At 43.0% G+C, this 562605-nt stretch overlaps 7 protein-coding genes and 2 pseudogenes across 15 annotated transcripts; 2 read left to right on the plus strand and 7 right to left on the minus strand.

Moving 5' to 3' along the window:
* Nucleotides 1-1548: 1548 nt before the first annotated feature.
* Chek1 (checkpoint kinase 1) lies at nt 1549-23869 on the minus strand. The gene is made up of 12 exons (XM_076843588.2): nt 23399-23869; nt 22339-22562; nt 20886-20950; nt 20727-20796; nt 16295-16483; nt 15020-15124; nt 12979-13074; nt 7606-7714; nt 6603-6780; nt 6220-6351; nt 4555-4656; nt 1549-2418 (listed from the first exon to the last, which is right to left on the minus strand). The coding sequence occupies exons 1-12, from the start codon at nt 23461-23463 to the stop codon at nt 2323-2325; spliced, it is 1431 nt and encodes a 476-aa protein (XP_076699703.1). The 5' UTR covers nt 23464-23869; the 3' UTR covers nt 1549-2322.
* Nucleotides 23870-28920: 5051 nt separating this feature from the next.
* Nucleotides 28921-54571, minus strand: Stt3a (STT3 oligosaccharyltransferase complex catalytic subunit A). The gene is made up of 18 exons (XM_076846206.2): nt 54489-54571; nt 51948-52074; nt 50899-50959; nt 48979-49100; nt 48465-48610; nt 46189-46279; nt 44504-44610; nt 43278-43442; nt 42765-42945; nt 41839-41994; nt 40478-40569; nt 39690-39845; nt 39247-39435; nt 37838-37954; nt 37619-37721; nt 31193-31381; nt 30349-30464; nt 28921-29473 (listed from the first exon to the last, which is right to left on the minus strand). Exons 2-18 carry the CDS (start codon nt 52033-52035, stop codon nt 29435-29437), a joined length of 2118 nt encoding a protein of 705 aa, XP_076702321.1. The 5' UTR covers nt 52036-52074; nt 54489-54571; the 3' UTR covers nt 28921-29434.
* A 4979-nt stretch (nt 54572-59550) lies between these two features.
* On the minus strand, nt 59551-75666 carry Ei24 (EI24 autophagy associated transmembrane protein). Of its 4 annotated transcripts, none has more exons than XM_076846207.2 (11): nt 75554-75666; nt 71548-71660; nt 67931-68076; nt 67049-67109; nt 66153-66219; nt 65516-65640; nt 64849-64968; nt 64393-64504; nt 63154-63265; nt 62648-62722; nt 59551-61086 (listed from the first exon to the last, which is right to left on the minus strand). In XM_076846207.2, the coding sequence occupies exons 2-11, from the start codon at nt 71587-71589 to the stop codon at nt 60924-60926; spliced, it is 1023 nt and encodes a 340-aa protein (XP_076702322.1). In that variant the 5' UTR covers nt 71590-71660; nt 75554-75666; the 3' UTR covers nt 59551-60923. The 4 variants fall into 4 exon arrangements, with proteins under 4 accessions (XP_076702322.1, XP_076702323.1, XP_076964941.1 ...); XM_076846208.2 differs by lacking the exon at nt 75554-75666 and adding an exon at nt 73837-73913; XM_077108826.1 differs by lacking the exon at nt 67931-68076.
* A 3351-nt stretch (nt 75667-79017) lies between these two features.
* Nucleotides 79018-79961, minus strand: LOC143391038 (platelet-activating factor acetylhydrolase IB subunit alpha2 pseudogene; annotated as a pseudogene).
* Nucleotides 79962-113534: 33573 nt separating this feature from the next.
* On the plus strand, nt 113535-159031 carry Fez1 (fasciculation and elongation protein zeta 1). The gene is made up of 10 exons (XM_076843589.2): nt 113535-113701; nt 119863-120218; nt 127686-127785; nt 143750-143836; nt 146609-146777; nt 149418-149689; nt 150630-150710; nt 152715-152790; nt 156554-156619; nt 158680-159031. Exons 2-10 carry the CDS (start codon nt 119908-119910, stop codon nt 158694-158696), a joined length of 1179 nt encoding a protein of 392 aa, XP_076699704.1. The 5' UTR covers nt 113535-113701; nt 119863-119907; the 3' UTR covers nt 158697-159031.
* Nucleotides 159032-171339: 12308 nt separating this feature from the next.
* Pknox2 (PBX/knotted 1 homeobox 2) lies at nt 171340-435828 on the minus strand. 6 transcript variants are annotated; one of them, XM_076843592.2, is made up of 13 exons: nt 435754-435828; nt 364546-364615; nt 271253-271359; nt 252213-252321; nt 236219-236358; nt 219712-219883; nt 205699-205887; nt 193778-193907; nt 193228-193325; nt 192303-192422; nt 174692-174768; nt 173519-173697; nt 171340-172077 (listed from the first exon to the last, which is right to left on the minus strand). In XM_076843592.2, exons 4-13 carry the CDS (start codon nt 252297-252299, stop codon nt 171848-171850), a joined length of 1422 nt encoding a protein of 473 aa, XP_076699707.2. In that variant the 5' UTR covers nt 252300-252321; nt 271253-271359; nt 364546-364615; nt 435754-435828; the 3' UTR covers nt 171340-171847. The 6 variants fall into 6 exon arrangements, with proteins under 6 accessions (XP_076699707.2, XP_076699705.2, XP_076699706.2 ...); XM_076843590.2 differs by lacking the exon at nt 271253-271359; XM_076843591.2 differs by lacking the exons at nt 271253-271359; nt 435754-435828 and adding an exon at nt 424989-425027.
* Nucleotides 435829-490266: 54438 nt separating this feature from the next.
* Tmem218 (transmembrane protein 218) lies at nt 490267-507748 on the plus strand. Its single transcript, XM_076843597.1, has 4 exons — nt 490267-490287; nt 500352-500462; nt 501291-501393; nt 505181-507748. Exons 2-4 carry the CDS (start codon nt 500353-500355, stop codon nt 505313-505315), a joined length of 348 nt encoding a protein of 115 aa, XP_076699712.1. The 5' UTR covers nt 490267-490287; nt 500352; the 3' UTR covers nt 505316-507748.
* Nucleotides 507749-512314: 4566 nt separating this feature from the next.
* On the minus strand, nt 512315-537674 carry Slc37a2 (solute carrier family 37 member 2). Its single transcript, XM_076843598.1, has 18 exons — nt 537558-537674; nt 524892-524973; nt 524324-524417; nt 524114-524192; nt 521866-522001; nt 521365-521441; nt 520379-520545; nt 519309-519346; nt 518864-519016; nt 518455-518545; nt 516823-516885; nt 516393-516478; nt 515863-515911; nt 515622-515695; nt 515275-515353; nt 515051-515148; nt 514749-514813; nt 512315-513029 (listed from the first exon to the last, which is right to left on the minus strand). Exons 1-18 carry the CDS (start codon nt 537614-537616, stop codon nt 513014-513016), a joined length of 1506 nt encoding a protein of 501 aa, XP_076699713.1. The 5' UTR covers nt 537617-537674; the 3' UTR covers nt 512315-513013.
* Nucleotides 537675-540036: 2362 nt separating this feature from the next.
* LOC143641384 (small ubiquitin-related modifier 1-like) lies at nt 540037-541416 on the minus strand (annotated as a pseudogene).
* Nucleotides 541417-562605: the final 21189 nt, after the last annotated feature.

The following is a 562605-nucleotide window of genomic DNA, read 5'->3' on the forward strand; positions in this document are numbered from 1 at the left end:
ATTATTTTTAGATAAGTTAGGGGAAAGACTTTGCAGAGAAAATGACATTTAAGCAGAGACCCAAAGTGAAGCACAAGTCACACAAATATCTGGGAGTAAAAGTGCTCAAGGCAGAGGAAAAGCAAGTAAAAGTCCCTGAGCAGGGAATATGCCCATCTTGTGAGAACACCAAGCTGAAGGAGTGAGAGCAGAATGAACCAACTGAGCAACAGATGAAACCAGTGGTCACAGGACAATCACATAAAGCTGAATAACTCACACATAATTTTGAATCTTGAATTTTAAGTGTGATAAAAAGACATGAGAATTGAGGGCAAGGAAGGGACATCTGATTCACATTTTTATAAGGATCTAAGAGTACTTTCTCAAAAAAATAACGCTGAGGGATTCTATAAAAAGATGACTGTATTCAACTAGAGTGGTACAGAAGTGTGAAACAGGATATATTTTGAACATATTTGCTGAATTAAAAGAGGATTTGCTGAATCAAAAATAGAATATGAAAAAAAGTGTTAAGGATAATTTTTAGGGTTTTGGCTTAAGGAACTAGGATTTGAAAGTAAGGGATGAGGGAGAGAAAGAGAAAAAATAGGGGGAGTCCATCAAAATAAAAGAAAGATCAGGAGAGAAGGGGATTGAGGGGGAGGAAAAGAAAAAATAGTGAATGAATCTGACCTAATTTTCCAATGCATATATATAAATATACAGTGAATCTCATCATATATACTCACAAGACACTAATTTTTTTAAGACACTAATTTTTTAAAAAATATAAATAAATAAAAAGATTAGTACAGGAAATAGAACAGGGGGGAAGGAGGAAGTAGAGGGTAAGGCTAAAGTGCTGGGGACTTACTTAACTAGAGCAAACTGTAAAACATTATTTATGTCAAAATAAATCCTAATGTAAAGTATAACTATTAGGAACCAATTAAAAATACCTTAATATGAAAAAAAAAGTAACATTTATTGAGATGGGAGAACTTGGAAGGGGAACCGGTTGGAAGAATTAAATCAAAAGCTGTTTTTGGTCATGACATGCCTATTAGACATTCAAGTGGAAATGTCAAAGGTGGTGGCTATCAAAGGCAGGAGCTCAGGAAAGAGCTCAAAATAAGAAAACTTTTAATAGATAATAATGACTGGCAGCAAATTCTCAAGAACAGCAATTTTCCCATACTTGAGAATGTATTGGCTTAATTCTTAAATAGGTTCAAATAAATAAAATAGATTCAAATTTATTCCTCCTCTGGGTATGCTGCCATTAACACAATATCAGTATATACTAATATGTGATACACTCTAACCATAAAAACTTTACATGTTCTTCAGACTGAGATACTGATTAATTTTTTAATTTATCTGGAAAAAGCAATACAGGACCCCAACCCATTTATTCAGAAGTTAATATAAATTTTATTTTAAAAATAAAGTTTTAGTAAGTATAACAGATAAAGAAAGCAGGAATCTGATCTATTTCTGATAGGTTCCATACTCTTCCCTCCCCGTTCTATTCCTTATTACCTAAAAGCCTGGCTCACCAATAAGTTCACAGAGTTAGATATTCATTTTCAAAATAGAATTTATTTCCATAGTAAAGAATTAAAATACGGCTGTGAAAGTAGAAAATAATATAGAAAATACTTAAGATGTGCAACATTAATTTTTGAGTAAAGTTAGTTAAGCACTACAGTTTATGCTTAACTTCTTGAAAGACCAATTAGTATTTTATATGTTACTAGCTACACCAGAAAAAAACAGACTTGCAGTTTTAATTAATCGTTATAACTCAAAAACAGGTTTGAATAACTGGTCAGACCCTTTTGAAAATATAAGTACAGATTTGGAGATACATTTTTTGAAGCTGGCTTCCACCTCATAGACTGATAAATCTACTTTTGTATCCAAAAGTCACAAGGGCTAGTCTTTACAAATTTATCCTTATAATTAAATCAGTAGACTTTTGGATGTATCAAAATGTTTTAGTAAAAATAGAATATTATGTTGGTATAAGAGCTGATAAAGTCAGGTATCCCAAAACCTGGTTTTCACCAGATGGATTTCAAATTCAGATAATAAACACTGCTAAAGAAATATCTAGTGAATTCTACCCATCCTTTCCCCCAAATTATGATAATTAAGATATAGTTATTATTTGTATGCAAAACATACAATGAATGGGAAGATGTTTGGATAAAGGGGAAGAGAACTCTTCAGGAACTATTGTTTGCAGTTTGCAGAATAGGATAATCTTCTCTAGGAAGAATAATGTCAACATAGCAGCACTATATTCACCAGGAATCCCAAGAGAGAATGGATCGATCATGTGGCAGGAAGCCAAACCTTCTGGCTGCTCACAACATCATTCAGCTTCCCTTTAATCTTCAGAAAGTGTCTCTTAAACTCCAAACCATCACCCTATAGCAAGAATGATATATAAAAATAATGTCAAAAGAAAAAAAAGATTATTTACTAGGAAATAGAAACAAACACCCTCAGATATGTCCAGCTACAATACTTTTCAGGCGCTCTTATAAAAACCAAATATTCTAGCAGAGGAAATGACTATATAAATAATTTTGACCCAATTTTGTGCTCTTCACTATTCCCACTATACTGAGCTCAGAGAGCAAGAAAATGCATCAGGCCTGTATTAAAGGTTAGTATCTCTGAACCACTGCTTTCAAAGGTAGTGGGAATTTGTAAACTTGAAATAAACTACACAAGGACAGTCAAGTGTTATCATTATTCTATGGCAATGAAGTCAACAGATTCAGCTCTGAGAAGGATTTCAGTATAATACAATCCTTCACAATTTAAATTTCACAGCAAGGATCTGGAAGACAGTATTGCAGCAAATGTTCAATATAAAAAAATGTGAACTAGGGCTGGGGTTGTGGCTTAGCGGTTGAGTGCTCACCTAGCACGGGCAAGGCCCTGGGTTTGATCCTCAGCAACACATAATAATAAATAAATAAATTAAAGATATTGTGTCCAACTACAACTAAAGAATAAATATCTTTTTAAAAACTTTAAAAAAACAAAAAAAATGTGAACTACACCCTCCCAACCTTCTTCAGAGCCACATACAACAATATCTCAGGAAAGAGAAAAAAATGCTATTTTGGTATTACATGTCAAGAGCTTTAAAAATAGAAATAATCAGAAATGTGACCAAAAGGAAAAAAAAAAATCAATATATAAAAAAAATCAATGTATAAGGAAAACAATCACAGAATTACTATATCAAATAAGAATCTATTATATTATGATGTACATTTATTATTAATTATAATATTAAAAAACTAAACATTACAAATAAACCAAAAAAACAGAATGTTTTAAAATATTAGGGGTGATTACTGCTAAGAAGCATAATTTGGGATTATTTTTATTTTCATATTAATCTACATTTCTACAAAAACAAAAAAACTTTTATAATAAATATCAATTACAAAAAATCATGTTTTGGAAGAACAGATAATGAAAAGTTATTCATATAGTAACCTGAGGCAAAAAAATAAGATTAGTTATTAAACAAAAACCATATGCTCATGTCAGTGACACTTCTATGATAAAAACATACAGGGTAGTTACAAGTAGTATCAAATATGTGAAAATCTAACTAAGTTCATAATACTGAATGAACAAAGCAAGTTACCATATATTTACAAATGCCAAATAAGCAGTTCTCTTTTATCCACACATTCTAAGACCCCCTGAAACCATGGAGAGTATGAAACCCTATACTATATCCACCATGTGCATTCTTCTTTCTGTATGTATACATGCAAACACATCCCTATGATAAAGTTTAATCTGTAAATAAGACATAGTAAGAGATTAATATAATCAGTAATAAACTAGAGCAAGTATAACCATACTACCCTTGTACTTTGGGCCACTATTAAGTAAAATAAGCATTCTTTGAACATAAGCACTGCAGTACTATGAAAATCAATGTGATAACTAGAAAAGATAATAAGTAACAGACAAGTACTGTATTTGGCATGAATAAAAATCTATACTTAAGGTTTTTATGCTGAATACATAAGTCTTATCCCAGGTGGGATGGAGTAGAACAATGCAAGATTTCATCATGCTACTCAGAACTATGCTCAATTTAAATACGAATTATTTAATTCTGGAACTTTACATTTAATATTTTTGGGGTATGGGTGACCTCAACAAAAAAAAAAGAGAGAGAAACTGAAACTGCAGAAAGCAAAAGTGCAAGTGGGGAGACTATTGTACTGGGGAGACTATTGACATTTTAAAAAATCCATTTAGCCTGTAATCCCAACAGCTAAGGAAGCTGAGGCAGGAAGATTGTTAAGTTAAAAGCCAGCCTCAGCAAAAACAAGGCGTTAAGCAACTCGGTGAGATCCTGTCTCTAAATAAATACAAAATAGGGCTGGGGATGTGGCTCAATGGTCAAGTGCCCCTGAGTTTAATTCCTGGTACCCCCCCACCAAAAAAAAAAAAAAATATATATATATCCATATAGAAATATTTCCATAGAAAGAATACTATAATGAAATATATAAAAAATACCTTAGAAAGCCGGAAGTCAACCAATATCTTCTCATCCATTTCTACCAAATTCACTTTGAAGATCAGTTTGTTATTTCTCCTATCAGTTGTTGATACAGTAACCTGAGGCAAAAAAATAAGATTAGCCATTAAACAAAAACCAAATGCTCATGTCAGTGACACTTCTGATAAAAACAAACAGGGTAGTTTCATACCCATAGTATCAAATATGTGAAAATCTAATTCCCCATAGATGTGCATGTATGTCCAAGCCAAAACACCCTATAAGGCCAAGCATGGTGGTGCACACCTATAATCCCAGTGGCTCAGGAGGCTGAGGCAGGAGAATTGTAACTTCAAAGCCAGTCTCAGCAAAATTGAGGCACTAAGCAACTCAGTGAGACCCTGTCTCTAAATAAAATACAAAATAGGGCTGGGGATGTGGCTCAGTGGTCGAGTGCCCCGAGTTCAATCCCCAGTACCAAAAACAAAACAAAACAAAAACACTATAAACATGGATGGGTTCTGTGTTTAACTCTTGGCAACAAAAGAAATTTAGCATTTTACCCAAATACAATTGAAAGAAGAAATAAAATAAAAATGTAATTAGAAAACAAAATTATGAAAATGTAAGAGAGAAAAGGAGAGGCTAGGTTTGTGGCTAAAAAGCTAGGGCAGAAATCAGAAGATGGCACAGATCTGGAGAGGACTTACAACTTCTACTTTCAGCCTTTTAGAATGTTCCAATGGCCTAGATGAGTGACATGAAAAGAAATTCCTTGCCAACAACCAATATCAAGACACAAACATAACGATGAGGACATCTTAGACTGATTGCCACAGCAAAGCCACTGAATGACTACAGCTAGATGAATAAGGCCAAGCAAGATTGGCAGATTTGCCTAGCTAAGCCCAGTCCAAATTACAAAAAACATTTGTGCGATAAATAACTATATATCCTTCATTTGCCTTATCTAAGTATGTGTGGGTTTGATTGTCTTTGTATAGCTATTTGCCTTTCTTAATTTTTTTAAGTTATTACTTCAACCTTACTTCAACAACCTTATTACATGTCTCTTGTAATAAGGACATTTTACAAACAACAATATCATCACACCATTTGACAATGCTACAAAAACATTAATATAAAGTCCATATTCTAATTCTCCCTATAGTTCCAATGACATCCTTCAAAGTTGTTTTTAAATCTATGATCTAATGAAAGAGCATTCTTTGCATTTAGTTATCAGGCCTCTTTAGTATCCGTTAATACAGATTAACTCCCTCTACTTGTCTTTCGTCATATTAACGTTTTTTAAAGCCTAATGATAGACTAGACTAACAAGTAAATGTTATAATTATGCTATAATAACACACACAACAAAAACTGGTAGGTGGGATCAGGGGAGATGTGAAGAAATATGAGATTATCTACAATTGAGGCATAATAGCCTTTAAGAAAACAATTATTTCAGTCCATTAATATTTTTATGAACCTGGAGAGGTATTTGAAAAAAAAAACATATTATTCCTTAAAATCATGAACATTTTATTGAAAATTCCTCCAATTTCAACTCTTTCTTTTTCAAATTAAACTGCTTTCTACTTTTGGAAGATACTAATGATGAGAGTTTATATTCACATATTTAATTTTCTGCAGGAAAAGATATTTGAAAATCAACATACCTGATTCATACAACTCTTTTTCCATTGATAGCCCAGTTTCTCACAAGTCTCTTTCAGGCACTGATAAGATTTGTCTGCATCCAATTTGGTAAAGAATCGTGTCATTCTTTTGACCAGGCGTTGCCAAGGGTTCTATGTGCCAAACAGAAAGCTGAGTAAGCCCACTAAGACCAAAAGCAGTCACAACATAGCTTTTTTTTCTGTGATTTAGAATTCTTTTCCATAAAGGTGTCCTCTAATTCATTCTTTCTTCCTTGTCCAAAAACTATGTATAAATCAAAAGTATTACTACTATATATCTAAGATTTCCACATTTTAAAAGACTTCAAGACAATAAAAATAAAGGACAACCATTGTTTACTTAAAAAAGAAAATTCCCTTACCTGTGAGGATCCTGGGGTGCCAAGTAACTGACTATTTAGAAGCATATGATCAGGACATGCCGGTTGGGAAAAACTGATTCCTTGTACCAGTTTATCAATGTATGAGGGACTGGTGTCCCACAAGGAAAGCCCTGTACGTGGTTCTGGTTGAGAACTGGAATACTTCACATTTTCTTCACTAAGACATTAAGAGAAAGGAAAATATGTCTTTAATTTTTTTTTAAGTATATGACTTTATTCTTTTCTTCATTCTTTTTGGTACCAGGTATTAAATCCACTTAACCACTGAGCAACATCCCCAGCCCTTTTTATTTATTTTTTAAAATTTTATTTGTTCTTTTTAGATATAATGGCAGTAGAGTATATTTTGACATATTTATACAAACATGGAGTATATCTTATTCTAATTAGGATCCCAGCCTTGTGATTGTACATGATGTGGAGATTCACTGTAGTGTATTCATATGTACTAGGAAAGTTATGACAGATCCATTCTATTGTCTAGGATTCCTATTCTTATTCCCCAGCCCCCTTCCCTTCATTCCCTTTGTCTAATCCACTGAATTTCTACTCTCCACCACCTGACCTCTATTTTTTATTTTGAGACAGGGTCTCATTACTACCTTTCTAAGTTGCTGAGGCTGGCTTTGAACTTGTGATCTTCAGCCTCACCCTCCTGAGCCACTGGGATTACAGGTGTGCACCACCATGCCTAGCTTTAATTTTTAATTAGTTAATTTTCTGAGATAGAGTCTTGCCATGTTGCCCAGGATGGCCTTGAACTTGTTATCCTCCTACCTCTGGAGTAGCTAGGACTGACTACAGGCTTATGCCACCATACCCAGCCAAATATATGCTTTTAAGTAAAACCCACCAGGCTTTTCTTATATCAACCATTCTTGCACTGACAAAATTATATTCATTATTTTAAAAATACACATATACATGTATTATTCTTCATGAGGAATACTTCAATAACTACTTAATCTTTTATCAGTCTTACCTAGAAGCACTGCTTACGGGAGAGAAGTCCAAATTGGAATGAATGTGCTTAGAGAATCCACCAGGAGACTCTGACACACCACCAGATGTGACTCGAGGCCTCTTTGCCCCTTAAAAAAAAAAGAAATACCAGGTTTAAGTCTTCTACGGAATTATTTTTTAATTAACCCAAATGGCAACTTGAATAAGTAAAATGACATCAAGAACCATTTACAGAACAGAATACTCATACAACAAATAATGGCTCTTCCTACATGCTTTTGTAAGACATGTGGTCAAGTTAGAAACTTACAAAGACTTCACAAGTATGTTCAGAGTGTGGGGTATCATACTAAGGACACAATTTTAATGGCATCTTTTATGATAACAATACTATTCTACAAAGACAGAGACAGCTAGCTAAAAGAAAAAAAAAACTTTTCAAAATGAAGAATAATTTCTGATAATGGCAACAGACATTATGAATCTGTTCTATCCAACATTCTGCTGCCCTGAAAAAGAAAAGCTTTGCGTAGAATAATCATTTTATAGAAAATGATGCTACCACATCAATGTTTATAAGAGTTCATAGTTAATCTATGGAACCAACCTAGGTGCCCTTCAACAGATGAATGGATAAAGAAAATATGGTACATATACACAACACTCAGCCATACAGAAGAATGAAATTATGGCATTTGTCAGTAAATGGATGGAACTGGAGACTACTATCAAGCTAAGTGAAATAAGCCAATAACAAAACCTAAAGGCCAAATGTTCTCTCCGATAAGCAGAAGCTGACTCACAATAATGGGTGTGTTGAGGGGTGGGGGTTAGAAGTTCACTGGATTAGACAAAGGGGGATGAAGGGAAGGGAGTATGGATGGAAATAAGAAAGACAGTAGAATGAATCAGGCATATGTTCATATGTGCATACACAACCAGTACAACTCCATATTATGTATAACCACAAGAATGGGAAGTTAAACTCCATGTATGTATGATATGTCAAAATACATTATACTGTCATGTATAACTAAAAAGAATAAAACATTTAAAGAAAGAAAATGATGCTCCCACAGATTCATGGTTATACTCCTTAGCTAGACCCTCAACACTGTCAGTCAATCCTATCAATCCTATTTGTTTCTCTAGTCAGCCTTTCCTCCCTTTCTCCAGCCTTCTCTCCCTTTCTATACTCTTCTGAAATTTCCAGGACCACTGCCATCCCCCCATTACTTAACATATGATACCATCTCTCATCCATAGAGAAAGTAAAACCTTTTGATTATCTCAACATGTCACCACCAAATCTGCAAATTTACTTGCATTCTTACCCATCTTTTTTTCCTCCTCTGCATCCTCCCATCAGAAGGAATCCATCAAAATATACCCTCCATTTGTACTAAGGAGCCCATACACTCCTACCTCCTCAGAGATCTTGATGCTCTGCTACTTATTCCCTTTCTTTTAAGACTTACAGCCTCTTCCTGTACTGGATCTGTCACCAAACCAATTAAACAACCTTTTTATCTTTCAAACATTTTACTAAATCTATGTGCCTAGCATTATTTTAGGTGTTAAGTATCTAACAGTGAATAAAACCGACAAAAATCATTGACTTCTTAAATCCTGTACTCTACTGAAGAGAGACAAAATGAAGTAAAATAATAAGTTCAAATCCAGTAAGTTAAATGGTAATGAACACAATGAAGGAAAATAACACAAACAAGTAGGTTGCAGGGAGAAAGGGATAGTTTTAAAGTTTTCTTGGATGGCCAATAACTTCTTTCTGAAAAGATGACACTGAAGTCAATACCCAAATAAGGTGACAGAACAATATATATGAGTAAGTCTCATAGGGTGGGGGTCCCAGTCATATTAGTCATTATAAAAATAAAGTAAAAGTGAACATGGAGTAATTGAAGAATAATGAGAAGACAAATACAGCTAGGACCAAGAGGAAGAGCAGATTTAAGTCTGAGAAGTAATGAAAGAGAGATTGTATAAGACCTTGCAAGTCAAATGAACAGATTTTTAGCTCATATACTGAGTGAAAAGTAAAGCACTGGAATATTTGAGCAAAACAGTGACATTTTTGACAGTGACATCTTACCTTTTTTCTTTTTCTTTCTTTCTTTCTTTTTAGTACTGGGGATTAAACCCAGGGCTACTTTACAACTGAGCTACATCCCCAGCCCTTTTTAAAATTTTTTGAGACAGGTCTCATCAAGTTGTCAAGGATGGTCCGCAACTTACAATACTGTTCCTTCAATTTCCCAAGTCTCTGGTAATACAAAAGTGTGTAACCACACCCAGCTCTAATTTACCTTTTAATCAGAACACTCTTGGGCAAAGGATCATGGTGGTTTCAACTAACAGGGTATCAGTGGAGGTGATAAAAGGTGGTCAGATTTGAGAACTTTTAAAGGTAGAGGTTAACAGAAATTCCCCGTAGATTGGATAGGAAATAAGATAATAAAAGCTATCTTTAAAGTTTCTGATCTGTATGGCAAGAATGACACAGTTACCATCAACCAAAATATGAAAGACTCTGATAGGAGGAGGTATGAAGGAGAACAATCAGTAAATCAGTTTGGGACATTTCTAAGTTTAAGATGCCTCTTAAAACTCAAGGGAAATTTGAAATACTAGGCAAATGAGTTTGGAGTTCATAGAAAAAGTCCAGGTTGACATAAATGTGGTTATTTATAAGTACAAAGATTTACTTAAAGCCCTGAGACTGAAAAAAAATTAATAATGGAGTTAATGTGACAAGAAAACAGGTTTATCAGTTGAGCCCTGGTCTGCTCCACTATTAGGAGGCTCAGTCCATAAAGGAAAACCATCATGGGAGGTTGAAAAAGAGTAGCCAATAAAAGTAAAGAGAGTGTAATATTTGGGGGTCAAATGAAGACAGTTTTTAAAGGAGGAAGCCATGACCAATTGCATAAAATGCTGCTGATCAGACAGACTAAGAGGAAATCTGAGAACTGATTATTAGTTTGGCAACAACGTAGATGGAAATCCTTAAAACTGGCAATGAGGTGTTAGAAATTAGAAACATCTTTTGAGATGTTCAGTTGTAAAAAGAAAACTGGAATGATAGAGAGAAATGAGTTTAATGAGTTTAAGTTTTATTACTATTTAACTTACTGAATTACTTATTTAACTTTTTGTTTGTTTTCATGATGGAAGAAATAGCATGTTGGTATGCTGATAAGATGCAGTGGAGAAGAAAAAGAAGTGATTTGGGAAAAGAGAAGAACTGTCAGATCTCTTTGAATAGGCAAGTGTTGATTCATATGTGGAGCAATTTATCCATAGCAACAGGGTACACAGTAGAGTCTAGGAGCACAGAGGCAGTTAGATGGGAGGAGAACGTGGTGGGAGCTTGTGAATTCCATTCTGCGTTGTTCTATTTCCCAGTGAAATAGGAAGTTCTGCTACTAACGGAGGATGAGATTGGGGAAGGAAGTATTAAAAGATAAGGAAAAATAATGGGGGACATAACTCAGTGGCAGAGCACTAGACTATCATATACAAGAACTGGGTTCAATCCCTAGTATTAAAAAAAAAAAAAAAGAAAAAAATGTTGGACTATTTCAGGCCTATGAGTATAGCTCAGTGGTAGAGTGCTTGCCTAGCATGCATGAGGCACTGTGTTTGATCATTAGCAGTGAAAGAAATAATAATAATTAATGAGCAAAGAGAAGTTATATCCATGTGATTTAGAAATTATTCTTGCCAAGATCATGAATAAATGCCATATCATGAAATTCAATGGACAAAATTTAGCCTTCCTGTTCTTGGTCCAGTTACCAGCAACTGTCATTGTCAAGAACTTTCTTCCCTTGGCCTCCACTACTCTACATTCTCCAGTTATTCCTGCCATCTCTCTGATTACTGTTTCCTTGGTCTCTACCTACAACTTGAATATTGGCATCCCTTCAAATTCTCTAAAATTTCCTTTACTACCATGGTTTAAATTCCCAAAATTGATATCTAAAGCCTAGCCTTAAAGTGTGCTCTCTCGCATGTAAATGGAAGGAGACCCTCAGGGGTATACAAAATTACATACAAGAGGAAGTGAGGGGAAAGGGGGAAAAATATAAGGGGGAGAAATGAATTACAGTAGAGGAGGTAGAGAGAGAAAAGGGGAGGGGAGGGGGGATAGTAGAGGATAGGAAAGGCAGCAGAATACAACAGACACCAGAATGGCAATATGTAAATCAATGGTTGTGCAACTGATGTGATTCTGCAATCTGTATACGGGGTAAAAATGGGAGTTCATATCCCACTTGAGTCAAAGTGTGAAATATGATATATCAAGAACTATGTAATGTTTTGAACAACCTACAATAAAAATTAATTAGAAAATAAAATAAAATAAAATAAAGTGTGCTCTCTCTCTCTCTCTCCTTTCTCTCTCTCTCTCTCTCTCTCTCTCTCTCACACACACACACACACACACACACACACACACAAACTACTCAACAGTTTTTACTCTATTCCTCAAAAATCAAATAAAATTTCTTCCCAAATCTGTTCCTCCTCCTGAGTTATCAGAACTAGAGTCACCTTTGACTGTTCATCTCCCTTCATTTCCCACATCTAAACAATCACCAGCTGTTCTTAAATTTCTTTGGAATCCACCTCTCTTCTCTAATACCATTACAACTAACCTATTCCAAACTACCATCTTCTCCCATCTAATCTACTACCCTTAGCCTATTTCTATTCATCAAAAACAATGAAAAAGAGTAGATCTTTTAAAACCAAAAAACCAAAGGATTTTTAAAACCAAATATATGACCCTAATGGCTTTAAGCTAGGGTCCAAAATCCTTAAAATAGATCACAAGGCCTCATTCTCATATCTTGGCTGCTATCTGCCTCACCAGCATCATCTTTCCCTCTCCCACTTCCCTACTCATTTACTCAAATTTACCAAGTGCCTGCAACATGCCTTGCACTGTGCTAATGATTGTTAACACAAGGATGAAGACAGACAAGGCCCATGCTACACAAACCTTGTTTAAAGTTCCTCAAATGCACCAGACTTTCTAAACTAAGACTTTCCTAATGCTGCTCCCTCTGCTTAGAATCAGTTCTGACACTCAACTTGCCTGTTTAACTTCCCTTTAATTTCATGTCTTTTCCTCAGGAAAAAAAGTCTTCACTGTCCCTTAATATTTATTCAAACAATGGGCTATAGTACTCCAATTTTCCCCTTTGTAGTTATTAATAAACAAAACTACTTTTTATACTTGTTCTCCCTATTAGACATAATAATCTCCATGAGGAAAGAGACCCCAGCTATCTTGTATTGTTCACTTATGATAGTGAATTTTCATGCTTTCACAGAGAAAATGTTTATATATTAAAACTAATACCTTTCTTGAGTGGCTTGTTGTACCATCTGTCTTTTTTGATGTCTGGGATGGTAATCCTTACTGATGGATTCTCAACTAGAATTTTATGCAGCAGAGCTGAAAGCAAAATATTAAAGCAATATTTACAAAAAGTCATACATATTAGAAAAGCCTACAACTTAGGATTAAAGAACACATTCTCTTTTAGCCTTCTTATGTCTAAATATTATCTCTGGGGAAGGGAAAGAATAAAGTTACTCATTACTGATTTAAGGTCATATAGTTTTTTCTTTGCTGTTGTCTACACTTTAGAAAATTCTTCCCAGATCTAATTCTCAATTATTTGCAAATAAGCAGAATAAGAGTCTGAAAGAAATGTTTTTCCCCATGTGGCATAAACAAAAAGATATAAAGAAATCTCGTATTCATTTTTTTAACACCAAATTTCATCACTCAGCATATCATGTTCTCATGTTACTTTCTCATTTGCACAATTTTATGTGTTTACTTATGAACAACTTTTTTAAGAGAGTAATATAACCAACCATAATCCTAAGGTATCTTAATTATTTTGACAAATAAGTTATACATTTCCTAACATTAAAATTATTTTCTAATGAACCAAAGATTTAAATGTAAAAATGAAGCCATGAAAACATAGGGGACTTTTTAAAAAACAGTAGACAGAAAAAAACCTTTCCAAATATGACAATGTAGTGAGATATCACAAATAACTAGATTATAGATTTGAAAATAAAAAATTTTCTACATGTCAAAATATCAAATGAAATAGAAATAAGTGATAAATTGTAGAAAATATTTGTAACAAATGTAAAGGTCAAAGCTGGATGTGATGATACATGTCTGTAACCCTTGCCTAAGAAGCCTGAGGCAGGAGGATGACAGGTTTGAGGCCAGCCTGGACAATTCAGAAAGACCCTGTTTCAAAATAGAAAATAAAAAGGGTTGGGGATATAGCTCAGTGGTAGAGCACCCCTGGGAAAAGTCCTTCAAGGTTAAGAAAATCTCCTTGCTAGCACTGGGCAAAACTGACAAAAGGGTTCCAACTTCATTAATATTAAATTTAAAATAAAAATAAAACTCTGTTGTAATAGTATCAACTTTTTGAAAAGCAATTTGGAAAAATGATTCAATACTTACAAATCTACATACATCCTTGACCCTGCAATTTTGTTTATGGAGGTTTATTTTATATAAATAATTTAAGGATATGTGTGAAGATTAAGTTACATGGATGCTTATCATATGTGTGTGTGTGTTTGTTTTTTGGTACCAGGGATTGAACTCAGGGCATTTGACCACTGAGCCACATCCCCAGACCTATTTTGTATTTTATTTAGTGACAGGGTCTCACTGAGTTGCTTAGCACCTCACTTTTGCTGAGACTGGCTTTGAACTCACGATCCTCCTGCCCTGGCTCTCAAACCATTGGGATTATAGGCATGAGCCACCACGCCCAGCTCAGATCTTTTTTAAAACAGTAAAAATTTACAAAATAAATTTCTAATGAATGAGCAAAGCACATCCATGTAACAGAATATCATCATAGCCTTTAAAAACAATGACACAGATCTACAATTACAGGCAAAGAAAAATTTTCAAAGAATATTAAAACCAAAGAACAAGTAATGAAATACTATTTGTAGTATGATCTAACTTTTGATTTTATATATATATAAACTTATGTAATAAACATTAAAAGTATTTACAGCAAAGCACAGAAGCACACAGAATATCTATAAAATGCTATATCTAAGTGAAGGAATTATAGGCTTTTTTTCATTTTTATTTATATTTCCTAACTTACGAGGATCATAGGTTATTTATTTAATTATTAAAATGTTATAGCAGAGGGGCTGGGGGGTATAGTTCAGTTGATAGAGTGCCTGCTTCACATACACAAGGCCCTAGGTTCAATACCCAGCACCACCAAAAAAAAAAAAAAAAAAAAAAAAAGTTATAAAAAAAAATGTTAAGAAAAATTCAAATAGCACAAGACTTAAATCTAAGAAATCTGTATCAATCAAGATAACCCAGTTACCTAGAGGAGCAGAATCAATTTTTTTCCAAGGGTTGAGGTATGTCTTTTTTTCTTTCCAATCAGAATATTCCTGGCAACTGTCACTGGGCTGGTCCCATGGCAATTCTAAAATAAAACAAGGTACAATTCCCTCATATTAACAAAATTATACTGTAAAAATTTCAAGGAAAAATAATCATTACAAATCCATATAAAATTTCCTTCAGATTAACTCAATGTCTTACAAAATGGGAAAAGAAGTTTTGTAGAAGCTTCACAGGCACTTTAAAGAAAAGACGAGCCACTTCTTATCCTACTCTTTCAAAAGTACTTACATGAAGCATGGCACAGTGGCATAAGCCTATAATCCCAGCTAGTAGGAAGGCTGAAGCAGCATCACAAATTCAAGGCCAGACCGGCAATTTAAAGAGACCCTGTCTCAAGATAAAATATTAAAAAAGGTCTGGGAATGTTCTTCAGTGGTAGTGATTGCCTGGGTTTAATTCCTAGTATCACCAAAAAACATTTACATGACTTTTAAAGAGATAGCTATTTTGACTTTTCATTTAATAGATACACATACCACATTTTTTAAAACTTTGGGGATTACAAGTTAGTTATGAATAAGTTACTACTTGCAGTGATTAAATATTTGTTTCCACCTCAAAATTCATGTTGAAATTGTAACCCACAATGTGATGGTACTTAGAGGTCAGCTCTTTTTGGGCAGGGATTGGGTTCATGAGGGTAGGATCCCTCATGATCCTCATGGGATCATTGTTGTTATGAAAACACAGAGAGCTTCTGTTTTCTCTGCTCTGCATCATATGAGGACATAATCAGCTGATTACTTGAAAGCCAAGAAGAGGATCTTTACCAGAATATGCTGGCACCTTCATTCCAGGCTTTGTGAGAAATAAATCTTTGTTATTTATAAGCCACCCAGTCTACGGTACTTTGTTATAGCAACCCAAACTGATTAAGACAGTATTAAAATACTATTATTTTAATAGTATTTTATTTCATTTATTTTGGTATAGCAAATCTGACTATACCAAGCCAGAAGTTTTTTGTTTGTTCATTTTGATAACAGGGATTGAACCCAGGGGTGCTTAACCATTGAGTCACATCCACAGATCATTTGTTTGTTAATTTTGAGACAAGATTTCACTAAGTTGATGAGACTGACCTCAAACTTGCAATCTTCCTGCCTTAGCCTTCCAGAGGGATTACAGGCATTGCACCAACCCACAAAGTCATAAACCAAAAGTTTTATCATGACTAAATAACTATTACCTCCAGCCAACATTGCAGTAAGCACTATTCCACAGGACCAAACATCAACTGGTTCTGCATGAAATTCTTTTCTCTTCAGAAGTTCTGGAGCAACATAAGGTAAAGTACCACACATCTTGTTCAATAAACGTTCACGGTTATTATGCCGAAACACTGTTGCCAAGCCAAAGTCAGAGATTTTGAGGTTATCTAAACCAAAAGAAAAAAAAAAAAAAGAATGGCACTGGATAAAAACAATTTGCAAATAGATATATTAGAATTAAGTTTTACTGAATACATTACCTGATTTGTAGAATTTCTTTACCTTACATGACCAAAATAAACAACAACAAAAAAATTTTTTTAAGAAAAATTAAAGACATAATCATCTAGACTAAACTTGGAAAAGGCCCTCATCTTTGATATTAACTTAAGAAAACTGTCACCAACACACCAAACAGTTTGGACCAGGTTAAAGAAAGATACTGGAGTTAAAAGGGGCTATTCTTCTGGTAAAGAACACTCCAAACTTGGGCTGAAAGCAGAGAAAAGCCCTTCAATGAGTGGTATAGAAGGCAAGAATGAGGCATAGTAAAATAGGAGGCACACTCTCAGCAGCAAACAAAATCAATTGGCAAGAAGAATATATATGTAAAGACATAACAAACTATAAAGATCCAGAATCCATGAGAACTTCTTGTCGAAGTAGCTATGTTGAGAAAAAGAGGAGGAACTGTATTAAAAAAAAAATAAACTTCCATGCTAATCTTCCCATCTCCAGCACATAAAAACTGCAGGTAGGACTTTTACACTTAGTGAATGTCTACTGTATCCACATAACAGACACTGTTCGAGCCAACGCAGGTAATGAACAAATCAATGAGGTAGACTAACAATAGATAATGGCCAAGAAAGTTATAAAAATATAGAACATGACAGGCTCTTACAGAAAAGAATTCTATCCTAGTCTTAGGAGCTTTGGAAGGCCCTGTTATTAGAGGTTGTCAATGGTTGTAAGTTTTTCAGAGGGCAATCCAGCCAAAGATTCAAAAAAATTTTTCTCTTTCAGCTAGTAATACCCACTTCTAGGAACATATCCACAGAAATAGCAACGTTATTTGTAAATAACTTAAATGCACACCATAAATGGTAAAAGCTTATAAAACATGTATACAATAAGTAGTTATTAAGAAAAAAAAAAGAAAAACAAGGTGTACTAATATGGAACAGGATATAAGTTGGGAATAGGCTAGTGTTATAGCAAAAATTATAACATGATCCAATTTTTGTATTAAGCCTATGCACAGTTATATAAGTCATCATTTCTCTATTCTTTGATTCTTTAAAAATCAAGGACATATACCCAATTTAATGTAAGCCATTAATACTTACTTGTATTTGACTCCAGGAGGTAAATACTGTGATTTTCTTTGGAGGGGGTGGGGGATACCTGAGATTGAACCCAGGGACACTGGAATACTGAGCCACATTCCCAGCCCTATTTTGTATTCTATTTAGAGACAGGGTCTCACTGAGTTACTTTATCACCTTGCTGTTGCTGAAGCTGGCTTTGAACTCAAGATTCTCCTGCCTCAGTCTTCAGAGCCGCTAGGATTACAAGTGACATGACACTATGCCCAGCTATATTTTTTTAATAGCTATCTATGGTACAATTTGGATAAATCACTGAGACTGAGTTCCAAGTGGTAATCAATTAAAATACTAACAGATTACCATAAAATACTAATAGATTATCTTGAATTTTGTTGTTTTATTTTGTTTGCAATCTAATACTCGGTTAGATTAGAGAAATACAAGTCATATATTCAAAATTTACAAGTATAGTTCTGACAAAAATAAAGGAAGAGTATATTTGTGAGTGAATACAGAAAGACTTCAAATACTGGTAACATTGTATTTCTGTTTTAAAAGATTATTAGTTATATACTGAACAGAAACAAAATACATATTATACAAGAACAATACCACTCACCTAACACCCAAGAAAAAGGACACACCCATTCCCTCTCCTACCTTCTGACAACCACCATTCTGAATTTTATTATGCCCTTGCTTTTGTTTCTATGTTTTGCCCTGTTTGCATACTTCAACAATATAATTGGTTTTATATATTTTTTAATTTCATATAAAAAGAGCATATCAATTCTTTTAGTTTAGTTTTTGCTCTATGGCCTTATATTCTTGAAATCCAGCTATGTCATTGTTTGCAGCTACAAATTATCCATTTCAGACTTTCTTATTGCTGATAGACCTGTGAGTTGTTTGCAATTTTTCTATTAAACAAGAGACCTGTGAGCATTCTTAAGTACTAATTTATTTTTAAGCCATGTAGGCAGACAGGTGTTCATTACACTTTATTATAATATGTAATTTATATTATGAAAATTTGGGGGCACTGAATTAAGTTTTAAATAAAATTACTTTTTATACTACATAAACACAATTTAAAACGGTAAAAAAAATGAAACCCACATGCATATAGGAAGAAAGCATATAACCTATGCTTTAATGTAAATTAATTTTACATAGTAATAATAGCTACCATTTTTTCAGCATCAACTATATAATAGGTACCTACTATTTATAACAAAAATATACACACGTATGCATTTTTTGTAATACACTTCTTTTTAGTTGTAGACGGACACAGTACCTTTATTTTATTTATTTATTTTATGTAGTGCTAAGGATTGAACCCAGTGTCTCACACATGCAAGGCAAGCATTCCACCACCGAGCCACAACCCCCACATTTATGTATTTTTAAAATGTATGTGTATATGTATAACACAGGTATAAATATTTGTTTTATACATTCCAGGTACATACTTCTACAAAAACACATGATGTTTGTATCCTTTATCCTCATAACTCAGATAGATTCTCCTATTATCCCCATTTTATAAATAAGAAAAGTGAGGCAGAGAGAAGTTAAGCAACTTACCTAAGGCCACATGTCTAGAATGAGGTGGCCTAGATTAAACCTAGGTTCAAATGACTCCAAAGTTCAAGCTCTTAACACTATCCTATATTGCCTTTCATATTTAGAGACACGTAATCCTTTTCCAGGGTGTTTTGTGTATCTTGAAACCTGCATTTAATTCAAAAAGGACTTGCTTTGTATGAGGAAGGGGAGGAATGGAATTTAACATCATCAAGGCTATTACCATTCAGCAAGTAATGGGAACAGCATGAAAACAGAAGCATGAGAATCCTCAGATTGTGCTGTGTGCTCACCTCTCAGGATTCATCAACAAATCATCCAAAGTTTCCTTTTTATCATACACTAAATTTTCTGATTATCTAAAATACTGCTATGTGACTTGTGAAATGACTTGTAGAAAGCTAAATAACTTAAGCACAGTGTTAGACAAGCAATGTTTAAATTCCCTTTATAATATCCTTGATAATTAATACTCCACTGTTCAATGTTATAAACTCACTACATGCCAAAGCAACCCAGGCTTTTTTTGCACAGATCCATTGTTGAACATCATCCCTGTGCTAATTCAAATTACTTCTAAACAGTTTTCACACACAGGTTCTGAAGAACCATATTTAACAATTAGCAAGTTTCCCTGAGTTCCCGCAATAATTTCTTATTTTGCATAGTTCACAGCTCTTCATTTGTTCACTTTCCTATAAAAGTACATCAGTGATCTATACATCTCTTACAATGTGGCCCCGGGAAACTATTTCCAGAGAAGTCTCACCAGAGTAATACTGGACCACTACTTTCCTCATTCCGGGCACTATATCACCTTAGTTTTCTTACATAAGGTGAATAAATCACACAGGTGACTAATACCAAGTTTAATGCCCGGTAAATGTCTTTTAAAAACTGTTAACTGCCAAGAACAAGCTATTTAATTATGGTTGGTTAATTTTTTTCAATCCAAATAGTAGATTTCAGATCTTTTCCTATCAAAAAATAACTTGTTAAGATTAAGCCCACCTCTCTAGTCTGCTAGATTAATTTATTTAATGGTTATTTTTAAAAATCTACTATTTGCAAGGAACTACTCTAATGTTAGGAATGCAGCCTTAAACATAACAGACATAAATCACTGCCTCATCTTTTTGATCCTGACTCTGTAAAATAGCATTTTCACTATTCATCCCCTCAGTTTTATGACATCCATTAAAAAAAAAAAAAAAAAAAAAAAATTCTTGCATATTATGCAAGTCATAGATAAAAAGGGTGAACAGTTCATGGCTAAAGTCTCAGGCATTACAATAGAAGCTTACCTTTATTAATTCATTTAAAAAGTTGTTTTCAAGCATCCTTATTTTTATTCATCTTTAGTAAACTACCCTGGATCTAGGGAAGACTTCTCATCCACAACTATATCATGAAAAACTTGGCTTCTCAGATTTTCGTTCTGACTTGAATGGCTGTCTTAAAATTAGTAGTAACAAAATATTAAACTTACCCCTTTCGTCCAAAAGGAGATTTTCTGGTTTAATGTCCCTGTGAGTTATTCCAATGCCATGAAGATAAACCTACAGGGAAATAGAGAAACACACCAGAATTTAGCAACTTACTATTTGTACTAATTTTAAATAAAAGGAAAAGATATAATTATACCTACCACCCCTGCCATGAGTTGATGAAAAAATCTCTGAGCATCTTGTTCAGGCATACCTATGTCTGGTTCTGAAAGAATTAATTACAAAAGTTAGTTTATTAGATAAATACAACCAGGCATTGAACATATAGTTTCTTAATCTGATTTTAGACATTTGTGATTATAATTTAGCAATCTTATACTAAGATTAAGTACATTTAACAATACAGTACTTAATAACCAACATTTTCCAATCTGTTAAAGAGTAAAAACAAACTACTATCATGGGAACATTACAAAGAAATAAAGCTATCATCCAAATCAGGAACATACTACATGCTATGAAAGCTCCTATTTTACTCTTACATTAATATTTACTTGGTATCTTTTAAATTCTGCCCTATTATTTCTAAATGCTGTTAGTATTTTTCCCATTTCTGAAATATAATTATCAATGTGAAAGCCTAAAACAATCTAAACCTATTTCACTAAATTTTTTAACAGATTTAAACTTTATAAAATCCCTTACACTGAATGTTTACAAAGTTCCTTCAGGAAACAGTCTTATTAAGAGAGCTTCTATTATCAGTTATCTTTTACCTTTTATATTTTTATTTCTCACTAACTCATGATTTCTTTTGCCCTCAGTTCTCTCCTGAGATTCCCATTAGAGATTTAAATAAGCAGTTTTTAACTACTAATAAAATAGCTGCAAATAATAAACTTAGACCCACAGCATATATTTTATGTACTTCTCAGCATTTTGCAACATCAATCATTTGAGTTTGCACAGAACACTTAAGTAGCAAACAATTTACTTGATATGTATATAAAGCCATCATTTCACTTCAATAAATAAGGGGGAAAAATAACAATATGATATTATTTTGGACCTGTAAATGTATGCAATAATCATGTAAACAGAATATCTACAAAGAAAAAAACTATACAGGCAAACAATACACTGGTTTTTGTTGTTTTGTTTTGGGGGTACTGAAGATTGAATCCAGGGACACTCTATCAATGAGCTAGATCTGCAGTCCTTTTTATTGTTTTATTTATTTATTTTGTGATACTGGGTTTTATTCTTTTAAACAGGGTCTTGCAAGGTTGCATAATCTGGCTTTGAACTTGCCATCTTCCTGCCTCTGTTTCCTGATTAACTGGGATTACAGGCATGTGCCACTGAGCTCAGCTTATTATGCATTTATACTTCATCATCAAACTACAGTTTATCATTTTAAATTACATAATTCAGCAATCCTGAAAAAATTACTTATAACTTAAGGACAGTTTTCTTTCATTGATACTATATGTTTTCATATATTAGTAAAATTAGCCAAAAAAAAAGGGAATTTTTACTTCAATTTCAATATTGGAAAAACTTAAGGGGAAAATGAGGGACTAGCTATTCAATATTAAAAAACAAACTTAGAAACTTATTTAGTAGAATAAGTATCTTAAATTGTTTCCATACCTATTCTATCAAAAAGCTCTCCCCCACTACAGTACTCCAGAAATAGATACTGGATATTTCCTTCTCTCCTGTGACCGTAGAATTTCACTACATTTTCATGATTTAACATTTTATTGATACAGATCTCTTTCTTAATGTTTTCTGGACAATCTATGGCACGCTTCATATCTACAATCTTCACTGCAACTGCTTCTTCTGTAATTCTATTCACAGCAAGTTGAACTCTAAAAAAAGGAAAACAAGAGTTATAACATTGTAGACATTTGAATTATCTTTTAGAGCTTCAAAAGATTAAACATGACAAATCCAAAATTGTTTTATCTTTACTACTTTCTCCACCAAGGAAACCAAGGAAATGGTTTCTGCCATATTTTCAACAGATACTGGTCCTTTCTGAAAGGTGAATTACTATGGCTATTACTCCAAAGAAGTCGTTATGCTGTACATGCAAGTCATTTAAAAAATGCTTGAAAAAGTAAGCTAAATTGGGATAATAGCAATTCTAGTCCACATATATACTAGTTCTATTCACATAATTTTAATAGCATTACCTAACATTTATTAATCTCATGCTACATATGACTGTGATAAAAGTACTAAGCACCTTTGGAGTAGGTACTATTATTCTCATCTTATATAAATGAGGAAAACGGAGACATACAACATTGGTATGCTCATCTAAGTCCACAAAACAAGCCCAGTATGCGACAGATTTAAGATCTGAAACCAGGCAGGCCATCCGCAAAGTCTGCTCATTTGTTCATTTAGCCACTATTCTTAAAGCCCAAGACTATGTGGTTGTTTGAGGAAACAATAATCTCAACAGATCTTTTGCAGCTCTTGATAAAGAAAAAGAAAAAAAGAAAAAATAATCAGAAATATTAATCCTTACAAAAATTGTGCAATTTCACTTGCTAAAAGTCTTGGTTTGCAAAGATCTGATCTCTAAAGCGCCACGTATTGGAAAAAACAAGCCCAAAACAACAAATACATACTAAGACAAAACAATAGAAAACTAAAGCAAGCGTGAAAGCAAGATAATATTCGGATTCAAACTCACTCTCCGTAGGCACCTTCTCCTAGGGTTTGCACCAAGTCCCAGTCTTCCACAAAGGGCACTGCCATGACTCCACAGAGCACCACGGCTGTAAAAGGCAGGAACCCGAAAAATAAGGAACGAGCATAAGCTCAGATCACCTGTAAAGCCACCGCGCTCTGCTTCCTGCCATGATCCCTCACAACAGCTTGGTTTCCCCTTACATCTCATTCACATTTATCCAAGTCTTTAAACCCCAAACAAGTATTCTAAGTTTAGGCATTTGGTTGCCGAAATCGCAATCCCCATTCCCTTGCACACCGAGGGCTGAAACTCTGCCCTCCTCAGGCCTCACGGGAAATTTAAAAGTTGCGGTGAGAAGTGGGAAGACGGATGCTTTCGGGTGAATGACTGGGGAAGCGGGTAGAAGTGGTGGGAGTCTGGGGAAGAGAGTACGGGGATGTGGGCTAGAAGAGGGGTTGGAATAACTGCAGCTATTGCAGCCCCTCCTCCCCACTTGCACAGTTCCAATTCCCACCCCCACCCCACCCGTCCCAAAGGCCGGGAGGAGCCAGGGGCGGGGCCAAACTGCCCGTAGAAGCGGAAGGAAGGGCTGGGACCCAGGACGGCGCCCAAACTTCTGAGGTCCCCAGCTAGCAGAAAGGTAGCCTCCCCTTCCCCCCCACACCCTTTACAATGAGGACCCCGTAGTACCACACTCCTCCACTCTCCAAAACCGCCCCTCCGCTGGAGGATCTCCCATCCCCTCCGCTCAATAGTACCATTATCTCACCGTGCTCCTCCTCACTAATCTAGACTCCTAACTCCTTCTCCAGACCCCTTTTTCGCCCTACCGGCCACCCCTCCTCACCAAGCTGTCCTTTGCCCGCCACCACAGGAATCCAAATGCAGCGCTTTTCCCGCCAAAATTTGTTTGCGTCACGCTGCCGCAAACGCGCGCACCCTTGCCGTAAAGCAGGACGACGCGCGTTCCCGCGTCCCTCTGAAGATTGGCGGCTCCAAAACACCTGCGCGGTGTAGTCCCTCTTGCCAGTTCCGAGCTGGCCTAGCCTGGGTTCCTTAGAGGTGTGGAGCAGATCCTGGCTGAAAAGATTGACGAACCGACCAGCGAATTGATCTCTCGGTCCGTGTGAAATGACATTCGGTGTTTGGGGCTCCGCTGCGCTGCTTCGGGCGCTCTGGGGCAGGGCCGACGCCTCCATCCCCACAGCGCGCCCACGGTGGGCTGCGCCTCCTGGCTGAGGTCCCCGCCGCTCTGGGCCTGGAAAGGCCATAAATTGTCTGCGGAAACCCACCAGCCTGTGATCTCTGAGCACCTGGCCTGGCAGCCCGAAAAGACCAAGGAGGCTCCAGATTTCTCAACTTTGGAATGCGGGACCTATACTATAAGGACCGAGTGCCTACTATCAACAGCTGTGGTGAACAGGGATTTTGTGTTGGAGGGGAGAGCCATGAAAAGTGGCCACACATTAAGGGAGGTGGAAGAGTACTGGAATAAAGTAATCTGGGGAGAATCTGAGGTAATATCAGGATAACCAGTTTTGCCTTGTGGGTGAATAGACTTCAAAACAGTACTTTAATTCAGCCTTAACTTTGAAGGATGAGACCATTTGCCTAGCTTAGTTCTAGCATGCCTAGCTTAGTTCTAGCAACTTTCTTGTTCTTAATGTGTAAAAAGGGGGCAAGTAAAAGCTAGTATAAATTTTACAATGCAAAATTTTTAAAGTAACCAATTTAAAGAGAAGAAAATTCCAAAGAAAGGGATTTGAGAACAAAATAAGCCAGGAAAAACTGAAATGGGTATTCCCCTGCAGTAGACTGAGAATTGAAGGCACAGGAAAGTACATTAAATTCCCCTTTCTTCAAAATCAAGCCAAATACGTTTAAGATAACTTGCAATAGTAGTAATGGAGTAAAATATGTTATACATAAAAGAATGCATACATCTGTTTTAAAAAAGCAAAGTCGGGGACAAACTGCAAATGCTTGGGTGTGAAGTTTTGAACCATGATATCAATTTAGATTTCATGTAATGTTTTCTAGTGTACTCCATCCTCCCCGATTTCCTCTCTGTGCTGAAAACAAAGATAAGAAGAGAAGGATCTGTACCAGTTCCAGTGTGCCTGGGTAGAATTTAAATTTTTCCTGAAAAAACACAGTATCAGTTAAATACAGCATATATAAGAAAGAATTGCCTCTGTGCCCTTTGGAAATGACTAACAAAATAGTAAAAGATAAATTTTTAGAAGACAATAACCTCTAAGAATGAGTATAAAACAATTTTTGAAAGCCTTGACATGGAAGGTAACTAACTTAAATGAAATAAAGATGAAACCCAAAACTGGCAATAAGAATGCAATAAAGCAACGATTTACATCTCAGAAATCCTAAAAGCCTCAACTTGAATTGGTGACACCAGGCAACTCTGAATGTGGAGGTGAAAGTGGGGCAAAAAGACCTATAGGTTGAAAGACTATAAGAAGCAAATAGACTTCTAAAAAGAACGGCTTCTCTCCAAAGCTGGGTCAAGACTTTTAGTAATTATGTGGTATTTGAACTGAAAATAAATAGGGACAGTTAAAAGCTTTTAGGTACCTTAACTGAACACAGAGGAATTAGTTTTAATTGTAAAAACTGAAAATTGAGACTATAGGCTTTTTTTCCCTACTCCCAGAAAACTGATAGCCTGGCTTGTCCTTGAGTAAGAGATTATATGCCTTGAGGAAATCTGATCTATGTAAGAGAAAAATACCTAGCTACCAGTACTAGACTTTCCTGTGTAATAGCCCAGCCAGATCAAAGCAGATTGAAAAACACATAAATAAGCACCACCTGCCATCCAGAAGCCTTTTCAATCAGCTTTTTATGTCCCACTCTCTAAAAAGAGCAAACAACCAAGAATTGAGAGTCTTCAGTTGAAAAGATGTCAAAGGAGGAATTTTGAAACAAAAAAACTATTTTAAAATAGTTTTTAAAATACACTTGAGGAACTCTTCCCAGATGGAAGAAGATGAAAAATAGAAAAGTATATATGAGAACATTAGGAGACTGATTCAGGAAGTCCAACATCCAAACAACTCCTATTTATAGTAAGAAAAAGGGAATAATAATTAGAATAGTATTGCATTTCTCAACATTTGGAAGATAGAAAACAATGAGTCAATCCCTTCATGATTCCAAGGAAAAATTATTTCCAAAATATACTTAGTGAATTTACAAATTCAGTGTGAAAAAAACACAAAATCTCCCAAAATTCTCTCACATACCCTTTCTAAGATACTTAGAGGTGATAAAAATCAAGAAAGAAGTAAAATAGGGCTTGGGTATAGCTCAGTAGTAGGGCACTTGCCTAGTATGCACAAATCTGCAACCAGTCCCAGTATTACCAAAATAAATAAATAAATAAATAAAGGATTAACACACAAAAAAACACCTGTGAAATGATACAACCTAGGGGCTGGGATTGTGGCTCAGTGGTAGAGTGCTTGCCTAGCAAGGCCTTGGGTTCGATCCTCAGCACCACATAAAATAAAATAAAAAAATAAAATAAAGGTATTGTGACCAAATACAACCAAAAATATAAATATTTTAAAAAAAATGATACAACCTAGTAACCCTGGAGAGTAAACCAATTCAAACTGCAACATACCAAAATAGAAGACATTCTCAAGAATGAATACCTAATATGTTCAAACATATTAAGAAAGTGACACACATCAAGGCAAACTGGGAAACAAAACTAGTGACAAGTTAAAAAAAAAAGAAATCTCCAATTAAAAAAAAAACTATGCTGGAAAAATAGTTAACAGTAATAGTATATATGGCTTAATTGAGAATATCCAGGTAAGAATTATTGATTTAATCTAAATTATAATAGAACTGAATAAATAATTATAGTAGAATTAGAACAGGATGTAATAATTACAATAAAACTATAAAAGGAAAGAGTAACAATGTGTCTACAGACCAGAAAATGGACAAAGAAACACTAAAACAGCAAACTAAAGCAAGTCATTTAATGATACTGAAGTGAGAATCTTCAAAGTTGAAAGTTGATGTCTTGGGGAGTAGAAAACACTGTCTTGATGCTTTTTAAGAACTTTTTATATTAAGTAAATTATAACAATAAAAATTAAAAGTCAATTTTTTAAAAAGAAAGCTTCATGCTGAGTGCAGTGGCAGAAACCTGTAATCTCTGCCACTTGGGAGGCTGAGGCAGAAAGATCCCAAGTTCAAGGCCAATCACAGAAACTTAGACCCTGTCTCAAAATAAAAAGGACTGGGGATATAGTTCCATATAGTCTGGAGACTAACAAAATTAGAACCCAAAGAGCCATAATTATACTGACAAAAGTGTTATCCCAGTTATACTATGGAGGCAACTAATTAATAATCTCTTATTAGTATTATCATACTGATGAACTCAGAATGACCTCTTCCATTTGGGAATAATTCTGTATATAAATTAAATAATATATTTACATATAGTAAATCAAACCTTATTTTAAATCTAAATCTCAACCACATGGAATATAAACTGACTTGGAAGGTTAAGTTCCCTAGATATCAAAGTATACCCAAGCATATCCTTTGGGGTACTATTATATGATTTTGATTTATCTAAAAGCTATGAATTCCTCCTATTGTATTAAACCTGTAACACTAGACAGTTTCCTCATATATTTTAAAAGACTTAGGGCTTATATACCTCAGTGATATATGTCTTATGTAATTTAAAATAAATAAAATGTCTGACTGAACTGTACAGGAAGCTATCTTGATGTTAAACATCTATGGGTCCATTGTGCTTTGGAGATAAACATTTTTAAGATGTCTCTCTTCTAGCAGTCAGGTTGGCAATGTGTCCTCCTTCTAAATTGTAGTTTATTAAGCAAGGATTTCAAAACCAGGTAATTAAACTTGACTGAAGTGGTATATAAAAACAATAGACTGGGCTGGGGATATAGTTCAGTTGGCAGAGTGCTTGCCTTGCATGCACAGGCCCTGGGTTCAATCCCCTGCACCACTAAAGAAAAAAAAAAAAAACACAGTAGACTGAGACAAGGAGAGACGCTTACCTCTAAACAACCACAAGAGTTTTAGTGCATAGGCTAAAGGAAATGAAACTAAAGCCTTCAGGGAAGTGTTACAATTTGGTGAAAGTACTGAAAAATTAAATTTCAAATAGATGTTTATAATTATATTTAAGCTGATTCACAAGCATCTACTGATTATCAAGCTCTACACATAACATTGAAAGAGTTTCTCCCTCTCCACTGATAACATTTCACTGTTTGAGTCTTTAAAAACTGCTGATTTAGTCACACTTGATTTATTCCTGCTCTAAAAAAATAAAAACCCTCACTAGTCCCAAAGAGTATTGGTGAGACCAGGTCTGGCTAGCCACTTTCTACCCCTTATAAAGCCAAAGCGCCTCTAAAGATGAGAGACATTGCAAATAGATACATAACAGCAAGAAAGCTGTCTTTCCTGCCCAGAAATAGCACTCTCTTGTTCCATAAACATTTATTCATTTGATAAAAATTTATTGAGCACCTACTATGTGCAAGGCTTCACACTAAGTGCTACAATACAGTCAGTATGACAAAACTGTTCATATAATGTAGAATCAGAGCTAGTCCTTAATAGTTTTCCTGATATAAGAGAAAAAGAATGCTCCTCCTACCTGGTTCAGGGAGCTAAAAGCATTGGTAAAGTCTGCTATATGTCCTTTGAGCAACCCAGCAGAAATTTTTGTCTTCAAATCAGCCATTAAGTCAAAACAAATAAGGCACATTTTTTAAAAAAAATTCCCCCCTTTAATTGACCAAAGTAAATCCATGACATTTCATTTGGTAACCTGCTCAGAATTATAAAAATCATTCCATTTTGGCCCAGCCCATACTGTCCAGGGCAAAACTTCCAGACGATTCTAATGCCATCCGGCTCTGTTCTTATAAACTGCATATAAAAAAAAAATCTTCAACATTCTAAATATGAGGCGCTCAGTGCAAAGCGTATCATAGCTGGATGTGACATTTACGTCCTTGACAAGCCTCGGTTATCCAGGTCCTTTACCTGCACACACACATACACCAAAAAAGAAAAAAAAAAAAAAAAGTCAATTAAATTAATACTGATAACCAGGTCAACTATGAAGAGTTTTTTCTAATGAAATGGGTTCACCCAGAGCAGGTTGGATTATGTTTGGTTCTGCTGCCTGGTTTGACACTGTGAATAAATAAACATGGGTTGGAAGGTCTGGTAACACCGCTTAATCTTTTAGAGTATCTCTAAGAGACATAGTAAATAATTTTCCCTTCACATTATCAAAGGCTCTCAATCTTTTCTTTTTTCTTTTTTGTACCAGGGATTGAACCCAGGAGTACTTAAGCACTGAGCCACATCCCTATCCACTTCTTTTTAGTTTGAGGCAGGGTCTTGCTAAGTTGGTCTCGCTATGTTGCTGAGGCTGGCTTAGAACTTGTGATCCTCCTGCCTCAGCTTCCTGAGCCACTGAGTTACACATGTGCGACACTGCGCCTGGCTCAATCTTTTTTTATGTAAGAGCTATAGCACACTCATGTGATTACATGTCTCTTTTTACCATCAATTCCTCAATAGGAGACAAGTAATGTAGTTCAGAAACAAACACACGAATTTTCTCTTTCTTTTCTCCCCTCAGGCCTGAGCACTGAAACATTCAGATCTAAATAGCAACTGGAAAAAATGTTGCTGCACCAACTGCTAAAATGACAGCCACTGGGAGGTCTACTCTAAGAATAACTTAAAATTTTAAAAGTAAAATTCTGAATGAATTGCAAGCTATCTTTCAGATACAGGTGTCATCAGAAATGCCCCCATTTAAGAAATATGGTGTCCTATTATTTAAGCACTAGAACCTATCTGCAAACATGAGGGTCACTTTCTAAAACAGTATAGCATCTGCTCACCTTGTATATCCTGACCAGCCAATGTTCTGTGGTATATGCTTCCTCCAGGACATCAAGCTCAAAGTCTTTATTACCAATCTCAGCATTTCGGACACGGTCAAAGCCTGGTGGGCGTTCTAGAAAGGGACAAAAAAGAATATAGTATATCTTCTACTACTTAGATTGTTATTCCTCAGGCTGCAGTTTGATTAGAGACTAGAGTCTGCAAAAAAAGAGCATCAGGTAGTAAGAGCAAATCAAGGTTACCCTGTTCAAGATGATGTATTGCCAGAATCCATGGAGCTTATTTTTACTAAGAGATAGGGGCTGATTTCCAAGCCCCTCTTTTTCTGAGAAATATCAGAAGCCTCTGTAACACACTACTACCCCTTCCATGGATCAGAAAATCTATCAGAAACCAAGGACCTGCATGTACTTCAGAAATTCTTTCAACATCAAAACTATGAAATTCAAGACCAAAGGAAAGACAATCTCATTAAATTCTTCTCAGTGTATCCATCTGAAGAAATGAAGTCTTCTGTCTGTCTATCCCTACATTCCTTTCCTCAGCAACATTCTTTACTGAGACACAACAAAAGATATCTGAAAGCACAGAATCTGGCGCTATACTGCCTGAGTTTGAATCCGGACCCTACCTCTTAGTCATGTGAAAGGTGGCCAGTTTAGTAACCTACTGGCACCTCAATTGACTCAAAATGAAATAACAATATTAGCGTCTACTTTCTGAGTCACTGTGAGGATTAATGAGTTAACAGATATAAAGCATTTAGAACAAAGCCTAAAAAACAGAGTTTGCTAGCTATTTCTGTTACTGCGATTATTGTTAATGCTGTGAATCACTCACTGGCTTCTGTGTAGACCTGCCCAAAGCGGTAGTAACACATCTTGTACATAAGGCAGTTGAGCAGCACTGGAGAACCCTCACGGTCCACACGGAATTCCCCAGTTGGAGTATAATAGTCATTCTCCTTGATATGTTTGCCTGTGTCTGTGCTCCCTCCGATCCGAACCATCCAAAGAAACTTGTTGATATCTAGAGAAAAAAAACAAAAGAAACTGCTGCATCAAAAAGGTTGCTAGAGCTAAATAACCAAATGAAAAAACTATGTAAGGAAATTCCCCATATTTTTCTAATAGGGAATGATACCATCCATTCAACTCTATATTAAAAACAGGAAAGACAATGTGTGAGTAAAATATTTTTCCTCAAAATATATAATTTTTCTCAGAAATTATTAGACTCCTGAAATCCTATGCTATTGATCCAGTCTTATGCCACAACTGAAACTATTCTTACATATTAGCTGGGGACTAAGCTATTGAATATAGGAGCCACTAGCCAGATGATACTAATTAAGAACTTGAAATGTGGCTAATACAAATTAAGGGATGCTATAAAAACAAAATACACATCAGATTTCTAGGACTCAATACAAAACTCACACACAAAAATGGGTAAAACATATTAGTTATTTGTTAAATGTTTTGATATACTCAATTTAAAAAAATTAATTTCAAGTATTTTACACTTATTTGATGTGAGAACTTAAAATGACTATGTAGATCCCATTGTATTTCTATTGGCCTATGCACTGACCCAGGGACAGTAGCTTTACCAAAAAGGAAAATACAAGTTTGCTGTTCCCTCCTGAAATACAATTTCAAAGTCACTTACCTCCAAAGCACAAACATGAGAAGTCAACATTTCTGTGTCAAATATACTCCCAGACTCTATAAATACTGATACCACCATCAACTCAGGATATTTCTCTTAGATATGTCATTCTCTATTGTTTATTTATGGTTTTAGGGAAATCAACTGCTCTGTTTAACTGAATGGTTAGTTTAAAAAGTATTACTGATCCATAGGAAAATACATTTCCTAATACACTTTTTATTAAAAAGTGTTCCAAAGGATATTCCAGAGGTTAAGAAAGGACGCTGAATCCACACTATTTGCTTTGGGTTGGAATTCTAGCACTTCCAATTCTAGCTGAATGACCTTGAACAAGTTATTTAAACTCTCTGTGCTTCAGTTTCCTCATCTATCAAACTAGAAAAATAAGAGGGTTGCAAATAAAAGCACTAACTATATCACTTTTCACAAGGTTAGCATTCATTGAACAACATTACTATCCTCCTATATCTATATTCTTTCCTTCATCTTATAGATGGAAATATTGAGACAGAGATTTGCCCAGATCATACAGACAGAAACAAGACCAAAAACAAAACTCAAGTATCAACTCAGTATCACAGAACTCTGGCACTGTAGCTATCTGGCAAATACATCTGAGGCAAAAATCTGGCAACCTTACTAAATGAAGAGTGAAAACTAATAGGAAAGGCCTAGAGGGTGTGGCTTAGTGTGATCCCCAACACCACCAAGATAATAACAACAGCAATAATAATTTCATAAAAATTAATTTTGAAGATACAATTGTCTACAAAAAATATTCAAATAAAGGTAATACTGTATCAACCTCTCTTTGGAAGGAATCTGGACTATTTAACTATTTTGTTTCAAATCTGCGTTAAGTATTCAATAGAAGGTAAAATGAAATATGTGTTATACTGCAAAAGAGAAAAATTTTGTCCATGACCCGAACATTCAAAGGAAATTTAAATTAAGAACATTCAAGAAGTGCAATGAGATATGACCATGAAATAATGAAGCTTTTAAAAAAATCATTCATACCCAAATGCCTATTATCACTTTAGAAAATGTCATTTTTTGAGTATGCACCACTTAGCATAAATATATTCAAAACATTTTGGAATTACTTATTTAAGATTGCCTGAGTGTATAACTCTGCCAGAGTATATCTTTAGTCCACCAAGTGTCTGGAATTCAATCCTAAGCATCACAGAAAAAATGATCGCCTTCAGAGCCCAAGTCATGGGTTTTTGTTTTTTCACAGTGTTGCTTGTTTGTTGGTTTTGTTTTGTTTTCTGGTACTGAGGATTGAACTCAGGGGCACTCAGCCACTGAGCCACATCCCCAGCCCTATTTTGTATTTTATTTAGAGACAGGGTCTCAGTGAGCTGCTAAGCATCTTGCCATTGCTGAGGTTGGCTTTGAATTCCCAATTCGCCTATCTTAGCCTTCTGAGCCACAGGGATTACAGAAGTACATCGACACACCCAGCTATAGTTTAGTTTTTAATAAACTCAGGAAAGACAAGAATAATGACTGGGGCTGGGTGTGGTGGCACACACCCGTAATCCCAGCAACTCTGGAGGCTAAGACAGAAGGATCTTGAGTTCAAAGCCAGCCTTAGCAATGAGTTGTTTGGCATGGTGCTAAGCAACTCGGTGAGATCCTGTCTCTAAATAAATACAAAATAGAGCTGGGAATGTGGCTCAGTGGCTGAGTGCTCCTGAGTTCAATACCTGGTACCTCCCCCGACCAAAAAAAAAAAAAATGAATAATGACTGAAGTTGAGTTGGGACGTAAGGGAAGGTGGGCAATTAAGACAATGCTAAATATCAAGATTTACTTTTTGGCTGGGCATAGGCGTGCATGCTTGTAATCCTCAGAGGCTCGGGAGACTGAGGTAGGAAGACTGCAAGTTAAGGCCAGCCTTAGCAACTTAGGAAGACCTTGTCTCTAAATAAATAATGGGTCGGGTTGCAGCATAGTGGTAAAGTGCCTGGGTTCAATTCCCAGTACAAAAAAATTAAAAAGCCTAATATGATCCCAAGAGATAAGTCCAATGAGAAACAAATTAATACTGTCTTCTCTAATAGTTGTCACATGCATATTTTCATGTGTCTAGATAATGAGTGTTCTGCACTGATTATTTTTTTTGGAGGGGTGGGGGCTGTCTTTCTGCATTGTTTAATGGTTAGTATTTTATTTTCTTCTTTGAAAATAATAGTCTAGCTTCTAAAGATCATGGTTAACTAGTCAATCATCATTCTTTCAACTTAAAAGCATGGCATAGTCTTTTCTGCTAAGATTTTCTTTATGAATGTTTTTTCATGTAAACTTAAGCTATTAAACATCAATTTCACCTCATTAAATGTCTGATTTTCACAACATTTTTATGCTTTTACATGACCAATTTATTATGAAGAAGCAGCATCTCCATTTTCATTAAAATATCTATACCATCACTACATGTGCCAAATGAAAACTACAAATACTAACAAGTATATGCAAAGACATAGAACTAAGAATTTGCAGTCACAGGTAGTAGAAACATAAACAGGTACTCCACTCTGGGAATCTCTTTATCAGTATCTCTTTATTCTATTTAAATTGAACAACAGACATTACTCCTAAACTAGTAATTCTACTCTTTGGTACATATTTCATCAAAAATATATTAGGGAATGTTCAAATCAGGATTATTCATAATAGCCTCAAAGTGGACACAGCACAAATATTCATCAACACTAAAGTGAATATATTGTGCTACATTCACACAATGGAATACTATGCAGGAATAAGATTTAACAATTTACAACTATTCATAACCTGAATGAATCTCTTTTTTTATTTTTAGCACTGAGGACTGAACCTAGGGAAACCATACTACTAACTACATCTTCAGTCCTTTTTGAGACAGAGTCTCACTAAGTTGCTGGTGCTGCCTTTGAACTTGTGATCCTCCTGGCTCAGCCTCCTGAGTTGCTGGAATTACGGGCATGCTACACTGTGCCTGGATCCACAATATGAATGAATTTTGCAAACATAATACTGACCAAAAAAAGTCAGAAGAGTATATATGGTATTCTCATTTATAAAGTTAAAAAACAGGCAAAACTTAACAGGTATATGCATATGACAAAATGTATCAAATGATACTTTTTAAATATGTGCAAGGTACAATTATGAAACAATAAATCTGTTTCAAAACTAAATAGCATTAGAAGCTAGGACGGTGGTCAGCCTTGGGAATTGGAGGTAGATATTGCAAGGAAATATAAAGAATAATTCTAGAATATTAGTAATACTCAACCTGGATTGTGGTTACATGAGTGTGATTTTTCTCTAAAAACCCATCAAGCTATACACTTAACAATGTCTACTTCTTTTTAAATATACTCAATCCCAAGTTTACTTTAAACATCTGTATAACCAAGACTATTTTTTTTTTTAGAACCAACATTTGAACCCAGGGTCTCTTAACTACTGAGCCATATCCCAGCCCTTTTTCTACTTCTTATTTTGAGACAGGGTCTCACTAAGTTGCTTAGGGCCTTGCTAAATTGCTGAAGATGGCTTTGAACTTGCAATCCTCCTGCCTTAGCCTCCAGAACCACTGGAATTACAGAAGCACCACCATGCCCGGCTAACCAAGACTTCTTGACTTTAATAATATTTACTTCCATGCTAAGTTACTTTGTCGGGTATCATGTGCTAATTGCTAATTTCTAGAATTTCAACACAAAAAAATATTTTCCAAAAATTACACTCATTTTTATTCCAACATTATAAACATATTCTTCCATTCATCTCAACAAACAATAAAATATTGTTAGCAATGGCTACTTAAGCTAAGACTTCTGGGGACTATCCCTTTCTACCACACATATGCATACATACATACATAAACACAACATGCATGTATGTACATATTTACACACATACAAAGATACACATAAAAATTTCAACAGACTTAGAAATGTTGTTATTATAATAAAAAGAAAACGGAAAAATAATTGCACACAACCAAATAGTGCTGGTGCAATTGTTCGTGAAAGCTGAAGTCTGGTGACAGGTCCTTACTATAAAACATGATATAGTTTTATTACTTATATACTATCTGGATGGAACTGTCATGTGCCTATATCAGAAACTAATCTAAAATAAGAACACATCTTGGGGATTAGCTCAGGGGTAGACTACATGCTCAGCATGAGCAAAACCCTAAGCTCAAACCTCACCACCAAAAAGAAGAAAAAAAAGAAAGATAACCACAAAGTAATCATTAACTGCAGGTAAACAAGTTACAGTGTACTAGTTGACTCAGCAGTCAATAATATTTAAAAGTCATGATTCTGAAACCACTTCTGGATTTAATCAACAATTATAAATTAACTATGCTAAGAAATGAGAAAGGAAAAGGAGAGAATGTGAAATAAACTGCAAAGCTCTTCGTTTATGATAAGAAATTTATAAAGTATATCTATAACTGACCAATCACTGAATAGGCTAGGGGTATGATTCAGTGGTAGAGCGCTTGCCTTAACATGCACATGAGATTCAATTTCCAGCACCAAAAATAAATAAATATTAGGAATAACTGCTTCTGGGGATTGGTGTTAAAGAGGCTCCAGTTTAGGGGATACGATAATTCTTCATTATAAACCTTCAGAACTGTTTTAACTTCTTAAAAAATTAGCAGATATTACTTTAATCTTGTAAATGTTATTTTTAAAGCAGTGAACTATATTTTCATGTTTCTTATAAAAATATCTTTTTGCCAATTATCATAATGAACATGGTAACATTTGCCCTTTTATAGATTCAGTTGTCACTCAGTGTCTGTAGGAGATTGCTTCAAGGACTCCCCATATATACCAAAATCTACAGATGCTCAAGTCCTTTAAATAAAATAGTGTTTGCATATAGCTTACACCCTCCCATATATTTTAAATCATCTTTAGATTACTTATAATACCTGATACAACATAAATATTATGTAAATACATTTTATACTATACTGTTTAAAGAATAATGATAAGAAAAGTCTGTACATGTTTAACACAGACACAATTTTTTTCCCCAGATATTTTCATTGAATTCATGGATGTATAACTCATGAATAACAGGGCTGTGTGTATGTACATATGTTCATGTGACACTTATATATACATACAATATATATATACTTTTTATATGTAAATGCATTTCATACCTACATATATTTAAAAAACATTTTTTAAGCTAACCAAATGATTACATGGCTTAAATTCATTAAATAATGCTAATTCTTAAGTTCATTTTCATAAGCCTTACAGTCTTAGTTTTACTACTTGGGGAACTACTGTCTTTAGACAATCATAGCATGTCATACTGTGAGAAGGAAGGAAAGGACGGGGAAAACAAAACAAAACAAAAAGAAATGAAGTCTTGGTAAGAGTAGTAAGGAGATTCACCTAGTTTTCTTATAATCTATGCCCTAGCATGTGTGAGGCTCTGGGTTCAATTCTCAGCACCATATATAAATAAAGGTCCACTGACAACTAAAAAAATTTTTTTAAATATTAATAATAATAATCTATGCCCTGCAGTTAGAAATGGAACCAAGTACATTACCATCAGAGGAATACCCAGTAAGGCCTCCAAAAATGACAAGCACATAGCTGACATCAAGCTCCCTCATGATCTCATAGGCTTTTTCTTCGGAGGATGCCATAGCCTAGAAAAATGAATGTATAATCTTCAGAACAAAATCTCAAATCATGAGATTTCTTCATGAGGAGTATTTTCCACTAGACTGTGCATATCAAACATTCAAAGGATCCCTTAACTTACCTGCCCTACTCGAGAAATATGGGTATTATTCCATGTATTATTGTCCACTAAAATTGTCCTGTTTGCCATAGCTGTAATCTGGTAGCCATAATCCCACCATGACATGACCTTTGCATCCTGAAAGAATAGTAAAAGAAACAACAGGATTCTTACTACCCTAAAAATCAAATGCAAGACAAAGAGTGGTAGGACATCCGTGGTCCGACAGAAAGTGAGGCCTGGCTCATTAATCAATTTCTTCACAACATAGCACACTCCTAACCAGAAAATAAATGTTGGCATCTTTTCCTCCATTTATATACAATCATGAAAACTCAGCACAAGTTATATACAATCCAACATTCCCAAATCACTTTATATAAACAAGCACAATGATGTAGAATGTGTAGGGGACTGTGCAATACATTAAATAATACTTAAGTGATAGCTTAGTATCACTAAGTAACTTTATTAAATAAATGACCTCCTAACAATATAACAAAAATCAGTTATTATAAATATGGGAGGAAAAACACAAAATCACAAGATTTGATGGGCAGGGATTAAGAGACTCTTAGTAGTAGAGCACTTGCTTAGCATGTATAAAGCCTTAGAGTCAATCCCCAGGCACTACCAAAAAAAAATATTCTGGTTTTGACTCTTAACAAATATGCTCAGAAATGCCATGTTCAATAGATAGTCCAAAAGAAATGATTTCAGATTCTCAAAAGGTAATAAACTAAAATGTTAAAAAGTATCATTAAGTGTTAAATGTTAACTTTATGGAAATAATAACATGTATTTTAGAACTGAGGTTTTGGCTCAGTGGTAGAGCGCTCACCTAGCATGCATGAGGCACTGGGTTCAATCCTCAGCACCACATAAAAATAAAATACTGTGTTCACCTAAAACTAAAACATAAATATACAAAAAAAAAACCAAAAAAACATGTATTATATATTTTTAACTTTTTTTTTTTTTCCAGTACTGGAAATTGAACCAGAGGTATTTTACCACTGAGTTGTATCCCCAGCATTTTTTAAAATTTCGAGACAGGGTCTTGATAAGTTTCCCAAACTGGCCTTGAACTTGTGATCCCCTTGTCTCAGTCTCCTAAATTGCTGGGATTATACATGTGTACCACCATGACCAGCTTTTCTTTTATTATTGGGAAGGATGGTCTGTTTCATATCAAAACCACCAACATATCAATGTAAGTGGCCATGGAAAGTTTAGATAATTAAGATTCACTACAGAAGAATTATCTGAATTAAATGGCAGTTGGCCTTTAAAGTTTATTCAAGACTAGATTTCTAAAGTTCCAATTTCTCCAAGCTTTCCACCCTTCCAAAAGCTACATGATTCACTATAATATCCAGTGTTTCCCCCTTAATCCCTACCCCACAAATGCATTCCTCCCAAATTTTCACCTCTGGAGTATTGTGACGAAGCCAATAATATGCTTCTCGGAAGTCATCAAAAATGATCCTACTGCCATCCCCACCACGGGCAGACAATACAATGGAAGGAGAAGAATAGGCCTCGCTGGTCACCCAGGTTGAATGAAAGGTGTAGGTAATGAGAAAAAAAGCCATGACCAATATCATCCCACTTGCCACCTAAACAAGGAAAAAGAATTACATAATAAACCAAACTAAATTAATAGGACAATTTCTATATATAGACAATATAAATGAGATGAATCAAAATAAGTCAGAGGTTATCTGAGTTTATTCTAACCACCAATTACAATGCTCTAATTTACTCTCCCACTCAAAAACACAAACATACATATGTGTGTATACACACACACACACACACACACACACACAGGCAATTTCCCAAGTCTGCTATACTGTCATTTAATTCTTACTTCATTCTTAATAGGGTAAGTAGAATCCTGTTGCTTCTTGCTCTTCTTGTCTGGGCGACTTATGTCCAGATTCTTCATATATGTGGACAGCACCTGAGAGACTCCAATGCCAGAAAGAATGCACATAACAGGTGCTAACACCAGCATTAGACGTACCTAAGAGAGACAGGAATCATCAGTCTAACCAACATTTTACAATTACAGATTTCATTCTATTAGTAAACTATGACATCAATTTAGGGGTTTTCATCAAACATGATTTTTCAGTAAAGACAGAAAATGTTTGAGATAACAACAATGAAAGTATATATTTCTTAAACTCTGTCACAGGTACTTATGTATACATATGTGTCTTGAGTAATACAAAATACATTCCTAATTGCGATTTGGAATCAAAACAGTGTTAGAAATATTATCTTAAAATCCCTCCTCTCTTTTAACTATCTATCTCTAGATAGTACTCCCATACCTACAAGTAAAAAAGCATCATCTCCCTTTTTAAGTCACCCAGGGTCAAATTCTTCAAAAAAATGCAAAACTGCCTTGCTACACAAGGTTATGAACCCAAGAAAGCAGAACAACACAACCAGAATGTATGAGGGTCTTGGACATCCCTAGCGAGAATCAATAATAGCAAGTAGCTCTACAACTCAGCCCCTCAAGTGCTCAGAAGGAAACGTCTATACAAACTTTACTACTTTCTGAATCCTACCAGGAAAAAACAAAAACAAAAAAGCACCTCAGAGTTAAGAGTGAAAAGTTTTGCTAAGACTGAAGGAGTTCCTCACCATTACAGCTGAAAAGTACATGCTGGTCACACCATACATGATGATAAAAATCCGGGCATCAGACAGGTTGCTAAAGCAGTAATAGAGACCAACTACAAAAGAGGGAAGGAGAAGTAAGCAGATGAGCCCTATAGGCAGAAACCTACAAGGGAAATTATCTTCATTATATCACTGGATGATTCCACACATTTAACTCAGCAATTCCACTTCCAGGAATTTATCCTAAAAAAAAAAAATCATAGAAATGTGCAAAAGATGTTTACTATCACAAAAATTGAGAAACAACCTAAAATGTCCAGCAAAGAAGCTAGTTAAAAGCAAATTTTTAAAATGGAATGTATCAATTAAGACATTGCTGCATAGGGTTATGGACTATTTGCCCTTTTACACATCTTTATGCATCTTGTACTGAAACAATAAAATAACGAATGATATATCTTAAATATTTCTATAAAATAATGGGCTAGGGATGTGGCTCAATCAGTAGCACGCTCACCAGGCATGCGCAAGGCGCTGGGTTCGATCCTCAGCACCACATAAAAAATAAAGATGTTGTGTCCATTGAAAACTAAAAAATAAATATTAAAATAATAATAATAATAAATTATAGGGAAATTAAATTTTTTCAGTGCTAGGAATTGAAACTAGAGTCTTGAGCATGCTAAGCAAGTACTCTAGCACTGAGCTACATCCTCGGCCCTATCATGATTCTTCAGGATCAGCGGAAAAAACTGTACGACCTTATTCTTATTCAATAAATAAGTAAATGAATATACACTGATATACACAATATCAATAAGTGGATAAATATAAATTATCAATAGTAGCTAGAGATAGGTGGTAAGAACTCTAATTTTTACAATTTTTTTTTACTTATTTATATTATTTTCACAATACACAAATACTTCCATAATAAAATAAAGTACAAGTTATTTTATAAAAGACCACTGACATTGGTAAGTTCTAAAACATATCTGAATTGGCCAGAAGATAATGAAAATGCTCTACAGTTTGTAATGCCATTATGAAACTTCAATACTGCAAACAGGAGAAATTGGGTGAAATCAGGAGTATATGCCAGAAATACTACAAAGAAAAAGAAAACAAAAAACAAACAAACAAAAACCCAAATAAGAAGTAGAGTTAAATTTTAACATAAAACAAATAAACAGAAAGTTATGAAGAACTGAGCTTGCCAATATCTGTAACTTCAACTTCTGACTCCTACTCTGCTTCAAATATCTGGAAAATGTGCTTAGCCATCCTCTGTCCTGCACAGCATAAACAGGCAAATAAGACATTTTTAGAATCAAATGGTGATTCCATGAAAAAGGCCACTTCAGAGCACAAGGTAGACAGACCTGGAAACATGAAGACGAGGAGCTGCAGATCAAAATAGTAGGAAGACCAGGTTGTGGGCTGATGCTCGGACACAGAAGCAATGATGGGGATGTTGTTCTTAGCATAAGAAGGATCCAGCAGTGAGTAGAAACGCCCCGTCCATGGAGATATTTTTCCTGGCAGCAAAGAAGCAATAAATATTTCACTTACACTCCTAAAACAAACATCCTAACCTAACTAATCACAACATCTCATTTTAATAACACTCTTAGAGAGAGAGAAGGACTAAGTTTTTGCTTCAATGATACCAATAATACTAAAGGGTTTCACTCCTTTTCCTTCAAACTTGAGCGTACTTGAGTCAACATCACCAGCAGAATTAGAATTGGGCTATATATAAATTCAGAGAAAAAAATGAAGGCAAAAGAGCTTCCTGAAAAGGTATTATGCCTAATCTGGAAAACTCCAGAGATTAAATAAACTATGTCCTCTAGTCCCACTCTGAATTAGACAATACTTGGGTAAAAACAAATTAGCTTCTGAGAGTGGAAGAAAGAAAAATGAAGGAGGAAAATGTGGCAGGCTAACCAATCTGAATGGCCATGATTAAGTTCCCATAGGGTTAGATGAGTACCATGATATAAGGTATCACAAGGAATGTAAGAAAGTCTACCAACCAATAGAAAAGAAAAAGATTAGCAAGGTAAGATACAGTTCTTCCACTAGGTGTAATTAAAAGTAGCTCTAATAAGACATTCTCTGCTTTGGTAAATCTAACACTGGGGATGACAAGTGAATCGAATATAAAAAAGCAAAACTTTAGTATTTAAAATAAAGAGAAACAGGAGTAATAGAAAGAATCTCCTATGCTCAAGAAATACTCTTTTTGGAGTTTATTTTATGTATCCATTTTCATTTAATACTAGAAGCTATGATCCCACCCTACCTGTCAGCATGAGGAGAGCTCCCACAGTGAGTAGGACAAAGCCTACCAGGGATATGACACTACGGAAAAGAACTTCAAATTGTTGTGGATTTAATTTGCTGCGCAGGTAATCCACAAAGGCATGGATCTGGCAAAGACCAAAGACTCCAAAGGCTGCCATGTGCTCTGATGAAAGGACAGGCTGTAGGGAAAAAGCATTATATATGGTAATAATATAGCCCAGACCCTTATTACCCTGATCTATTTCAGGGGTCAAATAAGTTCTGAAGTTTCCCAAAGGAATCAGTCCAATATAGGCAAGGGTTTAATTCATCTGACATATTTTCCAAATATAGAGTCCCCCAAAACATACCACACACCATCTTAATCACATCTTTACCTATTGCTCAGGCTATTTCCTTGGCTTGGTCTGCAATTTTCCTGAAACTTCCTTTCATTGAAATTCTCATCATTCAAGATCCAACCAAAACAATACCTGAAGAGGTTGAAAACTCTATTAAATCTAACACTCACCTGGAAACCTACAAAGGAGATCTGCATGGAAAGAATGGTGCCCAGGCAGTAAACTGTGCAATAGGCCACATAAATCCGGTGGGAGAAACGGCCTGTGAGCATCAGCACCAGAACATGAAGAGGAATCAAGTTGATTAGGAACACATAACCTCCCCATGAGGAAACCTATGGCAAGGAAAAAAAAAAAAACAGTTCCTCTGAGCACTCCTCCTCAGGTCACCACCATTATACTTTAGGATGTCTCTTGTGAACTTTCTAAAGCTTACTTGTTTACATAACGACTGACTTTACTTATGTCAAGTGGCTTAAAGAGTTTAAATAGGCCAGGCACACTGGCAGACACCTGTAATCCTATCGACTCAGGAAGCTGAGGAAACAGGATCATAAGTTCCAGACCACCCCTGGCAACTAAGAGAGACCCTATCTCAAAATAAAAAATAGAAAGGGTTGGGATATAGCTCAATGGTACAGGATCCCTGGATTTAATCCCTAATACCACATGCTCACATACAAAAAAGTTTAAATAGTTGATTTTTGGAGGGTGGGGGTAGAAAAAAATCACACCCCATTACTGTAAGTTAATTGCCAGCTCCCTTATGGCTACTAGCATTATAGCATTATCCATTACTGTAAGTTAATTGCCAGCTCCCTTATGGCTACTAGCATTATAGCAAGACATACCCAAGCATCAGAGTAAATCTAGATGCAATCCACTGTATGGTCCCATAGAGAATTTAGGGATATATAAGCAAGTAGAAGTAGTTAAAGGAAGAAAGTCTAACTAAACAGAAAAAAAAATATATATTGGAAAAGTAAAGCTTTAAGGAAAACATAACCAGAAAAGGTTGGTCAACTAGTATGTACCCACAGGAAATAGTTAAAGAAATTTAAAAGCTGGACACTGTGGGAACCTGTAAGCCCAACAAGTAAGAAAGCTAAGGCAGGAGATCACAAGTTCAAGGACAGCTTCAGAAACTCAGTGAAACTCTGAGAAACTTAGTGAGACCCTGCCTTAAAATAAAAAATTAAAAGGCTGGAGATGTAGCTCAGTGGTTCAAAATTGCCCCTAGGGTCAATCCCTAGTGCTGGTTTAAAAAAAAAATAAAAAAAGAAAAATTCAAAAATGAAAAACATGTAGAGAGGTTGGGGATATAGTTCAGTAGTAAGGCATTTGCCTAGCATGTATGTGTGCAGCCCTGGGTTTAAGCACATGTAGAAAAAGTTACCATGTAGAAATAAGCAAGAGCACACTTGGCTGCCCAATAGATAGAACCAGTCTTCACTGCCTTGATCCACATGTAGTAGGTGAGGAGCATGCAAAAGATGGCAATCCCTGCAGAAAAAAAAACAAAAACAAAAAAACACACCAAAACTTCAAGAGGTTATGCCAGCAGAGTGGCTAAGAATACTGTTTTGAAACAGACTACCTGATTAAGATCTTTTATCTACTACTTAGTAATACTGTGATTTTAGGTAAATTATTTTACCTCCCTTTGTCTCAGTTACCTATAAAAAAAGATGTCTGATATAGTAGCTACTTAAACTGTTGTGAAGATAAATATAAATAATGCACATAAAGAATTTAGGTTGGGTGCCGTGGCACACACATGTAATCCCAGAAGCTCAGGAGGTTGACACAGTAAGATCACAAGTTCAAAGCCACCCTCAGCAATAACAGGGAGCTAAGCAACTCAGGAGGACCCAGTCTCTAAAAATAAAGTACAGAACAGGGCTGGGGATGTGGCTCAGTGGTCCAGTGGCCCTGAGTTCAATCCCCAGTATTCCCCCACTCCTCTCCCCAAAAAAGAATTTAGAACAGTAAGCACTCAGGAAATGTAAGCCAATATTATTTTTGTTCTTTCCAGACATTATATTTCCTGCTACTTCTAAAGAAGTACTATACTATCATGCGCCATCCTGCCTCTAGATCGTAACATAAGCTGGTTCTGGTTGCAACTCATCTTAATATCGACCTAATGAAGTATTAACATCAGGGCCCAGTTCAAACTCAAATCACTTCCAGAAAGCTTTCCTTGACGACAAAAACCCAAGATAATCTCTCCTTGTACTTCATTCTAAAGTAGTCTTTATATTTTTATCAGAGCACAAAGCACTATATGCCTGTTACTAGAGTAATTTTTTTTTTTTAAAAAAGAGAGAGAGAGAGAGAGAATTCTTCAATATTTATTTTTCAGTTTTCGGTGGACACAACATCTTTATTTTATTTTTTTATGTGGTGCCGAGGATCGAACCCAGAGCCCCGCGCATGCCAGGCGAACGTGTTACTGCTGAGCCACTCCCTAGCCCTAGAGTAATTTTTATAGGTCCATTTTTATCATACCAGATTATGGGCCAACATAATATTTATACTCTCTATCCCTGGGCTGGGGAATATAGCTCAGGTGGTAGAGTGCTTGCTTCGCATACACAACGAATTCCCCAGTACCACAAAACAAAACAAAAATACTATAATCTATCCCTTTAATTAATTATGAGCCAAAATAATTTTATTCATTATCTATCTTTATAATATTTAACACTGTCTTCCAGAAAACGACTTTCAATAAATACATTTAGAATTTTAAAAGTCATTATAATTTTTAAGGATAAATATATCCCTTTATCTAAGAAAATAAAGCAAATAATTATAATGTTAAAACAAGAGTTAACTCTGAGTCCTGAGATGAGCCAAGAGCTTATAGATTTACCGGTTACCTCTCTAGCAGGAATGTCAGAATAAAACAAACTTGTCCAAGATCCCTTCTTGCCCATTTCTAAAATTCTTACCAAGAATCATTTTTATTATTGCTAAGCCATAGATCTAACCCAATTCTAGGGCACTTTGTGAAATTCTATTGGATAATGAAGTTAATGAAGTGAACAGACCCCCTTTAGCATTTTACATGTCTACCTTCATTATCATAGGAACCAGCCACAGATCGGGAGATATATCCAGGAACTACAGCAATCATGGCAGCAGCAAGAAGTCCAGCCCCTGCATCCTAAGAAAAAATAATAAGAGTTAACACCAACACATCTATGAGAGAGAACAAATAACCCGCCAGTCCATTCTGATTAAATGGGCCTAGAGAGCACCCAACAATTTCCAAGGTAGATGTGAAGTACTACAAATGCTCACAGCACCAAGAAAGCTAAAACTTTTATAACCAAGTTCCCATGACACCAAGTCTAAAACTGAGTACACATATACTGAGGACAGATTAAGTTACATGAGCTACCTAAATATCAGCACTTGCCCCAGAATGTGCTATTTGCTTTTTTTTTTTTTTTTTTGGGGGGGGGGTCCTTTCACCCAACTCCTGGTCTTTTTTTTTTCTTTTTAGTTATACATGACAATAGAATGTATTTTGATATTGTGTACATACATGTAGTATAACCTCCCATTCTTGTGGTTGTACATGATGTGGAGTTATACTGGTCATATATTCATATATGAACAAAGGAAAGGTATGTCCAATTCATTCTACTGTCTTTCCCATTCCTATCCCCCACCCTTCCCCCAATTCTCCCTGTCAAGTTTGGTAAACCTCCACTCCCACTCCCCATAGTGAGTTAGCATCTGCATATTAGAAAGAACATTCAGTCTTTGATTTGGGGGGATTGACTTATTTCACTTAGCATGATAGTCTCCAGTTCCATCCATTTACCATCAGATGCCATAATTTCATTCTTCTTTATGGCTGAGTAACATTCAATTGTATATATGTACCACCCAACCCCAGGTCTTTACCCGTGAGCTACATTCCCAATCTTTTTTTTTTAAATTTTTATATATATATATATATATATATACACACACACACACACACACACACACACACACACACACACATATATATATATATATATTTTTTTTATTTTGACATATGGTCTCCCTAAATTGCCAAGGCCTTGAACTTGCAACCATCCTGCTTCAGCCTCCTGAGTTGCTGGGTTTAAGACATGCACCATTGTACCTGGTTACTTTTAGGGTTTTTTTAGTTTGTTTTTGTTTTATCATGCTGGAGATTGAACCCAGGGACTTGCTCATACCAGGAAAACACTCTACCACTGAGCCATGTTCCAAGCCCACAGAATTGGCTGTTTGACTACAGGTATCCCCAAGCTGATCAGTTCCTTCCTCTAACAATGACTGCACAGGAATACCAGCCATACCTCTAAAAGCCATGCAATGATGAACAAAGGAAGAAAATCATTATGTAAGTCAAAAAGGCAAAAGGGATAAGTGATAATCCACCTAAACTGAAGATACCAGGAACATAAGTAATAAAGCTGGAGTATCACCAGGCAACTTTTGAGCTCAGGAAAAAAGTAGAAACAAAATAAACTCACATTCCAAAAGAAAAAAAGGTTTGTCTGTTGATAAGTGTAAAATTTGGGACAAGGGCAACAAGGAGAAGGATGAAAAGTTTCCCAAACTAAACTCAGGCTTCTAAAGTTCTCCTACTAGTTTATCACCTCTTAGGTATCCCCCAATTACCACAGCAACACACTAAGAATAGATTCCAGGGAACCAGGGTCAGCAATGCTGAAACCTGAAAAAAGAGCCAGCACTTAGGGAGAGAAGCCAAATGGCTTAAGAATTTTAAAATAAATGCTAAATAAATAAATAATTTGTAAGTACTTATTTCCTAAGGAAAGAACTAACTACTTTAGAAAATTTTTTGTGTAGTTGTTTTTTTCTTCTTTGTTACATTGTAAGGGCTTCAAAATCAAAATCTCACATTATGCATTTTAAGTTTTGTTTTGTTGATGGGGGTGGTGGGGAGTACTAAGGATTGAACCCAGGGCTGCACATATGACTGGCAAGTGCCTTATTAATGAGCTATAGCCCCAGCCCTTTTTATCTTGAGACAGAGTTGCACTAAATTACCCAGGATGGTTTCAAACTTGAGAACCTCCCACCTAAGACATGTGCCAGCTTTTTCTCTCCCTCTCTACAGAGCAATTTACATTTGATTTTCAAATATCCTCACCTATGGGCAAATTGCAAATGATAAGAACCACATTATCTAGGAGGGGTTGGAGTAAACTCAATGCAGCCTAGCAAACACTGTCCACAGACTCTGGCTTCCTGTAAGACTCTCAGTTCCCCACCCTCTAGCATCAACAAGAAAGGCTGAGCAACATTCATTCTCAAGTCTCCTATCACCCCAAATCCTTCACCTTGAGCTCTTTGGTAAGGTGGTACGTGACGATGGTGGTGAAGGAAGAGAAGAGTGGGGCCAGGAACACACAGACATTCCGAATGTCGATGGTGATGTGGAAAAAATGGAGAACATGGTAGATTGCAGCAGAGGTGATCATTAAGCCTGAAACAGGAAGGAGAGACTCCATTAGGTTGTCCTGGTAAGACAAAGAACTTCAAGGAAAGAGAAACATCAATAAAGTAACTACATAGGTCTTGACAAACAACCAGAAACACTAACACAGCAACTGCAGTAGACCTCTAAATTTCTTTCCTAAGCATTCAATGAACAGTCCAGAATATATGAAAAAACATGCATCACCACTTTCCCACGCATGTTCTCCTGTCTTACATAAGATAAACCATTAAAAAATCTATAATCACAATGAAATTATAAGTGTCATGAAATAAAACTATTAGAAATATAAGAAACTATTATATACAAATACTATCCTGTTAAAAAAACTTTTTTTTAAATTCTGTTCTTCTTACCTGGATAAATTGTTCCTCCAATGATTCGTCCCAAAGGGTACCAGGCCCGGTCATCAAACCAGTTATGGAATTTATAAAATCCCTCCTCAGCCAGGAACCGGGTAGTCCGATAATTAAAATACCTATAGCAAGTAAGAAAAGATTTGTGCCTCCTCTTCTTTCTACCCAAATACTTATACTAATTTAAATTTTCTTCTTCAGGGTATACCACTGAGAAGCTTATCATTACTTCAATAAAAGTCAATTTGGTTCTAAAATTATACTAATAGTTTTTAATAATAATTACATCAGAAAAATGGTGATTTGGGGTGCCAAAAGTCACTACATTACTGTAAGTCTCCTTATTCTACTCCATGCTTGTCTTAACAAAAGCAACCCAAGCCAATACTTCACCAGGCTGGCACACAGTAGGCAACAGGAACAGTCAGAGAATTCAAGCATCCAGAAGACAAGACCACTGAGATATGGCACTAATAGATTTTGGTCCTTTTTAAGTGATAGAAACATTAAAAAAAAAAAAAAAAAAAATTCTATACCACACTCAAGGACATGTGGATAAACTCAAGTGGTGAGTATCTTTAAAGATATTGGTATAACACCATATGCAGGATAAAAATTTTTCACACACATCAAGTTTAAGGGGGAGGAGGGACGAGGGAGAAAAAAAGGGGGAGAAGGACAGAGGAGGAAGAGGAAAAAGGAAGGAAGGCTAAAATAAATAAGAATCATGACTGACAATCCTTCCATCCCATCTCCCTGACCCTATTTCCTCTTTGGTCAGTCAAGTTTAACAGCTGAAATAGGTAAGAAAAGCAACAGATGGAAGAAATCTCTATCCTTTGTTCTTCACTGATGAATGTTATTTTGGTGACCATTGGAGAGAGAAGGGATGAGGGGAGAAGGCAGTCAGAATTGTGTCCTTTACCTACCAGCAGGAGGCAGTGTAATTACAGAGTCATCTTAGTGGAACTAGGTTAGTCTCTCCAAAAAGAATGGTCAAATCCCATAATCACTATGCTCCCTTCCAGTTCTATGACTATAAAGCAAATACCTTTGTTTTCCTTGACTGTCTCTCCTCAAAACCTCTCAACTAGAGGGTCTGAGAAAGAAACTCTGACTGTAATCAAGAAACAAGAATATAAGTTTCCTCATTCATGAAAAAAAAATTTAAGTTGATTTTGGAGGTCCCAAAGAGAATACCTACAATGCCTCTAAAATGCTTTCCAGTATCTTCACAAAATGATAAGTCTGCATACCAATGTAGGCATTAAACTTCTGGACCAATGTTCCAGCAGGTGAATATTTTTAAGATACTTCAAGAACCTATGATTCTGGCTTTCCAAACATTTCATAAGCCTTAACTTGAGGTAACATAGTGACACTGGTCTCTGGAGTCAGACAAATCCACATTCATCTTGGCAACTCCATTAATAAATTGTAACTCTGAATAACCTCTCCAAGCCTAAACTTCCTCATTTATTAAAAAAAGGAAGACCTACATCTTTTTGTTTTCTGTAAGGATTTAGAAATAATCTATAAAACAATGCTTGGAACAAAATGAATCTCAAGTTCATGACTTTTAATTCTCTTTTGAGCTCTGAATATACACCAGGTCCCTTTCTGTCAATCTGCATCTATAACTTTTGACCAAACTCAGAAGCTAGATTTCTCTTAGCCTAGTCATATCTTAAATGACAGGCAGTCATACCAGCAATGCTTCTCATATTTTTTGAGTTTTTCTAGACTTAGCTGGTCAATTCCAACAGAAATGCTTCAAAAATATGGAAAACTTTCAGGATTTTCCCCTTAAATGTACTAAAAGCACATCCCCATCACTGAGAGCTGACTTAAATCTGAATCTGAAAACCACGAACCTGAATACCTCCAAAGGAAAATACCAGACCAAGCAAAGGTACTCACGGATCGAACTCATGGATAACACTTTCGAATCTCAGGACAGCAAAGAGACGAGTGGAGAAAGCTACAAAAATTAGAAAATAAATATTTTAATGTCAATATGCCATGAAAACAACATCCAATAAATAATAGCATTATAAAGAAAACAGAATTATTCAACACAGGGGTCACATAAAAAATGAAATAATTCCTCAATAAAATCTATATCCATCAGTCCCCACACAGAGGAAAAAAAAGAAGTCTGACACTGGCACTACATTTTCCACTTACGTAGGACACATTTAATCACCTATTAAATTGTTTCTAGTAAACAAAACCTATTAACATTACATTTACCTACTAATACTCAACTCAGCTTACAAGGTCATCTTTTATAAATGCTGACACCACACACACAAAAAAAACCGAACCTTAATCTTGGAGCAATCCAAGAGTATATCAAACATGACTATATTTATGACTCGTGAAGAACTTGAAAATCTATAAAATAAGTTCTCAAGGACTATCAAAACTACTAAGCATCTAAACTGAAGATAACTGTCCTCTACAAAATTCAGTGAACAATCCCCATTACCTCTTTCAACCCTATGAGAAAAAAGAATTAGTATGCTTTCATTCTTTCCCAGAGGATTGCCAGTCCTTTTATATTCCTTGTTTCTTTTATTTTGCCTAGAAAATTATCATGAAGGGGAAATGCAAAAAGAACAAATTACCATTCATTAGAAGAACAAAGCATTTAGCCAGGTGCAGTGGCACACACCTAAAATCCTAGTTACTTGGGAGCCTAAGTCAAAAGGATCACAAGTTGAGGCCAGCCTGGACAATTTAGCAAGACCCTATCCCAAAATAAAAAATAAAAAGGGCTGAGGATGCAGCTCAATGGTAGGACCTCCCTGGGTTAAATCCCCAGTTCCATACACACACACACACAACAACAACAACAACAACAACAAAAAAAAACCCACAAAAAGCATTTTAAGAAAGTCATGTTTTACTTTTTTCAGCATTTTCTTCTCATTCCCAAAGAAATGGAGACTCAGGTGCATACTCACATAACACAGCAGCCATTGATAGAATGAGAAGCTTCAGAAGAGTGTCCTGCTTCTCATAGGACAATCGCAAAAATCCAAGCTTAGTCATCTTGACATCGATGGGTCACAACAGAAGATACTCAAATAGCTAAAATGGAAAAGTCAAGATCATAGGATACTGAACACCCTCCATTTACTTAACTTTCATCTTATACACAAGAAGAGAACCATAAGGGACATATGAGCTAGTGAAAAGAGAACAGGCGGTCAGGCCTAGTACCAATACTCAAACCTTGCCTGAAGTATGATATACTGGCAAGGAAGTAGACACAATCAGATCTATGAGATAAAACTAAAAAGGAGTCCGGTGTGGTGGTACACACCTATAATTCCAGCATCTTGGGAGTCTGAGGCAGGACAATCACAAGTTTGAGATCAGTCTCAGCAACTTAGCAAAGCCCTAAACAACTTACCAAGAACCTGTCTCAAAATAAAAAGTATTAAGGGATAAGGATATGGCTCAGTGGCTAAAATGTCCCTAGGTTAAATCCCCAGTACCCCAATACCCCCCAAAAAAATGTAAAAAGAAATGATCTAAAGAAACCACTCATGTTTAAGCCTCCCACTCCTTCACATCTAAGTACATAAATACAACTGTACATAAGTACAACTGGCAATAGTATCATATAACAAAAGCAGGGCTAGGGAGCAGCTCAATAGCAAAGCACATGGTGAGCATGCTCAAAGCCCTGGGTTCAATCTCTAGCACCATAAAAACAGTAATAACAAAATAGGATGGAAGGGAGAGTGGCAAAAATAAATAGGAAAGATGAAAAATGAGAAAAAATATGAAGAAAACACTCAGAAAAAGTCAAATATATGGAGAGTAAGAAATGGAGAGTAAACATTAAGTACAGAAGTGAAAGTAAAAAGAGGAAAAACAGAAATCATGACTGAATCAGCACAATTTCAAGCCCTAAATTTAAGATTCAATTGACTGGCTACAAGCTTCTTTCTTTTCCAAATCTCAACAGGGCTGTAGGGTTAACTAAAAGCCATGATTGATCATTAAGGCAAGTAAAAGTATGCACCCAAGAGGGGAACATAAACATACACAGACCACTGTACTTTTAATCCCTATATGATAGTGCAACTACTGCACAGATCTATTAAATCATCTGTTTCAAGGCCTCTCTGAAACTGACACTGCTGATTTAAAGCGACTGATTCCATGACACAGAGATAATTCATGGAACCAGATGCTAATCTTGAGGGAAAAGAAATAAATTTTTCCTACTGAAGCAGAAAAAGGCAGGGGAGGGGAAAACTAAATTAAAACAAAATGTTCAGGAAGTAGTTATAGACTATTAAAAAAGGTAATATCTTGATAGTCAAGATATACATAGCATTACTTTACAATAGCAGGTTGCAGGTTAGCCACTTCTGTATAAAACAGTACTACCTTCTTAAATTATAAGCTGATCAAGAGCTAAGGAATGAAGAATATAATAACAATATTTAATATTGTTCAAAACTATGCTGAAAATGAAAGGAACCTGCATTAGTCCTAATCTTTTCCCCGCTACTAGAAGGAAAGGAGGGAAAAAATAACACTGGACTAGAAGGCAGGCATGAAGAAACACATTCCTATCCTCAAAACTGAGAAGTCAAACATATTTTCTATGATTAACCGGGGCAGAGGAGCAGATTTAGATATGAGTGTTTAATTATAATCCCAAAAGAAAAACTTATGGTGTAATCAAAGACCTAACTCCAGGAAGTTAACAATCCAGTTTTATCTCTAAAGTTTGAAGCCGTTTTCTGGAATGGCAGAAATAGAAACAAACTTAACACCATTGATTTGATATAGCCTACACACCTATAAAAATAAGGAGAGTGTGTTTGTACCTCAACCCGAAAACTGAGTAAAGGAACTGGTAATTTAAGGCCGGACCGTAAGAGAAGTTTTCATCCTGTGTTTTCTGGTCATTTTCGCAAACCGCCAAAACAAATAGGAGCAAAGACATGTTCTTAAAATACTTTTCTTTCTGCTCTCCTCCTCAACTGTGTCCTGCTACCTCTGGCATCTTGTCCCACCCCTATCCTAACTTCCACGACTGCAACCTCTCCAGCCCCGTTTTCCTACACACGTTCCACACCCTCACACAGTTTGCTCCCCTTCCTCTCTTCAGGTCTCCTTGGCAGGTCCCTGTCCTTTCAACCACCCAAACCTGAGCACCTCTGACCCCACCAGCCGCTGGACCCCCACCACCTCAACACCCTAAGCGAATTCCCCTCCAAACCAGCTGCAACATCCAGTTTTTCCCACACAGTCCTGGCCTAAGCGCACGCCCCATCCCCGCGATCTCCTTCCCCAGACCTTCACATCCTTCCACTCCAGGAGGTCCCCACACCACACCCCACGCCCCCTCCTATGCAGGGCCCTAAGCTTTGCTCCCCACCACCTTTTAGAGCCCTGCCTCATGAACTTCGTACACGCCCACCAACACCCTGCATCTCACCAGACGCTAATCCTCAAGTTATAGCCTACGGCCTTCTCACCTAGCCGGCGTTCCTCAAGAACCCGCTTGGTTCCTTCTGCCATCCGTTCAGCGGTGCACCCAACCCTGGCAACGGCTGAGCCCGCCCCTGACCGCTCCCCACTGGCTGGCTCCAAGCCAATAAGACACTTCGGGAGAGCGATAAGATCACGACGTTGTCTGTCAGGCTCGGAGGCGGGGACCAAGCCACAATTCCACTTCTTAATTGGTTAGTACAACTATCATTTATCAGTCCAGAGGTGGGACTATGTGCTCCCACCGAGCTGTCATAGGCCGGTTCGTGAAAGCAAAGAGCAAGAAAAGAGCGTGCTTGGAGCAGTTTGGTTGAGGAACGAGGAGTGACGTGTCAGACTGCGAACCCGGAAGAAGTAGCGTCGAGAAGGTGTGGTCCGTTTACCGCAGCCATGTGACCAGAAGCGGAAACTACGCTTAGGTATTGCTGCTACCAATCCTAAAAAGCGGGATCGTGAAGCTTTTCTGTTTCTAAGGAAGAAATGGACCGTTGCCTAATAAAAGGTTAAAGGAGAGGCGGGGAGCTGTCTGTTGTTGGTGAAAAGTCAAACGCTTCCTGGTCCACACCGACCGCCCGATCTTGTGCAGGATTCATCTGCTAATTATTCGCTCGAGAGCTGTTTTTACTTGCTGTGGTAACTGCGTTAGACAAGGGACCCCAAACATTTCATTAGGCATTTTCATTTCTTCCGCCCCTGGCTTTGGGAAAGAGCCTTTCTAGGCCTAAAAGGGCTATCCAGGTGAAGATGGAAGAACCGCCAGTGCCCGACTAAGGGACAGTCGTTACCTCCAGCACAGTTCTCCCAAGAGTAGACCTGGGTTTTTGTTGTTGTTGTTTTGTTTTTGCCAAACCAGGAGACAGCCCAGTCCTCCTTCACTCACCCTTCCGTAAGACATTTGCCAGAGACAGCTGCCTTCCTATCCTAACTTGCCTCTATTCCCTCTTCCCCGCCCCCCACCCCGCCAAAAAAAAAAAAAAAAATGTTGCTGAGAGCAGGGGAGAGGGCACAATTTAAGCAACCAAATCCATCAACTTTCAGACATCAATATGTTCACTCACTTCTGCTTCCTACATGCATCAGTGGGCAAAGGCTATACCAAAGAAGGAAGCCTTAGCCACTCTTCAAATTCAGTGCCCTGCCGCTACCTTATGTTCCCATTTACTCTCCCATAAGGTGAACTGATCAAACTATGTAAAAGCACACTACTTAATGCTTCAAAAAACACGTGCATTGGCCCGGCCGGTGGCGCGTGCCTGTAATCCCAGAAACTGGGGAGGCTGAGGCAGGAGGATCAGAAATTGGAAGCCAGCCTCAACAACTTAGTGAAGCCCTAAACAACTTAAAAAGAAAAAGGGGGCCGGGGATATAGCTCAGTTGGTAGAGTGCTTACCTTGCATGCACAAAGCCCTGGGTTTAATCCCCAGCACCACATTTAAAAAAAAAAAAAAAAAAAGCCTGGGCAAGTTGCTCAGTGGCTAAACTCCCCTACTCGCCCCCTAGGTTCAATCCCCAATACTAAAAGCACAAGGCACTTTTTCAAAATTCACATGACCAGGATCATCCCTGGACTGTTAAGATTGAAAAGACCAATCCTTCTGTTTTTATTAAGTATTCCACATAATTTTAACAGGAGGAAATTAAAGCTGAACATGCAGAAATTACAGAATTTAAAGTAAATGTGTCCTCAAAACAAGTTTTTCTTTTTCCAAAAAAAAAAAAAAAAAAAAAAAAGATTGGGTTTCTTCCTTTAAAGTTAAAAAATACCATTAATATTAAGAATATTTTTTAAAACATTGTTTTCACTTTTTAAAAATTTACTTTTTGGCCATTTATACTTACTTTTTAAAATTTTTTTTAAGTTGTAGATGGACACAATACCTCTTTTATGTGATACTGAGGATCAAACCCAATGCCTCACACAAGCTAGGTGAGCAGTCTAGAATATGTTCCTTAAAAGCAATATAATTAAATTTTTAGGTGATAAAATTAAGCCACTTTTTTCAAAAACCAAAATGAACATGAAGGAACAAAGTTTAAAACCTAAGCTTATTTTTTAAATGAGTTTTTTGTTTTTGCAGTGCTGGGGATAGAACTCCTGGGTCTACACATGCTAGGCAAGCACTCTACCATTGAACTATACCCTCAGACCCTTGGATGAGTTTTTGATACAGGTCCACAGAAAAATCTATGAATAAAATCAAGGTCAGGAAAATTAAATCATACAAAAATTACTATAATTACAAGCCCACAGATTACAGATGAATTCAGTATATCAGTTAATTCTCTTCATTCCTGATCAAAAGTTTTGATTTTAGTTGTTTAAAAAAGCATTGTATTTACTATTCCATCAATTGCTCAAAATAATAACTTTCAAGTAGACTTTTTGGTGTTCTGGAAGTATCTATACCTTTTCCATCTCTGCTAGTCAGATTTCTGTCCCTCTGAAAAACTAAAAAGGAGCATAATTTATTTTGGTTCCAAAGGTTTTAATCTATGATTGGTTGGCTCTGTCCTACTTGGGTCTTTAGTTGGGAACACACAAAAGGCAGAAATCCAAGGACAGAAGGCCTGTTCACCCTATGCAACTTGGAAGCAAAGGAAGGAAGAGAAGCTGAGCAGGGCAGCCTATATCTATATCCAGCAACTCAGGAAACTGAAAAAGGATCCCAAGTTCAAGACTAGCCTGGGAAATTCAGTGAGACCCTGCCTTAAAATTGAATAATAATATAAAGGGCTAGGGATGTAGCTCAGTGGTAGAGCACCCTGGGTTAAATTCCCAGTACCAGAATAAATAGGAAGAGGAGGAGCCAGGGTCCTAATGTTCACTTCAAGGGCACACATCCAATAACTTAACTTGCTTTCCACTAGGCCCCACCTCCCAAAGGTTTCACCATCTCCCAATAGTGCCATGAATTTATGTGGGGGGTTGAGAGGGGGCCTTCAGTGTCCGCCGTTGGGGGACAGTGAACATCCAAACTATAGCACTATCATTTGATCAAAAGAAGCATGTACCTCTATCTCATCTGTGGCACACTGGAATAACAAGTGTTTTTTTCTCCCCAGCATCAGTTTTTCTCAGTGTGCTTGAAAGCTTTATGACTGAGACTTCCTCCCAACACACTGCTGTTTCACGTTGTTTTGGTGTTTTAATAAGACTTCTATTCTTGGATCTTTCATTTTTGATAGATCTTTCAAATAACTTATTTCCAGAAAAGCGGAATGGAAAGCCAAAAGTGCCTTTGCATGTTTGAAAATGGCGTATTTTTCCTTAATAGCATGGCTAAATTTAGAATTTTAAGGAAAAAAATGGGTCTTACCCATCCCATACATACACATAAGCACACATAAAAGCATACTTCAAAGCATTACAATTTATCTTCTATCATTCAGTGTTGTCTTGAGAAGGCTGATGGCAATCTGAGACACATTCCTTTATAGGTAATCTATTTTTCTCTTTGGTAATTTTTTCTTTAGCCATCTGTTTTATTTTTTTTTTTCCTGCTTTAGACATGACAAGCTCTTTATTCTGAAAACCAATTTCATCTATTTTTTTTAATATTGGGGTTCAAACCTAGGGTGAATTTATTCTTGTCTTGTTTTTCTGTTATTTTCAGAAGTTTCTATTAGTAGATGCTAGGTCTTCTAGTTCTTCAATATCACCATAATTTTTACATGTCTTCTTGCTTTGGGGAAATTTCCATGATTTTATCTTGGAGTTTTCTAATTTAGCCTCCTCCATGCCACTTTTATAAACCATCTTATTTTAACTTCTACAACTGTTTCCAATAATTCTATTTCCTTTTCACAGCAATTTATTCTTACTTTATGGATATAGTAACTTCAAATTTCTGTGTAATTATCAGAATTTAAGTTAACTTTTGTTTGTGCTTCTCTCCCGTCCATAGATGTAATCTTTTCAAAGTGGTTTACAAACATCTGAGCATTAGTTACCATCTTCTAGTTTTGTTCCAGTTTGTCATAATTCCTCTTAATCCTTTACCTTAGCCTTGATTAAGTGCACAACAGTTAACAGAAAACAGTGCACAAATCTGTCTATCTAAAAGTTTCTAGTGGGTGGTAGAGCACTTGCCTGGCATGCACAAGGCCCTGATTTAATCCCCAAGCACTGCAATAAAAAAAAATTATGTTTCTAGCCGACATGCTCAGATCTGAAGCATCCACTTTCTACTTCTTCAAGAGGTGCTATGAAGGATAACTGGACTGTAAAGTTAGAATAAAAAGGTTAGTGTTTTGAATCACATGCTTGTCCAAGCTGTCATGTCTGTTCTTGAAAAGAACTTTTCTAATTCCTCAGATCCTACTGAATCAGTTATTAAATCTCAAGTAACTTTCATTTAGTTCCCATGCTTTTAGTTACTAATTATTAATTTGCCTCAAATTGCCATTCTGTACTGGGCAAAAATAGGGCCTTGTTTCCCTTTGACCTCAGTTTCCTAAACACTGCTCAGTGCCCATACCCTAGTGAAAAAGCAAGAATAAAAATCAGTCGTCAAATTTCTATTATTTCAGATATGCCTAACTTAGCCTTTTTACAGGTTTAGCCTTAACTACCTTAATAAAACTATGAATTCCTCACTTTTCTATAACTAAGCCTTAATTTTTTTCTATAGAGAGGCACAGTGCAGGAGATAAAATCAGGTACTTTCATCCACTCAACCTTCTAAACTGAAAATGCTTCTATTTGGCATAAAAACAAATTTCAGGCAATAAAGATGTTACTGCTTAAATAACTAGTTATTTCTAAAACTTAGTTTAAAACAATATATTTAAATAAAGCTATTACTCTTCAATTACAAGCTGAAGAAATACTAAGATCTTTTTTAATGGCCATCCTGCCCCCGGCAACCAGGAAGTAATTCTCTGCAATACTGCCAAATGATCAAAAGTATCACAGGAATGCTAGAAGTATATTTTAAATTATGTCTTCCACAACTTTTTGTATATAATCTGGAAATAATAATCACTTCTAAGATACCCACTATTTAAAAACCCTCCTTCCATCAATTGCATAAGCAGTTCAAACTTAGATTACAATTCCCAGCAACAATTTTTAATTCCTTATTTTGCTGTATACATAGTGAAGGTTTCTGTTAACCAAATGTCTGATCTCTTCCCTTGACAAATGAATGACATATTCAGTACACTGAAATCTAGATGAACCTTCCTCCCTTCATGAATACACAAGATACACATAGACTTTAAAACAATCAACCCAAAGATATACACACAATTATAATATATAACCCAAATTTCCTCAGGGGACATTTTTCAGAGCTAATCTCTAAAAACTATAACCAGATTATCAAAGACTAAGTCTTGTGTTTGATGAATACATATCTCAATGTCATGATTTGTAAATTTAGCCATTAGACACATTGTGGGAAACCAGCTCACATTTAATTGTGACATTTTAAAATTGTACAAGTATTTTAACCACTACCCTCCCAGCCCATATTTAGTCTCTTAAAATGACAGAAAAACATCACTGATCACAAGTTTAATGGGTTTAATAAGTTTACCCCTTTAGTTCCTATTTGCAGCACCCAATATTCCTTTGAAATACCAGTAAGACCCGGCAATGACCAACAGTAAATTTCCACCTTCCAGAGTTGAAAAGTTCAGTTTCTCTGAGCATTTCTGTGTTACAGTGGCACTTATCCAGAACTGGTACCTCCCCATAGCTGGGGAGCTTTAAATTTACCAGTGAAAAAAGTTTTTTCCCCTTCAAGGGGAAGGAAAAAAAAAAAGATTACTCCTCAAAACCCAGCCAATTTGGCTGTGAGGTCTTTCATTCTGTCCCATCTCTTCAGGCTCTTTTTTTTTTTTTTTTTTTTTTTGCTTTGCTTCTTTTTCTTTTACTTTTTTGCAGTAGAGCAAGAGAGACCAAAACCTAACCTGAGATACAAGAAACAAGACAGTGATGGCTATAAAGGGAGGAAACAAGGAGCAACTGAGATACTCCTTTACCTCCCACATCCAATGTATGTGCTTCACAGAAAATCAACAAAAATAACAAACCCACAAAATACAACAACTAGAATTACAAAACCCATTCATCCAAGGTTGCTAAAAGGTAGGAAGGAGAGGTGGGAGGGTAAATGGCACAGGGAGAAAAACAAACTATTTAAATCAGTCCAGGCACAGGGGCTGGCAAATGCTAGAAAATAGCTGCAGAAAAACCTGTGGTCCTTTCAGACTCACGGTGGTATTAAAAATCCACATACTGGTGTCAGAAAGATCCTGCCTCCCATGTACCAGAGACAAAAATTCCTCAAAGAGAAGGGAATACACAGAGGGCCCTTGGCAGAGTGGGTCCTGCCTTCCCTAGCCAGGAGAGGATAGAGAAAAGAGCTGCCACAACTTCTTTCCAATCCACCCATCCTCTTTAGATGACAGGCAACTCAATGACCCACAGCAGCCTTCAGTTTGGCAGGAGATGGATGTGGTGAAGGGAACTTCTCTGCAGACGTTGAGCTACTCAGGGCAGACTGCAGATAGACTGTCTTGTGGAAGAGTCTGTTGCTTAAGAAGACCACTAAAGAGAAGAGGCGCAACTGGAAAAGGCTAAAAGCAAAAGATACAACATTGTTAACCTCCAGTTTAGCAAAATGATTCAGTCATGTGACAGCTTATTTGACTATATTAAATTTAAAACTGCATAGAGAAAGATAATTAAAATTTGATCAAGGAAGAACAGGTATCAGACACATGGCTGAACAAGCAACTAAAGGGTGTGAGACTATAATGCAAAGGTAGAATGCTTGCTTAGCATGAGCAAGGCCCTGGTTTTAGTCCTCAGCACTTGGTGTGTGTGTGGGTGGGGAACCTGGGTCCTGCAGCTTCTGTAAATGCAATGAATCACTAGTTTTGAAGTATTGGGGCTTATAGATTTTAGATTAATTATAATTTGAAAAGTGCTTTTCTATGGCTAATTTCAGGATACAAACTTCAAACCGAAGATATCATATATCTGTGGTTAGTTTCAAACAAGTACCATTTTTTAAAAGAGTAATTAGGAAGCTGAGGCCAAAGGAGTGCAAGTTCAAGATCAGTCTCAGCAACTTACCATGGTCCTATGCAACTTCATAAGACCCTGTCTCAAAATGAAAACTAAAATGGACTTGGATGTAGCTCAGTGGTAAAGCACCTCTGGGTTCAATCCCCAGCACCAAAAATAAATAAATGTTAAAAATAAAATAAAGCCAGGCATGGTGGTACACACCTACAATCCCAGCAACTAGGTAGGCTGAGGCAGGAGGATTACAAGTTCAACACCAGCCTGGGAATCTTAGTAAAACTCTGTGCCTCAAAATAAAAAAGGTTAGGGACATAGCTCAGTGGCAGAGCATCCCTAAGTTTGATCCCCAGTACCATTTAATAATAATTTTTTAAAAAGTCAATTACCCCTTGTATTATAAACACTGGTAAAATTACCTGCAAGAGAATGAAAAAACTCAAAATAGATTTGAAAATTCTCTAATACTAGTATCCTCATTGACTTACCAAAACTAATCAAAACTTAAGTGACTGAGCTTTCCTTTGAAGTAATAAAACTTATTATTGCTAAAAACTCATTTTTAAACATTTTATAATATTATCAATAAATTGATATGACCAGATGATATAGCCCATCGTTTGTGTGTGTGTGGAGGGGGGTACTGGGATTGAACCCTTGGCTTCATGCATGCATACTAGTATCCCTAGCATTTTTTTTTAAACTAATTTTGAAAAAGGGTATCCCTGAGTTGCCCAGGCTGACTTTTAACCTGCAATACTCCTGCATCAGTCTCCTAAATAGCTACAATCATAAGCATGTCCCACTATGCCTAGCAGCTCATTATTTTTTTTTAAGTTGGCCATTCTTACAAAAATAAGCTTCACTAAAGATGTCCACCAGTGCCTAATATTCAGTGGACTGTTAAATTTTAAAGACTATGGTAATAGTATCAATTCAGGAAATATATAAAAATCTATATGCACATATTCATGGGAAAAGTTTGAAAGTTTGGGATTTATCCCAGAAATGTTTCTCTTCTTAACTGTATATTAAGGTTTTCCTGCAATGTAAAAGATTATTTTAAAAGAAAAAAAAATCTGAAAAATTTCATTACTAGCTGATACTTACTATGCTTTTCCAGGGGTCTTTGCTTCATTAGCACTGATAATGAATAAAGGAAAGAGAATAGAGAAGAGGCAGCCACTGTAAAAAAAAAAAAAAAAAAAAGAAAGAAAAAGAAAAAAGAAATAATTAGTCACCTTCACAACAGCCAGCGTGAGTTTGAGAAAGATATTAAAAGCCCAAAGTTCCTTTGTCTTCAGTGCAAACATCACGGCTTGATAGTCTTAACATATCAAATACAGCTTTCAAATGGAACAAAAGGTTTTTCTAAGCACTGTGAATATTTAGCACTGCTCTGGTAGGGAGCATAGAAGAATCTGAAACAGAGGTTCATACAGAGTAATTTTAATACTAACTGATAAATGTCTATGACTAGCTGTCAAGAAGAAAAATCTTTACAGGTATCCTGATCGTTGAATAAGAAATCTGGCATAGAACCAAGAAAAGAAGAGATACTCGCTACATGAATTTTATTTTTACTAGTCTCTCTTAAATCTCTCTAGTAAAATTACCTGATAATGTATGAGGACTGCATTGCTGTGAGGAAAGCCAAGGGCAAACCAAATCCAAAGTAGTAAGGCCAATTCCTTTCTATGTTTGACAATCGCTGGTGCATTTCAATTCCTAAAACAAGGACAACAATGCTTTTAGACTTCTTATTTATTTATTTAATTTTTTGGTGGAGGGCAGGAGAGGGTGGGATTGAACTCAGGGGCATTTGACCACTGAGCCACATCCTCAGCCCTATTTTGTATTTTATTTAGAGACAGGATCTCTGAGTTGCTTAGTGCCTTGATTTTGCTGAGGATGGCTTTGAACTCACAATCCTCCTGCCTCAGCCTCCTGAGTTGCTGGGATTACAGTCATGTGCCACAGCACCCAGCTACATGTTTTCTTTTAATCAAGTGAAAACCTATTATAGGCACACTATTTGAGGCTTGGGTTTTAGATACAGAGCTACCACCTAGAGCATAGCTATAGCATATAAAATAGAATTGTGAAATACTGATATAAAGTTTCTTTTTTAAAGTTTTATAATTCAATAATCACAATTTCAAAGCTGATAGGGTGAATGAATTATGAATTTCAGTACCAGCATCCTTTGTCAGAACTAGCCTAGAACAAAGCAAGACATCAAATAAGCCAAGCACGATAGCATAAGCCTATAATCCTAGCTACTCGAAGGCTGAGGTAGAAGGATCACAAGCTTGAGGACAGCCTCAGCAACTTAAATCCTACCTCACAATAAAAATATTAAAGGACTGGAAAGAGAGCACACTGGTAGTGCTCCTGTATTCAATCCCAGTTGCAAAAAAAAAAAAATAATAATAATAATAATAATGCACACACACACACATATAACTCAAACAAAAAGGATGCTGCCTGCAGAAATAACCTCTTTCAGCCACACACACCCAGCTAAATATGCCAAAGTCTTTTAAAAGATCCTGCAAGAATCTAATTATGTTGATATTAATTTAATTTTGCTAATTTAGAGCAACTCATGCTCACTTACGCCACCTTATGGCCCAGGCAGAGTTATATTAAGCACCAAAAAGATAATTCTACATTGCCATTTCCCCCAGTCTCAAGGATTAAACTCACTAAGATAAATGTAAGCTCCCTCTTGCCAATAAGGCTACTTCCTTTCAAAGATGATTTGTCAAAGGCTTAAGTATAGAGTAGTCTGCTTAGCAGTAGCTTTTTCTAAACTAGGCCTTTACATTCTAGGTTTCATAAGATGTACTTACCTTTATTGAACCAACGATATTCAAAGCAGTACAGAGAGTAGAGAAGGGACATATGCAGCAAACTGACCAGCTGACCAACAAGATGAATGGGAAAGAGACTCACAAACATTCCCTGAAGAACAAATATGGCATATCTTAATTCCAAAGCATCAGAGACCTAACATTATTCACCCACTGCTCTACAATTTTCACTTCCAGCTGAGACACTTAGCTACTTCTCAAGCCTCTGAACAGCAGATGTGGTGAATACTAGGGTGGCAGGAAAGCACAAGTAAATCCTTGTTTCTTTTAATTTTATGATATTTAAATTCTCTAGTTGTTGCTGTGAAAAAATGATTTAAATATCATTACCTTTCACATGACACATCTGAATACCCCCATATAATGCAATACCCTGTCTTTGTGATACTCCCTCTAGTGCAACTTTTTAAAATTTGTCCAGAAGGCCAGTCTCACCTGGATAAGGAAAAGAGCCTGTAGCAAAAGGTTGAAGAGCATGTCAGCAATTATCTTGCTGACACTAGGGAATGGATGAGGCTTCCTCCCTGATACCTCAAATGCTAGGTCAGCAATATCCTGTAACACAGAAAATAGTGCACCAAAACATGAATAATTGCCCTTGTTACCTATATCCAAAACTAATACCACTGGTCTTTCACTAGAATTGCTAGGAAAGAAAAGCCCCAGACATCTGTCAATGAGATGCTTCAATGCACTAAGATAATGATTCCCTTTTACAAGAGCACATAGATCATTCATTGGCTGCTTAGCCAAGAAAAATTAAGGCTAAGAAATAGGTTCTGGCAGGCATGGTGGCTCACACCTGTAATTCCAACAGCTCAGGAGGCTGAGACAGGAGGATTGCAAGTTTGACACTAACCTCAGCAACCTAGCAAGGTCCTAAGTAACTTAATGAGACCCTGCCTCAAAATAAAAAATTTTTTAAAAGGGCTGGGGATGTGGTTCAATTGTTAAGCAACCCTAGGTTCAATTCCCAGCAAAAAAAAAAAAAAAAAAATAGATATATTAGGGCATTATATACCACTAACTTCACAGGCTAAAACTTGTCACCTGTCAACCCATTATGCTGTAGGACCCAGACTCCATTCTGCCCTGGACCTACTTGAAACCAAATGGCATTCACAACTTTGCTAAGCACAAACAGGGGAAGCACCCAAAGAGCACTGAAAATTGATGTGAGAAAGAATTCCAGCCACGACCAAACATCTCCATGTAATGATGGATCACCTAAGAAAAGGGAAAAGAGTAGTAGTTTAATTAAAGAAATGGGAAATCAGAAGACCAAACATGGAACCCCTATTTTGCAAATATTGTTTATTCCCCCCACATATTTCCTGTTTCTTGCAAGTATATCATGATACCTAACTCAAAGAGTCTTATTCATAGTAAACACACCATATTCTAGCCATAGCTCCAATTCAGCGTAGCCATAGATACATGCTGCTTATCTTGGAACAAACCTGTTTACAAGGCAGAAACTGAAATGTCACAGTGACTAACAGAACACAATTAGCAAGAAACCACCTGGTTTTAAAATCACAGCTCTGCCACCTATTAACAGTTGAACTATAGTAATAACTTTTATTTCTTCATTCATAAAATGGATAGAACAACAGTTCTTATCTCAAAGGATTGTTGAGAAGTCTAAGTTAAAAACATCTAAAACTCTTGAGAAAAACTAGAAACATCATCTCCCCTCTCCATGCCTATCAGACAACAAGAAGTAAGTATGTACTTACCAATAATTCGGGCTGTTACTGACTGAAGCACAGGAATAAACACACGGTAAAACAAGAGGAGACTGAACTACAGGAAAGAAGCAATAAGGTAAGCATCAAAAGTCCTTCTTTAATATAAGAGTTTCAAATTTCAGTAATGATTTTTCAGATGGGAATGCCTAATATAAATCAGGAAGCTTGAAGAACAACCAAGGAATCAGACTCATTTCTATTTCCCAGAACTCCAGCTACGAGGTACAAACCTGATACCGCAAACTTTTTGATACAAAGAAGAATACTTCAAATAGCATTTGGGACAAAATATAGAGGACTATGCTAAGTACATGGTAATACTTATTAGTTAAATCTAAAGCCAGCATCTTAAAACATCTATGAAATGTTTAGATTAAGATAAATTGAATTACTGAATTCCAAGTCAAAGAAAATATTTAAAGTACCAAAATTCCACTTAAGTGTACATTGGTTCTCAATTAACCATAGGCAACGTTTTCTGCTCTGGGTTTCAACAGTAATCAATTCTATTCAATACATATGATCAGATGTGAGAAGAACCTTGTTCAATCATATCTGTCCTTTTCCTCTGAGCCCCATAGATCTCTTAGCCAAAATGTCTATGTACTGTCAACAGAAATTGTTATCTATGACAATACTAAAACTTGTGAATGAGTCATTTAAAATAAAGAAACTAAGTATATATTCAGGACAATTCCCAACACTTGTTTACATACAGTGTGTTCTTTCTTGAGTAGGAATAAAATCACTATAGGTGCACAGAAACCTGAGTTATATTAAATGCTTATAAACAGTTCAAAGCTATTTGTCTTAGCATTTCAAGAAAACAACAACAATCTGAAGATATTTATAAAGCACCCAGAATTTGAGAGAAAAGAACTTACCCAGAATACTCCACCATTCCAAGCACAGCACTGGAAAATTCTACTAACAATACGTGGCTCACTGGAAAAGACCATATGCATTTAGCTTATAATGCATATAAATTAGGTTACTTCCTAATTGTCAGTTCAGTAGCTTTCCATTTTATTCCTTCCATTGGCACCACATTATTTTTTAGCACCTAATGTTCCCCCAGTGTTCCAATTTTGTAATTCAGTAAATGAGAAAAAATTAAAAATACTTCTGAGGAACCAGATTAAAAAAAAAAAAACCCACATACACACACACAAATATATAATATATATGTTCTGAACAATGAGGTAGGTTAGAGAAGATCAAAAGAGAAAGGCTTTGGTTGGGGTTCTTCTATCAATAAATCAATCTACATAGACTTTCCTACAAATAAACCAAATAACACCTGTTGTTGTTTTTGGTTCTTTATTTAGCATTCTGTTCTTTTTCAAACATCATGAATTTATTGGTACTAGGAATTTAACCCAAGGAAGCTTTACCACTAAGCTACGTCTCTAGCCCTTTTTACTTTTTGAGACAGGGTCTCACTAAGTTGCTGAAAGCCTTGATAAGTTACTGAGGCTGACCTCAACTTGTGATCCTCCTGTCTTAGTCTCCCCAATCACTGGGATTACAGCACCTCGGCACTTGGCAACATTATGAAATTTTAAGCAAGGTATATTACTAGATCCTAATTTACGTCAGTGTCGGGGGAATGATTCAACCATAACATCTTTCTGTGAAGAAACACAAAAAACAATGGAATGCTGAAACTTTAAGTTACTCTGTAGGTCGTTATTATTCCTAAGAATCAGTCACTTCTAATGTGCCTCTCCCTGGGACATTTTCTGACATGGTCCTATACTCCTTACCTCTCTTGCTTCCGCTCTATACTCTGGGCTCTCCTCTGTGCCAGGACACTACTTGCCCTTCTTCGACGTTGCTCCTCTCTTTTCTGCTGGATTCGAGCGTCTAGCTTTGAGATGGTACAAATACCCCAGATGGAGTCTTTGATTCCCTATAAACAAGGATATTTTTCAAGAGGAGATTATGGATTGGAGAAGACTTTCCACAGTTACATATAGATAAGTAAGAATGGAAACCATTTTATTTAGTTAGTTACAGAGCTTAAAGGACCTTTTGAAATGTATGTGTGTGTGTGTATACATATATATGTGTATACAAGTACAGTATGTGTGTGTGTGTGTGTATAATTAAATATATATCCCTTTTTGGAAGTGCTAAGAATCAAACCCAGGGCTTCATACACAATAGGCAAACACTTTACCACTGAACTATACCCTCGACCCTTAGTTTCTCTTTCTTTTAATTTTTTAAAATGATTCCCAGCTTCCAGAAGAGTTGCTAGAATAATGGAGCACTTCCAAATATATTTTTTCAAGATTTATCAGTTTAATATTTTGTCATATTAACAAATACTTACATTTTTTTTCCTGAATCATTTGAATAGGTTACTGTATCATGTTCTCTTAATTTTTCAGTGTGTATTTCCTAAGAAAAATGTTTTTATATAACCAAGATAGTTATTCAAAAAATTTAATACTAAAATATTTTATAGTACACATTACAATTTCCTCCATTCGTCCCAATAATGCTCTCTAAGGCATTTTACCCCAGAAGAGTTCAGTCCAGCCTGGTGAAGTGGTGTATGCTTATAATTCCAACAACTCATTTAAGTCCAGCCTCAGCAACTTAGCAAGGCCCTCAGGAACTTAGTGAGTGAGACCCTGTCTCAAAATAAAAAACAAAAAGACTGGGGATATAGCTCAGCAGTAAATCACCCCTGGGTTCAATCCCAATACTGGAAAAAAAATAATAAAAGTTCAGTCCAGAATCATATATAGCATTTAGTTATCATGTTTCTTTAGTCTCTTAAAATCAGCAATAATTCTTTAGCCTTTGTGGTTCTTTTTGAATAATACAGGCCAGCAAAGCATGGTAGCACATACCTATCATCCCAGTGACTTGGAAGACTGAGGCAGGCAAGTTTGAGGTCAAGTTTGAGCAATTTAGGGATATAAATACAAAGAACTGGGGAAGTACCTTCAGTAGTAAAGTGCCCTGGGTTCGATTCCCAATACATAAAAATACAGGCCAGCTATTTTATGAAATTCCCTCAAACTGAGATTTGTTTCCTCATAATTAGATCCTATTAAGCATTTTTAGCAGGAATATCACAGAAGTGATGATGTACCTTTCAAGGTATCACATCAAGTGGCACATGATATCCTCAGGAACAGTGGCACACACCTATAATCCCAGCTACACAGGAGGCTGAGGTAGGAGGATGGCAGTTCAAGGAAAGCCTAGGAATTTGGCAAGACCCTGTCTCAAAATAAATTTTTTTAAAAAAAGGGCTAGGGATGCAGCTTAGTAGCAGAACACTAGCCTAACATGTGTGAGGTCTAAATCAGTCACCAGTAATGAAGAAAGAAAAAAAATACATGATAGCTCTTTCCCCTTGTAATTATGTTAATTTTACAGTCAAGGTATTGTCCAGTTTCTCTATTATATGGTGCAAATGTTTTCCTCTTGAAACTAAAAAGCAATGTTTGAGGAGACACTTCCAAACTCATGCTAATATCCTGCTTATTAAGTTCTCCCCTCTAGATTTAGCACCAATTCTTGCCCAAACCAATCTTGAAAAACATGGTTGCAAAACAGTTTTCCAACTCCTCCATATTCATCAATACTATGATGCCAAATTGTTGTTTCCCCTATATACTCTACATTATCGATTAAATATCTATAGTATTTCCTGTATCCTGCACTAAATCTAAAGATATAAGGATAAATAAAACTGATCTCTAGAAAGGACTAGGGCTGGACAACCAAAATTAGAGAAAGACATGTAAAGAAATAATTACTATTATAAGAATGAAATTAAAAATTATTATAAAATGTGAAGCCCTAGGATAAGAGAACACCACATACAATAGAAAAACATAAGAATATGGTAGGGTAGCGCGAAGAGAAAATATCCTTAATGAATATATGATGAGAAAAAGAGTTAAGTCTATAAAGACAGTAACAGAGGCACCTGCCAGCCAAACATGAAAAGTTCCAGGTAAGTGTTGGTAGTATAAATACCAAAATTACCTGTCACCTAGTCCAAAGAACTACATTTACTTATCCATCCACCTATCCAGCTACTCAATCAACCACATATTGAGAATCTTCAATGAGATACATCTTGGTCATAAAAATGCTCAAGAAATTTGTAAATTAGCCAGAAAAGCACACAAATAAACCCCCAAATTTATGTTATAGTTCAATAAGTACCACACAAATTTATGTCTAAAGTAAAATGACAGCACTGGGGTGTTCAACTTCAGGAAAAGGCAAAGAATGGTGTTCTGAAGGTAATGGCCAAGCTGGATTTAAGGATAGCATTCTCATCAACTGTTATTAGGCAAAACAAATTTTAGAAATACCAGCAGGAGACAGAGAAGTAAACAAGCCTGTGCTACCTACTGTTGACAGCATAAACTGATAGTGTGTATCTGACCTCTTTTTGAGTAACTTTTAGTTTTATTTTTGCTTTTAACCTTTAAATCTTCCACCGATAAATTTTTTAATCAGAAAACTCCAATCTTTGAGAAAATGCAATTCAAATAGCCAATGGCCTACCTAGTATGCTTACAGGATCCCCACCTATTAGATACAGTATAGTAAGGTAGAGAAACACATTGAACTGATCCAGGGTTGAAATTTTATAGCTCAAGAATGTGAGAATAGAAGATAAAGGTATTAAAAGTGGATCATATTGCATAATCTCTTTAGCCCTTCTATAATACTCCTTTGATTTCTCCTTTTTTACTGTAAGGCAATAACCTTTTAAACTCTCACTGAAGGAAGAACCTCCTCCTGCTCAGAATATGGCAAGAGAGGTTCCAGAGGAGACACTGGACGCCAGACATCCACTACAAGTAACAGAATCTTGTAACACTGAAAATTTGGGTGACTAAATCCTAAACACACCTTTATAGGGCATTTTCTGAGAGCACCCTCCTTACCTGTACTTGTAAAATGGTAGTAAAAAAAAAAAATAGGTATATAATTCAAATAAAGTAGTTGAAGTAATAGTACTGTACCAATGTTTATTTTTTAGTTTTGACAAATGTATCATAATCAGACAAGGTGTTAACATTTGGGGAAGCTGGTAAAGGATATACAGTAACTGTACTATCTTGCAACTTTTCTATAATTCTTAATTTTTAATCTATCTCAATATAAAAAGTTAAAATTTAACTGAGCAGGGCTCCAATTCTACAAATACTCACTGGACAGGTCTTCCAAGCTCCTATAGGGTACACAATAATTCTATCTGAGTAGTGTGAACTAAAATGAAAACCTGTATATGAAGGACCCCAAAATGTAAAATCTCCAAGAACACTCAAAGAATTTCATAGTCAGTTTCTTAGCAAAAAGGTCTAAGGGAAAATTCCTTGAAATAAGATGTACTCACCCTGCCAAGGTCCTGGAGAAAGGTTTTGACACTGTCAGCCATCTCCTCATCACCCAGACTGTCAACTACACAGAAGAGAGAGAAGCACCCCAAAATCTCTCATCATGAAAGACCTGGAAACAGATGGTACATAATGGAAGAAAAATATTTATCTTAAAGATAAATTACTTGGTGCACACCTCTACATGATGACCACCTATTCCTGTGCCTCAAACAGGGGAGCAATAGATTCCAGCACTAACACAGTGAACTAAGTGAGGCTATGACCTATAACTGCTGAAACTTAAAACCCATATAATTATTTGTTGGGTTGGCTTGTTTGTTTTGAAATGGAGTCTCACCATGTTGTACAGGCTGCTCTTGAACTCCTAGGCTCCAGGAACCATGCCTAGGCCTCCTGAGTAGCTGGGGAGTAGCTAGGACTTCAGGTGCAATCTCTGTACACCTGGATTTTTTTTCCTCCCCCAAGCACCGGGAATTGAACCCAGGGTTGCTGTACCACTAAGCTACACCCCAGCCCTTTGTTAATTTTTGAGACAGGGTCTCAAAAACTTGCCCAGGCTGGCCTCAAACTTGCAAACCTTTATGCAGCTGCTAACACACAGTAAGAGGAGAGGAGGAGGGAAGAACAGAAGTACTTTGGATCAGAAGAAGGGAAAAGAGGGGGGATGGGAATAGAAAGATGGTAGAATGAATCAGACATTACTTTCCTATGTTCATATATGAATACATGACCAGTGTAACTCCACATTATGTAAAACCACAAGAATGAGAAGTTATATTCAATGTATGTACAAATGTCAAAATACATCCTACTGTCTTGTATAATTAAAAAGAATAATAAATAAATAAATTAAAAAAAAAAAAAAAACTTCCTCAGCCTCCTGAGTATATGGGATTGCAAATGCTGGGACATGGTAGCTGGGCATGGTGACAGGCATGGGTCACTGTACCCAGCTACCACCCTTTTATTGTTATTTGAGGTAAATGTGCTTAGAACACTGTTCTCCTCTGAATGTTGGTGTCCCAAACTATTCCTACTACAGACTCCAAGCTTTTTTGAGGATTTAGAGATAGGTAAAAATAGCATTTCAATATCCTCTTAAGCAATTCTTATGTTTGCTACATATCATATCCTCAACACTTGAATGAAAATATAAGCAAGAAAAAGTTCTAAAAATTACTAAATATGTACTTCTTTCAGACCCAGAGACCTCAAGAACACAGAGTTTTCAGTTATAATGTGAAGCTACCTACCAAGACCTCCAAATAGGTCTATGTTTTTTAACTTTATATAAATGTGTATATAAGTGTAATAAGCATGCAACAGAGTAATTTTAAACTAGGCCAAGGCTAGGAGTGTAGCTTGGTGGTACAGCAATATGTGTTTAATATGTGTGAGGTCTTGGGTTCAATCCCCAGCACCAAAAAATTAAAAAAATTAAAAAAAAAATACATTAGGCCAGAAAAAGTTCATATGTATAAATATTCCTCAAAACAATAAGGGTTTTAATTTTATTTCTTGGGTAAATGGGAAATATGGCTTCAAAAGTTAAGCAATTGAGGGCTGGGGATATAGCTCAGTTGGTAGAGTGCTTGCCTTGCATGCACAAGGCCCTGGATTCAATCCCCAGCATCACACACAAAAAAAAAGTTAAGCAACTGAGAGTTCACATGTATAAATAGTATTTAAAGTGAATGGAAAATTCACTTGCAGAAATACTCCCACCCTTCCATGCTGGGGATCAAACCAAAGGCCCCAGGTACAACTGGCCCACACACAAAGTTATATCCCCAGCTCCTAGAAATTTTTTTAAGAACTTAGTATTCTATTCTATCTCCAGCCTCACTAAATCATGCTGTGGGGTCCTCAGTTTAAAAGGTATAACCTTAGGGAAAGGTGCATGGGGGCACACAAGATGATAGAATAAGATAGACATCATTATCCTAGGTACACTTAAGATTGCACATAGGGTGTGATGCTACATCGTGTACAACCAGAGAAATGAAAAATTGTGCTGCAATTGTGTACATTGAATCGAAATGCATTTTGCTATCATATATACCTAATTAAAATAAGGAAAGAAAGAAAAAGAAAAGGTATAACCTTAATATAACAATTTCACAGTTTATAAAAAGTTCCAAATTTTAAAACATAAGCACACCTTCCCTGACCTTCATACACTTCACTAAAGAGCACCTCATTGACCTAACTGGACTAATGCCATTCAAAACTGGTAGAGCAGGGAATGCAGCAGACGAAGACAACCTGCACAACATTATACTTACTATCAGCTCCTTAGGTCAAATCCTATCCAGATGTGCTCACTTCAGGAACAGAAGTTTCTACAGTTAACATTCAGTTAATACTCCTACTCTTCCCTCCTAAAAACATATACTTCAGAGTTCCAAGCATACGAGCACAGGGACAGACAGGGTTCTCAATGCTGTAGTGAAGACTCAGAGCCAAGTGAATGATAAGTATTCAATAATGAATAAGAACCAGTTTTAAGACTATCATGAATCCACCCTCTCAGCTAGCTATTTGCTTACATATAAATTAAGAGCACTGAAATTCTTCGTATATATTTTTAAGTACAAAATGCAATGGAATAAAAAAAACAAAACAAAAAAGAAATCCTTAGGATTCTATATAAACACAATCCCACTAAAGAATGTGCCAGTTTAAAGGTGTGAGGAAGACCATTACTTCATTAGGATTTTTTTTTTAAATCCTGCAGATCAAACCCAGAAGCACTTAACCAGTGAGCCACATTCCCAGCCTTTTTATATTTCTTATTTTGAGACAGGATTGCTAAGTTGCTTAGGGTCTGGCTAAGTTGCTGGGGTTGGCTTTGATCTTGCAATCCTCCTACCTCAGCCTCCGGAGCATTTGTCTGTATTTCTTACAAGGCACTGACAGGGAGCCTGAAACATGTCTGTCTGTCCCAATCCAGAACCGCTGTTTTTGAATCAGCCAGTTAATACCTGGCTTCTGCATGTACCAACCGGCAGGGTACCTACTGACCAATGGCCTTTGAAGGACAAGTCACTTCAATTTTATACTGACATCCTAACATTTTCTACAAGAAGAGTTGGTATGAATTATCTAGTTTGACAAACAGTTGAGGCACAGATAAAAATAACCTGCCACAATTTGAGACACACAGACTGAATGACACGGGGGGGGGGGGGGGGGGAATCCTGCAAATGAGGGGATTAAGATGCATCTGGTTCACAGCATTTTACAGGGGGAGCATTGAGTCTCATACGTTAAATCGCTTGTCCAGCGTTACAACAAGCAAAAGACAAATACAGCAAACTTCAGAACCCTGACGTTCTATCCCCTCGGTGAGGACTTCTTTTTATTTAAGCTATGCAAGGAGGGCTTTTGTTTAAACCGAAAGTCCCATGGACATATAAGCTTTTTTAAACCTTGAAATACAGCTCCACATTAAATTCTTGACAGTCATTACAACAGAGGGGGTATCTACTGAGGCACAGTCCCGCACTTTGATTTCTAAGCCATAAACTCAAGTCTGAGAAAGCAGGAAACCGGAATATCCCACTCCAGGTAGGGCGAAGGTAAACATCCTCACTTCTCACTGGGCTTCACCGACTGCCTCCGACTCCCTGGCGCTTGGGCCCGTCTCTCCCGTAGCTCCTGGGCAATTAAGCTGAAAACAGGTACTCTCCCTAACCACAGCTGTGCACGAGGTGCGGACCACGCTCACGTCTGGTCACAGGGAGAACTAAAGATAGCCGCGCCGCCAGCTGGAGAGAAGCTCTTCACAACAGCGTACAGCGCTGCGGCCTGGCCCCGTTCCCAGCAGATCCTTGCCGTCCGAAGTCCCTTCCTGTCAAGGGTCGTCTCCCGCAGTCATTGCGGGAAACCTCACAACCCATTCTCCGGCCCTGCCTGCCTTCACACGCCCTCACGGCCCCTGCCGCCCTGAACCGGCGGCGCGGTCACTCCGAGCCCTGGGTCATCGTAGCTCGCACCTACCAGCAGCTCCCTCGCCCACCGCGGACCGTCTAGGCACCCCCGCGCCCGGCCGCCCGCTCCGCCGGGGCGCTCCCAGGGCCGGGGCCGCTGCGCCCGCACTGGGCATGCCCGGGCCGCACGGGGCCGCTGGGAAGTCGGGCGGGCGCCGAGCTGGGCCGCCAGGCGGGGGCGGGGCCCTGGGAAGGGGGCGGGGCTAGCGGAAAAGAGGACTGACCCAGGCGGCGCAGACTGGGAAATGTAGTCAACGCTATCTGTAAATCGGCCCGGATGCAAGGACGCGTAAGCCTCGGGCTCCGCCTGGCGGCCGCCCCAACCACTTTCTCTTTAACTTTCCTCACTGATCCCTCCTCCTTTCTCTTTCCTTTCCCCTATTTACCCCACAGCTTTGCTGGTCTTTCTAGAATCCTGGAAGCCTAAAAACAGAATAAAATAGGGGTCACCTTGGTTTATTGGTTGGGGACTCCATCTCCACCAGTTCATTTCTTCTAATAGGAAAGTCAATTTTTTGGCAAAAAGCTGTAAGGGAGACAAAATTTACCTCTACCCTCTTAAGGTTTCTTGGCTGGGCCTACGAATTAAACCGACAGATCAACCGAAGAAAAGCATACAATTTTATTTAATGTGAGTTTTTCCGTGACTGCCATGAGAAGGAAATGAAGTCCCCCAAATTAGGCAAATCCTAAGTGTTTTTATGTTAGATTGAACAACGAGGCAATTGTGAAAAAAATGTGAGTAGGCTAAAGTAAAACTATTTTAATAACGTCTGTACAGACCTCTCAACTTCCATTCTTGACGTTACTTTTGATGTACGGAAACTATCTTCCATGTGGAAGTTTTATCTCCTGCTTTCAGAAAGAGGGTAGGGTTCCTGCTTTCAGAAAGAGGGTAGGGTTAAAAGTACCTTTCTTTCATCTAGTATTTTTATTTTTTAAGTGCCTTTAACTCAAAGTAATACCTATGCAAAAGGATAAGGCATACTTTTCCACCCTTCTGAACCATCAAGCCTCACCTGTAAGCTTTTTCTTTCCTATTCCTTACCTCTTCAATCACTCCTCATTCCTTGTCCTTTCCATTTCCTATCTTCCTTTGTCTATACTTAGGGCTGCTACTCCTAGAGCCAGAGTTTTACAATTACAAGCTATTCAGTGCAACCTCTTATTTGAGGAAACCTAAAGCCCAGCTGTCAAGGCTAGTGGCAGAAAAAAATACCCAGATTTCTTGACTTTCCTCCAGTTCAGTGGGCCAGGGAAGTGTTGGTCTTATTCCCTGGCCCCGCCTCCAGCCCTATTCCAGAATAAACTCCCCCCTTATCTCAGTCTGCTGAAACCTTACCTTATGTTTAAGGAAGAGGAGAATCAAAACCAGAAAGATTAGAGAACGGAATAAAGCATCAAGAAGAGCCAAGAAAGAAGAGCACAAGCCAAGCAATAAAAGGCCAACATAGGATTTACATATGGAAACTCCTACAGCAAGACATTTTTGTTGTTGCTGTTCTATTCGGCCATGGGCAATGATCTTTTTTTTTTTTTTTTTTTTTTTGCACATTAGTAACAGGGCAGAATTTTATTTAAAAGGCTAGTGGTTCAAATACTATTGCTTGAATAGCTCTGGTAGATATAAAATGTACTATCATCTGAGGTTTATACACATAAGCAAAGGAGCTGAGGCCAGCTCACAAAGGGATATTTGATCCTCAGTGACAAGAGAAGCTAAAAGCACATGCTTGCAGGAATAACCTAAGGGATTTATTTGGACCATATTCCCACCACCTCTGACAGACACAAAAAGACCCAGATAGGAACCTGGCTTTCCACACAAAATTCTGGCTTAATTAACACTCCTTCCTGCAACTATATATCTCATTAAGAATAAAAAAAAAAAAATCTGTCTTGAAAAACTGAAGAGCCTGGGCTACCAAAAATAAAAAGGGAATTTTAATATAGTAAACAAGTTTAGTAAACACTATGTATATTTTCTGTTGTTAATGAAGACATGATACATTCAGAAAACTAATCTTTTTTTAAAGACAAAAAAAAAAAATCCTAGAAAGAGGCTCAACAAGGAAAAAAACCAGCCCAAGTTCAATCCTTCTCAGTCAGATGTGAGTACTACATAGATCAGTACCTTTCTATGAACACACAAAGCCCTGCCAGTTGCTTTGCAAGCAGCACATAAAACATATACCTTCGTTACTGAATATGAATTTAAGCAGAATCATTGCAGAGCATTTTGATGGGTCATATCACTACCCAATCTGGTCCAGTTTAAAATATGTTTGTAGATCCAGTTTGTATGTATTTCATAGGTATATTAAACAATAAACCACCTACTGTTCCATTATTTTCTTAAATGGCAGTTCTTATAGTTCAAGCAAACCATTAAGATTATAAAGAGCGCTTTTGAAATTCTCAGATAAAGATACATTAATAAGAAACCTGAAAAGTTAAGTGAACCTAGTTTTTTTTCACTAAACTGCCAGGATAAAGGTAGAAAGCCTATCAGTAGCTTTACTGTTTTCTCAAGAAATGTCAAAAGATTTTTTTGACTGATATTAAAAAAAATAAAATATAGAGCTGGGGCAACAGGGTAGTTCAGTGGTAGAGTGCTTGCCTAGCATGTGCAAGGCCCTGGGTTTGATTCCCAGCACTGTAAAAATTAAAAATATACACCACAGAATACTACAAAATTTGAAATGTCAGGCATTATGGAATGAGAAACAGAGTTCTGATTTTTTTTTCATAAAAAGAAACTGTAATAGGTTTTAATGAAAAAACAAACTAGAACTCTGAATATGGATAACACTACACAGACTCTAGCACAGAACACCACACACAAGAATGAGTTACATATCAGTAATATCATCATGAGAATAACTGGCTGGGGACTCAGACTTCCAGCAAGGGAGCTCCTAAATCAAAATGTGTTAAAAGCTCGTAAGGTCAATAAAGACCAAAAAATGAAATTAAAAAGGAGAAGGGATGAGGAAATGAAGAGGAGGAAAGGCTGCATGCATGAGTCTATAATAGACATGATATTCAGCAGCATAAAAAATAATACCCTCTAAAAAGCTTGTCAAAGGGGGCAAAACCTATTTTTCACTGTTAAGCATGGGATAGATAAAGAGTGGTACAAATTCACTTGTAACTATAGCATCTCCCATAGTTGAGTAATACACATTTAATATGATGCTATATGTTAAGAAAACACCAAGGACATATATGAGTAAAACAAAATAAAACAAAAGGCTAAATTATGAACCTTAAAAACTGGAAAAAAAAAGAAAAAAAAATCTGTTTAAAGCCAAGTAGGTGTGATTCTGATAATTATCATATGACATAATCCATAGAAAAAGGCCTAGAAAAGAATCTTCATATTATTCAGTACTTGGGCTTGATGATATCCTAGGAAAAACAGTGATAATTCAATGAATGTGTCACACAGACGACTAAAAAGTCACCTCTGGTTTCAAATCAATTTAAACAACAATCTTCCTTGGCTAATTTTTCTCCTGTGTCAAACAAAACTTCTATATACAGGACCAGTTTAAATCCCTCCTCCCTTCAAACACTAGATATGAGCATCCAGGAGCATTCTACAATGCAAAGTGCCTTAAGAAAGAGGATTCTGTAGTGCCAGTGATATAACTGATCTGAGGAAGCTGGGATGCTATTAACACTGATGGGAGCCAGTCAGGCAATGGTGGTCTGTTTCTCCTCAGGTGTTTCCTCCAGCAACTGCATGATCAGTTCATGGAGGGGTTTGCAGATCTTTGCATAGCCCCCGCCTGTGAGATGCAGAAAATCAAACATGTCATGGCAGGAGATGGCACCGTCCGAGTGCTCGAAGCCCCCATCTGTATCCAGGAGCTGCACATTGGCAAGCTTTGGCAGGGAAACCTTGAGAAGCTGGTTCACCTTGGCATTCTTTTGCCACAAAGGGTTGGGCTTCTCTCCTCGAGGTAATAAACCCAATACGATGATTTTGGCCTGTGGCTGCCTTGTGTTGATAAGCTGTACGATGGCCTCAATCCTGCCTGCTACCTCTTCAGCTGTATTTTCATGGTTGTTTGTTCCTACCCAGACAACAATGACCTTAGGTTTAATGTTCTCCAGTTCTCCATTCTTTAATCTCCACAAAACGTGTCTTGTTGTATCTCCCCCAATTCCAAAATTAAGTGCATGAAGTGGGGAAAAAAGCTCTCGCCATATCTCATATTGTTGCATTAATTGTACCATGGAGTCTCCCACAAATAGTATATCGGGCTCTTTGTCTTTGCAGTCCAGGACAAATCTATTGTGCTGAGACATCCATCTGTCATCTCCTTGAATATCTTCTGCTGCATGTGGAATTGCTGCTGGGTTTGAGTCTCCTTGGCTCATTCTATACTCAGGTAGAGGGTCCGTGCGGGCCCCAAACGGCTGGTGCTAGGATCAAACCCAGTGCCTCACACTTTCGAGGCAAGTGCTCTACCACTGAGCCACAACTCCAGCCCTTTCCATATCTTGTGAAAGACAAGTGGAAGTTATCAATCAAAATGGAGTCACTTGTGTAGTCCTAACACCAAAAGGAAATGAAACTGGAAGGTTATGAAGGAAAGGTTCTTGCATATGGTTGCCTGATAATACCCAGCCATCATAAAAGACTGCCAGAACCACAAGCTGGCATAGAGGGTACCACAAACCTTATACAAAAAGTACTTCCACAGGGATATCTCCCAGGAACGATATATTCAACTTTACACTGACACCACTCTTGTTATTAATCATTATGACCAAGGACTGTTGTTTCAGAATATTGGATGTAAACTGGCATGGTAATCACAGTGACATGAGAGGCCAAGGCAAGACGGTAGCAATGTCAAGACCAGCTTTAAAGGGCTGGAGCTGTTGCTCAGTGGCAGAGCGCTTTCCTAGCATGTGTGAGGCACTGGGTTCAATCCTTAGCACTGTATTAAAAAAATAAACAAGTAAAGGCATGTTGTTGATCTGTAACTACAAAAAAAAAAAATTAAAAAAAAAAAAAGACCAGCCTCAGCAACTTGTTATTCTCAAATGAATGTCAGTATTCTTTGGAGAAACTGATTGTTTTTTAATTTAGTTTGAAAATCTTTAGAAACACAAATGCTAAAATATATGGTATCTATGTGAAGGTCTTTTCTAACTCTGGTTCTAGTCTTACAGTCTTCCAAGGGAGAAAGATACTATCATTTATTAAGCATCTACAATACACCACTTTCATATCTAATATTTCACAATGACTTGTGTTATAACTGGTTTAAACAAAAATTCTAGCCAGGTTTGTCAATACCCAATGCCATCTGCTTTTCTTGACTACTTCTGCCTTCCATAATAGATCACTACAAAGCCTTCCAGTTAAATTTAGGCTCTGTGTTATCTGTATGACCATCACTAACATAGTGCTACTCAAGTTTTGATATGTAAACAAACCTTTTAGAGGCCTTGCTCAAAACAGATTCTGATTCAGTTGATCTGGGGTGAAGGCCAAGATTCTGTAGTTCTAACAAGTTCCCAAGTGATCTATCCCAATAAACATTTACTGAGTGCCTGTTATCTATCTTGGCTAGATGTTTGAGACGCATGATGCCCTTAACTTGCTTATTTCCAATGGGAAAACAGACAAGGTAAAGCAATATAATGAGGGTAAGAAGGGAATTCTATACAGAGGAAGAAGTATAAGCAAATTCGTCTGGCATTTTTACAGCACTACAATTTGTTTGGCATGGTTGGAATTTAGAATAGGAAGAGAACTGGCAAGAGATACACTTCCTAAAATAAATAGGAGTGCCCTCTACTTGCCAGGCTTTTTTCAAATAATAGTATTTAGTGATAAGCAAGGCAGATAAGCTGTCTATTTTAAGGGGAGCTCACATTCACGTAGAGTGATAAGTAAGCTAAGGTAGGATAGAATAAAATAAAATGGAAAAAAGCAAGATTATTTCAAATATTGATAAATGATGGAAAATAAAACATGGAAATGACAAACAATACCTGGCAAGGTGGCTGCCATTGGCTATTTGAAGGGTAGGAAGGGAAGAAAGTTTGAGAAACTGACTTGTGCTGAGATCTGAATGCAGAAGAGCCAGCCATATAAACATGTGGGGCTAACAGAGGAAACCTAGAACATAAGCCCCAAGGAAAACACTTGCCCAATATGTGCCAGGTACAAAAACAAGCACAATGTGTCAAAATTCATTCTACTGTCATGAATAACAAATTAGAACAAAATTTTAAAATACATATATGTAGGAAAGAGAAAAAAACAAAGACAATGTGACTGCAAATATGAATACATTGTGTCTGGCTTCCTCTTTTTACTCCCACAGCAATCAAATAGTTTTGATTCTACCCACTAAAAGTATCTCAAACCCACCCCCTTGTTTATGGCTCTACTGCTGTTATTGTCTTTCACCTAAATTATTACAACAGTCTTCCTGTCCCTAGCCAGCCATCTCTAATCCATTTCCCCACACAGTGGACAGAGAATTGTTTCTTTTGGGTACTGGGGATTGAACCCAGGGGTATTTAACAGTTGAGCCACACTGAGTTGCTTAGGGCCTCACTAAGTTGCTGAGGTTGGCTTTGAACTCAAAATCCTCCTGCCTCAGGGCTCCTGAGCCATTAGGATTACAGGTGTGGGCCACCACACCCAGCCAGATAGAGCTTTTAAAAAATCAATATTTTATTATTTTTTCTGCTTTAAACTTATCAGTGGCTTCCAGCTACCATTCTCATCAGAATAAGTTCCAAACTCCTTATTCATATAGGGGAATCCCAGGGCTCTGAGTATCTTTACCTTTATACCTCTTAAGCCATACTCCCTCTGCACTCTAAATTTCAGCCATTATTTGTAAAATGTACTAATGTTTTTATTTATCCCAGGTATTCAGATGGCATTCCCTCTGCCTCCCTCCTCCTCCTCTACCCTATGCTTTACTTAAATAGATAAGTCCTACTCATCAGCCACACCTCTTATGAAGCCTTCTCCATTCCCCCTTTGAGCTGCAAGAGTGCCCTGAACGGGGCTGGGGATGTGGCTCAAGCGGTAGCGCGCTCGCCTGGCATGCGTGCGGCCCAGGTTCAATCCTCAGCACCACATACAAACAAAGATGTTGTGTCTGCCAAGTACTAAAAAAAATAAATGTTAAAAAATTCTCTCTCTCTCTCTCTCTCTCTCTCTCTCTCTCTCTTTAAAAAATAAAAATAAGAGTGCCCTGAACTTCTCTTACCAAAACACTAATTCTGCCAAATTCTAATTATTTTATTAATTAATGCTTTGTTCATTTATATCTCTAGTGCCTAGCATGATTTCTAGCTTTGGAAGAACTACTCAAAATTTGTTGAAAGATGGGGCTGGGGTTGTTGGCTCAGTGCTAGAGCAACATGTATGTATGAGGCACTGTATTCAATCTGCAGCATCATATAAAAATAAATAAAATAAAGGTATTGTGTCCATCTACAACTAAAAAATTTTGTTGAAAGAATAAGTGAAAAGATTAATGGAAGTTGAGCTAGGCAGTTAGATAATTACTTTTTATGTCAATCCATAGCTTTTGGACATTTTTGGTGGGAGTGAGGAGCCATTGAGAGACTTTACAGAGAATGATATGATTATATCTGTATTTATGAAAGACAAATTTAGTAGCATCAAAACACATGGATTTGAAGGAACAAAATTATGGCATTGAATGTGAAAAGTAGGAGGCTGGTTGTTTCGATTATTTAAGAGAGACACGATGAAGACCTAAACCTATATTAAACAGTTTAGCAAGATAACAAGAAGGAAGATTCTTTAGGACTTGGTGATTGGCTAAAGAAGTGTAAAAATAAATTCAAGAATTACTTCAACATTTCTAAGTTGGCTAACTGACAGATTGATGGATAGAAATACCATTACCTGAAATTGGAAATACAAGAGGAGTAAGAATTATGGAAGGAGTTCAGTTAGATATGTTGAGTTCCAGGTGTCTGTAATTTATATACAAGTGGAGATATTTATTTAGTAGGCAGTTGGATCTGAGTCAGGAAGAGTTCTAGATAGCAATAAGTTTGGAGATCATCAGCATATAGAAGATAGTTGAAATAAAGGAAGTAGAAGAGATTCCTCAGGGAAAGAAGCATGTAATGTGTGGAAAGATGAATGAGTACCAAAATTCAAGTAATACCAACATTTGAGGAGCAAAATCAAAGAACACAAAAGCCTAAAAGAGAACCTGGGTAATATGCAACAAAATTAAATTAAACCCCTATATCTCACCATGCACAAAACTCAACTCAAGGTGGATCAAGGACATAGGAATTAAACCAGAGTCCCTGCATCTAATAGAAGGAAAAGTAGGCCCTAATCTCCATCATGTCGGATTAGGCCCCAACTTCCTTAATAAGACTCCTATAGCACAAGAATTAAAATCAAGATTCAATAAATGGGGCTGGGGATGTGGCTCAAGCGGTAGCGCGCCCGTCTGGCATGCACACGACCCGGGTTCGATCCTCAGCACCACATACAAGCAAAGATGTTGTGTCTGCCGAAAATTAAGAAATAAAATATTAAAATTCTCTCTCCTCACTCTCTCTAAAAAAAAAAAAAAAAAAAAAAAAAAGACTCAATAAATGGGATGGATTCAAACTAAAAAACTTCTTTTCGGCAAAAGAACAATCAGTGAGTGACTAGAGAGCCTACGTTTTGGGAGCAAATTGTTACCACTCACAATCAAATAGAGCACTAATCTCTAGGGTATATAACTAACTCAAAAAGCTAAATACCAAAAAATAAATAAATAAAATAACCCAATCAATAAATGGGCCAAGGAACTGAACAGACACTTCTCAGAAGAGGATATACAGTCAAACAAATATATGAAAAATTGTTCAACATCTCTAGCAATTAGAGAAATGCAAATCAAAACTACTCTTAAGATTTTATGTCCCTCTAGTCAGAATGGCAGCTATTAAGAATACAAACAACAATAAATGTTGATGAGGATGTGCGGGAAAAGGCATACTCATACATTGCTGGTGGGACTGCAAATTGGTGTAACTAATATGGAAAGCAGTATGGAGATTCCTTGAAAACTGGGAATGGAACCACCATTTGACCCAGTTATCCCACTCCTCAGTCTATACCCAAAGGACTTAAAAACAGCATACTTTAGGGACACAGCCACATCAACGTATATACTAGCACAATTCACAATAGCTAAACTGTGAAACCTAGATGCCCCTCAATAGAAGAACGGATAAAGAAAATGTGGTATATATACACAATGGAATATTACTCAGCAATAAAAGAGAATAAAATTATGGCATTTGCAGGTAAATGGATGGAGTTGGAGAACATAATGCTAAAGTGAAGTTAGCCAATCCCCAAAAACCAAATGCCGAATGTTTTCTCTGATATAAGGAGGCTGATTCATAATAGGGTTGGGAAGGGGAGAATGGGAGGATTAGATGAACTCTAGATGAGGCAAAGGGGTGGGAGGGGAAACGTGGAGTATGAGGGTAGAAATGATGATGGAATGAGATGGACATCATTACCCTAAGTACATGTATGAAGACGCAAACTGTATGAGTATACTTTGTATACCAAAAATAAAAACAGAACCTGAGCAAAGTGTTTGGTTTTCTTTTTTCTTTCTTTCTTTCTTTCTTTCTTTTCTTTTCTTTCTTCTCTTTCTTTCTTTTTTTTTCAGAAGCCGAGAGAGGAAAGAGTTTCAAGAAGGAACTTTAAGTGTGTACTTTTTGTGAACTGCATATTTGTGACCCTTCAAAATGCAGTTGTTAAAGCCCTAAAAAAGAAAATCAAAACATAGAATGCATTTTTTAAAAAAGTTAAAGCCCTAACCCCTAATGTTATGTATTTGGAGGTGGGCCTTTGGGGAGGTAATTGCCTTTAAATGAAGTTATGAGGACAGCGTCCCCTGTATGGGATTAGTGTCTCTGGTGCTTGCACAAGTGTACATTCTCTCCCTCTTTCCCCCGCTCCTTCCCATGAAAAAAAAACAACCATACAGTGAGAAAGTGGCCATCAGCAAGCCAGAAAACGTTCCCCATCAAGAACTTGACCATGATGGCAAGCTCAATGTCTTGAACTTCATCACCTCCAGAATTTTGGAAAATAAATATCTGTGTATTAGAGTTCTCTAGAAGAGCAGAATTAACAAGAAGTATGATTATAAAAAGGGGATTTATTAAACTGGCTTACCCAACCAGAAGCTAGATAGTCTGCAATGGCCATCTGCAGAACTGGAGAGCTGGAGGAACCAATAGCTGCGTAGTCCAAGAGCCTGAAGCCTTAGAACAAGAGGGATCAATGGTGGTATTCCAGTCCCAGAGTAAAGGCTTCGGAAACTTCAGAGAATCACTCACAATCACAGCAGCAATCAAGAACCTGTTCAAGAAGAATCAAGCTTGAATCTGCTGCTGCTTCTTCCTTGTTCTTCCAACTTTTATTCCATCCAAGCCACCATCTTATTGGATGGTGCTGCCCATGCTTAGGGAGGGTTTTCACTTCAGTTTGTTATTCCACATGCTGATCATTCCTCTGCCACTGAGCTATAGCCCCAGCCCCATTCCTAGACACACCCTCATTGACACATCCAGAAGCCTTATATATATATATATATATATATATATATATATATATATATGTATATAAAATATGTATCTGGACTTCACAATATCTTTATTTATTTTTATGTGGTGCTGAGGATGAAACCCAGTGCCTCACGCTTGGTGCTCTGCCACTGAGCTACCTCCCCAGCGCTCAGAAGCCTCTTAATCTTCAACATCTCTTAATCTAATCAAGTTGACAATTCAAATTGACCATTACAATCTGTTTCTCAGCTGGTCTACATGGTATTTTGTTTAGCTGCCCCAATTGACAGTACCCAACAAAAGGGTATGAGGTGTGTATATGTGCATGTGTATTAAATAATTTAATCTTATCCAGAGAGCTAGTCTTTATACCCAGCTTCCAAGAGATAATCTCTAAACCTTTGGGATATCATACCTGATAGAACATTTTTGCTTACCTGAGGGCTTTTGGTCACACAGAATTTTTTTTTTTTTTTTTTTTTTTTTAAAGAGAGAGAGGGAGAGAGAGAGAAAGACAGAATTTTTTAATATTTATTTTTTAGTTCTTGGCGGACACAACATCTTTGTTTGTATGTAGTGCTGAGGATCAAACCCGGGCCGCACACATGCCAGGCCAGTGTGCTACCGCTTGAGCCACATCCCCAGGCCCACACAGAATTATTATCAATGTGATTGCAGGTTGGTCTTTGTCATATGGTATCAATTAGGGAGGGAAAGAGATTAGGGAAGAGCAGGGAGAGAGGAAGAGAAAGAAACAGGTACATTTTAAAAACAAGTTGCAGGGCTGGGGATGTGGCTCAAGCGGTAGCGCGCTTGCCTGGTGTGCGTGCGGCCCGGGTTCGATCCTCAGCACCACATGCAAACAAAGATGTCGTGTCCGCCGAGAACTAATAAATAAATATTAAAAAATTCTCTCCCTCTCTCTCTCTCTCTCTCTCTCTCTCTCTCAAAAAAAAAAAAAAAAAAAGTTGCAGTGGAAGAGCAGTAAGTGCTACATTCAAAGAATAAAGTGGACCACTGTTATAGAGTTAAGAAAGTGGAAATTTAGTCCAACGGAACTATCATGTTTAGAGGTGGGGCTTTCATGAGGTGGCTAGAATTAGATAAGGCCATTAGGATAAAAAAAAAAAAATGATTGAATACTGGTGGCTTTATAGGAAGGAGAGACCAGATAGATATATCCATATGCTGCTAGTCTCTTACTACATGAAGTTGGACAACAGCAAGAAGGTCATCACCAGATGCTGCCCCTCAACCTTGGACTTTCAGAACCATGAACCAAAGTAAACCTCTTTTTGTTAATATTTACCCAGTCTTTGGTATTATGACATTGGCAATAGAAAACATATTAATAAATGCTGGATGTAATCCGGCCTGTAATCCCAGCAATTTGGAAGGCTGAGGTAGGAGGATAGCAAATCTGAGGCCAGGCACTCAGCAACTTAGTGAGACCTAAGCAACTTAGTAAGATCCTATCTCAAAATAAAAATAAAGTAAAAGAGCTGGGGATGTAGCTTAGTGGTAAAGTGCCTCTGGGTTTAATCCTTGGTAACCCTCCTCCCAGCAGGTGGGATGGGGAGACTAACAGATTTCTGGGGGTGGGGTATAGCACCAACTTAGCATGCATGAGGTCCTGACTACAATCACTAGAAAAGAGAAGAGAAGAAAAGAAGTCTAAAACAGAGGTGTACTTCCTCTTCTGGCAAAGATATAGCAACAGGAACTGGATTTACCCTCCTACATATAGGGACATAAACAGACAACATCCATACCAAAATCATTTTTTGGACATCAGACATCAAGTGATGTAGGACAATGATCCCAGGGATGGGAAACAAATGAGATGAACTCTACGATTGCCCTGTCTAATTAGGAAGGGCAGCACGAAAGACACACAAAGGAACTGAGAGTCCTGGGAGGCAAATGTGACCAGAGTTTACCACACACAGTGCTGAGGAAGAGAGTGCAAAGGGGTGGGCAGAAGTTCTGGAGATCTGTGGAGTCCTCCAGATGTCTTCAGCTGAGTACAGATGGGTACAGGCAATGAGGAAACTACCTTAGTTCAAGAAAGAATGACCTGAAGGGATTTTTAAAAATGATCCCTGAGCCTCACAAAAACTAGGAATATTTTGTTTTTCCACTTGCCAGAGTAGAAAAAATACTATAAGATTGCCAAAAGCTCAATCCTTGTCCCTGCTGCCAATCCAATAAAGAGGACACAGTTTTGAGAAAAAGGAAAAAGAAGGTTTATTGCTTTATTAGCAAAGGAGAAACACAGGGGACTCCTGTCCCAAAGGCTGTGATTCTGCCCATCAGTAGAAACAGGGGGCTTTTATAGAGATGATTCAAAGGTTACATTTCATATGTTCTCTGCTGGAATTGTAATTCACTTGTTAATTTGGGGGATAAAAAGTCATCTCTGAGGTCATCTGGTACCATCTCCAAAGTCTGGATTACTTCTTTCCTATGGTGGGTATATATTCAAAGAGAGTATATACCCTCCATAAATCTGCCTAAGACGGGGAAGAAAGGTCATCCAGTTTCCCCTGAGATTAGGGAGGGAGGGAGAATAAGAAGGAGCAAGGAGAAAAGAAGAGAAAGAAACATGTCCATTTTAAAAACAAGTTACAGTGGAAGAGCAGTAAGGGCTAAATTCAAAGCATAAAGCTGACCACTGTTACAAAAGGACATGTAATAAAATGATGCCTAGAAGGATATTGCTTTACTAGTAGAAAAAACTAGCCCTTTACCAAAATCTGCTCTGCCTCTCTAAATGTTTAAAAGCCATCCCCATATTTGAAAATACCACAGTATTTCCAATAAGTTAACTATAAGTTAACTGTACTCCAGGAAAAAAACCTCAAGATAATGTATATGAATACAGAAATATTCAAATCAAAACAAGGAAGCATTTATAATGTCTGTCATTTAGTAAAAAATGACTAGGTGGGAATGAGGGTGTAGCTCTTGTGCCTAGCATGTGCTGGACACTGGGTTCAATCCCTAGCACACACACACACACACACAAAGGTGATATGTAATGAAGACAATAATTAGACCCATAAATTATATAAATGACAGAATAAGTAAATAAAGACATAAAAAGAGGTATTGTTGACTATGTTCAAGAAGACAGAGAAAATATTTAGCATGTTAAAGAAACACAAGAAGCCAGGTGCAGTGACACACACCTATAATCCCAGCGGCTCAGGAGGCTGAGACAGGAGAATCATACCTTCAGAGCCAGCCTCAGAAAAACGAGGTGCACTAAGCAACTCAGTGAGATCCTGTCTCTAAATAAAATACAAAATAGGTCTGGGGATGTGGCTCAGTGGTCGAGTGCCCCTGAGTTCAACTCCCAGGACCTCCCCCGCCCCCCAAAAAAAGAGACAGATGAAGATATTAAAAGGTCCAAATCAAACTTCTAAAGGTTTAAACTACAATGCCTAAGATGAAAAATATATGGAACTAGAGCAGATTAGGCACTGCAAAAAAAAAAAAAATATGAGTGAATTCAAAGAGAGAAATAGAAAGTATCCTAAATGAAGCAAAGAAGACAAAAACATCAGTGGACCATGGGACATTTTTAAGGGACTTAATATACATGCAATTACAGTGTGTAAAGCAGAGTGTGGTAAGGAGGAGGAGAATAAAATTTTTTGAAGTAATGGCTGAAATTTTCCAAATTAGATGAAAACGGTAAACCCACACATCTAACAAATTCAACTATAAGATACCTAAAGAAAGCTACTTCACTACTTGGGAGGTTGAGGTAGGAGGATTCCAAGTTTGAATAACATCAAGATGCTTCCTCACAATCATAAATCTGTGAGGGCTATATGATATTGACTTAACATCTGAGCAGCCATCTTAAATATTAACTGCCATCTTATGAGACAAGTTCCGCTTTCCATTACTTCCCAGTACCCAAACTCCCCCCACCCCCATTAGTGATCTACCCCTGGTACCATAACCCTAAGCCAATCCTAGAAGGACAGACCCCTTTGCTCTGGAAAGCCCCATGGTACCACTGACCTCAGCCAATCCCATGCTATTCCCACCTGCCTGGTTCTGATGCAAGCACCCCAAGCCTATTCCACAGCACCACAGTTACACCTCCAAACCCCTACCCCACAAAAGCTCAACACCCAAACATCTTGGGGCCTCTCTTCCTCTCTATAGAGAGATGGCCCTTATTTGTTAGCTCTGTCTTGTGTGCATCTCTGCCTGGTCTCCGTCTTTCATTTCTTGCTTACGCGTCTCTGGTTCCTCACTTTCCCTTCAAGGGCTGCTGGTTATTTCTCCTGGGGTTTGCTGCTGAGCTGCCTCCTCCTTCTTCCCAGCTTTTTTGTTTTCCCTCAGCTTTCCCCAGTCTTCCTGGTCCTGCCCCATATGCATCTTCGGCCTCACCTTCCCTGGCTGATGGCAAGCTGTTGAATATAGCATCCAGCCTACCCTACCTGCCTGTAGCCCTTTCCTGCCCAGCACTGTTTTCTGGCTTTGTCACTGGCTTAGCCCAGAAGCTTTGTCCTAGGTCCTGGCTTCTCCTCTTTCCACCCTTAGATTCCACTCACCAAATTGGCTTTGGACCCCCTCTGGGTATTCTGGAACCAGACTCCCAGAGGCCCTGGCTTGGATGCTCACCTATTAAACTATGCAGCAGGGAGCTCTCGGCCTAAGCGTTTGCACTATTTGAACCTGAAAGGAAAGAAAGGAACGAGAGACTGGTAAGGGAAAAATGAAAGATGGAAACCAGGCAGAGATACACACGAGAGTTTATTTGTCAGAGATGACAAATAAAGGCCATCTCTCTATAGCAGAGAGAGGCAAAACAGGCTTGGGTTTGGGACTTTCATGGGGCAGGCTTAGGAATCAGAGCCAGGCAGGACCTAATGTGGGTGGTTTAGGGGTTGGGTTAGTATGAGGGAGTGGTGAGCCTTTCTCAGAAACGCCCTTGGGTGGGAAAGCAAAACTTTTTCCTTTTAAATGGCTGTCACTTAAGATGGCCATCCAGATGCTAAGCAAAGACCTTATAGAACCTGCCTGGGGGGTTAGGACAACTGGAAAAGGATCCCACTGCTCCCATCTCCCCAACTCCCATGCATTCCAGCCTCCAAAGAGCTCTGCTCCAGAGCCCAGAGGATCATTTCTAGCTGGTGGACTCCTGTGGTTACCCCACCAGACAAAGGCCTAAGGGGTTATGGATCAAGAGCATTTGATAAGAATTTAAAAGACTGGTACCTTCTGAAACACAGCCCAACCATTATTCCATCTTTCTCCTTTCCTCTCTCTTCCTCCTCCCCTATTGTTTTCCCCTTTGTCTCTACTTCCTTTTCTTAATTGGTTTTGGAATTGAAATATATATATAATTTTTTTCTCTCTTTCTTTCTTTTTTTTTTTTTTTTTTTTTTTGTGGTCCTGAGGATAGAACCCAGGGCCTTGTGCATGCAAGGCAAACACTCAACAAGACACAGCCACATCAGTGTTTATAACAGTACAATTCACAATAGCTAAACTGTGGAACCAACCTAGATGCTCTTCAATAGATGAATGGATTAAAAAAAAAACGTGGCATATATACACAATGGAATATTACTCAGCAATAAAAGAGGATAAAATCATGGCATTTGCAGGTAAATAAATGGAGTTAGAGAAGATAATGCTAAGTGAAGTTAGTCAATCCCCCCCCAAAAAAAAATGCTGAATTTTTCTTTGATTTAAGGAGGCTGATTCATAGTGGGATAGAGAGAGGGAGCATGAGAGGAATAGACGAACTCTAGATAGGGCAGAAGGGTTGGAGGGGAAGGGGGGCCATGAGGTTATTAATGATGGTGGAATGTGATGATCATTTTTATCCAAAGCACAGATATGAAGACACGAATTGGAGTGAATATACTATGTATACAACCAGAAATATGAAAAATTGTGCTGTATATGTGTAATAAGAATTGTAATGCATTCTGCTGTCATATGTAAATAAATAAATAAATAAAAACACACAAGACTACCAAAAAAACAAATAAACAAACAAAAAAACCCTCTGTTTAAAAAAAAGGGGGGGCTAGGAATGTAAATCCCATTTAAAGTATACAATTCTTTTCTTCTTCTTTTTTTCTTTTTTAATTGTAATGCTAGGGCTGGAACCCAGGGCCTTGTATATGCTAGGCATGAGTTCTAGCTACATAGGCCAATTTTATAATTCAGTGCTTTTTAGTATATTTATGAGGTTATGTAATAATCACAGTAATTTTATTTGTTTGTTTATGAGACAGGTCTTGCTCTTTCCCCACTGACCTCCAACTCCTAGGCTCAAATTATGCCCAATCCATCAAATAACTAGGATTGTAGGCACATATTATGGCAGCCAGCTAACAATAAATTTTACAACATTTTCATACTTAAAAAGGAAACCTTAGCCAGGTGCACACCTATAGTCCCAGTGACTCATAAGACTGAGGCAGGAAGATTGCAAGTTTGAAGCCAGCCTCCCCAGCTTAGTGAGACACTGTCTCAAAATTTAAAAAAAGATCTAGGGATGTAGCTCAGCAGTAAAGTGCCCCTAGGTTCCATCCCCAGTACTACGAAAAAGAAAGGAAGGAGGGAAAGAGAGAAGGAAGGAAGGAAAGAGAAAGAAACCCTTTCTCTGTTGGCATTCACTCTCTTTTTCCCCTCAATCCCTCCTACCACTAGGCAACCATCAATCTGCTTTCTGACTCTATGGATTTATCTGTTCTATTTTAGTTCATATAAATGAAATCATTCAATATGTGGTACTTTGTGACTGGATTCTTCACTTAGCACATGTTTTCAGGTCCATCCATGTTGTAAGATATAACAATTCTTCATTTCTTTTTCTTGTTACACAATAACAATTCAAGGGGAAATTACTGTAATGTACAATTAAACCATTTGCTTGGGTAAGACAGTACAAAAAGTAAAATGAGATAATGCTAATGAAGAGAATGAAATAAAGTCTTTTTATTATAGATAGTAAAATTGAGTCGGGGGGTACTGAGGATTGAACCTATAACATTGAGTTATGTTCCCAGTCCTTTTTTAATTTTTAATTTTGACATAGGGTCTCACTAAGTGGCTGAAGCTGCACTCAAATTTAGGATCATCCTGCTCAGCTTCCCAAATCACTAGGATTACAGGCATGAGCCACAGCACTCAGCTAGGATATGATTTTTGATTCTTACCACTCAGGTTAAATGTGGGAGTAATGAATTGTGTTTGTCATTACTTACCTTATAGGGACAATACAAATAATGTAGTTAAATAAAGTACTTAAAATGATGTCTGAAAAAAATATTCAGTAAGGATCTGAGTGTGTAGCTCAGTGGTAGGGCACTTTCCCATGTATTAGGTTCTGGGTTCAATCTCCAGCACCCCTCCCCCAAAGAGAAAATAGTAAACATATTGCTCAATAAATGTAATCTTTCATTAATGTGCATATCTAACATCCGTAATTTCAGCAGCTCCGGAGGTTGAGGCAGGAGTATTGCTCTAAATAAAATACAGAATAGGGCTGGGGACGTGGCTCAGTGGTGGAGTGCCCCTGAGTTCAATCCCCAGTAACTTCCCCCCACTCCCCCAAAACAAAAAGCCTACATTGAAACCTTTAGTAAAGTAAATGTTTAACCTCTTGATTTAACTGAGAAGGGTTCCTAGTGTATTGGATAAACTCTAGGACTAAAGGTACTTCTTGTTTTACAAAAATAGTAAGACAAGAATTGTTCAAGGATAATTTCCAAGGAAGATAAAACACAACTTTCATATAGAATTTTTTTAAATGAAAATGTAATTAATTATTAGTGAGGGAATTGCTAAGATGTTACAACTAGTTCAAGGGAGAAAACAAAAACCCCACAGATTCACATGGAATAAAGAATTTCAAAGTGCATTTATAGGGGCTGGGGATGTGGCTTAAGCGGTAGCGCGCTCACCTGGCATGCATGTGGCCCAGGTTCGATTCTCAGCACCACATTCAAACAAAGATGTTGTGTCTGCCGAGAATTAAAAAATAAATATTAAAGAAGTGAATTTATAATGGATGATAATCTGATTTTTATTTATTATTATTATTGGGGATACTAGGAATCAAACCCAGGACCTTGCATATGCAAGTGATCTACCACTGAGCTACATCACCAGCCCAGAGACTATTGTTTTGTACTGGGAATTGAACTCAGGGCCTTCCATATGAGCACTCTACCACTGAACTACATCTGTAGTTGTCAATGGACCTTTATTTTATTTATTTATATGTAGTGCTGAGAATTAAATCAAGTGCCTCACACGTGCTAGGCAAGAGCTCTGACACTGAGCCACAATCCCAGCCCTTTTTTGAAAAAATTTTGAGACAGGGTTTAACTAGGTTGCTGAGGCTGGGCTTGAACTTGCAATCCTCCTCCCTCATCTTTCTGAGTAGCTGGAACTATGGGTGTGTCTCACAATGCCTAGCTTAAGCTTCGATTGATGGAATTAATCTGCATGTCTATAGGCAAGAAATATTTTGCATGATTATCAGTTATTTGGGATGTGCAGAATTGTGAAGTATCTTCCGGACAATAAAAATTTACAGGAACAAGATAGTGTTTTTTCATACTAGTTCTTCAATTCTTTGACACCAACTAGGTGTTCAACAATTCAATTAAATTCTGACACTATCTACTTGGAGTTAGTGTCAGATTCCACAAGTTAAAAGGCTCAGTTAAAAGTTAAAAGTACAGCCAGGCACAGTGGTGCACACCTGTAATCCCAGCTGCTTGGGAGGTTGAGACAGGAGGATCATAAGTTCAAAGACAGCCTCAGAAAAGCCCTAAGCCTTTAAATAAAATATAAAAAAGGGCTGGGGATGTGTCTCAGTGGTTAAGCACCTCAGGAGTCAATCGCCAGTACAAAAAAAAAAAAAAAAAATTAAAAGGCCTCTGTGCCTCTGCTTCTGATGCCAGTAAAAAGTCCTAAACTATATACTTTCAACTGACCAGCTATAGACCGGGAATTCCCATGACACCTCCTCAGGTTCAGTAATTGCTAGAATGGCTCACCGAATTCAGAACACTTTGCTTAAGTGTACTGGGTTATTATAAAGGATACAACTCTGGAAGAAGTGCATAGAAGAGGTAGAGGGACTGGGCTGCTCTGAGCCTCCATGCCCTCACTGGGGTGCCACCTACTGGCATACAGATGCAATTCACTGACCTAGAAGCTCTCTGAACTTAAGGATTTTTATGGAGTTTCATTATTTAAGCATGATTGATTGATTGAGTCATTGGCCATTGGTAATTAACTCAATCTTCAGCCCGTCTCCCTTTCCCTAGGGTTGGAGAGTTGGGTGAGTTTGAAAGTTCCAACTCTCTAATCATAACTTAGTCTTTCTGGTGACCAGCAATCTCCCCACCAAAAGCTATGTAGGGGCCCACTAAGATTCACCTTGATATATAATGCATATTATGTATTATAATATAAACTGCCATATATACACATACATTAATTAATTAATTAATTTGTTTGTTTGTTTGTTTTGTAGTACTAGGGATTGAACCCAGGACCTCTTTATCACTGAGCTACATCTCCAGCACTTTTTATTTTTATTTTGAGACAAGTCTCACTGACTTTCTGGGGATGACCATGAACTTGGGATCCTCCTGCCCCAGCCTCCTGAGCTGCTGAGAGTATAGGCGTGTGCCACCACTTCTGGCTTCATATATTTTTTGTATAAATTCAGATATAATTGAAAGGGGCTTGTTGTGAATAACAAAAGGTACTCCTATTCAGTAACTTCCAAGGATTGTAGGGCTCTTTGCCAGGAACTGGGGCCAAAAAACAAATATATATTTCCTAAATGTGCTAAATGTCCTCAGCTAATGATGGCTGAGGTTCCACTGGAGAACCCCAGTACATCTCCTTTGCTTACTCTAAATTTTTTATATATGCTAACATAAATTATATTTATTATTGTCCCCATTATGGAGATGATAAAGTTATCTTACCAGGACATCATAGTATAATGTTGAGGGGTGCTAGGGTTTAGATATGGTTTGAGTGTGTCGCCCAAAGATGTATGTGCTGGAAGTGATGATGTTCTGAGTGATGATGTTGAGAGACAGTGGACCCTTTAAGAGTCCTTTAAGAGGTGAGGTCTATTGGGTGATGATTGAATCATAATTGACTTTGGAAGGGATAAACCCATAAGAGCAGGTTGTTACAAAGGGAGGCCACCCCCATGTGTTTGGATCCTTCTATACATGGCTATTCCCTTTCTGCTATTCAGACATATTGTGACACAAACATGAGACCCCAACTAAGATGCTGGAACCATGCTGTTTAGATCCTCCAGCCACTGCATCATAAACCAAATAAACCTCTTTACTTTGTAAAGTATCCAGTCTCAGGTATTTTTGTCATAACAACCAAAATATGGACTAAGGGAATTTTCCCCTTGATAAATGTATAGAAAAGTAGTCTCAATTCACCTTGACAACACCCAGGAAATAAAAAGAAACACATTCCAAGCAGGATACAGTGGTAGCGCACACTTGTAATTCCAGCCACTTGGGAGGCTGAGGCAGGAGCATTGCAAGTTTAAAGCCAGCCTCAGCAATGTTGAGATGCTAAGCAATTAGTGACATCCTATCTCTAAATAAAATATAAAATAGGGCTGGAGATGAGGTTCAGTGGTCGAGTGCCCCTGAGTTCAATCACCAGCACAGCCCCCTCCCTCCAAAAAGTGAAGATTCTGAACTGAATTTGCTGATTCCAGAATTAGCAAAGGTTTGAAAGAAATTCTCCTTAGTTAGCTAGAGATTAAGACCAATGGGCTTTGTTTAACTTTTCATATTAACCTACTAAAGTTATTAGCGCTCAACTGTTTGCCAAGCCCTAAATATTTCTTTTTGATTTTTTCTCAGTTTTTAAAAAGAGTTTTATTGAGTTATAATTCATAAATAATATTTCACACAAGAAAGTGTGTAATTCAAAGGCTATTAGTATATTTGAAGAGTTGTGCAATCATTGCCATGATCTATCTATCTGTTTATTTATTTATTTTTGGCATAGAGTTTTATTTTTTAAATTTCATTTCCCCATCTGATAATCAGGCCAGGTTTGGGTGTAGAAAATTATCAGGCATCTCCTTTTTCTCCTCTGGTATTACCTTTGAGGACAAGGCTCCCCTCGTAAAAAAAATTAAATAAATAAAACAAATGAAAGAGAACAGAACATGGGTGCCAGCACCAAGGAAACTGTCTTTTTGGCTAGGGAATGTCTCTCCAATCCTGGGACTTCTGGCTGTCAGCAGTTTCTGCCACTCCTTCCATGGCCTCTGGACTTAACTGCTGCCTTACCAGTATGATCACAACTTCTCTCCTCCTTCATGGGTGGCCATGAAAAAGGTGCAAGCCTCTGGCCTATCCACCCTTAGCATGTGACTTGTTACCTTGGGAGACCATGAAACTCTTAGATGCCTTTCTTGTAATGAATCCTGGTTTATCTGTGCTAAGACCATCACAACTTTGATAGTGATGTGTGGGGGAGAATTGGGCCTCACTCAGAACAGAGTATACCAACTTCTTGACAACTGTTTAATCTAAGGAGGACATTTGCCAGATAGCTGTGCCTTTAAAATTTGCCTTACATATTCCCTTTGTCCTTTTGGGACAGGACATGATTTCATATTATGCTCCTCAATTTGAAGTGGGAGGCAAGCCCGTTAGTGCTCTGGATGATATCCCTAATAGAGAAAGTAAAATGGCTCCCTGAACTAGGAGAGTTAAGGGATAGTTTACTTTAAGTGAGAATTTTTGGTCTTGTTCTTTCCAGATGAGGGGAGTACAGAAAAGATATCTTGTGAGAGTCTAAAAGGCAGTCTAATTTAAAGCCAGGGGAGGGGCTAGAGTGGTAGCTCAAAAGTAGAGCGCTTACCTGGCACATGTGAGGCCCTGGGCTCAATTCTCAGCACCACATACAAATAAATTAAATAAAGGTCCAGCAATGACTAAAAAATATTTTTTTTTAAAATAAGATAAAGCCAGGGGAGCTCTATCTTGAGAATCTCTCATAATGGGTCCCTATTTAAATGGCAGACGCAGGGACAGATTTGGGGTAGAAGCATTTCTGAAGAAGGAGAGACTGCTCAGCTTACGCTCTGGTATAATGAGTCACCTCTTGACCCAAAAGCTCAAATCAGACTTAAGACTTGTCTCAGGATCCAAGATCTACTGTGTGAGGGCACCCTCCACCACTGGGCCAAGTCAATAAGAAACAAAAGACAGTGGTTACTAATTGGTACCCCCGAGGGCTGTCAGTGTTAGACTCAGGACATGAGACCTTCAGGCAGCATGGAGGAGTGGCCCTGGACAACTACCTTTAATTGTCTTTAGACTTCCCCTATCCCACACACCAACTTTCTCCCACAGAAAGGAAACTGAAGCAAGTCAGGACTGACATTCTGAACACCTGGTGGAGAGGGAGATCTGTACAGTTGAAAATGGCTGGAACAAGATCTATCAATCACATCTGGACACTGAAACAATGGTTCAGGTGGCTCCTTGTCCATCTACGACACAGATCCACCTCATCCAACACCAACTGTTGATTCTCTGTTTTTTTTATCAGAGAATAATTCTCTTTCCTTAATCCCAAGTGAGTTTGAGACTTAGCTCTTGAACAGTTGTTTAAGATAACAGCCTTTGAATAATTAGCCCCACCCCCATTTTTAAAGACAGTTTGAGGAAAATGTGAGACCCAGACTCAGATCTCTGTTTATTTTTCTCATTTATAGAACCAGCCTCTATTTTTTAAAAATTTATGTTGGGCCCCAGCCATGTTACAGAAACAAAGGAAATTGATCTAAGTCCTCTGTCTTAAACCAATTTTAATTATTTACTATGAACCTAAGGGATGAGTTCCCAGGGATATATACTCAATTACCTATGATTCCAATGCGGCTTTTTGAAAAATACAAACCAGGCCTCAGAGTATTCTTTAAGTCCCCAATTGGGATCAGATCTTTAAGTCTGTCCCAAATTATCTCTTCAGGATACACTCTATGTGTCCCCATCAGGATCAGACCTTCCAGTTTCTTCAATAATGTAGCCTCCAGGGTACTCTTTTAAGTCCCCAACCAGGATCGGACCCTGAAGTTTATCCCACTTTGAGCCTCCAAAGTACTCTGGAGTACCCACTGGGATCAGACCCTTAAGTCTGTCCAACGTTGAGTCTCTGGGGTACTCTATGAATCCCCACAGATTGGACCTTTAAGTCTTTCCCAAATTGTCTGCAAACTATTGGCGGTACTAATGTCCTCGTCCCAGTTATATGGTTTTCAGGGTGTTTGATAGCCCCTACCTAGGCCTTTTTTTTATTTGCATTTTTTTATTTTTTATTTTTATTGATTTTATTTTTTTAAATACATGACAGCAGAATGCATTCCAATTCTTATTACACATATAGAGTACAATTTTTCATATCTTTGTGTATAGAGTATGTTCATGCCAATTCATGCCTTTATGCATGTATTTTGTGGAGTTTTTTGCATCACAATTCTTATTACACATATATACCACAATTTTTCATATCTCTATTTGTATATAAAGTATGTTTACACCCAATTCAAGTCTTCATAGATATATTCCTATCTAGGCCTTTAGGAAAAGAAATAAAAGTTTGGCCCAGTGGCGCACACTATAATCCTGGTGGCTAGAGAGGCTGAGACAGAAGGATCCCGAGTTCAAAGCCAGTCTCTTCAAAAAGTGATGCACCAAGCAACTCAGTAAGACCCTGGCTCTAAGTAAAATACAAAATAGGGCTGGGAATCTACCTCAGTGGTCAAGTGGTTCTGAGTTCAATCCCTGATAACTCCCCCAAAAAAGAAATTAAAAAATTCTAAAAAGGACATCCCTAAAATGTCAAATAATCTAGGTACACTTAAGAATTTACAATATCTTTTTAAATAGCAAAGGCACAAAACTTTGTAGAGAGCTTAGAGGCACTTTGGGATAGGATGAAATCTTGTAAGTTTTAATTAGAAAATTGTTCATGTAATAGGGGTCCACTTTGTGTTGAACAAAACCCTCACTATTTTGCCAATAGTTTTATTTTAAAACTGACTTTTTTCTTTTTCTCCCCCTCCATAATTAAGGTGGAAGTGAAATTAACTATTTCTTACCCTAGCTTGAGTTATCTGTCCTTTGGCTCACTGATTGTAGAAATGAAGGAATTTAGACTTCAGGGCTGGTGCCTGTAGGCCTAAGAAATTATTGTCTCTCAAGGCCGCACATAAACCATGACTCCCAATAGGGCACAGGCTTTGTACCACCTCTTTACAAATCTCTTTCTCCAACAGTGAAAATGATAGTCCCTAGGATAGGGTAACTTAACTGGGGCACATGTGAGACTGTGCAAAAGATAGTTTAGAAAAGGGAGTGAGAGAAGACAGGCCAGAGTTTTAACTAAAACTTAGGGATTAGAGATCAGCAGAAGTTTAGAGTCAAAAGATTTGCAACTAAGTGTATCGGTCTGAATGTGGTAATCACCATTAATGGAGGTAGCTTTCTTGATGGTCACATCAAGGCCGAGTCCCTCCATGTGTCCTGGGTTCCATGTTTGGAAAAACAAACCGGTGCTTAAGACTCTGGGAGACCAATTCCTCATGTGCACCTTCCAGACAGGTAATATATGTTCCCTCTGATCCAGGAATGGGGTCTTTTGATTTTATAAACAAGCACTCATCTGCTAAAAGGCAAGAGGGCTTTTGGCCAAGGAGAAGAGGAAGAGAAACAGTAAGAACATCAACCATTTTAAGATCCATGGAGGCTGAGAAACCTATAATTCCCACTATGCAGCATAACAAAAAGAAAGAGCTTTAAAAAGGATCACTGAGGGGGCTGGGGCTGTAGCTCCATGGCAGAGCGCTTGCCTCACATATGTGAGGCACTGGCACCATAGAAATCCTCAGCACTGTATAAAAGTAAAATAAAGACATGCTGTCCATCTACAACTACAAAAAAAAAAAAAAAAAAAAAAAAAAAAAGGACCACTGAGCTCCTTCAAGGTCTTTAGAGTTCAAAGACTCTTACCAGATCCCTAGGACATTGTCAGCCGTCACCTTATTGCCACTTGAATCTACACAGGCTGGGGATTTCCCAGCCACCCAAGAAGGGGAGCCGCGTCAAATGAGACTGTTGAGATTATGCTCTCTGGTCTTTGGAAGGTAGAGAGGAAGAGACGGAGGGAGAGGGGAAAGCTACAGGGACAGAATAAGTCATAATCAAGACAAAAAGAAAATATTTGATAACTCTTACTAAAGTCGATGCCTCTGAAGCCCAACATTTGAGCACCAAAAGATGTCACAGGAGAAAAATTGTCTCCGGAGAAGGATCCGAGGAGTTCCTAGAGAGAAAGAGAGAGAGAGGGAGAGAGAGAGAGAGAGAATTCAACTCAGGACCCATGGGCTTCTTGGCATATATGATAGGCAAAAATTTCAGCACGAGCCAGAAAAAAGTCAGACAAACGTTTATTTAGGAAGATAGATACACATTCAAGGGAGAATGTGGGCTATCTTCAAAAATGAGAAGCAGCTTGATCTAGGAATAAGTTCTAGAGTTCTATAGACCAACACAATGACTATCATTTACAATAATTTATTGTACATCTGTTTTTTGTTTGTTTTCTTTCTTTCTTCTTCTTTTTTTTTTTTTTTTGGTGACAGTGCTGGAAAGCAAACCCAGGACCTTGCATGTGCTAGGCAAGAGCTCTACCACTGTGCTACAACCCCAGCCCTTATATTTTATAAAGACCCAGAAGAGAACAGTTTTAAGATTACCTTGCCCAAAGAAATGATAAATATTTAAAGAGATGAAAGTGCTAATTATGTTGATTTGACCATTACACCCAGTATACGTGTATCAAAATATCACACTATATTCCATAAACATGTATAATTATTATATGTGAATTAAACAAGAAAATGAGATTTTTAAAATGAATACTTAAGAAGAGGAAATAAAAATATTGACCTTGGAATAGTGAATGTTTTTCTTCAAATTATTTATTTTTAAATTTTATATTAAAATATACTTATATTTTATTAAAACAAACTTTGCTAAACAAACAAACATGATGTGGCCTAAGATGGACAATCCAAGGAAGAACACCACAGAACACAGCACCATAAGGAGAAAGCAGTTTCTCCAACAAGCTATCCAACCTTGGAGACAGAGAACATGCTTTGCATTTTGCCAGTTTCCTTGCTAGACAAAGAACACAGATGTATTAGTTATTTACATATTAACACAATCCTCACAATGTGGTATCTATTTGGACCCCACACTCGGCAAAACAATGGACTTGAACCAGAGCCAGAAGCCGCTGTCCTCAGGTTTAGGGGAGAGACAGCCTGACTAGAGACAGTAAGATTTGGTCGAAGGTCCAGCCTGGAGAATTCACAGCTAAACAAGATTCTTCTTCCAACAGCTCCAGGGCTGAGACCACTTCTGTCCTTTTTTATTTGCTTATTTATTTATTTTGCCCTGGGAGCAGTAATGGTCTCCCTTTCTCTTTGGGTAGATGGGAGCTGCCTATGGGAATGCTGCAGTTCTTCCTAGTAACCATGGGAACCTTATTGGCATGGCAACCTGGCAGCCTGTGAAAGACAGCCAGGAGGTGAGGGGAAGAAAGCAATGAGAAGAACTATAGTCCTGAGAAAGAGGGAGGGGAAGCAGCTTTCCATCCTGCTGAAGAGAGAAAAGGAGGAGGAAAGACAACCAGCTGGTCCTGGAGCTCTCTGGCTGGCTGCAAGGAGTAGCAGCCTCTGATGTTTTAAACCTTGGAGCAGGGCTATAAACCAAATAGGGTGCCATTACTGGACATAGAGCTATTTTTTTTTCTTTGTCTTTTTCTTTTTTTTTCTTTTCTGTTCTAGTGTAGCTCAGCAGCACCAAGAAAGGAATAAGGACTGGAGACACACAGAGAAAGATCTCACAGCACAGGAGCAAATTCTGACACTAAGTTTGGATCACAGGCAAGATACCACCCAGAGCTTTTTGAGAGCTCTGAGCCCTGAAACATCTTTGGAGTTCTGGGTATGTGCAGACTAGGCACTTTTTATTAAAGATGTCTAGGGATGAGAAAATTTCCAAGCAGCACACCAAAACCAGAAATAAATCATTGTAATAAGGCTGAGAATGTAGTAAAAGCAAAACACAAACCAAGAGCCCACTGAAATTATGTAAGGTTACTTTTAACTGCAAACATTTGGGTTACAGCAGATGCAGAAGGAAATCTTACCTGAGCTTACCTGATCTAACTACAGCACAGTCTACCAAAAACATAGCTGTCTTAACTCCAACCGATTTTCCCAGTTGGGAGAAAACTGACCTTTAGCAGATCGGAATACGAACTCAGCTGACACATTCTCCCTCCCTTACAGGGGAATAGAACCTTCCGAACTTTCTCTTTGAAGTTTAACCACCATCCATTTTGTTGTGAAAATTCTGTGAGATAAAAAGTTTAATAAACAGTAATGTAATTAGCTTAACCTCCTTGCATACCCAGCTGTCTTTCTTTCTTTCTTTCTTTCTTTCTTTCTTTCTTTCTTCTTTCTTTCTTTCAGATAGGGTCTTGCTAAGTTGCCAAGGCTACCCTTGAACTTATGATACTCTTGCTGTAGCTCTCAAATTGCTGGGATTACAGATGTGCATCACTGTGCCCAGACCTTTGCTGGTTTTTTAGAAATGGCTCTGTTTAGCATCATTTGAGATCTGACCAAGTTTTTGTTTGTTTGATTGATTGATTGTACTGACTTTAAAAAAATAATACCTTAGGGATATGATCATAAATAATAAAATTTATTCTTTTAAAGTGTAAATCCAGTGGCTTTTAGTATAGTCATAGAGTTGTAGAACCATCACACAACCAATTTTACTACCTATAATTATCTAATTTTAGTCCATTTTCATCATCCTTCAAAAAACTAAGGCACTACACATGCATTAGCAGTCACTTGTTGTAGCCCAGACAACCACTAATCTACTTTCTGCCTCTATAGATTGTTCTATTCTGGACATTTCATATAAATAGCATCATACAATATGTGCCTTTTGGTGTCTGGCTTTTTTCACTAAGCATAAGGTTTTCAAGCCTCATCCATGTGGTAGATTGTATCAGTACTTTATTCTTTTTATGGCTAAATATCATTCTTCCATTGTGTGAATATATCATAATTTGTTTATCTATTCATCCCTTAATGGCCATTTGCATTATTTCCACTTTTTTGACTTTTCTAAATACATTGATATGAACATTTGGGTACCAGTTTTTGTGTGCATGTACTGATCAAATTTTATTTTCTATCTTTCAGGCCCTATGGTTTACATGACATGACCTGGTATTAAAATGGTGAATATAGTGGCTCCAGCTCTCACCGTCATTGCAGAACACTGAGCTTCCTAGAGACAGTGCTGGGACGAGTGAGAGCTAGATACACCTTGGGCAACTCTGTGCCACAGTAAGAAGAAACAACTAAACATGAGCAAAGGAACTCCTAAGAAGCCAAGAGGCAAACTGTTAACATATGCATCCTTGCTGCAAACTTTGTGGGAGAATAAGAAGCAGCACCCAGATGCTGTAGTCTGCTTCTCAGAGTTTTCTAAAAAGTGCTCAGAGAAGTGGAAGACCATGTATGTTAAAGAGAAAGAAAAAGTGAAGACATGGCAGAGGTGGACAAGGTCCATTATGAAAGAGAAATGAAAACCTATATCCTTCCTAAAGGGGAAACACAAAAGAAGTTCAAGGACCCCAAAGCCTCCAATGGACCTCCTAATGGTGTTCTGTTTTGTTCTGAGTAGTGCCCAAAAAATCAAAGGAAGACACCCTGGCTTGTCCCTTGGCAATACTGAGAAGAAACTGAAAAAGATGTGGAATAACATGGCTGCTGAAGATACAGCCTTGTGAAAAGAAGAACACGAAAGCTTATGTTGCCTACTAGGCTCAGGGAAAACCTGATGCAGCAAAAAAGCTGGGACGGCTGAAAAAGCAAATAAAATAAAATAAAATAAAAGCAGAGGAAAGAAGAGGAAGACAAAGTGGAGAGTGAAAGGGAAGAGGCAGATGAAGATAAAGATGATAAGTATTTGACTCTAGCACAGTTTTTTCTTGTCTATAAAGCATTTGACATCCCTGTATCCAACTCACTCCTTTTAAAGAAAAAAATTTGAAATGAAAGGTTGTGTAAGATGTTTTTTAAACTTTACAATGTCTTCTTTTGTATGATAACACTCCACTGGATGTGTCTTTGCTCTTAAATAGCCAGAAACTTTGCCTGGTACAAGATGAAGGTTGCAAATTGGAATGGAAATTTAAAATGGTTCTTATTGGTATGAAATTTAAAAACAGGTTCTTGTTGGTATGTATATGAGAAAGATAGTTTTTTCATCTTCAGTGTTCCTGAAGTAGCTTCTATGAAATAATTTTTATGTTAACAGAAAAACACTCTGTAACTGAAAAATAACTTGCAGTTATTTTGTTAATATTATGAATGCTTCTACAGTTTTTTTTTTAATTAAAAGAAAAGAAATTACTGCTGGGTGCAGTGGTTCACACCTGTAATCCAAGCAACTCAGGAGGATGAGCAGGAGGATGGCAAGTTTGAGGCCAGTCTCAGAAAATTAGTAATATAAAATAAACAATATCAAAATAAAAAATACAAAAGGCTGGGGATGTAGCCAAGTGTTAGAGAATTTCCTTATGGCCTTGGGTTCAATCCCCAAAACTGTAAAAGAGAAAAAGAAAGAAAAGGTGAATATAAAGGAGAGGCTAATGTCATTACTTCACTTTAAATTTCCTGCCAGCTATACCCTCCTTTACTCCTGTATCCCCCCACCCCACCCACCCCTGCCTTACTCTTTCTCTCTCCATAGAGCAATCTGATCCTTCTCACACAATATCCAGATAGGGCACACAAAAGTTATTCTCTTATTTCCCATTAAAAAAACACTTAAAAACTATGAAAGGAAAAAGAGAGACAATGCCACATAGACCAGAATTATTATTCAATAACAATTAAAATATCTTTTAGAAACTTTGTTTTTAACTGTTTTGATAGGCTCTGTATATTAAAAAGAATACAACTTCTTTTTTAAAAATATTTAATTTTTAATTTTCGGCAGACACAACATCTTTGTTTGTATGTGGTGCTGAGGATCGAACTTGGGCCGCACGCATGCCAGGCAAGCGCTCTACCGCTTGAGCCACACCCCCAGCCCCAGAATAAAACTTCTTTGGAGAAGAAAGGGAAGAAAGGAAAAAAGAGAGCAAGAGAAAATCAGAAAGAGACATTGATCCAAGGCTCTTCCAATGTCCTAAAGCTCAAAGCACTGGGCATGTCAAAGTGCCATTATCTTAGGTATTGTTTTATAAGCCCCCGGACATACTTATTCTAAAACATTATTCATTGTTTATCTAAGACTAAAAGTTAATGAACTGTCCCATGTTTTTATTTGGTAAACCCAGCAACCCCTAGAATAAGAAATTTTAAAAATTCTAATGGATATATAAATATAGATACATAGGTATATTTTGTAGCTGAGTAGCATTTGAGGTATATTTTGTAACTGAGTAGCATTTGAGGTCTGGTTGGAGGAAATTCCTGAATCCAGAAGTTGGAGTTAATTTGAAGATTTAATTTTCTTTGATTTCTAATTTTCTTTGGAGTTTCATATAACTAAGTACTGTCTCATCTCACTTTCTCATAATATCCCTATGAAGTATGTGTGAGTCTTTGAATGGAGAAATAAAGGCACAAATACTAAAAGATGCTCCATAATCCCTCAGTGAGTCTAGAGTGAATTTAAACACAATTTGGGGACATTGGAGATTAGGGATTTTGTTTGTTTGGTACTGGGGATTGATCCCAGGGGCATTTTACCTCTGAACTGAATCCTCAGCCTTTTTTATTTGAAACAGGGTCTTGCTAAGTTGCCAAGGTTGACATTTCAATCTTCCTGCGTCAGCCTCTGAGTCATTGGAATTCAGGCATGGGCCACCATGCCCGGTTTGGGGACCAGTTTCTGAAAGGAAAAATAGAGTTTAAATTCATGAAATGTATGAGCAGGGGAGGATTTTAGTCTGATCTTTGTATTATACATAATAAAACTAAAGTTTAGAAAACCTAAGCAATTTTCCCTAGGACACAAAGCTAGCTAATGGTGAAGTTGTCACCAAAGCCCAACTCCTAACTCCTAGGCCATGGAGTTTTTTCCAGTTTATCCCTTCCTTTTCCCTTCTGCTTAGTTTTTGCCTCTTGTAATGTGATCTAGCTATTAGATTAGCTGCAATCACACAATTATATGAAACAGTAATCTGCAAATTCTTTCAGATCTTGCAATTAGTAGAGAGATGGTTCACTTAATATGGACAAATACTTTTCTATTCTAAACAAGGTAAACAAAAGGATTTAAGATGAATTTCTATTTATTTCTTTTAACTATAAAAAACAATTTACTACTATCAGATTTGGGGTAATCTTTTCTAATAGGTGATGGGAGGGCTGTCTTTGACTTAAACCTTTTGCATTTCATTCTTGAACAATCATTATTCCCAAAGAACAAATTCTTAACCTGGAAAGAATCTGGATTTATTTGAATATGCAGATTTTGAATGATCCTAGGTTGCCAAGCCTCTCAAGCTTCTGGTTTTCTATTCATTCTATGCCCAACTGCTTTGTGTTGCTAAGAGAGCACTCCTGCTCTGCAGTATGGTTTCTCCCACGGCCCAGGGATCAAATCAACAGCCAAGAGTGAATTTTTCCTCTCATAGAAAACTGAGTTGCTGTGTGTGTGTGTGTGTGTGTGTGTGTGTGTGTGCGTATTTTCAGAGCTAGGGATCAAACCAAGGGCCTTGAGCATGGTAGGCAATCACCCCATCACTGAGCTATATCCCTAGTTCTTCACTCTATATTTTTAAGGGAACTGTCAAAGAAAAAATTATTTGATGGCACTTGTTAAGACACAGTAAGGCAGACTTTATTTGGGAACATCAAATATATATAGGGACTACTGCAGTGGGATTTTGCAGTTGGAGAAAGAGATTGAACTCAACCCCAAATACAGCATAGGTAAGTGGGTGTTTATAGTTAAGGAATAGGGTGGAAGTGAATGGATGGGAAATTACTAAGAAGAAACATTAGGAATGAGAAGGATTCTGGCTAAACTGACATACCAGAAATCTTGCTGAAGACAGGCCAGGTGATGAGACATCAACTGGGGCACAGTGAGAATGAGGAACTAGATTAGGTATAAAGGGTGATAAGATATTGAGGTTGTAGGGCACTTGTTAAACTGAATTAGGAGGGTTCTTGTTAAAAGTGAATTTTACAAGGATGTACATAGGAGCTAGAAGATTTAGAGCTTGATGAGAGTTTGGTCAAGCAAAGAATCTTTGTCAGAACAAACTTACCACCTACTTGGCCCACCTCTTCTTCAGGGCTTGGAGTTCAGTGAAATAAAGCTCTTACTTTATAGGATACGACAACTAGAAGAGACTGGCCTGCTTAAATCCTGACTAGAATGACTTTGTGGGCAACACTAACCGCTGAAAATGAGGCTTTGGGGAGAATGTGAGTTCTTTACTAATCATTTTTACAGAGTTGAAAATGCTGTCATGATTCTGAGTTGAGGCCTTAAAGAGGACAGCTGTGGCCTAAGGCAGCATTTGCAGGGCACACTGATGGCTGGGAGTGTGCTGGTGTTGAAGTGATTTTTATTTAGTTAGACTAGTGCAATGAAATGACGGTGTTATTTGGCATTTTCATTTCCTTAACTTCATTTCTAAATCATCATATTTCTGAATACCTGGGCATACTGGGGGCAACAAAAAAAAAAAAGAGAGAGAGAAAGATTAGTTTTGAGATTACATACACTGGGATTCAATCCTCAGGAGTTCATATAAATTAAACCCTTGCTTTAACTGAGGGTCTCAAGAAGAACCAAATTATGGGATGGAGGTAGATCAGGAGTAAAGCACTTTCCTAGCATGTGTAAGGACCTGAGTTTGATCCCCAGGTTGCAGAAATAAATAAATAATTAAATATTTCAAATGACTTAGAATGTAACCTAAAAGTGATTTTCACAGAGCTGGATCATCTCAGGAGTGTCCCCAGACCCATGAAACTGTTATCTAGCCTCTGTTTCCTATAGCCACAGAGAAGAGGGAAAGAGTAAGGTTTTTTTTTTTTTTTTTTTTTTTTTTGTCCCTACACAATGGGGATCTCATTTTCTGATTCTTATTAAAATTCTTGGTTCTCCTTTCTTGAACTATCCAATTCTATTCTTCTCTTTTTTTTTTTTTTCAGTACCGGGAATTGAACTCAGGGGAACTCGGCCACTGAGCCACATCTCCAGCCCTATTTTGTATTTTATTTAGAGACAGGTCTCACTGAGTTGCTTAACAGCTTGCTTTTTGCTGAGGCTGTGATCCTCCTATTTCAGCCTTCCTATCGCTGGGATTATAGGAGTGTGTCACCATGCCCAGCTCCAATTTTTTCTTGTACAGCAAAAACAATTGTCACCATACTTGAACTTATGGGAATTTCCAGAATCTTGGGGACTCTCATTCTTTTACTTTATTTGTCAATTAGTTTATGTATTTGTTTTTTTAATCAAGTAACAGAGATTACTATTTTGGAATTTGTCATTATTCTTGGGACTGGCTTGCCTATTTTTATATTATTGCTTATTCTTTATACACACACACACACATATTTTTTTTGGGGGGGGTACCAGAGATTGAACTCAGGGGCACTCAGTCACTGAGCCACATCCCCAGCCCCATTTTGTATTTTATTTAGAGACAGGGTCTCACTGAGTTGCTTAGTGCCTCTCTGTTGCTGAGGCTGGCTTTGAACTGGCGATCCTCCTGCCTCAACCTCCTAAACTGCTGGGATTACAGGCATGTGACACCTGCCCAGCTGCTTATTCTTTTTGAAAGCAATATTGTCTTGTTCTTAGTACATGTGCTTTGTGGTAGGGAATAATTACCTGGTGGCTAGGTTGTTGTAAATCAGTTTTGAATTTTTGGGAATATTCCATTTTCCTTGTGGAAACAAATCAGGGAGTTCAATCAGCATAGAAGATTATTCTTAGAGATGAATATAGGCTTGAATTAAATGTTGGAGTTTGAGAACTACCAAGGATGGAAAAATCAAGAAGTCTGAAAATGTTAGCAAATATGAGCTCATCTTTATTTTCTGGGCTGTGGTTTTCAATAAAGGATCCTTCTAAATTAGCTCAAACATGATGACCACAATACTATCATGCCATCATTAAATTTATAATCTTAAAAATCCAGTTATAGACTTGAAAGCCATTAAAATTTTAAAAAGGGAATGGACAGCCTTGTGAGGTCAAGTTCCTTTTCACTACAGGTGTGTAAATAGACAGTACATAGAACTGTCTTGAAGAATTATTAGCTTCTGCATTAGGTGGACAGTTAAACTAGATGATGTTAAAATGCTATTTATGTTCCAACATTTCTTGACTCTATCATGAATAAATCAGGATTCCTTGAAATCAGCCCCTACAGTGGTATTGGTGTGATTCCAGATCAATTCTCTATGTCTTCAATAACCAGCAATTTATACCTAGGACACAGTGTCAAACAAAAGTTTGTCTTATTATTAGGCAGTAACTGGATACTAGGCACACTGCTAAGGGGTTTAACCTTCACAAAATTTACAAGTAAGAAATACCAGGGAGATTAAATCAGAAAGAACTAATAACATGTGAAATCAAGGTTTAAACCTAGTCATTTAAACTCCAGAGCCAAACTCTTCTTTTACCTGTCTTGGATCACTCATTTAATGTTTATTAAGGGTCAATTATCTTTTATTTTGATGCCTAAGTCATTGTTTCAAATAATTAGTTTCTATATGGATGATTTTCTTCCTCCTGAGCAGCTGAGGCTACAGGTGTGTGTCACTACACCAAGATTTTCCTTTTAAAAAAATGTGTACACTTTCTCTTGCTATATTATTTTCTCTTGACCAGGGTAGTAGTATTTCAACTTATTAGAATGGAGGCACTGAGGATTTTTAGTATTATAATTTGCTCCACTTATTTTGAGGTCTTCTGGGGAAAAATATTCTTACTTTTTTCTAAACATGCACACACACACACACACACACACACAGCTGCAAGTAGAACTCAGGGACTCATACACCCTGGTATGCAAGTTTCCTTTTTTTGTTTTTTTCTTTTGCATTCTTGGCAATCAATCACAGTATGTGCTAGGCAAGTGCTCTATAACTAAGCTACATACTCTGACCCCTCATATTATTATTATTTAAAGAGAGAGCGAGAGCGAGAGCAAGAGAGAGAGAGAGAATTTTTTAATATTTATTTTTTAGTTTTCAGTGGACACACATCTTTAGTTTATTTTTATGTGGTGCTGAGGATCGAACCCAGCGCCCCGCACATGCCAGGCGAACGTGCTACTGCTTGAGCCACATCCCAGCCTCCCTCATATTATTTTGAGACTGGATCTTGTCCAGGATGGCCTTGAATTTATGATCTTCCTGCCTCAGCCTCTTGAGTTGCTGAGATTACAGGTGTGCAACACCATGCCCAGACTAAAATGGCAAATTTTATGTTATTGTTTTAGTAGCTTTTGTATATTTTTGACCAAAATACCCACAAGAGCAAATTAGAGGAGGAAAAGTATGTTTTGGCTTGTTGTATCAGAGAGGTCTTAGTCCATAGGTGGCTGAGTCCATTGCTCTGGACTTAAGGTAAGGCAGCATTTACGACAGAAAGTCATGGTAGAGGGAAGCTGCTCCCCCCAGAAGCCAGAAAGCAGAGAGAGAGGGGCATGGGCTGCAGGAAAGATGAACCCTTCCAGAGCACACCCCCAGAGACCTATCTCCTTCAGCCATGCCTCACCTACCTATAGTTAACTCTGATTTATCATTTCCTCACAAGCTTCTTACAAACTGTGTGTCCCATTCTCTAAGGTCAAAAGGTGGCTTCTAATACAGTTTCCTCAAAGCTTCTGCTAAGGAAGAGAATTAGTGAAGATATACAATGTCTTCCTGTATGCCATTGGCAATAGGCAAAAGAGTCAGAGCTATTATTATCCTCATTATGCAGATGAGAAAATGAGCCACATGGAGAATAACTCTCCCAAGGCCACAGAATTGGATTTGATCCCAGAAAAGTAGACTTAGAGTTTTTTTTTTTTTTTTTTTTTTTTGTAATGGGGATTGAACCCAGGGGCACTGTACCACTGATACTACATCCCCAGATTTTCATTTTGAATCAGTCTCCATAAATTGATCTTGAAAGTGTGATCCTCCTGCCTCAACCTCCCCAATTGCTGAGATTACAGGCATGCACCACCATTTGCTCTTCTTTTTTCTTTCTAACAAGCAGAGATCCTCTGGTTAATGACACCAGAAGGACTAAATGCTAACTCTTCCTCTCATGGGGATGCTATTTCCCTGCTTCCCATCCTCCCTGAGATTGAAATGTTTATGGAATGAGCGCACAAATGAGCAAAGGAAAGACTCTTCCACTTTCAGATGTAGTCCTCAGTTCAGCCTTTACCATCAGACAAAAATAGTTGGGGTTCTCCAAGCAGACATGCTTTTCTTATCTTTTCCTTTCTTGCACTCTATCTTAGTGGTCTGTGTTTATCAATTATCAGACTTCTTTACAATGACAGCATCTATAAGCACTGGCTTATGCGCAGTAGACAAGATCAACGCATGAAGAGTACATTTTCACAGGGGCCCCAAGCGCCTTCCTCTATTATCCCAAGTCCTCCTGAACCCGAAACCCTCTCACTCAGATTTTTCAGCCCGCATCCAGCTCTCACCCGGCATCTTTGGGTGACAAAATCTTTCCGGCTGGCCTGTTCACCTTTGACTGGAGGTCTGAACCCGGTTTGGGGGTAGGAGGCATCCTTCGACTTCCCCCTTTCAGTCTCTAGTAAAGCAGAAAGGGGAGTCCAGAAAATGCCAGAGAGTCTTTGAGTGTGTCTGTTGGCCTCCTCCCGCTCTTTCACTCCATCCGCCTCCATTTTTATGGAGAATCTACGATGACCAGCCGTGTGAGGTATCCATATTGGTAATTATGACACGCACGGATCTTGGAGCTCTTGAATATTCATGAGGGAAGCAGAAGGGCCAATGTTAAAGAGGAGAGAAAAAGCAATTCATAAATATTTATAGAAGCAGGCCCACGTGCTCCAAGGAGGGCTATGAATGTTCACCAAAGGATGACGTCCAGGCCCTGCGCGTGCCAGTTGGTCCGGTGCCCGAGCGCGGGCGCGTCCCCGGAACCCGGGCGCGAGCACGGGGAGGGGGCGGGGTGGAGGAGGGGAGCGGAGCCGGGCGCCGCCGGAGCTGCGGGGGGAGCGCTCGCTGGCTGGCTGGCTCTCCGCTGCCGCTGCCGCTGCGCTGCGCTCCGGCCGTTCGCCGCAGCCCGTGGATGGGGGTGTCCGGCTGAGCCCCGGGATCCGCCTCCCTCCGCCAGGACCCGCACAGGTGTGGTCGCAAGGGGCAACCTTAGTCTGGACCCAACCCACTGCCAGGGGTGGGGTTCGAGTGGGGGTGGTGAAAGAGGTCCCGGGACTCCGGATTCTCCGAAAGGACCGTCTGGGGGCGCCGCACCCTCCACATCCCCAACTCGTCCCATCCCGGGATTGAAAAGAAAGCCCAGAGGCCGTCCTCCTGTAGGGAGAGCGACCGGGACGCAGCCCCAGGGCCGAGAGACGTGGGATGATGAGACTTCAAGCATCGTCTCAGAACATGGGCCCTCCGAGCCAGGCGTTGTGTGTGTGTGTGTGTGTGTGTGTGTGTGTGTGTGTGTGTGTAGAGGTAGGCCGCGCGGCATGGGGTTCCGGGGAGCCGGGGAATGCTGCCAGACCGTGCCAGAGCAGTGTGGACAATACCTCATTCCAGGACCGTTATCTGGCCACATTACCTTAAACGCCCCAGAATTATCTTCATCCCTAAAAACCGGACCCCCACCCGGCTCGTGCCCCTCCCTAGGGTGTGGAGTGTTTCCCCAGATGGTGCATTCCTGCAGTGTCAGAACCTCTGGCAGCAGCTGCAGACGTTGGGGGAGCGATTGTTTTACTACACAGCAGGTCGGAGAAAGGACGAGTGTGGTCGTGTAGTGGTGTGTGTGTTGGCGGCGGGGAGTGGTGGTGGTGGGACGCGCTGCGGTCCTCAGGGCCCAGGACTCTGGAGATTGCGGGTTTAACTGAGGAGGTGTTATACAACCCCTTTCTTCCCTCTTGCCTTTTCCTTCCCTCCTGGCAGCTCCGACACTCCTTGACTCCCCTTCCACTCCAGCGTCCTGGTCTTACTTGACCACAAGGGCAGTGGAGTATGTGTGAGGCCTGAGAGGGATGAGTCCGACTTCCATGCATCACCAGCCATTGTACTGCCTGAAGGAGCCTTTCTTTACCCCAACAGACTGGTTGTGGGCCTGCGGGCGCGGGTTAGGGGATCTGAGATGGAGGTGAATAGAGCCAGCAGCAGGAGGAAGGACGCCGAACCACGAAGGGTTCATATGCAATGAAATATTCTCTTTCTGCCAAATGTGCAGTTGGCACAAACGCGTACACTGGCTGGGGTTTGCTCAGGAGCCGTGGGAATCTGATGGTGGATTAGCAGAGGGCAGGTTTTAGGGATGGATGTGGGGGGCCAAAGAATGGATCTATAGAGCAAGTAATGGGAAGCATGGGTCGGGGTATGAAATGGGGCTTGTGTGGAGGTGCAGAGGCCCAGCAGAGGAGGGAGGCATGGTGAAATCTCTACTGCTCAGCTCAGCAAAGCAGAGACTGATAATTTGTACGGCAGCCCCAAGCTGCAGCTAGTGCATCATTGTGGTGCAGGGAGAGGCTTTTATGTTACCTACTGGGTCCCTGTTAAACTCCTTGAATGTCTTTTCTTTTCAAACTACACCATCTATTGGAAACCAAAATAAATGGAATAGATATAGGACAATCAAACTATAGTCCTGCGCTCTGTTCTATGCTAAAGAGAAGAAAAAATGACTCTCCCATAATTCCTTCTTTAATACCATTTTTAAAAATCTATTCACTTTGGAAGTATAAAGAGAGTATAGCTATTACTTATATTAACTCGTGTGTGTGTGTGTGTGTGTGTGTGTGTGTGTGCAGGGACCAAATCCAGGGCTTTGTATGTGCTAAGTAAGTGCGCTACCACTGAACTACACCTTAGCCCTTAACCCTGACTTTGGAGGGGAGGAGGGCTTTGAGATGAGCTGTGACTGAGCATAGGAACAAGTTGCCAGGAAGGAAGATTAGAAGGTTGTTTCAGACATTCTAGTTAGGGGCTGAAGGCACCCAGCTAAAAGAGAGCAAAAGAATGGAGGCAAAAGGAAGGAAGGTAAGGGGGCACCGTTGAAAGGCTTGTGCCAACCCCAACCCAGAGGATGCCCCTCTTCCCCACTCCTTGAGGGTATGGTAGAGCCAGTTAGAATGCTTGATTCTCATCTCCTCTGTCACAAATGCTGGGTACAGTTTGGGTACTGAGTGACCAGATTCTCATTTAGGCTTTCAATTTTAGCTGCATCTCTAGCTGGTCATTCATGCAGTGCTTCTTGGCTCCTTGACAGTGTGTTGATAACAAGCAATCTGGCTGTATTATGGATTGTTTCCAATACCATGTTTCTGGACTCTGGATCTTGGTGTTCATTTCTTTTATAATTTCCTAGATGAATCTATTTCTCTAAAGTCTGCTTGTACTGAGGATAGAATAGAGAGACCAAAGATTCAGGAAACCTGAATGAAATGAATTGAAAAAAGCCTTAGTAAAAAATCTGCCCAGGTTTTTTCATCAATACTTCTCTCATTTGGTAAGCATTCTGAAACATCATACATAGACTAATATGGCAGGGATAATTTTTTTTGCTTGAAATGCTCTTGTGCCACTTTTTTATGTAAATAAGTTATCCTGGTGTTCCAAGCATTGTTGACATTTATTGAACACTTTCTGTTTTCCACACATTGTGCTTAGCACTTCAAAGACAATCTCATTGATCAGTGAAATAACCTTGAAAGTAAGCACTATCTTAAATCCCATTGTACAGATGGCAAAATTGGAGCACACGGAGGCAGATAATTTGCCCAAAGTCTTACTCCAGTTAGGAGTCCAGGGTTTTGTTTTGTTTTGGTTTTGTTTTTAAGTCTTCCTCATGAATTCTTTTTCTTGAGAGAGTGAGAGAGAGAATTTTTTTTTTTAAATATTTATTTTTCACTTTTCGGTGGACACAACATCTTTGTATGTGGCGCTGAGGATTGAACCCGGGCTTCACGCATGCCAGGCGAGCGCGCTACCGCTTGAGCCACATTCCCAGCCTAGGAGTCTGAGTTTTTAACCATTACTGGATACTATACTACCTCAATTAACACAGATCCTTTGACTATAAAACCTTCTCTATTCTCTATTATACCCTGAGATATTTTCTAAACTAGCTTTTTTTTTTTTCTTTTTTGATTCTCAGAGATGATTTTCTTCCTCCTTCTTTGATGAACTCTTTTGGTGTTGTGGAGAAACCTATAATTCTTCTCTGAATTGTAGAAGATAAACGAAGAACTCCTGACTAGCAATTAGTTCTGAATTGATCTAGAGCTGTGTGTGCAGTGTGATGGCCACTACCTCCATGTGGTTCCTGGGTACTTGAAAGGAGCCTAGTCCAAAGAAGCTATGAATGTAAAGTGCACAATAGATTTAAAAGAACTGAATATAAAAATGTAAATTAGCAGGGCTGGGTTGTGGCTCAAAGGAGGAGCGCTCACCTAGCATGCATGAGGCACTGGGTTTGATCCTCAGCACTACATAAACATAAAATAAAAGTATTGTGTCCACCTACAACTAAAAAAATAAATGTTTAAAAATGTAAATTAGCTGAACCTGGTAGAGTAGTACACACTTGTAATCCCAGCTTCTTGGGAGTCTGAGGCAGAAGGACCTCAAGTTCAAGGCCAGACTGGGCAGTTTATTGAGACCCTTTCTCAAAATAAAAAAAGGGGGGGGGCTGGGGATGTGGCTCAAGCTACCGCTTCTCAAGCTATCGCTCTCGCCCTGGCATGTGTGGGGCGCTGGGTTCAATCCTCAACACCACATAAAAATAAAATAAAGATATTGTGTGTCCACCTAAAACTAAAAAATAAATATTTAAAAAAGGGCTTAGAATATAGCTCAGTGGTAGAACACCCAGTTTGGCTCCCGAGTACTGGAAAAAAAAAGTAAATTTTCTCATTAGAATTTTTAATGTGGATTATGTATTGAAATGGAAATACTTTGAAATTTTGGATTAAATAGATTACTAAAATGTATTGACAATTAAAATGATTAAGGTATTAAGATTAACTTCCAAAGGTGTTGACTTTGCTATAGTAAATGAGGAAATCAGAATTCACATACTCACCACTCAGCTAGCCATTGGCAGGTCTGTTGTCTTTTTTTTTTTTTTTTTTTTTTTAATGGTGTCAAGGATTGCTCATGGTATAGGGATCTTGTACTTCTGAGCTACATTCCCAGTCCAGGTCTGTTGGCTCTTGAGACTGTGCTCTTTCCAAAATAAAAAAAAAAAAAAAAAAAAAAGGGGGCTGCTTTTATATCTTTTTATATTCCAAAGTCCTGTCATGTTGCCTTTGCAAAATGTAATGCTGAAGTTTAGCTGGATGCCATGGTAATTACTTAATCCTAGCAAAACCCCAGTAAGAACCATCTCACCTACTGCCCTCTGCCTTGCTTAGAATTCTAGTTTTTTAAGTAGAGATGGGGGATGGGAACTCCAGACAAAATGCTTAGCTTTTGTTACCTGGTTCTCCCTGGGGTGAGAGTCCAAATGAAGCCTCTAACTGAATCAGTGATCACAGAAACCAAGAGAGAAAAGACGGGTTGCCTTCTGTGTTATAGGAAAGAAAGTTGAGCATATAGAGAAGGATGTGATAGACAGCAATGCTTGTGGGAAACTGTATGTGGGGACAGATCATTTTTCAATGAGCACGCATTGATTGATTGCCTAGCCACAGGGCAATCTGTGTGTGCTAGGAGCCATGGAGGATATCCGGAGGACATCTCTGTGCCCTCGAGGAATTTAAATTAAAATTGGGAAGAGACACGGAAGTTAGCACAGAAAGATAAATCACAGTTTAAGACAGTATGTGAAAAAAGGCAGCAAAAGGGTAGAAGTCCCAGAGTTTTGAGGAAGTGGAGGGAAGTCTAAGTGTGCAGCTTCCCAGGGTGCAATGTCCAAAAAGGATATGGAGTCTGATTTTGGAGCTTATGGGTAGTTCACTTAATTCATTCCTGTATTTCTAGGTATATGTTCTGCATCTTGGAAAAACTCAGGTAGTTGTCAGAAAATCTCAATTACTGTTCTATCATTCTCTATTATTTATGGTTGAAGGTAGTAATATTCAAAACCTTAGGCCTGAGCATGTTTCAGAATTTAGATTATTTCAACTTTTGGAAGGCAGATAGAGTATGTATTCTCAGGTAACAATATTATTTATTTACTTATTTATTTAGTGCTGGGGATTAAACCTAGGACCTCACTCATGCTAAGCTCATACTTTACCACTAAGTTATGCACCGGGTCTGTCTAGAAACTTAATACTCCGCAGCAAAATGCATTGAATGGGATACATTAAAACCCAATCAGATTTATGTTCGTGTCAATCAAGTTTTGTTGCCAAATGAGTTGAGGTCATGTCAATCTTTGTTACCAAACAAATTGTGAAAAACTTTCAGTTTTCAAAGCAGAGCCCCTGGCTAGAGATGTGGACCAGTGGCAACAGCAACATCAACAACAGCAATAACAATATGAATGTTGAACAATATTGGCATTTATTATCTGCTAACCACTTTTTTTTGGAGGGAGTATAGGAGATTGATCATAGGGATGCTTTACCACTAAGCTACACCTCCACTGCTTTTTACTTTTTATTTTGAGACAGGGTATCACTAAGTAGTTGAGGATCTCACTAAGGTGCTAAGGCTGGGCTCAAACTTGGGATCCTCTTTTTGGATGCCTCAGTTTCCCAAATCTCTAGGATTACAGGTGTGTGTCCTCAGTTTACTGCCAAGCACTGCTCCTTTAATCTTAAAACAACCATTGGAGTTGGGCACAGTGACTCTTGCCTATAATCCCAGAGCCTCCGGAGGCTAAGGCAGGAAGATTGCAAGCTCGAGACTAGCCTTAACAATTTAGTGAGGCCCTGTCTCAAAATTTTTAAAAATAAGGGAGAATGGTGGTGCTGGGGATGCGACTCAGTGGCTAAGCACCTCTGGGTTCAATCCCTGGTACAAAAAAAAAAACAAAAAACCATTTTATGTAGGTCCTATTATTATTGCTGTCTTGAGAAGAATAAAAGGAAACAGAGAAGTTAAGTAACTTGCCTAATGTCTGGCCCAGGAGCTGCACACTTAACCACTATGCTTTGGAGCAGAAAATTGGAAGCAGGTGTATTTCCAAAGTTCACTCTATTTAGTTAGTAGTATCAACGTACATAGCGATACTTGAACTCCTGAAGTGCATAGCAGTGCACCGATGCCAGTATTGGGGAATCTTTGTTTTCTGAGGAATATGGAGTAATAGAATATGTGCTTATGGGTCATAAAAGTCCAGGCCAAATTCACATTGCCCTGTTTATTTCTTCCAGGAAAACGAATCTTGAAAGTTGCTGTAGTTGTATTGTGGTGCAAGAATGGAGGCCCCACTGGTGAGTTTGGACGAAGAGTTTGAAGACCTTCGGCCCTGCTGTTCTGAGGACCCGGAGGAAAAGCCCCAATGTTTCTATGGCTCATCTCCCCACCATCTAGAGGACCCCTCCCTCTCTGAGCTTGAGAATTTTTCTTCTGAAATAATCAGCTTCAAATCCATGGAGGACCTCGTGAATGAATTTGATGAGAAGCTCAATGTCTGCTTTAGGAACTACAATGCCAAGACCGAAAACCTAGCTCCTGTGAAGAACCAGTTCCAGATCCAAGAGGAGGAAGAGACCCTTCAGGATGAGGAGTAAGAAGTCTTGATTCCCCTTCTCCTGCTTCAGGAGAGAATGCAGTAGTCTGGGATCCTTAACCTAGAGCTAGTTTCTGCCCACATGTTTATATGATGCATTACCTATTTTTATGTTGTCAGTGCGACAGTGCCCTGACAATTGCTGACATTGCTGATAACATTTACAGTTATCTGCAGAAAGCTTTCTTAGATTGAAATCTTAGAGGAATGAAAGAAATTAGTTAGGTTTTCTTAGATACAAAATGAATTATAGGAGCAGAGAAAATTTTGGAGTCTAGTTAGTAGATTGCTTGCTTTCCTCCCTCCATTATTATTATTATTTCTTCTTCTTCTCCTTCTCCTTCTCCTTCTCCTTCTCCTTCTCCTTCTCCTTCTCCTTCTCCTTCTCCTTCTCCTTCTTCTTCTTCTTCTTCTTCTTCTCCTCCTCCTCCTCCTCCTCCTCCTCCTCCTCCTCCTCCTCCTCCTCCTCCTCCCTCCCCCTCCCCCTCCTCCCCCCCCTCCTTCTTCTTCTCTTCTTTCTTCTTCTTTCTTCTTCTTCTCTGTCTTTCTCCTTGTTTGTTTCACATATTGGGGATTGAACCCAGGGTCTTGTGTGTTAGGCAAGCAGTTGATAGTACTGCAGCCCTAGCCCTTTTTGTTTTTTATTTTGAGAGAGTCTTGCTAAGTAGCCCAAGTTGGCCTTGAATTTGGATCCTCCTACCTCAGCCACTATAGTAGCTGGGACTATAGACATGAATCACCATGCCTAGCTAGCCAGGTTTCTTTTCATTAGTGGTAATGCATCCAGATATTAGAAATAGAACCAGAAAAGAACTAGTTAACTGTGATAGAGGAATTTATATCATTGGACCAATTTGCCTCCATAACACCAGAATGACAAAAGTTTCAAAATTGGTTATAACCCCTGAGGCCTGGAAATTTATCCTTCAAATGTTAAGATATGTCCAAATAAAAAAATCATTCAATTAAACTGAAAGCTAAGGGAGTTCTTGAACAAAATAAAGGTGAAAACTGGGTGGTGTAGTTTTGAGTATGCACATTCCTTGGGTCACTTGCTAACTACAAGTAACAGTTGTTAAGGAAAGAAATCTGAGAAAGAATTGTCCAAGGTAGGAAGAGAAAAGGGTAAGCCCATCACATAAATTAGAGAACTGAGGACCTGGAGGAGAAGCCCCGGTGTTTCTATGGCTCATTTCCCCAGCATCTAGTGGACCCTTCCCTCTCTGAGCTTGAGAATTTTTCTTCTGAAATAATCAGTTTCAAATCAGCAAGTAGAAACAAGAAGCATGAATTCTTAGTAGAGATAAAATATACATTAATAATTCTCTAGAAATCACATGAGAAATGTCAAGTAGTTGGTGTGAAAGTTTGAAACAACTATGCTAGATTGTTTTTGTTTTTTTCTTTATTTTTCCATTTTCTTTTTTTTGGGGGGTTGTGGGGGTTGAGGCAGGGAATCAAACCCAGGTCCTTGCACATGCGGGGCCAAGGCTGTACCACTGAGCTATACTCCAAGACCAGTTTCTCTTTTTTATAGACATGTGTGGGACGAGTTCCCACACATGGGGTAGGAGGCATATTCTAGAGGATCCTGACTATATTTGGGAGAGATTTGCTTATTTAGTGACTACTAAGACTGTACTTCTATGAATACAGGAGCTACCTATGTCTCTGTCTTTCCTATTCACTATTGTCCTCACTAATACTGTGTGTAGTTTGTAGTAAGTGATCAAATGATATTTTTAATGAAATATTAAATATTATATGTAAAGGACAAATGATAATAGCTAATCTTATAGTTCTGAGTAAGGTATTTCTAGGCCCATACCATTTCCTTCTTTTTAATTAATGCTAGCCTGAGGGCATGATCACAGAGAACATTTTACTCTGGTGACCATACTATAACTGTGGGCTGTGTGTTTCAATTCAATTTTAAATTTCCTACTGATTCTTTTAAAATTTTGAGCTTATTATAATTTGCTCAACTTCTGTAAGTCAGAAAAAATGCTTAGAGGCTTTATTAGATGGAGTATACATTTTTTTTTCACTCCAGTGCACCAGGCAATGAACTAGAAACACAAAGACTATGAATTCTAATTTTTGTACTCTCACTAATTCCTGTGTGACCTTGGGCAAGTCACTTAACTCTAGTTCTCATCTTTGAACCTCTAGAGTTTAATCTTGATGAAGCGGGTCTAAGGACTTGCAAAGAAACTGATTTCTTCCCTCATCCAGGTTGTGTTCTGAAAATGGCATTTTAAGATGCATCCCATTTCTATGGCTTCTAACAAATCATTTCCCCCCTATCTAAACCCTTCCTCTGGCTCATTAAGGGTGAAGGCCCAGTGAGCAGGTTCTTATTCTCTTTTGGCACATTAGCAAAGGCCACTCAATGTTAATTGCCGTCACATGGGATTATGGGTCTTCCCAGCCTGGTTTTTCTGACTTGACTGCCTCAGCTAAGAGACTAAAGGTGGAATAATTCCTTAGAGATAAAGTGCGATTTGAGGGCAGTGTAGAGCAGAGAGAAGAAAATTTGACCTTGTACTTTTTAGGCATTCAGTATATTTAAAGCCTCTTTATAACTTAAAATGAAAATCAGAATTTAATTACAGTTTTTGTTTTACAAACTCTGTCCAAATATTTGCAATTATGACAAAGTAAAGGAAAAAGATGATTTGATATCTAATTTGGTCACAAAACTCCACTAGTGCTATTGTTTTAAACATACTCGGGTTTAGTATTTAGAGAGATGTTTCAATCTATAAATGAAGTGTTGTGGCTGGGTTATATCTAAATACTAGAAGCTTAAAACAAAAGCAGGGTCCAACACCACCAAAAAAAACCAAACCAAACCAAACCAAACAAACAAAAAAACTTGATAAAACTAATCTCTTTAAAGATAGCACAAAGGGGCTGGATGCAGTGGTACATACCTGTAATCCCAGCTACTCAGGAAGTTGAGGAAGGAGGATCACAAGTTGAAGGCCAGCCCAGGAACTTAGTGAGAATCTGTCTCAAAATAAAAATAATAATTAAAAAGGACTGGGAATGTAGCTCAGTGGTAAAGTGCCCCTGGGTTCAATCCCTAGTACTGCAAAGTAAATAAATAAATAAATAAATCATAAATGATACACATTGATATACAATGATTTCCTTATTCTGGTAGAAGTTTTGATTTCTTTTGGAACTGTATCAACTTTGATTTCAGGGCAAGGAAGTTCTAGGAGCGTTAGATTTGAGTACTGTATATATCTGCTTGGTTTTTAATTCAGAAAGTAGCATTCCAGAATCTCTTCTTTCTGTTTGTGTGACCACCCTGTTTTCCTTTGCCATAAAACATGGGACATGACATTTAGAAACTCTTAGAGGCTACTACAAAATGGGAATGGACAACCCTCACCCTGCCTCCTGCCTCTTAGCTCTCTTACAAGTATACCCTGCAGGCAGAGAGGCCAAAAATTTGGGAACCATGGCTATACCCTGTTCTTCAGATAGAATTAATGGGTTAAAGATGATGTTAAAAGTAAAGTCCATGCAAAAAAGAAATAAACTGCCTGTTATTTTTTAATTTATTCTGACTTGTTATACATGATGGCGGAATGCAATTCATTTCATATTACACAAATAGAACACAATTTTTCAAGACACTTTACACAAAGTATTTTCATACCATTCATGACATATTCTTATTTTCTTGCTGTACTAAGTATAGAACCCTCTATCACTGAGCCACATCATAGTCCTTTTAATGTTTTTTGAAAAAGGGTCTTGCTAAATTGTTGAGGCTGCCCTCAAACATGCAATCCTTCTGCCTCAGTGCCTTCCAAGTCCCTGGGATTATAATTGTGCACTATTGTGCACAGGTTGACATACTTATTTTTATTTTTAAATTTTAATTGGAATTTTATTAAATATATGGCTTAATGTGGGACACCTTGATAGACTTTATTTATTTTTAAAAAAATTTTTGGTAGTTGCTAGATGGACAGAATGCCTTTATTTTATTTGTTTCATTTTTATTTGGTGCTAAGGATCAAACCCAGTGCCTCACATGGTAGGCAAGTGCTCTGCCGCTCAGCCCCAGCCCCAGCCCTTAACATACTTTAAATTGAAGACAAGTAAATGACTTAAGAGATAGTAAAAGCTGATAACTGTATTTTTAAGAAAATATAATTATCTTTGTAGAGGTTCAGTTTTCCCATATAAAGGGCAGAGATGGTGTTGATTCTATTTAAACATTTGAAAGATCTAAAAAGTTGAACAAAGGCTAATAATTTCGAATTCCTAAACAGGAACTACAAAAGTGCACTCATGTTAACACACATCTAAGTGTGGATTTTTACTATACATAAAACACTTCGCAAGAGAAGTAGCCACATAAGAGAGGATTAAACGGAATGGTACCTAGTTGGTATAATTTTTATTACCCTGTTAAGCTGCCTACTGTATTGTCAGAAATAGGTGTGTGTGTGTGTGTGTGTGTGTGTGTGTGTGTGTGTTCATTAGAACTGATACAGCCCTCAGGGCTCTGTTGCCAGTTCCAGGTCCTGAAGCTCTTTGTACACTCCTCTTGACACCCCCACTCTGCTAGTTTGCTCATACTCTGCCAGCATCCTTCTCCAATGCCCAACACTCAGTAGTAACATGTTTAGTCAATTCTACAGGCACCTACGCCTAAGCTATAAAATATGCACGTGAAAAACCTTTTCTGTGATTAAGAGGACTGAGATAGTAAATTGAATCTCCCATGCCAGGGTGGTGTAATGATAGGAATTGAGGCAACCTGTTTAATCTCAGTTCTTTGATAAATGATAATGTTGGTGGCTTGCAAAAATCTTCTTTCTCCGAGATAAGAGTAAATAAGCAGGATACTTCTCAGAGAAGTGAAGAAAACCACTTCCAAGAATCCTGCTTATGATGGAATATATATCCTTTGTGAGGAGCAAAACCCTTCCCATTCTCTTCTTTACAGAATGCTCCATTGCCTCTCTCACCACTGGCTCCTCTGTTTCCATGGCTGTCTGCCTACCAGTATCCTTCCTTTGCTTTCTGTGGACTCTCCCATGGGCTGAAGACCTACACAGAAAGCTGTTGCACACCCTGTTCCCTCTGCTAGTCCTCCTGTAGAATGCCAAAAGCATAATACTTGGAATATTGTATGTGTGGATTTTGTAGGCAAAGCCAGTGTCTAGACTGCTGTTCTAGGTTGTGATTTGGAACTTGGCATGTTATTCTGATGTCCATGCCAATGCCATCATATAGTAAATCACAAAGAGTTGAAATTGTTAAGTGGTTAGGGATATGAACTCTGTTGCCAGTCTGTCTGGGTTTGAATCCTGCCTCTACTATTACTGGCTGTGTGAGCTTAGACAACTTAATTAGCTTCACTGTTTTAGGTTCTCATACATCTGCTGTGTGGAGTTGTTGTGAGGAATGAATGTCTCAGTCCTCATAAAGAGCTTAGAAGAGCACTTGACTTGTAGTAAGTGCTCAGTAACTGTTGACTGCTGTTGTTATTGTTAAATGGGCACTGAATCAGTATGGGAAGGATATGCAAGTGATTATAAAGAAAGAAGAGATACTTTTATCTTCAAAGTAATTTATAGACTTAAAAGGATAAAAAAAAAGTATACCAGAAAAAAAAAAAAGAAAGAAAGAAAAGAAAAGGAGAAATGAAAATGGTTTGAAATCCCAAGGAGACAAGGTTTAGGGAATAGTCTAGAACTGAGAATTAGAAGATAAAATTCAGAATATGCCAGTGAAGGCTTAGCAGAGAAAAGTAGGCACTCCCTAAATAACGTGAGAGAGTCCCCCATTGTCACTTCAAGCAGTCTCAAGGTCACTGGAAGGTGTGCTGTCCATAAAGATCTCAGCTTCTATCCAGAGCAGGAGAGGTACAAAAGACTCCTGCCTATTTTGGGCTTTGCTGAGTCTCACTTCTCCAGGCATTTCCACAGGGACAAATCTGAAGGTCAGTTCTTGTGTACATGTTCATTCTCCAAACAGAAGGATGTGAAGAGGAGTACAGACCTTCCCAGTGGGTGTGGTGCCTAAGAGCTTTGACAGGGAGATAGCAAATCAAATTTGCATCTTGGCTCTAGGATGCTAATGGGACTTAGATTAAGAATTAGCCTGTATTGATGCAGCTGTAATAGTTCCTGATGGACATTGGGATATCATCCATGGTTTAAGAAGTATCCTCTGAAATTCTGCTGAATAGTTGTCTAATAAGCACTTGCCCAATTCTCTCAAAGCGTTTTTTATAATGACAGAAAAATAGCAAACAGATGCTTCAAGCACTGCCATTAAATTCTATTTCCTTGGGTTCCTTTTGTTTCATTGCAGTTGCATGCATTGTATACTAGGAAAACCTCTTTGCTTACATATCCATATATTATGCGTCATTCCCGATTTTTTATGTTCATAGCACCTTCCTTCTGCACTATTATTTATCTGATTTCAAGTGTCTGTGCCCTGATTTCCATATCTATGTATTTTGCACTGACCCTTTCAGCATTTGTTACAACATAAATTTGATCCATATGTATACATTTTAAGTGGCTCTTTTTATTAGATTAGTATATCTAAAAATTAAATGCCTTCTTTTATCTTGGTTTTGCAAGTATCACTCATGTTTGACAGATACAGGCACCTGCAGGGGATATTGCATAAAACCCTCATGTATCATCATCTAATAACTCAAGTAATGCTGGTTTCCATGGGTTACTTTATTAGAAGCTTGGTTTATTGATCTACATTAATCTTTTGGTGTCAATTACTTAATGAATAAGTGATATGTGAGTGTGACTTCAGAGTTTTCCCCCCAAAGACCTTCATCTTTACCCACCCAAACTAATTGTGTAGACAGAAGTGTGTTTATTGGTTCCTTTCTCATGTTTACCTTAGAATATCCATGATCTACACTTAGCCTCTACATTACAAGAGGGCAGGATCCTGGCTTCTGTGGGCTCCCTAAAACATTTTGGATAATAAGTGAGAATTCTCAATATTGGCATTAATTCATGATTATGTAGATTGCAGGTCTTCGAAATTGAAATATCTATAAACTAGATGATAAACCTAACTTTAATGAGATTCAGCTAAAAAATCTGTAACCATCCCCCCCATTAGCGCCCCCCCCCCCCACCGCCTCCATTGTCCATAGGAAAGGAATACAGGAACTTCCTTGGGTCAGAGAATAAGCTCTTTGGTTCCGGTGCAGATTAATTTGCAAGGCAAGAAACTAACACCTTTCAGCCAGGCTCCATGCTCTGGGCTCTCTCTCCCCTAGACGTGCCTATAATTCTGTTTTCCAGCTGCTCTCTCCCTGCTTGCTGGAAGGCAGATGATCTCAGCCTGGCACACACAGCAACCTCTCTCCTGCCCTGGCCTGGCTCTTCCTTCCTCCAGGCAGGGCCATGCCACAGATGTGTGCTAATGAGAGCTTCTCTTTGTTTACAGGGTTTGGGATGCTCTGACAGACAATTACATCCCTTCACTCTCAGAAGACTGGAGGGACCCAAACATCGAGGCTCTGAATGGCAACAGCTCTGACACTGAGGTACCTCTTTGGAGCCCTCTATTTAGCAGGGCTTGGGAAGATGTGGAACTCAGAAAAACATCCAGCAACTCAACAATCTTCGACAGTAATAATAGCTCAAAATCATTACTGGAGGGCTAGGGTAGTAGCACAGTTGTGGGGTGCTTGCCTAACACATGTGAGGCCCTGGGTTTGATCCTCAGCAACACATAAAAACAAATAAATAAACAGACGATATTACTGTATGTATATATGTGACTACATGACCAATATGACTCTGTAACGTGTACACTCAGAAAAATGAGAAATTATATCCCATTTTGGTATGATATATCAAAGTGCATAAATGCATTCTACTGTCATCTATAACTAATTAAAACAAATTTAAAAATTAAAATAAATAAATAAATAGAATTTTTAAAAAAGGTATTGTGTCCACCCACAACTAAAATTTTCATTTGAAAAAAATCATTACTGAGAAAGTAGTGTCATCAGATTCAATGGGTCTGACCAGATATGGAGAGGGATAAAAAAAAAAGGATAAGGGGACATCCAGTGTAACCGAGGTGATTAAATGGTTATATATGAAAAGTGTAAGTGCAGGTAACATCTATTTGTTTATTTCTTTAGAGGGCTGGGGATTGAACACAGAGCCTCATACATACTATACAAGAGTTCTAGCACTGTGCTACATCCCCAACCCAGGATTCATTATGAAACTCAACCAAGGGGACAATTGTATGCCGGGACCAGAGTCATACTCCATGGTTTCTGATGCCAAGCAACTAAGTAGCCTAAGGGCTTTGAATAAATAGAGGACTCTCACTCTGAGTTGATTTGCATGGGTTATGGGGAGTGACCTTTCAGAAAATCCAATTGCCCCTCCTGGCTAAATCTATATATAAGATGAATGGTTTTAGTAACCAGAATATTTTGGACTGACTGACTTACGAAAAACAGTTATTTATTCCCCACATTTCTGGACACTGGAAGTCCAAGACGAAGACACTGGCAGATTCAGAGTCTGGTGAGGGCTATGTTCTTGGTTCACAGATGGCATCTTCTTGCTGTCTTCGCATGGCAGAAAGGACAAATGAGCCTAACTAAGCCTATTTTATAAGGGCACTAACCCCATTCATGAGGTTCTATTCTCATGACCTAATCACTTCCCAAAGGCCCTATCATCATCATTTTTTATTTTGCAATGAGGTCTCACCTAATCTACATCAATTTGGAGGTTAGGATTTTGACTTAAGCTTTTTTTTTTTTATTCAGCCCATCATAAAAGATAAAATAATTTAATGGCTCAATCCATGTTAAAAGCCAATTAGAAAAAAAAAAAAAAAAGCCAATTTCCGCCTTGCCTGGTTTTCTAGTTTCAGTTGCGAAGGAAATTTGTCAGGAAGTTCTGACATAGCCGAGTGGACTCAGCAAATCATAAAGGGAGGTGGATCTAATCTTCCTAGGTATTCCAGAACTGAATCCAAGTAAAAGAGCAGGAAGCAGATTCCCCTTACTGGGCAATATATGTGCAAATTATTGCTCAAAAAAGCATAGCAAAGAGATCAGGTTTTGGCTGATTTGTTGAAAAGGTGCCTGTATATCATTTTAAAGTCTTCTTTAAGTACTCAGAGCCTCAAGGATTCATTGACTTGGGCAGGTAAGATGGTGACTTTGCTAAAAGCCTATTCCACACAAGCACAGGAGGCCACATCATAGGTTCTGTTTTGAATTCTTGCCTGCTCATTTTCTCTTGCAGTGCCTATATGGGTAGTGCTGAGTTCTTACCCAGAATGCAAAGGAAAAGGAGGCAATAGTGGAATAAATCTAGTTACTGAAATTAAATCAGTTCTTTCAGGGTGCAAAAGGCAGATTTTGTTTTGTTATCTCTTTGGCCACCTTTCCAATTCCTTTTGCAGATTAAGCCAAAAAGATGTATAAGATAGTCTGTCCTTCTGAAGGACTCTAATTTATCCTCATTTGCAGATTTCCCTCAAGAGAGCTAATATTTCAGGATGAATTGAGCGACCCTGGGAAGGATGATCTTGAGCTCTGCTTTGTGGAGTTCCTCTATCCAACCCCTGGGAAAAAAGACAGGGTAGCAAAAGAGGGTGGAGGAAGGGTGTTTTATTTCATCCTCCTTTATTATCTAGATTAATTACAGTAGAAGCTCTTTAACTGACCTCAGTTTAAATGACTCACTAGGTTAATCGGTGCTCTGAATTCCTTCTGCAAAATGTACCAACCAAACATGCCAGTGCACACAGCTGGGAGGCTTCTCTGGAGCGAGCCCTCATACCTTCCACTTGGTACATTTGGCAAGAATGAGTTGTATGCTCCCCAGCCTGTTCATAGCTTGTCTTTGTGACTACAAGGAAGTAATTTAGTTAAATATTATAATACTGTTGAATTGAAACTCCAAAATCAGTCATTTTTGCTTTGTTAAAACTCAGAGGGTCAGAGATGTACATATTTTAAGAATCAAAGGATACTTTTTAAATGATGTAAGTATGAGCCCCTTGCCTTGTCATTCCTTACTCTGTAGTGGTGATCACTTTTAGCTGCTTTTTGTTTGTTTGTTTTCTTTTTCTTTTTTGCACAGAGATTCAATTTTTCTCCCCCTCCTTTTCCTCTCTCTCTCTCCATCTTTCCTTTTTTTTTTCCTTTCAGTACTGGAGATTGAACCCAGGGGTGCCCTACTATTAAAATATAAATGCTATGTAAATTATAGTGTACAGTATTGTTTAGGGGATAATGACAAGAAAAAATATCTGTACATGTTCAATCTAGATGCAATTTTTTTAAAACTTTTTTTGGATCTGTGGTTGGTTAAATTTTGAAACAGAAAGTCATGGGAAAATCTGGGCAGTTGTATTTTACAGGTCCTAGAAACATAAGGCAGGACATGCCACATGGGGTCACCTAGGGAAGTACCCTCATCAGTCCAGAGGGAGAATGGGCCAAGGGAGAGCCACCACCTTTAGGGAAGTTTTCTTGGGAAGGTGTGAAAAGTTTAGGGTTGGATAGTTTGAATAATTTTAGTGGATGTTATACTATAGGGGCGGCCCTGAGTCACCTGGTACCTGGTCTGGGATGACTATTAGTGGAAGAATTTTGCTTCTTGGGATGTACTGGCCAGATAGAGGAGGTGTGGGTCTACATTAGCTAATTTGCATATCAATCTACACTGGCTAGTTTGCATATTGAAGGCACAATCTCAGCGGAGTCCTTTGCAGTCTCTAAGAATTGAATAGCCTCTGGAGGGACAATTTCTCCCCACCAGAAATGTTTCTAAAATGTCAAAGCACAATATGCAGAAAATACAAACATAAACAATAACAATACAGTGATTTTAAAATCAGACATTCTATCCATTCAGTATTTTCCTGGAAAATGTCCCTGCCTGTGCCCTCTATATTCCTGCTACAAAGTGGTATGGTTGCCCACTAGGTCAGTTGCACAGTTATTGCCCTGGAAATTCCCATCACCATCATTCTGGAGATTCTTCTTGCTCTTCTCACCTGTCCTTCAGTGGCCACAGTTCTACCTTTCCCATATAGTCCCTATTTCGATAGAGGGGAGGGGAAACTATATATATATATATATATTTTTTCAGTTGTAGATGGACACAATACTTTTATTTATTTATCTTTATGTGGTGTTGAGGATCGAACCCAGGGCCTCATACATGCTAGGCGAGCGGTCTACCACTGAGCCACAACACCAGCCCAAGAAACTATATTCTTAAGGAAGGAATGAAAAGAAATGTTTTAGAATATACAAAAACATCTTTATTTACCTGACCTGTTATATATTTGAGTGACTGTTATATTTGGTAGATAATTATTCTGGGTTGCAAAACAATTTACCCAAAATTCTGAAGGGTAAATTGTTCCAGCTTTCAGTTGCTGATGAAAAGCCCCAAATCCACTTCTATTTCTAGTCTTTCTAGAAGCTTCGAGTGTTTTCATTTTTGTTGTTGTTGTTGTTCTGGGTTTTGAACTCAAAGGCACTTGACCACTGAGCCACATCCCCAGCCCTATTTTGGATTTTATTTAGAGACAGAGTTGCTTAGTACCTTGCTATTGCTGAGGCTGGCTTTGAACCCATGATTCTTCTGTCTCAGCCTCCCAAGCCGCTGGGATTACAGGCATGTGCCACTGTGCCTGGCCTTCTTATTTGAAATTTTACAATAATGTGCCATAGAGTGAGGATTTTTTTTTCATTATGCATTGTATTATGTTCAACGTGGAAGCTCATGACTTTTAAATTCTGGCATGTTTCCTTGTGTTATTTTTCTGAAGGTTAATTATTTCTATCATCTGCCTCTATGTAAATGAGTACACAGTTCTCCTTTATCATATTAATGTAATGAATTACACAAATTAATTTTTGAATATTAAATCAACCTCACATTCTTGAGATAAGCCCAACTTGGACACGATGTAATGTCCTTTTATTTTTTAATTTTATTTCTGTACCTTTGTTGAGGATGATTGGTATAAAAATGCTGCACATATTAAAGTATATATTTTCCTAAGTTTAATATATGTGCACATCTGTGATACCATCTCTACAATCAAGATATTGAACATATTCACCATCCTTCCCTCTCACCCCCAATTTTCAGGCTTACCTGCTTTTTGTTGCTAAAGAGTGGCAGAATTTTCTAGAATTGTGTATACCTGGAAGCATGCAGTATGTACTTTAGGAGGGCTTACCTTTTAAACTCAATGTGATTAGTTAATTAATTAATTAACTAATTAATTAATTAATTTCACAGTGCTGGGGATTAAACCCAGGGCCTTGCTCGTGCTAGACAATCACTCTACCACTGGGCTACATCCCCAGCCCAATATAATTACTTAGATATTCATTTATGTAATGGCATGTATCAAGATTCACTCTTTTTTATTGCTGTGTATTATTCTTTTGTATGGATATACCACAGTTTGCTTCTTCAGTCAACCATAGAGGAAACACTGGGTTGTTTCTAGATTTGAATAGCAAATAAAGCTGCTGTGAACATTCTCATCTAAGTCATTGTAAGGAAATATGCTTTCATTTCTCTTGAGTAGAAACCTAAGGATGAAAGACTGAGTCATGTGATCCATCTATCTTTCACTTTTTAAACTATTTTCTAGTTTGTTTGAGAGCTCCAGTTATTCCACATTTTAACCAACACTTGCTATGGACATTTTTAAAAATTTAAATATTCTAGTGAATGTATAGTTTTTATATATATATGGTGTGTGAGTGTATATATATTTGTGGGTGTGTGTGTTTTGTTTTGTGTTTTGGTACCAGGGATTGAACTCAGGGGTACTCAACCACTGAGCCACATCCCCAGCCCTATTTTGTATTTTATTCAGGGTCTCACTGAGTTGCTTAGCACTCCGGTTTTGCTGAGGCTAGCTTTGAACTCACGATCCTCCTGTCTCAGCCTCCAGAGCTGATGGTATTACAGTCATGCACCACCATGCCCAGCTAATTATATTTTATTTTGGTTTTAATTTGCATTTCTCTACTCATACAGGATGTTCAGTATCTTTTCAAGTGATTATTTATTAACTACATGTTTTTCATAAAGTATCTGTTCATCATTTGCCTTTTTTTTTAGTGGATTGTTTGGGTATTAATTATTGAGTTGTAATCGTTCCTTATATATTCTAGCTATAAATCCTTTGTGAGGATTTATATCATCATCCTCACCATCATCATAGTAATGTTGTTCTTATTTCGGTGGTGCTGGGGATTGGTCCCAGGGCCTCATGCGTGCTGTGTATGTGCTCTATCACAGTCTTAATCTCTAAACATCTTTTGAAGAACAAACATTTTTTAAGTGATGATGTCAAACTTACTGCTATTTTCCTTTTTATAGTTTGAACTTTAAAAAAATATATTGTCTAGTTGTCAATGGATCTTTATTTATTTATATGTGGTGCTGAGAATCGAACCCAGTGCCTCACACATGCTAGGCAAGTGCTATACCACTGTGCCACAATCCAAGCCCTGAACTTTTTATATTTAAGAAATCTTTGTTAAATCTTCATATAGAAATGCTGCCATTTTAGCTCTTATGTTTATGATTTTTTTCAAATTAGTTTATCTATGTGTTGTGAAGTAAGGGTCAAGGTTCATTTTTTTGCATACAACTATTCAACTTTTCCAGTACCACTTACTAAAAATATTATCCCTTCCCCATTAAATTGTTTTGGCACCTTTGTTGAAAATCAATCTATCAGTTATATGTGGATCTATATCTGGATTCTACGTTGTGTTCCATTGATATATACATATATGTATATAGATAAATATATAACATATGCCAATACAATATTGTATTGTTGAATGTAGCTTTATAAGAAGTCTTGAAGCTAAGTCATATAAGTTCTCCAACTTTTTTCTTCCCCCAAAGTTGTTTTGATTATTTTAGGTCCTTTTCATTTCCATATAATGAATTTCTATTTAAAAAGCTTGCTTAAGGGCTGGGGCTGGGGCTCTAGCTCAGTAGTGTACTGCATTTGCATAGCAAGCTCAAGACCATGGATTCAATTCCTAGTGTGCGCACAAATGCGTGCTGCACACACACACCCCAATAAAAACAAGCAAGGGTTGTGTGCTGGCCATAGTGGTGTCCACCTGTGATTCTAGAAACTCAGGAGGCTGAGGCAGGGGGATCAAAAATTGGAAGCCAGTCTGGGCAACTTAGGAGACCTTTTCTTAAAATAAAAAGGTGTACAGATGTAGCTCACTGGTAGAGTACCCTGGGTTTCTTTTCCAGAAAAAACTTATTGGAAATTTGACTGTGGTCATGTTGAATCTATAGATTAATTTATCTGTGTAGATCAATTAATTAAGTTAATATATTGAATGACATTAATTAATTTTCAAATATTAAGCCAACAGTTCATTTTTGAGATAAATTCCACATTTATAATGTGGAATTTGATTTGTTAATATTTTACTAAGGGTTTTTGCATCTATGTTCTTTTTTATAAATTTCTTTTGTTAAATTTCTTTTGTTGGAAAGGGCTTTCTCTGTTATCTGAAAGAGTTTGTGTTAGATTGGTATTATTTCTTCCTTTAACACTGGATAGACTATACCCAGTGAAACCATTTGGGCCTGGGTTTTCTGTAAAAAGGTTTTTGATTGCAAATTTAATTTCTTTAATAGGTATAGATTAGATTCAGATTTTATGTTTTTTCCTTAAGCCAATCTTTTAAAAAATTTTTTTTGTAGTGTAGATGGACAGAATGCTTTTTTTTTTATTGTTTATTTTTATGTGGTGCTGAGGATCGAACCCAGTGCCTCACACATGCTAGGCAAACACTCTGCCACTGAGCTACAGCCCCAGCCCAAGCCAATCTTGATAAGTTAGTTTTTCAAGGAATTTATCTATTTAATCTAAGTCATTGAAGGTATTGGCCATAAATTTGTTTATAATTTTTATGCATCTAAGGTGCATTAGTGATATTCCCTTTTTTATTCATGATATTATTAATTCATGTCTTCTCTCCCCACCCTGTTTCTGCTTTCCTTCCTTCTCTCTTGTCAGACTGTCTATGGGAACTATCTTTGGTTTCTTTGATTTTTTTCTATTATTTGTTCATTTTCTAGTTTGTCAATTTCTTCCCTTAATTATTTCCTTCCTTTTACGTAGTAGGGGTTTATTTTCCCTTCAGTAAGAAAAAATGTTTTAGCTTCTTAATGTGGATGCTTTGATAATATGAAACATTTTTTTAATAACAAACATATTAAAGCTATAAAATTTCCTCTTAGCACTGTTTTGGCTGAATTGTGAAGGGGTGTTTTTTCATCATCATTCAAGTAGCAAAATTTCTAATTTTCTCTTATGATGTCTTCTTTGACACACTTAGAAGTATGTTGCTCAATTTCAAAGTGGGGACTTTTTACAGCTGCCATCTGTTTTATTGCTGATTTTAAATTTAATTTTGTCAGGGAATGTATTCTGTGTGGTTTAAGTCTTTAAAATACATTCATACTGATTTATGGTTTCACATATTGTGCATCTTAGTTTATATTATTATATGCCATTGAAAATAATATGCAACTGTAGGTTGCAATGTTCTGTACATGTCACCAAGGTTAAGTTGGTTGATAGTATTATTGAATTCTTCTATATCCCAACTAGATTTTTTTATCCAGTTTTTTCAATCAATACCCAAGAGAGGAATATTAAAATCTCCAATGATTATTATGGATTTGTCTCTATTTCTTCTGTCCTCTTATTTTTTGTTGTATATATTTTGAAGCTCTGTTATTGGGTACATACACTGTTACAATTGTTATGGCTCCATCATGAATTGATTATTTTATCATTAGGAAATGTCTCTTCTTTATCTCTGCTAATACTCCTCTTAAAATATACTTTTTCTGATATGAATTTAGTGACCCCAGCTTTCCAATTTTTTTTGGGGGGGGGGTACCGGGGATTGAACCCAGAGGTGTTTAACCACTGAGGCACATCCCCAGCTCTTTTTTTTTTATATTTTATTTAGAGACAGGATCTCACTGAGTTGCTTAGGTCCTTGATAAGTTGCTAAAGCTGGCTCTGAACTTGTGACCTCCCTGCCTCAGCCTCCTGAACCGCTGGGATTACAGGCATGTGCCACCATACCCAGCTGTGACTCCAGCTTTCTTATGCATCATTTATAAGACATAATATATATTTTTTCCAATCCTTTTATTTCCCACCTATATTTTTCTTTATATTTAAAGAGTGTCTTTTGCAGAAACACATAGTTTTGGTTTTGCTGTTATATGTAGTCTGACAATATATGCATTTGGGGGGTGGATTAGTTCATTTGCATAATGTTTAGTTCCTTAACATTTAATATAATATTGGTAATTTGTGTTAAGGTGTACATTCTTGTACTTTTATTTGTTTTATCTGCTTTTTGTTGTTGTTCCTCTGATCCACCTTCTCTCCTTTATTTTGGGTTAATCTAATATTCTTTGGCATTCCATTTTGTGTTTTATATAGATTTTGACCTGTACCTCTTTATATTTTTTTAGTGGTTTCTCTGGAGATTACATTATACATTATTAAGTTACCATAGTATTTTTATAGTTAGTCCTCTTCACATAAAATATAAAGCTTGCAACGTGTAAGTCTATTCCCTCCATCTTTTATGTTGTTATCATATATTTTATTTTCAATTTGTGTTACAAACTGCAGAGCACAAAGTTATTTCAGCTTCAGACAGGTGTCTTTTAAAGAAATTGAGAAAAGGAAAAAAAATTTAATATGTCCCTATGTTTACCATTTTTAATGTCCTTTAATTCCTTTCTATAGATCCAATTTCCATCATTTTGGCCCCCCAAAAAACCTTTTACAGGCTATTTTGTAGTGTAGGGCCACAGGTGACAGATTCTTTCAGCTTTCATTTATTCCATGTTGTTCCCCTCTTTCAAGAACCACACAGGCTTGTACTGCCTGTATCCAGTGCCTGGAAACAATTGACTCATAGATTTTTGTCCAGATGCGTAGTTGTTACTTGGAAATGGCTTAAAGAGGCCATCTCGGATCTAGGGCTATAGCTCAGTGGTAGAGCACATCTGAGCAGGCACAAGCCCTGGTTTTAATCCCCAACACTGAATGGGGAGAAAGAAAGGATCGCATCTCTTCTGGTTTTCTGGAATTCTTTTATTCAATTGTTGGGCTTTTGGAACTGATCTTCTGAAAATTTCCCCTCCCATTTTCTATCTATTTATTTTATTTTACTCAATGAGGGGACTTCTCAACAATATTTAAAAATGCAAATATTGTGATCATACTTCTAACTTATACTACCTCCTTCTGGTTTTTTTTTAATGAATTTTTATAAACAGCTCATGTTCAAGGACACAGTGCTGTCCATTGTTCTTGAGGGCAATCATGATAGTTTTTAAGCAGGGGTTTTGTCTGCCCTCAGTATTGCTCTTGATTTCCCCTTTCCACATATTTGCTTTAGTAGCCGCCTTTCATCTTGCGATTTGTTCTCATGTATCTGGCAATCCTTGGGCATCATTTTGTATTTAAAAGTGAGGCACTAGGGCTGGGTATGTACCACAGTGGTAGAGCCCATGAGGCTCTGGGTTCAATTCAAAGAAGAAGGAGAAATAGAGGAAGAAAGGGGGAGGAGGAGAAGGAGAAGGAGAGAAACGAGGTCCTAGAGGGCTGAGCTCTTTCTGGGGGATTAGGCCTTGTTTCTGCTGGACCACACTGTCCTTGAGTGAACCTTAAGGACTTGGTTGTTGTTTTTGGAGGTCTTGAAGGCTGGCATATGTCTGTACTCCTGCAGCATCCCCAAAGAGTGTTCTCCAGTGTCTTGAGAATAGGCCTGGTTGCCAGGGTCCTGGGAGCCTCCTAGGGAAAAGAGGCAGAGGTCTCTCTGGTTAGTCTGTAGATTGTCATTTAGCCCTTCTGATTTTGATAAGAACCCTCCTCCTACTTTCCAGTTGCCTGGCATCTTGAGTCTCACAAGTTCATCCTGCCCAGAGTGAAGTCTTTTCACATGAGTTGGGAGAAAAAAGACCTGTGGTCCAACCGTTCTTGATGAAGAATCCCAACAAATCCTCATCTTTTTAGCCCTGCCCCTCTAGGCCACCTTAGGCCTCAAATCCCCAAGACGTTTAACATCTACTCCCCAACCCCCAGTTCCTGCCCCCAGGTTGAGCCCAGAAGCTCTCTGCATCCCTATCCCTTTTTATATTGTATTTTGAGACAGGGTCTCCCTAAATTGCTCACACTAGCCTCAAATTTATGCTCCTCCTGCTTCAGCCTCCTGAATTGCTGGAATTACAGGTATGTGCCACCCTGTTTGGCCCTTTCAACATCTTTAGTGCAATCTGATGGCCTTCGAAGCTTCCTCCCACGGGGCATGACTCTCTATCTGCTGGGCCAAGGCTGGTCGGTAGCATCTGTCTTTCTCCAGTTCACTTTGTCCCTGAGGGATAGTCTTTCTTGGTACCTTTATTCTCACTTCAGTAGGATTTAAGGAGGAAGAGGAGAAAACTATGGTTCAATCTTCCATGTACTGTCTTTCTACTACAAAGAAAATGGGAAATCATTTTTAAAATTAAATTATACCTGAGCTCAGTGGTGCATACCTGTAATCCTAGCAGCTCAGGAGGCTGAGGTAGAAGGATCATAAGTTCAAAGCCACCCTCAGCAACTTAGTGAGGCCCTAAGAAATTTAGCAAGACCTTATCTCAAAAACAATATATATATATATATATATATATATATATATATATGGATTGGGGATGTTGCTCAGTGGTTAAGCACCCTGGGTTCAATCCCCAGGACCTCCCCGCCCCCCAAAAAAAGTTGTAATAGTTATAATGTAGATGCTGTAAGAAATATTATGTAGAACTCTGCTCAGCAGTCCATCAGAGAAGCTTGGCTTTATATGGGATATTGGTAAATAAATAAATGTGCATTTATATTTTAGGTACAAATAATATGCTCGAGCTCTATCTGTATTATTAATATTATTATTTAATGATTACCCACTTTGGATTGGTTCTATGAATAAATTTATTTTGTTTCTGACTGTGATATTAAAATCTTTCTCTTTTTGCAGCGGGGATACCAAGGATTGAACTCAGGGGCACTCAACCACTAAGTCACATTCCCAGCTCTATTTTGTATTTTATTTAGAGACAGGGTCTCACTGAGTTAATTGCTTAGCTCCTTGCCATTCCTGATGCTGGCTTTGAGCTGGCGATCATTCTGCCCTGCCGCCCAAGCTTCTGGGATTATAGGTGTGCGCCATCGCACCGGGTTTAAAAGTCTCTTCTGGTCCTTATAACTTTCAATATCAGGCAGTACTTGTCTAGGGCAAGAGAAAATGGAAGTTCAGGACAGGAAGTTACATCTTTCTGTTCTCAAGAAGCTAAGTTATTTGTGGAGGTGGGACTGAGTCTAGGCGATCACAGCACTACCCTTCAGTCCTCTCTTTGTCATTTGTTCTTTAAGTCTTTCAATAAATATTTGTTGGCCACATGCTCTGGAGCATCTTACTGTGGGAATACAGAGCCTTTGACTTAACCCACACAGATGTTTCCTGGTTGTTCACAAGCATAAAAGGGACACAGTTGCCCTTTCCTTGGGTTGGGTACATATTGATGAGTTTCTTTTCTTTTTTTCTACTTTTTGTCTGGAGGTTTAAAAAAAAAAAAAAAGAATTGCTCAGTTTTGTTCAGGGAGGCAACCAACCATGTGAATCATTGGTGGGAAGGAAAAGAAGTAGAAATTCCCTTTTCTGTGAATGGAATCATCTGGAATGCTTTAACAAAAGACATTAACAGTCATAATCAGACAAGAGGACTTCACAGAATTTTAACCTTCACTCAAACTATCATGCAGCAAGATTTAGCACTGTCAGAGTCTGCAATCATTAGCAAGCTTTCAGCTACTGGGTGACAGCTCTGAGGCACATTCACCTAAAGCAGGAGGAAGAAACAGCTTGCTGAAAGGAGCAGTCAGACTCCTTTCTGGATCCAGGTCTTCTCAATTCTGAGAGGAAGGAATTTGGAAGGATGATTTTTGTTAGAAAAGCCTAATTCTCTAAACAAGTATCAGGTTTAGCCTGCATGTAGGTTTCTCATTGCTGCACAAGTGTCCAAGGAAACTCTCTGTGGCTCTGTCATATACTAGGAATAGCAGAAGTGCTGTGGTTTTTTTCCAAAAGCCTTCCTCTCCCTTGGCCTGTCTGTCCTCCTTCAGCTTTCCACTGTCTGTACAAGATACTGTCATGGAAAGGGAAGGAAGGGCAGGAGTCCGTAAACAGCCCATGAAAAGGGAACAGGACTTGTAGAGACGTGACAGAAGTTATTGGAGCAGAACAGAGACTAGTAGGATTGAGAGAAAATACTGAAAGCAGTGAGGGTGAATGAGAGGGTCAGAACCAAACACCAGAGGAAGAGAAGCAAAGACCAGAAGCATGGTGGACCTGGTGAAACCCAGGGAGGGGCTAAGAAACAGGCAGATGGAAGAAAGGAGCCAGGGCTTTCTTGGGAGTCCTTAGTGAATATGCTTCCTTTCAATTGATGGGTTGATTGATTATACTGGTGATATGATCGAACCAAGAGGTGCTTTACCATTGAGCTACATGCTCAGTCCTGGTTTTTTTTTGTTGTTGTTGTTTGTTTTAATTTGAAACAGGGTTCTGCTAAGTTACCAAGGGTCCCACTGAATTGCTCAGGCTGGCTTCTAACTTAGGTTCTCCTGCATTAGCCTCCTGAATTCCTATGATTACAGGTGTCCACCTGATTTCTTTTTTGTGGGGGTGGGGTGGGTACCAGGGGCACTCAACCACTGAGTGACATCCTCAGCCCTATTTTGTGTTTTATTTAGAGACAGGGTCTCACTGAGTTGCTTAGCACCTCACTATTGCTGAGGCTGGCTTTCAACTCATGATCCTCCTGCCTTAGTCTCCCAAGCTGCTGGGCTAACTCCTTTTAATTAATTTTTTAGTGAGAGATGTCTGAGAACTGAGGAAAATAAATGGTGGGTTTGGCTCTTACAATAGTAGGAACTCAGAGTAGCTTTCATAATTTCTTTACCTTATTCTGATAATTCATACCTGTAAGCATTGTCTTAAGAGGTGGATGGGAGAGAAAGCTCTAGGACTCTGTCAGCCAGGCCACAGCCCAAGGTCATTAGTATTTCAACAGCCGGCAAGAACTCTCCCAAAAGCTTCCTTCCTGGGGTGAGGGTGGGGGGAGCTGGGGTTGTGGTTCAGTGGTAGAGCACTTGCCTAGCATCAGCACCACATAAAAATAAAAGTATTGTGTCCAACTAAAAAATAAATATATATATATATATATATATATATATATATATACATATATAAAATTTTTGCTTAACATTTTACATTCTTTTTTCTTTCTTTCTTTCTTTTTTTTTTTTTGGTGTAGATGGACACTACACAATGCCTTTATTTTTATGTGGTGCTGAGGATCGAACCCGGGTCCCGCCCGTGCTAGCCGAGCGCCCTACCGCTGAGCCACAATCCAGCCCTAAAAAATAAATATTAAAAAAAAAACAACTTCCTTCCCTGCCTTGAACCCCAGTGATGGTGGTGGTGGTGGTGGTATGGTGGAGGGTGACTGGGACCTTGAGAAGGGAGATGGAGTTGTTGAGAGGTACAATATTAAGTCAGTGGCGTAAACCCACTAAAATTGGCCACACTTCAGAAAATGTAAACATCAATATTTTATAGACTTAATTCCAATCCCTCACCTTCAAATTCCGGTTATAGACTAACAGGCATTATTAGGAACTTATTTTAAAAATACCCCAAGCAAAAAACAAAAAAGCTCCATTTCCCAGTAAGAGCCTAACTTTTACCCCAGGACCGTCCGCCCCTCAGAAAGTTCTGCCATATGAGTGTAGTTGTGAACAAAGTGTAACTCCAGGAGTTTTGTTCTGCCTAGCGGGAAACTGTGGAAACCAAGCAGCTACCACAGGAGGTAGACTTGGCAGAGACCTGAGCATATGGGTTCAACAGCAGAAATAGATGTTACCATCTGGCACACCAGTCCCTCAAATGATTCCATTACCTTCTTGTCCTACCCTTTTTCCAGGTTGAGCACAGATGGCATTACTTAATTTTTTTTTGTTTGTTTGTTAATAACATCGTCCTGGTTTTAAGCAAACAGAGAGGTTGATGGGCGTTCTTAGAGGTGTCTGCCAAGGCAGAACTCAAAGAGGAGGAGAGAAGTTTCTTAGGATAGACCACCTCAGATCTGACTGCTGGGATTGGAACTGGGGTGTTTCATGTTAGAATAGGAAGAATTAATTCCCCAAGGAAAGGCCAACCAACAGGTCAGCTCTTGGAGAGAAGGAAGATTGGTTTCCAGGATGAGAGGTGGACTGCAGAGGGATTTCCTGAAAACAGTACTTGCTATCCCCAGTATGACTTTTGAAACCAGACTTCTGAAAGGAGTGATTGGGTGGTTAGGTGATTCACTTTGTGCAAGAGTTGAACTGACTGATATGAGTTTACTGAAAAGTTTACTGATAAGAGTTTACTAACTGATATGATCAGTAGAGCCAGCTATACTATGAATATCTCATTGAAAAACATCTAGCATCTTGATAATTGTGAACCTTTAGAATTTACATAGGATTATAGAATTTGGACACACAGGGTAATTGGCTACATGGGTGTCTCCTTTTAGTATTTTGTTTTTCTTGTAGTTTATCCTCCAGTCCATGTGGTCAGGTATGGTATGTGGTATGTCCCATGTTGATTTCATCATATGCTTAACTAGCTAAGACACCACACCTGGATCCAGGATGACATTTCATCAAATTCTAAAAGCCATGCCTCTTGGACTGAAACAACCCCTTAAAATATCTAAAAAGAAAAAAAATCTAGAAACACACCTCCAATTGACACTCCTTAATAAAGCAAGTGTGTCTTTGATGTGAGAGTTGGCTATAGGGTCACTCACCTTGAGAAGGTTCCTTGCTTATCCAGAATGACCTGCCTGTGGTTAAACAATGGAACTGGTCTCATGAGTCAGAATGGTGCTGGCGTTCCAGCCCTGTTGTCTTTTTCTGGTCAAGCTGGACTCAGCCACATCTGCTGTATAGAATTGGATGAAACTCAGGACCGCTCTCCAGCTTCTTTCTTTCTTTCTTTGAACCAGGGAATGAACTCAGGGGCCCTTGACCACCGAGCCACATACCCAGCCCCATTTTGTATTTTATTTAGAGACAGGGTCTCGCTGAGTTGCTTAGCACCTCACTTTTGGCTGAGGCTGGCTTTGAACTTTCAATTCTCCTGTCTCAGCCTCCAGAGCCACTGGGATTACAGGCACGCTGTGCCACGCCTGGCTCCCAGCTTCCTTCTTTAGATGGTGGGTGGCTGAAGTGGCCCTTTAGAATCATCCATTTTAGAGACCAGAGGGAATCCTAGTCCAGCTGATGGTCAATCAGAATCCCATGTTTCTCCCCTCCTCTAGATTCATGAGAAGGAAGAGGAAGAGTTCAATGAGAAGAGTGAAAATGATTCTGGTATCAACGAGGAGCCTCTACTCACAGCAGATCAGGTATGATTATCTCTGTAGATTTTTGGAACCTTTCATTCCTTTGATAAAGAAAAAATTTAAGGGTGGGCATGGTGTAATCCATGCCTCTAATCCCAATGACTCAGAAGGCTGAGGCAGGAAGATCACAAGTTCCAGGCCACCTTTAGCAATTTAGTAAGACCCTGTCTCAAAATCAAAGAGCTCGGGATTTAGCTCAGTGGTAAAGCCTTTCTGAGTTCAATCCCCAGTTTGGGAGGGTGGGGGGAGGAAAAGAAAACAGATCCAAGATAAAGATATATGGTCTTGTGATGACTGTGTTGGTATCTCAGTGTATCTTTGATAAGGGATTTGTTTTCTCTTTACCCACCTATAGTAAATGTGGACATAAATCCTAGCACTTCGGTTGCTTAGGGTCAGGTTTTAATGATAGCTAGAGACAGGCCTGGTGTTTACAGGTTTCACCTGCTGCTAAGCCTCTTCCTGAAAATTCCTTGAACTTGAAGTCAGGGCACTGACAGGAGGTTCTTAAATATCTGTTCTTCCAAAAAGAGAAGTGACAGATGAAACTTCGGTATGATGGATATTTTCTCACATTTCATAAAACACTGAAAAATTTGAGTTTTCCAAAAGGAGTCTTAGAGACATTTCTGTCTTTGTGGGAAAAAAAAAAGACATAATGTTCACATTTGGTTGAGTTAATTTTATTTTAGTTTTAGTGACTTATTACTTTGAGAAGACAATGTTGAGTTTCTGGCTTCCTTATTCAACTTTTTTATCAACAAATATCCATTAGTGCTTATTTTGAGTTAGACATCATAAAAGTTTCTACAGAGTCATTCTTAAAAAATGTTCCACCGGGAGCCATCAGTGCTAGAAAGTTCCATTTATTTATTTATTTATTTTTGGTACTGGGGATTGAACCCAGGAGTGCTTAACCACGGAACAACATCCCCACCCCTTTTTATTTTTTATTTTGAAACGGTCTCACTAAATTGCTGAGACTGGCTTTGAGCTCATGATCCTCCTAACTCAGCCTTCTGAGTCACTGGGATTTCAGGTGTGCGCTACCACACCAGGCTAGAAAGTTCCTTTTATTAGAGGTGTTTCTTCATATCTGTGATAAAAAGGTAGAATTTTCCATTTTATTTTTAATATATTTATAAACATTTAAATACATTTTCAAGTTTCAATTTTTATCTTTAAAAAATGAAATTAAAAAAATTTAAGAAAGAGAGAGAGAGGGAGAGAGGGAGAGAGAGAGAGAGAATTTTAATATTTATTTTTTAGTATTTGGCGGACACAACATCTTTGTCTGTATGTGGTGCTGAGAATCGAACCCAGGCCACACGCATGCCAGGCAAGCACGCTATCGCTTGAGCCACATCCCCAGCCCCAATAAAATAAATTTTAAAGATCAAAAATATAAAGTGACAAAGAATAGAGAAGTAAAGGAAACCAGATTAAAACAAACAAATAAAATGGGCTAACAGTTATTCTGTGACTTGTAGAAAGGAATATGGATTGGAAGATAATTACTCTTAGATAAACTCAGCCATAACTCTTAAAGGAGATCTATGTCATTGGGTCACATTGTATAAAATGGATTTTAGTAGTCAAAGAATAAATATGACCTAAATTCTTAAGTGGAGTTAAAAAGATATGTAATAAAATAGGAATTATTCTAAAGGAATACATCAGGGACAGATGACTAAATGACTACTGTTGCTAGGTGGGTGCAGTGGTGCATACCTGTAATTCCAGTGGCTTGGGAAGTTGAGACAAGAGGATCACAAGTTCAAAGCCAGCCTCAGCAATTATCAAGACCCTAAGCAAGTTGAGAAACCCTGTCTCAAAATAAAAAATAAAAAAGGCTGGAAATGTGGCTCTGTGGTAAAGCACCCCTAGGTTTAATCCCTGGTACCAAAGTAAATAAATAAATATGCCGTTGTTACCAAACTTACCTGCAGACTTGCTTTTGGAAGTGAACTTTGATTAATATTTTCTTTAAAATTTTATGGTTGCCGAGGATCAAATCGAGGGTCTTGTGCATGCTAAGCAATCCTTCCATTACTGAGCTATATCCCTACCCACTGTATGTGCAAACAATTACTGTGCACAGCAGATCACCCTGATTCCTTTTGGCAGGTATCTAATTTTACCCTCCACTTGTAGGAGCTGTACACCCTCAATAGTTAAGGTTAGAGCTGAAATTCTTATCTATTTCCTGCTCTCCAGACTTGAGCTATCCTCTGATTGTGTTCCTGTCTTCATCCTTATCTGTTACTGGGGAGCTTCAGTTCCTGTCTAGATGAATTCTAGACAAATAGCTGTTTTCCTCCCTACTTTGAGTTGTTCTGGAAATGCTTTGTTTGTTTATTTTTTCACTTGCAAGTAATGTGACAATTAATGGACTGCGTTTTAGTGTTAAGGTTAGACAGATAAAATATTTTCCCACTTCAAAATAAAATGCTCAGGAAATTGAAATAAACATTCCTTTCCAGGCAGCTCTGCTTCATTTCCTGAAAGAGTAATTCATTTCCAATAAAGCATTCATCTAAATGGAGCTCTTGGAAGAGTTTTTGCATGAAAGAGGTGCTTACCATTACAGAAAGAGTGTGTGTAAGACTTTGGTTGAGTCTATTTTTATTATTATTCAATATTTATCAAGAAATGATAATGCTTCAGGAATTTTACAGACAGCAAATTAGAGACATCCTTAACTGATCAAAATCCAATCCAGAATGCTCCCTCATCAGAGAACAGAGCTTGCATTCTCTTGTGTACCTTTCTCAGGTAATTGAGGAGATTGAGGAAATGATGCAGAACTCACCGGACCCTGAGGAGGAAGAGGAAGCTCTGGAAGAAGAGGATGGAGGAGAAACCTCATCCCAGGCAGACTCTGTCCTCCTGCAGGAGATGCAGGCCTTGACACAGACCTTCAACAACAATTGGTCCTATGAAGGTGAGGGCCCTAGGGTGGGGCTTCCCAAGGATGCATCACCTAAGCGGTGCCAGCCACTGTTCACACACAGTTATTAGAACTTAGGTCACCATCCTAGAGCAAAGGTGTACAATCCAGGAGGTAGGCAACACCTTTCCTACTCCACATCAGGAGAGAGGTTTGCATTTTGCAAATGAAATGGCAGTACAGCAAAATTTAAATGATAAAGCTAACCGAAGAGCAAGACTAAAGCAGTCTAAGTGGGAAAAATCTAAACCACTATCCAAATCCAAGAGATGATGCTACCATAAAATCAATGAAACAAACAAATAGGAATAATAATAGCTCATAATCTCTGTAGTGCTTTCTATGTGCTGGACCTTAATCTAAACTGGGTCTTTGAGAAATTCAATGATTTGTCCAAGGTTACTGTTGGGGTAATAAAATTAAAAACAAAATCTACATGCCACCCAGAAAAAACTCTCCACAAACATAGAAGAGAAAGAAAGTTTTATTATCGAGTAAGCATTAAACAAAAATGGGGTGTGCACTAAAGGCAACCTGCTAAAGGGATAGCAAGATAGAAGGAAATCCCACTCTTGGCTGTAGCTAAGTGGATGGAGCCCATTACATTAAGTAGGTTTTGCAATTTGGAGTCAGGTGGTGAGTTAGGCCCCTCTGCTTCCAGAACAGTGGGAGATTAAGTCTTATCTTCCTTGATGATTGCATTTCAAAGCAGTGGCTCCCAAGCCCCTGAGGATCTCTTTCAGGATTGTGGGAATGGTAGGAGGCTTATTTAGCCATTAAAAGATTTAACATACGTTTGAAGAAGACAGGCAATGAAACTGAAAGAAAGGGAGCTGGGGAAAAGGAAAATTCTCTTCCTTATTTCTTTAGTGCAAGGCTGGGAATTGAACCCAGGGCCTCACGCTGGCTAGGCATGGCCTCTGCCACCGCACTGCAACTCAGCCCTCTTCCCTTGTGCTCAGTGGAGAGAGTCAAGCCTTTCACTTTAAACTGTATTTGCCCTCTCGCCTGCTGTAAATCTTAAAGGGTGCATTCACCACTTGTAGGCAGTGAGGTTAACTCCAGAGTTCAGTCTTTTAATCCCTGTATCACATTAACGGTCTGAAACAGGTTTATGGTAATTATGAGCATGCAAAGAAAGGCCCGGGTAAATTAGTGTGAAAATAAAATTAAATAAATGTAGTACAGCAAAGGTAAAACTGAGCATGAAATCCATCAGTCTGTAGGGATAATAATGCCCACGGTGCAGGAGGATCTGTTTCCAGGGGGAGGTCCCCATATGGGGTGAAAGGACTTGTAAACCAAGGAGAAGAGGGTTTGCTCAGGGTATGAAGGTCCAAACGTGGGTTACAAGTGACAAAATTGAGTCATGATCTGAAGCACCACATCCTACCAGTAAAACTGTGGCTCTAAGGAGCAGAGGAGGTAGGGCATGGCCTGTTTGGGGCAACAGAATAGATTTGGCTGCCTGGCTGCATTCACAACCGCCCCAATGGAGTCATTCTCAGCCACACAAAGGCCCCAAACATAGAAGTGTTCAGCAAAGGACTCATGAAAACAGCTGAGATGTTGAGTGAAATGGCAAAGACAGAAGGAGGGAGGACAGTGCCAAAGACCAAAATAAAGGGAAAAGTTGAACCAAGTCAGCAAGTACCCAGGCAGAGCCGAGATGGAAAAGGGAAGAAAAATGCATTGAGGTTAACATAAAAGATCCCATTAGGGATAGACTTTAAAAGATGTTCCCTAAATCTATTCTATTTATTTAGTTTAAAAAATATTTCCAATTGACACATAGTAATTGTACATATTTATGGAGTACAGGTTGGTATTTCAATACATGTACACAACATGTAACGATCAGCTCAGGGTGATCGGCATATCTACCACCTGAGACGTAATAATTTCTTTATGTTGAATTTTTTTTTTTTTTCAATTTTGGCGGTGCTAGGGATCGAATCCAGGGCTTTACAGATGCTAGACAAGCGCTATACCACTGAGCTACATCCCAGGCAGTATTTTGGGAACATTTAAAAACCTTTCTACTAGCTCTTTTGAAATGTTTGATTGGTTGTTGTGAACCACCCAACTCTATTTTAAGTGAAGTGGTTTTTTTTTTTTTTTTTTTTTTTTTTGCGGTGCTGGGGATTGAGCCCAGGGATGCTCTACTACAGAGCCACATCCTCAGCTTTTTCCATTTTTTATTTTGAGACAGGGTTTTGCTAAATTGCCCAGGCAAGTCTGAACTTGTGGTCCTTTTGCCTCAACCTCCTGAGTAACTAGGATTACAGGAGTGCACTACCATACCCAGTTTAAATGAAGAAGTCTTAAAGAACAAGAAGTTAAACAAAGTTATTTATGTTCCAGGATATCAGGTTCCCTTTCCTGGTTTCTGAAAGTGGCAGACTGCTCTGTACCCACTGGGCTTCTTTTGTCCCTGCACATCCCCCATCTTTCATAGATCTCCTGTGTTTCTGAATATGTGCATGAGATCCTCACATCCTGCTTGTTTTACTGCCAGCTTGGTCTTGATCAATACTTGGGAATAAATACCACTTCTCCCCAGGGCAGCCCCATCTCCACTGGGCTCAGGCCTGGCTGCAGATGTCACCAGTGGGATGGTCTCTTTCCCTACAGGGCTGAGGCACATGTCTGGGTCTGAGCTGAATGAGCTGCTGGACCAGGTGGAAGGTGCCATCCGTGACTTCTCAGAGGAGCTGGTGCACCAGCTGGCCCGCAGGGACGAGCTGGAGTTTGAGAAGGAAGTGAAGAACTCCTTCATCACGGTGCTCATCGAAGTTCAGAACAAGCAGAAGGAGCAACGGGAACTGATGAAAAAGAGGCGGAAAGAGAAAGGACTAAGCCTGCAGAGTAGCCGAATAGAGAAGGGAACCCAGATGCCTCTCAAGGTATGTGAGCAGCCCAAACGGAAGGAAGACCCAGAGCCGCCTCCACCCCCACCCACTCCTGCAGGTCCTGTACCTACCCGCCCTGGACTCACTGAGCACTTGTGCTGTGCTTACTGAGCAACAACTCAGTTGTTGTGAGCGGGGCCCTGGAACAGACAGTGGGGTCATAAAGAGGGGGAAGATGTCACTTGTAACTGGGGGATGATTGAGAGTGACCTGTGTTTTCTGTGGGCCAGACCATGGAAAGTGGACTGATGGTACCTGGAGCCTTGGGACTCTGGGCCAGGATCTCAGGCGTTGTGTGGATTGTTGTCCTGCCTAGGCTCTTCAGTGTGTTCCAGTGGTTGACAATGACCAAATGCCATATTGGCCTCGACAATATTCTATAAACAGGAGTTCTTAATGGTGGAAGCTAGGCAGAATCATCTGAGGAGCTTTCTCAAAATGCCTTTGCCCAGCTCTATCACCCACTGAATTAGGCACAGGGCCTGCATATTTTGAAAGAAAACCTTCCCAGATCAGGACAGTTGCTTTAAAGCTGTCCTCTCTGGTAGCTGAATATTTTGTCTTCCCCCAAGACCTTTGTGGCATCATTCCTCTCCATTTTACCATACTTCCTGACTTTTCTATTTATGGGACAGAGAGTGAAATGAGCAAAGCTGGAGAGTGCAGAGGGGATTGTCCTGAGGGACTTACTAAGCGAAGAGTCTTTGAGACAGAGTTTTTTGGACTACTGTTTATCCTTATAAAGTTCAGGCTTACGTTCTGGCCTGCTTCTGTAAGCCTAGGTCTTACCTTTACTCTCCATCACTGTGGGCCATTTACTGGAACAGCATGGTGGCTGGTGGGTCTGGGTGTTTGAGTGAGGACTTGGAAACCCCTGGGGTAGGGAGGATAGAGCCAGAAATCTTTGTCCTCCTTGAGTGTCTCTCTCCCTCAGCGCTTCAGCATGGAAGGCATCTCCAACATCCTGCAGAGCAGCATCCGCCAGACCTTTGGCTCTTCAGGAACCGACAAACAGGTGCGAACAGTCTCCCTCCTCCTGCCCTCCTCCTAGACTCTTGCAACTTGACCTCCCCATCAAAGCCTAGGGATGCTGACTTACTAGAATAATTCCAGCATTTGGGCAAGGGAGGTCCTAACTTTTTTTCCACTCTTAATGAAGAACAGGAAGTGCCTTTTAAAAAGATGATTTTTAGTTTTTTTTGGACATGTACAAAACTGAAACCCCAACACTACTTTAGATCTACGATTTGAGTTGTTTTAAGGACAAATTCATTAAAAGAGAATCTGTTTCATGACAGGTCTCATCTTAGAGTTCAATCAGTTCTAATATATTATATTACTAGCCAAGCCAACATCACCAAGTCTGCCTCTTCAGTCTCCTGGCTCTGATTATATGTAACTCATGCTGTCTCATCTCCTCATTGGCTCCATTTAGTCAGTAACTTGTTTATTGTTTTAGCTTTGCATTACTGGAATGAAATACTTGAGGCAACTAACTTTATAAAGAGAAAAGGTTTATTTAGGTCACAGCTTTGGAAGTTCAAATCCGAGATTGGGTAGCTGCATTGGTTTGGCTTCTGGTGAGGGTCATATGGCATGAGTGTGTGTACAGTGGTCTCAGTTCAAGTCAGGAAGAGAAAGACAGAGAGGGAATGAGAAAGAGAAACAAGATAGACACTAAGTTTTTTTTTTTTTTTTTTTTAAATCTTCTTCTAGAACATGCCTTTAATAATCTAAGGATCCACTAATTCTAACCTTTTAAAGGTTCATAGTACCTCCCAATAATGCCACCCTGGGGATCAAGTCTTTACAAATGAACCTTTGGGGGACCCTCAAATTACTCCTAAACATAGCATCGGTGAAGAAGCATTTCTGATTATTAAGGCAGAGTTCAAAGACTCCTATAGAGTTCCTATTATGTGCTGTGCTCTGTTGCTAGTGCAAAGGGGAAAAGTCCTGGTTGCTGTCCTTATGGGGTGCATAATCTAATAGACTTGGTGGTATATGAAATGTATATCCCTTTTTAAAAGTTATGTTTGGTTTAGTTCTTGGTACTGAGGATCAACTCAGCAGTGCTTTCCCTAGTTCTTGTTTTGAGATAGCATCTTGCTCAGTCGCTCAGGTTGTCCTGGAACTTTTGATCCTTCTGCCCCAGCCTCCTGAGCCATTGAGATGACAGGCATATGCCACCATGCTCCACTAGCCCCTTATTTCGATGGTGGGAGGAAGCAGTGTATTCTTGAAAGAAAAAGAAAAAGTAGGGTATTCTTTTAAACATGTTGTAACTGAATTCAATGTATTAGAATTTTAGAGCTGCAGCATGCAAAGAGGCTTTAGGAACATCAAACTCAGCCCTGTCTTTTCACAGCCTCGAGAGGAATGGCCCAGGGCAAAGAGGCAGGCATGTTCCCAAGGCCTTGTTGCCAGTGGCAGAGCCAAGACTGAATACAAAGCCACTAGGTTCTGCACTCACCACCTCAGGCTCCCTTAGGCCTATCAAGTTCTCCCTGGCCGGGTGGTCTTGGGTACCCACCAGCCTCTCATGTTCAGTTGTTGTTGCAGGAGCACTTCACCTCCAACAGAGAGAGCGAATCTGACAACCAACACCCTGGGCAGGGTTGACACCCTCTTGCCTGTCATTTTTGACAAAAGAGAAAGAAATAATTCCTTCTCACATTGCACTGCAGAGAATAAAAAGATCACCTTCCCTGGAGATATTCCTTGCTCTCAGCCTGAGGGAGAAACAGCTCCCCAGGTTTCCAATGTAGGAAGGATGTAGACATTGGAGTGGAGGGAAGTTTTTTCCTGGGCAAATATGGGGAAAGTCTTACTTTGAAAGAGTTTTCCCCCTGGAAAGTGTTCTGAAATAGTAGTGTGCCGGCGACTGGAAATGTTGTCCAGAATGTCAGCATTGGTAGATCTGTGTCTTAGAGAAAAGTCCATTCCTCATGCCCCAAGGGACTGTGTCTTATGATGTCCCAGTCTGTCTCAGGCCCTGCATTCCCTGTTTGCCTTGCAGTACCTGAATACGGTCATCCCTTATGAGAAGAAAGCCTCTCCTCCCTCCGTGGAAGACCTGCAGATGCTGACAAACAGTGAGTGCCTCTGGCCCTCAGCCACATGGGTGGGCTTCTCATTGTCCTCTGTCCCTTCCCAGGCTGCGTACCTCCAATGCTTTGGCCAGAGATTTCCCTAGGGCATCTTCACAGGCACAAAATATGCTCTGTATCATTTACCCAGTCCTCTAGCACAGGGTAAAATTAAAATACCCTGCGACAATCAGAGCTGTCTCTTCTTTCCCCTGGTTCCTGTCAGGGAGAAGACCTGCTGGGGCGCAGCGGGTTGGGGGGACAATGCAAAGCAACAACAAAACAAAAACAAAAAATGAACTGGTGAGAGAGGTAGAGGATTGGGTGGGGCAGGGTTTTTTGGTTTGTTTGTTTCCCCAGAAATCCTCCCAGGCTTTGCACCATCTGCCCCCTGCCTGTTTTCTGCTGGAACTTCAGGTTGCCTGGTCCACACTTGTGCCCCTTGAAGCAGGGGGCCTAGCTGTGTTTTTGTTTGTGTGGTGCTGGGGAAACCCAAGACCTCGTGCTTGCTAGGCAAGAACTCTACCATTGAGCTGCGTTCCTAGCCCTGTGGCTGTATTTTTAATGAGAAGTGAGGGTTTCTTGGGTAGGGTAAAGCTGATTGGAAAAAACAATCTAATTTTCCTTCCAGGAAGTGACTGCCTCCTCTCCTTCTGTTTGGCTCTATTGTCTTATATTAATAAACATTTTGAGCTACGGGAGAAAGCAGTGTGTAATAAAGAGCCTTTTGTAGGCAAAATCTCTCTATATGTGTATATCAAACAATACAACCCCCAAAGGACTGAGGACACATGGTGTCAACCATTAGTGTCAGCTTGGCTGTTAAGAAGGAAAAAAATCCTAGGCTGAGATGTGATGACAAGCTCAGTGGATCAGAGAGAAATTCCATTCCCCTGGCAACCGTGCATGCAGAGTGATGGGTCAAGAGCTTGCCCAGCCAACTGCAGGCTGCCCTGGAGGGAATGGGCAGCACAGGGCTGTCGGACACCCCAGGGAAAGGGAGAGGAGCTGCTGTTCAGCAGAGGAAGAGACAGATGCCTGATGGGCCCTGGTGCTAAAGGTGACCTAATGTTTTCATTTGATCAATTTGGAGGACGAAAACAGAAGATCATGATAAATACAAATCCTGCTGGCATAACTAGACACTGTGTCCTTGAGAATCAGGAATTTAAAATTCATAGTACATTGACTTCTTTCTATCTCATTTTAGACTCCTCTATTTGCATAAATATGCACATTCTTTGTTGTGGTTGTTGTTGTTAAGGGAGTAGATAGAAAAGCATATATAGGACAAGGGATGTAGCTCAGTGATGGAATGCTTACCTAACACAGGAGGCTCTGGGTTGGATCTCCAGCACTGCCAAAAAAAAAAAAAAAAAAAAAAAAAGAAGAAGAAGAAAGAAAATGGAAAAGAAAAAATGCATAAATGCATTATTTGTGTTTTCATAGTGATGAACATTCGGAAAATAATTTTGACAAATTTGGCAGGTTGATATATATAAAGTACTTGAGCATGGTCTTTAAAAAGGGAAGAACTATTTATTACAAATACCCACCTAGGAATTTAGTATAAAGTTTTCTTTTCATTTTAATTAAGAAATAGACTTATTTCTCTTCTGAGTGGATGTGTTTAGTTCTTAAGTTTATTTACAAAATTATAGCTAGAGCTCATCTATCATTAGAATACTTTGGAATACATTAGAATACGTGAACAAAGAAAAATAAATAATTCATTGTCCCCTTCATCATCACTATTTGGGGTTTTAGTCACAGTACTTTTTATCTTTTCTCTATAGTTGGACTAAACTGGCTATAAAGTGTTGTATCATGATTTTAGTGACACCAGTTAGCATTTCGTTAACATTTCTTTTTATTTCTCTTTTTTCTATTATGGGAAGGTACTACATTATGATGTTTTATTTCTTTTAAAAGAAAGATTGCCATCTTCTCTGAATACCCATTTTCCTAGAGACTATGAAAGCAGTCGTTTTTGGACAATCCTTGTGTGGTCTCATGAGCAGTGCCTCCGCTCTCATTCCTACTCCTTGAATGGAGGCCAAAGGCCAAAGATCAGCTTCTATGACTGGACTGTCTATATACATTTTGAAGTTTGGAGATCAGCTTAGACACCTACTGGCTGAGTGCAATGATACTTTACTGCCATCTTCTTTATTTTATTTAGATGTGGTGTTGAGAATTGAACCCAGTGCCTCACATATGCTAAGCAAGCACTCTACCACTGAGCCCCAGCCCCAGCCCGCTACTGCCATATTCTTGGTGTGGCATTTTTTGGTTTGAGCTTGGTTGCCAACTGTTCCCAAGCCAATCAGAAGGAAATAAATGCATGTTTAAAAATATAGGAAAAAAGAAAGAAAACAGGGTCAGGGCCCTCAGTATCCAATTAAGTTGAAATGGACACATGTCTAAAAATACAGAAGAGATAAAAACAGGAAAATCCAACAACCAAAGGACCTCAGCTTGTTTTTCTTTTCCTGGACCTGCATTGACTCACATCAACCTCACCACTCCTGATTTTTTTTTGGATTCAAGTTTCATTACCGTGCTTTGGAATGAGGCAAGGGAATCAACTGAGACTAAAGATGTGCAAATGGATTGGGAATTCCACCATTGCCCTCCTGACCCTAGCTATCTGTGCCTGATGATTTTTATTGTTTTCTCTGGTTATAAACTAAACATGCTCAATGAGAAAAGCCAGGCAGTATAGAAACATGTTGTAGAAAGAACATCCCCTGTGGCCTCACACTCAGACAGCTATTTAATAATTTTATATATAGTTGTTCTAGATTTTTTTAAATGAACATTAGCCTTTATTTCTTTTAAAGTTAATATGTTTTCTGAAACTTCTTTCTTTACTAAGAAGTGTGCCTTATACGAATACATCACTCTCATTTTTATTAGGCTATGTAAAACTACATTGAATAGATACTTTGTAGTCTATTTATAGAAGTAAATTGATGAAAGAATCAATTGAGGATTTTCTACAAAATCGGCTTCAAGTTTTTTTTTTTTTTTTCCCTTCTGAGCTAGGGATTTAATCCATGTGCTAGGCAAGTCCTCTACCACTGGGCTACATCCATAGCCCTAGAAAAAGTTATCTTTAAAACTTTAGAAAAAGCTTCTAAAAAGCCTTTAGACTTTAAATGCTTCTGTATTGTTTGCTTCATGTGTAGGTCAAGCAGGGTTTCATAAGAAGTCTTCAAACTCCCAGAGAATCCATAATTCTTCTGCATCTCCACACATTTTAGCATTATATTGAGCAAAATACAGAAAATAAATATGGTTGAATTAACTTCATTCATTGTCAATAAAGTGGAAGTGAGAATTCTAATGTGTTTATGTGAATAGAATGTCTTTCAAGACAGTTTTATTGGTGATTTCAGCGATGTGACAACTGTTAGCATGTAGATGCTATCTGGAAGCCAATTCTTTTAAATAATCGCTTTATTTTTACAATCATTAAAGATATATATATATAGTATTGAAATTATAGCTGGGCCAAAAAAAGGGAAAGAAAAAAAAATCACAAATAGGTGCACTCCCAGAAGACACCACTGTGCTCTCTACCTGGATTTGCCTCCCTCACCATGAGATGCACGGGCTTCTGACAGAGGCTTCTGGACCTCTGCTCTGTGCTCAGAGAATGCCTGGTGCCCTGAATGGTTTCTCACTCCCTTTGTGCTCGGGGGTTTTTTGGCCCTAGAAGTGAGCTTCCTGCATATCTCTCATCTCTCTCCCTTTCCTTCCCTAGTTCTCTTTGCCATGAAGGAGGATAATGAGAAGGTGCCTACTTTGCTAACGGACTACATTTTAAAAGGTAAGAGCAGCTGTAGGCCTCCTGAAGCAGAAGTGGCCCCTGGGGACTCCTGCTCCAGCTGTAGAAGCCACTCTGAAGCCCTTCCAGAGCATTCACATCAGACCCAACTGGGCAGGGAGGTGGGACAGGGAAACCGGGTGGACATGTGTGAGACCTCCACAATAATGGGTGTTGCTAGGAGGAGCCCTAAGGAGGAGACTGCATCTCCCCAAGTCACCAGTGTGACTCCACACCAACAAGGGAGTCAATGTGATAGTCTCATGGAGTTTGGACTATGTGGTATTTAGTTTGGAAAAACAAAGCCTGAAAATAATCTAAAACTTTTTAAGTATTTGAAAGGAAAATGAAGTCATGAATGAAATAATATTTTTAATATTTTTTAATATATTTTTTTTTGTCGTGCTGGGACCAAACTCAGGGCTTCATACATGCAAGTCAGGCCATCTACCATTCAGCTGCACCTCCAGCTTTCACAACTTCTTTTTATTGCTTCCTTTTATTTATTTTTAAAAAATATTTATTTTTTAGCTGGACACAATACCTTTATTTTGTTTGCTTATTTTTATGCGGTGCTGAGAAATCGAACCCAGGGCCTTGCACATGCTAGGCTAGTGCACTCCCGCTGAGCCACAACCCCAGCCCCTCTTTCCTTTTATTATGGAAACTCTCAACACATGTGATAGTAGAGTGAATGGTACTTACTATCCAGCTTCAGCCATCATTAACTCATTAACTTTTATTTCTTTATACCCTACCCAACTTCTCCCTTTCTATATTATTTTAAAGCAAATCTCTGTTATCATATTCTTTCATCCATAAATATTTCAGTATGCATTTCTAAAAGATAAGGACTTTTTAGAAAAAAATAGCCATTACACCAACACTAAAGCATTTTCTTAATTCTACATTTCTTGGTATTATTTATAATTCAATCAGTATTTGGATTACCCTGACTCTCCTATATAATGTTGTTCAGTTTATCTGTTCAAATCAGGATCCAATGAAGGCCAATGCATTTTGTTATTTATTTTATGGCACCTGGGCTTCAACCCAGGGCCTTGAGCACACTAGGCAAATACTCTTCCACTGAGCTACACTACCAGCCCTATTGCTTTTTGATATTTCCTAGGTTTCTTTTAATATACATAGGTTTCCCCTTTCCTTCCTCTCTTTCATTCCTTGAAATGTATTTGTTGGAGAAATTAGTGTTTTTTTTTTGTTGTTGTTGCTGTTTTTTTTTTTTTTTTTTTGTCCCACAGAATTTCCTCACCCGAGATTTTTTCATCCCTCAGCTAAGTTACAGTTTTCTTCCCTCTCCTTTAATTCCTGTGAACTGATAGAATGAGAGGCTTGAAGACTTCCATCACAGTCATATATTGTCTGTTGTCTTTCTTTTTGTGATATTAATAGTGTCTAGATCCATTATTTTATTAGCTTTTGCTCCATGTGCAAACAAACCTTTTTATGGTTTTAAATGGTTTGGAGAATTCATAGTTTCAAAACCCTGGGCTACACTGCTACTGTTAGGATCAGAGAGATTAATCTTAAATTTCAGTAGGAAGGACTTAGGTTAAATATTAGGAAGAACTTGTGGCTCTTAACTATTTTAAAAGCAAATTTCTCAAAAGAAATGTGTAGAAATGGATGATACAACTTTTGTGGTCTGAGAGCTAGATTTTACCATTCACCATCCCTAGAACTGTCAATGAATTTCTAAAAGTAGTTAATGTGAGCACATTCTACTTGCTTCCTAACAACCCTGTTGGGTAGGCGCAGGTACGTTCTACTGTGCATATTTGAAACACACATGAGTAGGTGAAGTCATTTCTCTGAGGTCATAGACTGAGTAATGCAGATCCAGGATTTGAACCCAGGCAGATGGGCCCTGGAGAGTACATGCTTAATCAGTCCACCTACCACCCACCCATCATTGTCTCTTCTCATTCCTTAAAGGAAAACACATGACTACAATTGTTGCCTGGTTCTAAGGGGTTATCTTCTGCTCAGGACCTGGTGTGACCACCACGGTGCTTGATCTCTCGCCTCTCCTCTCGTTTCAGTGCTCTGTCCTACCTAACCTTGCCTTTGGAGCAGCCTGGTTGCAGGAGGTCACTGAGCAAGAGTCATTCCATCACGGGGACTGCATGACACCACGTAACCTCCGACGTGTATTTAAACGTGTATAGCTTAACTTGGATTAAACATGAGCAATTGCGCGGGTCCTTTGCCGTTGGCTTCTAGTGCTAGCAATCATTGGATGCATGATAGGGCGCAGGGCCGGTGATGTCGCCTCCTCTCCGCCTATGTCAGGGAAGGCAGAAGCTCTCACCGCTCATTATGTAGTCTGGCTCCAGCCCTCAAAAACAGCTTATACTCTAAGACTAATTTTGAAATAAACCTTCATTTAATTAATATTCTTTATGTGCTTTGGAGTATGGTGTCCATCAACTCTCTGTTTCAAACCTTTTTTAGGAAGGATATGTAGCTACCTTTACATGCTGACCCGTGGCTCGTGGCAGTTAGCATAGTGTTTATGGACCAGGACAATGCCCTGTGGGTTATACATAAGGTACAGACAGAAGAAGGAGGCCATCAACAGTCTCCTAAGATTTTACTGTGTGGCCATATTAAAGGGACTATGTGTTGTAAAAATTAGCTGGCCAAAGGGGGCATCAGATCAGTGGGGAGAGAGAATAGCTCAAGGAGGAGCCAGGCAACTGCAGTGCCTCCTGTCGGGGTAGCTACATTGGCTCCTGGAGGTCTTGGGGTTCTGGGGTTGGAGGGAGTGAGCTCAGCTGAGCTCTCCTGACATAGGAAATTGTGGCTTCTTTTCTTTTGCCCCCACCCCAGGGAACAGCACCCCAGGACTTTGCACCTCGTCCCTGCTCATCCTGCAGCACTGAGGTCTGGTTGCTCTGCTTCCTACATGCAGTCTCTGGCATCAGTAGCAAGCAGCTGCTGGGCATGTTGGCACACACCTGTAATCCCAGCGATGTGGGAGGCTGAGGCAGGAGGGTTACAAGTTCAGGCCAGTCTCGGCACCTTAGCAAGAGTCTATCTCAAAATAAAAAATAAAAAGGGATGGGTAAAGTGCTCCTGGGTTCAATCTTGAGCAAAACAACACGGAGCTTCTAACCATGACTAAGCAGCTGTCAAATGCTGTTCTCTGGTCCCAGGTATGGGCTCTACTTCACCACAACCTGAATTCCTTTGGCCTTCCTTTTCTGGGTTGGATGTTGTTGACTCTGACAATTCTATACTCCCTCTCTTAAAATAAAACAAACAAACAAACAAAATACCTTTATGGGATACTTGCTATGTGCTTGCCACTGGCCTTATCACTTTCTACACACTGTCCTCACATCACAGCAACCTATGTTCAAGTAATTACTAGTTTTATTGTGATTTTCCAGGAGAAACCAAGAAGCAGAGATCTGCAGCAGCTGGCCCAGGGCTGTATAGGAATTGATGGAGACAAACTGGCACTTAGGTCTCTTATCCAATTAGGAGTGTAGGGTTTGCTTTAACCAAGCATGTCACACGGAGAGCCATACTTTACTATGTTAACAACTCCACAGAAGACCACAGGGTTGACATAGGTGACAGTAGAAGACATTCTGGGTGCTCTGCTTCTCATTTCCTGGGCCTCTGCTTGTCTAAAAGAAGACCAGTAGACCATCTTGCCTGGGGCAGGGGATAGGGACTTAACCCTACCAGGGAAACAACCCACTGTCTGCAGCTCTAATTCAAGCATTTACAGACAGCAGAGGTCCTCAGAGAGACACCTGGTAGTTGTTATACAATCAGGAATGATGAGAACTGGGGAAAGCCAAGAAGGAGAATTAGGCTCACCTGTTAATCACATTGTCTGCAATGTCCTTGGGTTAAGTATTGAGAGTCAAAACTCCATCAATTTTGAAAACCTAGAGCAGAGCTTTTCAAGACTTGATTGAAAATACTAACCACAACAAGGGTCCTATTAAAAGCAGATTCTGACTCGGTTGGTCTGGGATGTGGCCTGGGATTTTTCATTTATAACAAGCTGCTGGGTGAGGTCCATACAGCTGGGCACCATGCTTGGAGTAGCAAGGATAGAGGGAAAGGTCATGCAAAACCATGAGGAATGGATGTCATAGTCCCTCTACACTTCCAACGTGGACAAAAGGCAACAGAAAGAGGAGCTGCTCTTCTCCCCTTCCCCCCTCACCTCCTCCTGGAAAGAATGTGTCCCTGACACTTGTGATTTATTTTTTACTACCAGCATCTTTGATTAGTTTGTCTCTGCTGCTTCACACACCTGCTGGCAGGATAAATTGGGGGGAAAGGAGTGGCTGACCCAGATCTGACAAATCCAAAGCTCTTAGGGACTCACTGCTTCCCTTTTGCTGAGACTAATGAAAAAACCCCACAGCTGGCAAAGTGTCAAACTTGTTAATGACCTCACACCACCAGTGGCCTTTTGCATTTTTATCTTTAGTGCCAATGAGTTGCAGAATCAAAGTCATCCATTTTTGTCAAAGAACTAATATTTATATTAGTTTATGACCCCAAGAATTTGCATGTATGCCTCATGGTCCCTTCCCCTGTTCTCATAATTCCTGATTGTATAACAACAGGGAAGGGTTCCAAGGGGGAACTAACAAGGGGGGACATTTACAGGTCCAGTCAGTTAGCTGCAAAACTCAAGTCTGGTTCTAGTATGTCTGCACTCAAGGAGGAGTTTTGCAGGCCCAAGGTCTGTAGGGAGCCCCCTTGTAGGTAGGATGGAGACCTTTCTGGAACTAGTAGGTCCATTACTGAGGTGTGGTTTTATTGAAGGATTTTGCAAACTAGTCTAGTCCCAATTAGAAAATTCTACTAGATCAAGTCCCAGTTAGAAAATTCTACTGCAGAGCTAGAGGCTACTGTTGATTTATGTAGAGTTGAAGCAGTGATCATGGGGGACAGACCATTTTCCAAATAGAATAGTCCATGTTCTCTGTCCTCCCAGGTGTATTTGAGGATGGGAGACAGATGTAATTCCTTGGAGAGAGAACTTCAAGGTAAGGGTTTTGTGCCCCCAAAATTTGAAGGACAAATTGGATTTTTAAAATTATATAAGCCATTTTCATACTCACCAGAATAACACTGGAGTATGGTTACCTTCAGTTAGTGGTCAGAGAAGAAGAAAGATGGAGACTCTCAAGTATTAGGCACGATCCTTTAGTTGCCATTGTATTTTTGGTGCTAAGAATTGAGCCAGGTCTTCATGCATGCTAAGCATGTGCTTTACCACTGAGCTACACTCCAGCCACTACCCAGTTTTAGCATGTCTTATAACCGCAGCCCTCATGGCCTTGACTGAGGCCATTCCTGAGCATTGTTGAGCACCCACTCAGTCCTAGGCACTCCAACCATAGCCCGGTCACTGAGGGCATCATGGCTCGACACCAGAGGTCAAAACCTGGTAGTATCTCAGAATGCCCAAGTTTCCTTACAGCAGAAGTAAGAAGTGGAGAGAGACAGGCTGTTTTCACAGAAACCAGGAGAGGTGACTCATCACCTCACCACCAGCCAGCCTTTGTGATTAGTATGCACAGAGAGAGGGGTAATTAAATGTTACCCTTGGAGAAGAGGCACTCCCTTTCTTGATGGCGCCAGATTATTTATTTCCTTGAGAGGGTGAAAGAAAAGGCGTTTGGATTCCTGTCTGAGCCTGAGGTTTGCTCTCCTCCTTTCATTAGGGAGTGGAAGCACAGGTCACTCTGCTGACCCGGAAGGTTCTTTAGCTTCTTAATGCCTTTCTTCTAAAAGAACAATGAGCCACCTTAGCCCACAGCCCAACAGCCCCACAACCCGCCCAAGCCCTCATGCATATTCATCCTGCTTCAAAGAGCACAGCGTGGAATATGCAAATTAGCCAGGCAGGAGCTGGTTGGCATTTTGATAATAGCTTTGTCTGAGAAAACCCCAGGGACACGTGCACATCTTTCTCTTTTTCTCTCTGTGTCTCTTTCTCCTCCCTGTGTCCTGCTCTTGACTCTTCCACTCTCAACCTGCCAGAGAACAGGGAAATGAACCAAAGAAACAAGTTAGTGGAGGAGCCAGGTGTCTAAATTCCAGTCCAGTGTATTTCCACTTCATCCTCTCTCCTCCCTCCTCTTCCAACAGAATCATTTGATTTTCCCCACCAGTGTTGCCAAGATCTGACAATGACCCAGAGCTCCAGCCTGTCCTCTGCTCCCGGTTGACTCCCGCCTCTTGACTGGGCACACATTCTATGACATCTCTCCCAGAGATGAGCTCTCTGCCCTTTGCCATCACTCTATCTTCCAACCTGGCTTTGCGCTTGCTCTCAGCAGTCAAACCTCAAACTCTAAGGACTGGCCTTGCTCTCTGAGCAAGAAGGGAAGAAACTGCTTACTTGCACAGGCCAGAGGGGAGAGAAGGCTTGAATGCGAGTTGTCATCACTAACAGATCACTAGGACTCAAGCATTCCTGACACTTGAAAGCTAAACCATACCTGTACCCCATCAGTCACAGTACAAGTGACCTCGCTTTGCCCACTCTTTTATCCCAGGTAGCAGTTTCTTCCTCCAAAGACCAGATTCCTTACCCGCTCCTGTAGCAGTACTCCTTGGAAAACATGTAGAGCAATGCCCTAAATTCAGAGGATATGGGCCTGCCCACTTCCCTACAGGGGAGAAGCCCTGCTGTGCAGGAAGCAGGCTGAGGTTGGAGCCCACATCTTTGAATCTGTTTCATTGGGAACCTGAGAAGGGAAATGTGAAGGCAGGTGCAGGGATGCTGGCATCTCCTGGCATTTCAGAGACAAAGGATTCTCTTCCCTTTACTCTGAAGGCCCTGGGAGAGCCAAGGCTTAGGGAGGTAGATTATCTTATTCAAGGAGTGTAGATTTGGGAATTGGGTTCAAATCTCAGCTGTACATATTATGAACTATTTTTTTTTTTTCTTGGTCGTGTTGGGGATTGAACCCAGGGTCTCACACATCCTAAGCATATGCTCGACCACTGAGTAACACTCCCAGGCCAAACAAAATAATTTTTGAAAAAATTACTTAATTCTTAATTTCTCTTAGCCTCACCTTCCTCATTTTAAAAATGAAGCTATTAGCCAGGCACTGTGGTGCATGCCTGTAAGCCCAGCGGCTTAGGAGGCTGAGGCAGGAGGATTGCGCATCTAAAGCCAGTCTCAGCAATCTAGAGAGGCCCTAAGCAACTCAGTGAGACCCTGTCTCTAAATAAAATACCAAAAAGAACTGGGGATGTGGCTCAGTGTTTAAGTGCCCCTGTACTGATTCAATCTTCAGTAATCCTGCCCCCTAAAAAATAATGGAGCTACTGATATTATTAACAATACTAGAAATTCTTCCAGAGTTGTCTTGAAGAACCTTTATCGTCTAGCACATATGCTAAGTGTCAACGAAGCATGACTTATTCTTACCAGAAAACATTAAGGAACACAGAGAAAGGATTGGACCCTGTGGCCGCTCTGGACCCTGGCCACTTTTATAATCCATGGTATACAGAAGGCCAGAAAACAAAGAAAAACAAAACAAGACAGGTGCAGCCTGTCTAAATCAGCCTTTTGCGTAGTTTTTACCATCATCAGATCTGGCTCAGTGTTAGCCCAGGGAGCCCCAGGGTGCTCCTTCTAGAGCCAGTGGCCTCCAGGATTCCTGCATAAGGAGACAAAGCAGGGAGGCAGGAGCTGGGTCTTATTCTGATTCCTCAGCAGTTTCACTCAAAGTTGGTGGAGGAGGGATGGTGTGAAAAATTTATTTTTGAGCTTAGAGAATCGTTTTTTCCTTTCACTGGCAAGGAGACAGATAGCAGGGGGACAGAAGAGGAAATACACAGGCCACACCAGAATCACTCAAGGAAGCTGGTCCAGGTTTATGATAAGATGGGACAGGTGGGAACAAGAGGATTAATTCAAGAGATTTTTAAAAAGGCTCTGCAGATTTCCTGCAGAGCTGTTCCTACATATTACATGAGCGTCAGAGACCACAAGTAGCAGTCTTCAGGGTGCTACCTATGCCCTCTGTCTCCAGCAGGCAGAGCTCAGATCACGGGCAGATGTCAGAGGGATTGTTCGGCTCTGTGTAATAAGTCAGCCTTCTTGGCCCTAGAAGGCAGTGGGCAGTGTGAGGTAAAGAGAGGTGGCAATCCATAGGGTGCTGGGGCTGGAATTCCTATATTCTGTGGGCAAGTTGGGTTATTGACCTAACATAGCCTCTTCAGGATGAGAAAATGACGTTCTTTTCACCCTGTAGGTTTGGATTCTTGTTGAGATGCAAACACAACCAGAAGGGACAATACTGAAAGTATCAGGAATTTTCAGCTCAGAGCAACTAAACTGTAGATCATTTTGTGAAATCAAGTTCAGTTAAGATAGGGGTTCAGAATCTCTGGGGTGCTATTAAAAAAAAAAAAAAAAAAGCATCTACCTTGTCCTGACCCTTCAAGATTATGATTTAGTAGACTGAGAATGGAACTTGGGAACTTGGTTTTCCAAAATGCCTGTTCAGCAATTCTAAGGTGCACCCCACCCAGAATACCTGGGATGAGGGTTGGAGTGAAAACAAAGAGGCCACTAGGCTGGGAAGATTCCATCACAGAAAGAGCACATCTATTCCACCTCCTTCCAAAAGGTGGCCCCACATGGATACACAGTTCTACCCTGTCACGGAGGCAGTATGGACTAGGGGTATGGTTCAGTGCTAGAGCACTTGCCTAGCATGCATGAGGCCCTGGGTTAGATCCCTAGAACTGGGGGGTGGGCGGGTGGTGGTGGTGGAGCTGCAAGAAGTGTGAGGCTGGGCAGTGGTTCAAACTCAGCTTCCACAGTGGGAGTGGGCAGCTGTCCAGGAAGAGGAGCAGTTCTAGGTAGGAACTGGAACCTGCTGAACTGACCACCATGGAACTGGAGTTTTGTGGTTGATACTACAGGAAACTCAGCATTTCTCTCCTCTAATCCCCTCAACGTACAAGTGAGGAAAGGTGGTTAAGATGGTTTAGATGTTCCCTGTGTTGTGTAAGTAGAAGTTATTGGCAGAATCTTGACCAAATCCAAGGGAACCCAACATGCTTTCTTCCCAAAGGAAAGGAATCATGGGTGGGCCTGGCCTTAAATGAGTTTGTTATAATAAAAATTTTGCAAAACAATGACACAAACAACCACCCAGAAATTCAATGGAAATAGCAGGTGAATGTGAGATACAGACACCTGAAGTGAGTTCTCTGAATAATAACATGAAAAAAAATTGGAAAATGAAAGGTATAATGAGATACACACAACTGAAGGGAATTGTCTTAAATGGCTGATTATAATGAGATGTACATAAATTGTAAGGCTTGTAATGAAATGAAAAAAATCATATTCTTGCCTGATAAGATGGGGTGTAATGTCTACACCTGAAATAAGTCATCTCAGTGTGCTGCGTGTAATGAGATGCACATAATTTTAAAGAGTGTAATGAGATGAAAAATAAATCAAACACTTGTCTTAAAATGAAAGATGTACTAAGATGCACACACCTGAAGGGCATTGTCCTAAATGGGTTCAATTTAATGAGATGCATTTAATTTGCAAAGGGGATAAATGAGATTGGCCCAGAGAGAGGCTGAGAAACACAAAAGTATAAGATACACTTGAAAGTGGTATAATAAAACCTGCCTCATCTATGGAATGGAAATAAGATGCCAAAGTGGAAATGCACAGTATGATGCGATCAACATTCTGGCAGTCCTTGGTTCTCTATCCCTTGGCCTGTGATGCTTTGTAAAGTTGAATTATCTTTTGACCCTAGGTCGATGCCAGGCATAAAATAGGCACCTATGAAACTTCATTGAATGAATAACTGGCTCAGGCATTGTAGTCTACGTGGAAAAAGGAATATATAAGGAGGAATCATATAGCAAGGAACTTCAAAAGGCAACGGAAAATAATTTTCTGTGAGCAATGTTCTTGGGAACAACACTGGTGATGGGATCTAATCTGCATAGATAAAAACCCAAACTGGTAATTTTTAGTCTCCCAGGCTCATGATTTCTTCTAGGGGTGAGATGGGCAGGTAACGTATGTGCATATAGTTGGATGGTAGATAGGTAGACTTTGCAACAGAAGATAGGAATATCATTTCTACGATTATGTTCTCTCTAATATTTTGTTTCAAAGTCAGGCTTCTCTTGGACTGTCTTCTTTTTATGGTTTGGACATGAAGTGTCTCCCCAAAGTTCCTGTTAATGTAGAAGGATTCGAGGCGAAATGATTATATTATAATAGCTGTAACCTAATTAGTAGATTAATCCATTCTATGGGTTAATAATTTGAATGAACCACTTGGGTAGGCAAGTAGGGCATGGCTGGAGGAAGTAGGTCACTGGGGGCATTCCTTTGGGGTTTATACTTTGTCCCCAGTGCCCTCTCTCTGCTTCTTGGCTGCCATGAGCAGAGCAGCTTTTCTGTGCCATATCTTTGCACCATAATGTTCTGCTTCACTTGGGCCCAGAACAATGGAGTTGGACAACCACAGACTGAACCTCTGAATCATGAGCCAAAATAAACTTTTCTTCTTTGAAGTTGTTTTTGTTGGTATTTTAATTACATTAACAAAAAACTGACTAACATACTTGTTTTCTCATTTTTTTTATAATTTTTAGTTGTAGATAGACACAAAGCCTTTGTTTCACTTATTTATTTTTATGTGGTACTGAGGATCGAACCCAGTGCCTCACAAATGCTAGGCAAGCGCTCTACCACAGAGCTACTGCCCCAGTCTTGTTTTATGATTCTTGGTGAAGTAATAGGTTTAGAGAAATATGTCCCTTCTTAAAAACAACCACTTAGATATTTGAGGGGGAAAAAGACCCCTCTTTTTTAATTTTAAATTTAATTTTTTAATTAATTAACCAGCTAACCAAGTAGGGAGAGCCCCATAATAAATGGCAGCCTCAGTGTTGGAAAGACCACAGGGGATGATGAATGTCATAGCCTGGAGAATATCCCTTAGGGGGCAAATAATTATTCAACCACATTCAATCGTGGCTGCATGGGAATATACTTCTCCAGAGTGCTTGATTGCCTGATTTTCAACAGAAATCAAGAATCTGATGTTTTTAACATGCAGTCTTCAAACCTTTAAATGTTGGTACAAAAATGATAAAAAAAAAACAAAACAAAACAAAAAAAAAAAACGTATAGTTCAGACAAAACATGTCTGCCAGCTAAATTTGACTTGAACATCATGCTTGACCTGAGACTCTCTTATCTGCAAATTTGAGTAAAGTTGGAGGTTACTAGGATGAGATCTGGTCCTAGTCATTACAGGAATACCACAAACAACTTCAGTTCCAAACTTCTTCCACTAGAATGTAAACTCCCTGAAGGCAAGAACTTTGATCACAGTTGTACCATTGGTGTCTAAAACAGTGACTGAGACAGAGTTGAATGTGTGTTAAATGAATGTTCAAGCCATGAGGAGTAAGAAGGAGAAGACTGCAGGATGATAGTCTTTGCCCTCAATGGGCCCCATACAAGGCAGCAGAGGGGCTCTTTGGTAGAAGATATATATAGCTCTGGTCATCCACTCCCATGAGCAGGTTCTCCAAAAGTTAAACGTCTTTCCTGATGGACAGGGGTCAGGGGCAGAAATCAATCTGAACAGTTTCCAAGACACTAATTGGGGCTGAAGGAACAGCCCCCCCCCACACACACATACACTGTCCCCCCATCCTCTTTCATTACTATGGGGATTATGGAACATCTTCTTCTTGGGTTAGGTAGCATTTTAATCATGATGCAGAGGCAGGGTTTGGTGCTTCTTCAAAACAAAATTACCCATGTCTCAAATGATTTAGAAAACTTTTTAGTTGGCAGCATGGTTGAAAAGATGGCAGAATGGGATAGAAAAACTTAGGAATGGAAGGAGAGGGAGAGGCAGGCCACTCTGTAATCCCTGGGGATAGTATTCCCTGAAGTGTTTTGCTGAATCCCTGTATAACTTGATATTACTTGAAATAAAGCAGGGATAGGGAGGAGATACATCTGGGGAACAGCTGAAACAAAGATAAATTGGTTTCTTTTCTCCAGAACTTTTGTAGAATCTTTAGTATACTAATGTGCATTATTAAATTCTACTAGGAAAATATATTGTTCCTTAATAATACTAGGCTACTTTGACCATGGAATTTTTTTTTCTTGGTGGCGTATCTTTTAATACATGTTCTTTGAAAATCACTGCTTTAAAAGACTGGTTTTACGGATGCTGGGAGGTGAGGTTCTAATGCATTATCTTTAATATCTTGATGTTCTTATTTGCCCACAGAGGGGAGCTTTGCTGAGTTTGGAGAACCCTGTCTAGGTGATGGGAGGGTAGGTTGGTGTTGCTGCTAGGCTCTGTTAGAACAGTTCCCCAAGGAACTTCCCAAAACTGCTTGGGGCCCTTTTGTGTGTATAACTATCCCCTTCACCATCCTTGGCCTGGCTCTAGGGGATCCCCAAGCATATGCACTCTGCAGCCTTCATAAGTATGAACAAGAAACTCCCCTTCTGCTTCGAAGTAGATCGCCCTAGAGTGCCTAGGTAAGGAGAACTCTAGTCTGAGATTGACAAGAAAGCCTGCCTCTCACTTATGTGGGGAGAAGAGCTATCTCTGAACTTCTTTCCCCAGTGGATACAGCATAAGAGGGAAGGTCCCCCGCCCCACATTTCAGAGGTTAAAGCTGTAGTCGAGATCGCATCTTCTTCCAGATTCCTCTTTCACCTGTGGGATAGGAAAAGGACATGCGAAGTCGCTGTGTGGTGCTGTGGTAGTACCAGCTCAAATGGTGAAAACTCTCAGGCCTAGGACTACAAAGTCCTTTGAGGGAGGTAGAGAGCAACGGAAAAGAAAGACCAAATTCAGAGCTTTCACTGCAGTGGGGGAAAATTGCCAGGAGAGGGCAGAATAGAGCTTTCTTCTGTCTTCTCTAATTTCTTTGTTTCAGAGCTAGACTCATACAAGGTAAGTGGGCCAGATTTGGCCATCTTTCTGCTCAGAGTGGTTAACTCAGGTCATCCAAAAAGCACTCTCCTTTGTCCTTTTCTGTGGGTAGTCTGCTCAGTAGGATTGATGCAGAGACCTCCAAATTCTTTCTGACTCTGGTTCCACTAAAGGAACAAGGGACCTCTATGGCAGCTACAGAGAAAGAGAATTGCGAACCAGAATTATGGTAGGTAATAAGATTTACTGAAAACTTCTCGGCCACATTCAGTACTGGTTTGGTGGATACATCAGAAGGAGGTTGCATAACATTAGGCAGGTGGAGGGGGCTGGAGGGAATGATGTGGGCACCTGTGTGTGGGTGTGCCTGTGTAGGGTGGGATGCTTATCAAAGTGGTAAGTGGAAGAGTGTGTGTGTGTGTGTGTGTGTGTAAGAAAAATGAACCAGAAGAGGAAATGTATTTTTATCCCACTGCACATTGCAAAAGTCTCACGCCAAAAAAGCTAGACTTTCCTTTAACTATGGCATCAAAAGGGAGTAAAAAATGATTGGATCACCCAGATTATAAATAAGGTTATTTGTTTCTCAAAAATCCCTATTAAAACATTAAATATCAGCTCTTTTGGGGGAGAAATACATTCATTTCAGGGAGACCTCAGGAAAGCGACTATTCTTTTGCTCCACCCCAACCAGGTAGGGGAGGGGAAGCCCCAGAGGGCCCTGAGGGTCCCCTCCAGTTGAGCCAGGTAGCCGCTCACATCCTGCCACTGAAGGAGATGGCTAATGCACAAATTACAAATGAAACTGCACGTCCATTAAATTAAATCCAATGGAAAACACACGTGTGATCAGTCCTGTCATTCACAGTCATGGTTTAGGAGGGAACAGGAGGAGAGGATGCCAACTGTGAGGGCCTGGAAGTTGGGCTGGGAGCATGTGTGTTAGGGCAGATAGTGGAAAGCCTTCTCCTCCCAGGAGCCCCTGTTCCTCCAGTGCTGTGTACAATGGTGGTGTGCAGAATACTGAGGAGGGTGGGATTAGGCACCACCACAGTCTTTTGGGTGCTATTCCCCACTAACCCGCCATTTTGGATATCGATGGAAAAAGGGATGTAGCACCTTCTCCAAACCCTGGCTTCTCACTGGACTGATGCTTCTTTCCAATGTTTCTTCTGCCTTCTCTGATGGATAGAACTAATCAGGGAGGCTGGAGACTAATGGTGCCAGCCTAGGAGCAGAAGGACAGCCTTGTGGATCTGCAAGGTGGGAAGAATTCAAGCCACTTTGGCTCCATTCCACCCTCTCTGTAGGTCTATGGAGGGGCTGGAATGTCTGAGGAGCTCCATCTGAGGATAGGAACATCTAGGGTAAGACACCATTGTCCTGTTGTTACATGAGCTGTGTTCTGTGACACACCTAGGGACAGCTGTGGTCTTCAAAGTCACCTCAGTATGGCTTCCAGTGCAGGTTCTGCCACCTCCTCAGCTCCTGGAGCCAACCCAGATAGAGGGGCTCCTCTTAATCTCTTACAGGTTGAGGCCACCAGCTGATAATTTGTTTTCAGGAGAGAGAGAAGGAGGCTCTGCTGGCTCCACCCCTCTCTCCCAAGTCCACGGTTGTTGTATCCAGAGAAAGGGACCTAGAGGGATGAGGTGGAGCCTCAGAGGGAGTCCAGGTCTCGCTCTGATCTGCAGGATGTTTTGCCTTAGGCCCTACCACTCCTCCAGCCATTGGTTATGCTTTTGGGCTTCCTCCTGCCTTCGAATGTCTCTCAAAGCAGTTGAGATACTTTTGGGGATAGATCCCAACCCTCTTTTGTTTCTCCCTTCCCTCCCAAGTCTGTCCCCTGACAAAGGCCCACTCTGCAAACAGCATTGATCCCTCTCACAACGTGGGGCTTATAAACAACTCAAGTCCTTCTGTGGGGGACCCGTGGGTGCCATCTGTCCTCAGGGTTTGGGTGAGTCCAGATCTCACTCCTGTCTTTCCACACAGACTGCTTCACCGGCCCCACCAAACGGAGTCCTCCGTGGTTCCAGGGAAGGGGGCCGGGGTGCTGATTGAAGCTTGGTGGTTGGGAAGAAGCAGGGTGTCTCCTCTGCATTTCTTCAAGCTACTGATGTGGGGAAGCTGGGGCCCAACTTCCTTTGTGCTCCCTGCCTATGCCTCCTGCCCCCCACCCTGAAGCCCTCCTGACAACACTCCTTTCCTGCTTGGTGATCAGCGCTTCTGGGCTGCCTGGCTACTCCAGGGAGTCACTGTGTTCCAAGCCCAGGTCGCTGACATTCGTTGTCTGCAGCTCATCGGCCTCCTCCTCCAGCTCCTCTTCTTCCTCCTCCTCCTCCATCTCATCCTCATCCTCTTCTTCTGTCCCATCCAATGAGTCATCATGTGCAGCCATCATAGCCTGCTGCATGGCCATGGTGGCATTGTCTGAGGACAGGGACTGCAGGTTGTCCAAATTGATGGAACCTGCATGAGACAGGGCAAGGGTCATGACTTCACAGAGGCTGTTATTCAGGCCCAGTAACTTCAGTATTGAACAGGGCTGACTAGACTGGCTCATGGGGTATGAGCTCCTTGTTTCTCTCCTTGAGGGTGGGAGGTACTGGAGATGGAACCCAGGGCTTTGTGCATGCTAGTCAAGCACTCTACCACTAAGATACATCTCCCAGTCCTTTGTATTTTATTTTGAGACAGGGTCTTGCTAAGTTGCTGAGGTTGGTCTTGAACTTGTGATCCTCCTGCTCAGTTTTCTAGTCACTGGGATTAGAGGTGTGTGACACAATGCCTAGTGAGCTACTTGTTTCTAAGGGTACCCAACTTTTGGCTAGATAATTACTTGGTCAGAAGTCCCCCATCCATTCACTTCAGCTACTCCCTACCTCATTCTAAGCAGAAACACTTGCAGTTTACTATTTACTCAGCATCTTCTATGTTAATATGTTAAGAACTTTGGGCTTTCTAGCAGTTCTGTAAGGCAGGTATTTTCCCCTCTAAAGAGGGGGAAATGAGCCTCAGAGAGTTAAATCATTAGCTCAAAATGACACAGTCAGCAATGAGAGTTGGGATTGTCTTCCAGATTGGTCTAGCCTAAAATCAGTTTCTTTATACTATAGCTCATAAGAGCCTACAACAATATACATGCATGTATGCACTAAGGCTTGCGTGCACACACGCACACCTCCAACCCACTGCCCACGCAGAGCTATCTTCACATGCCAAGTTCTAAAATGTCTAGTTGATTGAATTATTCATTATGCACTCGGCGACTGGCAATTACAAGAGTGTGTATGGAGGGTGTGATGGAGAAGCTGGGAAAACAAAACTTCTCCTGGCCTCTGTTCACAAGCCAGCTGCCTGCCTTGGTATTTATAGATGGCCTTGGTCTTGGGGATCCACACAGACACAGACTGTGTTGAGGAACTTGGGGAGGTGTGTGGGAGTGAAGAGAGAGCTCTGCTGAGCTGTCATTGACTCAGATGACCACTGACTCCCACACATCTTTGTGAGATCACTTTGAGCTTGTTAAAATGTGTGCCCGAAGCAAGGTGTGGTAGCACATGCCTGTAAGCCCCAAGACTCAGGAGGCTGAAGCAGGAGGATCACAAGTTTGAGGTCAGTCTCCAACTTAGTCTCAGCTACTTAGCGAGACCCTGTCTCAAAAAATTAAAAAAGGACTGGGGATGTAGCTCAATGTAGCTCAGAGGTAAAGTGTTCCTGGGTCCAATCCTCAAGACAAAAAAAGGTACAAAAGCATCCTTTCCTTTAAGGTTTTGAAGGAGATTAAGGAGGGCTAATCATTGTGATAAAGCAACAGTAGGGGCCTAGGTAAGGAGACAGTCCTCAAATCTTTGCTTTCCAGGAGCCCCAACCTGCCCCTACCTAGGGTACCCTTAGCCCCAGTTCTTACCATCAGGGTTTGTTCCTGGGGCACCACCCTGCTGCTGCAGCACTCCTGCAGCAATGGAGTTGGGCCAGAATCTTTGGGTGGGCCGGTGCTGAGACTTGATCTTCTTGGCTTTGGGGGCAGGGTCTGGGTTACTGGCATCAAGCATGGGCTGCAGGATGCGCCTCCGGGCATTGATGAACCTGCCCAGGAGTAAAGATGGAAAGCTGGTTAGTAGGTGGTGTTTGGTGTGGAGCAGAGAGGGCAATGATGCTCCCAGATACAATTAGATAGAACAGATGGGGTTTTGATCTAAGGGGTAAAGGCCCAGCAGAGAGAAGAGCTCCACATGTTGAGGAATTCTTAAAATCACCTGGGGCTCGGCAACCAAGAAGCAATATGGGAAGAAAGCCTGAGGAAGATTTTCTCATGAAAATCAAAGGGAGATCAGTAGAGGAAAGGGTCTAAGGGATGGGAGATGGGGAGGGAGGGGGGGGAAATGCTGGGGAGTGATATGAACCAAATTATGATGTTATGTCATGTATTGTATGCATGTATGTATTTTAATAACAAATCTCATTATTATGCACAACTCTAATGCACCAATTGAAAAATTGGGGGACGGGGAATCCACCAGGATTGAACAAAGTAGAACAGAGCTGTAGCCATAGGTAGCAGCTTCTGACTTTTCCCCAGAGATCTGAGGGCTTATATCAGGGCCCCAACAATAAAGTCCATTCCCATCCAGCTCAGGCAGATACAGAGAAGGCGAAAGCCAAGATCCCTGTGGCGTCAAAATGGAGACTCTCCCTCCTCCTTGCCATTCCTAATGTTGCAGAATGTTTTAGTTTCAGTTCACACACAAGTAGTGATCAGATGACCACGGGCTGCACCTCCTATCTATAGATGTCTGTCTCAGCAGTCAGTGGAGCTGGATGCTCAGGTGTGATTGGGTTTCAACAAGGAGCTTCCAGGGATGAGCCTGGCACAATTTCCCAGCAGAGGGCGCTGAGAAGCTGCAGATGAAGCCATGGGTACTGGTGTTGATTCTGGCTCTCTGCATTTAGTTCAAATGGGAGGAGGACTGGCCTGGCAGCCGGGCTGAGACTGAGGCAGGTCTGGGCTTTCTATCTCTTTTCCCTTGCCAAGCATGTGGCCCCAGGTCCCGGAGGCTTTGGGCAGGTGATGCTAACTCACCAGTTGTTTACTTGCAGGAGGGTGAGGTTTGTCTGGGCTGCGATCTGCCTCTTCTCATCCTCCGTGGGGTAGGGGTGCTGAAATGAGAGGTGAAGGGCTAATGAGGGGTGGGCACCTGGGGGCCAGGTTCCCTAGAGACCATGCCTAAGTCTTGGACACAGTCTTGGGCCAGTTGTTTGGAAGCCCAAACAGGGGAAAGTTTATTTCCCCAAAGACAGTGAGCGGGCCTAGAATCTAGCCAGAGGCTAAGCCATGCCTAGGGCTCCACATTCAGAACCACCTGAGCCTCAGCCCCTCAATGGGCAGCAGGAATCAGCGCAATACTGATAACTTCTGAGGCACCTTCACATCCTTGTCACTTGATTCAGCAGACAAGCAGGCATTCTCAGTGCTGGGATTTACAATGCCCTTAAAAGCCCACAAAAGGAGGTAAGCTGGGTGAATGAACCGATTCAGTTTAAACTAGCTGATATTTACTGAATATCTATCATGCCTACTTATGCTAGGCATTCTTAGAAGATAAACATATTGCTAACACCATTGGCTTAGGACTCTATAGCCTGTGAAATGCTTTCATGTGCTTAATTTCTTTTAGGCAAAACTTTCATTCAAACTCTCAGCTAGACAGGTTAGGTATTGGTATTCCCATTTTTTTATATTCATTTTTCTTAGTTGTAGCTGGACACAACACCTTGATTTATTTATTTTTGTTTATGTGGTGCTGAGGATTGAACCCAGGGCCTCGCATGAGATAGGCGAGTGCTCTACCACTGAGTCACAACCACAGCCCTTGGTATTCCCATTTTGCAGATGCAGAAATGGAATGACTCCTGCACTGTCACTCAAATGGTAGATACCACTGACTTAGTTCTTCTGATTATGGCCTGGTCTTCTTCAGAATGTCACTTTGTAAAACTGAGTCACTGTCTTGTGGAGGCGGCGAGTGGCACAGGTGTCTTGCATAGTCTTGGCACACTCCAGTCCATGCATTGACTATATGTTTTCTCCTTCTCTTAGACTGTACTTCTTGAGGATGGAATGTATACTTACTAGTGTGCCCCATCATCTTGCACATATAAATGACTGAGTGAAGGAGAGCAAAAACAGCAATAGTTGCTGTGATTTGGGAAATTTGCAGTAGAGAAGCTTGGAGGAAGGATAAACAGGTGGTGGCCAGAGTGACAGGGAAAGACTGGGTAATATTAAATAATGGGAGGGAGAAAAGTCCTGAGCCCACTTGGTGGTGAGCCACAGATGACGAAGGCTATGTGTCTCTAGGTCTCAGCACTGTGCCTGGCACCAGTAGGCATCATAAGTATCCAAATGGGTGAAAGCTTTGTTCTGGAAGCTAGGAGTGACCTGGGGGCTTTTGGAGCAGAGGACCAAGCCATCCAGCATCCGCAAACCATATCATTCCTTTAAATTGGGCTGGTAATAGAAAGTGGCATAGGGTGTTCTGAAGTCCTCAAGATTGGGACTTTCAACCTGGTTCCCTTATGACTAGCTGTGAGATCTCCAGCAAGTCACACAACCATACAGCATAAAGTCACCTAATGGCTAAGTGAAATGATACTTGTAAAACACTAAATAAAAGGCAGCTCTTCATACTATATTATGGGGTGATGTGGGGAAAGTGTCTAAAGCTCTCTAAGGAAAGAGTTTGAGGATGTGAGGGCGATCTGCCTGAGACATCTGTCACCCCACTGATTGCCAGGTTTGATTTGGCTGATCTGGCTGGCTAGGTGGGTGTCCCCTTCCTCCTTCACAGCTCCATGTGCATCCCTCCTCAAGCTGCACGCTTGGGTGAAGAGGATTTACCTTCCCCCACAGAGGAGGACCATTCTTCGGTCAAGGGTATACAAGTAGCTGTGCTCCCCTGCTAGAACCTCCAAACAAGCTCTCAAAGAGTTTGAGATCAACAGCTTGGAAGTACTCTTATTATCAGTGACAAAGGAAAGCAACCTCTTCAGTTGGCCTCGAATCCCCTGACGGAAGCAATTGGGATCATGTGTTGTTTTAATTCACACCTCTGACCCTGACTGCCACACCAGGGCAGCTGCGACTTGTGATTCATGCAATATTAAGATGCTAACAAGAAGTAAAGCACATCAGTGTTAAGGAAGCCAATTTCATGCTAATTGGGAAGGAGAGAGGGAGGCTGGGAGGAGAGACTTCAGGCCCCACAGGGTAGGGAATCAGGGATTCTGGGAGTTTTGACATTCAGAGACTGAGGGGTGCTCATGTCCTACCCCCAGCTCCTTGCGTTTCCAACCTTCCTATCTTTGGGAAGGAATGAAGCAGCTTCCCTATCCATGGCCATCAGATCTGTGAATAAAAGTGTCCCCTCTCATTATCTACAGGGATTGCTTCCAGGACTCCCACAAATACCAAAATTCATGGATGCTCAAGTCCATAATATAAGATGATAGAGTATTTGCTCAGAATTTGTACACATTGTCCCATTTACTTTAAACCATCTCTGGATTACTTACAAAACCTTATACAATGTTACATAAATAGTTGTTAACACCATATTGTTTAGGGAATAATGACAAGGAAAAAATCTGTACATGCTCAGTATAGACACAGTTTTTTTTCAAATATTTTCAATTCATAGTTTGTTGAATCCATGGATACAGATCCTGCAGACACAAATGCTGACCATATGACAAAAATACAGTAGTGACTTTTGGGCTTTCACTCCATGTACATGCAGAACCCTCAATGGAACACTTTTCCGCCTATCCACTGCAAGCTTTTCTGAGCTTCCAGAAAAATCTCTCACAGGTCAAAGCCTCAGGAAGGCCTTTCCCAACTCCCTGATGCAGAGCCAGTCACCACTGCTCTGAATCAGTGCACCAAGCACCCTACAGGTCATGTATTCTCTCCCAGGAGTCCATGAGCTGCTCTCAGGCAAGACCAGGTCTCATTAGACATTGTCTCTCCAGTGTCCAGATCAGTGGTGGGCAGAGAGGTCATGTTCAGCAATGGGGTATTAACACATGAGCCAGTGAACATAAGAAGGAGATGTAGCAAAGCTACATCTGAGCAAAGCTCGCCTGGCCTTGATGACCAAGCTGGGTCATCAACTCAGGCAGGTTGGATATCTGCTGCACCTTAGGTGCCAGAAGGGAAAGATAAATTTGACATTCAGAGCTCACAACTTAGATGGGAAGGGAAAAGGGGTGGGGGGGACATCTCTATTAAAGGACAGTTCATGCTAAATACTCCTTAAGTGGTTACCAAAAAAATAAAATAAATAAATAAAAATAAAGATAAGCTGGTCTGGTCCAGAGAGGTGAGACCTGACTTGGACTTTGAAGAGTGGCCAAACCACTCAAGTAGAGGAGGCGGGCAGTATTCCAGGCAGGAGGCTTGTACTGGGACTTAAACCAGTCGGTTGATAATCCCTTCCATTGTTAAAGGACCTCAAAGGGGGAAGTCCCCAAGCCTTCCCTGGAAGGATGGATGATGTTTGCTGTCTCTAAGGAGGCTTCTGGTGCTTTCCCCATTGAGTGGATGTCACACACAAGCTAACATTCACCTGTCTCACAGAGAGCTATAAGAGGCAGTGCCACCAAAGACTGGCTAGTTGTTCTTATGGATAAGGGTATAAGCCTCTTACTATCCCCTAGAACCGTCTCCTCTCCTTCTCCCTCCTGGATCCAGCATTTCAGGAGGCACGTGGTGGAGGCTGTGGGTGAGTAGCAGCATTTAGCCCAGCTTTGGGAACAGGTGTGTCGGCCAGAACATTCCTGATGGGAGCAGTCCAGCTCATACACGCCTCAGACCACATGATTCCTGAGGACAGAGTCAAAATAGTCCTGGCCCTGGGACAGACTGCGATTGGGTCAGTGCTACTTTTAGCACAATTGGAAAAGTCTGGCGCCAAGAATGGGAAGAGGAATGAAATGAGATCATGGTAAGCCATTAAGCCATGGTAGCTGCTCTCTGATCATTAGTTGGAGGAACTCCTTTGGAGATGGATGGGAAGGACCCAGGTAGCAGTTCCTGTAAGCAAGTGATTTGTCCTTGGAAAAGAGGTACAGAACATACTAGAAAACTCCAGATCCTTCTAGGACCAACCTGAAGACTCCCATGGCTGGGCAGTGCCACTTGGCAGTAAAGAGTCTTTGGAGACGGGTTCAAGACCTGCCCCCACCTTCTGGCTATTTGTTGCTTTATGTCTTCCAAACTTAGCTTTCTCAGCTTAACTTGGAAATAGCAAAATAATGCGCATCTCTGGACTTGAGGGATGACTTAATGAGATGACGCAGTGTGCATACATTCTATTGATTCACTCTGTGCAATGTACCGAAGCCTCCCTGACACCATCTAGTTGAATATTTAAGGTCTCCAGAGCAGAGAAATGTAGTATTTATATCAAGTAGGTGTTTCAAAGCACCATGGTTGCCACTAGGAAGTTCCTCTGAAATCTAACCTAAATTCCTTCCCAGATTTCTGTGACACCTCCCTCTATAGCTCTACAACCTGAGTCTCATCTGAGCTCAAATGACGCTGAGAACAGTTTTCAGTTTGAAGAGTGAGTTTTTCCTGAGTCTGGTCAGAAGTGAGCTTAGCTTGCGCTGGTTCCTAGGTCTCTGGCTACATTTTTCATCAACACCCACCCTGAGGTTGTCCTTCCACATCCTAGTCCATGCAAGTACCACCACAAACAAGGCTGGCCAGGTCACCAAGGGGCATGGTACACAGGAAGCAGTAGCCTGTAGGTCTCAGTAGCCCCTGTGTTACTGCTGGAGCAGGGCTTGGAATCTGATTCAGAACAGGGAACCTCCTGCTCCCATGGCCTGCCACCGCCAGCTCTGCTCTGGGCCCCACCGCTCCTCTTACTCCTGACAAGTGTGGGGGCCACAGGCTGCTGTGCGCCATCACTCTGTGAGCATGGCTCTGCTAACGAGGGGCTTGAGACCATCTAGAGAAGGGCAGCCAGCTGGGGGAGGGGCTCTGAGATGGCCACAAGTCATCACCTCCAGGATGCACTCTGAGTTCTAAGATGCTAAAATGGAAAAAGCAAACCTTTTAGAAGAAAGAAAAGCATAATTATTCACCCATAGAATTTCTCCTTCTACTATAGTTACCTGTGTTTAGACCTTCCATTCTTTCATTTTCTCTCATATTTTTATTTTACCCCATCCCCCTTGAGATTGTGCACAGCCAGAAAAGTACAAAGACTTCAATGTATAGTTTCATGTACTTGCAAAGCAAATACCCATGTAACAACCCCTCAGGTCAAAAGATAAGATTCTACCAGCATCCCAGGAGCCCCCTTCTACTCCTGAATGAGCTCCCCAAAAATATTCTCCCCAATGGTACCATGACTTTTATGGCAATTACTTTCTTACTGTATAGTTTTATTATCTATGTTACATCCTTCCACATGATAGGTTAGTTTTTCCTAGGGTTTATATTAGTGGAATCATTGACCCATGAACTGTAGATGTTCATCTTCATTGCTGTATACTTTTCCATCATGAAAATCTACTGCCCTCCATTCTTCGCCCTCCTGCCATCTCAAAACAATTCTCTCTTCTTCTGGTTTCCATTTCAATCCATTTTTCACACTGCAGCAAGACTGGTCCTTCTTAACTCCCCCACCTTCACCCCTGCTTAAGTTAAGCTATCTGGATGCCACTTTTAGAACTCTAAGCCCTCCTATGTAGGATTCCTCACACTGTAACAGTAACTATTGAGTTGTCGGTCACACCAAATAATAGGCTGCAAGTCTTCTTTGTCTTTTTTGAGAAAAGGGACCATGTCTTTCTTTTTGAATGCCCACCCCCACCATCAGTTCTGAGAATGCCTGGCCCATGGTAACTGTCCAATGCTTATTTGTTGACTTGGAACAATCGTGGTGGCTTGGGGCTAGTTGCTACTTCTCACCTTTCCTCTGAGTGTGCCTGCAGTTGTGAAGGTGGGCGGATGGGGACATAAGTGATTCAGACTCCCCAGGAATTCCACCTGGAGGCAGGCTGCACATCTGTGGTGCGGGAGGACGGGGTACTAAGAGTCCATCCAGGCCCACTGGCTGCCTCTCTGGAGGGTTATGAAGAGAGCACTGGGAGAAGTAGGTGGGAAGGAACAGGGACTCCACACCCAGATGGCCTGGGTTTGAATCCTGGTCCTGCCTCTCGGCAGCTCAAGATCATGGGCAAGTTTCCTCTCCTGCAAAGGGAAATCATTCCAGCTGCCTCAAGGTTGTTATAGGGATTATGAGAGTTAATAGTATTTGAAAAGTACTTAGAACAGTGCCTGGCATACCTTATGAGTGTTTGTTAAAAAATAAATAGATAAATAAATATTTGGCTGGATGCACATGGCTCTACGTCTGAACAAGCCTCAGGTTGTCTCCTGGCAGATGGCGGGGCCTCCCAGCAGCCCCCTCTATGTTCATATCACTGTGCTCTTGGGCTTTATTTCCTGCATGCTCCGGGGCTGCTCCAGGCCCTCTGCACATGTGATAGTGCATTTTTTCCCAACCTGGGTCTCAGACTTCTTGGGGGATGCTGTGAGGATGTAAATCTCCCCACGGCATTTTCAGGTGAAATCTCTGAGAGCTGCAGACTCCCATGGGGTGTCCCGGGACTCAGTGCTGCCTGGGGGCCTCTCACACTCCCTCCCTTCTCAGCTTGCCCATCCAACCTGCTGTCAGCAAGGCCCAGTCTTAGATGGAGATGTACCAAGCTTCCTTCTTCCCTGCAGACTCACTGCCAACGTGGCACACATCCTGGGACTGTGGCTATGCCTCCGGCACTCTGCCATCCTCCCTGGGGAGTCAGAAGGCAGCTTCTCTCTACATCCCTTCAATGAAGGGCAGGTGGGAGAAAACAGTCTCATGTCACAGGCAGGAATTAGAGGCCTAATGAATCTCTGGCACCAAGAGATGGTTGCAGCCAAGAACCCCGCTGGCCTGACTCCAGGCTCCCAGTGCAGTGGTACAGATGCCTGAGCAGCCTCTGGGGGGAACTCTGTCCCGGCCATGACAAGGGGCCATGCAGGTTGCCAAGGTGAGAATAAGAAGATTTTATGATCAGAACACCTAAAAGGTAGTCCATTTTGAGGCTAGCCTGGACAACAGCGAGACTCTGTCTCAAAATAAAAATAAAAATGGTGGGAGGTGTAGCTCAGTGGAAGAGTGCTTTTGGTTTCAATCCATGGTGTGCAAGGGCATGCGTACATGCGTGAGTGCACGCACACACACATAAATAAATAAATATCTAGCCATCCTTAAGGACCAGCCTAGATGCAAGATTCTCCACCAAACCCTGCTAATGAAATATCAAAATAGCCCTAAAGGTCCCTGAAGCCCACCTCTTGCATAGTTTAGGAGCCCTTTATACCAGCATACCCCAAATAAGATACAGGTGTGCAGAGACAGTGATGGCCTCAGCCCGAGCATGTCTTGGTGGGGTGTGGGATGGTGAGAGTCTCCTGGCTGGTCTTCAGTTGTAAGCAGCCTCGCGGGTTCACTGTCATGTTCTATGTGTGCCATCTTGAAGAAGGCAGGCACTTGGCTCTGAGTATTACAATCATTCAGTGCACAGCCCTACGCTCAGATGTTTGGGAAGATCTTTCTATTGAACTCAAGTCTGTCTTCCTACTCATCCATCCAGAGAATCCTGCACAGAAGTCTTCAAGACCGCCTCTGACCTAAGAATAACGGTTGCCACCCCTAATGGATGCCAACAGCTTTTGGCTAACTTTGAACACTTACAGTGGAAAGAATACTCTGCTGAAGTACTTGAATTCTTTAGGCATTTAGGTAATAGGCATTATTATTTCACTTCACATAGGAGAAAAGCTGAACTCAGAGGGGCTGATACAAGTAGCAAAAGGCAGATCAGAACTGGGACTCATGACCCCCATATCTCTAATCAAGGCCACTCTACCTCTGCTGACGTCCACCTGTCAGGCCCTGTGCTTTATAATATATAATTGGTCACCTTCACCTTAGATAAGTAATGCTCTCTCCATTTTATGAGGGGGAAATCAACTCTAGAGTTCACAGACCTGATCAAGGTCAGAGAGCAAATAAAAAATGGAGTCAAGTCTGGGCATGGTGATGCACGCCTGTAATCCCAGCAGCTCGGGAGGCTGAGACAGGAGGATTTTGAGTTCAAAGCCAGCCTCAGCAACATCGAGGTGCAAAGCAACTTAGTGAAACCTTGTCTCAAAATAAAATACAAAATAGGGCTGGGGATGTGGCTCAGTGGTCAAGTGTCCCTGAGTTCAATCCCTGTATCCTGCCCCACAAAAAAATGGAGTCAAGATTCATTTCAGTGTGAGTGCCTCAGTAGCCCTTGTTATCCTGTGCTATGCTGCCTCAGGTGAACAGGCTTCTTTTACTTTTATTTTCCACAGGCCAACCACGCCCCATCCCCTCAACCATTTCTCAGATGACATGCTTCTAGCTGGTCACCTGAACAGATATTTCACCATCTTGGCCCTTTTTCTCTAGACAGGACCATCAAAGGACCTTTTGCAACCCAATACTTGGTTCTGGTTACACTATTAGGGACATGTTTGACAAGTACAGGTGGCCAAATGTCTCTGGCCTATCCTGACTCCTCCATTCTCAACCTCCATGAGTATTTTTAGCATTTGTAAAATAGCACTTGATTCCACCATAGTTGACCTTTCTTGGCTTATATGTATAGACTTTTTTTTTGAGACAAGGTCTCACAGTGTTGTTCAGGTTGGCCTTGAACTCCTGGGCTCAAGCAATCATTGCTTCAGCCTCCTGAGAAGGACTAGGGTGCTAAGCATGCTTTTATTTATTTATTTATTTATTTTTGCAGTATTGGGTATGGAACCCAGGGCCTCATGCATGCTAAGCAAGAGCTTTTCTACTGAGCTACAATCCCCTATTTCTGTGTATAATTATTCCCTTAATTAAATTACCAGCCCCCTGAGTGCTAAATCATGTCTCATACCTGAAACTTAGGTGTTAGTAAACAGATATATTATTTAGAACTCAGATCACATTTTCCTATAAAACTAATTTTTTTCAAAATATTTTTTAACTTGTCAAAGGACTTTATTTATTTATATTTGGTGCTGAGAATCGAACCTAGTGCCTCACACACGCTAGGCAAGTGCTCTACCACAGAGCCATGACCCCAGCCCCAGAAATAAATTATTTTAATAACAGTTTTCCTGGCTAGTCCCAAGTCCAGTTTGGTTAAAGGTCTGTGTTCAAGTGAGGGAGGAACTGCAAGGTTCAGAGGGACAAGCAAGAGACCTCCCTCTGCTTTCAGGAGGACAGTGCTAGACCTGGGCAGCTCTGAGATTGGTGGGTGCGGACTGTCGGTGTCTCCTTTTTGTACCCTGTTGACTTACCAGTGCCTCTTCTCACAAGCCACAGGCTCCACAGGCCTCCAGGATTTCAAGGTCAAAACCCCTGAAACTATGTCCATGATGATGCAAATAAGGCTTTCCTCAGAGTTTCAAAAGAGGCAGGGGCCTAGAGAAGTTTAGAGCAATGGCTAGAAGATTCTCCACTGGCACCCCATTCAGGCTTTCCTCCTCAAAATGCTGTTAAAAAGTGTTCTCCTACAAGCACTGCTGTTCTTCACATGAAACTGATCTCAGCTGAGTGGGAGTAGAAAAGCAAGATTTGAACTAATTCATTCTAAACTGTGAATGAACGGCCTCTACACAGGCATCTGCTTTTTACAGGGATTAACTTAAAATGGGCATCTGATCAATGGAATTTCATTCAGTGTGAACAAGTTAAAGGCAAAAGTAGCAGACAAGATATTCTGGAACAAGAATGGGATCAATCTTCCTACGCCATTTTCTTGCTTTTTGTAAGGGGTTTTTACTGCTCTCTACAGATTTCCTAATAGTTTCAAGATTTTGCTCAGCATTTTCCAGGATTGGGCATATTTTGAAGACTCCTGGGCAGGGCACACCTGTATCCCACAACTTGGGAGGCTGAGGCAGGAGAATCACAAGTTCAAAGCCAGCCTCAGCAACTTAATGAGGCCCTAAGAAACTTAGTGAGATTCTGTCTCAAAAAAATAAAAATAAAAATAAAAATAAATAAAAAGGGCTGGGGATGTGTCTCAGTGGGTTGCATCCCTGGTACAAAAAAACAAACAAACAAACAAAAAAACAACAACAACAACAACAAAAAACTCCTGGGGTGAGATTAGAGGCATCTGTATCAGTGGCTATGCCTGTTTCAGGTCAAGGTACCTTCACATCCATCATCTCATTTCATCCTCACAACAACTCTATCAATTGGGTATTGTGATCCCATTTGACAGCACAGGAAACCAAGGCTTAGTAAGGATAAGTAACTCATTCCATTTCTCCAGAGGCCTAGAGGGGGTGGTGAAACTCACCTGGTGGTCCTGCCACCAGGTACTGCGTCCTTTCTATACACCACATTCTTACTGTTTGTAGGAAACATACTATTTCTAAGCCAGGTGGGCTGGTAGATCCTGTCATGGGGACCTAGCTATATAATTCCTTCAATACTTAACACGGTGTCCTGCACAGGGAAGTGGTGAGGCATGCAAAGAATGTTTGCAGCAGCGGCAACTGGATGGATTTCACCTCCATGTGCCCTCCTTGGCCGGAAGCCCTGTTCAGGGCACAAGCTGTACCTGGGAATGCAGCCACTCTGTTTCCCCTGGTCAGGGTGAATCCAGCATGTGAGGTGCTAGGGCTGTGGGGAAGATAGCTGGGAATCTGGTGAAGAATCTGTAGGATAGGGTGGAACTCAGAAATCACATGGAGTACATGAATATTCATAGCAGCATTATTTATAAGCCAAAAGGTGGAAACTACCCAAATGTCCATCAACTGGTGAAGAAATAAACAAAATGTGGCATATCCACACAGTGGAATATTACTGAGCTACAAAACAGAATGAAATACTGATACATGCTACAACATAGATTGCTGAGGTCTAGCCCCAGCGTGGGGAGTGAGGGTTAGATGAACCTTGGAAACATGCTAAGCAAAAGAAGCCAGACACAAAAGATTACATTGTATGATTCCACTCATTTGGAAGGTCTGGAATAGGCAGATGCCTAGAGATGGGGAGCAGATCCCAGGTTGCCAGGGGCTGAGGGGTGATGGCTAATGAGTACGGGATTTCTTCTTGGAGTGATGAAAATATTCTAGTATTAGATAGTGGTGATGATTGCACAATGCTGTAAATATACTAAAACTCACTGAATTGTACAGTTTAAAAGGGTGAATTTTATGGCATGTGAATTATGTTTTAATTCAAAAAGTCATAAGAGAAGGCCACCCGGTGACTTTTATGTACTCAGCATTCTGCCCACAGTTGAGTTCATACGAGAGCCTGGAGCAAGGCCCTCAGTTCTGCTGGCTGGGTAGACATGGATGTGGGGCAGGAGGAGGGGGGACAATGGCAGTGAGTGGAGCACAGCTGGGCCCTGGCTGAGGAATGTGATGATGGGGTATGTTAGAAACAGTTTCACTGTGATTTCTGAAAACTGGCCCGGCCATACTAAAATCTGACACCTTTTCCAAGATAGGACTTTGTGCTTCAGACAAAAGTCAGGGTTCCCCTCTGATTTACCTAGCATGAAAGCTCTGAATGTCTGTGGTTTCTTGGGTTCTATGTGGAGACAGTAAAGCCAAGTGGGTAGGAGGTTAGAGCCCCAGGTCACAGGTTCTGGGTTCAAATCCTATGCAATCTTATTATCTGTGTGACATTGTGAAGTGTGTTGCCTTCTTTGGGTCCCAGTTTTGTCACTGGTAAAATGAGGACAGTTGTACCCACCTCCTAGGGTACTTGTGTGGGTTGAAAGAGACAATGTAGTACAGCGCTGACCACAGACTGGCACACTGCCATGGTTGGTGCAGGAGTGACTGCTGTGTTGGAGCCTGGTTTCTTCTCCAGGACTTCCTGGCCTGCGAACTGCTCATGTACTATGGTAGCAGCATGCAGAGAACTGCCATGTCTGGGGATGAAGATGAGCAGAATCACCTGGCAAGCAGGATGATGCTGGGATCTGGAGTGGAGCAGATGGGAGCCAAAGCTGGGGAGGAGGCATAGCACCTCTTCCTCCATTCAGCACCTCTCCCTCCTCCACAGGGAGGGAGGACCCTCCGCCAGGACTTCCACCTGACCTGGGTGTTCTATGAAATGATTGCTTCCAGCAGGAGTTTAGCTTCTTTCAGCCAAAATGCAAGAGCAAGAAAATGTCACTGGATTCTTTAGGGACTCAGCAGTCAGCAGCAAATGGATGAAACTATCCCAATCTCACTGCAGCCTGACAGCAAAAAAGGCTCCAGAGGTAACTTCCATCTCAGGAGCTGTCTATCATCTGAAATCATGTCTGTAGCTGCTAATGCCATGAAGCCTCAGACACAGGACAAAAGGAACCCACCAACCAACCAACAAACACAACAAAAAAACAAAACAAAAAAACCCCTAACTTCTGCCCGCAGAAAAGAAGATGGCAGAAAAACCAATATTTACTATAGAGTGCTCAAAATTAGTATCTATTTGGCCAAGGTAGTAAATGACACAATGCTCTCCATTTCTTCTGTAAACTATAACAATCGCCAGTCATCAGATCCTGATACTTGAGTTGAAAGGACTGCTTTGTAGAATATCCATCAGCCAAATTATCTGTTTATCAGAAACTCCTCAGTGTTAGTATCCAGATTGGTGTATGACAGTTAAAGATGTTATAACAATATAATTTAATGACCTGCCCTGTAAACCAATGAAATATAAGTGCAAAAAGAAAGAGTTCTGTTGCTAAGATAACTAAAAATGCTTTGGAAAATCTTGAAACTCAAATTTGCTTAAAAATGCTAAATATGGAGCAGGTAATAATAGTAATAGTAGGCTTGGTGGTAGAGAGCACTTGTCTAGCATGCTCAAGGACCTAGGTTTAAAAAAAGAAGGAAAGAAAAGGAAAAGCTGAATAGTTAGGATCAGGTAAGACAGATATAGGGCATTGGAATGTACAATAAAAATCCAGAAAGATCTTGTAGCCAGATTAGCTCCCAAATGTCAATGTTCTTATTTCTCTTTAAATAAACATGGAATTTAAAGAAATTTTATTATGGAGAAGGTTTATTCAAGAAAAATAATAAACATTCATCAGAAAAAGACCTTGGTCCTACATCAAAAATTAGCAAATGAATTTATACACATCTTTTAAATTAACATAAAGCAAATCTTTTGAATGGTTGCTCCTTTTTTTATTTTTAACCATCTTTTTCAATTATCTAACCAACAAACTAGTTGTCCCAGCTGCACCAGATACAGAACATCTGTGGAACACTGAGGTACGTTTTTATTTTATACCTTCTCCACTCTTCTTTCCCCAAACTGAGTAGCTACTGCATGCTCACTGTGCTGTTACCCCGAGGTTCTCTCTCCCAAGAGTTGTTCTGTCTCAGGGCTGTTTCTCAGAGCAACAATGACAAGGAGAAAGATTTGGAGCCATCAAATACATTTGGAAGAAGCCTCAAGCCTTAACCCTCTTGTGAACTCCCAATGCCACCTAGTACACTGAGAAAAAAGAAATAGGCTGACCCTTGTAGAACCCAGATTTGCTCAAACATTTCACCATGGAACTCCTTTTTGGCAGCAATGCCAAGCAAAGTCCTAGGAAGGTACATACATTGGGAACCAATGCCATAGGGCCCACAGACAAGGGTAACGCACAGAGTCAGAGCCATAATGAATATAGATTTGATGCACACAACATAGCATGGGAAATCCACTGTGCTCATCAGTATACTCTTAGGATTAGATGATGGGAAACTCAGCAGGTGTTACAGATCAAAACGACACATTAGCCATTCACCTTTAATTAATTTTCACAAATGTTGAGCTTTACCCTTAAAAACTTGCTCTTGGTTGGCTGTTCTGGAAAGTTCAAAGTGAACAATTTCTTAAGTTGACTATATGGAAGACCTGGCTCTTTAAGGATGTTCTCTTATTTAATGTTCACAACCAGGGGAAATAAATACCTTATTCTTTTCAAAGAAATAAAATCAGAGTGATCATGTAGCTACTGCAAGAAATTCAATTCATACCCCAATCTGCTTGGCTTCAAAGCCTGTCTCCCTCCCCTGAGCCTGGTTACCAGGAGCCTTTCAGCTTCTGTCCTGAAGCTGGGGTCTGGCAGGGAGTGTATGTGTGCACATGTACACAGATGACCAGGCTGTTCTGATGATGCCCCAGGTTGTGTGGCCCAGCTGTGATCTGCAGAGGACAGCCATGATCTGCAGGGGACAGCTGTGGTCTGCAGGGGCAGTTGTGATCTGTAGAGGCCAGCTGTATATACTTATTATTCTAGAGTGACCAGAATTTTTGGTTTTAAGTTCAGAAGTTCTGGGTTCTGACTTTAGAGGCCTGGCAGCCCATCCCTTCTCATCTCCTGAGGCCACTGTCTTGAAGGCATTAGCTGTAGGAGGACTTTGCCAATACTAAGTGCTTTCTTACTAGCATCTGCAGCTGCAAGCACTTCCAGGCTACAGAGAATAGCAGAGTGGGTGGGTGAAGGCAGGCAGAAGGCTCATACATATTCTTTTTGGCAAGACTTCTCTATTGTCCTAAGTGTCTTTATAAAGTCAACATGAGTCCTTTCTTCTCTTCTGTTTGGTGCTCAGCTAATTCTCCTGCCTCTTCTCTTCCTCTCTCTTCTTCTTTCTTCCCAAATCCAGTTGGAAGTGACCATAGAGCAGAAAGAACAGATCCTGAGCTATAGAGGATGCTCACAAGGAAAGGGCAGGACATGAACCCAAGTGAGAGTGGGCACAGCCAGAAGGGACTGAGCTGGGTGACCTGCCAGTCTCAGGCTAAAAAGTTGAGCTGCAGATGGGGAGTGGAAGGTAGCTGAGGTGGTTTGCAGGTGTGTGTTTACAACCATTTAAAAAAATGCAAAGGGTAGTTCCTGATTCCTGGGTTTATGCCAAATAGTATGGTATAAGGGCACTCCTGTCAGGAATTCTATGAAGGATGTTAGAAAGCAGATATTTCATAGATATGAATTCTATGTAGCATCATTGGGCAGTTGGGAGATGTATGCTAATATCCAACCCTACCAATTGAACCATTTCCCAACATTTCAGCTCTTAATGTAAGTACTTGTTGCATTGACCTGGATGCTTTAATGGAAGAGGATTTCAGATGTCAGCCTCTGGTTATTGTGTTATTTTTAGTTTATGTCTTTTCTTGTGTGTGTGGCCTGAGCAAATTTGAAAAGAAACAGCTGGATGAATGATTTATGGCCAACTTGATGTTTATACAGAACTTGCTGGGTGAAGATTTGATTGTGATTGGTTCTCTAAACACATACATCTTTGTTCTTCTGTTAAAATAGCATGCCTACAGATCTTGGGCTAGAATGGAAGCATTACATTTTGACCCAGACCTAAGTGAGTAGAATATTTTCTGTATTGCAACATTTACTTCTGAGTTGAACCTGAATTGGATCTCATGGGCTCAAGTTTGCCTGAAGTGTTTGGATACTTCTAAACATAGGGATCCCTTTCTAACAAAAATTAATTAATTAATTAATTAAAAGGTCTTTATGCAAATTTAAAAAAATGCATGGGGACCAGGGGCAAAGGAGGAAAGGGAATGAGCATTTATTAAGCACCTCAGTGTTCCAGGGTCTTTGTAACTATTTCATGACCTCATTGTGATTTTTTTTTAATTTGTAGTAGGACACAATCTTTGGTTTATTTATTTATTTTTATGTGGTGCTAAGGATCCAACCCAGGGCCTTGCACTTGCAAGGTGAGTGCTCTACCGCTGAGCCACAACCCCAGCCCTCATTGTGATCTTTATAAGAGGTGAGAGTGGCCAGATTAGAGAATAAAAAGTAAAATCTAGATTTGAACCCAGGTTTGGTTGCCTTGAAAGCCCATGAGCTTTCCATCCTATCATTATCTGTCATCACACCACAATGCATGTAGCCTGGTTCTGATCCATTGAGGGACAGGGTAGCCTGTGCTGCCCTGATTTGGGTTGTGACAGACAGGTCCATGCAGAGAAGACTGATCTTTCCCTAGGGAGACCCTCTTTCCCATGTATGGGATGCAAGCTCTAACAAGACCCTGGGCTTCTGGGGCCATCAGCTGGCCCAAGGGATCCTTGGTTTTCTGAAAATTTGGGAAACCAGAACAGACAGGAAACCAGAGCATCACCCCTCGAGATCCAGACTGGACCTGTCCCTGGTTCCCTTGCTTCATTGCTTAGGCTCTGGGAAGCTTCTCCAGCTTCCTCTCCTTGCCTTAACCCTTAGTCTTCCAGCCTCTTCTGTCCAAATTAGTGTTCTAACTCAAAACTCCAGATTTCCAAACTACATAGAGATTTTAAAATGAGCTTGTTCAGCAACACACTGGAGATGCACCAAGTCCTGAGAGTTGGGTGGATAGCTTTGGGGAGATGCCAAACTCTGGTCCCCACATCTACTTGCCAAACAGTGATTCTTCCCATTCTCTGCGCTCACAAAAGACCAGCATCTCTAAGACAGAATCCTTAAGACCATGTTCAGTCTTCTGCTCCCAACATCTGAGAGCCATTGCTGAGGCTTAGTTTCTGTGGCTTTGGAGGCTCTCCCATTTCAGATAAAGAGCTGTGGATTGACTGATTATTAATCTCCATGGTCCATTTGATTTCTCTCCTTCTCTCTAAAGGAAGATCTCTCTTCATTCCTGGTTCTTCCCACAGTTCTTGGTCCATGTATCCATAGCCCCTCTGCATTTGTCTTGTATATGCATGTGTCCTGTTGCCACACCAGACTGCTGGACGCCTGCTTGTGATCACAGAATCTGCTTCCTACCCCACGACACACACACGTCAGACCCACACAGTCCTTGGTCTTAATTGCTATAGCCCTTGAAATTAGAGTTGTAGAGGATTATAACTTTGAAGCCATTCCTAACATTCAACCAAAGGCTTGTCTTTATAGCACCACATGCAAACATGTAACTACCATCATGTTATGTGCACATAGTAGGCATTTTATAAACGCTGCATTTAAACCCAAGGAATTGCGCCATTTTAAGAAGGTGGGAACTGAGGCCTAGGACAGCAGTGGCTCTGTGTCACAGAGCTGAGCTGGTTATGTGAAAAAGCCAGGATTCCAGCCTCATCTGTCCTCCAGAGCTGGTGTTCTAACCAAGCTCCCCTAAGCTGTACCTTGTCCAGTGGCTCTAACCCAGAGGGAAATGGATACATACATTGCTTCCCCCAGCAGAGTGAACTTTGGACCCTGAGAGAGAATTAACCTGTTCTTCCAGTAATCACGATACCTCCTCTTGAATTTTACTCTGTCCACAAAACAATGTTGTACACATGCCCAGTACTGAACTCTTTCCAAAGTGTTCATTCCTATTAGCTCCTTTATTGTCATATATTTTTGAGGCAGTAACAACAGCAAGTACTAGAAAGCCTCCCAGCTTTAGCGCCCCCCACAAAAGGAGGGGGAGGAGAGGGAGCCTCTCCTGGGCTGGCCTCGGGCTGATATTCCTATCACCCTCTCTGAGGCCATGCCCTGCAGGTCTGGAGATGACATCAGTCTGGCATCCTCAATGTAACCCCCTACCCCCGCCATACACATTCACACACACTCACCATGAGATGTTGGAAGAGCCAAGAACGCATTATATTGGTGGCATGTTTGGGCAAGACTCCTCGTTTGTTCTTGGACTTCTTATCCTCATTGTCCAGGAGGGAGGTGAGGTCAAGGTTAACCTTCAGGGCATGTGGAGAAAAAGTCAGCTGGGGACCTGTTGCCTTAGAGATGGCGGGCTCTCCCAGCCAACCCTCTTTCCCAACTCATTCCCAGGACCCTGGCGAGGTCACCTTTCCCTCTCCTCCCACATCAGCCCCTCAGAGAAAGAAGACGAGGCTTGGGGTGAGGGGAGAAGAGAAGGAGAAAGAAAAGCTGGAGGGGAGGAAGGAGAGAGGGATGTGAGAGAAGACAAAGGAAACAAGACCATGCAGAGAGTATGGAAGATATCAATTTGCTATAAACCATTTAATAGTTACTAGCATTTCTGTGATAATTTAGAGTTAGCAAAGCACTTTCCTATCCATCGCCATGGTTAATCTTCCAACAGCACTGTAGGAGGTTGGGCTGTGTGAGTTGGTTATTAATCCCCCCTTTATTGATAAGAACTCTGAGGCTCAGAGAGGTTAGGAGACCTATCCAAGATCACAGAGTTAATGTCAGATCTTATGCCTCTGACTTCAGATCTTTCTATAGATCTTACACTCTACACCACCAAGCTACAGAGAGGCTTGATCTGGAGACTAGGAATAGGAAGTGCAGGATCCTTTGATGTAAACTAGGGAAGCAGCAAAATCCCAGGAGCTGATAAAAACCTTTACCAGACCTAGCTTCTTATCTGTAAAGTAGGGATAATGATACCTTTTGAGGAATAGTAAGGATTAAATGAATTTACTTGTGTAAAGTGCCTCACAGCTAGTATGCATTTAGAAGTGCCCTCCTAAATATAAATATATTATAAATATACACACATTTACACACACTCACCTGTGTATTCTGGATCTGGATGGCTCCCTGGGGGATTGCTTGAGTGACCACCTGACCCTGGGAGGTTACCATGGTAACCGGTTGGTATAAGGCTCCACCTGAGGAGACAACCAGCTTTTGGGTCCCCTGCCATAGGGTGGGAGGAGAGAAGGCAAGCAGCGATCCCAATTTGCTTGGCACTGATATGTGAAGACCCTCTGCTCAGCAGCCCTGGGGCAGTGAGGCATGTTTCTTCCACTTGTAGGGGAGGAGTATGTGGGCTGGGGGAATGGTATCCAGAGTTAAAGCACAGCCTCTGGTGGGAAGTGTTTGGGGAAAGAGACAATAGCCTTACTAAGTCTTGGGGGAAGGGAAGCATGAGAATTTGACCCAAATTTGTTCCAACCCATCCCAATCAGGAGTGCCAACCATTTGCAGAACACTGTAGTCAAGAAACAGCTGGAAGCCCTTCCCTTAGCACAGGACATGCCCTGATCCTGGGATTCCTTAGGGGCCACCCTTCTCCCCTGGTGCTCCCCATGCTCCCCAGCTCCGTATTCCCTGCACTGACCTGACACGACTTGTGAATTGACGGTTGTCATGGCGATGTTGCCCTGCTGGAGTGCTGAGGCTGGGACCACAATCCCCTGGGGGTTATTGGAGACTCCAGACATGGAATTGGGGGAATTCTGCAGGAGGTCCTGGTAGAAAGGAAGGCGTGATTTGTGATAATGTCCCAGACAGCTTAGATGGTTCAGATCCCAGATCTCCCTCTTCTCTGTCCCCGTCTTGCCTTCCCTCTGCCCTCCTTTCTGCTCCTCCCCAGCCCTGAATCCAGAAAGCAATTCCCTTGGCTTTACAGAAAGGGTAAGAAGGCTCAGTATTTAAAAAAATAGATAAAACCCAAGCCCAAAAGGCAACAATGGTCATCCATTTAACTATTTTGTTCCTCTGACAACCTGAGGCACAAATTGTCCCCTAAACCAGTAGGTTTCACCTAGATTACATTTTGGAAACTCCAGTGATGATGTGTGGGATCCAGCCCCAGAGATTATTATTTAATGAGTGAGGGGTGTGTCCTGGACTTCGGAATTTTAAAACTCCCCTGGTGTAGCCATGGCTGAGGACTGAGTTCCATCCTCAGCATCTACTCATTCCTCAAATTCAACTGTGCCCGAAGTGTTCCCTTGCCCTTCTCTCACCCAGTGCCTCTCTTCTTCACAATCTTTAGCACACATCTATTAGACTTCATAATAGGCACAAAGCACCCTCCAGTATTTTATTTTATTTACATTTTTAAGGTGCTGGAGATGGAACCCAGGGCCTTGCCTATGCCAGGCAAGCACTCTAGCACTGAGCTACACCCGCTGCCCTCCAACTTTTACCTTTGTATCCTTAACCCCAGCACATTGTTCTAAAATGCTTGTTTAAAAAATAATAAGATACTGGGGAATGATAGTGGCCAAATTATATCAGGTGCACAAATGAATATGCAACAACAAATCCCACCATTATGTGTAATTATAATGCACCAATAAAAATGTGGAAAAAATAGTAATAAAAAATAGCCTCAGCATAATTTGTCTTATATAAGCCTCAACTTCATTGCCTTCAGCATATCATCAATTCTTTCTTTTCTTTTCCTCCGGCTCCCAACACAGAATTCCCTTTGCCCTTCACTGTTAACCAGTAGACAGTCCGTGGTTTGTTTTTGCAGTAGTCAAGGCAGCTAAGAAGACAATTTTTTCTGGTCCCCTTTTCCTCTCATCATTTAACACTTGAGAAAAAACCTTGAACTTGATGTTAAGGAACCTGACAACAGGTGAGGCTTGACTTCAGGCCTCAGGAGAAATGGGCTTCCTTTTCTGGGGAACCTACACAAGGTGACTGGGCCTCAGAGAGTTTGAAAAAAGGGACCCAGATGTGTGAGAAGTCAGTGTCTCTAGATTTGGAGAAAGCAAGAAAGGTAGGGAATGAGAGAGAAGAAAAAGGCTTGAGAGAGACCCTCCTGAGTCTCTTACTCCTCCCAGTCACAATTCTTTATCTGAAAAACAGGGCTTGAACCAGTTAACAGGTCCAATGGCCACATAGGCTGACATTTCAAAGCTCAAGTGCTACAATCATAGGTATGAACTGCAAAGATTTAGAAACAGCAAAGCAGTCAAGAAAATAGACTAAATGAGGTGGTTGGGGAGATGACTCCAGCTTCCTAGCTTTTGTTTTAAGACTGGAAGAAACCTGGGTCCTCAGTCTCCAGGGAAAGTCTAGAATTTGAAATGAGAAGACACCTGTGTTTGGAAGAAACCTTGAGCCAATGATTGCCAACCTGTAGTGACAGACAAAGGGAAAGTGTCACAAGGCACAGTACAGCGAGTTTCCTCCCAGATCCTGGCGCTGAGAATTGGCAGAACTCCCTAGGATATGGAAGTAGGTGCTGGTTTCTATATCTCACTGGATTATGCTGATGAAATCCCCTTTGGCATCTGCTCCCAACTAACCTTTTTTTCTTGCCCTGCTGGACTATCCCTGACCTGAGGACTGGAGAACCAGCACCTATAAATACACAGTACTAGGAGAACTGGAGTGGAGCCCTCCTACCTCCCACCTGCTTCATGGACCTTTGGGTCCCACTACTCACTCCTCCTGAATGAAGCAGGAGGGAGCCTTGCTTCTGTTATTGGCTCACCTCTCCCACTGTGACCTTAGGAAAGGGAAAGGGCAGCTCTTTCCTTGCCTTCCCCTTGCTGGGACTCTGCAGAGCTTCCTAACCAATGAGGTTCATTATTTGAGTCAAAACTCTTGGCCTGGTTGTTCATGCAGTTGGAGTCTAAAATTGGTCCAGACATGTAGACACCTAAGAAACTGTAAGAGCCCCTTACAGATACCACATATCCAACTCCCTGAAGTACAAATAAGAAACTGAGATTTAGAGGCTTCAGGGACTTGCAAAAGGTCATACAGTGGGTCAACAGCAACAGGACTACAGCACAGCTCTCCTTTAGCCACAGATACTAAATACCTGCCTTGTGCTGGATTCTGGTATACAAGGGGCCCCCTTGAACCCTAGTCACTGAGGGCAAGGGGAACAGATAAGAATAATCCTAAAGAAGTCCAAAGCAGCATGTAGGCCAGAGAAAAGGCACTGAGTTTGGGAATCTAGGCATGATGCTTCTTTCTATGGGCTTCACCTCCTCCTTTATAAAATGGGTTGGCCCAGTGCTGCCATTCAGGAGCCCTTGAGGTCTGAGGTTTTAGTCATGAGGTTCCTCCAAGTTTGAGCTCCATCATTCCAAAACCCCAACCAACCATTCTCACAGACTGTAAACCAGTCCTGATATTATTTGAAACTGAAGCAAACTTGCAAGGTAAATTGAAGTGAGGAATGGGATCCTCCATGCCACTCACCCTAAAGCCAATGGAATTGACTGCTCAATACTCTGAAATCATCCATACTATGGTGCTCCTCTTTTGGTAGACACATTTGAGAATTTTAAGCATAAAGAGTTGTCTTAGACTTTCTTCACCCCAAAAACGTATCCAGAAAGGTTAGGAAATTTCAGGCAAAGTCAGTAACATAAATACAAGATGTGTCCCTTGGGATTTAACCAACACACAGTCTTCCAGCCAAAGACAGAAGGGTGAGATAGCACCTGGATAATTCATCTGCTTATTCAAACTCTGGTTGGTTCTCTACCCTGTGGCTTGGACAAGTTCCATGCCAGCTCACCCGGTTTAGGTAACTGAAGACAATTTATGCATTGGATGAGATCCTTCTCTCTCCTTCCACTTCTTCCCCTTCTCTGGATCTTTGGCTGGGAGGTTCTGAGAGACAGCCAAAGTGTATCGGCAAAGGAATGGAATGAAAAACTTCAGGGATAGAGACCAAAGGTTAGGGTCAGGGCTGGCCATATCTTAGCTGGAGTGAGAAAGAGGAAAGAAATCCTCACATATCCGAAGTCTAGGCAAACAGTATTCTTCCCTTACCTCTGCAAGATGGAACTGTTTCCCAAACCTCCTGAGCTGTGGCGTGGGGTGTTTATAAAGACAAGGATTCACAGGGCCAGTAATCAGATGCTCAGCCAGCTATAGTTTTAAAAACCACCCTTGGTCGGCCCCAAAGATCATAAGGGTCTGAATATTACCTACATACTATGCACACTTTATATCAGCATTCTTTGGCAACACTATTTCATGTTAATCTTTCCATCACCTTATGGGTTCAGAGGGAGAGATCATTCCACTTTTCTGAAGAGGAAATGAGGTTCAGAGAATGGAAGTGACTTCCCAGAGGCACACAGCTGAGCCTCAAATGTAGGTCCTTTGGCTCTTAATGTGGGATGGATGTTCACAGAGAAAGGAAACAAGCTCTGGGGTCAGTTGGACAAATTGTAGTGCAAGCACAGTGCCTGGCACACTTAGCTATCCCATAATTTATTTTCTACTTCCTTTGGCTGAGGTTATTCAAATAGGGAGTAGGATAGCAGGGACTTAAAACCTGTCCTAGAAATCCTAGAGCCACTCAGGATTTTAGCAACAGAGGTAGTTCAGCTGAGTTTGCACAGCCAGTCAGAGCGGGACAAATCTTGCCACGTGTCCCCTTCATCCATGCCTCCTTGCCTAAGATGCTCTTCAGCTCCCATGCCAAGCCCCGTAATTCTAAGTGTATCCCCTGTCTCAAACTATTTCCAAGACACACTCTGCTACAATTTCAAGACGAGCCTTTGTCCCTAGCTCCACAGAATGGCAATAGGGCAGTTCCAAATCTTCAGGAAGAGTCTACAAGTCTTTTCTGAAGAAAGGAGCTACCTGGTAGCAGCCGCTGGGAAAGAATCTGTTGGCTAAGCAAACAGTGCTCGGCAGCTTCCCCTGGAGGCTTATCAGACTCCAAATCCAGGTGCATGTTGCTCTGCCTGGATCCAAATACAGCCACTTCCTTCTAGGCTTCTTAGCACCCATAAAGAGGTGAGAAGCACATCTGGTAAGTTTTAGTGACATTTTCCAGCATCTAGATTCTCAAGTCCCTGCTTGAATTGTCCAGGACCCAAGGAGTGAGATCTGGTTATCCTGCCCAGGAACTCCTCGCCTCGCCCCATCAGGAACTTGGTATGGTGTCCCTCTGCCTAAAGCCTGGCTACCAGATGTAAACCCACAATTTGTGCTCCACAGGCTCCCCGGATGTCACACACCCTTATTCCCCCTGTGCTGTTTGCTTGAGACACAGAAACAAATTGCAAGAAAGGGCCATGGGTTTAGAAGAGTGGAGCATGCCTGCTTCTAGAGTGCGGCCCGCTGGCCTACCTCAACACCCTGGTCCTGGGCCTGCTGTGTGAGTTTTATTTCAAATCTCATTTTGTAACATAGAAGTTATTATTCAGAAATTATGATTAAGAAACAGGAAGGGCTCGAGGATGATTTTTAGAAGTTAGAGGGCTGTGGGGCACACATGAACTGACAGAGGCTGTGGACTCAGACATCGGTCTGATGTCATTTACCAGGAAGAGTTGTCCCTCTGTGAGGCACCGTTCTTCACTGTTAACAGGGAAAGGTTAAGCTAAGCTTCCCAGGGAGACTTTGAATTTCCACTCAAAGAAGCAATTTCTGGAAGAAACCAAGATGGGATGAAAAATGAAAGAATGAAAAAAAAGTTTCCCTTGGAGCTATTTGCAATAGTTGGAATTTTATCTTACCAGGATGCCCATGAAACAGGGGAATGAACTGAATGGCCTTGCAAAGGTCCTTGCAGCTGAGGATTGTGGCAAAACCAATGTCATTCCCTAGTGGGGGCGGCGCAGAGGAGTAGGGCTTGGGGCCAGCACCTGCCATCCCCACCCTGGCCACTAGGGGTCTCTGCTGATCCACCACCTCAACCCACAAGAGGAAGGCTTTGGGGCTAAGTTGCCTGGGTTGGGGGAAGGGCGGGGGTGGGTTCAGAATGCCCCACTTTTGCTGGAGGATCTGTCCCTACCTAGGGCATTAATACAGGCCATCCTCTAGGCTCTTCAGGGCTCCCTCTCTGCCCTACACACTAAACACACACCAGAATGGTTCTCTTTTTTATGTAGGTGTCCTCTTGCCTTAGCTTAGTCATAAGGTTTTTTTGAGGGAAAGAAGGATCTTTGACACCCCCGAAACTGCCCAACACAATATTAAGAGCATGGTGGATGCTTTATAAGTACATGACCTCACTGGGATGCGGCCTGGAAGGGTAGACGTGTCAGTGCACACACACACAACTTAGATGGGTGGGGAGGTTGTTCCTGTCCCCAGACACCCTTTCTGGCAGAGTTCTCAGTTCTAGCAGAGCTGGAGTCCTGTCTTAGACCAAGAAAAGCTAGGTTCGCAAACTCAGGGAAGCCAAGCTCATATAAACAAGCCACCTAATCCTGTCCTGGTCCCACTCCTGTTGGGGGCTTTACTCTCAAGAGAAAGGCAGCTCAGCCTGTGGGGACAAGCAGCAGCTGCTGCTCTTAAGGAACATTCCTTCTCGGAAGAAGAGAAACTCTCAGGTTTCACTGGCCTGGCGGGAAGGACCGCCTCTTGGTCTCCAGGCCCCCTGACTGGAGGGCGGGGGGATAGGAACCAGCTAAAGGAACAGCTTTAACGCCTATGAACAGAGAACTAGGTAGTTCGAACTCAACTTCTTGTCACTTTGGTTTGGGCTGTGCCCTTTCCATCCTTTCAAGGTAGGTCACCTTTCCTTCCCTTCCCCTACCTGGTCTTGAAACTCATAGGTCAAGTCCTTAAGATGCTCGGCCATGGGCAGAACCTCTAGACCCACAACCCCACTACCCCATACCAACCCTGAAAATGCAAGACTCCTGTAGGTCAGTAGACAAGCCCCACTTTCCTAGGGAGGGATGTGTTGATTAGCCCACTTCCTATTCTGTTAAGGAGTCACAGAGCTGAAAAACCAGTTGTATCTGGATTGCAAAACTCAGCATTCAAAATTGTGCTCACATTGTCCCCCTCTATCCCCCACTTCCAATCTATCTGCTATTTCTTACTCCCTAGCAACTGGTTTCTTCATCTCTATTTTCTGAATTCCTATGCTATAGCCAGGCAGGGTCACCCTCCTCACTTGGGACCCAGGACCCCTGTTGTCCTTTGTGTCACAAAAAAAGTATCACCATATGGCAAGAAGAATGTAGGTTTTGGAGTAACCCACCCTAATGGCACATAACTGTAATCCCAACTACACAGGAGGATGAAGCAGGAGGATTGCAAGTTCAAGACCAGTCTGAGCAAATTAGTTGGGTCCTATCTCAAAATAAAAACTTAAAAAGTCTGGGAATGTAACTTAGTGGTAGGGGGTTCAGTGGAAAAGCATCCAGTAAAACAAAAAATTGGAGTGACCAACCCTAGACTGCCACTTATTAGGTCCGTGAACTTGAGCCAGTATCTACTTCCTCTCAGTTTCTTTTTATTTGGTGTGTAAAATGGAGAAAATATGTGCACCTTGAAGCCCTTTGTGAAGATCAAATAACATATTATATGTAAAGCACCTATTATGTGATAAGTTTGAGACTGCATAGGATAGGGGGAGGCTCAATCAGTGTTGATGGTCTTCCCTTTCTTCACCGAGAGCCTGGGAGTATGGCTCAGTGGTGGAACCCTTGCCTAGAATGTTCAAGGCCTGGGTTCAGTCTCCAGCACTAAAATAAATAATTAAATAAATAAATAATTTAAAAAAAGAAAAAAGCTCTAATATAGTTCTTCTTTGAGCTATACAAGATGTGGCTATTCAATTAACTTGTCCCCCAATGTGTCTCTAGCCCTGATCCATTGTCTATATTCTTCACTTTAAAATCTTAGCAGCTGGCCACCATGATCAGCCCCAAAATATAGCCCCCTCATAAATTTGGCTGCAAGATACTCCTGATTCTACATTGAGGTCAGGGGCTGTTCCATGTCCATCTTTACATCCCTGGAGGCTCTGCAAGTACTTGAATGGGTGCAGGATGCATAGATGAACAGCGACAGCTTCATCTTCCACTACCTACTCTCTGGGGATTCTGAAAGGCTGTGCTCCTCACCTTCTCCTGGACTTCTTGCAGCACTGGAAACACTCAGCTTTAGACATACTAATAGGGCTATTACCTCTCCCAAGCCCACCTAAAAGACCTCCTTCCCCAGGAAGCCCTCCCAAGGCCAGTGAATCTGCAGCTTCTTCCATCACAGTGGGCAAAATGCTGCTGTTGGCCTCTCTAGTCCATGCTGAGGTTTATATGGGCAGAAACAAACCTGGCCATGAAGATGTGTGGATCAGAGGTCAAGCCTGGGCTCTCACTGGGGAGACCTATCAGGGCAACTCCTGTCTCACATACTGTCTGCTCAATCTGGAGGGCCTTCCTGCAGCCCCTCTCGCCACTTCTTCAGTTGTTTCTTTCCTCCTCTTTTTCCTTACTCTGGGCTTTCTGTGGCTGATGTCATTTATTTAGACTTCCAGGTATGACTCACAGCTCCCTCTCCCTGATACTGGGAGCTCCTCCTGGACTATTCACGTGTGTTCTCACAGGACCTAGCATTGTGCATACAGTAAGTATCCCTGATGCTTGGTGACTGAATGAACTGTGGCTTAGTCTGATTCGCCTGTAATAGAGCTGAGTCTAAATCTCTATGGAGAAAGAGGGATGAATTTCAGGCCAAATTAGTAGTTGATCGAGCAAGGCAGGAGTTAGACTCTCTCTAGTGAAATAATTTAGTTTGTGCCCTCTAGGAAGGACAGGAGAACCCAGAGTAGCAGTCTAAAATGAGTGTCCTGGGTACTGAGGAGGCTGCCCCTGCAAGAAGCCTGGAAATTGGTGGGTGCGGGCAGAATGGGATGGCTTCCTAGGGAGGTGGAAAGAACTAGCTGTGTTGAAAGCTAGCTTAAATCCTTTGAAACTGTTTTAGTTTTACTGCTTCCCACCTCCATTCCACCCCCACAGAGAAAACCCACATATAGAAGTGGAAGGCAAGCAGGGAACACTCCAAACCCCACAGAGCTCGCGGGAGGATACAACATGGCATCTGGGAGTGGGGCAACCAATTGGAAGACAAAAATGTCTCCCACTTTGCCACACAAGGCTGGGTGATTAGCACACAGGGAAAACTATGAGCCAGCAGTTTGCAACAAAGCTGGCAGGCAGCCGGGATGTTGATCCCAAGGATCATGTTCCAGAGGGTAGACACCCCTCCTCAGGCTGGGCTGGCGCTCAGAGCAGCTATTTCAGGCTGGGGGGGATTAAGGTTGGAGCATGACGAATGTGCGGCACACGCATGCGCACAACACACACGCTCATTGCCTCCCTCCTTTCCGTGTTGGCTCCTGAGACCAGTCTACCACATGGAAAGTCTCTGGACTAGTCCTTTGACAGCAGACGATCACCTTCTTTGGAGAACCCATGCAAGCCCCCGCCCTACCTCAGTGACCAGGGAGCAGGGATGTGGATGGACAGCATAGGACTACTCACTTTCTCTTCCCCCAAGTGCCTCCACAGTGCACTGAGCCCAATTCCGTCATCCTCTCACTATTGCTGCCTGCTCCTTTTTCTGTCGCTTTCTTCCTTAGAGTCGTCTCCCTTTTCCTCCGTCTGTGTGGATTCCTGTCTCTTTCTCTTCTTGTCCAATACTTCAGCCTGGCCCTCCCTCCCTCCTGAATGTTGGCCTCTATATTTGTCTTTCCTCCCCTTTCTCTTTCTTCCTATTTTTCCCCCTACTTTGGATTCCGCCCCCCACACCCCCCACTTCATTACCTCTCTCAACAAATACTTGCTGGTGGTGGATCATGCACACCTTGTGCACGGTCGGGATCCTAAGGGAAAGTACAATAAGACTCCGAAGGAATGAGCCCATTTTTTAAGAGAATATTAGCAAGTGGAAGCCTGGGCCACTGTCTTTAGATCTGCAATAAAGTGATTTGGTGATTTTAAACATATAAAATACTGTCTCAACTAAAAACAAACAAATAAACAAACAAACAAAAAACCCTGTTGTCCAGAAAAGGAAAATGAAACCGACATAAATGTCCATCATCTAAAGTCACATGTGATGTTTGCCCTGTCAATGGCTCAATGAGTTCGGCAGCCAGTTGAGAGAAGGAAAAGTCCATCCTAGATGGGGGATCAGTGAGACCTCCAAAGGTTTAACCTTGCCACTGCCCTTGGGTAGAGTCTGGTTTTGCTCTGCAGAGAGAGGTGTGCCAGAGGGAAGTGTTCCCTGAACAAACTGGCATGGAAAAGAAGTTTGTCCAGGGAGGAAGGCTGAGGCTGGATTAGGAAGGTCTTGGATGTCAGTTAGGCAGATGTGAAAACTCAGAGTGGCTTTAGGAGGACAGTCCAGCAGCAGGAACTAAATAAGTGTGTGGGTGTGAAGCGGGGCTGAAGGATGGCCAGGTAAGACAGGAGGGCGGGTCAGGACAGCAGCAGATGTACGATTACCTTATTTACCCACTGAAGCCTGAGTGAAGGAGGCAGTGGCAATCAGAGAAAATGAAAGGACAGATTGAGTAATACCAAGTAGGAATGCCTTACTAAGTGTCTTTGTTTTTGCCCAATTTCTGAGTTCCTCTTTCCCTGCAGATCAGAGGCCTTTCTGCAGGCTTATCCCAGGGCCAGCCTCACCCTCAGGCAGGGATCTGATGCTCTCAGGGAGAGGAATCAAATTCTTCCCTCTTTCCTCAAAGCTTAGAGGCATTGAATACCGGCATTCCCGGGAAGGCTGATTGTTTCGGGAAGCATCTCACAGTCCACTGTCCCCTTCTCCAAAAACCCCACTCCTCCCACAGCCTTGCTTGTCAGCCTCAGACCCCCTAACCCTGAGGGGGCCACTGTGGCTGCTAAGCCCTCTGCCCCCCTTCCTTCCTCCACTACCTTGGTACACCCCCAACTCTAGAGCTCAAGGTAGAGTCAGAAGGCCCAGGAGGGGAAATCCGGTGCCTCTCCAAGGACCTGATTATTTCCAAAGACTTGTGCTAATTTTCTGATATGATCCTCACATCTCTGTGAGGCACTAAATCCTCATTACTTTTCCTGACCGATGCATTCTAATTAGATCAACACTTAAAAAAAATTCACAATAGCCACAGGATGGCTTTCCATCTCATTAACTCCTCACTTATTATTTTCATGAAAATTACTGATAAAAATGTGCATCTCCATTTGGTGAGGCCTCACAGCCTCCTCAGCTCCTATCTTACATCTCTCCCGTCACCGGGGCTGTGCAGCGTCACCATGGTAACCCACAATAATAGAAACTAATAAATTACAAACGAGATGCTCGTTGAGCAATTATTGTCCTCTTTTATGCAAGTTTCTTGCTAATTTTGATCATAAGGGAAAGTACAATAAGACTCTGAAGGAATGAGTCTATTTCAAGAGAATATTAGCAAGCAGAAGCCGGGGCTGCTGTTTTTAGATCTGTAATAAAGTGATTTGGTGATTTCAAGCAAGAGGAAGAGGAAATAAACTTCTTTCCTTGTGTCCTGTGCAGTACTCACTATTGTGTCCCACAGAGATCCCACTGGGGTGGGTCTGAAGTGATACCAAGTGTCATCAGTGCTTGTTGTCACTATGTACAGGGGGCTGCCTTCTTCAGATCAGCCCATCCCTTCCTCTTCCCCTACCAACCTATCCTTATAGGCCTTGGGATATAAAGGGCACAACCTTTCCTCGGCATCCTTCCCAGAACCTCACGTCATTCATTCTTAGAAAGTTTACCCTCATCCCCACACCTGATTGTCTAACGAGGAGGGCAATGTAAGCCTCTGGGGATGGTGGAATGAGTGCAGAAGGGGCTCCCTGTGTGTCTTCTGGACTTAGGAACTCAGTGAAAGGGGAACATAGTGATGAGTCTATGGCTTATATAAATGCCAGCAAGTGAGGTATAAAGGTATAACCAGGCAGCCTTCTTAGTTTGAAGGTTTGAGGAAAACACTGTGCCCTGCAGAGAAGGGCCCACTCTTTCCCATAGCACACAGACACCATTTCCTTATCTCCATGTTCCTAGGATGTAGGTGGCAGGAGAGTCTTGGAATAGGGTAGGTTGAGGTGACATTTACAGGGTCCTAAACCTTAATGGGAGAAAGGTACCAGGATAGGGTGAATTACTGGAGAAGCTGTCCTGTGGAAGCTGTCATCGTTCATTAGATGGGCAGGACTTGGAGAAGGCCCACATTCCCTGAAGCCTCTTTCCTAGGAGCACAGAAAGTTCTCACTTGAGCTCTTTGGAGGAGCCTGTGGGCCAAGAGATCTGAGCCCTTCTGCAGTTCATCCTCCAGGGAAGCTCCCATTTCCCTTTCCTTTGGAAATCTGGGGCAGGGAAGCCAGGAATTACTTTGGACATTATCTCTCTCAGATCTTGTCATTTTCTAGGAGATAACAGAAGATGGGGATCAGAGGAGGGCCTGTTGGTGAAAGGATTCAGTGAGTTGAATTCCTTTTCTGAGGTTGCCTGGGGACTTTTGGACCTTCCTACAAACCTGGTTTAGGAAATAGGACCCAGCCTGTGTGTTACCTGTGAGTGAAGGTTTATGGAGGGCTGGTTGGGGGAGTAGGGTCCCCCGAGGTCATTCCTGAGCAGGTTATCACTGTGCATCTTGGTTTTGAGGCAGGTGATATAACGGTTGCAAAAGTCCTTGCAGAGTTCATTGACTTTCTCCAACTCCAGCAGGTGGATCCTCAGGACCTGGATTGCCTTCACCATCTGGGGAAAGGGAGGAGAGGTAAGACCAGGCATCCGCATCACACACAGGCCCCTCACTGCCAGGATCCCCAGCCTCAGCCCCAGCCCCAGCAGGGGAGAGGAGCCATCCCTGCCATAGGCAATGCTTTCTCATCCACAAGATTTAAATTCTCATTATGGCTCTCTGCTGATTATTCTCGTGCTCTGAGCCCACTGTTATCACAGCTGTTCTTGAGGCAATTGTGGTATTCTGAGAACAGCACTGGCCTTAGAGATGAAGGGCCAGGTTCAAGCTCCAGGCCTGCCATTTATTATCTGTGTGACCTTGGGCAAGTTGCTTAAGCTCTCTGCATCTTAGTGTCTAACAAATGGGGATAATTATACCCTCCCTAACAACTTTACAGGTTCACTGAGGCGATCATCTGAGGGAATGTACACGATGGCACTCTGCGAAGTGTGAACTACCGAACAAGCATAAGGAAGGTTGAGATTAGAGTTTGTTGTAAGTGACCCAAGAGGTCAGGGACTGTCTGTTCTTAAACTCATATTCTGAGTGCTTCATGTGTCATGGGTTACCTTGTGGACACTCCATGGGTACTTGCTGAATGACTGAATAATCCAGCATGGCTTAGTTGGGCACCAGATACCTAACTGTCTGTTCTCTGTGCCCTTTAGATGGTTGTATGTGTGCCCGTTGCCCCTTCATATGGGGATTCCTGACCTTACCAAGCAAGAAGCTACTTTGCAATTGAAACTTTGCTATTTATTATTAAATAGAAGAAAAATACTATGGAAGGTAAGGAAAACAGAGGGTTGAAAAAGAAAAAAAAAATGATCCAATGAACCTAAAAGAAGGATGCTTTTTGTTTTTTCCACAAGCTTATATTTTATCCGATTTGCAATAAACTGATACATGTGATTTTTTTCCCCTTAGTTTGACTAATGTATTTTTCTATACAGAATTGTTTTCTGTATTTTTTTCTTCTAGATTGTGAATTTGAGGAGAGAGGAGGGATATCTAATTTGCTCACTATGTTATCTTCAGTACCAACATGTATAGATATGGAATATATAGTTGTTGAATGGGTAACAGTTAATATGTAAATGTATTTTTAATTATTGTGTATTATTCCATGTGTGCCATACTCAGCTTGTCCCCTATTGTTGGGCATTTAGATTATTTCCAATTTTTCAATTTTATAAAAAGTGTTACAGAGAATATTTTCAAAGCCTGTAGATTTACCTCCCTGTTTCTGCATTATTTCCTTAGGATAAGTTCCCAGAAATGACAGGAGAAAAGCTATAGACATGGCTCATGATGAATAATGCCAAATTGCTTTTCAATCAGGGGTTGTTTAAATGGTGCTGGAATAATTGGATATCCATAAGCAAAACAAAAACAAAAAACAATGAAAAAAATCATAACTTTGATTTAAACCTCACATCTTTGAAAAAATTATGTATTTTTATTGGTGCATTATAGTTATACATAATAATTGGATTTGCTGCTACTTTTTGCACATGCACACAATATAATATAGTTTGATCAATTTTCTAAACCTCTCATCTTAGACAAAAATTATCTCAGTGTAGAACAAAGATTTAAATGTAAGACTCCAACCATAACACTTTGTGGGGAATAAAAGCCAAAAACAGAAGCAAAAGTTTAGCATCTAGGGTTAGGCAAAGAGGTCTTAGATTTGATACCGGAGCATGATTCAGAAATGGAAAATGATGAATTAGACCTGGTCAAAATTAAAAATGTTTGCTCTTCACATGACTCTGTAAAGAGGATGAAAAGACTGCATAGCCTGCAAGAGAATATTTGCAAACCACCTATTTTACAAAGCACTTGTACGTAGAATATACAAAGAACTCTCAATACTGTACAGTAAAATAACACATAACCCAATTAGAACACAGGCAAAAGACATGATCAGACATTTCACTGAAGAGGATATACAGATGGCAAATAAGCACATGAAAAGATGTTCAATGTCATTAGCCATTAGGGAAATGCAAATTAAAACCACAATGAGATATCACTGCCCACCCATCAGTATGCTTAAAATGAAAAATAGTGATAATACCAAATGCTAGTAAGGAACTAAAAACTACATATTCATACAGTGATAGTGGGAATGTAAAATGGTACAGCCACTCTGGAAAACACGATGACAGTTGCTTACAAAACTAAATATTTGCTTTACCATACAACTCAGCAATTGCATCTTGGGTATTTATCCCAGAGAAATAAAAAAATATACATTCACACTAATACCTGTGCATGAATGTTCAAAGCAGTTTTATTTCTAATAGTCTCAAACTGGAAAGACCCAAATATAGTTCAATAAGTGAGTGATAAAGTAACTATAGTCCATCTGTATCATGGTATATGACTTAGTAATAAAAAAGAATAAGCTATTGATATGCTCAACGATTTGGATATATCACAAGGGAATTATGCTGAGAGAAGGAAAAACAATCTCAAAGGATTAGATACCACATAATGCCATTTATATAACATTCTTGAAATGACAAAATTATAAAAATAGAGAACAAAGTAGGGGTCAGTGAGGGTGAGGAGAAGGGAGGCTGAAACTCTTTGGTTCCTAAACTTCAATAATGTTTACATGAATCTAAACATGTGATAAAATTGCATGGAACTATATACTTGCATACATACACACGTGAATGCATATAAAACTGGTGAGATGTGAATAAGGTTGGGGGATTTTTCTTGCTTATGCAATGGTGCTATGGTTATCCATGAAGGGAACAGATATCTCTGTATTAGTTTTTATAATTGCATATAAGTTTACAATTATATATATGCATATATGTGTATATATATGTATATACATACATATACACACACACACACATATATATATATATATATAAAAGGTGTGCTCATTGTCCTCCCATCCAGTTCTGATGACACAAACAATACAGGGGAGTCTGTATTTAATCCCACCCTTCCAGCTTTCAGCCAGCATTTTAATGCTGAGGAACAAGTTCAGACAATATAAAAAGGGAAGGAAACAAGGAAGGAAACCACTCCCAGAAATTTTTGAGTGTGAGGTATGTATAGAGCCTGTGGTTGGAGGTCAGTGTTGCACCCTTCTTGAGACTCTTTGGCATTTCAAGTTGGGAGCCTACATTCCGTGGGCTGGGCTTATGGATTGCCTGATGGGCAGGGATTGAGCTCAAATAAGTAAGCGTTTTTAGAGTACTAAATTAGACTGTCGCTTATACTCAGAAACCAACAATTGCATGACTTTATGCAGGGCTTAGACACAAGGTCTCATCCTATGGAGTGCTACATTCAAGGGGCTGAGACTGATGGAGATTGAATAATTTCAGACAAAGAGAAGAATGGTAACAATAGTATGGATCATTTGCACTGAAAAGTGCAGTTAGGAACTTAATAAAGATGTGCTCTTGCCTAAATTTTCTACTTGACTTTGGCCATGGAGGTCTTGGTTTATGCTTCTCAGAATGATGAGCACATGGGGCTGGGGATGTAGTTCAGTGGTAGAGCACTTGTCTGACATCACGCATGAGGCCCTCAGTTCAATCCCCAGCACCACACCAAAAAAAAATGTTAGCATAGTATAAAGCGCTTAATAGATACTTGTTGATGGATTGATCACAATACCCAAAAACAACTTATTCTATGCCTCAAGTACTATGATAAGCCCATCTCATGCCTTATCTATTTCAGAGGAGAACCTCTGTAGGTGGATACCTACTGCTGATAATTTATAGTTAAAGAAAATGAAGTCCAGATATATTAAATTTTTATTGCTTAAAGTCACACAGCTGGTAGGTGATATGAAGCCACGTGACCTCATCCCTGAGCCTGAGTTGCTTCACCCTCAATACAGACTCTCAGGATTTAGGTTCATAGAGAAAATGGGAACATAAAGAGTACATGGGTTGGGGTGGAGAGGCTCAGTGTGATAGGAAGTATGAAGTACTAAGAAAACCAAATAGCTTTGGGGGCATTAAAGATTAGGATTTTCAGAACCTTCCCTGATAATGTTCCCTTATTCAGCTGCTCTTATTTCCCATCTCTCACTCCCAGCATCAGAGCACCTCAGCACATGGGTGAAAAGAGCGTTGGGCAGTTGGGTTCCACTGTGCTCTGATTCTCTGAGCATTACCAGGACTTCTACCCTCAATTGACTGGCTCTGCAAGATGATTCAGGTAGCCTGCAAGCTCGTGAGCAGTGCAAGCTTACCAGGTACACAGGCTGCCTCTTCTCTTCTAGGCTGTCCCTGTCATCAGGAGATGATTTCCTTGCCTTGGACCACCTCTGTGTTTCTTCAATCCACTGAGTAAGAAGCTCTTTCCTACATTTGGCCAACAGTTCTTCTGCCTTACTATGAAGGGCTTATTCAGCCTTCTATAGGCACCAAGGACATCATGCCTCCATCAACACAACTGCACTGAACTTTATCGATTCGACAAACACTGAGTTTCACTATATGCCATACACTGAACCAGACATCTGTCTTGAATAAGTTGATCAATTAGTTTTTTTTCCTTCTCCAGACAAAAACAATCCTTAAATCTTTCTTCTCTTTTTCTTCCATCTCTCCTTTTTTTCTTTCCTTTCTCCTCTCTCTTTCATTTTCCAGTCTATTCTGCCTTATTTTGTGTGTGGGGGGGGGAGCAGGGGGTGAATACTGGGGATCGAACCCTGGGTGCTCTACCATCAAGCTACATTCCCAGCCTCTTCAAAAAATTTTTGAGACCAGGTCTCACTAAGTTACCAAGGCTGGCCTTGAATTTGCAATCCATCTGTGATTCTTCTGCCTTGGTCTCCCAAGTAGCTGGGCTTACAGGCATGAACCACCATGCCTAGCTGTATTCCGTAATCAGCATTTTATTTTCTTTAAAAAATTCTTATATAGTAACACACACATGTGCACACTTATATACATATACAATATATATATATATATATATATATATATATATATATATATATATACATACATACACTAAAAAAGTGCATATCTCTATTCATTTATTTTAAATATAAAAACTAAAATCCACTTATTATTTTAAAAAACCCAGCAAACATAAATAAGTTAAAAAAATAAAAAGTAAAATCTACTCAGAATAGTTTTTGTTCAAATGGAATACATGCACAGCATGTTTAAATTGGATCTGGTACACAGTTGCCAAAAGTGGACCTATCCTTGGATCTGATAAAGCACAGCTGAAAGGATTACTTTTTTATGGGCTAATAGAATTGGTTTAAAGATTTAAGAATGTAGAGTAAATCATAATGGTACTCTGAGGCAATGAATATGTAGGACCTCTTCAATATTAGAAAAAAAGATGGGCAATGCGGGGAGCTGCCTGAATAGGAGAAAGCCCGAAAGATTCACTGTCAAACAGCCTGGATTTGAGGTCATGTCCACTGATGCCAATGGACAAACTCCGTGACTTCTCTGAACCTCAGTTTCCTCATTTGTAAAATGGGGATAATCATTTCTAATTCACAAAATATGGTAAGACCTAACAGATAATAATGGGAAAGTGCTTTATAAATCACAAGGGAAGTAAATATATATTTTTAAAAAGCTCAGTAGTTTCTAATATCCCATTGGTTTCTCTACTGTTATTTCATATTTAGATAGTGAAAAAATAATTCCGTTTTTTTTAAATTCTCATATTTTTAAAAATATTTTATTTTAGTTGTAGTTGGACACAATACTTTTTTTTTTTTTAATGTGGTGCTGAGGATCGAACCCAGGGCATCGCACGTGCTAGACGAGCGTTCTACTGCTGAGCCACAACCCCAGCCCCAAATTCTCATATATTTTTATTTTAGATTTTTGCATTTAAGTGAGAATAAAGTCCTGATTTGTTAAACAGTTTTTCTAAATGATTTGGGTCATGTAAAATGTTATTCCAAGCCTTCTAAGTGGCAATAACAATGCCACTTAATTTAATATCATCACCAAATGTGATAAATGTGTCCTTAATTCCTTTCCCAGGTTTTGATCTATTTTTCAGCTTCTCTTTTCTTTCTTTGTCAAAATAAAGATCCAGCCTTCTTCTTCAAAGAAGTCCCCTTCAAAAAAAAGCAAAGCAATATGCAATCTCACATTTTAGTCTCTTAACATGTACAGAAGTACCACAGTCCAAGGAAAGTATGGAACACCCGGGCTTCTTGTTTTCTATGAAGTCATGTGTGTGATGTTCCAAATCTATTACCTGGCCTTTTGGACAGGTGGTTTTATACTTTATCTGTACAAATGGATGGTAATAATACCTACACCTTCAAGTTATTATGAAAATTGAAGAAGACCATGTATGCAAATGTTCTGGGCATACAATAGGTCCTCAATAAATGTCAATTCATCACACCGATGTGCCCCCCCTCCACACACACACACTTTCAAGTTCTTTTCTAAATGGTTGCCTCTCTTGTGGTACCTGGCTTCTTCACTTGATAATAATAATTCCTTGTCTTTCAAAACATTTGTACACATAGCACTTTACAAATTTACAAAATGCTTTTCTCTCCATTATCTCATTTGAGCCTCATCACCACAGGGATACAGGCAGTATTATCTATCATTCTTCCAGAGATAAGAATAAGGAGGCTCAGAGATTAGCTAACCTGCTCACTTCCTTGTAGGAATCAGGGAGGTTTCCTTGTCTTTGGTGTTAGTTCTTTCCACCCTCTCCTTCCTCTTTGTGAGTTGGGGAGCTAGGACAACTCTTCCCCACAGAAGAAGGAATTTAGAAACACACATTCCTTAATGTCCTCTGAAATTTCTTGTGGATCACTGGGACAGTCAGAGCTAAAATCTAATCAAGAATTTTTCTAGACCAAGCCAGTTTGGCTTGACCAGTTGGACATGTGGTGTCACTAAAATAAAAAGTGGAAAATGGAAGAAAGGTGAAACTAGGGACTGGGAAACTGCCAGAGGGGCCTTGAATTAACATTTTATGGAAACTATCATACATGACAAGTTACGGAACTTTCCAGTAAGGAACTTGGCACTTCCACTTTGATGGCCTCAGAATGTGGAGAAGCAGGGAGAGGACAGAAGACAGAGGCTGGACTTCCCACAGTTAGACCCACTGGGCTCAAGTTCCAGCTTTAAAAATTATTTGCCACAAGGTCCTTGGTCCTTGATTTCTTCCCATTAAATGGGGATAACAACAACCACCTCACAGGGTGTTTTAGTCAGCTTTGTGTCACTGTGACCTAAAGACCTGACAAGAACAGTTTAGAGGAGGAAAGGTTTATTTTGGCTCACAGTTTCAGAAAATTCAGTTCACAGAGAGTAGATTCCTTACCTCTGGATCCAAGGTGAGGCAGAACATCCTGGCGAACAGATATGGTGGAAGGGTGTGGCAGAGGAAAGCAGCTCAGGATATGGCAACCAGAAAGCAGAGAGAGGACTCTGCTCACCAGGGACAAAATATAAACCCCAAAGGCACACCCCCAGGGACCTACTTTCTCCAGCCACACCCTACAGTTACCACTCAGTTAATCAGTGGATTAATCCACTGATTAGGTCACAACTCTCATAATCATTTCACCTCTGAACATTCTTGCATTGTCTCACACATGAGCTTTTGGGGGCTACCTCATATCTAAATCATAACACAGAGTCACTTTGTGAATTTAAATAGCAAAGTAGGGTACCCAAAGACAATGGGTTTCGGAGGCTGAGTCTTTCACATACTGTGAGACTTTGAGTGATTTACTTAATCTTTGAACTTCAGTTTCCTTACCTGTAAAATAGGTATGATAATTGTGACTCCCATGGGTTTGGGGTAGAGTTCAGTGGTAGAGCACTTACCTATCATAGACAAGGCCCTGGGTTCCATCCCCAGCAACACACACACCCTACACACCACACACACACACACACACACACACACACTCACCCACACACACTTCTCTCAGAGTTGTATTGAGGATTAAATGAGATGTGACTAGAAAAGACATAAAAAAAACCCTGGTTCCTAGAAAGGCATAAAAGGTTGGCTCTATGGTGGTGTATAACAGTTTAGTGTGGCTGCAGTTTAGAGCTTGATTCCTTTCTCTAGCTGTGTGGTGTGATCTTGTGCTAGTGATTTCACCTCTTAAAATGGGGAGGTTATATATATATAAAATCTCCCCCAAAGGCACACCCCCAGGGGCCACACTCTGACATTCTCGACCTCCCTGTCTCCAGTTTCCATGCCACGGAGGTAGCTTTCCATTCACAGTGGCTAAGATGGACCCCCTGGGTAGAGGTGGGTTCCAGTTCCCACAGCCCTGGTGCTCACCAAGTCTATTTCTTACTTGGTCCTAGATCCCTTCCTGGGGCCCGATATACACACATAAACACATATATGCATATATATATATATATATATATCTCCACACATATATTGGTGCTAAAGGATTAAATTCAGGACCTTAGTATGCCAGGCAAGTGAAAATTGGGAAGAGTATTAATACATGCCTTGTGGGTTTGGAAAGAGGATTAAATAAGATAATAGATATAAAGTGTTCAGAATGGTACCTGGCACCTGGTAAGTGCTCCATAAATGTTAACTATTACCAGCATTGATTATTATCTCCTTTCCTTTTCCTGGTGTCTGTGGGATTTTCCGCTGCTATCCAGGCAGAGCCTAGATTGAAGGCTGAAGTGAATATCTCTGGGAATGGAGCTGGCCTGTGGTCTCCTGGGCCAGAGATCTGGGCTGCCTCCTTCTTTTCAACCTCTAGCCGCTGGCCTGCTTCTTCAGAGTGGGCCCAGGGATCTGGGCAGCTCCATTTTGGAGTTGGCTTTGCGGTCAGGCAGCGGTAATCTGTCCCTTGAGCCGCACCAGAGTCTCATTAAAACGTGCCCCATAAATGTTAAAAAATTTACACATAAAAAAATTCCATGCATGAAACTGAAACCGTACGTTTTACAGCCTTAGTTTGAAATCTTGCATAATATATAAAACCTTGGCCCTGCACCAGGGGCCTGTAAATCAGATTTTATAAAACAAAAAGCTTTTACCTTTCAAAGGGGTTTGGGGAACTTGCAAATTTTACAAACTTTACCAACTGCCAGTCAGAGGCTGCTGGGCCCAAAGAAGGGATCTAGGACCAGGTAAGAAATAGACTTGGTGAGCACCAGGGCTGTGGGAACTGGAGCCCCCCTCTCCCCAGGGGGTCCAGCTTAACCACTTTGAGTGGAGAGCTACCTCCATGGCATGGAAACTGGAGTCAGGGACTTAGAGAGTGTCAGAGTGTGGGCTGGGCCAGGGGGTGGGGAGATTTTATTAGAGGCACTCTCTTATTTGTAAGTGAGGGCTTTATTGCCACCTGGGAGAAGAGGTGGGGAAACTGCGGGAGGAGCATAAAATCTAAAATCAGGAGTTAGTGACTTGGGTTCTGGTCCTGACAAGTCAGTTCTCTTTTCTGGATGTCAGTGTCTTTGGACTTGCTTCTCTCTGGGGTTAGATCCTCCCCGGCATCAACTCTCTGTGAGTCCCCACCACCACCACCACCCCCGCAGCAGGGCAGCTGTGCAGCGGCAAGTTCACAGGGAGGGAAGCTCGCTCAGAAATCTACCCTGGGATGCTCTCTCTGATCTTTGGGGCAGCTTGGGAGAAGTGACTCAGCCCTCCCATGGGGATTTGTTTGGAAAAGCGACTCTAGAAGACTGCAGAGAGCGAGAGAGAGAGACTGGCAATGCGCGGGAGGAGAGGAGGGAGGCCCGCAGGGAATTGGGAGGAGTGAGCCGCAGTGGACCCAGGACAGCGGGGCGGGGCCAAAGCTGCTGGCCCTGGGTAGGGAGGAGAGTAGGGGGAGGGACCTTCTGCGTTTGAGGGGATCCAGGTGCCCTCCTGACAATCCCATCTACGAAAGTCAGTATTCAAGGGCAAAGGAAAGCCACCCTGACACACATATATATAAAAAATAAATCTCTCAATTATCTCAGCTCATTTGCTTGGGGTCCCTCATTTTATGTCCCTGCTCGGCTGCGCAGTATATCTGTCCGGATAAAGAGTTACAGTCCGTTGGGCTACGTGTGCGGGGTTGTAAAAAATACAGATGCCAAATTAACTGGCTGTGGCACTCGGCAGCTGATTGAGCTGGTAATAACGCGATCTGACCTTTTTCTAATTTCTAATTATGTGCATCTCGGCTGTGCTGGCGACATGATTCTTGTTTTAATGATGGCTCCTGTGCTTGGTCTCTTCATCTCCCCACCTGACACAGGACCAGGAGCAGGGGTGGCAAAGGGCACTGTTTGACACCCCTCCACCCCACCCCCAATTTCAGCCATTAAATCTCTTTGGTGGCCAGGAGGTTAGGTCAGGGAGCTGGAACACCTTGCCATGATGATAGTGCATTTGAGATTAATCTCCTGGGTGCCAGGCATTTGTAAAGGCCAATTCCATGAGCCACCTCATTAATTTTTTTTTTTTAATTACAATCACATGAGATAGGTATATTAGCCCTACAGATGAGGAAACCGAGCTTCAAAGCAATTCAGCCAGCCATCAAAGTCACAGTTAATGGGGACACTAGGCTCATCTTTTGTCTTTCAAGTGCTGTTTCAAACCTCCCAATTTAATAATCAACCAATTGTTGACTAACTCATCTAGACAAATCAGGTCCATGAGACAAGATGGACCTCCTAAAGATGCTCCACCAGCTGGACCACTCCCAGCCCAGCCATCTGATACAGAAGCCCAGGGGACACCAGAAGCTTGGGACCACTAGGGTAGTTTCCACAACATCCATGTCCCTAGTAAAGGCCTGGCATATAGCAGACACTCAAGCCAGTTTTATTGGATTGAATCAAAAGATCTGATTCTTTGAACAGAATGCTGAGAGACCTGAGCAATATTGGCAAGGGCAGAACATAGCCACATTTTGATTTTTCTAGGCTGTGCTAGAATGGGAGGTTGTCTTCAGTGGGTCTTACATAGCTCACCTGGAAGGTGATGGTGGGATAGATATGTGAGGTTTGTTTCTCCAGGACTCCTACCTTGTAAGGAGGTTTAAATTCCTTCATATTCCTCAGTCCAATTTTAGGTATTTCCTTACCCCAACTTGGGCCTCTGTTTTTGTTTGGTTTTTTTTTTTGTTTTGTTTTTCCTTCTCCTTTCCTTCCTTCCCTTTCTCTCTCTCTTGACCTTCCTCCCTCCCCCTCTTTCTTTCTTTATTTTTTGCCTACCAGGGGTGCTTAACCACTGAGCCACTGAGCCACATCCCCAGCCCTTTTAAATTTTTTTTGGGGGGGGCAATTATCAAGAGTACAAGCAACAATAAAGTTGGCGAGGGTGTGGGGGGAAAGGTACACTCATATACTCCTGGTGGGACTATAAATTGGTGCAACCATTATGGAAAGCAGTATGGAGATTCCTCAGAAAATTTGGAATGGAATTTGAGCCAGCTATTCTACCTTTTGGTTTATACTCAAAGGACTTAAAATCAGCATACTACAGTGACAAAGCCACATCAATGTTTATAACAGCTCAATTCACAATTGCCAAAATATGGAACCAACCTAGATGCTCTTCAATAGATGAATGGATAAAGAAAATGTGGTATATATACACAATGGAATATTACTCAGCCTTAAAGAAGAATGGAATTATGGCATTTGCTGGTCAATGGATGGAACTGGAGACTATCACGCTAAGAGAAATAAGCCAGTCCAAAAAAAACCCAAAAGCCAAATGCTCTCTCCGATATGTAGATGCTAACCCACAATAAGGAGGGGGGCTAGGGAAAAATAGAGGTACTTTGGATTAGGCAGAGGTTAGTGAAGGGAGGAGGTGTGTGGGGGTAGGAATGATAGAAGCTACATACATATATGATCACATGACTGGTGTGATTCTACATCATGTACAACCAGAAGAATGAGAAGTTATACTCCATTTATGTATGATGTGTCAAAATGCATTCTATTGTCATGTATAACTAATTAGAACAAATTTAAAAAGTTTTTAACTTACTTTTTTTTACTTTGAAACAGGGTTTTACTAGATTGCTTACAGTCTCACTAAATTGCCGAGGCTGGCTTCAAACCTGCAATCCTCCTGCTTCAGCCTTCCAAGCTGCTATTTTTCTTTCTTTCTTATTGATGATTAAACCTGGAGGGCTTTACCACTGAACTATGTCCCCAATCCTTATTTATTTTTGAGAGGGTGTCACTAAATTGTAAAGTTGCTGAGGCTGGTCTCAAATTTGAGATCCTCCTGCCTGAATCTCCCAAGTCACTGGGATCACAGGGATGTGCCACCATGCTCCGCTACACCAGTATCTTTTTGTGTCAAGTGAGGAGGACGATCCTGGTCCCCAGGTTCACTCTCACTCCTGCAGAAGTGACTGCCTCATCTCCTGGCTCCACGGCTGCCTGGGTCTGGGTTCTACAAATCTGCTTCCCAGTTATAGTCTGATTCTGATTAGGGGAGGAGCAAGGCAAGCCAGACCAGCCTGCTCTTAATAGTTGGCCAATTGGTGAACCTGTAAAGGGAAGTTTTCCCAGAGGATTCCAAAATAGCAGCCCGGCCTTTTGGGAAGTGGGGCTGCTCAATCAAAGCCAGGGAAGAGGGAGTGTCAGGGACTAGCAGAGGTGGATTTGGGGTTCTCACTGCCTCCACCAACATTCTTGACAGTGGGCAGTGCTTATCCTCTGCTCGGGGCCTGCTCCTGTTCTCTAAATAGCCTTATCCAACATCACAAATTTCCAGACCAGGGTGGGTTCTCTTGCTAACTCTTCTGGACTTCATAAAGGACCACACTCAACCCTGAATCAGCGGTGTGGATAATTCACAGCACAGAATAATAACAAAGTCCTTTACATCTGTTCTGCAGATGTACTATGCATGTAGGTGTGTGTGCCCGCATGTGTGTGTAATTTTTCTTCCTTCCTTTTTGGAGTCACATTTGCTTTTCTAATTCCGTTCTCCTTTTTGGAACAGGTACCAGTTAAATGCTGGGTGCAAGAGGTCAGCACTATCATCAATCAATGTACGAGGGAGAGTTTTGCAGAGTTTCCAAATTCACCATGCATACTCTGGGCAATCCACCCACAGAAAAATTAGGAACTGTGGTTAATAATTCCAGGAGGACTATTTAGAGTGATGGACACACAGAGCAGCCTCTCTAATGTCTTCCTGCTGCAGAATTCCCAAGGACAGAGGAGAATTTCAGATGCCATACAGGTCGGGGGCCACCAAACCTAACTGGTGATTGCTGTTGCTTAGGAAACCTAAAATGAAAATTCACAAAGATCCCACTGAGCTTACAAAATCACAGCTCCCTGATATGACCCAGCAATGTATTTTTTGTAAACTATAGTGATGATCTGAGTGGCAAACTGGTGGAGAACCTGATCTGCTGTGTCCCCTAAGCAGGTGGGGCCTCTCTGCTGGTCTTCTTAGGATGACCGGGTCCCCAGCTCTTTCTGTTGATGTGCTTGAACATGCTTGTGACTCTCATTCTCCACCCAGTAGCATTCGAGACATCAGTTCCTCTCTAGGAGGACTCCAGGCCTGGGGCAGCTACCTTAGAGTTCACACCCTCCTTTCAGTTGGCTTGTTCTGCAGGATGGTGGGGAGTAAGATTCTGGCGCCACCATGGGCAGAGACAGGAAGGAGTTTGGCAGCAGAGCCAGCTCCTGAAGCTTGTGATATAAGAACTTAGAGATGGTTCTCAGCTGCTAATATGGTGCATCTGGTGTCCCATGGTGGGGACTCAAAATATTTTGTTGAATAAATTAACAAAAGGAACATTTCCAGGGTATTTCAGGGGACCAAAGGGTAGGAGATTCTAGCCAGGGTGTGGGGTGGAGGGTCTTTACCAGATTGTCCAGTTCTGGATCATCGCTGAAGAAGGGTTTGTGCTCCTGCTCCTGCTGGTGGACAAAGTTCTCGATGTCCACATCAAAGCTGGCGGAGGTGATGCACTCAGAGCCCTGGGTGGCCTGTTCACATTTCTCAAACAGCAGCGTCAGGAGCGGGAAAAGAGGGTGCCTGCGGGGACATCAAGAACTCACACATGCGCACACACAGAGACCGTGCTGCTGGCTGGGCTCAGAAGCCATCTGGTTCCTTTTCCCACATTCCCGTCACTTCTTCTCCCCAGGTCCCACTCCTTGAGAATGTCCCCAGCCCCCAGGGTCAACCTAATGGCAATATTTGTGCCCTGGCATAGAGGGTTCAGTCCCCTAGTACCTGGGACCTCAGAGGGCTCCTACCTTTTCTCTTTAGATAGATAAACTACACGGATGTTTGAAGAGGGATGAGCAGTTATAACCCTTCAAAGAAGTAAGTGTCCATTTCTGATTCAGAGTTGACCCAGGAAGGAAAAACGGAAATATCCAGAGAAATCCAGGATGTGAACATCCGTAGGTGATATCCCAGCTAAGACTCATAGAGTCATTTAAGTAAGTACTTCAGTTCACATATATACATCATAGAAACACACACATACACACACAATGTCTAGAGCAACTGAGGGCAGCAGATGTGCACAAGCACTTGTATGCAGGGGATGTGCATGAGCCCAAATACTTGCCTACATGGTAGGCAGATGTCTCCACCTGTTCAGTGTCTGTTGGCAGGCTCGGTTTAGGTCAGATATCCCAATTATATGAATAACATCAACCCTGCACTTTTCCGTCATCCTACTCTTAGCTCAGTGTTAATTAAATGATTATTTGCATCATTATGTGTTCACTGTTCGCTTCCAAGGCTGTCCCTGTGTTAATGATTGTTGTAACCCTAGATCTTGTCAAAGCAAGTACATATAAATATTAGGTGACTGAATGAATCAATGAATGCACTGTGTGTGTGTGTGTGTGTGTGTGTGTGTGTGTGTGTGCGCGCGTGCACGATCATATGTGGGCATGTTTCTGTGAAGTATATGTGTGAGCTGAACTCCTTACCTAAATGGCTATATGGGTGTCATCTTAGAGATCACCAGATCCCTGACTTCCTCCAAATGCTGATAGTTTCTAAGTTGTTTGTTTTATCATCTTCCTTCCTCACTTAGACTGTGAGCGGGAATCAAGTGCACCTTATTCATCTAGAGTCAAGTAGAGGTATGTGGATCTCCACAAATATTTGCTGAATATATATGTATACATACTTATTTTGCATGCATAAGTGCATATCACATTTATTTCTGCAGCATATTGCATGCTAGTGCCTGGGTTGTTGACCCTGAACTCTGGAGAGCCCCATTCTCTTTCCCTACAGTTCCAAAAAAAGCATTCACACATCAGTCTCTGGTCTGTCTCCTCAAACTCCTGGGACTATGAAATGCAGTTTTCTTTTTGATGCAGCCCTGCTTGCTGGGAGAGAAGGAATGTGTACTGTACCTGACCCCTGGGGTCTCTTCCAGAGGGAATGCTGTAGCCATCACTGCCCAATAGAACTTTCTACAGTGATGGAAATGTTCTGTAATCTGCACTGTCCAGTACAGTAACCATTAGCCACATGAGGCCAATAAATACTTGAAATATGACTATTGCAACTAGGATGCTTAATTTTTTATTTTATTGAGTTTTAATTAATTTAAATTTAAATAGCCACATGTGGCTAGTGGCTACCATATTGAAGGACACAGTTAAGGTCTGAAAAGGAAAACAGACAATGCTTTTCCCCTCTGGCACACTACATTTGGATGCACTGAGAAAGAATCGAATATACAGCCTACACAGTATTTACAGCATTTGTGAGTAGGGGAACCCCCAAGCTCCTGTCCCCTTCCAGAATTCTTACAATTCTGGACAAAAGACATATAGTGGTTACCCCCACTGTTGCTCATTCTCACACCGTATGGGTTTTTCTACTCGGGCTCAGGCGAGATGGGAGATGAAAAAAGATAAATTCCCACTTCACATGAAATGCTAGGCTTGGCAGAGGCTGCCCTCAGACACTGTCTCCCTAACCCTTGTTTTGGGAGCTGATGCATAAATTCCTGGGCCTCAGGGCTGCAGGTTAGATGTACAGTCTGTAGGGAAAGAGGGTCAATATTTAAGGGTGGCTCATCTGCAGCCTCAAATTACCAGAAGATCTATTGAGCCCTGGTAGAAAGCTGGCAGGGAAAAACAATGGGTGAGTTTAGCCATCTGGCTGAAGACAAAGAGAACACCAGGTGAAGGGGTTAAACTCCAGTATAAGTCTTCATTTGCAGCCACTAATACTGCAGCATATTATAGTCTAATCTAACCTGATCCCAGTTTAATGCAAGATTCTCCTGGCCCTGAGTGGAATACCAAAGAAAGCCTCAGTGGCTGTAATTTAAGCAGAGCCCTGCAGTGGTTTAGCTGAGGGCCATGAAAGGCAAATTCCAGACGGTGTTATGAATTATTGCGCCTTATGAACCTTCCTACTCTCAACAGATGCCTGCTGCCATTTAAACAGCCACTAGATCAATTAGGAATGAAAGGCACAAATCGACTCTGTACAAGGGCACTAAATTACCAGGAACTAATAATCCGCAGCATCGTGCCAGGTGGTGGGGGTGCAGCCCCTGCCCCAACCCACGGCAGCCGCGGTCACTGCACATTCCTTTCTCACTGACTGGAGGGAGGGTGCACAGCCGCTGGGTGGAGAGGTGATGGGGTGTGCATGCATGTGTATGTGTGTGTATGCGTACACATGTGTGCACATGTGTGCACTGGTGTTGAATGCAGGCTGCCAATAGAACAAGGATAGGAGTGTCATGTACCTCCCAGTGTGTTTTCACCGTGTGCACCCATGGTATTGTGTTTGTGCAGGATGTATGCACGTGGTATTGCATATATGCAACAGGGGGGTCAATTTTGTGTGGCACAAATACCATGTGTGCGTGCGTTCTGTGCATTATCTGTATGCCTTGTGTATGTGTGGTTGTGTGTTCCTGTGGACACCATGTGGGTGGCATGTGGGGTGGGCAGGTGTGGTCTGCTGTGACTAGAATCATCCCAGCTAGGAGCACTAGGGGTGGGGAGAGGGGAACATCTCTTCTGCTTCTGTCCTTGCCCCCCAAAAGGAAGAAGCGGTCTGGGAGGGCCTCTTTGAGGAGGTGACATTTTAAGTTAAGCCTCAAATGATGAGGGGACAGTCATGCAAAGAGCTGAGGGACAGGCATTCTAAGCAGGAGGAAAAGCAAAGAAAGCACTTGAGACAGGAACAAGCCCAGTATGCTTTGGGAAGAGAATCTAGGTGAGTGAGGTAGTAGGAAGGGAAAACAAGTTTGAAAAGGCAGCAGAGTCCAGTGCCTGGAAAGACTGAGGTGGAGCTGGGCTTGTGGGATGAGGTAGGAGGTGCTCTCACACACACTGGGGAACAATGTGCATGTTCTGTGCAGGGCCAGGGATGGCTCTGTGTTAGAAACCTCTTCTACTCACAGGTGTCAGATCTCCCTCTCCTAGAATGGGCAAATGAGAGGGCAGATCTGGTTTTTTATTTTATTTTTTTCAGTGCTGGGGATGCAGTCCAGGGCCACACACATACTAGTCAAGTGCTCTACCACTGAGCAATGTCCCCAGCCTCCCTGTAGTGTCATCTAAGGCTTCTCCTATCTCTCAGAAGGGAACATGCCACCTGTCCTTCCCCCCAAGTTAACCAACCATGGAGCATAGGGTGGACTTGATGGAGGTTGCCTGGCCACATCTGTCCAGCCCTCCCTACCTGAGGATTGGGCAGGTGCTCTCTTCTCATACCCCATGCTTCTGTGCCAGCTTCCTCCCACCCATCCCAAGAATCCCATCTGCCTCATAGAGATCATATGAAGTCTGAGTTTACCCACAATTTTCCACATGACCCATACCAGGGCCGGGAGGGAACTGCCTATAGCTCTCACTCCCTGTCCTCCTAGATCACTCAAATGAACCCAGACTGCTACCTGCTCATCTGCCATCTAAAGCACTGGCACTGCTGAGACAATGTGCTAAGTTCCATCGCTGCAGCTGTGGGACTTCTCTAGGACTGTTCCCAACCCAGTTATGGGAGTCATCTGCCTTCTCCCCAGTTGCCCTGTTCCTGCCTAAGGGTTGACCTTTATTTTTAAAGCTACCCTCCAGTGGATCCCACATAAAATGGAGACAAGGCCAGCAGGCACCCTCAAAGAGTCTTTTCCAGCAGCCTTGGCAGAAGGCCCAGGGGTCACTCTGAATAGGGCAGGGTCTATGAGAGCTGGCATGTAAGCCACCTGAACCAAGAATACCCTTCTCTGATTTCCCATTAGATGTGGGACCTTGGCCTTCTGGAGCCTCAGTTTGTCCAAGAATATTTTCCCCTGCGGTGCTGGGGGTGGAATCCAGAGCCTTGCCCATGTTAGGCAAGTTTTGTACCACTGAGCTACAACCCCAGGCCCAGATCATGGGTTTCAGGGAGCTCCTTTTCTGGGTGTCCAGGACCTTCCACTGTAGCTCAACATCTTTCAGGGGCTAGAAGCAGGAATGTAGAAACTCAGTCCCCAGTGCCCAGAAGGCAATGAACAAGATATGAGAGATGGTCATTAGACTTTATTTCCAAAGAGCTGAGGACATTTGACCTCCATGAGAGCTCACCTTCCCCCTCCCAGATCCTTTCCCTGCTCTGCTCCCCACAAGCCGCCTCCATGTGACCGCCCCCTCCACCCCAATCTCTCTTAAGCCGTTCAAAATTTGGAGGAAATAAATCTCACTGCACTAATTCAGTGAGAGTTTGAGCCTCGTCAGTGCAGAACAAATAAAAGGAGTGAACTGGCATGACATTTTACTGCAGAAGAGAGGTCGTTTCCAGCCACTAATAAAAAGGATTTGACACAGACTAATAAAGAGAAATGAATTTCTCTAATGGCCTAATTTAGCACATTCAGCACTGTGCCTCCGCCCGGGTGCTGGGAGCACGGACAGAGACAGGAGGGAGGGAGTGACGAGGCTCGGGCTTGGGGAGACAAGAAGAAGAGATGATCTCAAATAACATTTTATTATTTCTTTTTTCTTTTCCAAGCCCCCTGCCCCACCCCCACCCTCATCACCTCTCCCCAGGAGCATCCAAACTAAAATCAAGCTCAAGATATGCAGTTCCTGTTAACGATCCAAAGAAATAAAGAAGCCCTCTCCATAGAATTGCAGCCTTGTGCTAGCTTAAGAAGGTGATTAAACCGGATGTGTTGATTTCTACAGGGGTTTAAGCCATCGTTTGGTTTAATTACTTCTGACATTTCTGCTTTCGTGTTTTCTACATCACCCGATTTGTTGGTGTGGAATGCCCAGTTTGGGGCTAGGGTGTTTGGGGCTGCTCCCCAGGAAAGTAGATCAGATGGGACAGGGCATTGGCCAAAACCCTTTGAAAGGGTTACCACCACTGAGGCTGGACCCCTGGGATCAAAATATCTACTGCGTCAAGAGAGAGAGAGTTTCTTCTGGGCAAGGATGTGCTGACCCCCACTTCTGCAGAGCTTTCTGGAAGCATCCTTTGCAGATGAAATTCAATAAGCTCATTCCATTCCTCCTACCTCCAGATAGACCAATTTTTCTTTTCTTTTGGTACTGGGAACTTAATCCAGGCACACTGTACCACACTGTACCACTGAGCTACATTCCTAGACTTTTTATTTTGAGACAGAATATTGCTAAATTGCTGAGGCTGGTCTGGAACTTGGGATCCTCCTGCCTTAGCCTCCCAAGTCACTGGGATTACAGGTGAGTGTCACTGCGTCCAGCCAAGACAGATATTCTTAACATAAATTGGGCTGATGAGGTTCCATCATTTATCAAAGACCTTCTAGGATGGAGACCACACCTTTCCCTTTTTGCACTCATATCTAACTATAAGTCCTCCTATGTGGCAGCAGCACAAGTCCTTTTCCTCAAAAGGACTTAAGAAAAGACAGTTGGATTTTTCTGTTCCTCTTCCTTCCTCCTTGGGTAGCCTGGTTATGTTCTTTTTGCTTTGTTTTTAATTTAAAATATTCCTTCCTGCTTAGGGGAGGAGTTGAAACAGAAAGCAGAGACAGGGAAAAAAAAAGAAAAGAAAAGTGAGAAAGAATGAAAACAAAATACAGCTTCCAAGAGGCGAAGATGCAAAAAAAAAGAGAAATTAGATGTCAGAAACAGACCACCACAGACTGGGGAGGGGGCTAAAGGATGGTCCCAGGCAGGGGGGACATTAGTGTTGACTGCTCTTTCTGGGTGATAAACCTTGTGATTCACAGTAATGCCACTCCATCCCTTCTTAGCCTCTCAGCTGTCCCTTCCCTTGTGACCTTGGTTAGTACTACAGACCTCAATTATGGGTCCAGTCAAGTGTGTGGCCACCTGCCTGGGCTGACCACCTTTTCTCCCTGTGACCGCCCTTGGAGCTCCCCAGCTCCTCCTGCATGTCCCCTCACAGCCCAGTCTCATTCTGCTGACAGGTGGGCAGAGAGGGCCTCAGTGTCACACCTATCCCCTCCGTGTCCCAGCCCTTCCTGATTGGGACAAGGATGATGATCCAGAGAGTGAAGTGTATGGTAGGAGATCAAGATTCCTTCTGCGTGGAGATGTTCAGCAGTGATCCAATGGGATCACGGAGTCAATCTTCCAGAGGTGGACACTCCAAGCTACTCAGGAAGTGGCCTCAGCTTCTTTTCAGTACTTCCACCAGACTCAGCAGAGACGGATGGTTGCAGGGATGGCTGGCAGATGTGCCATCACTCCTCCCCTTCACTAGCTCAGGCCACATGCACCTGTGTTCACCCATGCTCTGTGCTTTCCTGTCCCACATCAGAGCTCCACTTGTTCCTTCCATCTGAACTACCTGCTTCTGCATCTCAACCAGTCCCGTCTTATGCCATTTCTTCCCAAGGATGATGTGGCACACCTGTAGTCAGAGCAACTCAGGAGGCTGAGGCAGGAGGACTGCAAGTTTAAGGGTAGGCTGGACAATTTAAGATAAAAAAGAAAAAGGGCTGGGAAAGTAGTTCTGTGGTAGAGTGCTCTGGGTTCAATTCCCAGTAGCAAAAAAAAAAAAAAAAAAAAAAAAAATCCCCCCCCCCAAAATAGAACAAAAAACCTGACATTTCTTTTACAAAGGTTCCCAGATGGGTATCTCCAGCAAGAGGAAGCACTGCTTCCTCTCAGCCACCACAGGAAATGCTTGGTGCCTCGCTTGCCTTTACTCACAATTTAGGGTAGGAAGCAGGGGAATCTGAAAGAAGCACAGACTTTGAATACTGTGTGACTTTGGGCAAGTTATTGAATGTCTCTGAGTCTCCATTTCCTGTTTTTATACAACAAGGATAACATCTTCCATGCAGACTCTTGTAGGGATTAAATGAAGAAACATGGAATGTGTCAGGCACTCAATAAACTATCAATCAATGGTAGTTTCATCCCCCTGGAATGGTGTGTGGTTATCTTCCTCATTCAAAGCTACACTGACACCATCCACTCCAATAAATTTATCTTCCTGAGTCCATTGACTCATTTGGCTAGAAAATGAGCCCATGTGCCAATTCAAATAGAGTCTCAGGAAGATGAGGAAGAGAGACATCCTACCATTTTTCAGAACTCAAAACCTCATTTTCTTCTAACCAAAACGCACACCCAGGAAGAATTTATTTTTATTTCCCTGTGACACCACAGTCTACATTCTATGAACCACCGGTTGTTTGTGCACAGATCCATCTCCCTCACTATCTGGTGAGCAACTGCAGTCTGTGACCTCGTCTTGTCTCTCTCTGAATTCTCAAGGGTTAGGCACAGTGTGTGGCACACAGCAGAGGATCAATAAGGATTTGGCAGATCAATGAATGGGAACGAATGAATGAATGCAGTAAGCAATGACTCTGGGAATGAGGGTTCTGAGACAGGAACCTAAAGTTATTTCAGGCTTAGAATGTATCCATACTGGGGGACCTAGATCAGATTTTGCCATCTGGCAGCTTCTAGCCACAGTTGCTACAAAAGGACCTGCCTTGTTTGAGGCTCTGCTGGGGTATCTGTGTGGGAAGGGGACAGTCAGGTCTTAGAGGGAGGGAAAGGGAGGTGCTTGCCCGGCCCTCTGCTTCTCCTCCCCTCAAAGACACCAGATGGAGAGAAGAGAGTGGGGGTGGGAGAACAAGCCAGCAGCCCCTGTTGGATGTATTTTTACTTCAGGTGTGACGTTGAAACCATGCGGGTGTATTTTTAGTCCTGCCCAGTGGGCGGTATGTTCGCCTGAGTTGCCTTGGAGAGGACTTCTTGTGGCTAAATTGGAACTGCATCTGTTAGGGTTCCTGGGCTCCAACCCAGTTCTCCTCCCCCAGGTGGGTGGATAGGGCCATTCCTGGCAAGTGTTGGGCCCAGGCAGGTCACAGTCTGCTCTGTACTCTTCCTTCACTTGCACGCACATGCACGTGCACCCACTCTCTCTCTCATACACACACACACACACTCTCTCTCTCTCTCACACACACACACACACCCCTCTCCTGGCACATTTTAAAAAAATCAATGTGAAATCTCAACAAACTGAATGTTAAGAGTGGTGGTCCCTAAAAGAAAATTACAACAAAACCTAACACAAGATCTGGTCCATCCTCTCCATCATAAGGAGTGTTAACAGACATGGAAAGAGGTGGCTTTTCCTGAAATTAGGCAGCTAATGAGAGCTGATCTGAGCTCTAGTTAAGTCACCAGGAATTCAGTCAGTCTACAGAGAGAACATCTTTCAGAGGAGGGGTTGCTATGAGGAGGGGAACTCTTCATTTCACCTTGGTCACTTGTAAGGACTAAACACATAGTCATGCACGTTTGGTGGCACTTGGCAAATTACAAAAAGCCCTTATTGCATTTGAACACCCCAAATCCTTACCATACCCATTTTATTAATTAGAAAACTGACATGTTTTGTGGTTAAATGATTTCATTGAGCTAAAAGGGGATCAAGTGAATTTTAAATTGGGGTATTCAAGCTCCAAATCTTGCACTCTTCCCTCTCTCCTGTGCCAATCATTATTGGAATCACTTTACCCCTCCACTTTTTCTCCACTGTCTTTGAGTCATATAGTGCTAGGGTTGGAGATCTAAGCTGCCATGTTTGCCCTTTGAATTTCAAGATCATTGCCAAGTCAAGAGAATCTCTGCCTTACCCCATGAGTTTCCAAAAGAATCTCCTCTTGTAATAATGCATCTATGTGTTTGGAGAGGGCTTCAACGGTTTTACAGATCTTTCATTTTCTCATTTGATGCTCTCTGTGGGGTAGGAAAGCTTATCTACAGAAGTTTAATGATACACCCAATGGTAGTTTCATAACTTAGACTGAAATCTTAGTCTGTGTTCTTTCCAATTGACCATGAAATGGGCCAGTGTGTGGGAAAGGCAGAGAGTGACTTCATGGTTAAAAAAGGGGCATGTTGGCTTAACCCAACCCTGGTAAGAAATCATTGGCCATACTAGCCCTCAAAGACCCAGCTCACTGTTCTCCTCCTTCTCTACCCCACTCCATTTACATTGATGACTGTTTTCCCTCTTGTAAATGGATAGATCCAGTGTAGCACTTATAACAGAAACTGCTTCATAGAAGTAGCTGCTATTCATTGAGAGCCTTCTATGTGCCAGGCACTGTCAGCTGTTAGCATGAGTTATCTCATGTAATCCTAACACAACCTCTGGAGAATAATACCTTTGGGCTTCCTGACTCCTGCATCTCTTATCGTGAGTTTCATCTTTGTGGGGTCCCCGAATTACTCAGCTCTACTTAGGCCAGGTCTGTAAGCTGTGGAAGCAGCTGGATCCACCACCTCTGAGAATATCTGCTCCCTGAGCCAGGCAACTACAGCCTCTGGGCCTGCCAAAGGCTTGTACAGAGAGGGCTAGGTTTGGGGCAGGGGCTTCAGATCTGGCAGGAAGGGCAGAGAATGGGCTTTACTTGGTCTCAAGGGAAACCTAAGTATGGTTTTACTTTCCAGAGGCTCATCCCTTTGACTATAGCCAACAACTGAGATGTTACCTTTGATGCCAGTGAATCTAACTGATTCAAAAGCTATAAGCAGCTAGTGTCTGCTAGACCTCCCAGCCCATAAAGTCCAGCCAAGAACACAGCCTGGAAGATGTGCTCACAGCACCTTGTACTCCACAGGGGTCCTGGCCCTGGGGCATCTGGTCCAGACTTTGCTTGGAATGGCTACATTTCTCTCACACCATTCTCAGGCCACCTCACAGCACATTCCAGAAATGACCAAGCACACTGCCACTGAAGGCAGAAGGTTAAGCCCCAGGGTCACTTCACTAGAGCCAGGACACTCTTTGGTCACAGGGTGGACTAGTTCCCTCAAGGAAACTTCACTAGAAAGTGCCAATTCCCAGGGTCCTGACTATGCAGCTACCAAAGAGGACGGTCACAACAGGACTGCACCCTGAACTTAGGGGGTTTCTTCCCAAGCATTTCCCAGTCCAGCTCCAGGAAAGGCAGCTTGACTATCATTCTCTTGGGGTTTATCTCCCCTGGGAAAAGCCGTGAAACTCTCCCACACTGCACTGAGGGCAGAGGCCTTGTTGCCAATTCCACAAATACTTTTTTGAGCCCTTACTATGTGCTGAATTTATATTACTTTCTATGTCTACCTTCCCCCACTCCCTGGACCATTTCTTCTTCATTTGTCATCTGTTCCAAAACTTACCATAACACTTTACATGCAATAAGCTCAATAAATGTTTAATCAAATTGCACTTTTCTGTCATTGTTAGTGCCTCTGTCTTCTCCTAGCCCCACTAACCTGGTTTGCTTCAGTGTTCCCAAACATCCCACAGCATCAGACACCTACTGAGAGCTCACCATTTGCCAGGTTTCTCCCCAAGCACTTTACCTATGTTATCTCATTTAATATTCACAACGATCCTGATGAAGAGTCAGTATTATTTTAGTTCTACATTACAGACAAGAAAACTGAGGCATAGAAAAGTTTAGCATCCCATGGTGGACCCAGAGTTCCCAGAGTGGGAACGAGGCAACTTAGGTCCAAAGGCTGTGCTCCTAATTCTGAATTCCACATCCTTGAATGCAACAGACTGTTATAACTTGAGCAGGGCAAAGGGATACATGCTGGTCCCTCTGCTTAAAACACCCAGTCCACCTAACATACACTGCTCAGTGTGCCAGGTGTTAGCCTATATTATGTAATTTTATTAGGGATATTGTTTTCTTTTTGACAGTTGAGAAAACAGAGTCTCCAAGAGATTAACGTGCTCAAGGTGACAAAACTAGTTATCACTATGTCTATTTCGAGAACACTATATTCTATTTCCCACCGCCCAGCACTGCTGCTTGGCTGTATTTGCACCTCCAGCTAAAGGACTATCAGGATCAAGTTGGGCCCCAGTGACTTTTAAGATGATCTCACAGGAGTGATCTGAACACTGCCCACTGCCCTGTTCTATCTTTTCTCCAGAGAGGTGTGGATTTAAGAGAAACTCAGTCTCGATGCAATAGGAACGAGTGTAATATAATCAGGCCTTTAGAAATACATATGGCATTGTTGAGCTAGAGCTGGTCTTGGACATGAGCTATTGGGGGTAGGGCACAACTGGATAGAAGCACAACAGTGAAGTGAGACTGATCTGAAAACCTAGACACATGGTATGGAGTCAAAAGAGGAGGTAGAGGAAGGGTTTGCAGCAGGATTTCTGGAGTTTCCGGGAAAGAGTTTATTCAATGATAAGAAAGGGTTAGAAGCAACTTGTAAAAGACCAGGGGACAGTGAAGGTGGGAAAGAGACAGTGCTGAGTAGAATCTCCAAAGGAGAAAATTTACTGCCTTCGGGTTTAGGCTCAAAATCTTAACTGCAGACACTTATAAAAACACTCTGTGCCAAGCACTGTTCTAAGTATTAATTCATTAAGAGGGAACATTTCAAATTAAGAATCCCAGTTAGACCAGACAGGATGGTGAAGACCAGGAATGTAGGATCTTTGACAAAGGCAGCAGTAACATTATTCCAAAGAATTCAGCATATAGATTGGGCTCACCTGTTTATATATAAAGACTGTGCACCTGCACCTTGGTTCCCTGTCTGGAGTTTGTACTTTGAGTCTAGCAAGAACTGAATGCATGCATCTCTTCCTAGAACTGAGAGCATGCAACTCTGCTCAGTAGCACACACTGGCAGTTTGGGATGGACTGTAGTAGGAACATTTACACCACAGAAATAGGCAAACACTACACCAGCACCTCAGTATATTTATGGGGTACTGCCTAAACTATTTAACAGATCCATCCAATAGGCCATTCAGCATCCACTGCACCTAAGATATTGTGTAAGGTGCTGGAGACAAAGCAGTGAGTGACAGACATGGACCCTTGTCCTTGTGGAGTTCACAATGTAGTGTGGGGAACAGAAATAATGTTAAATGTTAACACGGGATACAGAAGCCATCTCACCCTCTCTACCTGATCCTGCAGCTTATTTCTCTAGCATTTTTAATAGAGAAGCAAAGTACAATGCCCTCGCTATTTTCGCACTGCTTGCCCCTCCAGCCCAGCATTTCCTTATCAATAATAGGTAACTTCTTCAGTGCTGCTGGGTGGGCCACTTCCCAGTTCTCAGAGAGGTTTTCGCTGTAGGGGAGAAAGCCAATACCTTAGCAGAGCAGGTTCTGCAAAGCCTCCCTCCTCCCCCCACTTGCACCTGGCCATCCTAGCTCCCTGCCACTCTTCTGCTCCCCAGGACATCACGGTTTCCATGGGAACCCACTCACTTCAAAGGGGAATGAAGGAGAATGGAGGGGAGGAGGGAGAGTGAAAGCTGGATTAACCTCACCCTCTTGGCCCTGTCTTTGCACAGCCAGCGACGTAATCCCCAGGTCTCAGACAGCACCTGACACCTGGCCATGGTCCAGCAGCATGGGCAAATGGGGGTATTTGAACTTCTTTGGGAGAAAATGTCAGGGTGGTTGAGGTTGAGGGGAGGAAGGTGGAAAACGAGAGATCTGAGTTGGATCCAAACCTTATCCCCCCCACACACACACCACCAGGCCTCCTCAGACCTCCTCTCATCCTAGCTCCTGGGCCACAAACACAATTACCAGGGATGTGCATCCAATCATGGGATCTGCTCGGATTAGACTGCAATCATTAATCTGAGCGGGAGCTCCTGGTTGCTTTGCTGATTAGCCCAGATGATGCTCTGGTATGATCCAATTAAAGACAGGCTCTGCTTTCCCCCACCCCCAGCTTCTACATCAGAAGGGAACCAATACATTTCATTAGCACATCCTCATACACAAATAAAACCTCTGGGGCACTGGCAGCCTCCCTCCCCTTTGTCACTCTGCCCCTCTACCACCCAGCAGGGCCAGAGCGAGACTTCCCTGACTTTTCTCTGTGGTTCTGGAAGGGGTATGGCAGGGGTTTCCAAAAGTCAGTCCTGGGCACTAATCTGAATGAAAGGGTCTTGTTACATTTATTGACATGAAATGGGACTCCCTGGTGTGCTTTGGAGCAACCAGGCTGCCCTAGGCAGGCAATCTAATTAAAATTACTGAACCCTACAGAACCGGGGTCATCCCACAATGGCTGCCTAGAGGGCGGCTGGTACTAATGGGAGAGGTGTGGTTATGGGAGAAAATCCTGGGGCACGGGATCAGAAGGCAATACAGGACTGGAGGGCTGGGGAGATAGGCTATGGAGTAGATATCAGCTCCAACCAGTCAGTATGGGGCAAGCAGCCATGCCTGTCTAGGAGCCCCTCTGCAGAATCAGATGACTGCAGATAGACTTTGGGCAAACTATGAAGAGCAGAGCGGTAAGCCTGGAGGGAAAAGGGAAAACTCTGGAGTGAAGATGAGCTGGAAGAAATGTTAGTTGAAGGAAGGCCTGGGCCATTCTTCAAGTGACATCATGGTAGACAGCTCCCATGGGACAGTGACCCTCCTCTCTTGTAGCCTGGCCTGGAAGGAGTATGAGCCTGAGATCTTGGGAAGGACTTAGAACCCATGGATTCTTCTGGCAGAGACAAGGAAACTCAAGGTGTCAGGGGTTTACATGAGCCATCTCATGAATTCTTACCAAATCTTCTGCTTTGGTTCTGTCATAAAACTCAAGTTCAGAGAGACTACAGACTAGTACTCCATGGAGGCAAAACTCAACCCACACTTGCAGAAACTTTCTGTTGTACTTGTAATCAAAGAGTTACTTACTCACCCCTACAGATCTTAGAAGATGCCCCAAATCAATTTTTAGTATGCATATGAATCACCTGGGACCTTGTGGAAGTGTAGATCATGAATCCTGTGGTCTAAGGGCCCCTGAGGTCTATATTTCTAATCAATTCTTACATGTCATGATGTTGCTAGTCCATGAACTATATATACTTGGAGTAGTTATGATCCAAGTAGAATATGACGAACATATACCCCAAACTTCAGGCCACTGGGCAGTTTTCAGAGACCACTTTACTCCCTTTCTCTTAGGCTCCTCACAAAAGCACAAGCCCATCACACATTGCTCATGTTAATTGATGGGTGACCCTGCAGTCTCATCTTCCAAACCCAGCTGCCCTGGCCACTGGCTGTGCTTGAAACACCCCAGGTTCTCCTCTGTCTGGTTCTCCTCTGCCACTCTCTCCCCATATCACCACCTGGTGGGGTCCATTAATCAGCCTATAAGACCAGACTCAAGTACAAAGTCTGCCCTGTTGCTGTGACCACACAGTGCTGGTTTCTTATTTGCATATCTATTGGTTCCTGAAGAGATAAAGGGAAGAGTTCATGCATTTACTTTCCTATCTGGCCTTCTTTCCCTAGAGTCTAGTCAGTATCTGAAATATTAATAATAAGTGTTCAATAAAAGAGTATGAAGGAAGAGGGCTGGGGCTGTAGCTCAGTGGCAGAGCGCTTGTCTAGCATGCGTGAGGCACTGGGTTCAATCCTCAGCACCACATTAAAATAAACAAATAAAATAAAGGCATTTTGTCCATCTACAACTACAAATTAAAAAAAAAAAAGTGTGAAGGAAGGAGTATTAGAGAGAACAAGAGGTCACATCCCGCACTGGGGGAGGTTGGCTTGCCCTCCCTGAAAGTATCCCTGACAGATATTGTGACTAGATCCTGGAATTCTTTGGGATCCAAGGTAGAGCTTGTACACACATTGCATAGGGTGGGGAACAGGCACTGTGTTTTATCCTTCTTTGGGGTCTAGAAAGCCTTCAGTGGTACCAGCATTCACAGATCAGGCCAGTGCTCTGGATTCCCAATTGTTGGCATTAGAGGCAATCAGTTCATCTGAGTAACTAAAAATAATGCCAGTGATAATGATAATAACAGCACTAATTACCACTATTACCATAAAGGCATTGGCGGATAGAGGAGTAAAGGAAGGAATCAACTCCCTTATTCATTTGTCTTGTGTTCATCATTTCACCTGTTACTAGTATTGGCTGCAATGTATACCCAGCCAGGGTAAACTGCACTTGCTGATGCATGGGAGCATATGATCTCCCACAGGTGAATATGAACCAGTGTCCAGCCTCAACAGAGTGCAGACTTAGGCATTTTTTCTTAGTAGTGTGAACTTCCCATGAATAAATGTTAACTAAAACGCTGCTGGAACCTCATTCAGGCCTGTTCTCAGATGACCATATCTTATTTCCCAATCACATGCAAAAGAACTAGAGTTCATCAAGGCAGACAGTCACTTCCCTGAGCCTTATCCACCCCTCTGAAACATTCAGGACCCAGCAGTGGCTGCATGGGGCAGATGCAGAACAGGATGAAGCAGAGGCCTGCCTATGTGCTCATCTTGCAGGAGAACGTCCAGACCTCCACAGTCACACACAACACCTACTATTAAAACAGACTCTCATGAATCAAAGCATGGTCCAAGGAGCAGTTTTATCAGATTCACCTGGAATCATTTTTTAAAGTTCATGTTCCTCTTTCTATAGTTCGACCTACTGATTTAGCATCCCTAGCATGGAGTCTATGATTTAGCCTCCCCATGCATGCAGTCCAGGACTATGGGTTTTAACAATCTCCCACTGTGATTTGCATGCACACTAAAGTTTGTGTACTACCAAGTCCTGGATGGTACAATCAGATGTCCCCTGTTCTGCAGGACTTGCTGGAGTGAAGCTAACATTTGGAAGCAGAGCAAGGACAGAGTCCTGCCAAGCTGAACGTTTCTGATGCTCATTAGGTCTCATCTCATTAGGGGTCCTCATGGGAGATACTGCCCCAGGTCTTCATATCCCTCACTGGACATTTCCAGTCAACCCATAATGGCCAACTAGGAGATTTCTGGATTGACTTGTTGAGAGTAGCTGTGGGACATTGCTGCTAATGTACCATCCTGGCCTGCATTTATTTCTCTCATAGTTGAACTGGGCTGAGACTTGCTGGGGGCTTCTGAGCATGATGAAGTGTCTCCTACCTGTACACAGCTCGCTTGTCAGCCTCCAGCTGGGCCTGAGGGTCAATGGGGGCACTGGGCACAGGTGTGCTGGCCGTAGCTGAGGGTGCAGAGATATGGACAGCCTGGGCCTTGGAGGGTGGCTGGGCAGTAGCCGTCATCTGCAAAGAGAAGAAAGGGGAGAGGTGGTTGGTTAGTTCAGCAGGTTCCTAAGCTGGAGTGTGAGGTCAAACTTGGCCTGTGGTGTACCTGGAGAAGAGAATGTCGGCAAGAGAGTTGTAAGTGCAAAATGAGCATCTATTTATACACATACTAACTATAGTGGCAAGGAAAGAAGGCCTTTTTGAAAAATATTTTTTTATTTGTTCCAATTAGTTGTGTATAGCAGTAGAATGCATTTTGATACATCATACATAAATGGAGTATAACTTCTCATTTGTCTGGTTGTACATGATATAGAGTTATAAGGTCATGTAATCATATATGCACATAGTATAATAATGTTTGATTCGTTCTATCATTCCCAACCCCACACCCCATCCCCTCCCTTCATTCCTCTCTGTCTACTCTAAAATACCTCTATTCTTCTCCCACCCCCTTATTGTGAATTAGCATCCACACATCAGAGAAAACATTCAGTCTTTGATTCTTTGGGATAGGCTTATTTCGCTTAGCATAATATTCTCCAATTCCATTCATTTACCAGAAAATGCCATAATTTCATTCTGAAAGAAGGCCTTTTTTGAGTGGAAATGTTCTAGAAAAAAAAAATTGAAGCCATCTTACACCAGCACACTTTGAAATAGAGTTTCTTAATGTGAATGGGGTGAACTTTGCCCAGAAGTAGAAAAAAACAATACAAAGGACATTTAAATTATGCTTAGAGTCTTTGGATGATTTGATGACTTTGAAGAGAAAAAAAAAAAGTAGCTGAATCAGTTCTCCTTGGGGCAGAGGTTTATTTATTCCTTTAAACACAAACCAAGAGGTAATCCTTTTAACAGTTTTGATTTATGACTGAGTGGTTCTCCAAGTTTGGTAGATTTGGACAGATTCTTGCTCTTGGCTATAACAAATATTTAGAGAAGTGGTTTTCATCCTATGCTATAGCTTTTTGAAGGTGTCCCGAGGCCTCCAATTTTGTACCAACCAGAACAACTCCTTTCAATATTATATATTAGACTTCCTGTGTAAGGTTCATTTAAAGAAATGGTTCAGTAGCTTTAAAATTGTTGAAAACCATCTTTATGAAATTTAATGCTTTTACATTATATTTCTTTCAGTCAAATAGATGCAAAAAGTGTGGCTGGTGACATGCCTTGAATGTTCTATTACATCAGCCTGTCCCTAGCACCATGATAGCTCTTAGCACACTGTGTTGTTGGCCTAAACATACTTGTCTGTCTCCTATTCTGAGACTGTGTTTTCTCTTTCATTTAGTAACCATGCTTACTAAAAACAATTGGTGCTTATTAAATATATTTGTTGAGAAAGTGAGTAAATGAATAAATGAATAAATGAATGAATGCACCTTGAAGGATTCGGATATTTTATAGCTGGGAAGTTCAGTTCATCATGGATCTAGGTCCCTGCTTTCTGGAAGAAAAATATTTCATCTCTGAACACAAGTACATTATTGCTAATGTGTGTATCCCTAAGACATTTGCGCATCTTAATTTATTTCCCTGCTCGGGCTCTGCCCCTTTGAAATAAATTCCAGGCTCTCTGTCCATTGCTTTATTTTTCTGTATAGTCCTTATTATGATCATATACGATTTATTTGCTTTTTTATTTTCTCCTCATTCCCATCTAAAAATCAGGCTCGAGGAAGGCTAACAACAGTTTTATTTCTAGGGCTCAGAAGAGTCTGGCACATGTAGGTATTCAATAAATATTTGTTGAATCAATTAATGAATGAATGACAGATGGTGAATGAAGTGAAGGCTATAAAAGAAATGTCTGTGCTTTACTGTATTCTTTTTTAGGAATAAATATACCTGTCATTGCTGGTTAAGCTGGGGGATGTTCCCAAATTCAGTGTATAAGAGGCTTGCTTGGCTGGGCCTCAAGGCAGCCTTGAAGCTAGCAGATGATTGCTTGAATCCTACTGTCTCCCTCTATTAGCCTTTGACCTTGGGCAAATCCATTAACTTTTCTAAGATTCTGTTTTCTCATCAGTAAGCAAATTGGTGACCTTTTAGGATTCATGGGTATTAAGGAGGTGCTATAAGAGAAGATAGAAGCCAATTTTGTGCTTTCAAAATAGAGAAAGAGGGTAGCTTCAGAAAAAATGAAATCCTGTTAATCTTCACACTGGCTTGGGCCAAATTCATTCATTCATTCACTCGCTAATGTAACTGACCATTTCTTCAGATACTTCTCAAGTCCCTGCATGTACTAGGGGGTCACAAAGACAAATGTCAGCTATCATGAAGCTCAATTTGTGGATTTGGCATGATAATTAAGCTGGAAGATCAGGAGAATCTGATGTAATTGACCTCAGGTATCTCCCATGATCTTATTGTGGAAAACATGGAGAGATGTGGCCCAATGGATGACTGTATGGATTAGTAAACCAAGGAATGACAAAGGAAAGATCTGAGCTTGGGGGAGGTTCCTAGAAGAGTGCCACATAGTTAATTTCTCCTTCGCCCTCTTCAATATTTTTATCAGTGATTTAGAGGATGTCTGAAGAAATGCTCAACAAATTTATGGATGGCATGAAACAGATCCAAAAGATTTTTACAGATTTTGGCAATAGGCTAAAGCTAATAAGATTAATTTTCATCTAATAAGTTAACATTGAATACTTCAAACATTTGAGCACCCCCGCACTGCAATCAATAATGTAACTGTAGAACAGGGAAACATACTTAGCAGAAGTGTTTTATTTCACATCTAGTTGCATATATACAAAATATAATGGTGTAATGTGTCTGTCAAAAAAGAACAACAACAAAGAATAATGTAGAAGCATGACTCATAGGATGAGGCGGGTTTTGGTCCTGTCCTACTGGGATTAAAGAAGTACATGAAAACACATGGCGGAGGGCTCACTGGGACACTAAAGGGCTTCTGTACCACGTCATGTGGAGAGGATTTAAAGGAACTTGAGATTTGGGGAGTAGGGAGAAATGGGGAGATGAACCCTCCCTTTGAACATCTGAATGAGGGGATTGGAGTAAGTCAGTTCTGTTATGCATGCCCCAAAGGGCCAAACTACAAATAATACCTTAAACCTAGGACAATGAGACAATCTAAATAATACCCACCCAAGCCCTTGACTCTTTGAGGCTGGAATGGGTTGCCTCCAGGAGGCACCCCCTAGGAAGGGGATGGGAACTTTAGCAGAGTGGCCAGGTTAGGTACCTTGAAGTGCCCTCCAACCTTGAGGTATGGAGGCAATGAGGGTGCTTTAACAATCACCAACCCTAGCACAGGGTGGCCAGAGGATCTATCTGCATGTAAAAGGGCTTTGGAAACTCTGAAGTGCTTCACAGATGGAGGGGAGGTTGTTATTATTAAATACGAGATTTCCGTGATGTACTCCTGTCATAAAGCAAGGCCCGGCTACAAATACGTGGCTCGCTTGAGAGTGAAAAGTCAGGGCACTGGTAGGCATTGCTGGACCCACTGAATAAATTTGAAGAAATCCACAGGGGTTTCTATTAGAATGAAATTCTAAAATAGAAAGTGAGGAGGGAGATGTTCCTTGCCTCTCACTGTCCCCTTCCTAGGGAGGACCTTGTAGAAGGTGTGCAATGGCCCTACTGGGCTAAAGAGAAATGCACAGAACACAAATGTAAATCAAAAGCAGTCACTCTGTGCATCCCAAGGGGCCCCAGCTAGAGGCTGTTACTTGGGGGAGAGTGTGGGAAGAAGAGAGCAGAGCTGGTCTGAGGAGGAGGATAACTCAAATTTATGTAGCTCCTGGGGGCCAGTTCAGCAAACTCTGCATTTCTTCCTGATTTGGAGAATGAATGTTTATCTCCAAATAGATTTATTTTTCTAGCCAGAGACTTCCATTTCAAAGCTCAAAGGAATAAAATCTGCAATTGTCCACAGAGGGTCTGAGGGTTCTGCAGAGGGGTGGGGGTAACTTGAGATAAACTGTGGGGTGCACAGCCTAAAGAATAGAAGTGGAGGAGAACCTGGGTGAACCAAGACCTGCTGGGGTTACCTTGTCCTGGCCTGTGAGAGCCAATTGTTAAAATGTTCGGGAATTTGGTAAGCTGGTAGACATCACATGGGTATTTTGAAAGTGGCCATGGTGGGAATCTCTACACCAAGGAAATTGGCAAATGGTGCTGATCAGGTTCTACCTGTGCCCTCTCCTTCCTCACCCCCGGAGGTGAGCTATTTACTAGCATACCTCTAATTTCCAGGGTTCCCATCAAGTAACTTCTTCCATTCTCAGTCTGATATGGGAAGAAACTGGCTTTACACAATTCATGAGGCCACTTGGTACTTTCAGAGCCGGTCCTAGAACTGGCCACTCCAGACTTGGAGCTTTCTTCTAAGGAAAACTCAGAGCACTCTAGGGACCTGCCTTGGTGGCTCACTGGGGACAGGGTGAGGGAATGACATCAATATAGACATGCCAGGAGAAGCTAAGGTACAGACGGGAGAGGCAGAGCTGAGCAATGTCTTGAGAGCCAGCTGGAGGATCAGAAGTCTCAGAGTGGAAAGAGCTGGGGATCAGGCCAGAGTGTGATGCTCTTCTGTTAATTCTTAGCTACCTGTTTTTGTAGCAAGCTTCTTGACCTCTTTGGTTTCCTCACCTGTAAAATGCAGGAGGTTAGGCCTTTGCACAGGTTGTGAGGATTAATCAAAAGAACAAGATAATGACTAGTGGATGGGGCAGGGTGGCATCTTGCCCTGGGGAGGCTTGCCCACTGTGAGCCATGAGGCTGAACTCAGAACCTATGCAGGCTCTCTGGTTCCCATCTCTTCTCTTATTTGTGGGTCCTTCTTGGAGCTAAGACCCTGGGACCAGCACCTCCATCACTTCCCTTTCTTGAATGCAATAACTATTGCATCTCATGTAGCTGGAACCAGCCCTCCCTGAAGTCTGAAGCTAAAGGGTTCCTTTCCACATTTTTGGTTTCTGACATATTGAGATGAAGTTCCCTGTCTCCCCATCCTGTAAAAGAGTGGGAAGAGTTGGTGACTATAAGATGTGTGTTGTTATGGTTTGGATCTGGAATGCCTCCATCTCCCAAAACTCATGAGTTAGGCAGTGTAGTAATGTTCAGAGGTGAGACGATTGGATGGTGAAAGTTGTACTCTTATCAGTGGATTAATCCATTTGATAGATTAATACTTTGAATATACTACTGGGTAGTAACTGTAGGCACATGGGATACAGCAGGAGGAAGTAGATCACTGAGTCATAGCCTTGGGGACTATATCCTGCCCTGGATCTTCTATCTCTCTCTTCTCTCCTCTCCCCTCTCTCTCTGGGCTTACCAGCTGCCACAAGCTGGGCAGCTTTCCTCTGCCACACCCTTTCTCCAAGATGTCTCTGCCACATATCAGGCCCAGAGAAATGGAGTCAGCCAACCATGAATTGAGACCTCTGAAACTGTGAGCCAAAATAAATCTTTCCTCCTCTAAGTTATTTTTGTCAGATATTTTCATCACAGCAATGAAAAGTTCATGAATACATGTGTGCAGGCATGCATCTTTGGGGATCTGCTGAGAGATCCAGCCACTCTGACAGCCTGGTCTTTCCACAAAGATGAATAGAAGATACTCCCTGGTGGATGTAAAGGTGCAGGGAAGCACCTCCTACCAACATCCCTCAGTCGCCCTCACTGGTTCTTTCTGTTAAGTATCATCCTTCTCCAGTTGTAGGGAGAGTGATCCATTGGGTTGTAGCTAAGACAACATCAAATAGGCTTTTTTCGTTTTTTTTTTTTTTTTTCTGTCTTTGTACTAGGAATTAAGCCAGGGGTGCTCTACCACTAAGCTACATTCCCAGTCCTTTTTATTTTTTATTTTGTGACCGGGTCTTGCTAAATCACCCAGGCTGACTTTGAATTTCCAATCCTCCTCCCTCAGCAACCCAAGTTGCTGGAATTATATGCGTGCATCACCATAACCAGCAGCTTTCCAGTTTGATGGTAATCCTGTGAGTAGGTTATCAACATCCCATTTCACAGATGAGAAAACAGAAGCCCACAAAGTCTAAGAAACTGCTAGAGAGCATGGCCAGCTCCTGCAAAGCTGGAGCAACAATGGAGGGCGACTTGACAAATCGCACTATGCACATGGGTGCATTTAGTTACTTTTCTTTGAAGAGAAGAATGGAAAGATCCCCCTCCCTGTGGAAAAGGGGACTGAAGGAGAACGAAGGATAGAATCAGAATGAAACTTCACCTCTCATCATGCCCTTCAGTCTCCATTTAGTTCAGCCTGTCCTCGCTGCCAGGCCCAGCTTCTCCCTTCCCCACAGTAAACCTCTCACACCGTTCGAGATAATTCCCCCCAAAGATAGAGCCAGAAACATTCTTCCATATGGAACCTAAGTAGGAAGACCAGGAGGGCTTATTAATCAAGGGTAAATTAACCAGTCTGTTGACTTCCCTTGGAGGCTGCAGAGGAACCTAGAGACCTAGAGCCTGAGAAAAAGCTGACCCCAGGGACCTTCAAGCCTTCCAGAGACTGGGCCTCAAATTGGCATGGCTACTGCTCACTGCCAGCATAACACTCAGAATTCCTCTCTGGCTCATGGAAGGTGGGAGCAAGTAGATCAGAATGGGAGAGAACACCTATGTCTTTCTAGCACCTAGGAAGGCAGCTTGCATGGGGGAGAGAAGAGGTGCTAGCATCAGATTTTAAAAGTTTTCAATTCTACCTGGCCACTCACTGCTGGGCAACTTTGATGCATAACTTTACCTTTTGGGCTCACCTTGGAGTACTGTTTCGTGCCTCCCACCCCTTTCTGCTTCCCACCCTCTGCTTTATGCTCCCACCTGTCTGCTTACTTCCCTCTCTCTTCTGCTAGACTGGAGAACTCTTGAGGGCAGAGACTTGGTCTTGTCTGTTGACTGTTATAGACCCAGTGTCCAACACAGGAAGTATCCAAAATATCTATGGAATGTGGGAATGACTGGCATGGAGTGGGCAGATTTTCCCATTGGAAGCTACCTTTTAACTTCAAATTTCATTCTTGACCCTGAATACCTCAGGCCACAGCAAAGAAGCCTATGGGCCCTGACCACACAATGATTGGCATAGTGGGCATCTATCCCAGACTTGGAAAGAATGGCATATGGAAGGATGTGCTGGGATGAACGTCTGCTTTGCATTTGGCTCCCTCTCTCTTTGCTTATGAGACTTGGGCTTTACTCGACCTTTCTGATCCAGTCTTCTCATCTGTGAAATGGGAATAATTATACCAAAGTTAGGGGTTGTTAGAATTAAATGAGATAACGTATGGTAAATCAGCTGACACTGAATAGCTACTCAGCAAATGGTAATTAGAGTTAATATAATCCACACCACCCGCAACTGCACTCTGATAGTTGGCCGCTGGTGTTCTCCATGGGCTGCTCTAGGGTCTTGGCCAGGTGAATAAGAATCTGCCATCCTCCAAAGGAACAAATTCTACCTAAGCTTTCAGGGGAGTGGGGTGAGTATGAGCTTACATGAAGGAAAGAAGGCTGTGGTATAGTGAAAACAAACATTACCAATCACAACTGTCACCTTGGGCAAGTGATTCAGTTCCTCTGAGTCTCAGTTTCCATATCAGGGACCATATGGGAGGGTACACTGCAAACAGTGAATGCTCAGCAGATTTTGGTTTCTAAGTACTCTTTTCTATTTATGTATGTATGTATGGTGCTGGGGATGGAACCCAGGGACCTCCTGCATGCTAGAGAGTGCTATACCCTGAAATACACCACCAGCCCTCTGAGCACTTTTAATTTTCTTTTGCCAGCTTTGTCCTCTGAATCCAAACTACATATATACCCTGTCCCAGAGGCCCGAGCTCCCACACTTCCTATATTCCCCTGTACACACCTCCTACGTACACACACAGTCTTGCTATTTGTGTATAGCCACATACCTCCCTCAGGTGCCTTCCCATGTAAACCCTCCATAACCCAAGCCTGTGCCTTCTCAGCACAAACACTCCGCCTAAGAATACATCCCTCTTCTGAGCCCTTCACCTGACAGGTGCAGAGTACAAGCTGCTGGCCCCAGAGACACTCATCAGCAAATGCTCAGGCCTCCACTAGGGGCCGCCACGGCTCCATCAAGCTGCTGCACTCCCTCTAGTGCTGGGGCAAACCAGTACCGGATCGGTTTCCTGTCAACCAGGATACAGTCCAAGGACCTGGACGAGGTCAGGGCTCAAGGCCACTTGGTAAATATCAGCTGTGGCCTGAACAGGTGGGAGTTGCAGTGAGCATGGCCACTGTTGGGGGGTGGTAACAGCCCCCAGGGTGCTCCAGGCCTGGGCAAGTTCACTGACCCACAGCAAGAGGGTACAGTACCCCTTCCCTTACCCCAAACTCTGGAGCACACCCAGTGGCTCACATCTTCACACCTTTGCTCCCACAGCTACCTTTGCTGGAAATGTCCTCGTCTTTACTCTTGATCAGCTGGAGGCCCAACTGTCTCAGGAAGACTTTCCCTGTTCTCTACACTCCCCAGACCCAGTAGCCTGGGCCCCTGACTCTTCTGTATCTGTGTTACCTTAATACCTTTGACACTTCTGGTTCCATGGGTGGGTGGGTTTCTGGGCTCCTGTGCTTGACTCCAATGTTTGTTAAATGATTAATGACGACCAAGTGAGGAAATGAGTGGTGATGAGTTAAAGGACCCAAAGAAGGAAAAGGTCAAAGAGGGATCCTCAAAATTATTCCCCATCAAAACATCCCGGGAGAGAAAGGTCCAACAGCAGAGCCAGGCCCGACATAGGCAGAATTAAGGGGCTCCTGGAATGGCAGGCCTATGTCCCCTCCATCAGGACTATGGCCAGTGGATAGACTAGACCACAGAAGGGTTCCTTCTGTGCACAACAAGGGTCCCAATAATTGATTAGTTGTAAAAGGATTTGTAGGCAATGGTTTACAAAAATGAGGTTTGTCCCATGATCCCTGGCCCTAACTGCAGGTCCTGGGGAATCACTGACATGAGGCTAATCAAAGGCAGGCCATAAGATTCCACTCCCAATTCTGTGCATTTTCCCAGGATCTGACTGCTCCTCACCCTCCCCATCCATCCCTGAAGGATCCCTCATTTTTATCTTTGTCCCAAACCAGTGATTTTCAATAAGCCCTTTAGAGTCTAAGAACCTCAGTGTGTGCACACTCTGTATGTGTTCTGTATGGGTGTGTGTGTGTAGGAGTGTTTCTTAGTTGGAAAAACACATTTGATATGCCCATTGTGTTTCTAATAAAAAGAAATTAAAGTTCAATCCAATCTAGACTGCTGAAGATGTGCAGAAGATAGAGTGAGAAACCAGGTCGGGGCATGGACGATCAGAAGCTAAGAAATACCACTCCACTTTTCATACCCACATCCTCCACGATTCTGTGAGGCAGGAAGCACAGGCCTGAAAAGTGATCCTCAGCCCATTTACCAGAACAGAAAACAAGGCCCCAAGCAGACTATAAACTCTCTTAGGGCAGTAATTCTAATTTTGTACTCCTGGTCTTTAAGACCCACAGGAAGTACTCAATATTTATTGAATGGATGAATTAATGGAAGAAATAGTGCTGAAATTACTTGCCTAAATTTTAATAATTCATCACAGTGGGGCAGGGGCCAGGCCTAGGATTCCTGAATTCCTGCTGCGTTGAGTCACCCTGCAATTTCTCTCCAGACCACCAACCCCAAGAGCAGCAGGCATCCTGGGCCCTTACTCACCCATCCCCCTAGAGCTGGGCCACACAGACACCGGAGCTCCTCGAAGATGGCACGGGCAGGAGAGGCAAGGACTGAAAAGTGCTCCTCAGCCCAGCTGCTGACTTGGATCACCTGTTCCTGATTTATTTTAGGCTTTGTATACTTGGGCCATTAACTATTTTTGTAGCTGTTTAGGGCACTTGTCCTGCTTGGCGACGGTCGAGAATATAGACAATAAGATCGCTGTGTTTCTGGTAACTATCAGAATTAAGGTAGTAAGTTCATCAAAGGAACAATCTAGACTGGGCCATAGTGTTATTCTTCATAAGCTTCAAAGTCATGGGACCAGCCCACCATCTCCTACGTGGGGGCAGAAAGGCCCCACAGTTAGACCTGGAGGTTGTTTTTTGCCTTTTATACAATGAAGAATCCAGGTCTGAAGTGAGTCAGAGTCCAGGGATCTGTCCAGTGTAAAGACATGGGTGGCCCAAGCAGGCAGGGAGAGAGGTCACTGGGCACAAAGGGAAGAAAGACCCAGCAGAAAAGAAAAAGAAAGGTCTGTTTTGATGAGTTAAAGCAAGGGAAGGTGGGTCCCCCTGATGGTCCCTGGGGTGTTGCCCCCAGGGGCAGAGGGAACCGTCAATCACAGCCACAGAAAAGGCTTAGGAGAACTTTCAAAGCAGCTGAATTAACTCTATTGCTGCAAAGCCAGAATGTGTTTCACAGGCAGCTGAGCAGAAGGCCCTGCAAGGCAGGGGGCTCCGGGCCTTAAAGAGATGAGAGGAATGTAAACGAGTGTGAAAACATCTGAACCAGCTTCTGCCCATCACAGCTGCATGGGCTGGATGGAGGCCATTCACAGCCAGAGGCCCCAGCCACCCGCTTCTGCCTCTAGTTAATGAAATGAGCACGGGGATCCTAATGACTGATCAAAGACCAGTCAGCTTCCCCAGAAGGCTGCACCCCTGGCCCTGCCTGGGGTGGGAGTGGTGCTAGGATAGGGAGGGAAAGAGTACTCAGAGGTAAGACTGGTCTGGCTTCCTGCACGTGGCTGGCTCCAGCCTTAGCTTTCCTCTTCAGGATAGGTGTGACAGCATTCTCTTGATCTCAGATGGGCAAGGGCAGTCTCATGGAGTCCTGGACACAATTTTTCTCCCCTTAAGTGTTGACAGAGGATGGAGAGGGATGGGGGAATGCAGCTTCTGCCAAAAGGTCTCAAGCAAGTGCTTGACTTCCTTCGGAAGCAGTTTCCCGCATTGGTCCTGAACTTTGAGTTCTGACTCTGCCTATCTTGTTTACTCTGGCCAATAATGAGGCTCATTCTTAGCAAATTGCCAAAGCCCTTTCAATATCAGTCATTGTCAAGTCATGCTACATAAGCATCTAGCTACCTACCTATCCATTTGTTCCTAATCCGCACTCTCCACTGATCGCCCACATCCATAGGTGCTGTACCTTGTGGGTCAGATGAGGATCCACTAGAATTTCTGCTTTCTAGTCAAATGCTCATGCAACCTGTCTTCCTGGGGACACGTAGACAAAGAGAATCCAAACATTAACACATTCACCAACAGAACAGATCATATGTTTCTTGCCTATAAGCCAGGAACAAAGATTTTCATGAAGTGGTGGGTACATGTCTACTGTGTGGGGAAGAGCAGCATGGGGCGTGCTGGTAGCCAGAGTCTGTTTTGTGTGTGTACAGTGAGGGTGAGAAGCCGTCTTTACTAGTAAATCCCAATGGCTTCCTGGTTTGCTGGTAGAACTATGGAGGAGGGAATTTTGCTCAGTAGATGACACTACATCTGCAACCTTAAAGGGAAGTGGAAGGAATTGAATGGCGTTTCCAAGGTGAAGAGTACATTGAAGGAAGGCTATATGCCTAGAAGGAGTGAGAGTGGAGTTGTTACGAATAAAATTCTTGGAGGGAGACTAGAGTGATGCTGAGTGTGATTCTAAGAATGTACAAGAGAGGGGAGCAACTTTTTTTGCGGGGGGGGGGGGGACTGGGGATTGATTCAAATGGTGCTTTACTATAGAGCCACATCCCCAGTCTTTTTTATTTTTATTTTTTGAGACAGGGTCTCACTAAGTTGCTGAGGCTGGTCTCAAACTTGTAATCCTCCTGCCTCAGCCTCAAGAGTCCCTGGGATTATGGGCATGTGCCACCACACCCAGTAAAGGGGAGCATCTTTGAGAGTCCCATTAGCAACAGCAGGGGTGCTGAGGTAGAGCGAGGAGGGGCTATGACAGCTCAGGTGACAGTGAAGGCCAGGCCCACTTGGGAGAGTTGGAGAACAGAAAGAAACTAAAAAGGGGAATAAACAGTGTCTTGAACTAGGGACTACACACCTAGTTCATGTCCAGGTCACTCTAGTGACAATGTTTTCATTAAACAATCTTTGTAGAATTCCACAATCTCTGGTGACTCACCCCTGTTTCTTCAGGACATAAAAGGAGGGTCTGGATCAATGATCCAGCTATAGCACTCCAGAATTGAGGTATTATAGTTAGACAGTAGAGGGCACTGCTGCCCTAACAGACTTTAACAGGAAGGAAGAAGTAGTCCACAGAAAGGGTTCCACTGGGTTGCTGCTTTTGCACTTCCAAAATGTACATTCAGCCTTAGTGATAATAACTACTGAGTGGTGTCCTCACAAGAAATCACAGGGTTTCCCTGGATGGACAGAAGCAGAACTGAGGGGATAGAAGCCACTTAGCCATCATGCCACTTGGCTTATGCCCAAACAACATGGGGCCATAACCATTAATGCCTCTCTACTAAAATGGGAAGGAAAAAAAAGTCTCCCTCATTTTTAATAACTTTATTCCCCAAACTTCAAAAATGAAATTGCCAAGTTAAGAACTTGCCTCGAAAAAAAATTTTCTAATTTATTATAAAGAAGGTCCGGGGCTTGGGAATTTTTTAATGCAGATTCCTAATTTTCCAAAGTGACATTCTCCTGTGCATTTGAATAGATTATGCTCGGTATTGCTAGCCCTTAGCACAACGGGAACATTATTAAAACGATTGCACGGGTCTCAGAGGAAGGGCTCTGCTTCTTGCTTCCTTTTTCATTTTGGGGACTTCATATCAGAGACTGTCCATTTCTTGCCTATGGAGGAAACTAGGTTTCTGAGGGGATGATATAGAGAGCACTCAGCTATCCGGGCTTTGGGGAAACAAGGACAGGGCCAAGAGTCCTGAGAGTAGGCCCGAAGGAATGAGGAGGGAGCAGGTCTCATTTCCTGAGGGCTCCATTAGGGCGCAGTTCCCCTGTGTGCCCGACCTGTGTTCCTATTAGGCCCCACTTTCTTAAAGATATTGAGTGTCAGAGAGCAGCTGAATATTTAGGATAATGACATTATGAGGGAAATGGAGCAGAGCCTTCCCTGAGGAGCGGGGGTCAGCTTTGAAAGCTGAGAGGGAAGAAGGTGGCAGGACCAGCACAAATCCCCCTGCATCAAACACACTCGAGCTGCTCCAAGTCTTGAAGAATGTTGAGAAGGGCCCCCGGATCCATTGGGCCTCAAAGGCCAGTACTCTGAAGAAAACAGCCCTCCCCCATGAGTCAGAAGCCTTTGTTCTGGGGACCTCACTCCCTGCCACCCACCCGCTCCATCCCTGCCCTAACTCATCTTCCTTAGCATCCCCCTCTTGATGATTGGCCAGCTCAGGGAAGGCCAATGATCATTTAACCACAGGCTTGTGGCTTAGCCAAGGCCATAAAGACCCCCAAGATCTTAGCCAGGTCACTTCCCCATGGACAGTGAGTCTTCCTGGCAGATGCTTTGTTCCTTGGAACTCTGGGGTTACAAGCAGATGTGTGACTTCCGGGGGTGGGGGGTGGGGGGGCAGATTATCCTTCTGCTGTAAATTCGAATGTTCTCAGTAGTGAAGTTCTGGTAGAGCCTCACAGAGAAGAGTCTGGGGCAGTCCCTGCACCTGGCTTCTGCTTGAGGTCCCCCCAAGACCAGAGCACCTCAGTGATGGCATCTGGGACTGCAGCCCCACCTCCATCCCCTCTCTCAGCAACTGGGACTTATTCATCCATCCTATGAAATTAGTCTCCTGGATCAGCATTCTTGGACTACATGGACCCTTGCTACAGTAATGCTGCTAATCCCTGCCAAACCAAAACTTCTCCCAGCTGCCCAGGCAGGCAGAACAGGGAGGGGCAGGAGGCAGGAAGCAGCTGCCTCCAGCTGTGACAATCCAGTGCTCTTTGACCTCTTGGTCCTTCCCCAGTCTATCCTAAAGCCTTGGGTCTGGTGTGTGTGTGTGTGTGTGTGTGTGTGTGTGTGTGTGTATGTGTGTGTGTGTGTGGAGGGTTTGCACCCGCACCCACTACCTGCCAAATATAAGAAGTGAACTCATTTCTGTTCCCCATTCCCATAGTGGAACTTAAAAAGCAGTTTCTAGTTACCAAGAAAAACGAGCCAATTTTTCTGCCTCTTAATACACCATGGGTCCCCTGATACTAGCCCCCTGGCTGAGAGATATGGGAATGGGTCTGCATCTATGAGGGAGGTGGGTTTCTGTCCCACATTATGCTCCAGAGACTCCTCTTCTGTCACTCTTTCTTCTTCACTAGTTGAGGGCTTCTTCTGAAATCATCTCTGGGACCAGGGACTATACAGGGAAGAGCCCTGAAAATATTGGATATCTGAAAACTTTTGAATAGAGGAGATGTTGTAAATGCCAAGTCCAGCTCTGCAGTCACTCATGACAGACAGTTTGCTGAATATAGAATTCAGTTAGGGAGAGCCATGGAGGGAACATGAAGTCACTCTGTGGAGTAAGGTGGGGGACTCACGATCATGTGCTCACAGTGGGTGAATGAGGAGGGCTTTTGTACTTTCAGAGGGAGAGGAATCAAAGGGGGTTTGCATGCTGGACACTGTGCAAAATGGCCCCATATCATCTGGTCATTTTGTGAGGGGATGTCAAGGGAGTATGGAACAGCTACCTATATGCTGACTCTAGGACGGGGGTATCAGGACCACAGGACCCAATGTGATCAAAAGTCTCCCTGCCCTATCTGCATCTTAATACCCTTTTCCACTGCACAGATCTTCAGTGTGGTTGGTGAAAAGGGCTGTGTTTGAAATGCTAATCAGTAAGGGACACAGGGAAGGGCAAATGAATGGCTGCTACGGAGAGTGGGAGTCTGGCACACAGTAGGCCCTCTCTGCACCCAGGTTAAGTGAACATTCTAGTTTCACATGACAGATGCTCAATAAATAATTATTGAATTAATATTGACTTCAGAGGCCAGGAAAGAGAAAACAGGAGAGTGTGAAGGTAAAGGTCAGAGAATGGAGCCTTCTGTGAAAGCTCCCCTACATAAATCAGGCTTTCAAAGATCCAAGGGGGAGTGAGAGGCAAGTGGGGGAAGCAGAAGGAGAAGCCATAGGTCTTAAGGACTGTAGGAGCCCAACCCACAAAAGCTGGACCTGTCTTGCAGAAAGAGCAAAAGAGATAACAGAAATACGGTGAGAAGATGCTTCCTAGGACACTGAGGGACTTGCAACCAGGAAAGGTGTTTCAGAAGAACTTGAGCGGCTGAGCTAAGGGATGGAAGCTGGAGACCAAGGCGGGAAGAGTTGAGGGAATAGAGAAAGAATTCCATTTTTCTAAGTAGAAGTCCAGCAAAGTCCGGATGAGAACAGATCCTTCCAATAGGCTGTCAGTGAAGGACTAGACAAAAGGACTCAAGTGACCATCGAAGGGGGATCTAGTAGGGGAGAACCTGTAAGTAGGAAGTTTCCTGAACACCTAAAGGCAGACTCAGGTACTAGGATCTTGAGTGTGGATTTTGTATTGATCACAACAAAAGGGTCCAATTGTACTCAGCTATGCCTGCCACGTAGGGGACGAGGGACAGTGCTATGACCACTACTCCAGGTTATGGTCCTGGTGATGGAATGACTCAGGTAGGATCTGAACCTTGAGTTTCATCAGGGGCCTGTGTTCACTGCACTCTCTGCAGAGAAGCCTCCCTAGGCCTGACAGGGAAGAGCCCCCAGGCTGTCTAGGTAAAGCGGAGTCCCATCGGATCAGGCCCCTCAGCCCTGAAATATCCCAGCCTCCCAGGGGGATCCCCAGGGCTACCACGCTCCCTCCCCACTTCTTCCTTCGCTGGCAACTCACCTGCGGGCTGTCCTGGTAGGGTGGGGGAGGGACATTCTGCGTGGCCATCATTGTCAGAGCTGGGGCTGGGGAGGCATGTTGCATCATGGGATTGATTCACATCGAGGATCTGTGGGCAGGAGAAAGGGGGCCGCACTGTTAATACCACCGAGCGCAGGGGAGCCCTGGGGACCGACCAGCTCCACATTTTTTTTTTTTTTTTCAGGCTGGGTCACCAAGACTGGTGAGATACAGCAAGGGCTGGGGACCCTTCAGGGGAACAAATGAAAGCTAAGGGGAGAAGCTTGGGCGGGGAGGGGCTTGCTGTGCTATTTTGACTTGAAAGAAACAATATTCAAATCATATGTAAAACAGCCGGTACCCCTGCAGCGATGCTTTGTTCAGCATCAGCTATGGCCTGGTGTGTGTCTGGGAATGGGGGTGGGGGTGGAGAGGTGGAGGGTGACTTGACTGGTGTTAGCCCAGCGGGATTGGAGGCTACTCAGATACCTCTCCTTCCCAGCTTGACCTGGGAGAGCCCTGAGCTTCCTCCCAACTGGTCATGATAAGGGTCCTCCCTGCCCCACACTTTCCCAGTTGTTGTGGAGCGAACACCAGGCCTGGGAGTGTGCTCAGAGGTAGAATGCTTGCCTAGCATGTGTGAGACCCAGGGCTCCATCCCTAGCACCAGAATAAATAAATAAATGGAGCAACCACCAGCACTCACAGGGGCAGGAAGCCTTCAGGTCCCCTCAGGATCTCCAAGCATCAGCCCCACCCCTACCATGTGTGCTCACCACACCCCCTAGTGGTAGCATGGGATGTGGGATATTGGCCCCTCAGACTGCAGTCCAAAGGTGACCACTTGGAGGTCTTAGGGAATAAAAAAGGCAGGGCAACATCAGTCCTCCAGGGTTTTTTTTTGTTGTTGTTGTTTGTTTATTTTGGTGCATATAGTGGTTCCAGGGCTTCCTTTAGCTTTGATTCAATAATAGAGTCACAGTCATCTGGGACCAGAAGAGCCAAATTGTTGGCCTGCCTTTTATAGAGAAGACACAATCCAGAGTGGTGTGTATGTGTGTGTGTGTGTGTGTGTGTGTGTGTTTCAGGTCTGTTCCACTGCACCCCACCCCCACTCTATCATCAGTAATTGAGCTGTCCCCGTGAGGCCTCAAAATTTCCTCTTGAACTAGAACGTGGTGCCCATAGTGTGTAAGTGATACAGCCTGGCAGTGCCACCCAAGGAAACAGAATGCTCAGAGAGCTGATGAACTACAGTGGATGCCCTGAAATAGTTAGGGCCAGAAACTGCAGGTTAGTTGCTGATACTGAGCTATCTATTTGCAGGGAGGGAGATTGCAAGAACTTATGGGAATATGGGACCTGTCTCCTGAGAGGAGGGTGCTGAGGAGCTAGAAGCCTTTGTGAGCCTGCTTTCAAACCTTCCTCTCCTCTCTCTGAGAGCTCTCAAGGACTCCACTCTCCTCCAGTCTGATGCCAAGTCAGCCTGGCCCTCCCCAGGTCTTCCAAAATGTGCATGTACCCCAAATGCTGTAGGAAGCAGGCGGTGTCTTGGAGCTGCTATTAAATAAAGGGGCATGTTTCCAGGACCCAGCATATGTGTGTGTGCACGTGCGTGCATGTGTGCGCGCGCACGTGTGTGTGTGTGTGTGTGTGTGTGTGCGTGCTGGTAGTGATGTTGTTTAAAGAAGAGGAAAAAAGATCTACTCTGGCCTGACCTGAGTCTCCAAAGTACCAGGTATGGTTTGACCTTAAGTGCACACGCAAAGCAGCGGAGATTCATGTTTCATTCAGTAGATGTTTATCGGTATCAGCTCTGTGCAGGGAACTGTATTAGGGGGTGAGGCAGGATGGATGAATGAGGCCAGATCTTCTCTCCAGGGAGGCTGGTTGGTAGAGGAAGGTGATAATCTAGCAGGAAAGAAGAAGGCAAGGTGGGGATAGTGCAAGAATGATGGCTGTTCCTGTATGGACAGTGCTGTTGGCTCCATGGCCTGAACTGCTCCTTACCCTGGCCTGACTTCAGAAGATGGACCACCAGAATATCCTTGTGACAAAATCACATAAAGTCCTGCCCATCTTATACACACTGGACACTAAGTTCCAGGCTTCTCTTTTGCACATGGTCTCAGCAGAGAGCTGTGAAGAGAGCCCATCCATTTGTGCAGGGGAATTATCAAGGCTTATTTTATTTTTTAAAATTTATTTTATGCTGGGCATTGAACCCAAGGGTGCACTACCACTGAACAACATCCCCATCCCTTTTTACTTTTTATTCTCAGACAGGGGCTCGCTAAGTTGCCTAAGCTGGTCTCAAACTTGCAATCCTCCTGTCTCAGCCTCCCCAATTCCCAGGATTACAGGTGGGCTCTGGCACTAGCTGTCACCCACAGGGGCAGCCACAGTGTGGGTGGCAGCCAGCCAAAGGAGTCAAGAGCAGAGTGGAGAGGGCTCCAGAGGGGGAAAAGATGGATATGGATTTATGGGGTTTTCTCATACTTTCTTGCAGTGCTGGGAATGGAATCCAGAGTCTCATGCATGCGAGCCAAGTACTCAACCACTGAGCTACTCCTCCAGTCCAATACAAATTCCTTGAGACATTAGAATGGACTTCCAGAATTAAGACTTTGGAGACATTAGAATGGGTGTAGAATCTCTTTTAAGAACCCTGAGAGAATCGATGAACTAGGGATGTTTCGGGGACATGTTAGGCACAGCCTCTCCTGGAACTCTGGACAAGGCAACTTTGGATGGAGCCTACGGGGTAGCTATGTCACTTCCTGGGAGCACCAGTCCTGGAGGTTCATAGCACCCAGGGCAGCACAGATGCAGTGCTAGAAATTTCCAGAAGAGGGAGCTTGGGGGCAGAGTCAGGGTGGGATTCGCATCCAGAAAAGAGGTGTTTTTTGTTTGTTTGTTTCCTGTTGGGGCAACCAGTTTCCTTTAATTCTAGGTTTGGGTATTTTGGTAACTTCATTCCATAAAAGAGAAATTCACAGTGAAGGCAAAGCAAAGGAAATGCAAGGCAGAGAATTTGGGCTAAATAGAGAAGTCTTTAATCTGCATTCTTTTGTTCACTGTCCTATGAATGGGAGGCAAGTCAGTTTAGAGGCAATATCCCTAGACATCTTTAGAAATGTCCTGTCTCGGGGCAAGGAGGGACATTAAGAATGATCTGCTCCCAGAGACGACCATCCAGAAGGCTGGGATACTTTTCAGTCCTGAGCCTTCGAGGCTGTGGAGCAGGGCTCAGACCCCTGAGGTGGAGACCATACAAGCAATCTTCAGAGAACCCAGATGGCCCTTGCCCCTCCCCCCACCTGGGGTCACCACAGGCCACTAGGCCACTGCCCCATTGCCCTCTAGGGGCTCCTCCTGCAGGAGAACAGGAGGTCTTTTCAACAGGAGCTTAAGTTTCTTTCTCTGCTCACTGAGGCGCAGAAGCCTCCCACAACTTGACACTTGGGAGCTCAGCTGCCGTTGGACCCCATACCCAGCTCTAGAAGCCCCGGATCCTCACCCCTTCCACCTGCGTGCGCACCCCCCACCCCACTAGGTCCACCGAAGGGCCACATGCAACCATCTGGAGAGGAGTTTGGGGGTCTGACTCATCTGGTCAGAGACCTGACTGAGACTCTGGCCTGAGCATGGGGGGAGTCCTTCAGCACAGCTGGGGTCCCAGCCTTTGGGGAGACCTCCCCTCGGTGTACTTCCTTGGGGAGTGGGGAGTGGGGGCAGGACTGAGCTCCAGGAGCAAACCCAGCCCAGGGCCTTGGGCTTTTGTCAGGGGCTGTGAGAAGCTGCCTGCCTGGCTCTGGCCCTGTCCAGAAGCCCTGGCGCTTCTGTTACCAGACACCAGGGCATTCAGGGAGCAAAGCCAAGACTGCAAATGGAGGGCACACGAGGAACATTTACCAGGGACAGATTTCCCATCCAGGCGAGGTTCCTGTTCAGTTTGGTTTTGTTTTTAATGCTGAAAACCTTTACTGTGTCACAGCGAGGGGGGACAAGAAACAATACAATACTCCACGAGAATAACCAAGAAGAAATAATTGTGTCATTGATATCATCCCATTAAAAGGAGCTGAAAATATCATTTTACAAGAGGCCAGGAGCCCGGTGAGGCTGGGGAGGGGCGCGGGGAGGGGGGGCACAAAGGCACACTCCTTTAGCAAACAGGAACTTCAGCCTAAGGGTACCCATCTTCCTCTGTCTCCTCAGCACTAGCTCCCCACAGCCAGGCACAGGAGGCTCTGACTGGAGCCCAAACTCCTGTGTGTTGACAAACAGGCTTAGAAAAAAAATGCCAAGCTCGTTAGAAAGAGCTCATTAGGACTTGTTGACATGAAACCCATTAGACCAATTAACATTCCATTAACGGCCTGGGGCACCAAGGGGTTAATGCTGTTGGGCAGTAATTGGGCCAGGGTGCAGGGGTTGGGGGCTCGGGGGCCTTAAGGATGAGAAACAAAGTCTAATTGGGAACTGTCTGGCCAGCTGGCCCCACAGCATTTGTTCCTGGCCCCTGACCTTAGCTGGGACTAAATTGTATCCTGTGCTGAGGTAGGAGAGGGAATGCAGGGGCCAAGCTTTCCTTGGCCCCTTTCTGTCCCGTGACTGCTTCAAACTGAAGACTGGCCTGGTGTTGGCACAAGGACGAGAGGGAAGGGAATAGTTCTACCTTTTCAGACTCCAAAAGTCTTGTTTTCCTCCTCCATGAACTCCCTCCCTCCCATCCACACTCACTTTTAGTCCAGTTTTTTTCTCAGCCCTTGGGAAATGAGCTCCTCTTCTCTCCAGGGACTGATTTTCTGTGATGTTACCCATGGTGTCACCCAGTTAGAAAACTGTCTGGAGGGGTCTGGGGATGTACCTCAGTGGTTGAGCACTTGCTTAGCATATGCAATATGTGCAAGGCCCTGAGTTCGATCCCCAGCACTGCCCCCCCCCACAAAAAAAAAAGAAAGAAAAAAAAGAAACAGAAAAGAAAAAGAAAAATTCTCTGGAGAAGAATTTTTTGAGACCATAGAACCTAATATAATATTTTAGAAGTGCTGCAGTCCAGGGAAGAGAGGTGAGGAAGGTGGTTCCTGGTTTTCCTCCCTCCTTTCCTTCCTTCCCTCCCTCCCATAGCAGCTAAGAGGTGCTTCTCCTCTATCCTTTATTATATGCTTGCGCGTGCACACACACACACACACACACACATACATACACACAGAGTTTTCATGATTTTCCTTCACTTGGTACAAGTAGGGGCTGTGGAAGACCAACCCCTTTCTGGGTTTCAATCTCCCCATTTGTAAATGGACAAAAGCATTCACGAGGTCATCCTCAATTCTCAATTTCCAGGATCAGAGCCTGTGCTTAGAGTCCCAAGGCCTGGATTCCACTCCCAGTAGATCTCCGTGGCTTGCACAAGTCAGTTTTCCTCTTGGACTGCACAATAAAAGTCTTTGCCCACAATTAGCACTCCAGATATGCTTGTGGAATCGAAGGCAAACAGTTGGACTGTAGCTTCATTCCAAGGGCCAACCAGCTCCCTTCTTCTCTTCCTCCCCTCACACTTAAAAGTGGAGGAATAGAGTCCCTGCGGCCAGTGAGCCAGGAGCCTGCCATGCCCCCAGCACAACCACCTTCGGGTAACCCCTCCCCCCAAACCTTCCTCTCTGTACAGCTGCCCAGGCTGGTGTTCTGACGTCTAGACAGATTTGCAGGAGGCTGAAATAATACAGTGAACTCAGCAGGAGGGACCGAAAATCTGCATTAGTAACCTGGCTGGCTTCAACGGATCCCTTTGGGGCAGGTGCCTCAACCCTGGTGCAATCCCCTTTCTCCTTCAGTGGCAAGCTTTGTCCCAAGTGACCATCTCTGATCTAGCTCCCATCCTAGAAGTGGCCTGTAGGTGGCGTGGCAGGGCCCCTCTTTAATTGCATTATATAATATAACCTGTTTACTAAATCATGTAATCAGTCGCCTTAGGATTTACAGCTTGGGATGTGTATGGAGAATTGGACTTTGAGTCAAATTTAAAAACAAATAAAAATGAGAGGCAGCTGTTGCTGATAGTGTGATATTCATCTTTTGGAAACAAATTCACCCCAGTGCTATAAATTATGCCTGGAAAAAAAGTGTTGTTGGTGGGAAGGAGTTGGCTAGGTCTCCTCTGCTGGCAACTCAGAGCGATGAATCTTGAAATAACGGTGTCAACCTGTCACTGATTTCATGTGACTCTGTGGATTTATCTAAAGAAACGCAGGCGTGTGGGTGCACACACACACACACGCCCCAGGTCTCTTTGCAAAATCCAATAAAGGCTAAAAACCACAAGCTGAAAGCTGAATGTCTACAAGAATTCCATGGTCCCCACTGCCTGGGATGTGTGGCCAGGTGGGGGAACGGAGATGGAGGAGGATGGAGTGGAGAGAGGATGCACTGGGATTTTACATCAAAATCAATTTGTTGGTTTAAAATGTTTCAAAAGGAGGAAGAAGTGAAGGGTCCTTGAGGTGGGGACTAAGAAACTGTAGGAAGAGGGGCAGGCACCCTTAGAACCTGCTGTACCCTACAGCTTGTGAAACACTGCCCTAGTGTGGTGACAAAGTCAGAGGCCTGGGGATTCAGGCAACAGGAATGCTGGGCCTGGTGGCTGCTGCTTCCTGACTCTCTCTGATTTTAGGGTGCTGTGGGAAAATGGAAATCCTCTAGTCTGGTAGGATGAGGCTCAGGGTGGGGCCTGGGAGCAGGGAGTATACCCATGTCTGTTACTAAGGGGAAGATGAGTGGGAGAGGAACTAAGCAGGATTTGCACCCAGGTCTGATCCCTTGCTCACTCAGTTCTGAGGCTGGCCAGCTAAGAGGTCAAAATGAACTGCAGCTCCACAGTTACCCAGATCCCACTACGCACTGCAGCTGGCCCAGGGCCCTCAGTCCTTGCAGAATGTCATGACCAGGAGGCCCACTTCCCTGGTGCCCCTCAGGCTCCTGCTTGGAACACACAGTGGGAGATAATCCCCCACTGACTTCAGTGAGGAGCAGAGATGGCAGTCAAGACAACCGCACCCTTTGACCACCCACCACTCTGGGTACTCGTTGTCACTTTGCTGTCTCTCTGGGATGCCTACTTGGAAGGTGGTGCCAGGTCATGCCCTAGTATCATGATGCTAACCTCCAGGGAACAGAGTGGGGACAGAGAAGACGCCAGCATGAGTTTTGGCTAAGACTCTCTGAGAAGTGTGAAAATATTTCTCCCTCTCTCCTCCATTAGCCCTAAACTGCCTCGTGGAGTGAATGGGCTTTAGAAAGGGTAACACAGACCCCTTCCTCCTCCCCAACCCAAGGAGTGGCCCAGGATCCTCAACTACCTCCCCTTTCTCCACCTGCCTGCCCCAAGAGGCCATTTTACTCTTTGCTTTTCATCAGGAATAACAACGTGTCCTGTGTGGCTGGGCAAATTGGTCATTTATGCACACTGATTTATGACCCAGCCTAGAGAAGATGAGCACAAGTTTGTTCCAGAAACCAGTTCTGGCTGGGGATATAGCTCAGTTGGTAGAGTGCTTGCCTTGCATGCACAAGGCCCTGGGTTTGATCCCCAGCACCAAAAAAAAAAAAAAAAAAAAAAAAAAAAAAAAAACCCAACAAAAACAAAACAAAACAAAAACCCCCACAAAACCCCCCAGAAACCATTTCTGGAGCGTGGATGGGGTTGGTTGCTATCCACTCTGGATTCTTCTGTATCCACAGTTTAATGGTGGGGGCCTAAGAGGGGCTTCATGGTTAATAAAGCAGAGGATTTGACTAAGCATGTTTGGGGACAAACCTTTAGCCCTGGCCCAGGCAATCACAGACCCCCCTTACCATCCTTAGTCTCTCATTCATCCAGGGACAGCACTTGTCTTCCTTGAACTGAAACCTGGCTAGCTTTCCCAGAGAGGAGGGTGCCATCTTGCCCTGTTGCTGACTGGCACACAGCTCTAAATCACAGGGGACCCAGCACACCCGGGCCCAGAGTTCATCGGCTCCCTCCCCCTCCATTCCCCCTCCAGTTCAGCTGTTCTTCAACATAGTGTGAAAACATGGACCAGGGTCCTGAGCCCCCTTGCCCAGCTGCTACTGCCTCCCCGCACCAGGACAGTAGTGGTACAGCCCCCACTCATTCCCTGATGCGCTGTCACACCTTGGCTGACTTCAAAAAGCTGCTGATATATTTTACAAACTGAAACAGCAATTTAATTCCCCCTGATAGCGGCAATTGTCCATTAGATCTTCCTACCGAGGAGCTTAACAATAATTCCTTTCATCCAACTGCTTGCTTCTTCTTGATCTGAGACTCAATCCCATAAATAGCAGGCAAGAGTTTTCACATTACTCTCCCCCTCCAGCTTTTAGCATTTTGATGAAGATTCTTATCTCTTCTTTAAGCACTTTACAACTTGGCAATTTCCCCCCCTTTGGTTCCTTTAAAGAAAATAAAACAAAAAACCAAAACAAAAAACCTAGAAAGGGAAAAAAGGGTAGAGTGCGCGTTGGGTGTAAAGAAGAACAGCATTTGCGCTCTTCTCAGAGAGGTGGTTTGTACTTTCTCCTGCTGGGAGGCAGGGGGATTGCAGCAATGACCTCTGATGGGTTCCTTCTGCTGAAAAGCGGGTGCTGCTTTGTCCCAGAGGGTGTTGTTAAGGTCTTACGGTTCATGCTCACCCACAGGTGGGTCCTTGTTTTCCCAGCGGTGTTTGCCTGACTTTCCCTTTTTCTGCCAGGAGACCCTTCCCCTGTTGTACCCTACAAATAGAGGTCCCGGGTCTGGCTGCTGCCTGACAGGGAGGGTCTTCCTTGGGCCTGTTGCCCCAGTTTCCTGCCCATCACTCAGGCAACTCCCTCACCTAGGGAGGGGAGTCTGCCCTCTTTTTCATCTCCAGTTCCTTTATGTCTAGCCAAACAACATGAGTGGGAGAGGTGGGGAGGCACAGGGAAAGCAGAGAGCTTGAGGCCTTTGATTCAATTATTTTTCTTTTCTTTTAAACACCCAGGCAGCTTCAGAGATCAGGGACAGAGGAGAGCCCTCCAGGTCTTCCTCAGGGTGGCAGTGAGGGTAGATTGCCAGGGCCGTGGGGAGCCCCTGCAGGGCCCTCTGAGACACTGTCACATGCTTCCTTGTCTGCACACACGGAGAGAAACAAATCTAAAAATGAACCTGGGGACTGAAGTCCCCCTCGACAAACCCGATTCCCAGGTTTATTATTATTTGTTGAGAGCTGACAGCAGCCGCTGCTCAGGAACTGAGCTGAGAAAACAACCCAGGCCGGCCCCTGAGGCTCACAACTCAACGGAGACAGACACACAGCTCAGACGCTGGGGAGCCAGGATGAAAGAGCCAGGCAGCCTCCTCCCTGCTGCCCACCTGCCTCCCTCCCCTTCATAAGTCTCTTCTCTAGTGCAGGGCACTCCCTGGGAGCCGGAAAGGGAGCTGGGAACCGAAGTGTGGGCAGAGAGGGGCTGGGGCAGGAGCCACAGAGGGGAGACCCTGAAGCCCATCCACTCCACCCCCCACAATGATCTCAGAATCTCCTGGAACCAGAGGATCCTAAAATGGTCAGCCAGTCCCCTTTCCACTCAGAGAAAGGCTAAACCATATCCTCTGGGTCCCAATTTTTTAATTGGAGAAAAAAAAAAAGCAAAATAAAACATCATCAGCAGTCAGTTACAGAAACAAGTGGTTGGTCTCTGGGCTAGGCTCAGGTTATTACTGCGATCTGCACATTCCTAGCAAATGGATGCCCTTCCCTGGGGCCTTTGTGGTGGTTCCCCCCAAAAAGTGGGGAAGGCTGGGGTAGAGTCCACAATAACTCTATCAGCTGGAGGAGGGAAGGCTGTCCAGACAGCCCCCTCTACCCTGGGTCCTCACTGCTGTTGGAACAAGGGCAGGTGCACTGGTGCTGGGCTCCTGATCCACCAAGAAAGTCAGCCCCCAGGGAAGGAAGGACAATGGCCACGTTGTGAGAGGAAGTGACGTTGATCAGTGAGCCCATCCCAGGGACCCTCAGATTCACACTGCAGCCGAGCAGACGCGCCCTCTATTGCCTCACCTAAGCTGTCTCCTCTGAAGCTTTTCTTGTCCCTAAGGAGGGTGTTCTGTGTTATGCAATCTCCTCATCAAAATTTGGCTCCAAACCCTACTACTCCATGACAGTTTCTTTCACTTTCCACTCCGGGACTGTCCCCTCCCTCAGACCCTTGCAGTCAGATGGGGGCACCGTATCAGGACTGATCACTGTGTATGTTTCTATATTAAGAAAAACCTCCTCATTCACACATCTCATCTGGCCCGATGACCACTATGCTCCCCAGGAGACAAGGTGCCTGGCACCTATGGTGGGAAAGCGTATGCAATAGAACTCCCCTCCCCCATGGAACCTGAAAATACACATGCACAGTGAGTGACAATTCAGTTTCTTTGGCTGACTGTTAAGAGGTAAAACAAACAAATCTGGGTAGGATAACCCTTCAAGTCCCAGCAGCCATTTAGACCTCAGTGAGAATGACTTTGTTAGTCCCTTTCCCTGAAGTGAATTTTGATGGGCGTGAGACAATAATAGTGAATTAATAACAACGTCATTTATTAGCCCTCACCTGGCACAAGGCACGATGCCCAGCTCATAAGGATAACCTTGTTTATTTTTCTTGCCAACCATATGGAGTCAGCATTATGATTGTTCCTATTTGTGGATGAGAAAACTGAGGCTTAGAGAGGTTGAGAGAGTTTCCAGTGTTAAACACCATCTGATTCAAGACTCTTGAATGTGTAGGGTGAAGGCAGGAAACACCAGAAAAGGAATGAGATCCACAGAAGCCAAAGAAGTGCAGACAGGACAAGACTGATCATGAAAACAAGCTGCCAACCTTGACGAGCCATCTATCATAGGCTGTCCTTTGACTTTCGCCCGAACTAAATTTCTGAGAATTCTGTTATATGGACACCACTAAGTGTGTTCCACGTGCCACTTGCAGGCTTTTGTATATGGTCAATGCACATGTCTTTTGTACCTGCCCACACTAGGGCTGCTTCAGTTTCTGTCAGTCCTGTCATCCTGTACAGCAGTGTTGGTCCAAATTTATGTAAATATTTTATTGCATTCTGCTCTTATTATTTAAAAAACGGAGTGAGTGGGAGATAGAAAAATGAAAGTGCTGATACCAGCAAGAAGAAGTAGGGGGTTTGGAGACATAATACCACCAAGACGAAGATGGAAAACACCGAGCGTGCTGAAAGCAGCAAATCTCGAGTCTCCGTCACAGACTCACTGGACTGTGTGTTCAATTAGGAAGGGAAAGAACAAAATTAAAGAATAAACATGAAATGACAGAAATGTCTGGTTGTAGAGCGCATCTCAAAGGCGATGTGTCATTGGGAACATGGTCATGTGTCTTAGCTGTCTGGGAGCACAACTCTGGGAAGGAGCTCTATATGTCTGAAAACCAGGCTGCTTGTCCCAGATCCTGCACCCAGCTGCTCAGGGCCAAGGCACTGACTCACTTTAACCAGGAACCGTTAGTGTCTCCTTGACAGCCTGGACCAAGATGACCTGTGGGGGCCCAGTAGGGTAGGGTGGGGTTGGGTGGGAGTGAGTCTGCAGTGAGCCTGCTCTCTGTAACTGTCTCCACTTGGCCTTTTCTCTCCACCCCACCCCTGGTTTTCCAGGGACCACCCACAGCTGCAAAGAAGTCCCTGTTCTAGAATGAAATCTGTCCATGACTCACAGGCGAAGAGGCACCTGGCTCTCTCTTCGGAAAGCCTGTCCAGTTGAGCAATATTCATTTTTCGTGTCAGGGCATTCCATCCTTAGGAAGTGTCACTCCTTGTCATATTTCCCTAGGTTCTAGCTTTCTCCTTTGGCTGAAGCCCCTTCCTGTGCCGCTTTCTTTCTGACCCTTCTGTTTCCTCAGGCCAGTGAGATTCTAGCAGCACGGGTGGCCAGTGAAGACATCCTGTGGGTCTGCAACAGAATTTTATTCACAGTCTCCAAAGCAAGCCGTGATTAGGAAAGAGCACCAGAGCTGTGTTCTGCCTCCCACTGGCCCCTGGCTGCTTCCTGCAGCCTCTATCTCCTCAACCTCCAGCCTTGGGAAGGGTCTGTAGTTCTCTGGCTTCTCCTAGGGAAACCATTCGTCATTTCCTAGTCCTTCCAGCTCAACCAGACACAAAGGAGATGTGTTTCGTATTAGAATCGGAAGAATCTTTAAATACTAGTAACTTGTCTGAAAAGTATAACTTGCATAGAACCTTAATCATGACTTTTGCAATGACAACTCATTTCCTATCATTATGGTCTCCATGGAAAAGAAAGAGCCCTGCCTTTCACACAGAATCTTTGTGGACTTGAAGTGTTCAAGATTGTGCCTCTACTTCCCCCTTCTTCATTTTCCTGGCATACCCCCCCTTACCATGCTTTAGGGCAAGGAGCAGGGAGATAGAAGGAGAAGACAATTTTGCACAGTGGCCCTCAAGGACCAATTAAGATATTTCAAGTTATAACAAATCCTAATCTCTTGGGATCTGAGCATTGTTATTCTGGATCTTCTGGGGTCAGGCTGCCCAGGGAAAAGGAACAAAGAATCTCAACTCTCAGATCTAGAGGTTCTGTCCAGAACTGGTCTGGGCATGTGGGAAAACTGCATGGGATATGTCACCAGGGTGAGGAGGTATAAACAGGATGCTCATCTGAGATGACTCTCCCCGGGAAAGTTTCCCAAAGCTGGGGCATAGCCCCACTCTCGGCAGGGCCCTGTGTTCTTTCGTCTCTTTTTAGGGTCTGGCTATCTCTGGCACAGTCTCTGTTTTGGAACACTGGGAGCTGTGTGCACGTGAGCTGAGAAGTGTGGGGAGCAGGGGGGTGGGCAGAGGAGAAGCCATGAGGCAGCCCATTTCAGAGTGACTGGAAGGCCAAGGGCAGCAGTGCCCCGTGGGGACAGACACAGATACTGGTGAGATGGGAGTTCCTGGAAAGGGTCCACAGTGGGAAGCTGGCTGTAGTGGCTGCCCTTATCACCTGTTTTCTCTTTACTCTGCTTCTTCCCCACTCCAGGAGTCTGGGACGGATTATCAGAGGACCAGCAGAGCTGGGAGATTCCTGAGTAGTCATGAGGTCGGACAACTTCCCTGGACCAAAGAGGAAACTGGCCCAAGTTAGCAATAAGGTCCTCTCTAGAATTCAAGTCCCAGGGGGAAAAGAGCCATCATTGGCCACGTGCTGGGCACTGTGCTGGGCTGTGAACATTCCAGAAGGAGAAAACAGACACTATGGTGGGAATGAGTAAAGATAACAAAATGAAAACTTTGCTGAGCTGAGGTCAGACAGGTGACTTCAGATTTAAAAGGACCCCAAAGACTGAGTAAGAGAAATGAAATGAAAAGAAAGAAGAAAATAGAGCAAATCTACACCCCAGTTCATAGAGGTAAAATTTCAGAATTTTAATGAGAAAATAAAAGTTTCCACAGATTCTCATTGCAAGCCAGGAAATAAGACGGGGGAACAACATCATCATGACCGAAGGAGAGGGGCTGGGGATGGAGTCCACTGGCAGTCCTCTTATCTAGCACGTCAGAGGCCCTGAATCCAATTCCACGAAAAAAAGAAAAGAAAGGAGGAAGATTCGAACCTGGGATTCTAAGCTCAGTCAGATTATCAACCAAGTGTGAAGGCCAAAGAAGAGTCACGTTGGGCATGTGAGAACTGTTTATTTCCTACTCATCATTATAAAAAATAGTTAGAGGTGGTATTCCAGCAAAACAAAGAAATGCAAAGAGGAGGACAGTATACACACAAGAAGAGCAGCAACTTGGTTTGACCCACAGAAAGGAAAATCCAGAGGGAACGTGGAGGGGGTCATCATTCCCTAGTGCTCAGAAAGTTCCATCCCAGCAGCTGGGATCGCAGTGACGGGACCCATCTCCTTCCTCGGGCAAATCACACTGTTTGGTTATGTGATTGAATAGCATTTCCATACCCATAGTGGGTTTGATGCTTTTTCATAGACTTTCATTTTATAATCAACCCCTCACCCAAATGCAGAGGTAACTAAATTTATATAACAGATTATACATCTTCTAAATCTTAACAATGTAAACAGAGTAGATATTGTTGTTATTCTATTTATAATATATGGCATATAACATATACACTGCATATAGTAGAAAGTGTGTTATATATAGTATTTAAGTATTATATGATATAATTTTGTGTAATATATGAAGTATTCAATATTATATAATAGTATATAGCATCATATTATAAGATATGATATTATATATTTTTGTGAAAGATTAGAAATAAGAATATGGTGGAGTAATGCCGGCGAGATCAAAAGAGAAAGGCTGGGTGTGGTGGCACATGCCTGTAATTCCAAGGACTCAGGAGGCTGAGGCAGGAGGATCACAAGTTGAAGGCCAGGCTTAGCAATTAAGCACAACCTTATCTCAAAAACTAAAAAGGAATGGGGGGTATAGTTCAGTGGTGGGCTGTCCCTGGGTTCAATTCCAGTACCAACCACCCCAAAACAAAACTAAAGACAAAACAGTTTTAAACCTATAGTTATAATACATGTATGTATGTGTGTGTGTATATATATTAATATATAGTATTACATTCTATAATACTCCATATTACATATTATAATGTTTAGAATATACTACATAATATGTGATACACAGTAAATAGTATAGTATATAGTATTACATATAACTCAGTATTTTATATATATTGCATATTATTTAGTATATTTTTATATTAAGATTTAAAATATATATACTTATATTATACAATATCATGTATTATATAGTGTATTATATATGTAGAGTATATGATATATGATATATACTATATACTAAAAATAAATGATAGCAAATATTTATTTTTAGTATATAATATGAAAAATTATCAAATTCATGCAGATTGGAAGGGAGAGAATGTATGGTAATTTTCTGAGCTTTCATAGCAGGGAGTTAATATGTTAATATGTACATTAGGAAAGAGGAAATGAAGTATTATTTAACACAGTAAATGTTGGGTATCAAGTAACCAGAACATAGACGCTTTCCTGTGTTGAAGATTTAGGGGAAAGAAGGGAGACCTTTTATTTTATATCTTTACACTTTTTCCCTTTCTGTAACACATACTTGTAATTTAAAAAAAAAAGCCAGAGTAAATAATTTAAAATTCAAATAATAAAAACACTATACAGCAATTGAAAATACTGGGAGTAGATCTACTTATTTTGGAAAACAGTCCCTCATATAACCTAGGTTTTTAACCTAGGTTTAAAAAGTAACTTTTTGCACAAAGAAATGATAAATATTTAAGAAGCAGTGAGTGCCAAAAACACTGATTTAACCATTGCACATTGTGTGCATGCATGGAATTCTCACACTGTACTCCATATATTTGTACAATTATTATGTGTCAATTTATTGAAAAGCAAGTTTTTAGAACAGTGTGTGTATATATATATAATTTTTGTGGGTGTGCACACTAGACAAGCGCATCATGACTGAACTGGCCCCCAGATCCCCAAAACATAACACTTAATTATGTTAAAATAAACACCAAAACTAAGACACAAACCCTGTCTTCAAGAGTCTCCTTGACTGCGGGCCCCTTCTGTTTTCCCTGCGCAAGTCACATATCTACTTCTGGAAACTCTTCCCTTCCCAGATCTTCCTAAGATGTGTGACTCTTTTTGCAGTGGGTAAGAGCTATCTTGTGCATGTTTCTGGTAACAGCTGGGAGTTCTTGACTATAAGTGTCAGTTCAAAGACTGGCCTGGAGGAAGTTGCCCAAGAGATGAATAGCTTTATACTCAAATATTTGGTGGAGTGGAGCTGAGTGGGGATGAGTATCAGAGGCTACAGAATGTAGCTCAGGAGCTCCTGGTCCCCTGCTCTCATTCACATGTAAGGAACATATGTGGGGCCAGGAGGAAAGATCACCCAGTGGAATTAGTGTCCAGGAAAGAGATAATTTGGCTTATTAAAAAGCAGAGTCAGGCAGAGACCCCGTGAGCATGAAAGTCTGAGCCCCAGCCGGATGCCAAGTCCACAGGGAATCCTATGGGGAGAAGGGAGGGTGAGAGGGGGGTCCCTTCAGGAGCTGCTCAAGTAACCTGCCCCAGACCCACAGCCAGCAAATGGCAGTGCTAGGATCTAATCCGGGTGGTTGAGATTCAAAGCCTGAGCTTAGGCAGGAATCAGAGGGCTCAGATTAACATGTGCTAACTCATTGATAAGAAGAACAGTGTTGTTCCCAAACAAGGACAGGGCACATGCTGTTCCCTCTCTGAACCCTGAAGAAGGAATCAGCCCCTTTTCACAATCCTTGGATATCCAGCTGTCTTGACTGGCTCGTGGGGACTAGGATTCATGTTTGCTCAATGGGACTTTGAAAATTCCCACCTGGGAGGATAACAACAGTGGGGGCCCCTCTCGCCACAGCTCTGAGCACTGATAGAGTCTCCTGTGGACACAGAGAACTTACCATGACATGGCTCAAAGAGTTGGGTCAGGACCCTGCATAAGGCAGGGAGGAGGAGAGAAGTTAGGGTCTAGAAGTCTTAGTTTTCCATGTCCTCAACCCTATCTCTGTCCTGTAACTAACATCAAAGGCACATTAATGTTCCTGGCCACCCCTCACAGCTGAGCTGGCCCAGGCCTCCTGCTGTTCCTCTCTGGGAACTTCAGCCTCCCTCAGTCTCAGGCTTTTGGGGCGGCAGGGGGTGGGGGCAGGCAGGCGGGCCCAGGAGAGTATGTATGTCAGTTAAGGTTTGTCGTTCACACGTGGAGATCATTAACGAGACTTATTTTTAAATTGTAATTGCAAAATGTAAATGCTCCCCAAACTGATGTGTAATTGCTACCCCCTCCACCCCAGCCCTTCCCCTCTGGTGCCAGCTTTGCAAGGAGAGAATTAGAAAATAAAAAGGGGGTGGATTATGTAAGCAAAACGATTTTAAAAAAAGAGAGCGAGAGAGCTAAGAATTTAAGTGAGACAGCTGGTGGCTTCTCTGATTGCCACACTTCCAGCATTAGCTGCAAAAATCGTCCTTGCCGATTACACCCATCCAAGCAATAGTGTCAACTGTATTTAGTCTCCAGAAGATACCATATTGTCACTCACTTGGAAAGACAGTGCAGTAGTCAGCGAGTGTATGGGTGTTGGGGGACTGAAGGGGCAGAGGTCAAGGATATGTTGGTAATATTGTTTCTACTGCATCCATGGAAACCTTCCATTCTCCAGAAAATCACAATCCATGGCAAGAGCTAGCAGTCAGTCAACATATTTGCTCAGTCTACCATGCAAGTGATGGCAGGGGCATGTCCATTCTCCTGGGCACAGGCTGGCCTGTTGGAACCCAGCAACCTGAGCCTCAGCCCTGAGAGAATAGAGCACCACTGACTAAGTAATTCCAAAGAAAGAGCCTCATCTCCACTTGGGTCCTGGAAAAAGTCACTGGACTTGGGTAGCAATGTACTCATTCTGGTTTACCGAGTGTATAACTCTTGTCAGGCTTTTCTTTTTCTACTTGCCCTTCACTCTTTCTCAAGCCCTTGTCATAGCCACTGTGTAGAATAAACTCTGCAACATCACTGTGCACACAGGCTCCAAATGTTGCAAAAATTGTCAGCTTGTCCCCCAGATAGGATTGCCCAACTACACTTAGTCCAGTCTTGACCCCTGTAGATAACCTTCCCTCCAGAGGCATAGCCCGCTGGACCATGGTGACCGGCCACCCCCCCACTCCCTGCACTTAATATACCTAAAACACAGAACTCCCCTGAGAGGAAGCAGAATTATTGCTGTCATTCTCTTGCTCTCAGGCTTGGGGTCCTCTATGAACATCCATAGCTTCACTAACCACCTGCTTGGGGAGCTGGACCCAGGGACATTCACCTTTGTGGCTAGCTTTCTCTCTCTTCCTCTTCCTCCCTGCAGGGAAACCAGCTTTAGTGATAGAATTTAGCAATGATTACTGTCCCCAAAAGGAGGGCTGATGAACTATAAGGCCATGATGGCCTAAGACATCAGGGAAACTTAGAGAATCATGGGCAGAAGCCTTTGGAATTGGGGCTCAATCTCACCATAACAGATTCTGCCCTTATCAAGACATACTGGAAAGAAAAAAGGATTGGTTTAGATAACTGGGTTTCCAAAACCTTGGCTAACTGATACATAAATCTGTGAGATCATGAATTTCCTTAAGGGGATTTAAGAAAACCAAAAACCAAAAAGAAAAAAAAAAACTTATTTGATAAGAGGATCAAATGAGGTTCTCTATTCAAAATGTTTAATACATTCTGAAGAACTATTTCTCCTAGTTCATCAGAAATAAATGGGATGATTTATTCAACATTCATCAAAAACACTTGGGGTTGCCAGGCACAAGGTTACACCTGTAATCCCAGACACTTGGGAGGCTGAGGCAGGAAGATTGGAAGTTTGAGTTTAATCTGAGCAATTTAACAAGACCTGACTCAAAATAAAAATTAAAAAGGGCTGGAGATGTAGTTCAGTGGTAGCACACTTGGGTTCAATCCCCAGGACCATGAAAAAAAAGATCTGCTTGGATTTAGGATACAGGTCCATGAGTCTTCATCTGACTCTCAGAACCAGAGTCTGACTGTGAGGACCAGGAACTGTGTTTTTCACTGGCACACCCAGCTGACCTCACGTGGTAACACTTGCTCAGAGAGTTGTGCAAATGTGATCATCAATATGGATGTAAGCAATACCCCATCCCTCTGTACCAACAACTCATGGAATTGGCAGAAGAGCAGAGTGTACAGGGAGGAGGGCTGGCCCTCATCCTCAAGGTGCTAAGAAGGTAAAACATAAAGATCTAGGGAAAAAAAAAAAAGCACAGCAATTTACTGCCAAAGATTGTCCATGCTAAGTGTCAGCTCAGGTGATCAACTGGTCCTAGAGGCTTTAGAAAGACAAAAAAGTCTGCCTGGGGGATTTAATTTTTGTGTTAAAGGACAGAAAAGCACGTCTTACTGTTGGGTGATCCTGTAGCCTCTGGGATGGTGTTCAGGAGGCTCACTCCCCTCCTCCTCACTTCCAGCTGGGCCAGAAATGCTTCCTGTCAGCTAAAGCCAGAGCACCTACAAGCAAGGCAGAGCAGCTCTCAGCAGGGATCTCAGAAAACAGGGAACTCAGGGCTCTACTCACTGGCTTCTTTCCTTCTCCCAGGATGTGTTCAATCCCAGAAGGTATAGATTCTATTTCCTCTACCATATTAGCCTTTCAACTCTTTCTTTAGCATGATTGATGAGCAACCCCGCCCCGCCCCCCCCCCCCCCCACATACCCGAGTCATTTTGAGGCCCAAACTGTGTCACAGTTGTCAGTACCCTGCTGCTGGTCTGATTTCCTGACATTCATGTCTACCTGCAGCCTCTCCCCAAGCTGTGGGCAGCATTGGGAAGAGCAGCAGGCAACTTGTTCTGAGACTAGTGGAACTCACAGGAAGGGGCAGCAGTCATAGCTCTTTCAGGTATGCAGATGAACTTGCAATCTACATGACGAATGAATGGCAGGCTTTGGCTGGGGGTCTGGAGGGACACTGGTTAGGTTCATGGTGGGTGGGAGGGTGCTTGAGGGTGGCAAGGAGGAATGGGCCAGAAGAAGTGGAGGCTCCAAAGTAGCTTTGGCCACGAGCTATGGCCCCAAAGTAGCTTTGGCTTCACAACTTACTTAGTTGTAGATTAAAGTTAATTAATTTTTTTTCTCAATAATTGAAATTAACTAAGGTGTTTGCATATGGAGGTTGGTTGGTCAGCCCTGTCAAAAGGTCAGGCTGGACACTTCCCATCAATTTCTCCTTGTGGACCAGTTGCTAATTTGACTCCAAGGAGGCTGTATATGGAGTCCAGATGGCAGGGTCACTGGAGTGCTGAGCTGCTCCGGGACCTGGGCTATACTTTGAGGGCAGCATTGGGTAGCACCTCCAGCCCAGAGCCCCAGGCCTGCACATGCATCTTTAACATTAACATTTCCTTTCTAGTTAATACCATCTTGGTCTCTCTGTAAAAGCACATTTGCACCTTGATAAAGAATGTCATTAACTAGTGACAAGACAACAGGAGGAGCAAAGCAGTAGCCCACACTGGGAGCTACAGTGGGGAGATGGAAATGTATACATCTGCCTGAGCAACAAGGCTTTCCCACCGTGTGTGTGTGTGTGTGTGTGTGTGTGTGTGTGTGTGTGTATGCACTCATGTGCACCCATCACTAGGGAGGTGAGGGTGGTGGAGAGAGAGCATCCGGAATCCTAAGGGAGATTTGATTCCCAGTCTCAGGAGAGAGGCAGCTGGGGTGTGCTAGAAAGATGGGATGAACTGAGAGAGCTCCAAGGGCAGAAGGGGAGCTCATGCATCTCCATTAACAAATGTTCTCTGTATTGAAAGAAAGTCTCTTCTTCCCTTTGCCACACCCCAGACTCCTCCCAAGAGGAGATGAAGAATGTTGAGACACATTTACAGTCACCCTTGGGGACTGCCTGCTCTGGGGTAGCCACATGTGGAAGCCAAACAGATCAGAACCAATGGAGAGGGTAGGCACTGTGAGTGCCAAATTCTGATTCACTCCTTGCATTCTGCTCTTCCTCCATGGGACCTTGTCGGTGGACTTTGTGAGGACTTCCTGGTCTCTGGCCGTACAGACTGCAAACCTGGGAGAGACATCTGACTCTTCCCTCCTCCAAGCCCCACCTAATGTTCACTTCCATCACTATCACTTCCCATTCCTTTCTAGTTAGGGTTGAAGATCATCTTTCCTCCTTTCCATTCAATCCCTGGTGTGGTGGTCACAGCCTCTCCTTCTCCCTACCATCAGCCATCTAGCACATCTTCACATGATGGCTTCCAGACTGAGCTTCCCAGGCAGGGGATATCATCTTCACTCACCAAGGACCCCAAACACACCAGGCATGACCAGCATAGCAGTGAGTACTCACTGTCCTTCATGGGCTTACAGCTGGGCCACTGTGGGCTCTAGGCTCTTTGGTGCCTCCTTGATCATAGAAGGCATTCAACTGAATTAGACCAAGTGCATCCTTCTGAGTGCCTGTGGTTGGCCCTGAACTGCCTTTTGGATTCATCTTCCACCCTGCATCAGGAGTCTCCTTATCCACCATCCAAACACAATGACTCTCCATACTTGTCCCACAACTTCCTGCTGCTCTATATCTCTCTATTTCTACCTGAGAAGATCCTAGCCATTCTTCAATATTCAACTCAAACAATCTGGCAGCTGCCTCTATAACCAGGAGTAATTTTTCCTCCTCTGTGTTTCCAAGTGACATGCTGTTTGACCTCTGAAAGTTCTTGCCACATTCCATCTGATGTTTTGGTTAATCTTATATGTCTGTCATCCCTTTCTGAACTATAAGCTCCTTGTGGGCAGAAACCCTAATCTCCTATCTCTGTGTAACATTTTAGTCTACAAAGCACCTTCATGTATAACATCTTCTTTAATTCTTAAACTTTAAAAGGAGGCATTTTAACCCAATAATTTTTAGTACCTTTAAAAAATAACACATGCTTATTGTAGACAATAGATTAACAAGAGGAAAAAAGTTAGTTGTAATCCTACAGAATGAAGATAACCACAGTAAACATTTGGAGTAAAACTCTTCTTTCTTAAAAATAGTACTGTACTATAGTGTTCAGTAAATAAGTTTCATATAATGGAAATATATATTATAATTTTAATGGCTACATAGCACTGCATTGGGGGATGTACTATAAGTGTTCAAATGTTTATTACATAATGCTTTGTTTCCAGTTTTTGCTATTAATAAATATTCTTGTAGTTTGTTTTTGCTCCAGACTTGATCATTTTTCCTAGGGTAGGTTTTTAGATGTGGTTTTGCCAAGTCCAAAGATGTGTTCATTTTAAGGAGTTTTTACAAATTACTCGTGGGAAGGTCACACTCATTTATATCCTACTAGCAGCATATGAGAAATGCCTTTTTCCTTGCTAGACAGTTGTCTCCATTTTATCAATGTGGATAATGAGGCTTAGGAAAGTCAGGTTTAGGACTTGTCAAGGAAAACTGCCACCAAGGTGGTATATCTACTGACCATAGATATTTTGTTTTTCCAACCTCCACTATTCTCTTTGTTCTTGTATTTCTTAATAATCCAAAGAGAGTACTTGCAGTTGTGAGTGCTAAAGCAATGTTGGGCTTCCTGAAGGGGACAGCAGAGGTGGATGTGCCCTGAGTGGCAGGTGGGCCGTTCCTAGGAACTTTGCTAATGTCAGCCTCCCCTACCTGGTTCTGGCTGTCTGGAAATATAGCAGATGAGAGAGTTGTTTTGGGGTGGCATTCTACTACTTCCCCCTCCTCTCTCCTGGAAAGGTGCAAATGGCATCAATTTAGCCCTAGAATATTAAGAATCTTCTATGTATGGGAGCCGAGGATCCAAAGATCTCTTTCTCTCTCTCTCTCTCTCTCTCTCACACACACACACACACACACACCCCTTTTCTGTCTCTCCCTATCCTCATGGTGCTCACTGTAGAGTCAGGGAGATGGATGGATAGGAAATCATTGTCACCTCCCATGTGCACATTATGCTGCTTTTCTGTCTCACTGTTCCCTCCTTTGCTAAAGTCTGCAATGGCAAGGGCCAGGGACAGGGCAGGGTCCTTCAGCCTCTGTCTCTTGTCTTGCCTTTTGTGGCCCTAAGGGGTCAGGACTCCCTCCTGCTGTCCTGCATCAGCCACATACTCCTGTCTTTCTGCTCTGCCTGCACTTCGGCCCACTCTCACCCCTGAGACAGCATGGAGGAGCTGGGACTCCTCAGAGAGGAATCACACCAGTGTTAGGGAAGAGAAGCCAACCCGCTTCCCACTCAGGGATTAATAAAATGCACATTAGCGAGAGGAAGGACGATCAGAGGTGACACCAGCATGCCCCCGCACAGGGCGCTGCTTCAGGGCTACAATAGACATAGATTTCTCCTTTCCCAGAACTGACATCTAGTGAGTTCCACTTGTTTCCTTACAGCCTGGAGAAAGCTTCAAGGCAGAAATACAGCCTCTAATCTCCTTTCTGTCACTGCCAGTGATTCCTCTGAGCATAAGGAGGGCAACACACATGTCAGAAGCACCGAGGAGAATGAAAGACAGTCCAGGATTGGTGGGGGTGGGGGACTGCCAGTGGGTGGCTGCTCTCCTTCCTACTCAGCCCACCTGCCTTGCTCTGGAAGAGGGAGGCCTGGGTGCACCTTTTTAGATGGGAGGTAAAGACCCACCACCATACAAAGTCCTTCTCCTCTGAGAGGCTAACAGGAAGCTGTAACAATGCTGCCTGGGGCTGGGCTTGAGTCCACTTGACAGACTGATTGGCAGGGCCAGGCCATGGAGGCAGACAGAAGGACCAGGCCCGGAGTGACCTGATGTGATAACCCAGATGTTTCAGGGGACAAGTAAGAAGCAGGAGCTTCAGATTGAAGATAAAGTCCCTTTTGTCCCTACTCCTTCCCCAAGAAATGGAGTGGCTCTACTCCCAGCACTTTAGCTTGGATCAGGCACCTCTTTGCCTGTCCAAATTCATCTTCCTGGGCACCCTCTGATGGGCCAGGCAGGCTTCCCTAGAGAATGCCTTTGCCTGTTTGGCCAGGTGCACTTAGACCTTTAGACCTTTCACAGATGTGTAGGGCAGCTTCTAGAATCTGTGGCCAGAGGCCCAGGTCACTTAAGGCACAAACAACTTTAGGGAAGTAGCCCCAACTGGTAGATACCCAAATGGTATCTTCCCCAGGAGCAAAAGGCACCATGGTCTTTGTCCTGATCAGCTCGAGGGCCTTCAAAGAAACTGCTCTCACTCTGGAGCCCAACCATGGGCCTCTTTGATCACAAACACAGTAACTAAAATGTGGTTTTCCTATAAAGACTCTCCAGGCACTTCCCCAGTGCTGGGCATCTGTGAGAATCAGGTGAGCGAGCAAAGGAGACATGCTGGCTAGAACCCGCTCTGCCACAATCGTGCTCTGTGACCTTGGACAAAATCCTCCACTAGTTTGTCTGAATTCTGTTTCATCAACATCCTTATCATTGACCTTCATCATTGTCATCTATAAACAGAAGCTGGGCAGGCTTTAGAAAGTAAGATAATGCTCAGTACTAAATGTGAGATTCTTCCATCCTGTTCTCTGATGATTCTTGATCAACTATTGAACTCAACCATCATCCTTAGGAAAGCATAGAATTTCACCAGGGCAACAAGGCTGACCTCCCAGAGACCAGACTCCAATCCTGTAGTAAGAAAGGAGCTCCTTAAAAGCTAATTAACACAGAGACTGGTTTAAACTGTTTGTCCTCTGCACAGAAGTCTAAAATGCCTTGCCAGGACCTAAAAATTTCAAAATTTCTTAACCTCCATTCTTCTTCCTAATCAGGCTGGACCTTCCTCTCTTACCTAACCCCCGGCTACTTTCTAATCTGAATCTTTCTCCAGCTGAGCCAGGATGCCATGATCCCAACACCAAGCACACACCATATTTGAGCTCTCTGTCTCCACTCTGGATGGCTTTATGCTCCCCTTTCTTCTGTGCATCTGGCTCCTAACCTACCCTCAAAGCCCAGTTCTCTGCAGTTGCAAGATCTTCCTCTCATACTCTCCAGCCTATGACTGGTCCTTAATCTTACTCCATTTTCTGATCTTTTGCTCTTTGTGTTAAACTAAGCCTCCTCAACAGTATCACAAACTTTTGAGGACAAGACCTGCATCTTTATTTCTCCCATACCTCCATACATACTAGGTTTGTTCTTTGCCCATGTAGATCATCAGAAGTATCATTCTTGTCACATAGAGAGGAGCCAGATCAATGCTGAATCAGTTAAGAGTTTGCCTACTTAGTTATTATTATTCATTGCCAAAGACCTTGTAATTCTCTCTGTTTCAATATGTTCCTGAGTTGAGAGCTTCTGACTGCACTAGCATTTTATCAGATGCTTCCTGCACTAAAATATTAGTGACGTGGTGAATGTGGCAGAGAGAGCATAGGGGAGTGAGTTCAATCAAACTTGGATTCAAATGCTAGGTCCCTGTCTTCCTCACTGTGTGACCTGTATGTTTTATAGTAATTGTTTTCCTATTTCTGTGAGAGGGGAACAGTAATTCCTAACTCACAGTGTTTCCCAGGATTCTCTGATTTTGCATCACGTACGTGATATGCTTAGCATATCGCAAAAGACTCTGCAGTGACACAGACTAAGTCTTCAATAAATGGTGACTATCGTCATTAAAGATAATGGCAATGATTGTAGTAGTCATATGTTTAGATCTTGTTTAGTAAAATCCTACTCATCCTTCAAGAGTCAGCTTTCCAGAGTTGTTTTTGAATAGCCACCCTTCTCCATATAGGGTAGTCATTCCTTCCTTTCTGCTTCTCCAATAATTGGGACCATACTTCTATGACGAAGCCCAAAGTTCTCATCCATGAACTACAGGCTGCCTCATTCAGTTAGACCCTCTGTTTCTATATATGTCCTTCCATGAAGCTCCAAGCTTCCGAAGAGCAAGAACTGGGTATTCCCACTTTGTGCTAACATCTCTGGCCCCATCAGGCTCCATGTGTTTGTAAAATGGGGGAATGGATGGATAAGCAGGAATGCCAAAAGCAGTCAAAAGACCCAGCCAGAGTATGATAAGATACAAAGATTTTGTCTGGAGAAACAGGCTAAGGGGAGAGGATGGCGATCAGGAATCTACCATGGAAAGTAAATGTGCCTTTTAGCTCAGTCAAACCCCTATTTTGAAGAAGTCCCTTTACTTGCCCAGCAAGATTTTCTTTCTTGGGGAAACCTTCAAACCCATCAGAAGACTTTGCTATTGAAAATGTGTGAAGCCCTGCCTGTCTCTACCCTCCTTACCCGAGTCTCTTCCTCCCACTCCTCCCTGCCATTCCTTTCCCCAGCAGTCAGATCTTCCAACCTCTGAGTCCCTGCTCCCTCCCCACACCAGGCTTCTGGAAGACCCTGGATCCTGAGATTACCAGAAGCAGAAGAAGTTAGTACAGGGGCTGGGATTGTGGCTCAGCGGTAGGGCCCTCGCCTAGCACAGGCGGGACCCGGGTTCAATCCTCAGCACCATTTAAAAATAAAGGTATTGTGTTGTGTCCATCTACACCTAAAAAAAAAATAAATGTTAAAAAAAAAAAAAGTAAGTGCATCCTGGTACCACCTAACTGTTCTTTTTCTGTCCCCACCCCAGCTGCTGTGAGCTACCTTTCCCCTCCCTCCATCTCCGCTACTACACCTTAGCTTAGCAGTAGCCTTCTAAGACGTCTCTCTGCAGCCTGCTCGACACTTTGCATGGCAGCCATAGGATGGCTCTGGCAGCTTAGAACAAAACATTTCTCTTAGCACTTATCCCACCAAACTGTGATTGTCCAAGTACAATCTGTCTACCCCACTAGATTATACAATCCTAGATGGAATCTCAAACCCATATGGATCTCAGAATTGGAAGGGATGGGGCTGGTAAAAGGATTTCATATATCTCCCTAGAGCTTAATATGATTTTTGTATGTATTAGATGTTCAATAAATATTTGTTGGATAAAGGGACAAACAAATGTATGTTTAGCAGAGGACATGCAAGGTGTATGACACATCACGTGTGCTCCTTCACAAGGAACTCTCTTATCTAATTTCGTATTAATCCTTACAACGATCCTATGAAGTAGGTATTATTAGTTCCACTTTTCAAATGGGAAAACTGAGGTTAGAAAAGTTAAGTGACATGTCCACAATCCCAAAGCTAATTGAGGGCTGGGGAAGTGAGAGAGCAGAATCCAGGAATTTTATTGTGGCCTTCTTGGCACAGCTCCCTGGCACATGCCCACCTGCCCATCTGCCCAACTGCCCACCTGCTCACCTAGCCAGGGAGAGATGTCAAGAGGCTGAACTGCTTCTGTTCTGCCTCACTTGGGAAATAAACAAGAAGAATTTTTCTTCTCATCATCTGGTGAGTCGGTGACATTTCGTTTGACAAAGAAGCTAGGAAAAGCCTCTCCTGGGACTAGTTTTGGGACCAGGCTCTGATAATATTGCTTTATTGAAAAGAGATGCTAGGAACTGAGCTCTGGATGGCCTTTTACATGAAGTAATTTATGCAGGAAATGAGAAAAATATATTTTTTAAAGAAACACACATTGATCTATTCATAGTCACAAAGACAGAGAGGGAGGACAACACACTCACACACACACACAGTCCCAGAAACACTATCACAGACACACAAAGGCACAGTTTCCAGTTCATGTTCATGGCCAAGTCCACATACAGTAAGAAACCAAAGATTCCCAATCTGATGGACACAAGGACCAGGGACATGCCCACTTTCAAAACAGTCTGACAGCCCTGACTTTTCCTTCCATACCTTCCAGGGGACGTTGCAATTTCCCCCACACCTGTAAATTTCAGTCATTAAGAAATGCACAGGGCTGGGGATATGGCTCAAGCGGTAGCACACTCGCCTGGCATGCGTGCGGCCGAGGTTCGATCCTCAGCACCACATACAAACAAAGATGTTGTGTCCGCTGGAAACTAAAAATTAAATACTAAAATTTAAAATAAATAAATAAATAAATAAATAAAAAGAAATGCACAGGAAGCACAGCATTGAAGAAATTCATCTTTCTGTGCTTCCTGTCCTTCTCAGGACCTCTCCCTTCTGTTGATCACACTTCCTTCACGTGGAGATGGTGGCCAATCTAATGACCTGCCGCCCAAGGCACAGCTCCCACTCAGGAAGATTTACACCCTGTGTTTCACGGAGACTCAGTCATCGCCTGCTCCTGAGGACAGCAAAGGAAGGATAACAAGGAAGGGAAATGAAATGTCTATAAAATTCTCATTCAGATGCCACTCAGAAATGGATCTCAGAATTGGAAGGGATGGGGCTGGTAAAAGGATTTCATTTAATATGCCTCTTGCCTCAGGCTGTTGGGAGTTGCAAGGATATCTGAAATCCAGGAATGCCCTCCCAGCCTTGGAGATTTTGACCAGGGCTCAGAGCAGAGCTCAGGATCCCTGTTCTTAATAGTATCTGAAAACTCAGAAAGGCCTGAAACTATACTGGGAGCCAGGACAACTGGCTTCCATCCACAGCTCCCTTGTGTCAATACCTCACAGCTCTAGGCCTCAGTGTTTCCATCTAAAAAACCAGAAGGTTAGGAGTGGATGGTCACTTTCACCATGGTCTGTATCAGGGTCCACCTTGCAGCCTGCTCGACACTTTGTATGGCAGCCATAGGATGGTTCTGGCAGCTTAGAACAACCCATTTCTCTTAGCATTTATCCCACCAAACTGAGATTGTGCAAGTACAATCTGTCTACCCCACTAGATTATACAATCCTAGATGGAATCTCAAACCCATATCGATCTACCCTCCTTACCCCAGTCTCTTCCTCCCACTCCTCCCCAGCAGTCAAATCTTCCAACCTCTGAGTCCCTGCTCCCTCCCTCCACCAGGCTGCTGGAAGACCCTAGATCCTGAGATGACCAGAAGCAGAAGAAGTAAGTGCATCCTGGTATCACCTAACTGTTCTTTTTCTGTCCCCACGACAGCTGCTGTGAGCTACTTTTATATGCCACTGAGTCTGTGAGAGGACTTATACATCCCAAAGCATGCCCAACCACATCCATTAGGTTTTTATTTATGTTTCACAGTGACTGTGAGTTTGGTGGTGCTAGAATCAATCCACCCATTATACAGACAGAATAATCAAAATGGAGACTTAAGTGCCTTGGCTAAGGTCACAAAAATAATCACTATTGATTCAAACTTACATGAACTCAGTCCCATTTTAAAAACAAACAACACAACACACCTTGAAAACCCTGGAGTTTCCACTGAAAAATATTTTTTTCCTATTGATGGACCTGCCTCCATGAGAGAGCTCAGGCCACAAGGCAGTCCTCTTTCCTCACTGTGGCTCCCCACTTTTCTCTATGTCAGACTTGTTCTCTTTCTCTTATTAAAAAGATTTAACCTTCTTTTGGCTATTAAAGGAGAGGTCCAGTCTGAAAGGGGAATGATAAAAAAGAATTAAATTGTTATTCACTCATTCAACAGGTGTTTATTTAGTGCCTGCTATGTGTCCATAACTGTTCACAATTGTGAAGAGACGTGATCAAAATCCCAACATTTTGAAGGCTTGTCTTCTGATTGGGATAGGGGTGAGGAGCAGTAAAGATAATAACCAAGATATATAAATAAAATGTATAAAGTCAGCCAGATACAGTGGCACAAAAAACCCTAGCAGTTTCAGAAGGCTGAGGCAGGAAGATTGCAAGTTCAAAGCCAGCCTCGGCAACTTAAGGAGGCCTGAAGCAAGACCCTGTCTCAACATAAAAAAATTTAAAAGGTTGGGTGATAGCTTCAATGGTAAAGTGCCTCTGGGTTCAATCCATTAAAAAAAAAAAAAGGGGAAATATCACATTGTGCCCTAAAATATGTACAATTATGATGTATCAGTCAAAAAAGTTAACAATTTTTGATTTTTCATATCATGGATTTTATTAATTTTTATCTTTAAAAAACTGTTGCATTAAAATATTATTTCACTTGATTACTGAGTTTTTGAATGTGCCCTTAAATTTTGTGCCTAAGATGAGTCCCAGAAAACCCTACTTTGTGTTTTCAGTTAACGTGTACATATGTGGCAACTCTGTGGCGGGAAGAGAAGGGACCCCATCCACAAATGGAGAAAGTCACTCAGGAAGAATGAAGGAGGCCCTACAGACCAGACAGAGAAAGGCGGGCGGGACTTCTTCTTGGGACAGGAACTTGATGTGACTAGGGGAATCTAAGCACCCTTCCTCTCCTAGAATCTTGGGGAGCTGGGCTTTCTGCAATGTGGGGAGAATCTCAAGTTGATCTATTGGGATGTTCAATGGAAAGGTGACTGCTCATTCTGGAGGTCTTGGGGGCCACAATGGTGGCAACAGATAGCTAACTGCTCCCTCTTCCAGTTCCTCATTCAAGCTGTGCTACAATGCTTAAGCACCAGAGGCACCAGAGACCATGGGGAGTTGGGGAGTTCGGGAGTTCTAGGAGGGAAGATGTAGAGGATCCATTGGGCTCTGTCAGGATTACACCTTTTCATATAGGAGCTTGGGCCTCATTGGGGTGCAATGGGCAAGGTGGTCGTTAATTGCCTTCAAACCACGGGAAAGGCAGAGAACAGTTCCTTGTCACTGTGTGTACTTAAGAGAGGGTGAGGTTTCTCGGCACCCTTAGGATGACCGAGAGATTAGGGTATTGGAGGGGAATACAGAACTATAGGGAGGATTCTGCAAGGATGGACCTGCCTCCAGGAGAGGGCTCAGACCACAAGGCAGTCCTCTTTCCTCACTGTGTCTCCCCACTTTCCTCCAGCACCCTCCATACCCCAACAATAAATCCTAGAATCTCAGATCATCCATTTTTAGTCACAAAAAAATATTTTTAAAAATAAGATACATTTTTAGCAGACATACTTGAGACCTTTCGTGACGTGTTTCCTACCTAACTTCCAAGGTTTACCTCTTAGGACCTTCCTTCAAGTACCTGGAGGGTGAGGGAGTGGGCAAATTACACAGCCATGATCTGAATGTGCCCCTCCAAAATTCATGTTGAAACTCAATCCCATTGTGGAGGTGTGAAGAGAGACAGTTTTTTGAGAAGCGTTTGAGTCATGAAGCCTCTGCCCTCATGAATGGAATTAGTGCCCTTATAAAAGGTTGAAGGGGGTGCCCTGTGAGGATGTGTAGAAACTGCCGTTGATGAGGAAGAAATCCTCTCCAGACACTAAATCTGCTGACACCGTGCTCTTGGACTTCCCAGACTCTAGAACAGTGAGAAATGCGTTTATGTGGCGTATAAATCATCCAGCCTGAGGTATTTTGTTTTATTAGACATATACTTAGGGGCCAAATCTGAGGTTGGCTGTTTTTGTAAATGAAGTTTTATTGGAACACAGCCACACTCATTTGTTGACAATTGTCTATGACTGTTCTTTACTGTAGTGGATAAGTTGAATAGTTGCAACACAAAACCTGGAATATTTAGTCTGAACCTTTACAGAAGAAGTTTGCTGACCCTAGTCTACATTACAGTTCAGCTACCCACCTCTTCTACAGGGACCCCAAATTTGCTTGTGGCTACATCAGGTGCCCTCTCTCCATGTTCTCATAGCTGAAATGCAGCTCATTCCTCAAGAACTCAGCTCAAATATTACTTTTTCTGTGATGCTTCCTGAATTCCTACAAAGAATTGCTCTTAATAGCCATGCACACTGTTAGAGTGACCACATAATTTATCACACACACTGGAATAATTTTGAGAGTGAAAGACAGCATGATTACTAATTATACAGTGACTACAGGTTTCAATTGAGACTATCCCTGGCAAAACAGGTCATATGGTCACCTTACACTTAGTACCAATTTCCTTTTGTCTCCCTAGGGATGAAATGTTTACTTACTCAGCTTCCCTTAGGAGGTAGCATGCTGAAAGGCGAGGACAGTGAAGGGATTTTCGGACTTTCAGAGTGTCCTTGTACAGAGAATGTGGTCCATTAATATTTGTTCAAATAGTCAGGCATGGTGGCACACACCTGTAATCCCAGCGACTCAGGAGGCTGAGGCAGGAGGATCACAGGTTTGAAGCTAGCCTTAGTAACTTAGCCAGGTTTTAAGCAATTTAGTGAGGCCCTATCTCAAAATAAAAAATAAAAAGGGCTGGGAATGTGCCTCAGTGGTTAAGCACCGTTTGGTTCGATCCCTGATACCCGCCCCCAACAAAAAAAATTGCTGAAATAAAAGAAGGAAGTCTAAACTAGACACAGCACTTTCTTAAAGAGTATCAAGCTGGAGCTGGGGATAGTAGAGCAAGACTGTGTTACTTAGTTACACAGGAGGCTGAGGCAGGAGGATCCCAAATTCAAGGCCAGCCTGGGTGATTTAGCCAGATCCTGTCTCGAAATAAAGTAAAAAGAACTGGGAATGTAGCTCAGTGGTAGGACTCTTGCCTATTATATGACCATCAAGTTGGAATAAGGAAGAGCAGGGAAGCCTTTACCTATGTATCGAGTAGGAGCTTGCAGCCATGGAGGTTGCCTGCTGTGTTTCTGCCACTGTGCTTGCATGTCTGGAATGTGCCTATGTGCCTGGTGCACCTGGGGGTGTAATAGAATGCTCCCCTCCTCCCTGTAGCCCACCGTCTCCTTCATCCAGCCCTGCAATCCATTCTCTCAGCTGCTGCTCTTTCTCCTGGCACCTGATATCACAGGGGTTGGAACACATCCCTTGTTCTGTAGGGTTCCCTATGCATCAAAGGGCTCACATTGCCCAAAGTGGTCATGACAGCCTGATGGTCTGCCATGTTAGGAAAGGTGGGGTGCCAATTCAAGGATGATAGTTTATTTTTGTAAGTTCTTAGCTGATTCTGGATTCTGGGGGATCAGAATTTAGATATGCATCTCCTTTCATAAGGCTCCAGTACATTCTATAGACTTCAGCTCACTAAAGTGGGAGATAGGAAATAGCAAGGGACAGATGACCCATTTAACATTCTTGGCACTGCCCATCTGTTCTCAACTAAACTGCCTGAGATATCTTTTTGAAGTGCAAATCCCATTCTACTACACCCCCATTCCTTCTAACTCATCACTGATTTCCCATTCCTCTTGAGATCAGCACCCAAATCTTTCTGATGGCCACAAAGATCAGATTGGTCTGGCCCTATCCACCTCTCCAGCCTCATCTATCTCGTTCTTTACCCTCAAGCCACTAAGGCCTTTGGTCTCTCAAACAGGCAGCACCACCAATTTTTCCTCTGTCTCCAGGGTGTTCACTGGCTCTTCTGTCATGTTATGACACAACAAGAAGGTCCTTACCAGATGTGGCTCTTTCTTGGATTTTCCAAACTCTAGAACAATGAGACAAATAAACTTTTATTTTTTTATGGAGTACATAGTCCATGGTATTTCACTATTGCTGCAGAAAATGGACTAAGACCCTTCCTCTCTCTCTCTCTCTCATTCCTCCTTTGCTCTCTTTCTCCCTACTTTCCTTCCCTGACATGCTGTTGTATTATGTATTCTCGTGTGGACATCTCGTCCCCACTCCAATACAATCTCCTTAAGAACAGGAACTGTGCTGTATGTGTCTGAACACCACAGTTCCAAGGACCAGGTCAGGTGTATAAAGAAGACTGTGGCTTCCTGCTCTTCTGCAGAGGATGTACAATGTGGGGGCAACTGTACAACTATACTGGGGTGTAAAGCCTGAGAAAAGCTTCAAGCCTTGGGTCGGGGGTAGTTCCAGGAAGGCCACTAGGGGCACTGTGGCCCCAGGTGTGCAGGAAGAATCCGCTCTTTGGCTCAATTCTGAGGCTTTGCAAGCCCAGCCCAGCACTGGACTGAGAAGCAACAGCTCTTGGCTGAAGGGGCAGCAGGCCTGCTCACCCTCTCAGGGCTGCAGAGAGAGGCACTGGCATCCCTGCTGTTCACTCAGCTTGGCACCCCCCACCCCACCGCCCCCAGGCACAGCAGCAGCCTGGCCTTTGCACCCCGTGTGAGACTGAGCAGAGAGCCTCAGGCAGGCTCTGGCCAGGGAAAAAACAAAACAGCTGCCCCTGTGCTGGCTCCAAACCTGCTCCCGGTGTGGAGGCCTCTCTATGCCCCGCCAATAAATAATAGAAAGTCCAAGTGCCTGAGGTAGCAAACTCCATGCTGCTGGGCCTCAGGCAGGACGGTGGAGGGGCCCGCCAGGTCAGGAGCACAGGGATTAATAACGCATCAATTTTAATGCAGGGAGAGATTTTTTTTTTTCTGCTTCACAAACAGCAAAGTGAATGTTTGAGCATCTTGGCAGGGGGTTAATGAGGACTCTGATTAGTTATTCGGATTTCTCCACACTGCCTCAATTCATCCTACTAGGAAAGAGAGAAAGGAGGAGGTGGGGAGTGGAGGGCTGTGCAGAGGGGCTGGGGATGAGATGATCCTCCTGTCGCTGTGAGGTTTCAGCTGGCAGAAAACTGCAACCTTCCCCCAGTCCACCCTGCATCTGCTGTAGCAGAATTGGGAAGCTGAAGAGGCCTGAAGACAACCTGGTACAGCCCCTCGTTTGGAAGATCAGAGGGGCATTAGTCAGGGCCAGACAGAGAAGAAGTGAGAGCCCCCTGGCCAGCACCCAGCCTGCTACCCCCAAGTTCCCTTTTCACACTCCCTCTTCCCCAACCCAAAGTGAAAATTCTCCCTTTCCTTTAGAAAGGCTGCAAGTCAGAGGTAATCAGGGTCCAGCAGGGGCTGCCATTGGGTAGGGAACCAACAGGCATCCTTGTCAGAAAATCCCTGTCTTTTTGGTCCAGGTAAATTGCCCTGCTCAAGACAGGGCTAAGGAAGTGGTGGGAAAGGCAAAGGTGTGATGGCCCCTGAGAAGGGGGGGGGTCCTCTCAGAAACATCTAGAACTAGAGCAGGACTCTGTCCTCCTTTCCCAGCTGTGGCATTGAACCCAACTCTGGGGAAGCTAAGGCAAGAGGCCATCAGCTCCCTTCATACAGGCCTCCTGCAAAACCTTGTCCCCACCTGCTAACTCTGGGTCAGCAACAGATCCTACTCACTTGGCCCTCAACATGCAGGGAACGAGAGACAGGCAAAAGCACACAGAAAAGTAGCTCGCACTCTGGGGAATTGCTGGGGCCATCTGGACCAAGCTCTAAGTCTTCCCCACATTACAATGCAGATGGACTTCTGAGCAAGAACTCCCCCACCCTGCCCACCCTCAGCTTCCAGCCCATCTGCTACAGCTCAGGACCCAGAGCCAATCCAAACCAACAGAGTGACATCATGGGTAAGTGACATCACAGTGAGGGTATCACCTTGCAGGTGTTCCAAGATCATCTCCACGTCATTCTAGTCCCTAAGAGGCTTCTTTCTCTGGAGATTCCTGAAACCTGCCCATCACATCAACCCCCAATTTTTAAACTGCATGCTGTAGCTCCCTCAGCACCTCTCCTCATACTCACAGGGCTCCTGCACATCCCTGTGCACTAGCCATAGTTCCCAGTGCTTTACACGCTTGAATCTCAGTGGCACGTACTTGACTCCATGAGGCAGGAACTGACACCTATCTGCATCTTAGCCCAGCACTGTGCAGTGGAACTTTCTTCCATGACAGAAATGTTTTCTGTTTGCACTTGCCAATGTTGTATCAGTGCCACATGGTTATAGAGCCCAATTTTTATTTTATCTAAATACACGGGGGTATAGTGGCCATTGTACTGGACAGCACAAATATAGAGAGGTCAAGTGAATGGCCTCTTGATGGTCAGTATCACAGTTAGTAAAGGGCATGGCCTGGATTCAAACAAGGTTTGTCTGCCCTGGGGATACACATGCTCTTCCACGGTTCTGTTCTTTGACACTGCCAAAGAAGATATATCACATGAAAAAACTAAGGCAAGGACAAGGAACATGATCAACAAGTCTATGGAGTGCTCCTGTGCTGTCCAGCACATTGCCATCCAGCAGTAGAACTGTGAGGAAAGGGGGACACCTCCAGGGGACAATGACAAGTAAGACTTACTCTCTGTCCTTGAGATACTTCCAAGTCAGCTGGAAGAAAAGATAAATTCTATTTGGGCAGAGAAGTTCAGATGTAAAACTGAATGATGCAGGATGCCATTTGTCTATCCCACTGCACCCCCAACCCCAACTCAACCATGCCGAACACATTCTGCCCACTCTCCCGAGTTTGTTTCTCCTGCTTTCCTCCCCATGGATGATTGGCACCACCATCATTGCAGGCCCTCAAGAAGGGAGATGAAGACAGCCTCGATCTCTCTTTTTTCCCTTCCTTCCTTCTTTCCTACTTCAGTGACTTGCTGATAGTTCTTAAATGTACCTTAACATTATCTCTTTCCCATGCCGCTATCTATGATTCCTATGGCCCTGCGCATGGTATGGCACACGAGGTCCAACTGGGCCCTGGTCTCCACTGCAGGCTCTTTCCTGCCTCCTCGCCACTGTCTGCTCATGGCCTTTCCCTGAGCTCAAGGTGCTTCCCACTTCCTGGAACACCCCTTCCTACATTATCTCCTGGGACTGCTAACCATTCCTGAGAACTCAGTTCAGATGATCTTCCCACAGAAGCCTTATCTGAGCATCCTTACCTCTGGCAGATTGTGACCTCCACCCGATTCCCCATAACCCTGAGCATATCTGTATGACGCTGCTGCTCACCTGCTGAGTTGTACTTATGGGCATACATATCTCCCCTACCCAATGGCACTCTTCAAGGTCAGATGGCAATTCTGCTCCTTGTGCTCAGAGTGCCTGCAGTGTGTGTGACAAAGGGCAGGAGGTGGGGAGGGTGCAAAGGGTGTCTGCAACACCTTCTGTCCCTGCACCCCCACACCCCATACAGACCACATTTCTCTGCATGCAGTGGCTTTTGCAGAAAGGTGCAGAAGAACATCCCTGCTTCATCTCATAGCCTGCTCTCCTGAGGCAGGGTAAGGGAGACTCCCACAGAACCTGGCACTTATCGTGAACTCTGGAAGCTTCTAAGATAGTCTCAAAACCAGCTTGCTTTAGTCCCAGTCTGTGACTCCAAACTGGACTCTCCCTTGGGCTCTGGCTCCCGATCCTGACCTCCACCAGGCACTGTACTAACAGTGACTGTCAGGCACTGAGTGGGGAACCTTATTTCTTTGGAAGCCGTGTACCACATGGGGGGCATGGTTGGATGAACATCATTCCTATGTCCACATCACACTTTGCCACTTAAGAAGCAGAGCCTTCCACATTTTCTCATTTAATCCTCACCACTTCCTAGGTGAGGAGGGTGGTCGGGAGCTGTTCTCCTATGTTACAGATGAAGAAACAGAGATGCAGAGAAATTAAGGAGCTCATCCACCTAAGTGTTGCTTGATCCTAGATTCAGATTCAGATCTTTCATTGTAAGCTCAATGTTCAATTTATTGGGAGGATAGTAATGTCAAAATTACAGGGGCATGAAATCTACCAAATGATGCTATATTCATGTACAAATACGTCACAATGAATCCCACTTATATATATATATTGACAATTATATATAATTAAAATAATAACGATAATAATAATGATAAAAGGGAGATCAGGAGTATGCAGATCAGGAGCAGGAAGAGGGGAGTGAAAGGGAAAATGCTGGGGAATGAGATTGATCAAATTATGTCATGAGCATATATGAATATAGCATAATGAATCCTACTATTACTTACAATTGTAATGCACCAATAAAAATTTTTCAAAAATTATTTAATTTTAAAAGGAGGTGCACATGGGTTTATTTGAAGATGTTGTGCTCAAGTTTTTGATGGGATCTGTAGTCAAGCAGAGAGTTTGAAAGGGATGTCCACAGCTAACTTCTGTCCCCAGTCCACCATAAGATCTAGCCACACAGTTATCTGCGGTTCTCCAACATCATCTTACTTCTTTTCCTTTGTGCCCTCCATAAGAATTTGTAGACTTTGCTGCTGCATCTCCGACTTCTGCCATCCTACCAAGTCTCCCACAACCACTTCAACTGCTGCCTCCTCCATGAGTCTTTCCCAGATCTCCCCAGACAGATACAGTCTCTTCTCCTATGGGTTCTCACAGTACTTTGAATATTCCAATATTTTAACTTTGTCTCATTCTATCTAGGGCTATAGTAATTTTTGTGTCTGCCTCCTCCATGGTGTCTAAGGCAGGGACAATTTTGGTTCACTTTTGTATTACTCACAGTATCTAGTACTGTGTCTCGGGCATAACAGGTGATCAAAAAATATTGTTTGGGTCGCATTTCATTGTTAGTTGTGTTTCTAAGGGGGGCTGGCACAGAGTATAGGTTTAACCCACGTCTTCCTAGCGGGAATGGGAAATGTGATGTACAACACACTTTTGTCTGAATCTTCCTTTTCAAATCTGAGCTCTGTGATGATTTAAAGCACAGATCCAAAAGACGGAGAGAGGGACATATAAATAAGAAGCAATATAAAAGAGCCCTCAGAACGGCAACAGAAAACCTAAAGATCAGAATGAACTAGAGTTTAAAAACACCTCCCCCACCCCCAGCCCTGCACACCCACACACATTCCCTCTTGAAAAGCAATACTTGAAGCAAAACAGAAAAAAAAAATAATAAGGAATTGAGGCAGCTACAGCCCAGGACAGACATATGAGGTTACCAGATGACAGAAGGAAAGCAAATGATTTAACTCCCACTTTGCTATGTGGTTTTCAAGGACAATGATCATCAAACCAGAAAAATGATTTTAAAGGGGTTCAAGTTTGAGACAGGTAAGGAGATGGCAACCTACATCACACAGCTTTAAATAAACTCAAGGCTCAGGGCGACAGCAAATTACTTCCTAGAGTGTACAAAGAACTTGAAGGTAGAATTGTAGAACCACAGTTAGCTGTTTGTGGACTGATGAAAATGAACAGTGCTTAGAGATATAGATATAGGCAAAAGTCATTTTTAGTTTCATAACAGGGCAAGCATCAGATTCTGGAAGCTACCTAACAGTGTTTGATATAAATTGCTGACAAAAATTGCAAATTGACTTGTTTATGAAAAAAAGAAGGAATGACCAAGAACCAAAATAGCCTTATTGAAAAAGTCACATCAAATTAACTTTAATGCCCTTTAAAAAAAATCAGAATTCCTAGATTGTTAGATAAAGAAAATGACTATTTTGATTTGAGCAAGAAATATGACAAAGTCTTCCATGATATCCTTCAGGATAGGAAAGAGAAATAAGTGAATGAAAGAATAGATAGGTAAATTTTTAGCTAGAAGAGTGATTACCCGCAATTGGCACTGAGGAGTAGATGTCAGTCTGGAAGGAGGTTTTCGTGAAGTAACCATTTATGTACTTCACGTGGAGCATTTTTACCAATGATCTGCATAATGTTGAAGAAGGTGTGCTTATCATTCCACACACTGAAGGGAATAAGTTAATGTGTTTGAAGAGAAAAAAATTGAGGAAGAGCTGGTGAGGCAGGAACGACAGGCAGAAAGCAAGAAGATGATGTTAAATAGAGATGTGTATACATTTACACTGTTAAAGCAAAATGCAAAGTGCATGAGAGATGGAGCTTAAAATCATTTCATGTAGAAAAAAAATGAAGGAAAGTTTGATGAAAATTCAACAGGTACCAGTTGAATACTGGTTGGGATGTACTTGCCATAAAAAGAAAGAAAAGAAAAAGAAGGGTAATTGCAATCTTAGGATGCATAACTATACTACTTCCTCAAATATTTATCATTTCTTTTGTGGTAAAAACATTCAAAATCTTTTCTTTTAGCTTTTTGAAATATACAGTACATTATCGTTATCTGTAGTCACCCTAGTTTACTATAGCACACCAGCACATCTTGCTCTTAACCATAATTTAGCACCCATTGATCAATTTCTCATCCATTCTCCCCTCCCCACCCCGCCCTGAAGGAATATGTGCACTTTGTAAAAAGACACATGACATGGAGTGCATCTGTGGACAAAGGCTGGGATGCTGGAGGAAGGAATACACACAAAAAACACACACAAAAGACCTGGGGAGGGGCATGGTTGTTGTCTTCAATACTTAAAGAGCTATTATGCAGAGAGGAGAGTTGGGCTTATCAGAAGGAAAGTGAGAGACAAACCTTCTCTTCATTTGAAGGAGTTCTACCAGTGAGAACTATTCCAGAATAAAAGAGCTGCCTTTACTGGGACTCATTACGAAGAGAATATGAAGCCTGCCTGTTGGAGATGACTTCCAAGCACGGCAGGTTAAGCCAGCGGACGTCTGAGGCCCCGTCCAGCTCTAGGATATTATGAGACCCCTGGGTGAGGAAGATGTTTCTGGTTGAGGCAAAGCTTCCCTAGAGTCCTTTTGAATACTTTGCCTAGGTCACCATCTCCTTCACTGTTATCATAAATCTCATCCAACATTCTGGGGAAGTGCTCTTGGGAGAGATCATGGTGGCCATGACATGTGGCATTTGGAAAAGAGCCAAAATTTTCCCTTATGCATTTCAGAGATTACTCTCCCTCCCAGCATTTCTGAAGAAATGTGGCTCCCACTTAATCTTCCCTTGTGTCCAGCCCAGGCACAAGCCAAAGAGCTGACCCTCATGGCCCAGGGCATGCTCCACAAGGAAGAAAGAGCAAGAAGACAGTAATGGAACTCTAAGGAAGGTCATCCCAAGGCCAAATGGTCTTCCAGGACCATATGCTGGAGACCCACTGCCTGTTGGAGATGACTTCGAAGCATGGCAGTTTAAACCAGTGGACTTTTGAGGCCTCTTCCAGCTCTGGGACATTATAGATAATAAGTATCTATAAGGTATTCTGTTTCTAATCATCTCTGTGCCTTTACCCACATTGTCTCCGGGTCCTGAATGCTCCATGTTTGTCTTTATAGGTCTTACTTATCTTTCTAAGTTCATATCCATTTTGACAACTTTTTAGTCTTCAAGTTGAAGACTTGAAACCCCCACAGGACTCATTGTGTTCTGCCCCAGCTATAAAGAGTTAAACTTGTGTTTTGTCCCCTTCTAAGCAGCAAATTTCTTGAGGACAGAAAAGGGTTCTTTGCATATTACTAGCCTTACATTTTAGTGGCAAGACTGTTGGTCCAGAGTTCTAGCCCTGGCTTGGATACTAACTCCTCTAGATCTTTTTTTCCTGAAAAACAAAATGAATATAGCAGCAGAGCAATTGCCAAGGTGCATTCAGGCTCTCAACCTTAAAATTTTGTTCAATTCTTGTTGCTTAGGGTATTTCCCCTTTTCATGTTCGTTTTATGGTCTGCATTCATTTCTGGATCCTTCTCTGTTGTCACTCATCTATGCAACCATCTACCCATCCATCCACCCACCCATCCACCCATCCATCCATCCATCCACCCACCCATCCACCCATCCATCCATCCATCCACCCACATCCATCCATCCATCTATCCATCCATCCATCCTTACTTCCAACCAATATTTATTGAATAATTGCTTTGTGCTAGGTCACTAAAAGACTAAGAGATATACACTGACCTTAAGGAGGACACAGTTATGGTAGGAAACATGGACACCTAAACAAATAATAAAAGTACAAGGTGGTAAGTGTCATATCAAAGGTGAATGTAAAGTGTGCGGGGCCCCTTGGGAGGGAGGAAGGAAGAGAAGAAGAATGCTGGCTAAAATACCAAAGCCCTTCATCACTCTCTCAGCCCTACTTATGACCCTGAGGCCTTGAATCCTTTTGCTTGGCAAATCCTCCAATGCAGCACAAGAAGAAAAATGAAATTTGTGTGAAATTGGAGCAGAGGGAAAGAGAGGATGGGTCTCATGGTCCCCAGAGAGACTGTGGTCAGACCTAGAATGAGCCCCAGACTCCTTCACAGCCATGCAGAGGTTGTTAAGGTCCAGAGTCTGCATTTTCAAGCTGTTCGCCTCTCCCCCACCCCCACTGCAGCAGCACACTCGGCAAGTCATTTATTCCTCCATAACATTTGCTCGAAGGAACGTTACCGCTGAATTATAGCTGGGACCATTATCTCACAATAACTGTCTGGGAAATGTTAATGTTAATGCATGGATCATGCAGAATGCCACATTAGGGGTTTTATGGTGGACATAACATTTTTATGAACTTTTTCTCTGGTAGCACCAGCCTTTGATGGAAAGAAAAGTAAAAAAGAAAGAATGAGAAGGGGAAAAGAAAAACCGGCCCAGGAGAAGTGGCCCTGGGAGCAGAATTGGCATATGATAGCCCCGAAGCCTGAGTCATTGAGTGCCATTCCCCCTGGGGACAGGCTCACTCTGGCAGCCCTCCAGTGGGTTGAATATCTTTAGTGTTAGGTATTTGTGAGTGGGGAGCAACCGGCCAAATTGGCAACCGGTGGGAGACAGGGTCTGTAGGGCAGACCCATAAAACTTTCAGCCTTTTAGCCACCTGCTGCAGGACAGGCATTTGGTGCCAATGAGGACTGAAAGAGAGGTGGGAGGGGGTGTGAGAGGGTGGTGGGCTGGCCACTGTACCTCCTGGACCAGAAGAGGGATCCCTGGAAGAGCTGCTTTAGGGGCTCACCTTGGGGAGTGAGGCTAATGGCTTAAGGAGATTTTAATTTCTGCCATTAAAGAAAAAAGGTGGGGGGAAGGAAAAACACAATCTTGGGAATGGCAGTATTTTACACCTGGCTTTTAAAAAGGACCAATAAAGGCAGTGTTTAGCATTTTATATCCTTGCTCAAAAATAACGATCTTTGGTTCTCATCTCAGACATATTTTAAGTGAGCTTGTGTCTCCTACCTCAAGAATATTCTTTCAGGAGGCTGGATTTATAGCTCTGTTCTTTACCTGCCCTGGGCTCCAATTTAAGCCTCATAACCACCACATTTCGGTCAGCTTGTGTCTTCTCTCCCCTCCCTTCCACCTTTGCAGTCACCACCGATGCTGTTACTGCAATTTGTCTTTCAGACAGGGTGCTGTTTAGCTCCCTACCCTGAAAGACACCTGTCTACAGCCATTCTTTGATCACATTAAGATGTTGATTAGGTGGCCCCTGCTATTCAGGGGCCCCCTCTCCAGCTTTGCCAAATTGATGCCCAGGAGAGCCTCAGACGGTGGGGGCCTCTAACTTGGGATGAAGGGGGATGTAAAGAATGTGTGTGTGGCGTGAGGTCCAGAGGGCATTGGTGGGAGACTGGCTGTTTCTGAGAACGTAGTGGTGGGCTTGTCGAGAAGATCTAAGTTAGTACTGTTTGATAGGAAGGTCCTTTGATGACAAACCAGATCTCCCTGTTCCTGTTCTGTGCATTTGACTGAACATGTGACCTCAGACCAGTCCAGCAAAAGTCTGAGGGCAGAGCAGCCATCTCTGAGAGTTCCATTTGCCTTGGGAGTCCCTGGGTCGGTCACCACCCAGACTATCTGGATCCCTAAACTAGAGCTTATCCAGCTTGTCTATCTTCAAGACAAGGTGAGTGTCATGCAGTGGGCCAGACAGTTTAAAACCAGACTCTACCACTTACTAGTACTCAGAACACACTTTTTAGAAACTCTTGGTTTTAGTATACTTGCATATAAGAAGGAAATCACAATACTACAATGTATAGGTTGAGCATCCCTAATCCCAAAACCCAAATATTGAGATGCTTCAAAATCTTAAACTTGTTGAGCATCCATGTGAATTGTGTAATTTACACAAGTGGAAAATTACATTCTTTGACTCATGTGACAGGTTACAGTCAAAATGTAGGTACACTAAAAATATTGTGTAAAATTACCTCCAGGCTATGTACAAATAAATTTCAAATTTAGACTTGGGTCTCATCCCCCCAAATATTTCTTTTTTGGTTCTGAGATTAAACTCAATTAAACCACTGAACTACATGCCCAACTACATACTCTTTTTATTTTTTATTTTGAGACAGATTCTCATTATATCCCTGAGGCTGAATTCAGTAGCTGGAATTACAGGTATGCACTACAGCACTCAGCAATATATCTCATTATGTAAATGCAAACATTCCAAAATCCAAAAATATCTAAAATCTGAAACATTTCTGATTTCAAGCATTTCAGATGAGGGATACTCAACCTATAAAACCTTCAGCAATTTACTTATGTATTATGTTCACTGTCTAGAGTACCACACTGGAATTTAAAAGTCCATGTGGGCAAGCATCTTTGTTTTTCTTCACAGATGGATCTCTAAAGCTCAGGACAGTAATTGGCACATAGTAGGCCCTCATTAATACTTAGTGAATGAATGAATGACCCAGAGTGCCTAGGGAAACATTAGTTCCTCAATATCCCTACCCTCAATCCACATGGCCCCTGGGTAATTACCCCGAAGCTCTCTTGGGAAGGACATTGTCCAGACTTATGGGACTTTCCAAGTCTCTTGACATTAAATGCTGATTTAGGGTACTTTTGATGCATTCTTGCCTTGAGATACATAAGGAGTTTGCAGCAGCCTTCACTTCTGTTCCCTTCAATACTAAACGCAGGTGTACCTGGACCAGGCAGCAGCCTTGGAGACCCGCCTCTTTCAAACACCCCCTCTACATCCCTCCCAGACTTCTCCCCTCCTTCTTGGGCTGCCACATGCTGGCTCCTGGGGACCCCCTGCCATATGTTCCATTCCAGCTCTAAACTGCATGCTAATTGTTCTGAACGAACAGCTCCAGCTGGAAAAGCAGGCAGACCGTTTACAGACCTTAAGATAACACCCAGCTTCCCGTAATCCAGGGGGTTTCCAGGGAAAGGGAATGGAAAGTCTTCTTTCAGGGCCAGAGCTGAGCGAGACGGGGCCTGGGTGCCGGGGCTGCAGTCCAGGGCATCGTCTTTTCTTGGTCTCTACCCAAGTAGAGTCATTTCAAAGCAGCCCCACCTGAACAGCCTTCTCTGTGGAGGCCCTACTATGTTTCTTATATCCAGCAGGCTGCTGAGGCTCCCTGCATAGTGGAAGGTCCTTTCCAACTGGTCCCTTGATGCTGCTTCCAGATTCTGGTGATATTCCTGCATTCTCAAAGAAGCCCTTTGAGATTAGCGTATACAGTGTCCTAGTCACTGTCTCTTTGCTCAGGTCTGTCATACATCTATCAGTGGGATCAAGAGAAGACAATGATGAAGAAGGAGGAAGGGGTTTTGTAATAGACACAAGAAAGTAAGCATCGCTCTATTTGGGTGGCATGACAGTTCGTCTGTCCCATTAGATAACATATCCCTCAATGGGAAGAGGGTGGTATCTTTTTCTGACTCATGTTCCTGGTGCCTGTCCCACTACATAAGCCCGATTTCTCCTGCAGTTCTATGATGTGGATACTACTTTGTCCTTCATTACTATCCAAGTTTCCCAACAGAAGAAGGTGAAATGTTGAAGTCAATTTTCTGATGAAAGAGGAAGGCACATGTGATGGAGTCACATCGAGTTGGAAGGAATCTTTCTGATTCCCAGGGAAAGAGGCCGAGGCAGGGTTCCAGATACACACACCAGTACTGGCTGCAGGCAGGGAAGGACCCATGATGCACCCTGCATCCTTTCCCAGTCCTGAAGTTGCCTGGGACATGGCAGGGGCACAGGGACTATGACCAGAAGCTTGGAGTCTGGGCCCCAGTGCCAGCTCTGCCACCAATTAGCTATCTGACCTTGGGCACATCACTTAATCTGTACCCCATCTGCTCATCTACAAAAGCAAGGATGACACAAAGCTTGCTGTGCTGCTCCTTCAGTGTGGTAGGAGTGTCCTAAGAAACATAAATGTGAAAAAGGCTAAGAAAATTTACCAGTAGAATTTAAAAGTAAGGGATTTTAGTTTCTTGGGGCCCCTCTTAACTAGTTGGGGTTAAGGTTCTAGAAAATGCTGAGACACTGTTGTCCATGTGACAAGAAGTTTCCCACCTGGTTTGCAGCACTCAGCCTGAGAGCAGCAAGAAGAACTGAAAGTAAAATGAGAAGCGGAGGTTCAGCCACAGCCTGGCTTCCTTCTAAAGGGTTGGAGATTAGAGAGGCAGGAGCTCTGAAGCAGGGCACCTTCACCTGATCTGCCTCTGGCGGGTGGGATGGGGTAGATGGTTCAGGAAGAAGTCCCTGATGGTGAAATGACCACTGTGTAGGCTGTGAACTGGGGGTTTCAGCTGGAAGCTGCACTGCAGGGTTCCAGGCTGCCAGGAGGGTTCTGCATTCTCCATGGTTGCTTACAACTCAGAGATTCCTTACTTTTTCTCTGATTTCCCAGGTCCTGCTGGGAAAAGAGAGGCAGAGAGGGTATGGAGAAGGGGTATAGAACCTCTCTATAAGGGAGCACCCAGCTAGAAGAGGAAAAACTGTGCAGGCTCTTGGCCATTTGCCTACAAGGGCTGGCAGCAGGGCCTAGGTTCACTTCCTCATCAGGTGCCAGGACTCGCATGAGACTGATGGCTCCTGGCAGCAAGGTGGATTTGGAGAGGCCTTGTTTTAAACACCCCCACAGTGATCTAGAGGGCCTGATTCAATCCCTAAGCCCCATGACCCCATTGGTGTATAAGGGTGGCCAATAACTCCCCAATGGCCAGCCTCTCTCCAACCAAGGAGGATGGCAAGGGCATGAGCCAGAAGCCTACTTCTTCCTGCAAGTAGGCCAGCCTGCTAAGGGCAGTGGGGGGCAGGGGCGGGCAGGGGGTCATCAGGCATGTCACATGTGGAGAATCACACCTCTGTCAGTATTGGAAGAGAGCACAGACCAAGGATCTTGGATCACACATGGCCTTGATAATTCAGTGGATGGCCAGAGGCAGCAGATCTTGGGTCAGATGTGGCCTTGGTAATTCAACGGATGGTCAGGGGCAGCTCAGGGTCAGAAAGGTGACTTAGGTCCTATCCACCTGTCTAGGGCCAACTTCTAGGTCTGATGACTGAACATAATTTTTCTTTTTTTTTTTAAATTTTTTTCCAGTGCTGGGGATTGAACCCAGGGCCTCATGAATGCTAAGCAAGTGCTTTATCACTGAGCTACATGCCCAGCCCTTTTTTCATTTTTTCTTTTTGAGACAGGGTCTCACTAGTTGCCCAGGAGAGCCTTGAACCAGCAATCCTCCTGCCTCAGCCTCTCAAATGACTGGGATTACAGGTGAGTACCACCATGCCCTGCTCTGAGTTTTCGGTTTATCCATGCTGACCTTCTCTTTGCCTGCAGTGTTTTTGTTCCCTTTTTGCCAGTAGAGCATCCTTCCAGATCAGGGTCTGATGTCACCTTCTTTGCAAGGCCACTCTGGACCTCCACCAGGCAGTAGAACCACCCCAGCTCTGGATTCTCCCTGCAGGCAGAGGAGCTGAATCTGAGAGGCCAAGACTGCTCTTAGCTCCCTGTGAGATAAGCATCAGGCTCCAGATTCCTTGGGTGCTTGCTAACAACACACAATACCAGTTTCATGCACAGAACTTGCACACAATAGGTGCTTAGTAAATGTGAGCCAAAATTGGCTTAAATGACATCTATGAAACCAACACTTAGCAAGGAAGAGCCTCCTGAAGGTTGCCCTGGGAAATCCTTGTTTCCCTGCCCAACGGCCTCTAGCTGCCTGCCTCGTGCCCAAGTCCTGAGCCTACCAAATTCAAACGAATTTTTTTTTTTTTTTTATCAACGATGAGACAATAGATGATCTTTTGACATTTCCAGGGCTGTTTGGAAGAAGGAAAGATAATATGTAATAAATTCATATACTTCTGTGTGTTTCTTGGCTCTGGCAGCTAAAATTTCCATCTCTTTATGCAGGCATCCTGGGGAGCTGAAATCCTTGATAATGCCAAACAATTCAACACTTTATTCTCTCTTTACTCTGTCTGCACCACAGAAAAAATATCGACTTAATGCTGCCAGTTGTGGAAAGTGCGATCAGATGCCCCATTCTTTCTTGCATGCAGGAGTCCATCCTGCTTGGGAGGCCAAGGGTGGCCTCTCTCTACTCAAGGGTTTTGTGGGTGAAAGAGTTTAGGACCCTATGTCTGCTCTAGCCAAGACATAGGACAGTCTGGTCCTACCTGCCCCCAGGGTTATGGGCTTGCACACCTGAGATTCCTCCTCTCTACCCCTCTGCCTCTGCTGCCCTGGTCCTTTTCCAGACAGTCCCAGAAGCTGGTTGGCATCCTCTGATCTGAACTGCAAACAATGCTTCCTGAGCCAAAGCCAGCACAGGACCCTAGAGGTTAGCAGAAGCAGCAACACCTTCAAGATCTGACTCTCAGCTTGCACAGCACATTTCAGCCTGGGGCTGAAACAAGCATGTATTATCAGCACCTTTATTTCCCGGAAGAGGGGATCAGGGCCAAGGCTTGCCCAGGGCCTCATGCAATCTTGCTAGAGCTCAAAACATCCTCTCCCGACCTTTAAGCCAGAAATTTATCTATTTGTCCATCCATCCTTTGAGTCTCTAACAAATATTAAATGACTGTGATGTGCTAGATAACTGTGTTCCTGGCCCCAGGTAACTTTTCTTGCATCTGGGGAGCTCGGCTTTCAGTTTTCCCTATAGAACCAAAATGCAGGGCTCTGCCTAGTCAGGTCTGAGTAGGTTCTCTGAGGACAAACAACAGCAGGTTTCAGGAGACATTTTCGACTCCCTCTCTCTTCCCTCCCCTCCACTCCCTCCCTCTTGCCTCTCCCTACTCCATTACCCACAAGCTCACTCACTCAAGTATACTCCTGTTACCCTAAAACACAGTGAGCAGCTGGAGAGTCCAATATGTTAATGTATCATATTTTTCCTTTTCCTGTAATAGTGGTTAAGAGTGTGGACTTGAGAGTCCACATATCAGGATTTAAGTATTAGTTCTATTACTTGCCAGCTGGAGAATTGCAGCAAATTGCTTCATCTTTCTGTGCCTCCATGGCCTCCTCTGTAAAATGGGGATAAAAATAATAATACCCCCAGATAGGATTAAATAAGAAAATACATTAATGCTCTTAGCTCAGTACCAAACATATAGTATATATTCAAAAAATATAGACAAAATGCTATCCGCTGTTTTTATTATTATCATTATTATTTTTATTGCAAGGTTGGGGCATTAAACCCAAGGCCTTTCTCATATATAGAGGCAAGTGCTCTACCACTGAGCTACACTCCCAGCCCAATTATTATTCTGATAGAAAGTGGCCAAAAGAGGGAAAAATGGGAGTGGGCAAAGAGAGATCGCCAGCCTTAAACTTGGCCAAATTTGTTCCCTCCGAAGATGCCATTCCACAATCAGGGTGTGAGCCACTCACCTCAGCCCCTGTGTTAGTTTTCATCACTGAGACCAACATACCTGACAAGAACAACGTAGCAGAGGAGAATCTTATTTTGGCTCATGGTTTCAGAGGTTCGAGTGCACTCAAGATCCGAGTGCACTCATCCTGATTCCTCGTGAAGTGGAGACCACCTTCCATCATCACCCTGCTCTTCCCCTGGGCCTTAATCAGTTCTCCATTTCCCCAGGGAGGGATCTGAGGGGCTAATCCAGCAGCACATGTCCAGGATCATTCTCTCAGGGAGCTGAAGGCACTCAGGAAGGAGGCACTATGTGTGCTGGGCCCACCCTAGAGTCAGGGACAGACCTTCCAGCTGATGTTTTTGTGCTCAACCTGGTTTTAGAAAGAATCTTCCATTTAGATGCACACCTGGGTTGAGCAATAAGCCAGCTCAGGTGTGCAGGGAGGGAGGTGGTAAAGTGCCTACAAGACTGTGACCAATCTGCTGCCCTCAATCCCTCCCACCCGCATGCTGTAGCTTTATACCCAAGATAGCCCACAGGCTTGTCACTCAGTGGGATGCTTTGCTTCTCCAGATCTCTCAATGCCCAGAGCCCATCATCTGTCACTGTCCTGCCTCTACCACCCCCAAGGGCTTCTCTACCTGTTCCCTTAGCCCCTCAAGATCCCTGAGGGAAACTGAGCAACCATCAGTTTGGTTAGTTCAGCCTGCTTGATCAACAGACCCCCAAATGCCCTCACTATGCACGAGTCTTCCCAAATCCTAAAAGCTTTCTTCTCTCTAGCGCACAAAACACAGTGAGCAGCTGGAGGGTCCAATAGGTTTGGTTCTATCCAGCAACCATATGTCTCATGTCCGTGATGTGACAGGTCCCCCGCTGTCATACACAAGTAGGAACAGAGGTGATTAAGACTGTCTTCAGAGGGGTTATGGTTTTCAGGAAGCTATAGAAACATGACAGTGAGCTTATCTTTGGGAGGTGACATGGGACTCAAAGATGGGCACAAGTTTCATCCATGGGGAGGAAATGATTCTGAACTGAACCTCAAATTAAGATGGGTGAGTTACAAGGAGCATGTTCCAGACAGAGGAAACAGCATTTGCACAGGCAGGAAATAGCATCGTGTAGCAGGAAATAATAAGTTTATGTTTATAATACATGGGCAGAACTATATGAAGTTGGTGAGGCTGGGGGAGGGCCCATGTGCCAAGCTCAAGGGCTTAGTCTTCATCTTTCCAGGAAGGTCTATTTTTTTTTTTTTTAATGCATAGCATTCATTTATAAAGATTCAGCTTCATGGGGCTGGAGATGTGGCTCAAGCGGTAGCGCGCTCGCCTGGCATGCGTGTGGCCCGGGTTCGATCCTCAGCACCACATACAGACAAAGATGTTGTGTCCACCAAATACTAAAAAATAAATATTAAAATTCTCTCTCTCTCTCCCTCTTTCTCACTCTCTCTCACTCTTTCTTTAAAAAAAAAAAAAAAAAAAGATTCAGCTTCAGCTCCTCTCCTTTGGTCCAGGGAGCCTTCTCTGACTGCCTTTTATTTCATTTTTTATTTTTTGCAGTGCTGAGGATCAAATCCTGGGACCCTGTGCATGCTACACAAGGACTCTACCACTGAGCTACACCCCCACCCCTTCTCAGGATTCCTGACTGATGAGTCCCTACCTCTCTTACAGCACTTTTTTCATCATTCTAAACTTGTGTTTACATGGCTTTTGGTACCACTAGACTGGAGATTAAGAATTATTCTTTCTTCAATTCTAGATCCCCAGAATCAAGAAGAGGTCTAGATATACTCAGGGGCTTAATAGTCTATGGATGACCTAGGCACAGTGGCACACACCTGTAATCCTGATGATTAAGAGACTGAGGCAAGAGGATTGAAGGTTCAAGAGGCCAGCCTCAGCAAATTAGTGGGGCCCTGTCTTTAAAAAAAAAAAAAGTCTGTGGATGAATGAGAGCAAATTGCAGCTAAATGATCTACTCATTCCCTGTATCTGAGTTCTCAGTTTAATTAAATGAATATTGATCTATATCTCTATTTATCTGAGTCCTCATCTATATAATGGGAAGCATGCTTTAGCTGGCTCTGTATATTCAGGGGTTCCCATTCAGACTCAATTAACATGGAATGGAAACGTTACATTATTGCTGACATCTTCTGTGCAAGGCCTGCAATGGTTGCATTGGTTGTGTCTGCACTAAACACGTACAGACGTTTGCCTTGTCATTATTCCCTAAACAATAGAGTATAACAACTATTTACATAGCATTCACATTGTATTAGCTATTACAAGCAATCTGGAGATGATTTAAAGTATGCTGGAGGATTGTGTAGGTTATATGCAAACATGACACCATTTTACATATGGGATTTGAGCATCTGTGGATTTTGGTATCTGAGGGAGGTCCTGCAGCCAATCCCTCATAGATACAGTTGAGCTCCAAGGATGGTTGTGAGGAATAAATAATGTAACATAAGTGAAAACACTTAAGACACAACTTAGCACATAATAAACACCCTGTGAATGTTAGTTTCCCTTCTCATTCATTCAGCTTGTGTTTATTAATCACCTACAATGTGCCAGGCACTGTCCTAGGTACTGAGTTCAAAGCAGTAAATAAAATGAACTCCCTGTCTCCATAGGACATACTTCTAATTGGGTGAGGTAGATAGTAAATAAGTAAAGGCATAGTATGCCAGATGCAGAGAAGAGCCATGGAGAAACCTAAGCTAGCATAAAAGACAGAAAGTACCAGGAACTGGGGCAGGGGAGGGACTTGCTCTTTTACATAAGGCAGTTAGGGAACCTCGTTGGTTAGATGGCGGGTAAGCAGAGACTTGAAGTGACCTGTGTGGACACCTAGAAGAAGCATTCTAAGTCATGTGCTGGGGGCACAGCAAGGAGGCCAATGTGACTGGAGCAGAGCAAGTAAATGTGGCCAAAGAGGCAGAAATCTGGATCAGTGAGGGCCAGCAGGGCATGGGGGAGACTTTGAATATTCTCTCTGAATGAAATGGGAGGCCCATGAGGGCTTTTGAGCAGCAGAGTGACATATCTGATTGTCATTTCAAATAGAGACGCTGGCAGCAGGGTTGAGCACATACTGGAGAGGGAAAGGATGGAGGCAGGGTGAGAGGTTAGGAGGCTACTGCAATAATCCAGGCGGGACCCAGTGGGGACTTGAGCTGGGGTGGAGAGAAGTCAGGTCTGATGAGGTTTCTAGAGACATGGATGCACAGTGTGAGAGAAAGAGAGGAGTCAGGTTGAGCCCAGTGGATTTGGCCTGAACAACTAGAAGCAAGGATTTGCCCTTTTCTGAGGTGATGAAGACTGACTTTCACGTGCTAGGTGGTATGAAGGTGGAGAGAACAAGGGAACATTCTTTGAAACATATTGTGCAGGGAGAACTACTCATGGTGCATAATGAGGGAAAATCAGAAGATAGCCACCTATGAAAGAGTAAGTAAGCAGAAGCCGAGTGCCCACGTGCTGCAGACAAGAAGGTGGCTGGGGGTGGAACTCCATGGCAGAGCACGTGCTTAGCATATGTGAGGCCCTGGGTTCCATCCCCAAAACCAAAGAAGGAAAGAGATAGAGGAGGCAGAGGAGGAGGGGTCCTCAGGAAAGGGCAATTCATGTTGGCTCAGGCTCTGAAACTGTTCTCTTCGAAGGCTACCTTCTTGCCAAATCCAATGACCTTGTCTCAGACCTCATTTTCCTTTAACTCATTGTCACATAGATCACTAGGATCTACTCTGGTCTATATGACTTCCTCCTAAAGCATCCTTGATGCTGCCCTTTTCTCCCACCATGGTCTCCAGTTCACTGTGTCCTTATCCTCTAACCAGTGGTGTCCAACCAAAGGCCACTCCTGAGCCCTCCCTCTGCTCTCTGGCTCTGAGATCTGTGCGCACGCAAACACACACACACACACTCACGCATATGCACACATTCACCTGCACAGATGCACCCATACATAGATTTGATTCATGTGACTATTTAATTCTCGGATCTAACCCTCCAGAGCTGATCACTTTCCCAAGAACTTTCATCTCCACTGGACATTTCTTTTGGATGTCCATCTGTCCCTCGTGTTTAAGCTTCACTGACTTCTCCCATCATTTTTTCACCCTGTCTTGAAAATTTATAGATGACATCATGGTTGTCCCAGGTCTCACTTAAGTCCTAGATTTATCTGCGACTTTTTTTCTTTATATTTCTTGATTAAATATCTGCACTACCACAGCCCTGCTTCTAGCCTTGCTGTCTGGTCAGCCAAAGACCATGCCAGACTGACACAACTAAAATGTGACCTTTCCTTTTTCACTTCTCTGCTCAAAAATTCTAAGTTGGTTTCTACCTAATCAGGCAGAGTTCCAGTTCTTCAACCTGGAATTTCCCTTTCCCTATAATCCCGTCTCACTCTTCACTCTTGGAGACCCCAGTTCTCCACCCAAGACAGATGGTGGAGGGAGTTGGCTATTCTTTGGCATCTAGTATGTGCCAGCCCTTATCTCATGAAATCCCCATGACAGGCTTGCAAAGTAGACTTAGACCTGTTTATTTTGCAGATAAAGAGGCAGACTTTTGGTAAGAGTGACACCCTGAAGCTGGGTGTGGTGGTGCATGCCTGTAATACTAGCTACTCAGGAGGCTAGAGCAGGAGGATTGCAAGGCCAGCCTCACAACTTACCAAGGCCCTAAGCAACTTAGCGAGACTCTGTCCCCAAAAATAAATAAATAAACAAACAAACAAACAAATAAGGGTCTGGGGATGCAACTCAGGGCCTGAGGCCTTTTTGACTTTTAAAACCCCATTTTCCCATCTTACCACACTGTGTCCTATATGCATGGCAATCTTTCCTGTGTGTAAAGTTGGCTTATGATGTTTTGCTTACTCTCAATGCCCTCCCCTGCCATGTCGCCCCTCCAACCACCCTGGCCCAGAACCCCACTTCCCTACATCTCTTGTGGTCCAGATCCCAGACCTCTTTGCTCCATCAAGCTCAACCTCTCCCAACTTCTCCATGCAGCACTGACTTCCTCCTTTTTTATGTGCAAGTGGATTCTTTTCTGTACAGTTCCTCTGGTCACCTAGCTATAGAAAATCTTCCATGATTCAGTTTATGCCTTTTAGTCTTGCTCTTGTGGATCAGAAGCTTTACAAGATCAGAGTTTAGCCAGGCCTGGAGGCTCACGCCTGGAGTCCCAACTACTCAGGGTGTTGAAGTGGGAGGGATTACTGGAGCCTAGGGGTTTGAGACCAGCCTGGGTAACATGCAAGACCTCAACCCAAACAAAAACACACCAAAACAACAACAAGGTCAGGAGCTTGTCACAGGTCTCTGAGTATCCCACAGCTGACTAGTAGGACCAAAGGAGATAGTCCACAAATCAAGATGTGGTGAGAACTAGTTTCTTCACGGGAATATTTAAAACAGCCTCAAGCAGGAGTCATTTGTATGTGGGTTCAATGTGTTGACTTCCTCTAGTTAGCAGGGAAATGATTGTCTGACATTACAAGCTCAGTAGAACAGGGAGGTTAGGAAGCTTTGTGATTTAAGAAAAATATTTTTCTAACAGTAGTGGCAGTGAACTACAGAGCTCAACCAAGCAGCCGCTTCCTTCCTAACGGGCAGTTTCCATTGCTCAAAATATTCTGAAACAGTCCAATTTTTCCCTTCCTTTAATCAAAGTTAGGGGAAATGAGATGAAAGGTAATATCCAGAGGCTTCTTGAAGACATTTGAGTGAGATACAAAGGATGGGAGATGTTGTCTATCCCCCTCGTGTGTGAGAGGGACAACTCCTCTCTCATGAGGCTGGCCACTGAGTAGGACAGATCCTTCCCAGAGTTTAAAGAGAGGAGTTTAGTAAAAAGCACACAGGGAAGGGGAGGCTTGAATAATAACATCACAGATGCCCAGAGGGTGAGAAGACAAAGCTGCCAGACGCAAGATCCAAGGTGTTTGTCCAGGAAAACAGGGCATAGACTGTTGAGAAAGGAAGGCCTCTCTCAAGAAAGAAATTCATGTGACACTAACACCTGGATGAGCACCCAAGGACAGAAGAGCCTCTCCCTACTTCTCCAATTGCCTTTCTCACAAAGAGAAATCAGAGGGAGGATGGGGAGAACTCAATATCACTCACTTGCCAACAGCCAAGCCACCTGCCTCTTACAACCATAAGGTTGAATTAAAATATAAAATAAAATCTGTTTTGTTATTAAGCAACTAAAAGAATACGGTCAAGAACTTAAGCAATACAAAATTATATACATAGTTTTGTATATACATGTATATGTACACTATATATGTAAGAAACATTATGTGTATGCATGTGTGTGTGTACACACACACACACACACACACACACACTGTATACATTTCTCCTTCTTCTGACTCTGAATTCCCCATTATTCTCCCTCACTCCTGGAGGCAATTACTGTTATAATTTTTATGTCTACTTCTCAGGGATATTCTATGCGTATATAAACATGTGTTTTTAACATAATGGCAGGGTACTCTACAATGCTGTTCTGCATCTTACTTTTTTCCTATGGTGCTGGCCTGTGAACCCCATTTTCCTCAAAAAACCAAGCCAAATAATACCCAATCTTCCACAGAGTGGGAGTTTTCTGAGTTCAGCCTGAATCCCCACTTCCACATTGCACATCAGGAGTTGATATATATTCTAGGACTTTTTCCCCCAGTGGCGCTGGGGATTGGAGGGAGAGCTTCATGCATGCAAAGTACATGCTCTATCACTGAGCTATATTCCCAGCTCAATGACCCCATTTTTGAACTGATGCACTTTCTGATGTCTTTTAGGGTAAGCATTTCTCAGGCATAACTGTAGACTTGGCCCAAGGGAAACCACAGGCTGCTCTCAAGGACTGCAAAGGTCCCGACAGACAGCAAAGGGAAGAAAGAAAGGAAGGGGTTCCTGCCACTAACCGCATGAATGAAAGCTGCCTTCCAATGCATGCTGAATTCTATCATCCTAACTGGAGTGCTTGCTATGTGCCCAGCCTTGTAGTCCATGCCCAGCCTTGTAGTCCAAGCTGAGGATTCACAATGAATCCCATCTTAAAAAGACACAAAGTCAGTGCCCTGGAATCCAGAACCAACATCATTTTCAGAAAGAGGTCCTTGAACTTGGACCACATAGGGTCAGCCCTCTTTACCGTTGTCCCACCCCTGCAGCTCCACACCAAAGGGGGCCTACTGGGGGCTGGCACTGCTTGATTCCTGCTGCTGCCTCTGTCACTTCCAAAGAGCCTGTCATTAAAGCTTTGTCCCTGGCTCTCTGATTTACATGTACAAATAATCACTGTCAGGGGCACGAGCCCCAGAGAGCAATAATAGATTCTGGTGGTAGCAGATGCAGATGCAGGAAATAAAAACAAAAATGAAACACACCAGCCTGGCAGAACTCAATGCTGAGAGGAGTCCTGAGGGGGGAGCAAAGCCTGCTGGGGAGACAGGCCCGAGAAGGACCATCAGATAAAGTACTGATTGCTGGGTGTTCTGCAAAAGCCAGCCAAGAATGTTTTAAAATCTGGTGGCATATGTATGACTAAATATGTCATTTTAACCATTTTTAAGAGTATAATTCAGTGACATTACGTTCACACTGTGGTGTAAACTTTACCACTATTAGTCCTTAAAACTTATTTTTTAAAAAATATTTTTTAGTTGTAGATGGACACAATACCTTTATTTATTTATTTTTATGTGGTGCTGAGGATTGAACCCACTGCCTCACACATGTGAGTCAAGTTCCTTACCACTGAGCCACAACCCCAACTCCTTCAAACTTCTTCATCATCCCATACAGAAACTCAGTGCCCCTTAAAAACAGTAACTCAGTGCCGGGTATGGTGGGACACACATTAATCTCAGTGACTCAGGAGGCTGAGGCAGAAGAATAACAAATTTGTGGACCATCTAGGAAAATTAGTGAGACCCTATCTTAGAGTGAAAAAAAAAAAAGGAATAGGAATGTGGCTCAGTGGGAGAGCCCCCATGGGTTCAATTCCACAAGGAGAAAGAAAGACCCACAACAAAATAGTGACTTCCCACCCTTAACTGCTCTGAGCCCTGGTAATCCTAGTCTAAGTCCTACTTAATGAATTTATCTATTCCATGTATTTCGTAAGATGGACTCATACATATTTGTCCCTTTTGTCTGGTTTATTTTTCTTAGTATGTATCTAAGGATCATTCATATTATGGCATGCTTCAGAGCTCAATTCTTTTCTTTCTTTTTTTTTTGTACCAGGAAATGAATACACAGGCACTTAGCCACCAAGCCACATCTCCAGCCCTTTTAAATATTTTATTTAAAGACAAGGTCTCACTAAGTTGCTTAGGGCCTTGCTAAGTTACTGGGCCTAGCTTTGAACTCATGATCCTCCTGCCTCTGCCTCCACAACTGCTGGGATTATAGGCATGCTCCACCGCTCCCAGAATACTTCATTCCTTTTAAAGGCAGAATAATATTCCATTGTATGGCTAGACCATATTTTGTTTGCCTACTCATCAGTTCATGAACTCTTGGGTTATTTCTATTTTTTTGGCTATTATGAACAATGCTACTATAAATATGGGTGTACAGATATGTGTTTGAGTCCATTTTCTATTCTTATGGGTTCATAACTAGAAGCAGAATTGCTGGCTTAAATAGTCATAATGCATTTAGTTTCTCAGGGATCTACCAAACTGTTTCCAGCAGTGGCTAGCCTAAGATTTAAGAAGATGACTCGGGCCCTGCTCTGGAGACAGAGTTCTGTGCATCTTGCTCTTGGGAAGCCATACAGCACACTCAGGGTCAGCCTGCCTGGCTAAGGTGAGAAGAAAGAGAACTGGTCTAGAGCTGCAGGGTGTCAAAGGAAAAAGTAGTCAGCCTGGTCCTCCCCGCTACTTTTTCATGTTCTCAGCCAGCTCCTGAGAGAGGGTCCACTGTAAGCCACACCTTGTGGGGCAGGGAACCCTAGGGTTCGAGCATGTGCCTCTGATGGTTGAGCTCAGAGAGCTGGTGACACCTGATCTAAATCTTCTGACCCCATTCCTGATTCTTAAGAGCTTGTTTGGAGGTTCTGGCAGGGGAATGCAGCTACTTGACTGAAAAACAGTCCTCCTCTATCGGTGAAAATCATTCTCTTCAATCAAGCACACAGACGAATAGGACGCACATGGAGCAGGAAGGGAGTAAAGGGACAGCTGCCTAGCCATCAATCAGCCAAATCAACCCTGGCGATCAATGGGGTGACAGATGCTGCAGCCAGATCACCCTCACAGCTCCACTCCTGGTCCTGGTGTACCATCCTACCTGAGCTGGGATGAGCAAGATGGGACCACTCAGGCAGGAAGTAAGCAGAGACACCCTTGGTGCTCCACTCTGCACTGTCAGAAGCCTGGTGTTAGGACTTTGTCTGCATCTGCCTCAGCTCAAGTGTCACCTCATCCTCCACACTACACCCCACTCCCATCTCCTCAGTGGTTCCCATGTGCCTGAGGAATTCACTCTCAAGGCTGTTATCACCCACTTCTCATTGTTTTCAGGTTACTGACCTGTTTCCCCACTGCAGTGTAAGTATCTTACGGGCAGAAAATGAACATTTTATCTCTGTATCTCTAACTCTAGGACAAGGCCAGTACCTGGTGTTTGTTGAATGAACGTATGAAGATAAAGAATGAATGAACCATGCTGGTTAATGAACGTTTATTTCCCAACTGAATGAATGAATGGATGGATGAATGGGGTTCCAAGGACTGAGATGAGCTGGTGGAGTAGACTCTTGGCTGATAGCCAAGCCCTCATTCGCTCACTCACTCATTTATTCATTCATTTAGTACAATCACCGCTGTGTCAGTCCCTATTAGGTACTGGGCTTCAGATGCAAATAAGACCCTGCCTTTGTCTTCAGGAAACCCACAGAAAAGTAGATAGAGAAGTAAACAAGAAGTGTGCTTCCAGCTACTCCATTTCCCCAAAACCATACAGGCACTTACATAACATCAAAAGCCAGACCAGGGCTGCCTCAGCTCCACCAGTTGCTGGGCACAGCTGGCTGTAGGAGGAGTGGCCAATTAGCATGCTGCACACACCTGTCCGCGGCTGCTCCAAGGATCCAGGGGCTGAAGAATTAACCACCAGGAGGATTTTTGGAGCTCCCAGAACCCAGCCCAGCTCACATCAGAGACCTCATTCCCCTTTAGGGATTCATTCGCTCTGCACAGCTGGTTAATTTTTCATCAAGGGGTGGGGGCTGGGGTTGGGAGAGAGCTCTGATCCTCCACTCTTTCATGCTGGGGGTGGGGGAGAAACACAACATCCTATCCATTTTATTTTTTTAGATGAAATAGGAACAGATTGTGGTTGCCAGGCAAGACCCTGCTCTCACAGGGCTCGTGCTGCTGCTGTGGGCTGATTAACGGTTATTGGGCAAAGGATAAAGCATCCAGACGGCTCAGGCCTCCGGTGAAGGTGCTTACACATTTAATGAGCACTGGGTGACATGCTAGTGGTGAGCAGCAATTGTTTTAGGGAAGTGATTTAAGGTTCTGGTCTTCTGTTCCACCTTCATCCCCCTTTCCACTAAGATCTGCCAGGCTAACTCCCTGTTCTGGCCTGGGTGGTATCTGATTTGCTCTTAAATGAGCACATCCTTCTTCCATGGAGACTCCAATGGCAGCCCCAGGGACACCTGTTTCTACTCAAATCTGACTCAGAACCTGAATGCTCCGGACTGAGAATAAAGTCTCAGTTTGCTCATCCAGAAAATGGGAAAGGGAAAAATGAGAAAATGACCTTATATGTTTAGTAAGACTAGAAGCATCAAAGTGCTTTCACATCTGTGGTCTCACTTGATCCTCATTCAAAACATTTGACTGAGTGCCTTCTGGGTGCTGCCAATTAAAAGTGGGCCCAGAAGATTAGTAGAGCAGATATTATCATGCCCATTTGGGAGAAAGGGGAACAGAAGGACAAGGTTGCATTATTTGCCCCCATCACAGGTGGTCAGTGGCGGGGACAGAAAAAGAACAGCCACCCACCACAGGCCTGGAGCAGATTTAGCCATGAGGGGATATTCATTTCCTTCTCCCTTTTCCAGGCTTATTCTACTGGAGGAGTCTCCCAACTGGCAGTTGATATCCCCTGCTCAATGGAGCCTCAGTTTACTATCCTCAGCTTGAGGAGAGGAGGATTTCCTGATTCTGTGTCCATCCTCCTGGGATCCCTATGCCCTGGCCACTTGGAAGATATTACAGGTCAACAAAAAATAGAAGGTACCCACTACATGCCTTGAACTGTGCTATGTTGCTACACGTTGTGTGCAAGACACTGAAGACATGGGCCCTGGCTCAGGAAGAAGGCAAATTTATTGTTGAAATAAAACCTACACAAATGAATCTGAGAGCTGATGCTAACTCGGATTCAGTGGGTCTGGCTTGCGTGCAGGCTATTGACAATCTCCTAGTCAATGCTGATGTCACTTGTCATCAGACCACACTTCGAGTAGCAGAGCTGTGGATGGGCCAAATCATGAGAATTCAGAAGAACAAGGGTGGTCAGGCAGTGCTTCCTTAGAGGAGGTGCATGTACACACAGCGTGGAGAAGGCGAGGGACATAAACTGGCAAGTAAAAAAGGCAACTGCAATCTTTCATCGGCACTCCACAGAGCCATTGGGTCACAGGGACATGGAAGAGGGCACCATCATGGCGTGGGAGAAAAAACTCTGGGTTGGGAATTGGAGACAAGTCACTGGTCCTGACTGTGTGACCTTGGAGTGTCCACTTCCTCCCTACAGAAGTGTTTATAAAGGAACAGTTTAACAGTTCTCAACCTGGACAGCACTTTGGCACATCTGGGAAGCTTAAAGCAGCGCCTGGTCCCGTCCTGAGTGATTTTTATGTAGTGGTCTAAGGTAGGGCTTGGACTCAGGTAGCTTTACATAGCCACCCTTTAGCCCTGTGATTCTCGTGCACAGCCTGGGCTGAGAAGCCTCGCGGTGGATGGGCTCTGAGGTCCTGCCTCACTTCCTCATCTCTTCATCTGGACGGCAAGGGCCAAGTCCTGGCTTCTGTTCCTGGGCATGCAGCCTGGAGCAAAAAACAGGATCTGGGAACTCCTAAGAAAAGCTTCTCCACCATGCCAGAACTCTGAGCTGTTCTGTGGAGGAGGCCAGGTGGAGGGGCCGCCCTGCCCATCTGGTTCCCATTAATCCCAGGGCATGTTTCACATCCCCGGCAGGTACTTGGAGCTGGGAACAGCCCCCTGGGTGGCCCTCGGCGGGGGCCTTTCAAGCCAAACCCTGCTGACAGGCTGCAGGGCTCTGTGGGGCCCTTCTGGCTTCCAGTCACTTGTCCCCTCTTGGGTGTAGAATCCCCCAACAAATAAGAAACCAAAGGAGGCAAATGCAGAAGCCTACCCTCCCTTTCATTAGCAGCCTGTCACAGAGCGTGAAGGACTCCGATAAATTCTGTGGCTCAGCAGCTGCCAGGGAGACCTGGGAGGAAGAAGATTCATTTGTTCCCCAGAAAACTAGTCTTCAGGAATTTCCAGCTCCTTTCCTCCCCCAGCCACTCAGCTGGCTAGGAACTAGCCCAAAGCCACATGTTGCTCCAGGGTCGGCTTGGAGAAACCCAGGCTTCAGGGGAAGCCAGGATAGAGTGATTGCCCTGAACCAAGAGGAAACTGGAAATGTTCAGGCCTTGGGTTCCCCTTCTTCCTGCAGACATGGGTGGAGGAGTCAGTCTTGGCTTCCATGAGGACCCCAGAGCACTTGCCTGCTGGGATCTCCTTTCCTCAGGCGGTGGCCATGTGGCTGTGTGCAGGGGACTTGGTTTGCTGTGTGAGTTGCCCCATCAGTCCCAGGGTTGATAAGTCAGGCCAATGGGGTTGGAGGCATGTGGGTACTCTGCACAGAGACTGCCCAGGCTGCACCCACACCTGAATCCTCCCTCAAAGTCTTGCTGCTTCTCCTCCATCTGCTGGCTGCTCCCTAAGGGGAACACAGTGTTGTGGTTGGATCTGGACTCTGGGGTCATATGGCCCTGAAGCTGAGTCCCAGTGTCACCACTTGCTAGCTACATGGCCTGGAGCAAACTAATAAGCCTCTTTGTGGCTTTGCTTTCTCATCTATAAAATGGGAATAATAAAATATGTACCTTGTGAGGAATAATGTGGTAAGAATATTGATACCAAAAGCCTGTGGGAAACAAAGTCAACAAAAAAGAGGGCCCCTTGGCTGGCAAGTTCACTGGCAGGTGCTGGGGCCTCAGGAAGTACTTGCTCAAGAGAGCTGAAAGAATCCATGCCCAGTGCATGTGTTCCGGGATAAAATCAGCAGGCATGCCCTCACTTTGGGAAAGGAATGAGGAGAAACTGGGAGCATGCTCTTGCTGCACACTTACAGCATGTGCTGTCCTTCCTGCATGTTCTGGCCAAGTCATTCCTGGGAGGCTCTGGCCAAACCGCAACACCAGCCCTGGGAACAGGAAAGGGCCAAGCTCCAGGGCTGCAGATGTCCCCACAGTGAGAACCCAAGGCCAGATTCTCGAGGAACTGAGGGGAGGTTGGAGGAAGAGACATGAATGGGCAGCCCAGTCCAGCAGTATGAAGCTGGGGGCACTGGCAGGGTCCGGGCAGACAATGCAGGCCAAGCAGGGGCTCAGCATCTCAGCAGGGAGAGTGGGCAGAGATCAGCTTAGGGCCAGGGAGGTGGGAAGAGTTGGTGTGGTGTCCACAAGAACATCCGTCTCAAATCCTGTATGTAAGCTGGTGAAACTCACTTGGAAAAAATGTCAACTTTAGAAGGAGGAACACTTTGTGTCCCAAAGGGATTCTTTCTTCTGCTCTGTTCTTTACCAGGGAACTTTTCAATGACAACTTCTTAGCGCCTTGAAGATGTGATCTGATTTTTTTTTTAACTGTTTTTAAAAATGCAAGTGTTCAGAAGTTCAAATTTGTGAAACACTCAGATATCCATTAGTCACCAGCTGCAGTTTTTAACCTACCCCTTAGCATAGATGTCCTGGCCCCAGGTCTGGTCTTTACCATACCTTTCTTCCTTTCTCACCTCCCCAGGTACATCCATCATGACTGAGTGTACACTGTGTGCCTAGCTCTAGGTTAGGGCTTTTCTTAGGGTCCCTTCCTGATCCCCCACTTAGGGCGTATATATACACACTCGGACCAGTGGTGTGCTGGGAAACACTTAACAACCAGTTGTCTAAAAGAATACTACTGCAATGGCCAATTTCAAGCTATCAATGTGATGTCACTGAACACAGAGTTGGGAAGAGACACAGAGTGGCACAACTTTACATATAATTTCCCCCTACAGATCAGATTGTCGTAAATAACCTAAAGGGCATAACTGATATAGAATGCTTTAGGAAGCTGTGAGTTTTGAGTATTTATTATCTTTGTTTTTAATGTGATTTATTTAACACTAAATTTGTACAACTTAATTTTTTTAAGAATATTGTTTAGTTGCAGATGGACACAATACCTTTATCTATTTATCTTTATGTGTTGCTAAGGATCAAACCCAGTGCCTCATCCATGCTAGGGGAGTGCTCTACCATTGAGCCACAACCCCAGCCCCTGTACAACTTAATTTTAACAACGACTGTGTTAAGCCATTGCCTTGCAAAAAAAAATTTCTGACAACGGGACAACCAGATCTCACAGGCTGACACCAGCTGGCTCAGACACAACACTGCTGGTGGCGGTCATGGATTCATAGCAATTGCAGTGATGCTGAGCTTAGCAGGTGACCTGTAGTCTTTCAGCTCAGCCTCATGGCACGCCTATAGGTTGGGTCATTTATTATTCCCACTTTAATGATGAAGATGCAGGTGAAGCTCAAGAGAGGTTAAGTGATTTATAGTCCAATTGTAGATCAAATCTAAACTCCTTCGCCTGTCAAGACTCTCTATGAACTGAGACATCCTCTGTTTATTCAATTTCCTTTCTAACACCCTTCAGTGCTCTGATCCCCAATGAGGCATCAGGAGAGAACTGGGGATCTGGATATGATTTCTCAACATTCCTTCTCAGACTAGCATTAGAGCTGTTTTCAAGGCAGGAGAGTATGTATAGGAGCACCAGCCAAATCCCCATTTTGGGTGCCTTTGACATAGTCAACACACTGAACTTCCTGAGCCTTTGGTCCTCTCAGAATGAGGGGAGTAACCGTCTCTTGATCGTTATAGGTTCTATGATGCTATGGGATCATAGCACCTGTCTACCCCATGGGAAGCCCAGATTCCATTCTGGGTTATGTGGTTGCTGGCTCCCAGATGAGGAACTTCTATTGCTCCCAAACTAGAGCATATCCCTCTAAGCCAGTCTGTCCCCAAGCAGAAACATACCAGGTACCTAAACAGCTAGACCCAGAGGTGCTTTCATAGAAGCTGGAGAAGCTGGGGAAACTTAGTAGTGGAACAGCCAGAGATGAAGAATGGTTTGGGGGAGGCAGCTCAGAGCTGGGGGTGGAGGCTGGCAGAGGAGCAGATGACCTCCAGAAGTCCCTGGTGGAGGCTGGTCTTGTGGGTTTCCTGAGCTAGATTGATTCCAGGCCTGGAATCCATCATTCCCTTCATAACACAAATAATCACCAAATGCGCTCAAGCACTCGGTAGCCTGGATATTCACTCTAGCAATTCTCTGTGTGGACGGTGATTAGACCATCATTATCTTAATGCTTCTTAATTTATCTTTCTGATTAGCAACTTACCATTTTATTTGCAAAAAATAGCCTTCTGCTGGGTGGAAGCCAGCCGAGCACAGCAGCTGTCATTTTCTCTGTACTAAATCAGGCCAGGCTTAAGTTGGTTTTCTGGTGATGTTATTTCTTGTGTCTTGGCGCTATCGGGGACCACAATCCATCATGGTTGCTGTTGTGGAATAAAGGCACACCCCTGGGAAGCTGCAGAAAGAGAGGTCACCTCTACCCAAAGGGTCCAAGATAAGACACAGTCAGAGAAGGAATCCCAGAATCTGAGCTCTCATATTGCCTTTATGAGACAAGCCAAGGAGGAACTCACTGCAGAGCCCAAGAGGGAGGTCAGTGGTGTGGGTAACACAGTCATAGCTGCCATCCAAATGCCACTTGCATGTATAAAGCCCTTGAGATTTCTATCTCATTTAATTTTCAAAACAGTCCTATAGGTGTGTACCATTTTTATTTTCATTTATAGATAGGCCAAGGCTAGACAGCTTGCATAATTTGCCCAAGATCCTATAGCTCAGGAGCAGCAGAGCTAGTTTTGAACCACATTTTTTGACTCTCAGAACCAATGACCTTGACTATTATGTCACTTTCCCAAGCAGAGTAGACACAGCATGAGACGAGAGATTTTAGGACAAACACTCAGAAAGCCTCTTGAGTTTGTACCAGTTTGCCACTCACAGAAATGTCCTTAATTGACAAGCCTCTCCTTTGTGCCCACAGACAACCACTTTCTTCTTTCCCACTTTCCACCACCACAAGGAATTAGTTTCTGTCTTTCAAACTGTTACATGTGCTCTTGCTTTGGGTCACACAAGGTTTTTCTTCTAACTGACCCACTTGTTCTCCCATCTCCTAACCCTGAAAGATCACATTGCTGTCTGATTCTACTTCCTTCCAGAAAATGTCTTTATTCTATCCCTGAAGTATACAGGCCATGGCCATGGCAGTCTCTACTGAGAGATGTTATTGTCCCTAAGAGGTCCATCATTATTTATTCCACTTGGACTTCAAACCCTACATTTCCTTAATTTCAATTGTTGCTGCCTATTTCAGAGAGTAGCATTAACTATATATTCAGGTAAATGATGCACAGGTGAAACTTCATAAGTTGACTCTAAAGGTCTCCAGAGAAGGTCCTAAGGCAGAAAGAACACTCTGGAGGATAGGCGGCAGCTACATTGCTTTGATCCCAATCTCAGTTCTTTTTTAAATTTTTTTTTTAGTTGTAGATGGACACAATACCTTTATTTTATTTATTTATTTTTATGTGGTACTGCGGCTCAAACCCAGGGCCTCACACATGCCTGGCAGAACGCTATACCTCTGAGCCACAACCCCAACCCCCAATTTCAGTTCTTGAGGTGACGTATCCACTGAACCATTTGTTTTTCTGGGAACGGATATGCCTGCACCAAGCTACATCTTGTCAGCATAGTCCAATATGGTAGCCATTAGTCACACGTGGCTATTTAAATTTAAATGTAAAGTTCAGTTCCTCAGCTGCCTGGCCCCATTTCAAATGTTCAATCATTGCACGTGGCTGGCAACTACTAAATTGGCCAGCAGAGAGAGAAAGAAATTTCCATCCCTGTAGAAAGTTCTCCTGGATAGCATTAGTCTGAATTCAGTCCATGTGGAAACCTTTGTGACAAAGTCAGATGCCTATAAGGCTCAGATGAATCATAGTCAAACACTGTACTGTCCTCACTGGATTATAGAGACTGCTGCTCTTTAAAGTGTGGTCTCTGGATCAGCAGCATCACATGGGAACTTGTTCAAAATGCAATTTTTTTTTTTCTCAAAAATACAAATTCTTAGGCCCAATCTCAGAATTACTGAATCAAAATTCCAGAAGTGGAGTCCAGCAATCTGCACTTTAGTAAGCCCTCCAGGTGATTCTGATGACTGCCACACACTGAAATCAATGGCACTATGATGATGTTGTTGGGTGCAGTGGTACACGTGTGTAATCCCAGCAACTCAGGAGGTAGAGGCAGGAGGATTGTGAGTTTGAGGCCAGCCTTGGTAACTTAGATTCTGTCTTAAAAACAAAAAAGGGCTAGGGATGAAATTCAGTGCTAGAGTGCCCCTGGGCTTAAGCCCGGCACTGCAAAAACAAACAAACAAAAAACAATAGTGATGCCACAGATTGAGTGCTATGTGTCAGTCATGACGGTGAGTGTTTCATCAGCATTATCTCATTTAAACCAGGAAATGGTACTGTCAGATAAATAGTATATCTCCATTTTACAGATCAGAAACTGAGGTTCTGAGTAGGAAATAACTAGTCCAAGGTCATATAGCTAAAAGTTGGCAGAGGCAGATTTTTGTCTGACTACAAAACCCTTTCACTAACACCACTGGCTTGAAGCTGGCAGTGACTGCTTGCCAAGTTATCTTCTTGGGGAGATCTCCTTTGACAAGCTCAACAGTGGGTCCTAAGACAGGAAAAGGAACATGGCCAAAGCCCCCACCAAACAACCATAACCACAGCACTATCCTGGTAACAGTAGCTCCATCTTGTCCTAAACAGAGACATGAGCTGGTCAGGTAACTCTAAGGCCACGCCCTCTCTACTTGGGTCTTTCCAAGGTCTTTCTAGTCTGGCCAGGTACTTGGGGATCATGTTCTAAGAGTACATGTGAGTTCAGAGAGCTAAGTTACACTAAAAATAAAATTCTTCCCTGGGTAACTATAGATTTGCTTTTCTTAAGAGTTCAAGAAAACCTCCAGTGATTGTATTAGGGGATTAGAGGTAGAAATTGCTGTTTCTTCTTTAATCTTTGCAGTGGTCCCTGGGCTGGCAGGCTGGATTTCACAGGAAAGAAAATACACGGTTTGTTTTGTACAAAAGTCACGCTCCCAAAATAGTCAACAAACATCCATCGAACACCTATGTTATCCAGCCACTTTCCCCGAGGTCATTTCATTTAATTTTCAGAACAACCCTTTAAGGACCTATGATTTAAGATGGTAGCTCTTATTATCCCCTCTTGATAGAAAAGGAATGAAAGGCATCCAGCTGGTAAGTAGCCAGCCAGAATTCAAACCCAGGTCTACCTGTTTTGAAAGCTCTCCCTCTTTACACCACTCAGGCCTATATTCCTAGCACTGGGGTCAATTAAGGGAAGGGACTGGAGTCTGGCGACAGGAAAGGAAAAACGTTCTATGTGTCCTCATGTCAGCCATCAGAATGGTGTTGAAGGAAAAGCCAGGTGCCGGGGCACACGTCTGTAATCCCAGTAGCTTGGGAGGCAGAAACAGGAGGATCACAGATTCAAAGCTAGCCTTAGCAACTTATCGAGGCCCTCTTCAAATTAAAAAATTTTTAAAAAGGGCTGAGAATGTGGCATCAGAGAGAGAGAGAGAGAGAGAGAGAGAGAGAGAGAGAGAGAAAGGTATTAAGGGAAGGGACATTTCTAAGAGTATTTATTAAACGAAGCCAGTTATACACATTGCTTGAGTCATATTTGGCCTTTTCACATGTAGGTACCTAGGATTCCAATCCCTCTTCTCCTGTGTTAGTTATGAACTGGTGCTGGTCATAGACTTACAGACCCAAAGTGGAGGCAAGGCCTTAGCAAGTGGCCTGAGCTCCACGGGAAATTGAACAGCATCAGACACTGACCAGCAAGTTCTGAACTGTATCTTGAAGGTGATGACCCTGGGTTCCAGAGAAGCTGTCTAACTAGTGCCCAGGAAGATAGCACACTCCTGTTTCCCTATCTATCCTAACCCTCTACTTAGAGGCCCTCATACTTCTGGCCTGCAATAGAGTCCCACTTTCTCCCCTCCTGAAAAGAGAGCAGGACCAAGTAGGTGAACAGACAGAGGCCAGGAAAACTCCTTGCACTACTCAGCCACAGACGTCCGAGAACAGCCGGAAGTCCACCACTGCTGGGTCACCACAGTGGTGTATGGGGCCCTGCCACAGTATGAAACTTGGAGCCTCTTTCTTGGGGGACTCCACACAGGTTTTTGTTTGTTTGTTTTTGTTTTTAATATTTATTGAGTTGTAGATGAACACATAGTATCTTTATTTTCTTATGTGGTGCTGAGGATTGAACCCAGTGCCTCACACATGCCAGGCAAGCACTTTACCACTGAGCTACAGCCCCAGCCCCTTCACACAGGTTCTTTATAGCAAACAGTGAATAGAAACATGTAGCACCCCTCATATCACCTGTGCCTACTCTCAAAGAACCTGCATCAGGGGGCCCATTTTAACTCATACCTAATAAGGCTTTCTTCAAGAAAGTCCACATTATTCTCCCAGTTATAGGAAAAGTTAGAGAAGACCCATCCCATTGTTTCTGAGTTAGACTGGTTTGTGCATCTTCTTTCCCAAAAGTCCACCAGAGAACTTCAAAATACCAAAGATGAACTTCTTAGGGGAGTCATGGCCTCTCCTTACCTCTGTGCAGAAGGCCTAAGCCCCTTGCCCTCCCCCCGAAGCTTCCTTTCCCACTCATGATCCCCAGGGCCATCCCCCAGATGCCCACAGGTTAAGAGGGGTGGTTATAAGCTGAGCTTGAAGCAGCCCCAGGAGTCTGGGTGCAGGTTCAGGCTGTCACGAGGTGCATATCAAAGCTGGAGTTTAAAAACTGTACTGGGAATAGTGCAATTATCTCGCTTCACCACATTTCTCAGCCCCGACTGAGGTTTAATTAAAGCCAAGTAAAAACACAAAGTCGCCATTTCAGATATCACCCCACTGCATGCTGGTTAAAAAAAAAAAAAAAAAAAAAAGGAAAAAAAAAAAAAACCTTTATCAGGGACTTAAAATTTTTCTGTGGGTATCTTCTGACTCAGTTGGATATTATTCTTTCATAACAGTCCCTTTAAAGAAAAAAATATATATTTAATATATATGTATAAAATGAGTTAATCCCCCATAATCTCCTTGAGTTGTACCTAAAACACAGTTTCTTGCAGGTGACCTTTTCAGAAGAGGCTGTCGCTATGGCAACCGCATTGTTTGATTCCGTCAAGAGAAAAATGCTGCATGGAAATGTATTTAATTTTGCTTAATTTGATGCTGTATTTAACACTTACACAGGCTGAAAGGAAAGAGGGCCTGTAAGGCAGGAGCCAGCTCATCAGGGCCATGTTCTCCAGTTCCTGAATACTGAAAGGGCCCTCCCAGACACCACAATCCACTGGGCACCTGCCTCTGGCCCAGGGGTGGAGGCCAGTTCTGCCTCTTGTTCTATCTCCAAGAGACTTGGCAGGAAGGAAAGGTGAACATGGCCCATTTGACAGCCCCTCAAATGCAGGTCCACCCTGGGGAGACACTGCAAGTCAAATAAGATAGCACACATCAGTGGCATAGATTTGGACCAAGAGTTCTCAGGCCTAGGTAGAGCCCTGTTCTGTTGTTCCTACAGCCTCACTTTCCCCATCTGAAATGTGAATCCAAATCTCTTATCACTAAGCCCATGAATGTCTAGGTTTTGACCTTCTGGAAACAGAATACTTAGTAAATGATTCATTCACTTGGTCAGAGAAGAGGCCACTCCAGGAGACAATCTGGCCCAGTGCTGAGAGGTTTGGGTACAGCCCCAACCACTGCACTTTGCAGGCCACTACACCCACTTGTTGCTGCACAGGTATGCCCCACAATCACAGACAGAGGTCCTAAAGCCAAACAAGCAAAGGAACCTTGACTAAGGTGTCTTAGGGGAGATGGGGATAGAGCAAACATAGTTTCCAATGGTCCCTCCAAGCCAGGTACATGTGTGTCCCTATGAGGAATAAGTACGGTGACCATAAGGAGAGAACAGGAAGAGCAGGCACAGCAAGAGAGTGTTCTCACAGCTAGTTATATTAGGAGAACTGACTTCCCCAAGACTCAAACTCCTTCTACCAGCTGTAGATAAGCAAACTATACATATACCCCGGTCTGAATTAAACCTACTAGCTTGATGACCTTGGATGGATCATTTAATCTTTCTGAGTCTCAGTTTCTCCATCTGAAAAATAAAATTGTTGACTGGGGATACTTAAAATACCTGCACTTCATTCCTTCCTCATTCTCCTGACATGATCCATTATACATGGGAACAGAGCCACCATCCAAGGGTGAGCCATTCACATTTCCAGTCACCATATTGTGCTAACTCCAGCAAGTCACCCCTCTGCCCGGGTCTTCAGCTGAAGGCCCCACATCTCCATCGCGAGCCAAGACCAGCCATCCCAGTGTCCTCAATCACTACACATTTTAGGGCTGACCCCATCAAGCCTCTGCCTCCCACTCTCCTGAGTTGCCATCATGATTCTACAGCTCCCAGATTATGCACCACAGTATAGACATGCTGCTTGCCCCCCACATCCTATAATCGTGGCTTTTGGAAATCTTGGTCCTTTCCGAGTTTCTCCCTCACCTTCTTCCTTTAGGTGAAACCCAGCCTCCCCCAGAGGATATGGGTTCTCAGAAGCTCTTTCCAGTGGAGTTGTTTTTGTCTTCCACATGCCAAGTACATCAGATCCAGGTGGGCATGTCTTCCTTGCTCCCCACTGCAGCTTCTAAACTCTTTCTTCTTTCAAAACCCAAGCTCACTTGAAGCTTTATCATCAGATACATAATGACTCTCTTATATACATAATGCTTTTATTCCCTCTCATTTGTGGATGACTTTAGCACCTACATCGATGGCTCCTTCTCCACCATTATTTCTGCCATCATTGTTGGAGTCTTTGACATTCGTGAAAATGATTCATCCAAAATCCTGGCCTCTTAATTTGCTGACCAGATAAGCTCCAATGAGCTTTTGTTCCACTCAGGGCCATTCTGTGTATTTTGTCATACCAATGACTGAATCACCTATGGAATGTAGATTTCTAACATCCCACTCCCTGACCATTGCTGCTTTCTTTAAAGCTAACTTACTCTGACATTCCCACTCCAGCAATTCTCCAACCACATTTTATTTAAAAGCCAATTTTTGTGATTATTCATTTCTATCATTCCTTGCATATATTTGCTTCCCTCCTTACCCAGCTCTGGCTGCATAATCCAGCACTTGAACTTCTCCCTTGCCAATAACCTGACCTTCCTGCATCTCCTCTCCATTGTCTTAGCCTAACAGGACTCCAGCCCTGGCATCCTACCCACTTATTGGCCTGTACTAGAGCAACTCAACACTGCTGGAGAAAAATGACACAAATTTGCTCACTAGATTCACTACAAACATGACCACAAATCTTACTCAACATTGTCAGAAAAACCTACTACTCTTCCCTAGAAAATTCAATTTCCCCATCTCTGGGGAAACTATCATACTTCCTTCTCTCTCCCCAAGTCTCCAGCACCCCCTCCCAGCTGATGACCTTGCACTGTACTTCCTAGACAAAATAAATTTCTATAAGATGAGAACTACCTCATCTTCCCATCAATAAGTCCTTTATTGCATCTGCCTCAGAACCAAAATATTCTGGCCATCTCACTCCCCATTCACAATGGAAAAAGAGTCCTGGCTCCTATCCAAGGTCAGCACCTTCACTGGGCTCTGAACCCATTCTTCCATGCTATTTCAAAAACTTTTTCCCCCCAACAATTTCAATTTCTTCTGGCATTATCATTCTCTCCCTCTTTACTGGATCCTCCTATGGCCATAAAAACAAACCTCCATATTAACCTCCTTTAAATAAGTCTTTCCTTGACCCCAACTCTGCCTCCATTTTCTATCTCTTTTTGAGTTCCCCTTCCTAGTAAGTCTGTTCAAAGAAGTCATCAGTACTCTGTCTCCACTTTCTCATCTTCCATTCTCTCCCCCACTCTAGTCGGGCTCAATTACCCACCACTTCCCTGAGGACCAGGTGCCAAGATAACCTGTAATTGCATCCTGCCAAAGCCAACAGTCAACCCTCCATCCTCACCTTCACTTCCTAGCAGCATTGGGCACAGCTGGTCATTGGGGCTTCTCAAAAAACTTTCTCCCCCAGATTTTGACACATCACACATCTGGCTTTTCTCACATTTCACTGGCTCTCCTTAGTCTCCTCTGTTGGCATTTTCTAAAAATACTGGAGCACTCTTCCTTTCTGTATTGTTTCTCCCCAGGTGATCTTATCTAGTCTTGTAGCTTTAAATACCTCTCACACGCTCAGGTCTCTCAGATTGACATCTCTAGCTGTTCCTTTACCCAGATCCCCAGACATCTGTATTCAACTATCTACTCAACATCTCGACTGGAGTGTCTCAGAGGCATCCTAGACTTAACATATTCAGAATAGATCTTTTAATTTCTCCTCTCAAACCCACACACCCACTCATGCCAAGCCTTCCCCATCTAAGTAAAAAAGCACACTCTTCACCCAGTTGCTAAAAGCATATAAGTTGGTCTTGGTTACTTCCTTTTCTCAACCACATCTCCCCCACCAGGGGATCCTCCCGACTCTACTCCCGCAGTGAATGGGAATCCAACCACAATGCTCTGTCTTTACCGTCATGACCAACAGAGCCTCCTGACAGGTTTCTTAGACCCACACTGCAGCTGGGGTGGTATTCCTAAAGCATACTCAGCTCTCTTCAGTTTCTCACCTCCAACCTTCCAATGGCTTCCCCACTGCAAGTCGGGTAAGCTCTAGTTGCCTCAGTGTTGTCTCCTAACCCCTAAGGTCCTTCTCTGCCTCCTGACCTCATGTCTCTTCATTCTCCCTCTTGCCTGCTAATTCTCTGGGCACATTGGCTTGAACCCATTCTAAAGGCTTTACTCTGGCTTTTCCTTCTGCTTGAGATGCTTTCTCCACCTCCACACATGACAGCCATCTTCTCATCCATCAGGTTCAGTCCAAATATACCATCCTCAGGAAGCCTTCCCCAACACCCAGCCCAGGCTCTCTCCCATAGCATCCTACTTTACTCCTTAACCTCATGTATCAGACCGAATATTTTCTTATTTCCACATTTGCTTTCTTGTATGTTCACTCTCTCCCTTCCCATTTAGAATCTGCAATGCGGAGACTCTCTTATTCAACGCTATACCTGCTCCTACAAGAAAGTCTTGCACACAGTAGGCACTTTGTATTTTTTGACTGCCTTTCTTAAGGAAGCAATTTATGATTAGCTTTTCTGCCTTATTAATTTTGTGCCCCTGGTTTGGACCTGGCCCATAGTCAGCACATATAATAATACATGTGGCTACGCAGCATCTTGGAGTTGGGCATCCTCTTAGACCCCTGCTCTGTTATTCCACCTAAAGCAAGAGTTTCCACTTATTCTAACATCCCTGACAAGTAGTCATTCAGCCTCCCAAGGACCTAGAATATTTGGTGAGGAAGACAAATAACTGAGAGTAGCCAAGGGCCATCGCCCACAGAGACCTGCCTAGGCCTAGGCTGGGTCAAGTCATCCTAGCAGCAGACCGCTCTGTCTGTCCCCACTGTCTTGTTTACGTGTCCTTGCCTGCCTTCTTGGCACTATGGTTGCTGCACAGCTTGTTCTCCAATTTATTAAAAAATTGAAAACAAACAAACAAAAGACCATGGTTTTGTGAATAGCTGTCCTGTATAAACTGGCAGAGTTGTAATGCAGAGAGCCAGCACTGCCCAGGAACTCCACTCTGTGCTCTGGTTAGGGAATAGACCCCCTCTGCAAGGTAGGATTTGGGGGGTTTTGATCTACTACTGCTAAACATCCCCTTCTGGGGACATGACTCCTTTCCCCAGGACTATAGGGCATGGAAGTGCATGTGATTCAGTGGTTAGAAAAGTGAGCTCCCGTGTCATTCAGACCCAGGTGAACCTAAGTTACTTAATTATGGGCAAGTTACCTGAGTTCTATGAGTCTCATCCTAAAGTAGGGATAATATACCCTTTGCTCAAAAGATTGGTATAAAAGTAAATGAGATGATAAGTGCAAAGCATTCAACAGAGCTCTGGACACTGAGTAAGTTCTAAGAAACTTGTACCTGTCAGATATATCAGAGCTTCCAGATATATCTGTGGCCCCAGAGCCAATGTAATGCTACTTTCACCATTGTTGGAAGGAAACAACCCTTCACCAGAACCCACTCTTATCTGATTCTGGATATCCAAGAAGATTCTTATGCTGCTGGTTCCTGCTCACATGACTGTCCATGTCACATGTGTGTCTCAGGGAATATGCTTCCAAAAGATGTTAGCACTACCCAGTGAGTAGTTGAACATGAAGTCCAAGTCTTCATCAATAACAGTAAATCAAAAGCAAAAACAAAAACTAAGGATTTCCCCCTAAGTCATCCTAAGGTCATGTGGTGACAGCTGGATCTGGGACCCAGCCCTCCCAACTCATTTCCAAATTTCTTTTCACTATAGAAAAATACTGCATAAAACACAAGACCATGAACCATTTTCCACTGAAATCTCTCCATCCATCCCAAAGTTGAGAGATGTTTTCTTTGCATCAATTTCCTCACCCTCTAGGGAGGTAGGTGGCAGAGAGAGCATGTTGGGGACAGAGGACAGTGGGAACTACACTTGCCTTGACCCACTTTCCCTCTCTTCCTCCTAGTTGAGCCCTCCTTTTGCATTCACCCCTTCACTCGTTCTGCCTGCCTGCCTGCCTGCCTTTCTAGCTGTTTGCTCAGAAGCTGGGCTCTGTTTGCTGAGCCTTTATTCATTTTCATATTACCTGGGATATTTTCAACTGCTCCCCTGGGTTTTTAGGAGAATTTCAAGTGGTGAGAAACATACTGGGTTGCAAATGTAAACACCTAGTGATGACCTCCAAGCCCCCCCCCCGGGGGACTTGTCCATCTTCTCAGCTGCCCTTCTGATCTGCACCCACCCTCTCCTGCCCTGCTCATCATCTCTCCTTTGGTTTCTGGCCAGCTGGGCATGCTTTGGCAGACTGATGCAGCAGGCTGGATGGTTTAAACTCTTGAGTGATGGGCACTGACATGTAGGTCTTTTCACTCTGGCCCCCTGCATGCAAGATGTTACCCCTGCACAGCAACCAACACAATGGTGTTTCCATAAACCCCAGAAACAAGGATCAGTGAGGCAGATGAAGTAGTCAGTTCTCTCACTTCCAGAAAATGTTTTCCAGAAAGTATTGACTCCCATGCTGAAGGTGTTGGGAGTCAGTGGGAACAATAAAGAAGTAGAAACATCATAAAGAAGGCTGTTTCTATTGGAAGGAGCTGGGAAGTTGTCCCTGTGTCCTCTTTACATTATGCAATCAAAGCCCAAAGTGTTCTCCAGGTCTGGGGAGAACAAGGTTTGAAACTTTGGAATTGTAGAGAGGGCACTGGAGGAAATGAAAAGTCAAAGGAACACAAGATATAAAATCAAGATCTGAGCTTGAGCCTTGGCTGTGCTATATGTTATTCATGTGACCTTGTCAATCACAACTTTCTGTATCTCAGGGTTGATATGTGCATTCCCTGAGATGATGTATGCAAGTGCTTGGTAATTGGTAAAGGCTTTCCTAGATGTCAGTTATCATTATTCACTCAGATTCATATATTTCACTAGTAGATCAGTCACTTAGGATCCAGGATCAGTCACATTGAGACAGACTTACAGAAGAGCTTTTCCCCACTGCCCACAGAGGCCCAGAGGCACCATCATTACCAACACCTCTCCCCATTTGAAATACTCTTCCCTTCAAGCCTTCATGCAATTTGTATCAAATGTTCTTAGAGAGTAGGCAAGAGGCCTGGTTTATTGGATATTTGTCAGGTTCAATAAAAGACACTGAGTGGCTCTGAGCTCATTGTGTTCTCTGGTTTGTCACTGTAGCACTTATAGGGCATGGCCCTGCCACTTCAGGCACAGGACATTAGGAAAACAAGAACAGGTTTTATTAACTGAGCCAAGGGACCCGATGGTGCATCTGTCACAGGGGGTGAGCAGAAGTGGCTTCCCCATCAATAGTCCCCTCCCCAGTTCCTACTAGAGTCACGTCATTTCTAGGTTCTGTGGGCTGATCAGAGCCACGAAAATATACTAGGCTATGACCTAGAGCAAGGCCTACAAAGGAAATGCATTTTGGGGCTTTGTGGGATGTTTTTATTTTTTCTTTTTGAAAAAGTCATCAATTTGCTGCTATCCCTTCTCTTAACTCTAGTGTTTTCACAACAGGACACACATTGAAGACTAAGTAAAACTGAAATCAGAGCCTTCTGGAAAGCAGGAACTGACTCTCCTCTGACACCCAAGTGCCCAGCACAGGGTACTGAGATATCATATCTGCCTGATCAATATTGAGTAAATGAGTGAAGTCAGCAGCGGGGCAAGAGTTGAACCATATTTGTACTCTGACTTGATGGAGGTAGGGACTGAGAAGCAACTCGGGTACAAATATGGTAGAAGATCCATTCAGGAAGAGATTGAGCACTGTATTCAGGTAGCATCCATCTTTGGAGAAGTCCAGAAACAGATTCTGAGTGTCACATCAGATTGGACATAGTATACAAATGGGAACTTGGCATTAGAAGTAAGACAGAAGCCCGTTTTCTAAAAGCAGGGCAAAATGGCCAAGTTGGATTTGCAGCAAGATTTGAAGACTGATCCAGAGAGCACCCTAGATTCTTCCTAATAAAGCAGATCAGAATACAACCTAGATCCTGGGTAGGACCCAGTCCTGTGGCTATCTCTACACAGAAGAAAGGATGGTAGGGGCAGGGAACTGAGAAACCATTTAACTTCCTTGTCCCAAATCCCTAGGCAGGACCATCAGCCCCAATGAAGGATAAAGAAACAGGGGTTATGCTTGCAGAACCTTCTGAATCATCCCCAAGCTAACACTCAGCTAAGTGAAGGGCCCCTGACACACCTGGAGGCCTCTCAAGTTAGATGTTAATCTCCCAAATTAGAGCTCAGACCCTGATCCAGTATCCTCAGTTAGGGGAGGGGAGAAAGGTGTTGGTTATGATTTCCATGTTTCTTCTTACCATCCTATTTTGGGAGACAAAATGCAGAGAACATTGGAGCCTCTCTGGAAAGATGGTCTGGGAGGCAAGTGCCATTTGTTTTTATTTTTTCCTCAGTGGAGTTCACTGTAGCCCTCCAAAGAGTGAGCTGAGCGCAGTGCACATGCCTGTAATCCCAGCAGCTAGGGAGGCTGAGCAAAAAGATCACTAGTTCAAAAGCTAGCCTCAGCAATTTAGTGAGGCCCTAAGCAACACAGGGCCTCTCTAAATAAAGTATAAACAAAGACTGGGGATGTGGCTCAGTGGTGAAGCTCCCCTGGGTTCAATACCTGGAATAATAATAATAATAATAATAATAATAATAATAATAATAATAATAATGCCACCAAACAAAGAATGGCAAATTGCTAATTGCAAAAAGAAGATTCCACACATACACAGGGCATTGGTTGTCCCCTTATTATTCTCTACCAGATTAAAGAATTAACAAGGGTCTGGTGACACAAGTGAATGGGAGATTTTTAGCTTGGGACCACACATTGAATGTTGCCAAGTGTGGGAAAAATTACAGAAGATTTTTCAATGGGAAGAAAAGCTAACAAATGCCACACTAAGGCTGAAATTAAAACTCCCAAGATTTCAGCTCAAAGTCTGAGTCCTTGAGGTGACCTATGGCAAGGTATGTCATGGCAGGATCAGTCTCCCAAAAGAGCCCCCTACCCTTACGGCAGAAGGAGGTCTACACTAGAGTCCAGAAGAGAAGGATTTTGATGCAATTCATTTGGCTTTCAGGATCCCTCCCAGGGGAAAGTGGGCAGTGGTATTGTTGTCTTTATTTTCAAGGTTGTGCTAAACCCATGGGAATCCATAAATCCAGGAATACTGAGTTATTAAAATTCCAGTCATGAGTACTTAAAACCTAGGGGTGGAGCTGTTCTGATAGATTCCTTAAGATAGGCAGAAAGTTTGTTTAACAAGGAAAGGAAATAAGCAGAGGCATGGTGGAATATTCAGGAACTGGTTTTTCTCATCTCCATCCCATCTTATTTAATGTATCTCCAGAGCCCATCACAATGCCCAGCACATAGAGAGCACTCAATAAATATTTGTTAAGTAAATGCATGCATAAAACCCAACCTCCAGGGCTGGAGCTGTGGCTCAGTGGTAGTGCACTTGCCTGGCATGTGTGAGGCACTGGGTTCAATTCTCAGCACCACATATAAATAAATAAAATAAAAGTCTATCAACAACTAAAACAAAACAAAACAAAACAAAAACCCTCTAGGAAGCTATTTGCTACTATGCCCCAAGTCAGGTTTTTGTGAGAACTTACCAAAATCCCAAGGATAAAATGCTCCCCCCATCATCACTCCCATGAAGATGTAACAAATGACTCATGTCTGAATATTCCAGTGGTCTTTCTGATGCATGCTACCAAGTGCACTTGAAGGGATCTGAAACACCCCTGACCACATTCTACAAAAGACAGAAGTGAGTCTCTTGTTTCCAGACTTATTATCAGCCCCACACTGGACTTGGACACCAATTGCCTTCATCAACATAATGCACACAAGTGACAAATGGCCAAGGGTCCAAGAGGGCTTCAGTGTGGGACACTTCATTGTAGCTCTGCAAGTGTTAGCAGTCAGGCTGGATTCCCCAGCCCTGGCATTAATTGTAGCCTGAGTGCTATGATTGGAATTAAATGACATGCCAAATTAAAGAGTTATTTTTTCTAATAAATATTTTGCATAGGATGTGTTTATAATGGCATTAATTATTTATGCTGCCATATAGCGAAAGCATAAATATAAAGAGAGAGAGAGAGAAAGATCAGACGGTTCCTGTAGGAGAAATAAAATGAAAATTTCCATCAGGATGATGAATACCTGCATTCTAACTTTGGGGCTGGGCCTGGGGGGAGGCAGAAAGACAGGGACATCTTGAGAACAAATCTGACAAGCGTTATTGAGGCTTTTGAGGGAGGAATATGTTAAAAATGAAAGTGAGTACAGAAAGTTTAAATATTTAATACCTGCATTAATTCTAATTCACACTTTCTTTATTTTTCAGATTAAAAATTTACGAGGATTCCCATCTCTTTCATCCTTCTCCCATGGGGCACTTGGCGGTCACTGTGCCAGGGACTACCTTTAGCAGAATCTGGGTCATAAAGGACATGAGAACGACAGCTCCTATCTCCCACTACCATTATGGCACCCTCCCTAAAAGCAGCACCTTCCCCAACCCCACGCTGGAAAGCCACAGTTGTTGGGTTTCTGGTGCCAGAATGACAGAAGGGACCAGAGCCTACTTCCTGGACTCTTCAGCACACCCTGGAAAAGGCCATGGAATTCTCAGATGTTGCAGTCAAGTTGTGAGTTTTTTTTTTTTTTATTTTTAATTTTAATTTTTAGTTATATATGGATTCAATGCCTTTGTTTTTATGTGGTGCTAGGATCGAATCCAGTGCCTCACACTTGCAAGGCAAGTGCTCTGCCACTGAGCCACAACTCCAGCCCCACCAAGTTGTGGGTTTAAAGGGCTTTTTCAAGTCCAGATCTCATTGGTATAGGTGGAATATACCAGGGAACCAGTATCTACTAAATCAAGGCATTTCTGCCATACACAGCCCCAGGCACTCTACCATTCTGGAGTTTTTTTATGCTAAAGATACTGAATTGAGCTGGGCATGGTGGCACTGGCCTGTAATCCCAGTGACTCAGGAGGCTGACACAGGAAGGTTGCAAGTTGAAGGCCAGCATGGGAAAATTAGCGAGACCCTGTCTCAAAAATTTAAAAAGACTGGGGAGGATGCAGCTCAGTAGGTTCAATAGCCAGTTCATAAAGCAGGGGCGGTGGGGGGGGGGGACATACAAATCAGATTTTAAATAATGTCACTGTAGTGACTTGAATGCAAGGGAGAACTAACTTCCTGATGTGATCATTGGGGAAGTAACTCCTATATCGACTTCAGCTGCCTCTCCACTCCATCATTAAACAGGTGAGTAAGCTCCCAGTAATGGCAACAAAACACACCTCTGCATTTACAAAGCACTCTGCAAAGCCACATTGGACCCTAGAGTCCTATGAAATGGTCAAAGGGCTGTTACCAGCCTTCATTTCAGATACAAGAAAATCCAGGTTATAAAAGGTCATGTAACTTATCTAAGGTCTCCCTATTTCAAATTAAAATTCATTCCACTGTAATAATGTAGCTCCTATAGCATGAAGCCCCCCACAACATGGAAGGAGAAAGGAAAACTGGCCTGAGAGATACTTTGTAACTCTCTGACTTCTAAGTGGCCTGTCAGCATGCAGAACCCACAATGTCAGAGTCAGGTGGGCTGTGTGACCTGAAGAATCTGCTGTGTTCTTGCTCCTGTTGCCCTCTACACCCTGGGATACCCTCAGACCAGAAACCTGCAGAGAAGCATGTCTGACAAAGTTATCTCAAAGTTCTAACATCTCTTTGGTCCCTGGGGCTTTAAATTTCAATGTGGCCTTTGCTTCCTCCCCGCTTCTCGTAATATCCTCCCATCACTTAACACAAATTCCCACACAAAGCACCTTCATAAATAGTGCTGATTAGGTCCTTGTTTAATCAGGCCTCTGATCAAAGACAATTCCCTTCCCCTAACCCACACTTCCTCTTGCATCTAGAGATCACAATACATATAAATCAGTGGAGAACACATACACACACAGAAGCTTCCTCCATCAGAAAGCTGGGTAGGAGAAAATCTCTCCTGTGGTGGGGATCTGAGCTACTGATCTGGTGCTAGGATATGTTTGGGGTTGATTGTTGTCTTTACTCCAGGATACCTGCTGAAGTCTGGCTCTCCCTTCCAAAGAAGTGAACAGAGCTGGGAATCTTCCCAGCTTAGTGTCAGAAGAGCAGAAACCCTTTCAGCAGCACCTTCTTCCTCTCTCTCACTCACACAGCCTCATTCTGAAAAGGCAGAGGAAGAGGCCCCAGCAGGCAGAAGACACAACTGGATAAGCTCAAAAGAAGCTCCTCTCCAGTCAAGCCTCCAGAACAAGCACATCCTTCTTGATGTGGACTCCAATGTAGATCTCCTTCTCTATATGCTGCCATATAGAGAAAGCATAAATATAAAGAGAGAGAAATCTGGTGCTGTTTCATTCTGTTCCACCTGAGCCATGACTCATTCATGAATTCATGAATCATACGGCCATGAATCATATCAGCCATGAATCATATAGCCATTGTATCCATGCTGTATATGCTACCTGCCTGCTAGTCATTTAGTAGCTGTCTTGGTTTTCAGATTGACTGTGGTGGTATCACAATGCTTAGTTCAAATAACCCTTATTTTACTTAATAATGGCCCCAAAGTACAGGAGTAGCACTGTTGGCAATTTCATTACAGCATATACAGTATATTGTTATAATTGTTCCATTTTATTATTGTTGTTGTTAATCTCTTAGTGTTCCTAATTTGTAAGTTAAACTTCATCCTAAGTATGTAGGTACAGGAAAAAAATAATAAATATAGGATTTGGAACTATGTGTGATTTCAGACATCCACTGGGAGTCTTGGAAAATGTCTCCCTAGGATGGAGGGTACTACTTTAAGAAGAAAATGCTCTTCCTTCCTCGGAGGAGGAGTGCTTTGCCAACTGAAATGGGATCATTGAAATTCACAAGCTTACTTTTATTTTTTAAAATCTATTTTAGGAGAACTAGCACCCCCTTCTCACTCCACATATCCCCACACCACCCCTTCAAAAAGCAGGCCTGTCCTCCAACCTCTCTCTTGCAAGCATTTTACTTGTTTGGAGAGGATGGAAGTTTCAAGTGAAAAGAAAATCACCCTTGATAAATGCCCCCCAAAAAACAGCAATACATATACCTTCCTCAAGGGATAAATCCTACCTGATCAGAGGCATCTTCCTGGAAATGAGGTAAGGTTTTTAAAAAAAGCAAAGGTGATTGATCCACTATGTGACCTTGGACAAGTGACTTAATTTGTATGAACTTCAGTTTTCTCCCTTCTAAGTCAGGAGAAATCTTGCCTCATGGCGAGGGGTTAATTCTCCTCAGCTTATGCTTACTGGGCTCCTCCTGCATGCCTGCCATTGTCATATTTATCTTATCATTCAATTCTGGCTAGAACCCTATGAGAAGGGAACTGTCCCTTCCTTCCAAGAGATGAGCTGCCAATGCAGAGGAGTGAAGTGACCTGCCTCAGAACAGCTACAGGACTGGCCAGACCCAGGTCTTTTCCGTGATTGACATTCTTTTCACCACTCCATAACTGTTCCCCCACCAGATCATGGATACAGAATGTCTTTGGAGAGTTAAAAAGCCGGAGAATGTGAGGGGCTATTTCTCTGAGAGTTTGGATGGTAGAGAGGAAAGAAGCATGTTTTCCCTGTAAGTTCCCCCATTCAAGATCCTTCTGCTTTGTTCTAGAGACACTGCTCCACTCTAGAAGCAGAAAAGCCACAGATGACCCAGAAACAGCTGGGCTGAGGGGCAGAGCTGCGAAGAACATGGAGAAGGCTGGGACCTTTGTTGAGGCTGATATCGGCCTGGGTGGGTTTGTTTGTTCATATGAAATGAGGGTGTCATGGCTACCTATGTTGAAGAAGCCGTAGGAGAAATGGGATTTTCTTTAGTGCTGCACTTCTTAAGGTGTTTTGAGATGTGATGAGTCCTATATTTCTTCAAGAGCAGGTGTTTCTGCAGCATTGCCCAGTTTGCTTGACTGTAGAATCCTTCCTTTACCCTGCAGAGCCCTCTGCTGTGGAGACCACTTTAGGGAGTGTTAACCTAGAGCTGCCTTCCCATTTCACAGGCCGAGCCACTGAGGGGAACTCATTCAGTTTCTAAAATTGGCCACCTTCCTGAATCCTCATCCCTAAGGGGCTGAGAATTACTTCACACCTGTTTCCAGGGCTTAGAGAAATTGTGCCTGGCTGCAGCTGTGGTGCATGAAAGAAATGACATCTGTCCCCTCTTTTTAAGGGAGTGGGGGTGGTAAGTGGGGTAGAGTGCAGAGAAGGAAGAACTAAGCCACTTGAAAGTGAGGAACCATTTAAGAGAACAGTAGATCAAGACAGCTGGACAAGCCACTCTAAGCACATTCTCAGCCTCCTAGGTCTTAGGAGGGACCACCCAGGTGGCTTCTCAGGAGCCAGGTTTCAGACCCAGGGCCCAACTCAGAGACACTACTCTTTACCCCAGTTTCCCCATTTGCTAATGGGTCCCTTCTGGAAATGAACTCCCTTCTACTGACCAAGTCCCCAGGGCCCCCAGTCCACGGTAGCCCAAGCTACATTCCAAGGAACCTGAGGAAGGAGATTTTGGCATGGCCACATTTTTTTTTTTTTTTTTTTTCAGGCACACAGCGAGAGACCATGACCAGGAATGTGTCATGAAGACCCGTGTCCCTCAGGCACCCTGTTTTCACCTGGAATCAGTTTCTCGCCCAGAAAAATGGACCCAACCTTCTGTAGCTCCTAGAGTGGATCCTCACCTCTTTTTCTGACAGTGTGAGGGATAGCACCAACTTGCTCAGCTCAGCCATAAGGCTTGTGAAAGGTGACCCTTTCCAACCTTTGAAAGTGGGGAGATGACTGGTTAGAACCAAATTCCCTGCTTGCCCTGAAGTCTCCAGGGGTAGGGCCCGTGGGATTCAGAAGGTCCTGGAAGCATTGGGTAGAAGGGCGCAGAAATGGAAGTCAGGGAACACTCCATCCACACCCCACCCCCGACACACACACACACACACACACACACACACACACACACACGGACAACATGGGGACTTTTTCTTCCTCCTCCGGGCTCTGAGCCCAGAGGCAGCTGTTGACCAGAATCAGACAAAGACCTGATACCTCTTCCAATCAGGCCTAGCCAGGCGGTCTGTGGATGGGAGGTGGGGGCGGGAGTGGAGAGACCAAGGAGACCTGGTCCAGCCCCGACCGGAAGAGAGCCTGCGGTCTCAAGCTCTGATCCAGCGCGAAGAAGAAGACAAGACTGAGATAGCTACTTTCCGTGGGGCCCAGTCGGGTCCTCGGCGCCCTCTCCCCCTCCCGCTCTGCTCCTCAGCCACATGCCCTTGGGCTGAGCTAAGTCCAGAACCCGGCTGAGTAGGGGAATTGTTCTGAGAAAGTGGCCCGTTGGCTGGTTGCTATGGAAACCGACATACCACAGTGCTGACCCCGGAGAGGTTTAGCACGCTCCCCCAGCAGGGATGCCAGCAGCTGGACTGCAGCTGTTACAGCGTAAGTGGGGGCTGGAGCCGTCGCCAGCAGTCCCTGCTGTTTGCCTAAACTAGGCCCGGCTGCAGAGCCCCTCCGTGAGCTCCCACCCCCCAAGCCTCACACAGCCTCCCCCCTGCTCCAGCCGGGCAGGGAGAGGCTTGCAGTCAGCCCGGACAGGATGGGGGTGGGGTGCCGAGCAGAGCTCCACTCTCGGGAGAGTTCTCCTTTTTGAAGCATGGCACATCCTTGAAGAGTAGGGCGACGGCCTCCCCATTGTATTTCTAGGGAAACTGCGGCTCAGGGAAGAGGAGAAATTTTACCCAGCCACACTACCAGGTCATGGCATAGCTGGGACTGACACCCCGGGCTCTTCCCCGCGGCACAGTGCTGTTAGCCCCTTCTGGCGGTAACTCGTCTCTCTAGAGTCCTGTCCTTGCTAGCAGGGGCATTTAACCAACGTCGTTCCCGGACATCACCAAAGGGAGAAAGGGAGCATCAATGAATGAATAAAAGGAGCCCCATAAAACTGATCGCAAAAATAGACGAACACACAAAAAGAAGAGGGTGTGAGAGTTTGCAAGCAGGAGGGAAAGAGTGGGAGAAGGAGACTGGGAGGTAAGGAAAGACATAAGAGAAAAGAGCTTAAAGGTGAAGATGTACCCGGAGTGGAAGAGGGAAAGGGCAGGATCGCACTCTGCGCCTGCTAGGTTTGGCGCCCCTCCCCCTCAAGCAAAGCCGCGGGTCAGGAGGATTGAATCGGAAAGCAGGAGGAGGGGGCAAAGGTGGAGGGGCATGGAAATCAGTTTCAGGGAGGCATCTCCTGCCATCCCATAATGCCTTGAGTTTCCCCAGGCGACCTAATGCAAACATACCATCTTGCTTCCCCACTGCAATGTGGAGCTTCGGGGACTCGGGCCAGACTAATCTGCGATGGGATACTAAACAAACACCCCCTCAACCCAAAAGGTGAGATATCTTTCCCTTCCTAAGCCGCTGTTAGCCAGCCATCCTCTTGCGAGAAGGTCAGAACACAAGCCTCTTCCCTTCCCCAGGGTCTGTTTCCCCACCCTCAGGTGTCATCCCTTCTGCTCACCCAAGAGGAGATGAAGCACACAAAGAAGCCCCAACTTATGCCTCCACCTTCCTGAAACACGCTATGACACTGGCTCTCATCCTTCCTCCCTTTCTCATCTAGAACTGGGTGTGACATCAAAGGTGTCTTGTGAGCAAGTGGTCCTCCTTCACTTCAGAACTGCTCACTGCTCACAATGAATCAACACCCTTTAAACTCTCTTCCCCTCCATCCAGCTGCCCCAATCTAGTTCGTTGCAGGTGACTAGAGGGCTGCTCTGAATCCTCCTGCCCTTCTGAGCTGTTGGGAAGTTGTTCTCCTTATGAAGGTTTCACCCCATGGACACAGGAACTCCGGCAACAGCTCAGGAATGTGCCGACACCATTGCACTCCTTAATTGAAGACCTGGCTCTGCAATAGTCCAGCAGATTGCTTTTGCAATTACACCACCTTTCTGATTTTTTGACAAAAATTTGGTGCCTAAGAGGAGTCATTTCTGTTATATTTTTTCAGGACAGCATTGGAACTGATGCTGTGCTCCTCTGGTTGCCATTCTCAGTGTGTCAGATGCAGACACTCTTCAACTTGGAGAGGAAATGCCCTGGATGAGTGGATCACTGAAGCCCCACCCCCTGCCCTCTGGCTAATGGGGTCATTGAAAGCTTTCATGGAACAAACCATCCCCAACTTCATACCTAGGCACTGTGAGTGGGGGGAGGAGGGGGAGGAGCCCTAGGCAAGAGTCCCTAAATAGATGAAGTGAGCAGTCTTAAAAGAAACACCAGGCTGACCTACCACATGCAATACAGATGATCAGTACTCATACAGAGCACTTAGAGAACTTCAAATGCTGATACAATAGCAGTAGAGGCAGAAACCAGAGAAGAGACACCCTGCCCATTTCTTAAGACAAAGTATGACACACGTTTGGCAATGATGGTCTTCAAACAAAGTGTAGAGGAGAGGATGAAACCAGATGTATGAAACCATCCAAGTGGTAAACTCCACCTAGAGCTTCCTTCTGTTTCTCCTCTTTGGAAAAGACAAATATATAAATATTTGACTTCAATCAGCAGCAACATCCCACCCTGACAGCAAGCATCTCTGTACCACTCACCAGCCAGGATCCAGGATCCATGGCCAAATCTCTTGGGGACTTTGTTGCATCCCACCTGCATCTTGACCAGCTTTTACGATTTCTAAATCATTTGCACTTTCACTATCTCATTTAAATCCCTACCACCCCCCATGAGATAAGTGAGGAAAAATGGCTTTGGGATGTGATTTAGGCAAGGCTCCCTTTTCCCTCTATGCAAGCCCTCTCTGTTAGTTTTCCAGTTCTTACAGACTCTAGTTCTTGGTAGTTGTTCAGTAAACATCTCTTGTACAGCAGGAAGACATAAAGATGTCTTGAAGTCCACAGTAAGATGCTTTCAGCCCTGTCTGCAGAGTAGGGGGGAGGGTAGGGAGAGGCAAGGATGGGGACAAAGCATGAGAAGATGATGAAGCAAGGGCCTGCATGAGTCATCAGTTACAAGGACATCATACTCAAGCACCGAGCTGCCTTTGAAGAGAGGGTGGCAAAGGCAACTGAGCTAGTTTCTAATTTAATTAACATTCAAAACATCCTCAAAACCCCCAGCCTATGCTAGTAGCAAACACCTTTCTAATAATAAAAATAATAAAGCAAAAATTGGAGGGGGTGAGAGGGAGAGATGGGTTCAGGCTGGCAGTCTTCAGAGAACAGGCTATGAGGTAAGCAGCAGTGGCCAGTGAGTCAGCTGTGAGACCAGACAGGCCCCCATCTAGGTTCCTCACAGGAAGGTCCACAGCCAAGTGCTGATCAGGCCTCCAGATTAAAGGCAGGTTAGTGCTCCCCAGGTTACTGAAAGGAAAAGATGCAAAGGATGCCCTTCAGCTAGAGGCAAAGATGTGAAGGATCAAGCAAGAAGTCCACAGGGCCAGGCTCAGGGTGTGGGAGGCCTGGTCTGTGCAGATGCCTGGGTGCTGTGTGCTGGGGCAGGAGGGCACAACAGAGGTACCTGGGGTACCTGAGGAAAACACCAAACTCCTAGTGCAGGTGATTTTATAACCAGAGCCCTAAGGTGGAACTGCTGAGTTTACTTTATTGATCACTTATTACAGATTTTTTTCTTATAATGTTGGAGCTTGCAGAAAATTTAGGGACCACTTGTATTTGTCTAGTGTCCGCGATACAGTAAATGCTCCCCAAATATTTACTGAATGAAAATATCTTCTTATTTTGGAGACAAGCAGAACTCAGACCTATAACTGATACATCTAATGATGTACTAAAACCCTAAGATATATGTGAACCTCCTAAATTATCCAGGAGAATATTGTGCTCTGTACGCTTGGTAACAGGTTTGAAAACAGGTGCTGCATATATGGCAGCTCCTTGGGAGTCAGAATTCAGTCTGGTTCCATTTGATCAACCTGCACTGAGATCCTACCACATTCGTGATGCCGTGCAGAAATATTTGCCTCCTCTTCCATGGCAGACCGTAAAGCATTGGGGTTTGCCATCTCCATGGTTTGTACTATTGATGCTGTGGTTAATACTGAGGCTACAGTAGGGGCTGTGCTGGCTCCCAGGTGAGGAACATGCTTCTGTGTCCTGTGGAGTCCCAAGCAACTTCTGGATTGGTTAAAGAGAACCTCGATGACCCCCTCCTGCCCATCCTCATATCCCTGGCAGCCCAGATGGCAGAAGGGGAGGGATGGGGAGCCTACCATGGTGCTTCTCTCCCCTGCCATTTCCTCTGCAGTTCCCTCACTGGCCCTGTTTTTCAGACCTCCAGTAATAAAAACAAGCCAATAAAATGAACATGAAAATATATTCATTAGGATTTATAATGCTCATTAAAACTGCCTGTGTACGAAAGCATGACTTAGCTTCATATAAGTGGGAAAAAAATGCAAATTATACTGCATGCAAAGAAGATATTTCCCTAATCGTCCAATCAAATGCCAGCCCAATTATCTGTGGCCAACCCAATGGGTTAAAATTATACTCTCTTTCCTTGGACACAGTGAGGCGCCTGAAAGTGTTTCATTTTAATAAAAATGAAATCTGGACCCTGCAGAAAACCAGCTTCACTAATGACGTGTTTACACAGAGAAAGACAATTTCTAGTTAATGGTGATTACTACCGAGAACAAATTAAACTTCCCGGAGTATATGGGTTAGAGATAATGGGAAAGGGGGGAAAAAAGTTATGGTTTTAGTGTGTGTGGTAGCATGGGGGGACAGGGTGACAGAAGAAAAAGCAGCAAAGGGAAGTTGAGGAGGAAGTAAGGGTTGTAGGGATACTGGGGTGTGTGTGTGGGAGAGCCGGTGACTGCATCCTGCAATAGGGGCTGGCAACTATCAAAATCCCAGAGTCAGCCATTTTTGGCTGGAACAAGGCTGGATTCTTTCTTACAAGCCCAAGCCCCCTGGAATCTGCCATTCTGCCCTTCTTGGGAAGCCAGGTAGCTAATTCCTATCATTAGCCATCATCAAGAGCATATGGAAAGTGCTTCCTACTCCACTCCACTGGCTTAGTGATGAGACCAGAGGCAGGCCTGGACCTCACATCTCTCATGCAAAACCAAGTGAGCAACCAGCTCCAGATGGGCATCTGAGGAAGCAAAATGAGCAGTAGATAGAATTGAACAACAATTATGATGATATTAGCAATATCACTTTACCTACTTGCTATGGATATGCTTAGAGTGTGTCCCCCAATGTTTCCTGTAGTGGAAGTTTGCACCCCAGTGTAATGATGCTGAGAGATGGTGGCACCTTTAAAAGGTGGGGCCTAGTGGAAGTTAGTTAGGTCTTAATCCCTGAAAAGGTTTAAAACACACACAACCCTGAAAGCTGGGTATGGTGGTGTGTGTTTTAAACCAGTAAGCACAAGACAGAAGCACAAGTGAGAAGACAGAACAGGGCTGTGGAGCAGACCAACGGGGGCTCAAGTTCTGGCTCTGAGCTGGGCACTGTGATGCATTCCTGTAATCCCTGCAACTTGGGAGCCTCAGGCAGGAGAATCATAAATTCAAGGCCAGCCTCAACAATTTAGTGAGACCTTGTCTCAAAGTAAAATAAAAAGAAAATAAAAAGGATTGGGGATGTAGTTCAGTGGTACAGCATACCTGGGTTCAATCCCCAGAACCACACACACACACAACTAAATACAAAAGTTGTTATAAAGAATGAGCTTAGGGCCTGAATCTTTCTCGCTTCCTGTCCCATCATTGCAGTGTCATCTGCCAGAAGGCCCTCACCAACAACAAGCAGCAGCTGGAGCCATGCTCTTAAATCTTCACAGAAAACAGACTAATCACAACCCTTAACAAAGTCCATATCATGTGGTTGGCACTATTCTGAAATTTTATCCCTTTTCATCCTTGTTCATGGGACAGTATCATCATAAACTTTCCCTGTTTTAATAGTAAGGAAACTGAGGCTGAGAGAATGACATAACTGTCACTTCTCATAACAATGTCAGGAGCCTACTAAAGGAAAAAGTTGGATTTTAAACCCAGATCTGTCTGATTCCAAAGCCTGTGCTCCTAATCACAGCTGGAAGGAACATGGAGTGCAATACTATTGATATCTTGCAGGCTCCGAAAACTAAGTCTCCAACTGACGCCAAGCTGGTGCCCTCAACTTCCCCTCTGGCTTGACCATCAGAAACCATGATTTTGGCACCCAAATCTCAGAAAGTATCAGATCCCTTCGGCTCCCAGTCTCCCCTCTCTGCCACATCCTACCACCTGGTGGGCCAGGGGCAAGGAGGAGGGAAGGGAACCAGAATTCCTTCAGTGCTGAGTTTTAATGTATGTTCTTTTGTAAACAAGAACAATCATTTGCCCAGATGCAAACAGTCCCCAAATCAGGAATTCCAGCTCAGAGGTGCAGAATAATACAGCTTTGGGGAAGATTTAATAATAGTAAAATTAAAATTGTAACTGAAGCATAATGAAGAATGTGGTACAAACAGGCACTGCCAAGGAAAAAACCCTACACAGATTAGCCTCTATGGAATAGTGATTGGTTGAGAGCAACAGTAAACAATGCACAGAAATGCAACTTAATTATCTCACAACTCTTAACATTCTACCAAAGCCACACAGAAAGCTTTGATGTTGGCCATGGAGGTGGCGGCGGCAGTAGCAGCAGCAGCAGCAGCAGGACTCTCTCCTTTGCTCCTGGAGAAAGATTATTACTAAGAAATCTGTAGCCACAAAAGCAGCTGAGCCAGAAAAGAGCAGCAGGATTGATTTGTCGCAAAATCCTGAAGTGTCCAACTACCTGGGAAAAAAAGCTTCTCTGGGGGCTACCAAGCCATGGGGTTCAGGAGTCTAAAGGGAGCTCTGAGATCAGAGACCCAAGGATAAGAATGCTTTGGGGGGAAAGCTCAGTTGACCACCAGTCCCCAGAGCTAGATAGAGAAGTCTCCTTAGGAGCTTGGGGCCTGGCAACCTCAGCATTGGCTTAGCCAGCACTGGGTACCTTGTGAATGAAAACTGGGTGCTCTCCTTCCCCCAAAACACACAGTGAGTACCTCCTGGTCCAAAATGTCTCTGTTCCTATTTTGCCTCTAAGGGGCATGCTCAAGGCTTGAGGATGTAAGCAAAAGACCCAAAGGAAGGTGGACACTTGATTCTGAGTCATACGTCTTTTTTAAAGATGCTTCTGAAGAGGCAGGCTCAACAGATGCCAGGCCAGAAACCCATCCCCCCCGAGATCTCTCAAGGACCTGGCATTTTCTCTCCTGAACCTCCCCAGGGTATGGTAGCTCAGCTACTCATGGATTTCCTTTCTCCCTGGGGCTCCTCTCTTTCTGAGTCGATGATATTAGGAGTGGGGGTCTTGTCATGGTTGCTTGGTGAAAATTTGGTTAGTTGGTAAGTGCAGTCCTGAAGATAGGGGGATGGACAAGATGATCTCATGAGATCCCGGGAATCTGAGAAACAAGAATTATGGTCCATGAGGTCCCCACATCCCGAGTTTGCTCAGATCGTCATCTTTTTATGTTTGTCTGATCCCCTACACAGCTGACTTTGTTTATGTGGGCTCAGGGTTTCACCTGGTGGTGCGGGGTTGGGGGTGGGGGGCAGAGTCACACAAGACCCAAAGACATTTGATTTCTGAAAGAAACATCCAATACACAGGTGCCCAGATTGCTGGAGGAAGGGCAGCAATGATGACACCTGCGGCGTCATCTGTGAAGGGCTCCCTCCTGCCCAGGATGGGGATGCTGTTGTAGCTTCCTGGCAGTTGCCTCGGGTCTGGAATGGAAAACACGCTGCAGTTATTCAGGACTGAAGGATTCACCACAGCCATTCCAAGAGCTGACCTGGGGCCCATCCCCTGCTTCTTCCTGGGCAGGCCAAGTTGCCCATTTCACAGATGGGAAACACTTAGCTCAAGGAGCATCATGGGAACAGTCTTGGTCTTTCTGTATTTCCCTTACTCTTGATACCAGGTTGCAATGGAGGAAGGTAGTTAAGCCCTCCAAGGAGATACTGCTGAAAACTGAGGTGATCTATATGGGATATCATACTTCTAGCTGTGGGTGGGGACTGGGTAGAGCAGGGGCAATCTAAGTACTGATAATGTCCATTCAGACTGCTGAGCTCTGAAGACTCTGGTGTGTTTGTTCTAGGAAGAAGCTAATAAAAATCCCACCTCATTTGGCAGGGCAATTTCCAGAAGTGAACAAATTGAGTCCCCACCTTGCACCCGCTAACCAACCACCCCTTACATTCTAGTATGTCCCAGCATGTGACTTGAATAGCTCTTATCTCCTTCTGAAAAGGTCCCATGTATTTTTTTTAATGCATTATTGGTTGTCCAACTCCCCTTGTGACTAAAATATAAGCTCCCTGGGGGCTGGGGTCATGTTCCTCGGTGTTGCCCCAGGGCCTAGCATGTGGAAAGCTCTCCATAAACATGGGTTGGATAAAGGAACAAAATGTCCAGGCTGCTCCCATAAGAGTAGAGCTAAGGCTCAGGACACGATCATTCCTGTCTTTCCCTTCAGCTTCATCCTGGGGTGGGTGAGGCTTATGTCAAATTCTTGACCTCAAGATATGAAGGAGGCTGAGGCTCAGCTCCAATGGGAGGGGTCACACGAGGGATCAAGGAAACACCACTGGAGTCTGGAAGGTACTGAAAGCAGGTCTGGAGCTCTCACTAGGTGGCACCATGCATGGCTCTGAACCCTTGGCATATATTAGGTCATTTCATCTTCACAGTGTAGGTTTTTGATTCTGCAAAGTCTACTAACTTGAAATGTGACCTAGCACAGTTACTTTCCTTCCTTATATTTTCATCTACAAAGTAGAGATTAGTGAACATCAATGTAGAGTGTATGCTGAAAAAGAACTGAGAGGTTAGGACTATGTATAATTCACCATTTCATCCTCAATATTTAGTTGAGAACATGGTAGTACCTCAATAAATGTTGAATTGAACAAAGTGACATTTTGTTTGTTTGGTGATGCTAGGGATGGATCCTAGGATCTTACACATGCTAGACAAGCACCCTACCACTGAGCTATACACCCAGCCCCACAAAGTGACATTCTGTCTAGCTTCATTCCAGGATTATAAAAGACTTCTTATCCTAAATTGACCATTGCTCTGCAGTAGACAGTCCAGTTTCCCATTTTCCTTGAACTCATAAGGTCTTATTTGTTGTATCCAAGAGTCCCAAGGGACCTCAGACTTAGAATTGACCTGACAATATTCTCAGAGTTATGGAAAACAAGGTACAGACAGGGCTCAGCTCTAGAGCATGAGGAACAGAGAACTGGCCAGAGCAAGCAGAGGACTGTGCGTCATCCAACTGTACCTACTGCTCTTTCAGTTGTGACCCAACTTGGATGAGAGGCAGTATCACAAAATGATCATGATCCCCTACATTGCACAGGATATAGATATTCCAAACAAGCTCGTGAGTTAGGCAGAGCAGAACTGGCTGTTCTCCTTCTTTTACAGAAGTGACAACTGAGGCTCAGAAAGGGGGAGTCACTTGCCCAAAGTCAGGAAGGTATTTAATGACTAGGTCTCAAAACCAAGACCCCTGGTTCTCAGAGCCTGTGTAGTACAGTCATCAGTAAAGCTGAGGAAGTGGTCCAGGACCCTGCATCACACCAAAATCTGTAGATGCTCCAGGCCCTTCTATAAATATAATGGCATAGTGTTTGCACACAACCTACTCACATTCTCCAGTATACTTTAAGTCACCTCTAGATTACTTATAATATCTAATACAATGTCAATGTTATGTAAATAGCTGTTAAAATCTATTGTTTAGAGAATAATGACAAGAAAAATAAGCCTGTACATACGTGTTTAATATAGATATAATTTTTTTTTCTGAGGTTTTCCACCCTTGGTTGAGTCTGCAGATGTGGAAGCCATGGATACCTGGGGCCAACTGGACTTTCTTCCTCCCATCTTTCTTCCCTTGTGCCTCATGGGCTTCTTGGAACTGTGACCAAAGCCCTGCTCCCACAGGCTGGGGAGGGAGCCACTGAAGAGATGCCTCCAGCCTCTCTGAAGGGAGACTCGCTGCATCCCATTGCAGAGGAGCAGCAATCAGAGCATGATTCGAGGTTTGGGGAGATGAGAAACTATTGGAGAGATTTTTACACTTGGATATTTAAAGACACATTTTTATTGTTTGTAAAATGCTGTTTGGAAATTGCCCTGGTGCTACATTTTTGCTGAAGATGTCAGATGTGTACACCTCTTCACTCCAGTTGCCTAATGGCCCAAGTGGTGTGTGTCTCCATTTGTTTTGTTTCCTTGGTGTGTGCTCTCTTCAGTCCCTGGGAGCTGGAGGAGCCTGGTGTTACATAAGCACCTCATCAGAATAAACATCCAGCCAGACTCTGCTTTCTTTGGTCCTCCCACTGGGGAGGAGCACTTACCTCAGTCCCCATGTTTTCCCAAAGTGCAGAGAGAGATTTTGCTTCTGACAACTGCTCCCTTAGTCCCAGGCAGGCACCGGGGGGACACTGAATCCAATCTAGAGCCTATCTGGGCAGCTCAGCTTTTACTCTGACCTCCAAGCCCTGCCCCCTACCCCAACATCCAGGCCTCCCTGAGAGCATTCATTGATTCATAGAAAACCTACTGTGTGCCAGTTCCTGTGCCAGGTACCCAGGATACAAAGAAGAGGAAGCCAAGATCCCTTTCTTGGGAAAATTCAAATAGCTGACTTGTCTAAGGTGACAGACATGCAAAGAAATAACCACAATTGGCAAAGCTAGAACTGAGCAATGTATGTATTCTGGGAGGAAGGAATACTAGCTTTGCCTGGGACAGTCACTGGCATTTGTGCAAGGGCTAGAAGGACCTGTGGGCATGAAGATAGCAAGGGGGCATACAGAGCCATGCCACTTCTGCCTGGCATCAGAGGCCTAGAGCCAGCTCAGGTCTGCCCAGACTCCCTCTTTTCTTTATTCTAAGAAGGAAACTGTAGGCTGGGGTGTCCTGGTGGCCCAATAATTTCTCAGTTTCCTCCTTTTTATAACAGACACAGTAATTATCTACATGACAGGACTGACATAAGAGCTAAATGTGAGACTGCATTAAGTACATGAAAGAGTGCCTGGCAAGCTGGGCACAGTGGTGCATGCCTATAATCCCAGCAACTCAATAGCCTGAGGCAGGAGGATCTCAAGTTCAAGGCCAGCTTAGGCAATTTAGTAAGACCCTGTCTCAAAATAAATAAAAAGAGCTGGTGATGTACCTCAGTGGTAAAGTACACGTGGGTTTTATCCCCCAAACTGGAAAACAACAACAACAACAAAAAAAAAAAGTGGGTGGAATGTCTGGGAAAACCTTGATCAACATGACAAAGTTTTGCTATGATTCTTATTACTATTATACCACTCTTGCTGGCAAGCTTCCAAAGATCCTAAGGAAAATGCCTCAGGGACTTCAAGACACTTCTGGTTCTACTAAAATTATATTCTTCATTTCCTAACCAAATAAATTTGGGAAGACCTCCCTACTCTTTCTCGACTATGAACTGAAAACTCCTTTAAAAGAGGAGTCGTGTGAGCCACCCTTGGCATAAGTTCATTGTGGGAATCAAAGTTGGGGCCAATAGGTGACCTGTTCAGCTCAGAACAGAGCACTTTTAAGAACTCTTCAAAGGCAACTATCTATGACCACTTGAAAGAGTGAGCTGATACCCACATGCAACCCACAGGCTCTGCTGGTGAAGGTGATGTGGGTCCTTAGTGGTTATTGGTGACAGTGGTCAAGGTGCCAGCATCTGCCTAGGATTTGAGCCTAGTGGTCTCATGTCCTGTGGAGGGCTACACCTCTCATTGAATCACACCTTGTCCTAGTTTCCAGGACCCTCCTACAAATTTACCCAGTTGCAAGAAACCTAGATCTCACCTCCATGTCCCCTCTCCTTCCCACTCCCCATTCCAAGCTTGTCATTTCTCCATCTGGGCATCTCACAAATTTTTACATTTCTCCCTATCTCCATAGTCACGGCCTTCAGGTCATCATTCTTGCAATAGGTCCCTCAAGGACTCCTGTCCTCTTTTTCCCCCCCTTCTTCCAATTCATTATACATACTGAAACAGAAATGATCTTTCTGAAATGCAAATCTGGCCAAATCAATCCACTGCTTAGAACTCTTTGATGTCCCACCAGTGGTCCCTTGGGATCATGGCCTTCAAGACTCTCCACAATCTCCAGTCCCACCTCTCACCACAACCTTTGTCCCACATGATGCACCTGCCAGATGGACGATTTTGCATCACCCCTCATCTGCCAAGCTATCTCTGGCTACCAGGACTTGATTCATGAAGTTCCCTCTGCCTGGTGTTCTTCCACCTACTCCCTCAACACTTGGCTAAGTCCACAGCCTCCAAGTATCAGCCCAGACCACCCTACCTCCAGGAGCCTTCTTTGGTCCCATGAGGTTTTCTGAAGTGCCCGCTGGCTGCTCACCGTGTCTGCCTGTGCCTGATTACAGACAGCACTTAATGTATTGCAGCAGAGGTGTCTGCCTGAGAATTAGCTCTACTTCTCCAAAAGGGCATCTCCCCAGCCTGAATAGTGCCTGAATATAGTGGGCAATAGGCATGTGCTGAATGAGTGACAAAAGGACAAAGTTAAGAAACAACAAGCAAATGAATGAATGAGTCAAGACACTAAACCAAAAAGACTTGATTCATACAAAATAATACATAACAAGAGAGCATCTCCCACGGTGGAATTTAAACACATAACGCAGGTGGTAGAGACAGGATAGAGGCATGAAGAGGTTTGAGGTTTCATCCAGCAGGCACAGAGCAAGAGAAGAAGGAAGGGTGTCGGGGGGACTGTCAAAAAGGCAGTAGGCAGGCATGTGCATTGAGAGCTGCCCCTTTCCATCCAGCTCCCTTGCACCTCATCTGCATAAATCCCAACTACCTGAGAACAGAGTCTTGTCAATAAGGGGACTTCTACTATTTCATAAACTTTTCTTTAAATTAAAATCCAGGCATCACACACACATACACATATACCCCACAGACATCTTCGTCGCTGAAAAGTTGCTCCCTATAAAATAAAAGAAGCTGTTTAAATGTCTTCCTTCCAAGCTAGCCCCACAGAGCTGGAGCTGAGAATACATTAGCCTTTAATGAAGTGAGACTCTCATCTTGCAGGAGACACCTCATTTAGCGCAATTGTTTCAGAGCCATTACAGAAAGACAATTACAAGGAAGCGGGGAGAGTAATTGGAAATGCTGGCAGGAGTTGGGCGAAATGATAATAAATAAAAATATTCAACCTAATAAGCTTCCAGGAGGGGGTGGGATGAAGAAAATCAACATAATTAGAACTGAACCTTAGCAAGGAAAAACAGACAGCAGGGTGGCAAGTGCTCAACTCGTACAGGAAGAAAGAAGAAGTCACATGCCACCGACCATGATTTGGGGGGCTGCAGGCTGGCGGCCCCCTCCTGGAAGCTGCTGGAAGGTGAAGGGGGTGCCCACAGCCCAGAGCCTATTAGGGGCTCAGGGTGTGCTATTCCTGGCCACAGAAATCTGGATGTAAGAAAAAGGCAGGCCCAGCCTAGCACAGCTGGGGGTCTCCCATATGCCAGAGGAGGGAGAGGGAGGAGCCTAGGTCCAAGCCTGGTTTGCCACTGCCAAGCCTTGGAGGTGCAACCGTGGGCAAGAGGCCCCTGCTTTCTGGGCCTCAGTTTTCTCATCTTGGCATGTACCCGGCTTATTCTGTCAGTCTGTCTTCCTCTCATGTTCACTCCTTATCTGATGGGTTCCCGCTTTGGTTCTGAAATTTCAACACAGGAGCCTAGAAGTTAAGCTCAGAAACCCAGCCTAAGCACCATTGATAAGTCATTCCTGATCCATCTCTTCTTTCTCCAGAGAGTGCTGACCCTCCTGGCTTGCTCTGGGTCCTGGCCAGGCCCAGTGGGATCTAGCATAGTCCCTACAACATAACTGCATTTGCTGAGAGACCTGTCTCTTCCTAAAAGGCTGTGAGTGCTGCAGCATTTGCAGAGGAAATGATATGAGACCTGGGATTCATTTCCAAATGACCCCATTGAGAAGGGGAATGCTGAGAGTTGCTGAAGCTAGGTAGTGCACACATGCAGTTCATGATATTCTGTTTGTTTTGTTTTTGGTTTTGCTTTTTTTTTTTTTAATCTGTTTAAAAATTTGCATTAGGAAAATTTCTTATTTGTTTTTTTTGGGGGGCGGGGCGGGGAAAGAATGTAAGTAACCTGAGATCAGGGACCTTGAATTTGTCACCCTAGAACCTCGCTAGAACCTGGTACATAGCAGGCACAAACTTGTTCATTTGCTACATGATGGTTCTCTAGTAAACTCATCAAGTACAGTGTTTGGAAGTAAACAATGGAGGATTCAACCGAAATCAAATTTTAAAATTTTAGAAGATTCTCTGCTAGTCTTAATTCAAATTGGTATCATTCCAACCACACTTATCTGTGAGTGCCTGCTATATGCCAGGCACCAAAGATTCACAGGGGAGTAGATCCCAAAGTTTATTTTCTTAAGGAATTTGCTATCTAATAAGATTCAGGTTGTGAAGCTTTAGACACCAGGTGAGGCCACTCTCAGAGGCATTTTTCAGCAACACTAGCAAATATATACTAGTCCCACCACTTACAGGGTAGCCCAGTGACCTAAGTCCATGGTTCTCAGCAGTTTTTACAACTCTATCAGTAACAAATTTTAAAACACCCTCAAGATAAACACAAATATACATATATGTAAATGAACATGGATGCACATATACACATATTATTAGATATGCTAAATAGGATGTGTCTTACAGAACACATTCAAAAACAGAAGTCTGGACAGAATGAGATTTTTTTAAAACACAAATAGATAATGTTGAATTATTTTCTTATTCCAATGGCCCTTTTTGCTTACTGGGTTTTGGAGACTTTGCATGCACAGTACTAGTATCCTGGGACCTGACAGGCCTGCATGAAGAAGTAATTCCAGTCTGCTTAGTATTCAAGTGAATTTAACACCTGTTTTTCTTCTGCTGGCCACAGCATCCAGTTTCCAGCAAGTGGTGACAAATGTGCCTCTAGGTCCTAGAATCTGGGGACAGAAAACTCAAAGCTGAAGATGGGAGAGGAAGCCAAATGCCTCCCTCTCAAATAAACTGGGAGTAGCCCTCCTGTTAATTCAGCATATGTGTATCATCCATCAGAATGTGCCAGGTGCCACACAAGGTGGAGCGAGGGCAACGGAAGTACCAGCCATGGACCCTGAACCAACTAAACTCAGTGGGAAGGATGAAGCCTGGGATACAGGTGACAGTAGTTAGAGCCAGGAGGTTCAAGCCAGGAGCTGTGGGAGGGAGAAACTGCTTTCTCCCAAAGGATCTAGGAGGACTTTACAGAGGAGGCGTCATGGGAGGTAGTGAGGATGGGCAAGATTTGGTCATGCAGAAAGACTTCAGGAAAAGGAAATGTCCTTGGCAAAGATACAGGGGGCAGTACATTAAGAGTCACTCTCCTGTGCCTGTCCTGCCTCCCTCTGAAGGTCCCATATGCTGAGGCTGGGCAGGAGAGAGCAAGCACTTACTTAATAGAATAGCAGACAAAAGAGGCAGGGAAGGGCTCTTAAAATGAGTACCTAGGAAACTAGAGACCAAGGCTGCTCTTCTGACAGCCAAACATGCCAGTGGTGAAGGAGGCTGCTGAAGTCATTCAACAAAGCAAGCATTTATTGAGTGCCAAAGGCTAATGAGAAAGGAAGGCATTCTAATAACTGAGCAAGCTCTCCACTGCTGGGGAGGGACGGAGCGTGATGTGCCTTCTCTGCAGGAGGGACAGAAGAGATGACGCCAGACCCTTGCAGGCTCTAAGCATTTTGTGCTTTTGCCTCTAGAACCCCTTTCTGCAGCTAAAGCATCACTAGTAAAGACATACTCACAGGATACCCAGTGTGCACTGGACACTCAGGGAAGGTAAACCATGGCCCAGACCTTCTCATCACCTGGACACTGAGTTCTAACCAGCTAAATGGGGTAGGGAAAGCATTCTAGGTAGAGAGATTCTCATGGGTTTAAGTGGAGAGGCACAAAAGGGTGCAGAAGCCCAAAATCCTGTTAGGTAAGGCAGATGGTCCTGGAATCTGGAAATTCCAAAGAAAGCAGAAAGTATCATGGTCCCCGGAGGAGAGGCCCTGGGGCAGGGCAGAGCAGGTGGATGGTGACTCTCGGGCAGACCCCATTGGGCCAAGCAGTGGTACTACATACAGTCAGTGCTTAATAAATGTATTTTGATTGTAGAAGTAAAGCCTGGGATAAGCAGTTCCTTCCTATAAAGCCCTTGGCAGTGCCACATGCTGAGATGCATTTTTAAAGTCTTTTAATGAGAGAAGGAGAGGAGAGGAAAGAGAGAAGGGAGATCTGAAACAGGGGTGGCCCACCTCACCCCCGGTACCCTGGATCAAAGCCACATTCTAAGAGGGGAAGGAGGACAGAAGCATGAAAAAAAAAAACAGGAGAATTCATATGATTGTCCTGCATCCCTAACCCAAGCATGCCTATCATTTCTTTTAACTTCTCAACAATTCTGAGATGAGATTATTATCACTCTTTAACAGATGGGAATACTAAGGCTAAGACAGGGTCATATCTGTTGAAAGGGGGAAATCAGAGAGAGGGGATTTGAGTTTGAATTCATTGTTCTTCCTCTGACTCTTCCTCCAGATGCAGGAAAAACTGGGGAAGGTGGCACATGTGCCAACAGGAAGTGCCCAATCTGGGTCCTGTGAACCCTTCTAGATATCTGTAGATGAAATCCCAGGGACTGATGGGGACCTTGTCCCCAGAGTAGGGGCTCAGGAGTCAAGCCTGGAGATGGAAGCTGCCCTCTAGGACCTTGAAGGTTATGTGTTAAGGGCAGATCAGAAGGATCCTTGGTCAGTGAGTCCATAGCAACCTGACATTCCCCTTCCCACCCCAGTTCCCTGCTCCAGCCTCAAAAAGCAACAGCCACTCTAGTAACCCTCTGAGACCATCCAGGCCCCAATATTGTGCCCCTTCCAGGAGCTAGGAGACCCCGGCTCTAGTTTGGCCTCCACTGATGGGCACTCTAAGTCACCACCTCTTCCAAGTTGCAGTTTCCCTATTGGGTACTGAGAAATTCAGTGACCTCCAAAGTACCTTCAGCAACTCATGAGCCTCTTCTTCATTCCCCAAACTTCTTTTCCTTTTTTTCCCTGCCCCAGTCCTCAAAAGCCAGAGTTTTGTTTTTGTTTTCTCCCCTCTGCTGCGTTGGCTGCAGGCTGAGCCTGGTCATCACAGCTGCCGGGATCCTAGGCTAAGCCATACTAAGAGAAGGCGGGCTCTACACAATCCAGCTAGGGATGGAGGTCAGGGTTTCTGGTGAGGCAGCAAGGGTCCTGATTCAAAGCCAATCCCAAATGTGTCATTGGAGAGAGAGAGACATCCCCAGGGCAATAGAAAGCACAAGTCTTTGGAGTCATGCATACCTGGGTCCAAATACCACCTGCTCCACCTTCTAGCTGTGCACCCATAAACACATGGCTTTGCTTTTCTGAGCTCCAGCAACTTGATTAATCCTGTACTGTTTCAGAGGGCTGGTGGGAGAGTTACAGCAGATATTCCGCTCACAATGTATGTCACACACACAAACTATTTTTAATCCATCCCTCCAAAGTTAGTACAATAATAGGAATCCTAAAGTACTTGACAGTCACGTAAACTACATAAGGATGAAAAGCTGCCACCCCTGCTCAGCCAGTCACCAAGGCTGAACAGTTTCCTGATGGAAAGATCCCACCTTCCAGCAGGCAAGGGCTCCCCCAGGGAGAGATTCAGATGGGTCATTTGAGTGTGATACACTTTTGGCTTTTTAAATTGGGTTTAAAGTTACAAAACAATGACAGTGAATTCCTCCTGCCTCTGCAGGCACTTGGTCCCAGGTGGGAATCAGGGGCATTGATGAAAAACCTTACCCAACCTTTCCCATAAGACCAGGTGGTCCTGAGCCCAGACACTGTCCCCCACTTATCCTCATGGTCTCCTACACCAGAAAGTGGCTCCTCGTGAGTCTCAGCCTAGAGGTGGAACTGCCTTGTGGGCCAACCCCACAGGCACCCCACCCTCCCCCAGACACCCACTCCAACCTAGCCTAATTCGGTCCTAAGTATTCCTAAGGTGCCTTCCAATTTCCCGCTGTAATAAATGGCACAGAATGCAAATGGAGGTGGATGTGGGACACAGATGTTTGCACTAATTTAATTGAGGGAACACCTTGGATTAAACACTTTGCAAAACACTCACAAATAGGTTCAGTGCATTCGGTAATGAAAAGCCTCCCAGCCCCCTGGCACTTTGCTGAGGCTGCCTGGGGCTGGGAGTGGGAGGGGAGAGGGGAGGCTGAGAGTAGGCAGGAGACATGAAGGCCGGAACCAAAGGGGAAGGCAAGGAAGGTAGGCCCCTGGGAGGGCTTCCAGCAGATCCTCTACCAGCTGGGGTCCACCCCGCCAAGAGGTAGAATCTGGAGGGCCAGGGATGAGGTAGGCAGCATCTGCCTCCTCAGGTGCTCACCAATAGGGGTCAGCAACTCGCAGCTGCTCCCCAGCCACAGGACAGAGGTACAACCTAGAGGCCTCTGCTTGGCTAGCTGAGGCCAGTCACCCACCTGTATGGGACCAAAGTCCCTGGTACCTGCCCTGGCAGAACATACTGTGGTGAGGGAGGCAGGAATTAATAGTCGCAGGCATTTAGCTGTGATCAGTTCCTGGAGGAAGGTAACTGGGCAACCTGGGAGCCTGGAGACAGGGCAGCAGCTTGGCACGAGAGGTCAAAAGACCAGTAGAGAAAGGGGGAAAGGTACACCTGGCAGAGGGAACAGCATATGCAAAGATAATGCTGCTTGGAAGCCCAAGCAATGAATGAGACTCAGGAGAGACTACTCACATGGTCCCATACCCACTCAAGAGAGGGAGAGGTGGCATAAATGAAGATGAGCCACTTCTCCCACCCCAGTGACAGTCAAGCAGGGAAGAGAAGAGGGCAGGGCTCTCTGGGCGGAGGCTCCCGTCCCTGCAAGTTTCCATAGTCGGGCAAATCTAGAATCAGCTCCTATAATGATTGCTCTCTAAGTCTCAGAGTTCAAATCAGGCCTGGATGATTTTATATTCCTGAAAACAGAATCCCTAATTTTCAAACACAATGATCACTTCAAGTGTAATAACCATTATAATAATAACCTCTTATACTTGTGCAGTGCTTTATAGTTTATAAAACACTTTCACATATCTCTTATAATCCTCCACCACAACCCTTCCAGAAAGATGAAACAGGGAGTATGATTATTCTTGCTTTCAAGATGAGAAAATTAAATCCCAACATCTCTGCTAAGTACACAACAGAACCAGGGCTCGAACCCAGTCTGTCTGACACTAAAGTACACATCGTTCAGCCTTTTGGTGGTGCATTTCATGAGTATAAGCACCTGTGGTATACTTAGAAACACAGACCTAGAGCAAAGCATGTTTGGGATATTGGGATGATTCTAAGCCCAGATGCAGAACAGCCAGAGACAGACAACCCTGGACCAAAAGATGACAAGTGGAGCACTAAAACTGGTGAAAGACACAAAGCCACAGAATTTTTAAAAACAAACAAACAAACAAACAAACAAAAACGCCTCCCCCACATGAAGATCTGAGCCATTTCTCCTGGGCTGCCCCCTTCCCAGCATAGAACTCAGACTCTCCTCCATTCCTGACATCTCGCTGCCATCAACTGTCTGAATAACCCAGAACGAGCAGCTGGAGGCCACCCCCGAGTCCTGTGCTTCCCTCTGGCCCCAGCACACACCCACAGGCACACAAAGGCAGCCCAGCTCATGGGTGGGTCCTGAAGTCATGGTGAATAAAGGAGTCCAGGGTGGCTGGTGATCCAGCCAGAATGGACGAGTAAAGGGGCGGGTGGGTAGATGGGGAAGGGGAAACAGGAGTTTTCACCTGGGTAGATCCTCGAGGCCCCCATGGGCAAGTTTCCATAGTCACAGGCCAACAATGCTTCACCCTCTGTTGAGGACCGATGACTCTCAGTTTCTTCTGCTAAAATAATACCCACCTCACTTCATAGGGTCCATGTGAACATGTGTGAAATGAAATACTGGCATAGCAAGGCCAGCATACAGAAGGGGAAAGACAAAACATCTTTCCAACTGGGAAGTAAAGGTGATGGAAAGGCAGGTGACCCTGCATGACCTCAATAGGATTCAGTTCCTGAACCTCCACCATTATCCATCCCAAGCTGGGAACCTCATTAGAGAGCATCTCTCCATTACTATACTCTTTTCTCCTGGGCTCATCCATCCATCCTTTCACTTAACCCTTGCATGTACCTACAGTACCTGATAGAGCCAGCCATGATTCTGGATAGTGGGATTAAGAAAAGAATGAGATTCAGTCCTTAACTTGGATATCCGTAAGAAGTCCTGTGATGGCCTACAGCAGAAAGAAGTACAGACAGCAGTACAGGGTGGGAAAGGCAGGAAGACCCGAAGGAGACAGCCACAGAGGAGATATGACAGGAGGAGCAGGGTCTACCCAGACCAAGGATATTCTAGGCAGAGAAGAAGCACATGCAAAGGCATAAAAGTATACAGAAGGCTGGGGATGTAGCTTAGAGGTAGATCAGCCCTTAATTTAATCCCCAGTACCAGACACACACAGACACAAAGTATACAGAGTTCACAGGGGAAATTGCATAATCCAGCCTGCTTGGGTCTCAGGTGCAGGAGTGTGCTTCTGTGTCCGAGTGGACAGGGAGGAAGGCACAGCAAGCAGTGGAAGAACAGTAGAGACACTGGAAAAAAAGATCAGGGTTGAACTTGCAGCCCATGGTCAGGTGGGCCAAGGCATTTGACTTTCAGCCTGTCAATAGTACAGAGACACGGGATATTCCAGCATGGAAGTGGCACAGTCACATAAAGTAGTCCTTCCTTATCTGCAGGTAATAGATTCCAAGAGGATGCCTAAAGTCTCAAACAGTACCAAACACAATATATAAAATGTTTTTTTCCTATATATACATGCCTAGTATAAAGTTTAATTTATAAATTAGGCACAGTAAGAGATTATAATAATCTAATAATAACTAATAATAAAATAGAACGATTATAACTTTAATTACAGAATATTTCCATATACTATAGTAAGTTATTTGAAACTTAGGAATTGTTTATTTCTAGAATTTTCCACTTAGCATTTTTGGACTATGGTTGACTATGAGTAACTGAAACCACAAAAAACAAAGTAGTGGATAAGGGGAGACTACTACTTACACAGTGTTAATTTAGCTCCAGCTGTTGCAGGCACGGAGCTGGGCTCCTCTGCATGTAGGGGGCTCTTTGGCTAGCTCTGATAACAAATAAATCTGAGTTTCCTCTTGGATTTGTGCAATTAATTACCCCTGGAGAAATGACCAATTTCAGAGCAATTTTTCCTCTCTGAAGAGCCAGACTGGCTGGCTAACTTTGAAGGCAAGGGTAAGGGTCCCACCAGTACCACTAACCCCCCACAGCCAGGGCTGCTGGAAATAGTGCTTGGAAACCCTTTCCAATCTCCTTCCAAGCCTCATAGCTCTCTCTGAGGATTTGAAAGCACTTAGAAAATTGATGGAAGTTCCAGGAGCCAAGGAGGAAGAGAAAAGAGGGAAATCCCTTTCACTGGACAAAGATTTGTGACCAACCCTCTGCGTTTCCAGGGATGGGGGAAAAGTGAGTAGGTTGGGTGGCTAGCACCCTGCCTTTTCCAAACCCTGCTCAAAGTGGTTCACAGCAGGACAGCTTCTCCTCCTTTTCTGTCTCTTCTCTCCCCCCCCCCCTTCTTCCAAGCCCCTCTCCAGAAAGGTTTATGGAGAAGGTTCCAAATAGCCCCCTCTCCTGCAGGCATAGTCACACCAACTGAAAGGAGATTTAATTAGCAAAATCTCGTTAGGCAAACGAAATTATCCGTAAGACAATACTCTTCTGGACAGGGGGTATGATTAAACAAAGTCATTAATTGAGAGAGTCGCTTTGGCAGCTCCCAGGATGCGTTCATCTCCAGGCAGGCTCCACTCTGCCTCCTTGGGCCAGGGGAACAGACTCTTGGCCTCCTCCCCTGCCTGGCCCACCTCCTCCCCACTTCATCTCCACTCTTCCGGGGCCCCTCCAGTTAAGGCTGCAGACCTCGGCATCTCATCAGCGGCCTCTTCGCTGCCAGATTCCCGCTAAAGTGCCTTGATTGCATAATGTCTATTTGCATAATGTAAATTGCAATCTCCTAGCTCGGGAGGCAGGAATCACAGAACAGCCATTATTTTTTACCACTCCACAAAAAATTCTACATTTAGAAAGCAGATTTGCAGCTCAGAAAGCCGTATAAATCTGAATCCGCCAGAAACACCATTAAATCACACCAATTAAGCTGGACCCACGAAGAGCCCCTGTCACCGCTCTCTGTACACTCAAGGACTCCCAGCCCAGACAGAGGCTATGAGACATTGGAGGCTGTGGCGGAAGGGCTGGAGGCAGATGCTAGAATAGGCGGGGAATTCTATCTTAGAAACCTGAGCATATTCCCCCAAAGCACAACCCCCTAATAAGAACTAGTGGTGCAAGGTGAAAGAGAGGGTGTAACTGGTCTGTTTTTTCTAGGGTTTTGCCTCATTTCTGTGGGCACATTGTCCAACTGTTTGTAGACTTTTAATTTTCAGAGTGGGGGAGAGTATGTAAAGGCAAAACCTGCAGCTTTCAACAAAAAAGATGGGAGGTCCAATGTATTGCACATGGGGGTTTAAACCTCTACTCCTTAATGACCTGTTTTCTCCTCTTCCAAGTACCCTTCAGCCAAGCTAAAGGAAAAAAGGAAAAATCCTGCTTAGACTAGGCCAGGCTGACTGAATTCTGAGTTCCTTTTAAGAGCTGTTTCTAGGATCCACTAGGGAGAGGGGTGAGTCTCAAGACCTCTGGAAAAGTTGGTATTTCCTTGGACAACTACCTAAGACTCCAACTCCTCCAAACCAGTGCACCTGGCTATTCTTTTGCCTCTTTATTGCTCATTCAATATTCATTTGTCAAAGGGCAAGATGCTAATGCGTATTATTAAAATATCAATAGTTTATGAGTGAACTTTTATGGAGAGTACAGTTAAAGGCAACCCTGAGTGAATGAATGATTGAACCATTATTAAGTACCTACTATGTGCCAAGAATGACTCACATGCTGGATTTCACTGAGTCCCCACAGCAGTCCTAAGATATGTATATAATCCCATCTCTTTTCTAGAGATGAGGAATCTGGAGACCAAAGCAATATGCTCAAAATCACAAAGGTGTTAAGTCATGAGACTGGGATTCAAACCCAAGCTTTGGACATCATACCCAACATGTCCCCCCAAAGCTGGAGTCTTGAAAATTGAAATGACCTTCATGTTTTTATCTGTTTCCTTCACCTGCCAAAATTAAACATTAGTTTCCTGACCTAAGTTTCATGAAACAGGAAAGAACAGGAAATGATTCCATAATTTCATTTCCATAAAGAAGGCCTACTTTAGATGTTTCTAAGCAAGTTCCCAGAATCTTAGCCACTGAGGATGATACCATCAGACATACCTTTTTCTTTTTCTTTTTTCTTTTTTTTTTTTTTTTTTTGCACTGGGGATTGAACTCAGGGTCCTTAACCCCTGAGCCACATCCCCATTATAAGACAGGGTCTTACTAAGTTGTTTAGGGCTTTGCTAAGTTGCTGAGGCTGGCTTTGAATTTTCAATCTTCCTGCCTCAGCCTCCTGAACTGCAGGGAACACAAGCATGCGCCACCACACCCAGCAGACATCCCCGTTTTACAGAAGAGTAAACTGAAGCTCCTTTTTTAAAAATCTGTTTTTAGAATAGTTATTTTTATTTTTTATTAGCATATTAATTATACATATTAATGAAATTCAGTATGACATTTCAATCAATGCATACAGTGTGCACTGAAAAAATAATGAGGGCTTCAAGCCTTGAGAACAGAGTTCTAAGATGGATTTCAACTCTGTTACAAACTCACTGTTGTTTCCTAGGGTACTTCTCTTGTTCTCTGAGGCTTCTCTTCATTTGTGCAATACAGAGATAATAACAGGAACCCACAAAAATCATAGCCCAAGAGCTTAGCATCCAGCTTTTTAGGTAGTAAGTGCCTAGAAGTGCTGCCTCCTAATGTTAAAATTGACCTGATGTAGAAGAACCAAAACTCTCCTTCCAAACCCCAGTGACTTTTCGTCTAATCCAAGTCCCCTTACCCTTCTCTTTCTTGCCCCTTCCCTCTGGCATTAGCCATTCTCAGATCTCAGCCTCCTGGGAAGATGGACTGGTTCTGTTTCCACTCGTTGACCTCTTTTGTTTTGTTTATATCTCCTTAAGTCAAAACAAGGCAGCCACAACACTCAGATTCTCCTCCAAAATATAGCTGTCTCTGCTTCAGAAGCATGAACAAAAAAAGGGAGCTTGGTTCCTTAAGGACACAGTTTCTCCAGGTCAGAGGGTGTGGTAGAGGTAAAGGAAGAATAACAGAAGGCTTGAGGGGCCAGGAAGCAAGGGAAACCAAAGAATTTCCCTTGTCCAGAGAGCCCCTTATCGCCTTTTAAACCCTGATCTGTGGTTGAAACCCACACCAGCTTGGAAAGCCATGGCAATAGAGATGGAGGGAGTGTGGATGCAAACCAAGTGTCAAGGTTTGTGGAGTCCTGGGTCACAGGTCTAAGACCCCTCCAGATCTGACTCTTCAAGCTGTGGGTTGCAAACCAGATTTGCTCTTAACTGTGATGGACTGGCAGATAGAGGTTTCCACCCATTGAAGGGCCTCCTAGCCTCACCACATCCCCAACCCTGAAAGCCTAGCTTGACTTTGAGAGGCCCTTTAAACTCAGATGTGCAGAGTCAAGGGGCAGTTTGATTTATCTAAAGCAATCCCCACCTCCTTTTGTGATGCTGGGGATTGTGCATGCTAGGCTATATCCCCAATCTATTTTGCTTTTTATTTTGAGACATGGTCTTCCTAAATTGCCTATGCCTCAAACTTGCTATCCTACATCAGTCACCTGAGTAGCTAAAATTATAGGCATTTGCCATCATGCCCCAGCTTACCCATCATCGTGCAAGAGGGAGCACATCACTTCCCAGGAAGTCCTTTTCACTTTTACTGGGAAATAGATAAGGCAAGTTGTACCAGACAGCTAGCAGATATTTGACAAATACTAGTTGTAGTAGACTCTAGTCTCCAAAGACGGCTGCAACACGTAATTGGTCCTCAGTATCCATGGATTCCATATCCAGGGATTCAACCATGAATTGAAAATATTTGGGGGGAAATTGCCTCTGTACTGAACATGTACAGTTTTATTCCTTGTCGCTGTGCCCTATACAATACAGCCTAACAACTATTTACATAGCATTTACGTTGCATTAGGTTTTAGAAGTAATCTAGATATGATTTAAAGTTATTCAGGAAGATGTGCATGGGTTATACACAAATACTACACCCACCATTTTATAAAAGGACTTGAGCATCCACAGATTTTGGTATCAACAGGGGGTCCTAGAACCAATTCCCCACAGATATGGAGGAACTATATATCTCCTATCCCTCTTGCCCTTTTCAATGTGATGTTGATGCTCCTTTGAGAGGTGGTAGTGATGGTAGAGGGTTTATGTACCTTCTCTTTATATATATATATTTAGTTGTAGATAGACATAGTAACTTTATTTTATTTATTTATTTTTTATGTGGTGCTGAGGATTAAACGCAGTGCCTCATGTGCTCTATGCAAGCTCTCAACCATGAGCCCCCACCCCAGCCCTGTTCCTTCTCTTAAACCTAGATGACCCTTGCACCTTTCCCCATCAGAGGATTTGAGAGGATGCAGTGTGGGAGGTGCTGCTTGACTTCAGGGAGTAGGTCATAAAAGGCAAAATAGTTTCCGCCTGGCTTCTGCTCTTTCTCAGGAGGCTTCTCTTGGGAATCAGGCAACCATAATGTCAGGAAGCCCAGGCCATAGGGAAAGGTCACATGGGTCTGTCTAGCTAAGGCCTTAGCCAATGGCTGGCATCAAAGCTCAGAATAATGATGAGTGAATGAGTGTTCGAATGCTTCCAGCACCCAGCTTTTGAGTTGCCCCAGCTGAAATCTGAGGCCTGGTACAACAGAAATAAGCTGGTGATGACCAGTCCCCGTCTAACATTCCCTGCTCACGGAACAAACATCTTGGAGATGGTTTGTTACGCAGCCTAGTAACTGTGACAGCACTAGAATTAAATTGGAATGTTTGTTATTTCCCAATAAAACCCAGCCCTCACTGGTCTTCTCTAAATCTACTTTGAAACACGTCCCTCCCCACCTGGTGCCCATAGCTCTGTGCCTGCCTCCTCTCCCCTTCTTACTCCCCCTCCAAAAGGCAGCATCCTCAACACCCATGTGGCTTTGGCAAGTCACTGCCTGAAAAATCATTTGAATCCTCCCCATTTCAGAGCTCTGAAGAAACCTGCTCTTCCTGGTTCCTCAACTGCAGGTCCAAGAGTGTCCCTGTGAAGGAGCTTTCTCTGGGTGCAGGTGACCCAGTGCTGAGGTACTCAGCTGCCCTCCAAGACAAGGAGGGAAGGTGCAGACCAATCCCCCTCCCCACACTTTCAGCTCCCATAAAGGTTCACGCTCAGCTTGCTCCTCATACTTGACTTGACTTATGAGGTCCCTCTAACCTCCGGTGCGAGGAGACATCGATTCTCACAAAGGTCATTATCTCCTACTCTGGCTCCCCCACCCACCTCCAGCTCCATCTCTAGGCAGGCTTTCCTGGAACAGGATGGAGGGAGGCACCCTTCCCTACCCCCTCGGCCTGGGGAGTCGACCACTCCAGAGCCTGGGCTGCAGAGGAGGTGCCTTGGGAGCCCAGGCCCGTCAATCACAGAGGCGACCAGCACTGGATTGCAGGCCATTAGGCGGGAGGCCGGCGCCCTGCTCACTCACCAGGCAGTCATCGGCAGGATGTTAGCCGATCACAGGGCGGCCATTCTTATGATTTATTCAAATACTCATTACAGTCAATCTATTTTTACACAGAGGTGAAGATGTGCGCTGATAACGGTTAATCATTTATAATTCCATGGACTGGTTGGAAGCCAATGTACTATCAAAGTCACAGCAGCAGCAGCAGCTTAGTCGCAGGTAGTCCTGGAAGCAGGGTGGAAGAGCCATGCCTGCCCTGGACAACCCAGCCACACAACTGATGGTCACCAAGTGGCAACCAGGTTGAGGGTGCAGTGTGCACACAAAGTGGGATCCCAGACTTCACCCTCTTGGAGCTCACAGCCTCGCTGGAGAGAACACAGTAAAGTGCTGTCCAGAGGAGTGAGCAATGGTGAATGCTGCAGAATGTCAGAAGAGGAAAAATCACTTCTAGCTGGGTTACCAAAAAGGACTCCACTAAGAAGGCTGGAAAGTGGCCAGGCCCTACAGGTGAACAAATTCTTGACAAGTGGGGGGACCCATAAGCCTGTCTGCAGTGGAGCTCTTATTGGAAGATGAAAGGGAAATGCTCAGTATTATTTCCTTTATCCTCCTTCACACCTCCCCAGAAATAACCAGATGCAAAAGCAAGTCTGGGATATGAACTTGGTCCAGTTTGGAGACTGATGTTACCTCTTCCTCCTTTTGCTGACCCTGCAAACTCAGCCCACAGGCAGTAGTGGCTGAGGTCTGGCTTGGCCTTACAAAAAACTCAAGAGCTTCCTTCCCCAGCTCTCATGACACACGTAACACATCAAGTCCACCTTAATGCCCAATCAATACAGTCTAATTAAATAGCATGTCATATTACAGGGCTTCTTTGTCACATTCAGACATAATCTAATTAGAACTCCACTGTATTTTACATTCTGACTAGCTCATTGTTGAGTGTTTCTCTTGCACAATGCGTGGCTGTTAAAGATCGGGTCCAGGGCTGGTCTTGAACCCATAACCTTATTGAGTCGGCATGGAAAATGCCAATCAAAGTTACTTACAGTTCAGAGCTCCTTTTCTAGTGAGCAGCATGGAGGACAGAGAGCTTCAGGGTCCTGCTCCAGACTTCACCTGCCAATAAAAGAAAACATCTTTATAGACTGTATGAGATTCTGCTGGGGTGAGAGCAAGAGGGGATGGGGTTGACCCAGAGGTGGATCTGCTCAAGAGCAAATCTGGAGCTGGCAGCTCTCCTACAGCGCTGAGTGGTAAAGTTTTCTGGCAAAGGACTCCTGGTACAAAAGGATTATGGTTTTAAGAGCTAACCAAGACAGAGAAACTGGATCATACCCTCCTCTGGGTGCTCGGTGCCTCAATTTCTTTTGAGTTTCTCTCCTTGCCCTAAAGAAATCCCAGAGAAAAGAGGGTTTAGAGCTGTTGAGTACCCCAAGCTGTCCAAGGCAATAGTCATTACTGGAGCTTCTCAACTGATTAAAGATCCTATCCAGGGGGGCAGAGCTGAGGGGTCCCACAAAATCACACAACCTAGACAGGGAATGCTGCACAGAGCAAACAAACGAGGAAACTGATCCCGTTATGATCCTGTTATTTATGGTGGGAAAATGAAAGCCTTGTGGCAGGAGGAACTTTCAGGTAAAATGAAGAGTCCAGGAGGGTGGGAAGGCAAATGTGCATGGCAAAGAATTATGGGAACAATATGGAAAAATCAAAACCCTGACTTCTTTTAATTCTCTTCTTGGGATAAAATAATAATAAAAAGGCTGGGGATGTGACTCAAGCAGTAGCGCGCTCGCCTGGCATGCGTGCAGCCCGGGTTCGATCCTCAGCACCACATACAAACAAAGATGTTGTGTCCGCCGAAAACTAAAAAATTAAAATTCTCTCTCTCTCTCTCTCTCTCTCTAAAAAACAACAAAAAAAAATAATTTTTAAAAAGTACGGGTTAATAGGTATCTGCTCCATGATCTACACTTGCTAGGAATAAAATCTATAGGTCCTACTAGAAAAACATTGCTGTCACATCACTGGGGAAATAAGATTGTCCATCTGAAACAATACCAGACCAGACCTCACTATTAAAAAGTTGTGCTTGGGGCTGGGATTGTGGCTTAGCGGTAGAGCGCTCGCCTAGCACAGGTGGGACCTGCGGATTCGATTCTCAGCACCACAAAAAAAAAAAAAAAAAAAAAGGCATTGTGTTGTGTCCTTCTACAAAAAAAGATTCTCTCTCTCTCTCTCTTTAAAAAAAAAAAAAAGTTGAGCTAGGATGGATGCAGTGGCACAAGCCTATAATCCTAGTGGGTTGGAAGGTTGAAGAAGATGATTACATGTTCAAGGTCAGCCTCAGCAACTTAGTGACATCCTGTCTCAAAGTAAAAAAAATAAATAAATAAAAAGGACAAAAGGTAAAGTGGTAAAGGTAAAGATGCTCAGTGGTAAGGTATCCGTGGGTTAGATCCCCTGTACCAAAACATAAAATATAAAACTAGAAGCTGTCGGAGCTGGGCTGTGGCTCAGCAGTAGCGCACTTGCCTGACATGTATGAGGCACTGGGTTCGATTCTCAGCACCGCATATAAATAAATGATTAAAATGAAGGCCCATTTAAAAAAAAACAAAGGAATCTCTTTAAAAAAAAAATAGAAGCTGTGCTAAACTGCACGATAGAGACAATTGTCTCTTTTTCTCTCCATAGAGAAATGAAGTTGGTGGGAATTGAAGTCATCAAGAGAATTTTTATGGGGAAGTAGAATTTAAGTGGGACCTTGGAAAACTGGGTAGGAGGACTTGGCTGGAGAAAGAGAGGCAGAGGTTGCTGGTAGAGAAAGTTTGAATGTTGACTGCCCCTGCAAACCAACGGCCCATGTGTTAAAGGCTTGGTTTCCAATGTGGGACTATTTGAGGTGTAGAAGCTCTAAGAGATGAGGACGAGTGGGAGGCTTTTAGGTCACTGGAAGTCCTTGAAGATATTGTGGGACTGTGGTTTCTTTCTCCTTGTCTTCTGCTGCCCTGTCATCAGGTGAGTGGTGTTGTTCCACCATGCACTCCCACCATGGTGTTCTGCCTTACCAAGGGCCAAAGCAAAGGGGCCAACCAACCATAAAGTGGAACCTCCGAAACTTGGGGCCAAAATAAACCTTCCCCTTTTAAGTTGATTGTCTCAGGTATTTTGCCATGGTAACAGAAAACTAACTGACACAGAGGACATGACAAAGAAAGGGAGCAATCTGAGCAAAGGCAAGTGGGGAAAGCATGGAGGCCCCGTGACAGCACAGAGATTGGTATATCTGAAATATAGCAGAGAAAGAAATAATCCCAGATAAGAAAGATGGCCAGAGAATCCAGGACTTCAAGCCTCAAGCCAGAGAAATCAATCTGGGCTGTGAGGTCCTAGAACTACTTGAGGTTTTTCCATAAGGAAACTGTAGGATGTAGTGCCCCTCACCTGTACCCTTTAGTATTTCTCCTTTAAATAAGACAAGAGAGAGATCTTGGAAGAAGGTAGAATTTCAGTGAGAAGATTTAGGTGTGGGATTCAAGCTTAGTGATGCATGCCTATAATCCCAGCTACTCGGGAGATTGAGGCTGCAGGATTGAGAGTTTGAGGTCAACCTGATGAACTTAGCAAGATCTTGGCCTCCACAAAATAAAGTTTCAGACATGAGATATAGTGAGATGTGCTCCTGGAAATAAATTGTCACTCTTTTCCATAATGATATCCTCCAAGCAAAAGCTCTTCCTCTGAACCTGTTTACTAACGCCTGCATGATGAAAGTTCTCTGTTCATAGAGGTAACTCACAGACAAGGCCAGGCCACCAACTTGAGTAATTGAGGAAAAGTGCCATTTCTTATGCATCATTATGTCCCCAGAACCTAGCAGAGTGCCCAGCATGAGTCATGTTCTGAGTAAATATCTATTGAAATGCTCCAACCAGGATCTATAACCAGCACCTCAGAACCAGCCCTGGGTTGGCAATGGGTTCCAACTGTGTCATTCTCAATCACTCACTTATTACTACTGAGCACTGCATACACTCAGTACACAAACCTCTATGTGAAATTACATGGAGCTGTTTGCCCCGTCTCCACCTTCTGTGACTGTCCACCTGAGACACCAGCATCTTGGAAGAAGATATGGCAGCCTTTCTATTTGCACATGACACAAAGTTGGAAAGGGAAACTGCTGTGCTGGAGGGATGGATTCAAGAATCAAAAAGCTTTGAACATGCTGAAGGAGCGACCAAAACTAAAAAGTCTATTTTTTTTCTTTACCATTTTTAATTTCTTATATAATAACATAGTGACAACCATAAATGAAATAATTTTGAAAGTAAGGAACAATTGTCCACAATCTCACTACTCTTACCCATCCAATTATATTCTATGTCCACATGCAAATTCACCTTTTTTCACAAAATCATAGCAAAAGATTAGACAAATACACACACACACACACACACACACACACACACACACACACATATATATACCAAACCTGCCTCTCGTATTCAAAAATTGCAGATGGGCATGGTGCTCCCACCCACAACCCTAGCTATTTAGGAGGTTGAGGGAGGAAGATTCTAAGTTCAAGATCAGCCTGGGTAATTTAGTGAGACCTGTATTAAAAAATTTTTAAAAATGAATAAAAAGAGTTGGGGATATAACTCAGTGATAAAGCACTCCTGGGTTCAATCCCCAGTACTGGAAAAAAAATGCAAGAAAACATAGAAAAGGTTGGCCTGATTGAGGGGGAAAAAAAAAACTGAGTTATTTGAGTTAAATGCAACCGAGGATATGGAATTGCTGCATCTCATTAAATGTGACCTTGGGTCGCACTAATAGCAATACAGTGTCCAAGTTGAGGGCATGGATGATCTCCCCCACTTTGGACTTGTCAACCCATATTAGTTCTACATGCAGTTCTGACATATTTGAGAGCAATGAGTAGAAAAGTGAGGTGGAGAAGCTGTCCAGTTGTTAAATTGTGTGTAAATTCTAGTGGTTAAAAGGGTAAGATCTGGAATCATATTGTACAGTCCCATCTTGACCAAGGACAAGCTCCTTTTCTCCTCCGTGCCTTAGTTTTTCATCTGTAAAATAGGCCTAATGAAAGTTCACTTCCAGCCTGGGGGTATAGCTCAGTGGTAGAGCACTTGCCTAGCAAGCACAGGCCCACGATTCGATTTCCAGCAACACACATACAAAATAAAAAGAAGAAAGTTGTACTTCCTAGAGGGGTTGTTAAGAATTGAATGACTTCATATAATTTAAGATGCTTATAATAGTGAGAACCTCACACAGAATAAGCATTCACTAAATGCCTGCTATTATTATTGCTTTCATTATTAGGAGTCTGTGAGGTAGACAACATGGTAGAAGTAACTACAGGGGCATCTTCATTTGTCCTTCTCTAATATTACCCATTGGTCCTAACTGTATTGACTAAAGCAATGTGTTCCCTCTTTCTCATGGTAGTTCTCCAAATATTTGAAGAAACTATGTGAATGGGGGACTGCATTATTTTAAAAAGTAAGATAGAGACTAACTGAGGACCTTAGAGAAGGCCAATCTTTAGTTGAACAGAAGAAGGAATACTCTGGCAATAAAAATTATCAAATGGGCTGGGAATGTGGTTCAATGGTAGAGAGTTTCCCTGGCATGCGTGAGATCCTTGGTTCCAACCTCAACCCTGGAGGGGAAAAAAAAAGAACCATTGAAAATTGAGTCATGATTCCTGGAAAAGTAGTGAACTTCCAATATGGGAAGGATAATCCTGCATTGGGTAAGAAGTTGCTCCATTGCATCATTTCCCAGATTTGGATTTCAGTCATTAGTAAAAGAAGTATTCAACGATGGATAGGGTTGATAAAAGTTAGATTTTGATAAAACATTAATAGTGTCTTCTTTCATCATCATTCATAAAGTTCTTCAACCCCCAAAATGAGGGCAAAAACATGCAATGAAGAGCCATCCCTTTGCCAGGTGTGGTGACACATGTCTGTAATCCCAGCAATTTGAGAGGCTGAGGTAGGAGGATCATAAGTTCAAGGCCAGCCTCGGCAATTTAGTGAGGCCCGAAGCAACTTAGGGAGACCCTGTATCAAAATAAAAAATAAAAAAGGCTGGGGATGTGGCTCAATGGCAGAGCACCCTTGGGTTCAATCCCTGGTGCCACAAAAAAAAAAAAAAAAGGAAGGAAGAGGAGGAGGGGGGAGGGGGGAGGGGAGGGGGAGGGGAGGGGAGGGGAGGGGAGGGGGAGGAGGAAAATTATAAGTCCATCCTTTGAATTGAATAACTAGAAAATCATAAAAAGCATATTTTTCTTCTCTCAGTGTTTCTCCATTTCTCTCTCTCTCACACATGTGCACGTGCTACTTCTCCACGCTGTCTTTATCTATCATTCATCATCATGAACCAGTTGGAGAAGTTTCCTCAGGACTGACTGGTGGGTGCCTGGGCACCACTCATGTGCACATTTTAGGGCTTTCTAAAGCTCACAGACGCTGATCCTGGCAGGCAAGCATGACAAAGGACTTTAGTCATGCAATAAGGCAACCATAATTAGAACTTATTCACCATGATGTTCACCATGATGTTCACCTTATTGTTCACCATGAAGATAATATGGAAACATGAATGAGACAATTCACATTTGTAGACATGCAGGAGTTCGAGAAAAGACAAATGAGGAGGGAGTTGTTAAATAATCATGTTTGTTTGGATGAGAGGATGAGAGAGGGATAGAAAAAAGCTTCCCAGAGAAGACAGTACAGCAGAACTTGACTCAGCACCCTCAAGGTGGTTGTGTGTGCATCCATGAAACACACCCAGAGAAGTCAGAGGGGGGAGGAGAGCTTGGGTGTAAAATGCACAAGACATGGTCTAACATAGAGAGCACTAGATAGATGTGGGTTCATACCCTGACTGTCACTGACTTATTCTTTAATCTTGGACCAGGACCCATACTGCTCTGTTCCTCAGTTTACCAATCTAAAAAGGATAGAGTTAGACTACTAGATGATTCGCAAAACAAAATTCCATCTGATATCTATGTATGTCTGAGGTTATCCAGATTATCTACAGGGAATGCTGTCTCTTCCTAAGGCAGCTTAGTGTATCATTGTGGCTTAAGAGTAAAGAAGCTAGAGTCACACAGCTCTGGGTTCAAGCTGAAGTCCATCATTTGTATAATCTTAACCTCTATGAACCTCAATGTTCTCATATCTAAGATGGGGTATTAGAAGCATCTTTAAATGAGATAATAGATGCACAACATTTAATGCATTGCCTGGAACATATAAGTGACTTAATGGGTTTACTGTTGTTGTTATTCTGTGTTATAAAATAAAAGCTGTAGCATGGTGGTGCATGCCTGTAATCCCAGCAGCTCCAGAGAATGAGGCAGAAGGATCTTGAGTTCAAAGTGAACTTCAGCAAAAGCAAAGTGCTAAGCAACTCAGTCTCACTGAGACCCTCCCTGTCTCTAAATAAATACAAAATAGGGCTGGGATGTGGCTCAGTAATCAAGTGCCCCTAAATTCAATCCCCCACCACCACCCCACACAAAAAATAAATAAATAAATAAATAAATAAAGGTTGTCTAGCAACTAGAGAAATGCAAATTAAAACTACACTGAGATTTCATCTCATTCTAGTCAGAATGGCAATTATCAAGAACACAAGTAACGCCGGGCGCAATGGCCACACACCTCTAATCCCAGTGGCTTGGGAGCCTGAGACAGAAGGATCGCAAGTTCAAAGCCAGCCTCAGCAACTTAGTGAGGCATTAAGCAACTCAGTGAGACCCTGTTTCTAAATAAAATACAAAATAGGGCTCGGGATATGGCTAAGTGGTTGAGTGTCCCTGAATTCAACTCCCATACAAAAAAAAAAAAAAAGAATACAAGTAACAATAAATGTTGACAAGGATGTGGGTGAAGAGATACACTCATATATTGCTTGTGGGACTGCAAATTGGTGGCCACTCTGGAAAGCAGTATGGAGATTCCTCAGAAAACTTGGAACCACCACTGGACCCAGTTAGCCCACTCCCATGGTTTATACCTAAAGGACTTAAAATCAGCATACTACAGTGACATGGCCACATCAAAGTTCATAGCAGCTCAATTCACAATAGTCAAGCTATGGAACCAATATTTCAATAGATGAATGGATAAAGAAACTGTGGTATACATACACAATGGAATATGACTCAGCCATAAAAAAAGAATGACTTCATGAGTTCTGCTGGTAAATGGAGGGATCTAAAAACTATAATGCTAAGTGAAATAAGCCAATCCCCAAAACCCAAAGGCCGAAAGTTCCCTCTGATATGCAGATGCTATCACACAACTAGGTGGGGATTAGACAAAGGGAAATGAAGGGAAGGAAGGGGAGATGGGAAAAGGAAAGGACATAACTTTCCTATGTTCATGTATGAATTCACCACCAGTGAAACGCCACATCATGTACAACCACAAGAATGGGATCACAGTTAGAATAAATTGTACTCCATGTATGTATAATGTGTCAAAATACACTCTACTGTCATGTAGATCTAAAACAAATTAAAAAATAAAATGGCAGCAGCTGAATGGGGGAAAAGAGGCAAGTGAAAACTGAGGACTTTGGCATTCATCTGCTGCATGGGACAAGCTTTCCTGTTCTTAATCCAAACCAGAACTTGGGGATGAAAACCAAATTGTGACAACCCCTCCTTGAGCACCAACCGGCTCCCCGGATCCCCCCGCTGTAGGCATGTGACAAATTTTCCAAAAGGGAAAAAGAACTTCAATGGAAAACTCTGAGTCAGCCCATTCTAGCATGAAATGTCTGCAAGACCCCTGTCTCTCCAGACAAGTTGCCTTGTATCTCTCCGCCATGTCATCCACGTCACCCACTTCTCCACCTGCAGTCCCTTGTCACAGATGACGTTTTGTAGTTGCTTTTACTTGTTCAATGAGACCGTCAGTCAGACACTGGAGTCCCTAACCAGTGGGCTCTAATTGACATATAACTGAGTAATTGAATAAAGATATAATTATCTGGCTCTAAATATTTGGGTATGAGTCTCTTACCCACTGGCTGGAAGGGCACTACATGGTCTTCCTCTAAGTCTGGTAAGCATAAATTCTAATTCCTCACCCATCCTCAACCCTTGGGGCCACAGGCACACAGTTACAGAGAACCTGCCAAAGGTCCCTCAATCACAGTCCCCAGGCCCTGCCCAAGCCCCGCCTCCGACCTGGAGTCTGTACCTACAAATTTAAGTATGAAACTAAAATCCTGAAAGGACTCCTAACACTGATGGTTTTAATCCTGATGATTTTTCTACCTGGGAGAAGGAACTAGAGATGTGTTGGGTGTTCCTGGCCCATAGCCTCTCCCTGCTCTTGCCCATCTACCACCCATCCCAACCTCCTGCCCTGAGATCTTCCTGAAATACAAATGAGATCATGTCCACCTCTCCTTAAAACCCCTCTAAGACTCCTTATTGCTTGGCAGAGGCTGCCAAGTGGCAATCCCTAGGCTGACTCTTGCCTATCTGGTGTTTTTAAATAAATTCTGCCTACATCTAAATGTTTGGAGAAATTTCACATTTAAAAATCCAGCCAGTTATGTACACCAAAATTTACCAATAAAAAAAAACATGGAAAAAAACTTTTTAAATAAAAATTCAGCTGTGTGTGGCAGTGCATGCCTGTAATCCCAGTCAATAGGAGGCTGAGGCAGGAGGATCACAAGTTGAAGGCCAGCCTGGGCAACTTAGTGAGACCCTCTCTCAAAATGAAAAACAAAAAGGCCTGGGATATAGCTCAGTGGTAGAGCACCAAAATAAAAGAAAACTCAGATTTCCAACTTTTCACCCAAACTTAGGTTACTTAGCCATACCAACCCTGCATTTCCCCCCGGCGATCATTGGATGGCGTTGGATATCTGCCACCCTCCTTGACAGGCACAAGTCCTCTGGTTTGTCCCCTAGAGAGAAGGCAGGTGTTGCCTCTGAGTTCTCACTGGGCCAGGCACCTAGAGTCTGACTCTACCCCCTGCTGCCCTTCCCCCAACCCTATCACGGGCTGAGGAGCTTCCAGTTCAAGGTGGCAGCATGGAGTGGGTGCGGGATGGCACAGGGTGGCCTCAGCTGTGCTGTACCCAGCTGGAAGCCCAAGCAGGAGAGCCAGGAAGCACAGCACCGCGCCCACCTACACCCACCGAGCATTCTGTCCTCTCTCCTGGGCGCCTCCTACCCTCCTGGCTGGAACAGAGCCCAAAAGGTCTTTCTGCAGTTTTCCAGGAATGCCAGTGGCCCCGAGGCAGGTGCTGAACATGCCCACAGCACCCCCCCCACACACACCTTCATTCTGGAGGTCCCCACCCTGGGCCTAGCCTCTCCCCACCCCCACCTCTGTGGCGGCATCCCGGCCCTTTATTTCCATCCCACTCTTCCTATCAAAGCCCTAACAGCACATATTTTGTTAATTGTACAAACCTAATGGGGGAATGCATTGGCAAAAAAGGGTAATGGCCATCAGACCAGCAATAAAACAAAATTAATGGCCCATAGGAAGAAATCATGTCCACTTAATCCCGGCTCTGAAACTCTAATAGAATAATGGAATACCAACCGAGGGTTTTTTCTCTCTATGCAGATTGCTTACACCATGTTAATCACTTGCAAAGCAGGCCACATACCACTCCAGCTCACATGACCCTCCAGGGAAAGTAGCAGACCAGAAACATTCAGTGCAGGGCTCATTACTGACATGCATCACCGCGGTAACACCTTTCCTCCCTCCCCCAGGTGACTCGGGGACAGCCAGTGTGGGGCGTCATTGAGGGCCATCAGGTGTGGTGGGTTGGAAAGCAAGACACAGAATACCTAATAATAGCAAGTATTTATTGAGTGTTTACTATGTGCCAGACTCTGGGCTAGCTAAGTACTTTCTAACTGCTATACTTCTGCATATCCCATTCTCAGTCTCTGTAGCTGCATGCTACATGCTAAGGTAGCCACTAGCCACATGTGGCTCTTTAAATGTAAATTCTAATTAATTAAAATGTAAAATTTGGTCTCCAATCTCACAAGCCGGATTTCAAGTGCTCAACTGCCACATATGGCTAATGGCTGTTGCACCGGACTGTCAACCCCTTTTCAAAAGCACAGAAAAGTTATGTGGCTTGGCCAATGTCAAACAGTTAGTTAGTGGCACAATTTGGTACTATAATCCAGATCTCCTGATGGATAGTTTTCAGTGGCTACAAGAAAGGACAGAGCCACATCCAGGCCCACAGCTGGCACATGAGAAGGAGCAATGTCCCCTTCAGCCTTCTGGGAAAGTCCTGGGGCTGACTGCAAGCATCTGGGATGAGCCTGAGGACGCTGCTCTGCAGAAAATCAGGGAGGGAAGAAGTGAGGGCAGCCTGTGCCTAGAAATTGCAGTGATTAAAAGCATGACATTTGATGCCACTATCTTTGGGGAATATAGTAAAGCAGTATTGATTACAATTAAAAATACACATACACTTGGACTGAGCAATTTTCATCTTGAAAATATATCCTAAAGAAAACTATTGATAAATAATGGTAATGCAACATTGTCTGTAGTGGAGAGAAGCAAAAAAAACAGAAATGGACAGATAAAGTGGTACAACCATATTGTAGATAGATGTAACTGTTAAAAAAAGCCAGTCAGATCTACATTCTTCACTATCCGGGATGGCCATGATGTCCAAAGAAAAATAAGTAGCAGAGTGATTTACGCAGTGTGATTCCATTTTTGTAAAAACAGAGAAGCCTCTAGAAAGGGTTTATCCATTTGCAGGGGTTTGTGTGAACACAAGAGCGTGTGGATGGGAACAGACCAGGGTGTTCATATTGGTGCTGACCAAAGCTCGTGTTTTTAGTGGATCTTTGCCTTCTTTCACTAGCTCCAGTGAGCACTGCCACTTTTATGATTTTTGAAAAGAAATTTAATATAATTAAAACATGGATAAAAAAAAAAAAAGGAGGTTTGACTCAAAGAAGCAGTCTTACTAGCTGTATGGCCTTAGTTAGGCAAGATCCTTAATCGTTCTCAGGCCTAGTTTCCTTACCTGGAAATTGTTAACAAAATTATATCATGAAGCTGTGGGGAGACTGATGGAAAATTAATTAATTTCTATCACCATCATGCTACTCTATCATGCTACTCCACGGGCCTTTTCATTTCCTACCCAGTACACAGAGGTAATTCCCGTTCATCCATCCTGGGCTCTCTCATAGCACTTGAATCTATACCACTAAGGGCTCCTATATTTTGCCTGATACTATAGTTAGAATGTGCATATCTCCCCAGCAGATTATAAGTAACTTACAAGTAGGTGCAGTTGCAATCACTCATTTGTTCCCTTAATAATTGTGTCCTACGTATGTATAGCAGACACTGTGCCTGAAAGAGGAAATACAGCAACAAACAAAGCAGAGAGCTCACATTCGAATGGGAAGAGAAAACTATAAATAGAAAGAAAAAAGATATATATAGTATAGCCGGGCCTGGTGGCACATGTCTGTAATCTCAGCAACATGAAAGGTTGAAGCAGGAGGATCACAAGTTTGAAGCCAGACTCAGCAAATTAGTGAGACCTGTCTCAAAATAATAATAAAAAGGACTAGAGATGTAGCTCAATGATAAAGTGCCCCTGGGTTCAATTCCCAGCCATCCCCCAAATAGAGAAACACACACACACACACACACACACACACACACTGTGTCGGGTGATGATAAACACAAAGAAGAAAAATGCAGCAGAATGTGGAGATGGCAGTGACAAGGAGGGAAGGATGGGCATTTGAGGTAGTGGGGTCAGGAAACCCTGTGGGTTCTCTGAGAAAGTGCCCTTTGTGGCACTTGCCACAGGCCCAGTAAGATCAGCAGTTGCCCAAAAAACGTTAGTTGAAGAATAAAATAAAACAGAACTGAGGTAGGGCAGAGAATAATTAAAACAACTTAAAAACATGTCTCCACTTCTGGGTATATGCCATGGGCCCCAAAACATTGGAAACAGAGACTCAGATGCCCTTACACGGCCAGCAACACTCACCACAACAGCCAAAAGATGGGAGCAACCCGAGTGTGTGTTGACAGAAAAATGGATAAGCAGAATGTGTTTGCTATGGTGTGGGTCTCAATGTCCCCCAAAGGCCTCTGTGTTGAAGGCTCGGTTACAGACATGGGACCACTGGGAGGTGATAGAACTTTTAGGAGGTGGGGCCTAGTGGGAGGAAGTTAGGTCATTGGAAGAGTGCCCCTAAAGGGTACATTGGTCTTTTCCTCTCTCTCTTTGCCTCCCAGCTGCTGTGAGGTAAATACATCTCTACCATGTGATCCTGCCGTGATATACTCTGCCACAATCCTAAAGCAGCATGACAAAGAAACCATGTGCTAAAACCATGAGCCAAAATTAACCTTTTCCTTTATTAAAGTGATTTTCTCTGGTATTATATCTCGGTGACAGAAAGTTAACACAATGCAATATTATTCAGCCTGAAAAAGGAAAGAAATTCTGACACATCCAACATGGATGAACTTCAAGGACATTATGCTAAGTGAAATAAACCAGTCACAAAAGGACAATATTCTTTGATTCCACATACACAAGTTATCTAGAGTCAAATTCCTAAAGACAGAAAATAGAATGGCGGTTGCCAGGGATGAGGGTGGGGTGGGGTGGATGGGGAGTTGTATTTAATAAGGACAGAGTTTCAGTTTTGCAAGATGAAAAGAGCTCTGTGGATTGATGGTGATAATGATCATGCAGCAATGTGAATGTATTTAATGCCACTGAATGATGCACTTAGAGATAGTTAAGATGGCAAATTTTATGTTACGTGTATTTTACCACAGTTTAAAAATGTGTTCTGCTACTAACTTCTTCCAGTTTCTATCAGGAAAAAGAAAGAGCCTGGGGTCTTAAAGAACAGGAAAAGGAGCAGCTGGAGCCTGAAGTCCCTGAAGCCCCAGTGGGGTGACCCTAGGTGGGGGGGGAGGGGAGGACCAGCCTGGGTTCTTGGCTGACTCCTCCCACAGATGTAAACAGCCGGCCCACATGCCAAGGGGAAAGCAGAGGTCCCTGGTGGCATCTGAGCCAAGGTGACTCTGAAGGGTTGGTGCTAGAAAAGTGAGACAAGATTTAGGATTTAAAAAAAAAAAAAAAAAAAAAAAAGGAAACAGTCTGGTGGGGGAAGGGACAAAGGACTCCAGACTGAAAGGAACGGCAGTTCTAGAAACATCCACAGCAATAAACCATGCACAGGAAATCTAAAAGAAAAAGGAAGAGGAGGCTGAGAAAAAGGTTAGGGATCTTAACTCCTGTTCTGATGTAAGGTGAGCAGCTTGGTAGGTTAGAGTTTAGGCAGGGATGACCTTTCACAGCCCTGGGACCCTGGGAACAAAACCCTAACTCTCTGGGCCTCGGTTTCTTCTTCTGTTGAACCACATGGCTGGACCAGAGCAAGAGGGACGTTAAGGTTCTAGGGGCACTCAAGACCCTCAAATTTTTATCCAGAATGGTATTTGTGTTTACAAATTACACTGGGATTTTTGAGGAGTCCACTTAGAGGTTACGAATCAGGGAAAAGATATTTATCAGGTTCACATACAGTCAGAAAGTCCTAAGATTCCAAGAAATTTTGGATTAAATACCAATAAATCTTCGGGCCTCAAATAAATCCAGATGTTAATTCCTGGCTTGCTTGCAACACAGAGATATTGAAAAAATGAAATGAAAATGATATACTTTGAAAATTTAGATTATGTCTCTCATGCAAGTAAATATTCTTATTGTAATGCTTGTTTCATTGGAAGCCAGAGAAATTCTGGGCCAGGCATCAAGGAAGGGGAAAGAAACTGGCTCCCGTTTTTGGGAACAAAGACTGCATGATAAAGGGAGGTGGATCTGCTACAGGATGACCCTTGGCCTTCCTCATTTGGTTAGAAATGTAGAGGCCCTTAATTCCCCTCGTGGAGCCGGGGTCTGGCTTGAAAGACAAGTAAATACAGCCTCCCGGGGAGGTGCAGCCCAGGGCAGAACAAATGCATCCCTTTGTGCTAACAAGTCCTCGTCCTACATCTGGCTTTACTTTGGAGGGAATTCTCCACCATGTGTCAGAGGAAAGTGACAGTCTGAGGATGCGGCAGGAAAAACAGCACAGAGGACAGTATTTGGACACCAGAGAGGAAGACCCAGACTGAAGCCCGCATAATGACTAAACCAGGGTCATCAGGCCAAGGGGGACATCTGCACAGGAGGCAGCACCCACTCCTGTCCAGGAGTGAGCCTGCCAGAGACAGAGGCCCAGGGGAAGCTCAGAGAGGGCTCAGTGCAGAAGCCAGTGTTAGAATGGGGCACAGCTGGCCCTGGACAGTCAGGGACCTTCTATCTCAGCCTCCTCCTTTCACATTTGAGCACATGGTCAGATGGGGGATGGGGACATTTATTCAGGGAATCCAGGAATGGACACCAGACCGGGAATTCCATTCACTCATTTTCAACTTGAGTGCCAGCCCTAGGTTGGGGATCAGTGATGAAAAACAAGTCCAGTGCCCTGACCTCAGTGAGTTTATAGTCTAGAGGGAGAGAGAGACCACCAGGTGATTGGGGGATTTAGTGTAATCCTGCAGCTATGTAAGGGCCACAGAAGTTTTTCCCTCCCAAGTATTTCCAGAGCTACCTAGTAACAGCTCCCCTTTGGAGCAGGTCCATTCAGATAGATGGAAGGGTGGGGTTAGCTACTTTTCCTTGACCAATGCTAAAGGAAGTAGAAATAATTTTGTTATCAAGTCTAAGCCAAGCCAAGCCAAGAATCATCCACATCTTGGAGAGGCCAGCCATGGGGTCATGAGAGAGCCCTGGAGGGCTCAGCACCAGCCATCCAGCCACAGGCCTCTCCAAATGGCACCATAGCACTTCCCATTCATTAAGTCCTAACTTGCCTCCAGGGGCTGGTCTTGAATATTGTTTCATAAATAACTTAACAGGGCTCCAGCTTGTTCAGCTGGGGTTAGGCAGATGTGCACAGCTCTGGAGGATTATGAGGAAATTTGGCTGTGTTGAACGGTTCTGAGATGCTGATCCTCTGCAGAGGGTGGCTCAGTGGAGAAGGCTGGTGTCCCCACCTGGATCCCCAGATCACAGCAGGATGCTGAAAGAGCATTTGTTCCCAATTGTTCTTAGCCACTAATTTGGCTCCAGGGTATAACACCAATCTGAGAACAAACGGAGTAGGAAAACTGTGCTTTTCCTAAGGAGGCCCAATTTTGCCATAAACAGGAGAGGACCTGGGAGGTTTCCTGAATTCACAGCAAAGGACCTCAGTCTCTGGGCTCCCGGCAGGGCCAGCAGCTCCAATCTCCATTCCGAGTCCCCTGGCTGCACTGCCATCTGCCGAGCCTCACCTGCTCATTGCTCCTCTGAGGTGCCTCCAGCAGAGACAGATTACTCTGATGGCAGGTAGATAAAATGGGGTCCCTTGCTAGCAGTAACTACCCAGAACAATCTCTCTCCTGTGCAGCTGATGGTCTCCACCTGGCACCTGCCAGCAAAAGAGCTTGCAGGTGGCAGGGACTAGGGGGGTTGGCACAGGCAGTTCTGCCATGCACAGAAGGGACTCTGAGGGCCTCCTCAAGGCAGGACTTGCTCAGAGGGCCCTCTGTCGGGCTGCAGTAAGGTCAGCTTGTGGCGCCCATCAGGAGAAGACACAAACGACACTCTGTTTCTGGCAGACTGAAGAGCTAGCACCCTCCAGGGGCAAAGGGGAAGAGCTGGTGAGCCTTGGCTGCATGATGTGAAAGATTGTCAGTAAACAAGAGGCTCCTCTCATAGTTAAATTGCCTTCTTGTGGCTTACAATAACAAAATCAGAGAACTTTCAGTGTGACGCTCTGGAAAGCAAAGTAGCAGATAGAATGCTTTTCACCAAGGCTGGCAGCTTTTACTCACAAACTCCCTGCAGGTATGTCATGGTTTCTCCGACAAAAAAAAAAAAGTGCCTGCCTCGCCAGCCTGTGATTTAGCTACTCAATAATCTCATAAATCCAACTTCGAATAAAAGTACTGGAAAGGGAGCAATTTTTAAAAATCTCTGAGCAGTCAAAATACATGTCGCAAAATCTCTGCACTAAAGTTTATGAACCTTATTCAGAAGGGAAGTGCTCAAGCCCTCACTTATGGCTTTTTTACTTTGATTTTGCACACATTTCTAACAGCCTGTTATCTGATGTCTTGGGCCTCAGTTGATTAATACAGGGGGCTTGGGCTTCTCCAGAGGCAAACCAAGGGACTGGGGGTTTGGCCAATCCAGGAGTCAACTGATTAGGCGGATGAGAGGCTATCCGCTGGCACAGCTTGTAAATTGTCCTTGGGGCATCTTAGCCATCTGAAAGACACCAACTGCAGCTCTGTGATGGTTCCAGGATGCTGGTTCTTCCTGGAGGCTGCCTTGTGCTTTTGGAAGTTGCTCACATTCGTTCCTACATGGTTTACTCAGGCATTGATGCTGTGGGTGCAGGGTCACCCAACAATGCAGGAATCAAGGAAGGCTGGGAGGTCTTTTGATGTGACGCACACACATACAAACACTCACACACACACACACCATGCACCAGGTGCATGTATGACACATAATAAGCTCAACATATGCGTGTTTGCAGATGTTAGAAAAGGCATTTGGGATAAGAAAGGGTAAGCCCGCCAGACTGTCCTTTAACCCAGGCCCTGGGTATTTAAGTGAGAATTCAGAATTCATGAGGAGGGGGCTATAATTATCCAGGATTCAGTGAAAAATGTCACATCACAAAAGACTTCAAACTGCTCCAACCAGAAAAACACAAAAGACAACACAGCCTGGGGCCTGGAAAAAAAAATGTGGAGAAAAATCTTCCAAAGAAAGGCCTGGATGTGTGTGTGTGTGTGGGGGGGTTCACAGCTAGGGGAGATTAGGGGGATAAGGGGCACTGGGCTGAGCGTGGCCCTGGGGCAAGGCATTGGCCCTTGGCCCTTTGGGCTTCCTCATTTACAACAATGCCCAGATGGGGCCATCAGTGTTCGAAATCTTGCAGCTCCAAGTCAACCCAGTTCCCAGTTTGACTCAAAAGCCAAGCTTACCTACCTCTAGATTTCTTTTATTTTCATCAAAATTTTGAAAGGCAGGATTTTGATGCCTCTCCAGGCACCAGCCAATCACCCCAAAACTGGTGTCTGTCAGACTTGTTGGATCTGCCTCAGGTGCCCAACCCAGGGAGAGCACCCCTGACTCCTCAGCTGTCCCCAACCCCATGGATGCTGGCTGCAGGACGGGACACTCCCATCATTTGGGAACAGAAAGTTTTTGTAAGACCCAGGGGATGGTGGGAGAGGGGTTGGGATTCTGGCAATCTGTCCTGAAGAATGCAGGTTAATAATTTATGGAAGCATTAAAAAAAAAAAAAAAAAAACCTTTCGGAAACAAATTGCATACAAATTGTGTGACAGTCAAAGGAAATGTGCCAGTGTTGCTCAGTGAAGCATAATAAATATATGCAGCCCATAATAATAAGTTACTTAAACTCAGGGCACTAAATGATTTATTAATTGTCTTCTAATCCTTTCCAGCTACAAGTAAAACCAAGAGTATGGCCGTATTTCACATGCCAGCTCATAACTCCAACACCAAACAGCGTGGCTGCCTGTAGCTGTCCAGTTCGTTTTTCATCCTGGATCCCAACTCTGCAGATGGGCCTGAGCAGGGCAGGAAGCTGAGGGGACTGCTGTTCTCACCAGTGGGAATACATGTGTCCCAAACACACATGCCATCCCACTGCACTTATCACAGGGATTGCCACACATCACGTGTTCGTACTGTATAGAGTTCCTCTCACTGGGCTTCCTCTTCTCCACTTTTCCCATTGCCATCAGTGCCAAGGTGGCCATGGATGGACACTCACATGGGAGACACAGGCCATCGTCTGGGATGCCCCAGCACAGGCTCACAGCCCCAGAGCTCTGAGCAAAAGAGAACAGGATGGAGTCCCAAGTCCTGCCCTCTCTCCAGGACACACTGACCCAGAGGGGAATGTGGATTTCTGCTGTTGTGTCCACCATCGGGGCTCCTTCCTGTCCCTGGTGCTGTGGACTCTTAGTGCCTACTCCCTGGAAGGCCCTGGGCTCAGGCAGCTGCCTGGAGCCACCTTCAGACTCAACACCTGCCCTGGTTTCATACCTGAGGGGCTGCACTGGCAGAAGGAATGCCACCAGCAAACTAGGAGCCTGTTGGTCAGAATTTAGCGAAAATGAAACTTCAGAGGAATGCACCCTCTGCTTTGGTCACCAGAAATACTGCCTTTGCAGATAGATGGAGAAATAGGACAAGGTCATGACCAAAAAAGGAGAGATTAGAGACTGAGCACAAGAGGTGAGACAATTCTCCAGGGCGGATTGCCCCGTGACCTGAAGTCCCCTCCTTTTCCCCAACATGCTTCTCTCTAGTCTTCCTATGGCAGAATGGGTATCCACTTCTAGGAGCCATCAAGACCTCAATCCTCTGAGGCCTCGGTCTCCTCTCACTCCCACGCCCAACCCTTAGGGGGTTTGCCTCCCCACCCCCAATATTCCTCAAATGTATCCCCTTCCATCTCCACAGTCTCTATAAAATTCTGAGCAAGGGATTGAAAATCAGCAGCTCTTGGCAGAATTCAGCCCCAGACCTTTTGTGGAATTTTGCAGTGTTTCTTGTTTTGTACTGGTTTGAAAAACATAATATGTAACATGGTTCAAAAATCAAAAGGTATACACTGAAATGTCCCCTCCCATTCCTGTCTCCCACCTATCCAAGCAAATACAAATATAGATTCTCGTTTTCCCTCTTGTCTTCAGCTCTTTGGTAGGATTTTTATTTTTCACACATATTTTGGAGATCTTTCCATATGCCTAACGGGAAATTTCCTTGTTTTTCTTATAAATGCATACTATTTCATTATCAGGATATTTGATAATCTAATTAATTGGACCCCAATTAATAGACATTTGGGTTCTTTCCAAGCTCTTGCTATTACAAGTAAGATTACAAAGGACATACTTAGGGCTGGGGATATGGCTCAAGCGGTAGTGCGCTCGCCTGGCATGCGTGCGGCCCGGGTTCGATTCTCAGCACCACATACCAACAAAGATGTTGTGTCCGCCAAATACTAAAAAATAAATATTAAAAATTCTCTCTCTCCCTCTCTCTCTCCCTCTCTCTCTCCCTCTTTCTAAAAAAAAAAAAAAAAAAAAAAAACAAAGGGCATACTTATACATATGTGATTTCACAGGCTGGAAGTGTAACTCAGAGGTAGAACACTTACCTAGCATCACCAAGACCCTGGGTTCAATCTCCAGTACCAAGAGGGGAGTGGGGACCATTTCATAGATGTGCAAGCATATCTTTAGGATCAATTCTCCAATGTAAAATGTAAAATTCTCAGTCAAAAGACTTGTGATTCATCATTTTTTATAGATATCGCCAATTGACCAACAAAAGGGGCTATACTTATTTACACTGGGAGGCAGGTCACTTCTGAAGGGGTTTGCCAATATAATGTGAAAACTTTTTTAATTTCTGTCTATTAAAAAAAGTGAAGGAATAGTGAAATCTCTGGGAAATTTTAATTTGTGTTGTCCTCATCATGTGCAGGGTTAAACATCTTTTCATATGTTAAGAGCTGTTTGTATTTTTTTTCCCTGTGAATAGTCCCCTCATATTCTTGGACTATTTTTCCATATTGAGGGGTGTGTGTGTGTGTGTGTGTGTGTGTGTGTGTGTGTGTGTCTGTTCTGTTTTTGCTGCACTGGAGGTTAAGCCCAGGCATTGTACCACTAAACTATACCCTCAGCTCTTTTAAAAACAATTTTTCTTTTTTTTAAATTTTGAAACAAGTCTTGCTAAATTGCCCAGACTGGCCTCAAATTTTCCATCCTCCTGTCTCAGCCTCCCCAGTAGGTGGGATTACAGGCATGTGCCACTCTACCCAACTAGGTTGTATTTTTATTGTTGATTTTTAGGAGTTCTTTGTATATTGGGGAGAACAGCCCTAAGTGTAACAGATGCACACCTTGGATGCCCTTCTTAAAAAGGTCTGGTCCCCCTCTGATCCATGCCCACTGTGTTCAGACCACATGCCTTTTGCGCTCAACCTGTCCCTGCCAACTCCTGCTTTCCATGTTCACACCTCCTATTGTTGATCATTCTATTCTTCTCCTTGGAGGGCCCTTGTTCTCCCTCTCCTGTCCAATACTCAAGACAAACTGTACTGGCATCACCCCCCCAAGCAATTGGAGACCAGGTCCCTGTCCCTACCCCATAGTGGCCTTGCATCATTTACTTCCAGATCTACACAGACCCCGGTGTCCATACCTCTGTCTACTTGCCTGGACTCACTTCCCCATGAGCTCCTGAAGGCAAGACAAGGTCATATTCACTTCTGCATTCCCACCTCCTCGCTCAGGACCCTGCCCGGGGTAGGTGTCCACCTGTGTGCACGAATCTGAACGGAGCTCCTCATTCTCATCCTGTTTGTTCCTACAGATGCCCCTCAGGCCTCCTGCAGCCCAGTTCCTCAGAACCAAAGCCTTCCTCTCAAGTCCAAGTCACTTTAGAAAGACGATGAAAGAAAGGCCTCCTCCAAATGTGCCTGCTCTCCAAAGAAAAAGCAGGCCATTTATTGAATCACCAAACAAAATAGTACCATCTCCCTTAGGCAGGTGCCACCATTTGGATCTGGAATGTCCCCAAGGCCCATATGTTAAAAGTGTCTTCCCAGGTGTGGTGCTGTTGGCAGATGGTGAGGCCTTGAGAGATGGGGACTGGAGGGAGGTCTTCGGGTTATTGGGGGCATACCCTTAAAGGGACAGTGGGACCCCAGCCCTTTCCTCTTGCTCTCTTTCACTTCTGAGCCGTGAGGCAAGCAGCTTTGCCCCACCAGGTACTGCCACCAGGTTGTGCTAGCTCTCAACAGGCCGAAAAGCAACAGGCCCACCTGCTCATGGACCAGAACCTCAAAAACTGGGAGCCAAAATAAAACTTTTCTCTTTATAAGTTGATTGTCTCAGGTATTGTTACAGTAGCTGAAGGTGATGATGCAGGAACTCATGCTAGGGACCCTTGAGCATCTAGTGCAAGGGAAAGTCAAGGTCAGGGGCGGGGCTCCTGGACGCTCAGTAGCTGTGTGAACTCAAATTCCTTAACCCCTCTGGGCCTCAGCTTCCTTGTTTTTTGTTGTTTATTTGTTTGCTTGCTTTGTTTTTGTTGTTGTTTTGATACTGGGGATTGAAACCAGAGGCACATAACCATGGAGCCACATGACCAGCCCCTTTCATTTTTTATTTTGAGACAGGGTCTCCCTAAATTGCTTAGGGCCTTGCTAAGTTGCTGAGGTTTACTGTCCTCCCGTCTCAGCCTCCTGAGTCTCTGGGATTATAGGCACATGCCACCACACTGGTCCAGCTTCCTTATTTGTGAGAAAGAGGTGGACAACCTCTTGCAAAGGTGAGTGAAATTCTCTTGCATAAAAAATATTCTATCCATTGATAACTATGATATTCCACCCACTCCCAGGTTGAAATCAGCCCCTAGACAAATGAGGCAACGTTCATGCAAGGAAGACCCCAAGCTCTTCACGAGGATGGGCCTCTTTTCTAGCCCAAACAGCTGCACCGGCTCTGTTATTAGCCTGTGACTGGTGACTGACCCGGCAAGACATGGAAAGGACAGTGGAGGGAAGAGGGGAGGGAGGAAGGACCTTTGCTAATTTGGCCAGGCTTCTCTGTGCCCAAACCTAGCTGGGTTGTTGTTCTGCCAGCCAAAGAGAGCTCTTTTCTAGACCATACAGCAGAAATACATTCACGGAGAGCAAAGGAAAGAGTGGACATCCGCTGACACCTCAGGCATGCTGGCCTGTGCTGGGTTCCGTACGCCTGTTACCACACTCATTCCTCACACAACCTGGAAACAAGCTATTTGCAGCTGGATTTTACAGATAAGTAAGGCTTAGAGGAGTGAAACAACTGCCCAGTGTGTCTGTGGCCAAGAGCCAGTCAAGCCGAGGAGTCAAGATCTGAACTCAGCTCTTGTGGCTCTCATACCATGTTCTTTTCTCAGTCTCATGTTGCCACCAGACTGCACAGGGTGAGAGCTGGCCTGGCAATTCCAGGACAGTTAACCATGGCCGCAGTGGGATAAAGAGATCAGGGAGGAGAGTGGAAGGGGGAGAGCTGGGGTGGGAAGGGGGCAAATGAGAGAGTGAAGAGAGAAGGTCTTAGAAATGGTTGCTCTTGAGGCTGGGGGTGTAGCTCAGTGGGAGAATATGTTTTGTTGCATGCACAAGGCCCTGGGTTCCATCTTTAGAAAGGCAAAAATAACTAAATCAAGGGAAGGTTCTCCTTGGGAGGTACGTGTGCACACATACCTGTGTGTATGACTCCATGTCTGTGTGTGTGTGTGTGTGTGTATGTGTGTTACTCTGTGCATGTGTGTGCCTGTGTTTATAACTTGTGTGATTCTGTGTGTACACATGTGAGTATATGTATGTGCCGTGCATGTGCCTGTGTTGAGGGAAGGAAGAGGAGGAGGAGGAGGAGGAGGAGGCCTTGGCCTCCTGCTTCCTTCCACGCACACACACATCCTGGCCCTCTGAGCCTGAAGACGCCCCATGTGAACTCCGCGTGTGCTCAGCAGTGGGAGACCTTACCTATTAACTCTCCTCTAACAATGCCCCCCTGTTGCAGGCAGTTCAGATCAGCCTCGTGACACCAGCTGCACCGGCTCTGTTATTAGCCTGTGACTGGTGACTGACCCGGCAAGACATGGAAAGGACAGCGGAGGGAAGAGGGGAGGGAGGAGGGACCTTTGCTAATTCGGTCAGGCTTCTCTGTGCCCAAACCTAGCTGGGTTGTTGTTCTGCCAGCCAAAGAGAGCTCTGAGAGAGGTGCATTGCCCAGGCGTCACTCCGTTTTCAAAAGTGTCCAGAGCATGGGGAACACACACCTTCCCATAAAAGCAACCCCCTGGAAGGAAATAACAGCAGTCCTGGCCACCAGTCTGGAAAGAAGTGGGGACAGGGACTCAAGGTAAGGGACGAGCTTTGTTCCCAGTCTTGCCACCTCCCCGGCCAGGTTTCTCAGACCCCCTCCACCCACCAGGGTTGCCCCTGAGTTAATCTCTCCTTCTCCCCCTCGGGTGGAGACAAGAATGATTTATTTCATCTTACATGGTAAGATAAACAAGATCAGAGACTGGCAGCTCTTGCCCAAGGTCAAGCAGCATGTCAGAAACAGACCCAAAAGCACAGCTCATCATCAGACTTACCCAATCCTTACCCAATCCTGCCTTACCCAATACTGACCACTCTCTATGACTCCCAAGTCCCCTGAGCATTGTACCACAGCTACCCCCAAGGATTTTTTTTCCCTAAACAGGACAAAAGGAAATAATCTTTAGAGGCCTGGACCCAATACATATTGGGCTCCACTTAGCCCTGGGAAGAAGAAAAAGAAACAATCATGCAACTTTCCAGTGGCAAAGATCTTTCATTTTCATCCTCTGGTTTCCACCCTCCACTGGGACCCGCACTTCTAGCCAAGTGACCTTGGGCAAGTTACGTCCAATATACAGATGACAAAAGCAAGTTTCAAGAGATCTCAGGTCAGCTGAGTCGCAGAACCACAGCAGACAGCACTGCCTTCGGAGTCTCCTAAATCACAGTCCAGCGCTCTGTGCACCACCCCCAGCTTTTCCTTACTCAGTCTAGCCTTGATTAGAAAACCAGTGACTACAGCACTCACTCCCAGGACTGCCTTCCTGGAGGGAGGCAAACCCTCCTCTAGGAGGGAACTGATATTTGGACAATCTGAGAGTCTCTGCACTCCTCCGGAAGACTAGGCCTTCCCCTTCCAGGACTTAGCAACTGCTGCCAAAACAAGAAGAGAGACCTTCCAACAAAAGTTTGTTTTCATGGAGATTTTATTTCCTTCTCAGAGGCTCTCTCGCCACAGATTTCTCTTTGTTGGAGCTTGCATTCAGAAGTCACCAGATACACAGTCCCTGACCCTGCTGGCCCTCAGGAATCTCTCCTCCCAGGCCCACAGGCTGCTGCTGGCTCCTCCACTCAAAAGGCCTTTTGAGCCACTCCAGAGAGAGGGGGCTCTTGGAGTGGACAGAAGCTTTGGTGGTTGAACCAGCTACATCAAGGTGGGGAGGCCAGAGAAGGGGGAGGGGAAGAGGGAGGGGAGGGGCATGTCTGAGTGCAGGCAAGGGGTGGGGAGGCCTAACTGCATCCCCTCTCCCTCAGGCAGAGGCTGTGGGAACTGGCTAGGGGCTCAGAGAGCAGAAGGCAGATCGCTGGGGTTGTCCCCAGAGCATGGCTCAACTTGCACAGAGACAGGGCCAGTGCACCCAACACTCAAAGGGGATAAGATTTGTGTCGGGTGGACAAGCCTCTCCTTGTTGTCCTTTTCAGCATTAGCTGCCCTTCCGGTACACAGTTCAGAAATTTTACCCTGGCTTGGCTAACAAGGCTAATGCTTGCTACATGAGCACCCCAATAGGTGCATTGAAGAGAGGGAGGGCCAGATGCAGTGGCACACACCTGCAATCCCAGCTACTCGGAAGGCTGAGGCAGGAGGATCACAGGTTTGAGGCCAGCCTGGACAACTCAGTGAGTCCCTGTCTCCAAATAAAATAAAAAGGATTGGATGTAGCTCAATGGTAGAGCACTTGGTTAGCATGGGCAAGGTCCTGGGTTCTATCGCCAGCACTGCAAAACAGAAAGAAAATATAAGAGGGAAAGAGCAAGAAGAGGGATTACTCTGAGGAATATACTATTAGTGGTGAAATGATAGGTTCAAGTGGTAGGTAGATGGTCTTGGAGGTGGCAGTGTGTGAAGGTCACCCTGCTTCCAGTTTCTCCTGGAAGCCACCCTCCCACAGGCAGGTCCTGACACAGGATGGCATCATGGCGTGGATGTTACGGCTTGGCAGAACTGGGTTTGAATCTCCTTCCTGCAAGCTGCTAGCTGAGTAATTGACAGTGTCTTTGGGTCTTATCTGCTCAGATGGGGGTAACACCATCTCCAGGTTGGCTTGAGGAAGTAAGAAAACAGACACTAAAAGCCAAAAGGGGATCAGGCACTTAGTGAGTGCTCAATTCCCCTGGCACACCCTTTAGGGTCCAGAGTCACCCCATAAGCAAGCAAAATGATGAGACTAGAGCCAAGTAATGTCCACTGTCTGGTGTCTGGAGCAGACATGAGCGCCAGGTGCCCCAAAAGGTGCAGGGAGGGGTGGAAGGCGTGGAGAAGCCTGGGGTTCATATGTGAAGGGAAGCCACAAAGGATGACAGCTTTTTGAAGAAGAGAGAGAATGAAATGAAATGAAATTTCAGTTGTGCCAGATTTGAAAGACTGGCACAACTCTGAGGGGCACTCTCAGGGCAAAGAGGCAGGGAAGAGATGATAACTTCACACAATTTTCTGGCTAGACTAGACATTCAGGGAAAACTTTCCTATTTCATCTTTGACCCAAAGATCTGTGGGAGGGAGCCCTGGGCCAGACTGTGGTGCGAGAGGAGGAGAAACAGAATCTATTGAAGTCTACTTTCCAGATTAACTGAGGCCAACTCATACGCAATCAATTGAAGTCAACTTTCTAGGTTAACTTGGGCCAAGTTCTCAGTCTAGACTATTAATTATCCACCTACCTACAAAATCTCCATCACAGAAATAGACAGGGCCCAGGGAGGAACTGGGAAGGCCACCAGGCCTGTCACAGCTATAGACCAGTTGAGAGAACCTTCAGCTTGGAGGTGGACTAGGCGGGTCATGCTTTGTCTGCACATGTGCTGTCCGTTAGCCCAGGGATATAAGGGCTGGTGGTGATGTTCCCGAGCTCCCCTCTCTCCCTAACCTTATATAGTGGGGTCCCTGACAACTCTGAACTCTGATTGACACTTTAGGAACAATTGCCTATCCTCCTGACTATTCGTCAACCTGCAAGAGCCAAGCCAAGTGCAGTCACACCTGGATGAGGAGGGGGTGCAAGAGAACCAGGAAAACTCCTGCAGGACACCCTGCCTGGAGATTCCAGGATCTCAAACCCATGATTACAGCTTCAGAAAGAACACTCTCCCCTTGCCTCCTTCAGCACACACGAGACTGGCTCCGTGTCTCTGAACTGATCTCCTGCCTAACCAGCTGCAAAGGAGCTCTTTCAAAGGAAGGCTGAGGAATCTCTCCTGGGCCCAGGGAAGCCGTGAGTCTCTATTGTGAAGCAATTTCAGACAGTCTCCTCTTGCTTTCAAATGTACTTAATCAACACGAATAGGATTGTGAGGGCTGGAGCTCCTACAGGTAAAGCTAACTGAGAAGAATAATGCTCATAAATCATTTAGCATGCAATCCAAACAGGGTGCACTTTTTTTTTCTTAAAGGAAAAAGCAATGTCAAAAACCTAGAAGCATATAGGAAACTGAATACACAGTGACTTGTCCCCACATGTAGAGATTTCCAAGCAGGGCAGGGCAGTCCGTTCATATTAGTTCCATCTGCAATCGGACCCTCCATATGGATTTTGCAGCTCACATCTCCAAACTCAGATCAGCAGAGGGGTCAGCAATGTGGAAGGACAGCTGATAAGAACAGCTGCCTTCCACCTACTCCTTCGGCCCAAACCAGGGACTGGCTTCTCTCCTGAGCAGCTGACTCCACCCAGGAGCAGCTGGGCCAGAGTGGGGAGCTGCAGAAGGCGGCGGAGGCCCAGAAAACCCAGGTTGATTTCTTCCAGGGCTCAGCTCAGAATGAGCTTCCCTGATAGAATAACATCCACTCCCAGCCACGCTCTTCCACCTCAAGCTGCTATTTTCCCTTCAAAGCAATTATTAGTACTTGGCATTATATTACACAGACATTTACTATGCATCTCCCCTGCCGGGATGCAAGATTCATGAGGGCTGAATATTTATGTGTGTGGTTGACAGTTATATCCCCAGATCCTGGAACAGCACTTGACACATAGTAGGCATTCAGGAAATAATTCTTGAATGTATGAATGAATGAATGAACAAATAAATCAAAATGAGTCCTTCCCTTTTATCCCAGGAACAGTCCAGATGGAAAACCTCTTGTCTACTCCAAAGTAGAAAGATGCATTCAAGAGCTTAAAGTCTATTGTTGGTCTCTGATTCTGTCATTTTGACCCAGAATAAATTAGTCCTGCTTATGAACCTCACCTTCTCCATTTGCAGAATCTGTCAACTAAAGCTTACTGTGCTGGGCTAGGTACCTAACTGATGAACACTCTCATTTATTCCTCACCATGATCTTGGGAGATAGATACTGTTATCCCCAGCTCACAGTAGGGAAACTGAGACACAGAAATATAAAGTAACTCACCCAAACTTGCACACTGTGGAAGTGACCAGGGTTTTCAACCCAGGCCTTCAGATCCTTCTATAGCTATCATTTTCCTGAGCATAGGATTTATCATCCCAGAAGAAAATTCAAGCTGTGCCCAGGAATTTGGAGACCCTGAACTCTGCATTTTTCTAAAAGTAGGAGGTGGGGATAGTTAGGGAGACCAACTTGTTCTGGCTTGTCTAGGACTTTTCAGGCCTCAGCAGTAAATTCTTCTGTCCCAGGAAAATCCTCCATCCCAGACGAACAGAAGCAGTTTATCACCCTAAGTGAGACGCAGCCAAAGACCACAGGGTTTCCTTGGAGAATCCTATCCTGTACATCTTCCCACAGGTGGTTAGGGATGCCCTGCTGGGTCTGCGCCATGTGATAGTGTGCTGTCCCTGAGACACACAGGTCCCAACCCACACGGGTGCAGAGGGAAAGCCAGGAGCCTGTGAAGCGTCATTACCTTCCTGTCCCCTAAATGCAAACTTTGGCCTGGGAACAGCATGGGCTCCTCCTTAAAGGGCAAGATAACTTCCCTAGAGGAAGGAGGGCAGATTCCTGGAATTCCAGTCAACGTGGCTTTGGTTTTAGCTGGACCCTCTTTGACCCAAAAAACAAAAATCAGGACTGCCAATAAGTTACTAAGAAGTTCCACAGGGCTCCGTTGCATCTCTAGAATTCTCCTTCTGTATGAGAAGCTGTCCCTCCATTCTCTGGCCAGGGGAGCAGAACCTTCACCACATATCTTCATTCTCCTGCACCCACCCAGGGTCCATACCCCCCTGCCCCCCGTTCATTGTGTCCGGGTCCCCACCATCGCCTTGCTTCACTGCAAGTGATGGTCAGCGTCCACACTGAGGATGGTTCTTTTCCTGGCCAAGGTTAGAATAAGAGCAATAATGGTCCAGCAGAGATCATGTAGAGGTGAGAGTAAGGGCAAGGAATGACACTAGGTGGGTGTGAGGGTTGCATAGGACATCCTCCTTCCACCTTCAAGATTTCTTTTTTCAGGGCCTTCCAGAGGAAGCCCTTTTGCCCCCTTACTCATTCATTTATCCCCCACAGAGATTACCATGACCCATGTCTTTTGTCCAGAGATACAGGAACCCTCAGCCCACGGCTCTGCTCCTCCATCCTCCAGCCCCTCTCGCTCCTCACTGAGGTTTTGGGCATGTTGCTCTATGAATGCTTCTTGATGGTTTCAGTCGAGTGTTTTCAGTGTCCCTTGGTTCTGTGTCTCCTGAGTTTTCGTTATTTCCTTCCTCTCTTCCTCAGCATGCTATGTCTTCAAACTCCTTCTCCTTTCCTCCTGCCCCAGAAGCAGAACTCCCCTCCTCCTTCTCAAGGTTGACCCCCCACCACCACCACCCCCGGGCACCGACCTGACATCTTATGGTACCATCAGTTGTGTATCTTCAATGTCTCCTACTCAGGCTACCCACCTGGACCTACAACAGCCTCCCTGGACCCACAGGCCTCACTTGCTCCAAAGGCGGAATCCCAGCTGTGACACCTGCTGACCTGTGTATTTCAGAGACTCAGTTTCTTCATCTGTCAAGTGGATGTAACAGCTCCTGCCCGGCCTCCCTGAAACTTTGGAAAGATTAGGTAACAAAATAGACTTTAACTACTTTATAAGTAATAATATGAATGTACAGAATTATTTAATTCTTAAATCATTTGCTTAGCCCTCTGGAACTATATCCCTTTCATCACCCCTTTCCTTCCCATTTACCACCAAACTATTGATTTGCTATTTTTTGTTTTGTTTTATTATTGATGTTATTTTATTCATACAAGTATGTTTTTTTTCCAGTGCCAGAGTCTGATCCAGGGACTCCTGCATGCACAGGCAGAAGCTATGCCCCCCCAGCTCCCCCAAGATTTTTGAAAGATTGAATTGTGCTCACAGCTATCACCTCCTTAGGTCTCATTCTCTCCTGACCCCCTGAAATCTGGCTGATCCCACAACTGCAGCGACATTGCTCTGAGGTGGCTGAGCACTCCTGTTCACCTATGGAATGGCTGTTTCTCAGTTACAGCCCTCCTTAACTCAACTGTCCAAAGAATGCCACACTTGCCTCCTCTTCCCCCTTAACTGCTTACCTTTCAGTCTTCACTGTTTCTATTAATGGTGTCGCTTCTCTTCCAACCATCCAAGCTGTATAAACCTGACTGATTTCTCCCTCACCTCCCCTTCCACCTTGCACCTTCCCCCCGAACTAGCCCAGACACAACACATTCCCACAGAGGCACATATTAAGTCCCATCCAGCAAACTCTTACAGATGTCTTCCATATTTGCTTTCTTCCCCACTTGTTAAGTTTTTCATTATGTTTTACTCCTAATCACAGTAGTCTCTCAAATCATCCCTCTCTTCTCTAATCTACCCCACACATCTTGTCAGCAAGATCCTTCTAATGCATAGTTGCAAAGTCTTCTCTTACTACCCTTTACATTAAAAACACAAACAAAAAAATGTATGGCTCCTCCAGGCCTATAGAATAAAGTACAAATTCCTAAACCTGATGTGAGGAACTTCCACGATAAGTCCACAATCCAACTTTCCAGCCTCAATTACAATCTACCTCTGTGCTGACCCCAGAGTCTCAAGAAATTAGAGTATTTCGTGTTCCCAAACTATGCTATATACTTACCTGGCTCAGGACCTTTGCATATACCAATTATCTTTTGGAATGCCTTACACTGATTCTTATGAAAACCCTATTCCTCCTTCAAACTCAGGTCAAAAGTCATCTTATCCATTAAGCATTTCCTGGTCACCCCAGAGAATGACAATATTTCGTTGTCCAAACTCATAGCACATCATCCATGATAGTTTTCAGCTTTGCACTACAGCTACTTATTTCCTTGCCTTATCTTTTGTATTGGACCTACTCATTACTGAATTACGTCTTGCACATTTTAAAATCCATAGAAGTTGTGCAATAAATATTTGTTGAATGCAAAATTGAATGACTGAATTAAATCTCTCCAGCAGATTCTAATTCAAGCCCCACAGGTGGGCTTGCTCACATGTTGGCAACCAGCTCATCACCCCGGTCCAGGAGTGATTTGACCACACACATCCATCCCCACCTCTTGCCCACCTCCCATTCACCCTTCACAATCTCTTCTGCTCTGACCTGCCACCAAATCCTCTCTTCTCAGGCTGCCCTTGGCTTTGGTAGCCACAAAGTCAAGGGATATTCTTTCAGTCCTTCTCATCCTGGATATTTTGTTCTTGTTGCATCTGACCCTACCCAATCATAGAGCATTCTACTCCTTTGGTCAGGGATGACCCCTTTCCAGATTGTTCTCCTAACTCTCTTTGCTTTTTTGGTTTCTCATCTTCATCCCTTAAATGTATGTTCCTCAACATTCTGCCTTTGCCCACCACTCTTCTCCCTCCACACACTCTCCCTGGGTGACCTCATACACCCTCGTGGTTTCCATCCCCATTCTGGGCTACTGGCCACCACATTTCTACCTCCAACCTTGTTCTCTAGTGGATGTGTTCAATTTCCTAATAAATATCTTTGACTACATGTTCCATAGATACTGGAACTCAACATGGAAAGAAGCAAGCAAGAGAGAGTAAGGGAGGGATCAACCCCTAAGTAGACCTGTCCCTATCATAGTTTTCAACTACCATCCACCCAGTACATAAGGTTTAACCTTGGAGTCCTTCCTCCGCGTTACCCTCTCACATCTAGATTAGTCCTCTCACCCCACAACCTGAAGATTTGTCCTTCTAACCAGTTATTGAATGTGGGCCTCACTCCTACCCCCACCTCAGCCTGGAGGCCCCCACCATTTCTCGCCTGCAATGTTAGCAACAGGTTTTTAATCGGCTTCCTGCATTTGCTCTGACCCACGTGAATCCGCCCTTCTCAATACTGCCAATGTGATCTTTCTTAAACACAATCTGTCCAAGTCCCTCACCAGCCTAAAATCCCTTAATATTAACAATGGCTACAGTTTAGTGAGCACTCTCCTGTTCCAAGAACGCTCTTAGCACTTCACGCTTATTAGCTCATTCAGTCCTCACAACACCTCAGTGAGGTAAACACTATTATTTTACCCTTTCTGCACATTAGGTAATTGAGGCACCAAGAGATTAAGTCATTCACCCGAGGTCACACAACTAGCAAGTGGCAGAGCAGGGCACCTGGCTCAAGAGCCTGCTACTCGGCTGCTCTTTCTTGCTGCCTCATCAAGGGCTCCCCATCAGCTACATGAGAGGGCTAGGCACTCCAGGCTCTCCATGATGCCTGCTGCTCCACTCCTCTTCTGCTACTCCCTGGTCCATGTAGTTTGCTCCAGAACCCTGACCTCCTTACTCTTCACATTCTCTTTGTCATGCATCCACCCCTTCATGCAAAATAATCTCTCTGGCCAGAAGTAGCGGTGAACACCTGTAATTCCAGCAACTCAGGAAGCTGGGGCAGGAGAATGGCAAGTTTGAAACCAGCCTCGGTAATTTAGGGAGGCCCTAAGCAACTTAGCAAGACCCTGTCTCAAAATAAAAAACAAAAAAAGATGGGTATGTAGGTCAGTGGAAAAGTTCTGTGGATTTAATCCCAAATTTAAAAAAAAATAAAAATGATCTCTCCTCTTAATACCCTTTCCTACACTTTGGACTAACTACCTTTACTCAAGTCAACTTATATGTCAAAAGAGGTGGCTCCTTGCAACCTCCCCAGGAGCCACCAGTCTGATCTGAGTGTTCTTTTATGATATACGCATAGCTCCTGCCCTTCTTGTTACCCCTGTAGACTGAAGACTCCCCAAGGGGAGACTTTGCCTTATGTCTTACCCATCCCTGTACCTGCAGAGTATATCACTGTGCCTAGAACATGGTAGATGCTTCACAAATGTGTGCTGAGCTAGACTGAGCTCAGGCTGCCTCTGTTCGCTCTATCTGGACCTGCCAAGGCCCTGGCTGCAGTCATTCCAGACCACCCCAGTGCACAGCCATCTCTTTCTTCCCTCAACACAAGGAATCTGCCACTCATTTAATAATTAATTAAACTTACTCAGTTGTGCAACATCTCCTGCATTGTAATCTTCATTATTATTTAACTTTTGTATTATTACTTTTCTTTTCACAAACTGCTTCCCCAGTTAGAGGATAAACTCTTTGAAGATGGAAGGTAGGGGTTAGGTTTCAATTGCACTTTTATTTTCCTAAGTGCCTTGTACATCTTAAGTGGTCGATAAATGTATAGTGATTCGATTTTATGCAGTGTGGGGAAGCCGAGGTTGGGCTGTAGTGCATGAGTTGGGGCGTAGTGTGGGATGAGAGAGGAGGGAAGACAATCGGATTCAAAATAAGGGCTGGTTAGAGAGTAAAGCATTTGGGGCTCAAAGGGACGTAATCTAGTCTCTGCTCATCCTATCCACCCTCTTTCCCCAGTGAGAGACTCCCTGATGGCTTTAAAATGAATTGTTACTTGGATATAATAAAATATAAAATTACAATTCTGGATTCAGAAACGGGGATCACAATGTTTGCCTAAAAGTCAAAAATATCACTCTGTGCCCTCCATCAAGTCATCTGGACCAGGGGATGTAGTTCAATAATAGAGCAGTTGTCTAGTATGTGCAAGGCCCTGGGTTCAGTTACCAGTACAAAAAAAAAAAAAAAAAAAAAAAAACAGGAAAAAAAAGAAAGAAAGAAGAAAAAGAAACCACCTGCCTGGCACTGCACAAAGACCATGTGGAGGAGAGAGAGTCTAGGCTCAGACTGTACCCTCAAAGGGCTCCCCTCCCGATCCTCCCTGGAAAGGACTCCATCCCTAACAACATGGTTTCATCAAAAATAAAAAACGTCCAGTCCTACTGTGTGCTGGGCACATAATGGGATAGAAAGGCAGAATGAATGCAAAAATAAACACAAGGACTTCAAACCTTAAAACGTATTCATAATAAAATATGTATTGAGCATTTTTTAGCTTGTTCCTTTTAGAAGCAGCATGTCATGAAGGTGCTATTAACATGTAATTGACAGACTCTGTGCCGTGCACCACTCTGGCTTCTGGGAATAGGGGAGCACACAGAACAACCCCTACCAAGGATTAGCAAGCACTGTGTGCCAGGCACCCTGGGGGATACAGGAAAGATCAGATATGGTCACTGTCTTCTAGGAGCAGACAGTCTAGGTTGGGAGACAGGTACTTTATGCAAAAAAGCAAACATTATTGTCATTGCTGCTGTTATTAGAGGTGATAGCCAATCACACTAGTCTACAATGAACACTGAGCAGAGGTATACACTGGGAGCTCAGGACAGGGTTAAAAGAGATTCAGCCAGGCAATCCTGGAGGAGTCTGGGTTTAGGGGTCGGTGTGGAGTGTTGCAAGTGGAGAAAAGGAGATGGCAGAGGAAGAAGGCCAGTGACAGAGTCCAGGGAGGTTTCCTGAAGCTTGCAGAGCTCTCTAACCAGGAGTCAGGTCAGTTCACAATCTAAGTGGAAGAGATTTGACAGGAAAGGACCAAGAAAAGTTGGGTGCCGTTAAGTCAGAGAAGCTTAAAGGAGAGGTCTAAAATCAGGACAATCAACCTTCCAGTAACTTCCATTGATAAAACCTGGAAAATCTCAGGCAAACTGGGACGAGTTAGACAACCTATGACTGGAATCCAGTGGTAGCTTGAGTTGAAGGCCAGCAACCTCTTCCTCTGTGAACATATTACAGATTACATCCATCAGTCACATGCTCCTCACAGTATGGCTCACAGACCACCAGCATCAACATCACTAGAACAAATAAAGAACCTCTGCCCTGCTCCCAGAACCTATAAGTCACCCTGAACAGAGGAACACCAGAAGTCTGTCCTGCTCCCTACCCAGATGTAAAGGTGAAGCACTAGTTTGGAGAAATGAAGCTTAGAAAGAAAAGGGCTTGTTTAAGATCACCCCAGAGTTAACACAGAAATTCTGCAGTCCTGAGTGTTTTTTTCATTGCTTCAGGGGACAAGGCACACATGACACACACTAGTCAGCCACACAATAAATGAAACTGAAGAGTTTGCTGACCCAAGACATGCACACTGAGGTTCATTAGCTTGACCATGCTCCTGAGAATCCCGGGAGGGGCTGGCATGGGAGTTTGTGATTTGAAACTGTGGACCTCTTTGAATGACTGAGAGGGGAAGAATGTCCTCTGAGTGGTGAGAGAAAACTGAGGCCGCACAGTCCAGTCCCTACAGAATATTCGACAAGCTCTGCCCACCTCCTGGTCTCCACTGTCTCCAGGATTTCCCGAAGGGCCAAGGCAGTCAGGGAGGAAAGTGTCCTAAGGAGCGGGGACCACGAGCCACCTGCATTTAGCCTGATAAGACAAGTTAAATAAATAGAAACCAGAGGCGTAGTGCAATTCCCAGACCCTCTACCTTTTGGCCAGGACTGGGGATTTTCTGAGCAGTATATTCAGACAGACTAGAGCCACGGTTACCAGATACCAGAGCATTCCGTCGAGGACTTGAAATGAAGAGCACATAAGGAAAAATTTACCACAGTGAAATTCCATTACGAGGGCCATATATTTAGGGACTGCAAATATTTTACCTCATAATGAAAGGGTTTTTTAACTCCAAAAACACCTGGCAGCTGGAAGTGGGAAAGGGAGTAGGGAGAGAAATTGCCCATCTCTAAAAACGGAAAATAAAATTTTTGAAACATTTCTGTTTAAATAGCATCATCGAAAGAAGCTTTAAAAAAAGAAAAAAAGCTCTGCAGATATAGACATGGGGATGAGGTGTCTGCCCCAGGGGACTCTCTCCCACCCCTGCACCCTAAGAGCCCTACCTCATTTTTCTCCTGCACCCCTGAAGGCTGGAGTGGAGGAGTAGCCTTGGTGTCCCCTCGGAACGTCTGAGCATGCTCTTGTTGGACCGACTGAGGCCCTCCTTGTGGAGTGTGGGTGGATAAAGAGGTGACCAGGAACCTCTGTTCTGAGGTATGGACCTCTCCCTCCACAGTGCACCTGCAGGTTGCTCAGGACTTTAGGGGATAAACACTCTCCCGTGTGGCACTGCAGGTACCGCATCCATGGAGGGAATGGCGTAGAGAAGAAAAGTAAGGTGCAGAAATGGGGACCACCCGCCAGCATTTAACATTTCCCCAGGACCCACAGATATCAGGGCTAAGGCTCCGGCCTCCAGAATGTCTAGGGCGAGATGGGGGTCTCTCTCGGGGATGCCATTCAGGCCCTGTCTTTTGGGGTGGGGGGAAGCCAAAGAAAACCATGTATTTATAACATGAACTTCCCTCCTCTCCTTTCCCTCGGCTAACTGATTAATTAAATGAATACAAAGGCGGTCTTGTTGGGAGCCCCAGCCGCAGGACCCTCTGTGTTTTCTTTAAGCCGGCCTAGCAAACAGGAAACAAAAGGCTTAATTCTGTCTGGTTTCATGAAGGGGGCTGTATGTCACAGCCAGAGGCTGGGGCTCCGCCAGACCCTGCAGAGCAGCCACAAGGCAGCTCACGACCCCCACCCCCCCAGCTGAGCCCACCACCCCCCAAACACACACTCTTCCCCAGCCCTGGGCTCAGGCTAATCTAGCCCAGCTCCTGGGGGAAATGCCTACGCAGCAGGAGAAACTGAAAGGGAGCCGGGAGTGCCCAAGACTAGGCTCTGGAAGAAAAGCTGTAAAGGAAGTGAGGTTGAGGAATTTGGTCCCTATGGCCATTAATAACGGGAGAGAGGCAAGGGGCTAAGTCTGGGACTTTGCTGATGGTGTAAGATGAAAAATAACCATTTTCCAGCTGTTGCACTTCCTCCTCCCAGTGAATCTGTCAGATGGGCTTTAGCTTGGCAGCCACACAGGTGGCACCGTCTCACTGTCACAGGTGGAAACCGCAACTCGGAGAAGGACAGAGACAGCAAGTCACAAGGCACCAGGGTGTCTTCCTCAACTGTCCTTGTATTCTCCCCCAACCCCCAGGGCTTTGCCTTCTCTTCTGTGGCCATTTCTTATAACCCTTTCCTCGGCTCATCTGGGAATTCCCAGGATAGGAGAGTCAGGGGTGGGGGGCTGCTCTTTTTTGCCCCCACCAATATCTGGGAAAGACTTCAGCTACTGGATGTAGCCCCAGAGGGGCACAGAAGTTTCCCAAGAGCTTCTCGGGCCAAATGCTCTCTGTGGCCATAGGGAGGGTCCTTCTCTCCAGTGTCCCTAGAATGTAGGAAGTCACAGGGAAGAGCTTACTTCCTCCTCTGGAATAGTAGGAACATCTGCCCCAACTAAGCTCTCACACCAGAATAAGTTTGGGGAGACCAGGGCTTTGGGACACCAGTGAGATCTTTAGAAAGAGGAATGGCATCAGAGAGAAAGTGACCAAGCTCCCTAGCTGTCCACCTCTTAGGACAGGGGTCTAGACTCAATCCAGAGCCCAGGGAAGCTCTCTACTTCAAAGACTCACAATTCATCCAACAAAACGTTACTGAGTTTCTAGATGGACCCATGTTGCAGGCTATAGGGGGTAGTCCACATGTGAAAGAGATAAATGCCCTGCCCACAAGGAAAGAACATTCTAGAGGGGTTTCCCTTTGGAAGAGAGGCAAGGGAGAGAGCAAGCAAACAAGTGCCCTCCCTGTCTGGGTCTTTCATTCATTTGCTCATCAGTTCCTTAACAAGGGCCCAGGGGATACAGTGACCATCAGCCCAGATTCTGACCTTCACTCTGTGGAGCATGTCTAATGGGAAAGCCAGACATTAAACTCCAAATCACACACACAAAAACATATGACTGCAAACTGTGGTGGCCTCAGCGAAGAAGAAACACAGGGTACGAAAGATACTCTGGCTTCCATGTAGAGAAGAGTCCAAGGGCAAGAGGAAAAGCCAGGAAGTCACCTGGAGGCACTGGAGTGGGCCAGTCATACAGAGAGAGACGGGCTAAGGGGTGGCCCGGGAATGGAGACAGTCAACATCAGATTTACCTTATATTGTAGGTCCATTTGAATAAGACACAATTGGGCTATATGGAAATGAGAAGTCAAAGTCAAGGACGAGGCCCAGGTTCTTAGCTCCAGCATTTTGTGAATTTGCTGCTCTTTGGTGAGATGGGGCAGCTTGAGGAGGTCCAGAATAAGGGGAGCAGGGACAAGAGCAAGCAGCCTGGTCCTTTCTGTCCTTCCTGTCCTTCCCCTGCCTCCAGTCCTTGAAAGGGAATCTCCATTCATACCTTGCCTGGTGTCCTCATGTGACTAACAGCTATGACAGTAGAGAACAAAATACCTTGGCAATGGGGTGCTCTGGCCCCTGCCCCAGTTACCATGTTGGAGACAAGAGACCAGCAGCCAGGTCTGATGTACACTGTATGGCTGTATAAAGTGCTCTCAGCACACACAGCCCTAAGAAGCCACTAGCGTTGTTGTTTTATAGATGGGAAGTTTGAGTCACAGAGGAGCTGAGCCACCTGCTCAAGCTCTCACAGCCAGGGGTGCTGGTATTGAGCATGAAACTCAGGTTGTCTGGTCTCAAGCCAGGATTTGTTCCATAGCTGGATTTTGCTTCTGTCTTATTCAGTCCATAGAGTAGACAGGAGGGGCCCAGGAAATCTTAGACAGCCAAGGATCCCCAAATTTGATCTGGGAGAGTAGAATATGCCACATTGTTTTCTTTTGCAATAACCGATTTAACTTCTTGATTTGGTTGGATTGTAAATTTAGTTTGTTCTGAATGAATGTGCAGGACTGGCAGGGCCAGCTGGACCGGGTGACAGTGAGAACAGAGGAATGTTTCGCAAACCAAGTCAGGGGCAGCCTGCTTTCTACACTGCCCGAAACTCTTTAGCCTTTTTAGAGCAGTCTAGAGACTATGATTGCTGCTTTGGAAATGCTCTGTGGGTCCCTAATGAGGGTTGGGAGGAGCTGGGCTGCTCAGCTGAGCACAAGTGCAATCAAATGCCACTTGGGACTGGGATGAGGGCATGGGGTGGGGACTTTGACAAGGAGAAAGAGAAAGAAAAGAGGAGGAGGAGACAGGTGAGGGAGGAGAATCTACAAAGGAACCAAAAATAGAGGAGTGGGTACATGTGTCTGATCTACAGGGTGAGGACTAACAGTGATCTCAGAGCAGACCCCTGACATGCGTCAAAGAGACTCAAGGGACTGGGAGACAGAAGTGAAACTGCACTGACAAATTTGCTACGACAGAAAGCCTGTCCCCCAAACTCTCTGGTACTAAAGGAAAGCTTAGTTAAGCATTCAAATTACCAGACTACCATAGAAGATATTGAAGGAGAATCAGAAAGCAGGTTTGTGAGGCAGAAATCATGGGCCCCCACTCCCCATCTTTCTTACCCCTAGGGTGCTGTCAAACCAAAAGGGAACCTATGGCTGAAATGCTGGTTGGTGGGGTACAGTGTTATAGGCACTCCTATCCCCACTTTTACCTTTCTGATCTTCTATCAAAAGAGCTGGTGGACTCCAGACATGGAATTCTTTGTTCTCTCTGGAGAAAAAACTGCCATTAGAAATGTTGGTGGACCTCCTCCACATGAGGACTCTACTCTGGGCCCCTATCTCACCATTCATCTCTTTTCTGGCCAGGCATGATTGCCCCAACAAGTGCCAAGAGAATGGGCTGCCAGGCCTAAGCCCTGACCATGGTGTCGGGAGACAGAGTCCAGGGAGGCTCAGTCTTTCCCATGCTTCCCTCTTCCAAAGGACCTGACTTAGCAGACTACACAAGAAACCAGCTGCTTCCCTGGAGGGCCCTCCATTGGTCCTGCCAGTCCAAGGAATGTGCTATTGATGTGGTTTGTAAGGATGTAACAGCCAGATTTCCTAGGGACCTTCAATCAGCACTCCTGCCCCTGGGCCCCAGAGATGGCTGTGTCTGTGAGAAGAGCAGGGTGGAGAGGGAGCAGAGATGATCCGCCCTAAGATCACCAGGAGACTCACTAGTTCTGCATGGACAGCTACAACCCAGGACCCCAGGGGGTGCATGCCCTCCCCTTGAAGACTCTCAGCTAATGTCTACTGCACCCTGTCAAAACCATGGCCTGTACCTCCTTCATCCCTGTTTGGGGGCAGGGAAGGGGGTCTGAGGCACAGCCACGTGTTATTAGGAAGTCCCCAGCATTGAGACCCTCCCAGCTGAGACCTCGGTGGAGCTTTGACAGGCAGTATAAGACTCTAAGGAAGACCAGGGTAGAGCCTCTCACTCAGGCAGCTCTGGGGCAGGAGAACAGGCTTCTCTGGTCCCCAGAAAAGTGAGGGTTAAGAAAGAAAGACATCCACTTGACTTCAAGAATCTGGCGGGGGCTGGGGACGTGGCTCAAGTGGTAGCGCGCTCGCCTGGCATGCGTGCGGCCCGGGTTCGATCCTCAGCACCACATACAAACAAAGATGTTGTGTCCGCCAATAACTGAAAAATAAATATTAAAAAATTCTCTCTCTCTCTCTCTCCCTCCCTACCTCCCTCCCTCTCTGTCACTCTCTCTATTTAAAAAAAAAAAAAAAAAAAGAATCTGGCAGGAAGGTTCTGAAGACCTGTGTGGGCAGTCAGGAGGCACTAGGAGCTCTCTCTGGGTTGCTTCTTACTTGCCCCCATGCCTGGGCAGTCTTTCAATGAATCTGAAGTTCACCATAATGAATCTGAAGTTCACCATGGCTGTTAATTAATTGAACAATGACAGCCCCTTCCCATCTCAGAAGTAATGAACTACAAAGAACCAAGCTGTCCTCAGGTGTTACCACTTGCATACTCTGAATACCTGCTCTCCCCCTCAGACAGGCAGGGGGCCCAGCTGGGACATTCAGAGCAGCACTTTCTGCAGTGATGGACACATGGCCACTGAACGTGTGAAACAAGACTAGTGAGACTGAGAAACTGAATTTTTAATGTGAGTTCATTTTGGTCCATTTAAATTATATTTAAGTATCCACAGGACTCGGTAAAAAATCCAGCAATCTCAGGGAAGCACCTTCTTCATCTTCATATCACGCACTCTTACAAAGTTCTTTTCACCAAGTAGTAAAGCCCACTGAAGAAGCAGGGATACTTTTTTAATCCTCCCCAGTGATCAGGACTTTGTTCCCTATAGCCATTAAAGGCAAGCTACAGTTTTATAACAATGTATAGAATCATGGAAAAATAATATGGATGAGACCTTGGACATTATTGGACCTAACACCTTTCTTCGTTCTACTGATGGGGAAATTCAGGCTCAGAGAAGCGAGGAAGCTTACCCAAGGTCACTGAAAAAATTGTAGCAGGGTTTGACTCAGGTGTGACTTCAATGACTCTCAGATCTCCCTCCTCCCCTGCACTGCCTCTGAACATCAGTACTGTCCCTGACAGCGACACTTCCTCCCTCATCCAAGAGCCTGGTTGGAAGTGCAAAATGAGCCTCTCAGCAAAGGTTGGGGAGACCCCATGATGGGATGCTTTCCACCACTCGGGCTCTAGAGTTCAGGGGAAGAAGGTGGACTACACAGAAGATGGTCTTCTCTGCTCAGGCCCTGCCTCAGCCCACCCCCCCTAGAGCTATGGTCCCAGGGAGGGGGACAACAGGGAGTCTAGAAGCTCTCAACTAGGAAAGAGGCCTTAAACCCAGCATTCTGAACCTGGAGCCCCTGTGAGTTAGCAGGGACACTGGCAGGAAATTGTGCTTGTAGTTTTTATTTCCTTGGGAGACTTTATCATTCTTTTATCCTCTCAAAGAGGCGATGATTCAAATGCTTCGAGAACCCTGTTACCTAGAATCAATTTTGGAGGCTGGAGAAAGAATCGGGCATCAGTATCAGCTGTCTGCACCTTGAGCTCAACATTGTAAAAATGAAACCCACGCCCATTAGACTTTCTCATTTTCATGAATGGTACATTAATCCACTGAGTCTTTGGGCTGGTCCCACCCTAAACCAGACTTCCAATACCTGCACAGTCACTGAGAACCTTTTTTTTTTTTCATTCTGTCTACCCTAACCTGGACCTTACCACCTGCTATAGTTGAGTGTGTCTCACAAAGTTCATGTGTTGGAAACTTAATTCTCAAAGCAACATTGTCAGGGGTTGCAACCTTTAAGAGGTGATTAAATCATGATGACTGAATTAAGGCAATTATCACAGGATTGGGTTCTTGATAAAAGAACAAGTTCTTCTCTCTTCTTCCCTTTCCATCCCCCATGCTCTCTTGCTCTTCCACCTTCCACCATGGGATGATGCACAAGAAGGCCCTTACAAGATGCAGGTCCCTTAACTCAGACTTCCCAGCCTCTAGGAACTAAAGAAGTAAATCTCTATTCTTCATAAATTACACACACTTCGGTATTCTGTTATAGCAGCCCAAAACAGCCTAAGACTTCACTTCTACCCTCATTGCAAAGTCCTTCCCCTTCCTCCTGTTTCCTAGCCCTCCCACTTCCAAACCATCCTCAACTTCTTTAAAAGTTATAGTTTTATAATATTTCTCACTTTCCTAAAATATTAGGAAAAATTTCAAAATATTGCAGGTAGGAAAATCATATGTCTTAAACTAGTAAGCAAAAGAATACAGGCATAGTGGAAAGATAGAATGCAAAGACAGAGTGGAGCTTCTGGGCAGAGAAACATGGGTTCAAATTCTGGCTCACATGTCTGTAATCCCAGCAACCTGGGAGGCTGAGGCAAGAGGATCACAAGTTCAAGATCAGTCTCAACAACTTAAGAAGACTTTGTCTCAAAATAAAAAAAAAAAGACTGGGGATCTAGCTCTGTGGCAGAGAACCCCTCTGAACTCAATCCCCAGTACAAACAAACAAACAACAACAACAGAGTTCTGGCTCTGCTTCTTCCTGGTTATGTTATTGGAGAAGTTACTTAAACCCTTTGAATATCCAGTTTAATATCCAAATATAAATATGGGTGGGGTAAAATTAAAACAGGGTGATAATAAAATACCTTCTTTGAAGAAGCAACACTTCCTGTGTGGTGATTAAGAGTCCAGTCTCATAACCTGATTTCCTGGGTGCTAATCCCATCTTTCCAAATTACTAGCTGTTGATGTTGGGCAAGGTCATTACCCTTGTCCATCTCACAAGTTCCTGTCCTCTATAGGAGCGTGGTGAGGGCTGAATTCACATAAGGAGCTCAGAAAGTTGTGTGGCTCATGGGGAATGCTGAATGAAGGTTAGTGATGATGACTTGTGGGGTTTGGTGAGAATTTAATTACCTGCACCTTGGCAGCTGTCTGGCATATCGTAGATGCTCAATAAATGACAGCATCTTTCCCTTCACAGGAAATGTGTTGGATGAATCTGTTTTAAACTCCTAGAGTTTGGCACTAGTGGCTAAGTATCCAAGTGGGAGTGTTCCAGCAGCAAGGAGTACAAGAGGAAGGACGGGGCCTCAGGGACATTGAGGCAAGAGTGGGATTGAGGTCCTCTACACTGAGGGGCTCACCAAGCCCCAAGGCGAGCTGAATGTCCCCTTCTGTCAGCCAATGCAAGCCCCACCTGGAGGGTAGGAGGGCCAAATTCCCCACTGTGTGCTGAACACTCATCTGTGTGGACAGAGGAACTGGGAGCTACAAACCTCCCTGCTTATGAATCCTCACAACCCACTAACATCATCTAGGTTCTCAGGAGACCCTGGAAAGACCAGCTTGTGTTTTCCCCTAAATAAGAAGTACCAGCAAAGATCAAGACAGGATTATTGTTCTCAAGAAAGGGTAGGGGCAGGAGCTGGCCTGGGGTGACGAAGGGGGTATCAATGTGCTCTCCTCAAAGGATCAGAAATCTCTGGGCCCAGAGGGCCCTGGTGGAAAAGCAAGAGCCACTTGCCAGAGCTCTGCCTCAGCCCTGTGTTACACAACAGCTCTGGGCTCAGTGCTCAGCGGAGACCAGGGAGGCCCGGCTCATGCACAGGCATTTAGATTTGACTTTGGAAAGCCCTGAGACATCACATTGCTCTTGGCTGTTCTCTCTCCTAGGGGCCCTGCCAGCAGTTGAGAGCTTGGAATAGCTTCCAGCCAGCCCTTGGATATTGCCTCAGCTCATGAAGGGCCTTCGCAGTCATTAGCATACGTGAAACTCTCAACACTCTGGTGAGAAATTCATAATCTTACCCCATCTCACAAATGGGTAAACTGAGGCTAAGAAGGGCTACATGGCTTGCGGGTGATAGCACGTGTGGAATGTGCTCCATTCCAGCCCTAAACCCTAATCCCCTGCTCTGATCCTCTGATACTTTGCACCCCACGCTGCTGCCTCTCTTAAGCCCCTTGTCTTATGGGTGAGGACACTGGGCCTCAGTTCACACAGATCCTAGGACCATGTCCCTGCCCTGGGGCTACCTCCCTGGATTGAAGAGAGGAGCAGCAAGGAGGGGGGTCCAGGTTATCAGGGCCACAGCACAAAGCAGCCAAGCCTCTTATAACAAGGAGGAACTGCCGGTATATTATGCACACATTTGTAAGTTATAAGCATCACAGAGAGAGAAGGAGGCACATAAATTAAAGTGGCCAACTTGTATGCACACATGCACACTGGCACGGACAGAAGGCTGGCTTTAAATGGAAAAAAATTAGCAGCTTGAAACAGTAAAAAACCTCAACTTTGCCTCAGAAAGATGCAGGGCAACTTCACAGAGTTTTATGTGGCCCATAAATTAGGGCTGAGAAAGGCCCTCTGCAGCATTCCTTGGTAGAAACGGGGGCTTTCCGCCTGCAGATACACCGTGTGGCAGCATTACAAATGTCCCAAGCAGTTTATATACAACAGCACAGCATGAGTTTGCTGGGGGATATTGGAGCTGGTAATTGCTATTCTAAAACTGGCCTTGTAAGCTTGAAGAAATGTTTTGAGGGGGGAAAAGAGCCAATTTAAGAGCTTTATAAAGCCATAAATGCCTTCTGAGCAAACCAAATGTAATCTATCTAGAAAGACAGGCCGTCCCTCAAACCCAATGGCAGACCCGCAGTGCTGCACGGCGGACAGAAGTTACCCTAAAGGTCCCATCTCACCAAGTGGTTCACCTGTGCGGAGACAGGGGGCTGTCCCGATGACCCAGGACTGTCATCAGATTACCTGAGGGCAATCTTCCCAGCCACATACACAGCCCCCCAACACCTTCCCCCAGCCCCTCCCACTTACTTCTTCCAAATAAGCCAACCCAAACCCCCTCAATCTGTCTGGCCGTGGCTTCCTCTGTGCTTCCCACGTGTCCTTCCCTCACACGGCTCTTGGAACAGGAAGAGGCTGGAGGCTTGGCAGACACTGCAGAGACCTCCATGCAGCCTCAGTCCCCCATCCAGAAAATGGGCTGACACTCCCTCCCAGGACTTTTAGAAGAATCAAGTAACATACTTAAAGCACCTGCCACATGGCACTCAATAAAGGCGAGCTATTATTATTTTATTGTCTTATTACTGGGGAGGAACAAGGTGCCCTAGGCAGAGGGCACTTTTACAAGTCTCCACCTTCCCCAGAATGGCCAGGATCCCCAGCAGCAGGTTAAAGGATATCTTTTATGCATCCCTGGGGATGGACACTGGCCCAGATTTTCTTGGGAAATGATTCCTGACTGCATTTGTCCTCATCTCCCCAAGGTGTCTACAGACACACCCCACTTCCCAGGCACCTCCATACTAGACCACACAGTCTTCTCAAAATCCTGATGATCAAACAGAGCCTCTTCATGTCAGTTAATTGCATGAATTTCCCAGGTTCCTGGTTAGAAAAAGCAAGACTCGTAGACCTCCTGGAATAGAAGACAGATTCCTGCTCTGCCACCCTCTGCCCTTGGCAGCTCACCCCTCCCTGTCTCCAGCCTTCCCCTGGCAGCTCCTGCCCACAATAATCCCACTGTCTTTTCCGATGTCGATATTTCATAATGGAAAACAAAAACCATATAATGCACAATTACCACTTTCCATTGTGTTTTAACAGCTCTATTGACAGCACCAAAACTCCACACAGGAGCAATAGAACAGGACTCGAGATCAAGCTTCCAGTGAAATGTGTTTTTGGTTATATGTACTTTCGGAGTTTTGCAACACCTTATTAAAGTTGAAGGCTATATGTAACCACATTACCAGTGACGCTTTTCAATACCACTGAAGTCAGGTTTTGTTACAGCCCAAAGCTGCCTCTGAGCAGGCGTTTCCCATGACCTGTCTTAGCCCACCTGAGCTGGCTACCCTGGCCCCGCAACCATTCCCACCACACACCCCACTACAACTTCTGGATAGTGGAGTCAAGGGATGGGACTTTCATCTAAGGTGCAGGCATGTGGCTACCCTGGGACAAACATCTGCTTAAATCCAAAATCCTGGCATTGATGGGCATCCCTGACCCATCCCTCTCCACATCTCTCTTACACAGAAATTGTCTTGGTCTAATTGCTGTTCCCCCAAAATTTTGTCAAACAAGTTTCCACTTCTAAGAGTTTACAGAAGTCCTACTGCACTCCTGGTTGGCTCACCTTCTTTTATTTATTTATTTTGTACTGAAACCAAATTGGATATTAAACCCAGAGATGCCTTACCACTGAGCTACATCTCCAGTCATTTTTTCTCCTCCTTATCCTCCTCCTCCTTCTTCTTCCTCTTCATTTTTTTTTTCTATTTTGAGAACAAGTCTTACTAAGTTGCTGAATTGTCCAGGCTGGCCTCAAACTTGTGATCCTCCTACCTTAGCCTCCCAAGTTACTAAGATTATAGGCATGTGCCACTACACCCAAACTGGTTTGCTTACCTTCTTTCCCTATATTTTCTAAATGTCTACTTGTCCTTGAAATGAATGCAATCCACTTGGCTGGAGATAGAGCTCAGTGGTAGAGCACTTGCGTGGCATGCATGAGGCCCTGGGTTCAATCCCCACTACCACAATTAAAAAAAAAAAAAAAGTGCCAAATGAATGCAATCCATTTCCCAAATGAAATCAACACATAGTCAGCAGCTAGCTAGTTTAGTGTCTGGAAAGTAGCCCTGACTGAGAATAACAACATCTGCATTTGAAGTCTGGCTCAGCCATTTGCATTAGCTAGGTCTCTGAGCAAGTCTCTTGATTTTTTTTTTCTTTTGCTCATCCACAAAATAAGAGATTGAACTATGTGATTAGAAGGGTCTTTCCAGTCTGAGATTCCTAAATGAAGACCCATTAAGCATTTATTTTATTACCTATGAGCCACTTGGTGGTGCCATAAGGAACAAAAAGATGTAGAAGACACGGCTCCTGTCCTCAAGGAACGTGCATCTTCACTGAGAAGACAGGCCTAAGAGAACTAACAGTGAAATTACAGTAAATTCTTTCTGCCCTGGTTCAAGATAGCAATATATGAAAAGTCATGAGGCAATACATGATTAGATGCCAAATGAATTGTGCAGACAATAATTGCTCCAGGCCGAGGAGTTCAGAGGAGGAGAGTGCTGAGGGATGGGCTGGTCACAGAACGCTGTGCTTATGAGGTGGAGATGATGCTGGGCTTGAAGGACACAGGCCCGGATTTGCATCTGTGGGGATGGCCCAGGTAAAGGGTCCTTCATGAGCAGATGTTCACGGGCAGCTGTCACAGGGCAGATACCGGGGACAGCACATTGACCAATTAGAGTGGAAATGAGAGTTCATGCTGAGAAACCAAACAGGGAGCACTGTCTACCACAGCAGAGGCTGGGCTGAAAGTGAGAGTTTGAAGTACCAGAGGAAGATGTTGGAATTGTGATCCCATCAGCAGCAAGGTCCCAGGGTGTGAGCAACAGAGGACTGTATTTTAAGAGAATTAATTAGGCGATGATTTACAGAATGGATTAGAAGTAAGATGCGCAAGTCAGGACGCCAGAGAGAAGGCAATTGCAGTAATCCAGCAGGAGGTGTGATGGTGTCTGAACTCAAGGGGTGTCATGCCAGACGTGGACAGGAGGGCAGCCTTTTGGCTTTTGATAGGTTTAAGGACTGGCTGACCATTTAATTTATTGCCTGAACTTGGATACTTCAGAGAGTGAAAAAGGAGCTATTAACAACCATACTGTCATAACAGACAAACCAGGACTGTCCTGGGCAAAGGGACAAGGATGATTACTTTATCATCTGGAGAATGGAGGAGACAGAGGGAAAGTGGGCTCAAAGATTTCAATCCAGAAGACAGAAAAAAATATGGGAGTTAACAGGGACAGGTGGAAGGATGGTGGAAGGAAGCGGCATCCAGCAAGAAGGGAGTTTACTTCCTTTGAGTGACAGAGCAGATTCTAATTTCTTTGAAAAATTGCATCTTATCTAAATTGTTAAGCATATATTTGTTAAATTGAATCGAAACAACAAAGACCTGCTAAATTTAATGTAAGAATTACTGGGGGAGTAGGGGACAGAGCTAGCCCTATCCCCTTAGTTTTGTTTGTTTATGTGTGCATGCTTAGATTTTCAATAGAGGTACTTCTTTTTTTTTAATTGTCAATGGATCTTTATTTATTTATATGTGGTGTTGAGAATTGAACATTGTTCCTCGCACATGCTGGGCAAGCGCTCTACCACTGAGCCACAACCCAAGCCCTATAGAGGTACTTCTTGATGGGTCGTCCCCATGGCCATCTGCATCCCAGAGAAGTCTCCTCATGAACTGATGACTCTAATGCATTCTGAAAACATAACTGTGGCACCAAAATGGCCAACACTGGCAGAGAAAGCTTAGCAAACCCTGCTCCAGACACAGTATGAGAATCAAGGAATTAAATTTACCTACACCCCTTAGATCAGAAAATGAAAGGAAAAAAAAGTGCAGAAAATGAGGTCAAAAGAAAGAGGAAAGTCAATTTTTAAAAAATCAAGATAGCATAAATGCGACCTTCCCCTGTCTGAAGTTGATCTGGACTTTTGTGTGCAGGACTGTCTTCCAGTGAGAACAGGAGCAGAGACTTCTGTTGTTTACTGTCCACGCTGTGGATTAGCACCCAGCACCAAGACTCAGAAAATCTGAGGACTTTTCTGTAGGCTATTGCTCCCTCCAACTGGGACTCTCTTCCAGGCTCATGCTCAAGCTACTTTAAAGTGAAAAGAGAGAAGAGACAGGCATCTGACCCCACTAGTTGGGTCTCATAATGCTGTCCAGAATAGGAATTTACACGGTTCCAGTGACCCAGAAATTTGAGGCAGAAACTAACCATTGGCTATGAATTATCCAGGTACCTGTGGTTGCAGTTACTTGATAAAGCTAATCTCCCTAAGAGTGTTGATTACTCCTGAGTTAACAGTACAGGGGTTTGGGGAAAGGACTAAAGTTGCCAGGCAGAGCAATCTCTCCTTCTGCTGAAAAGCATTTGCTCCCCATCCTCAGAAAGAGTTCTTTCTTGGAAACTTCTGATGCAATCAACTCGAGTCTCTGTAGCTGACTGGCAAGGCTAACATCACAAAATAAAGAAGCTGTAGTTTGCAGTGGTGCTCAACATTTTTGCCACTGCACTCTCCTGATGGTTGCAAAGAGCTCTTGTCAGTCATGGTGGATCCTTGCAACAATGATTCTCTGATGTAGGCAGAAGACTCCAGAAGTGATCTGACCTATCAGAATGGGCTGAAGGATGGCAGTATCTTTGAGAAAGCCTACCCCAGCCCTCCAACCCCTAGGGAGTTTCTGGTGCACCCCACAAAGAAAAGTTGTCCCCCGCTCCCCTTGAGAATTAGCAGACAGAGAACAAGTCAACTTATAAATTAGAAAACTTACTGCTTACACCAAACTTCCTAGGAGCACTTACCAGCAGCGTGAATCACCTCACCCACTCAGTATTCATTGCCTCACCTCTAAAGTGGGGGTAGTGATAATAAAAAGCCTGACACCAAGGGATATTGTTGGAGCAAATGAGGTAATAAAAGTACCTGCAGCATAGTAGGAGCTTAACAAATGTTTGGGTTTTAGTTCAGTTGACATTTTAACAGTGTGATTAGTGCTGCCAGGAAATCAATATTTTCTAATTAGAGGGTATTTTCTCTGAACAAGACTCCAAATATGATTCTCTGTCAGAAGAAAACTATTTATTGGGCAATAAAAGCAGATGGGTGACCCCATCCCCCCCCACATCCAGCCCCAACGAGTGGCCAGTCAATAAAAGGGCAGTTGACAGCTAAGATCATATCAATGGTGGAAAACTGAAAGCTTCCCCTAAGATCAGGAATAGGACAAAATGCCCACCTTCATTGTGTGGAGAGGAAGAAATAGAACTATTGATATTCATGGATGACGTGATCCGATGTGTGGGAAAGTCAAAAGAATTTCCCCCAAAAAAGCTACTAGAATTAATAGACAAAGACAAAAGAATTAGAGGGTTTAAGATTATACAGGGAGAAAAAAGTTGTACGAGCAATAAATAGTCTGAAAAGAAAACTAAGAAAGCAATTCCATTTACAATAGCATCTAAAAGAATAAAATATCACTGGATAAATTTAACCAAGGAAGTAAAAGACTTTTACATTAAAAACTACAAAACATCACTGCAATTAAAGAAGACCTACATAAATTGAAAAATATCCCATGTTCATGGATAGAAAGACAATATTGATAAGATGTCAATACCACCCAAAGCAATCAGCAAATTCAAAGAAATCCCTATGAAAATTCCAACCTTTCTTCTCCCTTCAGAAATGGGAATACTAGTGCTCAAATCCACATGAAATTGCAAAGGACTCTGAATAGCTAAAACAGTCTTGAGAAAGAACAAAGTTGGAAATCTCACAATTTCTAACTTCAAAATTTACCACATATCTATAGTAGTCAAAACAGTGTGTTACTGAAATAGGTATGGACACACAGACTAAAGGAATAGAATAAGAGTATAGAAATAGACCTATATATCAATGCCAATTGATTCTGATAAGGGTGTAAATCCATTTAATGGGGGAAGAGCCTTGTCAATAAATGATATTGGAAAAACTGTATTTTTATATGCAAAAGAATGATGTTGAACCCCTACTTCATATCACATACAAAAATTAACTCAAGGGGCTGGGGTTGTGGCTCAGTGGTAGAGAACTTACCTAGCACATGTAAGGCACTGGGTTTGATTCTCAGCACCACATATAAACAAATGAATAAAATAAAGGTCCATCAACATCTAAAAATATTTTTTATTAACTCAAAAAATAGATCACTGCCCGCAAACAGGGTGGGACTCCCCCCAAAAAATCCATGGATGCTACACACACTTGTAATTTCAGCAACTCAGGAGGCTGAGGCTGGAAAATTACAATTTGAGGACAGCCTCAGAAACTAAGCAAGACCCTCAACAACTTAGCAAGACTCTATCTCAAAACAGAAAAGGGTTGGATACACAGATCAGTGATAAAGTGCCCCTGGCTTTATTCCCCATAAATAATAATAAATAAATTTTGAATAATAGATAAATTTTAAAATAAATAAAATATTAAAAATAAATTTTAAAAATAAACAACCTAAATATAAGAGTTAAAACACAGCACTCTTAGAAAAAATAAAAGAAGCAAATATTCATGACCTTGGATTTGTCAATGATTCTTAGGTATCTCACCAAAAGCATAAGCAACAAAAGAAAAAAATATGTTAAACTTCATCAAAATTAAAAACTTCTGTGCCCCAAAGGATATTATCAAGAAAGTAAAAAGATAACTTCAGAATGGGAGAAAATATTTGCAAATCATGTATCTGATAAGGATTTAATATTATAGATATAATAAATCATACATGTGAATGTATATATAAAGAACTTCTACAACTCAACCACAAGAAATCCAACAACCCAATTTAACAATGGGCAAAGTACAGGAGTAGATATTTTCTCTCAAGAAGATGTGCAAATGGCAGTAAGCACACCGAAAGACACTCACCATCATCAATCTTTAGAGAAATGTAAATCAAAACATCAAGATAGCACTACTAGAATGACTACTAGAATGACTATAACCAAAAAAGAGAAAATAGGGCTGAGGATGTAGGCTACTATGCCAAGGCCCTGTGTTCAATCCGGAAGGAAGGAAGGGAGGGAGGGAGGGAGGGAGGGGAGGGAGGAAGGAAGGAAGGGAGGGAGGGAGGGAGGGAGGAAGGAAGGAAGAGAAAAGAGAAGAAAGAGTTGACCAGGATAGAAAAATTGGCACCCTTGTATAATGCTGGTAGGAATGTAAATGGTACAGCTGCTGTGGAAAACAGCTGGGTGGGTCCTCAAAAACTCAAACCTAGAGTTACCTAGAATGTAACCCAGCAATTCCACTCCTAGGTATATACCTTAAAGAATTGAAAACAGGGATTCAAACAGATAGCGTGCACCAGCCTTCCTTCAACATTATTCACAATAGCCAAAAGGTGCAAACAACCCAAGTGTCTGTGGACAGATAAACACCTCAACAAAATGTGCTATGTACACAAAATGGAATACTATTCATCCATGAAAACGATGGAATTCTGATACATGCTACAGCATGATAAACACTGGAAACATCAGTCTGAAACAGCCAGGCACAAAAGGACAAATATGTTAGGATTCCGCTGATAAGAAACGACTAGAAGGGGCTGGGGATGTGGCTCAAGCGGTAGCGCGCTCGCCTGGCGTGCGTTCGGCCCGGGTTCGATCCTCAGCACCACATACAAACAAAGATGTTGTGCCTGCCGATAACTAAAAAAAATAAATAAATATTAAAATTCTCTCTCTCTCTCTACCTTTCTCTCTCAAAAGAAAGAAAGAAACGACTAGAAGAAATCAAATTCACAGAGACAGAAAGTGGATTAGAAGTCACAAGGGACTGAGAGAGGACAGAATGTGAAGTGAGTGCTCAGTGGGCACAGACTACTCGTTGGGGATGACGAAAAGGTTTTGGAAATAACTATGTGGTGTTTGCACAGTATTGTGAATCTAATTAATGCCACTGAAGTGTACACTTAAATTGATTAAAATTTAAGTTTTATGCTATTATATATAATATAGATCTGCATTTATATTATATAACTCATATTAACTTACATAATGTCACATATTATATATAATTATATACTATAACATTTATATAGAAAAGAAAAGGTAGGGCATAATTAATTTCTCATGTAAAATTCAATTGAACCCAGAGAACCTAGTCAAACAAATGAAACCAGATTTCCTCCCAAGTCAAACCCAGTAGCTGTGAATGTATGTAGGCTTTGCAACAGACTCTACTCGGGCTGAGGCACAGGGCTAAGGACCCCCATCAGACTCCAGGCGGAGGACCAGGGATGCTGCTAGCTCTCTGTGGAGGTGCTGGAATCAGGTGCCCACCAACAGGGTGGGATTCCCCGGCAAAAAGCCATGGATGTTATGAACCACCTACCGCATGCCAGGAGCTGTACTCACAACCGTAAATAGTGTGTAACCTGCCTGGGGAGCTTGGACCTGACCCACGCTGAGTGCAGGTGGCCCAGTGGCTGGGTGGTGAGGCAGTCTTTCTTCCTGGTTTATTTCAGGGTTGAAGTGAACAGACAGCAGGTGACAGAGCGTTCACGGGTGTGGGGTGGGCCCTCTTTGTTACACTATCACTGGGCTTTACTGGGTCCTCCTGGGAGTTGCCAGCCTAGCCAGCCGCTGTCTCAAGGCCATCAGAGGCTGCTGTCGTGGGGAGAAGGGGTTCCCAGAAAAGAACGTGGAGCAGAGGTCAGCACGCACAGGATCCAGGGGCTCAGGCCTCTACCTGCCAGGTGAGGGCTGTGGCTCTTGGCCCTGCAGCGTGCTGACTTCTTCTCTCCTGGCTGGCAGACTCAATGCCCCTGCACACAGTAGGGGCGCTGCTCATGTTCTTACTCACACACACCCTTGTCTCTTCAATCCCAGCCCAACTTCCAAGCCTCGCTCACGGGAGACAGGATTTCCAATGGGGAAAGTTTAGAAGCAAATTGTCCTAAATTCTCATCCAAAATGTACAAGCTGTGTGGCCTGGGCCTTTGCCACCTGGAAAAATGGCAACAGTGGTACCCAAGTTCCAAAGTCATGAGGGTCAAGGGTTTGACTCCCTTTCCCACGAATCTCTCCTCAACCATGCCCTCAACTTGGTCTCCCTTCTTTGAAGGGATCACTCTTATTAGTGTCATTTATGCAATAATAAATTTTCTCACCAGGTAATGCCTGTAATCCCAGCAACTCGGGACACTGAGGCAGGAGAATTGCAAGTTTGAGGCCAGCCTCAGGAACTTAGCAAGACCATATCTCAAAAATTTTTTAAAAATTTGTTTTTAAAGGACTGTGGATATAGCTCAGTGGTAAAGTGCCCCTTGGCTCAATCCTCAGTACCACAAAAAAAAAAAAAAAAAAAAAAGGATTTCCTCTGCCTGGTAGCATCTCTTGTGATGAAACCCTCCGGAGTATTGGTATATTGCTAAGTATCCCTCGGTGTGACAGCATTTCTTGCTTTTTATGCTTATCTCCTCACTGAAACTAAATGCTCCTTCACCTAACGAGCAAATCTTGTCATCCTCTGTAGCTAGCACACAGGGTGCTAGATAAATTGAAAATGTGTTTGAGGCAAATGGAGGGTCTGCAGGCAACAGAGGAAAACCCCACAAGACAAAGAAGACATTTGGCTCAGAGTAATCTCCCATTCACGTCCTCTGCTCCCGATGGAACCATCCCTGCCCACACCAGCACTTAACGAACACTCCATTCACGAGTGACTAAAACCTGTTGATGCCCCTGGCTCTTGCAGGTCAATTGTGGTGTGGCTAATCAAGAAAAAAAAAAAAAAAAAAAAACAGCTGATATGAAAAAAAAATCATCTCTTTTGTGAATTTTAGAATGTCTTTGGAAATGGTGTTTATCTTCTTCATTTAGTGTGCAGGTTAAAAGGAGTTGATGTAAGAGACTTAATTTATAAAAAAAAAAACCCGGAGTCAATGTCTCATGAACACAGCTCACCCCCCATAGGAAAAGGGAACCCAGAAATAGGCTAACATGGCAGAGGGTGGCTGGCCAGGAATTTAACATGTATCACCAATAATCCACACAGCAGATCTGTCGTGAGCTGCGCCCATCATGAGCTATGTCTCTTGGGGCTGACAGGATCCCCAGGCCACTGGACCAGGAGGTGCTCACAGCTGAAGCCAAAGGGCCAGATTCCTCACTGCCCTTGCCCCCACCCCACACTCCCGCACCCAGTAGGAGGGGCTTCCAGCCCACTTCACAGGTGGAGCAGGCACAGTCTTGGAGACCACTTAGAGGGTCTTCTCTGAAGTTCTCTAAACACTTCAGAGCCCAGGTCCTTGGGGCCTTGCCCAGGAGGGACCTCATCCAAACTGAGAGAGCCCTCATGACACAAGCCCCAGGGGACCCGGAGACTCAGGTTAAGACACTTGGCCAAAATCAAGCTGAGGGGATGCAGTGGACAGGGGATTTGAACTCTGGTTTGTCTTGGGAAACTCTTTCTATGGGGCAGGGAGGTCAGGCCAGTGCCAGGTCCCCCTCCCAGCCCTTCCTGGCAGCTGGTCATGTCTCTCACCTCCAGATGCTGGAACCATAGGAGGATACGCATCCTTGCCACAGGCCTCACCAGGACCACTCTTCCCTCTACCTGAGGGTGCAAGACCAAGAGGGCACAGCCTGTCTCCGGCTACTCAAATCCTCTTTGTCCTTTAGGTAGCAACCTCTCCATCCTGACCACTCCAGCCTGCGTGTCCACTCCCCCTTAGCCTCCTACCTCTGCCTCATGATGCACCTTGCACTCTTATCTTGTGCCATTATTTAACCTAATGGATAGAAGGATGGGCACTGGTGAGAGACCCAATGGGTTCAAATCCTGGCTCCTCAACATATCAGCTGTGTGACTTTAAACAGGATGCTTAACCTCTCTGTGCCTCAGGTTACTCAAGTAGGGCATTGACCTCATATAAGGGTTGCAAAAACTAAAATGAGTTAATAGGAATAAAGCATTCAGGGTAGCATTTGGTAAATAGTAAGCACACAATACATGTTTCGTGCTATCATTTCTTAATGTTAATAGCAACATTAGTGAGCTAGATGAGAAAGTCCTGGGGTGCAGGCCAGGGTCCGATACTTCTTCACCCTCACACCAGCCTGGACCTCAGTCACCAGCTCCTGTGGACTGATCTTGCTGATGACAGTTTGCTCGTTTCACTTCCTAGTGAGAAAAGCGTGTCCTCCTGCCTGTGGCCAACAGCAGTCTTTACCCACATCCCCCAAGGTGAGCCCAAACTATCTCACAGGTGAGATGAACGAAAAGCAGCATGGAGACCTGAGGATGAAGTTCCGCCCCTAGGCCATGTGGGGCCAGGAACAGAATTCTCCAAGCCGGCACCCACAGAGCAGACCCTTCTTTCCCCAGGAGCAGTGTCATGCAGAGAATCCAAAGCTTCGTGGAAAGCGTCCTGAAGGGAATCCCAGAGCCTCAGTTCACAAGATGGCCCTGTGTGTGTGACCTTTCACAAGCCCCTTGACCTCTCTAGGCCCCTCTTCCCTCAGTGGTTAAATGAAAGAGTTGCTCAAAGACCAATGACTGAGTTCCTTCCACTTCTGACATTCCACCGTTCAATTGCAAAGAAAGGGAGAAAGCATCTTGGAATAGTCCACGAACACTGCTTAGGTTTTTACTGTAGCCAGTTACTGTTCTGGCTTATAGAAGAGTAAAAACAGAAACAAAATCTGACGATTCCTCTGAAGAAAAAGAAAGATGAGCATGGAGATCCAAGGGTGGGAGAAAGGAGGGATTTCAGTAGAGCCTTCAGAGAAGGATTCACTGACCAGACGACATTTGAGTGGAAAACAACAAAGTGCTCCCATACCCTAACCTGGGGTAAGGGCAATCAGGCCAAGGGAAAACCAGGTGCAAAGGCCCTGGGGCAGGAGTGCACATGATTTTTTTCAGTTAGAACTAGGATTATCACAGAGCAAGTGAGGATACAGTGACAGGAATGGAATTGGGGAAGTAGAGATTCAGTCACAGTAAGAACTTTGGCTTTTATTCAATTATGAACCCAATAAATTAATTCGACACTGTTTACATATATGATAGGGCAAAAATACCTTATCCATTTACTCTGTGGAACGCCCTCCCCCCCTCTTGGACCTGTAATTGATTTACGATTTTTACTGCTATTGCTTTCATTTGGGGGCTTGGAGACATCTGTTTCTCTGTTCAAGCCTATAACCAAGCTGTGGCCTGACCTCAGAAGCTCACGCTGGGTTTGCCCACCTCACTCCGGGGGGCAGCCTGGTCCAGAGGCGGCTCCTTGCATTCTCCTCCCAGTGCTTCCCAGTAGCTGTGATTCCCCCACCTGTCACTCTGCCCAGCCCCAGCTGTCCCTCCAAGGAACACCTTCCTGTCCAGTATTCCCACATTTCAGGTCCTTCCCTGTGAAGCTCTCGACCCCCGTGTCCTCACGTTTGCATACTTTGTTAACTTAGCGTCTCTCTTCTCCATCTGACCAGCTCCCTCAGGACGGGCTACACCTGGCTTTGCTCCCTTCCTACCCCAGCATCAAGGCAACGCCTGGCACGTGCTCCAGGTCCCAATAAATACTTGAAGAATAACCGAGTGAAAGAATGACTGGGTCCCCGGGGAGTGTGGGAACACGGATGGGACAAGCTCGGGTGCTTTGCTGGGCCCTGCAGGTATAGCAAGAGCCCTGAGGGTGTGTGTGGGGGGGTGGATGGAAAGGAAAGGCCCTGCACTGCCTGAGCCCAATGCCTCACAGGGCTGTTCTTGTGGCCTTCTCATTTCACTGTCAATCTGCCACTTGAGTTGAGAATTACTGTCCCATCGTACAGATAAGAGCTGAGGCTCAGGAGGTAAGCAAGTTTCCTGGGTCATACCCTAAGAGTGTCTATAGTTAAACTGGGTCCAATGGTGCGCGCCCATAATCCCAGCAGCTCAGGAGGCTGAGGCAGGAGGATCAAGAGTTCAAAGCCAGCCTCAGCAAAAGCGAGGCACTAAGCAACTCAGTGAGACCCTGTCTGTAAATAAAGTACAAAATAGGGCTGAGGATGTGGCTCAGTGGTCAAGTGCCCCTGAGTTCAATCCCTTGTACCTGCCCACCACCTCCACCCCCACACGACCACCACAAAAAAAAAAAAAAAAAAAAAAGAGTGTCTGTAGTCAAAGCCAGTCTTTCTAACTCCAACCTCTATATTCTTTCCTCTGGGCCCCTACTGCACTGGCCTGTGCAGTTTTAGTCTATTTTTGGGGGCGGGAGACAGGATTCTAGGGATTAAACCCAGGGTCTCTTTACCACTGAACTACATCCCCAGTCCTTTTTACTTTTTGAGACAGGATCTTGATAAATTGGCCAGGCTGACTCTAACTTGCCATCATCCTGCTTTACCCTCCCAGGTTGCTGGGATTAAAGACATGGGCAACCACGCCCAGCAGCGTGGCCAGTCTCTAACCCAGCCCTGCCACGGATCTCTTGTGTGGCCTTAAACAAGTTACCGTTCCCCTCTCAGCTTCAGTTTTCCCAAACACAGAGGTAGAGATGGATGGAAGGATTCTCGTGCTCTTTCTTGACTTTAAATTTTATGCTTCCATATTTATAAAATCAAATCATGAATGCCAAGGGACCTAGCTCCTTGTCGAGCACATGTCCCTCCCTCCCTCCCTCCCTACTCCTTGTTTCAAAGGTTCTCTGCCTCACAGCCTCCTCGCAGCCACCGCAGCCACCGACGCTGTCCTGGTTCTTCCAAGACACCCAGCGCTCTGCCTCCCTGCTTCTGGAAACCCCACCAGGCTCTGACGTCAATGTCCACCCTGCTCAGTATTCCCAGCTGGTCGTTCCAGCTGTGCTCCTTGGAGAGGCCCACAGTATGACCCTCCTGCTCCCCACACCCTCCTGCCTCCTCCTCTGAAGGGGAACGGGGTCCATGGCCAGCACTGTGGGGAGAGAGGTCCAGAGACAGGAAAGGCCCACAATAGACACCTTCCAGAGGCCAAAACGGAGCAGGCTCTTGGTTATCTCATTTAATACCTACAAGAGATGTCATTGTCCCCATTTCATAAAAGGAAAGAAACTAAAGCTCCAAGAGATTAGGAAGTAGCCCCAGATCACAGAGCTAGCATGAGGCAGGAGCCGGGCACTACTGCCACCTTTCTGACCTGACAGCAGGTCCCTTGCTAATGCGGGAGGGCCCTGAACCTTGGACCAGGGACATCAGCTTTTCTTTTCCTATCTATATAACTTGGACCCCTCACCCCTGGTGGCTTGGCCCATCAGTCTCTCCCCAGCACCCCCGTGCCTCTCCTCACTGCCCCTCTAAATTAAGAGACGCAGAATATTCACAAATGGTCCTCAGTGTTTCCTAAGGGAAGACACAGACCTGGCCTTCCCACCATAAGAAAATGTCAAGCTGAGCCCTACGAGGAGGGGCCCGTTCTGCAAAAGACTTTCTTCTCATAAATACAGTCCTTCTGCAGCCAAAGCTGGGAATGGACGGCTGACTCACGGCTGCCCACCTCACAGGTGCTGCCCCTGAGGGCTTTCCAGGAATTAGAGCCACAGCCAGGTAGGACCCAAATGTGCACATCGCCAGGAGCCCCAGGATACCATCGGGCCCCTAACGGACTGCAGGAGGAACAGGGAAGGGGTGTCCATAATTATTTATTTATTTATGGTACCATGGTTGAGCCCTGAGGTGCTCCACCACTAAGCTACACCACCAGCCCTTTTAATGTTTTATTTTGAGATAGTGTCTCATTAAGTTTCCCAGGCAGCTCTCCTACCTCCACCTCCTGAGTCACTGGGACTACTGACGTGTACCACTGGCCCCGACGCAGGGATGTCTGTAGCTACTACAGGCTCTTCTCACAAGCTGTGCCCTGAGAGCAGCATAGGGTGAGGAGCAGGGGGCAAGGGGTGTGGGAGGAACAACTACGGTGCTATGTGACACAGCCCAGACAGGACAGACCAGGTGACAGCAGACTCGCTGGCAGCCCGCTGGCTCCCTCTCACCTACTTCTGCCCTGGCCTCAGATGGAAAAGGAGCCCCCAGGGATGGAGGGGCTGGCCAACTCCTTCCCTGAGAAGAAGGGCCTCACAGGGAACTAAACGGAGCATCAGGCCAGCCCGGCCCCACCCCACAGCTTTGCTCAGGTTCCCACGGTCAGGGAAGCCCTCCAGACCTCCAGTAGGTGACCCTCCCTGCTGTGTCCTCCCAGCTTCCTGGATTTCTCCATGGCTCCTTCCGTGATTTATCTAACCTCTTTCCTGCAGAACATGAATGTCTTTCTCCCCAATGGACACCCTGAGCCCTACTGGCAGAAGCCCACCCCTCTAGTTCACAGTCATAGCTCTGGTCCCCTGGCAGGGTCTGACACATGGGAGATGCTCAGAAGAGGTCTATCAAATGAATGCCACCAGCAGGAAAGATGCCAAGGTCAACATCTCTGTATTCCAACCCTGGCCCTCTGCAGAATCAGATGGGAAAATATCAGCGCGAACAGCCGGGGCAGAGAGTAGGCCAGTCCAGATCCAACTGAGTTGGAATCCGAAAAGCCACCAAGTGCTCCGGGAACCCAGGGGAGCCATTCATACCCCAGCCACGGGGCAGCGGTAGACAACTGTCCTGCCAGCTTTTAATCACTTCAACACGGTTGTCATCGCGCTGCGAGTGAGTGCAAGAGGCAGGGTATATTTGTGTGTGTGCTCTATTTTAAACTAATAAGAAACATATAGTCTGTGCCAACCAGTTTCTCCCCCTGATATTACAGGCAAGATGCTGTGTAGGCGCTGTCGTTGATGTTTGTACAACGTGTACAGCACATCCACGCACGTTAACTCGCTTGATCTTCTCCACGGCCCTGACAGGAGGTGTTATTAACCACCAGTTGCCTGAGGAGCAGGAGGAGGCCAGCTTCTGTGGTCACTTCGTCGAAGCTCAGGCAGAGGCTTCTCTGCTGTCTGCCTCCACCAGCCTTTGTCACACGCAGTCTCTTTACCCATGACCCACCCAAGCCAGAGCCCCAGGTCTATACCCCATGAGCCTACAGTCTCCAATGGGGGAAAAAGAAATGAAGCAATCCACGAACTTTCCCCAAATGCACAACCCTCTGGGTTAGGCAGCAAGCTCTCTGGACCCAGAGAGATCACTGGACCCAGAATCACACAAAACCCACTGTGCACCTTGGGCAATTCTCTTACCCTCTGTGAACTCCACTTTCTTCCTCAGATCTGTTGTGATGACTCAGTAAAATAGGGCTGCAAGCGCTCGGCCCAGGGTCAGGCATGGAGTCAGAACATGGGAAAAGAGCCTCCGCTGGTTCATGGCCTTTGTGCCGGGTTCCTGCACAGCTGCCTGGCACTCCCAGAGTCCAGGAGAACTCCTGCCCCATCTCCTCCCTCCCCAGAGCCCACTTCCAGCCCAACAGTGCCCGGGACACCAGGTCCGGAACTCTGCACCACAAGTGCCTAAAAGTTCCCCTCTGCCTGCCAGCAGTGAAGTCCACTCCCTGGGAATGAGGTTCTCTTGGAATCCAATGAAAATGACATTGAAAAGTCATTCCAGGTGCAGACGCAGTAGCGCACATCCCAGCAGTCGGGAGGCTGAAGCAGGAGGATCAAGAGTTCAAAGCCAGCCTCAGCAAAAGCAAAGGGCTAAGCAACTCAGTGAGTCCCTGTTTCTAAATAAAACACAAGAGGGCTGGGGATGTGGCTCAGTGATTGAGTGTCGCTCAGTTCAATCCTCAGAAACAGGAAGGAACGAAGGAACAAAGGAAGGGAGGGAGGGAGGGAGGGAGGGAGGAAGGAAGGAAGGAAGGAAGGAAGGAAGGAAGGAAGGAAGGAAGGAAGAGCATGTCAGGAGACCAGATGTCCAGCTCAGAAAGGGGCTCCCCTGACAATCTGGAAATCAGAGGAGTTAGTGGTCCCTGTCTCAGTGCCCTTCAGGGGCCCAATGGATGGGGTGACTCCCCAGGGGGAGCCATGTGGGTTCAAGGGACAGTTCCATTCTCCAGGAGCAGGATCCTGGGAAGGCTGCAGGGGTCCCATCAGGCTCCCTGGCTTTCCTCCAGAGTTGGTCTTATAAGTCAGGAGTGCATCAGCAGCTGCAGCCCTACTATGAGTCCAGCTATCCTCTCCCAGAGCAGGAACGGAGCAGGGGAGGGGTCAGGAGAAGAGCTCCTGAGGGTCCCACCAGCTTCTGCAAACTGGTGGTGCCTCATGGACCAGAGCACATGTGTTATCATGGCCAGCCCACAGATTAATCAAAGAGCAGAAGCAGAGGGGCCTTGAAGACCCTCCAGCCTAACTTCCTCATCACGTAAAATGAGGAGGTGGAGCCTCAAAGAAGCTAGGCAATGTGCAAGGTCACGCAGCTTCTTCCCATTGGATGTGCATCTGTTTGGTCTTCTCTCAATTGCACCAGGAACTGAGGCCCACAAAGGACACTGCTGGGCATCCGTGAATGGAAGGCTCAGGCCACACCTGTTGAGTGACCAATGGATCCTCAGGGAGGCAGGAAACTGAGAACAAACACTTGTCACCACAGCGTTCTGGGCACACACCCCAACTCTCCCTCCTCCTGGGCCTGGAGCCAGAAGTCCCAAGCACACAGGACAGGCTCCCCTGAGAAGGGGCAGGAACTGCTTCTCCAGGGGAGGACGACTCTCAGACCTGGCCCAGGACTTGGGACCAGGGAGTGCTCAATAGCAATGTTGGGCTGAGGACATCAGAGGAACCTCTGGGTATGGTTCGCCCTCCCCTACTCTACCACGGAACCCCTGTGCTACCCTGGAATGAGGGGGATGATGCCCCCCAACTCACCTAACAGGAGTTAGATCCACTACAAGTCGGCTAAAAAACCCTTGGTGTCTGCAGGATGCTGAGCTAATGACCCTGGACATGGGCGCCCGGTGTTCTCTTCACCCCGAGGGTCCACCTTCCAACCTGGACAGGTAGACAAGACTCCACCTAGCTCTGTCACTCCTACCCACTGCTTTTCCCACACCTTCTGCCCAAGGGCCTGGCCAGCCAGCCCCACCTTGACTGAAGGCTTTGTGGAAATTTTAAAATTCCAGGTTGTGGTTTCCATAACAGGCGGTAGTTGTCCCCAGCATGTGTCAGGAACAAAAGTACGGACAAGGGGGAAGGTAAGTTGGGCTGGTTCTTTTAAAGATGACTCTCAGGTGGGGCACAGTGGCATGTACCTGTAATCTCCAGGAGAGGACTGGGAGGTTGGAGCAAGAAGATTGCAAGTTCCAGGCCAGTCCAGGTGACTTAATGAGATCCTGTCTCAAAATTTATAAAAAGGGCTGGGGATGTAGCTCAGTGTTAGAGTACCCCTGGGTTCAATCCCTAGTACCACACACACAAAAAAAAAATGGTGGGGATGTGGAGGACTAGCATTTGCCATGAGCTTACTATGTGCCAAGCAGTTTTAGATATTTTCTTGTAGAGTTTTCACAACTGTACTATGTGTGCGTGTTATTGTTATTATTGTCGCTAATATTATTCACTTTATAACTAAGAAAATTAAGGCTCAGAGAGGGTAAGTGATGTGCCCAAGGAAACACAGCTTAGTACTAGTAGAAGAAGGGTCAAAACCCAGAATCTGACTCCAAAGCCTGTGTTCCTTCCTCAGCGCTACACTGTCGCAACAAAAGAACCAAATGTTGCTTCTTAGAAACAAGACAATGAGTCTTCAATCTGAAAAGGGTGCCTCCTAGAGGCAATCCCATTGCTAGAACCCAACTATTTGCCTCAGGAAGGCCATTGGGAGGGTCAAATCCACTCCCTCCATTTCCCACTGACCTTAAGACCCCTGGGGGCAAGCCAGGGCTCAAGTCCTTGCATCCGTGTCTCTGAGGCTATTGTATGTTCCCAGATCCTTTGCTTGGATTTGTCCTGGCAGGGTTGTTCAGTGTTGCCTATTCATGAAGCAATCCATTTGAGAACAGACATAATTGTAGAGCTTTGAGTTAAACGAGACCTCTAAGAGAGAGTTCAAGTTCCTCATTGGATAAGGGAGGACACTGACAATAGAAAGACCAAGTCACTTTTTGGAGGTCACACAGCCCGTCAATACCCAAGTCCACCGTAGATCCGACCCCATTCCTTCCACCATCCCAACCATTCTGATCAGCTTCCTGGTCCCTGACGGGGAGAGGGCCAGATGTGGGCCTATAGCCTCTACTGTCTCTGCTTAGGACAAGCAGTGATGCTTGATAAGACAGTTGTGCCATAGCCAGCAATGAAAGGAGCTTGTCTGCCTCATGCACTAACTCACTAACCTACATGTGCCTGTTGAAGTCAACATGGAAAGTTCCCCTCAGAAAGCCTTCCATGTGTACGAGAAACTGGTCCTGATGCGGAGACCTGAGTGGTATTCCTGGGGCAGTGACTTCTGGCCACCTGGGACCAGCTCTTCTGTCTAGTTCAGGCTGCTCCCCCCAATACCCATGAAAACCCAGAGCACAGTGACCTGTGGGTGGGGGGGGTCTCAGATTTCAGCCCACCCCCTGCAGCCCTCTGGGCCAGTCCTCCAGGCACTGCTGAGAGCTCACCTCCTCTCAGAAGGCAGCCCTGGTTAACACCACTCAGTCCTGACTACTCTACCACTCCATCTTGGTTTTGCCTCCTCTGGTTAACGATGGATGGATGCTTTTTTTTTCCTACCTCTGTATGATTGTACATCACCTCTTATTTGTCTGTGTGCTACATCTGTGCCCTTCTACCTCCATCCCCAAACATTCCTCACCCCAACTGTCCCTGGGTTTTATGCATCTATTTTCTACAGCAGCCCCTGCTGGGATCTGCGCTCCCCACCCCTCACCCCCCCCCACCCCGCACCCCCCAGTGTGGACTGGCTGTGTGTTCAACCCTTGTTGATGGTGCAAGTGACCTGTGAAAGGACCCAGGCCAGCAAAAAGGGAAAGAAGCTAGACAATCCGCCAACTGGATCATCAGCTCTAAAATGAGATGGGGAAGAGAGGGAACCAGGATTAATCCCCCTTTTGTACCAGACACAGTGCCAGGTACTTATAGATGCTGCTCCATGATCCTACAAACTACATGCCTTTATTTCCCAATTTATGGATGGGAGACTGGGTCAAAGGTGTTAAGCAACTTGTCTGAAGTCACACAATAAGTAAACAGCAGAGCAAGGCTCTGAAGGCAGTTTTGTCCTACGGTAGAGCCCATACTCCCTGCTATCCCACGACAGCCAAGCCGCTGGAGGACAGGCTTCCTGGTCATGGTACTTGTTCTGTTGGGTTTGGTTGCTGTGTTCTCAATACCCAGATCAGTGCCAGGCACAGAGAACATGTGCAGAGTGAAGGATGCCCCACTGCCTCTCCCGGGAGGGCAGGACCAGGCCTTGCAAAGCCAAATTTTTGGGCTGTTTCCTCAAAATTCCTGGATTTGATTTCCTCTCTCCATCCAAAGGGACCCAATAGATGAGGATTCCTTCAAAGACCACATGGACGATGGCTGCATTTGCTGAACGTGGGGTGGGGGTGAGAGTGGAAGCACAAGTTGAACACCAACAATTAGGTCCTAATGAGGTGCGGGTTTTAGGAGCCTTCATGGTGCTCCCTGACCTGCTGCTTCTGTCACCACATTGTGACCCATCTGGATTTGATCTGTCCCCATGATAGCCCCCTTCACCTCCATTGTTTACCCCCACCACTCCGACTGAGCCTCACTGAAACTGGCCACGTTCCTACCAAGCAGAGAACTAACAGTTACACCACCCACTCTGGCCCCATCCGAACCCTCAAGAGTCTGCCCTGGGCCCCAGGGCCAGCTGCTTTTCTCCACATTCCAGCCAAAAATAATACGAGAACGAAGTTCTTTGGTGGAGACTTAATCTAATCTTCATTGCTTCAGTTTTAAAATATCCTGCCTGGTTTAGGGTTTCTTATTACACACAGGGATGTGTTTTTAGTGAGATAGGTCTTAGCAGAAACGTCCTTCTTGTAATTAGAAACCCAGGCAGGCAGGGCTTGCGGTGGGACACCCAAGCCAAACAGCAGATCCCCCTGAAGAGGACACGTTTGCAGCAAGCTCTTCCCAAGCCCCATTTTCCGGCACAAGATGAACTGAGCTGTCTTAGAGCTTGGTACTCCCTCACTCCTGGGGGTTCTGTAAGTGTTCTGGTAGGACTCTGCCCTCACCCCTTCTCCCCCACCCAGTGCCTCTCTGCCCCCTCCTGAGTCTCACTCCCAATCAAAATAGAGACTCAGATATTGCCTGCAATGGGCTGGAAAGGATGTCTGAAGGGAAAAATTACCTCCAAGGAATCCCCAAAGGACTAGGGAGTATTAAAGACAAACATTCCACCAGAGCTACATCTCTAGTATTAGGCTCGCTTCTAAAAATCAGGCACTGGAACTGAAGGAGTGTAAGAGTGCATGTACACTTTTGTAGAAGTGCTGGGTGTAACTGCTCGGGCTTTCTGGCCCAGAATCTGCTTTGATCTGCCAGCATGGAGACAGCTAAGCAAGCGAGCTTCAGGCTGTGGCTAGCTCCAGACCAGCACCCCTCCCCCAAGTCCCTCCAGATGTCACACACCAGTCAGGGCTAGGCCTCTGTTCTCAATGGCTTAAAGAGAAGGAGCTACATCTCTGAGAAGTAAGGTTCTGTGTTCATCTGAGGCATGAAGTCTATTCCAGGTAGCACCACTGAGAACAACCAAACCAATTCCCCCAACTCAGCCATAATTGCCCCTCTTGGTAAAGCGCAGATGGTTTGGGTGGTTTGGAGACTCACAGAATGATTTTTAAATTCTAAAGGAAGGCAGGAGTTCTGCCCCTTTACCAAAGTCTTTAGAACTCCTGAGACTTATGGGGCCAGGCTGTAGAACCAGGAAAGGAAAGGAAACATGTGGAAGAACATGACTTTGCCGCCGAGAAACCTCTATCTCCTGTTTTATTATTGAAGTGTTCTGAGCTTGATTCATGCCCATCCTTCACCCCTCATAGCTTAATGAGAACTGTATGTGCTACATTCCACTTTACAGATGAAGAAAGCAAGGTCTAGCAGCTTGGAGGACCCGCTGGAGTGGCGCAGCCAGGCAGTAACAGGGCATAAAGCTACCAGTCCCCCAAATTCCAGTCTACAGACTAGCTCAGCAGGCTGACCTGCCAGCCTCAATTATCACCCGACCACTTCCCTCCCTCTCTCCTCCCTCCTTTCCCCATCAGGTATTAGATTTAATTAAATTAGCAGAGCCCCATCGCAACAATCCTGGCCATGTTGCCTGGATAGAACTCAGCAAGCGCAGCTCCTCCCTCTAAATTCAGCTTCTCAATATAATTCAATCTTCAATAAGTCACGGATCTCATGTGAAGTATCTTATACAAAGCATGGTGTGTTGGCTAGACTCAAGGCTCATGGTGGCTCGAGATGATTTCATTTTCCATGTAACTTCCTCTGTTTTTCCTCTGCGGCATCGTTTTCTCCCTCTCCATCCTGGGATCTACATTTTGTTTGAACCAGACACTTCGCTTCACATGCAGTCAACCTCCAGCAATTGCATCACACATTTATATATATCTTACAGCATCCAGTCCTTGTGCCACCCAGCATAGGAAAAAGGAAAACTTATAACAGCATTTCGCACCCTCCTCCAACTAATTTAGAAAATGTGCTCCGGATTAAATAAATCAGAAACAAAAGTCTGAAATTGGAGATAAAATTTCTGAAAGGTGGTGGTGGGGAGCTAAATAAATAGCAAGGAAATCTTGCAACATGTTGGAAGCCTATAAATTTTATTGGTTGTTTCTTTAATAAAAACAATTTCAGTTGCTAACAACACAGTATTATTAAGCCTCTAACATTTAAAAATCTAATTTGCCCCTTCTCTGTGGCTGTTTATGTTGCATGCAGCATTCAGGAAGGATAAGGAAGTCAGGTTAGGTTAGGTATGGTTCCTAAATCAGGCTAATAGAGACCCCTTTAAAACACAGCCTTTTTGCTTTCTAGGTATGTCTTGGTCTCTAATGAGTTACAGCCCCCAGTTGAAGATGGACATGGCAAAAAGAAATTGAACACACACTGTGGTGCACCCATAAACTTCAAGGCCAAGAGAGAGGTGGTATGTTTCCAGTTAAACTAGAACTCCATGAATTCAGGATTCTCCACTCACAAGACAGTAATTCTCCTTATTTCATCACTAACTTACTTCAAATGTGTTTATACAATTTATTGCTACTGAACTTCCAGGCAACTGGTGTAGAGTTAATGAAACCCAGCTTGGAGAAGCTTTGAGCTTTGAACAACTAACCACAGTTTAAATGGTTATGACATGCGGTCAAAGCCACAGCCCGGCCCCACTGCAGTTTCGGTGTTAGGATATAGTCAAAAAACCTTGTCATCTCACCTTTTGTGCCAAATAGATTGAAAAAAGAAAAAGCACTGAAAAACAGCCTGCCTTGTTCCTTCTCAAGGTTCCCATCATTTAAACACATTTATCTTACTGAATGCAAGGCAAAACCCCTCCCCCAGTGCCCAAGTAAATATTTCAGTTGCAGTTTGAATTGGCAGGGGGCTGAAATCCTGAAATTCAGTTTGGGTTGAATTGAGTGGGTCAGGCCTACCTAAAGCAATGTGGTAGGGGGCTGTTAGGGAAGCACGGAGGGACATTTAAAGCCAGAGTCAGCTAGAGAGCCCCCAAAGCAATATAGGGATGTACAGATGAAACTGGGCTGGGAAAGAAGTAAACTCATCTTTCTGAATTACTGGGGCATTGACTTTTATTAATCCTCATTGTCACATGGTGCCCCCTCCCCAGGCTTCGTTTATGTGGGAACTCCAGCAAGCTCCTTCTTGCTAAACAGGCCCATTTTGGAAGAGTAAAGGGGAGGTACAGGATTTGTCACTGCTGCACAATAAAAGCCCCTTTTGAAAGCAGCACTTTCATTAACTTAAAGCAATCTATAGACTTAAAAGCACAGAGCAGTAAACTCCGAGAAAGGATCATAAAACAGCCAGTCTCAAGTTAGGTACACTTCAGTGCAATTTGCACGAGGCATTTTACTGGGAGCGGTGGTCAGGGCCCATCTCTCTCCAGTAACCCCCTGGCCCTTATTCGGAGCAGCTCCTCTTTCTCTCGGCTTTCATGCCTTTCGCGCTCACAAAGGGGAGGCGGTGACCGGGGAGTCTCCGTGGGGTCACGGCTCCCTCCCCACCCCCCAGGCTCTCGGCGGGAGAGAGCGCGCACGAATTCCAAGCCTGAAAAACAACAGCCTTGGAGCTCTGCCGCCGCGGCGGTCGCCGCGCCCCGGCCCGCAGTGGCCACTCCTGGGTCGCGCGGCTTCTGTGTCCCCTAAGGGTCTTTTGACTCTCCCAGCCAGGGGTGCGAGGGGTGCGCGGGGCTGGAAGGGGACAGATTTAAGATTGCAAGGAAGAAATCTCAAACCTTCTTCCCCTCTACCCCCCCCCCCCCCCGCACCTCCAACACACTCCCTGGCCAGAGAACGGCCTCCCTTCCTGGTCTGGACTTCCCACTCCGCACACCCCCGAGCTAGGCCGGAGAAGCGGGGATGCAGCTTGAGTGGGAGTGCCTGAGTCCAAAAAGGGAAAACACCCCCGCCACCACCACCACACACACACACACACACACACACACACACAAACGCGCGCGCGCACACACACACCAAGGTCCTGGGGCCTCGGAAAGGCCAGAGTAGCAGAGTAAGCAGGAGGGCTAGGGGCTGGGGCTTTGGGTAATACATCATGTTGTGTTTAAACAGTATCATTTCTCAGATTCGGGTGAGTGGGAGAGTCATTTAAATCTGCCTAAAATGAGAAGCTTTGGGGTTCCACCAGTTTGGAGAGCGTTTAAATTCCTAAAAGCCAATACTCTGGAGAAGTCCGAAGACAAGTGGGATGAAGGTAGGGAAACCCTAACTTCTTTCTCCCGCTGGAGCAAAATATTGCAGCAGTAATCCGGCTCGTAGGCTCCCCAGCAGCGCTTGCCGGTGTACAGGCGGCGCTGAGATCTGGGCGCCAGAGTTCGAGCCCGGTCTGCCCTGGGACGCAGTCGCGACTCTTCCGCCCAATGTGGCAGCTCACTGCTAGCGCTTCCCCTTCCCCCCATCGCAGGCCGCAGCCCCCCTCAGGCCACCAACACCCGCCTCACCGCCTGGCCCGGCAGACCCGAAGTGCATCCGGAATCCCGCTGAGCCACCAATATAGGGTCCTCAGTTCTACTCCAAACCCCGCAAGGATACCCTGTCGCTTCCCCCCAGAATGTCTCTTCATTCGTCCGCTTCCCAGAATCTCTCTCCTAGGACCGAATCTCGTGCGCCCCAAACGCTCTTCTCCTCCAGATTCGCGTTCTGGGAGAAGCGGCGGACATTCGGGGCTCGCCTGCCAAGGCTCAGATCAACTACTTTCGTTGCTTACCTAAACGCTTTTCCACCCGCGGACCTTAAGGAACCAAACACACAACCCTCCCCTATCTCTAATATCCTGGACCCCAATAAAGAGTTATCCCTGAAAACACCACCCGTCCCTCCGATTCCAGCCTCAAATTTAACCCCGGGCCCCCGACTCCTACCTCCAGCCCTCCGCTCTGGCCGGCATGTAAACTACCCAGCGGCCCTTCAATCCTGATTCTGAAAACAGCTTGAATCCCATAACCCAAACTCTAGCCGGCCTTAAAGCCCAGCCCTAATTCAGGGCCGATGCACAAGCCCCCTCCCATTCCCAAACCAGGTCTCCCCACCGCGCGGGAACCCCGGGATCTCCAATGAAGAGTCCCCAGAAAGGGCGGCCCACTGCGCGGGTTTCTTTCTCGGGTCTGGGAGCCCGGAGAGCCTCCTCGCCTAACCCGAAAGAAACAAACTTTGCGCGGCAGACTCTGGACCCTGCCCCATCCCCCTCAGCTTTCTGTTCTTGGGCGCTATCCGTCTCCTCGCCCCCCCCCCCCACCTTTTACGAATTCATCCCCTAGTTCTCGAACCAGGAGCTCTCCCTATTTCCAAGCTTCGCCACTGGCCCCCACGACTCCCTTTCCCTTACCAAAAAGCACCCCAACAATCCGCGGGAAGCCAGTGACCCTACAAATTCTCGCTCTTCCTCAGGCTAGGGTCTCTGAGCGTGGCCCCTCGGTTCCCGGCTTTCCTGACCCCACTTGCGTTCCCCTTTCCCGACTGATTCTCCTGCAAACCTCTACTCGCCCTGCCTACCCAGGCCAGGCACCGCTGGGGAGGACGCAGCCGCCGTTTCTTGCCTCAACCACCCGGCCCCAGTATGGGGCTGCTCCGGCTTCCAGCCTCTCGAAGCCAGCTCCAGGCTGGTGACGCCAAGTAAGCGCCGGCCAAAGGGCTCCTGAAGCCGGGAAAAAGAGGAACCTAGAGCCGGCCCACGGTTCCCAGCCTCACCCCGCGGAGAGCCTAGCCCAGAGCCGCCTGCGCCCGAGCTCTGGCCGGCGCACTGGTCCCTATTCTCGGGTCCCCGGGTGCTCCCGGCGCACAGCCTCCAGCCCACCCGCTACGGGATCTTGGGCCCGCGGCGGTCCGGGTCCTTGCATCTGCGGACAATGAGCGCCCGGCCACCGGCTCGAGCCCAGCGAGGCGGCGGCGGCGGCGGGGCTGCGCGCTGGCCCGGCCAGGGCGCGGGCGGGCCGCGCGGCTCTCGCCTCCTCCTTTCCCGGCCTCGCCGCCCCTCGCGCTGCTTCGCTCCGCGCTCTCCCGGCGCTTCCCCAGCTTCTCTCTGCACGCTCCCGCCGTCCCTCTCTGCTCCTTGCCTCCCTCCTCCCTGCTGCCTCCCTCTCTCTCCTCCCTGCTGCCTCCCTCTCTCCCTCTCTCCTCCTTGCCCTGTCGCAATGAATAATACTCTGGCTTGGGGACTGGAATAAAACACACGCGCTCTGAGGCAGCCGCCCGCAGCAGCAGCCGCCGCCGCGCCGCCGCCGCCGCCGCCTGCAAAAGCGTCTCTGACATGGAAATGAATGACAGCTTACCTGATGCCAATCTTCATCAGACTGACACCGGCGTGACAACACAGCCTATACTTCCCAGCACTGCTCGGGACGTCAGCGGCACAGGGACCCGCCCCCCGAACCCCCCCCCCTTCGCACACCTCCCCTCTCCCCACTCCCCCTTTCTCCCCACCCCCCCATCACCCCCACCCACTCCCGGGCCCGGCCGCCTGCAAGTCGAGGAGCCGCTGGAGTGTCTCCCTCTACTGGAAGCTCTGCTTAAACGTCAGGCGCGGGACCGCTCCTGGTGGCTGGGAGGCAGAACCGCGCAGGGAAAGGAGCCTTAAACCCTGAGGTTGCCTCTGATGGGGAGGGTAGCGGATCCCCGGGGATTTAGGGCGCACTCACCCATGCCAAGTCCTTTTAGAGAACCCAGGGCAGAATTCCAGGACATCCGGTGCTGAGGGGACCTGAGATGAGGTGAAATTTTCTGTGGACCTCAAGAGAACTCCCCAGAAAATATGAAACTTGAAACTGGCAAGAAATGCTTCCCTCCATCACCACTCCCCCCACCCATTCCTGCCTGCCTGGCCTCATTTTTATGATTGCATTTGAATAATTCTCATTACCCTGGCCCCAGAAAAGGTGCTCAGTTGACACTCTGGTTAGTTATTCCTAGTCTCAAGAGCATTTTCTTCTATGGGCTTCCTAGGGCGGAGGATTCACCAAGGGAGAGACAATGTAATGGGGTGGAGCAGGGGAGATATAAAAGAGAGTAGAGGCTTTGTCTGCAAGCCTGTTGGAGCCCCTGTTATTTTTCATTCTAAAAAGTCCTTGGTAAACTCAGTGAGTTCTGGGTGTTGGAGTGCAGTAATGTAAAGGGGGAGAAAAGTGGGGCTCTTTCATCTTGGGCTTGCTGGGGTGGATTCATCAGCTTCTGGGAAAAAATGGATTCCTCACCTAAGAGCATTCTACAGAAGAAGACCAAAGCAAGCAAGTGTGGTCATACATGTGCCTCCATTCCTTCAACCAAGTTGACAATCTCACTAAGGGCCAGGTACAGGCATGCAGACACCTACTGAAGCAGGCTCACTTACTCCCACAATTTAGCACAAGGCCCTCTCTACAATCAAGGGACAAAAGAACCCCTCTCCCTCTGCAAAGGAGCCATTTCAGCCAGGCAGTGACTGATCCTCTGACCCCAGACAAGGTAGGGGTCCTGAATAAAGCCTAGACAAAGACCCTAATGTCAGGAAGGACAATAAAAAATGAAACCCCAGCCAGGCAGGCCAGGTTTTCAGTAAATAATCTACCCCAAGAAGTTGAAGGCTGCCCCTTAGTCAATTTTAAGCCTCTGGGTTACCCCTCCTCTGACTCAGGCATGGGTAAAGATGAGAGTTATTAGATTCCATGGCTTAGACAAGGCAACTGAGACTTTGCATCACATCCCAAATATGATACAATTTGTCCAGATCTTCTCAGTATCTCCAAATTCACCCTCTGAAGTTTCAGAGGAAGAAACTCTTCATCAGTAGCCTTGTTATTATGGATAGAGTTGAATCTTCTTGCCTTCGTATAGATTTTCCAAAGACTTCACTAGGTGGATTTATGTCACCCCAGCCTCTGATGTGTGGTCAGAGACTCTGGCTGCTGACAGCATAATCGCTATTATATATTATACATTGTATAATGATATAATAATAATGAATGCACTTGCCCTTTTTATGTAGTACAGTAGCAGCCAGATTTGCTAGGGGTCAGGCTGTCATAAAGTCCCAGAGGGAAGCCTGCTTCAGATATTGGGGGAGGGGAGATCCATTTGGCCCTACCCAGTACCCTTGGAGGGAGGCTTTTCTGTCTTTCCCAGGGCTCCTAGTGAGTTGCTGAGCCTGAAGAGTCAGAGGGAAAATCAGGATGAATGTAAATACTTAACCCCATCAGAGAGGTGTCAGTGAGCCATAAATAGTACTACAGGCAACAGCTATGCATCACTGATTCACACTTATCACACCCCTCATTTTCTGGAATCCAGTTCAATGCTCAGCTCTTTCTTGAGATGGCAGATCCATGGCCACGAGCTATTAATCTGTGGAAGTCTTTTCAAATCTGTGATTGGCACTAAAACCCTTTTGGTGCTTTAAAATGCATATTGTAATTTTAAGTCAATGTAGCTTGCTTTGCAGTTTGCAAAAGCTTTAAAAATTATTATCTAAAATGTAGCAATCCTTTTTATAATCATTCAGAGCAGATATTTGCACTGCCCCCTCTGGTAGCTCAGCTGTGTGCTGGTGCTAAGGGTAAAAAGGAGGGGCAAAGAGGCCCCAAATTACTGCTCTTATCATCAAGCTGCTTTCATTCTACTGGAGGGAGACAAAGTGCCCATGTTTAAACATTGAATAACAACAATGCAGGTACAATATAACTAGTTAGTAATTAATGATCAAATGAGTTGTCAAATTCCATGGTTCTGCGTCTAAATCTTGGCTCTGTCAGTAAGTAGAGAAGGGAGAGTGGAACTTAAATGTGTAGAATTTGGTCCAGATACTGTACAATTTCTCCTCCATCATCATTTTAGAATTAATAGACACATGCATGTCATAACTCATCAACACAAACCATTGTAACCAAATAGGAGATCTTATAAATCCTAGTCATCATGTCTACATATTAGAGTTCCTCTGCTTGGTTCTCTCTTCTCACTCCACCTGTGCTTTGTTTGTCTTTAGGATAAGAAGTCCTACCAGCCCAGATTGTCTCCTCTGAGGTCCAGATATGCACAATGACCCATCTGAATTCTGCTTGTGTCACCCTATGAATACAAATTTAAGACCTGCATGTACTAGTCTGCTTGGGCTGCATAAGAAAAGCTCCCAGCCTGGGTGGCTTAAACATTTATTTTCTCACAGTTCTAGAGACTGATCAAGGTGTCAGCAGCATTGAGTGTCTTCCTGGCTTGCAGAGGGCACCTTCTTTCTGTGCCCTCCCATGGTCTTTCTTCTGTGCACACAAGCAGAGAGAGGGGCTCTGTTGTTTCTTCCTCCTCTTCCAAGGACTTGGTCCTGCTGGATTACAGTCTCAGTTTTATGACTTCATTTAACCTTAATTACCTCCCTAAAGGCCCTATCTCCAGACAGTCATATAGGGGGCCAGGTCTTCAACATATAAATTTGGGGGTACACAATTAAGTCTCTAACACATCCAACTACTAATTCCCTTCATTCTCAACTTAATTATTTTTAATGACTTGATATATTGTGAGGTCCTGGAGGATGGAGACAATATCTCATTTCATCTTAGGGTCCCTAAAGCCTGACACAGCACCCAGTCTAGAAAACATATTAAAGAAATGCTTGTTGGATTGAACTGAATAAAACTTATTTCTCCATCTTTGCCCCAGTCCTAATTGAGGGATTTCTCACCAGTGGCTTGGAATATTTTAATGATTTCCTACCTGGTCTAAAGAACTCTCTACCATCTTTCTCGCCTAAAATAAAGGTGGGATCACAGCTTGCTTTCCTCTCAAAATCCTCATTACCTACAAGATTTAGACTAAAAGTTTATTGGGTTTATCAATGAGTCAATGGATTAAGAAAATATAGAATATATACACAATGGAATTTTATTCAATAACAAAAAAAAAAGAATGAGATGTTGTCATTTGCAGCAACATGGATGAACTGGAAGACATTATGTTAAGTGAAATAAGTCAGTATTTATCAGAAAGTTAAATATTGCATGATCTTACCTATATGTAGAAGCTAAAAAGTTGCTGCCAAAGAAGTATTGAATAGAATAGTGGTTACCAGAAGCTGGGAAGAGTGTGGGAGAGGGAAAAATGGAGAGAGGATGGTTAATTGGCACAAGGGTGCAGTTGGATAGGAGAAATGGCTTCTAATATTCTTTATAGCACAGGAGGAAAACTTTGATTGGCAACAATTAATTGAATATTTCAAAATATATAGTAGGGAAGATTTTTAATATGCCCAACACACACACACACACACACACACACACACAAAGTGATACAAAAAAAGCGATACATGGGCTGGGGATGTGGCTCAAGGATTAGCGCGCTCGCCTAGCATGCGTGCGGCCCAGGTTTGATCCTCAGCACCACATACAAACAAAGATGTTCTGTCTGCCGATAACTAAAAAAAATAAATATTAAAATTCTCTCTCTAAAAAAACAAAAAAAAGATACATATCTAAGGTGATAGATTTGACAATAACCCTGAACTGATTGTTACACATTGTACATATACATTGAAGTGTCACACTATAGCCTAATAAATACATGCAACCACTGTATGTCAATAAAAAATAAAAATGTACTTTTCAAAAAGTTTATTGGGTAAAGCTGAGCACTGTAGTGCACAAGCCTATAATCCCAGCAACTAGGGAGACTAAGGCAGAAAGATCACAAGTTTGAGGCCAGTCTTAGGAATTTAAAAAGACCTTGTCTCAAAATGAAAAATAAAAAGTGATGAGTATGTAGCTTAGTGAGAAAGCATCCCTGGGTTCAATCCCCAGTACCAAAAAAAGAAAATGGTTTATTGGATCTTATGATAAAAAAGAATGGCCTTGAATGCTACATTCCTTAGCCTGTCCTTCAAAGTCATTCTTCTAATCTAGCCTGATTTCCTTGCTAATCTGCATTCTTTCCAGTGGTTTGCAGTGCAAGGACTTCCTGCATGAAAAGCCCCTGGGGAACTTCATTACAAATCAGGGTTTCAAGTCCCACTCCTAGAGAAAGCTGGTCTGGAGAAAGGCCTGGAAATCTGTATTTTAGAAGCTGCTATAGTATAGAGTTTGGGCTTGTCCATTCCAGCCCCAGCACACACCCTGTGCTCTCACCCCTGTAAGAAATATTTTTTTAAAGCTTTGGGGATTATATTACACCTATATTATAGAAGCTGGTTCAAGACATGACCCAATTAACTGCCTATTCTGCACCCAGAGGACAAGTTCCATCCCCCTGCTTCAGAGGTAGTCAGAGGTAGGAGTGGGGTGGGAGAGCAAACAGGCTTTCACTGGCTCAAGTTGTTTCTCCAACCTTGAGATTCCACTCCTCCCAAAATTCCATCTGCTTTTAAGACTTGACTATAATACCACCTCTTTTCAAAGTGACCTTGTGTTCCCCACTATCTTATAGAGGCACCAGGTCCTGGCTCAGATCTTTACCATATCACAAAATAGTGATCTAGAAAGTTACTGATACTCTCTGTTTCTGCATTTGTAAAATGAAGATGATAATAGAACCCCACTCATGAGACCATGGGGATTCAATAAAATCATGAATGTAAAGAGCTTAGCACAGTCCCTGGCACATGGGATGCTCTTCAATAAGTGGCAGCCATTAGGTTTAATAGCCCTTTACCCAGGGCTGCCACAGCACTTTGCCTGTGCCTTTATTATAGTGCTTATTTAATTGGCCTGAGGAAGGGAAATTTTGTTTACTGAGAATGCTATGACAGGCCCTGAAGGCTGTAACACAGATAGTGGGAACAAGGAAGAGGAGAAAGGGGGTTGCTCACTTTCTACCTATAGCCTCCTTCTTGACCATGGACCCAGGTGGAACTATGGTGCTGGGGGGACTTGGGGCCAGGGGAGGAAGATTCAGTCCTTGATGAAAAGCATAAGTGTTGAGCCCCTGGAGAAAGGGAGGAGGACAGAGAACAAACATGTGCAGTACAAAAACTCTGATATTATAAATCTTTCGAAAGATAGAGCTGCAGAATTCTGCTGAGCTGGAAACCAGGATGTCTAGGCTATTTGTCCATCTCTGAACCTTCCTTTGTTCCTTCCTTTCTTCCTTCCTTCCCTTCAATCCAGGGAAAGCCTGTTTGCTCTCCCACCCCACTCCTACCTCTGACTACCTCTGAAGCAGGGGGATGGAACTTGTCCTCTGGGTACAGAATAGGCAATTAATTGGGTCATGTCTTGAACCAGCTTCTATAATATAGGCGCAATATAATCCCCAAAGCTTAAAAAAAAAAAAAATCTTTCTTACAGTGCTAATGCACTTTGGGAAGATTCTTGCCACACTGCCTTCTCCCCAGGTCTCACTTCTAGGCACCTCCCTATACCAACTACATGCATGCATGCATGTGCATATGCGCGTGCGCACGCGCACACACACACACACACATACACAATCAAATTCTCAAGTGGGAGCTGCTCAACCTCAGCTCCAGGTGAGATACTCTGGGGAGGGGGCCGGAGGCGAGGGGAGGAAAGTTTTGAGTTCCAAATTCCTTCCAGGTCTTCATAAGAGGTGGGAAGTAACTTTGCCAATTTGAAAGAATTAAGAGAGATTGGGGGAGAAAATGACTCAACTGTATTTAGGAAAAGAAGAGAAAATGCCATGCTTTTCAAAAAAAAGAGCCATTTCTGGAAAATGGGATCTCAAGAGTTTGGTCACAAAAATATGAGAAAGAATATATAGATCTGTGCTGACTAATAAAGAAGCCACTGTACTAAGCACTAAAACATGACTGGTTCAGACATGGGTTGTCAGTGTAAAATACAGAATGGGTATAGAAGATTTAGTATGCAAAAAATATTTTAAAATGCCTCATTAGGAATTATTTTAGGAGCCAGGTATTGTGACTCATGGCCTATAATCCCAGCTCGTAACTACTTAGGAAGCTGAGTCAGGAGAATCACAAGTTCAAGTCCAGCCTGGGCAACTGAGCAAAATAAAATTTTTATAAAAGAGCTTGGAAAGTAACTCAGTGGTAGAGTGCTTGCCTAATATGACAAGGCCCTGGGTTTAATCCTCAGCATTGAAAAAAAGAGATAAAATTATTTTATGTTTTAGATATCAAAATTATAATGTTTTAGATATATTGAATAAAATATAAATAGGTTACTAAAATATTTCATCTGTTTCTTTTGTATTGTAAATGTGGCTCCTAGAAGTTTAAAATTACATTGTGACTTACACTCTATTTTTATTGATGCCCCCCTTCTGGGCTTCATTTTTTTGTCCCTACACCGGCTATGTTTGGATGATGAAACCCTCAACATCTATCATGTATCATTCTACTCATCGGCTCTTCAATCCTTCTGCTACCTCCAGCCCCATATACATCTGGTGAGCAAGGGGAGATCAGCAGAACATCAGTGCCTCCCTTGTACTGCAGAGATCTGAATAACTCACTCCCTGCTCCTGCCCAGTGGAGTGTCAAAACTTCTTTCTCTCCAAAAGTTTCCTCCAAACTGTACTGGAGGGCCTTGTCCCCCATCATCCTCATCATCATCATCACCATTGTCACCCTGCTACCACCATCCATCCTTGGGGCCCACCCTCTCCCTCTTACCACCACATGGTCACCACCTCTCACAGAATCACTCTGCATCCTTCTGCTTATCCATTGGACCATCTCCCACCCACCACCACCACCACCCCCATCCCCTGGGGTGAACTCTGTCCATATTTGTTGCCTTTGATGCTGCATTCAACCTCTAAGCCCTCCTGAGCTGAGGATTTCACATAGCTGGCTCCCAACTTCATCCTGGCAGCCCACACTGCAGGGCCTGAGGAACCCAACCCAACAACCCCACCAATAGGTGGAGGCTGCACTTCCCACCAGAGTGGGTCCTGTCTTATCACAGTATAAGCGAAGGTAATGAAGGGTGGCCATATGAGAAAGCAAGGAACCCCAGCTAATACAACATGGGGGGTGTAGTTTGCTTAGCAAAGAAAAACAAAACAAAGCATCAACAGCAATAATAGTTAACAGTCGTTGATATTTCTGGGTGCCAGACAGAGCTAAGAGGCTACTGTACATGCTCATTGCATCTATGTGAGATTTAGGTAAGTGGAGGAGCTTGTCACCAGGAGTGAACTCAAGCAGGTGACCTCCAGAAGCCACACTCCAAATCACTACTCTATTGCCTCTTCATCCCTCTTCCTGTCCTCTCATCCACTCACTCATCCGCTGATTCACTCATTCAACATGCATACCCTGATGGCCTCTAAGAAACTTACCAGTTCATTGGTTCCCATAAAGCAGAGAGACTGGCCAGGCATGTGGTAGGCCTTGAGGCTATAAAGATGACTAAATCACAATCCCTGAACTCACAGAGATCTTACAGGTTTACAGGGACCAAGAGAAATGTGGAAAGGCCAAACTCTGTCTTTAGATTCCACTCTCACTTTACAGCAGGGAAATCAAGGCCCAGTCAGAAGGGCAAGAGAGGGGTGAACTTCAAGTCTCTGCTGACTTAACAGGCAAGGAAAAGACAGCTTGGATTCTCAGTCCAACCCAGAGGTTTGCCTTTCAGCCCTGCCCAGGCTGAAGATTTTGCAGACATATCTTGTCATGGTTGACTGCACAGACACAGACTTCTTGACAGACTCCATATGCCTTTTTCTGCTTCATCCCCATTGGTTACTATCACCATGCACAATGGCAATGTCCACACCCAAATGGAAACTCATCCCCTCTAGAAACTTCTAATTCAGGACACCCATATCCTGTATCCTTCTGAGTTTATGCATTCACATTTTCACTACAGCAGGATGCACTTGTACGCTGCCTTATACATGTTCAAAAATTTCAAATATGTATGCATTAGCTCCCCAAACAGCTCTTGAACTTCATAAAGGCTAGGACTAAGTGTTTCTTTTATATATTTCCTTCTCCTTCCTGGTCTCAGCATTTGGTAACAATCTCAGCATATTTGAATTGGCTAATGAATGTTAATGGCTTGACCTACTGTGCACAGCTATGATTGTGTGTGTGCGTGCATGCATGCATATGTGTGTGTGTCTTGTCTGTTTGGGTACTATCCTGGACTAGTATTCATAGCAGGGGTGTATGTGTGTGTGTGTCAGTGTAAGCATATGCACATGGATGTGTGGATGAATCCTCTAGAGATTATGGTTAGAGAAACTTAGACACACACTAGCACAATCCATCAATTTCCAGACGTTATCTCTCATGATAATTTCCTGCCAAATCTTTGAGTTGCAATTAAGAAAGTAGATAATTTGAAACATTTTCCTCTGCATGTTGAGATGGATTATAATCCTAATTTGATAAAGACTCTTAATGACTCATTAGCCACCCTTGGCTTCTCCTCAGGTCAGCCAACTTCCCAGGCACTGGAGGCAGCTGGCAGCAGAAAGATGGGACGCTCAGGTCATTACACGTTATTACTTCGGCAGCTCTAAAACAAAAAGACACAACAAAGCCGCAACTGTGCTGTCACTCTGGAATTCTCTTTCCTTCAGCTCCTAGATTTGGGCTTTGGTTTTATTTTTCTGGCTTTGAACAAAGCCTCTAATTTCCTGACAACCATAACTCTCTTCCCAGGCCACTCTGCCAGAGGTCCCTTCTGTATAGGTAGTGGTACAGAGACCCCATCCCCACCACAGTTTGTTTTTTTGGGTCACAGTCCCCAAGTCCAAAGGGTGGGGATTCCTAGAAGGAATGCAATTTCAAGTTTTTACATACAATAACCACGTAACAGTTCCTTTCCTGCCTCTGTTGAGCAATGGTCAGAAAGCAAAGATGTCTAGAGATTCCCTGTTCCCTTGGATTCTGACAGGGTGGCATCCTCTTCCAGCCCCAGGCTTAGATAATTAGATGTTCATAGAAGACAAAGTCATGGCTTCCCTTGAGTCACCCAGTAGAGAAACCTGCCTCTCAGAAAGTTCTCACTTATTATGTGGACTCCTATGGACACGTGTGCAGCTGCAAACACACACGGCACACACTTGTCACACCCCGGCAAGGTGGACACACATAGACACAGTCACACTGGCAGATGGTCACACATACACATAGTAACACAGACATGTTCACAGTCTCACAGCCACACACAGTCTCAATGATACATGTTCATATAAAAACCATGTCTCCGGGTATGGTGGCATACACCTGTAATCCCAGTGGCTTGGGAGGCTGAGGTAGGAGGATTGCAAGTTCAAAGCTAGTCTCAGCAAAAGTGAAATGCTAAGCAACTCAGTGAGACCCTGTTACTAAATAAAATACAAAATAAATAGGGCTGGGGATGTGACTCAGTGGCTGAGTGCCCCTGAGTTCAATCCCTGGCACAAAAAAAAAAAAAAAAGATGTCATACACATAGGCACAATCACAGAGACACACAAACACAGGATCACAGTAACATGGTCACATGGATACATGAATATGCATTCACATGGCTACACAGTCATACAGACACACAATCCAAAAGTCAGACACATGGTCACAGAGTCACACAAACACAGACACAGTCACACAGACATGCAATCATGCTGTGCAGATGCAGGGTGACTAAATGTATAAGGACTTCTCTGAATGGTCTTAACCCTGAGTCCAGGTAGGGAAAAGGAGTCTTGGTCAACAAACAAACATCTATCTTTGTCACATGCCTGCTATGTGTCAGGCACTATACTGGATGCTAGGGTACCGTGATGCTCAATGGGATGGGTAAGTTAGCAATCACCCAACAGGGTTAGACAGCGTGGCTGCATTCTGAGTTGGAGCAGGGTGAGGGGTGGCACCCTGAGTCAGGGTCACCTTCTGAGTTCTAAATCCCTTCTTGTCCTACCCTACTCACATGTACTCTCATCCCTGTCCAAGGCTCACTCCATCCCTCTATCACAGAGTAGGTTCATGGTGGGATAAAAAGCTTCCCCCTACATCTTACCCCTGCCCTGTGAGTTTGATCAATGTGACAAATTCAGGACTCTTGAGGCCATCCTCTCTACTACCCACCCTCCTTCCTTCCCAATGAGCCTGGGGAGATCTGAGCTGAGGGCTGATGGATCGCCCTGTCTTATTGTTCCAGACTCCAAATCCAACAGGGGCCTAGGAGAACTGTATAAATCAGCACCGGGGCTGGGCTCTCACCCGCACAGTGACTCGACAAGAGGAATGGAAGGCAAGGGACCATAAAACTGTCTATGGGCCAAGTTGTTTCATTTCAAGTCAGGGCCAGGGAGAGAAAATGTTTGGTTCTTGGGAGACAGACTCACTTGAACAGGATGGATAAGCCAGTGAAGGTCTATAGGTCTGAATGCTCAGAGACTCATCTTTCTTGCAGGATAGTGCATGAGCCTGTCTGAGTCACTCCTCATCTCTGGAGACCCATTGCTGTAATACAAGAGGGGTGGGGATGCTCATGTTCCAAACTGTGATAGTGTTTGGAAATACTCTCTAGTGAGGAAGGAAGATTCTTACCCCATATGACTGATAAATCATAATTTTATCTTCTCTGAGGTAGAAACATCTGGGGGCAAGAAAAGGGAAAGGGGGCGGTGGGCAATGCTGGGTAAGTTTTAGCTATGCAGCTGTGACTGGAAAAAGCAAGAGTTATTCCCACTTGATTTATGTAGGCATTTATTGAGCAGCTACTGTGTGCCAGGCATGGTGCTAGGTGCTGGGGGCACAGAGTTGCATGATTGTGTGGCCCTGCTCTGGAAGTACTCTTAGTCTACTGGGACAGACAAGGAGGCAGACTCAGTGGTATGTGATTCCTTCTCCCTCTCACATGTTCCTATATCAACATAAGTAGCTACAACAAATTCTTGCATCGATTAGTTTCCTTACTTTTCTCCCCTCCCTAGATGGGAACACCTTCAAGGGAGAAAGGAAAAGGAACAAATATTTGAGCACCAATTATGCACTGCCATTTGACAATTGACCATCATTTTATCTCCACTGTAATGGTTAGTGGTAGATTTGATTATCCTTATTTTATAGATGAGAAGACTAAGGCTCACAGAGGTTAATGAGCCAAAGCTAGAGACTGAGAGACCCAAGACTCAACCCATGGGACTTGAGCTGGACTGAAGTCCATGTGACTCCAAAGTTCATGTTTGTCTCCCATACACTGCTCAGAGGCTCACTCACCAGAGCTACAATTAACTTAGAAGATGTTGATAATACAAAGTTGTTATGGTATAGATATGAAGTGTCCTCTAAAAGCTCAAGTGTGAGACAATGCAGGAAGTTTCAGAGGAGAAATGACTGGATTGTGAGAGTCTTAATCAAGTCAGTGAATTATTCCTTGATTAGATTAACTGAGTGGTAACTGGAGGCACATGAGGTGCGGCTAGAGGAACTGGTTGATTGGCGGTGTGGCTATGAGGTATATATTTTGTAAGTTTTCTGTCGAAGGAACCGCTGAGCTAGAGCCAGTCCAAAGGGGTATATATTTTGTATCTGGAGCTGGACTCTCTCTCTCTCTGCTTCCTGATGTGAGTTGCTTCCCTCTGCTTCACTCTCCTGCCATGATGCTCTGCGTCACCTCGAGCCCTGAGGAATGGAGCTGGCTTTCTCTGGACTAAGACTTCTGAAACTGTGAGCTCTCAAATAAAGTTTTCCTCCACTACTGTTGTTCTGGTCAGATCCTTTGTCACAGCAGCAAAAAAAAAAAAAAAAAGCTGACTAAGACAAAAGTGGAGGAGAAGGGGCACAGGAAAGTATGGCATTAATACTGGGGATGGAGGATCAGGGAAGACTTTGCATAAGAAAGGATGAAGGATCTGTTTCAAAGAACAAATTTGCCCAAATGACAAGAAATGGAAAATCCATCTAGGTGGAAATGACATGTGTCTAACAGTGTGGGGCACAAGGACCACCTTCTCAAACCCCGGGGTTTATTTGAAATCCACCCCCCATTCCTCCCATTTCAGTCCTAAAAAACAGGAACTCAGGCCTTGGTTAAGAACCACACAGACAGCAATGCTGCATGGGGCCTGCAGCACTGATGGAATGGAAGGTGATCTTTCCTGGGACTTGATAACTTCCACAGGGGTGGGATCCAGCCTGCTTTGCTCACAAGTATAATGCCAACACCTAAAGCAGTGTCTAATTTTGAAAGAAATGAATAGAACTGGCCAAGGAAGAGGGGGGTGTTCTCTACTTCTGTGTCCTCTCATGATGTTGGTAAAACTGGACAAAAGGAAACCCCTCCCTCTTGGGCTCAGGGAAACCAAATGCCCCACAAGCACTGAAATGGAGCCAGTAGAGGTGAGGCCCAGAGTCCCGTGCAGAGGGTACAGGCCAGCTCTGCCTGTCCTGCCTGCTCTGTGCCCTCCTCTCCACCGAAGGAGCCAAAACCAGGACCTGCACTCAGAGAGCAGGAGCCAAGCAGCCTCTCTATTCTCCATCTTACGCTAAAGGGACAGCAAGAGTCTGATGGGGCAGGAGACTGAGGAACACCAGTATTTAAAGGAAAACATGAAAAAGAAGAGCCTACAAAAAGAAGAAGAGCCTACAAGAGAAACAGAGGAGTGCTTCGAGTGCTGTGAGACCCAGGATGACACCAGCCAGCCACCTGCCCACCTTCTTCTCTGATGTGTGGCTGACACTCTACGAATCCACAGCCCAATCTTCACAAACTGCAAAGGTATTAATCAGTGAAAAAAAAGAACAGCAAAGGAAAAAACAGTGGACTAGAGAGTTTCATAATGGTTTTTCTGAAAGAATGAAGAGGGAAGAGTGGTAACTGGCTCAGCAGGGAGAAGTCACAAGCCAAAAGCCTGTGGCAGGGGCTCATCCACTCTGCAGAACCCTGAGGGGGGTGGTCTTTGAAGGCACCAAGCATTGTGGCCTTGGAGTCATGTTCCAGGCTGGACAAGGGGACATTGGTGGAAAATATGTTTATAGAAGTCTCCTCTCACCCCACAACCAGGAAGCCAGTCTCCTCTGCTCTCCCCATCACATCCCCCCAGGAAACAAGAGTTTTCCTCATGGGGAAATTGATTAACAGCAATATTATACTTAAGAATACCAATAGGGATGGATGTGGTGGCACATGCCTGTAAACCTAGCAGCTTGGGATGCTGAGACAGGAGGATCACAAGTTCAAAGCCAGACTCAACAATGGTGAGGTGCTAAGCAACTCAGTGAGACCCTGTCTCTAAATAAAATACAAAATAGGGCTGGGGATGTGGCTTAGTGGTTGAGTGTCCCTGAGTTCAATTCCCAGTACCAAAAAAAAACAAGTAGGATGGAGAGTAAAGAGAGTTAGGTAGAGATCTAAATGCTAAACTGTCAGCCCTTCGGTTTTTCCTCTGGTCTTGCTAGCAACCTCCCCAATACCACTAGCCCTAGCCAGTAGAGTGGAAGAACCATCAGGCCCAGAGACAACGGCAGCTATCCCCAAGGGAAAGGCTGGCTTGCCACTTGATTGACATATGTCCACCAGTCAACAAACTAGCCCAATCACATATCAAAATTTCCCAAATCAACTTTTGTTCCTTTCTTAAATATGAACAAATAGCCAAGGATCACTCAGTGTATGTGTAGTAAGGCTCAAATATGGAAAAGGAAGACTGAAGTAAACAGGAAAAGGGAAGATCTAGGGGGAATAGAGATTTTACAAAGAGCAAAAGAAATGTTCATAAAGAGCATTAACACTTAAAAAATACTTTTCATCAAAAAGATAAAGAAAAGAAAGATTGTATTCATAAAACAAGAAGAGATTATAATTGGAAATTTTTTTAATTTAAAAAGCCTCTGGGGGTCTGGGGGGTAGCTTATGGTAGAGTGCTTGCCTAGCATGTGTAAGGCCTGGGTTCAATCCTCAGCATCAAATACTAAATAATAAGCAAAAAGCCTCTGAATTAATAACTAATTTTGTTTCCAAAAATTCAATATAAAGTTTAGAAAATAAAGTTGAGGAAATCTTCCAAAGAGTGAAATCAAAAGAAAAAGAGATGGATAATAGGAGAGAAATAAAGGAAACACAGTCTCCTGACTAGTCCAACACAAAGAAAGAATAAGATACATATCACCAGCATTATTATGACATTTTAGAATACAAGGGATAAGAAAAAGTTTCTAAAACCTTCCAAAGAGAAAAACACAGGTAAAAATTAGAAAGTATAAAAACAACATCAAGCTTTTTAAAAAGTAACATCAGATGTTAAAAGAAAAATGCCTTGGGGTTGGGGATGTGGCTCAAGCGGTAGCGCACTCGCCTGGCATGCATGTGGCCCGGGTTCCATCCTCAGCACCACAAACAAAGATGTTGTGTCCACCGATAACTAAAAAATAAATATTAAAAATTCTCTCTCTCTCTCCCTCTCTCACTCTCTTTTAAAAAAAAACACATTGGTAAACTTATTTTTAAAAAAAGATAAATGCCTTCTCAATCAGAAATGAAATGCTTTTAATTTAAACTTCTATTCTCAAATAAATTATAAGTCACATATCAAAGTAGTATGTAGTGGGGCTGGGCTTGTGGTTCAGTGGTAGAGTGCTTGCCTAGCATGTGTGAGGCACTGGATTTGATTCTCAGCACCACATATAAATGAAAAAAATAAAATAATGGTATTGTGTCCATCAACAACTTAAAAAGAAATTCTTTAAAAAAAGTAGTACAGTAGCAAATATTCAATAACACAAGAAAATTACCTCATTAGCACCCTTTCTTGGAAAGTTATTGAGAGAATGAGTTTTGTAAAATTAGATGATTGTCCAACAGGGAATGTGGAAAATTTTGAAAATAGGGGATCCAACACAGGAAGGCAATAAAAGAAACACTCAAAATGATAGTAAGCTTCCATATGCAGTGGTACAGGCCTATAATCCCAGCAACTCATGGGCTGAGAGAGCAGAATCACAGATACAAAGCCAGCTTCAGCAACTTAGCAAGGCTCTTAAGCAACTTAGCCAGACCCTGTTGCAAATTAAAACATAAAAGGACTAGAGATGTAGCTCTGTGCTAACACACCCTGGGTTCTATCTCCAGTGCCAATATATATATATTGGTATATATATATATATATATATATATATATATATATATAATAGAAGCTTCTGGATGACAGTTGTACAGCATTCTTATAAAGCAGTCAATCCAGATGAAAATAAACAGAAAACATGGATAATAGGAGGGGTAATTATAGGAGAAAAAGATAAGCTCAAATGTATGGAAAATAGTTTGGTAGGTATATAGCAAAAAGCAAATTCACTTTTTTTTTTTTCAAGTTTCCCACATTTGCAAAAAACAAAACAAAACTATAAGTAAATCTGGAGACCAGATCAGTTAAGGAAAAAAAAAAAAAAAAGAGGCAACTATTAACTCCAGGAAAAAGAAAGCAACCCCAGTAAAAAGATACATGGTCACAATGTACGACTTGATTCAGTAGTAAATACTATTTTAGTCATTAGCATATAAACATCAAATATGAACTGAACAGAAAAAAAATTACATTAAAGAGATAAGAGGGGAAGGCAGGGATGGAATTGAAGAAGAAGAATGTAGGAGAGCTGAGTTCTCATCTACCATGGCAGAAATTTTCTAAAACTGGCACATTAAGTAGCAATACAAGGCCAAGCACTGTGGTGCATGCCTGTAACCCCAGCAGCTCAGGAGGCCAAGTCAGGAGGATTTTGAATTTAAAAAGTCAGCCTCAGCAACTAAGCAACTCAATGAGACCCTATCTCCACATAAAATACAAAATAGGGCTGGGCATGTGGTTCAGTGGTTGAATGCCCTGGAGTTCATTCCCAGGTACCAAAAAAAAAAAAAAAAAAAAAAAAAAAAGTAGCAATACAAGCATATTTTTAGAAACATAGTTATATATGCAAGAGAGAAAAGAGCTGTAAGAGTTAATGGTGATTCCCTTAGGGAATTGGATTTAGGTGTAGGGAGGGGTGAGGCAAAGCAACAGCTAACTTCATGTATACGTATTCTTTGATTTAAATAAAAATTAAGTTCTTTTTTTTTAAGCATATATGGCTCATAATGTTCAGCTGAGCTCTTCAATGTATAAAGTCAGAGATGACTGGAGGCCAAGGCTCTAAACAAACTAAATGATGCACTTTTATTTGAATATTCACTGAAACACCTCCCCCCTGCCCACCTGACCCAGTGGCTGATGGCGAATAGTACTCAAAGATTAAGAAACCTGATCCTGGCCCACAGTGTGGACATTACAAGGAATTTTCAAACATACCATGATATTTTATATCTGTGCACATGGGCGTCTTTGATTAGGATGCCTCAATAAACAAACCTCCCAATCCCCTCACGTGGTAAAATTCTCTTTGACCTTTAAACACTTCTAAGCCATCACCTCTTCCAGAAAGCCTTCTCAGATGCCTCCTTTACAGAGAGTTATTTTCCCTCTTTTGGCCTACCTCTGACTCCTCTGTGTCTATGACTAGCAAAGCATCCATCACTCCACGTTTCAGTTGCAAATAAGCCATGTCTCCAACCAATCAGTGATTCTCTGTAGCCGTGGGCTCATGCAGCTTATGCTGCAGGATGAACAACCATCAACTCTTGGTGGCTGGCCACAGAGACAGAGCACTGGTCTCATTACGCATCACCTTTGACTCTGGAGCCTCTGCATATCTTCTCTTCATTGTGGAACCTGGCTAGAAGCCTGGCCCTGCTCTGGCCATGCCCTTCTCCTGGGGAGACAGAAAAGAAAAGCATAGGAGGACCACAAAACGTCCTTGAAAGCCTCTGCTCAGAAGTGACACATATCACTTCTGCTCAAATTTCACCCACCAAAGTGAACCAAGTGAAGTGACAGCACAGTTAAGCAGAATCCTTTCACAGGAGAGGCTGCTCATAGTTGGGCACGCTAATGCCATGCAGTCTGCCTAGTGGTCCACATCTTATTTTTTCTATCCTGGACCTAACACAATGCTTGGCACTGAATATGTTCTCAGTGCATCTCTACTGAATCAACTGAATTGTCCGATAGTAACAGCCTGAGACACAAACCTGAGAACAGGAGATCTGAGAGGGGGAAGGGGCCTGCTGCAGAGCCACAAGGACTTCAGCACATGGAATGGCACTGGGCTCAAAATCAAGACACCTGGGTCCAGTTCAACTTCTGAAGCCATTCCACCTCTCTGGAATCAGCAAAACAAGGTACCAAAACACAGGTAGAAAGAATCCAGTCCTGTGTTGGATCCACACAGGGGGCTGTAGTTCACAATAACCTATTATATATTTTATAAATAACTAGAAGAGAGGAGCTCAAAGTCCCCAAACACAAAGCCACAGTAAGGAAATGTTAATGAAAATGAAAATGTTAATTACCCTGATTTGATCAGTACATATTGTATACATATACTGAAATATCACACTGTATCTCATAAATATGTACAATTATTATGTGTTAATCAAAAATTTTAAAAATGTTTAAGGAGATGGAAACATTTATTATGCTGATTCTATCATTACACACTGTATACATGCATTATCAAGCTGTACCCCTTAAGTTTGTATTACAACTAAAATAACAATTAATTTCTAAAATGAGGACCATGAACTAGACAATCTCTAGGGTCCCTTCCAGCTCTAACCTCTCAGGAGACTGACTGTCACAGGACTCTGTAGGCCAGGATCCTTAGCACCTGTGCCAACCTCTCAGCTTTTATTTGTCCCAGCACTCAGATCTACGATTTAGAAGAAAATAAGCTCCCAAGTCACTTCATGTGCCACATAAATCTCTGGAAACTAAAAATTCACTCATGTCAACAAATGACAATGCAATTATATTTTTAAAAATGAGTATATTTTCAACAAAAATGTGAAGTGGCAAATGCACTTTTAAGCAAAGCATTGGTTTTGAGCACATTATTCTAGATATGGGGAATCCCAAGTTACATAAAAGCTACTTGTCATGATGTTACAGAGGGGTGCTTACACATTTCACTGATCACATTAAGTTCAAGGTCACAAATGGAAATCAGTGTGGGAGGCCAACCTTATGGGTGACTGAGTTACACTCCCCAGCTGGGTGCTGAGGCACTCAGTCACAGAAATGGGTGTGTCTTGCTACAGCCCCATGGGTGAAGCTATGCTCACCTGTTCCTTTGTAATATAACCCCTTGCCCTGTTTAGGATAGAATCTTCCATGGAAGTGCCTTGTGTGTGTCCCCTCCTCTTACTGTGCCCTTGGGTGTGGCCTACCCAGGTGTCAGTCAACCTGCTGACAGTGGACATCATGAAGATAGACTCAGCCCCCTGAAACCTGACCCCTTGCCTCATTTGAATAGCTTCTCCTCAATAAAAGGGGTCAGCCCTCACGCTGTGTGTGTGTGTGCGCGCGCGCGCGCGCGTGTGCGTGTGCACGCGCGCTGTCTCTCTCTCTCTCTTCTTTCTGTGGACCCTTAGGTCAGAGGATCCATCACAGCGACCCCAAAGAAAAAGGTATTTGTGTCTCTTGTGTGGTTATTTCATGCAGCCCAGTTAGCCCAGTTTAACTAGAGTGACCCCTGAGCCTTTTAGTCTCGAGAACAGAAACCCGGCAAATCAGCACATCAACTGAAACTGTCTTGAACTTAGTAGGAATTTGTTTAATGAATGAATATCTATCCTGGTCCCTGGTCGCACTCTGTGGGCACTGAAGGCTATCATTCCAATGCCCACCCCCCTGTACCTGGTGTTTATTTTTGAAAGCTTTCAGAGAAAAAAAAATTAATCTAAAAAGGGTTGAGGAATCTTGTGGCTAGTGAGCTGATATACTAAAAGAATTATTTAGCAGATGCTGGATCCTGAGCCCTGGGTTCTCATCATCAGAAGGCCAAGGCCGGGATAACCCTGTTTGATCACAGAAACTTGTACCTTTAAGTTTCTACCCATAAATCATGAATGCCAGCCCAGGTGTCCATCTGTATCCGAGCATAATAGCAACATATACAGAGCATTTCTCATATTCCAGAGCCATCCATGTTTTTTACATAGGTCAACTAACTACCACAGTAACCCCAAGATATGGGTACTGCTGTCATATCCATTTTACTGATGGGGGAATTGAAGTACAGGAAGACTAATTAACGTGCCAAAGGTCACACATTCAGTGGCAGGGCTGGGCTGTGAATCCAAGCTAGCTGGCTCCAGAGTCTATGCTAAAATCACCTCTACATTATACCTGCTGAGCAACTACATGCTGCCAAATGAGTTGGGTTTATTCTGAGCATAGATATAGTCTGGAACCCATAAGTATATCATCAACTCTTTTATCCTCAAAGACCCTCCCTGCCCTGTCCCCACAGCAACCGAGGAGACTATGGATTTTACCCTCTAATTGTGGGTGCAATGAGAAAGATGAGTATGACTTTGGCTCCATCAAACACCAGAAAGTCCAATTTTCCAGGCAGATGCCTGTCTGTCCTCATCCATCTCCAAGTTTCTGACTTGGTGCCTGGTAGAATGGGGGAGGGGCATGACAAAAGTTAACCTTTCCAAGGAACAGCAAGGTCCTTCTTCTAGTCACCACAGCACTGCAATCCCCAGGCAAGGCTCTTTCCTGTAAAGACCAATCAATACTGCCCCCATCCCACATCCCCACCCTTTCCTGCTCCTGGGTCTATAACTGCTATCGATTACAGCAGAGCAGGGAAGCAAATGCCAAAATATATCAATCAATCACCAAGGTGGCAAAGAGACTTTATTAAAACCATTACACCTTCTTCTATTTTCCTGCCTACCCCAGCTTCCTCAGCCCAGTGGCCATTTCTTTTGGACAGTTTCCAAGAACTTTGCAGACATGATCTGATGGCTGGTGGAATTTCCTCTATTTGGGGAAAATTTAGACCCAGAGAAGGAACAAGAACAAGTCTCACAGTGAGAAGATGGAAACCAGGTGTGTGAAAATATGTGCTTGTGTCTGTGCAGTATATATATGAAAATGTGTAAGTATGTGTGTTTGTTTAAAGAAAAACCTAGGACTTAGTCACATTTCAGAAACATTTGGTAATTATCGCTGAAATTTTTACAAATCAATTCCTTCTGGTCGCTTAATGTCCTTCACTAAGTGGTTTAATTGTGAAATTTCACTTTATAATTGGGTTCGTTTTAATTCGGGAAGAGGTAGATTTGCATAAGCAAATGACAAACAGTTAACAAAACCCATTAGCAGGGAAGCAGAACTCCAAAGAGCCACACACCTGGGTTGTCAGCTTGGAATCAAAACCTGGGCAGAAGTCCCTGCCTGAGCCCAGACCAGCCCTGTGGCCCCTACCCAGATACAGGAAGGAGCAAACGGATTTCAGGTGCCTAAACAGATTACTAGGACAAGAGAAAAACTTACAGTGCAGCAAGAGACAAACAAGGAAGATTTTTTTTTTTCCCAATGAAAGGCTAAAGATATTTTTTTTGCAAGGAAACTCTGGGCAGGATTTTAAAAGAACCATGAGTTTTATACAGCTAATTGTTTTTTAAACCAGGGATTGAACTCAGGGGCACTTATGCACTGAGCCACATCCCCAGCCCCTTTTTAATTTTTTTTTTTTTTTTTTTTTTGCTGAGGCTAGCTTTGAACTCACTATCCTCCTGCCTCAGCCTCCTGAGTCACTGGGATTATAGGCATACACCACTGTCCTGGCTTCTGACAACTTTGTTCCAAGTGAAAAGAGCACTAGACTCAGCAGCAGAGAGGATGAAGACTTTAACTTCTGACCCTCATTTTGCCACCAGCCAGCAAAGATTCTCCTACCTCAGTTTCCTCTTCCATAAAGTGAGCAAATTAAACTAGATCACATTTAATACCTGTTTCTAAAACCTATATTATCACAAGTAATTGACTCATTTATTCATTCATTTCTTCATTCATTCAACAAGTATTTATTGAGCTCTTTCTATGAGCAGGTACTGTAGAAATTACAAAAGAGCCAGGCACGGTGGCACATGCCAGTAATCCCAGTGACTCGGGAGACTTAGGAGGATCATGAGTTCAAAGCCAGCCTCAGCAATGACGAGGCACTAAGCAACTCAGTGAGACCCTGTCTCTAAATAAAATATAAAATAGGGCTGGGGATGTGGCTCAGTGGTCAAGAGCCCAAGTTCAATCCCTGTTACCCACCCCCCCCACAAAAAAATAAAATAAAAAATAAATGATGAAAAAATTGCCAAGAGATGGAATGAGGGTGAGGAGTGAGTACTGGGGTAGGCATGAAAATAGAAGAAAGTGCAGTGGTTGTTATAAAAGAAAGTCTCTTTGCCACCTTGGTGATTGATTGATATATTTTAGTATTTGCTTCCCTGCTCTACTGTAATCAATAACAGTTATAGATGGAAGAGGAGAAAAGGGTGGGGATGTGGGATGGGGGCAGTGGGCAAGGCCCTGCCCTCATGGAACTTATCATCTAATGGGTTACCATGGAAAGAATTGTAACTCTGCACCATTCATACGTTGAAACCTTAACCCCTAGTGTAACAGCATTTGGAGATAGAACTTTTATGGAGGTAAAGTGAAATGAGGTCATAAGAGTAGGGTCCAGATCCAGTAGGACTGGTATCCACTGGAAGAGACACCAGAGATGTGTTCTCATGTTTGTTTTCTCTCTCTCTCCCCCCCTCCCTCTCCCTCTCTCTCTCTCTTCCTTGCATTCACAGAAAAGAGGCCATGTAAGGCCCCAGCAAGAAGGCAGCCATCTACAAGTCAGAAAGAAAGACCTCATCAGAAACTAGTCTTGCTGGCACCTTGATTTTGGACTTCCATGCCGCAGTCTGGCTGGGCACAAAATAACCGAGCCACCAGGAGGCACTTGTAGGTTCAAACAGGAACTCCTTTATTTCCGAACTCCTGCGCACGCCACCCAGGCGGCCCTTCCAGGAACACCACACCAACCCGAACTCTCTCCACCGGAACTTCACCAACCAGCATTCCTGGAACTCTCCAGGAATCCCTGCAAGAGCTCAACCGGAACTCAACGGGGAACTCAGCGGACCTCAAAAGTAGCGGGCGCGGGGCTGGGGATGCGGCTCAAGTGGTAGCGCGCTCGCCTGGCATGTGTGCGGCCCGGGTTCGATTCTCAGCACCATGTACAAACAAAGATGTTGTGTCCGCTGAGAACTAAAAAATAAATATTAAAAAATTCTCTCTCTCTCTCTCTCTCTCTCTCTCTCTCTCTCTCTCCCTCCCTCCCTCCCCTCCTCTCTCACTCTCTTAAAAAAAAAAAATTAAAAAAAAAAAAAAAGTAGCAGGCGCCTGAGGCAGCAGGAGCCGCCCTATTGCCAGACTGCAGGGGTCTAATATACAACTGAATACACAGCCTGTTTCAATCCAGCATCATCCAGTCACAGCAATTATACACAGCTTAACTTAATTATCATCATCTTAATGGCTCGCTGGCATCACCTCTCAACCACTCCTGGCAAAAATGCCAGGCGTTATTCCGACTGTGCTGTGGCTCTCAACACTTCCAGGCTCCAAAATCATGAGAAAATTCAGCTTCTGTTGTATAAGCTCCTCAGTCTGTAGTACTTTGTCATGGGCCGTATACATTAACTAATATATGGGGAGAGGTGAATGACATTGTGCTACAGGAGCACAGATTAGGGGCACTGGCCAGTCTACATGGGTAGAGAAGGTTTCCCAGTGAAGCTGCCATCTGAACATAGACCTGAAGGGCCAGGAGGATTTGTAGGTGAAAAGCAGAAGAGTACTCAGGGCATGCAGGTGTCCACTTGCATGAGTAAAGACCCAGAAACAGGAGTAGTGAGTATTAAAATAGGGGCTGAGCACATCTTCTGGAGGGTCAGAGAAAGAGAGGTCAGAACGAAGCTCAAGAGTTTGAGGGACAACTTCAGTGGTTGGGTTCAGTTTATGGGCAACTTCACAAGTAAGCATGTCCCTGAAGATCTCAAAGGACAAGCTGCTCTGCCTCTGGACATCTTGGACTCACCCCACTGAGGCTTCTGATTCTGATGGACAAATGCCAACTTGGGTTCTGCAGGTGGAGAGAAGCAGCCTGCTGTTCCTGCCCCCTAGCAGTGTCTTCAGCATGTCTGCACACTCCTCATGGAAATGCTTGCTTGTTCATCTAGAAGCTTCCCTCTTACCTCGCAAAGCATCTTTCAGGACAGCCTCTTCTTCTGGTGCTTGCCTTCAGTTCTGTGAAATCCCTTTGCTTTTTATTAATAATTGTTAGTGTTTATTGTATTAATTAATGCTAACCAGGCACTAAGCGCTGTTTTACGGGCTTTATGTGCATTAGCTCTTTTAATCCTCACAACAACACTATAAAGTGGATTCTATTAACTCTAGTTTATGGATGAGGAAACTGAAGCACAGAGAGATTAGCTTACTTGCTCAGGGATGCTCAGCTAACAAATAGAAAAGCCAAGATTAAAACCTGGCTAAGTCTAGCTTGGGTAAATCCACCCTCTGAACCATTATGCTCTCCTGTCTTAAAAGAAAAAGAGAAGTCAGGGCTAGTTAGGTGGTCTTTCTATCTAGTTTAAGTGCTGGAGCCAGGATAAAAACTGATATCCTTCTGATTCTGGAATCTATGCATTTTTTTCCCTTCCTTGCTGGAGATGGAACCCAGGGTCTCACATATGCTAGGCAAATGTTCTACCACTGTGCTACATCCCCAATCCCAGAGTCCATGTTCTTAACCACTAAGAGATGCTGCCTCTTAGGGACTGGAGAGAAGAGATGCTTTGAGAATCACTCAGGAAATAGATTAGATAGAACTGTCATGGGGTAACTGAAGAGCAAGGAAAACTGAGTGGGACAGCCAGGTTTCTGGGTAAATGGTGCAGTCAAACCTTCATGTTCTTGTGCCATTTATTCTTTACTCTTCCATTCTTTCATTCATTCAGTAAATGCTTATTCTGAAGCTACTATGTCTCAGATGCAGGGCTGGGAAAAGCAGGCAGAGGAAAGCAGGCAACTACAGAGAATAACCATGACACCCACTAGCCCCTACTTCTTCCCTTTGTCTAATGAGCTCAAGAACTTTGCATTCTAGGGAATGGGGCTAATAAATACATACATTCATATATACATACAGTGTGATTACATTAATAAATCAACATGTCTCTATCTACCTACCTGTAAGGTATTACAAGAAAAATGGTTTATCCCTATTTAACAAAGTCAGGGGAACCATCACTCTAAAGACAGTGCCATTGATCCAGGCTTGAAGGATGATGGGAATATCCTGGGAGAGTAGCTGAGATCTTCAGAGCTTCCTTGGAAAACATGTGATAGAATTCTGGACCAGAATCATAGAATTAAAAATCAGTATTAGCACTGAAAGGAGACTTACAGATCAACTTTATCCCCAGATTAGTAAACTGGGTAAGGACAGCAAAACTTCAGGAAGCATCCCGTATCAAAACCATGCAAATGCCAGCTCTGCCTATACAACCTAAGCCCAGCCCTGAAAGTGAGGCATGGCCTTGCCACGGCCAGCAGGTGGCAGATACTTATCAAACCAACACAGCCATCCAAGAACTCCTGCCCCTGCCGCCTCCATCCGGGCCTTATGGGCTTAGTGATTAAGGATTGTAGAACACAAGAGAGAGGTAGAAGTAAAAGAGGAAGGTCAGAAGTCAAGAAATTCGCCTGGTTTCTGGTTTGTACAACTGAAAAGATAACTCCGAACTCCCTCGAACCGGCTTAAGTTCCTAGCTTCCTATCCCTGAGTCTGAAGTTTAGCAACAAGGATGGCTTGAGCCTTAATGCCCTTTCCTCTCCTATCTCTGCTACCGGTTCTTCTCATCCCACACCTGCTCGGTATTTATTTCAGCTGCAGATTCTTGCTCCTTTCAGCTGGATCCCAGGTGAGTCCCCCAAGCGTCCACTACAAAGGCCAAAGGGTTGCAGTTCTGTGGTCAGCCGGCAGGGGACAGTCCCGCTGCAAGTCTTCATTCTGTCTCCACCACTTCATCCCAGCCCCCAGCCCAGTCACAACTCCTTAGAGATGCAAATTGAGAGGCAGCCTTCCTAACCGGAGAGGGCTGCTAATTCTCTTGACGAGTATGCAGATTTCCACCCTGCCTTTGCCTGGGTTTATTTGTTTTACTTTGCAATAAATTTAATACAGACTCCCTGAAGCAGAGAGGCAGATGGACTATAAACTCTGCATTTTGAGCAGCCTTAGTTACTAGGTTAGTGTGGATTTTTGATCCCAGCTTAAATTATATCTATGAAATTTGACATGGATTTGAGTCTGGGGTTTGCGGGCTCCTTGGTGCTCTGGAGCTGCTTCTAGGGAATTTACAAGGACTGATTTGATTATTGGGATTTTAATTTCTTACAAAGGCTAACAAGAAGGCTGGGAAGGCTGGCTGGGGTATAATAGGAAGATGGAAAAGCAAGAGAATAAGTTGGGTTTCTACCTACCCCAATGTTAATGGTATCAGTACCATTTTCCCATGCCCTTGCAGGAGAACAGTATGCTGAGTCTGTTCAGACTTCCCTGGAGGAGTCTTGCAGTGGAAAGTATCCACAAGGAGCTCAGAGTCTAAGAAAAAAATTCAGATGCACATATGGGGCAGACATAACTAAAACATCTATAAAGAAACATTAACAAGAACGGTACAAATTAGCATTGTATAACAATGTAAATTGGTCGTGAAGAGAGGTGACAAAAGGAAAAACATTAAAACTCCCCCCCCACCACCACCAATATCTTTGCCCTGCACCAGAATGTGCAGCCTCCTCCCTTCTCTACTTCTTTGTACAGAGGACTGAAGAAAGAAGGCAAAAGAAACATGGAATTCCATAACCTGGGTTCTTGTCCTGGCTTCACTGGTTACTTCTTTGTTCAAATGTTGGGTAATACATTTAATATCTCTGAGCTCCAGTTTCCCTTTCTGCACAATCAAAATCACATCACCACCAAGAGGAACAAGTAAGATAACTTGGACAAGGATACTTGTATGCTGTAAAGGACTGGACCATAAAAAGCATCACGAACAGATGCCCACAGCAAAAAGGCCTCAGGCCAGAGGGGAGCTATGAACAGAATTTCCAAGATGGGCCAGTGAGGCCAGTATTCTTGAATGAGTTGAGTTCCACAATCTCACCATGGTGTGGTGGCCAGCTCTTTTCCATGGCTCTCCTGCTGACCAGTTATTCCACTCACCTGTTTGCAAAACCTGCCTTCAGACAGAGAGGGAGAGGTGGGCACCTGGGAATCTTCCAGCAACAGCAGATTCCAGGGACTGTTTAAGAGAATTCTGAAGGGCTTGGCCACCACTGCTGGGGGAGGTGGTGCTGCAGACTCAACTTCCCCCAAGGGAAATCCCAGAGTCCTAGCAGAGCCACGATAGAGGGGGATGGGAGGCAGAGGACCTTGCCTTCAGCTCCCTGCTCTGCACCTTCCTACCCTTCAGGCAGAGCTGGGAAAGGAACTGGAGGGGGCGGGGGCACTAAAAGGAATGTGTTTAACGAGCAAAAAGCAAAGATTTGGGAGTGACCAGTGAAAATAGGCAGAGAGAGAGGAGAGGGCAGATACGGTAGAAAGGAAGGAGCCATGACACATTGACATTTATACCTTAAACTTGGGGGAGAATCACTTACCAAGAGAGAGAGAGAGAGAGAAGAGAAAGGAAATACCCAGGCTTCACAGAAAGGAGAGGGTAGGGGTAGGGGAGGGGGAGACTGAGATTAAATGGAAATGAGGGTCTTGGTCACCATGGAGAAAGGAGCTGGAAGCTTTGGCAGCAGTTTGTCTGTTAGCAGGGAAGGCGGGGATCAAAGAAGCTGCGGTGTGTCTCTACACACAACCGGGTTGGAAAATGACTAGCTGAATTCAGCCCAAAGCAGGGGGGTGGGGCCGGGGTGAAAACTACTGGTTGAATTCTCTCCAAGACAATAGCTCTCCCCGCGTGCTTCTCCATCCTGACTGTTCCTCTGTAGCCCCATAAGGCACGAAACTAAAACTGTTAGCTGTGAGGATTTTGTTCAATTAAATTTGGTGACTTTGCCCCACCCACACCAAATAATCTGTGTGTTCGAGGGAACGGAAACCCTAAATCCTTCAACAGTGATAGGGAAGGGCGATGACAACCAGGGCCCAGAAGGAGAGGGAATGTTGAATATAGTGGCAGGGATAAACCCACCAGGTGCCTTGGTCTTCATGGGACCTTCTGGGGGAAAGTGAAGAAATCCAGCAAGTATAGGCCATAGGGCCATGGGGACGATCAGGCATGCTCTCAGAATTGTGGCTAGGGCAGTGACAGCTTTAGACCCTACCATGTCTCTGCCTGAGCTTTAAAGAGCCACATTGGCTTTCCTTCAGGGGCACCCCTCCTTAGGAGCAAAGGTAGACCATACTCCAAGTGTCCTGGCCAGAGATGAAGAGGGGGTGGCTGTTTGAATGGGGGGCTATGCCCCATCAAAGGGATTAGGACCAAGGACCACAATGTTCCTCACAAGGTAGAACAGTGCTGGGTATGGGGCATGGAGTAGGGAGCTCTGGGGTCAGGCTCTCTACTTTGCTCCAGCCTGGCTGCCCTGCACATGTCAGTTGCTGCCCTGAGCAGGGCAGAGTCTGGCTTTCCAGATGGAGGTGAGATGGCTGAAAGCAATAAGGAATCAAGATTGCTGAGGTTAGAAGCTCCAAGGCAAAGGGAGCGGGAGGGGACAATCTAACTCACAGGGAGCATGTGTGGCAGAGGAAAGTGGACAGGAACAGGCCCATAAGTCTCTCTCCTCAGGATTAAAATAATTATTTTTTTGTGGTTGTTTATCTCATATTCTCACTTGACTGGCTAGCCTGTATTTTACCTGTACACCCAACCCCTGGGTACAAGATCTAAGAGGGCAGATTCTTCCTGGACCTAAAGCCTATAGAGTCTAAACCATACAGGGTGAAACCAGTATGTTCCAGCAAGGATGGGGCTGGGAAAAGTAATGTCATATTTAATGATGCTATGTTATTTGAGGAGGAAAAAAAAAAGTCATCTGTGCCAGTGATTTTAAGAGAGAACCAGGATCCAGGCAGGATCAGAGCAATTTCCCCAGGGACAAACACTCCTCTTCTGCATCCACTGGAATCCCAGGGGCCAGCTAGGTCTAAACTGATAAAGAGAGAATTTCCTGCCCAGGGAGAGCATCTCTCCCTCAGTACTTCATGGTGAGGGGTGGGGGGAAGATATGATCAGCAAAGGAAGAGTGTAGGGATCCAAGTACAATAGACTCCCTGAGGGGGGATGGCTCCCAAGCCTCCCCAGTGGGCGCCCAAAACCTCAGACAGTACTGAGCCCATTTCAGTTTGTGCTATGTCTTTCCTAAACATTGCATGGCGCAGCCACGCTGCAGCAGAGCTGATCTGTCCTTTCCTGTTTGATGCCCCAGTGCTTCCTTTGCATCACTCGCTACTCCTGTGCCTTTGGAGCCACTCTTCAGTCAAATAAGGTTTATTTGAAGACAAGTACTATGGTAAAGCCAAAGTCCCCTGATACCTGAGATGGCTACTAAGTAACTAGCAAGGGGGCAGCTTACATAGTGGACATTCTGAATAAAGGGATGATTCACATCCTGGAGGGTCAGAGCAGGATGACATGAGAGTTCATCAGGCTACTAAGAATGGCATACAATTTCAAACACGAATTGTTTATCTCTGGAATTCTGCATGGAACATTTGCAGACTACAGGTAACTGAAACTGTAGACAGCTCAAAGTCTGGCCATGGGGGGAGAGTGTGTCCTTCACACTTCATGCAATTTTAAACTATTCTTTCTCACCTTCAACTCCCCTACTGCAACTGAGATGCTTTAAAATTCTTCTCAGAATCCAACCTCTAAAATTCTACATTCCAGGAAGTAAGTAAATAAACAAATACATAAATCAATAATCACCCTACATTAATTCTAGCTCTGTTATAAAGACAGAAGCAAAAGAAAGAAAAAAATCAATGGTTGCCAAATGAAAAAGGGTAGACAGCAAGGAGAACTTTTTTTTTTAATTCAGAAAACTTTTACAATGATATGACAAACAATAGAGAATAAAATAAAATTAAAACAATAAAAAAAAGTATACCCAGCAGTGTCCTGTTAAATAATTGGATGAGATTCATCAGGGTAGCAACTGGCGCTGAGCGTTTTTTAATTTTCTCCCTGCTGGATATTCTCCTCTCACAGTATCAACAAATAGATTAACGGCTTGTCAGAGACGAGGCCTTCACAGAGCAAAATTGAATTCTTCAGTATTTATTTTCCTCTTTATGTCCCCTCCCCAAAGAGGAACATCTGATCATTTTTTTTAAAGACCCAAAATCTAGAAATGATTCATTCTGCCCTTGAGGATCACTTGATTGCTTCATACAAAGGGCTCTATCCACCACAGTTCATGCTGGAAACCTGGTTTAGTAGGAATTCCTCTTTTTTTTTAAGAGAAAGTGAGAGAGAGACAGGGAGAGAGAGAGAGAATTTTTTTAATATTATTTTTTTAGTTCTCGGTGGACACAACATCTTTGTTTATATATGGTGCTGAGGATTGAACCCGGGCCGCACGCATGCCAAGCGAGTGCGCTACCGCTTGAGCCACATCCCCAGCCCGAATTCCTCTCTTTTCCTTCGAAGGAATGAACTTTAAACTAGCAAAAGACACAGGCAGACCCAATGCTTAAATGATACATTTGTGGCAAGTGAAGGCCAAACGTGTCATAATGCTTACACAAACAAACGTCCTGCAGAAAGAAGTTCAAATACAGAGAAACCGTGAAGCTCACAGAGACCAAGCATGCCAGGAGAAAGGGCCTGCAACCGAGCAGTCAGGGCTGTGTGCTTGGTCAGAGCCAGGATCTCAACATTACGTTTCAAGTTGGATAACAGTTGCTAACAAAAAATTTTTAAATTTAGAATTTTGTTTAGCATTTAATTAATGCTTAGTTATGAACAAACAATAAACATTAGGAAGTTATACCTATTTTTTTTGGTACATTTAAGGTTACATTATAAATAACTCAAGTCAATATTAGATGCCAAGAGGATATTTTTTCTTTTAGAAAGGGTCTGGGCATTAGTTAACTATGAGAAAAAAGGTTGAATGGAAAAATTTTAGCCTAGAATCTGGACGACTTGGGCAAGTCTGTGTCCGTTTCAGCTTTAAAGAGTTAGATATGTGCCTTTTCTCTTTCTCAGGGGTGCTGAGGATCAAACCTGATAATGGGTCAAATGCAAAAATGGATGTGGAATTACTTATTTTTAAAGTGTGCAAACCATTAAGAAGTTTTTCCATAACATCATAAACCTAAACTATCTAACTCAAGACAGATTGTTTTTAAATTTGCATGATTGAGTTAAATGAAATTAAAGAATTGACACCTTTCCTGTGTTAAAAAGAAGACTCAATATCAGAGAAGGAAGAGGATATAACAGGGCGCGTGTATTCAGGCCATTGGCACCTTGCTTTATTGAGAAACAAGGCTGGGATGCCTACCACCTGCGCTACTTGAGGGTGTGGAAATGCCCCGCAGCTCTGCCCGTGCCCAGCTCTGCCTTCTTTGTTCACTGGCCTCCCAGGATCCCCTTCCAAGTTAGTCTGGGAAATGAGACAGAAACAATATTACTTAATGGTGTCTGGGGAAGACAGTTGTCAATTTTTCCTGCTCTGGCCCTGGCCCAACTTTCCAATCAGTAGAATTGCACTCAAGGTTGAACCTGCCTTAGTAAAGCTCAGCCAGGTCCAGTTCAATCAGACATTCTGGGGCTGAATTCTCTGACGCAGAGGAATCAGGAGAAGACTGGGGGTGTGTCTTGGCACCAACTAAGCATTTTTTTTTTTTTTTTTTTTTTGGCAAATAACATGTAAATATAAATTCATGACCTTTGGGTGGGGGTGGTTTGGGATTGAACCTCAGGCCTCACACAAGCTAGGCTAGTGCTGTGCCACTGAGCTATATCCTAGCCCTAAACTGGTGACATTTTAGTAGACAATTCAGACACTTGGTATTTTCAGAACACAGCAGCAATTTCAGAGTAGTTATTGGATACTAAAAGGTAAGGGGCTGCTCAAATATTGCATTCTTTTGATATTTTATCCTCTAGTGCATGAAATATCAATCTATCTTACCAATAGAGAATAAAATATAATTCCTTTTTATAAGCTAAAAGTCCAATGTTACAACAACAACAAAATTGTAAGGCATTTGGAAATTCACAAATAATATTCAAGACTTTTTATGGAGAAAGATTTTAAACCCTAGTTAAGAACAAATGAAAAAAACCTGTGTCAGTTGAAGAATCTGCATACTCATGTAAGTGATGACAACTGTACATGTCAATACCCTGAACTAACCATGTAAATGTAATTAATTCCAATCACAATTTCAGTAGATATGGCTATGGAGGGAAAGGAGCTGAACTCAACAAACATTCTAAAATTTATGAGGAAAAATAAAAAGACTTACTAATGCTAAGACGATTTAAAAACAGAAGAGCAAAAACAAGGAACACACTATATCAGGCACTGAGAAATGTCACAAAGGCAGAGTTATTACATCAGTGTGGAACTGGCACAGGAGCAGACAAACAGGCTGGCGGAACCAGAGAGTGAGTCCAGCAGCAGACTCATAGGTGCATGAAAACCTGGCGAATGATAAATCTGGCCTCACAAATGAAAGGGTACATGAATTATTTCACAAATGGCAAAGTAAATCTGGATCTCTCTTTCATTATTGAATAGGAAAATAAACTATATAGATTCAATACTTAAATGTGAAAGATAAAACCATAAACTAATAGAACAAAATATAGGATAGGATATTGTGACCTTGAAGTGGGGAAAGATTTTTTAAACAAGATCCAAAAGCAAAACCATAAGGAGGAAAATGGATAAATTTTACATCCAAATTAAGGATTTCTGTTGAGTGAAGTACACCATTGACAGAGTTAACAGATGGGTAATGCCTAGAAGAATACATTTACAACTGACAATGGTTTGGGGAATTCCAACAAATTAGTAAGAAAAGAAAAAAAAAAACAGGAAACAATAGAAAAATGAGAAAAGTATATGAATAGGTAGTTCATAGAAAGGGAGGTCTTAATGACTAGCAAGTATTTGAAACAATGCTTAATTTCAAGAATAAGGAAAACGCAAAACCAAGTCAGATCCCACTTAACATCTAATGAATGAGCAAAAATTAGAAAGCCTGATAATGCCAAGAGCCAGCAAACAGTAGAGGCCCTGGAACAGCTGATGAATGTGAAAACTGTGCAGACATTTTGGAGAATAATTTGGTAGAATTTAGTAAAATGAGAATGCATGTTAGCCTATGACCCAGAATGGCCACCTTGTTACCAGTAAACACACCCTGGGGAAATTCTCCCACAGGAGCACAGGGATGTCCCTCATTTTGCTGTTCATGGTAACAAAGAACAGGAATCAACCTGGGTGTCCATCAGCTGAGGAATGAACGGGTAAACTGGCAAACAGAAATGAAACAACACTGTACGGTAGTATAAAGAAATGGAATAGCTCCTCCTATAGCAACATGGATAGTGCACCAAAACAGTTGGGCTTGGGGGAGCAGGAAATGAGAAGAAATTTAAAGCACTGCCAGGTATGGTGGCATATGTCTGTGATCCCAGCTACTCTATTCTGAAGGCTGAAGAAGGAGGATTGCGAGTTCAAAATTTGGCAAGACCCTGTCTCAAACAAACAAATAAAGGACTGGAGATGCAGCTCAGCTGTAGAGCACTTCTGAATTCAATCCCCAGTGCTGGGAAGAAAAAGGGAAGGATAGACATTATAATGGATGCAGAGGTGCTCTACCCTTAGCCTCCTTCACATCAAACCTATCCAACTCCTCAGCGGGGCGCTGTATTTATAATCAGGTTTAAAACTGCGTCCCATAAGGAAATTGCACTGACAGGCAATTGCCCCACCTAAAGTTATATCCCATCCAGTGGTCATTGGCTGACTGATGCAGGATGTAAAAGTCTCAGTCCCTTTTGCTTTAGTTTGGAAAGACTCTGAAGGGCCCAGAGCATGGGTGAGCTCAGCTCAGTCATCAGCTGCTGTCACATGCAGAAGGGGTCACCTTGCCCTTCTGTCCAGTCCTACCTGTCTTACTCCTTCACATGAGTATCACCTCAAGAATAAATCACATGCAATTCCCATCTCAGAGCTTGTTCCAGAGAGCCCTCTCTAAGAAATACAGTAAATAATTAAGAGTAAATGCCTTTAGTGGACAAAGAGGAACAGAAATGGGGATAGGGGAACAGAAATGGGGATAGGAAAATAGAAAGGGGAAATAAGGATTCAAGAAGATAGGAATTGAATAAATCATCAAAATGATTGTAGCACCTCCCAAAACAAGAATGTGAGGGACTCAACTGTGTGCACCCAAAATCCAAAGTATAAAATGAAAAAAAAAAAAAAATCTGCCTGTGACAATAAGCAGTGCTCCCCCCACCAACACACTTCATTTGCTTTTCTCTGTAACTCAACAACAATTAATCTTCCCTTGGGCCAGTGGTAAGCAAGGGAAAAGTTAAGACTTGCATACAAATATCTATGATACAAGTGTAAGGGCAACAAGCAAAGACTCATCTTTTCTTCTCTTCATAACCAGAGGCATCCTCAAGAATCAGGTTGCATGGGGACCCCTTTGACCCAAGTCAGTACTTGCTGCAAGGAGCTGCCGGACATGATTACATCCTATCCAACAAGGGACAGTAGAAGCAGGACAATATGATGTATTTGTGTATTTGTGTGTGTGTGTGTGTGTGTGTGTGTGTGAGAGAGAGAGAGAGAGAGAGAGAGAGAGAGAGAGAGAGAGAGAGAGAGAAACGGACAGAGAAAGACAGGGAAGTGTTTCCAGCTCCCAAGACAGCCCCAGGACTCAAGAGACACAGATTCTGCACTACAGGGACAAGACAGTTTTATGGTGGGGGGGGGGGGGCGGAGATATTTCCTCACACCTGGGCAGCGTCTTTGCCTCAAGCCAGCTGGACACATTGTTCTGCTTTCCACTCCTTCTCCTCATTTACATCTCCCCTCCTCTCACCCTCTTGTTTAATATTCTTTTGTGACAAAAAGTGGTTTACTTCCATAGCCCTGACCTAGTGGGTCTCCTCTCCACCCTCGGCCCCTCCATCTCCAGAGCTGTTGCTGTCTTCAGGGTCCCCATGGATCTCTGGACTAGCATCACACATCCAGACCCTGAAGCAGGAGAGGTGAAGGAGAGACCCTGATCCAACGGTAACTCTCAGCGAGGCCGTGTGATCTGCAGGAAAAGCTGGCTAGAGGCTGCAGGACTCAGAATCCTCTCTCCCCATGTAAAGAAAAACAAAGAAAGGTGCCTGAAGGAACATAAGTAAACATTAATGTGAGTCACCTGCTCACCCTTTCTATAAAAATATACTGTGCCCCTGCTAGCTAGTACATAAGGCAGGGGTTTCTAAAAATGAGCAAGATACAATCCTTGGTCGCTAGGGGCTTATAATCTACCAAAAAGTTAAGACTTGCATACAAATATCTATGATACAAAGTGTAAGGGCAATAAGAAAGCAACTTACCAAATGCTTTGTGTATTCAGAGTAAAAAAACTAAGGAGGGAAGAATCAAAGGTTTCGGAGGCTATTCAACTTTTTATAAGGATTACAACTGATGGATAGAATTTGTTGTTAATTAATGTTTAAAAATTAATTTTCATGAGCTGGGGTTGTAGCTCAGTGGTAGAACGCTCACCTCACATGTGAAAGGCATTGGGTTTGATCCTCAGCACCACATAAAAATAAAATAAAGGTATTGTGTCCATCTACAACTAAAATTTTTTAAATTAATTTTGGATGCATTTGAAAATGCATTGAATAGCATAAAAATAAAAGATCATTAACAATCCTATTGCTTTTTAAGAAAAAAAATCTATCTAAACTAAGATATCGATATTCCCCTTTAACTCATTCCATCCCCCACAAAGTAAACGTTTCAACAATCTGACATGTATCATTCCCAATCTTTTAATTGAAATGTTGTTGTTTTTTTTCTTTTGCAGTGACAGGAATTGAACTCAGGGCTGTGCACCTGTTATACAAACACCCTACCACTGAGCTACATCTCCAGCCCTGATAGAAATGATCTTAACAGGAAGAAGAGTATCTCAGGAACAGAACAGGGTATGAGCTAAATGAAAAGACAGTCTGTGCTCTTAGAGTGAAGGAGAAAGTGGAAGAAGATGAGAGATGACATCTAAGAGAAGGTTAAAATCATGTCACATCATGTCACAGAAGGCCCTAAATACAGGAGAGGGTACTTTGGGCATTATTCAATAGGCAATATTAGCTAAAAAATTAGGGAAGGAAGAAGAGAAGATCTGGAGAAAACATGGTAGCAGTAACTTAAGCATATATGTGCTGTCACATAAAAGAGATATCAAGCTTTTAATTTGAGTGTCACAAATCAGAATTTTTGTCCACAACTGTAAGTTTCACAAGTGGCACCTCAGTTCTATGTAGGGGAAGAACTTTCTAATCAGCAGACCTTTGCAATAATGGAATGGATGCGCTGGTGAGGGAGTGAGCACCTCTTGATCAGAGATGCTCAAGAGTCACTGGGGACAGGATCCATGCATCAAGAGCCTCCAAAGAACCTTCAAGCCTTTTCTAATATTATGATTTTATACTAAAGGGGAAAATGGGAAGGATTTTTAACTAAGGAGACATGTAATTTAAGCTATACTTTAGAAAAATTAATCTGGCAGAAATATCTAGATTGGGTCACAGAAGAAGCAACTTTAAAGAGATGAACAAAACCAGAAAGCATAGCTTCACTATCAGGAGAATTAAGAGATATCATTGTGTTCCCCAAAAGAACAAGATGCTATGGGAAAGAATAGTGATCAAGAAGGAGCTGCATCATATAAATAAAATACCAAAGAGAAAAGTTGGAAAAGAGTTGAAGGGCTCTCCCAGAAAAAAGAACAAAATGGAAAATCAAAGAAAAGGGATAAGAACATTTGTGAACCAATCTAAAAGTTCCAAAATCCAACAGGTGGTAATTCTAGATTAAAAAAAAAGAAAGAATTAAAGAAATGATTAAAGGCAAAATATATATAAGAATACTTCCCAGAACTAAAGGTTGCTATGCCCCAGACTGAGAAAGAGTCTGTCTGGTGTCAGCCAGTGAATGAAAAAGTGGGATAAAGAATGTCATTACAAAACTTCAGAAGAGTAGGGATACATAGAGAATCTTCTTCATGGAAGCATTATTTATAACAACTGAAGAATGGAAACAACCCAGATGTCCAACTTATTAAAAGATAAATAAATTGTGGTGTATCCATTCAATGGAATATTATTCAACCCTAATAAGGACTGAAATACTGAGGCAGGCTACCACATAGATAGACGAGCCTTGAAACATCATGGTAAGTGAAAGATGTCAGTCACAAAAACCACACATTGTATGATTCTATTTATATGAAATCCCCTTAATTGATTTATGGAGGCAGATGAAGATTAGCAGTTGTTGAGTGCTAGTGGAGAATGTTGAGGGATAATGTGGTCTGATTACTTAATTGGTATAAGATTGGTCTCTTTGGGGGATGCTAGAATGTTCTAAGATTGATTGTTGTAGTGATGAACACACAACAGTGAGCATACTAAAAAACTATTTGTATACTTTATTTACTTTGGTATTGGGGATTGAACTCGGGGGTACATTACCACTCAGCAACATCCCCAGGTCTTTTTACTTTTATTTTGAGACAGTCTTGCTAAATTGTTGAGTCTGGCCTCAAACTTGGTGATCCTCTGGCCTCAGACTTCTGCGTCCCTGGGATTATAGGCATGCATCACCACATCCAGCCCATTTACATACATAAATGGGTGAAGTTTTTGACCTTCGTATTGCAATAAAACTGATATATTAAAAACAGAAATATTTAAATGATAGCAAGAAAGGGAGGTGGGAGAGAGAATGGAAGAGAGTAAGGAGAAGAAAGTCCCAAAATGTAGAGAAGAAAAAGGGAGGCATGCAAAGAAAAAGAATCAGAACATCAGGGAGGCACAGTGAAGGGATAGAATGTTGGCCGGCATGCACAAGACCCTGGGTTCAACCCCCAGCACAGCAAAAACAAAACAAACAAAAGAAGACACTAAGAAAGAGCAGGTACAGTGTCCAGGAAGTCAGAGGCTCACAGGAGGAGCTTGAAAGAAATCCCCCAAATGCTGCTGCACAAAAAAGCAGCAGCCTGATGATGACCCAGGATCAGAAAGAGACCAGTGGCATGTCCCCGGGAAAAACTAAACTGAACTCGTAGAGAACTGGTAAGTTATTTGATACCCATGGTCAAAGTGGAGGGAATTTATATTTCTCCTAGAAAGTTTGGAGCAGATTTAGTGATAGGTACCCATAAAACTAAGCAAATTTTAAAAGCACCACTATTAACTTAAAAAACCAAAAACAAAACAAAAAAGCAAGAAAGGAAATGTCATCACTCTACAGTACATGTCTTTGTTGTAAGCGCTATTTCCCTACCATAATACTATACTGAATACCAATTTAAACAAAAATTCTATAGTGATCAATTAGGAGAATCAAGGAAGGAGGAGTGGGGGTGGGGGAAGAAGAGGAGAGAGATGTTAGAGAGTTAAGCTGTCATCCCCCAGAAGAGGAAAGCAATGTCAAAGCTGCGGTGGGTGTGGGGATCAGGCATTAGAAGCATAATGTTCAGAAAATAGGGAACTAAATGCTGAGAGAAAAAATTAATTTATAAAAGATAATGAGAGGGGCTGGAGTTCTGGCTCAGTGGTAAAGGGCTTGCCTAGCATGTGTGAGGCACTGCACTGGGTTCAACCCTCAGCACCACGTAAAAATAAATAAATAAAATAAAGGGATATATATATATATATATATATATATATATATATATATATATATATATATATGAAGACCTGAGTTAAGGTAGTGGCTGATAGGGACAAAAGTAAGAAAGATATTGTGGAAGACGGATTTAGGATCTGATTACGCAGACAGCAAGGGAAACAGAAACATAAAACCCACTAAAACAGAAAAAGGAGAAGGAGAAAGAGAAGGAGGAGAAAAGGAGGAGGTAAGGAGCGGGAAAAGGAGCAGGAAGAGGAATAAGAAGAATCGAAGTAACTGCGGTTTTAAGTCTGGGTTCAAATAGCGATGGTACCCGCAGAAAATAAGCAAAGCTTGAAAAAGTTAGATTCCAGTAGGCAACATCTGCTGCCGAGGGGTCTCTTCTGCCCACCCCTTCGGTATGCCCTGTGGGTTCTGAAAGTACCATATTCTGACTGCAGCTGACTGCAAACAGAAGCTAAGAGGATTTGAAATGTGTAAGATTCAAGCAACCAAGGAAGCCTTAGAAACCACTTTCATTAATTCTCCCAACTTTGAGCCCAGAGAAATTAAAAGCCAAAGGAGGGAATGTTTTCAACTAAAGGATGGTCAACAGCATTAAGAGCTTTAAAGAAAGTGAAAAATTAAAGAACAAGAAAAGGCCCCTGGATTTGGCAGTTAGGTGATCCCTGAGGAATAGCCCTGGAGTAAATACCGGAAGCTGGAAGCATGGGGTTAAAATATCGGGGAGGGGGAGGTAGCTGAGTCTACCTGACCACACCTCAGATATCAGAGAAAGCTCACAAATTTTGAGACTGGTATTTACTTTTCAGGGAAACATGAAGATTAAATGGAAGAAGAAGAAGAAAAAAAAAAAAAAAAAACTGGCTAGTAGCTTTGGCTGAGGTAGCCAAAACTGTTATTTAAAAATACTGAAGGTTCTGCCTAGAAAAAAGAAATGGCTTTGGCAAAGACAGATGGCTAAAGAGCAGACAAATGCAACACGAACAGCAGTGAACACCAGGGTGGCTGGTGCCTAGTCTGACCTTTAATAAAAAAACATACCTGTAGCAATTAGTCTAGGAAATGAGGGAGGGCAAGTCTAGACCAAAGGGGAAGAGGAGAGGGTGGGTGAATATCCAGATGAATTTTGAATGGTAAGAATGGAGTATTTTTTAAAAACCTACTATCTTGTCTTCTCCTCCTCCTCCTCCTCCTCCTCCTCCTCCTCTTCTTCTTCTTCTTCTTCTTCTTCTTCTTCTCTCTCTCTCTCTCTCTGCACTGGAGCCTTTTTTATTTTGAGACAGGGTCTTGCTAAGTTGCCGAGGCTGGCCTTGAACTTGCAATCCTCCTGTCTTTGGAATTACATGTTTGCACCACTGCCCCTGCATCAGATGCCCTCTTTCTAAGGAAAACAGAAGGCATAATCATCCACTGAAAGTGGGTATTGGAAGATAAGTTACAAGTTTGTGGAAGACAGAAAGACTTTGAACATGGTTTTCAACTGAGGTGATTTTGCCCCTGCAGTTAAGAGATAGTTTTGGTTATCACAATATGGTTACTATGGCATCTAGATGGCAGAGGCCAAAGATTCTGCTAGACATCCTACCATCCACAGGACAGCCCTGTACCCCCAACAAAGAATTACCCCACTCAAAATGTTAATAGTATGGGCTGGGGATGTGGCTCAAGCGGTAGTGCACTCGCCTGGCATGCATGCGGCCCGGGTTCGATCCTCAGCACTACATACAAACAAAGATGTTGTGTCTGCCGAAAACTAAAGAAAAAATAAATATTAAAATTTTCTCTCTCTCTCTCTCTCTCTCTCTCTCCTCTCTCTCTTTAAAAAAAAAAAAAAAATGTTCATAGCACCAAGGCTGAGAACCCCTACCTTACGATAAACGATAACCATTAAGGGAATTTCACTGAGTCAACAAGAAATAGATGGGGAGGAGGATGGCCCAGCACCTTCACCAAGCTTAAATATCAAAAATGTGCAGTGAGTCCATTTTTTTTATTCTTTTGAAGTTTTTTAGTTACGTTAAACAAGGAGAGCTCATATAAATATTATGTCTCTTTTTAAAAGGCTTTGTAAACATTTGTCATGGTTCAATCACTAGAGGGACTAATATCTAACATTCATTGCCTTAAATAAAACTTTAAGGTAAGTCACTTTTATCTAGTTTTCTAGATGAGGAAACAAAAACAGAGGTTAAGTATTTGTCCAAGGTCACACAGCCAGGAAGAGGTAGAGCTAGGATTCAAACCCAAGCATTTTGACATAATTGTCTATCTTCTTATTAGGAAGTCACGCTGTTCTTAAGGAAAGTTGCTTCCATTTCTCATTTTGACACTTCACATGATCCTCCATTCTGGAAGATGAGTGTCCTAATTGACATTTTAGTTGTCCTGCTTGTGCTTACTGGTTCCTTTTAGTACACAGGATCCAGTTTTGATTTCAATGATCTGTATCCTTGATGCAAGGACTAGGGAGGTAGTTAAGTTTCCATTGGGGAAAAAAAAATCAACTAGTTGATCCCTGACCTCTGAAATATCTAATTTTAAGGAAGTTAACCCCTTAGAAATGCAAATGGCCAGCTGTTTTGTGAACTATCCTATCACCCATGTCCTGCATTCTGAGATTGCAGAATTATTTAATGTGTCTGAGCATTAGTCTCTCTATCTGTACAGCCTTTTGACTATTGATTCTGATCCTATACTGTGCTCAGCCTAGGTTTGAAATTGTCAACCTCCTGGAGTTATTTTGATCAGGACTTTTCAAAAGTGCTGCTTGGAGTCTACCTTATGTGTGCAACAGTTCAAGGAAAACTCTGGAAACCCTAAGGATGGGCCTGCTGTTATGAGAAATGCCCAAGGGATAGATGGGAATTTGACACCTAGAAGCACCTTTATTCCATCCTCAGAAGTTGCTTCATTTTTGACCCAGCTCTGGCACTTGCCAGCAATAAGACCTAAGACCTCTTGCCCTTGTGGTAACTGGAGGAGGCAAGGCTGCTGGACTGGGAAATGGAGACATGAACAGCTGACCTGAAAGACAATGAGATGTGAAGCAGCTAGTAAGGTGCAAATGGATCAGTATGGCCAACAGAGGGCCCATGTCCTTGCTCCAATGTGGTCATTCCTTTCCCAGCTTGTCAGCGCTGCCTCTATGGTCAAGGGGCTCATGGAGGACCTCAAGACTTCCATCTGCCAGCTTCCTCCTTCCTCTCCAAATTTTTTCATAGGTCTTTATCTGGCTTCTTTGTTTCCTGCTCCCCAGTGGCCATGAGCTATGCTCTGTCCTGGATGACCTCAGCAATCTGCCACTTGCATTCTCCTAGTCATCCACACTTCCCTTGGACACCAGCTCCCAGAAAGTCTAACTTGATTGCAGGCAAACATGTAAGAAAGAAAAACAGGATCATAGAGCATTTTATTTCTATTTTAATTACTAAGGTTTTTTTTCTCTGATCTTTATTCTGGTTCTTGCTTAATTACTAAATTGACAAGAGTTTATACTCCCTTTTATATATTTCCCCAACAATTTGCACCTGGTAATTTCCATTACTTTAACTCCAAGAAAAATCCTCAAAGTTTTAGCATTAGGGTCTTCAGTAGACACTCACTGAGTCCCAGACATTTGGGATTTTGAGACTGAAACATGATGGGGGAGTTACATAGCAGCATCCAGAGCAAGTGACATCACTTCCTGTCTTGTATCCCTTACCATCAGAAGAGTCTTGCTTCATCTGACTTTGATGTAGCATGCTTTCCTGTTCTCCATTGCAAGAGGAACCCAGACATTCTTCATAGCCCGCTTTGGTGAGTCTCTCACAGCTCTATAGTGCTGCCATCATCCCACCCTTCTCAATGTAGTAAGGGGACCTGGGATGAGGAGTCAAGTTCATCTGTTTGACAGATGAGGAAACTGATATCAAGGGGAAAGAGGGGCTATATTAAAATCATGACCCTGAGAGAAAAGATCCAAGAATGGATAGAGCCCACATGCTCTGATCCCCAAACCATAGTACCCCTTTCTGTTGTACATGGAGACATGTCTCCTGTTCCTGAGCCTCCAAGATGGTCTCTTGGCCACTGCCAAGTATGACTCCCTTTCTCCATTTTACCCTCTCTGGTACTTCCATCAGTGAGGTTAGTGCTAGGTAGGTAGTATACCTCACATCTTTCACTCTAACTCTTTTATCAGCCCTGCCCTGGGCCCTTTCTCAACAAGAGGCCAGCTTTCATTCAGCATCTCATGCTGGCTAATTCCTAACAAAAGTGATCTAGCCAGGGCTTCTCTGGAGTGGAAGACAGAATCCCTAGAGGCCACCTCACTCTTTAAATTGTTTGAATTCTGAGACAAGACATTTGCTCCAACAGAGGCCCACAGGCTATCAGGTGATAAGAGGTATAATGTTTGATGCTCTTTGTTCCTTCTATGAGCTCCTTAAGGAAAAGAAGGATATGCCAGAGCTAGTGTGGCTCTTTGTTCCTGCAATCTAACATAGAGGTGTCGTGGGCCAGGTCCGCCTCTCATCTTACTCTCACACTAGGCTCCTTGGGACAATTCTGTCCCCAAAAAAAGACCTAGAACAATGAATGCACATGGTAGGTGCCTAATGAATGTTTGCTGAATTAATGAAAACAGTGAATTCTACAGTATCTCTGGGATCTTTAGAGAACTCTCACCAAAAAAAAAAAAAAAAAAAAAAAGGGCAGGAAATTAAAATGAGTTTGGCACTGAGGCAGAGTAAAGATGTGTCTAAACATGAGATAGAAATCGTGTCCTCCTTTAGCATCCCAGATTCTTCATGTGCAATCACTTGAGAACTAATTTGGGCAGATGGATGAGCATGAAAACTTATTTCCAAGACCCCAAACCAGTGAAAGTACTCTATTTCCATGATCCAAGGATCACCTAGGCCTATTTCTGACCAAAAGAAGAAAAATACAAATTCCTGCTCAGGAAACTCAAATTTTTGCAGAGCTGAAGAACTTGCTGTTTCACAGCTTTAGCTAAACAACTCTAGCTTGATTATCAAATATTAGAATTGGGAGAAACAAGCATTGATGCAAGTAAAAGAATATTCTGCTGCTGATTTAAAGACAAGTGAATCGCTAAATATTTTTATTAGCAGCAAATTTGCTGCTTGCTGGAACTAATTTCACGCCCTGTAGATATGGTGCTTAAGTTGGAAATGGCGTTAAATTGCTCTCTCCTTGAGGCGGGTAAGGTTTCTGATGGCAACAACCACTAGATGGCATAGAGGAGGTAGCTCCTCTAACATAGGCAGCTTTGGAGCCAATGATAGGGAAGTCCAGAGGAAGTTCCGCCCTGTATTTCCCTTCTTCCTTCCAAGGAAATGTCTACATCCCAAATACCCAAATCTTCCTTAAAGGGAGTTGCCTAGAAAGGAACATTCCTCCCGAGGTTCTTGAATTACTCCATTCAATCCTTTCTCTAAACTCACAGAGCACTTTAAGTTAGTGCATCCGATTTGCCAATCAATTATAACTTACACAATTCCTTGTTGTTAGTGTTTTCTCTTCAATGATACCATAGCTTCTAGAAAGGAGCGACTGCATTTTATTGTCAGAATTGGGATCCAAAGTGAGCAGATAGGTACAATGTACAAGTCAGGGAGCTAGAATAAAAGAAGTGAGTCAAAGAATGTAGCACAAGGATGAGACCCAGTTAGATCCAAAACAGGACGCAAAGTGCAGAGGTCACGGCAGAATGGGGCAACTGAAATCAAGGGGGAAATTCAAAGTGCAGGCAAATCCAGGACTGAGGGTCAGGGGATTGTTGTAGTTCGTTATCTGGTTAGCAAGCCAGTCAGAGGACATTAAATACTAAAGGTCAAAACAAGCAGTGGGTAAACATATAAACCAGCAGAAGGCAGAATACAAATGGTCAAAAGGGAAAAAAAAAGGCAAGAGGCCAAAAGGTCAAAGTAATAGTCAGGAAATACCTAGACACTGAAAAAGTAGGACAAAACACACAGAAAAAGATTGAAGTACTTATTAGATAGATGATTCAATAAACAACAACCAAAAAAAAGGTTCACAAAGATCATTCTGCCAAATTGAATTTATTTCCTTGTGCATAGAGTTATGAAGTTAATGAATCTGACCATGTCATGCTGTTGCTTAAAGATTTCTGAGTTAGCTGAACCCTTCACTTGCAAGATAAAGCCCAAATTCCTTAACATGGCATTCAAGACCCTTCATAAGCTGTCCTCTGATTCCCTTTTCCCTGAGCCTGGCGCTCTACCCACAGTAGAATATTTGCTGCTCCGGAACCTTTCCAAAGACATTTGCTCCTTCATCATTTGCTTATCCTTTTTCTTCATTCTGGAATTTCTTCTTATTTCCCTTCTCCATTTATCTCACAAAATGCCTACATCTCTGTCAAGACCCAGTTCAAAGGTCATTTCTTCTGTGAAGCCCTTCTTTCTCTTTTTTCCTATGAAAAATTAATCTCCTTATTCTCCAGGTTCTTGACATACTTCAATACTGCAAATGTATAATATGATATGTTACATATTATATTTTGAATCTCTATATATCCCACTAATACAAATCAGAGTAATGCATATTTTAAATATATATCTATATTATTTTTGAAACTGATATATATATATGTATATATATATGTTCATCATCTCTGGTAGATGTGAGCTCTCTAAGACAAAACTAAACCCTTGGTCACTTTTTTAAATATATAATTTTAGTTGTAGTTGGACACAATACCTTTATTTTATTCATTTATTTTTATGTGGCACTAAGGATCGAACCCAGTGCCTCACACATGCTAGGAAAGCTCTCTACCACTGAGCCACAACCCCAGCCCTCCTTGGTCATTTTTGTATCCTCACACCTAACAGAGCCTAGCAATTAGGAGGTTGACAATATATGCTTATTGATGCCAGTGGTAGGAAATGCTACTCATGATGTACCTTTATTTAAATAGAATTATTTAATAAATCTTCCCTTTTATAAATAATCTTGTAAAATGGTTCATTAGGCAAAATTGAAGCTGTCTCCAATGCTACCGAAAATTGAAGGAGGCCTCCAATGCTACTGAGTTTTCTCCCAGCCAATAGTTTTGTTAGTGACTTAGATAAGAACACTTACCAAATGTGAAAGGAGATCCACAAATATCTTAGGAAAGATAATTGAGACTTTTAAAAATGATAAACTGGAATGTTAGACTCAAACTAACAAGATAAAATTTATACAAATGCAAAGTCCTATGTTTAGATTTAAAAATAAATTTCATATACAAAATACAGTGGAGATTTGACTTGGCAGCAATGGATGTGCAGGAGAAGTAGAAGCTTTATTAATCAAAAGCTTTGAAAGCAGAGTGAGAGGTGACTGGTATCAAACTAAGGTCACTGGAATCACTGAAGATCCTATCTGTCCAGCTCAAAAGCAGCAATAATAGCATCTTTGTATCCCATGTCTTTCAGAGCAGATTTGAAGAATTATGAGCAATAATTTAACACCCAATTCTAAAAGATGCACTAATAAACCACAGTTCAGTACATCTAGATACCTGTGACTGGAGTCAAGAAACAATGAAATGCACAAAGAATGAGGGAGCTCTGTGGAAATGTAGAAGCTTGGAAAACTGAAAACTGAGAGAAAGATTGACAAGTACCTTCATATATTTTTAAAATGTCCTTCTGTGTGTTGCTACAAATGGCAAAACTAGACACAAATGAGTAGGAATTGTGAGGAGGCAGATTTTGGTTCAATATGAGAAAGAACTTTCTAAGATTGATAGCCATCCAACAACAAAGTGGGCAGCTTTAGAGGAAATCGAGAGCCCCCAACCCTGAATACATTGAAGTGGAGGCCAAATGAATTCATAAGATTTATGGAAGAGATTTTATATTCATAGTTTATAAAACTTGTAATATCTAATCTTTCAGTGGCTAGTCAGAATATTCAGGATAATGTCCAATTCCTGATTATGTCATGCAAGTCCTTTGTGATCCATATTTCCAAGACCCCTTTCCCCCACTTTCAGGCCCAGTACACCCCATACTACAGACATGCCCAACTTACTGTCCCATAACCTACTCTTCCTTGTTCTCTCTGATTACCACATAGGGCCCCTGCCTTGTGCCTGGAATCCTTTCCTCTTGCTCTCAGGAGCTAATCTACAAAGGGTAAGTTCCCTGACCTCTCTAGTTTCTTCTTCTGCAGAGTGAAAGCAGCCTAGAGTTGCCTCTGAGGTAGCTTTTGTCACCAGGTTGTTTTCCTTGTTTGTCTCATGTAGTAGAATGTGAACAATGTGGAGAAGGGACTGTATCTTATCTTCAAATCTCTATTTCTAGAACATTGCCATTAGGTAAATGGATGTAGTTGCTCAATTGCTGACATACATTGCATCAGGCCTTTATTCTTTAAGCCAAAACATGACCAAAAGGTCAAAGGAATCTGGAGTTTACCAAATGAGAAACTGTCTCTAGTAACAGAGGGTTTGGGAAATCTTGACCCACTCAGGGAATGGCCATTTCTCTCACCCATATGCAACTTAAATGATTTCAAACGTGTGAGTTCCCTCCCTCCGTCCCTCTCTCCCTTCCTTCCTATTTTTTTTTTCCCCATTCTAGGAATCAAACCCAGGGGCACTTTATCACTGAACTATACTTCCGGATCTTTTTGTGTTTTTTTTTTTTATTTTGAGACAGGGTCTCCCTAAATTGCCCAGACTGGCATCAAGATTGTGATCCTCACGCCTCAGCCTCCTGAGTAGCTGGGATTACAGGTGTGGGATCACAGAGGCTCTCCCCCAATTAAATAAAATAAAAGTAGAATGTTTTGAGACTTCACTCTCAACGTGGGCCACATCTAGGTACTCGTGAGCTTCTGAAAATAATATCAGTAATTATTTTCCTGATCCTGATTTAGCTCAGGTCTCCATCCTAAATATTGGGACTTTCAATCCTAGAACACAGCACCAATCCATGAAAAGTCTTTCCATTTGAGCAGCTGACAGCTCAAATAAGATTCCTCCCCATATTTTTCAATCCCTCCATCATTCTAAGTCTGTCCATTTTCTTTCTTTCTTTTTTTTTTTTTTTGGTGATGGTGCTGGGGATTGAACCCAGGGCCTTGTGCATGCAAGGCAGACACTATCAACTGAGCTATATCCCTAGCCCATTCTGTCCATTTTCTCTCATTCAGAGCTGGAGCTTCCGCCTGACCCTGTCTTGAAATGTCCTTGTGGAACAAACAGAGAGTGGTCTTGGGTGTGACCCCAGATGGATGGGAACATTTTTAGCTGCTTTGCAGGTCCCATAAGGAAGTGTGGGGCTCAGCCCTGTCGTGGGCTATATTGATGCCTCAAGACATCTGCTGATCCAGAAACCCCATGGTTCTTCTAATGCTCTCACACTCTCCCATAAAGTATTTTGAGTTTCCTTCTCCCCACCCACCAAATGTTCCCGTGTGGGCTCCAGCTGAGTTTGCCATATATATCCTCCTGGCAGCTGCCTGGTATTGTGTCTCTCTGGCTTCAGTCCTCTCTTCCTCTCCTTCTTCGCAAAAGTTGAGGAAATCACAACTCATAGAATTCTCCTCTGGCCAGCCAGTTGATATCAGTTCCTCAGAAAGGATGCCTGGATAGCAAACCCAGAGGCTGGTGGTGACAGATTCTCTCTCTTGCTGTTTGATGGTTTTATATCCTCATCCTACTTTGTAGGAGAACAAAGGGACATTAAACCCCAGCTTATCATCATCCTGTCACTCTCTAGGAGAGGATTCCATTTTACAAATAACGAAGAAATCCCACCCATCCTGCAGATGAGAAGAAATGAGATGAGCCTTCTCATGCTACCTCCCAGGGAGGAATCACGCAAAGCTACTTGGTGTCTTGATATTATCGGAAGCAGCCCTTTCCCATCAGGGACTCTACCAACAGCGTACTTGGCATACTCACTCTGCATTTGGTTTTTAGGGAGCCAGATCGTGGCACTTCACTTCTTGGAAACTCCTCCAACTTCCTCCAACTTGTCTCACTCACAAAGTAAAGCTCAAGCTCTCTTAGTGACCTGCAAGTCCCCCTCTGGGGACCCTTCCCCACCTTGCTGTTCTTGAACTATACCTGGCTCCTCTTCTCATGCTTTCTTGGTCCCTTAGCTCTTGGCAGGATAGCTCCTCTTCTCACTCATTTCCTTCAGGTCTCTGCTAGGACCTCATCAGAGAGGTCTTCCTTGGTCACCTTATATCAAATAGCTCCCCCACCCAGCCTGCTCCTTCAACATTCTTTAATCCTGTGCCCCACTTTGTAGTCTTCACCTCATGTAGAACCATCAGTTATATTATATATTTATTTATTGATTACTGCGCTCCTTCTACTAGAATGCAAGTTCCATGAGAGCAGGGACTGTTTTGTTTATTCCTCACCACCCCACCCATTTTCCAGAAGAGTGCAAGGCTCACAGTAACACTATTTGTTAAATGAATGAATAGATAAGGAATGAATGGCCCTCTCTTAGGCATCCACACTAATGTGCATACTATTACTTTCCCTGAGCAAATAACAGGTAATATTAAGCCAAGAAGCACTGCCCTCTGCCCTTCACAGAAAACAGAAGGCTAAAAGCTGAACCTAAGATTCACAGAAAGCAATCACCCCTTTCTATATTAGAACTCTAGCTTTTCAATTGACTATGAGCATAACTGGAGTTCAACTTCCTCCCTAACCACCACCTTTTACCATTCTTTAGCTTAAGAAATAGACCTTAGAGCTCCCTGCAGGTGTGAAAGGCCTTCTGACTATCAAATAATCCAAATGAACTCCATCAGGCCACTTCAGACCCTCAAACATTTAAAATGTCACTTCATAATGTTAAGGCAGATCAAGCTCTTCCTTTCTGAATAAAACAACCCTTTCAAAGAATAGACAAAATATCTGTCAGTCAATTGAGCCAACAGGTTGAATTTTCTCTGAAATCCCTTCTGATTTGTAATAAGTAGCAAATAAGTCAGAAATCAAAAGCATGTTACTTGTCTTGTCCATTTCTGAGTCTCACCAAAGAGAGATTCCTCCCCCTTCTCTAACACAGAGGAGGGCATAAGCTTTTCACAAAACACAATACTACAATAATACTGAAGGAAGGGATCCAGGTTTGCTTTCCGTTCTATTGTCTTATTCTGTCAGCTCTCTTGTCTCCCCAAATCCAGGCTTAATAATTTACAGCGGAAAGACATTTAATAAATAAGCGGCAAGATTGGAGCTGTCAGCTCTGCACAATGGGATTGTTTGCACCTTCCTGCTTGGCGTCAGCACCAACTCTCCCAGCTTGCTTCAGCTGAAACAATCCCATTTGCTATTTTCATGAAATTAGTTCCTCTGCAGTTTCTATTAATCAGAACATTCTTTGGAGAGAATTATACTGGGATTTTATCATCATCTGAGTTCAACCATTCTGTGAATCTGATGAATTTTTAGCACCTCTGAGTGGCAGAGAAGAGAAAACTTTTGGACTGATGTGACTGGGCGGGGAGCTCTCCCCTGATGTCAGCTAAAACCTTACAGTCCCCAGAACCTGGATCAGTCTCCACCACCACCCATTTGAGCAGCTTTCTCCCCTAAACACATCTACTTTACATCCAATAATTCAAAATCTTCTTAGGGTCATGGACCCTTACAAGTTTTATAAAAAGCTATGAATACTCTGTCCAGAAAAGCCCACATACACACATACACATTAAGCCTCACAATTCAGCAGGTTTGTATATACTCTCCCCTCCACATTTATGGCTTATCCAACAGGCTGGAGTAAAAAATGTGTGTGCTGTGATTTTCCAATCATTCTTACCTCCTTTAACTATCTTAGGTTGGAATAGAAACTCACTTACCTCCAAATTCCTTTGTTGAAACAGAGGAAAGAAATAATTTTAAAAAGAGAAAAGATGAAAAGTAAGTTTTTCATGATGGCTTCTAAGGTTTGGATAAATGTCCCCTAAAGGCACATGGATGGTTTTGTCCCCTACCCATGGCATATTGGTAGGTAGTGCAACCTTCAGGAAGTGGAGCCTAGTGGAAGGAAATTAGATCATTGAGGGTTTGTCCTAGAAGGAGACATTGGGATTCTAGCCCATTCCTCTTGGCTTCCCAACCCCTGTGAGGTGAGTAGCTTTGTTTCAGCAGCCACTCCCCATTATGATGTGTCTCAATGCAGGTCCAAAAGCCATGTAACCAACTGTGGACTGAAATCTCTAAAACAATGAGCTAAAATAAACCTTTCTTCATTTTAAGTTGATTGTCTTGGGTATCTAGTTATAGTCATGAAGAGTTGACTAATACAAAGGGCAAACACTTTTTGAGAAGTGAGAAAAATGGAATAATGATAACTCAAAATAGCTGAAATAAATCATGAATATCCAAGTGTTCCTTAATTAATCTACTCTATGTTAGTATGAATGAGAAATGAGATTAATATTAGGAAAGGTTTTGATGAATTTTTCTTGCCTCCAAATATATATATATATATATATATATATATATATATCACCCACCCAATTCTAAATAAGGTAATCTCTGCATGAGAAAAGTCATAGCATGGATGAAAAAAAACTTTGGACGAATGGAGCCCAGCATCTAGTACCAGCTTTGTTTACGGATTATGTAATTTTAGGAATTCATCAATGTGAGTTTCTAAAAATTAACATTATTTTTTTTCTAAAGTCTATTTCAGTTATAACAATCCATCAGAACTGATTTATTTAGGGATGTCTAAGATTATAAGAATCAAATTTTTTCTTAAAGAAATGAATATTTAAATTATGGACCCTACAGTCTCTGTGGCAACTGCCTAACTCTGCTGTTGCAGAGAAAGTAGACAGACTACCAAAAAAAAAAAAAAAAAAAAAAAAATGACCATGCCTGTATTACAATAAAACATCACTATGGATAGTGAAATTTGAATTCTATTTAATTTTCAGATGTCACAAGTAGTTTATTTTGGGTGGTCTCAGAAAGTCAGTAACTTGGCTTCACTATGAACACTGTACTGGGGGGAAATTTCTGTTTACTCAGTTTCCCAGTTAGCAGAATGGAATGGTAGTAGCTTTGGAGCGTCAGCCTAATAAAAGTTACTTCATTTTTTGGTACACTTTTAGACCTATAAAATGCTGAAATAATCTTACATGAGAAAATATATACATAACATTCAGAACTCCCTGGCTGAAAAAAATTTGATAACTCTAAAAAGAGCAAGAAAGCTTCACATCTTCTCTTGAAATTACCCACGTTTCATAACCCTAGTGACCTCTTTTTGTTGCCCTTCTAGCTCTATCAGGCAGAGTAACAAATGATTTTACACTGAGTAGAAGGAAATAAACATTGCTTTTTGTTGCTTTTGTTGTTGCTTTTACTTGTTTTTTAGGAGAGAAGAAAATTATGATTTAATAAAATGACATGCATATGATACCTATGTGCATTCTACAAGTATCTACACACACATTCTATACAGCTGAGATGGGGAGTGATGTGAGGAGGTACAGTAAAACATACAGAAGACAATTTTTAAAAAGAGAAAGGTTGAATGATCAAGTAATCAATCTCCTCTAGACTGGGGCACACAACTTCAATTCAGAGATGGCAGAAGATGGTGACAGAACTTCTCTCAATTTCATATCATTGAACCAGAAAACAAATATCTACACCCAGTTAAGAGGTAAGATGGGGAGGAGCTTGGGATAAAAATCCCTTCTTTTGGGAGAGAAAACTTAGAAATGTTATGTCCATTCAGGAAGATGTAAGAAACTGGGAATGCTTCCTCATTCATGCCCATCCTTAATTTATAATTTAAATTTAATTGGGGCTGGGGATGTGGCTCAAGCGGTAGCGCGCTCGCCTGGCATGCGTGCGGCCCAGGTTCGATCCTCAGCACCACATACAAAGATGTTGTGCCTGCCGAAAAACTAAAAAAATAAATATTAAAAAATTCTCTCTCTCTCTCTCTCTCTCTCTCTCTCTCTCTCTCTCCACTCTCTCTTTAAAAATAAATAAATAAATAAATAAATTTAATCATTAGAAGTAGAAGGAACTTAACATTCTCAATCTCAGACTTTTGACCACTTTCCCCCAAAACTGATTCTGACCAGTTTAGCTTCAGATTATTTTCCACTATTTGTTTCCATGTTATTCTGCAAATACTCAGTGCTCATTCTTCTTTTAGCCTCCTTGTTCAAACTATTTCTTCTCCCTAAATTCCTTTCCATCTGTATTACATCTTTCCGATTTCTACCCATAAGCAAGGGTCCAGCTTCATTCTTGCTCTGTCATGCAGACACACCCACATTAACTCCAGTCAAAGCAAAATTTCCTTGGAATATACAAGAACAAAAATACAATAATGCAAAACTGCAAAATGCTCTGAAACATGAGGTATCATTACCTTTTGGAGTAATGAGCTATAAATTAGTTTTGACCCACTGTTATATCTTGCTTTAAAGTGCTTGCTAGTTGTTTCCTGTGTTCTCAACCTAACATTAGAAAACCACCCAAACCTCATTAAGGCGTTGTATCATATTTCTTGAGTATCTTCACAGTCTCTAATGATGCATATACTACAGTTAACACTCAAGTCCAATGAAATGAATTAATCAAAATAATGGCTTTTTTTAACCACAGAGCTCCTCACTGGACCAACTAAGGTTAGGATGTTAAACTCATAAGAAATCATTTGTTAGTTTATGACACTGCAAATGAACCACTGACAGAATAAACTTTATGTCGGCAATCAATGAAATTCACCCATCTTCCGTTTCATTCATAAAGCTGATTCAGGAGTTGAATTCCCTAATTTGGAGATTCAGATTGAATAGTTGATTTATGATGTTTCCATTGTTTGTCTAAGGACAAAGCTTTAAATACTTGCTCTCAAATTTGGTACTGTTTGTTTGTTGTTTGTTTTGGTACCGGGGATTGAACTCAGGGGGGCTCGACCACTGAGCCACATCCCCAGCTCTATTGTATTTTATTTAGAGACAGGTTCACACTGAGTTGCCTGGCGCCTCGCTTTTGCTGAGGCTGGCTTTGAACTCACCAGCCTCCGGATCCGCTGGGATTACAGGCGTTCGCCAGCGTGTCCGGCTGGTATTGTTTGTTTGTTTTCCCTTCCTGATTCCACAGTGGCGCACACAGACTTTCTCCTGGTTCCTTTAGTTGGCCTGATGGATGGCTCTTTGGGTCTATGGGCAATTCTGGCAATTCTGGCTGGCAGTTAGGTAACAGCAGTCTGCTAAAAGCGTGGACCAATCCCAGTTGCAGCTGCCTGGAATCGTGGCGGCAAAGGATTTACTTGATTGACCCTACACCTCTTTCCCAGTCTGTAGACTTGGGTAGAATGATCCTTGCCTCAGTCTACTTCGAAGTAGCTACCGGCTATAACGCCAAATAAAAGAAGTCAAGGTAAGGATAAATGAAACGCGACGTTATTACAACTAGCGCTTTGGACTCACTTCCCGCCAAGCGGATTTTTAGCGACTCTTTCTGACTAGGCCTAGAAGCACCACTCAAAACCTGCGCCCCGCCCGAATCAGTGGGTAGGGGACTGAGAGGTGTATCAGACTGCGGAACTTGCACTGATGTCTGTACAGGTCTCGGAACTTGGAGATGGGGGCTACTTGTCCTAGCCGCTTCACCGCGGGGCTGTACAGTCTCCATGGAGACCGCGAAGGAAACCTGGAGAAACCGCTCTCTGATCCAAAAGCCCACCCTCAGGCAACACAAACCAATGGTCCAGCGGGTTAGATAGAATAATGTGATTGACAGTGGTATGGGGCGTGGTGAGGCGAATCTATCCAATCGAAGTTGGGCCAAGGCCCAAAGCCGACCAGCACCGACCAATGGAAATGCGGAACTGAGGACAATGTGCCCACCCACTACATTTGGCGTTGCCTGGAGTCGCTGCAAGGGTAAGCTAATGAGAGGAAAGCTGGGCGTTGAAAGAGCAGCACTGATTAGCGAATCCGAAATCGCCTGAATGAAAGCCCACTTGTGATTCGTTCTAAGTAGATCAAAGCCTCGGCGGACTGGAACCAGCGGGACATTGAGGTATGAGTCCGGTCCGGGGAAGTGGGGTAACCCGGGAACCCAATGAGGAGGGCAGCGGTGAGGAAAGCCGGACAGATGCGGAGTAGCGAGAAGGATGGAGACTCCGGCTGCGGAGGCTGGAAAACAGTGTGGGCGGGCGGTGCGCGGACATCACAGACTACCCTTACCGGGGGTCTGGGCCCAAGACCCGGCGGCTAATGAATTCTTAATAGAATGCCGAGAAGGAGGGACTGTTTTCTGTATCGTGCTCTTAAGAAAGTAAAATGTCAGTGCTTTCGTTTTCCGTTTGTCTGAAACCTTAATCCCTCTCCAACTGCTAGGAGGTAGTCAGGTGAGCATTCTGATGAGACGTGCGGGCACTCTTTTCCTCTTGCCAGTTTGAATCAGCAGCCGGGCCGGGGAGAGTGGAGGAGCTAGCAGCCCGGTGTTTCCCGGCTGCAGTGCTGGTAGCTGATGGGTGATGGAGCTAGCGGACTGAATCTCTGTCACTTTCAAAACGCAACCATGACCGGGAAAGGGGTGCAAGGACAGGATCAGAATCCATGGACGACCCCCCCCCCCCCCCGCCGCCGCTTTCTAACAGTGTGTTAAGAGTGGACGTCACACATCCGTGGCATTTAGGTAGCTTGACAATTGATTTTTGTCCCAGACGTGCATGGGACTTAATAAAGCTGGAGGCGATATCTTAATGTTTTAAAATTCAAATGATAAATATTTAAAGTAGAAAAATAAAAATGGGAAAGTCCTCTGATTATTTTTAAGTGTTTGGGACAAGCTATAGAAAAAATTGAAAAGGATTCCTTCAGAAGGGCCATTCACTCCTGTAATCCATTGTTTTCTTCTGTTGCTTTCAAGGGCTTGAGTCCACGTGAAAATCGGGCAATGGGTGAGGTATCACCCATCACCAGCAGCTATTAAGCTTTATTACCCTCTACGGAGTCCATATTTGTCCTGGACAGAAAGTCATCTTATAATAGTCATTAGTATTCTCACTCAAGATTCTCAACTTAGTGCTGGGTGCTGTATTTTTTAGTAAACTAGGGTCAGTCTCCTCACTGTGTGCTTCTCTATCAGATTTCTCTGAAAGGGCATGTAGAACCAACCTTAGATAAATGACAAATACAAATACGTCCAAAAGGGTTTGAAGAAACTTTCTTTAAAAAAAAAAAGATCTCACAGCATCAACATAGAGGGGAAAAAAAATTGATCCTATATTGGGTCCTGTTGTCAGCTACTGAACAGTGTTCAAATTTAGACAGTATTTTTATCTACTTGCTACAGATATTGCTGGGCTTATGGTGTATACCTGTAGTCCTAGCAACTCAGGAGGTTGAGGCAAGAGGATCCACAAGTTCAAGGCCAGCCTGGGCATTGCAAGGTCAAGGCTTCATGTCTCAAAATAAAATAAAATAGAATGGGCTGGGGATATAGCTCAGTGGTAGAGTGCTTGTGTGAGGAGGACCTAGGTTCAACCCCCATTACTGCAAAATAAATGAATACATAAGTACATGCCACATTTGTTAAGTAAAGGGACTTACTCTTGAAATCAGGGTGACTAAACCATCAATTCTCCAAGATTTGAAGAAGTCCTGAATATTCAATAAAAGCTTTACTTTTTATCATATCTGACTCAAAAATAATAATTTAACTATTCCAATAGAGGAAATGAGCAAAAGTATTATTCTCATATTGAATTAACAAAATGAAATGCCTAGATGTTCATTTCTCTACAACATCTTTCTTTAGTATACCCTACTCCTTCCTTTCTACATATGGTAAGAAAATGTGTAGTTTGGTCATAAAGTCATGAACCTCATTCTCAGAATAGCTAATTCTAGTATTAGTATTTATCTCATACTTGAAAGCTGTAACCCAGTGTCTATAGAACCCAGTGTCTCCTGAGTTTTTAAGTTTCTGTGGGATATTAAAGGGATATGTTTCAAATGATTCAGTTTTAACTACCATTATCCTATATTCTAAGATGTTAGAGTTGTCTAGGTCTTACAGGTTATTGTGCAATATCATAAAGAGCACCAATTAACCTTAAGTAGTTATTTTCTTAGAGGTATCAGCCCAATCAACCAAACTCAGAAATATGAGTAATTTCTAAAACCTTCTCCTTAGATTTTTCTATTTCCACAACCAAGGAAAGCTTAAATCCTCATCACCTCTCTGTGTACTCTGTCATCAGTTAACTTTTTAAAACTAAACTTGAGAATATTACATTTGATAGTATATCAAATACCTGTGATCCAGATTAATAAACATTCACTTTCTGGCTTATCTATTTAAGCTTTTAATTTTAAAGAAATACAAACCTCATAGATCTAGTTTAGATCCCTTCTCTTCCCTTTCCTCTCCTCTTTCCTTCTTTTCCCCAGAGAGGCAAATATTCTCCTGAAATTATATCATTAATGCTCATGTTTTTATGCTTTTGCTGTATATATGTACATCCTAAGCAATATGTATTATTAAAGTTTATTTTAATTTTAAACTACAAATAGTATATTGTGGATTTCATTTGCGATTTTTATCACTTCATTGGTTTTTAGCTATATTTATAGCAGTACATATAGATCAAGTTCATTCATTTGAAGTGTTCATTATGAATATATAATATTGTATTCATTTCCTTATTGATGAACATTTCAAGTTTGTTTTTTTTTTCCTGTTATGCTATCAAGAATAAAGTCGCAGTGATGACCCAAGAATTTTTCCAGAACACTAGTTCTTCATGGAAGTGGTACTGCCTTGGATTGGGGGTGTTTTGGGATTTGTGTAGACATATTTAGTTATTATCATTGGAAGGAAGTATTGGAATTTACCTAGCAGGGCTGGGGATGCAAGGTGTTCCATAATGCACGGGACAGTCATCAGGTAAAGAATTGTCCTCCATCCTATACTACTTTCCCTCAGGGTATTCGATTTTAATTATCTGGGCCCAGAACCTAACTCTATTTTTCATATTAACATAATGTATTTTTTGGCACAGTTTAATATAGTAAAATTTCCAGGAATGAAACTCTAATGTAAATCAAGGGAAAATTATACTAATTTGTAGTTTGGAACTTTAACAAGAGTTGTTCCTCACTCTAGAAAAATCACATAACTAAAGGCAGCACAGCTCGTGGTATTTGAGTTGCCAGCACAACACACCTGCATAGTCTGCATTTGTAGCTTTTGCGTTCATGGTGATTCTAAGTTTAGGTGCGAGCATCTGACTACTGTACTTCATTATGTATTCTAGTGTAGTCAGCCTGAACATTCATATTTTTAAACATATGCTATTTCATTATGAATTAGTTCCATTTAAAATTGGCTTCTGTATATGATATAATGTAGAGGTCTAGTTTTATTATTTTCCGGTTGGATAATCATTTGTCCCATCACCAGCTATGAAATCCTTTACCCACTGAATCGCAGAGCCAACTCCTTCCTGCATGAAGTTCTGACAAATGCATGGATCTGTTTCTAGGTTCTCAATTTCATGCCGCTGGTCCATGTGTCTTTGTGCCACTATCACACTGTTTTAATTACCTTGGTTTTATAATGTGTCTTGTGGCAGTTGGTAACAAGAAAGGCAAGTTGCCATTCTACTTCTCAAAATTGTTCTGGCTATTCTTGGGTTTTTACTCATATGAATTTAGGATTCATTTTCAAGTTCTACAAAAATTATTTTTAGATTTTGGTTAGAATTGCATTAAATGTATAGGTTAAAGAAAATTGAGATCTTTGAATTGAACCGTCTAGCAACATGGGTTATTTTTTTATTCAGGGCTACTTTATTTATCTGTCCAGGTGCTTCTTCGAAAATCATCTTTAATAAGATTTTATAATTTTAACTACAATAATCTTACAAATCTTTTGTTACATTTATTCACACTTACATACATATACATACACATATCTTTCTAGTGTGAAGGTTTCCAATATATTCAAAAGTATAAAAATAGTATAGCCAACATCAACACTCTCTTCACCCAGTTTCAACAACTAGCTCACAACCAGTCTTATTTCATGTTAGCTACTTCACTTCCCCTCCCCCAGAGAATATGAAGCTCCTAGTCACATTTTCTATTCTCTGATGTGTTAAATGTATATATGTATATATCCTAAAGAGACTTCAATAGCTTTTTTTTTTAAAGAGAGAGAGAGAGAGAGAGAGAGAGAGAGAGAGAGAGAGAGAGAATTTTAATATTTATATTTTAATTTTCGGTGGACACAACATCTTTGTTTGTATGTGGTGCTGAGGATCGAACCCGGGCCCGCACGCATGCCAGGCGAGCGCGCTACCGCTTGAGCCATATCCCCAGCCCAATAGCTTTTTTTTTTTTTTTTAATTCACTTTAAAAAAACATAATTCCCTAATATCATCAAATATCCAGATACTGTTGAAATTTCTCCAGTCATCTTTTAAAAGTTTTTCTTTTTTATACTGGCTTTTTTGAGTCAAGACCCAAACAGAGTCCATATATTGCATTTGATTGATATGTCTCTTAAGATTCTTCAAAAGAAACCTTTTAGTGAAGTATAACACACATACAGAAAAGTGTACACATCCTAAATGTATAGCTAGGTACAGTTTACCAAAATGAGTGAATCCAGGTAACCCACACCCAGATCAATAAACAAAATTTATCAGCACTCCAGAACCTCTTTCAGCTCCCTCCAGTCACTACTTTCTGAATGGAAAACATACTCTTTGACTTCTAACCCCCTGAAGAAGTTTGAACTTTTTTTGAACATTATATAAATGGAATCAAACAGTATAAACTTTTTTGCCTCTGTCATTTTATACTTAGTATTTGTGAAATTCATCCAAGTTCATTCTTATTGCCTTATTCTATTGCATTGTATGAATGAATTATGAAACATATTTATCCTTTGTATTGGTGGACATGTGGGTTGTTTCCTTTTTCAGCTATTTCAAATAGGGTTGGAATGAACTTCTTGTATATGGGTTTTGAACTTCTGTGTGCATCTCTGTTAGAAATACAACTGGGACTAGAAGAGCTGGATCTGGGGGACATGAATTTTCAGTTTTGATTGATACTATCAGTAGTCTCCAAAGCAGTTATAACAATTTACACTCTTACCACGGTGTTTGAGGGTTCCAATTAATCTACATCTTTACTAACACTTATGTTGTCTGTCATTTTCATTTCAGCCATTCTCGCAGGTATGTAAGGGTAATGAATTTTGGTTTTTATTTGCAATTTCCTGATGACTAATGAAGTTGAACTGCTTTTCACATATTGGTCATTTGGATATTCTCTTTGTCAAGTGTTTATTTTTATTTTTTATCTGCTTGATCTGTTAGATTCTAAGATAGTTACATTAAAATCTTCCACTAAATTTGTGGCTTTGTTTATTGTAATGTTATGTCATTTATGTTAGGTTCATATTATGTCATTTATGTTAGGTTCATATTTATTTCAAATTCTGTCTTTTTGTCAAATTATTCCTTTTGTGATTGTTCTTTTTTTTTAAAAAATGCTTTTAGTTATATATGGACACAATACTTTTATTTTTTATATGATGCTGAGAATTGAACCCAGTGCCTCACATATGCTAGGCAAGCTTTCTACCACTGAGCTACAACCCCAGCCTGTGATTCTTATTATTATTAATATTTTTCAAGCTTAACATATATTCTTGATACTAATATTGCTTGACCAACTTATATTTTTGTTTCACTTGTTTTTCCAAATTGTGATTTAAAGCACATAACATAAAATTTACCATATTAACCATTTTTATGTGTACAGTTCATTAGTGTAGTATATTTACATTATCATGAAACAGATCTCCAGAAATTTTTCATCTTGTAAAAGTAGAACTCTACACCTATTAAATATTTCCCCATACCCTTTCTCCCTAGTATTGTTTTGTTAGTGTTTCTTTTCAGTCTCTTTATTTTGAACCTCTCTTTCTTTATGCTTTTTGTGTAGCTTTTATAAAGAGCTGTTTTTATTTTTTTTTAAATCTAGCATGAGAATCCTTTAATAATCAAGTATAATTAATATAGTTAATATAAGTTTGTTTTTACTATGCTTTTTGTTGTAATTTGCAATTTTATCTTATATTTTTAAATTTTCCTTCCTTTTTACCCCTTGCCATCACCCCCTCTTGTTTTTTCCTTTATTATTATTTTTTTCACTCGTGTGGAAGTTGTTCATTCTCTTTGTTATTTAGTATGTGCCTATGTGTCTTCAAATATCTATCTTTTGCTTAGTAAAACTTAACTAATCGTTAATTCCTCCTTCAGAGCTAGTAATATATGTTGACTGCTTTTACTTTGAATTATTCTTTCTCACCTCCATATAACTGTTGAGTAATATTTTAGTTTTTTCATTTTTAACCCCTTGAAAATTAGTTGTCATTATCATTGCAGGAATATTTATAGTCAATTTTTGCCAATGTCTTTCTCACCATTTTTTCTTATATCTTTCTTGGTTCATTTTCCTTTTTGTTGGAGTACATTCCTAAGTAGCTCTTTCAGTGAGGATCTGTGAGAGGTGTGTCGCATTCCTGTGACTTAAACCCTCAAACCTGCCCACCCAGGGACACTACCTGTCATGATCCATGTGACTAAAACACTCAGGGTTCACTTAAGGGGAACTGGGCTGTGCAAAATAACCACACAAGACAGAAATACCTTTTTCTTTGGGGGTGCTGTGATAGCTCCTTTGACCTTAAGGGTCTGTAGAGAGGGCGAGCGAGTGCTTGCTGACCCCTTTTATTGAGGAGAAGCCATTCAAATGAGGCAAGGGGTCAGGCTTGAGGGGGTTGAGTCTAGCTTCATGATGTCTGTTGTCAGCAGGTTGACTGACATCTAGGAAGGCCACACCCAAGGGGGTGATGGCAAGAGTAAGAGAAGGGGACACACAAAAGGGCATTCTATCCCAAACTAGCCAAGGGGTAATATCACAAAGGAACAGGTGAGCGTTGCTCAACCCATGGGGCTGTAGGAAGGCCCATGCATGAAGACACATTTGCGCTGTCTCTACCCTCAAGATCAGGGCTACCGTCTTCCCTTACTTAAAAGCAACCAGATCACGGGGTGACCTGCAGTGCCTCAGCCAACCAGGAGGGGAAGCAAACATTAGTTACATGCTATGTCAGCCTCCCACAAGGTGAATTCCATTTCAGTCTTTTTATGTCTGAAAACCTCATTAAATCCACTCTTGAGTCTTATATGCACATCGGTGGTGGCATCCTAATAGATGATCTCAGCTGGGATCCTTTAGGTACCTTACTTTTAGTCTAGTTTTTATGTTAATCTTTTCTACTGAGATTCCCATACCACATTAGTATTGTACTTGAACTCTATATTTAAATGCAGGTAAGGATTCAGATTTCTCTTGGGCTAGTCTTTTTCACTTGTGGCCTGAGTCACTTGTCTAGATTTCTTTGAAATCATTAGCAATTTTTCAGACCATATTTCAAAAACCATTAGCTCTTTGAGGGCCCAGCATGATACATTGTTCTTAGTTCTAGTTTTCTGCATCATGGGCCTGAGATCTCATCTGGCCAGGACAGGACCACTCTGAAGGCCTGTATCTGCTGCCAGCATCCCTGTAGGTCTCAGTGCTCAGTCCTCACTAACCACTCAGGCTTTGAGTTATATTTTTTTGTTTAGGGTACTTAAGGATTTTCCTTCATTGCTTTGTATATTTGTTAAATTCTTTTTAATTTGTCTTATTGAACATTTCCACATGTTCACTGTTGTTCCCTTTGTTAGTACTGTCCAGTGCATGGACCAGAAATTATCTGGTCATCCTTCTAAACCTTGATATGACCTTATTACTCCCTCACTTGATTTTCAGATTTGTTAGCACTGCTTTATTTATTCATCAAACAAATTTATTCCATATAACCTCTGAGCTACAAACTGGGGATACCAGGTGAAAAAGATAAAGTTTCTGCCTTCGTGAATTTATTATTCTAGTTGGAGAGACAAAAAATAAACTTGTAAGAAAATGAATAAATAAGTTAACCAGGTGGAGTGGTACTTGCCTGTAATCCCAGTGACTGGAGGCTGGGACAGGAAGATTGTGAGTTCAAAGCCAGCCTCAACAACTTAGTAAGACCCTGTCTCAAAATAAAAAGGGCCAGGAATGTGGCTCAGTATGGGTTCAATCCCCAGTACCTCCCCACATAGAGAAAAAATTAACTACAATTAATGACAAGTACTCTGAAGGAACTAGGGAGATGAAAAATCACTGCTTGGGAGGATTACTTTAGACAGGGTAGTTGGGGAAGACCTCTCAGAGGAAGTGCTATTCCTTCTCTGAGGAAGCCAAGATGGGAACCATGAAGAGAGTCTAGCCCTACAAATAGTAGAGGGATTGTTGGGGATTGAGGGTTAGTTACAGGCTTTAGAAATAGCCAAGTACAAAGACAGAGATGGGGAAACACTGGCTTGCTGGAGTAGTTGGGACAACATCCATGAGGTGCCTGGGAGGGGCATAATGCTCCCCAGTGAGGTTAGAGAGGCCTGTCCCCTTACTCCTCATCTTGCCTCACTGATTTTTTCTGATTCTTTCCAGAGAGTTCCTGTGCAAGGTCCCTCCTTTGTAACCCTTCTCAATATCCCAGTTCCTGATGCACTTTGCTACTTAACAGAATGTAACATGGGTAGTTGTTTATTGATGGTATTCTCCAATAGACCTAAAGCTTCTGCTGGGAGAGATTTCTCACCTACCTTTGTCATCCCCAGCTTGTAGAATGGTGCTTTACATGGTAGGGACATCATGAATGTTGATTGAATTACTGTGTTTTAAAAGTAGTTCATGCTTAGAGCTTCTTTTCCAATAACTTTTTAACAAAACCTCTCATAGATAAATTTTTGTGACATTTAAATATCAGGTAAAGAAAATCAGCAAGCTAAGGAAGAATCTGTTGCTTAAGACTTGTCTCTGATACTGGAAAGAAAATCAGGGCAAGTATGGTAGTGGGTTGACCTGTAGTGGGTTGATTGGTAGCCCCCCAAAGTTATGTCCACAGCCTAACCCCTAAAATATATGAATATGAACCTATTTGACTAAAGTGTTTTTGTAGATGTAATTAAGTTAAGGAGCTATGATAAAATCATACTAGACTACTTGAGTGAACCTGAAGTTCAGTGAAGATGCCCTTATAATGAGCAGCCAGAAGAAGACAAGAGACAGAGAAGGCTGTGTGAAGGCAGGAACAGAGACTAGAGTTGTGAGTCACAAGCCAGGGAACATGTGGAGCCACCAGAAGCTGGAAGAGGCCTGGAAGGATCCTCCTCTAAATTCTTTATTAGGAGTGTGGACTTATTGATGCCTTTAGTTTTTACTTTTCATCTCAAGAACAGTGAGAGAATGAATTTCTCTTGTTGTAAGGCACTAATTAGCAAAACAGCACATCCCCCTTTGCAGTTATACTGCACTGACTCCTTCTGAGACATGGACATAGAATACCTTCCTCCAAAGCTTATTGCCATGATTAAATGAGATACATTTGTAAAGTACTTAGCACATAGTAAATGTTCAGAAGTAGTGATGGTGGTTGTTCTTTAAGGACTGGAAATTTTCTTCCTTTTGCAAATAAGCTCTCAACAGTAGAGTGGAAATTTCTGTCTCATAATCGCCTGGTGAGTCAAAGTTCATCCCATGATGTTAACCTAAGAGCTTCAACTTCTGCTTTGGCCCTGGAACTCCCAGGCCCTTGTGCCTTTAACAGACCTTAGTTAGGATATTATAGCAAGGGACAGTTTAGTGTTCTACTGTGGCTTGGGGAAGAAGTTAAAGTAGAATTCAGAGACCAAATTTAAAATTACACACATGGAGCAGAAAGCCATCTCTCAGTCCCTGCCATAAAGAAAGGCTTTGGGTTCTAAATTTCTAGTTCCCATTAAGGGACTCTGGGACTGGACATTCTTGAAAATTAAAGACCTGTAGTGAGTGATCCTACACACCAATCATCAAAAACTTCCCCATAATGAGGTCAGGCTTTCTGTATTTGTCTAAATGCCAGAAGAGGGTGTGGGTAGGGGTCCCAGACAGAATGCAGGCTGATGATGTCTTCCTCCCCAGGATGGCTGGCACGGTGCTAGGAGTGGGTGCTGGCGTGTTCATCTTAGCCCTGCTCTGGGTGTTGGTGCTGCTGCTGTGTGTGCTGTTATCCAGAGCCTCCGGGATAGCTAGGTAAGGCATTCTTTCCAGCTGGGAGTCCTAGGTAAAAGCAATTAGAGGCAAAATCGCTGACGCTCATTAAACATTTAGAATTCAGAAGATCATTTTTGTAATTACTGGCAGTTTGAATGAGTTGCATTTTAACCTCTTATCATAAGCACTAACTGTGTTATTTATGCTCTGAGGCAGAGGTGGGAGGAGAAGGGAAGTGTATTTTTCAGTTCTTACTATGGAGGAGATCAGGGAAGACAAGAGATGACAAGAAAATCTGCTTTCACTGCCTATTGAATCTCTTGAGGTTGAATGTGGGAGTTTTTCTTAATTGTTCAGATTTATGGCACTTGCTTGGTCCAGTCTCTAAGGCTCTAGGCCTGGACCCAGGGAAATGAAAGAAGCCTTCAGTGGATTTAACTGGCCTTCTGCACCTGGCATTGACTTGGACAGAGTTAGGCTACTAACGGAACCTGAAAATAGAGTTCCACTCTGGACACTCCATTTTAGTGTCAGTAGGAAGCAGAGAATTAAGAATTTGCTAAAGTATCCTAAGTGGGAATGGAGAGGGACTGCTTTGTTGTGTTTTCTTAATGACTTCATGCAAAAGCACAAAAGAAAACTACGAATTCCCGCTGTTAAGAATTTCCCAGAATAAAGGGGAATGCATACAGCTGGTACCCGTCTAGGAAGAAAGACTTTGGGATAGAGGCTGGTTGTGGACAGCAGGTCTCTGGACTCTGTTAAGGGACTGAAACAGAATATCGACCCCAAGGAAAGGCCAGTCTGGGCCTCATAAAAGAAAAAACTGTAAACAGTGCTTTTAATACTTTCTCTTTTTGGTCCCAGGTTCTCTGTCATTTTTGTATTCCTTGGTGCTGTGATCATCACGTCTGTTCTATTACTTTTTCCCCGAGCCAGTGAATTTCCAGCCCCAGAGGTCGAAACGAAGGTAAAGCTGTTGGTTTCATTTTGTCCTCTGGTCCAAACCATCATCCTGCCCTGTGACCTGAGATGTTAGAATTGCAGTGTTCAGGCAATGATGGGAAAGCTCAGAGGGAATTTTAAGACCCTCTATGCCTTCACTCAGGAAAAGAATCTTCTGAATTCCACCTGCAACACTTCTAGGCAGAGATTTGCCTGAGATGTTCTCTTCTCCAACTTGCATCAAGTTGAATAACATTGTGTTGAAAGGCCACCTCCTACTGTGGGGACAGGGAAAGAGAAAAGAGTTAAAAATGGGAGTAGTCCTGCTCCCAAAGTGAGGTCCCATTTCTGGTAGCCTTGGCTCACATCCTCATATCTTGGGTTGAAATTGATGTAGTACCATCAGGGTGCTGAGCAACATGAATTTCCATCTCCATCTGGTACGTCTTTTCCACTCATAATGTGGAGAGAATCATTTCCATGGAGAAGTGGGGAAAGAGGAACATTTCTGTGGAAAGCAGAAATGGAAGATATAAATGAATTCAATACTAACAATTTCATTGGTCTACATATGCCAGCTTCCACCTCTGTAAATGGATTCTTATCACCTCTCTATACTTCTTTGCTGGAGATTTCACCCACTCCTGAATGAATGGGGTGCTGGTTTAACCATGCATAACTGGCCTCAAACCCCATAGGAACCTGATAAGGTTATTGACTTCATTTGTTCCATTGCTTCTTCTAATAGCTTCTTTTTTCTCAACCTCCATTTTAATTTTTAAACAGTAATGATGGTAATAGCTAACATTTATTAAAGGATTACTGTGTGCTAGGTCCTATGTAAGCATGTTTATACTGTCTCATTTAAACTTCAGGCCAACCTAACTAGTACAAAGTAGTTACTATTACTGTCCTCATTTTATAGGTGAGGACACAGGAGCTGTAGAGGTTAAGGTAACTTGCCCAAATTCATACATATACATTAAGAAGCAGAGCAAAGATTCAAGCTGAGATCTACCTTCAAAATCTTCATTGTTGGGATTCAGCAGAATATCAGGGGCCAGCCCAGAGAATACACAGGTTACCAATTTGATACTAAACAACAGTACGCAGACTTTTGGACTATAGTGAACACATACTTCCAACCTTATATAGAATTAATCCTTGGCAAAAGGAAGGAAATTAGTTTCAAAAACTCCAAGGGAATAATACCACCCAAATTCAAGGAATTATTTTCATTAATTCCAGATCTTTTGTTTACATTTGGAAACCACTCTGAAGGTAGAAGTATTGTGTGTGTGAGCCAGGGGTAAATTCTTACCTCAGTGTCCTTACTTAGAGGAGAGAGTGATAAGATTTCTGTGTTGCTGCAGAAGTGACTATTAGAAGAAGGCAATAGAGTAAACACTGTTGAAATCAGTCTCTCTCTTTTCTGTCATATGAGTTTCAGACTCAGGAGAGAATGGGGTTTGAGCAAAATGTGTTTGTCAGCATAGCCAGCAGAATGGAGTTCTCATTTTCAGGTCTTGAGAGCTGGCCCCTGCAGCAGCCAAGCTCAATACTGTATCAATAATACATGGCCTGGGCCTTCTGCACCCAAGGCCTGCTAATTGGCTAATTAAAAAGTGAAACAGTCGAACGAGCAAACATGTAGCCCGCAAGAGACTTGTTCAGTAACAGAGCCAAGGTCAAAGTTATGTTAAAGCTGTTTTATCAAACTGACCTTTGTTATAAGTTGACTGTTGGGGTAATCTCTGGAGCAGCTGGGGTGTCTGAGTCTTCTTCTTTTTGGTGTCTTTGGATCTCAGCAATCATACCAGAGCTTGGATTTTGACAGGTGCTTTGTATATCAGCACTGTATTAGTTTCCTATTGCTGCTGTAACAAGTTACTATAACCATAGGACCTCACAACATAAATTTATCATCTTACATTTCTGTAGGTTAGAAGTCCAAAATCAGTCTCACTGGGCTAAATAAAATCCAGGGTTCAGCAGGGCTGCATTTCTTTCTAGAGATTTTAGGTGACAATCTATTTCCTGGCCTTTTCCTGCTTCTGGAGGTTTCCTCTGGCCCTTAGCTGTTGGCCCCCTTCCTTTACCTTTTTTTTGGGGGAGGGCGGTGGTGTCCTGGGGATTGAACTCAGGGCACTCAACCACTGAGCCATATCCCAGCTCTATTTTTTTGTATTTTATTTAGAGACAAGGTCTCACTGAATTTTGCTGAGGCTCGCTTTGAACTTGTGATCCTCCTGTTTCAGCCTCCTGAGATACAGGCATGTGCCAATGCACCAGCTTCTTCCTCTATCTTCAAAGCCAACAATAAACATCTCTCTGACATTGCTTCCATCCTCACACCTCTTTCCCTGACCCTCTTTCCTGCTTCCTCCTCTAACTTTCAAGGGCCCTTGTGATGACATTGGGCCCACCTGGGTAATGCAGATAACCCTGTTTTCAGGTTCATTTGGTTAGTAACCTTAATTCTCCTTTGTCATGTAATCTAACATATTCAAAGCTTCTGGGGATTGGGATGTGGACATCTTCAGACCATTTTTTTTTTTTTTTTTGCCTATGGCAATCACTGCTTGGATATTTTGGATTCTCTCCTAGATATGAGTTTTCAAGGCTTCTGTGAAGTCAATCACTGCTGTCATAAAGTCTATACATTAAATAGGTATTTTTCTGCCTAAATTTAAGTACTGCCATTTGGCTCTAGGAAACTTGGGGCTCTGGTAGTACATAGCACACCAGTGAATAGAGCCAACATCGGTTATAGCTATTTTATTTTTATTCTTTTAGTATTGGGGACTGAATCCAGGACCTCCAGCATGCTAGGCAAGCACTTCACCTACAGCCCCAAATGCCCCTACCTTTTTAAAAATTTCGAGACTGGCCACACTCATACTTGCAGTCCTCCTGCCTCAGTCTCCTGAGTAGCTGGGATTTATAGGTGTGTGCCACCACACCCAGCAGTTACAGATTTTTGTCAATAAAGACCAGGAACACTGGGGCCTCAAGGACTGGTAGCATGGGCGAGACCCTTGGTTCAATCCCCAGTACCACAAAAGAAAAGAAGAAAAAGGAAAGCAAAATAAGAAAGAAAGAACTGGGGCCTCAGGTATGACAGGTTACCAGGCAGCCAAATGTATGATGGAGCAAGTTACTTATCTTCTTAATGTTTTAGTATCTCAGGCAAATGGCCATTTGCCTTCTCCACTGAGAAACTAAATGTTAGGGTTCAGAACTCATCTGATGAAAACTTTGAAGAGTCACCTTTTTATTTGAAAACGAACCCCTCTGAAAGCAGTAGGTTGATGGCTGGATCATATATATATATATATATATATATATATATATATATATATATATATATATAAACATGGTGTATACACCATTTTTTTTTTTGTTTTGTTTTGTAGTTGTAGATGGACAGAATGCCTTAGTTTTATTTGTTTATTTTTCTATGGTACTTAGGATCAAACCCAGTGTCTAACATGTGCTAGGCAAGTGTTCTGCTGCTGAGCTACAGCCCCAACTCTACACCAAAATTTTATACTATTGTATTTTAATATATGTTCCAAATTCTCCATAATAAAGTATGTTTTAACAACAACAACAACAAAAAATGATTCTTTCTAGACCAAGCTAACTTCTCATTAACTCTTTGAGATAACTGGTTCCAATGATCTATTTATAGAGGGAACTCAGTTACAAATATGAATGAACAACTGCTGATGAACTTATTATAGATTTTGGATCAACACAGCCAGGATGCTGAAGAGTAATAATTTCACTTTGGTGTTTTCTTTCTCCAGATTGTGGATGCCTTTTTCATTGGGCGCTATGTCCTGCTGGCTTTCCTCAGCGCTGTCTTCCTTGGAGGTCTCTTCTTGGTTCTAACTCATCATATCCTGGAACCAATCTATGCCAAACCACTGAGGTCCTATTGAGCATTGTTGGGGAAAATCAAGACCCTGTTCTCCTCTGCTCCATTTTTATGTCATTGATGAGCAACAAGGGACTTCAGAGCCTTATTTTGACAGTCTTCCTATCTGAAGGCAGAGGAATACACATTCATCACTAAGACAAATCTCTTGAGCTCTGGCTCCCAGAAACAGGGTTGCAAAATTGTCCCCATGGGCATCAATTCTCTCCGTTTTAGGAAGGCTGTTACTGTCTTCTTAGTACCTGCACTTAGGAATTTCATCTGTTTTGAAAGGGAAATAGTACTAATAATCTTAGAGTAGATTTTCAGTCATGCTATTTATAAGTGGACTTGGGGGCAAGGATGAGCCCTTTTTGATAATAAGGGAAATTTTTAGTTATAAATTATTATCATAGCTGGGTGTGGTGACACATGTAATCCCAGCTACTCAAGATACTGAAGCAGGAGAATTGCAAGTTTGAGGCCAACCTGAGCAACTTAGTGAGATCCTGTCTCAAAATTTTTCAAGAAAAGGCTGGGGGTATAACTCAGTGATAGAGTGCTCCTGGGTTCAGTTCCCAATACCAAAAAAGAAAAAAAAAGTTGTAGTTATTTGCAAAGTAAAAGCACTTAAACACAGAGTTACTTTAATGTGATAATTTGGAAGACTAATTTAGATGTTGGTTATTGACCACCCTATGCATATAATTTCACAGAAGCCTATAAAAGCAATGGGTATTACTTTCCTCTGCTCTAATAAAGCAATAAACAACCACCAAGGGGCTGACTTTCACTTCAAACTCTTGGCCATGTAGTGAAGCATTTGTATTTTATTTTCAATCTGTAAGGTAGTATTTTTATATTTCAAACTTGTTTGGAAATTAGAGGACAGGTAGGGAAATGTTGGTAGACTGTACTCCTGCCATATATCTGTAGGTTCTTTTCCAGGATATGGTCCCTCTGTGTGCTTTAACATTATCTTAACAGGCCATTTTACGTTGTGGTACTCTCTCCCCATCTTTGTAACTCTTTCTTCAACGCTAATCAGGAACATATATTATCAGCATTAGATTATAACTTTATACGTGCCTGATCTCCCTGACCAAGTAAAATTTGTGCCTAAATGGAGGGTCACTTTAGGAAGTGTCATCCTGACACCCTAGATCTGTTTAGAAAACGGTCTTCTGGCTTAAAATGAAGACCCAAGAGAACAAGTTGGAACGACTGATTAGGTATGTGTTATATGCCAGTAGTCTGCTAATACCTTTGAAGTTTATTTAAGTTTTACAATAATCTGTCATGATCACCCCCCACTTTTTGTTGTTGTTGTTGTACTGGGGATTGAATCCAGGGGTGTTCTACCACTGAGCTACGTCTCCATTCCTTTTTTTTTTAAATTTTATTTTAAGACAGGTTCTTACTAAATTGCTGAGACTGGCCTTGAACTTGTGATCCTCCCTCCTCAGCTTCCAGAGTTACTAGAATTACAGGCATGCATTACCATGCCCAGCCATCCCCATTTTAAAGTAGAAAAAAATCTGAAGCTTAAAGAGATTAACTGACTCATTTGAGCTTCACACAACATCCAGTGTGCAAACCCAGGTGTGACAGACTCCTAGGCCTGTTTGCAGCAAAGTCAAGCCCACACAAGAGGAACATTGACTGCTCCATTTGCCACCTTCTCTTGTGTGTGTGTGTGTGTACACACACACACAGACACACAAACACACACACACACATACACACACACTTTGTGCAAAGTGTATTTCAGCTAGGCCTGCCTTCTATAGTCTGTAATTGCCAGCTATGGTGAAATGAATGATACATTACTTTCTCCCTGCATACCCAAGGTATTCATGTCTAACCCTAAAAACAAAACAAAATAAAAAACCACCACAGGTTTGGTCCTAGAAGTGGAAGGCTGAGAGCGCACAATGAATTCCAGACTTTGGCATCGGGGTGCCCCTATCATCAGTGTCTCATATGGCACCCCTTATATTCATGGCCTCCTGGAAGCAGGGCTCAGAGCTCATCCTTTAAATACCAAAAGAAATAAATCATTTTTAGTGCTCATTAACCAGTCTCTGATCAGTGGCCTTAGGGCAGGTTATGCTGTTCTGGTCTCTGTCCAGAGACTGCAGTGATTCCCCATTGTTTGGAAGGTGGTAAGGGAGAGAAAACAGGTTATTTCATAGCCTTTCAGAATTGTATCCTGACAAGTTAAGAGTTTAAACACTAAATCAAACTGACTTCAAATCCCGATTCCTGAATGATCTTGAACCTCATCAGTCTGTGCTGTTCCCCACCTGTGAAATGGGGACATTTAAGAAGACCTACTCATAGGGCTGATACATGATGACATAAGTTAGTACTTACAATGTACTTAGAAAAATGCCTAGCACATTTACTAATCTAATAAAAATTGTGATTTCCGCATTCAAATGCACTTGTTTCCATATTGTCCATGACACCACTGTGCCCCTACAGTAGAGATGTTTGTTCATTCCATTAGATGGCGCTGTGTGTTATGTTTTAGAAGTTTCTCAAGCCAGCAAAACACACTGGGTAATTACTTAAGTTCCTTAAACTTGTCCTTATAAAAATGGAAGTAAAGCTAGCACTCTTTTGATACAGGGTATCAGATGTTTAATGTAAGACTGCATTAGCAGTACTGTATTGCTATTCAGGGACTAGGCACAACCATTCCTTCACACATACCACACATATTGCCATTGGTCAACACTGATCCAACGCCTGTTGGGCATAAAGTAGTGGTCCTGGTGGAGTAATTCAGTCAAAGCACCAGCTCTAAGGTGTTTGGGCTGTTTTCCTAATTTGATCTCAGGATGGAGGTATTCCAGTTATTTTTAAATGTTTTAATTCTAACAAAGTAATCCATTTCTTTTTGTTCTTTAAGACATTGACTTTGCTATCACTCTACTTCATTGCTGCTATAGTGAAGCATTTGTATTTTCAATCTGTAAAGAACCTGCTGCTGTTACTTTACAGATGAGAAACAGGCAAAGAGGAAAAGGGATTTTAAACATTTCGCAGCTAGTTAGTAGTCGCACTCAAACTTGACACACTAGCCCAACCTCCCACTGGGTTCCTAACAATTCATTTCTCATTTTAAAGATCATTTTTGGCTTTCAAACAACTCTTATTTTTACACTGGTTGATACTATATTTTAGTTATCTGTACCTGCCATTTCCCTAAATCATGTCCAAAGGTTAAAAGTTCCATTAAAGAATGCTAATTAACATTGATAGTATAAATAATAAACATTTTATTTTAACTCCTTGGCTTAAGTCTTTAATAAGTGTTTGGCTGTTGTTGCATAGAAACAAATTTCCAGATGTGAGAATCAGAACCATATGGAAACAAATCTGGAAAAGTGTTGATTATCCTCATAGGAGCATAAAAATTCAGGACTGGAAGGGATTTTATAGTTCATAGAGTTCAACCTTTAATCTCTAGATCCATCCCAAATCTTGGAAATAAGTGCATTTGACATGCTGAAATCACATTTTTTATTAGATTAGTAAATGTGCTAGGCATTTTTCTAAGTGCATTGTAAGTACTAACTTATGTCATCATGTATCAGCCCTATGAGTAGGTCCTCTTAAATGTCCCCATTTCACAGGTGGGGAACAGGCACAGACTGGTGAGGGAGTTGGCTCAAGATCACTCAGGAGTAACCAGGAATCAGGATTTGAAGTCAGGCAGTTTGACTTAGTGTTTAAACTTTTAACTCCTTCCTATTATGCTATGTTGCTCCATAAAATGAGAACAGGAAAAGGAACCAGGGTCAGGCAATGCAAATCTACTTGATAAAAACACCAAGGAAAAGCAGCTGAGTGTGGTGGAAAATCCAGAATCTTAGGAGTTGGGCAACAGTCTGGGGCAGAGCAGTTAAAAGACACATGGGACCTCAGAGACAATTTCACTGGTCAACCTTGCATTTTGGGAATGTCTCACTCTATTAGGCTGAGGCTTCCCTCTCACTCAGAAATACTAAACAACTGAGCAGCTAGTAGATGAAGTTTTCAAGACGAATGTAAAGGACACTGCGTAAATGTTACATAGCCAAGCCCTCTACTTGCTTTTAAGCTGGGGATTTCTTTTCTTTTTAATATTTATTTTTTTAGTTGTAGTTGGACACATACCTTTATTTTATTTATTTATTTTTATGTGGTTCTGAGGATTGAACCCAGGGCCTTGAATGTGCTAGGCGAGCGCTCTACCGCTGAGCCACAACCCCAGCAAAGCTGGGGATTTCTTTTGTCTTCCTGTCTTTAAATTGATCATCTTCAATTTTATAAAGAATCTTTATTAGTTTCCTACTGCAGCTGTGACAGATTATCACAAACTCAATGATTTAAAATAGTACAAATTTATTATATTACGGTTTTGGAGGTTAGAAGTCAGAAATGGGTTTCATGGAGCTAAAGACAAGACTTTGGAGACTCTAGGGGGAAATACATTCTTCTGCCTTTTCCAGCTTCTCTAAGTTGCCCACATTCCCTGGCCAGTGGATGCTTTCTCAGTCTTCAAAGCCAGCAGGATAACATCTTCCAGCTGACACTCCTGCTTCTCTCTCTGATTTATAAGGAGCCCTGTGGTTACATGGGCCCACCTAGCAAGATGGGGTAGTATCTCCACAATTTTTATCACATCTGTTAGGTAAAGTGACATATTTACTGGTTTTGGGAATTAGGATACAGACATCTTTTGTGGGGAGGGAACACATTCTATCTACCTACTATGGAATATATGGTCCCATCTTCAGCTATCAGGAATGTCTCCTATGCTCCATTGGCCCTCTCCTCATTCCCACAACCTTATGTGCAAGGTCTGTTGTTTTATCCACTTCCTAAGGTTCTCTGCAGCCACTCTCTACACCTCAATCCCAGATCCCCATGGCATGTTGAGTTTCTCCTCCCAATTACTAGTCTTCGTGGCAGTTTCATAATGCTAAGCTCTATTGAGAGCTTCTTTCCCTTTCTTTCCATTGCTTCTTAACCTCCTCCTCCCCCAACACCCCTCCACCAACACTAGTCCCACACACACTAGCCAACCTCCCAATGGATCTCTAAAGGAGAAACGCTAAGAATTATTGCTTTTTAATTACAAGTGCTATTGTAGCATCTACGAGGAAGAACATTTTAAGCTTAATTGAGACCAAATGTGAAGTTAAATTAAATGAATAACTAATTAACGTAATGCTCCTGCATTAGCCCCGTGTGAGTGCAGAGGCCCAGAGAGAAGGCAGGTACCAGGCCTCTAGTGAACAGCCAATGCCCAGAGCTGAGGAGGGCAGGCAGCCTGGCCCTAGATGGTGAGTGCCAAGGGGCAGATCTCAGCACTGTGGAACCCCCAGCTTTTGGAGCTTTCCCCAACTACCCAGCCACAGCCCAAGCCCTCATTTCCATGGCCATGCTCTGAGCCCCACAGTGTTTCTTGCTTCTCTCCAGTGCCAGACTTATCTGCTGAGAGGAGCTGATATGTCTTGTTCATTTCCCAGAGATCCTAGTGCTGGAGCCTCCCTTCAGATCGCCTTAAGAGTTGTTGGCTAAATAGGCAGATGCTCAACTGATTCAGTTGCTGCAAATAGTGAGAGGTGGGCAGTAAGGGACAAGCTTAGAAACGTGATAGGTGGGCTGCCATTTTCTTTCTTCACTCCTTTGTCCTGTGGGAGTTTAGCCTTAGTAGAGCAGCATGGCATCCATTTATGACAGACACCAGTGCTATGCAGCAGATTGGGGAAGAGGATGGATGAGAGCAGGGGTGATAAAATGCTGCAAGTATCAGCGGGAGGCTTGTGTCATTTATAAGCCTGTTCATATCCCTTATATTATCCCTGATGAGACAAGTTCCTTAAGGGCATGATCTCCTTTCCACACCACTCCTATGAGGTAGGGAATGTTATTACCATTTTCTAGAAGAGGAAATAGGTGTAAAGCTAGTTAACAGTGAAGGTAGGGAAGAGAAGACCTCCAGAAGAGCCACACCCTCTCCCCTGACCATCATCCCCAGCACAGAGGGCCAGTAAGGAAACCTCTGCACTCTCCCTTCCAGGAAGCAGGGCCGCAACACCTGCCCACGCTGGGCTCTACCACAGGATTGTATCACCATCTAGTGGCTCTTAGAAGTAACACAGCTTCTCCTTAAGCCTATCCCTCCTAGGTGTTAAAGTCAGATAAATCTTTCCGATCTTGTGAGAAGTAATCATAAATTCTGAACATAAAGCCATATATCATAGGTCCTGCACCTGTAGGCGCTGAAGACTTAGAGATCTCTGACTGACTCCTTCCAGAGCCAAAGTGTGTATCAAGCACATGAGACCCCCCCCCTAGGTGTTACCACTGTAGCAAACACAACTTATTTTAACCTGTGTATCCAGGGTACTGCACCAGCCCACCCAGTATCCCAGTAAATACAATGGCTGTATCTTCTATGAGGCTGGAGGCTTCCAGCATGTTCCGCAAGTCATCAATGTCATTAGCATGCCCTCCATGAATGCACACCAAATTGTGCTCCTGGGACCCTAGTTCAACAAACCCTGTGAACCCTGCTTGCTGCTGCTGGGCCAGGACCTATCAAGGATTAGCACAGCACAGCTAGCAAAGGAAATCTATATTAGTACTGATGGGTAGCTAAGGAAGTCAGTAGAAAATGCCAGGAGTCAACCTGGCATGTCACATCCAGGACCTCGTGTAGAAGCAGGCACATCAGAACACTGGATAGAAGGGGGCTGCTGACAGCTCCAAGCAACAGCACGTTAGCAGCTGCTCAAAAGAACCAGCAGCACCCTCATTTCTTGTCATCCTGGTACTTGTGCTAGTGGTGAGAATCCTTTTCAACTGTGCATTGTCTACTTCATTCCTATGATAGAGCTGGTGTATAGTACGCACTCAGTACCCACTGGCATTCATTCTCAAAGCGTGTACCACACATGCTAGGATTCTCAGTCGTGCCTCACCCCATCAGTTCCCATAACACTGACACTGATATCATTGTCCACTGAGGCATCATCAAGGGCTAAGGACCAGGGTGAGGCAAAGAGGCATTCAGCTGTCAGGATGGGCACACACACAAGCCCAAGAGTAAGTGCCCCCTTACTGAGGCAGCTCTCTTGCCCTACCATAGTCTTGGCCCTTGAAGAACAGCCATAAGCTTTAATCAAAATGGCCTAAGAAGTTATCAACAGGATCAAATGGGGGTAGAATAAGAGGACCCAACTTGGGGAAATACACAGAGAAGACTGATTTGTGGACAAAGAGACAAAGAGAGGTTGGGCACCTATGAAACAGGAGAGATGACTCCTACAGGAACTGGGTGATTACAGAAATGAGAATTGAACATGCGAAGAAGAGACACCTTTTCCAGGCCTTGGTCCTATAGTCTTTGCCTTCAGTCATGGAATCTGAATAAGCAGTAGTCTGCATGTCCTTCCCTCCTGCTCTGATCCCATCCCTTCTGCTTGCAGCTCTCAGAGCTCAGTCCTTGAGCCTTTTATGTCCTTGGCTTGGCAGTCCCTTCCCACAGAGAATTTTCTGTACCCTTAGCAGCTTCATGGGTTGGGCTAGGCTGGGCGGAGTCGCTGGTGTTGGATCAGGAGGCTTTGCCTCACCTGTCAGTAGAAATTTCCATTGTCTTGCCCATGTAGAGTGCTTTGAGGACCCAATAGGGACCCTCCACACTTCTTTTCCAATCGAGGCTTCATATTTCTTTATACCTATATGAAGAAAAGTGAAAATGGAAGAGAAAGTGAGATACAACTTAATAAGCTCCTGCCTTTCATCTCTGTTCCCTGGAATTAGGGCTCCCTTTTACCTCTAGAGCAGGGAATAATATGGAGAAAACCTCACAATGTTTATGCCACATTTGACAGCTTTACAGAGCAATATCACAGATCTCATCTTGCCTCAACCTCAGGTCATCCTTGCCTGTATTTAGAGATAAGCATCCCCATTTTTGCATAAGGATTCAGGAAATCTGAGGGAGTGCCCACAATCTTAGAGATCAGTGAGCAGAGAATACAGGACTGTGCAGGGATTCAACATTCCCAGCCCAGTGCTCTCTTCACTCCAGTAAATTATTACACACCCACACATGCCTTCCATGGAGAAGGACTAGCTTGGAAAGGCAGCAGTGCACAAAACAAACCCCTACAGATCTGGGTCCTTCTTAGGTTGTTCCAGAACTGGGTCCTCATTCTAAATGATACTACCTGTTTTGATATGGTTGAGAGGCAAGCTACTATATCTAAAGCTCAACTCCATTTCAGGCACACAGCAATGCTCACTAAATATTCCTTCTTTTCCCTTTCCCCTCCTCAAACCTGGCCTAAGGAATACAGGTGGAAGGAGCTAAATCAAGCTATCTAACTCCCTGCTCCCCTCCTCCAGAGCAGGACAAACCCTGTGAACGCTTCCTGCAAACTGTAGTTTGCTTTCTGCTCTCAGTTTTTCTCCTTGTGTGATGCCTTTCTAAAGCAGAAGTGTTTCCCAGAAATGTTTCCAGGATACTGTGTGGGTTACCATGACCCCAGGGGGCTCTTCCTCATATCCAACCCTGGTCCAGGCTCCAACCAGTTCCTCATGAGCAAGAGGCTCCTGCTCAGAAGGAGAGCCAAAAAGGCCACAGGGAAAGTGGTCCAACCACCAGCACCAGCAGACAGTGTCAGCCTCTGATCAGCCCCTGCCTCAGCCACTAACCTATTCCTGCCACCCTTACAACCACCACCACCGGACACCAGGCAGACAGCACACCAGGTTACCAACGGATGATTGATTCAAATTTTGTTTCAGAGCCTCTGATTGGTAGTTGCTTTTTTTCTGCACACCCTGGACAGAGGGACCAGATGACCTTTGTTTCTGAACTTCAGGAAGCACATGTGGATAGGCCTAAGTTCAGAGGGAAAATGATTTCCCATCTCTGCCCCCTCTGTCCTAGAGGATGCCCCTAATGCTGTCCCTCAGGGAAGAGGCTGCCATCCTCGGTAGCATCTCAGACCCCTTGGGAAACATTTTCCAAGCACCATGCTCTGTCCAGGTTATCTCTGGACCTGGCTCCCAAGAAAAAAGAGAAAGTCAGAAAAGATAAAATCACATTGGAAGGGAGAGGATTTTCATGCAGCCCATGTTCTAGTGGCACATTAATCGCAGACTTGAAAAAAATACTCACAAAAGTTGTGGGACTTGAGGAAAATACTATCGCGGATGGGTTAGGGCCAGACTAGAGCTACAGAGACATATGGGGACAACAGAGGACAGGTTAGTGGGTCTGGGGTGGGGCAGGGGTTCACACAGCACTTCATGGAGGGGCTGGCTCAGCGTTCTTGAGGTCTGGGCTGGTCTAGCCTCAGAATGGGTGTAGAATAACTGAGCACCAGGTGGGTTACCTAAAGAATGAGGTTGGAAGAAGTGGGGCTTCCACTGTTAGGAGGACTTACCCTCTGCCTTTGCTCAGGGATGACTTCCAAGCCAGGATCTCTTTGTACACCAACCGACAGAGCAACTGTGGGGAGTCCAAGGCACAGAGGGAAGGGAGGCACCGTGAGCATCAGTGCATAGCCCCCAGGATCAGTTGACCAATGCATTGGCAGCAGAGAAAGGAGTCACCCCCATTTGCAAAGTAGTTATGAGCAAAGAACTGCTGCTCTTGTTGCCCTAGAACCCCCAGTACAGGGTTCCAACCTGTGGAGACAAAAAAGAACCCTTCTGATACCCCTTGGTGTATCCCAACAATGCTTACCAAGCAGGCCAGGATGTCAGCAGAGATGAGCATGTAGAAGACATTGTTCCAGCCTGTGGGGGAAATGAGTCCAGCCAGCAGGGGCCCCAGAGCAGCACCTATCAAAGCATAGCCTCATGAGAAGTGGGCCTCACCTTCCCTGTCCACCTGAGGGTAATCCAACAAGCAGTCTGTCCAAGGCAGGGCTTGGTCCAGCTGCCAAAAGCCAAATTAACATCACAGACCTATGGAGCCCGTGCCATCGATGATGGCTGAGACAGTGGAGAGGGCCTTAGCATTGCCCTTCAGGCTCTTGTGAGTGCCCTGAGGAGAGAAGCAGAGTGGAAGGACTGAGCTAAGTAGCAGCACCAAGTAGGACCAGGACAGGGGGAGGCTCACTTGGGAGTGTAGTGACTAGGGCTTGGATGTTAAAGAAAGGGATCTGTGGTGGGTTCTCAAGGACTTTAAGGATCTTGTCCCTGTAGGACAGGAGATGGGAAAAGGGATATAGGAAAGTGGCCATGGAGAGAGAAGCCCTGACCAAGTCCCCAGAGTGGTCCTTGGTGCACTGGGTTGGGGGTGGCCTGCTTACCAGATCAGCAGAGACCGCTGTGGTGATAAGTGCATAAGGGCCATTGACCAGCATCCCGCAAATAATCAGCATCACTGGACAGCAGCAGAAATGGTGCAGTTAGAAGTGAGTCCCAAAGTAGATGACACCTCGAGGTCTTAGGCCTCCTAGCTCTTACCCTTCATACCCCCACACCAGCATCATGGGGCTCCCAAAGCAGGGACTTTTCTGTGGCCTAACAGAACTTGCACTGCCCACTCACCTATGGAGCTGACAATCCCATTCTGGCCAATGTAATTGTACAGGAACATCTGTGAAAGGAGGAGGGAGGCAGAGTCACATCCAGGTTCCCCTGGATGGGCTAGAACAGCCCTTTCCTGATCTGGAACACCAGATGTCACCTTATTCCTCTTCCCTCTCACACCCAGACTTCCCAGGTCTTTAAGCAACCCAGGGATGGAAGATCTAAAACATGACTTCTTTCCTAAAAAGCCTTCTCTCCTATCTAACCTCAATCTCTTTCCCTTTTCTTGGTCAAGAAGTTTCGTAGCTGGTCTCCTTCTTCTCTACCAAGGTCAAATAATCACTAATCCCTTTCCAAAATTCCCAGTCCTAGTCTCTTTCCCAGGGGCCTGATTCTTCTGACCCTCACTTCTCCTCCTCCCAGGTGTGCACAGGGAGTACACTCACATGTGCAAGAGACAGCTGTATGCATAAATGTAGAGATGGGCACACAGGTCAGAGGCCTGTGACATCTGCTCATAGGCACTTGGCCCTTGAGGTTATACGCACCATGGGGGCAGCCAAGATCAGCATGATGCAGCAAGTGGTGGCCCTGCCGTTGGTGTAGTCAGAGATGAGCCCTGCCATGATGCCACCTGGAACACACACCACTCACACACTGCCCTCCAACAGGAGGACGCCATCTCCTTGCCTGCTGCCCAGCTTCCCCCCATTGCCCTACTCAGCTTTGGCCTGCACCTGACATCAAGGACCAGAGCATCTCCCTCCACATCAAGGACCAGAGCATCTCCCTCCACATCCCTCCCTGGCACCCATTACTATGAGAAACCACACAAGCCATCTTTCTTAGGCCTATCCAGCCCTGCAGGAGCACTGAAGACCGTTCTTTAGAGCCACCTGCCCAGGCACAGTCCATTGGACCTACTTCTTCTTTCTTTACCCCTAAGGAGAATCAGGGAAGAGCAGGTCAGGGCCTCACCTATGATGCCACCAACATCAAAGAGCGTAGACAGGTCCCCAGCCTCCTTGGCACCAAAGTGAGCTTTAGAAAACACAAATACATGGTCAGGCACCCAGGGGTTCAGGGCAAGCATTCTGCGTGCTGCAGAATAATCCCTACAAGGCCCTGATCCAGCCCCATCTTCCAGCTGAGAGCCCATGGCACAGTGATTTGCCAGGGCTGCAGAGTGGCTTTGCAGCAGTTTGGGACATAGTCTTTCTGGTTTTCAAGTCCTGCACTGCCCTTCTCCCCTGGAGGATGACTTCAACCTCTTAGAATAGACCTTGTCTCACAAAGCTGGGATCTGGGTCCTTAGAACCCCACCCCAAGAGCCATCTTTCCCCCGGAGTGCAATCACTCTCACTGAGCCTCAGCCCAATCAGCCACTCGCCCTGTTCTACTCCTGACCTAACAGCAGGTTCCACTAAGTGCCCTTCCCAGCCACCTTAGGGCTCTACTAATGCAAAGAGTGAGAAGAAGACTTGCAGGGAAATGGGGAACTTGGGCCCAGGCCTTGGTTCTAGGCTTAGAAAAAGGAATGTCCAGAAGCTTGACTTGTAGCCCTCCCCCAATGTTGACTCATATTCTGAAGTCAGAGCCAAGGCCTTAAAACAAAGAGTCACAGTGTCCACAAAACTGCCCCAGAACTCTACCAGTATTACCAAGAGGGGCCCCTAATGTAGAGCTAAAGGGCAAGACGCAGCTTGAGATCTGGCCATGACCAATCCACAAGGACTCCTATTCAGAGCAAGCACAAATGTGGCAACATTTGTGGGCAACATCGTCCCTCCCCAGGGCTGAGGGAGTCGAGCAGCCTTGGGTGAGAGGTCCTGAGTGAGAGGTAGAGTTTTGAGGCTCCCAGGGTCTGGGAAGGTGAAGCATGCTAGATAGAGACCCCTGCTCAAGGAAAAGCAGAGGCCCAGGTCAAGGGGATATCAAACAGTCTTTTTCAATATCACAAGTGATCTCTCTTCATCTGTACATCCCTGAGCAGGGGAAGGGAAAAGTATCCCATGACGTGGGGCAGCTCCCCCAAAGCAGACCAGCAAAACTCAATACAAAGGCATAAAACCCATAGAAGAAGGGCCCTTGGGGCCAGGTTGTGGCTCACTGGTAGAGTGCTTGTCTGGCATGTGTGAGGCCCTGGGTTCAATTCTCAGCTCCGAATATAAATAAATAAACAAAATAAAGGCCCATCAAAACTAAAAAAAAGAAGAAGAAGAAGGGCCCTGTGGTTACTGCCAGGCAGCAGACTTCTTCTTTGGGCTGGGGAAGCACTCATGGTAGACCTTTCCAGCACCCAGCTCCACCCACCTGTGAGCCAAGCAGCCTGGAGTGGGGTGTTTTTCTTACTCTCAGGCTGAAGAAGACAAGGGAGGATGGTAGAACAGATCTTTGGAGTCAGGGTGAACTTAGCTGGACTCAGGGTCTAGGTATAATGTACAGAGCTTCCCACTTAAACAAAAAATTAAATAAATCTCCTCATGCCCTAGTTGAAGCTCAGCACACTGGAGTCTCACACAGTGCCGCAGTGGCTTCCTCCCCCACCAGAAGTAGCCTTGCTCTCCTTGGAGATCTCTTGCTCTTAGCCCTTCTGTCCCTTGGACTTACCCACATTGAAGATGTAAAGTGGCAGCCAGTAGAGGAAGGTGTAACTGACCAGCTTGGCGAAGAGCAGACAGAAAGAGAACTCGATCACACCCTGGGGAGCATAAAGAAGGTCACAATGGAACAGGGTCCAAGAGATCCTCCATCTGGTGGTGGCTCAGCACTACCCTGGGACTGTGTATCACCTTCCACAAAACAAACACCCACACCTAATCCCGAAGGAAGCAACACGCCTGCTGCTCCATGCTGTGTCAAGTCTCCCAGACCGCCCTCCCCAAGCCCACTACTTCCCCTCCACCTCTCTCATAAGGAAATTCTGGAAATCATTAGTCACCCCCCATCCCATCTTCTGATATCCAGTGGAAAAATCTAGAAAATCCCTCTCTCTCCCTTCATTCCACACACTTCTCACCGGGATTTTGAGTGCCCCCAGGAAGCTGATGGCCACAGGCTCAGCGCATGGCTCCTTGGAGCAGCTGGTCATGGTCTCCTGGCTGCTCTCCCTATTAGTGTAGGGACTGTTTTCAGGGTCCTCAGGGTTGTCCTGGTCCTTGTCTGACCCATCCTGTGCAGAAGAGAAGAGCCCTCACTGCAAGCTGGTCCATATACCCCCTTACCCAGCTAGAGCGTGGCCCGGGTGAACAGGAGGAGGTGTGCATTTCTTTCTTGGACAGGACTGACTCTGCCAGGCCCACTGGGTTTTTAGCCAGTTAGTCCAATGGCCTAATACTGGGTCGTGAAGTCAATGGCAGTGGGGGAGGGGCACAACTCCCTCCTCCAACTCCCAGATCTTCCTTGGTCCAGCCCAGGTCATGGGGAGGGAAGGCAGGGATAGAGCTGGGAGGGGTCACACTCACGTGGTGCTGTGGAGGGGCACAGTCCACATCTTCTGGGTCTGGAAAAAAAAAATCTTCTAAGACGCTTCCTACAGGCCAGCTTTCACTTTACAGCTGGTACAGGAAGCTGGCTATACCATCTCCTGTGTGGTCTCCCCTCCATGACGGAATGGGCACTGGGGTTCAGGAGGCCAGTTTTCTAGGCCTGGCTCTCCTAATTACCATGTCATTACTGCCTCTTGGACTACAAAGTGGCTATAAACCCAGTCTTGCCAACTCACAAGGCCTCACAAGATGTCAGAAAATGGGGAAAACACCAGGCACAGTGGTGCAAATTTGTAACCCCAGTGGCTCAGGAGGCTGAGGCAGGAGGATGGTGAGTTCAAAGCCAGACTCAGCAAAAGTGAGATGCTAAACAACTCAGTGAGACCCTGTCTCTAAATAAAATACAAAATAGGGCTGGGGATGGGGTTCAGTGGCCAATTGCCCCTGAGTTCAATCCCTTGTACCTCCCCTTCCCCTCTCAAAAAAAAGAAAAGAAACTGGGAAAGACAACAGTCAAATGTACCAAATGAAAGAGATTAGGTTTTGTGAGCATGGCCCTTCAACCACACCTGTCCTTTCCCATACCCCTCAGAGCCAACCAGTGTTGACTGGGCTGCTACAGGCCAAGCTCTTTTTGTGTGTGGTAGTGGGTATTGAACACAGGGGCACTTTAGCACCAAGCTACATCCTCAACCCTTTTTAATTATTTTGAGATAGGGTCTTGCTAAATTGCTGAGGATTTCAGTAAATTGCTGAGACTGACCTTGAACTTGTGATTCTCAGTCTCCCAAATTGCTGGGATTACAGGCATACACCACTATGCCCAGAAAAAGCAGACATTTTAACTACATTGTAACTTATTTAATCCTTCAGACATTCCAGGGAGTAGATATTATTATTATTTTGCAAATGAGAAAACTGAGTCTCAGCAACACACAGCTGATCCTCCAACTCCATGCCCAGCAATCTTTCCAGTGTATCAACTGCCTTCTCCCAGAAACAGAGAACTGGGAGGCTCACTAGTGGGGTTTGTGGGGTCCACTCACATTCAATGAGGAAGAGGAAGGTGATAATGCCCATGATAGCTGTGATGACACCAGGCACAATAAATGACAGACCCCACTCTTGGTTCACCCAGATGCCGGCAATCAGGGAGCCCAGGATGTTGCCCACAGACGTATGGGAATTCCAGATGCCCATGATGAACCCCCGCCTGCAGGGGAGGGAAGGAAAGGGGAGAAGTGTAGAGAAAGTAATGACCCTGGCCAAGATTGTAAGTCTGGCTGCCCACAGCATCTAGGAGGTGCCCAAGCTTCCTAGACTTGCAAAACCCCAGAGACACAGTCAGTGAGGACTGGGAGGGCCGGGCTGTCACCAAGCAGGCAACTGGTCTGGGCTCCACCCCTCTTTGCCAGCGCCCTGAGCAAGCACAGGTGAGAGCTCTCACCACACAGAGAGTGTGGAGCCCCCACTCTTTCTTCCCTTTTGCTGCACCATAATCCTACTCTAAAGCAGAGGTCCTCAACTGGGGGGCAATTGTGCTCCCCCCAGAACATCTGGTAACATCTAGAAATTTGAGGGTGTCATAATTCAGGGTTTGCTCCTGGTACCTAGTGGGAAGTTGTCAAGCATGCACTAAGCACTGTCTAATAAGCACCCAATGACCAAAATATCAGTAGCTCTGAGGGTGAGAAATCTTGCTCAAAGGCAACTTTTTCTTTTTCTTTCTTCTTTTTTTTCAAGATAGCAAAACCAGTTTTAAAGGCCTCTTTTTGTCTTCTTTCAAAATGGAAATTCATTCTTTTTGAGAAAAAGTATAACTAAGGTTGCCTTAACTATGGGTTAAATCCTCATGGATGACAAAAATAGTACTGCTCCCATGGAAACATTTGTGTCTCAGCCTGTGGACATCAACCAACCGGAGGAGGCACTCTCTACTCTTTCCTGAATTTACACCAGAGGGCCATGAGTGATCTTCTCAGTAGTCCCAGCCCTCAAGGTCCTTCCCACCCTCCTCCTTCGTCATACTCACTTCCCTTTCCCGAACCAGTTGCCGACACAAGCCACCACTGAGGGCCAGCCTGTGGTCTGGACAAGTCCATTACAGATCTGTAGGGAGAGAGGATGGAGGGTGAGAACAAGCCTGGGCCATGCTCCACAGCCGTGGGTGGAGGAAGTTCAATGTGACGCTGAGGGGCCCTCCACACCCTACACTACAAACCTTGCCCTTCCCTTACATGCCTGTCCACCCACACCCCAATGTCATGAGCTGATTTCTCCTCTAGCTCAAGACTGAGCAGAGACCAAGCCTCTCATGCCTTCTGAAGGGATCTCAGTGCTGTGTTCAGGGCAGATTTACTGAGCTAATAATTCATGGCTGTTGGGTGTACAGTGTGATGTAGGGAACTGAACTGGGAGCAGGGAGTCCAGGTCTCCATCTGTTGTGACCTGGGGACAGATGGGAAGGACAGTGGCCTCTGGGGTCCTTTTAGTGATTGGAACAAAGACCCAAGGACAAGATGGAGATTCGTACCTGGATGAGCACAAAGTACCAGAGTACATGGATATTCCAGAAATATCCCAGGCCAAAGAGGGAGGTGAAAAGGCCACTGAGCAGCATTCCAGCTGAAAGGTAATAACGGAGGGGGAGCCGCTCCCCAAAAATTCCGCTGGAGAAGAAGTAGTTAGATTTATAGTCAATATCCTTTATGTCCACTACCACTTCATTTCTCCCCTAACCCCAAGCCACTGAAAGTTTACACCAATGACCTCTGTGCTGTCACATGTCAAGGCTGACCTCAGCCCCCACTTCCTGGACTCCTGGCTTTTTTTCCCCCCCAATATGGGGAATTGAACCCAGTGTGCTCTATCACTGAGCTACATCCCCAGTCCTATTTTATTTTATTTTGAGATAAAATTAAAAAGGCTAACCTTGAATTTACAATCCTCTTGCCTCAGCCATCTCAAGTAGCTGGGATTACAGGCATGTGCCAAATACCCAGTCCACTCCTTCTGCTTTATTTGACACTGCTGGCCATACAGTGAAGGCACTGTTGCTCATCTCCTTCCCCTGTGGCTGGCCATTCCTTGTCAATGATTTCCCTGTGGGAGCAATCTCTTGCATCACTTTTATGTTTTAACTCTCACCTATATGCTCAATAGTCCCAGCTGTGTATATTCAGTCCTGATCTGGTCCTCAGAGTTATAGGATCATATCCAGACACCTTCTGGACATCTTTACTTGGATGTCCCCAAAACATTTGAAATTCTACACTTGAACTGAATTCCTCTTCCTCTTTTCACCACTCAGCTCCTTGGCCTGATCTGAGAGAAGTGCACCACCAACCCACCTGGCTGCTCAAGACAGACCAGGGAGCCACAGGAGGCTCTGCCTCTCCTCACTTCTCACCTCTCACATTCAGTCTCTGAGGTCCACCATTCTATCTTTTTAATGTTTGTAGTGCTAGAGATTGAACTCAGGGTCTTGCACATGCTGGCCATACAGTGAAGGCACAGTATATGCTCTGTCACTAAGCTGCATGTACAGCTGCTTTCTGCTTCTTAAATTATTCTGCAGTGTGCTGACTCTTCCATCTTCATTACCACAGTAGGAATTCACACTCAGAAGCTTGGTCTGTTGTCAAAGCTTTTTCTGGGCTGGGCACAGTGGCACATGCCTGTAATCCCAGTGGCTCAGGAGACTGAGCCAGGAGAATCATGAGTTCAAAGCCAGCCTCAGCAACTTAATGAGGTCCTAAGCAACTTAGTGAGATCCTGTCTCAAAATAAAAAATTAAAAATGCACTGAGGATGTGGTTCAGTGGTTAAGTATATACCCTGGGTTCAATCCCTTGTACCAAAAAAAAAAAAAAAAAAAAAAAGCAAAAGCCTCCCCTTGGTATTGATCTATCTTGCTCTCCCTCACTTCTCCCTCAGATTGATCTAGCTGAAACAAACCTGGGGTAAAAACCCTCAATCACTTTCTCTCCTTACAACCTGACACACAGGCCTTTGGCACATGACCTCATCCTTTAATTCCATCTTATGTTACTTCCTTGGAATCTCCTCTCTGGAAAACCTGTTTCCTCACTTGCCTTATTTTGCTCATGCTGTGCCTTCTGCCTAGATCCCCTTCTCTGCTACCAGGCCCATGACCTCTTTACCAGTTCAAGGCTCATATCCTCCAAGAAGCATTCCACAACCCCATCTTCTCCAATCCCTGCTTGAACTCTGTAAGTATTCTGAACTCCAGAGCACCTGATGGCCTTCTCTATCCTAGAGCCACCTTGCCATTTTGTAATTAGCAGATGATGCCTGGGTCGCCCCATTAGGCTGTGAGCTCTTTGAAGGCAGGACCCTGCCTTATTGATCTGTGATTCCTATCAGTGAGCTCCAAACTGGTTTTGCCAGATTCATGCTTGCTGGGCTAACCTTAGACACAGCACAGGATAGGAGCTTCCTGGGTATCTCTACACATCTAGGGCCATCTTTAGAGGGACCCTGCTTCACACCCACCAATGCTAAGTCAACTCAAAAGGGGCATCTTGAAAATTTTCCAGGAAAAAGGGCAGCTAACAGTGGGAGTCCACCAGGTAAAGGAGCAGTCTTGGTGGCCACAGTGAGGAAAGGAGGCTGATGGTTTATGCACAAGTCTTGGCCTCACTCCTACCTAGGGAGCAAACAGCTTTCACCCTTCAGCCTGCTGCCCCCAGGTTAGACAAGGGGAGGCTGCAGTTCTGAACCATTCCACTCTGGATGGGCACAGGCTCTGCCCCTCTTTACCTGATAAACATGCCGATGGCATAGGCCACAAGGAAGGCATTATCCACAGCCCCCAGTAATTCCTTGTAGTCATCTTTATCTGAAAGCAGACAGAAGAGACAGAAAGTTGACTGCTTAGCTTCCCCTGCCACTTGGAAGCCCTTTTTGGCTCTGGGTAGCCCCTTCTTGAGGAAGAGGGAACAGGAATGGAGAAGAGCAACATGTTTTTACCAAATGGACTCCAGCTGCACCATGAGGTATCATTTAAACTGTGGGTATCATTGATGGGTTTGATCAGCTCCGAGCAGTTCTGGTGCAGACGGCTCTGGGGAGGCAATGATATGCATAGGTCAGGGGTCATCTCATCATCCCAGACCCCACTCAGCCCAGAGAAGAGAAGGACCTCCTACCCCAACCACACCAGCACCACTGCCTTTCCCTGCTCCCCCAGATTCCTTGTTCCCTTCTGCCCACACCTTCCTTAACAGTGACTGAATATAGGGAAAGATGGCTATCTCAGACTGGTAAGCAGGACAAATAGAGCCCAGGATCCCTGCCTTCTCATCCCATCCATACCCCCAACACTGAACAAACTCAAAAGAAGCACATAGGGAAATATTCCTGAGGGGGGAAAAAAAAAGAGCTACTAACTTTGAGTATCTGCCAGGGGGAAGGAGTAGTCTCTGTGACCGGGAAAGGGAAAGAGGCAGGTAATGGCCTGAGGACAAGACCACTCCATTAAAGTGCACATCTGCTGGCCCCGGCATGTCCTGCATTCTCCATTACTACCCAGCCTCACCTTGACAATGCTGATTGGCTTCCTGGACATGTGATAACAGGTATAAATGAGGAAGGTGAGCAGCAGGGTGAAGCCACGGAACCTGCAGAAGAAGCCAGGCATCTGGGTCAGCAGGAAGCCAAACCCCAGCTGGGAGCTGCCTCCAGCCTGTGCCTGCTCTGGTAGCCCCAAGGCCTAAGCCCCACTTACTCTTTATCTCCAGGTTCCCTTTTAGACACAAATTCTCAGGGGCAGAGGCCAGGGGGAGGCTCAGAACAGCCAGGCAGAGGACAGATTGCTGGGAGCATTATCTCCCTGGTTTCTAATAGACTCCTGAGGTTTCTAATAGACTGGCCAGTCACCCACACCTTAAAGGGAAGCACCTCCCCTGCTCCTGTTGCTTTCCAGCCCCTTTGTTTCTCTGTGGCCTAATCTAGGCAAGGGCTTCTGGGTGTCTGTATGAGCCACAGGGATGGTGGCAGGGATGTGGGATGGTTTTGGTTTTGCTTTTATTGGGGATTGAACCCAAGGGCACTTAATCACTGAGCCACATTCCCAGTTCTTTTTTTGTATTTTATTTAAAGACAGGGTCTCACTGAGTTGCTCAGGGCCTCACTAAATTACTGAGGTTTGCTTTGAAATCATGATCTCTCAGCATCTGGAGCCACTGGGATTATAGGTGTGCTCCACCACACCCAGCTGGGATGGTTTTTAAATGTCAGAAACATAGGAGTGGGAGGGAACTGCAGAGGAAGGAGGGTCTGTCTTCAAAGTGAGGTCAATAGTCGCCTTGAGCTTGGAACACAGCAGACAGTCCAGGCCTCAGTTGGAGATGAGTCAGCTGGGGCAGCTGGTGACAGAACCCAAGTCTTCTCCTTCATAGTCTCAGGCTGGTCCATTCCACTGGACAGAAAGATTATTCTTTCCCTCTGTGGCACACACATCCCATGTGTCCTCTCCCACCCCCTGCCTTGCATCTCATCCACTGGCCTGGGATGGAAAGAACAGTCCCAGTCAGACACCAATCAAAATTTCCACTGCAGCCTAGGCCCTTTTCCTCTCCCAAGGGTCTGGGGAAGGAAGAGCCTGCAGTGCCTGCCTGAGTCACTGTCTGCTTTGACAGCAGGCCATCAGCTGAGCCAAGTCAGCAGCTGCTGAGAACCAGAAAGAAAGTGGAAAATAGACCTCAGAATGGGGGTTGGGATGCAGCTCAGTGGTACTGTGGATGCTTACAATGTACTTTAAAAAAAAAAATGGTCCCCCCAGCCTGAGAGAAATATCCAGGCATTAGGAAGACCCAGTTCTTTGGCTCATCAATTAAATATCTCATGAGAAGTGTGTAAGAGGGCTCTGGAAATCTTTGTATCCCTAAGTTCCATAAATCTAAGAGTAGATACTAGATGCTCACTCTGTCCTCTCTGGGAATCTACACCCAAACCCCAAACTCACTTCCCTCAAACATGTCATGAAGCAGTGCAGGCTCTCACTTGTGAAATAGAGTATTTCAGCAAAGCCCAAATTTGGGTTGGGCTATCAGTTCCCTTCTCACTTTACCCCTGGATTTGCACTTCTTAAGAGGGTCTCTGTCTCCATTCTGTCCATTTTAAGTTTTTCTGCTTAAGAGAATGAAGTTACACATGGCCTTCTCCATTACTTTGTATAAAATTTTTCAGTGTCTTTCCATTCCATCAAAAATGCAATTCCAACTATGTAGTCTGGATTTCACTGCCCAAAGACACCTGAATGGATCACAGGAGTCTTCTAGAGGCTTGAATTCTATTCCAAGTGCCTGTCTGGTGACTGACATTAGCAGTTTAGTGGCAGAAAAGTTTTCTGGTTCTACTGGTTGCCACACGGCACACAACTCCTAGTTCGGGGATTTCTAGAAGCTGAGGTCAATTTTCTGAGAGAATTTGGACAGGGTGTCTAGCTGACCTTCTACAAACAAGGAAGTAGGTGCAAGGAAACTTCACCTAGAGAACACCAATGCTGCCCTTGCCTGGGATGCTGCCTCATTCAGGGAAAAGTTGGAAAGACAGAGACACCTGTCACTCATTTATTGGGTAAACATTTTCTGCCTCTGCTTCACTCCTCAGTTGTACCAGAATATAGCATCAACCCCATCCATCTCACAAGACAAGTGAATACAATATCCTCCTATGCTCATCTCTAGGTCTCTGTCACGATCACAATAGTGACAGATCAGATCCTTTCTGGATCTGAAAGACCTCCAGGACCTCCCCACTGGGGCCCCTGAAAAGCCAGGCAATGGGGTCTTTGCCAGCTATGGAGCCTGATGTAGCCAGGAGGTCAGGCTACACTTCAGCAGGCACATCCAGCCCTCTCAGGAGCTGAGCACAAACAAAGAGGGCCCAAAAGGATAGCCTGGCTACCAGCAACCCTTCCGTTCCCACCCCCAATCCCCAATAATACCATACTGCTTCACTCCCACATGCCAGGAGCTGCCCACCAACAACCTCAGCCTACCCTCCTTGACTTTCTCCTAGCTATGGTCCCAGCTATACCTCCTCATCTGCTCCATGTCCCTTTCCTCCAGAATCCTTGTGCTTTCCAACTCCAGGTAGGATAACTGTGCCAGAGGACAGACATATTCATGTCCATTTCTAACATCCTGATTCTCTTGGCAGAAACAAGACTGCTTTTCTGCCGACCCATGTGCCTTCCACGTCCCAGGTGTCAGCCTAAGGATCTGGAAATAGCAGGAGGAATCATAAGAAGGATCTTTGCCCTGTTCGAACTCACATGTGAGTGCAGGATAGACAAAGTCAGTGTGACTGTGCTATAAAATAAAGAAGTCCTGCCCGACACTGGAGCATAGAGGAGGGACACCAGGCCCAACAGAATGGGAGCAGTGTCTTTCAGAAAGAGATTCCAGTGGTGAGGCTTCAGTTGTATCTTAAAAAAAAAAAAAAAAAAAGCAGGAAAATCATGGCTGGGCAGAAAGATATGCCAGGGAGAGGAAGCAGTTTGTGCAAAGGCACTGAGGCGTGAAATAACACTACCTGTTTAGGGAACTTTGAGTGGCTCCGGATATTTGTAAGGTGGGACTGAGCCAAATACAGACGAAGTGGCTGGAAGGAGGCAGAGCCAAGACCAAGCAGGGCCTTGGGTGCTAACCAATAGAGTTTGGGCTATTTCTTGAGGATAGAAAGCCACTGAGGGACACCTAGGTCAGGGTGCTCTGGACAGGAGCCAGGCGAAGGCCTAGGAACACCCAGGCTTCTATCCTGTTGATTTTGGGGGAAGCCCCAGCTAGCTTTCCTCAGTGCAGGGTCTGTTCCCTGTGCTTTTTCTACCTGCCAACTACCCCAGTGGACACAGCAACATCTTGGGCCCCCCTAGGTGTGTATTTCAAGGAGTTGATGTCTATAAGAGAAAACAGCAAGGACTTAGAAATCAGGCAAAAGCTGGATTCATTCCTTAAACCTTTTCACTCCTCTAAAAAGCAGTTTATCACCTTTCTCGCAGAGCTACTTAAAGGTTAGAGTTACTGACAGGTTTTATCACATTCCTAACACCCAGTAGGCATTTAAAAACAGAAGTTAGTATTGCTTCAGACTTAACAGATGAGGAAGAAGAGCTGGAGGACAGAGACAGGCCTTGCTGCTCTGTCACTGGTACCAAACTCTTCTAGACTGTGATTTCTAGAACCTGGATTCTAGCCCCTTCCCCCACCTCTAAAGGAGGCATACCTGGGTCCCCATGAACACAAATATCTGAAGCCAATAGTACCCTCACCTTGTCTGGGGTGGATGGAATGCCTATGGAGAGCCTGCAATGGTACAAAGAAGTGACTCTGACCTCCTGAGGCCTTCCCACTTTCCCTCAGGGACAGACAGGAGGATCAGCAGGGTCCACACTGGCATGCTGTGATTTTCCATCCCTCTCCTCCTTGAGAGACCTGCTTGACCTACACCCAAATTCCTAGAAAACCTGATCTCCAATGAGCAGAGTGGCACACACCTGTAATCCCTATGGCTTGGGAGGCTGAGGCAGGAGGCAGTTCAAAGCCAGCCTTAGCAATAGCAAAGTGCTAAGCAACTCAGTGAGACCCTGTCTCTAAATAAAATACAAAATAGGGTTGGGGATGTGCCTCAGTGGTCAAGTGCCCCTGAGCTCAATCCCCAATACACCCCACCCCCCAAAAAGAAAACTTGATCCCCAAAGTGAGCAGGAGAGTCATGATTCTTTGATCCAGGGGTCCTTAGCTATGCTGTGTGATGCTAAGCTTGGCACTGGATTCCTTTGGGACTTCCAGCCTGGACTCCAGATGGATGGAGGGGTTGAGCTCAACGTCACACCACACTGGCACAGTGCATGGCGGGGCAGGCCTTCTCCTAGTCTGATGCTCTTTCCATGCAAACTTGTCAGGGTGTTCTCAAGAAAAGGCTCAGGTATCATCATTCAAAGGGGCCTGAGGACATAGGTCAGATTAAGGGCTGGGTTAAACTGAGTCAAGCTTATGAACACACACTCAATTTGCAGGCCAGAGAGCTGACGCTCTCCTGCTGTGGGTGGGACCTGGGAGGTTTCACTTCTCTTCACAAGCCCTTCCCTTGAGAATCAAGGGGCCCCAGAAGGGGAGCAGGGTACAAGGTATGCACAACTGTGGTTAGAGGGATGGCAATCCCAGTGTAGGACCAGGCTGGCCAAGCAGGTCAAGGGCCAAGGGTGATGAGGTGCAAGGCTCGCAGATAGTTCCAGGTGGGGCTTGCTGCCTCATTACCCTCTAAATCTGTTGACAAGAGGTGGCACTTCTTAGAATCCCACCTCCCCCTACCAGATACTGGTTACTGAATAACCAAGTCAGATAGAGAGGAGGACTAGCTATCTCTTAATTGTTAGCTGACAATCCAACTTATTCTTTCAAAGGAGCATGATAATGGCTTTATTGACCATGTTAAGACTTTGCACTAAGAATGCATCTGGAACAGGAACTGGGCACAGAGCGTGACACAGTAGCAAGAGATAAAAAATAAACTGACTGACCCTGCAAAGGACCTATCACCACTAATACTAGAGCAAATATACAAATAGATAAAACAACCAGTAAGAACAAGTACAGCTGAGGGTCTCTGATTTTTGGAGAAGATAGAAACAGCCTCTTTTTCTGATGGCCACTCAATTATCCCCACCCTCTGCATCTACCTTTCTTGCTTTGCAACTATTTTTCTAACAGTCCTGTCCACCAGCAAAGCCAATGGGGACTATAACTCCCTCAGTGACTGATCCCCTCACCCTCTTCCTCAACCAGGACTTTCTGGATGGTGTCTGGGGCTGCCCTGGATACCACACAACAGGGTGCACTGGCTATATCTGCAAGTGACCTTGGCATTTGCCCTGAGGAAATGGAACTTGGTGGCCCTTTTGTGGGTGTGCCTGTTCTGGGGTCAGCAGGTCTAAAAAGGATAGAGGGCTGGGCACTATAAGAACCAAGCCAGGGTCAATGGTAACATTGCCACCACCCCTGCACCCTTACCAAGCCCTCCAGACACTAGGAGATATCCTAGTGGGAAAGGCCTGCTGGGAACAGATAGCACAGGGTCAGAGTCCAGAACCAGACTCCCAGCATACAAGATGGGACAAGGGCATGCCAGGTCTGGGAGGGCGTCTGTGGACCAATGGTACAAAGCTTTCTTAGGTCAGGGAAATCCTATGTGTCTTGTCCCCCTTTCTATAGGTGAGACTTGGGCACCTGCTCAGAGAGATGAAGGTGACCAAGGGCCAACCAGCCAGTCCCAGAGCCAGGGAATCCTCAAGATCCTTTCCAAAGAAGGAGCCACTAGTCATAGCTGTGGAAACCCAAAGCTTTCTAGATGAAATTAATGGATAAGATGAATATTTTTTTTTAGGAAAGAGGAAAATATAGGCTAGATGGCTTGCTTGAGGAGAAAGCTGAGTAGAGGAATCCTGTGTGCTCAGACAGAATGAAAAGGCACGGCTTCATTTCATTTTGACAATCTGGGTAACTGAGCAAGAATCCAAATTCGTGGGACTTGGCAGGGTGGCCAGCAGGTGTAAGTTCCATTTTCTTCTGAAGCAAGGCTGTGTGAACAGCACAGACTGGAGTGTGGTGATGAAGGCAGAGCTGTGGTCCCTCCCAGAGAGGTAAGATGAGGCCTTCCCTGTTAGGTCCTCTGGAGGCTTCACCTCCAGAGGATGAGAGGGATGATCATGGCAGAGACTAAAAGGAGAGCAGGAACACCACCCACTACATAGCCCTCATACACATTCCAACCTCACAACGACCAGATGGGGGAATCCTGGGCTTCAGGGGCACAAACCCTGGTGTCTGACCTTGATTTTGCTGGTCTTCTGGGACTGCCCAGCTTCAACCTCTGCACCCAACTGGTTTATTTCAACTGAAGAAATGAGGCCTTAGCCAAACATATAGACTATTCCAAACTCCTTGCTGCCTTTCCGATCAATCTCTGAAGCCTGAGTCAGACAGCTCCACCCAAGCCAGTGAGGTACACACCAGTTTGTGTTGTAAGGAGGGAAAGAGGAAACAACAGGGTAGAAGAGGAAACACAGAAAGCAGCTGCGAAGCAGACTGCACTCACAAGCAGTTGGGGGAAGGGACTGCAGGGTCACATGCTCAGTGGGGGAGGGGGTGCAGTGGATAATGGGTTGCTTCTCCAGGTCCTGCAGGATCCTTCATTCCTTCTCACAGCAGCCTCTGCTCATCATAGCTCATCTTAAGCAGCTCTTTCTGCTGCCTGTACCAAGCACCTCTTTGTAGGAATCAGGAAAGTAATTCAAGCAAAAGCTACATGGATAGCATCTGGGGTGGGGGTGGGGGTAAATCTAATCTAGGGCCATGGCAAAATAGGGAAAAGGACATCAGACTTAGGCCAAAAAAGGCTGAGTTTTCATATCTGGTTCTGCCACTTACTGTGACCTTGAGCAACTTGTTTAGCCTCTCTACTTCTCAGTTTGATCTTCTTTTGAAAAGGAGAATGAACGCCTGCCCAAGATTGTCATAAGGATCAAATGAAGTATAATGGATGTGGACGTATCTGGCATACACAGTATTTCTCTGGGTGTGCATTCCAACATTTTTCTCCTGTGTCTTCCAAGCAAACTCCACAGAGCAGAATCATTTGTCCTAGTTGCAGCTACAGTTTGGCCTTGTTCTTGTCTGGCCCTCGTGGGAAGATTAGGGTGTGGGAAAAATGGAAAATGTGGGAGTTCACAGCTCCTGCTCATCTTGCCTGTTCAATCTGCTCCCCCTCCACACCCATTCCTGCTCATCCAGCTCCTGTGTCAACCTGGTCCCTCCTCCCACTGGCTTCACATCCCGAGTTCCCCCTCATAGGTCCCAAGAAAAATGCCCAGCCCCATAAGCAACAATCACTGTCATTTCTCTGAAAAGATGCCCATGTTGCCAGCTGCCCCCAAACATGCCTATGCAGATGCTGGTGCAGAAGGAAGAGAACCAGCCAGTCCTGGGGCTAGGGAATCTTCTGGCATTCAGTAGCTCAGAAACACCGTGACAGAAGGTCTGACAGGAGGAGGAGGAACAGTAACATCTGCCAGGCAGAAGCTCCTCACAATCTAGGATCATGCTTAGATGGAGCTGCTTCTGAACACCAGATGCCACCTGCCTCCAGCCTCACCTCCAGGGGGTGCTTCCTGGACACACTATGCGCCTGCTGGCCGGAGCCATTTGTTACTAGTCCCTAAGTAATGGCTTCCAGATCCATCAGTCAAAGTTGACCTTCTCCCCTGAGAGGGAATGAATCCCTTCCATTACAGAAATCTTCCAGTACCCAACAAATATTAAGTATGCTAGGCACTGTGCTAAGTGTTTTAAATAGTTTCTTATTTAATTTCATCCAATCCTGTGATTTAGATACATTGTCATTTACCTTCCATAGTTAAGAAAATGGAGCTTTAGAGAGATTGATTTGTCTAAGGCCAAATGGCCATGTCACTACCCCACACTATCATCGGTGGGACAGTGGGAAGACTATAGGTTTTAGAGTCAGACTAATCCAGATCCAAACTTCAATTCAGTCATTTACCAGTCATTTTGTGATGCTGGGAAGGCTATATAACTTCTCTGTGCCTCATTTTACCCATATGTTCAATGAGAAAACTAATACCTTGCAGTTCTAAAAGAATTATAAATTAATAATGCCTGGCACATATTAGTAGGAAGAGTGAATAGAATAATCATTGATAACTAATGATTACTCATTGATAACTAGTGATTACTTAATATGAGCCTGGCACCAATATAAGTACATGTAGTATCCCATTTAAACTTCACAACAATTTTATGAAGTATACTGCTATATCCCCATTTTATAGATGAAGAGTCCAAGGCCCAGGGCCAATAACTCTCTAGCTTCTTATGTTCTTTTCTTCTGTTTTAACATTCTCCTTGGAGACATGTGAAAACATTAAGATTTTTTTTTATTGGTGCATTATATATTATTTTACATAATAGTGGAATTTGTTGTTATAGAGTTTGTTTCTAATTTTATTTCAGACTGTAAGTTCTTATCCTATTTGCCTCCATTCCAGCCTATATTTTGTTTAACACAGGTTAAAGATAAGGATTAACATCTAGCCATAGTAATACCATCTCTGAAAATGAAAAGCCACCATTTTTATCAGGTTTTCTATACTCCAAGCAAATTATACTATAATCTCTAATACCTTATGTATCAGACATATTCAAAAAGGCAGTTTTCTTCAAAATCAACTCAAATGACCTCTAAAAGACATGGCACATACAAAACATCTCATTTTGACACTCAATACACAAAGCAGTGCCTTCCAAAATTGTTGATTGTGTGTACACAACCTGTTCCAGCTTTACCCTTACTTCAGAGAAGATAGGATCGTGTCTTAATTGTCTCTGCAGGCCTCAGAGTGAAGTGCAATAATGCACCTGCAGCAGAACTACATCTCATTTGACGCTTGATAGGAATCCATGCTCATTAGGAAGCAAGAACACCCATCAAGCACCCTCTAATAGCCAATGGAGGTCAAACATGTTTGCACAGACTATCATATGTAACTTCAAAACCACCTGATTTTTACTGGTGAAGGAAACTGAGACTCCTCAGAGAGGTACATGGTGGTGAATTAGCCTTATTATGTTTTTAAACACTGGATAGATTTTTGCTGTTGTTATTTGTATGGGCTCCTTTTTGTTTTGAATACTACAAAAGCAAACAAATTTTCTTGTTGAATTATTTTTGTCATAATTCTCATGAGACTATTCATACTTGAAAAATATCAGTAATAAGTTAACTAGCAGTTTTTAAATGTCATCTACAAATAGTTTTTATTTTGTTCTGATGCCTCCTAAAGACTTTGCAATCAAATAGGCCATTTTTTTTCTTTTTAAGATTTTTTTAATAAGATGGACACAATTTATTTGTTTATTTATTTATTTATTTTTATGTGGTGCTCTGAGGATCAAACCCAGTGCCTCACATGTGCGAGGTGAGTGCTCTATTGCTGAGCTATAACCCCAGCCCCCCCCCCCCTTTTTTTTTTTTATCATTAACAACTATCTCTGACAAGCACTTACTCTTGGGTACAGAGTTCTGATGGCACCACTTGAGCAACTTTGAGAACACACTAATGAATTGAGTTAGGAGCTCCTGGACTCTTTAATCAAGAAATGGATGTTTTTGTGTTCAACTGTTTTCATGGTACTGGGGATTGGCTCAGGAGTGTTCTATGACCCAGCTATATCCCCAGGCCTTTTTAAATTTAATTTAATTTTGGTTCCAGGGATTGAACCCAAGGGTGCTTGACCACTGGGCCACATCTCCAGCTCTTTTATTTATGTTTTTAATTTGATACAGGGTCTTGCCAAGTTCCTTAGGGCTTTACTAAGTTACTAAGGCTGGCTTTGAACTTATGATCTTCCTGCTTCAGTCTCTTCAGCCAGCGGGGATTACAGGTAATCACCACCATGCCCAGCTGCCTTTTTTACTTTTTGAGACAGGGTCTTGCTAACTTGCCCAGGCTAGCATTGAACTTGTGATCCTATTGACCTTGCCTAAAACGGATGGGTTTATGAGATTGCTAACCCAAGATTGTGTGGAACAAAAAAATTAATCACATGGAACTAAAATTAATCAATACCAATGAGGGATGACTGTCATGTGTTTGAATATTTTTGTTATGTTCCATTTCCAGGATATAAGTGTAAGGAAGACCTTTGTCTTTTTTCTTAGCCGATCTGCAACCCATAACAATTTAGTAGACTTCACTTTTATAAATTGAAATGAAACATTAATGTCTTATCCTTCCTATCTAACTCCTAAGAATTCAGAAACTCTATTGGTTCTTCTTGTTTTTCATGGTAATATGACTATTTGCAAAGGTTCAATAAGAATCTGTTTCCTGTTCCTCTCTGACTTTTTAAAAACTGACACATAATTAGAAAAATTGGTTATGTAACTAAGTCTTTGGCTGGAATACTGTGTTTGACAAAGATGTTCTCTTATCAGATATAACCAGCCCCTTTTAAAGAACTAAGTTTTACTGTTTGGAGCCAATACTAATAAAACACTTCCAAGAAAAGTAGCTTGCTGAGTTCCCAACCTTATAGGCAAAAAGGAATGTCACTCAATTTGTAGCATCCAGGAAGCTTAAGAGATTTGGGGGACCTTGAAAAGAGAGGCATTTGCCAAAAGTTATATGAACAGCAAGCAAAACCTAGTGAAAACAGTTTCTTGGTATGGTTTATTAACCTCAGGACAATAAATAAGAAAAGACTTTAAAAGTCCAATCCAGGATTCCTCATGAAAACTTTTAGCAAAGCAAACTTAACAAGCTCTGTTAATGAATATTCTTGCTGTGTCTTAGTAAATAATGAGATCAAATCTAATGGGACCAGCTTTATTTTGTGATCAAGAATAATCTTTCTTGGAGATTATAATAATAATTATTATTATCAACATCAAAACAGGGGAGTCTGTGGAGGAAAACAAAACAGAACTATGCATTGTTTAGAGGATATACCTTCAATTTATCTGAATCCAGCTTTCACTTATCTGATACTAGCTTTACATTGACTTTGAGCTATTTTACAGTTTTTTGAAATGGTAGCAAACCAATAAGTCATGTAAAATATGTTTATAAACAATAATTCCAATAGTTTTCCATCCCAACCTGTGGAAAAAGCAGTGTGGCTTTAATATTCCCAAATTGTAAATGGGTATGTTCTTTGGATTCTGGTTTTTAAAATTGTGGTAAAAGGTACATAACATAAAATTTGCCATTTTAACCATTTTAAATGGCATTAAGTACATTCACATTATTGTACATCCATCACTCCTATTTTTTTTTCAATTTTCTTTGCAAATTGAAACTCCATATGCACTAGACACTAACTGTCCATTTTCCCTCCTGGGATTCTCTTTTGAACCAATTATAACATCTTCTGGCTTCTGCATTATAAATTTTTAAAAAAATATATTTTTTAAGATGTTGATGGACCTTTATTTTATTCATTTATTTATATGTGGTGCTAAGAATGGAACCCAGTGCCTCACATATGCTGGGCAAGTGCTCCACCACTGAGCCACAACCCCAAGTCCTAAAAGAAAATCTTTAACAAGTTAATTTTTATACTCTTATGAAAGTCATGATCTTATCTTTCTGAAAAAATATCATTTAATAGTCTCAAACTCAAAAAGGACCAGGTAAGTAATCTAAATGAATGAAGAAGGTTAGAAATGAAAAGTACTATCAACCAATTCAAAGTGCCTAGGTGACCAAGTGTCCTCATTGGGAATGAAAGACTATTTTAAAACCAGGACAAATTTGTTGCCTTGAAAGTACCTGACCTATCTGACGTGACCTTTAATTCCTATTAATTTAATTGGGAATTAAGGCCTGGCATTAATATGTCATATGTTTTTCAAGAGAAGCCTTGAATTTGGCTATTTTTGTTAAATTTTATAAGTTGTAAATGATGGCAACCACCAAAATATTAAAGAAAAAAAATACACTACTGTGCAAATCAAGCAAAATGCTCCAAATTGCTCTGATGAAGAATGTCTGAAACCTGTCCACCCACCACCAGGCCATCACATGGCCACTGTGATCAGGAGGACATGTACTCTGGGAGCTGGCTCACCTGTTTGGGGGCGACCACCCAGCTGGGAGCTGTTACAGATACAGTCCCAAGTCTCCCAGGGCCTGGAACTCCTCCAGATAAGCTGCCAGGACCACTGAGTTCTGGTTTCTGTGTTACTCTATGGCTAAAACAAACTGAAAGGGACCTAGAACAACCCCAATATATAGCCACCTTTTTGGTCCACCACCCGCGGCCTAGGTTCCTTAGTTAGCATGTCCAGATCCCCCAGGTGCTCAGGGCTACATGAGTGAGGCAGTGAGGCGGTCTGAGTATGTGCTCCTGTTTGAAAATGAGGATGGCAAAGGGGAAAGTGTGGGGGCTCTGCCAGGCAGCCCATTGTTCATCAGTGTCACTGAGAAGTAGGAGAATGCAGTTAGGCAGGGTCTGTGTATTATCAACCTTCCAGGTTGGTGTAGGTGAAAAAAGCCCGGGGCCAGATCTTGCCAGACCGCCCCTCCGGCCCCTCCGGGGAGTAGGGCCACTGCGGACCTAGTTTGGCCTCCGGAGCCTACTCCGGAGCTGGGGCAGCGCACCTCCCTCCCCTAGCTCACCAGCTGTCCCTGGAGAAGGAGCGGAGGAACCAGACACCCGGAGCCAGGGAAGACCGCATCTTGCCTGGCTGGTACCCGAAGCTGAGTCGACGCAGGAGGGCGCGGAGCCTGCGCGTGTCCGAGGCCGGCGGTCAGCTGGGTTTAAATGCCCCGCCGGCTGGCCCGCCCCGAACGCATTGCCGGAGCACCAGAGCCTCCGCCCCTTTGCACCTGACCGCCCTCGGAGCCCGTCGGAGCACAATCAGATGGGCCATCTCGCGGCCACGCTCACTAGGACCTGTTTTCTCGTATTTTGCCTCCCGGCCAGGGACTGACAACTCTTGGTTTCTGGGCTCCTTTCTGCCCTGCCTGCACTTTGCGCTTCCCTACCCTCCCGGGAAATGAAAACAGCAATCCCAGGCCGGATCAGCTCTACGTGACCCTGCCTAGCTGCAGCTGTCCTCGCAGCGCTTTCTAGCCTGAGAAGCAGTGGGCTGTAACAGAGACCGGAAAACTGGAGCAAACTGGGGGCAACAGCTAACACCCTGTGCCGCCCTCATCTTACTGATCTGAATGCAGGCGCCCCCTTGGGAACTCAGGAGTTTTTTCAGGGAGGGATAATATTTTGGCCCCAGATCCCTTTTAGATTTCAGTTTCCCGTCCTCGTTCAGATTTTAAACTACTTATTGAGCCAGTCAGGTGCCTTTTCCCCTTCCCCAACGCCCTACTCCCTGCAGAGACAGTGTTGTGGTCACCCGTGCTCTCCTTTCTGGAGGCAAGCAGTCAGGTGGCAGTGAAGAGCTACCAGGCAGAAACTTCCGAGCACATAAAAATGACTGCCTCTAGCATTAAAGATTTCAGGGTATGTTTCTACCTATAAAAAGAAGACATTGTGAGATCCTTGTACAGGAGCCCAAGGGTGAACTTAGGAAGGGTGGAAAGGGAAGTATTCGCCTGAAAAATAAACTTGTTAATAAAACATAAAATAGGAATGTGTCTTGTGCAAATGGGTTTCAGCCCTGACCCCACCCTGCCCCTAACTCCTAGGAGTGCCCAGGTCTGACAGCAAGGTCGGGGAAGTGAAGCAACAACTTCATCACACAGGTGAGGACCCAGAATAATGGGCTTGGCTGGTACCAGCCCTGGGATCAAGCAAAAAGAGGGTAAGCAAAGTTGTAAAACCCTCGGTAATGCCAGCAGTCAGGGGCATGGGTCTGGTGCCAGAAATGAAGAGGGCAATAAGCCAAGGACAGGGATAAAGAGACAGAGGAAAGAAGAGAGACATGGAAGGGAGGTGCAAATACCAGGTCACATAGTACACAGCAAGCTGAAATCAAAGGAAGACTATTGTTAACAATGGCTCCTTAATTAAATCCTTCATTATACCACACACTGTACCAAGGTGTAAATTTATTTAATTCTTACAAGTCAGATGAGTATTATCCAAATGGTTAGGGTGACTTTATGTCCTGGTGTGCCTAGGGTAATCCCAGGAGACACCTGATGTCCCAGAATGTATGATGGGCCAGCTCTGGGGTGAGTGACCCCAGGTGAAGGCTCCCTTTCTTAAAGGAGGAGTAAGCTGATTTTCCCAGGATGACAGGTACTTATCTCTAAGGAAAGAAAAGGATCAGATTGGAATGCAAATGAGCCAAGGAAAGTGCTGAGGCTAACTGATGCCACTAGGAGGAGTAGGGAACATCAGGAAGGATGGAAGAGACCACTTCCAGAGCCTCAACAGTGCTACCCAGACTCCCATAGTGTAGAACATTCGTCTTACCATTTCAGACAGAAAAACCAAGGATGAGGAAGGCTCACTTCGGTTCATTTTCATGCCCTTCAGGAGAAGCTGTTTTGTGTCTCTGAGAACCATGCTTGCCTGGTGCTGGAACTTTGAGAGGTATTAAGAATATGCCCCCATGGTAGTATGGCTGTTATTCACAGCGTGCCAATAAGTAGCTGGGAGCAGGGCCAGTCCTGAAACAGTCTTTGCCTTGTGCCAGTTACTTCCTATGGATTCCAGCCATGTATCCCTGTTCAGAGGCCAGGATGGCAGCGGGAACATGCCAACTGACATTAGAACCCTTTCTCACTTGCTCCTGTAGGTGAGCAGGATGATCTCTTTGCTTCCTGCTGCTTGATGGAGTGGCAAAGAGGGGTTTTATGGCTCAGATAGTCCTTTCACTCATTGGTGCCACCTCTCATTCTTTGGTGGAGCTGGGGATTGAACCCAGGACCCTGTACATGCTAGCCAAGTGTTTCACTACTGACCCTGAGCTACACCCCTAGCCCCGCTCTCCACATTTCTTTTTCTTAAGGTTTTTACAAATATTGTTTATTTTAATGAAGCTGGTACAGACAATGTCCATTTAAAACCCACATCCCAGGCCAAAAGTACAAATAAAATCAAAGGAGCAGTGTTCTGCTGTACATGCTTCTGCATGAATAACTTTATTAATAGCTAATGAAAATTAGAACTTTTCAAGGATCTTCTGATTTTTTTTTTTTTTTTTAAATCTTAAAATGCTTTCTCTTTAGTGAAGCCATCTTTGGAGTTAGTCGTTACTCTCACCATGTCTGTCATCTTGACTCCAAAGCTGATATTCCTCCTCTTTTGGTCCAGACCCTCAGATTTTAAAAGTAGCATCAAGTTAAGGAAAGGTCATTTTCCCACAGTTCAGTTCTCTGAAAAACTTCCATCTCCCACTGAAAGTCACAGTCCAGGAATGAAACAATCACATGCTAGAACTTCAAGGCCAACTGTGACAGAGACAGTGTTGTGGTTACTCCTGCTCTCCCTTCTGGAGGCAAGCAGTCAGGTGGCAGTGAAGAGCTACCAGGCAGAAACTTCTGAGCACATGAAAATGACTGCCTCTAGCATTGAAGATTTCAGGGTATGTTTGACATTCAGATTGGTTGATCTTATTTATCACCACAGGCCGGAAAATGCACAGTCCTGAAAAAGGTGGCCTCTCTGTGTACACGTGTAATTTTTTAAAAGAAGAGGGCAATATGAAGGAAGCTGAGGTTTGATCACCAAAATATCAGCACAATGAAAACAAATAATAATGAATAATGAGCACTGAATTCAAATTACCAGATGTTTTAAAGAGATGGGTGTCAGTTTTCAATTCCATCTGAACACCACATTACAAAAGAACTATTTTTAAAAATAAAAAAAGATTGAGGGAAAAGAAAAAAAATAAAAGAATTTTAAGCCCTTTAATGACCCCGTTTGTTCCTGATAAACTTCAATCACATCTTCTTCCTCCATTTGCAGTTCTTTTGGAGTTTGATTATCAGCAATTCTCTGACCTTCAAAGAGAAACTTGAATAAATTCATTGGAACTTTCTGTCTTTGACAGTATGATTCTTTTTTTTTTTTAATTTTTAATATTTATTTTTTAGTTTTCGGCGGACACATCATCTTTGTTTGTATGTGGTGCTGAGGATCGAACCTGGGCCGCACGCATGCCAGGCGAGCGCGCTACCGCTTGAGCCACATCCCCAGCCTGACAGTATGATTCTTGAGATGTGTTGTCATTTTCACTTTGAAGTGAATCTCACTGCTATCCTGTCCAGTGACTTTTAGTTTAATGTATTTTCTGCTTTCTTATCCCCCAAATCCTCAGTTGAAGGTTTTGCTTTCTGATGAGACATGGTGATGGTGGCTTCACCCTGGAGTCTCCGCAGAGCAGTGACCTCAGGTATGCAGAATCTCTGTCTCCCTTTCCCACAGCACAACACTGTGGCTGCAGGGACTTCTGCTACACCTCCCTACCTCTCCAAAACTTTTGACTCTCCTTTCTGTTGTTATCTGGCACTGTCCACATTACCTTCTCAAAGCCTGCAGGATGTATCTGAAACAGATGAGGAGGGAAAGGAGGAGCTACTGAATCAGACACTAAAGGAAAAGATCCTCAGTTTTTAAGTGAATAGCCCTATAATTTGTCAAAAATGCTTACTACAGATTGTTTCCTTTACTGAGAAGAAAATCTGTGAGGTGAACAGAGAGCCTATATCCTGGGAGCAAATTTTTACCTCTTACACATCAGAACACTAATCTCTAGGGTATATAAAGAACTCAAAAAGCTAAGTACCAAAAAACCAAATAACTCAATCAACAAATGGGCCAAGGACCTGAACAGACACTTCTCAGAAGAGGATATATAATCAATCAACAAATATATGAAAAAATGTTCATCATTTCTAGCAATTAGAGAAATGCAAATCAGAACTACTCTAAGATATCATCTCATTCCAGTCAGAACGGCAGCTATTATGAGGACAAATAACAATAAGTGTTGGCGAGGATGTGGGGAAAAAGGTACACTCATACACTGCTGGTGGGTCTACAAATTGGTACAGCCAATATGGAAAGCAGTATGGAGATTCCTTGGAAATCTGGGAATGGAACCACCATTTGACCCAGCTATCCTTCTCCTCAGACTATACCCAAAGAACTTAAAAACAGCATACTAGGGACACAGCCACATCAATGTTTATAGCAGTACAATTCACAATAGCTAAACTGTGGAACCAACCTAGATGCCCTTCAGTAGATGAATGGATAAAAAAATGTGGCATACATACACATTGAAACTTTACTCAGCAATAAAAGAGAATAAAATCATGGCATTTGCGGGGAAATGGATGGCACTGGAGAATATAATGCTAAGTGAAGTTAGTCAATCCCCCAAAACGCTGAATGCTTTCTCTGATACAAGGAGGCTGATTCATACTGGGGTAGAGAGGGGTAGCATGGGAGGAATAGATGAATTCTAGATAGGGCAGAGGGGTGAGAGGGAAAGGGAAGGGACAGGGGGTAGCAAGGATGGTGGAATGTGATAGACATCATTATCCAAAGTACATGTATGAAGACACAAATTGATGTCAACATACTTTATATATATCCAGAGATATGAAAAATTGTGCTGTTTGTGTAATAAGAATTGTAATGCATTCCACTGTCATTTTTTTAAAAAAAATCAATTAAAAATGCTTACTATAGTTTTTTTAGTATCAGACACTTGTGAGAAGGAAACTGGCAATCACTGGCCTTTTTACCCATCAAATACCAGTTCCTACTGCTAGCAAGTTTCATTGACCACACATGACTTTTTGGATAGCCAGTTAGGTTAGCTGTTTAAGTTCTTTTGGATATTGAAAAAAAAAATCTTTGTTTTTTCAGAGGTATAAAAGGATCTGAATGCTTAAGAAAATTTATAAGAACATAAGAAGAATAAGCTACCAAGCAAGAGAAACCCAAAATTTCACCACACACACATACATCAATATTTGAACACAATTACCTCCTCCTCCTCATTTTTTTGTGATAGAATAAAAATGATTAAAGGAGTAGGAGTTGGGATATTAGGGGAAATTTGGATGAAACTTCCTCCTGCCCCAGTACTGGGAATTAAACACAGGGATACTTTACCACTTGATGGACATCCCAGGCACCCCCGCCCCCGCCTTTTTTAGGAAAACATCCACTCTTTTTAAAAAAAAATTTTTTTACTTGTAGACAGACATAATACCTTTATTTATTTATTTGTTTTTATGTGGTGCTGAGGATAGAACCCAGTGCCTCACACATGCAAGTCAAACGCTCTACCAACTGAGCTACAATGCTGGCCCCTTAAGCCCTTTTTGAAAAATATAAAAATTAAAAAAATATATCTTTTTTTTTTTTTTTTTTGACAGAGTCCAAGTTGCTGAGGCTGACCTAGAACTTGTGATCTTCCTGCCCCAGTCTCTCATGCAGCTGGCATTACAGCCATGAGCCACAGCACCTGTGATATTCCATCTTTTGAAGATTCAATTTCTTATTACATCTTTTCATTGAGGCAAAGTGGTACACTGAGAAGAACTTGTACTTGGAGTCAGAACCAATTCTGGAACCAATTCAAAACCCTCTGTTAGATTTCCAGACGAAGATGGAATAGATAGATTTCTTCCTATCCTAACTACTTCTCTGAACCTTAATTCCTTTGTCTATAAAATGCAGATAATAACACGTATCTTGCAAGGTGGCTGTAAGAATGAAAAAATACGCATATAAAAGTATTAATCATGTCAGTTATACTAAATAGGTTTGGTATGTGAAGCAATTATTGTGTATGAGCTTATATACTGTATTAGGATCAAATAAATAGTGACTACAACTGAGAAAAATCAATGATCATAATACATTAGAACAAAATAGAGGGATTAAAGTATTGGAGTCTTTTTTTTTTTTTTTAAAGAGAGAGTGAGAGAGAGGGAGAAAGAGAGAGAATTTTAATATTTATTTTTTAGTTTTTGGCGGACACGACATCTTTGTTTGTATGTGGTGCTGAGGATCGAACCCAGGCTGCACGCATGCCAGGCGAGCGTGCTACCGCTTGAGCCACATCCCCAGCCCGAAAGTATTGGAGTCTTTAAAAAGATTCAATGGTATAACAAAATAGGTTTGACCTGCAAAATACTTAATAACATGTGCTTATGTGTTAAGTTTATATGTTAAGTTGTACAACTTAAGTCACTGATATTATAAGCATTGTAATAACACATGTTGAATCATTTTGTCAATAAGGATATATGTACAGACTGAATATCAGAAAAACAAAAAAGCTATTATTATCTTAAATGTCAGATGCCAAAATCTCATAAGAGTTACTGTTAAATTCTTCCCAGCCAACACAATTAAAAGGTGATCATGAATCCAAAAGGATTTTGTTTCTTATCAAAAGCTAAAGTTCTGGAATGCTTGGCAAAGAAAATGTCAGGCTTGATATAACTAGTCAAAAATAAGGGTTTAAGGGCTGGGGATGTGGCTCAAGTAGTAGTGCGCTTGCCTGGCATGCGTGCAGCCTGGGTTCGATCCTCAGCACCACATACAAACAAAGATGTTGTGTCTGCCAAAAACTAAAAAATAAATATTAAAATTCTCTCTCTCTCTTAAAAAAAAAAAAAGACTGAATCAATGGCTAATGATGACCTGGAGAATGGGCTTTGGAGACCTTATCAACTAGTGAATAGGGCAGCCTTGCTCTCAAAGGGTCAGCTCCTTAGGATACCAGTGGCAGCAGCAGGTTTATGAAAGCAGGCAGTCCTTAAGGAAGGAACAAGATGGGGAAATGATTATATTAGTACATTTCTCGAAGTCATTTTGTTTAGAGGAAAAATAACAAAAATGAGGTAGTCTCAGGTAGCCTAGTGACAAAGCTGGGGACAATTTTTGGTTGCTTTAGTAACTAAGAACGATAATTCATTCATTTACTCATTTAATAAACATTTGTTGAATGTCAACTATGTGCCAGGTACAGTGTTATGTGCTAAGGACACATTGATGAATAAGATAGGCGCAGTCCCTAACCTTAAAGAATTTATAGTTGAGTCAGACAAGATGGCTCACACCTATAATCCCAGCAACTCAGAAGACTGAGGCAGAAGGTTGATCACAAGTTCAAGGCTAGCTTGGGGAATTTAGTTAGACCCTAAGCAACTTAGGGAGACCCTGTTGCAAAATAAAAATAAATAAATTTTAAAAAGGGGGTAGAGATGTAACTCAGTGGTAAAGTGCCCCTGGGATCAATCCTGGTACCCCCCCCCCCCGCCCCCCAAAAAGGACTCATAGTTGTATGGATGAAATCAACACAAACAAGTAAGTTATGGAGGTATGTTCATACTGCTATGGTAGCACTGAGAAAGGATCAAATAGCTCTGGGAGAGTCTCAGCCAGCTTCCCTATTATATAAGAACTAGGTTTGAAATAGTTAGGTGCCTGCCAAATGAAGAAGAGGAGAAAGGTGGGACCAACAGTGCACACACATCAGTGTGTACAAAACAACCATGGAAAAGCATGGTATTGAAGAAATGGTGCATGGAAAATTCTGTATGGCTGGTTAAGTACATGTACACAGTGGAGAGCTACTGAAAAATACGGCTATTATTTGTGGAGAGAGAGTGAAGGATCTTAGTTGTCCACATTAAGAGGTTAGAATTTTATCCTTTGCACAGTGGGGTGCTAGACAAGAAGGTTTTTAAGAAGGGTAGACACATGATCTGATTTATGTTTTCAGAAGAGAATGAACATTCAAAACCCTTTGTCAGATTTCCAGGCGAAGATGAAGTAGATTTCTTCCTATCCTTCTTGCTATGCACACTAAACCCCCTTGGAATTACATATAACTTCAACATAAGAAAACTGAAATGTAAAGAAAAGGCAGACTAGCTAGGGACCTTGAGATCTGAGGAAAGACACAGCAATTAGTTATCTGGGTGTAATTTTTGTTTCATGTATCTTGAACTGAATGGAGAAATCCACAATCCAGAAGCAGCAAGAGCACAGACCAAGAAAAATAAAATAAAATAGAAGAAAGAAAACCACCAGGAGAAGCTGGCTCTATCCAGACAAAGGACTAAGAAATAGGCAGCTTAACAATAACCTGCCTACTCCAACAAATACCACAGAAAACACTACAGCCCTCCACCTACTTCTGTCAGCCAAGGCCAAGTGCGGAACCCAGACCCCTACTTTCACTTGGCTATAATGAATACCCTACTCTACCCCTAGAGTAGCATCAGAGAACTCCAAGTGAAAAGTGAGGATTTTCATCCCCTTCTAGTGCTTATGAGCATATTCCCATCACTAAAGTGTTATTGGAGGTCACCTGGGGAACAGTAGGGCACTTTCTCCCTCTCATGTAGGTTATTAATAGAGGCCTAGCCGGAAATCCCATCCATCCAAACAGTAATGAGGTGCCCTTGTCTCCACTCCCCTCCAACCATCCAGGGCTTCAATGGAGGCCAAGTGGGAAACCTACACTGTTACCCACCCCCACACACCTGGCAGAGTGAGTCAAAAATATGATCCAAAGGCATTTGGTCACTTTCCTAAAAAACTAAAATACACTTATCATACCATATCTCCATTCTGGACATTTATCCAGATAATTGAATATTTCTACCCATACAAAAACCAGTATACAAATGTCCACAGTAGCTTTATCTAAATAACAAAAAACTGGAAATGTCCCTCAATAAGTGAATGATTATCTCAAAAGGCCACATATTGTACAATTTCATTCATATAACATCCTCAAAGTGGCAAAATTATAAAAAAATGATTAATGATGGACTAGAGTTAGAGATGGTGGGGTGGGGAAAGGTAACATGAGAAGTTTGTGGCGATGAAACACAGTCCTATATCTGGACTGTGGTGATGATATCTGAATCAACACAGGTGATAAACTGCCACACACAAATCTATATGTACTTGTTGAACCAATGTCCCCTTTCTGGTTTTGGTATTATACTACAGGTTATATCAGATGTAACCAATAGGAAAAACTGGGTTGAGGGATGCCCAGACTCTCTAAACTACTTTAAAATTTTTTTTTGTTTAGTTAGACAAAATACTTTTATTTATTTTATTTTTATGTAGTGTTGAGGATCGAACCCAGTGCCTCACACATGCTAGGCGATCACTCTTCCACTGAGCCACAACCCTGGCCCCTCTCTAAACTACTTTTGCAACTCGCCATGAATGTATTCTTATTTTATAAAACATTTTGTAAAACTCAGGAAAAAAAATTTCTCTTTGTCAATTTTTAGTTTCCTTCAGTTTGGTAACTTTAGAAACAGCATGGCAGAAAAAAATAGGAGTATGCTATGGCGCAGCGTGGTTAACTCAAGTTAATATCTGACTTCTGTCCTTGACATGGCATTCAGTACTGTGCCTTAAGAAAAGATTCCAAGTTATTACAACTCTGTTTTTAAAAAAAATATTTATTGGTGCATATTACAGAGTAGTGGGTTTCATTGTGTTATATTTATACATGCATATAACACAATTTGGTCAATATTACCCCCAAACCTCCCCTAACCCTTCCCATTTTCCTCCTACTGTTCCCCTCCAGTTCCTCCTTTTTTATTTGATTCCCTTTTACCTTCCACATGGGAGAAAACATATTTGTCTTTTTGGGTTTGGCTTATTTTACTTAACAGGATGCTCTCCAGTTCCATTCATTTTTCATTCATTTTCAATTACAAATGGCATAATTTCATTTGTCTTTAAGGCTGAATAAGACTACATTGTGTACACATACATTTTCTTTATCCATTCATCTTTGACAGACAACAACTCTCCAATAGAGTTATACTTTCCCCTTCCTCTGTACCTCGGAGATAATACTCCTCTCCATTCCTCAGATAAGGGAATTTAACTTGCCAAGGAAAAAGGTATGCCAGAATCACACAACCTATGTGATAGAAAGATACTAGCTTTCCCCAGGGGCCACTCCATTTGTAGAATCAGACTTCTTAGCACCTGGGATCAACTTCTGTCACTATGGCCCATTAAGCTTCAGATGTTGTGGGCTTGCTTCTTTGCCTTACACTGCCCCAGTCATGTGTCTACAATAGGGAATACAGTCTGATTGTAATGTTGTGAGGCAAAAAGAAGGCAACAGGGAGAATAGGATGAACAAATGAAAACTGGAAGTTGGGTTTAAAACTCAAAAGCATGTATGTGTCTCTCTTTCATAAGCAAAAACTGGGAGGTCTTCCAGGGAGAGTTTTACTAGTAAAATTAAAGGTCTGAATAGCAAAGCAGCCTTCAAAATAAAAACTAAAAATATTCCTGCTGCTCCTAGACCTGTGGCAGCAAAGGCAGGCAAGGCAGGCTGAAGATCTGGGAAAACTCTGACCCTATCATTTCCTATGGCTCAGCAAAATCTTCATCCCAGAATTGTTCCACAAAACTCAAGCATGGGCTTCAGATACCTGGCTCCTTGCACTATGTTGACAATCCTTGCTGTACACTACATAAAGGTTGCAGGACTTAGGAATTAAGTGCATGACTGAAATTCCTGGACCAAGATTCCTGATTCTAGGTCTACCTTCTTAGAAACTCTTATTTTGGGGCCTAAATATTCCCTTTAGAATTAAATTAAACATTTCAGTGTTTGCAGTATGCTAAAGTGTGCAAAATATGCCCTAGTCATTTCTTTTTCTAGAGCACTTTTATTTGATCCTTTTTCCCGGTTCCTATTAATGAATAGAAACAGATTCTTTCCAGTTTATAACAACAGACTTCAGCAAGAGACAGACAGATAGGCCTAGGCAACTCTAAGAAAGAAAGAAAATACAACAGTTTCTTTCAAAGTTCTTATCAAGTCATTATCTATTGCACAGAATGAGATTTAAGGTGCAAAAACATCTCAATTTTAAAAATCTAGTCAGATTGAAATCATATGAACTATGAGTGAATACAGTTCAATTTACGAGTATATTAAAATCAAAGCTGAAGCCAGGTGTGATGGCAAAAGACACGTTAACTGCACCTATAGAAATAATCAGGTCCAACCTAAGGAGACCAGCCTTACTTTGTGATTAAGAGTAGTCTCTTTTTTCTTTTTTTTATTGAAACACAGTCTTGCTATGCTACCCAGGGTCATCTAGAACTCAAGATCCTCCTGCGTCAGCCTCCCAAGTAGTTGGGGCTATAAGTGTGTATCACCATACCTGTCTGTAAGAAGAGTAATTATTTTTAATCAAAAAGGGGAGGCTGCAGAAAAGTTTTGTTTCTGTGAAAAATTATGCACTGTCTAGAGGACATTCCTCCAAAGCCATCTGACTTTAGCCTGTATTCTCTTTGAACTATTTTACAAACCTGAAAATTTTAGAAACCTATAGAAAAGATCAGTTTCGCTTCTAGTTGCACATTCAACATTCCTTTAACTATAAAATTTTTCTTTTTCTTGAAATCAGTTAAACTAAACTCTTTTAACACATGTTCATTTTTGTTTGTTTGTTTGTTTGTTTGTTACTGGAGATTGAACTACTGAGCCACATCCCCAGCCCTTTTTATTTCTTTTTATTTTGAAGCAGGATTTTGCTAAATTACTTAGAGCCTCACTAAGATGTGAGGCTGAACTTGAGATCCTCCTGCCTCAGCCTCCAAATCACTGGGAATCCTGGTGTGCACCATCATGCTCAGCTTAACACATGTTCATTTTTACTGTGTCATAACATTTAACCTTTTCCTGAAAATTATCTTCTAACATTTATGATCAATTATCATGTAGGGCAGAAAACCTATGTGCTAAATTGTTACAAGTAGAATACTATGATTGGACAGAAATAATTGCTTCTGATCTAGAAAATCCAGGTGAATTTACATAGAGATGGCAGTCGTAGTACTTTACTTTAAGGGTGAGTAGGCTTTTAAGACTAAGAATTCCAAGGAATTTAAGGCAAATAAAAGCCCTGTTAATCCTAATGGGACACTACTGCCAACTGACCTAAATGCTGTCACCCAGCTCCCTGGCATCCCAAATGAGGCTATAATTCTTTTGTAGGGGCCATACCCAACTGTAGCCAATCAGCAGTCAATCTCCCTATATGTCTTCCTACCTGGGCTTATGTCCCAACTATCCAGTTGAGTAAAGGCTCCTGGCAAACACAGAAGCATGAGGTGAGACAGTAACTGGGACAAGTGGTTCATCAACTCAAAGCAATATGTCCTGAGATAAGCATCACAATCTACTTCCTGTATATCATATAGCAGAACCGTACCACAGCCTAAACAAATCCCTACCTCTGCTGCCTCAGTGGGCCAGGTATGTAGTGATATAGATTCAATTGCATCTTACTTTTGGACTCAAACTAAATTTCATTAACAGCTATTCCTCTATATATTTCCATTTCATCAGTGGTCAAGAAGTAGGTAAGGGATTCAGAAAATGGAAAACAGAAAAATACATATTTACAGATCATCAACAAAGTCTCCAGCTATCACTGTTTACCTGTGTCAGACAACATTCCTTAATGAAAAGGATTTTCTATTCTGAGTCACTATACATTAATCTTCTAGACTAATAAAACACACCACCAATGCTTTAAGAGACCCCTGCTTAGCTAAACTGCTGATTCTACTTCTTCTTTGATCTTATTTTTTTTTGTGGGGGGGAGGGGGTTAGTCAGGGATTGATCAGGGTTAATCAGTTAATTCAGTGGCACTTTACCACTGAACTATATCCCTGTACCTTTTTTTTTTTTTTTTTGTAAGTTTTTGAGTTTTTTTTTTTTTTTTTTTTTTTAAGTTTTGGTAAGAATTCTGTGTAGAGTCAAATTGCTAAATTGCTGAGACTGGCCTAGAACCTGTGATCTTCCTGCCTTGACCTCCCAAGCTTCTAGAATTATAGGCATGCACCACCATGTCTAGCTTTCTTTTGATTTTCTATTGTTAATCTCAGTCTCAGTCCTGTTCCTTGCCTTGTGTCTGTGTTATCCCCCTCCCAGTCTCAGCTGTTTCTGGTCCCCCTTCACCTACTATTCCTAACCAAAGTTACTTATAAGGTGAGAACAAGGTATTGTAGCTCTGTGGAAAAACACTACCTGGGCACAAGCCCTAAAATACGGCTGTACCATAGTCAAGTTTTATGTGTAGGATATAAAGTCCTAATCAGTGACAGAAAAAATGTACTGGTTAGAGAAAACACTGTGCCCACCTGGGAAAACAGGGCAGGCAGAACTCACCTTTGGGCAATGATAAGGTGGGTGGATCTTAACAGATGAGGGTATCTACAGCTTTGAACCAGGAAGGATTTAAACATAGGCATCATCTAACCCTTAGATTGAGCAACAGAGAAATCATACTGATTTGCAATTTAAATAGCACACCCATCTATTTGGCAAACTTTCTCTTCCCTTTATCTTCCACCTTCAAAAAAACCTGGTTTTAGTAGGATGAAACAATGAATAAAATTAAATAACAAAATGCAAATCAAATATGTCATCATAACCTAGGGAAACTAAGAAAACTTCTCTTATGTAGTACTATGACGAGAGGCCAAATGGTGTCCCTATGCTTACTTGGCTCATTACCAGCAAACATATCTGAAATGTCAAGAATTCTGTGTAGAGTCAATATAAGGAAAGAAGGCCTTGTCTCTTGAATTCTTAAAGAACAACTAAAAAGAACAAATTATGAATATTCACATGTATATAAAAGAGGATATACAATGTGGTGATGATGATAATGAAGATGGTAATTCTGATGTTAGCATCTAACATTGACTGTACTTACCATGTGCTAGGCACTATGCAAACCACTGTATCCACACTCTCACTGAATTCTTATAACCTATAAAAGACTATTATTTTGCCCATTTTGCAGATGATGTAACTGAGTTGAGAACTTCAGTAACTGGCTTAAAGTCACACAGCTAATATATAGTTGAGACAAGGTTTTAACTGTGACCACTGCATAAAGTAGTGTACACAGCAGTAGAGCCTTTGAAGGCAGAACAAGAAAAAACTTTGATGTGAAAGAACAATTTTTCAATCTCTGGTGACTCTATTCAGAGGGAAGACAAAAATGTAAATGATTTTTACCTCCCCTCAATTGAGCCACAAAAATATTCTCTCTTACTTCTATTTCATCCAAATTATTTCAAAGCTGCTTTTACTAAATTATCATGTTATCTTTTTCATCATTTCTCCCTTAATGTTCTCCATGGTGTTGCATCTCTTGATTTCTCAACTTTTATAGGCCTGGGAAGTATATCACCAGATATACTTCATAAAACCAGGTGACAAAGTGCCTACCTGATTACTTAGGGTGTGATCTATGACAGGCAGCCTTGGTACTGACCTGATCTCTGGAATGAAACTAATTTCTATTTTTAATTAGTCTATTTTGTAGAAAGGCCACAAAATGTTGTAATCTCTAGATTCTACGTACTGCCTAACTATGTCAGAAGTTCCAGAACAGAGGGAAACTATTTCCCCATCTCAACCTCCTATTTGGGGGAATGGAGAGAGGAACAATCACAAGGGTAATTTTAGGCTTAAGGATTTAAAAAAAAAATTATTTTAGTTATACATGACAGTAGAATCCATTTTGATATGATTATGTAAGCATGGAACATATCTTAGTCTAATTAAGAACCCATTTTTGTGTATATACAGGATGATGGGATTCACTGTGATGTATTCATAAAAATGTACATAGGAAACTTATGTCAAATTCATTGAGACCTGGCTTCATTTTTTTTTTTTTTTTTTTGAAGGAAATTACTTTAAAAAATTCAAACATGGGGCTGGGGTTGTAGCTCAGTGGTAAAGCACTTGCCTCAAAAGTATGAGGCCCTGGTTCAATCCTTAGCACCACATAAATAAATGAAAAATAAAAATATTGTTCCCATCTACAACTAAAAAATATATATAAAAAAATTCAAACACACACAAAATAAAGTGAATAGTATCCCCACAAAACTGCCATCAGGATTCATTATTATCAAACCTTGGCTATACTTACTATATATCTTTTTTTATTTCATTTTATTGAATTAAAGGAAATCTTAAGACATAATTTTATTCTAGTTCTATATACTGTAACACCTATCTTTATAAGGATCTTTTCTTATATATAACTAATGCCATCACCACAACTAACAAAATGAATAATGTAGAGATGCTACTCAAATTTCCCTGATTGCTTCAATCAGGCTGCTCACATCAGGATCCAATCAAGGTCCATATGTTATATTTTCTGGTCATTATCTCTATAAATCTGTTTTATTCTAGAACCATCTATGCATTTTTAAAATTCAAGCCATTAGCTTGCTGAAGAAACTGTCAGTTTTCCTACTGAATGATCCATGTTTTGGATTTCTGTATCCTTATGGTATAAATGGGATCCTCAAGGTGGCTTTTCTCTTTACATATTGTCAACACCCAGACCAGAAAATGATGAGTGAATACTTTCTCAATCGACTCAAGGAACATACACTGGACTCCCTAGAGCATTAGGGCTTAATTTTCTTCCAGGATCAAGATGAGAAAGGCTCAAAGACTTGATAACATTCAGTTACAACTTCTTTTTGGCAAAAATATTTCTTCGAACTTAAATCATCACTATTTGCGGATGATATGATCCTATACCTAGAAGACACAAAAGGGTCTACAAAGAAACTACTAGAGCTAATAAATGAATTCAGCAAAGTGGCAGAATATAAAATCAACACGCATAAATCAAAGGCATTCCTGTATATCAGCGACAAATCTTCTGAACTGGAAATGAGGAAAACCACTCCATTCACAATATCCTCAAAAAAAATAAAATACTTGGGAATCAACCTAACAAAAGAGGTGAAAGATTTATACAATGAAAACTACAGAACCCTAAAGAGAGAAATAGAAGAAGATCTTAGAAGATGGAAAAATATACCCTGTTCATGGATAGGCAGAACTAACATCATCAAAATGACAATTTACCAAAAGTTCTCTATAGGTTCAATGCAATGCCAATCAAAATCCCAACGGCATTTCTTGTGGAAATAGATAAAGCAATCATGAAATTTATATGGAAAAATAAAAGACCCAGAATAGCAAAAGCAATTCTAAGCAGGAAGTGTGAATCAGGAGGTGTAGCGATACCAGATTTCAAACTGTACTACAAAGCAATAGTAACAAAAACAGCATGGTACTGGTACCAAAACAGGCAGGTGGACCAATGGTATAGAATAGAGGACACAGAAACCAATCCACAAAATTACAATTATCTAATATTCGATAAAGGGGCTAAAAGCATGCAATGGAGGAAGGATAGCATCTTCAACAAACGGTGCTGGGAAAACTGGAAATCCATATGCAACAAAATGAAACTGAATCCCCTCCTCTCGCCATGCACAAAAGTTAACTCAAAATGGATCAAGGAGCTTGATATCAAATCAGAGACTCTGCGTTTGATAGAAGAAAAAGTTGGCTCTGATCTACATATTGTGGGGTCGGGCTCCAAATTCCTTAATAGGACACCCATAGCACAAGAGTTAAAAACAAGAATCAACAAATGGGACTTACTTAAACTAAAAAGTTTTTTTCTCAGCAAGAGAAACAATAAGAGAGGAAACAGGGAGCCTACATCATGGGAACAAATTTTTACTCCTCACACTTCAGATAGAGCCCTAATATCCAGAGTATATAAAGAACTCAAAAAATTAAACAATAAGAAAACAAATAACCCAATCAACAAATGGGCCAAAGACCTGAACAGACACTTCTCAGAAGAGGACATACAATCAATCAACAAGTACATGATAAAATGCTCACCATCTCTAGCAGTCAGAGAAATGCAAATCAAAACCACCCTAAGATACCATCTCACTCCAGTAAGATTGGCAGCCATTATGAAGTCAAACAACAAGTGCTGGCGAGGATGTGGGGAAAAGGGTACTCTTGTACATTGCTGATGGGACTGCAAATTGGTGCGGCCAATATGGAAAGCACTATGGAGATTCCTGGGAAAGCTGGGAATTGAACCACCATTTGACCCAGCTATTGCCCTTCTCGGACTATTCCCTGAAGACCTTAAAAGAGCATACTACAGGGATACTGCCACATCGATGTTCATAGCAGCACAATTCACAATAGCTAGACTGTGGAACCAGCCCCGATGCCCCTCAATAGATGAATGGATAAAAAAAATGTGGCATTTATACACAATGGAGTACTACGCAGCACTAAGAAATGACAAAATCATTGAATTTGCGGGAAAATGGATGGCATTAGAGCAGATTATGCTAAGTGAAGCTAGCCAATCCCTAAAAAACAAATGCCAAATGTCTTCTTTGATATAATGAGAGCAACTAAGAACAGAGCAGGGAGGAAGAACAGGAGGAAAAGATTAACATTAAACAGAGTCATGAGGTTGGAGGGAAAGGGAGAGAAAAGGGAAATTGCATGGAAATGGAAGGAGACCCTCATTGTTATACAAAATTACATATAAGAGGTTGTGAGGGGAATGGGAAAAAAATAAGGAGAGAAATGAATTACAGTAGATGGGGTAGAGAGAGAAGATGGGAGGGGAGGGGAGGGGGGATAGTAGAGGATAGGAAAGGTAGCAGAATACAACAGTTACTATTATGGCATTATGTAAAAATGTGGATGTGTAACCGATGTGATTCTGCAATCTTTGTAATGTTTTGAATAACCAATAAAAAAATAAAATTAAAAAAAAATTTCTTCGAAGGAATTGCATGATTGACATTGTGTCATGTCAGGAGGCACACAACAACTGCTTCTCTCTTTAAGTGATGCTATAATGGATTGCTGGGTTCCAATAATTTCTTAATCTAATAGGTTCATCCATTAATGATCACTGGGGGTGGACCTAAGGCATGAATAACTTCTAGTCAGAATGATCTCATCCTGAGGCCTGGAAAGCGTGACTTAAGTGGTATAACACTAAACTGCCTTAATCAAAAAGAATCAATCTTTCTTCTCCTTGGCATACCCCTCTAAAAATGGTCAGCAATACTGAGCAGACCAGAGATGAACCATTCATTCCTACTTTAAGTTAGATTTTTAAAATATGAACCAACATATTTAAAGTCTGTGAAAAAGCATAAAGGGTTCAGCATGCCTGGAGAACATTTGTTTTTATCTTCCTTTATAATAGTTCCAAATCTCTCAAATCCTTTTTGTCTGAGAACAATGAAAAAATGCTTATGATCAGACACAAAGCAAATTATATTTACTATTCTTAAGAGAGAAACTATAGGAAATATTCTACTCTAAAAGCAAAATATAAGTAAATATAGAAAAATAACACACACTACTATATCTTATCTCAACTGGATAGAAAATATGAAAGCAGCAGTTTCTAGACTTAGCATGTAGTCAATAAAGTTGTTGACAATCTTATTCCTGCCCATCATAAAAGAACTAAACAGGTAAGGGTGAGGCCTAGATAATTAAGTAATATACTGAAACAATGCAAGGGAGAGGACATGGAAGTTTCCTAAATCAAAGCAACTAGAACAAGCTCATTCAGGTTGAACTAGCTAGAAGAACATGTCATAAATGTATCTGATGGTTGTTATTACAGGAAAATTGGTACATGAATATCCCGTTACTACTATACTACTGAATTTGCCTCTATCACATACAGAGTTTCATGTCTTAGAATGGAATTTGGAAATTAATTTTCTGGGTAAGAGTTTGAGCTATATTTTCATGGGGTTGTTTCTTTCTTGCTAGCTTCATGCCTATACCCTTCCATACTTTTCTGCTCTGCCTTCCTTTCCACTTTCTCCTATAGAACTTGCATCTACTCTCCACTATCACTGTTGAAGTCACAGTAGAAAAGAATGAACTTTTTCTATTCTTTTTTCACTATCCACAAGTAAAAACTACAAGTAGTCCATACTTTAGAAAAAGCAAATGAACTGAAAAGACGTTAGCATGAGGTCAAAAGTATGAAACATAGCTAATAAATTCATAGGATGTTAGAACTTTATGGGAAATGGAGGTTGCTTGTATAAGCCTCTTATTTTATAGAGGAGAAACTGTTGCCCAGAGAAATTATTTGCCCCAAATCACGTGGCAATGAGAGAATGAAAAACAAAGCAAAATTATTTCTAATGACTTTTCAGAGGATCACAAACATTAGGAGAAACTACTAGTCATACAGAATTATTTAGAATTTTTGAAGACAAATTTGTTCATAGTGACCAAAAGAATCATGTAGAATAGTTAACTGTAGAATATTTATTAAATTGCCTTTGTCCTAGACAGATCATGTCTACAGAGTGTTAGAGAAGGCTCTAGGAAAGAGCCTTGTGATCACATTAACCACTGGCACCCTGATTCCATATATTGATTACTAGGAAGGTCCACAAGCAAGACAGGTCCACTGGCAAGGCAGCTCTGCTATGCAGACCTAGAGTTCAGACCCTGGTGGGAACTGAGTTGTGTTCAAGTATTTACTTAAAACAAAAGAATCATGTCTCCCATTTGTACTTAAGCACTAGCTCCTCTTTTCACACAGCTCAATATTTGTTATTATGTTCCACATTGGGCATCATGCTGTAAAAGAATGAAACAAGACATGGGCGGGGGGACAACTTTGTTCTTTCAGTTAAGTAAAACAAATAGTACGCTACACAGCTATAAGTATCATGAAAAAAAATGTAAGAAAAGGGAATAGGGAGTACTTGTATAAGGTAGGTGAATGAAAAGACTACATTTTAAAATAGGATGGTTAGGGAGGCCTTCTGAAGTACATTCAAGCAAAAACTTGGAGGAGGAAGAAGGTCAAATATTATCTCTGGGAGAAACATCTTCAGGAATAGCAAACAGCAAATGGGAAAGCCTTGAGGCAAAAGTGTCCCCAGAATGTGGTAGAACTGAGCAAGCAAGGAGGAAAGCAGTAGGAGACAAGGCCTCAGGAGTAATCAGGATTAGACTTTGTAGGGCATTGTGTGACACTGTAAAGACTACAGCTTTTTCTTAGTAAAATAAGTAGCCAAAGCAGTCTTTGAGCAGAGGAATGCCATAATCTTACTTATTTTGAAAGAACTACTATGGCTCCTGTGCTTAGAACAATCTATATGGGGCAAGTATAGAAACAAGAAAATGAACTATGAGGCTCCTGAAATAACTACTCAGGTGAGACACAATGACTTAGACCAAAGCTGTAGTTGGGCAAGTACCAAAAAGTTGTATTTTGAGTCTTTTCAAGGTAGAGTCAATAAGGACTGAATAAGAGTTGCATAAGAAAGTCAAGAATGCGGCTTACTTCACATTTTTTTTGACCAAAAGAAACAGAGGATAAGGTTGTCACTTACTCGATGGAAAGACTACAGTAAAAAACATGTTTTGTTAATTCATTTGATTGATGCCATGTGTGTAAAGGGTAGAAATTGGTTTTTGATGTACTAAGTTTAGCTGCTGTATTGAGAAAATGTGCAATATGCAAGCAGGGAGATTACTTAGAAAATTCTTACAAAAACGCATGAGAGAAATGATGGTGGTTTGAATGAGGCATCTGTCTATGCCTAATATTAGAAATAATATTAAATTCAGATATACTTTGAAGGTATTTCTGACATAATTTGCTGATGGAGTGATGAAGAAAGAAGGAAAGAAAAAGAAGTCAATAATTTCCACAAGGTTTGGGGCCTCAATAACTAGAAAGATAAAGTTGCTATTTACTGATTTAGGGAAGAGCAAATCCGAGGAAAACCAACCATGTGGAAATATCAACTAGGTAGTAAGGATTATGAATCTGGATTTAGGAGAGAAGTTAGAACCACAGAAATAAATTTCAGAGTTATCAGTATGTAGAAGATATTTACGATTAAGACTAGAAAAGATGACCAAAAGAGCAAAGGAAAAGAAAAACAGAAAAGAAGTCCAAGGACTGACCCCTGAGACACTCTAATATTAAGAGAAAGGAGATGGAGGGAAAAACACCAAAGGAAACTAAGAAGCAATGCCCAGTTTAATTTGGGGGAAAAAAAAACAACAACAAAAAACCAAAGCTTTGGTGGTAGAAAAGACAGGTGATAAAGTATACATAAAAAAGAAAAGATGGATGAAGTAGGTATGATTCTGTTGAAAGGTCAAGTTAGATGAGGCATGAAAAATGACCACTGGATTTAGCAATGTGGAAGTCACTGTTGACTTTGTAAAGAATATTTTCAGTACAGAGATAAAGGTTAATGTCTTAACAAAATGTATTCATGTCAGAACGTAAGGAAAATAGGAGAAGTATAGACACTCAAGGAGTTTTTAAAAATATTGGATTGGATTTATTTTTATTATTTATTTTTATGTGGTGCTGAGGATCAAACTCACATGTGCTAGGCAAGTGCTCTATCACTGAGCCATAACCCCACCCCCAAGAAGTTTTGTTATAACAGGGAGTACAGAAGTTTGGTGGTAGCTGAAAGGGGCTATGGGATAACAAATGGTTGTTGTTGTTTCTTTCTCTCTCTCTCTTTTAGTTGGCTGGTTTTTAAGATGGCAGAAATTACAAAAGTCTTGTGTACTGATAGGAATATTCTAATGGGGAAAAATTAATGATGCGTCAAAAAGAAAAAATGCTGAGGCAATGTCCTTGAATAGGTAGGAACTAGATCTAGCCACAAGTTAGGGCAGACTTAAGACTGAAGAACAAACAATTCCCCACATTAACAGGAATACATGCAAGTAAGTGGGTAGATAATTATGATGGTGGAAGCTTGTGGAAATTCTTTTTACTACTTGTTTTTTCAGTATAGAGAAAGAATGCATCTTCACCAATTGAGAATGAGGATGAGGGAAAGTCTATGGGAAATTTAAGGAAAATAAAGAAATGAAACAGTTATATAGTAAAATGTTCATTTTTATTCAATAATTTTTCAATTGAAATGCCTGCCATCTACTCTATTTTTTTTTTTCATTTATTTACTTTTATGGTTCTGGGGTCAAATCCAGAACCTCACACATACTAGGCAAGCACTCTATAGTTGAGTTACATCCCTGGCCCTACTTTATTTTAAATTCTAGGCTCAAATTTAATCCTCTTCCCTACACCCTCAACCTCTGCCCTAGATATCAAAATCTATCTCTTTATGGCTCTATTCTTTAGGCCTCTTCTTCTTCCTCAGAGGTCCATTTTAATCTAGTAAACTGATATAATTTGTCCTTCCAATTCTGATTTCATAAACTTGTAAATTCAGGAAAACACTTATTAGATTCCAGGCTCCTTTTCAAAGCATTCATCTAACCCCGATAGGATTCACTATTCTACCATCAACACAGGGTGTCAAGAGACTTTTCCTCTTTGGTAAATGCTAGCTAACCAGCATTGTTTAACCATATAGACAAATCATTAGACACTGTCTATGTATGACCAAATTACAATGCAAGAACACATTCATTCTTAGTTGAAATTTGTATTCACAGGCTGAACCTAGAAAACTTGGAAGTTTCTTAATCCTCTCTGATCCCATGATCATTCTACAACTAATTTGACATCAGACAAGTTGATTCACTTGTTTCAGAAAACCAAACAAAACAAGCAAAAAACTTGTAAAAGATAAAAGAAACAGATAAAGCCAATACAACTCTTTCTAGGAGAGCAAAGTTGATTTAACATCTGAAAACCAATTTAATATAATACCTCATATTACGGAAAAAGAGACAAAGAACACACAACAGTCATAGATGCAGAAAAAGAATTTGGCAAAATCCAACATCTTTCTAAGATAAAAATACTGAATAAACTATGAATACAAGGGAGCTTCATCAACCTGATAAACAGCAATAAAAACTGAATGTTTTCTCCTTAAAATGAGAAATATGAAAAGCATACTCACCCTACCATTTCTATAAAACTTTGTACTAGATGTTCTAGCCAGGGCAATTAGGTAAGAAAAAGACTTAAAAGGTTGAGTTGAAAGAAAGTTAAATTATCTCTATTTGAAGATAAGATCTTACACAGAAAAACATGCTGCTAATTTATCCTCTACAAAATATTAGAATAAATGAAAGAAATCAGCTGTACCTCTATACACTTTTGACAAATGTTCTGATAGTGCAATTAAGAAAACAATTCCATTTCTGACAGTATCAATAAAATTCTTAGGAATGAATGTAGCAATGTAAGTGAGAGTTTGTGTTCTGAAAATTGTAAAACAGTGTTGAACAAAATTAAAGAAGACTTAGAACAAATGGGATGACATCATATGTTCATGGATCAAATGGCAGTAGTCCCCAAATTCATCAATAAATTTAATGCATCACCTGTCAGAATCCCAGCTGGCTTTCTGGTGTAAAGGTGAACTTAAAATTCTTATGAAAATGCAAGGGACTCAGAAGAGTAAAACAATCTTGGAAAAAAATATAACAGAAAAAAAGTTGTAGGACTCCAACTTGCCAATTTCAAAAGTTACCACAAAGCTACAGTGCTCAAGACAGATTTATTAGCATTGGGACAGACATATAGATCAGTAGAACAGAACTAAGAGTTCAGAAATAAACACTCATATTTATGGCTACTTCAATGTCTGAACTGAGAATTCAGAAATAAGCTCTTTTATTTGTGGCCAGTTCAATGTCTTTTTAACAAATGATGCTGAGACACTGGTTATCAACATATAAAAGAATGAAGTTGGACCCCTACCTAACACTATACACAAAAATTAGCTCAAAATGGATAACAGGCTAACTATAAGAACTAACAGTGCTAAGACTCTTAGAACACATAGGAATAAATCTTTGTGACCCTGGATGATGTAATGGTTTCTTAAGATTAAAACAAAAGCACAAACCACAAAAGAAAAAGTAGATAAATTAGACTGCATCTAACCTAAAAAGTGAATGAAGAAAGGAAACCACCAAGAAAGTGAAAAGACAATACCTGGAATGAGAAAAAGCAACCATACATCAGATAAAGAATTTACATGCAGAATATATGAAAAATTTCTATAACTCAACAATAAAAAAATCAACTATGAAATGGGTAAAGAATGTAAAAAAAGTTCTCCAAAAGAGATACAAGAAATGGTCATAAGCACATAAAAAATTACACAAAATCAACAGCCATCAGGAAAATGCAAATTAAAGTCCCAATGAGATACCACTATACAACCAGTGATGGTTATAGTCAAGGAAAAAAGTAAGGACAAGTGTTGAAGATGTGAAGAAATTTGAGCCCTCATACACTATTGGTGCAGCCACTTTAGAAAATAGTTTGCATTTCACAAAAGGTTAAACATGGAGCTACCATAGGACCCAGCAATTCTGCTGGGCATATACCCAAGAAAAATATAAGCATGTACTTACAGAAAAACCTGTAAACAACGGTCCATAGCAGTCTTCATAATTAGCCAAGAAGTGGAAAAATCCAAGTGTTCGTAAACTGATAAATGGATAAATAAAACGTGGTTTATCCATGGAATAAAATATTATTCAGCAATAAAAAGCAATGAAGTATGCTATATGAACTACAACATGGATGAACCTTGAAAACATTAGCCTAAATGAAAAAACACAGCCACAAAAGATCACATATCCTATTTATAATAAAGTCAAGAATAGGTCAATCTATAGAAATAGAAAACAGATTAGTGGCTGCCTATGATTTCAGGGAGTTTGGGGGATGGGGCAATGGCAAGTGATTTCTAATGAGTATGGAGGATGCTTTTTCTATTTTTAATTTAAAAGTTTTCAACTGGATGAAAAACACATAATATAAAATTAGCCATTGTAACCGGTTTTTAAAAATATTTATGTTTTAGTTGTAATT

This window comes from Callospermophilus lateralis, chromosome 2 (assembly GCF_048772815.1).
Source record: "Callospermophilus lateralis isolate mCalLat2 chromosome 2, mCalLat2.hap1, whole genome shotgun sequence".
Lineage (NCBI taxonomy): Eukaryota > Metazoa > Chordata > Mammalia > Rodentia > Sciuridae > Callospermophilus > Callospermophilus lateralis.

Excerpts from the sequence above, each read along its gene's own strand:
- Fez1 (XM_076843589.2), top strand. The coding sequence starts at position 119,908 with ATGGAGGCCCCACTGGTGAGTTTGGACGAAGAGTTTGAAGACCTTCGG. Across the intron at positions 120,219-127,685 it reads GAGACCCTTCAGGATGAGGA|GGTTTGGGATGCTCTGACAG; the intron begins GTAAGAAGTCTT and ends CTTTGTTTACAG. Across the intron at positions 127,786-143,749 it reads GCAACAGCTCTGACACTGAG|ATTCATGAGAAGGAAGAGGA; the intron begins GTACCTCTTTGG and ends CCCCTCCTCTAG.
- Slc37a2 (XM_076843598.1), bottom strand. The coding sequence starts at position 537,616 with ATGCGGTCTTCCCTGGCTCCGGGTGTCTGGTTCCTCCGCTCCTTCTCC. Across the intron at positions 519,347-520,378 it reads CTTCCTCTTCCTCATTGAAT|ACCCAGAAGATGTGGACTGT; the intron begins GTGAGTGGACCC and ends TTTTTTTTCCAG. Across the intron at positions 515,696-515,862 it reads TGGGATTGTCAGCTCCATAG|TGATGCTGATTATTTGCGGG; the intron begins GTGAGTGGGCAG and ends GCTGCTGTCCAG.
- Tmem218 (XM_076843597.1), top strand. The coding sequence starts at position 500,353 with ATGGCTGGCACGGTGCTAGGAGTGGGTGCTGGCGTGTTCATCTTAGCC. Across the intron at positions 500,463-501,290 it reads AGAGCCTCCGGGATAGCTAG|GTTCTCTGTCATTTTTGTAT; the intron begins GTAAGGCATTCT and ends TTTTGGTCCCAG. Across the intron at positions 501,394-505,180 it reads CCCCAGAGGTCGAAACGAAG|ATTGTGGATGCCTTTTTCAT; the intron begins GTAAAGCTGTTG and ends TTCTTTCTCCAG.
- Pknox2 (XM_076843590.2), bottom strand. The coding sequence starts at position 252,299 with ATGATGCAACATGCCTCCCCAGCCCCAGCTCTGACAATGATGGCCACG. Across the intron at positions 219,884-236,218 it reads GACAAGCGAGCTGTGTACAG|GCACCCTCTTTTCCCGCTCC; the intron begins GTAGGAGACACT and ends ATGTCCCCGCAG. Across the intron at positions 174,769-192,302 it reads GGCTCTTCCAACATCTCATG|CACCCCTACCCCACGGAGGA; the intron begins GTGAGTGTGTGT and ends CTCTCATTTCAG.
- Stt3a (XM_076846206.2), bottom strand. The coding sequence starts at position 52,035 with ATGACTAAGCTTGGATTTTTGCGATTGTCCTATGAGAAGCAGGACACT. Across the intron at positions 40,570-41,838 it reads CCTCGTCTTCATGTTTCCAG|TTGGTCTCTATTACTGCTTT; the intron begins GTCTGTCTACCT and ends CCTCTTTTGTAG. Across the intron at positions 31,382-37,618 it reads TACTGGGTATTCCTCTGATG|ATATCAACAAGTTTCTTTGG; the intron begins GTAATGTACTTG and ends TTTTTTCTCTAG.
- Ei24 (XM_076846207.2), bottom strand. The coding sequence starts at position 71,589 with ATGGCTGACAGTGTCAAAACCTTTCTCCAGGACCTTGGCAGG. Across the intron at positions 64,969-65,515 it reads TGAATGCCATTTGGTTTCAA|GATATTGCTGACCTAGCATT; the intron begins GTAGGTCCAGGG and ends TCTGTGTTACAG. Across the intron at positions 63,266-64,392 it reads ATATCGTTGGTTCAATAAAG|GAATTGAAATGCACCAGCGA; the intron begins GTAAGTACATCT and ends TCCTTGTTTTAG.
- Chek1 (XM_076843588.2), bottom strand. The coding sequence starts at position 23,463 with ATGGCAGTGCCCTTTGTGGAAGACTGGGACTTGGTGCAAACCCTAGGA. Across the intron at positions 20,797-20,885 it reads ATCAACTCATGGCAGGGGTG|GTTTATCTTCATGGCATTGG; the intron begins GTAGGTATAATT and ends ATTTCCCTGTAG. Across the intron at positions 6,352-6,602 it reads GCACCCCAGGATCCTCACAG|AACCCTTGGCAACGCCTGGT; the intron begins GTAAGGGAATTT and ends TTTGGCACATAG.